Below are 545,503 nucleotides of genomic sequence, written 5' to 3' on the forward strand. Positions count from 1 at the left end.
TTCTGGACAAGAGAATGTGGCTGAATTGTCCAAACTTTTGCAAACTCTGATGCAACAGCAGGCTGAATGCGATGCTAAACTGGAGCAAGAGCACAAGCGCCAGGACGATAGATGGAGGCAAATCCGGCATCAGTTTGCCCAGCTTCAACAGCAGATGCAGCATGGCAATCTAGAGCATCAGTTACTTGAAGTACAAGCATCTACATCGGCTTCTTCGAGAGCACCTACTCCAGAACCATCTGCCAGCACACAAGAATCAAATAGGCTTGACTTGGAGCCGGCACAGCTTTCAACACTGGTGAGACATTCAGGCTGGAAGGGGCCAAAAATGCAACCTTACAATGAAGGTGAGGACATTGAACATTATTTAATCACCTTTGAAAGAATTGCTCATGCTTGCCAGTGGCTGCGAGATGAGTGGGCTCTTCACCTAGCACCACTGCTAGCTGGTAAAGCACGTTCCGCTTATGTAGCCATGGATATTGATGACACTATGGACTATGCAAAAGTAAAGTGTGCTGTCTTGCAGAAATATGAAATAAGTGTTGACACCTATCGAATGAGGTTTCGTTCTAGTACCTTTGGAGCAGAGGAAACACCAAGGGAGCTGCAGGTCCGCCTAAAGGAGTTGTACATCAAGTGGATGAATCCTGAAACAAAGACAAAGGATCAAATCGGAGACGCCATCATCATGGAACAGTTTCTCAAGGTTTTGAATCCTGATCTTCGGACGTGGGTTAAGGAATGTAACCCAAAGACTTCCAAGGAAGCAGCAGAACTGGCTGAAGCTTTCTTAGCAGCTCGTCGACCATCAAAAGACTTCACACCAGTTAAGTCAAATTCCAACGTGCCATTCAACAAGTTAGGTGGTGGCCCTGACTTGAAAGTTAAGCACACAAGACAGAACTGGTATAACTCAGATCCTGCCAGATCTGAGACAAAAAATAAAACCAATAAAGCATGTCATTTGTGTGGTCAGATAGGTCATCTTAAAGCTCAGTGTACAAAGATGTCTGTTAGTAAAAATTACATGTGTTCTGCTAGACAAACTGAAGTCAGTGAGAATCACAAAAATGAAATTGAATGTCAGCAACGTGAGCCATCAATTGGGGTATTTGTTGAAGACAAACCCTGTGTAGCTCTGTTAGATTCAGGAAGTAATCGCTCTCTGGTTAGACAAGACAGTCTTCCCAGGGATGTGATCTTTTCAGGAGCAACAGTGGATGTGTGCTGTATTCATGGTGATAAGGTATCATACCCAGTTGCTGAAGTTGCAATTGAAGTAGAAGGCCAGTGTTACACTCTTTCAGTGGGAGTGCTGCAAACGCTGCCTTATCAAGTGGTGTTGGGCCGTGATCTCCCAATACTCACAGAGCTAATAGCCAAGCATCCCTGTCAGACTGAAACCGTTGAAAGTTTGTTAGCGGTCACAAGGTCAAAAGCTAAGGAGCTACAGGTTAATGCTTTGGGTTGGGATGAATTACCTTTTGCAAATGAGGATGCCCCATTGGACGAGTCTAGCACTCGTTCTAAACCAAAAAAGAGCAAGAGACAGAGAAGACATGAAAAGGTGAAGGGAACAAGAGTAGCTGAACACATTTTAGATCCTTTAAAGACTGAGTCTCTCCCCAGTGCTAGTCAGGTTGCTAGGCTTCAGAAAGAGGATCTAACACTTAAACCATTGTTCTCTAAATGTGTTCCAGAGTCAACTAGAGTTGAGGGAAGGCAGGAAGTGTTTGTGGTTAAGGGAGATTTGTTGCATCGCCGTAGCAAGATTGGTGACCAGTTGGTGATCCCCCAGAGTTTGAGATCTACCATTTTGAAAATGAGTCATTCCATTCCCTGGGCAGGACATTTGGGACAATCTAAAACATTTTCTAGAATGATTCCCAGATTTTACTGGCCCCAACAGTTCAGTGATACGGTACAATACTGTAAAGCTTGCCCACAGTGCCAGTTAACAGCTCCAGGCAGGAAAGCAGATAGAGCTCCGCTTATCAGTATGCCCATCATTGATACACCCTTTTCACGCATTGCCATGGACATTGTTGGCCCACTAGAACAGAGTAAAGCAGGTCATAAGTACATACTTGTAGTTTGTGACTATGCCACAAAATATCCTGAAGCCTTCCCCCTGAAGAAAATAAAGGCTCGTCAGATTGTTAACTGCCTGATTCAGTTGTTTTCCAGAGTAGGTATCCCAAAAGAAATCATCACAGATCAGGGGACCAATTTCACTTCTAAGATGCTTAAAGAAGTATATAGTTTGTTAGGGATCCAGGGTGTCAAGACCAGTCCCTATCACCCACAGACTGATGGCCTTGTGGAGCGATTTAACAAGACGTTAAAATCAATGCTCAGGAAATTTGTGAATGAAACAGGGTCAGATTGGGACCAATGGCTCCCATTTTTGTTATTTGCCTACCGAGAGGTTCCACAAAGTTCTACTGGGTTTTCACCATTCCAGCTACTTTATGGGCATCCTGTCAGAGGTCCAATGGATGTTCTGAAAGAAGCTTGGGAGGGTTCGATGTCAGAGCAGAGGTTTAGTGAACTCTCACATGTCCTCAAAATGAGAGACAAGCTAGAACATTTCCAAGAACTTGCTAATAACAATCTGGCCCATGCGCAACAGCGGCAAAAACAAAGATATGATAAAGTGTCAAGAAGAAGAGTCTTCCGTGAGGGACAGAAAGTTCTTCTACTTTTGCCAACTTCTGAGAGCAGTCTTCTTGCAAAGTGGCAGGGGCCATATGAAATCACAAAGAAGACAGGCCCAGTCACATATGAGCTTCATTTACCAAACCGTCGAAAGAATCATCAAGTGTTCCACGTCAATCTTTTGAAAGAGTGGACTGACCAGCCACAGGACTCAACATCCATGTGGGCACGTACAGTTGTGGATGAGGAAGAGCCTCAGGAGCAGTACTTCCCTTCTTCAGCTGTCAAAACTGTGTTTCCAGATTTAAACCATTTGCCTTTGGAAAGACGTCAGGAGGTGCAATCACTTATGACCAAAGAACTCTTCAGTCTAAAGCCAGGTCATACACACCTCATTGAACACAAAATCACTTTGCATTCTCCAGACCAACGGCCAATTAGAGATACCACTTGCCGTATCCCAGCTAAGCTATTGCCTGAGTTGAAAAGTGAGCTGGAGGAGATGCTGGCTGCAGGAATCATTGAGCCATCGCACAGTGAGTGGTGTAGCCCTGTTGTGCTTGTACCAAAGAAAGATTATCCTAAGCTTAGATTTTGTGTAAACTTTTCCAAGTTAAATTCTGTGTCTGCTTTTGATCCTTATCCAATGCCGAGGGTTGATGAACTAATTGATCGTTTGGGAAATGCTAAATTTCTGACTACCCTTGACCTCTGTAAAGGTTATTGGCAGGTTCCCTTGACAGACTCATCTAAGGACTTAACAACATTCAGAGTGCCGAGTGGACTGTTTAGATTCACAGTGATGCCCTTTGGTTTGCATGGAGCACCGGCTACATTCCAAAGGTTGGTGGATCGAGTGTTGAAGGGTGCAGAACAATATGCAGCTGCCTACATTGATGACATTGTTGTTTATAGTGGTACATGGGAAGATCATCTGAAACATCTTGCTGATGTGTTTCGACGTATCGCAAATGCTGGACTTGTCATAAATGCCAAGAAATGTCACATCGCCAAGCCCGAGGTGCAGTACCTGGGTTATGTAATAGGGGGTGGAGGCATTCGCCCTCAGGTTGGAAAAGTGGATGCAGTTGCTGCAGCACTCTTGCCAAACACAAAGAAAAGGTTGAGATCATTTTTGGGATTAGTAGGTTGGTATCGTCGACTAATTCCAAATTTTTCATCAAGAGCAGCTTTATTGACTGACATGACAAGAAAATCTAGTCCTACAAGGATCAGGTGGACGAAAGATGCTGAGGATGCATTTAATGATTTGAAAGACTGTTTGTGTCAGAAACCTGTTTTGCAGTGTCCAGATTTTAACCTTCCATTCACAGTACAAACAGATGCCTCTGAGGTGGGTCTGGGAGCTGTTTTACTGCAAGGAGAGGAAGGGCAGCAGTTGCCTGTCCAGTACATCAGTCGAAAACTTTTTCCAAGGGAAATGAGGTATTCGACCATTGAAAAGGAGGCATTGGCGATTAAATGGGCTCTAGACACCTTGCGATATTATCTTGTTGGGAAAGAGTTTGTTCTTGAGACTGATCATCGTGCTTTGCAATGGATTCATAATATGAAAGACACTAATGCCAGGATAACAAGATGGTATTTATCTCTCCAGCCTTTTCGTTTCCAGGTCCAGTATAGACCTGGACATAAGAATTTCATTGCTGATTTCCTGTCCCGTGACTCAGAGGAGTAACGGTCTTAAGGGGGGGGGGGGGGGGGGGGGGGAGTGTGACAAAGTGGGTGAGAAGACCATTTGTCTACATTCTTAGTTAACATTCTTGTTTTGATTTAACCATATTTCACATGTAATCTGCAATAGGCAAACATCTACTATCCCGGGTTTGTTTATGTTCTGCACTTTTACAGATTATATAATATAACATCTTGGTTTAAATCAATTCATACAAGTTTGTTAAGTTAACATGTTATTTATTTCAACTGTTAATTTGTATTGTTTGAACTTACCTTTACCTACCTGTCTTCCAGAAGCAAAAGGAGGAAATGTAGTTCTACTTCCTGCTTTATACCTTCTGGGTTCATCTGAGGTCACAGGAAGAGACCAAGGGCAGGAGGGGAAGAATTCTTATAATTTAATAAAGTTGATTTTAAAGGGTTTATAAAGAAATAGATTTAATGTTGTGATATGTATTGATTACACCAGAGTTTATGTTGCCAGTCAAGAGGAGTAGTAGAGGATGAATATAATCATGTTCATCTCACCTACCTACTGAATGGAATAGTCCAGAGGAGAAAGTGTTTGATTAAGGGGACTATTTAAGCAGACGAACTCAGGTGTTTCAGAAGAAGGGTTCAGGTCAGTGTAGCTGTGTGCAGTTTGACCTTAATTTCCGTTGATTTAAGTTCAGTTATGTTTATTTGAATTGAGTTTATTATAGAGTTGAGTTTCTTATTTGTTTCTTTGTAAATATTCTTGGGCCACAGAATGGTGAATAAATCACTTGCTACACTGGACAGCATCAGTCTCCTGCACTTCTTTGACCGCTTAAGTCGAGTCCTACCACACACAATTACACATTTGTACCAGTAAGCCCACCTCTGTCCTTTAAGTCACTTCCTGTCTTATTTTGAAGGGGTGTTTCTCCTCCTTTGTGGTTCCGCACCCGGTCCTCGTTACTTTGAGGCCCTGGACACAGAGTTTCCCATGCCTTGGGATAAGGACCCTGGATGTTGCACAGCTGTAGGCGGACTGGGACAGGGAAGCGTCTCACTCTCTGTGAGGAACCTTCAGGAATGGTGACGCTGTTTGTCCAGATATCTGATTGGTCAGTAGGGGGTTCGTACCTGCGCTCCTTTTACCTGGAACATAAAGAGTTCTGCAGCAGGCATAAGAAGTGAGCCCAACAGCATCACTGAAACCAGAGTTAAACCTGACGTTAGCCGGGTAAGCTTTCGTGTTACTGATACACTGATACGACCCAACAGGAAGTGTGTGCTCTGCCACCAATCCTACACCAGCTCTGGTTCTGGGGAGTCTTTTACTGATTCGGGACCTGTGAGTGTGTCAGTGTGTGTTGGGTGTGACATCACTCGCTCAGGCACAATTACATCATTAGGCACCCTCCTCCTCCTAGCCCCCCCCCCCCCCCCGGGGCCGTCCCAGCTGCCAGAACAAGTGAGCAGACCAAAGTGCTGCGCTGACCTAAATTCTCCCAGAGAGACTCCTCTTAAAGCTGCAGGGACACAGACGCACTCTGAGACAGGAAGTCAGAGACCGAGACTTCCTCCGTCTCAGATGTGTTTAAGGATGAAATACTTCTGAGGACAGGAAACACCTGTCCGAAGAGCCCATAAATCAAAGAAGAGAAGCCTTTTCTCTGATAGCAGTGAAACATGAAATACACTAAAACCCACATTTGTGTGTCAGTCGGCCTTTTTGACTTCATCTGATGTGTGAAATTCTCACGAAATCTAATCCACTGATTCAGGTTCCCAAAGAAAAACAGCCGTGTCACTTTTATTTCCTCACACCTGTTCAGGTGTCCACACAGACACAATGTCCACTCTGAGTGGAAGCGATCATTTTGATCATCACATTACTTTTGTTTCAGTTCATTGCTGGGTTAAGTTTGCACATCAGATTTGTTTGGTTTTATGGCCCCGAACTACTTTCTAAGATTTTACTGCTGAAGGAGGTCGAGGAGAACTAAGCATGTGACACAATGAGCAGGAGAGCATGGGGGGGCAGGCGAGGAGGCCATGCTGCAAGTCGGCTACGAGCTAAGCTAAGCTAGCGAAACAGTAAAGACAGTGAGTGAAAACTTTAGCTTTAAATCAGGTAGTGAGTACACAGAGAGTGTGCTTCAGAAGCACGTGAAGATTATACTATGAAATAACAGGTTATCTATAAGCTTTTAATTAGATATCTATGCAGATAAGCTACACAAAACACCACTGTGTGTTGGAACAGGAACAGGAAGTGATACTCTAGCGCAGAGAGAGCGAACACCACCAATTTAATTTACACAGTGAGGTTTGGGCACCAAATGTTTGAGTCTGCTTGTTTACTCTAAAAATCTAATATTTCATAAACGTGGATTTTTGATCTGTGCCGGGTTGAAAGTCTCACTTTAACTCAGACACTAAGTCCCGTCTCCTCAACTGCAGCACGGACATTTTGGTTTCAACATATTTGCTTCCACATGACATGTGACATGTTTGTACAAACATCTTTGATATTAACGTTTGTGATTTTCTTCTGTTGCTTCTTCTTTTATATCATTGTAAAAGGAGATTAACACAAACTGTTTCCTCAACCTAACCAATGATGTTTAAATCAGACTAAATAAAACTCAGAAGATAATGGATCCATGTGAGAGTTAAACTCCAGTTTTCTGGTTGAAGTCTCGCAGATTTATCATCATCTCGACTTCGTCGGTTAAACTGTTAGTGGGCGACGGTAAACAGGGTCAACACTAAAAACAACCCACAGACGGATCTAGAGTCCACGCTAATACTACCTGATGCTGTCACACACACATCTGACAATCCTAGTTCCTGATTGGTCTAACCTCTCGGTGGTCAACGGTAATAACACCCCCCCAAATCCTGACGGACACAGTTCCCTCACCCGACTCTGCAGCTTACAGATTGCAGGAGTGCATAAAACGGAGCAGTTTGGGGTCATTATTTTTGTTACTGTTACCATCATGACTGGTGCACATAACTTGGTTTCTCAGTGCTTATAGTAACTTGAGATTCATTTATTGAGTTTATTTCATTGTCCTGACTGTAGTCTGGGCACCTGGCTGATTAACATACAGGTGGCCGCATGTCTGTTTTTGGTGTTTGTCTTGATTTTGTCATCTTTACTGAAAAACTAACATTTTGTAGTTTGTTTGTTTTTTAATCAGTTACAGACTTTAAAGGAACAGAGTATCTACGGGTCCTCAAAAAGCAACAGAAGGTCATAAACATCATCTTAAATTCAGTTTGCATGGCTCTGAAATGCTTTCAGTCACTTTATTTAAATCAAAAGATTTACAGCTCGATTGGCTGTGATTTAAAAGAGGTGATGGTAACAGTTGGCTAATAAGATCCGTTAGCTAACCATTGTTGCTCACATCAAATAAAAACATTAATATATAAAAATGCCCAGGTGACTTACACCCAGCAGGCCTCCGGGTTAACAATGCGACAGTGAAGATGATGAAGGAGGCCACGTTAGCTTTTACGTCTATAAAACGTTTCTACTCTAACTCAGGACTCACAGTGTGTTTTTTAATCACAGGCCTACCTACGTTCACTCTCACACTCCAGTGGAGGCATCAGGGGTCACTCGAGGTTCAGCGTTTTGCCCAAGGACACTTTGCACACAACCCACTCGACCCTCTGATCCCCCTCTGCCCCCAAAGCACAACAACCAATGACAGCAAGCATAACTCGGAATAAAGGTGGAAAAATGCTAACAAGGCAAACTTTGCTGTGTGTGGATGCTATTTCAAATTTACTGATTTAATTTAAACTCAGACCACTGAAAAAGTGTAATATTGATCTCATTCACTGAGTTTGTTCTTAAATTTCACTTTTAACAGTGTAAAAAAACAAGCGTTAAACTTATCCACAGGTATGAGATATGTGGATATAAAAGGAAAAATAACAATACTGTAAATCTACTGTGATCCGGAGATGGCTCAGGCTAAATGCTGGACTATCATAATATCACTATTACGATTATTGTGGCAAAAATAATTCATGATAAATGTATTTTTACAATATCACAATAATTAAAACATATAAACTGCTTTGTTGTGTTGTGTCTCGTTTTGTGTTGTTTGTAACAAAAAAGAAAAAATTACATGTTATTACTGTGTATTAATAATGTTTAATTTATAATAATAAAAGTTTAGTAAAGTGAGGATTAACTTTACAAAAGTGTACAAAAAGAAGAATGACTATTATTTTTTTAAAACATCACAATACAAAAAGAATTTACAAAAACATTATTGTGATTTTTTTTTAGTGCAAAAGTCAAATTCATCTTTAACTTCATTGTTTGTGTCTAATTTGGAACAAAAACCCTCCAAAAACAAATAAAAAGAATTCACAGCAACAACATTATTGTTTGTGTTATAAAAAATTATCTTCAAAATTAGATTTTTATCTTAAACCTGAAACGTCTTTACCAATAACAATAACACGACACTACAATTATTGCAAAATAACTTATTCTAATGATATTATTGTGACACAAAATATCACCGTAGTGTTAATCTTTACCTTTATTATGTGTTTTTTTTCTCCGTTTGTTTTGGAAAAGTGTAACACTACAAAAAGTCACAATAATTTTATAAGGTCGTCTCAGTAAAACCGACATTTAATCCCTTTAAACAAATGTTATTCTGTTAACCTGCTGAGCTTCATTCTTTTCTCCATTATAATAATTTTGATATTGTTCAGTGAATTTCAGGTTCTGAGAAAATAAAATGTTTCACAGCTGCAAAAATAAACACAAAGATTAGAATCTACATTTACACTCACGTCTGAATTCTGTTACATTTTTATTTTAAACATCCATAAAACACTAAATCTGCTTTAATCAACTCCCATTTACATTTGAATTTCCTCTCATTTTAGTCTTTTTTTTCTGAGTACAGCTGAATGAGCGGCTGAACACACACACACACACACACACACATCATGTGACTTTCGACTCAGCAAAGCCCAGGCTGTGTGTAAACTGACTGGATGCACTTTTTCAGACTGAACTCAAACAACAGAGAAGAAAACAAATCATAAAGCAGCTGAAATAAACCTGGAATCATCAAATCTTGAAAACTGGCCTGTTCAAAGTAAAAGTTATGGAGCTAAAGAGTCAGTTTGAAAACCCTCCTGTTGACATCAGTGTTAACACAGAGCTGTGAAGGAGCCTCCGCGCAGCCGAGAAAACAGAAGAAAGAAATGTATAAATATGTGAGTGTGAAGGCCAAACGTTCAAAATGAAAGAGGTAGAAAGACACAATAATATTATTAATGACCATATATCTATATATATATTTATCTATATATAAAATTATCTATATTACTGCAAGTAAACCTGTTTTTTTCAGACTTTATGCACAAAACGTTAAACATTTCTGGAAAAACCGTGGGGACAAAAAATCATAGAAACATAAATTAGGCCAATAAACAGGCCTCATAATAACCCTAAAGGAACCAAAACGGTCAAATAAGTCACAATACAACTAAAAACTGCAGTTAGCATGACTAAATCATTTATCAAATAATCAATTTAATACTAATATCAAATAAAAATATCTTCCAAAAGCTCCCATGTGATAAATGCACACCTGACTTATGATTTAGTAAATAAAAATATAAAAAATAAATAAAATATGCAATTCACTATGGAGCAAATCAAAGTCTCATAAAAGTTTAAAGAAATGAAAAACAATAAAAACAGCACGTCAACTGAAACAGAAATTCATTCACAGCCTCAGTGACGCGTCTGTGTGCGCACTTTGAATAAAAACTTATTGCTTTGTGATGTTTGCACACATCATCAGGCAGAAACTCTGCTTCAGGTTATTTCATCCTTTTTAATCAAGTTTAGTTTCTCTGGAAAAATAAAACACAGACAGCAAAGAAACAGACATTACAGACTTTGTACAACTGAGTGATGTCTAACTACAAAAGTGCAAAAAAAGAATAAAAACCAAACAAATCCCCAAAAATCAAAAACAATTTTTACAAACCCAGAATGAAAAAAGTGACAGAGAGAAAAACCGAGCCGACAGTTTCCCCCAAAGTTTCCCCACAGACAGACCTGCAGTGTGTGTGTGTGTGTGTGTGTGTGTGTGTGTGTGTGTGTGTGTGTGTGTGTGTGTGTGTGTGTGTGTGAAGGTCAGCGTCTTCTGAGCTGCATGAGGCTTTTATTTCACCGAGGTTACATAAGTTTATATGTTTGCACTGTAAAAAGTAACAATAAAAAACAAAGTTGGCGATGTGGGGGGGGGGGGGGGGGGTGGCTTCCTGTTTCCTGTGTGCGCACTCAGCTGTTTGAAGGATCCAACCTGCAGCTCATTTACACTCAAAATTCTAAATTCTGTTTATTTTACAATAAAAGCCCAGATGTGAAACATTATGATCCATATGTTTGCTTCCTGTTTTGAAACGTTCTCACTTGGATTTATTTCCTTTTTTTCTCTCTTTTCTGAAATTAACACCACGTTTATATTCGACTTTTAAAATGATCACAAGCATTTTGTTGCATTTTATTTTTGAAAAGCTGCTTTTACTTGGATCCACCTGAGATCTGAGGATCAATACCACAGTGATCGGGACTGATTGTCAAACGCTGCTCACGTTTAAAGTGAAGAATCGGCGGTTAGATTAAAAATAATTTCTCTTGATTAAAAATGTTTAAAAGTGTCAAACTCGCTCCTTTTTTCCTTTTGTTGGTTTACGTTGTTTTATTTTGTGAGCTAAAATATTTTAGAAACATATTTACTGAGGAAACTGAATCAAATCACATCTGTATATAATAATACGTCCACGTGGCTCCGGTGGAAAGACATTAGCTTTTTTTTTTTAAATATAAAAAAGTCATAAAGAATAAAATTTTGGACCATGTGTTCGACTAAAGTCACAAAAAATACTTTAAAATATTTTTCCAAATAACAAAAATGTGCAAAAACCTGGATTTTAATATATAAAGTTTTTTACATTTATTTTCCACATCAGCTTTTATTTTCACTAAAGCCTCCCTGTAGCGTGTGTGTGTGTGTGTGTGTGTGTGTGTGTGTGTGTGTGTGTCATCTTAAATGTTAAATATATGCCCCTCCCTTCCTGCTGAGGTCAGCTGACCAACATTTTCCACATGAGAAACTTTCTGATGACTTTATTTCTCCGCAGAATATTTTTTTAAAAATAAGTTGCATATATATGATTTCAGTTGGCCTGAAGCAGCTCCAGTTTCATTGATTGTCATGCACGTTTTTAACTCTTCCCACGCCTCCGACTCCTCTGACTATTAAATTATTCGTTTTTTTAATGGCTGTCTCCTAAAGGTAACATAAAGTGACTCCATGGCTGTGAGGACGCTCTGATTTTCGTTCATTTCATTATTTTAAACTCTTCTCTAATCAAAAAGAAAAAAAACATTAGAAAAGAAAAAAATCTGGTGAAAAAAGTTTTTCATATGACCAAAGCTACATGTAAATAGGCCTTTATGTGTGTGCGTGTGTGTGTGAGGGCCTGATGCTTGTTGGAGCCCCTTAAAAGGAAAGAAAATAGTCCCAGCAGCAGCACAGAGGCCTCAAGCCTCCGCGGGTCACTTAAAAATGTTCTCCAGGAACCAGAGCGGGTCAGCGGGCCAGAAAAAAAGCGAGAAGACGGCAGAGAAAGTTAAAAGAAGAAGAAGAGGGGCTGTGCGGCGGCTCTGAGCGCACATGCGCAGGAGCTTTTACGCTCATTCAGGCCTTTACGCACAAACACACACACACAGCAAAATAAACGGAGTGAACAGTCTGCGTGTTGATGCTGAACAAAAAAACGTGTTTGCATAATTTCAGCTGAAGAGTTTGTTCCAAAAACATTTACACACTTTTCTGGATTTAGTGATCACGAAGGTCGAAAAATACATCGAATTATTTTTGGAAGGAAACTCTTCACACAGAGCGGCTTTAACACCATTATTTAATCGCATTGTTCTAATTCAGAGGTCAAACCTGAGATATGATTTGTAGGCTTCTGCTTCCTCTCAAAAACCCTGATCGTTTCCAATTTTAAGGCTTTGTTCACGTGTTTTTCCTCCCAGTAAAACACAAAATAAAAGTTTTGATTGTCTCGTTTTTTTCCTCCTCGATTGTCTCAAAATTCATAAATAATTATTAACCCTGTCGTATTTCCAGCCCCACCCCTCGTTTTCCTTAATACTGAAGCGCAAACACTGACGAATAGAATTTAAATACAATAAATACAAAACATAAATAAACGACAAACAAAGTACTGAAAATCTTTGTACAAGATATAAATAGTTTGAAATATACTTATAGCGTTACCTTTGGCAAGTCTAGTTTACAGTTGGACGACCGGCGGTAACAAAAGTTTCTCCCTTTTAAAGTAAAGATGAAGCCGAGCTGTGCATCGCACTCCGTGTGGCCAGAAGTCTCGCTTCATTTATGGATTCATACACACATTTCTGATGTTTACCACTTTCTATTTGCCCTTAACGTGACGTCTGTGCGTCCTCGTCCCGGCGCAGTCCACGAAGCCAGGGTGTGTGGGTGTGTGTGCGTGGGGGGGTCAGTTTAGGAACGCGTTAGGGGTCACCCTCTTTTGGTGGGACAGCACCCCGGGGAACCCCGCGGACACACCGGGGGAGAAGGCCGGTAGCGAGCTGTTTCTGAGCGAGTCCGAGAGCAGCGCCTGTGGGGAGCCGCCGAAGCCCGGAGCGCCCTGCGGGAGGTGAGGAGGCGGCGGAGGAGCCGCGGGTGGCGGGCCGCCTCCCCCCCCCGGCGGGGCCGCCGAGTGCTGGCTCCCTGACACGAAGTATCCTGGCTGACCGGACAGCAGCCCGACCGGCGACGAGCTCATCCCGTAACTGTTCGTCAGGCCCAGCGGCAGCGAGCGGCCCAGCTCCCCGTTACTCAGCTGCTCCACGGCGGGCAGCAGCGAGCCGTAGCCGGCCGCCTGGTTCAGGAAGCCGGCGGACGAGCCGTTGTAGTGCGGGTGATGGTGGTGGTGGTGCAGGGACAGGAACGGGGACAGCTGCCAGTACAGCGGGTTGCTGCTCCGCTCGTTGATGCCCAGCCCGAGAGGAGCGAAGCGCAACCCGCGCTTCATCGCCAGCTTGCCCCGAGAGGTGGCGGAGCGCCGGCGGAGCTTCCCGGTGGTCCCGCCGATGAACACGTCGTCGCTGCTCGGGTCCAGCATCCAGTAGTTGCCCTTGCCCGGGTCGTCGTAGTGCCGAGGCACCTTGACGAAGCACTTATTGAGGCTGAGGTTGTGCCGGATGGAGTTCTGCCAGCCCTGCTTGTGCTCTCGGTAGTACGGGAAGTTCTTCATGATGAACTCGTAGATGCCGTTGAGCGTGAGCCGCTTCTCGGGGCTCTGCCGGATGGCCATCATGATCAGCGCGTTGTAGCTGAACGGAGGCTTGTCATACTTCCCGTTTTTGCCGCCGCCGGTGTTCTGCTCCGGTGTCGCCTTGCCGCCGTCCCCTCCTCCGCCTCCCCCTCCGTCCCCCTCCTCTTCCTCCGGCTCCTCCTTGCCAGGTTTCTCCGGCTCTAGAAGCGTGGAGGCCGCAGAGTCCACCTCCGGGGGGTCCAGAGACTTCTCGCAGTCGGAGCCCGGGGAGAGACACGGGGCTCCGTGGATCGCGACCGTCGCGGAGTCCGCACGCTCGCACTTGGAGGGCAGCAGGAGGCTCTTGATGCTGAAGGAGGAGGACCGGTGCACGGTCGGCGGGTCTTTTACATCCTCCATGCCCGGTGGCGGCTCTCCCGACAAAACCAGGAATAAATAATAAAAAAAAATGAACAACCACAACAACAACTCCGAGGTCCTCCACCTCCGTGATCCGAGAGAGAGACAGAGAGGAGAGAGAAAGGAGGCTCAGGATGAGAGACGCATGGATGGAGAGAGAGAGAGAGAGAGAGGGAGGGAGAGAGAGGGAGAGAGCGTGGCGTGGATGTGGAGAAATTAGTAATTAAGGAGGTTCCGACGACATCACGGAGAGGAGGAGCTTCTCCAACTTGGTGATTTTGTCAACAAATCCTCTTTTCTCCTCCTCTCGCTCTCCGCGCGCCTCCGTCTCCAAACCTCCGACCTTTCCTGTCTCGAGCCTCACAAACCTGTCACTTCATCTGCTCCCCTTTAATCTCTCTCTCCCCATCGTTCCATATTTACGCGCGCGCGCACAGTTCCCTCCACCTCTTGTGTGTGCGCCAAGCCCGTGCGTAAAAGCGCACGTCCGCTTATGGGTGTGCGCGTGCGTAAAAGCGCACGGGCAGTCGGGGCTTTGTTTTCTCGGCGACAATAATAGTTTGAATTCATGTCTGCAAACATGGCGCGTGCACGCACAGTGTGTGTTTGCGCGCGTGCGTCTGTGTGTTTGGGGATGGAGAGGAGGAGGGCACCGAGAGAAGCGCCATTGTCTCCTAATAAAAATCATCGTGTCGGCAGTAACACGCACACACAGCAGAGGCGGCGGGTCTCACGCTGGAGCCAGAGCGCCTCCTGTCGGCAGCAGGCGGGACTGATCCATGTGAACAGTTGCTTCCGGTGTCAGTTTGTGTGCAGCAGACAGAGCAGTTTGAGCGACCATCAGAGGGGAGATTTAAAAAGAACGCACTGAATTTACCTTCTCAGTTTACAGGTCATTACATGCAAAACACTTTATTCAAACAAGCTGTCAACATGTAAAAATAATTTACAATTTCAGACATTTTCACTCTTGTGAAGCATTTTTAACAACAAAGATCGGTTCTCCATTTAATTTTTTAAACTACGCCCCTGCAATATTTGGAATTTCCTAAAGCAGAAACTCTTTTCACACAGAAGGTTGTTCTTTTTTAGGGTTTTTAAAATAACATTTCTATAGTAGACAGTGGGGAAAAAAATGTAATTGTTTATTAAGTACTTATTTCTTTGGTAAAGTATGTGTGGCTGTGGAGGAGACATTTGTCAGCAGGAAAACTCATAGGAATACAGTTAAAAGTCCAAAAGCTTTCCTAAACATTTTCCAAAGCGCTCCGGTTGTGTCTTTGCCCGGCTCATTCTGGGCCCCGGGCCTTATATTTTGCACCCTAGTGTCCACTGGGTCAGACTGGAAACTTTGGCACGTTTGTTGAAGCCTGCCTGCATCGGTGGTGTCTAACATGTGGCTCTGGAGCCAGATTCCGGCCCAGCTGATCGTTTTTTAAGTGTTTTTGTTGTTTGAGTCCAGCTTTTGTTTTGGGGTGTTTTGTTTTGTTTTTTTGTCGTTGAGGTTTTTGCTCCCTGTGTTTTTATTGGCCGCCAGTTCCTGCTTCTTGTGTTTTTTGTTCTTTGCAGTCATCAGGATGTTTTAATGGTATGACTGCAGACTAGCAGAGCGTATGGTGACAGTAAAGCTTATCTTATCTCTTCTTCGTCCTCTTGCTTTATTTTGATCATGCTTTTGTCCGTGTGTCTCTCGTGCTTCTACTTCCTGTCTTTCGTTTCACCTTTTGTTTTTCTGGTCCACATTCCAGCCTCTCAGCAGACTTAATCCATCAGTCCAGCTTGAAAGAACTTGTAGTGAATTTGTTCCCCTCAGTTGAAGGAGCTGATCCCAATTTGACCCCCTCTGACTGCTGCAGTGACTGAACCTGATCTTTACTATGCTCATTATCTCATATGTACATTTGTGGACTTATTCTGTGTGTTTGTGTGTTATTAGTCTTTGTAACCGCTCCTGGTTGAACTGTTATAAGAGATTTTTAGTCTGTGTCGGCTCTCAGTCACCAGGATCGTGGGAAAAGGCAGCTGGAGGACTTCTTTTGTTCCCGAGGATGTTTGCCTCTCATCCAGAAGTTTTCTTCAGTTCTAAAGAGTCCCGAGTCTTTAACTCCTGTGTGAGGTGGTCCGAGGGTCTTTGAATTAACATTAATCATGTGAGTGGTCACATGAGCCAAAGTGTGAAACAAGGCTTTTAATCTGAGGGGTTGTATAATTGTGTTACCGTCTGTGCCAGCTTCACTACACAGGAGACATTTAAAGATCAAAAACAGTTATTTGAATCATAAAGATGTAAAATATTAATCAGTTACAGAAACTCGATATGTGAAGGTTTTTGTGCCTTTCTCTGTGATCTGTGAGGAACTAAAACGAGTTGGACAATCCTGCTTCAAACTCTAAACACAAAAACTAAACCTGCACAGCAGAAGGCCCCGTGGCTTGTGGAATCGGGATCGGGAATAAATCTGTTCAGAGCTCTGTGCTCAGAACAGATGGAATACATAAAAAGTGATGGCACAAGAATTTTGTGTTTTAAATAAATGTAAATATATATTTTTGCAGCAAACACAGAAACACACACAGATCACAACACCACACCTACAGCCAAAAAAAGCAATAAAAAAAAAAAGCAAAATTGTTAATTTAAGAAAAATAAGTAACATCAGGTTAAAAGACAAAAGTTGCACCACATTTAAAAAATACTTTTGCTTTAAGTGCTCAGTACTTATAAAAGATGTGTTAAAGTCACGTGCATCCACAGGACCAAACGTCTAATGATGCACATCAAAGTAAAGAAGCTCTGCTTATGTTTGAGTTAAATGGATTTTTCAAGTTCTATCGTAAAATTGACACGTTTTGTAGACGGACTCGGGCGCAGACCAGGAGACCTTTGCAAAAACTGACAGTGCGTTTATTTACAGTGATGTCACCAGGTCTACGCAAAGTGTTCGGGAGAGCGGTCCGAGGGGAAGGGTCCGAAAACACACCCCACTCTCTCAGCAACGATCCCACTCCTTTTCCTCCAACGCTCCTCTCGCTCACTCAAAGATACAGGGACGGGTCCAGGGAAGATCCACGCACACACACACACACACACACACACACACACACAGAAAAATCCAATTAGCACGAGGTCGCATGAAGACCAACAGACTCAGACTTGCTGATCACAGAATAACTGATGCTGGTGGCTCAATGTTCCAGTGACGAGTAGCGTAGGTCTGCCATCCTAAGAAGCCCTTCTGATTGTAGCAATCAGCGACAGGTGTGATGACGAGCACAGGTGCGTGGGCCGGGGGCGGGAGCCCACAGTGAGCACCGCTGCGGCAGGGGGAAGAGAGAGAGAACAAAAACGTGTTTCTAACACGGACTCAGCCGGTGAGGCACCGGGGCCGTGACAGAAATAGAGGAAAACAATTTATTTAACTGATGTAAACCTAATGTTTCAGATCTATCTAAATAAACAGGACAGCAGCTGCGTCTTAGGTTTCTGTGGCGTTTCAGGCTTCTTGCCTCTGTTGTGTTTTAATTGCAGTGACTTTCATAAAACTTGGGCCCGTGTGAGATAAGCCAACAACACGGAAACATAAACCTAAACTAAAAACATACCTGTCATGACTGAAACTGAAACATGACTGAAATGGGGGAAAAGAACTCAAAATAACATTTTAATTATGTATATTTATTAAATATATATGAAATATAATACCCTGCTGTTTGCTTTTAAAAGCTACAAACACCTGTTCACAGTATTTACGTTGTGTCCCACAGTCCCACGGTTTACAGGAACACTGGTTTTCTGCTCATTTGAATATCTGGAAAACAAATAACTGGGATTGACTGCTCACTGCATGGTTCATGTGGGCTTTAATTCACCCTGTAAAGCCGAGTGTATCATAGTTAAGTTTGTGAGACTTCAACATCATCAGTGTGATTTTTTTCCCCTAAATTAAGTGGACAATATGTTTTATGCAATAAGTTGCAAATTGAAAAAGTAAAAAAAACAAAAAATAAATAAACAATCTTAATGTTTAATAAACATTCAGTTTCCCCAAAATTCAGATTTTCTGGTAATTATTTTATGGTTCAGACTTTAAAAGGTTAAGGAGGATATGTTACATAAACTTCATAGTGTGCATCCATGCAGGTGCTTATCTGGGCCTGTTTCTCTGAAGCAGCAGACTAAGCAGGCCTCGGCCTCCCTCTCCCTCCTCACCTCCTCCTGGTGGGAGCCAGTCGAGAAATGTAATCTATGCGTTCTCTTTTTATCAGAAGTTCATTTTCAACACTTACATAGAAACGTAGCTCGAAAAGTAAATCAGCAGATTTTGTTTTCATGCTCAGCGCTCGCTTCATCACAACAGAGCTATGCAGCATCTTAATCGCTGCAAACACCGATCCCTCCACCAATCACCCCTGACCCGGAGTCATTCCCGTCGCTTCACGCTCAGCTGCTAACTGCCCGGTGCGAGCTGGAGGAGATCTTTCAAATAAGTCAGAAGAACCACATCATCAGCAAACAGAGACATGAGGCCATGGAAGTGGAGGCACTCCACCCTTCAACTGCGCCTGGAAATAAAGGTTCTGAACGGAGGTGAGTTTGACACCTGCAGGAAACCAGGCTTACTGCTGGAAGTGGACCCGAGCTCTCACTACAGCTGTACGGGGACGGGATAGCCTGACAATGGGCCCTGATACCCCCGTATTCCCAAAGCAAATCAGATCGATCTCTTTGGGAATGCGATCAGATCCGAGTACAGGAAACATGTTTGCAATGGTACAACTCTGACACTCAAATATTCTGCAGAGGACAAAGAGCTGCCGAAGTTTAATAGATGGACCAAAAAATAAAAACATAGGATACAAACTTGGTCTTGAAGTCATAAAATATCTTTTATAGTAAATACTTGCAGTAAATTTGCTAGATTTATTGTTCGATGTGTTTCTTGCAAACAAAACGAACGACGTCCTTTGTGGCACCGTTACACAACAATCCTGGGCACGAACGCTGGCGCGGACACATTAACCACCGCGGGAGTCTCAGTCATGGCGGCCTGTTGACAGCTAAACCTTTAAGCTGTTCTTGGCCACGCAAACACTGGGAACCATCGCACACATCCACAAGAACGTCAACATGTAAACACAACACACTGATTAATGATCACAACAGGAAATTACAGACTTCAGGTGTTTTCGTGGAGCACCTGAGGTTGTTAGAGTTCACTCGTCACATATTACAGACTCGAAACAACACAAAACAAACCACTGAAGCCACTGAAAGCTGGATTTCTTTCATATCTCTAAGAAAAGTAAAATATAAAAGATCATTAAAATCAAGGAGTCCTGGCAGATTCATGTGCGTGACGACTTCCTGCAAAGCCTGATGTGAGAAAAGAAACATTTAGCCCGATCCTAACGAGCAGACAGGAAACTGAACTTCTGTTGGGGCTGTTTGGTTGGGTTTTCCTGTTTTTTTAAGCTCAATCTTCCCAAATTTTCCCTAATCTATAAAACAAAACCTGTTGACACACAGTAAGCCTGCAGCTTTCTGAGCCTTTGGAGCGCTGCCGGGATGCTAATCCGCACTACAGCACTTTTAGGCAGTTATTATAAAAGGCTGCTGAGTCACCCAAACATGTTTTCCAAACCAAATCCAAAATTACAGCTAAAAAAACCCCAAATCTGAAAATAAACGTTGTTTTCTTCGTTTTCAGCATGAAAATCAGTCTTGTTTATACACGAAGAGCTCAAACCAGTTAAAATCCCAGTAAGATGACTGTGATGGTGATTTTCCAGTTTAATTTTCAGGGTCAGAGTCACAGAAACACCGTAAACTTCCCCATGTGAACCTTTTTAATTACAATAAATAACTGAACAAGTTACAAGCTGTGTTCAGTGACACGCACAAGCTCTACAGTCACCTTTGTTTACACTCACAGCCGATTGTGTTGGACAACAAAGCTGAAATCCAGATTACACACACACACACACACACACACACACACACACACACACACACACACACACACACACACAGGCCTCCCTCCTCCAATCTGCTTTATTAAATCTCTGCTGTGTTTTTGTGCCAGATGGTGTTTCAGTTTAACTGGATCTGAACCTCCAACAAAGGTGGTGCAAACGCAGCCGCCTCACCTTTCATTTTGCCAGCAGGTGAAACTCAAACGTCTGTAAATCAGAAACATGGAAAACAACACGTTAAAGATTTTTTAGAAGAACATTGTGATCAGCTGGGTTATCACAGGTCGTGCTCGCTGGCTCGGCCAAACCTGAAACCTCAGTCAGCCGTAACAGCTGTGGTGACGGAGGCTATCAGCTTTCTCTGTTAACCCTTTCTGAGCTCACATGAACGAGTGACATCTGTCAACAATAGGCTGCAAAATTATGGCTGCAGTATCTGCAGAAATATGTCCATGTGGCTGCAGATTCAGACTAAACGTTAAACTTTTATTTCCTGCTAAATCAGCTCGATCCGTGCAGAGTCCTGCGATTGTTCTGATGTTTGTGCTCAAAATGTTTTCTTTAAGTGAAGAGTCTTAAACCAGGGATGTCAAACATAAGGTCCGGGGGCCAGAATCAGCCTGCCAAGGTCTCCAATCTGGACAACTGGACAGCTTTGTAAAAAGTGAAGGTGAACATGTTTTTCAGACGTAACTGTATTTTTATACGGTTCCCGCTGATAGAGAATCTGTGATTTTTACAGTAGATTCTGTCAATGAACAAAAACTTTCTCTATATAAATTTCAGGATCATCTGTGCAACTTCCATAATGTCCCCCTCGAGCCCAGAGCAGCATTTCTTCACCATGTGGAAAAACTCAGACTGCACTTGTTTCTCTTACATGAAAATATCTTAAGAATTATAATTTGTATTTAAACTTGTTTACATAAAGACACAGGCTGTGAACGAGTTCGACTCTGGGTTTTCCTGACCTGGAGTGCGTGAAGGCGTGGCTCTCCCAGCATGCTCTGTGACGGGCTCAGCATCGTTACTGCACTGATCCAACAGCTACATGCAGGTAAACCCAACAACGCTCGATTGTCCGTGAATCTCACTGCTCAGTAGTTTGACGGCAGTTTGTCTCTTACAGAAAAACGACTGATTCTTTATGCAGTAAAAGTCTCATTTTCAAGTGTGACCTGAGCCCCGCACGACGAAGTCAAACTTTGTGATACACGTGATGCACTTTTGACATTGCCACGGCAACTGATGCTGCTGACCTGACTTAATCCCGGCTGGATCTGGTTTGAGATCAACAGGTGTAAAGATGGGAGGGTATGCGGTTTATTTAAAACAGAAATATCAAATTTTCCTGTTGACAGTTTAGTTTAGTAAGTCTGAGTTTGGCGCTTCGATCAAGAAACAGGAACCTAAACCTTCAGCTTTTGATTTGTAAATTGCAAATCACCTTTGGCCAGAAAACCTTTGTACACAACAACGGTTGCATTGTGTTCTCATGCAACGCGTGTCATGTGCTGTCCTTGATTGAATAAACTTAACTAACTACATCTGCTTTAAATTTACATGACAATCGTTTCTTTTATTTTTGTTTAAAGCACTTTGTAACACCTAGTTTTTTAACTTAAGTCTGATTATCTGTGAAGCACTTTGAAGTACATTAATCTGCATGAAAGGACCTGAGGTTACTACAGTGGATTGAGGAATTAGGTTTAATCATTATTCGTGTGCTGAAGCCTCTAAAATGTGATTGTTTGCTGCTTTGTTTTGTATTTTGGACCAAAAAGGTTCTTCATCTCTCATTAGGAATGATTTCTGACAGGTTGTAGTTAAAGTGACACTAAGTCCTCAAACAGAGTGTGGACAGACTTCACATCAGCCTCAACAAACCGAGCTCTTGTTTTCAAAGTCAGTTTCCTCGTGGGTAATAAATCAGATTTCTCTGACAGAAGAAGCTCGTCTGATCCCTGCTTCCCTCCTCTCGTCTCCGAGGCGGTCGGTCGGCGGTGTCAGTTTTTCCGCTGCTCGGGTTCGCCACCAGCTGCACAGATTACCGCCCTGTTGCCAAAACAGCACGGGTATTTATGAGCAGCTTTCAGGAGTTAGATTATCGTGTGTCTGGTCTCACAAAACATGAACTTGGCTGACTCCCCGTTCGCTCGGCAGCTACCATAAGCCCTCCATTCCCGAGGGGCGCAGACGCCTGATGTAACCTCCCAGCTGTCCTTTCTGCTTACCTCTGGTGTAAAACCAAGCGCTCCAAACTTTGGAACCAACTGGAAGATGTGAATCACGTTGAAGGTCTGATCTCTTGTTTGATTTCACCTGCAAAATCCGATTTAGTCATCAAGGAGAGGAGCCAAAGGAGGGAGGAGGTTTAAAGGAGATTCAGCCAACAGAAGTAACGAGGATAAGGCTTTCACTCTGAGGACAAAGGAGGTCGCATGCCATAATGTGGACGGTACACAGCATGCAAGCAGCAGCACTTTCATTTGAAGAGTGCATTGAAAAGCATGATATGCATTATTATTGTATTATAGTGATCTGGGCCCCATTCCAGAAAGTTTTTAAATGTAAACCCTGAGGGTGGTAACACAGACATGAGGGAAATTCAGACTCAGACACTAACCTGCTCAGATTTCTCTCTGGCTCCTCCCCTCAGTTCAAATCACAACAACAGTCGCCTCAAGGTGCTTTATATTGTAAGATAGACCCTACAGTAATACATACAGAGGAAAACACAACAATCACATGACCCCCTATGAGCAGCACTTTGGCGACAGTGGGAAGGAAAACCTCCCTTTAACAGGAAGAAACCTCCAGCAGAAGCAGGCTCAGGGAGGGATAGTAGTACTTTCCAAGGATAGTAGGCGGGTCCAGGTATGTACGTTCTGTTAGAGCAGAGCTACAGATTAAAAACACCCAAGGCGAAGCGGTCAAAAGTCTGGCTGTACTTCACAGCAAAAGATGCAAACTCAGCAGCCTGCAACAAGTGCTTTAAGGCAGCGGTCCCCAACCCCCGGGCCTCGGACCGGTACCGGTCCGTGAGTCGTTTGGTACCGGGCCACGAGAGTTGAGGCTCAGGTGTGAAATGTATAGTTTTCAGGGTTTTTGTCGGTTTTGAGCGTTATTTTGTCATCGTTTTTATCGTTGGGTCTTTTCACGTGTGTTATGAATAAATCTTCTTTTTTCGGTACCGGTACTAGTTTTATTTTGTTGTATTTATCCGCGAAACCTTAAAGGCGGTCCGTGAAAATATTGTCGGGCATAAACAAGTCCGTGGTGCAAAAAAGGTTGGAGACCGCTGCTTTAAGGTGATACTGTGCAAAGGAGGCAACACCTCGAATCTGATGAAACACCTGGCGACGCATAATGTTTTTTAAAAGCCGAAAAATGCGCCGTATTTGATAGCTTGCTGCGAGACCTCACACCGAGCACATCTACTGCGGGTGTGGTGCCTGTTATCGGCCCGGAGTTAGCAACATCACCCAAGAACCCGAAGTCCTGGCCCCTAGCCCTGCCAGTGTAGCCGAAATGATGAGGATGATGATGGCAGCAGCCGTTCTTCTCTGCGTGAGTAGCTTAATGTTGTTCGTGTGTAATTTACGTTGAGTAGGCTAACCACGTTATTACATTAATGCATGTAAGGTGAACTAGCAAACACCATCATAGCTACATGCGGCTGTCTTCTTGTGTGATGGCAGATACTCCCTTCACCCTGGACAAAAAGGCTAAAATGACCAAAGAAAAAGTGGAAAACAGTTAAACATGAGAGGTTTTTGGACAAAGTTTGTGTTTTTTCCATTGTTTAAGCTTCCAGCCAAGAGTGATACCATATATGCCCCATAGCTGCAGAAAAGGCTAACATTGTTATCTTTTTACAAAAACCAGCTGAACATGAGAGGTTTGTGGACCAATTTTGTGTTTTCCATTCTTTAAGCACCGGCACCGTTTCAAAAGTACCGGTTTGGCACCGGTATCGGATAAAACATAAACGATACCCATCCCTAGAGCTACACATAAACTGTTAAAGTCTCCAGTATATAAACGTGTGTCATCTGCGTATAGTTGCACTTCTCTTCTTGTTCCTACCATCCAGTCGCTTCCCTCTGCTGTTCTGTTTATTTCTGCTGTAAAGTTGACATTTTAACATCTCACTTCTGGAGCCAGGCTCACTTGGACATTTGAAGAATTGCAGTTTTCACACTTGGCCACTTGATTTTAAATGAGCTTAGTTGGTGATTATCATCTCTATCTTTTGCCTCATATTTCGTCTTCGTTCTAAATGCCTGGAAGATTTTTTTTGACTTTGTTTCATTGAACCAGAAAACGTATACCAAAGAGTTCATCGATAGTTTGTGCACGACTATGATGAGGTATGACAGTCTGTCTGTCACTGTAAAAGCTCGCCAACGCAATTTATCAAGCATGATCTGCCCATGTCGGTGCAGACACTGTGTCTTTGACCTCCGTGGCGGTCTTTGATTGACCTCTGTCATCGCAGCTTTGGATGTCGCGTGGTCGTAGCCGCAGCTGTCGTCACGGGCCAGATTTCCAGGATCACCGATAATCTGTCTGCGTGTTTGACAAAGACCTCTCAACCCGACTGTTTCCTTTTCAGGTATTTACACCGGTCACCCGCCCCTTGTCAAACAAACTGTGACAGATATGGTGGCGTCATCGGCGAACAATATCATATTTACTCTGCAAGCCTGACATGATCCAGATCAGACTGGTTTAAACTGTTTGAGGAAGAGGAGGAGGGAGTCCGGGCGAAGAAACAAGGACAGTAGACGGGGAGTTACTCGCTGTCAGACCCTGTTAGGAGTGAGGCGGCCGTACTGTACCGCGGTAACTCCCAGTGGAGAGTACAGTGCAGAGAGGCGCTGGGTCCCGGTTATCCAAGTTGGCGATATTATGACGGTCTGAGCCATTAAACCAACACGCGGCAAATGAAATCAAGCAAGCTATTAATAGCACCTGGCATTGGAGTGGAAACTCGCTCTGAACACACACATCATCCTGTGTTTACTTTCATACATGCAGTCCCCTGCAAGGCTTTTCACAAACACACAACAGTGCAGGGAAACTGCACACTCTTCATTGAGAGAATGGGAAGGAGGAGGAGGAGGAGGAAGGCCTGGCTGGTGCAGCGGCGGAGCGTCCACACGGCCACGAGGCAACAAAACGTCCATTACAAATCAAAACATTTGGTTCATTCATTTCAGGATGTTTTCTTCGCTCCCTCCTCCTCCTCCTCTGTGTACGGGGCTCACACACTGACCTACATTGGCCGTAATGAAATCACGGTGTGTGTGTGTGTGTGTGTGTGTGTGTGTGTGTGTGTGTGTGTGGTTGGCGATGCCACGTTGAGGACATGAGTGTTTGTTTATACTCCTGCCTTTAACATTTGCACGCCTGCATGCACACGTGTGCTATTTATGACATGTGAAGCACAAGAAGAGTTTCATATTTTTGGAGCTTTTTGTTACTGAGAAGATTTTTAGACCCAAACAAAACCGTAATAAGACAAACTGTTCCTAAACTCAATTCATACATACATTTATTTCCTGGAAAGGTACCAGGAAATAAAAAAAGGAAAAAATGAAAGTTAAATCACGTCTTTGCCTCCTTCAGCTTTAATATGCACAGTGAACCCATGTTTTCTTGTATTTGGATGTTTTTAAAACGTCTGGACTGAAGCATCGTTTCTAAAACGAGACCTTCCCACACCGTCACAGCCGGTGGGCCGATGTCTGTGTGCACAGTAAGAAGGTTGTGGGTTTGAATCCACTGTCAGCTGCCTCTTTCTATGTGGAGTCTGCATGTTGTCCTCATGCCTGTGTGGGTTATGTCAGGTTACCTGGTGATTCTAAAATGGTTAGGAGTCAGTGTGAGTGACAGTCCTTCTCTGTGTTGGCCCCGCCCCTCACGCCGTGACAATCTCCAGTCTCGCATAATTTTGTTGAGTAAATTTATTTCTGAACAAAAGACTTTATATAAAGGTGACAGAAAAAATGCCACGACACGAATGTAAGACTGAAACCTACACAGGAACAGTCTATGAGGTCTCAGTCACCAGGACTTTGGTGAAAAACTCAGAGAGACACCTGAAGTACGCTGAGGATGACCTGGAGAAAGGTCCTGCAGACTGGAAGCATCCTTCAGTCAGATGAGACTCAACCAGAAGTTTGCGGCCACAGAGATGCTGCTAATGTCTGGAGAAAGAACGGAGAGAACAGTGAAGCACGGTGGTGGGAGCATTATGCTGTGGAGATACTTCAGTGAGTTGTAACGGCGTTTTGCGAGGAAGGAGCAGCTAGCAGGTCCAGCAGGCATGTGGGGTGGAGGTTAGCTGGACAACTCTGAGGCCAGTCAGTTAGAACGGCAGAACAAGACCGTACAAGCCAGGTCTCCACGCCTCTGCGCTATCCGTACATACATGTGTGGGGGTCAGGTCCAGCCCGTTGCAATGGTACGGTCTCTCTAAACAGACGGACGGAGGAAGCTTGCTCGACTGTATGGGCTGCTGCTACACTCACACTAGACTCTCCAATGACTACAATAATAGGACGACACCCCCTAGCGGTGCCACAATAAGGGTTGTTACACTGTGTGGAGCTGGGAATCTCCCTGAGGGGGAAGGATCATGGAGGAAGGAGAAGATTCAGCAGCAAAACTGGGTCTGAGTCATCTTCCAACAGGACCGCGACCTAAATCATAAACTTCTGTAAACTTGACTGTTTCTATCGAAAACATGATGGATGTCTGCAGAAGGAAAACAATTAAAACATTTCTCGGACGCCATTTATTCTGGACTCGTGGTTGTTAGAGCGCCTCCTACAAAACCAGAACAGAGCTGGAGTTTTTCAGCATGTAGAAGTTGTTCAGCAGGACTTTTGTGTCCTGTTTGAAGTGATGAGCCGATCAGCTCTCGTGACTCTTCAGAGTAAATCTGCTGTTATCCTCCAAGTCTCCTCCTTTGCTTCCTCTTATGTAATCTGCTCTCCTTTGTGCTTTGTTACCCACCGTGCACGTGTTCGATGATTTGCAGACTTTTCTGTTGCCGCCGCTGACTCTGGACCAGTTCGAGGTGTCCCTCGCAGGCCACCGTATAGCCCACTTCACACCTAAAGTAGATTAATAGTTTGGCGAAGTTCATCCAGGGTTCAAGTAAAGGTTCAGCTAGAGTTCAGCCAAGTGGAGAGGGAGGAGGGAGAGTCTGTGCCGCTCTGTTGGAAACCGCTGCAGACTGAAGAGATGGAAATATGGAAATAGAATAACAGGACAAAGAGACGCAAACACAGAACATTAGGTTCATTATTTGTGCAGAAAATCATGATCGTACATGTATGAAGAGCAAAGTGTCTTTAAATCAGTGTTAAAGGTCAAAAGGGGACGAAACATGCAGGTGTCGGTCCTGATGACCTTCAGCTTTTATCAATGAAGACTCAAAACTCAGATAAACGTCGCAGTTTTTCTGTTGCAATGCAGACGTAACGTACAGCTTATGGTCGTGGTAAATTATGCATGACAGTGTGAGCATTTGTTCCTGCCTGAACCCAGGATCGGGAGGGGGCGGGTACAGTATTTGACTTATTCATGATGCTATAGCTGCAGCTCGGCGCCACTTTACTACCACGACCTCCCAGCTTAGGCTTAAGCTGCAGGTTTAAACTGCAGTTGTGAGGTCAGGGTCACGGGAGGTCACAGAGAGACGACCATGTGTGGACGCCACAGAGGATTTCACCTCTAGAAGAAACTGATCAGTGTTCATCTCTCTTCTCTTCTTCTTTTCTATTGTTCGTGTTTCTGCCAGGATGGAATAAAGTTTAGTTTACATCACTCAAGGCTGCAAATGAGTGCTGCTAACATGATACTGCTACATTTTTTTGTGATGTCAGTGATATACTGGCGATCGTGGCTCAAGAGTTGGGAGTTCGCGTTATAGTCTCTTGTAGTCTCGGTCGTTGTGTCCTTGGGCAAGGCACTTCACCCGTTGTCTACTGGTGGTGGTCAGAGGGCCCGGTGGCGCCAGTGTCCAGCAGCCTCGCCTCTGTCAGTGCCAGGACCTGCAATGTAGCTTACCATCACCAGTGTGTGAATGGCTGAATGTAGTGTAAAGCACTTTGGGGTCCTTAGGGACTAAATAAAGCGCTATACAAATCAGAATCAGAATCAGAATACTTTATTGATCCCTGGGGGAAATTATTTTTTGTTACAGTGCTCCATTTTAAACCAACATTAAGACAAGACAGACAATACGCTAACTAAGAATAGTACACTATATACATATATATACATACATACATACATACATAAGTCACTCATAAATAAATAGTTGGAAAAGAAACATGTGTAGTTGTAGCAGCAAACAGTGTGTTAAGTGGATGCGTTGTACAGGGAGATGGCCACAGGCAGGAATGATTTCCTGTGTCGTTCAGTGGTGCTTTTCGGTAATCTCAGTCTCTCACTGAACGAGCTCCTGTGACTGACCAACATGTCATGGAGTGGGTGGGAGGTGTTATCCAACATTGTCTTTATCCTGGACAAATGCAAATACAGGCACGACAAGACTAAGCCAGACATGTCTGAGAGCGAGAGCTGCTGTCAGCCAAGAAAATGCTGGCAGCGTGGCAGTCCACGAAGGTATAGATGTGACGATCCTATGTGATTTTCAGAAAAGCTGACCTCTGAAACAGCTTCATCGCCTCACGTCAAAGAAGGAGACGAGAAAAAAAAGACAACATACAACAGCTGAGAGAGCCACAGAAAACATGTGGACTCTGTGGAGTGTTTATATGGAGCTAAATCAGGGTCAAGTTTTTTATCCATTTTAAAAATGAAACTAAAATTACAAGTTTCGATATGTAAAATTTAAAAACAAAAACATTGTGAAAACATTGTTGGACAAAAAACAATAAAAGGTTGGGGACCGCTTGTTTATACTGTATAGCAGAGGCCAACATGCTACGTTAACGTATCAGTAACCAATGAGTTACTAGCAGTGGACTCTGTCTTTTATATACAGTCTATGGTGTAGAAATCAGCGATGCGTCTTTGAGAACACCTAATGAATGCCTCCTCCCACCATAACCAGCAGCATCACTGCTGTGATGGAATGTAACTTATTACATGTACTCAAGTACTGAAGCACAGTTTTAATATATTTGTGATTTGATTGTTGTTGTACTGCTCTCTGATGTGAATACTGTACCTTGTACTTCCTTATTTTAAACACAGCTGAAGTGACACATTTGTTCACCTCGGTGCCACCACAATGCTCTGCTATAAACTCCTTATTTGAGTATTTGTATGTAAAACTCCCATGTGACCCTGAAAGCACCATTAAAAACATTTAACACAGAGATAAAAGAGCAAGCTCAAGTTCACTGAATGCAGACATGAATCAGAGAAGCGCCGGAAAGCCTTTAGATGAGTTTGTGAGGGGTACACTGTGATTACTTTACTTACATCTTTGCTTTATCAGTCTGGAATATATTTTTAAAGCTGTATGTGTGGTCTGCAAATTATCAGCACACATTCCTTTAAAAGTTTATAAACAAATCCAGGCTCATCATTGTCAGTCATTGGTCAGGAAAGCTTGACCATTTATTGTTTTTGGTGAACTTGCAAAGAACCCAAAGGACGCTGCACACTTACAGGCTAGCAAACATGCTCGTTTAGCTCGTTTTACTCTAACGGGACCAGAGTTCACAGAATGGCCACCGAGTCGGATTCAGAGACTGAGATGATAAAATTATCAGGAAAGCTTGTTTACTGAGCTCATTGCGTGAGGACACAGGTGACTTTTCCCACAGACTGCTTTAAAATCTGACTCAAACAACAGAAGTCGCCCCCTGCTGGGCTACAGACAGAATGCAGATCCACAAACACCAGCTCACACACGATGACAAACCCTTCCATTAAATTGAGCATTAATGTCAACATTGGACTGAAAGGACGAGCATCCTTCATCTCACACACAGAAACACAAAGACACACACACACAGAGACACGCGCACAGACACACACAGAGACACACAAAGACACACCAGGCGTCCTGTGTGCTGTTTGGACTCAGAGGAGTCAGACACCAACTGACCAGACAAATGTTCTTTTGCTTTTTCTCTCAAAACACTGCCGCTGGCTGTGTGTGTGTCTATTTCTGTGTGTGTGTGTGTGTGTGTGTGTGTGTGTGTGTGTGTGTGTGTGTGTGTGTATGCTGATGCCCTCCCACCCTCCAGGTTTGTGTGTATTATAGCGGCCCACTGCTCCTGTGTCCTTTGATTAAGGTCAATTTCGTTAGTAGGGTTGGAAACACATCCCCCACCCAAACAAACACACACACACACATACACACACACACATTTCATCTGAGTCAAATCAACCATCCTGTAACGTTTCCTGTAATCAGCATGTGGCATCTTCGCAAAAAAGCCATAAAAGTGTTAAAGATTAATGCAAAATCAACAGGCTCATGTCCACATCAGGATTTCTGTCATTTAAAAAATGGATTCATGCATCTTTATCTGCTGACCGCGTTTTTCAAAAACTGTATTTCTGCTTTACACTAAAATGTTAAAACCTTCCCAAATACGAGGAAACAGCGGTCCTGTTCTTGTCCACAAACGCTCGTGTGTTGTGCTGAAGTTAAAAATAGGCTCAGGCTGTAGTGAGATGGTGCAGCCCGTCTACCAGGCGACTCACTGGGACACAGTTTTATTTAACATGGCGGCGTGGGAAACCGCAAACGCTCTTGAGGAAATGAGGGAAGAGCTGAAAAAAAGCAAAAATACAAACAGAAATAAAGCTTCCCTCAAAGATGCTCTGCGTAACACGATGTTCACCGCGTGGTGGTGAGTAGCAGGTCTGTGTGACTGGAAAAACTGTTCAGAAGTAACAGGAACTCTGTGCTCAGGTGTAAACAGTACAAACAATCGATGGTTGGCATGAAATTAGTATTTAAAAAGTGTTAGTATAGAAAAGGATATTGTACTCATATATCTGCGTATACACAGGTTACAGATCCAAAGAACACGATAAACTAGAAAAACTCACTGCAGTAGTACAACAATCCAGCGATGAGTAGCACAGAGCTGTCGTCTTAAGTAGAATAAAATAGAATACAATAGAATAATCCGTTAATTGTCCCACGAGGATAAATTTGGTTGTAACAGCAGCAGAATAAAATCACATATACAAACAGAACAGGACACAGAAAAAAAAATTTACATCATGGACAGTAGTTACAAAAACAGAGTACTGTACAGTTATTAAGATTAAAGTATAGGGTTGTTTTTTTTAATATAAACTGAGAAAAATAGTGTGCAAGTTAAGTAGTAGTAGTAGTTAAGTAGTGGCTAGAGACATAAACATAACAAGTGGATGGTGAGTTTATTGCAGGTGTAGAGATTTATTGTAGGTAGAGCGGAAACCTGTAATGAGTTCTGCCCAAACAGAGAGGGAGAGAAAAACAACCAGTATCCAAAACCAACAACAAACCCGAATGGGAAAACCTGAGAGACATGGAAGACCATGACAAATGTCCAAAGAAGGTGTCACATATGCCAGCTAGCAGCAACTAACAGGCGCTAACACCTGTTAACAGAGGCTAACAGCTGCTTACAGTGGCTAGCACATGCTAACAGCTGCTAAAAGCGGCTAACAGAGGCTAACAGCTGCTTACAGTGGCTAGCACATGCTAACAGCTGCTAAAAGCGGCTAACAGAGGCTAACAGCTGCTTACAGTGGCAAAAATAGTAGCTATGCTGATAGAAAAGTTCAGGATATCCTCAACAGCTCACCTCAGTATGGTTGTCATCAGATGAAAGTGAGTTTCACTCATCAACATGTATTCCCAACTCGGACTCCTCTCCCAAAATTTGCAGCCTCTTCCAGAGTAAATAGACGTGCACACATAAGTTCCTTTCCATTAGTATCTACTCGGATTGACTCGCCACAGTCCTTCGCAGGTTTCACGGTTTTCCATTAGGTTCATGGTACAAGGTACAAGGTACTAAAATAATACCTGCACAGCTGAGGCGCCAAGCAGTCCAAGCAGGTACTAAAATGTGACGGCATCAGACTGCATGCTATCGATTGGTTGGTCAGTGGCATCGCTCGATGAGTCATGCATCTCGTTCACAAAGATCTAAATTGCCATTTTGGAAACCTGGCAATGAAAGAAACGGCTACAAAAAACAACACAGTGTTCCCCGAGTCTGATGAAAAGCCACAGACCGAGCAGCAGGTATGTCTTCGGCTGTGTTGTAGCATTTGTGTCACATGCTAATTACGTGATGTAATGCTTCGCCGTGTTGCTATAACAACGACCTCACACATTATGTGGGACTCGATTGAAACAAAACAAACAGTCAAGCTGAGTCGAGTCATGGCGATCATGCCGAGTTGATCTGAGGAGGTATCAATGGAAAACGCGTTTTATTGACAGCTGAGGTAAACGGCGGAGTGACAGCCTACACATGCAGATGAGATGAACAGAGGTCCGAGCACAGCAGCCACAGTAGCTAGGATCATGCACTAGGATTGGGAGGAGTAAGAAAACAGACTTCAGTTGGCTGCAGCCTACTGACATAACCTAAGAGCTAGCTGGACTGGCTAAAAGCGTTGTGTCAAATACTCACTGAGTCTGGAGTAATTCAGGACTTCATGTGACTCTTTGTTCTGTCGCATATGTGTGGCTCTTTGTTTACACTGTTTAATGCAGTGTGGCCCAATGGAAAACCTGAGTTATTCATCCATTTCCTCTTCTGAAAGTGAGTGACTTTACTAATTTTATTGATTGATTTATTGGTTAGCTGTTGGAATTTAAAGTCTGAGTGTTCAGACTGCTGCTAATCACAGACATGATTTGTTCTACAGCACAAAATAGATGTCATTTGCTGGACTGTTGTGAAAACCAGTAACTCGGTTAAATTTCCCTTTTTCATTAGATTGATAAATCTGAGTGTAAACATGTCTATTAACTCGCTGCCCACTGTTGTTTTCATCTCTGTGTCTGATAAGAAAGAAGATAACGAATTTATTTAACCACTGACCACCAAATATACTTCCCAGATTACACAACAACTGCGTCATGTTGCCATGGCAACTTTATTAAACACATATGCAGTTATCATTAAATTAGTTGTGGTGTAATTTTAGGTAAAAGAAAGCGGACAAATCTCCACCATCTTTATGGTCGTCGGACCGTCTCCTAACTTAGAGGATGAGTTTCATTCAGTGTTTGTAAAGCTTTCTCTGAGTGTCTGAGCGATTTCCTCCTTTTAAATGCCCGGTCGCGGCAGATGGCCCCGCCCCTCCCTGAGCCTGGTTCTGCTGGAGGTTTCTTCCTGTTAAAAGGGAGTTTTTCCTTCCCACTGTCACCAAAGTGCTTGCTCATAGGGGGTCATATGATTGTTGTGTTTTTCTCTGTATGTATTACTGTAGGGTCTACTGTACAGTATAAAGCACCTTGAGGCGACTGTTGTTGCGATTTGGCGCTGTGTAAATAAAATTGAATTGAATTTTGTATTTGTCCAGTTCCCGCTCATAAACTTGGAAATTAGTGCCAGGGTGTTCACTCTGGTTAAGAGGGACAGCGTTCGATCTTTGCTCTGATAACTCACGACTTTGATGAGGATCTGATGCAAACATCTTGTTTATCTGGCACCACAGGACACCTTCAGCACCTGTGGACTCCTCGCCCTGATGGTTTTAGCAGCAGGCGTGGGACAAACCCACTACCAGGTGCCCAGTTTGAATGTCGTAGCTGATGGCTGTGTACAATAATTATGAATATAAGACAACATATGTTCTATTTTATTTATTGAATTTTTGTTAAGCATTTAAAATCAAACACGTGAGCTCGATGAATGTAACATACAGTATGAAATGTAGGTCCTGTAAGTTTAAAGCTCTGAGTCACAACGAATCAGAAAGACTTCACCAGCTTTCACGAGTGTGTGTGTGTGTGTGTGCGTGTGTGCGTGTGTGTGTGTGTGTGTGCGTGTGTGTGCGTGTGTGCGTGTGTGTGTGTGTGTACTGGATGACATTACTAAAAAGAGTCGACATGTTACACAGCAGTGGAGGTTTTAAACCCTCCAGCGTCACACACACAAACTCACACACACTCGCAGGCTCTCAGCTTGGCTCTGTGCCCATATGCATGACAAGACCTCTGGGACCCCCTAAGCACACACACACACACACACACACACACACACACACACACACACACCACCACCACCACCACCACCACCGCTCCCATCCCCATCTAACTCGGCAGCCCAGTGCCTAATAGCGCCCAACATCTTCTCCTGTGTGTGTGTGTGTGACTGTGTGTGTGCGTTCATGTGTGTGTGACTGTGTGTGTGTGCATGTGTGTGTGCATGTGTGTGTGCGTGCATGCGTGCATGTGTGCACACGGCTGTGGCAGAAAGAACACTGCGACCTAAAAACCCAGCTCACTGAGAGCGACTGCACGCCGAACAGAAGGCTCATCCAAGTGTAAACACACACAGAGTACAGACCAGCGTGAACACACACACACACACAAACACACACAAGGCAAGTGGACACATGCAGTTAGTCTCACACACACAGCAGATGCAGACAAATTAACACACAAACTGTCGCACTCAAAGAGAACAATGGTGCTGTACACACACACACTCCTCACACACTGTGTGTGTGAGGAGTGTGTGTGTCCAGTGTCCTCTTTCAGCCTGACAAATCTTTACTTTTCCAGAAACAAGAAATTCAGATCATGTGATGACCACTGAAGCGTCTCCATGACGACCGGGGGAAGCCATGCTTCCTCTCAGACTGAGTTACTCAGAGTTGCGTTGCTGACATCTTGTGTTGCACGAGTGTACGTGAATCCAGACACACATTTATAATCTGAACGACTCTCAGCTTCTAAAAATGAGGCGGGCGCCTGTGGGAGCATTTAAGGTGGTATTTCTGTTTATTCTGAGACCTTAAAAGTGATTTCAGAGAAAGTGATCAGAGACCAAATGAACACGGAGAGACCATGTGGAACAATGACCGCTCTTCTGTGATGACCTGTGATCAGAATCCCAGCAGTGATGGGAGTTAGGACCAGACCCCGAGTCTAGATGGTGGTGTTGAAGATGAAGACGGAGGCTTGGATGGAGTTCTGAGTGACCAGGGTGAGCTGAAGATGAGTAAAGAGAGACAGTCGATCAGACAATAATACTAACGACTTATTTAATCATGTATTTATTTCCCCTTTAAAGTGTATCATTATCCTGAGAGTGAAATATAAAAAGTCAGGTCAAGTATCACAAAGCTTTTGTCCAAAAGAGTGGCAGCAGCACCCGAGAGCCTCGCCGCTGCACGCAGACGGCATCCTTTAAAAACGGTGCCGGTTACGGTTTGAGACCAGACACGGCCTGGCTGCGCTACAGACGCCGCCGGGCTGCACGGAGCGCGCTCAGTGTGGTCGTGTACAGTAAATATTTTTACAGCACAGATCATGTTGGCTTCATGTCAGAGTCCTCAGCTGTCAGCACAACACCGGCCCCTGGCAGGGAGAGCGACGAAGAGCAGCGAGAGAGCCAGAAAACCCCGAGCACAGGAATGCATCTGTTATCACAGCGTTCAAACACTGCAGTCAGAATCACTGCTTTACACGTTTGAAATGAAAGATCATTCAAATATTACACAAAAGAATGAAATAAAAAATGTGTTTAACATCAAATGTAACACTTTTAAACACAGTTTTATCATCACTGTTTGTTTTATTTAGAAATGTATAGAAATCATAAAGAGGATTATAATGAAAGGTGATTATGAACCATAATATCTGCAGAAAGTCCTCAATTAAGTAAAGTGCTGCTAAATGTGCGCAGAGCTGGCACAGCAGAAACGAGAATCCATTTCCTCTTTACATATTTCTACGTTAATGTCACTGTTAAAGCTTTTTATGTCATTCCAGACGTTTTATTCTTCACTTTCTTTATTTTCAACATCAACTGAAAACCACAAATACTGAAATACAGCAAAATCCTGCTCCTCACATACAAGGTCTTAAATAATCAGGCCCCATCTTATCTTAATGACCTTGTAGTACCATATCACCCTATTAGAGCACTTCGCTCTCGCTCTGCAGGCCTACTTGTTGTTCCTAGAGTATTTAAAAGTAGAATGGGAGGCAGAGCCTTCAGTTTTCAGGCCCCTCTTCTGTGGAACCAGCTTCCAGTTTGGATTCAGGAGACAGACACTATCTCTGCCCCCTATGAGCAGCACTTTGGTGACAGTGGGAAGGAAAAACTCCCTTTTAACAGGAAGAAACCTCCGGCAGAACCAGGCTCAGGGAGGGGCGGGGCCATCTGCTGTGATTGGTTGGGGTGAGAGAAGGAAGACAGGATAACGACTGTTTGCCGCGAACACTCGTTAAATTAATGAGATGTAAATGTTAGTGTTAAACTGCTAGAGTTTCATCTTTGTCTGACATAAATCTGTATTTTAGGGGGTTAAAGGTCATGTGTAGGATGATGACCTCTGCGTTCCCCTGATGATGTCCGAGGTCGCGAGCTGACTGTGTGTGCGTACTGTTCCATCGGTCTTTGTAGGAACACTGATGTGAGGACTTTTTGGACAGTAAGGACACGTTTGCGTTGGTTGTGAGAGAATCAGAATGCATCATGTCAGCGAGTGTCAAGACAAGCGCACACATGTGTGTGTTGTGTGTTGTGCCGTGCTCTTTGCACTGGATGTGCTGGCACATTCGGACCCCCTAGCTCCAGTTGGGATCAGCGTCCTTCAGGAGCAGGACTGACGAGCTGCTGTTTTCTATGAATGTGAGTCTGAACTGACTCACATTCCTAAACTGGATTTTTGCTGCTTAAATGCTTAAATGTGATGTCAGATCTCTTTCTCTGTCCTCACTGGCAAAATGCAGAAGCCAGTTGACATGTTGACCCTTCCACTGGGGTTACTGGTGTAGTAACATCCACCAGCGCCCTGTTTTCATCTCTTGCCCACCGATGCCGTCTTGTTCCAGTAGCCCACTTCTCATCAGGGCGTCCTGGTTCCTCAACACCTGACACAGACCTCGGGCAACGTCTGAGCTGGTATGGCTTCATATTTATGTCTCTCGCTGATGTCCGAGGTGGGCTTGGTTAGCGTGGAGGGTCTAGCCTATTGGGAGTCAAACCTACGACTCCCGTTCCAAAGGTGTGTAGACCAAGAAAGGACTTGGTCTGAATAGAGTCTGTGTGTGAGTGTCCTGAGTGATGAGGGTTACTGAGACCGTGGCTCAGATTGGTGAGGTGCGTGGGCAGGGGTGAGATGTGGGGGGATAGTGGTTGTTAACAGTCCATTATGGCGATGGCCTCCAGGGGTGGGAGAGGCCAGTGACGTTCAGAGTGGAGTTAATGACCCTCTGTGCAGCCTTCATCTTCTCAGTCGTGTCCCCTAAGTACCAAACACCAGGCAGGTGTTGTCACTGCTGATTTCAAAGGATCTGATCAGTTTACAGGAGGACACCTGCCCATCATTACTGTTTGTAGTTTTTAATGGACTACATGTTCCATGAGCTCCTCAGCTGGTGGTGAGATTTTCCTTTAAAAAGCTCAGGAGGACGACATGACCATGTGGTGAGGAGGCGGACGGAGACGCTGCAGAGCTCTTCTGTTAAAGGGACATTTCTGAGCTCGAGTCTCTCAGGATGTCTGCTGATGACTCAGCCGGAAGCAATCTGGTGTCGGTGGACTTTGAAATCTTCGGTCACGTCCAGGGTCTGTATGTTTAACTCCCTTTTCTTCCTCTGCTTCTTAGACCTGTTGGCCTCTGAGAGCCTGTAAAACGATCCACTGCTGCTTAATTTAGGAACAAGCTGGGCTGGCCTCACTTTCACTTCTTAGAGCCTCATGAATGCCACCAACTTCACAAAAGCCCAAACAGACCACCTCTGTTAGGCTGTGTAAACAAGAAAATGCACAAAACACAAATGTGACTTTTGGAAACAAGCTATTAAAAAATAGCAGCTACTAATTCAGACTTTCTTTTCTCTCCTTCTTACTTTGACAGGCGTCTGCTTCCGAATGGTGAGTTTTCCTTGAGCTCTCTTTTTGCTGCGATCACCTCCTGCTGCTTCCAAAAACCAAATCCCATCCTCACCAAACCCACAGCTCAGTTCGAGGCTCAGTCTGCACAGAAACGTAGCTTTTTCTATGCATCTTGGCCTTTTGCACACATGTAAACGGTGTCTCGATCATCCAGGTAAGGAAATCCCAGCAAGCTGATTCTGTTCATCTGGACGTTTTCAGTGGGAGAAGCATTACGTCATCATACAGGTGACTTCTTCAGTCTCAGCTGACTGCAGGTGTCCAGCCTTACGTTTGCACAGTAACTGAAAGCAGCCCGCTGACTAACAAGCGGCTGTGAGGTCAGTTTTTTCACCATAAATATGCTGTCGTGACCATTGATCCATGACACTTCGCATATTAATTTACACAACTGGCGACACGATCAGGTGTGGATTTCACAAAACTCATCAGGCTACAGTGGGGGAAAAAATCCCAGTGAAAGCATTGAAATAAAACAACCTGCTTTAGCTCCTCCCCCTTTATGTCAACTCTAACCAGCTGTTTTTATTGGCTGCCCCTTCTTTATGACTAAAAGCATGCTGCATATCGTTCCTCTGTGGAGATAAACCAATAAACTAGAAGGATTATCCAACACACAAAACAGACATTAAGTATATACAATTTTTTTAATACATTATTTTATTGACTTAATGTTTTTATGTCCCACATCAATCTTTGTTTAACATCCAGGTTGAAGGATTTTATTAACTCCTTTCTTCCCGTCACCAGTACACAGAGAAGGAGGGTCTGCGGCTCGGGCTGGTCGGCTGGGTGAAGAACACCTACAAAGGGACGGTGGTGGGACAGGTGCAGGGTCCGGCTGACATGGTGGAGGAGATGTGAGTGCACACTGACACGCCACAGCAGGCTGGTGCAACTCTCACTGCAAAGTGCTGCGGTGATACTCTTTTTCAGCCACTAGATGGCGACCTTTGCCTTCACAACACAACGGTTACCTGCTTCAGGTCTGTTCTGTCGCGGCAGCAGATCTGCAGGCACCGACGCTTTGGTTCAGGAGATTTATGAGCAGTTTAAAGAGTTCTTGTTCTCATGCAGGTGAATTGTTAAATATTAAATACTTGCGACCACACTGCGGGTTCTTCAAGCAGAGCTACAGGATTTATATCTGCTCCCTTTGGTGATGTTTCTGCCTTTGTTTTTCCAGTTGAACACTAGAAACTCTGAGTTCCCAGCTGTCAGTGAATGCAGCGTAATGGTATCAGATCTGGAACTGAAGCCGGGCTCAGTTTGTTTTGAACGTCCCATCCTGTCCGGGGGGAGTGATGTCACTGGGTGGGGACGTCCGATTTAGATGACATCACCACCTCAAGGGATCTGCTGATGCTCCTTGACATCACACACACACACACACACACACACACACACACGCTCCTTGCAGGGCCAGGCGGGCGGGGTCCCCAGAGGAAGAAATGGCACAAAAACAGATTTCATTTCAAGCTTCAGCATAAATTTTAGGAGCTGGACGCTTCAGTCTGAACACAGAAGCAACTGCAGGCATTAAATGTGTTTACAGGCTGGTTACACACATGAGGAACTGTGATTGGCTGTATTACAACAAAAGCACATCTAACAGTCAATAAGACTGTAAAGGGTCAGGGTTAATACAGTTCACACACACACAGCTTCTCTCCGTTGTATATCGACTATTATTTCCATGTTAACACACTTGCTTTCACGTCCTTCCTGTCGACTCCACTTTCACCACGACCTCACTTCCTGCCAGGCCTGTGAAACGGGATCCAGCTGTTCCTCCAGGCGTGCAGGAGGAACAGGAGGGAAATAAGGAAAGATGAGGAAAGGAGAGCAATGCAAACGTTAGGCTGTGTGGAGTTTGGAGAGCGAAGGCTGGCGGTGGGAGGTGAAGCAGTGGGTGGTTTCTATTTATTCCTCTGGGAGCAGAAAAATTTCCAGAGCAGAGCTGATGAAAGTGAAGGAATGGAAACAAAGAGAGAGGCGGGAAAATCCTGACGTTAAACTACAAACGCTTTGCAGTTTGCTGAATTAAAACACTGGATATCAGCGTTAGTTGTGGGAAATATGGGATTTAATCCAAATGAATGGAAAATTTATGTGTAATCAAAATATGTTGCTGGGGCAAATGTGGCACTGATTTAAAGGAGCAAACCCGCGGCTCCCACCCACATGTTGGCTGTTACTGTAGAAAGTATGTCTTAGTTTAGCTTGTGGAGTGTGTGTCGGGGTGTGTGTCCTGGGAGCCAGGAGCTTGGTGGTGTTTGTGGACACTGGAAAGTCTGCTCCACGTTTTTCCACATAGAAATTCCTCAAACTGTTAGAAGTGACCAAGAGAGCCGGGAAGGTGTCGTATCTTAAGTTGGCAATAAAAAGTTTAATTACACGAGAGGAGCTGCCTAACGCGCAACCACAGACCCAACAGTGGGGAAAAGCAGCCTGAGCTTCAGCCTGAGGTTACAGCACGTTCACGGAGCTCATTATCAGAAACTTCCACTGTAACAGGAGATGTTTGACAGGAAATAAGGAAAAGCAGAATAGACCCACATTAGGGAGTCATTCGTTGTATTCAAGGCTACCTGTCGTTAGAAAAATACATTTAACTTATAGGCGCTGTAAAACCCTTCCAGGTCTCCTTACATTGGTTATAATCAGGTCGATGAACATGTTGTGGTTTTGTCACAAACCTGTAAAGAGAGTTATTTGGCTCGGATCAGCAACAGTGTGTGCTGCTGACTTCCTGTTAGCATTGTGTGGAATATACCGTACATGAGGACAAGGTCACTGTAGCCAACATAAACTAAAGACCAAACCTAGACGATGAAACAGATCTGGGGTCACTGAAGCAGAAGTGATAATATTTGTGTCATTTCAAAAACAATCAAATAAAAGAGCGCATGCAGGTGAGTGCGGTCGCAGCAACGATGCTCTGGCAGAGAAGAGTTGCAGCTTCCACACAGCTGATTAACAGGCCAGTGCAGGACAGCTCAAAGGGAGAAACTCCACCCAGGGGCGGAGCAGCAGAAAGGACTACACCTGCGACTCCACTTGAGGCTTCACCACAAGGAAAATGTTTAAAGAAAAACCTGATGTCAGCCAGACGCCGCACCACGTCGTGTGCCGCTTCTTCTCCAGTTTTCAGTCTTGAGTTCTAACTTCCTGTCTCTTCCTCCTGCACGTCTGCCTCTCCATGTTTCATTATTGCTTCTCACGTCTGATTTCAGGAATCATTTATCTCTCGTGTGTAGCCGTACCTGCCCTCCTGGCTCATGTTCTGTGATTATTATCACCTGTGCCTTGGTTTCCCAGCTGTGTCCATTTCCCCTGATTGCTCCTGTGTACATGCAGCGCTGTCATCCCCTCATCGCTGGTCATCGTGTTCTTGCATCACGGGATTAGTTTTCCTTTTACCTCCATCTTCTTGCAAGTTGGGTCCTAATTCAACACTTCATGGCATTAATGATTATAATAATGATTAGATTTTGGGGGGAGAAACACAACTTAATGGAACCATTTTTAGTCTCTCCGTGTGGTAAACTGCAGCACAGCTGGCTGCACAGCTGGTCTGATGAGGCTTTGTGTATTTGCATATCAAGATTGAGGACGTCTGATGAGTGTGAGTCAAACACCTTCACTATGTTACCTGTTAGAGAGATCACAGATCCCCGACAAACACCAAGACCTAAACTAACAGTGAAAGTGATAAAAAATAAACTTAGAGTAAAAGCTAAACTGTAATAACTCGCTGCATGAGACCTTTGGGTGGTCATGCACAGGGTCAGTGCTGACAGAAACGATGCACTTATGATGTAATAACTGGAAATATCTTGCTTAGGGCGGAGCTTTTGACATAGATGGAGTCCTCGCGAGTGTCGAAGTGCAGCTGTGCATGAGCGGATCAGAGAGAAATGGCAGCAGATTAGAAACCAGCAAACATCCAGCTGCTGGAGAATTAGTGTTAAGCTCTGTGTGTGTGTGTGTGTGTGTGTGTGTGTGTGTGTGTGTGTGTGTGTGTGTGTGTGTGGACAGTAGAGTAGTGGGTCATGGAGCAGATCGGTCCACTGTAGACAGAGTTTGGCAATAAAGCAAAACTAGGACAGCCACTCTCTCTCTCTCTCTCCCCATCCCCACTCTTGTTCTCATGCTCGCTCGCCCGCTCTCTTTGGCCCGCCTTCAGTCGGTGCAGCTACATGGACGTGACCCTGATCCCCTGCAATCTCCTCTAATCTACACACGCCTGCACTCGACCAAACGCTCAGAGAGCTGCTGCACAGCAAACTCCCAGCGTTATGTAAAACCAGAGGAATGTTTTTATTTACCCATCATGCCTTTGGTCGTCCAGATGCAGGCCTGACCCCCAGTCGGCTGGTGGGGCCTTCTTTTCTGGTTTTGAACGTTTATGTCCCTCGAGCAGTGAGGTCAGGAACATCGGTTTCAGGACTCTGCATTTTGAACTCACAACTTTATGGTTTTGGCCGTCAGCATGTTGGTGTTTGGAGCTGGACGTGACCGTATTTGGACGAGAGGTTGGCGTGCTAAGTTACCAGCTAAGAGTAGCTGCAGTAGTTACCAGGTGCCATCCATAGACTGTATATAGGAGCATCACACAGACACTGAAGTCAGCCAATCAGTGCTCAGTAAGAACCAAATAAAATCCTAAAACTTCACTCAGCAAAACCAGAGCTCAGCCTTCTCGGACGGTCGGTTAGTGCAGTGAACCTAACAGCAGCTCTGAAAGGCAGACAGTTTTACATCAGAGTCTGTGGTGATTAAAAGCAACTGGATCCACGACTAGTTCCAGTTTTTACTGGACTTGAATGAAGAGCTTTCTGTGGACCGACTGAACTCTGGCAGCAAGTCACCATCAGCTGCCGTCTCTGTGAAAGCCATTCCATATCTGCCTGTAGGACACGCTGTAGAAGCTGCTGTAAGCAGCTCACAGTTGCTCTGCAAGCCACTTTGCAGCCCAACTCCACCCCAGTTCTTCCTCTTCTTGTTTTTTTCTCACTGAATCGCCATGATGCCTTTTCCTTTCTGGACAGTGGTGTTGATGCTGCTATCAAAGCTCAATATAAGTGTCTGCAGACATAAATAATCTTTTATTGGTTGATGCAGGTCTCAACCAGACTGATCCTGAAGGAAATGTAAAAATGTCACGAACCTCAGGGAATCTTTGGCAAGTTTAAGTAAGAATGTTTGAAATCTTTAGGCAGCAACCACAGAAGAGTCGTCTGTGACCGATGACCCACCACTAAGCTGTGATCATCGGCCGTCACAGTAAAAACAAAAGTCTCTTTTCTGTCTGCAGTGCGTGTAGGACTTAGACCCGTGTACCATAAACCTGAACTGCACTCTCTTCTTTCTCATTGGGTCCTTTACAGGAAGGTGTGGCTGAGCAAAGAAGGAAGTCCCACCAGCCGGATCACCAGAGCCTCCTTCACCAACCAGAGGTCGATCGACAAGCTGGAGCTCTCCGGCTTCAAGACTCGCTTCTGACCAGTGAAGCAAAGATCCTGCAAACAGCTTCTCCACCGTCCCCTGGAAGAGGTCAGAGGTCAACGATGCTCCTACAGATTCAATGAATGAAGACTTTGGACGTCATGAAACCACTGCTGCTGGTTTATTCAGAGGGTGACTGAGAATTTATTTATAGTTTTTAATAAGTTGGATGTTGGCTTTGTGTCTCCATCTGTACAGCAAGCACCTAAAAACACTGGAACCATCAAAGCCTGATTTGTATGAATTAAATATCTTCCATCGTCTTTACTTCTCGATGACGTTCATTATCGACTGTGGCCTCTACATTAAGTTGCGTTGAGCGGTTTCCACACGGGCTAAGATAAAGTTTCAGGCTACGATCGAAGGCCTTTAAACTAAGACGCAAAAGGGTTTGTGAGACGTGTGTTATTAATGGATTTGCATCGTACACCACTGCGTGATGTAAACAAACACGCCCCTGCAGTGATGTCATTATATAACAGCACATCACCTGATACGATTACCTGCCATCTGATCCAATTAAATCACAGCGAGAGGCTCCCGGATCGGCAGCAACAATCCCCTGAGGCAGCGGGAGCCCCAGAGCAGCCGTCACCGCAGCAACGGCCAATCAGAGCCAGCGAGATGTGAAAATAAAAACAGCTGAATGGTCCTTTAAAGGCTGCGTTCATCAGGAAATATCTGCAGTTACAGACGCACACCACGCTGTGCGTGTGTGTGCTTAGAGAGCAAATCTCCATGGATACACTGTTGGACGTGGACGCTTGTTGTCATGCCAACCTGCCCTGAGACCTTACACACAAACACACACAATAAAGACAATTGGAGATTAGAGAGGAGGAGGTGTTCGTGTTTTATGAGGATCTTAATTCTCCTCAGAGCCTGTGCACATGTAAACACTTTGTTAAGCACACCTAGCTACAGTCATGCACATCTCATACACGTTAGAGCAGAGAGCAGAGATGTGGTGCTCAAAAACCCTGAATTCAAAGACGCTGCTGTCATTATGTTTGGTGACCACTGAAAATAAAGATAATTCAGATAAGCATCTGTACTTTTGAGCGTTTCCTGGCCCACATGTGACACGACGGGTTTAACAGGCGTGATGAAGGTACCGTGTCGCCCAGACACACCTGTCATCGACTAACCGTGACTCTGTCAAACACTCAGTGTGAGCTGGTCGAAGACCTTGGCTGTTCACGGCCAGTTTATGCCCCGATGAACGGCAGCACATGCTGAAGTGATGTCAAATCTGCTTTGCACCGTCAGCAGCTCAGAGGAGCTACAGATCCCGAGTTCCTAAAAACAAGTCCTGGACATCAGCAGTGGACTTGAGTCACCTCCCTGTCACGACTGAGACCACAGGCAGATGTCAGGTCCCCGTGGACCTGACATCTGCAGCAGCTGTCCTCCTCCACCCACCTCCAACCTTCTCTCATTCTTCCTGCTACAACAAATAATAACACAGCCGCCCCCACACTCAGTGACGTGCCATGAGAGCGAGAGAGAGAGGGCCAGCCCACCCACACTCTTCAGTCTCTGTGGAAATGCTGGAAAAAATCCACCAGCCTTGACCTGCTCTTCCTCCTCCTCTTCCTCTCCCAGCAACCAGCTTGGCATCCCATAGTGTTCACCATGGAAACGCCACTCTGTCTGCAAAGAGAAAGAAAGAAAAGTCGTCTCCTCGCCTTCTTTCTCTCGTGTATCCTCTCCTCTTCTCCTTTCCTCGGCTTTGTTTATCCATCTTCTCCCTTTAAATCTGCCCAGCACTCAAACTGCCCACACACTCGGTGCTATTCATCACACACACACACACACACACACACACACACACACACACACACACACACACACACACACACACACACACCTGAGTGGGTGCTGACAGCCAGCTGTTACTAAGCAACATGTTGAAGTTGAGTGCAACTTTGCAGTGAAAGAAATGCTGACATTTCGCACAAACAGCATCTTCTGTTCTCCTCAGGGAGGCAGGAAACAAACAGCCAATCAGCGACCTAGTTGTGACCATCAGACACGGTTTTACCGTCACGCTGTCGACCGACGACGAGGCACAAACATGTTTTTGCAGCCAGCTGACTCACAGCTTGAAATGAAGTAACTGACTCTGATCTGCAGTTCCTCTGGTGTCCACTGGAGGCATCAGCAGTGAGTCAGTCCCCATAGACTCCCATGTTAAACAGTTCATCTGGATGTAAACGTGAGATAAAAGCAAAGGACGCTTCTTTCTGGGACTGTGAAATTTCTCTAAGAAGTTACTTTTCTCAGTAGATTAAGCTGTGATGTAACTCGTTTCTTTTTCATGGAATTAATCTTGTGTCGCCTGTCCATGATATCACTGATGGAATAAATGAGAGTTTATCCACTCAGATGTAACGACAGGAAGTGAATGAGCAGCAGGCAGAAAACAGGGAGTGACTTCAGAGCTCTGCAGCAGCTGCTGCACGACGGGGAATTACCTCCACGACCTCTGACCTTCTCCTCAAATATGGCTGTGGTCTGTTAGACATTTCTACACGGTGTCTGGTATCTGAGTGATAATCCCACACACACACACACACACACACACACACACACACACACACACACACACACACACACACACACGCAGTGAGCAGCCTGTTGTGTTCATATCTTTGTTAGGGCCAGTTTGAGTTGTAGACCTTGAGACTGCAGGAGTTTAGTGTAGACATCTGTAAACGAGACCAAACACTGTGTGTGCTGCTGCTTGAGGAACCTGTGATGTGGCCTCTCACTCTATAAACCGATGTGTCAGATGACCACAAAGGCAAAAAACATCTATAAAGAGACACAAAAGATCCACAGATGGATTGAAAATGTGCACAGCGAGGACTGCAGCAGAGGGCTCCAAGGCTCATTTTCTCTGATGTCCACTCCAACGTGAATCCGTCCCAACAGACTCCCAGAAATAAACATGTTTACAGCGTTTCCCACTTCATAACCACTGCACAGGGGTGATTAACCCTGACAGGCAGCTGTAGCTCGTGACTACCTGTTAGACTTTAGCTCAGTTCCTTTAAGTCTCTGAACTGGACGTCTTGTTCTGCAGAAATGAGTAACAAGAAGTTATTTTACTCATTTCTCAAGAGAACTGGAAAAGCTCTGTGTGGATAAATGACAAGCTCCCTGGATAGAGTATCTAAACACTGAAACCCAGGTTTGATCTTTGCTGCTTGCAGCTGTTGGTGGGAGTTTTTCCTCTTGTAAGGCAAGTAGAAACAATGAGATAATTAAGAATCACAAAGAGAAATAGTGTGGTGTCCAAAATGAGTGACACCCACCAAAGAGCCCACTGTAACACACTGAGGATGAGGCATCTTTACTTATTGTCTCGTAATCAGCACAAAACAAACTGTTAGGGATCACGAGTCCCGTCCGGCTTCATGCTTTACTCTCCCAGAGCAGCTTTGCATGACTCAGTCCAAAATCATATGTGTGGAGCTTATTCTACGTTTTAGCTCCTCCCCTTTAAGCTTCCTTTCTTTTAATTGACTGCCCCTCTTAAAAAGAACGTTTGAAAAGCAGGTGGGCGGGGCTTTTATCCCCTCAGATCTAAGAGCAGAAAACACTGTGATGACCTGAGAGTTTCATCAGCCTGAGCTCACTGGGACTTCTGTTACCTGCAGTGGCGTCATCATTAGAAACTATGGTCATGTTTGACGTGAACATCAATCAGTGGAAGAGTTATATGACTTTCATGTTTCCCTTTTAAAGCTCCTCTTTCTGTGTCCTGAGCTCACAGTCACTGAATAAAAAGCTTGAAGTTATCTTTCTCCTGCAGGGTGATTTACAGAGTCAGTGGACAAATGGAGCTCTGATCTGATGATTCATCGAGTGGGAGGTTTATTATGACCAGTGCTGCCAGGACACAGAGCCTGAGGTCTGTTTCTGCTGGACACACAGGGAGGATGTGGGGGGTAGATGATGGAGATAAGATCAGGGTCACCCAGACTGAGCCCAACGGGAGGCTCAGCTGAGTATTTCTAACTGCATCTTTCATATTTTGCTGCTCAGTGATGTTACACCTCCAACTTTTTGCATTTTGGCATCACTCAGTCTCTGCAGACTCTCCCTCCTCTCCCTCCTCCCTGCCTGACTCTCCGCCCCTCACTCTTACTTTGGGAGATAGGGGCGCTTCTTATAAACTCAACCGCAGCACAGACGGGCGGAGACGTTCTGGTGCTGTAACCTGGAGCCTAAACATGCATTGTCACTTTGATGAGGAGGATACAGCCTCCGGAGAACTGCAGGAAAAAGTATCGATACGTTTTTTTGTCCACTGCAGAGGACGTCATGGTAAATGGCCTGTATTTGTATAGCGCTTTACTCAGTCCCTAAGGACCCCAAAGCACTTCACACTACATTCAGTCACACACACATTCACACACTGGTGATGGCAGCTACGTTGTAGCCACAGCTGCCCTGGGGCGCACTGACATCAGGCTGGTCTCCGAGGACAGTCCTGTTTTTGATTGTAAACACACACAAATTATTATTTTACATCAAAATCTTTTATTATTAATTTAATCTGTCTATGTGTATGCGTACAAAGTAACTATACAGTTAATGAAAAATGTAAATGTTTACCAGTGATGGAAGAAAAGACTGAATGTTTTGGTTTTATGATGCAGAAAATGTGTAAAATCAAGTTAAATCCAGTCAAAAAGGCATTAAATGAAAAAACAAATCACAAATTAACTGTTTTAGAAGTCTGAATATTTACACACCGACTGTACAAATTATAACTGATCTGTCGCATAAACATTTGTCATGCAACATGTACCTGAGTTTTGTTTACTGTTTAGTCATATTTTTAACCTATATAAGGCTGTATGGTAATTTGTAATGTATGAGTTACATAAAAGACAATTTGCATACACTGGTGGTAAACTTTTAATGTTTTCTACACCATCTAAAATGATAAATGATAAAAACAGTCTGACACAAATGTTAAAAAAGACAAAAAAAGAGACAAAAATAGTGAAGAAAACAAAAGTATTTTTGAATTCGAGAGGAAAGGATGGAAATTATGTTTCTATTTATGAAGAGTTTTAATGAAACTTTCATTTGTTCCACATTCAGTCACCTGACAACACGAGGTGTGTCGCTTCCATTAAAGACAACAGTTACATTAAAATGATAGCAGCATGGTGGCACAGCGGTTAGCACAAAGGTCCTGGGTTCAAATCCAGCTGTCTGTGAGTGTAACTGGCACATGGGGTGAAATATATATTTTTATTAGTTATCTCAGGGAAACTGAGGAGTCTGAACATTCAAGAAAAGCTTTTTGAACCATATATTTACCTGGCTTTTAAAAATTGTTTTCTATCTTACTTAATACTTAATATATATCTTAAATTAAAAACAAAGCTCAAATAAAATAGATGCAAAAGGAAGCAATATTAAAATTATCCAGTAAAGTCAATCTCAAATTCAACATGGCAGAATAAACAGACAGAAAATGTGTTATTAAATTTGTCTCGCCCCTCCCTGAGCCTGCTTCTGTCGGAGGTTTCTTCCTGTTAAAAGAGAGTTTTTTCTTCCCACTATCGCCAAGTGCCTGCTCACAGGGCCGAGTGTGGTTTTCGGGGGTTACCGTACAGTATAAAGCGCTGTGCGGTTTGATTTGATCGTACATGAACACAGTGAGTGTAGGCGGTGGGGATCTGTCAGTGTAATTACTTTAGTTTGCTTAGTAATATTTATGAGACTGCTGCGGATGACGTTATAATAATCGTCATAAAGCAGGGTCAGTGCCCCGGCGGGGTGTCCCGGTGTTTGAACCGAGCGCACCGTGCGCTGCAGTCCCGGCCGGGCTGAAGCGGAGGGCGGGGGGAGGAGGAAGAGGAGGAGGAGGAGGATTGGTGGATTTCAGGACTGTGCTTCTGCGCTCTTCGTGCTCCGAGCTCTCAGCAGCCCGTCCGTCCTTCGCTCCGAGCGGGACTCCACTGCGCTTCCGTCGGTCTCCAGGTGAGTGCAGCCCCGGTCTGCCTCTCTCGGGTTAACCTCCACAGCTGCGGGCTGTTGGTGCAAAGACGAGCCGGGCAGCGACGTCTTCTCCCCGTGTGTCTGTGCGCCCCCCTCCCCCCGCCATGTTCTCCATCGTGGCGTTGAACTTGTGCATGGTGCGCAGGAGCTGCTGCTGCTGCTGCTGGTGGAGGAGGAGGTGGTTGTTGTTTTGGTGAAAGTCTGCAGCTCTCACGGCTCAGTCGGAGCTGATGGAGGGTTTGTTTGTCCCCGCTCTCCTGATGGATGATGATGATGGTGGTGATGGTGGTGCAGGCGTGGTCGACCTCAGAGCAAACAAACAGCAGGACGTTCCCACAGCTTCTCTGGAGTGACCTTCTCTGTACTCCGTCCCTCTGTCCCGCCCAGCGCCGCTGCTCTCCCCTCACAGCTCATCGTTGCGTCTTAATAATTCAGATGTCTGCAGATATTTCTGCTGTTTCTGTGCAGGAGTGTGACGTGTTTCTAACGTTGCGGGCTTAAATGAAGTTCGGGGACGTGGAGGTGTTTCTGCGTGGACTGCTGCTGTTTGCGCAGACCCTGTTTGAAGCAATTATGTAATCAGATACAGGCCGAGTGCTGCTTTCTCTCCTCCTAATCTTTTCGTTCCCTGATCTGTCCTCACTGCTTCTCCTCACCCTGCTTTCTCCTCCTCCTCCCCTGCTTCTCCTCACCCTTATCTTCATCCTCCCCCACCTATCTCCTCATTTCTCTGATGCAGCAACTGGGAAACATTTGGCAACTTGTTGACCGGAGCCTTTATAATATCACAGTGAGGTGTGGAGCAGTTGTCAGGCTGCTGCTGCTTTAACAAAGAGCTGCAGTGAAACCAGAGATGGAGATTTGCACCTTTTCAGCCTAAATCTGCTGTTTCAGGGATAAAAATTATTGCTTTTCATACTTTGTTCCCACTGGGAGGCTCAAGGACGCCGCCGTGTTGGCAGTAAAAAGTTAATCTCCAACCCTAAAATCTTTTAAAAGATTCAAACATGAACTAAAAAAAATGTTGAATCACGCAGCCAGAGTTTTCCTTTCTGGCGTGTAAGTAAGATCGTAATCCTCACAGTTAACCGATGCTCGAGGAAAAGCATATTTCACACTGACGTGATTTCCTCCAGTCAGTTCTAGTGCCAACATTTCCCAGATCCCTTCCTCAGCTGGAAAACCTTCCTCTGGAACGCCCTGCTGGGCTTGTGACCCGGCTCTGGATAAGCAAAAGGAAACTGATAGATGTTTGGATGACTTCCACTGAGGATGACCAGTTTTATTTTACTCCCTTTAAAATACCACGGGGGGTGTGGGGATCCTGGAGGACCGCCTATGATCAAAATGTAACATTTAAACCACTTAAAAATCTGACAAGTTTATAGTAAATGTACTTTTTATAAAGACGATTCACCAGAGTATTCTCTCCATGTTTTATATTGTGTTAGACCAGCTTTGCATGAGTGTCAGTTCAGAATAATCCTACTTTATCTTACACTTAAAGCCATTTTAGCACTGATTTTTCACTTTACACAAACTCTCCTGATTGGCTGCCTCTTGATTTGAACAGCAGAGGAGGTGGGGCTTCTTTGTCTGGGAGAGCCATATTAGGCATATCCTGTCTCTGTGATGTCACACAGATCCAAGAATGGGGGGGAAAAAAACCCCAAAAAAACGGTGAAACTGAGAGCTTAAGCAGGCTCAGCTCATTATTAGGGACTTTGGTCATGTTTGATATGAACAGGACATGAAGACAAGCAGAGTTCAGCTGTGATGGGAACAGTTAAACAGACTTTTAATGTGAACTAAATTTTTGTAATTTTGCTTTTTTCGTTATGGAAATTTTGCCCATTGTGAAGTTTGAGAAATGTTTCTGCGTATATGATAAAAATCCGCCGGTCTAAGGTTGGTGTACCCTGCTGGGCCGGTCTAGTTTGGGCCGCCTGGCTGGTTTCCAACTAAAAGCCTCATAAGTGAGCGAATAAACAAGCCGATCCCTGATTTTTAACTTTTAAGTGACTGAATTTGTTTCTGGATATTAAGAATCTCTCATTTTTAGCCAGTTTTTGTGATGCTTCTGTTCTGCCTGTGTGCTCGACCCAGACACCACCCTCAGCTCAGACACAGCCCCACAGCTGATCGTGCGCTTTGTGTGAGCGAAAAAGGTAAAAGGTGATGGGAATAGGGCTGCCACGATTAGTCGACTATCAAAATCGTCGACTGATTTAATAGTCGACGCGTCGTTTGAAGCTTTGTAAGATCCCAAAAGACGCAGGAATAAGTAGCAGGATTTAAGAGTGTAATAACGGACTGAAACAGAAGATGGCAGCACTGCATGTACAAGGATGCCAGCTGCCGTTAAACCCCGAAGAAGAAGAAGCTGTGTCCCAGAATTCATAGCGCAGCCCAGCTCAGTTTCCAACAATGGCGGCAGCTAGTTAGTTTTAATGTTACTCTTATTATTCTTTCTGGGTCACAAAATAAACGTTTAACATATTTTCAGGTGAGAATGTAGCTGTGTAAAGCTCAAATATCTGCTCAGTTTATCAGGACACCACATATTTTCAAAAGCGCTCCGACGTTTTCGGAGACGTCTGTTACCCACTAGCTCGATAGCTAGCCGGGGGCTAGGCTAACTAGAGCCGTGAGAACACCGGACTCCCGGCAAATCGTTTTCAAACCCACCGCCGTCTTTCACTACTCAGGTTAAACATGATATATGAGTCACTTAGATAACTTAACAATGTTATTGTTTGGCTTTTTTTTAGTATTGTATTTGTTCCTGAGTAAATCAGTTTGTCTGAGATTAAAGTTATAGTTTTTACACAGCTGAATAAACGTCAAGCAGACAGCTGATTATCAGAAGTGTGAGATGCTGGAGAATTTACTCCAGTGTCCTGTTATATTTTAGATAGCAAGGAGTTTATTAAACTTCACCGAAACAAACTATCATCTTGTCTTTATTGTTAGTTAGCACAGACCTTAAACACTTAAAGCTGTAAGCTAATGATAGTTATATAAGAGCAGATGCTGCTGGTGCAATAAGCTGTACTTTTACGTCCAATGGATGATGATCTGATTAGTCGACTATCAAAATAGTCGTTTGTGGCAGCCCTACATGGGATAGAAAGAAAGTGGTGGTGAAAGCAGGTTCTGCCGCGTCCTCGTGGTCAGAGCTCAGGTGGCTCTGAGACCTTTAAATGAAGTGAAGCTGGTAACGAGGGGAAGTCCTCGCTTGGTTTGTTTCTTGGTTCGATCCGTTTGGATGTTTTAACGGTCTGCAGGGACACTTTCAGTGGATCGATGCTCCTGATGGAGATCCGACGATGCTTCTGGGTGCGTTTTGGCTCCTCCGCTGATGCCTCTGAGGCAGTGTGGGCGGCGGTGATGATGTGGGTTTCGGCGTCACGCGGCGGGGGGATCCGAGCTGTAAGTCATCAGCTCTGCTGCAGCGTCCGAGTCCCACGCTTCCAGCTCCATCAATATTAAACAGTTGTGTCTTCAGCTCGCTGCGTTGTAGGAGCACGACTGCATAACAGGCGAAGCGAAAACGCTACGAGGTGGCGTCAGCAGAACTTCCTTTAAATGTTTGGCTCAGTCGTATTCATGAATGGAGGCACCGGTGGTGAGTTCAGCAGGTTTGTGTTGACTTTGTCTTTGAATGCACAGCACTTCCTGTTTGTCTTTGCCGTTGTGTCAGAGCGCCGATGTGAGCCCGAGCGGTCTGTGCGTCCTCCTGTTGTCTCTGCTCACCAAACAAAAACCTCTTTTCATGTTTAAGCAAAGGAAACGAAACCGTTTCCAATCCTGGAGCTTTTAGTTTGAGGTCTGGTTTTTGTATTCAAACATTTTCCCGTTTCCTCGACTTGCTGACCTGTGATCGTCTCAGGGTTTTGAACCCGTGCATGATGATGCTGACGTAGACGTTCTGGTTAAATGTGGAAAACTTTGTGTTCATCATCATGAACCAGCAGCTGAGACTGGAGTACACGATGGCTTTAAACATGCCTTTAGATTTGGATCAGACTTTATAAAGTAAACGTCTGTTGGATTCACATTGAACCATAAACTCATAGGAAACTGTCCACAAAAGCATTTCTCACTTCTTAATGTGCACTTTTGATAACTTCACTTAAGCCGCTGTTATTCGTGCGGTCGAACGCGTCCGCCTCAGACCGCCTTTGGTCTGAATCGTCACGTTTTGTGGCCTCCGTCCCTCCTGCTGTCGTTTCTTCTCCGAGCTCCTTCCTGTAAACAGATCCGAGTGTTTCTGTCTTCGTTAGTGCAGAATGGAGTTGACAGAGTGCGTCTCAGACGTCGGGTTGTTTGCATAGCGAGGACAGAGGGACGCCGCTCTGACTTCATTGTCGCCAGATGAAGGAGGAGGAGCCTGCGGTCATGTGATCTGAATCTGAAGCATAAATGCAGGAGAACGAGGTGTTTGGTCAGGATTTTGGTCCTGAGTGGGTGAATGTTTACAGACGGGGATCATTAGGAATCGTGTTTATGGCAGATTATTTGCAGCATGTTTGATCGTCTCCTGCTGTTCAGACGATTTCAGTTTGTTGAATATTTTATGCCGTGTCACTCGTTTCCTCCCAGAGACATTCATAATATCAGAAAAGTCCGATTCATTGAATTCAGGATGTGTTTCTCTGTAAAAAGCTCAGAAATATCAACTCTTTGTATTCAGGAAATATGAAATCTGGCTGATGTTTGGTCTGAATTTTGCCAAAGTCGTTGGCCCTTTAAAAAGAAGTAACGACCTCCATCGCAGGATGTTTCATTCCAAAGATGGCGAGGAAGCGCGTGACGAGATGAAGGAGGTGCGTTTATGGGAAACGTGGAAACGGCACGCACGGCGTCTTTTTAAATGTCGACGTGTTTCTGGGATTGGTCATAAGGTTGATTTGCTGGTTTGGATGTAACGAGGAAACGCAGAGGCCTCCTTCCTGTTCTGCATTACAGCGCCAAACATCAGCAGTGACATGCTGTCCAAAGCTTAGAGTTCAAATCTGCTCTTTGGTTGGTGCAGATCCATGCATCATAAATCTGCCCACATCCTTTAATGCTCAGCTGATCTGCTGTAGTGCAGAGCAGCAGGAGTATCGATGAAACTAGGTTCCTTTAAGAGCAAAGAGGTGAGCTTTATTTTAGGAAACGAGGCCAGTCATCCTTCCTCTCTGTCTTCACCACACTTACCTGTATGCATCCTTTCCTTCTTATCCTTCCTTCTTACCTTGCATTTTTCTGCTTCTCCTTAAGAGCTTAAACTGCACCTTCTTCACTGAAGCAGTGCAGTGTCAGAGATTCACGACTCTGAGGCTTAAACTTGAAGCTGATAGAGTTTCAGATGGGTGTGGAGAAAACTCGATTTTGATGCTGTGAGGAAGGATGCGTGGGAGAGGAGGGAGCTGCATGAAAACCAGGAGGGAGGTGGTCCTGAGGGAGGAGAACGAGGGGGAGGAGAACAGGAGGTGGTGAGGCGAGCGGCGTCAAACGCGACACACCGTGTTTGTGTTCATAGTTAAAGCTAATGCTGCGTGACCTCAGCAGGAAACAAGGCGAGAACAAGTAATCAGATTACTAAAATAAAGTGGACCGAGTTAAAATGAAGTGACGTGATTGGCAGTGGGGATGGGAGTAGGTGATGATGATGAAGGAGGACAGGAATTAAACATACCAGCTGTAAAAACTGAAAGCAGAGGAGAACGAGGAGGGACGCAGGAATGTTCTGGAAAGTGTCCCGCAGATAGGAAGTGGAGCAGTTGGACAGAGGGAGGAGGAGGAGGAGGGTCTGTTTCCCAGCGGCGAAGCTTCAACTAAGTATAGAAAGTCTGTGAGAGCGGCGCTCACCTTCACCACGACGCTGCAGATTTTAAAGCTTGGGTCTAAAAGTCTGGTTTAATTTAGTCGGACGCTTCGGAGCGTTCGCTGTGCTGCACACGGGCGCAGTCTCACCTGCAGACACGGAGCAGGTGGAGGTGGAGCTGCAACACAGAAGTCAGGTGAAGCTGTTTGCATTAAAAAAAAATCAAAGCGTTTAGTTGATGTAAAGTGAGGACTGTGGGTTTATTAGAACGTCTCATTAATGCAAACTTAGAGAAAGATTTATTCAATGTGAAATACTTTAATGTATTTAAATGTGTTTATAAAAACAAAAAAACTGAATAATTCCAGTTTTGATTTAAGAGCATAAAGCGTTGAAAATAAAATGTTTGTGTGCAGCTTTAAAGTTTCAAATCTTTTAGTCAATGTAAAGTAGAGATTTTAAAGTTTTTCAAATGAACGTGTTGAGTAAAAGTTCTTAAAATTCAGGTTTTATAATGTTTAACATAAACTGAAAGCTCTTGAATTTTCTATTGAATGTAAAACATCTTTTTAAGATTATGTGCAGTTTAACACTAAGTAAAGCGGGTAATTAAAAGTCTACTAGAAAGTCTACAAAGTCTTTTAAATCCAATTTTAAAACGATGTCGTCTAAGGAAATCTCTTTAAACCGAGCTTGTAGAATTTTTGGAAAACTTTTACTAAAGTGCAACTTTTAAATGCACATTAAACTTTTAAGAATTTACAGAAACTTTATTTTATAATTAAAGCTTTTAGTTTTTAAAATAATGATTGTATTTTAAAAAAAAGTATTTTAAATTTCTTTTTAAGTAAAATCTTGTTCTTAAGTTTAAAGTCTTTATAAAATCTTTACGTGTTGTAAACATTTTAAAGTCTTTCATAGCTTTTAGTTTATTGTTTAAAGATTACTGATAGTAATCTACATGCAACGTCTACGGTTAATGTAACGCTTTGAAAGTGACGTCTTACTAAAGTGACGTCTGCGTAGAGAAATGTTTCGATTTAAAACCTCAGGTTTTAAACTGTTGCCATGTGAATCCTGAGAGCAGGAACAGGAAGTCCTCACAATAACCAGATTCTTTATCTTCACATGACAGATGCAAAAATCATTAACTGAAAACAGACGTTTATATAAGAGCATCTGTAAAGCAGACAGACCCGAGCTTTAGTTTCAGTGCGACGCTCGAGTGTGATCGAACCCGAGCATCAAAGCTGTGATTCCATATTCATATACGGATTTTACTTGTGGGGGTGGGGGGGCTTACATGGAGCAGTCTGACCCCAGCGGGGGTCAAACACACATGAAACTCGGTGTGATGAAAGATGTTTGGATTAAAGCGTCTCTGCCTTCTTCTAATCTCGGTTCGGTTGGTCCTTCACTTCCTCCCGAGGCTCCGGGATTTGTTGGGATCTGAAATGAAGTTTTTAAAAGGTGACAGAAGCCAAAGCTGCTCGGCTCATAAATGTCGAAGTAAATTTCCATCCAAGATTAAAAAGGAAAAACGCACAAGCTGAGATCTCATGAATAAAATATGTGGAGAGGAGCGTTTATGAAGAGCCTGCGCTGATGTGCAGCAGCAATATTTTCCATTTCTGTGCTTCCAAAAAGCTCGTCAGTTTATTCCTGATAGACGAGGAGACGGAAAAATAAAAGTGCGTAAACGTAAAACATCTGATTTTGAGTTTCTGCTCTGATCTGTCACGCTGCAGTTTCTCTGCCGGCTAATTGGTTTCACAGGCGTCTGATGAGACGGCGGAAAGGTGAGGAGGCGAGCAGCAGAGAGCAGGTTAAAGGACTGACGCCAGCTGCGCTGTCTGCAGAGACCAACGAAGAAGAAAAAGTGGCTACGAACGGGTTTTCAGCCCCGACAGTGTCAGAGTTGCAGAGCTCGTACAAAACCTCAGCACGGCTGAGCGAGCGACAGAGGGGAAATCTGCTCAGCTCGTCCAATCAGAGCACTGCTGAGCACTAGCTTAGTCCGTTAACCTGCAGCGTCGCTTTGAGACGTCGTTTTCATGGCTCACATGGGTGTGAATTAATGCAAGCGAGTGACTTGGCCCAGCACAGGAGAGGGAAAGATCTCACCACGTTAATTATTGGTCATAATAGTCAAACAATAAGTCAAAGCACTGACGCTTTCAAGTTTAAAGGATCGTTTTCATTCCTTAGTGAGAAAATTTAAGGCTAATTTAGTTTTAGTAACAGAGTCACAGATGAGCTGTTTTTGTCTTCGCTGCAGATAAAAGTTGAGCTTTTTATTCATTGTTGGTTTTCCTTTCATGTTAAATGGAGGCTTTTCCCATTTATTCCACTTAAATGCACCTCGGAGAGGAAGAGGAGGAGCAGCTCAGTGCCCTTCATCTTCCTCTCTGGAGCTAAAACATGAGGAAGAGCTGCTCAAAGTTGGTGTAATGAGGAAGACTCTGAAACCACCTCCTGCTTTTGTGTAGCTGCTGTGTTTGAGCTTTCAGGGCCACCGTAGACGTAGCAGAATACAACAGGTTAGTGTTTGAGAGGCTGTGATTAACGTCATGACCATTCATTGTGTGTGTGTGTGTGTGTGTGTGTGTGTGTTCCATGTAACAGTTTGAGAGGAAATACCCCACACACACACACACACTCATGCATTTTGCACTGACCTTCAGCAGGACTCCATTTAATTTGATTTCCATGTAGCCAAAGGCGTTCCTCTCTCTCTCACACACACACACACACACACACACACACACACACACACACACACACACACACACATTCCTATTAAATGAAATGTTCACTGTAAGGCCTCCAGATGTTTTCAGGCTGCACACTAACCTGACATCTGCAGAGTGTGTGTGTGTGTGTGTGTGTCTCTGAGGTTTGTTGAAGTTGCCGGTTCAAATCCCGGGATGTTCTTGGTGGTGGATGGAGTCTAAGTTGCTCGGCATCATGGGAAATGAGTTTGAGTGGTGTGTAAATGTCTTTTTTGTGGGTGTGTGTAAATATAAACGCTGTGAATGCATCGTGCGCACACCCTGAGGCAGCGCTACGAGGGCGGGGTCGGCCTGCAGACGCCGACAGGAAATGAGCGATTAGGCGAAAGTGGAACGCCACCTTCCTCCGGGCTGAAGCTCTGCAGACTCTCTGCTGTCATGTGATCTGCGTGAACTTGCACTTTATCCTTCGCTCCCCAGCCTGTGACCGAACGGCACATCAGATCTGCAGTTCCACACGCTGGGCGAGCGAGTAAACCACTGTGGAGCCGCCCCCAGCACTCCCAACACGAATCATCTGTTAAACTGCGGCTGGTTAATTTACTCGTGTTAGTTCCGTCTACACAGGAGTGAAAGAAAGCTGAGGCGTTGTTTCTGTGCTAGCTCTGAGGAGCTTTCTGTAACCTCAGCCACTGTGATGGGCTGAGATTCGCCACAGACTTCGAAGGCCGAGGAAACGTACCATCTAAAGCTTTTAAAACACTCAGCTGCAGCGAAGCTGCTTGATTAATGTCTCCTCTCACACTTTTCAAAGTAAAAGCTCATCTCACACATAATAAAATGTTTTTATGACTCAAATTCCACTTTTTTCATACTAATTGTTTTCCATGGAATCTCTTTGTACACCAACTAAAGCACAGACATGTTACTGAAATAAAATCTCACATGCACATTAACCACACACACACGTAATGTAATGCATGACATCATCAGGGCTTGTGTTACAGCTCCACCCGGGTGATGAGAAGGGTGTAGGTCACTGATGTAAGCCTTTTTATTGCCATAGCAACATCAGAGGGAGGAAAAAAAGGCAAGCGAGTAGATTTGATCTCAGTTTCCAGGAATTGTCCATCCTGATGGGGTGGGTGGGTGGGTGGGTGGGTGTGTGTGTGTGTGTGTGTGTGTGTGTGAGTGAGAGAGAGACTGACTTCTGGCCACGCCGAGGCCAGAAAATGTGACGACATTAATTCTGTTGAAAACACACAGATGTCTCAGCGTGTCACATTTTTAGAAACGTTGAAACTCAATAAAACAAACCTCAGAAAAACAATTTAAGCTGGACCAAAGTGGGCGGGGTAATAGCGGCGTAGCATAGACACAGCTGGAGAGGGTTGTGTCGATGCTACGTGGAGAGCAGAATGGAAGTTTGCATGTTTTACTGCAGTTTGTTGGTAACAGGTCAGTTATTAGTTACAAAGTAACTGTTTTGTGATATTTTAGCTATTTGTAGTTTTTGTAGTTTCAAATATTTTTACACAAAATAATGAAATAATAATTCTACAAACATGATGTTTAGATTTTAGTCTAACCATATTATGTCACCCCCTGACAAAGAGGCCACGCCCATAATATTCCGAGGGGCCCATTGCAGGGGGGCGGTATGAAAAGAGAAAAGAATTTAAAAAAGAGCGCTTGGACACTGCTAGCATCATGGACAGGTTTTTGACGGGGCGGCCACAGAAACGCAAAGCAGGAGACGAAGCATCGCTGAATATGTTTCCAAACCACCGTCATTCTAAGCCAAAGACTAGAAAATATGGTGAAGCAAATCTGCCCTTTAGTTTCACCTGCACAAGTGCCGAGGTGTATGGACGTGTGTGATGATTGATTCTCCTTGTACAACAAAAGGGGGCCTAGCAAAAAAAAAGCTTGGGCCCCACTAGTTTAAGGATGTATGCAGAGCAAGGGCGTAGATTTGGTTTTGTCGTTGGTGGGGACGGATGATCCAACCACGGAGCCCTGTTTCTTTCTTTTTTCCTTTTTGTCTTTGCTTCTTAAGATAAGATAACTCTTTATTGTCATTGCACAGTCATACATAGTACAGTAGTACAATGAAATTGGAGAACTATCCTACGTCGGCACTACATATAACACAACACGACACGATATGACACATCACAACGCAACAAACAACACAACACAGTATATTAACTTAGTATAAAAAAGAAGAATAAGTGTATGTGTATTGCACACTGTTATTATTGCACATTAATTATTATTGCACCTTGTTATAAATATAAATATTATTATTGTTTTAAACATTGTTACCTCCCCCCTTAAAAAAAAAAAAAAAGTCCAGGGAGGTATCCAGTCAGGTCAGCTGTTTACATTGATCAGGGCTATTGCCCTGTTGTAAAAGCTGTCCTTGAGTCTATTTGTTCGGGACCTCAGCAGCCTGAACCTCCTGCCAGACGGCAGCAGCTTAAACACCCGGTGTCCTGGGTGTGTGCAGTCCTGTAGGATGCTGCGTGCCCTCTTGAGACAGCGAGTGCTGTACAGGTCCTTCAGGGAGGGAAGAGGATGTCCAATGATTTTTTTTTTTTGGGCCATGTTGATGACCCTCTGGAGTGCCTTTCTGTGTGCTGTGGTGCAGCTGGAGAACCACACACCGATGCAATATGTCAGCACACTTTCAATGGAGCAGCAGTAGAAGACGGTCAGCAGCTCCTTCTTCAGGTCCATTTTTCTGAGGATTCTCAGAAAGTGGAGACGCTGTTGGGCCTTCTTTAAGACCGCAGAGGTGTTAGAGCTCCATTGGAGGTCTGTGTCTATGTGCACACCCAGGAACTTGAAACTGGAGACCCTTTCCATGCACTCCCCGTTAATGCTGACAGGCTGCAGCTCGGACTTCCTCCTTCTGAAGTCAACTACCAGTTCTTTTGTTTTGGTGGTATTGAGGTCCAGGTTGTTGTCTGCACACCAATCTGACAGCCTCTGAACTTCAGCTCTGTATGCAGTCTCATCTCCCCCTGAGATGAGCCCCACCACGGTGGTATCATCTGCAAACTTGATGACTGTGTTGTCTGGGTGGGAACTAACACAGTCATGTGTGTACAGAGTGTACAGTAGGGGACTCAGTACACAGCCTTGTGGAGAGCCAGTGTTGAGGCTGAGGGCTGAGGAAAGATGAGGCCCCACTCTAACTCTCTGTACACGGTCTGAGAGGAAGTCTCTGATCCAGCGGCAGGTGGTGGAAGGAAGTCCGATTTCTAGCAGTTTAACTATTAGTCTGTCCGGGAGTATCGTATTGAAAGCAGAGCTAAAGTCTTGATAAAAGGAGAAATATGCTATTCTACCTGCTTTTAAACCATTTAAAATTACAATTCATAGTTTTATATGTGAATTATAAAATGTTAAATTACTATTAAACAAATGACTGAGTATTTTAGGCTTTAGTTTACTTCAGCCATATTCCATATAAATCAGGTATCATACAAAAATAAAAACAGCTTCAAATACAGTCATGACAATAAAAGAATATGACTTTAAGGACTTAACATTACTTCAGTTATACTACACCAACATCTGTTATACTTTGGCACTAAGGGAACACTGAATGACCTGCTGGGTTTTGTCCATAAACTACTCGTCTAAGATCACCACAGAGTAAAAGATCTCTCAGCAACATTATGTAACATCTCAGGCACTATTGCCCCGATCAGATCAGTGAGCTGGGATCTTTTATTCTGAACATGAACTACTGTTACAGCAACAGACATGGACACAACAACTCAATGTCCACTATGTGAAGGAGCCGAACACATGCCTGCTCCTCTTGCTGACTGAGATAAACTGCTGCCATGTTTGTTTTCCATCTATACTGTCCAGTCTCTCCTGGACGTGGTACAGCTTCTGTAAACTAATGTCCTGGCTGCTCGAGGCTCCGTTTTCTCTGACAGTTTCAATCAAAATTAGAAACGGAAGGAAGGAAGCGGTGCATCATTCACCCAGGATGCACCGCTGGGTGAATGAGACGCTGACAGATCGTTTTTGTTTTTTTTTTTCTTTCTTTCTATCTGGTTTGATTTTCTTTACTCGAATAGATCAAATTATTGTTGGGGACACGTCCCTTCCGTCCATGCCAAATCTTCGCCCTTGATGCAGAGTGTTTTTAGTAGCGAGCTGTCTGCTTCAGCACACAGCTGCCAGTCGCGCGCGCTCACAGATATTAAGGAGCTTTACACCAGCGTATTCCTTACCCACAAATACCCACTGACACACTTGGCGTCACACAAAATGATTTGGATGACCTTGGACAGGGAGGGGGAGGGTTTATGCGTCCTTGACTGAATGCACATTCGTCAGGATGTTCACACAGACTGCGCAGCTCTGAATGTTTCCCTTAAATAATGACTGCATTCCTCTCTCTGCTTCCTCCATGTTGCTGCATGGAGCTTTCTCATAGTTGCAGTCAGGCAGACAGGTGAGTCATAGCGACAGGTGGGCGGTCAGTGCTGACCTGCAGTGTTGAGGAATGCGATCCCACGTTGAAGAGTCGGATCATCGGGACGCGCACGTTTTCATCACTTCAGAGGACTTTGCCCTTGCATTTATTTCCTGAAACTAACCTTCACCTGACCTTGAACCAGTTCTTCATCCTGGAATTCAATGACTTATGGAAAAAGGAAGTCAAGTTCCCACATTGTACCCTGGAAATGCAGGTCCCCACAACATGAGTAACACACACACACACACACACACACACACACACACACACACACACACACACACACACATCATCCTAAGAAGTGAGATTAGATCTGACATCCCACAATGCACTGCAACATGTGCCGGGCAGGACTGTGGGTTGGGGAGAGAGAGAGAGAGAGAGTCTGGCAGCCGGCCTGGGAGATATGATGGGATGTATCGCCATGACAACACAGCCGACCCTCCAGTCTGGACTGTGAAGAGCCGAGCGTTTGCGTGCGGCGATGGCGTCTTCCTGTGTGAAGGTTTCTGCGCTCTGTGATATTTTTGGACCGAAGCTGCTGAAGTGTTGTAGCAGAAATTATTTCTAGGTGTTCAGTTTTTCACCAGAAAGCAGCTTTTTCTTTTCCCAGACTCGCATCACGCCAGGACAGTAACCGCTGAAGCCGCTAACGCTGCGTGATAACGTCTGGTTGTTGTCAGCTGTGGGCTCACGGATGGAGCTGGAAGATCATTTAATATGAAAATATTAACTCAGTAACTCCGAGGCTTTGTTAATGAAAGTGTTTTTGATTTAATGAAACTTTTGTTGCAGCTGTCTTTTAAACAAACTCAACATCTGGCTGGGCACAAATAATCTGTGCTCAGGTAAAACACCTGGCTGGGTGTGGGTGGAGCTTCCAGTGAAAGTCCAAATGAGCCATTTTTTAAGATTAAACAATTAATACTGGCCCCGGTGCTTTAGTCACAGTAAGCTGATGAGCATTTCCTGGATAATCGTCCTGACGGGTTCAGTTTGAGCTGAAACGGCTGGAGGCCGTGTTCACACGGACCTCTGTGGGACTGGAAGTGTTTTTGTAACCACAAGCATCATTACAGCTGTTTAAATGTGCACGTTTGACAAGATTGCAGCAAAACGGGGCAGAAAATATTCTCCCGCCTCAGTTTTGTCTGCCTGCAGTTTGAGTTAACGGTCACCTGAAGGGTGTGAGTGTGAGTGTTTGGAGTGTATGAAACACATCTGGACGTGTGGGTCATGTGGTTTGCAGAGTGGGTGTGAGCTCTGGGCGTCACTGCAAAGGATGGGTGGAGAGAGGGGGAAGATGAAGGTCTTTTGGGCTTTCTTCCTAGCTTCACCCCTGTTTGGTTCATTCTCTCCTCCGTGGCGCTCACGCAGAGGCCCCGCCCCCTCCTCCTGTGATCCGCCCTGCTTGTATCAGAGAGTTTGGGAACAGCCAGTTCTCCATAGATCTCCAGAGACTGAACCCCCACCCTGCTGCAGTGGCTGAATGTGAACCTGATCGTATCAAAGCGCTTTAATGGACAAAATATGCTTTTAGTCCCGTTTTAGTGCGCTCTATTTTTGGGCACCCAAGGCTTTTTTTCTTTTACGTTCATTTTCCCCATTTGAGAAAACGTTAAAGTGACTGCACGAAGAATTTGTTTGGGCATGCTGTCAGGGTACATTAGCAGACTCATTTTAGGGTTGTTTACTTAATGTTTTCATGTGTTTGAGAGAACATCAGCCTCCACCATCAGGCCCTGCTGAACAGACACTGCTGTCACTGGACGAGGCGCGGGCCGCATGAGGGCAAGATGTGATTTCAAAGGTGGAATTTAAAGATACGACTGATTTGTCAGGAAACGTATTAAAAGCATTCACAGGCGACGCTGTGAGAGTGTCGGCACGAGTTTGACCTGACAGAACACAGCAGCTGATCGTCTCTTTAAGCCCAACGTCTTATTTTTGTTTTGAAATCCAGTAAACCAATCCCGTGACGTCTCCTCTCTGTGCAGGAGGAATCAGAGCAGTGAACGCTCCTCCTCCTGCTCCTCCTCAGAGATGGACAGATCAGAAGGACTTCTGAAGACTCCTCTTAACCTCGGCTGTGTATCTCGAGTGCTTCGTTCCTCCCGTCTGATCCCTCCTTTCTTTCCTTCCTCCTCGCATTCCTTCCCTCTCTCTTCTCTCCCTCTCTAACACGCTTCATATTCTCCCTCCTCCGAGGTTGCATCTCACTTTCTGACCTTTAAATCATGTCGTTCCGCTTCTGGTTTCTAATGTTGAGGCGCCCTGGACGATTCGTGGACATCAGAGGGGGGTAAACTGGTCCGAGGCGGTCTGAGGGTGACCTGCTCCGGCTCAGTCGGACTCTCGTGTCCTCATTTGCTCTGCTCATCGTCACTCTGCTGTGACGCTCAGATAGCGCTCCCCCCTAATGATAACCTCCTTTTTACTCTGCTTATCTGCTCCCAGTGGAGCTGCCATTAAGCCCACCCTCATCCTCTTCATCCCAGTCTTTCTCCTCACTGTAGATGTGGAGATGTGTTCAGAGCTGCCGCCCACAAACACCCACTCGCTGATCCGAACTATTCCGACTGGTTTCCTGTGGATATTAGTGAGCGTAAATCCCGCTGAGATGATAATTCCTCTCCCTTCATCTGTTACTCGGAGCGTGTTTTCTCGCGTCCCGACGTCCTCGCCAGCATTTCTGTGTGAATCCAGTTATTTTCATTCAGATTTGTGGGTAAAATTTGGCTATAATGACATTTATGCATCATCCAGCCTCTTTTACCCAAAAGTCCTTTATCATAGATTAGAAATCTGCTCCGGGTGATGTTCAGTGAAAGGTCTGAATGAAGGGTCTCAGTTATAGAAGTTACATAACCATGGCCCAACGTGTCTGCTGGGTTACAGCAGAAATATTGATCATTTTGGTATTTAGTATTTTCATCCCGATCATTTAACTGAGCTGGTGTCTGTGGCAGAAATATAAATTAAGATGAGGCCTGGGTCGAAGCTCTGCGTGATGGCCTCAAGGCGAGTGATGGAGAGCAGACATCCAGCTGTCGTTTACGAGCGAAAGCCGATCGTGGGACCCACGGGGTGGCGCGATTGCCCGACGCAGAGCTGTGCGTGTCGCCGTGTCTGCGACTGTGGAACGATGTGTGGAGCGAGCGGTCTGTGAGTGGCTCTGGTTGGACTTCCATCTTTGAAAAAGGCCGAACTGCCCACTGCAGCGTCTCGTTGCCTCGACGATCATTTATTTGTTTGGCTACTCCAATCTGCACGCCAAGACATCCTTGGTTAAGATGCCGAACCCTGAGTGGTTCCTGATATGTTAGAGTGCGAATGTGTTTAGACATAGAAAGGCTCGTATGGATGGGTGAATGAGACGCGATGTGTAAAAGGCTTCGAGTGCTCGAGTAGAAAGGCGCTGGATAACATCCAGACTACCGCACCAGCTGTAAAAAGCAGGCAGACTTTCCTCTTTCCTGGGAGGAGCAAAAGTCTGACAAAGGCCTGATTTGGGAGCGCTTGATTAATAACACGAGAAAAAGCAGCTCTGTCGCAAAATCTGCTACAAAAAAGGAAAATTTCCCCTGATTGTTTTCTTTTTTTGTCATAATTGTTGGAGGCCAAACTCATGACTGAGACGAACTCTTTGCTCTCCTGTAGCTTTAATGACGACTTTTGACGCCTCAGTAAACATTAATGTGCTTTAATGACGGGTTTCTAAGCGCAGCTGCACATGCAGACGTCACCCTCTCTGACTCCTGATGTAAACTCAGCCGTTTTGTCCTATAAGCACACCTGAAACCACTCAGTTCAGAGCAGACGCTTGAAGGGTCACTCCTGACTCTAACAGATGCTCATAACTGATGATAGGAGCATAGATTGAAAGTTTTGCCTGCAAGCTCAGAGCTTTCCTTACAGCAACACACCAATGCAGCATCCATGGTTCTACCCAGAGATCTTTAATGTCCTGTACTTGTGGCAGCAACTCATTTCCAATTCGAAGTGGGCAATCAAGCCTTTTCCAGCTGAGAACCATGGCCTCGGAGTAATATCTGGATCCAAAAACGGACAACTGAATATCCAAATATTTAAATATTCAGGTGTAGTTCTTCCTTTTGCCCCAACTTAGACGTGCACACATGGTAATGGGACATCTGTCCGAACAGTCGGAAAAGACTCGATTACTGCAAGTCAAAGTTCTTCCAAATTTTCCTCTTGTAGTTCATCGGTCTTTGATTACAGGAGTGGGTTAAACAGCTAGAATCCCAGACCTGTCCTTGTTTTTCCTAGTCCGTCTGGTTCATGGAAAGTTCATGTCATCTCGGTAATTTGTCCCTTTCTGTCTGAAGGTCATGGATTCACAGTGGAAAAATCACAATAATGAGAGGGAGAACAAGCCTCTTTCTTCCTTCCTTCCTCTGTCTGTTACTCGGCTCGGGCAAATTAGAGCTCAACTTCATTAAAATGACTCGACCCCGGCTCCCTCAATGTGTTGTTGTCACCGTCCCATGTTCCCAGGCGTCTGGTTCGACAATTGGGCCGTCTGTCTGCCCGCTCAGACACAGCGCTCATTCAGAAATGGATATGAGGGAATAATTGTGCTGTTTATCTGAGGATATCACATTTATCCTGGAGCCATTTGGCTGCTCGAGCTTCGGCCTTTACAGTATGTGTGGAAGGTTCTGTTTGACAAAGCTCACGTCCTCGCTTTGTCTGAAACTCGAATATGAAAATATGAAAACCTGTCAATTCAAGTCAGTTTTATTTGAATGGCACCAAATCGCAACAATAGTCACCTCAAAGCGGTCTAAAGTAAAGACTTTACAATAATACACAGAATCCCAACAATCAGGCGACCATCTATGGGTGAGCAGCTGGTGACGGCGGGAAGGAAAAACTCCCTTTTAACAGGAAGAAACCTCCAGCAGATCTAGGCTCAGGGAGGGGCGGCCGGTTGAGGGTGTCCGCCTCAAACTCTGATTTTAAAACTCTTGATGTGCACATTTTCAGACGTTTCTGCTCTGCAGGTTTTTTCTGTAACTTAGCCGTCAAGCTAGCAGGACTAGCCAAAACAATCGCATTTTAATTTCACTTCCATCAGTGAATAAAACGATGTATCTGAGCAGTTATTCGACCACACTTTGGCTTGCAGCTACACCCTTTTCTAAACGAACTCCCTGCCATCCTCAGTTTAGTTCATATATCTTTATTTTTCCAGTTTTGGAAAAACTGCACGGTCGTGTTAATTTTCATCAAAATAACTGACCGCAACAGAAAAGTTCTGAAAACGGAGACACCCCTGCCACAGGTATGAAAAAAACGTGCTTTATTCTAACGTCTCTCGAACATTAACGTTAGACTGTTAGTTCAACATGGAAGCTCGTTTTTTTTCATCCCAGATTTGGAATATGAATATCTTGATGCACTGAGGAGATGCAGAAGCACAATGAGTTTGTTCAAAGGTCTGACTGCTGAACCCGGCGGTGTACGAGCTGTGACCGGGGCGGGTTTACTCAGTGTTTGACATTAAAAATGTTCCAAGTAAAGTGATGCTGATTCTCAAACCCAAACCACCTTTGTCCTAACTGTGATTAACCCTTTGATTTCCGTTATCGAGGCGTCACGCTAGCTAGCGTCAAAGTTGCATGTAGTCTCTACATCTGTCAGCGTGCGGGGGTTCGCTCCCGAGGCTCGATCCCAGCTCCATTTGTACCACGACCATAATGCTGATTGGGATCGTAGCAGCCTGATTTCATCAGCACATGGCGCTGTGTTACATCGTGGTAATGATATTCAGAACTCTCTTTAGGTCTTAAGTTAGGGTTTCTATAAACTTCAAAAAAGTTAAAGCGAAGCAGCTGGCAGATTAATCGGATGAACTGTTCTGTAGGACGGCAGCAGGTTTGTGTCACGATGGTTTCAGATAAATCTTTTCCACTTCAGTCGTTAGTGTAACAACAATCAGAGAGCCACGCTCTGACAAATGACCACGTTTGAAGTTCCAGCTTAGTAAATAAATCGGACGAGGCTCACAGGAGGAGATCCATCCAACACCTCACGTCCTCACAACCGGAACACGCTGAACCCTGCATGACCTTAGCTGTCATCTCCACATTTCTTCTTAGATGTGTGTGTGTGTGTGTGTGTGTGTGTGTGTGTGTGTTTCCAGATTAAGATCTCCTGGATCTCCGTGTAAAACCTTGAAAGTTTGTTCATATGCATTTCCTGCACATATAACGCCCAGCGGGACGCCGACAGCGACGACGGGGTTTCAGTCTTGTTCATCTGCGTCCTCCACCCGTCTGCCGGAGCAGAGGGAGGAGGAGGACGGGCTGTTTGTTTGAACAGGAGGAGGAGTGCAGGCTGGGAGGCTGTTTTTGGCTGCAGGCTTCAGTTGCATAATGGCAGGAAGGCAGTGGGAGAGTTTGGACTGGGAAGGGGTGGAGAGGAGGAGGAGGAGGAGGGGCCATGTTTAAGTGAAAACTTTCTGTTGTGTACGGACGATTTTATTTTTTCCTGTCACGTCCTGGTTTGATCCAGGATTTGGGAGAATAAATCTCCGGTGATTCGGGAAATGAAAGACGACAGGATGAGGTTTGAGCCGGAGCTCAGCCCCGTGTGGATGAGCTGAAGCATCGTTAGCTGCTGCCTCTGTAATCAGCATCCTTATCGGTGTATTTAGAGTAAAAGCACATACTCGGGATTCTTCCTCACATGACGTGAAACAGCACCAAAGTTAATGTTCACACAAATTACCTCAAAACCCCCAACCTTCAAAGAGCTGTAAGGAACCCTCCCCCATGTTCGTTTGTTTGTTGTAGAAAAATGTAGATTTCTCAAATTTTATTTAGAAATATACAACATCACGTTGTTGCCACTGAAGGTGAAACAAGTAACAATAATAATCAGAGATTGAATTTTAAAATTCAAACTTAAAAAATTGTAAATATATGATCGTGAAAAGTGGGGAAAAAATTATGAAGTAAATGTATGAGGAAAAAAACACAAACTTTATTTTTTGTAGTGAGACAACAAAGTGGAAAACGGAGAAAACATACGTTGTTATTAATATTCAGAAAAACATAAAAAGACACGATTTTGTTAATTTAGGATCCAAAGCTGTGTTTGACCCTTTTAAGGCTCAGATTTGTGAAGCTCGAGGCGTTGTACTTACATCACGTGCATTCAGCTTGTCCCAGGTCGTGGTTTCCATCCACATTTGGCTTTGTGCGAAAATCACTAAAGAGCGAGTGCAACAACAAAAACGGATCATCACGTGTCCACCGTTAGCTGCCACAACCAGAAGTGACGTCATGGGAAACTTGGGAGGCTTAGAGCTTAAATTTCAATGTTAGAAATCGTTTATTTACATTTATTTATTTTATTTTTTTGGGGGGGGGGGATTTTGCACAATAATATTTTTTTTTAATTTTTCCTGAAGTTTATAAAAATTAAACCTATAAAGACACTCCAAATTTCCTGTGGTTGGAAACTATTTTGTGCAATGTTTTTGCATTTAGCTTTGAAATTTTTGAAGTTTTTCTGAAATTTCTGTAAGTAGAAATGTTTTTTACAAACAAACAAACCCCCACAAAACAATTTTGATTCTTTTTTTTTCTTCTTTTTTTTTTTTTTTGCAGTCTCTCTAGTTCCTAGGGACTTAATGCATACATAATATTATAATTTGGGATGTAACAGTTGCATTGATGCATAGTGACTTGAAATGCCCCCAACAGCTGGTAAAAGTATAAAGATAAGCTGTGCTTGGTTCTGTGGTGGGCTTTAAGGGTCTCCAAACGTGTCACATGACTGTGACTCATTCTTACGGTTCGCTGTCAGTTTCCCGATGAGCTCGTGACCTCCTGTGCTGAATGTTCGACCCTCGGCTGAGCAGCAGCCTGAACAAATCTGTAAAACGTCAGAAACATGAATAAAAACAGCGCCGTGTGTTTCACATCGACGTGCTCGCTCACTCCCTCGCCTCCTCGCGTCGTCTCCGGGTTCGCACTCTCTCAGTAACGGCGTCCTCTGTGTGGGCGCCGAGCTCAGGCCGACGTGTTTATGTAAAAGCCTTTCAGCGCTCTGGCCGTCAGCTGGAAACGCTCACGCTCTGACAGCCCGGAGGCCTGTGGCGGGACTTCATCGGCCGTACGCTGAACTCGGATCAGCCAGTTTGAGGCTCTTCAGATTGTTTCCGTGTTTAGTGGCGCTCGGACAGTGAAGCTAATACTTGAACAGAAATATTAAATCTCTGTATTTTATTGTGTTTTTTGTTTTGTTGTTTTGTTTTTGGAGCCTGACGACTTTTAAAAATGCTCAATCAGAGGCTGCTCTCGCTCTCAGATGTGCCTGGGCATGACATCACTACATCGTTAACATTTTACCTGATTAAGAAAAATCTAATCTTAAAGATGTGCGGTGACGTTACCGTGCACGGTGTGAGGAGAAAACGCCGTCGTCTGGTTGGCAGTTGTAACAGTTTTTCAGCAGCGTTTGCTCCATGTGGATCTCTCCTGAACTTGCTAAGATAAAAATGGTGGAAACAAAACAAACAAACACGTGAAAAGCTGCAGATTTGCAGCGCTGCTGTGCGCCTGCACGGCCTGTCGCTCACACATGCTTCCTGTGTGAAGGTAAAATCTGCACGGCCTCATTAAATGAAGGCTCGCAGGGAGCAATCACGTGAAAGCTGCTGGTGGAAAACTACATCTGTTACGCAACATTTGCTTCTGTCTCTCGTCCTTTTATCCTTTTTACCCCCCTCCCACTGAGCCGTCTGTCACTGGCTGAGGATTGTTTCTCTCTGAGCCTGAACTCCATCAAAAAGGCTGCAGTGTTGAGAGACACCAGTGGAAGTCATCACTGGATTCTTATCAGCTGCCATCAGCTTTGTGTGTGCGTGTTTGTGCGCGTGCTGGCAGTGAGGACTTCTGTGGCATCGCTTGGTTTGAAGCCTCAAAGTCAGTTTTATGTGCTCCTGTCCGAATGCATCATACAGAGGCCACGCCCCTAAAAATGCAAACTTTAAGCCTCAATATAGTTTAAACAGGTGAGTCCCCCCCCCTACAGGTGTCAGACCTCAGAACAGTTTGTGTATCAGCCTGTAAACATGTTTGTTTCTGCTGTCAAGTTTTAACATGCGAGTCTATGGGGACTGACTCACTGCTGCCTCCGCTGGTCGGTCGAGGAACTGGTGCATAGAAATGGGGGAATTAATTTAAAAACATGGCCGCCTGGCATCATGTCAGTGCGTGATCGAAATGCTACCATCTACACTTCCTGGGTGAGCAGAGGATGCAGCGTGTTATTGATGGGACACACACACACACACACACACACACACACACACACACACACACACAGCACTCAGGATGCTCATTGATAATTAATAGCTGCTCTGGCAGCTGCATAGTTAAGAGCACATGGCGTGTGTGTTCATGAATGCTAACTAAGTGCCTCCTGAGCTGCTGGATCAGATATTGATTGTGTGCATGTAGCAGTAAATGGTGGACTTAAATAATAGGAGTGTGTGTGTGTGCAGCACCCACACATGGACAGATGTTAATCCATTGTGAAGTTATCAAATATAGATTTGAAATGTACTGAAGGCAGCTCTGCTCTCACGTCATCAGCAATAAAGAACTCGATGCATTTTACAAACCTGCACACGTGCAGTGAGAACGCCGCCTCCTCTTCCTCCTCTTCCTCGATGAAGGAAGAACAGTACAGTTCTAATCATTTATGAATGTGTAGATGGACGTCCTCGTGCTAAGCTGTAAAGTGATATAATGACTGAATCCATTAACTGACTGATGTTCTCTACGCTGACTCATCAATTATGAGTGTAATGGAGTAAACACAGGCCAATTAACGGACCTTTAACCAGTTTAGTGGATGAGCTGAAGCCTGTCAGCTTGTTTCAGTCATGTAAGGAAACCAATGTGAGACCTTTGAAGGCTTTCTGATTCCAGCTGCTGTGAGAGACCGTCTTTAAGACGGCGAGCACCTTTTGTTGGTTTCAGTAAAACATCTGCAAAATAACCTGAGTATATAGAAATGACCCCTCATTTCCCTTTAAGTGTAAAAAGTGCACAAACACTATAAACATGTTTACCTGTGCAGCCGAGATTAAAAGCAGAAACCATGAATCCAAGTGAAGGATGTCCCTCAGACGTGCTTCTTATCTCTGTCTTCTGATCAGCGTGGGAAACCCTCACATGTACACTTTTGGTTAAACAGCAATAATATTCCACATCGTTACGATCCAAACAACTTATTTAGATCCTGTGAAATCTTTTAAACTTTCCAGATGTTCCTACGTCTGCCCCGGGATTCACGTCTCCTCTCCTGTCAGAGTATCCTGCTTAAAATCCACAACGCGCTCTCGTGTTTTTACTCTTCCATGGTGTTGGCGTTAAAGACAAAGATGTGAAAACAACCTTATCGTCTGGAAATCTTTGGCTTGAAGCTTCTTACACCTGCATTGTCTTTAATATCCAGCAGGGGGCGACTCCAAAAAACCAAAAAACCTTCAAACTCCTGAACATTTTTTTTCTGTCCTTGATGATGTCACTGGAAGTGGGCGTAGCTAACGAGGGCTTGACGTCAGCGTGGCTCCCTCCATCTTTTACCTACAGTCTGTGGTGGTAACTTTGACCCTGTGTGTTTGAAGAGGCTCGTTTTGACCCCTTTTTATAAATCACATAATTCTGTTAAATTAAACCTTCTGACTTTTCCTAAAATATATATTTTTTTAATCATTTGATTAATTTTTGGAGTGAGAATAAAAGGGGAAATACAAATAATGATCATTTATACCCAGATGTGATGTGGACGTCATTTGGACCCCACAATGGCAGCATGCTGAGTTGCCTAGCAACACTGTTTACACACATTTAAACATGAAGGCTGGTGTAACAGGATTTGTAAAATTAATAAAACTGAGTCTTAAATATCTGTTTAGTCAAATCTTAATTTTAATCAAAGGAAAAATTAACATCTGACCTCCAGGAAACTTCTTTGTTGCAGGACAGTGTCAGAATGGCTCCCCCTGGTGGTTCTACTGTTAAATGTTATTTTTGGAATTTTTACTAATGAACGTTAAAACATTTTTTTTTTATTTTTTTTTTTTAGATTAAGAGCTCACAGGTCTAAAGTGACGGCTCATTTTTGCCTTGGTCACAGTTCCAGTCTGATTCTGGAGCTCACTAATAAGTCCATTTTTTATCATTTTAATGAAGTTCTATCGGCGTGTCTCTACTCTGTCCTTTGACTTGTTTTCTGAAATTCCTGCTCTCTCTGTCTCACTTGAATCTCTGCTCTGAACAAAACAACTCGCTCGAGTGAGCAAATGTGACCGCATGACTTATTGATGGCGAGCGGCCGCGTTGTCTGGCTGGCTGGCGAGGGGAGCTCGGCTAGGTTGGCTGCGTGCGGTTTTTCACCTCTCCGGCTTTCTGATTGGACTGTTTTTTAGCTGTGTTTAGCCGAGGTCGGTGTGAAGCTGCAGACGATTGGTTCTCACGGAGAACAAACGGGCAGAGACGACTGAAGCGCGTCCAGAGAAAATCAAAGTGACAGAAACACAAAGAGGAACACAAACAGCCGGCGTCAGCTGGAAGGACGCCTGCGCGGTTCAAACACCAAAAACGCTCATTTAAGTTACTGGGACCAAAATATGGAGCGCTACGATAATAACATCTGCTGGTTCTCAAGTAATGAATTCACAACATATCACGGAGGACTGAAGACCAACGAAGATGACACAAAAGACACATTTCAAATGTCTCTCCCCGGGGCCGCTGCTGATTGGCCCTTACTTGTGACATGTGACCAGATGGAAAATGATGTCAGCCATCAAAAGAAGCTGAATATTGGTGCTGATCTCTGACAGAGTCACTGCTCTTATATCGAACCACCTGCTATTAACACATGATCAGTATGTGGACGTGCATTGTGGGTAATTTTGTTTACAGCTGCTTTAGATTTGCTTCAGTTTTATCGTCATCGCAGGAACGTGTCCATCAGCTCGCGTGACTTTTCCCGATAAGAGATCCAGATGCAGATCGGGGTCTTTAAACAGGTGGAAAAGGGGGTCTCAGTTTTTCCTTCCTACTCTCTCTGTCTCTCTCTCGCTGTCCCATTCACTCATGTGCTCACTCGCCCTCTCTCATTCTCCCACCCTCTCTCTCGTGATCTCATCTCCTCTGACTGCTGACACATTCCTGTGCTTTCAGCCCTTTATTCCCTTGTGTGTGTGTGTGTGTGTGTGTGTGTGTGTGTGCGCTCACATGACAGAGCAAAGGGGCCCCGGAAACTGACTGAATGGTTTTGGCTCATCCAGTTTCAGACCCGAGTGAAATCCCGCCGTAGCTCAAGGCTTCGTCAGCTGTGCAGATTCCGTGTTTGCTGCTTCAGGTTTTAGACGTTTTCTTTTTTAAATGTGTTTCTGTGGTTTTGCTGAAGTCAGTCAGGTTTTTAGTGTTCACCAGTTTTCTGTTTCATAGCTTATGCTGGAGATCAGCTTCAGTCCTGATGGATAGAGCTCCGTCCCCACCTTGGAGCTCCACCCCTGCCTCAAAACTCCAGGCTGATCAATTTGGGGGCTTCTGCTTGTCTGCCAGCTTTTCTAAGAGCATCACAGTCTAAAAACACACGAACCTCAGTTTAAAGGTCAATTTTTAAAGTTCACTAAATGCACAGTGTTCCCTTTTTTGCCACCTACCTTCAGTCCACCTGAAGGACGTCTATGGTGATGGTGTGACGATTCCTGGGAAAGCTCTGCAGGGCCCAGGAAGTCTGTAGTTCTGCGGTATTTGAGTCTTTAGGATGTTTATTGCCTTCATTAGGGTGATTCTTGTGATGGATTTAAAGAGCTGCTCAGTGAGTGTCACAAAACAGCAAACCCCTGCTAAAAGATCTGCATCTTTAACGTGAAAATATTACTTCCACTTCTTGTAGCTTTAAGTCACCGACGGCACCGTCGCAGGCGAAGTGAAACTGCTGCATTAACGTTTAGTTAGAAAAGCTTTTATTTTGAAAGAGGTGCTTTAATTTATGTAACCCTGGCGACGTGGTTCTGGGGCAGACCTTTATGCCTGAGTCATTATTGATCCCTGCTGGTGTGTGTGTGTGTGTGTGTGTGTGTGTGTGTGTGTGTGTGTGTGTGTGTGTCCAGGCTTGGCGTTGCTGTTTGTCCTCTGATGGAAGGACAAATAGCTGCTCAGAGGACTGCAGAGCGTCAGACACCTGAATCAAAAGGTGAAACGAAACGTTTTTTCTCACAGGTAAACGGAGGCGGAGACTCAGCTGTGCTCTGGTTGTCAAACACCTTAAAGGTGTTCCAGCTTCATGCTTCTGGACTGCACCAGAGTAGCTCTGCAGGACTCTCAGGTCAAAATAATCCTCCGTTATCATGTATTTGTCTTAAACTGGCAAGTTCACTGCTTAAACAAGCCGCAGATATTTGATGCCGCGACGTTGCTACAGTGCAGAAAATTTAAATCGTACACAAAAATAATCCTGGAATAGACTGAATGTAAAAGACTGTCCTGGCTGCAGAATTCAGGCTGGAGTTTAGTCGTCCTCTCTCTTTTTGACGTGCTGGGACTTGTTGTTGTTGTTGTTGTTGTCTGGATCTTCTGGTCGAGCCTCCCTTTTGACGCTCTGAATAACAAACGTTTCCAAAAAGGTGCGTGGGTCACGTGAGTCCATCATCAATATGTTTGGAGACATCAGGTCAGAGGGTCGCTGCTACACGACCGGAGTGCTTGTTGCAGCCTCACGTGCCGCCCCCTGGTGGCCGTTATTAATAATTCAGCTTCCACACCGCGTCACGCTGCACACCTGGAGCTGCAGCCGTCTTTTTTCCTGCTGATGTAGTTTGAAATAAAGTAGGATGCTGATGCTGTAGTTTACTTTGAGAAACGTGACCGATGAAGGTCCTGTAGCAGGTAAAACGTTAATAAATGACTAAAATTTGAATTGGACAGAAACAATAAATTGCAGTTGGATCTTGAAGTCCTTCCTGCTTTGCTGCATCCACACGCTCTGTCGTCCGCATGCGTTAGCCTGGATGGATCAGCTCGTTGTGGGAGGAGCCGGTCTGTACGCTCCTCGTGTTCGTGACGGTCCGCTCACCCTGACGCGTCCCGCGGTTGAAGCTCGTCTCACAAAGAGCTCGCTGTCATTCTGTCGTTGCACCAAAAGTCTGGACGTCAGACTGATTTTAGATCAAAGCTGCAGACAAAATGTTTCTGTTGAGCTTTGGAAACGGCTGATTCTGGACCTGTGATTGGAGGATTGGGGTGCGTGTGTGCACTCGAGTGTTAAATGTGTAAAGTCGTCCTTGTTTAATCCAAGGAGCCGAGGCGTAGACGGGCCGCTATGTTTGAGCTCGAGCTCATTTACAGAGCAGATCAAATCTGAATTTTCTTCCCTGCATTTGAAGCCGTCATTGTGAAAAGTGAGCAGGGCTGTCTGCGGCCCATTGATTAGTCATCGTAACCATGGCAACCTCTAACTCTATTAACGGCTCAGATAACCTAATTAGCGTAGTGGAGATGCTCAGTGTCCTGCCCTTTAACTGTCATATTTGTGCTGCGCGTCCTCCAATCGGCTCCCTCAGGCACGATCAGCTTAAACTCCGCTTTCTCTGAGGCGACGCTTCCACGGGAGGATTCTGATTGGACGTCACAATTAAACAGGAAGAGCCAGGACGCGGTGCTCGATGCCGTCTTTGTTTCTCCCACAGACGCTGTTCGTGTGTCCCTGTTTGTTTCTTATCTGAAAGCTGACGCTGGGACACAATCGCACGTTCGGCCGTGCTCGGGCTCTCGGCGCAGAGGACGCCCGCCACTCCAGCTCACGTCTGAAAACTGCGCCAATCAAAGGGCGAACGGTCCAAAAGCTCCTTGTTCCAGATAGAAACGTTCAGTCTTCTGCACATTAATGCAGAAGCATTTCTTGTCCTCAGAAGATGGAGCACACTGGCTTCCTCTAACTGGTTCTGCTGACCTTTAGTGCAGCATGATTTCTCGTGCAGGCCAATTATGTGTGACTTCAGGGTCTTTGTCTGCTCAGGATGAGATAACCGGATTACAGTGTACATCACAAGCATGACTGTCAGAGCTGTCCTGAGACCTTCACTAACTCCTTCCTGCAGGAGACATGAAAGCAGCTCAGGGACGCCTGGGCTCAAAAGCAGATGCTGGTTTAGTTAAACCCGACACTGATGTCTAAACTCACCTGCTGTCAGACTTCAGCGAGTCCTCGGATCATCTCTGACAGCGTGATGTATCCATCCGCCTGGATCTGTGTGTGCCGTCTCTTTGCGATGATTCAATCGTTACGAGGACATCTTATCTCAAATCTAACAAAAATCTAATTACTGGCTCCGGCTCAGAGTCACTAATTAGATTCAGGATGGTTTCCTCATTAATCAAAGCAGGCTCCACTGATCAGTCGGGCTCGAGTTAGCCTGAGGATTTATTTAGTGTTTTTGGTTTTACCTGACACGTGCATTCTTTGTACTGAGCAGCAGGGGGCGACGCCTCCGATGTAGACGGAGGTGAGATCGAGCAGAGGTTTACGAGAAAACAAACGTCTTCGATCTGTGAGCGCCGTTCAAAGAGTAAAACATGTTCAGATGCAACAACTAATTTTATATTAGCCAAAGCGGAGACCGTCCAATCAAAGAGAGGTTATGTCCCTGACGTGAACACCTGGAGTCAGCTGGACGAGCTGCTGTGATTATGGACGTCTGTAAGGTGAACATCTCACAGCTTCTCCAGCACTGCTGTGAGCTGTGGATGGAGTTCACACGGTGCTGTTGAGCTCCTCGTGTTTTCTTTGCACCTTTTTATAAAATCATAAGTGAAACAGAACCTGAACAGAGCTGAGCGCAATCATTCAAACCTGGAGCCAAAATGGCGCCGTCCCTGATTCCAAGTGCGAGCTTCCATCCAATCAGTGTCTCTGACTTCCTGCCGCTGCTCTGCTCAGACCTCGGTGGTGTCGGGTCGGATAGCTGCTGCCCCACATTGCTCAGTGTGGCCTACATGAGACTGCAGAGAGGAGAGTGATGGATCACCTCCTCATGCATGTCCCAGATAATCTCTCTCTCTCACACACACACACACACACACACACACACACACACACACACACACACACACCTGTTGCTGTGTGTTTTCTTTGTGACCTTGCTCAGCTCAGGTTTGGCTCTGGTGCCGACCCGCGGTCGTGGAGGAAGTCTGTGGTGATCCGACACGACTGGAAAACTCGAGTCTTTGCTGTCCGTGTGGTTCCAGTCTGGTCTCTGCCGTCGGTCGGTGTGCGTCTGTTCATGGTCGGGGCGAGCGCCGTGGCGGCAGCTTGTCCTGCGTAGGAGTCTGAATGCAGAGTGAGATTCTGCCGGTTTGCGTTGCCATGGTGAACTATTGATATTTGCATAGTGAAACTGTCAGAGCTAAAAATACAACGAAACGAGCGTCGTCTGTTTTTCCATCTGTTTTCAGCTTCATCAGGTAACAGCAGGTGTGCGCTGACGAGACGCCAACGAAGTGTTTGAATTTTATTTTCATGAAAGGATTCAGTAACAATCAATCAGCTGACTGAACCACATGACCTGTGGTCTCTTGTGTCCACAGCAGCTCTGACGAAGCTGCTGACTAAGAGAGCCGGTGACCTCCGCGGGCCTCCGGTCCACTTCCACTCCTAATCCTGAACTTTGATTCGTTTCCACAGACAGGGCGGGTTCTTTTATCCTGTCGCCGCCGTCTGTGATTTAGCTCCGCTGGCAGTGTGGTCGTTCCTCCTCCCGAAGCTTCAGCCGAGAGTCTTTGTGCCGCTGTCGCCACCGTGACGAGTGGGCTCCCACGCGCTGCATGCTGGGGCAGCGTAACCATGGCAACGTGTGTTTTTTGCCCGTCTTTCAGTGCAGAATAGAGTGTAGTAAATAACATTCAGTCGTCCACTCAGAGGAGCAGGTCGTGCCTTTATTTTGAAAGGAAACGATGCTGTGTGGTTTCTGGTTCTCTGCACGTATGAAAGAAAACGAAGCAGCTTTAATGTTGCCTCTGACCGGCCTCAGGAAAAGGTGAGACGCACCCGTGTACGAGACCGTGACGGGTTCTTACTGGGCTCAACATCGTTTGAGTCGGCGAGGGATTCTCAGCGTGGTTAAACGGCGTGAAAGCAAAGCGAAGGACTTGGACGTGTTAGAATGTGTTTTAGTTACTGGAGGTTTCTCAGCTTTCATTACATTTTGTTGTTGTTACTCCAGCAGCAGCTTCTCGGGTGGAGCAGGTGGAGAGGATGATGTTTGCTTGTTGCTGGTTCAGGAACAGAAACGTGTGAAGAGGAGGGAGAGGAGTTTATTTCTCCCACAGCAGCAGATTTAGGACTCGACTCCAAGTCGAGCCGCGCTCCTCCTTCGTTCTCATTCGGAGACGGAACGAGCCGTGCACGCTCTGACCTCAGATCAGTGCTCATCCACCTGTGTCACAGGACACCCCGGGGTGGTGTATGAGGTAGGCCTCGTTTATTGAAGCCAAACACAAACTCTGTGATTTCATGTCTGATTGTTGGACCTTTAAAAGCGTGACACACGGGTGGCGGTTTGTCGTCCACTCGGCTTTACAGTTTCAGCTGATTTTAATTCGATTCTTTGAGTTCTTAGTCTTTGCTCGTCCGTAAACCCTCAGATAATTTTTATATTTTTAATCTTCCTCGTTCACACATGTGGCCGACGTCTCCTGACCGTCCAGTTTTATTCTTTGCCCTTAAAAGCACAATCACATCCTGTGTAGGATTACCGATGTCTGCAGAGGTCTCAGGTTAAAACCAAAACCCCTACAGTCACAGTGTGACAGAGGTGTGGGCGGAGGGGGGGCTGCACTTGACAGCTTTCGTCAGAAAGAAAGCCGAGGCGAGCTTCAACAGGAGGTAATTGTAGTGAAGGATGCTGGGAGGGTGAGAGAGGTGGGAGGAGGACGTGGGCGAGAGATGGAGAGGAGAGAAAAGGGAAAAAGATGCTCAGAAATGAGGCACACGTGCTGGATTCATGTGAAGCTGCATGATGGGAAATGTAGGCTCCAGCAGGGCATTTGTCTCGACTGCTGACCTCACTTTTTAACATCCCTCATATCATATTTAATGAGGAAAAGCTACAACACAAAATTCTTAAAAGTGTAAAAAGTCTGAATTTTTCCGCCCCGTCATCTCTATTTCTGTACTTCCTGTTCCCAGCCAGGGTCGTCCTCTCTCCGGGCTATAAATATCCTCCTGAGAAGGTTCGGCTCTTCCCGTCGCCTCGTTCTTTCTGCTGCTGGCAGCTTTCACACGCTGACCTGCAGCAGACCTTCAGTTTCCCGCGCGCTGGCCCGATTCCCGGCATCCTTACTCACAGCTTTGCCTTCCTCAGCCCCTGAACTTTGACCTATCGCTGCAGCAGGAACGTAGTCACCATCATCTGCGTGCAGCCAAACCTCGCTCTCAGTCAGGTGTGTGGTCACCTGCCTGGCCGGAGACTTTTTAAACTCATCCAACTGCACAGCCTCAGCAAACAAACACATTTCACGTGCAGCGCGTCCATTGCTGCGGCCGCCAGGATGGACGTTTTCACTGCTTAAAGACACGAAAGCTTCCTGCCGCGTCCCCGAAGCTGAACCGCCAACGCGTGATGCATTCGAGTGTCTGCGGATTAATGATCATGGTGATGATGATTGTTACCAGATTATGAAACAGCAGCTTCAGTTTCATCCTGCAGCTCAGCGTCTCTCAGCTCCTCACTCAGTCTGCTGCCCTGCAGTGACACACTTACTAAACACTGTTGTCATGACTCCGTGTGTGTGTGTGTGTGTGTTATTGCTTCTGTCTGAGTGCACATTGTTAGCTTCACTCTGCGCGCGCACACACTCACTCATGCACACACACACGGGGTCCCAGTTGTGGCGTATTTTTAGCATAGCAACACAAGCAGCACACACACACACACACACACACACACACACACACACACACACACACACACACACACACTCTGCAGGGAAAACAGACTCAGAATAATTTCATTGGTTGAGTTGGTCTTCAGTAGGCGGAGCCAGAGGGAACCTGTGGTGTGATGCAGAGTAGAGACGTTTGAATTGACCGCAGTGTGAGGAGGATGGGACGGAGTGCAGCCAATCAGAGAGCAGAAGTGCTGACGTCTGTCAAATTTTTATTTAAGATGTTACTTATAAGTTTATTTCAATTTTAATCTATTTTTTGTCAAAGATTAATTAAAGTGAAAATAATAAACTTAAAGGGTAAAATCACAGTTTGCATCTCAAACTTTCCTGTTTTCCTCACATTAAAGCAGTGAGCCTCACGTCTGTTTGTTTCCACCAGATTTCTGTTCGTGTTATGAAACCTGAGCTGACCTCTGACCTCTGACATGCTCACGGTTCAGACGGTGGCTCAGCTGTAACTCATTCATTCATTTATTACGTGCTGAAGCTCTCGGTGTCCAGCAGCTGGTCACATGGCGCACCTCTGGAGACAGATGTGACTGACGGCTCAGGTCTGAGGTTTCCCTGCTTTGGGTGAACCGCTGAGGTCGTGGTTAGTTAAACGCCATCTCAGAGTCATGCTGATGACTGCAGGACCGCCTGCGCTGAGTCGCTCCTGTGTTTACCTGCACAGGTAGATCACATGTTGCATTGAAGCACAGACTTCCTATCTGTAGACTTTACTGACAGGAGCGATCTGCTCATAAATGAAATCGTTCACAACCTTTTAAACTACAGATTAGTGTTAGTGAGAATGTTGGAGCTGGTCACTGAACGCCTCACTGCTCTGATGCGTTCACAGTGTGTGTTTGCTTCTCAGATGTTGTAGTAACGTGTTGTGACCAGGAGGAGGCGCCCTTCTTCTAGCTTAGAAACTGTTCTGTTCAAAGGGAGGTTGGGTGGTCTTCAGCCAATCGTGGAGCAGAAGGCACAGTCATGTGACCACCTTCCTCAGCGGCTGAGAGAGCAGCAGAGTGTCTGTGCTGCTTTAATCACAGCTCAGTGTTTCTCACCAATGCACGAACACAAAACGCCGGCGTTGGTTTCCTCTGCAGACTCCACGCTCTGATCGATAAGTGCACGCCCCACAGACAGGTCACGTCCTGCCAGACTCTTCTGTAGCGTCTACGTTTTGTCCCGAGCGTGCACGCCCACAAACACTGAGTGCATTTTGACATGAGCGTACAACGGCGTGTGCTGCACACCCCGTCCTGTTTGTTTATCCGCCGCCTTCTGCAGTTTTGATCTTCTGTGGTCATCGGGGCGAGGGGAAGAGGCGTGGCCTCGTCTGACCTCGTTTGTGATAATCATAAATATTTGTCCAATCAGCCGTCAGCTGTTCTTTAATAAAGCTGATTATGAGTTCATCGTTTCTCACCTCGTTCTCTCCGTTTTCCCTCCCGCAGGTTTCCTAAAGTGATCTCGGCCTGCCAGCCAGAGCCGGTCTGAGCGTGTGCGAGCGTCCGGCGTGATCAGCAGCAGGCAGCAGGTGAACGGACTCGAAGCCAGCGGGGGAGGCGGAGGTGGAGCCACGGGGAGGTCAAGATGACGTCGGTAGCGGCGGAGTACGACCACATGGAGATCCAGCAGCAGTACAACGATGGCGTCAACAACCGCTGGGACGCCGACGACTGGGACAACGAGAACAGCTCGGCACGCCTCTTCGAGCGCTCGCGAATCAAAGCCCTGGCAGGTAGGACGCCGTTCACATCCCTGACAGCTGATGATGATGATGTCACACCTGCCACTTTTATAAAACCATTAGAGATCAAACCTGGGACGCTTCAGAGCGGCTGATCAGTCTGGATCTGAAGCTCAGAGTCGCCGCACTGTTTGTGGGTCCAGCACAGAAACACCTGAGTCCTCCTCAGCGAGCGCTCTCCCTCCTGTTAGTGAAGCGGCTGCAGTTCAGCTGGAGGTGCAGCAGAGGGCGCTGTAAGCCAGCCCCAATGAACAGCAGCTGAGTGGCTAAAATGCAGTTTTCATGTTGCAGTGAGGCAGACGTCTGCACAAACGTTTCCTGTATCTCACATGTGCAGGCTCAGGTCTCCACCATAAAGATGGAGGCTGGAAACCTCCAGATTGGGTTTTACTGCTGTTTCTATTTTTCTGGCTCGTGCCGTCTGATGTGGAGCAGTTTACAGTTTTAGGTTCCTGGTTTGTCGCTCGGTGAACGCCGGCCTGCCGCTTCACGAGGCGAGCAAAGCATCCGGACGGAGCTGGAGCCAAATGTCACGGACACACAATAACCAAATAATCTGCCCCCCCACGCCCCCACCGTGACTCCAGCTCGCAGGCTGATGACTTCATGTTGTTTTCAGTGTATGAAGACATAGTTCGGTGTAATTATTAGCATAAAATCGGAGAAGCTTCAGTAATGGTTTAAATTCAACCGTATTTCAGTTTTCTTTGGGCCACTTTTGTGCCTGTTGACTTGTGTCGACTCTGGTCGCCAGCGTTCAGCCACAGCTCCACCTTAAATTAGCCAAATGTGAGTTCATGACGTCTGAACCACAAAAGTTTCCAAACTGAGCCCGAAATGACCAAAAAGACATACTCTGTGATAGGGCTGGGTGATATGGCCTAAAATTCATATCGAGATATAATTTAAAGCATGTGCGGTAACGATATATATCGCGATATATTCTTTTCTTCTGTATAACATATTTCCCACACTATAAGGACTTAAAATCCTTTAATTTTCTCAAAAATCGACAGTGTGCCTTATGTATGGATTCTGGTTGTGCTTACTGACCTCGAACAGATTTTGGCTGCAGAAATCTGTTAAAAATGTTTTAGTACAGCTTTGGTAAGCCGCACTGCTTGATGGATTGTCAGAGCATTACGGCTGCCGTAGTGAGGAGCTTCAGAGTAATCTGGGTCCAAAACTCCGTCCGCTTCAGGTCCCAAAGTCAAACGAACACTGAGAGTTAAAAACGGTCTAAATTCTTTCATCTTTAATAAAATCATCAGCGTTGCTGCTTTACCAGGTGTAACAATTAAGTTTAACATCCAGGCATCCATGAAAACAGAAGTTATTAAATTTAATGGAGTTAGAAGTTAGCAGGAAGTTAGCTCGCTAGTTTCCACCTAAACATTTCATAGGATGTTCTGACTGAGAGATTTTTGAAACCAATTCAAACGTACAGCTCTGCTACCACTTCCAACATAAATGAAGACAGAAAACTAAACAGCAGTGGCGTTTGTAGGGTTACTGAAGTTGGACTACCTGGTATATAATGTTGTGCTACGTGATTGCTAGCGACACAGCTATGTTAGCATAACATTAGCACAGTGAAGCTGGAGGATGAAGCCAACTTTTTTCCACTCGATAAAAGTTAACGTGACGGATTCTGGTGGTTTGGGACAAATGCAATCGCATAGCAGGATGCTGTACACGGGCCAAACTTCAGTCAGGAGAACAACTGAGATTATTCATCCACAATACGAGGTTGGTCATTAATATACTGCAACAACATGGGAACAGAACAGCTGCGAGAGAATTCAACATTAATGAATCAATGTTACAGAAGTGGAGGAAGCGCAGTTTTTGGCTTTCCCCATATTTCAAAAGTGCTTCATCTCTTTGCTGTGACTGTCGCCCGCCATAATTTGCAGATGATAATGGTTGTAGCCGCTGCGATGCTTTTGACCAAAACAGGCGCAGTTTGATGACATCATCAACATGCGCTATCGCAATAGAGCGTTATAGTCAAAATCTCTATCTTTGGCCAAATTTATATCGTTTCTATCGTTTCACTCCTACTCTGTGAGGTATGAAGCTGTCGGGGTGGTCTTTGGGGGAAATCCCATCATCTGATTGTAGAAAGAGGCCTGACGCAGGGTTATTCTGATATTTGGTGATTTTTAAAATTCAACATTCGCCTAATTCAGCTGGAACAAAGTCAGAAGTTTGTGTCGCTCTGCCCGCCTCCGCTCGGCGGCTGGTCTGGACGGTAAATGTTTAGATGCTTCTAAATAAATAGGAAGCGAAATGAATGTTTTGTGCACAGACGAGGACTTTTTGAGTCCTCTGAGTTTAAATGTGTCTGTTTCATGGAGTGGACTGTGGTTAAACCGGCCGCGGCTCGGGGCTGATTGTAAACGTGTCACAGTAACTGAAGCTGTTTTACTCTGAAGGCCGACTGCTGCAGGAGCATCACACGGCACTAAATAATTCACACCAGTGTTAAATATGCAGGTGTGTGTGTGTGTGTGTGTGTGTGTGTGTGTGCGTGCTTAAATGGTCAATAAAAATTCCATCGTGCTTGTTATGCTCAGATAAAACAAAAGCAGATCATAAAGTTCTGAAATCAGAATACAAGTGCAGCCTGAAAGGGGGAGGAGCTAAAACAGCTGGCTTCACAGGACGACCTGAGCAGCTGCAGTCAGGGCTGGGGTCAGGTAAAGAAGGATTAGTTTGAGCTGTGAATCATGCAAAGCTGCCCTGTGAGAGTCCACGAATGAGCCATAGTACCACTGGAGAGAGGAAGACGATGGTCTGTGATTGTCTCATGTGTGCCTGAATAAAGAGAGGTGATGAAGATGAGGGAGGCAAGAAAGGGAGGAACCAAAGGTAGAAAGGAAGGAAAGAGGGAGAAGGAAAGGAAATAAGACTGTGTATGCCAAAAATGTATAAATCCTTCAGTTCTTTAGATTTAATCTTTGAACATTCAGTGAAGTTTTAGCAGCACACAGTCTTCAGTCTGCTCAGTGAGACCTCTGTGTGATGAAGATGATCCCATGTGATCTGTTGGCAGAGGAAGATGATGGTCTGTCACATGCACTCGGCTCCTCCTTCCTCTGCAGCCTCTTCCTCTTCGTGCTGAGCTCAGCAGGCGTGTGTGTGTGTGTGTGTGTGTGTGTGTGTGTGTGTGTGTGTGATGTTTACATATCTTTGTGGGGGCCGAAAATTGGAAGTTTACTTTACTCGTGGGGGCCAAAATGCCGCTCTTCATGGGTTTGAAGGCATTTTTTAGACTCATAATGTGGTTTTAGTGTCAGGGTTAGGCTATCGTTAGGATTAGGGGGACTAGGAAAGCATTATGTCAAGTAGATGTCCCCACAGAGATATGAAAACACGACTGTGTGTGTGTGTGTGTGGCAGCAGTCGTAGTTTTTGTGGTTTCAGTAACTGATCTGCATTCTCCACATGGAGGATTAATGAGGAGGGAAGGACAGAAGGAAATGGGAGAGCAAACAGAAAGGTTATGAAGGTAGGAAGCCAAATCAAAGGTAACGTCAAGGAGAGAAAGAGAGCGGGGTCGTGATGAAGAAAGGAAATGAAGTAAAGTGAAGTAGGAACAGAGGATAGAGTAGGAAGGAAGGAGGGACATGAAATCATACAGGAATAAAAGTGAAGTAGGGATCGAAGCAAGGAGTCAAGGGAAGGAAGACGAGTGAGAAAATATTTGGCACAGAAACTGAAGTTTGTGTTTGTGCAGCACAAACTCATGAAATGTGTCAAATAACAGGTGTGTGTGTGTGTGTGTGTGTGTGATGAATCAGACTGAAACTGCAGTCGGTGCTGTGAGATGATTGGTCGTCGCAGTTCTAATAAAACATGACTTCAGCCAATTAAACCTTCAACAGTTCACCTGAAAGCTGAAGCTGGAACCTCAGAGTGTGTGTGTGTGTGTGTGTGTGTGTGTGGCCAACTGTGTTTCGCCTCCATATGATATCCTGGGAAACACAAAACCGCCAGTCACCATGGAAACGCAGGCAGATCTGCTTACAATGAACAGAAGGAGAGTGTGTGTGTGTGTGTGTGTGGTCATTCTTCCGGCTCACATGGATCAGTATAATGTTCAGCATTGACGATCGTATGATTTCTGATATGCGGCTGTACTGTGATGTCACGCTGCTGCTGAGGCTCCTCCCTATTAACAGTCCCAACAAACAGCGTCTGCTCCCACAAACAGAGCTGTGACCTTTAGGTTGTTGGTGACCGAGGTGTGTTTCCTTCATGCAGCAGGAGACAAATGGTTGGTGCCGCTCTCAGACTTTCACTAGCACGTGCTTCAGTCCAGTTCAAACAGACGAGTTATTAAAACGTGCTGTGCCTGTACGCTGCTGCTGCTGCTGGCTGTTCCCTGCCAGGGTCTCCACAGGGGATCATTTCCCTCCATCTGACCTGTCAGAGCTGATTCTGGTTCTGTGAAGTTACCTGTTGCTCTCCTGATTTAAAGCCTGACTGAAGGTTAAACTGGTGATTATGAATGATCTGAGTTTACTGTTGGAGCTGTTTATGGAAAAGTTTCACACGAGGACTGAAGCTTTAAAGTGGCAGAGACTCACCCAGCCCCACAGTAATGAGAACCAGGAGCAGTCCAGGTTCCCCACAGAGACACAAACACACACACGCGCTCTCTTCCTGTTCGGGGGGCTGGATGCAGGAATGCTGGGAATGTTGGTGTGTCTGGTTTTTTTTTTTTTTTTTTTTTTTTTAAACGTGTGTGGTTTCAAAGTGAAACTAAACTTTCTGTGTTTCGTGTTTTCTGTCTGGATTTTCCCTTCGTTCATGTTTAAGATCGCCCCCCCCCCCCCCCCCCCCCCCCCCTTGTCTTTTTCCCTTTTTAGTACGACTTTGTTTCACGCTCTTAAATTAATCATGAAGGACTTCCTGTTTGCATCCCCTCTGCTGAAGGTCCACCTTTATTTAGGCCACACATCGGGCCTAGCTCGTAACAGAGCAGTAGGTGGCCCGGGTTGGGCCCAGATGGGTTTGAATAATAATAATAATAATAATGGAGTGGATTTATATAGCGCTTTTCAAGGCACCCAAAGCGCTTTACAATTCCACTATTCATTCACTCTCACATTCACACACTGGTGGAGGCAGCTACAGTTGTAGCCACAGCTGCCCTGGGGCAGACTGACAGAAGCGAGGCTGCCATATCGCGCCATCGGCCCCTCTGGCCAACACCAGTAGGCAAGCAGGGTAAAGTGTCTTGCCCAAGGACACAACGACCAGGACAGAGAGCCCAGGGATCGAACCGGCGACCTTCCAGTTAAAGATGCGATTCCCAACCCCCTGAGCCACGGTCGCCACGAATGTGTACACTGTTGTGTTTGGGTCTTTAACATTTAAACTGAGGGGAGAAGTCACTACTTCAGCAGCTTTCTTGTGTCTGCTCTCACCGTTCATCACATCAGTTTACTGTGACGCTGATTAAATACTGTAAAACTCTCACACTTTATGGGAATAACAGTTTAAAGAGGAACTGTTTGTTACCATAGCTAGTCTTCACCAGCTGTAACACGGAGCACAGCGAATCTTCCTGGGCTTAAAACCATAAATCAGCATCATCCAGAACAAGGTTCAGTTCAGTTTTATTTACACAGCACCAAATCACAACAACAGTCGCCTCAAGGTGCTTTATACTGTAAGGTAGATCCTACAAAAATACAGAGAAAAGCCCAACAATCATATGACCCCCTATGAGCAGCACTTTGGCGACAGTGGAAGGAAAAACTCCCTTTTAACAGGAAGAAACCTCCAGCAGAACCAGGCTCAGGGAGGGGCGGGGCCATCTGCTGTGATTGGTTGGGGTGAGAGAAGGAAGACAGGATAAAGACATGCTGTGGAAGAGAGACAGAGATTAATAACAGATATGATTCAGTGATTTTCGAGCTGCAGGCTGATCACATGAAGAATTTTGGCTGGTGAATCTTTTTTAACGTTACCTACCGTCCAACTCTGAATATAACACTTAACGAGCTTGTAGTTTGTGTTGTCGGAGCTCTAAATGGTTTCTAATGCCATGAAATACAGATTTCTTATATTTCTTATATTCCTGTTCGTCGGTGCACATGAACAGTTTGGATCGATTTCTTGGGCAGAAAATGTGAGTAAAATCATTTATGTGGATCCAAAGAGTTGAATCTGTCAGAGAAATCCATTTTATGATGGTGTAAAACGTTGCTGATGTTCTGACCTCACAGGAATGTGTCTGTGTGGTCGGGAGGGCGAGGCGGCGTGTCGGTGTGACATTCGCCACGGCAGCAACACAAGTTTAGACTGTGAGCCGGCTCTCAGTTTGTGGAAGAGCAGGGAGAGGCTTCAGCAGCGGCTCGTCCTCAGTGAAAAGTCCCGGTGTTTTCCCCGAGGCCTCCAGTGCGAGGAGCCTGCATGAATGGGGCGTTTGGTTCGACGGCGGAGTCGTCCCGAGGGCCCTGACCACGAGGAAGCCGGATGACTGAGCGAAACGCAGCGTGACGCTTGCGGGAAGGACAGAGCGTGCTGTTATCTACAGATTAACAACATAAAGAGCGGCTCGCTCTCCTGCCGTCAGCTGCAGGAACGTTTGGTCCATCTGTTGTCTGTTTGCTGCGACCTGACCTCTGACCTCTGCACTGATGGCTGCTTTGCGAGAGCCGAAACAGTTTCCAGTTTGTTTTTAGCAAATCGCTGTGTTTGATGGTGGATGGTGACGGATTTTAAAGACTGTGGCTCAGTCATCAGTTTGGTGTCTATCAGACGCGACAGTTCAGAGGTTTGAGCTCGTTTTGTAACTCTCAAACTAAAAACCATTAAAGATGGACGTAGCCACTGTGACACATTTTGAAGCCTCAGTGTACACTCAGAAATGAGTTCATAAACACAAAGCAATAATTTTCATTACAATTCAACAGTAATATAGAAAATGAAAGGTTTATCATGTAATCAAATTTTAGCCTGCTGCCTGATTCCCTTGTCTTGGAGGCAGCGGTGGAGTTGGAGGGTGGGGTGTGTTTCAGCTAATATTAGCTAGACTGTGAATTACTGAATAAAATCCCAGAATTTCCCCAAACCTGGAGCTCAGACTTCCTGGATGGTCTGTTAGCACAGTGACCCCACAGCACCCAGTTGGTCGGGTGATGTCATTAGAATAGTTCGAGTGCTCCACCAGCGCAGACACGCTCCAGTGGTCCAGTTCTGGGACTCCAACTAGCTGCAGTGAAGCTAGCAGACAGCTAGCAGCTGCAGCCGCCTGTGTCACCATCCGCCTATCAGTCAAAGTAGCCACGCCCCCAATAATGCAAACTTTAATACAAATTAAAGGCACCGTTATTCAGCTCGTCCCTGTTTTTGTTAATCTTATCTTTCATTCTGTAAGTTTCATACGGGTGTTATGAAGGCGGAAATTATCTAGAGAGACCAAACCGTTTGCGCATCAGGCTGTAAACATGTTTATTTGTGCTGTAAAGACTCACTGCTGCCTCTGCTGGACGTTAGAGGAACTGCAGGTTTTGGAACATGAGCACTAACTTCATTGTTAGTATAAATATGTATGAATACCATTTTACCACAGTGGAAACACAGAGCAGCAGGTTTATGAAGGAATTCAACATTCCAGGTTTTCCTTTCAGCCGCTGTCACGAAGCTGTGTCCTCTCAGGAACTTTTTTTTTTTTTTCCTTTCTTTTCTGTTGTGTCTTTAGGGCCTTCCTGTCCTCTAGTTCCAAGTGCCCTTTGATTGTGAAGGAAACTGTGCAGACACCTCAGGTTTCCTCGCAGTTTCTTTAACCCTCTGAGGTCTGGATCCTCGTCATTGTTGAGTAGACCTATGTTCTCCTGTGGCTTTGATCTCCTGGAAAAAATGTTCTTGAATGGGACAAAAGACCTCTTCCTGCCTTCACAACATGTAGACTTGGGGTTACTTTATATCATCATTTAGGACTGATAATATTCTCTCTGTTTGGTTATTAATTGGCCTTTTCTCACTATAATCATGGTTAAACTGTGTAGCCCATTATTTTCCCCTCAAACCCGCCCTTTAAGTCTGTAAAGGAACTTTTATTCCTGGGATGAAACTTTTGATCGCTACTGTGTGCTCGTTAAAATGTACATGAAGTAATCTCAGGCCAGTCCTTAATCTGTGATGGAATGTTTTTATAGAAAAAGTAGCAGAGTGCCGACGCCCCCTCCTTTGCACATGAGCGAAGCAGATCCGGCGAGCTCGGCCTTGCTTTCACATCCAGCCTCTGTAACGTGAGCCTGTCACGGTGTGTAAAGGTGACGGTTACCGTGCGGTTGCCAGAGAAGGATGCGGGTTTTTTTATCTGATGGTCTGTTATCTGGCCTGCCTCATTAGCGAAGCTCAGCCAGCAGGTTCTCTGACCATCACCGCTTTGCTGGCTCGGATGAATTCAGATGTTGATGGTTCGGCTTGTTTCAGAGGCTTTTTCGGTCACAGTCAGTGCAGCGAGCAGCAGAGCGTGGACGAAGCAGGTCTTTGGTATTCACTTTAAGTATCCGGTCTCCTCCCCTGTGATTGGTTGTGAAGTTAAAGCAGCATCAGTGTGTAACTATAACTGATCGCTTTGAGCTTCCAAACATCAGCTCCTCAGAAATAAGAATTAGAGTTTCACTGATGTTTTTAATCAGATTATAGATAAATAATAGTGCAGGATGAGGCTTGATAGTGCATTTAAAAAAAGGCTAAAGTCATTATTGTGATTGTTTTGGTCAATAATCTCAACTTATAATAACTCAGCTTGGACCTTTTTCTGCTTATTTTGACTCTGTGGACTCTCCTAGAGTAGCTTTCTATGATTAACAGTTCAAAATAATCCACCTGTGTCTCGCTGCGGCCCCTCGGGTGAAATAGCAGTTTTAAATTCTCCCTCTAAACATGGCTTTCTTCTGATTGGCTGCCCCTTAATTTGAACATCTGATGGGTGGAGCGTCGGTACCTGATATGACCATATTAGGGACGTCCTCCTCCCTATGACGTCACACAGATCCATGTAGGGGGAAAAAAAACAGGATTACTGAGTGTTCAGAGCAGCTTTAAGCTCCCAGGGATTACTCGCTATTAAGAACTATGAAGAGCCGCCACTGGAACAGGAAGTAAGGAAGAGCTTGTCTTGACGTTCATCAACACCACTTTTCTTTTTTTTTTTCTTTTTTTTTCTTTTTTTTTTTTTTTTTAAAGCCATAAAGACTTGATGGCACAGACGACGAGGCAGGACGCCACTAATGATCCTTGATCAGAAGCTTTTATTTCCTCATCATAGATCTTGCTCTTGATTAACAGCACGAGACCAAACGGGACCTTTGTAGTGACGAGCATTAAATCATCATCTCTCTTTTATGACTGGAAATAAACTATCAGACAAATTAAAATGAGATTAATTGCCTTACGTAACGTATCTGTGCGGCTCTGCGCTGAGATGTGAATGTGCTTATTTTGAAAATGTTTATGGGGGCTGTAAAATAGGATTGGCTAAGATGTCGGCCATCGCGCTGACCCTCCTCGCTGTTACTCGGGGGTTTTCTGACACGCTCATTTCACTTGTTGAACTCACTAACTGCACACGCTGCGTTTGGCTGAAAGTCATGGCCTTCAGTGACTGAAGCTGAGGGTGACAGCAGAGCTTCTGTTTGCTGAAGACGGCTGTGGGAACCGCTGGACAGCCTCAGGCAGCTGGCAGCCAGTGCACGACCCCAAATATCAAATAATGATCATGTAAAATCTTTAAAACAGGATGTACGTCAGTGAAAACTCTGATAAATAATAATCGGTGTGATTTAGAGTCGTCGCAGAGGGCGCCGTCTTAAAGGAAGTCTTCCTCGGTTGAACTCTGTGCCTCATTGTCTGCGTGACCTCTGCTCTCGTTTTATCTGACAAAGGTGTAACGGCGTACCTGCCTGTGGGTGGAGTTTTAATGAGGAGAACAAAGGCTGGCTCTGCAGTTCAATTTCACTTCGGGCTCGTTTTTGTCCTTCAGATCGTTGGAGGATGACAAATGTGCGCGTGCAAAGATGAGCCGCGCTCCCGTCTCCGTGGAGCTCGCAGTTATTTCAGGGTCACGTGAATATTTGTTCCATGTATTGTCTCAGTGCTGTGACCTTTGACCTTTCATCTCCTCGATGTTGCCTGTGTGTCCAGTTGGTAACGCAGGAAGTCAAGCTCTGCAGCCTCCGCCTTTTCCTAACCTGCAGAGTGTGTGTGTGTGTGTGTGTGTGTGTGTGTGTGTGTGTGTGTGTGTGTGTGTGTTTACATATCTTTGTGGGCACCAACAGCCCTAATGGGGACCAAAATCCTGGTTCCCACAAGTTTGAGGCATTTTTCAGACTCAAATTGCGGTTTTAGTTTCAGGGTTACAGTTAGGTTATCGTTAGGATTAGGGGCTAGAGAAAGCATTACGTCAAGTAGATGTCTCCAAAATGATATGACAACATGACTGTGTGTGTGTCCGTGCACGCACTGATGGACGGTGGGAGCAAACAGGAAGTACAGGCCGGACTCGGACAGGAAGAACATCTCCACAGTGTTCTCTAATATTAGCTCTGAGGGTTTCTCAGGATGTTTGAATGTCTGCATGTGAGTGATGAGCTCGGAGTAACACACACACTCCACCCTGTTTCCGTCTTCTTTGTATCCGTCTTTCCCCTCTAACACACACACACACACGAGCCCAGTGATGTGGTTTCCTTCAATAAGTTTAAGAAGAAGTTTTTATTGAATGTATTACTTTATTGAAGCAGCTGCAGGTGGATCGTATGAGCCTGGATTGGACACACGACCTGTAGAATATTTGTGCAGCTTTTCAAAGTCCACCTGAAGGACGTGCGTGGTTGTAAAACGCTGGTATTCGGGGCACCGCTGCACTTATCTTTTGATCTGTGTCCGATATGAGATAAGCTGCACCTTATTTATAGTTAGGAGATGAGCTCCAAAGAGGAAATTGCTGCAAAACAGCAATTTCCACTGCAAAACATCAGACGTGACCTGCAGCAAAATTAAAGCTCAATGAAGTTTTTATTTATCGACTTTGATTGAACCAGGAAGTCTCGCCGTCTGTGTGCAGGGCGCGTGGGCGGGGCAGCGGGCGCGCATACCCAAAACGTGTTTAAATACAACAGAACCAGGAGCTCTGCAACAGTGTGTGCAAATCAGTGCACACAGCTGAGTGTGCGCTTTATACTCAGTATGAAGATTATGACCTGATGAGTCTGCATCACAGTTTTTGGCCTTTATCATAAAAGAGCCACATTTAGCCAAAAACAAAAATCTGTGTGTGTCTCTAACAACGACGCAGTGTTTAAAGTGTGACTCTGTGGTCGATCAGTGTGTTCACACTCTAACGCTGGCGTGGCCAACTCCAGGCCTCGAGGGCCGGTGTCCTGCAGGTTTTAGATCTCACCCTGGGTCAACACACCTGAATCAGATGATGAGTTCATTACCAGCCTCTGGAGAAATACAAGACATGTTGAGGAGGTCGTTTCGCCATTTGAATCAGCTGTGTTGGATCAAGGACACGTCTAACACCTGCAGGATCCCGGCCCTCGAGGCCTGGAGTTGGACACTGCTCTAAAACGTTTATGAGTTTGGTTCGTGCACAATCACCTGCAACATAATCGATTCAACACCCAGCAGCCTGATTGTGACTCAAGTTTAATCCAGGTTTCCTCTGTGATGCTTATTGTTTTTTTTATTGTAATGTTATGATGTATTTATGCATCTCCGGCTTCTGAGGTCCAGCAAAACGAAGGCCGAGGCGACATTTTTACTGTTGGGACCTGCAAAGAGTCAATCACAGCAATAATAATAATTCAAAATAAAAAAACAACTTGTCAAATCTGCAGAGAGCTGCTGGAAATCAGACAAAGCTGAAACAGTCATTTTGTTCCTGTGGATATGAACCTGAGGCGTGTGCTCACTGTGACGTCCACTTTGTCTTTACTCGTCATCGCCAAAGAAGTTGGATCTCTGCTCCTTCAGAGAGGAAAACGTTATTATTTGTGCGTGAACCACAGACTGAAGCTGGTCAGCTGACAGGAAGCAGATGGTTTTACTGTGAACACGTATCCCTGTGTTTAAAACTGTCTGATAAGACCCGGCTGCTTCCTTCGGTTTGTTGAAAACGATTTCTGCTCAGGGTCTCGGTGCTGCAGGGGACGTGGACACTTTGGGGTTTGAAGGCTGAGGATGGTGAAAGTTTTGGGGCTGATTGAAAGCGTCTGCCCCTCCCAGGGGGGGAAACTGTGGCTCTTTAAACATTTACTCACAGAGCGAATTTTAATCTTATCAGTTTGACCTTTTTCACATGACGCAAAGAACAAAATAAACGGGATCATTTAAATATGAGTGTTGTGGAGGCGGCGCCCTGCAGCTATTTAAGCACAGATTTAAGAATCAAATGTTTTTGCTTCACATTTGCAGTAAAAAGCTGCAGATTAGACTAAAGTTCCTCTTTAATCTTCAGCTCGATCGGCCCTCTGCGCTCTCTCCCTCTCTCGCTCTCCTCCGTCTCCTCCCCTTATGCCAATGAGTGGGTGACATCATCGCTGAACTGTGATTGGCTGCCGTGGGAGTAGCCTCTCCCTCTGGCGGCCCCTCCCCCCTGCACTCTCGCCTCGTCTGCTGAAAGGTGTTTTCAGTGTCTGAGAGCTGCTGCTGCTGCACACCGCAGGACAAACCACTCTTTCTCTGCCTCCCTCCACCTCCTTTCTCCGTCTGCTCCACCTTTTCATCGAGCAGGGTCTGAGCGTGCGTTTGAACGGAGGATGGGTGGAACTGAGGGGAAGGCGTGATCCCCGGAGACTCTGACAGATGGATGAATGGAGGGAAAACAGAAGCATGATGCCGCCGCGCGTCTGCTGAGCCAGCGATTGTTGGCTCCACGCTAGTGAAACGGAGACTCTGCAGTTCTTCTGTCCTCCTCTCAGCTCGACTGAGGAGCAGGGAGCGTTCCCCTCGGTGTCGGAGCTAAAACTGGGATCACTTCTTTAAACTCACTTTACGTTCTTGTGCTAAGGACTCTTAAGGAGTCGGTGGTCACCTGGAAGCTGCTCCTGCTGCAGAGAAGTTGAGGCTCTGAAGTTTGTCGCCGTGGAGCTCGAGCTCATCCTGGGGGGAGATAACCTCTGCGGGCTTGTGTGACTCACTTATAAACTTTCTGCTCCATGTGGACGAGCTCCATCTAAGTCTTCTGTGGAGTTTAATCATGGAGCTTCAGAGCGCCACGGCCGGCCTCCCCGGCCCCCTCGCGCCTGGACCCCTCTCCCCAACTTCAGACTACGGCGGCCCCCTGTCCCCGGGGTCCGGATGCCCCGGCCCGTCTCACGTCGCCAGTCCCGGGCGAGGCCCCAGCCCCAGCCTCAGCCCCGTCAGGGGGTCCAGCCCCGGCCCCGGATTCTCGGGCCAGGCTGCCTTCAACTACAACCAGCTGGAGGGGAGGTTCAAACAGCTTCAAGGTAAGATGAAACAAGGAGCCCTCAGTGTGTGAGGAGCAGCGCATGCGGGGGAAAGCTGTGTGGGCCTGGGTTTAGGGTTTCCTTTAATGCTGTGGGCTGCAGTTTGTTTGCATTTGCACACTTGAAGGGTTGAAACAGTAGAAGGAGCCGTAGGAGGCTTTCAGAGCAGCAGCAGAGCTCCAGAGAAAGTAAAAGGAAGTAAAGAGGAGTGCGGTCGCGCTGGGATGGTGGCTGAGGCGTGCAGGTGTCGCCCTGACTTTATTAATCATTATCACCTTATAATGAAATCAGAGCTGGCTGTGGATGAGTCAGCAGCTTGACCTTACCTCTGCAAATAAACCGCGCCTCACGTTCACACACTGATCACAACTGACGGGCTGACGGTGACCCGCTCGCCGAGGAGCGGTGCGGGGGAGGCAGGGAGGCGCTCCCACACCCACATTTTTTCACGTAGCTGTGAAGTAATCAGGCTGGAGCTCCTCAGCAGGATGCTGGCCTCCCGACACACGTGCCGTTTGTCTCTCCTGACTTAAAGCTCAGGAATGTGCCCGTTATTAATCGATGCAGCGATGACATCGCTAAATGAAACCAACAGCTGAAGTTTTTCTTCTTTGTTCCGCTCTGCTTATTTCCAGCTCGACTGGAGCAGCTTTGCATGATCCGCAGCTGGAAATAAGCCTCCTGTATCTCAGGCTGACGTACGTCGGCTCCAGAAACCAAACCGTGTAGTTGTGTTTGCTTGCATGTGTGTGAGCTGTGTCGGTGTTTTTCAGCAGGCAGCAGGAAACTTTCTGCCACACGTTTACACTGAAGGCTTGGTTTGGTTTGTACGATGGAGCTGCTTACATGCTCTGAGCACAGGCTCTACCCGGGAATGTTGGTAGGAAGTGGGGTGGCTATGTCGGGCGGTTGGTGGTTCAATCCCAGACCGCTCCAGTCCGCACAGGAAAGTATCCTCGAGCGAGATGCTGAACCCCAAGTTTCTCTCTGATGCGTCAGACAGAAATCACTCAGGAGTGGAAAACGTTCCTGCGTGGAAGCGCGAGTGGCGTGTCTTCTGTTGCTGAAGGAGAGCAGCGGCGCTCAGGCGTGTAAACACATTTAACCTCCCGACTCATCGATGGACGCTCGTATCGATATGAGCCGTTAAAATCGAATCGTCCTTGCACGCACAAACACTTCAGTTAAAAATTAGCAGCAGGCTGAATTTAGCAGAAGGCTAATGGAGCCTCATCGACCCGCTGACGCCCACAAACCTCCAGAGTGTCTGAAAGTAGCTTCCTGGCTGTTTTTTCTTTGTTGGGGGGGGGGGTCACGCTGAGGTCACTGAGTCTTTGTGATGTTCTGTCGTAAGAATTTGACCGAATGTGAAAACGTCTGCACTCGAGCACAGACTGTACTCTGCTTTGAAAGCCTGGTTTCTTCAGTCCTGAGATTCCTGCTGTAACACGCGTTACTGATGCACACGCGTGTGCCGTGTGTCCGAGTTTAGTTCAGAGGCTGCTTCATGACTTCTTACCGAGTTGATATGTTGGGATCTGTCACACTCGATGTTTACGTGAGCGTGTTAATGCTGGTTTATGTCATTCATCTGGCTCCGCCTACCAGGGCTGACCTTTATCCTGTTTTTGACCTGCTCACAGAACCAAATCATTCAGACGTGAACTTATCAGATGTGTTTTATCTTAAGTGTTGCGCGGCATGTTCTGTTAGAGCAGAGGAAGAATCTAAATGTGGGCTGTGATGAAACATCAATCAGTCCATGAGGACGTCGACCCTCAGAGGGGTTTGTTAGCTCGTGCTTATGAAGGCATTCGAGGCTCTAAATTCATGTGCTGTCCCGTGTGGGGCTCAGGTGGTTCGGTTCCCAGCGGGTTATGAGCGTGGAGGCAGTCAGCCATGTTTGCTCCAGTTAAGAGAATAATCATGGGGGGAAGCGAGTCGGCCTGCTGCACAGACTCATGTTGGTAAATAAGAGCGATGCTGAGTGGATGGATGCTGGTCGCTGATGTTTCCGGTCCGGTTGAGTTTATTTCTGTTGGGAACTGAACAAGACGTGGTTTGTAATTGATGTTTGCATGTGTGGATGAATAAATGACCCAGAAGGAGTCGGGTCCTTTGTTGTGCTCCAGCGGCCGTGCGCGGCGCACGCTGTGGTTCACGCCGGGATTCTAACATGAATGTAGAACAAACGGAGGCTGAGGCAGAGCGGTTACTGTAGCGCTGTAAAAACCCGCCATCTCCTGAAACGCCAAATCCCTCGGACGCGCTCTGCTCACAAAAACAAAACCACCATCCCTCTGTGCTCTAATCATCCCCCTCCCCTCCTCCGTGGTCCTGAGTCAGCCAATCAGCACACATCTCGGTGGTTTGGGATTCCTTGAGCTCTGCGCGGTGGTGGAGGGGGGGTATTAGAGGGGGTGGGTGGTGTGGGGAGGGTGTCTAACATGATCCGAGCTCGCCGCGTCCCTCCCTCTCTGTGTCTCTAAAAAGAAAGAAAACACCTCGGCCGCCTCATCAATGTTTCATGAGCTTCTGCAGAGCGTCTGCGGGCGCCCCCGGCGCCCCCGCCCGGCCCGCCTCCTACCTCCACCCTCTTAGTGAAATTAAAGGAAGCTCCTTTCGTGAAATTCACACAAAGGCGGGGTGAGATGCAGCCTCGCTCCTCTCCCTCGGCCCGTGTCGAGTTGCGTTCGGGACGACTCGCTGAACCCGGCCCGTGATGCCGTTAGCACAGGATGCTAAGCTCCTCCGGGGCCATTTCATGTGTTTCATAAGCCAAAGTGTGTTTTCATGGTTCGGTGAATGACACCGACTGATTGGTTGGAAGTAGATTGTGTGACAGTCCTGGTGGTTTCCTGCTCGCCCCGCCCCCCGTCACAGTTCCAAAGGGATCGGCTGCTGGGTGTGTTGAGTATATATGCTTTTATTTGATCATCGCAGGCTTTGATTGCACTGAGATTTTTCCACTCGTACGTTTTTGCAAACAGAAAGATTTAGTGCTGCAAATCTTCGAGGCCGATCCTTGGAGCTCAGCGTCTGATGAGCTCATGCAGGAGTTTGTCTGGAAATCTTTTCAGCGCTGATTTAAGATTCAGGAACTTCTCTGTATGACTGATGATGTGCAAAGTCCTCTCTTTAACTCTATAAAGCCGGAAATTAGATTAAAAGTTGGACAAAACCCAGCTCCATAGCTGTGCAGGATCTACCCCCCCTCCTGCCCCCTGACAGCTGGGGCGGGCTCCCACCATCAGCTGTAACCTTCAGCATGACGTGGAGCCTCGCGACTTAAAGGCCTTCGCCATCAAAGCTCAATGATTAAACTGGAGTTTTTCTTCGATCTCTAGAAGAAAATATTTGGTTAGTTTGTCCTGTTTTTGATAGCCGTCATCATTTCTGGATCAAATCAAAGCTTGGTGGTGACGACGGACGCAGGAACCAGCGGCGTCGGAGGCGGGAGCAGAATGGAGTGATTGTTGAGAGCCTGAAGGTGGCACGAGGAAGCGTCTCAGGACGGAGCTGTGCGTTTCAAGTCTCAGTCCGTTTCCACTCGCAGATCTGCAGCTTGAAAGGACTCTTTCATAGGGACGCTCCACTGAGCACGCTCGCAGAGGGGGCGGGGCCAGTCTGAGCCCAGAGAGAGAGATGCATAAAAGCTAAAAATAAACAGAGGTAACGTGTTTGTTTGTGTCCACAGCTGCACACAGCTGTTTGAGAAGAGAGAAGTTCACCTCAGACCACAAACCAGCGAGGTCACGGCGCCTCGTCACGGCGCTTCAGATGCTGCTAATCAGTTTCTGAGGGTTTTCTGCGCTCAACCACCGGAAAGCCACATGACTCATCCAACAGAGCTGCTTTCAGTGAACATGCATTTAAAGCACGTTAAGGGAGTGAAGTAAGCACCAGCGCTTCTGTAATAAAACTGAGAGTTTGCAGATTTATTGACTCTTCTTTCTGATTTCCTGAGCTCGAGCCTGGAGCTGCTTCTCCAGGTGTTCTCAGGACTCAGGGGGCCGTAATCGGACCCGTCTCAGACCACCTCCGAGGTCTGGATGGTCACGACTGAGCAGCAGTGGAAATAACCCACAGAGTCCTTCATGAACGAGCAGCAGGGCTTTAAAATCCCTCCAGACTAACAGGAAACCGTCAGCTGATCTGGAAGCTGCTCGCGGTGATAATTTCACGTCAGGAGCTTTTAATAAATCACAATGTTCTCCATTCATCAGCTGCAGACGGAGCAGCACATCCACCCGCGACGCCTATTTTATTGTGAGCTGATTATTCATTAAACACATCTGGTTAATAATCAGTCATCACAGCAGCTTCAGAGCAGACGCTGGTTTCTGTGTCTGTGAACACCTTTACAGCCTGTACGCAGAATCTGCCCCCACGTGGGCCTTTAGAGCGCCACACCACAGGGACGCCAACCACGGCTTGCATACCCGGGTTCCACAAACCTTAAATTCTCCGTTGCTGACGTAAAATGACGACTTATGGCAGAACGCCATGACCTCATGACCTCCCAGCACGGAGCCAGCGCCTCGTCTGGGACAGTTGTAGCTTCGGAGTTGTTGAACCAGGCGTCGAATGTTTTCTGTTGTAGATTATTCTTGTGAAGGCATCTGAAGCGCAGACGTCATTACAGAAGGTTTTAGGACTCGTATCAGTCCGGTCATGTGACCACTAACCACACGTCGTGTGAACGAGGCCCGGCCGTGCATGAGTCTGCGAGCACCGGGCGCTAAAACAAGTGCCCCAAGTTCAAGGATTCATGACTGTCATCAGGGAACGAAACGCAGTTACTGAGGTCTGAGTTCAAATCATCAAACGTCAGAATAAAAGTCATCAAAACAAACAAAAATAATTTGTTAAATGTGAAAAACGACCCGTTAGCTAAACACGGATACACGGATCTCTCAGCAGCAGTCAAACTGACACAAACAGGAAACGGAGCTGCTTTCAAAGTAAAAGTCACACCTTTTGAAACATGTTAGCCGCAAGCTTTTACTTTGAAGGCGAACGTTCTCGGGTTTTACTGCTGCTCCGTGCCTCGTTGGCGAGCGTTTGCAGACAGGTTGGCGACCCGTCGGGGAACACGTGATCCCTCAGCGGCGATGTCACGTGACCTCGGAGAGGAGCAGCAGCAGCTCGTGACCCAGTCGTCTCAGACTTATTTATCATTGATAATCAGGGTGATTGATCCTGACGCGAGGCTGTGACGGTCGCTGTTGTGAGCCGGCTTCGTCAGCGTTACAGCGCCGACCAATACTTGGAGCCACGCATCCGGGCGCTGCGGTGAAGCTTCTGTAATGAAGGAAAAGTTGATTTATATCGATGGCGTGCATTTCCTGGCGTCCGACGGCGCGGACACACACTGACGGCTCTGCTCGTGAGCTCGGCTTTGTTTGTGGGTGACAGTGGCGCTGAAAAGCCTCGCCGGCTCCTGACGTGTAGAGAAAGAGAGGAAGGAGGAAGGCATGGAGTCTTTATTCAGCTGTCAGCGTGACAGGAACAGCATGCCACACACACACACACACACACACACACACACACACACACACACACACACACACACTCTTCTTTGTGTGTCTTTAGTGTTTTCAGGCGAGCAGGTGTGGGAATGAGACTTCAGTGATTTCGTAAGCGCGTGTTTTGTCAGAGCGAGTGATCTTATCTCATCTCTGGTGTTGTGTAATGACCTACTGCAGGAATGTGAGTGTTAGAAGGGTTTGGCTGCTCTATCAGAGCCGGCGTGTTGCCTCGAAGGTCAGACTGTGTGTAAGGAATCCGTGCCGCTGTTGGCTCGGCACGAGGATCCACAGAGACTTTAATCAGACGTTAAACGTTGGGTCATTAGAGGACTCTTTGACGTCCTCGTTTATTTGACTTCTCGCAGAGCAGGATGTTAATGCACGACCTGAAGAGGGGAAGGATGAGCTTCAGCTGCGAGTTTGGACTTTGTCAGTCAAATCTAAACACAGGCAGGATTTTTGGATTTAGTCCTGAGCTGAACTTCCAGAGGATCTCATCGTGAAGCAACAGGAAGTTAATGCAAGAGTTATTACGCTCCACTGATGGTTGTCTGTACATCATACAAAAACATACACACAGGCCAAAACAAAGCACGAGTGCTGATAACTGACCAGATTCATTCTTCTGCAGACGTGCACACACGCCTCAGGCCTCAGATGATCCTGAAGCACAAAGCATGAGGCTAAAACTGAAAACGCCTCATTTTATAAACACAGAAAACACGCAACGGCCTGCAGCAACAAAAAAATGGAAAAGATAAAGTTTTGGAAAAGGAGACGACGTCTGAGAGGAAGCAGCCGTTTCTAAATCTGTCAGAGCAGCAAACAGAAACTATTGTTTCACCGTGTTTGCGTCTGTAACATCCCGTCCGAGCTTTGGCTTCCTTTCCTCAAACTCCCAGATACGCTTTCCTTTAAAGGCCTTTATCAGGTGTGTTTTTGAAATGCATTATAATCTAATATAAGCAGTGTTTCCTTCTTGAATCCGAATAGTGAAGAAGATTAATGAAGTGCGTGCATAATGACCCTGAGATCAAACCGACTGCTCACAGACTCTCTCGGACTCTTTGAGTCCTGCGACTAAAGATAATAAAGTTCAGTGTTTTTAACTAGAGCTGGACCGAGATTACTGCTGGTAAATAAGGACTGAAGCACTTTGGATTTAGAAGATTTGAGTCACAGAAGGTTGAAAAGTTCGAGTTTGCTGTTTGTCGACAGTTTCTGCTAAAAATCAGACAAACTGTCGGCGTGAATGTCCCGGCGAGGGGTGGGGGCGGAGAAACGAGCTGCATCTTGTTGGCGTTCTGCTCGGTGACATGAAGTCATCTTCCCGGATGAAAACGAGGGTCGGCTCATCGACATGAACCATTAACATTCCTGCGAAAACACAACAGCAGCAATCAGAATAAGCTCGAACAACGGGAACTCCGGCTCTAAGGCGGGGCTAAGGTCTGCTGTTTGGAGATGGACTGAGCGTGCTCAGTGGCTCTGATGGGCAAAGCAGCGAAACGGCACAGCGTCCTCTCTGAGAAACACCGTTCACAGGAAAGGCGGGGCCATGGCGTTGGTTGTGATTGGACAGTTCGGACGGTTCCCGTTTCTAACAGCGGCGTCATTTCTGCGTTTTCCGTCCGAGGAGACGAGCTCGCAGTATAAAAAGGTCTCAGCATGTTGTGCTGCTCACGAGACGCTGCAGCTCAGCAGCAGGAAGCGTCTCCTCATCGGCCTTGTGACGTCAGGAACCCAACGGTCCAACGACCTCCTGACTGATTCGAGTTCTGTCCAATTAAATTGCAGGGGGACAGCGGTGACGATGAGTCTGCACCGGCGTGGACAGGGATAGCCGCGATCCGTCCTGCCCGGAGGCGTCGCTGAGTCGGCGCCACATATGGCCTCGGTCGGTTTAACGGTCGATAATCAGCCTGTGTCCTCGCCTCTCAATGCTCCTCTGTCCCCAAATCTGGCTCGCTTCCCCCTCCTCACGGGAACACACTGCCGCTCTGTGTCACATCAGCCATTCAGGCGGAAGGAGAGGGCGCTGTGATTGGATGACAGGCCCCAGTATTGTGCCCTGTGATTGGCTGCCAGGCTCCTGCTGTCTGAGTTTCTGTGAATGAAGGTTTTAGTTTTCTGCTGAACATCTGTGCTCATTATTAACACACACATGCACGCACAGATGTTGCACAAAATGAGATCAGATTCTGTGGACGTCAAAACAAACCTGACCTGCAGGTGAGATTTGCATAAAGTGAGTCTGTGCTGTCAGACACGGGTGACAGTTACCTGCCTCATCCAGACACACCTGAGCACAGACGAACTGGGAGTTCCTCCTTTTGTGTGGAGGTTAAACAGCAGTGATCGGGGCTTTGTGCTGCACTCAGGTGTCTGTCAGGTGACTGCATGCAGGCGTCACCTCCAGGTGCTTCATAAGGTCGCCGCCCTTGGTGTGAGAGAGGACCTGAGCGCTCAGGTGATGAACGAGAGGGAAGTTTGAAGCCAGAGTTGCATCATGGAGCGGATCTGCTGAATGGCCCGTGTGGATCCGTGTGAGTCGGGGAGCGGCTTTTAGGATCAGAGGTGAGCTGCAATCAGCCGCTGCAGGAAGGAATCGCAGACTAAACCGAGCTTCTGCCGGTTTGTTTCTGTTGCTCTCAGTAGTTCCGACCTCCACACTCGCTCACGGGGGGGATCCTCTGAGGCCTCCGCTTCCTGTGGGAGATCAGGAATGCTGGAATCCTGGAACTGTTGAACTGGAAGTGTGTGTTTTGACAGGGTTATACGATCGTGCGTGTTTGGGAATGTCATACGATCCGTCAGGACTGGCCTGGATATGGAAACGCAGGCCCGTGTGTCAGAGAGCCTCTCTGTCTCTCTCTGTTAGTGGAAACAGATGTTTGATGTGTTCGGCCTGTCTGACACTCCTCGCTCGCCGCCGCCTCCTCGAGACATTTTCACGTTAAAGGTTCCTTGTGGCCATTTTGGCGAAACCTTTGTAAAAGTGATGAAGCTCGTGTGTCGCGGATCAGCGTCTCTGTCTAAATATTTGGCAGTTTTATAAATTTATGTTACATTTCTGTAAAATTCTGAAATGTTTTTTGTAACATTCACACATTTGTGACTCGTATTAGTTAAACTTTCTTCACTGAAGCTAATCTGAGCCTTTTATCTCTGCATCACATCGTGTGTGTGTGTGCGTGTGTGTGTGGTCATAGTTGCATAGAAAGCTTCATTAGTCATTACTGGATGAGGGGAAAGCAGTAAAAACTAAAGTAAGCGCTCAGACATTTCCTAAAAAATCCCCTCCATCACGCCCACGTGACGATAAAGAAACGATTGATTCCCGCTGTAAACCCCCCACACACACACACACACACACACACACACACACACACACACACACACACACTCTCTCAGGGGAACGCAGCTGGCATGTTTGGTGAAATGTCATGTTCGCTGTGCTCGTTTCTCACAGCCTGAAAATAAAAAGCTGTCGGTGTTGAACGCGACCATGACGGCAGGTCGGGACGACGCCGATGATGATGATGGCGCTCGTTCTTCGTCTGCGTCGTGAAACATCGACTGGATGTTGTTTGAATCTTCAGGACAAACATTTTGTCCGTTCTGTCCTCTCAACCTTCACTTCCTCTTCCTCACCTCTGTCCTTTCCTTTCTTCTTCTCTGTCGTTTCCTGTAACTTTTCCTCTCTTTATCTTTTTTTTTTTTTTAACATTTCAAACTATTTAATATATATTAACATAATAACATTAAATACATTAAATAATCACTGACAATTATGATAATGATCATATCATATTATTAGCTCTTTATCTTTCTTGGCTTGTTTCCTTTCCTCTCTTTCACCCTTGCTCTTGCTTTCACTTCCTCTCCTCTTTTGACTCTTATCATTTGAATTCAGAATGCTTTGCTCTTTTATTTCCTTGTTTCCATCTTTCTTTCTTGTCCTTGTTTGTTTCTTCTTCCTCTGGTTTCCTCTTCTCTCTAATCCTTTCCTTCCTTGCAACCTTTGCTCTACATTTAATCCCCCCTAAGGTCCCCTCTGGTTACGTTTATTATTTTTCCTCTTTCTTTTTTTATGTATTTTATTTATTTATTTTTATCTACTTTTTGAGGATGAAACATTTTCAAATTTCGGACGAACGCCACAAACGCCGTCATGAGCTCGTGTCGACCTAGACTTCCCATGATGCATCGTGATCATGTTTATGAGAGCGCCGCATTCACACGATGATACGAGCAGTGATGCGCCTCACATGATGCTCATGCTCTACATTCCTCTGTGTGTGTGTGTGTGTGTGTGTGTGTGTGTTCCTTTTTTTTGTCTCAGTGGGGACGAATCACGCCATGCCCCTGTCTGGTTTGTGTGTACTTCCTCAGGCTCAGGTTAAGGTCATCCTCAAAGTGTGTGTGTGTGTGTGTGTGTGTGTGTGTGTGTGTGTGTGTGTGTGTGTGTGTGTTATTGACCCGCCCCATCAATACACCACTGTCTCCTGCAGGCCTAATGAAGCGCACACAGCTGCTTCTTGTGTGCTCAGCAGTATCTGTGAGGAAACTGAAGCCTGTGACATTGACTTCTGCTTAGCTGTGTGTGTCTGTCAGGGTGAGATTGTGTAGCTTTGCGTTAGCAGATGGTAACACTGCGTTTACCTCGGGGCCTCCCGTCACCTGAAATCACTTGGCGTGAAAAAAATTACAGACATTTGTGAAATTTGCAGGAAACTCTGCAAAAAACTGGAAAAATAATCGTTTTTCCTGAAGCTCGTCGTGAAAATGAACATTTAAAGAATCAGTTTGTTGAAATTTATGTTAAAATGGTCGAAAGTGTTTGGCCACATTCACACACTGTGAATACAGATGTTCTCAGTCCCACTGCAGGTGTAGAAGTCGGGCAGAGAGCCATGCAGGCTGCCCTCACTGGATTTGAGCGTGGTACCGGACGCGCGATCAGCTGATTTATCGTGGAATGCGGGAACGTTAGAGCGAGGTAGCCGAGTGCGTAAAAGCTGATGACTCCAACCCTGCTCACATTAACATCAGCATGCTGGGAGCTTCATGGCTGAGCAGCTCCTCTCCATAAAGTGCACTCTGAGTGGTCCAATCAGAAGAGAGAAGACTCCTTAAAGGGGCGGGGTCTAAATGTTTGAGGGTTGTTTCTGGGTGCTCGGGTGCATTTCCTGCTAAAACTAAAATAAAACCAAATAAAAGCAGACCTGCTGTTTCCCCCAGACAGGAGCTCAAAGATTAGACAGAAAAGCATTTGCAGGAATGCAGCCGGGCGGGAACGCTGCGACTGTTGGCAGCCCGCGAGAATATTCGAGTATTTCTCATAACTGGAGGTGAGCCGTGCTCAAGGCAAACGACACAAGCAGCGTCATACCGAAAGTGTGTGTGTGAGTGTGTATTCATATCTTTGTGGGGACCAAAAAGTGGAATTTTACTATACTTATGGGGACCAAAATCCAGGTCCCCATAGACTGAAAATGTGGTTTTAGTGTCAGGTTACAGTTGGGTTACGGTTAGGGCAAGTGGCTAGATGTCCCCACAAGATATGAATAGCCGACGTGTGCGTGTGTGTGTGTGTGTGTGTGTGTGTGTGTGTGTGTGTGTGTGTGAACACATTCTCCTGCTGGGACGAGCATCTGCTGCTTTCTGAGCACAGGAAGGGGAAGCCCCAACATGAACACACACACACACACACCCTGCAGTAGGAAGCATGAAGATGGAGATAAGACGCTCGGTTCTCTCGGCGAGTTTAACTCTCATGTGATGATGTCTCTCGTGCAGGAAACAAACGTGCCTTAAAGAACTTTAAGCGGCCTGCCCTGAGCCTGTGCAGGCAGCGCGGGCCGCCACGCTCCATCTGCAGACACTACACCCCTGCTACACCCAAACATTTAGGCTAATGATGCAGATTTTCTGAATGCACCAGCTGACCTCCGGCCTGATGAATCCACGGCTTGCAGCGCCGCTCGCTCGGTGAAAACTTTGATGATGATCTCAGCCTTACTCCATGTGGGAAGCCTGCAGGGTGATAGGCTGCTGACACTCTGGTGTCACTTCATTCTACAGTTCGCACAGGATTTTAGTTTTTCTACCACAGTGACGATACGGTGTGAGGGTTCGTTTGGCTGAAATGTTTCTTCAGTTTAGTTTTTGTTGACTTTCAGAGTGTTTGTAAGATCCAGATGTGGATCCGTTTGGATGTTTCTCATCCCGACCTCGCAAATGTGCATCAGAGTGAAACTGGAGAGGCCGGGAGGCGTCGTCACCGAGTACCCTCGGAGAGCGGAGGGTATTTCCAGCCTTTCCAGCAGTCAGAGCGCAGATGGCTGTTTGCTGTTCTCAGTGCCGATGTTCTCGCAGTGAGGGCGGCGTTGAAGTGTTATCAGCTGCATTGTTGTGGTTTTATCTCTGGAACAAATTTACATTTTGCTCACTGAACCTGCAGCTTCCATTTAAAAAGGCTCATTCGATCCGATCTGAGCGTTAAAGCCAGAAAACAGCAGGTTTCATAGATTTGTGCAGACTGTTTGTTCCAGTCGTCCTCGTTGCTTCTTCCTGTTGATATCTGGGCAGTTGTAGACCTCGTGGCGTCTTCCAGCAGCTCCAGTTTGATATCGGAGCGTCTCCGCTGAAGGCCATTCAACACTGAGGCCATTGTCTTGCTGCAAAATAACAACACAGCGCGAAGGTCGTGGATTTGTGTGAACGTTTGTTGGACTGGGCAAATCTTATCGGCCCAGTTTCCCTGCAGAGGTCAGGCTGAGTTCAGTCCGGTGTGGAGGAAGAGCTTCGTGTTGGAAGACGACTCGAAGAATCTGTCGGTGCCGTGTTTTTATCTGCGGGAGTGACTTTAACCACCGTGTATGACTGCAGACGTTGTACAGCGACGATGCGAGAAGTTTAAAATCTGCAATCATTCAAAACCAACCTGTTCGATAACGGGTCAGAGAGGCCACGCCCCCCACAGTACCCCGGGTGTTTTTTGTCCACATAAAGCCTTTGGTGTGGTCAGTTAGTAATCAGCACTTTAAAGCAGCTCCACTTAAAACGTGGCATGCTAGAGTGTCAGCCGGCCGTGACCTTTGACCTCTGTCTTCACTGCTTGAATCCTCACAGTGAGTTCAGAAGTCAGCGGCGTGTGAAAGCACGCACAGAGCAGCTGTGGGTGGAGGATGTGTGGGTGTGGTGCCAGTTGTGAAACTTCCTCCTGTGACCTCCTGAGTTCACGCGCCGCCGTGTTCGAGCTGCGGCGACAGACACGTGTGACGAAGAGCTCGTTTAAAACATTAAACAAAAGCTCAAACACTCTGCAGCTCTGTTTGTTCTGTTTCTATAAAGACAGCGTCAGACTGACGGCGCTGCACCGAGGCCCGGGAGTAGACCCTAGATTATTATGAAGTGGTCACTCATGCAAAGCCACGTTGTCCAGTAGAATAGATGGTAGGTGAGGGATCGTTTTAGACTTCTGGTTTTGTTTGGCACCAGTTTGTGAAAAGGACCTTTGAGTTTGAATCCATCGTCTGTTGTCTGAATTATGTAAGTGTGCGCTTCGATCGACTCGAGCGAAACAGTCTGGTCCCAGATGTCGTCGACCGCACCGAAGAGCCAAAAACTGGAGGCTGATCCTCGAGCTGTCCACTAGAAAATAAATGTGTGTGTGTGTGTGTGTGTGTGTGTGTGTGTGTGTGTGTGGGCGATAACAATAACCAGCAGGCTGGTGGGAAATAAACTCTGCTGCAGGTGTGAGCCATCAGGCGACACTTCATCTGCTGCGTGTTTGTGTGAGCACGAGCAGAGTTCAGGTTTAGTCTGCTTTATCCAGCACAGGAGAACACACACTCACGTGTGTATTTATATCCTTGTGGGGACATCATTCCCTAGCCGCGTACCCTAACCATCAAATATGAACGCCTGACCCTAAACCTAACCATAACCTAATTGTAACTCTGTCACTAAAACCACATTGTCTGAAAAATACCTTCAAACTCGTGAGGACCAGGATGTTGGTCCCCACAAAGATATGTAAACACACACACGTGTTCACATCCAAACCCTGCAGAGACGAGCAGGACGCTCGGAGACTCCTGGCTGTGATTATCGTGTCTCACTCTCTCTCTCTGTCTCTGTGTCTCTCTCAGATGAGCGTGAGGCGGTGCAGAAGAAGACCTTCACTAAGTGGGTGAACTCCCACCTGTCCAGAGTTTCCTGTCGGATCACCGACCTCTACATGGACCTGAGGGACGGACGCATGCTCATCAAGCTGCTGGAGGTCCTGTCGGGAGAGAGACTGGTGGGTTACGTCGCTGTCAGGGCTTTTATTTTGAAGGAGTAGCAGAAACTGGAGAAATGTTTACCATTCAGAGTCACGGGGGTGCGGTGGGTCACTGGGACGAAATATTCCATCAACAGCTTCATAAAAACAATCATACGTGACCTGAACTGATCATCAGGTGACTTTAATGTGACTAAATATTAGAAACACTCACCAAAGCGCCGAGAACGAGACGTTTTTAAGTTATCTCAAATATGTCTTTATGAGGGTTCGACGTCAGGACGGAGTCACGTCTGTTTCGTCCTTCCCCGCCTGCACTGATGGAATCGCATTGGACTTCTTTTTTTTTTTTTAACCCACTTTGGGTCATTCGGGTCTGAACAAATCGTGAAAATAAGCGAAAGACTTTCTGCTTTTCAGCCATTGTCCACCTTGTAAAATGTCTCTGATGTTTGTGAACGTGCAGATGGAGGTAAACTCCTCGGCTCTGGCTGATGAAACCAAGCCGTTCATGGACAAAAGCTCTGTGCTGTCCTCGCTGCACAGCAGCAGCTGCCGGGCGTCTCCGCTCTCCCCCTCATCTTATCTAAAACGTTTATTCCTTCTCTGTGGAGATGAAATGAGGCGTTTATGGCTCTGGCAATCATTAACCTTCCTCTGTCTGCTTCACTTCAAACCACATCGGCTTCCAGCGCTCTCGTTTCTGTCTTGGTCGAGCTTTTTTTAAACAGATGTGTGTCATCGGAGGCGCCGCGTACACGTCACACCAAATATATAAAAACAGCAGCGCGACTCTTTAAGACGTCAGCAGAGGATAGAGAGGAGGAGATGATGATGATCAGCAGCTTAGGATGATTCAAAGCTCATAATAATCCTTCTTTCTCTTATACTGAGCCTCAGTGCTGCCCCTCACTATATCATCTGTCTGAACCGCCAGTTTTAGCTCCTCCCCCTTTTAAGACAACCTGTTTCTTTTTCACAGATGTCTGCTCAGAGCACGCTGAACTGCATTTATGTCGAATCATCCCAGAAATCCATAAATCCGGGTGAACGTTAAACAGTCGAAGGTGTTTCTGATGCTCTCGAGTTTCCACATTTTGAATTCTGAGAGGAGAGCGAGTCGGTCTGTCGGCCTTCCTGCTGTATTCTCCTCACGCTCGCATGACGTTAAATCACTCAGACTTTCCCAGTTTGACCCCCGGACTCTGACTTCCGACGCTACAAGCCAAATCCCCCCCCTCTTCTTTTTCTTCTTCTGTCTGTCGAAGCTCTTCATCTCTGACCTCCTCTTTCGCTCTGCTGTCATCCGGCTTTCTCTCAACCTGTCAAACACACACGGAGAGGAAACGCAGCCAGGAATCCGACTTTCCTCCGTTTTCACCTTCTGTTCGGTGAGGAGGATGTTGGAAATGGAGAGATGGTGACGTGTGAAGCAGGCTGGGTGGAGGATGGGGGGGGGGTAACGGTGGTAGATGGGGTATTTGTGCAGGGGGGGGGGTTGAGTTGTGAAAGGAGTCATTGAGTAACTTCAGGGTTTACATGCAGCCAAACGCCTCCAGAAGCAGCAGAAGAATCTGCGAGCGAGCGGCTGCAGAGGCCGTGCAGCAGCAGGCTGAGCTGTGCACGGCTTCAGTCTCTGTGCTTACAGTTAAAGTGAAGTCCAGCTTCAGCGTGGCCCACAGCAAAGACACGCGTGCACAGTTTCCTGATGCTAGCCTGCTCAGCGACAGCGTGTGTGGTTTTCTAAGCATCTGTTAGCTTATCATGGCTAAAGTAGCAAAGCTCCGTGTTTCTGACATGTGCGATAACATGGAAGTTTGAGCCACACGTGCAGTTTCAGCTGCGTGTGTGTGTGTGCACAGTAAACCTGAAATAATTCTTGTTTGTCTGCAACCCCTCACGGCCAGCGACATCTGGCTTTGCATCGCGTGCTGGGACGTCCAATCGGGCACAGCCCCACCCACCTGCTGGTCCCGGCAGTCAGATTACGAGGCTCAGAAAAGGCAGCGTTAAAGGGGGAGGAGCTAAAACGGCTTGTTTCAGTTAGCTGATAAACTGCATGAACCCATGTCAGACACAGAAGGATTATTTTGAACTATAAATCGTGCTGAGCCGCTGTAGATGAGCACATGTGTAGACGAGCATGACGTGGGCTCAAGGGAAAGATGGATTTGGAGAAATCTGAAATCCTGTGGTCAGAGAAAAATGTCAGAAATGGTTTAAAATTGGTAGCATTTGTTTAAGAAATGACTCAGAGGGCTGAAACAGCAGCGCTTGAATGGAAGGAATTTGTTGGGACTATTTTCAGAGGCGGATTAATCCACACCGCGTGTTGTTTCCTGTAGCTGGATGATAATGAGGGAACATGTCAGAGTCCCACAGCAGGATCGCTGATGTTTTCTGGGCAGCATTTGGTAGTAAGATGCGTTTTTGTTGGACTTGTTCAGGCCTCCCGTTGCAGTATTGTGTTATAAAAAACATCCATCACTGTCCTCCTCACTCCAGGGTTACTCTGAGGGGGCCTTTCAGGCTTGGCTCAGGTCCTATTTGGGAAAAGGTTTCCGATCAGTCTCACCGCAGTCACTCACAACACAAACAGGACGCCCCCGTTTCATGACACGGCGCGATGCTCCAGCCTGAAAGCCGCTCCAACCTTCTCCGCGTGGAAATTCCCGCTCCGGAGTGGGACCCGCTCCTGAGGGAGGTGAAATGGTTTGTTTTCATGGCTGAAGGTGCTGATGAGCGTCAGCGTGAGGTGACCGCCGGCATCGTCCAAAAAATCCCTCTGGTCCGAGTCCAGGTCCTGAATCACGGAGCGACTTTGAGCCGTTTGTGTCCGTGTGGGAAAAAGAAACGTCTGCGGTGTTATTGTTGGCCTCTGTCCCGCTGTGTGTGTGTGTGTGTGTGTGTGTGTGCTGCAGGATGTAACGTGGCTGCTCTGACATTTATTTTATCGTCGACTTCTATTTGTCCTGTGTTTAGTTTATATTTCGGGATTTCATCCAAATTTAAACATCGCCTTCCTGAATTTGTCAGAGCCGTCCGAGAGGCTCGCTTTCAGCAACGTCCATGAAACACAGGCAGGTGTGCACAGCCTCACCTGTGTCAGCTGGAGACTCTCCGTGATGTCACAGCATCCTGACCCTGAGAGCAGCGAACTCCTGTTTCTGACTCGATGTCACATTCAGCTTGGGTGGAGTCGCGTCCGTTTGTTGTGCGACAGCTGAACTGTCAAACATCTGGCTGATGATTCGGGGCTGAAGCTCGACAGTAAACTGGGTTATCGCAGCGTTAAATCGTCCTGTAAATCCTTTGGTCATAATCACAGCCGAGTCCTCCTCATTCGGCGTCTTCTGCTCCGCCTGCTGGGAAACCGAGGCTCACGGGCGTTCCACGACTGCGGGCACGCTGGGCTCCGTTTCCTCTCCGGGACAGGAATCGCCTCACCTGCACAGTTTCATGGGTGAACTGCCCAGAAACAGAGAAAGGAAAGAGCCCAGGATGATCCATATCAATTCTTTAATTAGAGCATCAAATCCGTAAAACCTCAAATTTGGAGTCAGATATGATTTAAAAAGCACCAAATCATCACGATCATAAAGCTTCAAGCCTCAGATTTAGTTTGAAAATGAATCGAAATCATCAACAAAGATTCTCTGATCAGCAGCTCGAGCCCACAGTCTGAAGTCAAACGGCAAAAGTGACTAAAGTGCTCCAACGCCAGTTTCTCAGGTCCCACTTGCAGCGCCCCCTGGTGGGCGGACCCCGCCATCTCTTTTTAAAAGCTGCTCATCAACCAAAACTAAAGCAAATATAGAAACTTATATGGCAGAAATGCCCAAAGTGCTCCAGAGTACAGCGTGTGTAATGTCCTCAGATCTCCTGTCTGTCGCTTGGCGATCGTGGACGTTTCAAGCCATGATCTGTAAATCTGTGACGTTTCCAATTGGAGGGATATAAACTCAGGACACCAGCGCAGCTGCAGCGTGAAGCAATAAATAGATGATAAAACAGAAAATGTCCGTTTGAAAGCGTTCAGCTGTGTCTGCAGCTGTTCACACACGGCGGCCTGACGCGGTTCACGGTTTCTGGTTTCTGCGGGTTCTTTAAAAAAAACCTCACTCCTGTTTTTGTTGTCGTTTCAGCCGAAACCCACGAAGGGTCGTATGAGGATCCACTGCCTGGAAAACGTGGACAAGGCTCTGCAGTTCCTGAAGGAGCAGAGGGTTCACCTGGAGAACATGGGCTCCCACGACATCGTCGACGGAAACCATCGCCTCACTTTAGGCCTGATCTGGACCATCATCCTCCGCTTCCAGGTAACAGGCAGCTGAGCAAGTTTGCATCCCAACACCAGACTGGGTCATCACCTGCTAGTGTGGTGTGTCTCTTTTTTGGGCGCCATTTTGCATCCCAAAAGACGTCATTACAGTCATCCCTAACACTAAAGATATCCACTGTGACCGAAGTAGAGAAGCTGGTGTTTTCCATGGGGGACAAACGACACCGTTTACGTCCGTCTGTGATTTTGTGTCCTCAAAACTTCTCAGTTTTCAATTGTGAGACAGAAAAAGTCTTATGTGCCATTTTGCATCCCTAAAATAATGAAGCACTTCCTCTGTTGAACCTTTCACATCGATGCTGTTTTGCATCCTGTAGGATTTCATCCAAAGACTATTTTGCATCCCATAACACACCGAGTATATTCTCACTCGCACACACGTTGAACCAGTTATTGACACGAGATGCAAAATGGCAAATCTGACACCTTTAATATTACAGTTTATTTCACATAGAAGTGAAAGCACTGCTACACTGGAAACTAATCCCTTAATATGATTATGAAGTAGTGAGTTTAAAAATCGGCATATTTTGCTGCAAACTGACGAGTTGAAGTGAAGTTGGTGGTAAAATGTTCACTTCATCCGTCACAAACCAGGCGGCTGTTTGTTAGCTTCAGACTCGTTAAACACAATCAGGTGAAATCCGAAGCCCCGGCTCTTCCTGTGACGTGGTTTTACTGTATGCTGACGGTCGATGTCACTGGGGCAGTGAACAGTTGGGTGAAAAGGATTTAGCTTTTATAAGCTGTGAGGATTAAAAAATGACGGTTTAAAATCCTGCGGTGGAGGAGCGAGTGCAGACCGATAGCAGGACCACAGTTGGTTTCATATACGCATCAGCTGTGCTCGAATCATTCGAGCTGTCGGACTCAAACTGATGGACGTCCATCAATGAAGGTGAGATGGTTACGTCTGTAGGCTCGTGTGTCTTTGTAAGGACACACTGAGGTTTTCAGGAAATTGGGGGACGTTTTGGAAAATGAGGACGTTTCTGGTTTGCAGAGATGTTGTTCAGCACATTTTGCGTACTTTGTCTCATCTTTAAAAAGCTGTGAGAGTCCTCGGAGTCGGTTTAACCCTAAAGCTGACTGCTTCTTTAAACTGTGCGCCTCAGATCCAGGACATCAGCGTGGAGACGGAGGACAACAAGGAGAAGAAGTCGGCCAAAGACGCTCTGCTGCTCTGGTGTCAGATGAAGACGGCAGGGTGAGTCCTTCGGTTCCTCTCCTGAAAGTTTCTTATACGACTCTGCGCGGACTGTGATTGGCTGTGGGTCCAGGGAGGCGGGTCGAGGGGGGGCTGTCGCAGCTCACTTTCAGCACGTTGATGTCATTACTCTGACATGGTTAGATGGATTTATGATGATTTCTTCTTTGCAGATATCCTAATGTCAACATTCACAACTTCACCACCAGCTGGAGGGACGGGATGGCCTTCAACGCCCTCATCCACAAACACAGGTAGGGCTCAGCCTGCTGCAGGTGCTGCGCAGGGTCGAGAGAAACCCGGCACACGCTTCTCCGAGTGGAGAAATCTGACGTTTGATGGAAACACTGGCTTCTGCTTAATCGCATTTTTAAAAAAACAGTTTAAAATGATTTTTAGAGGAACTCTCTACGAAGACGAACACTCCAACACCACAGCAGGAGCTCGTGGGAGCTTTTACCGCGGCGTCCTTCAGAGCTCATTAAGATTTAAAACCTTCCTTTCTTTAGTTTATTAGGTGTGATGTACGCAGGCTTCTACAAAACTTTCACTTGTGGACAAACTTGTTTTTCTTTAAACCTCTAATCCTGATGGAGGGAAGGCGGAAACATAAAGACTAAAGTTCCGTTAGTCACAAAAAGAGATGAGACGAAAACATCCTGATGAAAAAGGAAGGCAGCGTCTCGTTAGCAGTACCGAGGTCCGGTCAGACGCAGCGTCCTGTTCTGACTGCTTCAGACAACCCATCACCCACTTCTGAGTGCCTCCCTATCCTCCAGGGTGATGTTGGATGCTGGGACCTTTGCATTGCTGAGACAGGCTGAAACTTTTCATCTGCACAGCATCTTACAATGTTGTGTTTGCAGCCATTCCCCACTTCTGTGAATGGTACTCATAAATCATGACGATTTGCATATCAATGATCATAAACTGACCTCACAGCCCATTCTGTCCTTAGTTCCTCAGGTTCACGCGTTGCTTCTCACCTGCAGTTTATCAACACCAAGATGGCGACAGCAAAAAATCTGAGCTTCCTAATTCATCCAGACAACTCGAGCTAATGCGCTGAACTCTGACAGGGATCATTTTAGCCTGCGTGCCATCAGCGTGTGACGATGTCTGCGAGTAGAGCTGGAATCACGTCACCTTTTGACCTTTCTCCTTCTGTTTCCGGTCTGCAGACCCGACCTGATCGACTTCGATAAGCTGAAGAAATCAAACGCTCACTACAATCTGCAGAATGCCTTCAACCTGGCCGAGCAGCACCTGGGCCTCACCAAGCTGCTGGACCCCGAGGGTAAGCCACGGCACGCACACGCACACACACACACACACACACACACACACACACACACACGACATGTTAAATCTGCGCTCTTCATGCTCGTGTGCAGACATCAGTGTGGACCACCCTGATGAGAAGTCCATCATCACCTACGTGGTCACCTACTACCACTACTTCTCCAAGATGAAGGCGCTGAAGGTGGAGGGCAAGAGAATTGGGAAGGTGACGACGACTTTAAAGAACAAAGAAACAAAACGTCTCGTTAAACACTTTCTTTCCTGAAATATACCAGACGTTAAGCTCACGTTGGTTTTTTCCCTTCAGGTTCTGGACAACGCCATCGAGACGGAGAAGATGATCGAGAAGTACGAGTCTCTGGCGTCTGACCTGCTGGAGTGGATCGAACAGACCATCATCATCCTCAACAACAGGAAGTTTGCCAACTCTCTGGTGGGAGTCCAGCAGCAGCTGCAGGCCTTCAACACCTACCGCACCGTGGAGAAGCCCCCAAAGTCAGTATCTGCTTTTAATGCGAGACATCGCCATGGAAACAGACGAGAAGCGTTTTTAATTAATTTAGACAGGAAGTGGTAACAACGACAAGCGGCGCGCTTAATGTGCCGGATGGTTGTGCTCTGATCACACAGCAGCGAACTCTTTGTAGAGGAATCTCCACCTGCACATCCAGGCAGGTGGAGATTAAGATGAATAGACACTCAAAGGTGGAGCGAGACAGAATTACAGAGATGAGGAGACTAAAGACAGGCCTGGAGATGATGGAGAGATTGGGCGGAGCCATTAGTGCAGCGCAGACAGTTAGACGTGCTTCAGGTGTGTGTGTGTGTGTGTGTGTGTGTGTGTGTGTGTGTGTGTGTGTGTGTGTGTGTAACCACGACACACAAACAGGAAGCAGTGCACAGCTGCTTTAAAGGAGATGAAACAATATGAAACAAACCTGACGTTTAATAGTTTTCCTGGAACGAGTCGCACATCTGAGAGCAAAGCAAAAAGACTCGCCGTTCCTCCCGTTACACTGAGCCGACAGCAGCGGCGGAGACTCCTCTGCAGGGTTCAGACGGCTGAGTTTGTGCTGCTGTGTTTCAGGTTCACAGAGAAGGGAAACCTGGAGGTCCTTCTGTTCACCATCCAGAGCAAGATGAGGGCGAACAACCAGAAGGTCTACACCCCCCGAGAGGGCAAACTCATCTCCGACATCAACAAGGTACCCGGCCGCCCCGCCTCCAGCTCTGTGTCAGAGCTCAAGAATGGAGCCTTTAAACGTTTATTTTACATTAATCTGCCCTGAGAGGCGAAGCGAGCTGATTGGACGGTTTAGACTCACGCCTGGATGTGTCGACCTGGCTTTGAGTCCAAACCTGTAAAGGTTCAGAACTGCTCGGATCCAGATGTTCAGACAGATGTAAAGACCTGCTCCTGTGTGCGTTTGTTTTAGGCGTGGGAGCGTCTGGAGAAGGCGGAGCACGAACGGGAGCTGGCTCTGAGGACGGAGCTGATTCGTCAGGAGAAACTGGAGCAACTCGCCCGACGCTTCGACCGCAAAGCTGCCATGAGGGAGACGTGGCTGAGCGAGAACCAGAGGCTGGTCTCACAGGTACGCTCGGCTCCGCCCGGGTCACCTTTGATCGAAACCTTTTATAGGAATCATTTTAATTGATCTTTATGTCCTCTCATCACCTCCATGTTTCCTTTCCTCTTTTCCTTCCCTTTCCGTGTATCCTTTCTTATCTTCATCTTCTTCTTGTTTCCTATATCCTTATTATTTTCTTTCCTCTCTCCTCTTTGTCCCCATTCCCTTCCTCATCTCCTTTTTTCTTTCCCACTCCCTTCCTCTCCTTTATCCTTATTCCCTCCCCTGTCCCCTCCTCATGTTGTTTCCTCTGTGTCTTCCTCGTTTCCTCTCTCCTCTCCTTGTTTCCTTTCCTTTGTCGTCCCTCAGGATAACTTTGGATTCGACCTTCAGGCCGTGGAAGCTGCTACTAAGAAACACGAAGCCATAGAAACGGACATCGCTGCGTACGAGGAGCGAGTTCAGGTGAGTCCGTCACCTGCTCGTCTCGTCTGACGTCCCGTATTGATTGGTTTAGGCGGAGGTCACAGGTGACTGAGTGAAAGCTTAGAAAGTCATTCTCCTCCTTATCATCTCCTCCTTATCACCGGTGTAGGCGGTGGTTGCCGTGGCAAAGGAGCTGGAGGCGGAGAGTTACCATGACATCAAACGCATCACAGCTAGGAAGGACAACGTGATCCGGCTGTGGGAGTATCTGCTGGAGCTGCTGAAGGCCCGCAGGCAGCGGCTGGAGATGAACCTGGGCCTGCAGAGAGTCTTCCAGGAGATGCTCTACATCATGGACTGGATGGACGAGATGAAGGTACGGAGGGACGGCCGCCATCTTTTATCAGTGGCTTTGTCTTCCTGATTGGTCGTTCTTATTTCTTTACTCGTCCTCTGAGGACACGTGTTTGTGCTCTGCTGCTGGTTTAACCTCCGCCCCTGTGCTCTCCACCTCCAGATGCTGCTGCTGTCTCAGGATTACGGGAAGCACCTGCTGGGCGTGGAGGACCTGCTGCAGAAGCACGCCCTGGTGGAGGCGGACATCAGCATCCAGGCCGACCGAGTCCGAAACGTCAACCGCAACGCTCAGAAGTTTGCCAGCGACACCGAGGGTGCGACACGCAGACTTTACCCGCTTAGCTCCAGCTGTTTGTTCTCCAGTAACACCTCCATCTCACCTCCTGCTCCTCCTCCTCAGATTACAAGCCGTGTGACCCTCAGATCATCAAGGACCGAGTCGCTCACCTCGAGTTCTGCTACCAGGAGCTGAACCAGCTGGCGGCTGAGCGGCGAGCGCGCCTTGAGGAGTCCCGCCGCCTGTGGAAGTTCTTCTGGGAAATGGCTGAAGAGGTGATCAGTTGTTGTTGTTATTTTATTTGTAGTAAATCGGTGGTTTGAGCTCCTGCTCTGAGGAGGTGTGACTGAAGCGTGGGTGTGTGTGGGGTCTGTAGGAGGGGTGGATCAGGGAGAAGGAGCAGATCCTCTCCTCCGAGGATTATGGGAAGGACCTCACGGGCTCGCTGCGACTGCTGAGCCAGCACAAAGCCTTTGAAGACGAGATGACCGGCCGCGCCGCCCACCTGCAGCAGACCATCAAACAGGGCGAGGAGCTGGTGGCCGACAACCACTTTGGAGCCGACAAGATAAAAGAGCGAATCAAGGACATCCAGGTACGACGCACCTGTGCCGCGGTCACACACGACACGATTGAATCCCCGCCTGTTCCTAACGCCTTCCCTCCAACCTCCCGCAGGAACAGTGGGCGGCTCTGGAGCATCTCTCCGCTGTCCGTAAGGCCCGCCTGCAGGAGGCCTGCAACCAGCACCAGTTCCAGGTGAAAACATTCTCCCAGTGTCAGAAACCAGCGACTGAACTCGCCTGGCACAGGAAGGTAAACGTGCTGTTTGTTTTTCCGTCTGCAGGCTGATGCGGACGACATCGACACGTGGATGCTGGACGTGCTGCGGATCGTCTCCAGCGTCGACGTCGGCCACGACGAGTTCTCCACTCAGGCTCTGGTGAAGAAGCACAAGGACGTGGCCGAGGAGATCGGCAGCTACCGGCCCGTCATCGACGCTCTGCACGAGCAGTCGCGGACGCTGCCGCCCGAGAAGGCCAACTCCGAGGAGGTGACGGACGCAGCAAAGCTTCGAACCAGGTAAAGCTTCAAAATCCCAGAACGCACCTCGCTGACGGTTTGTGTGCTCGCAGGTTCAGAGCCGGCTGGCGGGCATCGAGGAGCGCTACAAGGAGGTGGCCGAGCTGACGCGGCTCCGGAAACAGGCGCTGCAGGACGCTCTGGCGCTCTACAAGATGATGAGCGAAGCCGACGCCTGCGAGGTGTGGATTGACGAGAAGGAGCAGTGGCTCAACAGCATGGACATCCCCGAGAAACTGGAGGACCTGGAGGTCGTCCAGCACCGGTAAGAACCGGCCCGCCATTGGATCGTCGAAGAATAACGGAAAATATCAGATTTCCATGCAAACGCACGCCGTGCCCACCCTGTCCGGGTTACGCCCACAGTCAGCGCGCTCGTTTAACGGCTCAGTTACGGGGTGTTTTACTGCTCCATCAAATATTCTGCCCTCTCCTCCCAGCAGGGCCAGAGATAATGTTCCAGCAGTGGAAGCTGTGGGAACAGACCAGTAAACTGTTATTTACACCAGACACAGGTTCTTCAGAGTGTGTGTGTGTGTGTGTGTGTGTGTGTGTGTGTGTGTGTGTGTGTGTGTGTGTGTGTGTGCGGGGTTACATGGTTCGTTCACAGCAGCCTTCTTCTCGGGTTTTCAGCTGCTTGTCTCTGTTTTGTTCGACCACAAAACGTCACATGGATCCGATCCCAGATGCTGGTTAAGTGTGTGTGTGTGTTTAACTGCCCTTGTGAGGACCAGGCTCAGACTCCAGCAGGTTCCCTGCATCATTAAACTCACTGAGAGTTTTGGGGAGGTTCGATTGGTCTTCGGGGTCGGGCACGAGGTGGCACACACCCTGGACCGGTCACCATTAGTCAGCAGGTTGAATTACAGCGACAGACACACCTGTGTTATAAAAGCAGTCAAACCCATCGCACGCCCCCATGAAAAAAGACTTTTTGAATGAACCGGAGTCTGATTAAAACTGGAGTTTTACGAGCTCAGGTTTAATTTGATCTCTGCAGCAGGAATAAAAACACGGAGCTGTAAATGAGAACAGGTCCACCTCAGGATTAAACTCTTTTCTTTGGCATTAACTGTCGTTGTTTGACTGTTTCTAAGCTTTTCATGGCCAGATTCAGCCGCTCAAACCTTTGGTGTAAAATCCGACTTTGATACGTTGTTGGGAGAGTTAAAGCAGCCCGCCTGCTCACACCTGTGACCTCTCATCCTGGTTCTCCTGATCGGCCGTTAGGACAAAGAAAACTGTCCTGCAGCTGTTTGTTGTTTGCAATATGGATTCACAGGGTTTGCATCTTTTTGAAATATTCATGCTGATGATCCTCGTGACGTCCGACTAACCGTCTCTGTTCAGGTTCGAGAGTTTGGAGCCGGAGATGAACAGCCAGGCGTCCCGGGTTGCCGTGGTAAACCAGGTTGCCAGGCAGCTGATCCACAGTGGACATCCCAGCGAGAAGGAGATCAAAGCCCAGCAGGACAAACTCAACACCAGGTAATCAAACTGGGATTATCAGGAATCTGATGACAGCACGGCGATTAGGCTTGTGAAGGAAGCGAGATTAAAAACGACAAAGAAACCGATCTGAGACTGAAGAAGATGGCGGAGAGGAACGCGAGCACGTCGGTCAGCTGAGAAACTTTTAGTCACAGTGAAAACTTTATTTAGCAGCTGATCAGAGACGAGTCAGGAAGTGAAGCTGGACTGAGGTTAAAAAATGTATTTTTACCTGTTTTAAATGACAAATAATCAATCAGAGCTTTGATTGAACCAGAGCGGTCCGTGTATCCAGCAGGTCTGCATCTGGATACGTTTGTGATGTTTGGCTGAAAACATGAAAGCATTTCTCTAAACTTTTCTTATTTCACTTTGATATGAAATATTTATAAAGCAACACCAGCTTTGCTCCGTCTCAGTGGAAAAACTTCCAGACACTCCTGGATCCTGGTCGGCTTCAAACCTGTTTCTTCCTGATAAACTGAGCTAAGCTAACAGAAAAACTGAACACAACCCCGCGGTTATTAAAGTCTGTTCATGTCAATAAAGACACTTTAAAGATACAGTGGGGCAAAAAAGTATTTAGTCAGCCACCGATTGTGCAAGTTCCCCCACTTAAAATGATGACAGAGGTCAGTAATTTGCACCAGAGGTACACTTCAACTGTGAGAGACAGAATGTGAAAAAAAAATCCATGAATCCACATGGTAGGATTTGTAAAGAATTTATTGGTAAATCAGGGTGGAAAATAAGTATTTGGTCACCTCAAACAAGGAAAATCTCTGGCTCTCACAGACCTGTAACGTCTTCTGTAAGAAGCTTTTCTGTCCCCCACTCGTTACCTGTATGAATGGCACCTGTTTGAACTCATCATCTGTATAAAAGACACCTGTCCACAGTCTCAAACAGTCAGACTCCAAACTCCGCCATGGCCAAGACCAAAGAGCTTTCGAAGGACACCAGGAAAAGTATTGTAGACCTGCACCAGACTGGGAAGAGTGAATCTACAATAGGCAAGCAGCTTGGTGTGAAAAAATCAACTGTGGGAGCAATCATCAGAAAATGGAAGACATACAAGACCACTGATAATCTCCCTCGATCTGGGGCTCCACGCAAGATCTCATCCCGTGGGGTCAAAATGATCATGAGAACGGTGAGCAAAGATCCCAGAACCACACGGGGGGACCTGGTGAATGACCTGCAGAGAGCTGGGACCAAAGTAACAAAGGTCACCATCAGTAACACACTACAACGGCAGGGAATCAAATCCCACAGTGCCAGACGTGTTCCGCTGCTGAAGCCAGTGCATGTCCAGGCCCGTCTGAAGTTTGCCAGAGAGCACATGGATGATACTGCAGAGGATTGGGAGAATGTCATGTGGTCAGATGAAACCAAAGTAGAACTTTTTGGTATAAACTCAACTCGTCGTGTTTGGAGGAAGAAGAATACTGAGTTGCATCCCAAGAACACCATACCTACTGTGAAGCATGGGGGTGGAAACATCATGCTATGGGGCTGTTTGTCTGCCAAGGGGACAGGACGACTGATCCGTGTTAAGGACAGAATGAATGGGGCCATGTATCGTGAGATTTTGAGCCAAAACCTCCTTCCATCAGTGAGAACTTTGAAGATGAAACGAGGCTGGGTCTTCCAACATGACAATGATCCAAAACACACCGCCCGGGCAACAAAGGAGTGGCTCCGTAAGAAGCATTTGAAAGTCCTGGAGTGGCCTAGCCAGTCTCCAGACCTCAACCCCATAGAAAATCTGTGGCGGGAGTTGAAAGTCCGTGTTGCTCGGCGACAGCCCCAAAACATCACTGCTCTCGAGAAGATCTGCATGGAGGAATGGGCCAAAATACCAGCTACTGTGTGTGCAAACCTGGTAAAGACCTATAGTAAACGTTTGACCTCTGTTATTGCCAACAAAGGTTATGTTACAAAGTATTGAGTTGTATTTTTGTTATTGACCAAATACTTATTTTCCACCCTAATTTACAAATAAATTCTTTACAAATCCTACCATGTGGATTCATGGATTTTTTTTTCACATTCTGTCTCTCACAGTTGAAGTGTACCTCTGGTGCAAATTACTGACCTCTGTCATCATTTTAGGTGGGGGAACTTGCACAATCGGTGGCTGACTAAATACTTTTTTGCCCCACTGTATACTGGTAATTATTTTAGGTTATTTAATAGGAAAGAATGTTTTACTCATAAATATTCATTGATTAGGTGTAATTATGTCTCTCAGCATTAAAAATACATGTTGCTCCGCCATATTGAATACAGAGACGGAGATGTCTAATCAGTTTGTGTGTGGTTACAGACCGGCTACTTATGCAGTACCGCCGATATGGACACAATTAATCATGTGACCCTGCCCTCATAGAGGGCTGGCTAAACATCAGCTGGTTATAAGCTAGCATCTGTGAGCTAATGTTAGCCTCGAGTGTCCTAAAAATGACACTTTTCCTCTGATAAATAGTTTGGCTACATTCTCAAATCATATGAACACTTAATCAGTTAAAGTCTAGGAGTCCAACAATGTTAGCTTCACTTCAGAGAAAGGTTTACCAATGCTGGCTAACAGCGGCTAGCAGCAGCTAACAGAAGCTAACAGCAACAAAAACAGCAGCGCTAACTGACAAGAAGGTTCAGCAGCTCACCTCAGTATCCCTGTCATCAGTCTGAAATAAGCTTCCCTGACTTGTTTCAGACTCCTTTGAAGCTTTTACAGCGTCCTCCAGAGGGAACAGATTTGGATAGAGTCATACTTATATGTGAGATTAATGAAGTCTGAGTAACTGAAGCAGATTTTTAAAACTACACTAAAGATCAGTGCTGGTTGGATCTAAAGCTGGAAGCAACAGAATATCTCGTAATTTTTGGTTTACATTTGTAATCGTAGAATAAAGAAAGCTTTAATGTTGGTTTATATTCAACATTAAACGTAAAACAAATGTTGGGGCTAAACCAGAGTTAAGCTGTTATTAAAACTGAGAATGTAAATAAAATGAGTTTCAATTTTACTTTGATGTCATTTATAATAAGTGAGCTGCAGGGTTGATCTGATTAACCGGCATCAAACCGTTCCTGAGCAGGTAAATCGAATCAGAGTTGACGGTGTTTCTGTGTCCAGGTGGAGTCAGTTCAGAGATCTGGTGGATCAGAAGAAGGAAAGCCTGAACTCGGCTCTGGGAGTCCAGAACTACCACCTGGAGTGCAACGAGACCAAGTCCTGGATCAAAGAGAAGACCAAGGTACCAACAGAGCCAAATTACCAAAACCGGCGAACGACGAGAGGCGTGATTTTTACACGAACCACTCTGTGGTGCCTGATCGATCTTTTTGCCCCCCGTCTGTGTGCAGGTGATCGAGTCGACCCAGGAGCTGGGGAACGACCTGGCCGGCGTCATGGCTCTGCAGAGGAAGCTGACGGGGATGGAGCGCGACCTCGTGGCCATACAGGACAAGCTGAGCGACCTGGGAAAGGAGGCGGAGCGTTTGGGCTCCGAACACCCGGAACAGTCCGAGGCCATCAAAGGGCGTCTGGCTGAGATCACCGGCGTCTGGGACGAGATGAAAGTAGGCTTTTCTCCCCGTGTCTGTATATAACTACCAAACGGAGAATTTGGTGCCGCTAATCATCTCCTGGCTGTTTTCAGGACACCCTGAAGAACCGGGAGGAGTCTCTGGGCGAAGCCAGCAAGCTGCAGCAGTTCCTGCGCGACCTTGACGACTTCCAGTCGTGGCTGTCGCGGACGCAGACGGTCATCGCCTCTGAGGATATGCCCAACACGCTGGCCGAGGCCGAGAAGCTGCTGGCCCAGCACGAGGGCATCAAGAACGAGATACGCAACTATGAGGAGGACTACCAGAAGATGAGGGACATGGGTGAGATGGTGACGCAGGGCCAGACGGACGCGCAGTACATGTTCCTGCGACAGCGGCTGCAGGCGCTGGACACCGGCTGGAACGAGCTGCACAAGATGTGGGAGAACCGGCAGAACCTGCTGTCCCAGTCTCACGCTTACCAGCTGTTCCTCCGGGACACCAAGCAGGCCGAGGCCTTCCTCAACAACCAGGTGAGCTCGCCGTTCCATCTCACCTGTGCTCCACGGTGTAGAATCTGAAACCTCAGTTACCATGGATACCAGACTACAGGAAATGGTTCAGAGGGTCATGTGATGTGAGCACAGAGTGAACCGCCGTCGCATTAATGATGCTCACAGTCTCCGATCTGCGACAACCGTCACATGATTTTTGCCCAGATCTCTCCCTCTGTACCCCAAGTGCATGCTGGGACAGAATCCAGCTTCTTTCTTTCTTTGCATAACTTTTACCCAAATAAAAACCTTTAGCTGGAAACGGTGAGTCAGAGGTATCAAATAAAGACGCCTCAGTCTCTGAGCTTCACACAGTCAGAGAGCTCAAACGTCCCGCAGAGGATGTCAAAGGTCAAGTAGCTGCTCAGCTGAGAGACGAGAGTGACGGGACGTGAGGTAGTTCAGAAGTTCAGCCAGCCCTGTGATAGGTGAGCAGCGTGAGCATGGCGCTCGCTGTGCGATCAGAGGCCTCGGCCTGCGTCACAGTCCAGGATTCAAAGAATCATCAGCTGTGATTTCGAACACTTCAGATTAGAAATGTTTCTGGTCGTGCGGCTGTTTTCTCAGGTCACACGCTGCCACCTGCTGGTGAAAAGCCTCCATTACAGCCACGTGTTTACCCTCAGCGTGTGATCTACAGCAACTCATTTCTGTCCGCTTCAGCTCACTCACACGTTTTCAAGCGAATATGTTACGTTTCTTTTACCAGTTACACAGAACATTAATTAATAAAAACTCCAGAACAAATGGTAATGTCTCTGTGTTCGGTCTTCTCCTCCTCTGGCAAAATGGTGGAAATCCTGATGATGATGATGATGATGAAGGCTGTGCTTAGCCAGGCTGCTCATTAGTTAGCGGAGATGGGAGGATTACATCAGACGAATTAAAGTTTAAGCTGGAGCCTGGTGGCTGTGGCTCAGGCGGAGATCATCTCAGTGTAACAACCTCAGCCTGCTTCCTTCACTTTAACGTAGAAGTTCGATGGTTTTGAGATTGTTCTTACATTTCATTCTGAAACAACCCCTTTAAGCTTGAAAAAGCCCCACCCCTCTCTATGACATCATCCAGATGCTAGTTTTTAACGACTCCTCTGCGTTCCTCCACCAGGAGTACGTCCTGGCTCATACAGAGATGCCCACCACCCTGGAGGGCGCCGAGGCTGCTATCAAGAAGCAGGAGGACTTCATGACCACCATGGACGCCAACGAGGAGAAGATCGGCGCCGTGGTCGACACCGGCCGCCGCCTGGTCGCTGACGACAACATCAACGCCGAGCGCATCCAGGAGAAGGTGGACTCCATCGACCAGAGGTGACCAAGAGTCTGTCAGTGTGTGAGAAATCGATCCGGGAAGGGAGAGAGGATCATTTGATGATTTCCTGTTTACGATACATGTGACGATGTTAAAGGGAAACGTGAGCTTTACAAACTTTAACCTTCTTGCAGAAAAACGAAACAAAATAACTTTTGTTCTGCAGACACAAGAAGAACCGAGCGGCTGCCAGCGACCTGCTGACGAGGCTGAAGGACAACAGAGACCTGCAGAAGTTCCTGCAGGACTGCCAGGAGGTAAAGCGCCGCCATTCAAAACACACGAAACATCCAGAGTGCGGAGGGCTTAGCCTCTGCTTCAGCTGCTGCCGGTGTCTGAGCTCGTTTGCCGGCTGTGTGTCCTCAGCTGTCCCTGTGGATCAACGAGAAGATGCTGACGGCTCAGGACATGTCGTACGACGAGGCCAGGAACCTCCACAGCAAGTGGCTGAAGCACCAGGCCTTCATGGCTGAACTGCAGTCCAACAAGGAGTGGCTGGACAAGATCAACAAGGTGAGCAGGGAGGAGGCGGAGTCAGACCGAGGAGGGAATCGGAGGACTGAAGTACGCAGCACAGATGAGCCCAGCAGCTGTTAGAGTACGAGAGCAGCCTGTCGGTGCTGGGTGACATCACTGAGAGCAAAAGCATCATTTTCAGTTGGCAGCATAAACGTCACACATCCTCGTATATCAGCACAAATATGTAAAAGAGTCCCTGTGACATCGCCTGTTTTAAAGCTGCCGTGTTTCTAAGCTGTCATCCCTGAACTCAGGAGCGTTGTCCAGTCCAGACCAACCGCTTGTTTTCTGCTCTGACGATTGGTTGAAACCTCCTGTGCCGCAGGACGGGCAGACGCTGATGGCAGAGAAACCAGACACGGAGGCCATGGTGAAGGAGAAGCTGGCGTCCCTGCAGACGATGTGGGACGAGCTGGAGTCGACCACGCAGACCAAAGCCAAGTGTCTGTTCGACGCCAACAAGGCCGAGCTGTTCACGCAGAGCTGCGCCGACCTCGACAAGTGGCTGGGCGGGCTGGAGGCGCAGCTGCAGTCGGACGACTACGGCAAAGACCTCACCTCGGTCAACATCCTGCTCAAGAAGCAGCAGGTGAGGACGAGGTTTCCTTTCAGTGTGAACTATAAACTGTATATCTGCACGATGTTGGCTAAAAACACTTTGTTATTGACTCTATCAGCTGTCGGAGGGTTTCCCTGTAAACTGGTATTGGCAGTGATGCATGAAGGAGGAGAAACCTGGACCTTTGATTTCAACAGCAGGGCGGGTTGGGCCCCAGCCCCCCCCTTCTTTAGGCACGCCCCTGACTCGTGTTATTCTGCACAGAAACAGCTTTTTTCATAATCAGATAATTATTGATTGATTGAGCCGAAGCTCGTCGTTACTGCGAGTCCTCCATCGCCATGCTTTCTAAGCAGCTTTTACATAATTCAGCCTCACACTCGCTCCTCTTACGTAATCGTTCACTGGAGTGTCGAGCCCACGCTGAGAGCGCGGACAGCCGTGTTTGTGAGGACCTCGCCGTTTTTCCACTGATGATGGTTTTAAAGGTGGAGGTCCTCGATGGTGCCGACGATGGTTTTATTAATGTAAGAGTAACAGGGAGGTCCTCACAGAGATGGTAAAACAGGAGCGTGTGTGTGGTGTTGGAGGGAGATCATTAGTGTTTGATCTGTCAAACAGAGAGAGAGGAAAACAAACCTCCTCCTCCTCCTCGTCTTCCTCGCTGCTCTAATTTTAGTTCAGGCTGTCCTGTTTCTGCTGCAGACGTTCGTTGTGTTTGTCAGTCGCTTCTCGGACGTCAGGAGATTTTTTATTTTACATTTTTGACAATACTGAAGGAAAATAAGACGAGGCCTCAGAACCAGTTTTTAAAATTATATTCTTTAAATTTATAATTTTTTAACACTGTTTGGTTCTTCAGTGAGCAACACTGTTTTTAATTTAAAGTATTTATATTTAATATTGTCTTTTTATACATGAATTCTATTTTTAATGCAAACTTTATGATTTGATTTATTTCTCTATTTTTGACTGTTTTGCATTTTTACTCATTAACTGAGTTTTGAGCTTCTCTTATTTATTTTATTTATTTTTGTTTATGGTTTCTTTTTGCTGCTTATATAGTATTTTATTTTTAAAATGTTGATTTTATTTAGTTTTTAGGTCTTTGTTGCATTTTTTAATATTTTGATTTTTCGGTGGATATTTCTCGCTTTGCATTTGCTCCTCATCAGAATATTTTCTGAAGGTATTTTATTAAATTATTTCATTTTCCTCGTTAAAGCAAAAAGATGCAAATAAAGCAACATCGTGCCGACGATTGAACCGAATATCAGAAAAACTTTCAGCTCTGTTGAAACAAACTGTTTGTCTTAGACGTCATTCACATATTTTCTGGGGGGGGGTTGCGCTCGTGTCTGTGGCTGCAGCGGCGTCTTCTCCCCGTCTCACCTGTAAACTGTCCTCCTGCAGATCCTGGAGAGCCAGGTGGATGTACGTCAGAAGGAGGTGGAGGAGCTGCAGAAACAGTCACAGGCCCTCAGCCAGGAAGGGAAAGGCTCCGAGGAGGTGGATGGACAGAGAGTCACCGTGGAGAGGAAGTTCCAGACGCTCCAGGAACCACTGAAGAAGAGGAGAGACCACCTCATGGCCTCCCGGGAGATCCACCAGTTCAACCGAGACGTGGAGGACGAGATCGTAAGTTTTTAATGTAACGACCTCTGAAGGTGAAAATCATCTGGGCCCAACAAAAAGTTAGTAAAATACAAAATTAATGGATTAATTTGTATTATATTGTGTCAAACATTAAAAGTAAACGAATTTGGAGATGAATGAAAATGAATCAAAGAAAAACTTCAGCAAAAAAAGTCATAATGCATGAAATGGAAAATTAAAGAAAATATCCTTTAAATACTACAACAACACAAAAAAGTACATAAATAATTTATGTAATTTTTAATGTGATTTTGGTCCTTTAACGATGACACACATGTTTTAATAACATGAACACAAACGTCGTCTCCACGTTTCTCAGAAACGACTTTTGACAGAAGTCGTTTCTGAGAAGGAACCAGAAGTAAAAGCGTCAGAGAGGAAGTTGCAACAGCTGCTGCAGTCACACTGATAACACTGATGTGGGAATAACAGGTGACGTGTGTGTGTGTGTGTGTGTGTGTGTGTGTGTAGCTGTGGGTGGAGGAGAGGATGCCTCTGGCCACTTCAACCGACCATGGACACAACCTGCAGACGGTCCAGCTCCTGATCAAGAAGAACCAGGTACGCCTCACCTTTACCTGCAAACTGCACGTTTTTCACGCTGATGGTTTTTATTTCTAAGCACTTCCTGTTTGGGATTAGGGATGGGTATCGTTTAGGTTTTATCTGATACCGGTGCCAAATCGGTACTTTTGAAACGGTGCCGGTGCTCAAACGGTGCTCAAACCGGTGCTTAAAGAATGGAGAACACAAAATTGGTCCAAAAACCTCTCATGTTCAGCTGTTTTTTGTAAAAAGATAACAATGTTAGCCTTTTCTGCAGCTATAGGGCATATATGGTATCACTCTTGGCTGGAAGCAGTGCTTAATCAATGGAAAAAACACAAACTTTGTCCAAAAACCTCTCATGTTTAACTGTTTTCCACTTTTTCTTTGGTCATTTTAGCCTTTTTGTCCAGGGTGAAGGGAGTATCTGCCATCAAACAAGAAGACAGCCGCATGTAGCTATGATGATGTTTGCTAGTTCACCTTACATGCATTAATTCAATAACGTGGTTAGCCTACTCAACGTAAATTACACACGAACAACATGAAGCTACTCACGCAGAGAAGAACGGCTGCTGCTGCCATCAAATACGGCGCATTTCTCGGCTTTTAAAAAAAAACGCTATGCGTCGCCAGCTGTTTCATCAGATTTGAGGAGTTACCTCCTTTGACAGTATCACAGTATCAGCTTAAAGCACTTGTTGCTGCTGAGTTTGCATATTTTGCTGTGAAGTACAGCCAGACTTTTGACCGCTTTGCCTTGGGCATTTTTAATCTGTAGCTCTGCATAAAAGAACGTACGTACCTGCCCCCGCCTACTATCCTCGGAAACGTAAAACGATTGGCTAGAAGTGTATCACAGCTCAGGAAAAAAAAGCACCGAAATGTGCGCTGCTTTTCGGTCTGGTTACTACCGTTTATGATGGCACCGGACACCGGTACCCATCCCTATTTGGGATTTTTACAATATTTCAATATAAAAGCAGTAAAGCCTCATATAATCCTCTCTGTGACCTTTGACCTTCACAGACCTTGCAGAAGGAGATCCAGGGCCACCAGCCTCGCTATGACGACATCTTCGAGCGCAGCCAACACGTCCTGCGCGAGGACAGCCCGACGACCGAGCTGATCCGCCAGCGGCTCGCCGACCTGCAGTCGCTGTGGGAGCAAATCAAGAAGGAGACGGAGAAGCGCCACACCCGCCTCAGCGAGGCCCACGAGGCGCAGCAGTACTACTTTGACGCCGCCGAGGCCGAGGCCTGGATGAGCGAGCAGGAGCTGTACATGATGTCAGAGGAGAAGGCCAAGGTGAGGGGAGGAGCCGTGGGGGGGTGTGGAGAAGACGGACGCTTTCAAACTAGCAGAGCTCTGACACGTGAGATCCGGCTGTGTGATGGAAACCTGAGTTAGGTTTTAGTGCACTGGCACCTCAGTACATCCTCTTACCAAACAGAGTCAGGTGGATGTGTTCAGATTTTCAGAATAAAAGCATCTCTAAGGACAACATTTTCCCCGATTCTTTTCCTGCAGTTCTCTCTGACTGCCCTGCAGCAGCCCTGTGTTGCATTCAGGCACAGTGTGTTTGACCCGGTCCTCTTGGCTTTAGAGAGCAGCGTTGGATATCTCTGAGCAGGAAAAAAGACGTTAATGAAAATCTTACAGCCACTTAATCTCATTGGCTGTATGTTTGTTGAGGCTTTCCTTGTATGTCTCTGTGGGTGTCTGTTCTGTTTCAACTGTTAGATGTTTTGAAGGCCAGATTACTGAGTTAAGTTTGGTGATCAAACTGTGGGAGCATCTCACCTGCTGATCAGAATTCCACTGTGCATCAAAACTGGAGCTCCGACTTCTCAGACGCTCCGTTTTCTTCTGTTGGAGCACTTTTAGCATCTTTATCCGACCAATAATATGGCTGCTGTGGGGTTATTGTGCTAACACGGTCCAGACCAGGACTAGCAGACAGCTAGTGGCTACAGCCAACTGTCAGTCAAAGAGGCCACGCCCCTAATAATGCAAGTTTTAAGCCTAAATATAACTTAACCCGGTGAGTTATGAAGCAGTTGTTATATTTGTCTCTGACTCCTGAAATGAACCCCAGAGAAACTGTTAACGTGTCTCCTCCAGTACAGAAAACCTGTCCTCTGCATATAGAGACACTTATTCTACTTCCTGTCTTTTACTTCCTTTTAATCTTTAATCTGTGACAAAAGTTGAATCTAGTTTTTATGAAGGGGGGAAATGACCCACAGAGAACAGAGTGTGTGTCAGGCTGTGAACATGTTTGGGAGTCTACGGGGACAGACTCACTGCTGGAGCCTCTAGTGGACGTTGGAGGAACTGCAGCTTTTAACCTTTTAACTTTGCTGTAAAATATCTTTAAACAGCTTCATGCTTTTCTCAAACACTCCTCGACTCTTTGAACCATCTTGAGGAAACATCCTGCACGATTTAAATAAAGATGATGTTACAGAGAGTCGGTCGGTCCGTGTTTCTGTCCTCATGCCTAAAAACTTCCTCTTTCTTGGTTTTCGGGCACCTCCTGTTTCCTCTCTTTGCTTTTGTGTTGGTATCAGACTGTTTCTGCTGCTCAGCTCACTCTAAAAACTCTGGAGGCAGGTGATGTTTTCACTTTGGTTTTTCTGTGGCGTCAGTCTCAGGTGAACTCTGCAGGTGAGGGGAAACTGTCAGAGCTGTTTAACAGTCCCGACTCTTCTCAGCTGTCCTTCCACTGCCTTCACTTTTCTGTTCCTCAGCATCTCCTCTCCTTTCTCACTTCTTGTTTCTGATTCTTTAATTTAGTTTCTTTTTGAATCATGTTGGAAAGTCCAGAGAAATCTGAGCTTTTGCTTTTGCTAAAATCAGCCTGTGTGCGTCTATAGGACGAGCAGAGTTCGGTGGCCATGCTGAAGAAGCATCAGATCCTGGAGCAGGCGGTGGAGGACTACGCCGACACCGTCCACCAGCTGTCCAGCACCAGCCGGGGCCTGGTGGCTGCCGGGCACCCCGACAGGTGAGGTCGTTTTCCTGCTTTGTCACAGAGAGGAATGAACTTGGCGAATAATGAGGATTTAAAATCTGTCCTGCAGCGAGCGCATCGGCATGCGTCAGTCTCAGGTGGACAAGCTGTACGCCGGCCTGAAGGATCTGTCCGAGGAGCGCCGCGGGAAGCTGGACGAGCGTTTCCGCCTCTTCCAGCTCAACCGGGAGGTGGACGACCTCGAGCAGTGGATCGCCGAGAGGGAGGTGGTGGCCGGATCGCACGAGCTGGGACAGGACTACGAGCACGTCACCGTGAGTTACTCGATCAGCCGCCTCCTCGCGCCGTGCAGGCGCCTCTGAGGTTCTTATGGAAGCATAAAAACCCGACGTGTCCATATAAAAACGAGTGAAAACAGGACGTCACAAAGACTTTAAGGCAGCACGTCGTTTGTGAGCATGCCCATTTCTATTTCCTCTCCTCTTGCAGATGCTGCAGGAGCGTTTCAGAGAATTCGCCCGCGACACGGGCAACATCGGCCAGGAGCGCGTGGATGGCGTCAACAAGCTGGCGGACGAGCTGATCAACACCGGCCACGGCGACGCCGCCACCATCGCGGAGTGGAAGGACGGCCTGAACGAGGCCTGGGCCGACCTGCTGGAGCTCATCGACACACGGACGCAGATCCTCGCCGCCTCCTACGAGCTCCACAAATTCTACCACGACGCCAAGGAGATCCTCAACCGCATCCTGGACAAACACAAGAAGCTGCCGGAGGAGCTGGGCCGAGACCAGAACACGGTGGAGACCCTGCAGAGGATGCACACCACCTTCGAACACGACATTCAGGCGCTGGGAACGCAGGTGAATATTTCTCGTCTCCCGCCGAGCCTGTCCGAGCTCTCGTCCCGTTAAACGAGGTCGTCCTGATTATCTTCAGTCTGCCTCTCGCTGAACGATCAGAAACTCATAAACTGATATTGTCCAATGAGAAATGAAGGCAGTGACGTTATTTAGAGCATGCTGATGGAGACTGTCGTGACTCTGATTCTGTAGCTTCATGTTCAGTTTTTCCTCCCTCGTGTGTTTTTAAGCTGTTCCGTATGCTGAAACGTTTCCGTGCTGCTTCCCTCGCAGGTGCGGCAGCTTCAGGAGGACGCCGTTCGCCTGCAGTCGGCGTACGCCGGAGACAAAGCCGACGACATCCAGAAGCGAGAAGGAGAGGTGAGCCTCGGTGTCGGGCAGCAGAGGTGCAGAGAAACCACATCAGTTCACTCTCGCCCTGATCTTCCTCCTCCTCTTACTGACCAATAAGCGCTGATGTCGTGACGTCACGTTAAAAGGCTGTTTGCCTCGCGCATGCTGCACTGCTGCCGCACTAACACCGCACTCTTCCTGCGCAGCTCAGCCGCTTTGTCACATGAATAATTTTAGCTCTCTGAGACACTCGGACACGAGCTGGAGTCACAGATCGAGAGGTGAAGGGAACGTTGGAACTCCCAGAAACATTTTAGGATGTTACAGGGCATGGTCAAAATCCTGGGAACACACTTCCAGCTTTGTGTTATTCCCATAATGAGGAAAAATCGTTTAAAACCAGAGTTCAGGTTTAAGCGTCAGAGGTGAACGGGCGCGTGGTCGCTGCCGTGCGCGGCGTGCAGAATCGTGCACGGCTCACCGCTCTCCATTAAAATGCAAGTTTAATATCTGATTGCTCCGCCCACTTTTCCAAAACAGAGAAACTGGCGTTGCAGTTTGAGGTGAGGATCGTTTTTGGACTCATAAATTTCATGCTTTTAATGATTTAATCACTTTTTATGCGAGTGTGCAGCAGTGTAACAAACAGAGTCCAGATGTGCAGTCCTAACACGTTTCGCTCAGATCAGCGTCTTTGTGTGAAGGTTACTGTTCACGACGTGCGTGTTCCTACAGTCACGGCTGCGTGCGCCCGTCGAGCTCGACACGAAGCCTCATTTTCATATCAACTGTTTTTACTCTTTGCACTCGGAGCTCGCTGTAGAAACGTGTAAGCGTGACTCCATCTTTGCCCGTCAGCTGAGGTTACAGGCGAGGAACAGGCAGTCTCGTCACCTCCAGCTCTCGCGTGTCCTCAAACGGCTCAGCGTCACGTTTCTGTAAATCTGGACAGTTTAATTAAACGTTGGTGAAAAACCTTCAAATGAGGATTTGACTCCAGAGAGGAGGCGACGTGCTGGGCTGAAAGAGAAGCAGCTGAGCAGCTCGCACACCTCGTGGCTCCGCCTCTTTTTGTTTGGCGGTCCGGTGCTTTGCCAAACAGGGATTTGCAACGTTTCCGTGTGTTTTTCATGTGTAAGATCTTTATGTTGGTAAACAGGGTTTACAAAGAGGTTCAATGTAACATTTTAAAATTACACATAACTCTGTTATTGTAATCACATTCTAACAATCCAGCTTTTTGTGCACTTCAAATATGTTTGCAGAACTCTGGTGATTTCTGTTGCATTATGTGCATTATCCTCTTGGCCAGATCGCTCTGAAAGAAGACATTTTAAATGTCAACGAGACTTTTCACCTGGATAAATAAAGGATACGTAAACGTCACTGCCTTGTGACAGGTTGTTTGAGGCTTATGAGAGATACATTGTTTCATAGACCAACAAGTTATTTATAGCAGTTTAAATGCGAGGAATCATTTCTTGGCACTGGCATTAGTATTTTTACGGGGGTGTGGTGCCGATACGGCGTCACTATTTGTGCTTTGTAAACACGATGTCGCTCTGTAACCTTTAACATAGTAAAAGGATCCTAAACAGGCCGACCTGCTGTCGGCGTTCCTTCATTGTTAGGAGAATGAATGATGGCGCTGTAGTGCTGAAACTCTTACCCGTCCCTGCTTCCGATTGGTCAGATGCCGACTGGCTGTCATGTGACCTTTGAGCCCACTGGGATAAGTGAAGCCAGGTGAGCAGAATCCCGGACTTGTCGTCAGTTCGGCTCTCGGGTTTCGGATTCGCCGCGATGAAGAGCAACGTCACGCTCCAATAAAGTGGAGCCGTGCTTCGTGCGAGCTGCTGGGTTTGCTCCGTATTCGTGTCGGTCCCGCCCTGCTGGAGCTGGACTGTTGATGCTGAGCACTGAGTGTTTTTGATGGCGTTGTGTTTTGACCATTCCCTGTATGTCCGTTTCCTCCCTGACCGCCCAGAGGAGAAAGGGAGAGGTGAGACTCTGTTTACCACAAACGTCGGCTTTGCATCAGTCTTCATTTTGGCTGCAGTTTTAGGCTTCCTTTCCTCCAGTCTGACTAAAATGTTGATGAGCCGCAGTAACATTTTAGTCCTTCCCATGCAGCTTAGTGTTTCCCGCAAACGCTCCGAACATTTGTTCTTTGTCTCCGCTCGCCTGGGCCGCAGAGGGGGTTAAAACAAGCGCTGCTCGTAGTTTGAGTCTGCTGACTCGGCAGAGACAGAAGACAACAGGCTGACAGGTTTGGCCTCCAGCGAAGCTTCTTTCAAACTCTTTTTAAATAGTTTCCGTCTTCCTGCACCTTTAGCTACCAGAGCGTTCAGCTTGCAGTCCTCCGCAGCCACGACTCCGTCAGCTGACGAGTCGCAGAGTCAGAGGGGTTATTCTGAAACGATGCCGGTCAGCCGGGCTGTTCGGCTTTGTAAGCATTCACCGAACAACCCGCCTCCTCAAACACAGTAAAAACATCTGCAGCCTGGATTCATCGAAAAATGTTACAAATACAAGACAAAATCTAATAAAAACTCCCAAATAATTCGATCAGTTTGATGGACTTTAATGTGCAGATTCACATAAACGCACGTTTCTGCAGAAAGTCACCAGTTAGTAACAAACAATGTAATCTTTAACATTAGTAATATGTGAGGTACATTTAAAGACAGCTCAGCAGTTAGTGTGAAAGCAATGTTTTCGTTCTTACAGCAGCTTTGAATGATTCACAGTTCAAAATAATCCTTCTTTATCTGATCCCCCCCAGGTCATCCCATCTGAAACGGCTTTAGCTCCTCCCACTTTAAAACAGCATTGAACTGATTGGCTACATGTTGCGATCCCCTCTCTGTGACATCATACAGATCCCAGAGTACCGTATTATTAGAACCTGATCGTGTTTGATATGAACCTGAAGCATGAAGCAGGATCAGTCCACGCTTCCTTCTCAGATAGATGATATATCCTGTCTGCTTACGTCATCCGAACAGAGCCATGAATAAATAGATAACAGCTGATGTAATAACTGATGGAAGTGCTGCTGTTTGCTCTCCAGCTTTGGCCTCTGCAGTCTGCACGTATGACTTTTTATTTGCTGGGATTGGCTTTTATTTGCGCCCTCAGGCTGTGACGCTCCCCGACAGCACAGCTGGACACCTGAAACACTAGATCTACTGCCCCCCCCCCCCCCCCCCTCCCCCGTAATGATCTGAGTCTGGATGTCATCACTTCCTGTCCCCCTCCCTGATTCTCAGAGGCCCAGCCGGCTCCTTTTAGCCTGCATTAATTAAACCAGGTCTTCTGAGCCTCTCGTCACTCGGGGCTGACCGTCGCTCTTTGTTGTCTCCTCCCCCTCAGGTGCTGGAGGCCTGGAAGAACCTGCTGGAGGCGGCGGAGGGCAGGCGGGCGAAGCTGGTCGACACCGGAGACAAGTTCCGCTTCTTCAGCATGGTGCGCGACCTGATGCTGTGGATGGAAGACGTCATCCGCCTCATCGAGGCTCAGGAGAAGCCCAGGTAGGAGGCACGGAGGGGGCGGAGCTTCCTGTAATGACTGTATCCCTTTACAGGTTTATTATAAAACTCATCCTAAATGTTTCTGAATGTTTGGGATCAGAAACGTCGCTCATGTGACGCCGTGCTTGTTTTCAGGGACGTGTCGTCCGTGGAGCTGCTGATGAACAACCACCAGGGCATCAAGGCGGAGATCGACGCCCGCAACGACAGCTTCACCGCCTGCATCGAGCTGGGCAAAGCCCTGCTGGCCAGGAAGCACTACGCTTCAGAGGAGGTGGAGACTTCTCACATTTCTCACTCGGAGCGAGCACGCCAAAGCTGCCGCGAAATCCTTCATTACTCTGTTTGTGGTGATGTCATCGCTTTACTGAAGTCATGAACTTTTGAATCTTTCCTCCTCGCAGATTAAAGAAAAGTTGCTTCAGTTGACGGACAAGAGGAAAGACATGATTGACAAGTGGGAGGACAGATGGGAGTGGCTTAGACTGGGTAAGTGCCTCCGTGCTGTTCAGTTTATAGTCCGAGGTGAGCGGGTGGATTTGGGTCTAAGGTGTGGATTTGCTTCCAGTGCTGGAGGTGCACCAGTTCTCGCGGGACGCAGGTGTGGCTGAGGCGTGGCTGCTGGGACAGGAGCCCTACCTGTCCAGCAGGGAGATGGGGCAGAGCGTGGACGAGGTGGAGAAACTCATCAAACGCCACGAGGCCTTCGAGAAGTCGGCCGCCACCTGGGAGGAACGCTTCGCTGCGCTGGAGAGGCTGACCACGGTGAGCGCGCACCACGAGAAAGCGCCGTCACCGGATTAAATCTCAGCTCTGAAAAACGAGACGTTGACTTTGTTCTTCTGGTTCCAGATGGAGTTACTGGAAGTGAGAAGAAGGCAAGAGGAAGAAGAGAAGAAGAGACAACCGCCCGCTGAGGCCCAGCCCGCCGACGCTGCAGCTCAAAGGTAGTTTGAAGTTTCCTTTGTGTCGGAAACTTCTGGATGCTGTAAGCAGCGTTTTGACTGTGTTTAAGACTCGGCCGTATTTCCTCAGGAACAGCTTTGTGTCATCGTCAGAGTCCTTTCTCCTGTCACTTTTCACAGACACACATGTACAGTTGCCATTTGTGTTATTATGACAAATATTTTAGATTATTGTTGTTACAGCTGTTAATGAATGTTTGCACCTAAACCGTGCAGCCTGCTCGCCGCGCTCACATGAAGGTTTTCAGTTTAATCGTCTAACTTCGCCAGCTGAGCGAGTTCGTCCGGACGAAGCCACTGAGGTGCGTCTAACTCTCTGCGTCGCTGTGCTTTTTGCAGGGCGGGCGAGCCGGCGTCTCAGAACGGGCTGCCGTCTGACCAGGAGTCTCCCAGGGTTAGTTACCGCTCACTCACCTACCAGAAATACAGCGGCACCCTGCAGAGCCGCAGGGGCGCCGCTGCACCCTGAGCTGCACCCACATCACACACACACGTCCTCGCATCAATCTCCAGCATTCATCGTTTGCTGCTCCTTTCTGATTATTAATGTCTTATTTTAAAACGAGTTTAGCTTTCCAGGTGTAATCTTCTTCTCTGATATTTGTTTACTGACATGAGGAATCACAGCTGATGGGCTGTTTTTAAGAAAGCCTGCAGATGCAGCCTTTGCACTTCAGCATCACCTTTGAGTTTGAGACCTTTTACTTTGGTGGGAACTTTTAATATGAACCAAACTTCCCTGACGTTCCAGTTTGTTCAGGCTGGACAAAGACGGGAGGAAAGCAGTGTTTCTGCTCTTTCACTTTCACACACAAGAACAAACCAGAGTTTTATCCACTCCTCATTTGTCTTCCCCTCCATCTCCTCTTCCTCTCTCTCAGCTCGACACTCCTGTCATCCTCTCCCCTCAGTTCCTTATGTTCCTGCTGGTTTATGTCATCATTTATAAACTCACCCTGTGGAATATGAATGACTGAGGATACAAACAGAAAGACACTCAGAATTAGCCTTAAAGCCACAAACTGCCACTTAAAGCATTTGTTCCATTTTCATAGAAGAGATTTTTTTCTCAAACAAAACCAAAGACAACTTAAATCAGTTTATCAATCATTAAAACTGAGGCTGATTTATCCTGATGTTAAGAAGAAGCACGTCTTACTGTTCTTGTCTTACAATAAAACCTTTAAGTTTAGTTTGATCGATAACACTTTCAATTCAGTTCAGTTTTATTTGTACAGCACCAAATCAGAACAGTCGCATCAAACCCAGAGAAAAACAATCACATGACCCGCTATGAGCGAGCACTCTGGTGACAGCGGGGAGGACAAACCCCCTTTGAACAGGAAGAAACCTTTACGTTGTCAGTCTGTACTTCACGCTCGATTCCAAACAGATGAAATGAAATATGTAACAAATACCTTAAATAACTTAATAAAAATAGACACAGTTTGAAAAGATATCTTGATAAAGCAAAAAAGTCTTGAATTAAAAGTATAATAAAAATATTAATGATGTAAATTTATAACAAAGTAACTACAGTAATACAGGTTGTAGCCAGTATGAGGTGCCTTCAGCCTGTTGTTGCGATTTGCTCACTAAATATAGTAAATCATGACTCATGTTAGTTTTTGTTTGTAAGAACACGTGACGTTATATTTAAAGTCTATCATTGATGCCAAAGTTTTAAAAAATCCAAAAACAAAGAAGTGCACCTACCGCTCCACCTGTGCCTACGTCCACAGACCATTCATAAAACACGTGTCCATCCTTTTCATGTAACTCTGTTAAACACTCTATTATCTCTTTAATATTGTACTTATAAAACCATTAAAAGCATATTTGTGCATTAATGTAAGTTACACCGAATTAAAGAGCTGATCTATCAGCTGACAAAGTGGAAACTAAAGGGAAAGATGATAGTAACACATGTATAACTGCACTGTTTAACAGTGAACTCCATCAGTGGACACCAGAGGCAGCCCCGGACTTACATTTTCACCTCCAGCTTTCCTTCATGTTGTACTTACAGCCTTTACGACTCATTTGTCAGAAACCCATTCCTCATAAGGGACGTTAATACTGTGACATACACCCAGTGGCCACTTTAATAGGAACACTCTAAGTCCAATGCCATCGGACTTTTTGAACTTGCCTTAAAATCAATCTTGTGTTCCCGCTGAGGTCATAGTTGGCGTTGTGTAGCCGCTCCGCTGTATTCGGCCCCTGAGTGTACGTCCACTGCTGCTCGCTACATGCACTCATTGCACCTACAATCCATGTTAAAATCATTCCTCATGTAAAACTGATTCGCCACACGTCTCACCGTGTGAGTTTCTCCTCATTGTATTTATTGCTGTTGTATCACTGAGACGCTGTTTCCTGTCTTGTTTTCATTGTTTACTGTTGTCGTTTCCTTTTTTCTGTTCACGGTTTGTTTTTGCATGTAGATGCAGTTCGTTCAGTCGTTCCCCGACTAACACACATTCCCCAATAAACCCGTCAGAACCAACCAGTCCACGTGTTGTCCATGCATACTTTTCACTTTTCTCTCCATGTACAGTGTTGGTGTTTGTGTTGCATGCTGTCACCATCATTAGCATTTCAGTTGGATGTTCTGTTTCTGCATCTAATGTTTTTCACCAGTTTTCATCCGGGGGCTTTCCTTTAGTGAAATATTTTTAGTTATTTTACAAAGTCAAGAAAATACGGAGCCCCGCAGAGGACATGGGAGAAAAAAAAATTAAGATGGACTTTTGCGAGATCTCGCAAAACAAACTCGGGATCTCGCAAAACAAACTCGGGATCTCGCAAAACAAACTCGGGATCTCGCAAAACAAACTCGGGATCTCGCAAAACAAACTCGGGATCTCGCAAAACAAACTCGGGATCTCGCAAAACAAACTCGGGATCTCGCAAAACAAACTCGGGATCTCGGAAAAGTTTTAGCCGCATTCTTCGGACGCTGGCTCGAAGCCGACCGGGAGGTCGAGGCACGATGTGCCGGGAAAGCGGTGTTCCTCCCGGCTGTAGTAGGTCTCGACCTCCCATTAGCTTCGAGCTAACGGGAGGTCGAAGGCCGAAGAATGCGGGATCTCGCAAAACTTTTGCGAGATCCCGCAAGAGTCAGTCTTAATTCAGTCTTAATTTTTTTTTCTCCCATGTCCCCTGCGGGGCTCCGTAGCTTCGAGCCGGCGTCCGATCCCGAGTTTGTTTTGCGAGATCTTGCAAAACTTTTGCGAGATCCCAAGTTAGTTTTGCGAGATGTCGCAAAAGGTCAGTCTTAATTTTTTTTTTTCTCCCATGTCCCCTGCAGGGCTCCGTAAGAAAAAGATCAGATAAGCAAAGTGTTTGGTCCACTGACAAATCCAGTATATTTCAGTTCACTCCAATAAATCAGCGTTCCTGCTGTAAAGAAGAGAAACAGTTTGTTCTACAGCGAGTCTGGTTTTACCTGTTTGGATTTAATCTGTACAACGTCTGCACAGGCTTACAGATCTAATCCTTCAAGTTACTGAAAATTATCTTCTATGTACAAGTTTATAATTCGCTAAGAAGGTTAGTTTCTAACGACTACTATCACACCAAAGGTTCAGGCTCAAGTTTAAATTCAATGATAACAAAATCAGCGCAGTCTTTGGAGGATCGCATGGCTGTTGGCATCGGTTTAGCTCTTCAGTCATTAAGTAATTGTTCTAAGGAAAGACTGCTAAGCAGTAAAAAATGGTCTTTGCTGTCAGGTGCAAAAATGTTTAAAAATCAAACAAAAACCTGCTTCTGCGCCAGGCTTCAATCGTTCTTCTGGAATAGTTGGTTGGATTGAAGTGGCCCAGTATTTGGTGGAGAAAACACTGAAACAGGAACACTTGGATCTGGTCTAGTCTTTAACAGGCTCAAGTAAAATTCTTAGGAAAAACTGCTGCACTACATATATGTAATAGTAGTAAGTTGGGGCCCCTACATCTGATCCAGACTATCCTTTGGTGAGAGTTCCTAGGATTGATCCAAGTCCTAACAAATCCCTTCAATAGCTGGTCGAATGTTTGAGAAGCAGAACGCTGAAGCCGTGAGGAAACACTCAAGTAAAATCTCAGAGGATAACCCGAGCCCAGTAAAGTCTTCAAGCATCAGTTTCGCTCTCCGTGAGATCTAAATGAAAGCTCCCGGGATCGGTCCAGCTCTTCAGTTAAAGCTCCCGGGATCGGTCCAGGATCGGTCCGGCCTTCGAACCGCCCATTCGTCCATCCCTTGAAGAGCTCAGTAACGGGGTAATAAGCATCCGGTTGGAGTGGGTGTGGTGTGGAAAAAGTCAAATCTGTTTATGATACTAGGCCAATCGCCTTCTCCCCTCACCAACAATGACGCCCAGTAATGACTTCCAAGCAATTTTGTCCATAATTGTTTGAGTTTTTTTTGGTGTGTTTTTTGGTCTCACCTGTGCTGGCTTCTCCCTGTCCTCCTCTTTCTTCACGCTCGCTACCGTGTTGTGCGTTTCTGAGTGGTGTTGGGACTGTGCATGTGGTAAAGAGTGTAATCACAGCATGTTTGCAATCTTAATTAATACAAATGTTGTTCTAATCACTGCTGAAATTCAGCTCAGCTCACACCCAATAACACTGAGCTAAAAAACCGCTGCTGTACGAGGCTGACGTAGCTGATGTCAGAGGCTCGGTGGGCCAATCAGAAGCCTGCATAGTTGTGTTGGTTTGAGCAGTTCAGAGGTAGGAAAGTGGGTTTATTAACCTGATACAGGTGACCTGTTCATGTTCAGCTTTGTAGTTTTATACTTGGACCATACTAGGGTAGCTTTGCATGATCAATACTTCAAATTACTTTGGGCCACTCTCCCATTAACCCACCTTTTTTCTGGTCCAAAGATTTCTGACCTTTGGACCAGCCAGTGGGTGGGGCTTTCACTCTCTGACATCATCCAGATCCAATTGTAGAAAAAATTAGATGAGATGGTGCTCAGAGCAGTCTGCAGGGTTTTGGTTCATTACTGCTTCCTCATTAGTAGAGACGTTGGTCATGTTTAATATGAGCGCCCACCACTGGAACAGGAGATGTATGACAGGAAGTTCGAATGGATTCACTTGACCAGTTGGCTGGCCAAAGTGGTGACGACACTGGAACCTCTGAGCCTCAGGTGTTGCCGCCAGTTTTCTTGGATTAACTTGTTTTTAATTAAGTTCTTGCCAACAGACATACTGCAGACCGCAGGCATGTGGTGTTCCTGCATCGGGGCAATTAATAACAACAATCATGTGGCCTGACATGAACTGAATGTCAGTTTAAAGGCAACAGAGAGCGAGATGATTGGATCCGTCAACTCAGAGTAGATGGACCCGATGGATTCCCTCAGCTGGTTTGGTTTAGTCCACTTTAATCTGCTTGCATTTTCCCAGGATTGGTCTTCCTGGAATATTTGACATCAGTTGGGTTTTAGGAGTTTTATGTGAGGCGAGGGCAGATAAGTGTAGATTCAGGAGAGGCTGACAGTCGAATCCTTCTGGTCTCGTGTTTTAGTTTGTCCAAACTGCTCTGCATGCTGCAGCTCTCATAACTCTGATTCACAGCTCTCCTTCTTATTTCACTCATAAACGAGTTTCTCCTCTGACTCTCTCTTCTGTGTCCAGGAGAACGTGGACGGGGCCGAGGTGGTGAACGGGGTGTCGGAGCCCAGCCCCGCTGGGTCTCCGGGGGCGTCTCGCAAGGGCAAGGCCAGCCAAGCTGCGACCCTGCCGGCCAAAACCCAACCTGACGCCCCCAAACCCCTGCTGGAGACCTTCCTGCACCGCAAACACGAGTGGGAGGGGCACAACAAGAAGGCTTCGAACAGGTGGGGATCACCTGCAGACACACCTGGAAAGAAATAATAACCCAAATAATAATAAGTTGCGCTTGTGAGCTGCTGTTATTGTAAGAAAATAAAGCTCAGCGATGAGGTCGACGTCTGCTCGTGTCCCTGCAGGTCGTGGCACAATGTGTACTGTGTGATCAACCTCCAGGAGATGGGTTTCTACAAGGATCAGAAGAGCGCCAGTCAGGGCATTCCCTACCACAGCGAGATCCCCATCAGCCTGAAGGACGCCGTCTGCGAGGTGGCGCTGGACTACAAGAAGAAGAAGCACGTCTTCAAGCTGAAGTGAGTTTCAGACCTGATAAACAAGTCTTTATTTATACTGGAGCAGTCAGAAACACATCACAGACAGCTTTAAGCAAAACGCTGCAGTTCTTTCATTTAAAGAAAGAACCTGACGGATGCCAGCGTGCGCAGTTTGAAGTTCCTGCTAATGTGTGTGTTCACCTCCGCAGGCTCACTGACGGCAATGAGTATCTCTTCCAAGCCAAAGATGATGTAAGTATTAAAACACAGTATTTCAGCCTCAGTGTTTGGTGCGTCGTTCGGTTTTAGTCAACATCGCTGTTATTGTTAGTCTTATATCTGCTTTACATTAGAAATATGTCGATCATTTATTTGTTTGGATTGGAAATACAATCCAACTTTATTTATGGAGCACTTTAAAAACAACATGACCAAAGTGCTTTCCAGTAGAAAACAGATCAAAGTTAAAAACTGTACATTAACCAGACAAACAAAGTTAAATAACAATGAAATGCATCAATGAAAAAAAGATATCAGTAAATGTTAAAACTGGTGCTGTCAGCGTTAATCTCGTTAAAATAGTGTTAATGCGGATCGCCCGAGAGTGGGACTGCACGCCGTCAATGCGTTAGCACGGTTAGCTCGCTTAGCTTGTTAATGCGTTAGCGCCGGAGATTTGCCGCGTTAATTCTGGTTGTGCTTACTGACCTCGAACCGATTTTGGCTGCAGAAATCTGTTAAAAATGTTTTAGTACAACTTTGGTAAGCAGCACTGCTTGATGGATTGTCAGAGCATTACGGCTGCCGTAGTGAGGAGCTTCGCGGAGCAATCTGGGTCCAAAACTCCGTCCGCTTCAGGTCCCAAAGTCAAACGAACACTAAGAGTTAAAAACGGTCTAAATTCTTTCATCTTTAATAAAATCATCAGCGTTGCTGCTTTACCAGGTGTAACAATTAAGTTTAACATCCATGAAAACAGGATTTATTAAATTTAATGGAGTTAGAAGTTAACAGGAAGTTAGCTCGCTAGTTTACACCTAAACATTTCATACCGTGTTCTGACTGAGAGATTTTTGAAACTAATTCAAACGTACAGCTCTGCTACCACTTCCAACATAAATGAAGACAGAAAACTAAACAGCAGTGACGTTTGCAGGGTTATTGAAGTTGGACTACCTGGTATATAATGTTGTGCTACGTGATTGCTAGCGACACAGCTATGTTAGCATAACATTAGCACAGTGAAGCTGGAGGATGAACGCCAACTTTTTTCCACTCGATAAAAGTTAACGTGACGGATTCTGGTGGTCAGGGACAAATGCAATCGCATAGCAGGATGCTGTACACGGGCCAAACTTCAGTCAGGAGAACAACTGAGATTATTCATCCACAATACGAGGTTGGTCATTAATATACTGCAACAACATGGGAACAGAGCAGCTGCGAGAGAATTCAACATTAATGAATCAATGTTACAGAAGTGGAGGAAGCACAGTTTTTGGCTTTCCCCATATTTCAAAAGTGCTTCATCTCTTTGCTGTGACTGTCGGCATAATTTGCAGATGATAATGGTTGTAGCCGCTGCGATGCTTTTGACCAAAACAGGCGCAGCTTGATGACATCATCAACATGCGCTATCGCAATAGAGCGTTATAGTCAAAATCTCTATCTTTGGCCAAATTTATATAGTTTCTATCGTATATCGTTTATATCGCCCACCCCTAGCTGACAGCACTAATTAAAACCAAATGAAAGGGTTGCAAATGATCTAAACAAGTGTACCCCGAAATGCGTTACATACGAGCGCTCACCCGGGTCATGGTGGTCGGACGTGCTCGAGTCGAAGGCCCAGGTCATGTGACCGTAGAGGGCGAGTGGTGTTACAGTGATTATGATGTAATGTTTCTTCCTTCGTCTGCTTTTGTTTAGGCCCAAATATTTCTGATCTCATTATCCTCACTCTTTTAAAACCACCTGTATCCCTGCAGCAGGTGAGCAGGTGTAGCCGGAGGTGACTCAACGTTATTAGCGAGTTGTTGTTTTTCTATCAGAGACATCATCAGCACTTCCTGCTGCTCTAACCGCTTCCTTCCTCTTTGTCTCCTTCTGCTCGTGCTCCAGGAGGAGATGAACACGTGGATCTCGACCATCACCGCCGCCGTGTCGGGCGAGAAGCCCGAGGTCACGCCCAGCAGCCACAGCACGCCCGCTCCCGCCGCACGCGCTCAGACGCTGCCGGCCACGGTCGCAGCCACGGCGACCGCCGAGTCCAGCCCAGGCAAACGAGAGAAAGACAAGGAGAAACGCTTCAGTCTGTTCAGCAAGAAGAAATAGACGCTGTTCTTCAGCCTCCCCTCCTCCTCCTCCTTCCCGTGGTGCTGTTTGGGGTCGCTCCTCGTTATCGAACGAACTTTGGTCAAATATTGTTGAAGATGTCCGACTTTTCTGCTCATAGCAACTGTCATAACCCAGAGCGCTCCAAATCTAATTACACTCGTGTAACCCAAAGCGTCGCCTCACATCATGTACTTAGAGAATAAGAGTTTTAACATTTGCAGCAGTTGCTATGTCAGGTCGCATCCCAAACAGCCTCTCCTTCTCTTCTTTCTTCCTCCTCCTCCTCGTCCTCTCCAGCATGCAAGCTCCGAGCCAAAACTCTCCACTCTGTGCCTATCAACCGTCCGGTCCGGCTCAGAGCTCCAGTACAGCTACAAACACCCCCCACCTGCTTCTCTGCTCAGATCAGGAGCAGGAAATACCCGAAATCTGACTGAAGTGGTTTAAAGGCGGGGCGTGGGCGTGTGGGCGGGGTCTGCGACGCTTCAGGCAGCTGCTGTCGTTTAAACAACAAGGAGAACGCGACGTTAGAGGAGTTCCCACTTTCTTTACTCTTATCGCTGTTTTCTGTATCTCCCGTTCTCCCCGGCTTTCCCGTGTTTGCGGTTCGTCTCGGCGGGTTTTCCTTCTCGTTTTTCGTTTAGTTTTTTGGGGAATTACTTCCTGTTAGAGTCCATCCTCAGCTTCCTATTTTTTTGCGAGGCCTTGTCTTTGCAAGATGACGTGTATCCCTCTGTAGCGGGGAAAACCGAGGCCACGGCGGGGTGATTCTTTGAGCCGTCGAAGCGCAGAGACGAGTCGCTCGGAGCTTTTCTGACGGTTCGGTTTGCGCAATAAAACCGCGAAAAGCAAACGGTCGTCGCGTCTGATTCCCGCAGCGACTCAGAGCGTTACCCTGCAGTGCTTTTGACTGTATGTATAACTTGTGTATAACAAACTGTTAAAAATAAACCTGTGTTTAATTTCACCTATTATTATTATTAATGCTATTAAGACCTACCGACCGTAATAAGCTTTGTTTGAGGATAACTTTCTTAACGGCGCGAACACTTAACCAACCCGAATGAAGGAGCCATCGAGTCTCGATGGGAGAATAACTGCGAATGTTCGTTAACTCGATCTTTTAGGCGTTCAATGAGGTTTCTTTTCTACTTTTGCATTTCTGGAACGTCTCCTTCGGCCCTTTGTTGGCGTTTTTCCTCCTGTTTTTCTGTCTCGCAGTTAAGCTAAGTCTAAGGTTTATTTAGAGCGGCGAGTATGAAGGCGTAGATGTACAAATAAAACACAAAGGTTACTTTAAGCATCGCTGTTGTTAGTGGATGAGCTGGTTTTAAAAAGCATTTACTGGAAGTGAGTAATGTTGGTGGCTTGCTTGTTGGCTTCAGCACTCGGTTCTTTTTTTCTTTAAGATTTCAGACTTTTATTGCCAATGACGAGTCAAGCTACAGCTACGGAAGTCCTTTCATGACAAAAGTCACACTTTTTTCTTTCCATTTTTTATGGCTTCTAGTTAATGAGATCAGAGCTTCACATTTGTTGAAGCTGAACAGGCTTCGCTCGCTGTAAGGATGTAGTTGTAAGCTAATGACGTACGTGATTCTTGAGCCGTCTCACGAAAAACAGTTTGTTTAGATTTAATAAAAGTTTTATTGGAGATTTTACACTAATCTGACATAAGTGCAGAAGATCTCCACTCGATTTGACTCGATGACTCATTAAATAAACTTTGAGAAAATAAACACTAGGTTAAGTCTTGGGCTGCTACTGGTCCCTCCTTTGATTACTGATTAATCTCTCGGGCTTTAAAACTTCAATAAACAACATGACAGAGATCATTTTCTTATTTGAAATATTTGCTTTACTCTCAGGTGCCATTTTTGCTCGATAAACTTTTGGAAATTAGTTTTTGAGATGAAGTCTCTTCTGTCCAGTTGCTGCACCACAAACTTTTGCCCCGCTTGGATGGAAATCACGTACACGGTAAATGACCTGCAAGCCCAACTTTAACACCGACGTCGTTCCTAATCTGGAGTTATCGATTAAAATAGCTGCCAGAAAAGGCAAGTTCAGATTTAAAGGTGATTTTTCAGCTTACATATATATGTACATTTATTGTTACAAATGTTGTCATTAAGGGACTTCCGTAGGTGAACAAAAGTGAACAAAAACACCGAAACGAGCCCGAAACTATAAAAAACGTGGGTGTGTATGTTTTTCCACAGCTGGTGGTGGGGTTAGAAGGGGCGGGGCTTGAAACATCTTCACTCTGATTGGCCCTGAAATACTCTCTTTCTGTTCTTTTGTTTTTTTGTGCTTAATTTTCTGGCGATTTGATAAATATGTTGTGCATTCCTGTCACTGTAACCATAGTAAGATGAGATATTTCCTCATACTGCACAATCAATAATGCCACGATGGGAGGGTGGGCGGGGCCGGGGTTCGTAGGTGACGTAGTTGGAATGACGTGGACCGGGGGTCACTGCTAGTTGGATCTGCACCCGTAGACTTTTCCCCATCTCTGTTACATATGTGCAAAAAAGCCATTAAAATGCTTTTAAAAAGAAACCGTGAGACTGATTTTTATTTTTTCAGCGAATGTGTGTGTGCGTGTGTCACTTTTGCACAGTTCTGTAAATACAGACAAAGTACAGCTGTGAGTGATTAGTATCTATAAACTGATTTTATTTATGTGGCTCCTGTTCTCGACAGTACGGAGAAGCTTTAAGGCCACGTTAAGAGAGGAAGTCCACATGTGCAGGTTACTGTTGTTATTTTAAGATAAACGTCCACACTTGCTGTGGCCTCTGAGTTAGTGAGGTCGTACAGTTTTAGTAATAAAGGAGGACATGATTTCTGTTTAATGCATAAACACGGGCTGTTCATGTGAAACGTGTTATACTGCTCAGACAGAAAACGATGATGCATGTTTACATGTATGATGCATCCAGCTGATCAGTTTGTTTCATCAACTATCTAAACGTCTTGTCGAGGGCACAGCAGCGGTTTGTCTTGAAACAACTTTTTCTCAAAATGATCAACAATATTATTTTCCTTAATGTGGCCCTAGTAATCTGTCGTACAACAGTTATCTCGACCTAGAAATAAAACTAACTGTGGGCAGCACGTGGTGATGGTGGGAGGTCCTTTAGCAGTTTTTATCAGCTTTGACATTGATATGACACAAATCCAAATCACTGTTATTTTACGTTTATTTTGTCTTTAATAAACTTCCATAGAGGGTATAAAAACTGCACAAAGCACCTGGACAGGTGTGCAATCCCTCACCTGCAGCCAGCTTACACTCAGGAGTCAACTTCATGCTCGTGTTTGGATGGTGGGAGGAACCCGGGGAGAACCCACGCAGGTACAAGGAGAACGTGCAGATTCAAACCCAGGACCTTCCTAATGTGAGGCAGCACTGTGTGCTAACCACTGCACCACCGCGACACGTTAATGATGGTGAGCTGGAGGTTTTCTGTGTGAGGTGCTGTGTTTAGGATTTGTTTACAGTGACGAACTTTAGAAGTCGAGCTGAACAGCAGCGCCGCTGTACGGGCCAACATCAGCAGCACATCAACACGCTTTCAGCACATCGCTCGGTTCCTGCACAAGTGTTCAAAGGCAGTTTTTAAAATGAAATTAGGTTAGAATCAAAGAACGTGACAATGCTCGTAAGTTTAACTTCTACAGTTATTCCATTTATTATTGTATTATTTATTCCTACAGTTACAGACACAGATGGCATCAGGCTTCGGGTTAGAACGGAAAAGAGGAAAACTTGGAGTCAAAAAGAGTCTGAAGAATGGGAATGAAAAGGAGGGAAGATGTGGGGGCAAATAAAACGTGTGTAGAGACGGAGTTGTTCAAACTGCTTGAAAATGTGTCTGAGACGAACGGCAGGACTAAAATAATCAGACGTCATCAATATCACAGAAAAGAGACACAATAGCTGTTATTGGGGGTTATCGTCAATAATCATGTGAAAGTTGGTTTGTTTGTTTTTTAAGAAATCTCTATTTTAACCACAAGATGGCGCCAGTTGAACAGCAGGGCTGCAGTTTGTGGACCAAGTGAGAAAGCAGCTCCACATGAGCATAAAAAACACATGAAGGGCCAAAATACATTTAGCCTCACAGATTCGGAGCCGCTTCACAACAATCACAGGAGCACCTGTGAGGAGCACCTGGCATTAGTGGAGAGGAAGAACTCCCTTTTGACAGGAAGCACTTATTTTTCCAAATGGATCATCACAGCTTAGCCATGGTCCACCTGATTGATCTTTATTATTTATTTTATTTATTTTTAACTTTTAAGTCATTACAAACAGAACAGACATGACTGGGGGATAAGAAAGAGAAATACACAGACAAGAAAAGGAGAGGGAAGGAAAACTATCAGCTGGATCACCTGCTGGAGAGAGGCCACAGCAACAACCTAGATAAGTACAGGTAACAGTAAGTAATAAATATTGAGTGTTACTGAGCAGCACGCCAGACCGGCAACACACAACATGCTTCGAGGCAGCAGCTAAAGAAGATACAGTGTGTGTCTGTGAGCACCTGTGTGATCTAGAGGCTCCCCAGAGTGTGAGAGTCCATGGAGGACCACCGGAGGGACAGCCACGCCACCCACCCAGAAAGAGCTGAGGAGAGTCCAAACTGGCAGGGGGTTACCCAGCAGCCACCGTGCAGAAGCTACGGGGGCTACTGAGCTCTAGTTAGCAGTCTGTGGTTGCAGACTAGTTACCAGCCTTACCTGAGCACTGCAGCCTGTCATCCTAATATGGTCTCAAAAAGAAGTGTGATGTCCATCTTTTATATACAGTCTGTGGTTTAAATGTTTACTGTTTTAGCAGATTAACGATTTCTGCTCATGCTCATGTTTCTCCTGTTGTTTGGGACACATGTCACTTTTCTGTCCGACCTCAGCACCGCGGACAGCGCCTCCCTCCCTGCTGCTGTTGGGATTTGTAGTTTTCTAAATTCTTTTCCTGTGACGTGTGTATCCCAGAGAACACAAAGCCCCAGAGTGCTTTACGGCCGTGCGTCCTCTCCAGTGGAGCAGGGGTGTTTCTCTCCCGAGCTGCGCCAAGCGCACCACACATCACCACAGGAAGAGCCACACCTTCAAAATAAAACCCAAGATTTGAGATTTACCAATAAAACGTTGAGTGAGTCAGAAAGAACCAGAGGCTTCTGGTTATTAGACCAGTGTTTCCCATCATCAGCTGTGCCATAGACTGTCTGGTTCCACCTGATTAGTACTCTAAACGACAACAGGCAGAACAATTACATTCTCTTCCACTAGAGGGTGGTACCACTACCTGCTCTAATTAAATGAGTTGCCAACTGCCAGTAAAACAGAAAAGGACAAAGAAGAAATTGAATCATAGTCATGCTGTGAGACGATGCAGCTACAATAGATAAATATCTATTGTATGAGTAGTGGTCAGAAGAGAGCAAAAAGGTATACTGGGAACAAGCCAAGTCTGCTATAACTGGTGTACAGGGAAAAATGATCAATATGCTTTTTGTGACATTTTTGTTTGGTGGTGTGCTGTGTGATTTTTCTGAAATATGTGCTGTGGCTCCAAAAGGTTGGGAAACATTGTATTAGACCACTGATTAGTGTTACCATATTAGAATATTTATCATAAAAACGGTAACAAACACTGAAGGACAGGCTGGTTTTCTGAGCTTGCTTCAGACATGTGAGCAAAGAAAACCACATCATCTGCGCAGGAAAGAGATCCTGAGAGCAGCAAACCAGCGCCCTGACTGCACCCAGAAAGTCATAATTTGTGCCAAAGGGCAAGAGCGTCAATAAAAACTACCAGCCTTGGGTTAATAGAACATTACCTATTATTATGTTGGTACTGTTTTTGTAATTTTTGAGTATTTGAAGAAAGCTTATCATAATTATGTTTCATGTTTGTTCTACTGCACTTTATTTTTGTCCTAGAACACGACCCCTGTTATGTTGGGTTTTTTGTAACCTTATACAGATGTAATCTGTCATCCAGCTTTCTTCGAACAGAAGAGTTTAACATGCTTTTATTTTGAAAAACGTTTTAACATGTTTTAATGTTTTGTGTCTTGTTCCATTTAATCTGAACAAGCCCCTAAAAACAGTCAGTGCTCACTGTCGGCCTCTCTGTTTTTATTACCACTGTTCATTTTAAAGCTCAGTTTTTAAAACCGTATGATGTAACTACAGCCCAGCAGCAGTATATTAATGACTAACCTTATATTGTGGATGGATTATCTCAGGTGTGAGGTAATCCATCGATTCCCTAACCATCGGGAACCCTCATGTTAACTTATACGGAATGGAAAGAAAATTAGCATTTATCCTCCAGCTTCACTGTTTATGTTATGCTAACATAGCTGTGTGGCTAGCCACCACGTAGCACGTCATTATATAGCAGCTAGCCCAACTTCAGTAGCCCTACAAACGTCACTGCTGTTTAGTTTTCTGTCTCCATTTATGTTGGAAGTGATAGCAGGTCGTATATTTATATGGTATATTATGTTTAGGCGGAAACTAGCGAGCTAACTCCCTGCTAACGCCGTTCTCCGTTAAATTTCATAAATCCTGTTTTCATGGATGCCTGGATGTTAAACTTAATTGTTACACCTGGCAGAGCAGCCACACATGATGTCAGACTTAAAGACCGGATAAACTTAACTTAAAATTTAAAGAACTTTATTGTCATTGTAGTTATTCAACGAAATTTTTTGGTAGCTTACAGAGGCCAGCAGCAATAAAACAAGAAGCAGCATAGTAACATAATAACCAAGTAAAGGTAGTAAAAGTATAAAATATAAAGTAAGAAGAAGGCACTTAGCACAGTAAATAAAAATACAACAGTATTTACAGTGTGGTAGTTTAGTGCAAACATTAATGCCCAGTACATGACTTTGTACATTAGCAGCAGACATGACGTGGGGTAAAGGAGAGAGGGAGAGTTAGCTATGATGTGTTGGGGACGGGTGACACAGGCTGCAGCTTTGGGGAAAAAGCTGCTCTTTAGTCTGTTTGTGCGGGTTGTGATTGGCCTGTATCTCTTCCCTGATGGGAGGGGTACAAAAAGTCTGTGACCTGGATGGGTTGGATCCTTGATCATGCAGCTAGCTGGCTTCTGTAAACAGCTAGCATAGACCGTGTCGAGATTTGGGAGTTTGGTTCCAATGATCCCCTGGGCAGTTTGACGGTCCGGGTCAGAGCTTGATGGTTTTCTGCAGTGCAGCTGAAGCACCACACTGTGATGCAGTGACAGAGGATGCTCTCTGCTGTGCTTTCTTCACTAAGTGGGATGTGTTAATAGTCCATGTGAGATCTTTTGTTATGTGTAGGCCCAGGAATTTAATGTCATTCACCCTCAGCTTCCTCACCATTTATGTGGAGGGGTGGTCGTGTTGTTTTCTTGGCTCTTCTGTCTCTACATCGATCTCCTTTGTTTCGGCAGTGTTCAGAACCAGCTCGTTGTTTCCACACCATCTGATTAGATGTTGGACGTCCTCTCTGCAGTGAGACTTGCTGTCTGACATCCTTCCCACTATTGTAGTGTCATCAGCAAACTTCACGACGGTGTTAGAAGAGGAGTGGATGGGTTTGCAGTCGTGTGTGAATAGAGTGAAGAGAGCTGGAGTGAGAACGCAGCCCTGCGGTGCTCCTGTGTTCATGGTGATAGCAGATGATGTAAGGTTGCCCACCCTGACCTTCTGTGGCCTGTTTGTAAGGAAATCCAAAATCCACGAGCAGATCCATGATAAAGAGGCTGATAAAATATCAGAGAAAATAAAATCATTTCCAACAACATCAAAGTGTCATACACATAAATACGATAACATCATGTAAGTAACTGAGTACTTTTACTGTGCCTGCTTTTAACTTGAGGTATTTTGATGCTGAAAACTTTGGACAATACAGGTCCAAACTCCGCTTCAAGTCCCAAAGTCAAACGAACACCTGTCTAAATTCTTTCATCTTTAATAAAATGATTAGTGTGAAACCCTCTGACGTCATGCTGTTGAGTCTGAGTAAAAGTACTCCGTCACTTCCTGATTCCGCGGAACCGACAGCTGAGCTGCGGACCTTTTAATGGTGCTTTTATTTTAGAAGGCTCAGCATCGGAAGTTGGGCGCAGTGCTGTGTCGCGTGTCCGCTGATGCGCGTGCTCGTCACGTCGGGAAAAGGAGCGAGCAAACGTCACAGACTCCTGGCTCAGGAGGCTCCCCGCTGCACGCGACAGTACGCTCCTCGAAGCAGAAGCTCCGGCTGTGCCTCCGCCTGCTCCGCCCGTGAGTCTGCCTGCGGGTGGAGGATGCTCTGCTCCTCCTCCCGCTGTGGGGAGTCAGGACTTTCCTCTCCGTCATCCGGCCGGGATGCTGCGCTGTGAGCCCGGGGCTGCTCCCCGCCTCTGCCCGCTGGAGTTGGCTCATCTGCCGGGATTAAACACTCGCTGTCATCCTCTCCTCCGCTGCGCGGTCGCTTCTTCTTCGTTGATTTTGCGGCTCTGGGTCGTTTGACTTCCTGACTGCTGGTTTTACTCGCGCGCAGATTTGTGAATGAGCCGCGATCCTCCCGGGGAGAAGGTGCTGTGAGCGCGCGGGGGGCAGGATGGAGGCGGCCGGTCGGGATGGAGGATTAGAGCACGGAGGGATTAAATCCTCCACCAGCCGCTGACTTTGGTTTTGTGGGTTTGGAGAAGTTTCCAGACTGTTCGCGTCCTCCGTGTTTTTGAGGAGTGGGTGGAAGGAGTGAGAGAGTGATAAACGTGGAAAAGTTTCTCGCGTGGTGATTCCAGCTGCAGTGAAACGGCTCTGAGTGGGGAGGCTCGGCGGGAGCAGCTCCCGGGGAATCGCGGAGATGATGAAGGTCTCACGGTGCTGAAACCAGAGGACTCAGACTTTACGCGAGGATTACAGTCACGGCATCACATGAACGGAGGAATATGAACCATCACATTTACGGTAAATCTCGGAGCTGACGTCCAATCAGCTTCTGCGCGTGCATCGTGATGAAGAGTCGAAGGAAGTCCGAGTCCTGAAGCTGTGGGCGCGAACTTTTCTTCAGACGACAGCCGAACTCGGTGACCCCGGCTCAGGCAGGTGACCCCACTCACAGTTCCGTTACCGGGTCTCTGGATCCAGAGGGAGGAGCTGCGGGAGCGGGCGGGCGGTACCGGAGCCCCTCAGATGAGCGAATATGTCGGACCGGAGCGCCCCGGGCTGCCGGCTCAGACTGGACTGGGTCTACGGGTACCGGGGGCACCAGTGCCGGAATAACCTGTACTACACGGCGGGGAAGGAGGTGGTGTACTTCGTGGCCGGGGTTGGAGTGGTTTACAACACCAGAGAGCACAGCCAGCGGTTCTACCTGGGACACAATGACGACATCATCAGGTGAGCCCCCTGCACAGGTCACGTGATGGGTTATCGATCGAGACTTCCAGGTCTCAGAATCAATATCTCTGAGTCACAGCATGAGCCTCCCTAACAACCCGGATCGCTCTGCTATGTCACATTAAATGGTGCCGAATTAGCGGTTGGACGTTATTTTTCATTATAAATCCGAACATGTTCCAACGTCGCTCACTGACTCGCTGAGATCCTCACAAATCCTAAAAACCTTCAGATTCTCAGGCGAGTTCTGAAACGTCTTTTTTCTCTTTACTTTCTCTAAGCATGTTTCTGACACCCTGAGAGCCAGTGATTCACACTGAATTTATAAATATGTGTTTCGTGTGTGTGTTCACAGTTTGTGTGATTTAAGAGTCATTTTGCCATAAAAAACAAGTTAAACCAAAGTGTCGCTGTCCCTGCTGTGTGAGCTTTTCATAAAGGGAAAAGCAGTAGAAGATCTGATGGTCCTCCTGGCTTCCTGTTCCTTCAGTCTGTTGCACATTATCTCATTAGTGGCCTTTTAAACATGAGCATTGTGATTGTGAGAGTGATAATCCAAGATAAGATCTGCAAACATAAAACTTTCTGTTTTATCTGTGGAGTCTGATTCAGTAAGGCTAAACCCTGAAGCAAAGAGATACTACAAAATATCATAAATGACATTAAAGGTACTGTTCGTAAAACCCTGCGGTAAATTCAATGACAACATTCACCACAAGGGGGCAGCCTTTTAAAAAAATCGTCTTTTCTAATATTTTAAATAGAACGGCAATAATAAAGCAGAACGAAAACACAGAAATCCAAAAATAAAACGGTCTCTCGTTCCTGCAGCCAATAACAGTTGTCGTGGTTACGTTGTGGGAGGAGCATTGCAGGTCACGGGGTGTAATTCCACTGTAACTCTGGCAGGGACATGAATCCTGTGCAGATGTTGAGCTACCATAAGCTTCAGTAATGCTGACTTTAATCGCCTGTGAAAGTTCCAGTAAACACCTCAGACCATTTAAATGTGTCGGGCTGTAGCCTGACTGCTGGTGGTGCAACATGTGGCAGCACAAGATAAACTTTGTCTGCATGGTGGAAATGTGGTGAAGCTTATAATTCTTAAAAACGACAACGTTATTAAACAAAAAGAAGCAGAGAAAGGATATTCGTTACACTCAGTCCTGTGACTCATCTCGGTGCTTTTGTCTCTTTTGAGATGTTTTTTGGACCTTCGTGGGTTTTTTTTATCGCTCCCACACAGTTTGGTTTGTCCTTCAGTTTGACAGAAGTTCAAATCTAAACACGAGCAGGTTTACACCGAGACAGGAAGCAGCTTTTTCTGCTGCTGCTGGGTTTCCTAATGAACGAGGAGCTCAGTGATGAGGAGTAACTTAGATTTAGATTTTTATCAGGGCAGGACAGCTCGCGGGCAGGTGAGGGACTTGTTCCTGTTCTCAGGTCTGATGGGTTTATTTCTGAGCCACGCCCTGCAGTTCCACTAACGTCCAGCAGGGGCTGCAGCAGTGCGTCAGTCCCCATAGACTCCTACGGTAAACGTTTACAGCCACATAGACAAACTGATTGGTCTTTGTAGATAATTCTTATTAGGGGCGTGGCCTCTTTGATTGATAGATTCATGGCGCAGGCAGCTGTAGCTCCAAGCTGTCTGCTAGCCTTCGGCTAAGCTAACTGGAGTCCTGTTTGGGCTGTTGGAGGTTTTTTAATAACATCATCTGACAGGTGAAGTAATGTTAACATAATAATGTTTTATATTTTTGTTGCTGTTGCACAGTGGTGGTTGTGCACTCGTTTCACAGCTGCTTTAATGTTGTGTGAATTTGAGTTTTTCATCCTCAGTTTACAGCTTTAAATATCTGTTTTTATTTCCACACCTCCTTACCTCACTGCTTATTTATGATATTTATTTAACCCTTGGTGGCCGTTAGCACACCATCATGAAGCAACAGACAACTGTGGAAAACAAAAAAGCATCGTGTTCAGAGAAATCCTGCGAACCACTCTCAAGGCAGCTCGTGGATGTGCGTGGACTAATTAATTCAGAGTGAAACTAGCTCACAAACACCTAAAAGCTTTAATCTGGGATTATCTGACACTTATGTAACACGAGTCTGTTTCCCCATCAGGACTTTTTAGCTAGTTTGCATCGCTTTGAGGGCAATTTTGGCACTTTGTTGGGGATGTGAGGTTTTCACAGTGTGATGGCTGTGGAGGAACACATCACAGGGCACAGTCAGTGGGTCCACAGAGCCTTAAAGGGGCGAACACAGCGTGCTGACCTGTGAGGCATGAGACGGTGTGCATGCATTGGCTGTGCAGGTAGACGTGATCGCAGCACAGGCGTGGACGTTTTACACTAAGCACACACACGAAGGAAGAGCAGCACTCGATTGGCTCAGACTTCATTTTGACAAAGCACAGATTTGATTCCTGAGTTATTTTTTAAAGATACTAATAAACTCTTTGAGTCTCTCTTTCAAACTGGAAAAATTCCCAGCAGCATCGGGAATGTTAGTTCCCTCCTGTCAGACCAGTTTCTCCTGCAGGATTTGGTCTCAGTAAAACTTCCTGTGGGAAGCTGCTCCTGGATTTGGAGCCACTGAGATAAAACAGACTTTTATATGAAATCTTTTTTGGAGTCGGGGCTGCTCGTGGAATAATTTTGCCCTTCTGGTCGGTCGCGTTTTATCTCTGGGAACATTTTCGACATTTTGAATGAAAAGTTGAAAAAGCCCTGAGCTGAGGCGAGAAGCAGCAGAGGGATTTTCTCTGAGAGCAAATTGGAGCGAGTGGAGGAGGGAGATGATTCAGCGAGGTCGCTCATTCACAACACACACACACACACACACACACACACACCTGTGTATTCACCAACACTGAACAGCCTGTGAGTCACTGCAGCAGCAGCAGGCGTGTTTGGACAGTTTATATGGCAAGTCAGCTGCAGCCTGGAGCGTGTGTGTGTGTGTGTGTGTGTGTGAGACTAATTGAATAGCTGGATGCTGTCTCTCTGTCAGGGTTGTTAAATTTGTGTTTGTGCCAAATTTTCCCTCAGAGCTGACTGCAGGTTTCTGCTGACCAAAGTTATTAAGACCTGTCAGTCACAGTTTAAATTCAGATCGTTAATTAAAATAAATACATTTAGTAACATCTGAAAAAATACCAAAAGGAACATCAGTAAAATTCTCAGATTATTAAGAACAAAGTCAAATGAAGGAATAGTAAAGAAAGCTGAAAAATACTGAAATGTACGTCACAAATAAAATCCAGAAGATAAAATAGAAAAATTCCTTAAAAAGATTGTATAAGAGATTGTATAAGGAATTCTAATTTTTTTTTTTATATAAACTATCCAAAAGACGTGAATATATCTGGAAAACTAACAAAAACTTCCACTGAAAATAATCTGATAACCAAACAAACAAACTGTCCTAAAATCTGCACGAATGTAAAAACATGAAAGAAAAATCAATGTTTCGGAAAAAATTCCATAAAAAGTAAAATGTTAAAAATGACATAAGAAATACAAATAAAACAGGATTTTCTACAAACATTAGGCTAATAAAATGTCAGAAAATAAAATGAATATCATGTGTTTTTAAAAAGTTAAAAAAAATACCTTAAAAAAAGGGGAAATATGAAAAATACTAAAAAGGTAAAATTTCTTAAAAGTATAACAAACTCAAATTTTAGATCAATATTTTTAAATATCCTAAAAATATTTTAAAAGTATGTTTTAAATATCTAATACATGTTTTTACCCACAGTCGTTTCTCAAAAGTCTCAAAATCATGATTGACTTGAATAATGATAAAAAACACAGAAGAGACACAAAACTAGACAAGTTAAAAAAGAGATTGTTAAACAGACGCACGCACACACACACAGTTTTCTTCATGCTGCCTGAACATTCGTCACAGTCGAAAAAGAAAAACGTGTTTGTGTGGATTTAAAAAGAGGACGACGCGGTGAACAGCGTGTCCCCTTCAGGCCACCGTCCGGTGCTGCGTCTGCTTCTCGGTCTGGAGGAAATGTCTCTGGTCCCGGCTGATGTATGGGCCTCTTCATCAGCCAGAGGGGAAATGTGCCAGCTCGCCGTCACAGTCCGAACGGACGGAGACCAGCTCTGCTCTCAGAGCTTAAAAATATCCTTAATGGCTCCAACCAGAGCACGTCTGACCTCCATCCTGCAGCTGCTGTCTCCACCTGATTTTGCAGTCCTGGGTTTAACGGCACCTTTAAACCTGGACCTGTTTTTTTTGTTGTTGTTTTTTTTTTAGGTCTGAACTAGTCGCAGGAAACAAAATATTAGAGTTCAGGTGAACAGAGCAGGTAGCAGAGATACCAGTGTTTACTTTCAAAATAAAAGCTCTGGCTTACTGTTGAAGCCATTGTTTTTACTCGGACCGCAAACGGTCTGTTTCCAGTTTGTGTTGCACTCTTCTTAACACCACGGCGATCTGTTCCTGACCAAAGACCAATCAAAAGAGTTCACACAGTCTGTACAATAACACAGAGAAACCCAACAATCATATGACCCCCTATGAGCAGCACTTTGGCGACAGTGGGAAGGAAAAACTCTCTTTTAACAGGAAGAAACCTCTGGCAGAACCAGGCTCAGGGAGGGGCGGGGCCATCTGCTGTGATTGGTTGGAGGTGAGGGGAGAAAAAACAATCATGAGATTTTTGCTGCACTGATCTAGCAACAACTGGCAACCAGTTGGGACGTTTTCATTTCTTCCCTAGCAACCCGGTGGTTGCCAGGTTGAGTGACTGAGGCCTTCAGTAGCTTGTTTCAGACAGGAGGAGCCGATGAGCTCCACAGCGTAGCAGGATTAGACACAGAGGCATTATTTTTAACTGCATGTCATGCAAAGCTCTTCTTGCAGGGTGCACGAACAAACACAGAGCAGTTTGGGAAAAGCTTCAACCAGCAGGTCACATGTTTAGTCACATGTTTAGTTCAGGGCTGCAGACGGTCTCCAGGTTATTTTCTCAATGAGTCACTAAGGCTACGTTCACTCTGCAGGTCTTAATGCTCAATTCCGATTTTTTGATCAAATCCGATTTTTTGATCAAATCCGATTTTTTTTGTCTGCTGGTTCACACTACAAATAAAATGCGACAGCAAACGCGCTCTAGTGTGAACGCTCAAAGCGGCCGCATGCGCAAAACGAGACGTCACACACAACGCGCTCTGTTTAGACCCAGAGCAACAGTATTGTTTCACTGATGGCCCTTAATATAAAGACTTCGGACTTCACGTTTCCCAATTTTTGCTTTAAGTTATTAGGTTATTTACATAATAATGTAAATAACCTAATAATGATCCTTATTGCTGTTTTAGAGGAGCGGTGCGTCAAAGGACAGCTGCAGATTTCTGTCAGAATCTGCAGATTATACAGTACAAATAAAATGTTCACGTTTCTCCAACGTTGTCTTCCCAACAGTTTCACTGACATCTACAATGGATGGACAGGAAGCGTTCACGATGTCTTCTCAGGCGCTCATAATTGGCGTCCGTCTTGTGTCAGTGACGTAAAAGACAGATTTAATGCGACATGACCATCAAACAGCAGTCGCTTTCTAAAACATCAGATATGTATCGGATTCAGCACCACATACGAAAGTGACCCAGATCGGATTTGAAAATATCGGATTTGTGCCGTTCACACTGTCAGACCATGATCGGATATGGGTCGCAGAGGGTCAAAAAAATCGGATTTGATGCGCTTTCGCCTGCAGTGTGAACGTAGCCTTAGACTATAAACTATAAGTAAAAGTCTGAAAGCTGTTTCAAAGTGTGGGACGATATATTCATCAATCAGAAACTAAAAAAGCCTCAAATCTTAAGTTACATAAGTTTTTTTTCTTGCGTCTTAGTTCAGGTCACACATCAGAGTCTGTAAAGGATTTACTGTAGAGTCTGTCTTTGCTTTGACACTTTATTAAATCAGAGTTTATCATCATGTGAAATGAAGTCACAGTTTCATGTTTTTAAGGTCAAACTAAGTAAAGTTTTTCCTGTTTGTGCACTTCCTGTACATTTTTGTTGCGTCTGCTAAAGAGAAAAGTGAAAAGCGTGATGATGGCTCAGATGGAAATGAGCTGTGCTGACACTCTGATGCCAGGTTTGTGTCCTCTGATGGAGTTCGTGTGTGCTGAGTGGCGGCTGCTCTCCGCGAAACCATTTACGTTTGCTTTTCAGTCAGCCCAGTCAGCGACAGCCCCGCCACAATAAAAGCACCGGTCGCCCGCTCAGCAGTTTGGCGCAGCCTGAAGCGACGAGGTTCCAGGACACGTTCAAAATCACGTGGGACAAAAGTGCATCACAAGGCAACGGTTAGCTTTTTTTGACACATTTGGATTAGCAAACATTTTGTCGTCTTTGAAGTCGCCCCTGTGGAATAAATGTTGAATCTTCTGTGCAAAGTAACTTCACCCCGTCATCAGAAGGTGTTCTGGAACAGCTCGTAGAAAGTTTGGATCACTCTTCATGCAGAATTTCTTCTGCTGCCAGATGTTTGAGGATTTTCTTGCATGTGCTCATTTTAAATCTCCCACTGGGCTCCAGATCATCTTCTTTCCACTCTGTTCCTCAACAGGTTTGTTTGTGTCCACCTCTGGTTTGGCTCCAGCTTTCAGACATGATCTTCAGCACCCTTTGATTATGAAGAACCAATCAGGGCACGCTTTATTAAGTAAAATCTTTTACTTTTTATTTTTGTGCTTCAGTTGATTACCAACACAGCACAGATGATTGAAGCCACATCACTGCTGGTTTTGGTTCCTGTATGGAGTCTGTGTTATACTGGGAGCATCATCAGGTGACCAAAGCCAGTGCAGTGGTTTGGATTTGAGCAGGAAATCCATAATTTACTAGTCCCTAAGGACCCCAAAGCGCTTTACACATCCAGTCATCCACCCATTCACACACACATTCAAACACTGGTGATGGCAGCTACATTGTAGCCACAGCCACCCTGGGGCGCACTGACAGAGGCGAGGCTGCCGGACACTGGCGCCACCGGGCCCTCTGACCACCACCAGTAGGCAACGGGTAAAGTGTCTTGCCCAAGGACACAACGACTCAGGCTGTCGGAGCCGGGGCTCGAACCGGCAACCTTCCGATTACAAGGCGAACGCCCGACTCTTGAGCCACGATTGCACCCACGATCATGGCGATTGATCAGTGGTCATGAGAATTTGCACATTAATAATCATAAACTGAGCTCCCAGCCCATTGTTCCTTCAGTGGGCTGGTTTCAGTCATTATGCAAATATCCTGTTTATAAGGTTGGAAACCTGCAGTCAGCTGAGACTGAAGGAGTCACCAGGATGATGACCAAACGTTTCCCCCAATGAAAACATCCAGATGAACAGAATCAACCTTTCCTTACCTGGATGACTGAGGATGCATCAAGACATACTTTGCTCTCTCTGTAAATACCCACAGCACTTTTTCATAACAAACCTAGTGTTTGCGGTTATGTGGGCCTAAGAGTGCAGCTAGAACCCCACACCTGTTCCTCCACCCATAACAGCGTCGTTGCTGCAGGACTGGAGTTTTACTGCAGCCTTGTTTTTGTAACCAGTATACAACCATTTGAGCATCGCAGCTGACTGCAACATGTTGAAAATCTTCTGCGTTTGAAAACTAGACGCCAAATATTTGCCAACCTTCATCAGTCAGTCTGTCGGGTTGCAGTTGCTTGGAGACAGGTTGCCTGTTAGCAATCAGGCGCCTAATGTGAAAACGTTCAAACATCAGGGTACCGCTGATTTTCTTTTTGTTCTAGTAGATCGGAGCTTCCTGTTTTCACTGTAGTGCGACTGAGCCGTGTGAAGGTCTAATGTTTAAAGTAAAAGTGTTCGATGTGGCTTCGAGCAGGTGAAACTTTGACCTTTAGTCTTGGTGATCGTTGACTCGGTCACTGTTCCTCAAAATCACCGTGACGATGCAGAAATATGGAGACCTGAGAGTTGAGATGTTTACTCTGTATTTTCTATTTATGACCCAGAAAGTAACGATTACACATTAAACTCTTCATCTGTTTTGTACCAACCGCAGTAAACAGAGTGATGTCACACAGCCTCACAGTGACTTTTAGCGCTGACTCTTTCCTTCGTGCCGGTATTGTGCAGTGGCTTCTGCTGAAAGCTCTGAATCATGACTGCACTCGTCCCCCCTCCCCGCCTGCCTGATGGATCGCCGCAGTAATTGCAGGCTCCATGTAGACGCATTAAATCCACGTTGAGTTTTTCTGAAAGAGCGAGAGCGGGACTGTCTTTTTCTTTCATTGGCTCTTTCATGGCCGCGGCCTCCTGCAGGGCGATCAGCCTTTATGTTCCTCTGTAGAGAAGCACAGGCGGCTGCTGAATGGCAGCAATTATCAGCCGCTGGTTGCTGCTGCACACAGCTCACATTTCCAGCTCTCACATCTCAGTTCCCTTCAGCTTCGTGCTTTTCATCTTTTCCACGAGTCCGACTCAGACTGTAAAGATCTTCCTGCACGCTCTGACACTCTGACCAGTGTTCAAGTTTGAGGTCTTATTGTATAGCTTTGTTTTCTCACATGTCCACAGCATGTGCCTTTTTAAATTCAGCCCAAATACTAAACGCATCATTGATGTGTTTGAGGGATGTTGTTGTGAGATTTTTGCTCATTTTAGTTAAATTTCAGTCGAGTGCTCTCCAATGAAACGCCTCCTCCTCGAGTTTCAAATGATATTTTAATGCGCAGAAATAAAGGTGAATATTCAGCCCTGGTACTCTTGCATCTGTCTGCTGCCTGCTGATCGTAGGATACTGATTGAGAGACTTAGAACCTGGGTGGTCGTCTCTGGGTCAGCTCTTGACTGGTTTTCTTGTGGTGTGCCTCAGGGCTCGGTCCTGGGACCTACCTATATGTCCTTTGGCACTGCATTCATCTTATAATGAAACTGATTGCAGCAAATTATCTGAATTAAAAAAAAATTGAAGCTCTGATATGTGTACCTGACAACTTTGTTCCCATAGTAACGGAAACTCTTGGCTGTTACCTTTGATCAGGTGTTCAGGTGGGAGAACTTAAAGGAGGTCCAGCTGGCTTGGACTCAAGAGCTAGTCCTCAGTGTCCCCCAGTCAAATTTAAATTCAAATTTTATTTGTCTCATACACAGTCATACACAGTCATACACAGTACAATATGCAGTGAAATGCTTAGACAACTGCTCGTGACCTAAAGAAAAAAAGACTATGAATAGGAGAGGAAATAAATATGAAAATTAAAATGAAGGGTAAATTTAACTAGGAAGGAATAAAATATAAAAATTCAAGTTAAAAATAAAATAACTGTACAACAAAATACACAATATAGAAATATATAAAAATATATGAAGAAATATAGAATAACAGCAGCTGTACAGTATTAAGTGGAAATGAAGAAATATAATGTCCAGTGTTGTGCAATCCACATGTGTAAGTGTCTTGTGCAGTGCAAATATGCTTAAAGTGATTTATTTAAGTGACTTGTGACAAAGTGATTAGATTAGATGACCACGCAGTGTAGTTGTGCAGTGGCCACTAGTGTAAACAAATGTCCAGTGTGTGTAAGAACCATATGTGTGGGTCAGTACTGTGTGGTGGTGTGATTGAGAGACCGTATCGCCTGCGGGAAGAAGCTCCTCCTCAGTCTCTCTGTGTTGGTCTTCAGGGAGCGGAATCGCTTTCCTGACCTCAGCAGAGAGAACAGTCTGTTGTTGGGATGGCTGAGGTCCTTCACGATCTTCCTGGCCTTGGTCCAGCACCGCCTGCTGTAGATTGAGTGCAGGTCAGGGAGCTCGGAGCGGATGGTGCGCTCAGCTGACCGCACAACCTTCTGTAGAGCTCGTCTGTCCTGCATGGTGCTGTTCCCGAACCAGGTTAAGATGTTTCCCGCCAGGATGCTCTCTATGGTGCAGGAGTAAAAGTTCCTGAGCACCTTGGAGGGCAGTTGGAAGTCTCTCAAGCGTCTGAGGTGGTAGAGACGCTGACGGGCCTTTTTCACCACGGTGTTGATGTGACAGGACCATGACAGGTCCTGCGTGATGTGAACTCCGAGGTATTTGAAGCTGTCCACTCTCTCCACTGGGCACTCGTTGATGACGGGGGTCTGGTAGTTCCTCTCCTGCTTAGTGCTGAAGTCCACTATCAGCTCCTTTGTCTTACTGACGTTTAGAAGGAGGTTGTTCCTCTGGCACCAGTTCTCCAGTCCCCACGCTGAGGTGTTCCCAAGCTGTCAGGCAGAATCCCTGCACCCCAGCTCGGAGGCGTCCCAGTCAGATAGTCTGCCTCCTCTTATCTGCGATTCTTCTCGACACCCCTCTTGGATCGTGGCTGTAGGTGAGGCTACGAACAGAGGGTGTGATCTGGTTTCGGCTTAATGCACGGGACGCAGACACTCCCACTCAGTGGTCACTCCGCTCTCCCTCCTCGACTGTCACTGAAACATAAGAAGAGTCACAATCAGTCACTCGTCCCAAACACCTGTTCGGCCCCGCCTCCGTGCCGCCCCGGAAGCTCACCGTGCCACCCCTCCTCCACAGCGGGTCAGAGACCACACCCGCACCACACAGAGCGTCTAACGGCACCAGCTCTGCGTACAGGCAGCGTGTAGCCTACCGTGCACTCGCCTCCAGCTCTAAGGCTGACCTCACTACAGTGATGAAGTACTGCTGTCTGCTAAATGCAGACTTCACATCATCAAATCTGAATTTGTTGTGTTTTTGCATCATTTTGTTGACGAATGAAGGATCTGACTCTATTTCTCTCGTCCCCTGCTCTCGCCTTTCTGTCTTTCCCTTGTCCCACTTCCTGTTGGTTGCCTGCAGGTAGAACCTGACCGACCAACTGACACACACACACACACACACACACACACACACACACACACACAAAGGAAGCACTAAACCAAACCAAAGGACATCATTATGTTTGCTGTGCAGCTTTGATGGTATTTCTGCTTGACTGAGTAAAACAAACTGGTCATCCAGAGGCAGAGAGCGAGTCCTGTCTGTCTTAACCTTTTAAGACCTACCAGATAACGTCCTTCTCTTCCACCACGTCTACGTCCATTCTTGTCCACAGTCTTGTTAGCTTCCACACTGACTGTTTGAATTCTCTCTTGCATGGTCTCCCCCAAAAATCCCTCCATAAGCTTCAACTGTTTAAAACTCTGCTGCCAGACCCCCTCCCCCCTTCTTCAGGTTCACTGGTTCCCTGTGAAATTCCAGATAATATACAAACTTCTTCTGCTCACCTTCAATGCCCTTCATGTCCTCGCTCCATTTTACCTTTCTGATCTCTTAAACACTTCAATCTTCTTCTTCTATCCAGCTTTCTGTGCCTTCTTTGCGCCTCAGCACCATGGGAAGCAGAGCTAAAAGCTGGTGGTGAGGCCCCCAGATATTCTGAGACCCCCATCTGTTCAAATCTGCATATTCACTGTGAACTTATTGTTTATTTTATCTTGTGCTTTTTGTTTTCCATTGTTCTTCGTTGTCATTGTTCTATTGTTAAGTGTCCTTGGGTGACTTGAAAGGGGCTTTTAAATAAAATGTATTTTTTATTATTATATTATTGTCTGTGTGGATGCCCTGACAGACCCCCTACATTAGTTTATGTTAAATAACTAGCAACAGAACCCAGTGGAAAACTAAAAATCAATCCTGGGGAGTCACGTTTGTACCGTTCCAGGTTACAATGAGTTTGCTATTAAAACCAAGGTTGTACCGTCCACTTTACTCTCTGTCTCTTAACCCCTTAAGACCTGCCATAGAACCAAGTCCGGTTATCTTTATCTTTTTACTTGCTGTAGTGCCATTTTTGGGAGCATTTCAAGTTGCTATACAACCGTTATAGCCCAAATACAAAAAAGTTGAAGTTGAAAAAAATAGTTTCCAACAACAGGAAATTTATTTTAACTCATTCACTGCCAGCCATTGGCAGTGAATGAGTTAAACCCATTGACTCATTCACTGCCATTGACGGCTATAGACGTCAATGGCAGTGAATGAGTTAAGTGTCTTCATAGTTTTATTTTTGAGATACACCAATTTTTATATACTGCAGGAAAAACGAAAATAAATATTATAATGCAAATTTGTAAAAAAAACAACAAAAAAAACAGCATGTGCATCAAAATAAACTATTTCCAGCAGTGGAACTCGAGTTCTAAGCATCACAGAAACATACAGAAAGTCATTAAGTCAAACATAACTTTTAAAAACACCAGTATAGGCTTATAAGTCCCTGAAGGTAAAAAAAACGACATTTCCGTGAAAATGATGTCACTTCCGGTTTCGGGCAGGTAATGGCGGACATGCGATAGATATTATGTTTTTGTTCCTGCAAGCGCTTTTTATGCAATTTTTGCAAAGCTATATGTGGAAGGAAACTGTGACCGAGGACAAGCTGATGGCATAAGATGTAAGTACAACTCCTACGGTTTCACATGCAAAAAAAATTTATTGCGCTAACTTACGTGGTTCCGGTTCTACAGGGATTTAAAAATAGTTACGCAAAACGGAGCGTGCCCGCTCCGACCGGCTTTAGAGGGTTAAAAATGAACCATGATTCATATTTTTAATCAGCATGTTTGATATTTTTCAGTTTTGCAGCATTTCTGTGATATTTGTGTCTGATAAGATCACACCCACATCAGACTGAGGCCTCGTACAGACATAAATTCTCTTTTTGATATTAGAGGCTCTGAACAATCACAGCTTCTTCTCTTAAACTGTAAACATGAGTGAAAACAAACTGTTTCTCTGCCATTTCTTACAGAAACGCTGAACACTGATAAATCAAAGCCCCAAGAGAGAAGCTGTGGAAAAGTTGTTAGTGTCACATCCAGGACAACATTCAAATCCCTCCCGACACACACACACACACACACACACACACACACACACACACACACACACACACACACACACACACGCACGCTGTGGTTAAATTTGTCACTTGCATGCACACTTACTTTATTCTTGTTTTACATGTTTGTATTAGTATTTTGTACTATGTGTGATATTAACACACATTAATTTGCACATCATACTAGGTCATATTAAGCTGTCCATCTTTGATATACAGTCTATGACCTGCTCAGAGCAGACGGCTGTTCCTGTTGGTTTTACAGCAGCAAAGCTTCAGAGCATCTTCCAAACACGCTGCACTGGTTTACAGTAAATGTGCTCTGATGAAGCCTCCTTCACCCTCCTCCCTGAGCAGCAGTTTCTGTGCATCTGTAGGGTTTTTAGGACGTCTGGGTTCTGGTGTTAGTTGCTTGCCCGATGAGCCGCCTTTCAGTGGATAAGCTGCGCCCGGTGTTTGTCCTCTTACCTCACAGACAACAGTTTGCAGGAAGCGATTAGAGCAAAGAAACTACAGACAAGGGGACTTAAATGAAACTGTGTAGACGTCCCTGCTGGATGAAGGAGGGCTGGACTTCATGCATCTGCTAGCACAGAAAGCAGAGAGGCAGTCAGACCTGCAGGCTCATCATCATCATCAGCAGCATCATGAGCATCATCAGCAACCACTAAACCAACCAGTTGAGCAGCTAACGCTAACTAGCAGGGACACCGCAGGCAGTGTGTGTGTGTGTGTGTGTGTGTGTGTGAAGCAAAGAGTAGCTCATTTCCTTCTCAACAGGAAGTGGCAGAGCTGATCAGGCGGGATGAAGATGGGAGTTAGTGTTGTTGTTGTAGTTAGCGGCTGAGTGGTCAGTGATGTGTTCACGGTTGCAGAGATGCTGCTGGCTCTCGTGTGAAGTAAAGTTTGCAGCAGATGTTTTGTTTGCAGCGTCTTTGGAGTCGTGTTTTCTCCTTTTTGTGCCTTTTTTGGTTATTTTGCATTTCTGTGAGCTTATTTCTGGTTGTGTGATGTTAGCATTGGATTCTCTCGGGCTTCCTGTCACAGTCCAAAGGCACACGTGTGAGGTTAACTGGTGATTCTGAATCAGTGTGTGAATGTTTGTGTCTCTGCGACAGGCTGGAGACCTGCCCAGGGTGTACCCCGCCTCTCAGCCTGTGACAACTGGGAGAGGCTCCAGCACCCCCACGACCCTGAATGGGATAACTGGGACGAGATGGATGGGCGAGCTTGTTTTTGTCAGCCGTTTAAAACTGAAGAAATCTAAAAGTCACATTTGATGATGCACGTCCAAACTCAGAGCCTGTTATCACACAATAATCTCAATCTGCTGTGTGCATGCTGCAGGTGTGCAGCAACAACATGCACATGTCATTGGTCAGATAATTACAAACAGCACAAACACAGCCCACAGGTGCAGTTCAGGTGAAGCTAGCAGCTACAGCCACCTGTGTCACCATCCACCTGTCAGTCAAAGAGGCCACGCCCCTAATAATGGTGAAATCTAAAAGCCTCCTCCCTCCTGTACAGGTGTTATGAAGGAGGCAAGTAGAGGCGGTTTGTGTATCAGGCTGTAAACATGTTTATTTCTGCTTTAAAGTTTAAAAATGGGAGTCACTGCTGCCTCTGCTGGACGTTAGAGGAACTGCACATTTCAGCTTTATTTTCCAGCCCCGGAGGTTGAAGCTGGTTTCACTTCGGCTCTCAGGTGACGATGTGGGCTGAAACACTACAGCTGAGCATTCAGGTCACCGAGCTGATGAAGAGAGGCCGGCTGACTGCTGACACTCCGCTGCACACACGTTGCACTAAACACTGCAACACATTATGTAAAATACGCCCCCCGGGCTCATTCAGCAATCTGTCCGTGACTGGGATACAAGCTCCGATAATTTAAGATTATTCCAAGTTCTCGATAAATAACCGGCGGCGTGCGCCTTCCGATCGAGTGAGGAGAATCTGGGTTGAGCGCGGCTGTTTTCACTCTCCAGATCGCTGCTCAATGACTCGTGAAAAGCAGAGGGAATAATTCCTTGAAGGCTCTTTTGTTTCGTGCTTCTGTTCATTTGCCAGACTCTGTAAATGGCAGCGTGCGGCGCAGACCTGGTGGCTCCGTGGATTCACAGCTCGCTGGTCTTCATTAAGATGATGACTAAGAAATTATCTGTCCAGCATCCCACCATTAATCTGCCCCGCGGCCGCCAGTGTTCCCACGATCTGTTGGCACTCACGCACACTCAGATTTACTCAAACCTCTCGGGGTGTTATGTCACTCTGCAGTGCGGCTCTCAAAGGGCTGGGGGCTGAGTTTAAGCTACTTATTGTGAGGAGAGAAAGAGAAACTGAACCGTGTGGCCTTTAAAAGAAAAGATGGCTGAGCGTCAGGAAAAGGTTCTTTCTTTCCTCCCTCCGAGACTCTTATGAGACGTTTTTTATTTCACTCAACAGAAACTTTTCCTCTGCCTGCAAGCCTGTTGAGGATCCTCCAGCAGAGAGCATGTCGCTATCATTTCTCGTTGAAGGGATTAAAGCAGCACTTCCCCAAGTACACGACCCCAAAGCGATGATCTGATTCTGTGCGCTCAAACCAAACCGATCTCAGCGACGACATCATCTGCTTCCATTACACAGACAAACCTCCGAGCTGCGAACAAACGGAGGAAGACGGCGGTTTGAAGTCTGAAAAGACTGATGGTCAGTAACTTTCAGAAGGACTGGTTTGTTCGGCGCTGCCAGCGACTCCCAGGTTTACAGACTTGCTCTGGACTGCTGGGTGTGGATCTCAGTCATGTGATCACAGCTTTGAGAGAAAAATACTGCATAAAAGCTGCCGACCTGTCAGGTGCTTCAAAACTAGTAAAGCACACCGCTCTGCTCGTTCCAGCTCAGCGTTTTTATTGTCGGACTCTCCCGGAGTAGCTTTGCATGAATCAAGTTCAGAGTAAGCCTTCTGTGTCTGAAACGAGCTGTTTTAGCTCCTCTCCCTGAAATCTAGATTTCCTGTGACTGGCTCCACCCACCTGGTAAAAAGACGTTTTGAAGATGACCTGTAACATCTTCCTCCTCCTTCTTCTGGGAGCTCACGTTGGGGTTCTCTAAAGCGAATCATCATTTAAAGTCCTGAATCCCGCCTCCACACGCTCTGCGCTTTAGCCTGACGAGAAGATTTGAATCTGTTCCTGTGATTCTTCCATAGTAGATGGATCTTTAGCTGATAACGAGCTGTGCCTTACTCCTGAGTTGAACTGAAAGGACTTGAAGTCATGAAATGTTTTATTTTCTCGGTGCATGACGTGAGCTCCAGCGTGTCGGTTCATCCGTGACAGCCGCCCGTCGCTGTCTGTGTCCACTCAAGCAAAACTTACAGGAAACCGACTCACTGTGCAACCAACGTGTAATTAACAATGATGAGATATTAAAAAACCGACTCGACTGCGTTTGTGCCTCTGAGACCTGCTTTTATGTTGGATGCTTTGAGGTCAGGTGGGATCCTTTCAGATGTTATTGGCTGTCATTTCCACCTGATTCGGTCTCGGCTGGTTTCCAGCACAGAAACATTTGTCTGTAAAATCCTTTCAGTTTGTTGTAAATATGCTGAATTTTGTGAATGTAAGAGTCTGTTGGTAGCAGCAGGAGAAGAGTCCAGATGGTTTATGGAAATATTTTTCCAGCAGACTCCCCAGTGTTCTCAATTATCTCTGCAAGGTCGAGCGGGGAAAACAAGCTTTTATTGTTTGATGCAGGACCGCGAGCACGCTCAGGAGGAGGAGTTCCTCTGGGCTATTTATAGAAGCTGCCCTGATTTCACCACCTGCTATAAATAAACTCACCTACATGCTTTTCATTCAGAGCTGTGCGTCAGGCTGTTTACGAGAATGGAAAGGAGCCTGTAGTAGCGACGAGGTCAAAGGTGACGGCTCCTCTGAGGGATGAACCAGGAGATCGTTGCAGCTTTGGACAGATTTGCATGAATATCAGCTTTGATAAAGCACATGTCTCAGTCTAACAGGACTGTCTTTCCCAAAATGTACTCTGTGTTTTCTTCAGTCAGACCTGAAACAAGTGCCTGAGAACATCACTTCATCAGGACAGTGTTGATGAAGTGAGCAGACGGCAGGTTTACGAGTGGCTCATGCAGGCATCTGAGCCTCGCCGGACGACATCAATGGCAAAGACGGCGCTGTACCAAAAATCACCCAGTGACTGCTTTGGTTACGAGCCTATTTCCATGGTAACCTGTAGTTTTTCTGTTGGTCTGCAAATGCTCACTAACCACTCACACAGTGGTGGTAAAACTCGAAAAAGGTTCGCCTTCAAAGTAAAACATGTTTTACATGGCACAACATTTATTTTGAAGGTGAACCATTTCCATTTCCTGTTTGCATGGAGACGCTGGGGTTTGAATGCCCGAGACTCTCAGAGCTGAAGAAGCTTCTTCAATGAGACGTGAAACGTGGCGTGAAGCATGACTGAGAGCCTGCACAGACGTGAAGCAGATCAGCTGACTGCAGCACCTGCTGTACTCTTAATGCTCACACACACTCTGTGGTTATTATTGAAAAATGTGAAAATCCGCTGATCAAAGCTGTGAACCAGAGCGATCTTATGACTTCATGCTGTTTGGCATGTTCAGATGATACTTGTGTCGACTGCTGACAGACTCCATCATTCGCTGCTGAATGCAAACGAGGTTAAAATCGTTCGGTCGTCTCCAGCTCATTACAGTCTCATCATGCTGGGAGTAGGAAATAAATAAACTTCCTGTTTCTCTCAGACTCGCTCCTCTCTCTGCAGAGCTGCCCCCCCCCTCCAATCATAAATCTGTGAGCCCTCCTCATCATGCACAAATGTCCTTTGATGGATGAACATTTGTCCACACAGAAAGAAGCTGTAATGGTGCCAGTTAAACTGGAATGAGCACACATCCTCCAATGAATACTGTAAATGCCATATGAATAATAAATTATCTGGCTGTGTGTGTGTGTGTGTGTGTGTGTGTGTGTGTGTGTGTGTTCAGTTTAAATTAATTCCTATGTGAACGTTTCCCAGATTGCCTCTCTTCAGTCAGATCTCCCCGCTGGCAGCAGCGGCCGCTCGGCGCTTCGTTGCTCTCAGATGAGGCTTTGATCAGCAGGAAGCAGACGCTGATGCTTTTATACTCTTTACACTAAAATCATCGTCGTCACTTATCCCTGTAAACGAAGGCCCAGCCTTCCTCCAACACCTCAGGCTGCATATTTAGAAAAATAAGAGCATTTTAGGGAAATATGCAGCTCTGCTCTCAGGTGGAAAACATGTCGTGTGATTAATTATAAACCCCTCGAATAGCCATAACAGTGACGTCATCATTCGTCAGAGTGATGCGTTATTACAACATATTTACAGTCAACACACGTATGAAACATGTGCCTCAAATTTAGAGTAACGATTTTGGTTTCTTTGGTCGACGTTGTCTGAAGAGATCGTAATGAAAATGTAACAACTTTCACAATCAGACCAAGGACGCCCCGTATGCTCCGAGCCTGTCGGACAGTTTGTTACTGCGTTTATAGAATAATTATGAAGCTGAGCATATGACCACAGCGCTCACGTGAAAATTATAAGGACTCCCGCTCTCATCGTGTCCTCGTCACACACAGGTGAGCCAATCAAACATCACAATACACACTAATGTAAATCCTTTACAGCTGTTGTCCAGCGGTCCCATTTAACTTCAATATTTAATATAAAATGAACTCATAATATTCTCATTAAAAAGAATAAATGAATATTCCGGCACAGGTGAGCCTCCATATCAGAGAGTTGGCTTTCATGAGGGATTCGTTTGTTTTTCTGCAGAACATCGCCGCCTTTCACCCACATCTGTAAACCTCTGGACAGGAAAGAGGCGACCCTGTTTGTTAGTGTAACAGTGAATGAATGACAGTGCGGTCAGGGCCGATGTTTGAGTCGGGGTGTGTGTGTGCCTCTGTGAGAGCAACAAACCAACCAACCCTGCTGTAACGTTTCCTCAGACACACCTTCACGGCCAGGCTTCCTGCAGACAGCAGCCACCCGGCTTCAGTGGGATAGACACAGCACACATATTTTATCCAAGTCTGATTTTTGTAATATTCCATGAAATATATAAAAGGTTTTTAATTTTCCGTAATATGTATGGAAAAGCTCAAATTATTGTAAAAAAAGAGCTGTTGCTCACAGAGCCTTTAAAGCATGAATCTGCTCATTAACAGCATTAAATATTTGTGCAGAAAGAAACCATCCGATCGTTCACTCGCAGCTTTTTCTTGTGCCAAACATTTAGACACACGCTCTCTGCAGGTGAATCATTTATTAATCACATTATCGGGGCTGCACACTCAGGCTATGATTAGCAGCAAATCAGTGCAGCTGCTATAAATAACCACAAAGTGCTCGAGTGTGTGGGCTTGTGTTACTCATGTTGTGAGGCCATAAATCTGTTAATGAAGTCACACTGTGAGGACCGAGTCCTCTGAATGTAAGTCGTTAAGTCGATGGAGACGTGTGAGCGAGAGAGTGTGAAAAGAGATGAAGAACACAAGGATGAGATGATAGAAGGATGAGTTATTAGAGAAGAGGAGGAGCATCACTCTGCAGTAGGGCTGCCACGATTAGTCGACTATCAAAATCGTCAACGACTAATTTAATAGTCGACGCGTCGTTTGAAGCTTTGTAAGATCCCAAAAGACGCAGGAATAAGTAGCAGGATTTAAGAGTGTAATAACGGACTGAAACAGAAGATGGCAGCACTGCATGTACAACGATGCCAGCTGCCGTTAAACCCCCGAAGAAGAAGAAGAAGCAGTGTCCCAGAATTCATAGCGCAGCCCAGCTCAGTTTCCAACAATGGCGGCAGCTAGTTAGTTTTAATGTTACTCTTATTATTCTTTCTGGGTCACAAAATAAACGTTTGACATATTTTCAGGGAGAATGTAGCTGTGGAAACCTCAAATATCGGCTCAGTTTATCAGGACACCGCATATTTTCAAAAGCGCTCCGACGTTTTTGGAGACGTCTGTTACCCACTAGCTCGATAGCTAGCCGGGGGCTAGGTCACTAGCGCCGTGAGAACACCGGACTCCCGGCAGATCGTTTTCAAACCCACCGCCGCTACTCAGGTTAAACATGATATATGAGTCACTTAGATAACTTGAAAATGTTATTGTTTGGCTTTTTTTAGTATTGTATTTGTTCCTGAGTAAATCGGTTTGGCTGAGATTAAAGTTATAGTTTTTACACAGCTGAATAAACGTCAAGCAGACAGCTGATCATCAGAAGTGTGAGATGCTGGAGAATATACCCCGGTGTCCTGTTATATTTTAGATAGCAAGGAGTTTATTAAACTTCACCGAAACAATCTGCAAATTTCATTTAAATTTAATAAACTATCATCTTGTCTTTATTTTTAGTTAGCACAGACCTGAAACACTTAAAGCTGTAAGCTAGTGATAGTTATATAAGAGCAGATGCTGCTGGTGCAATCCGGTTGTTCAGTCTGACGTCACTAGCGTGTCTGGGTCTAAACTCCGCTGCAGGTCCATATATCAAACGATCACTATGGGATTACTGAGAGTTAAAAACTGTCTAAAGTCTTACATCTTTAATAAAATGATCAGCGTTCTGCTCTACCAGGTGTAACAATTGAGTTTAACATCCAGGCATCCATGAAAACGGAATTTATGACATTTAACGGAGTTAGAAGTTAGCAGGGAGTTAGCTCGCTAGCTTCTATCTAAATACAATATAGCATGTCCTGACTGCGGGGTTTTGGAAACAAATTCAAACGTACAGCTCTGTTATCACTTCCAACATAAATGAAGACAGAAAGCTAAACAGCAGTGACGTTTGTAGGGTTACTGAAGTTGGGCTAGCTGGTATATAATGATGTGCTACGTGACCGCTAGCGACACAGCTATGTTAGCATAATATAAACAAGCTAACTTTTTTTCCACTTGATAAAAGTTAACGTGAGTGTTCTCGGTGGTCAGGGACAAATGTAATCGCATGGCAGGATGCTGTAAAAGGACCAAACTTCAGCCAGGAGAACAACTGAGATAATCCATCCACAATACGAGGTTAGTCATTCATATACTGCTGCATGGGCTGGGCTGTAGTTACATCCTAAGGTTTTAAAAACTGAGCTTAAATAAATGATTAGCGGTAATAAAAGCCGAGGGAGGTCAACAGGGATCACTGACTGTTTTAGGAGCTTTTTGAGATCAAATAGAAGAAAATACAAAACATTAAACATGTTAACAACACAAAAGCCATATTAAACGCAGACTACTTTAGACCCGGAAGTAGGATTCGTCACGTCATCACTTAACGACCGGATAAGCTGTACATTTTACGTCCAATGGATGATGATCTGATTAGTCGACTATCAAAATAATTGTTTGTGGCAGCCCTACACTGCAGACACGGAAACACAGAAACAAGTCGTCACAAAGCCCAGTTTTAGTTTTAACGATGCTCATCTTTCATTAAGAGTCTGTAGACAAACCTGGAGACAGTCCTGTGAGCCTGTGTGTGTGGTTTTAGGTTCCAGGTCAGAGGTCAGCGTGTGTGTGCTGCTGTTTAACTCAGTCCCAGCGTGCTGCGTGCTAACCATGTTACTTTAACTAAAAACAAGCTGACTGTACCTTTAAGGAACATTAACCCTGGCTTCATTGTTTACATCTGAAGCTTGTGTCACTCTGTGGCTCTGATTGGAGGTTTCACATGACAGTGAAGGATATTCCCCCGTCTGTGAGTGCTGCACATTTATGTGGTGATTTTCTTATTTTTAGACCAGCCTGCTTTTCTCTAATACTTTGTAAATTAGTCATCCGGCCCATAACAGCCTTCTTTGACCTTCTGTTCAGACTCATGGGTGTGAAAGGATGTGAGAGAGAATTCATTTCTACTGAGTAGAAATGAATTCTACTCGCCTCTGTCAGTGCGCCCCAGGGCAGCTGTGGCTACAATGTAGCTTGCTATCGCCAGTGTGTGAATGTGTGTGTGAATGGGTGAATGACTGAATGTAGTGTAAAGCGCTTTGGGGTCCTTAAGGACTAGAAAAGCGCTATACAAATGCAGGCCATTTGACCATTTACCAGTATAAACTCTGTAGCTGTACACACACACACACACGCTCGGTTTTATCAAATGTCAGTGAGATAAAGAGTAGAGTATAAATACGACAAAAAACCAAAGAAGAAGACGTCTGGAAGTTGTCGGGTATCATCCAGTAGAGACGGGTGTTCAGGTGTGTGTGTGTGTGTGTGTGTGTGTGTGTGTGTGTGACCTTGGCTCCACAGTTGTCATGCTCAGACCTCAGCTTCCCTGCCCTTGGCAATACGGTTGTTATAGCAACCGCGGCAGCTTGCAGGCTCATTGGCTGGCAGGTTGAGAAGGAACGTCTGAGCGTGTGTGTGTGTGCGTGCGTGCGTGTGTGTGTGTGTGTGTGTGTGTGTGTGTGTGTGTGTGTGGAGAGAGATACCATCTCTGAGATCAATGGAGCTTCGTGGCCGACACACCTGTTCTTTTTCTGCTTCTATTATTTCATACACGGCTGCTCCGTGTGCCACACACCTCTGCATGCACTGACCTTTCCGAACTACACACACAGACTCACACACACACAGGTCTCAGGTTAAGCTACAGGTACCACAGTGCAGTGAGCGTGCTGGTTGAACATCAGCCCCTGTGAGTAAATCTGTTCGTACTATTATTATTATTGCTGTTCCTCCAGATGCTCATGTTTATCCTCTGAACCAGCACACGGAGACACAATAACATCCTGATTTCATAAAAATGTAAACGCACCAGAAATGGGAGCAGTTTATTTTGACCCATCGACCCCGGGAGCTGAGGCTGGGTAAAAAGGAGCGTCAACAATTAAATGTTCAACTTTTACAAATATTGTCCTCATGTTCAGCTCTATCTTACCATCACAGTTCAAAATAAGCCTTCTTTTTATCAGACTGAAACAAGCCTCCCCTCAGAAATCCAGTTTTCCTCTTACTGACAGCAGGATAAGGACGGTGTTCCCACATTTATCCAGCCATGTTTTCCAGCTCCTGTGGGATCGCGTGCCGTCTCCATCCCAGCAGGCTAAAACTGCCCAGCCCGCCTCACTGTGCTGATTGGCTGACAGCAGCAGCAAAATGGATCCATGAGTGTCACACACCGGATCTGAGAGGACGGACAGTTTTGTCCGTCCTCTCAAACAGGAGACAGAAAATAAACTGGTGTCTGTGAGGTCACAGTGAGGAGACTCGGCGAAGGTCACGAAACACGACCTTTACAACAATAACAGAGCATGAGACTGTGTGTGTGTGTGTGTGTGTGTGTGTGCTGATAATGATGCCATTAAAGCAGCAGGTGTATTTATAGCGCTGTCTGCAAAGGAGAACATTGACCCTCTGAACGGGAGACGAAGAACGATCCTCCCGCGCCGATCGGCGCATCGGGCGACAAGAGAACGCCATCGAACTCGGTCCATCGCGGCAGTTGCTGCTTCATCCCATGACAGCTTGGCCGAGCGTGAATCTTCAAGGAACGTACTCCTCCAAGTTATTTTGGGTCTTCCTCGCCGTCTCTTTCCATTCCTCGGGTTCCACAGAACCGCGACACGGGTGGGTCTCGGGTCCGGTAGCCGAAGGATGTGAGCGGCGAATCTGAAACGGCACTTGGTGACTTGGACGTGGAGCGGCTTCCTCGTTAGTAACGCGATCCCGATATGTGATCTTGAGCAGCCGTCGAAGGCAACGCTGTTGGAAGATGTCGAAATCATTGTTGGGTCTGCGCCTCGCAGGCCTCGCTGGTTCAAAGACTCATCACCCGTGAAGAAAGAAAGACAAACAGCTCAACTTGCTAGCAAGGGGAGCCTGGTCAGATCCTCAGAGCAGCAGTGTGTGTGTGTGCATGTGGGTGTTTTTGTGTGACTTCCTGCTGATCGCAAAGGGTCACCTCCCCCTCACCCTGCATATGACTCAACCCCTTTTTAACAGTCTCACCACACAGAAGCACAGGTGAGGCCATAAAGGGCAGGAAGTAAAACATCCTCCCTAAATAAGGACCAGAAGCTTACATGCAGTGTGCTGTTACCCTCGATGTGGGGAACAGAAAAATCTCTAAACATACAGGTTAAAACAAGGTTTACAGATTTAAGCACAACAACGACAGCATTTAACATTTCACTCTAACATTCATTAAAAAGTTTATTTCTACATGTTTATGATGATTCATCACTTCTACCACTGTGTGACACCAAATCCATCACGTAAAGCTGCGAGTGACGAATCGGTTCCAACATTAAATCTTTAAAATGATGTAAAAACGCTGCCACAGTCACTGCTGTGATGTTCGTGCGTGTGTTGTAGTTTTAAAGCAGCTCTTTGTTTGCCTGAGTAAAGTTTTGAGTGCTCCTTTACTCCTGCGTATACCTTATAGCCATATGTTCTCTGATTGGTCGTCTGTGTTATTACCTGTCTCCTCCCCTCCGTCCTTTGTCTTTCTAACGTCTCCGCCTCTTTCCTCCCTTCAGCCTGGCGCTGCACCCGGAGCGCTCCCTGGTGGCGACGGGTCAGGTGGGCAAGGATCCGTATGTGTGTGTGTGGGACACCTTCACCGCCCAGACCGTGTCACTGCTGCGTGACGGACACACACACGGCATCGCCTGCCTCGCATTCAGCGCTGATGGACAGGTGACGCGCACACACACACACACACACACACACACACACACACACACACACACACACACACACACACACAGTCTAAGACTATGATTTTTAAAGATAAGGCTGGAATCAAATGTAAATTTTCTGGAAACTCTTTAGTTTTCATGTGAATGAATGAGCTGCATTAATAATTAATAATCCACCTTAAATCTACAGCATGCAGTGTAATGTAATCTTCAACACTGAGACCCTGCAGCTGGTGGGATCATTTCTATGTGAAGGATTTTGACAAAGATTTGACATTTATGCTGAACACAAACACATCCAGCATAAAAAGCATGAACGATGAAAGTCCTGCATTATTCTTAATGAGCACCAGGGGGCGACAGCAACAAGATTTCTGCTCCTTTAGAAGTGCGACACTTTGCGTCACACTGAGTAAAACATTAGAAATAAGGACCATCCAGCCCGCGCTCGCTGCACTCTCAGGCTTCGTGACATCTTTGATACCGTCTGTGGTTTTGAGTAAATAAGCCCGTGTGGCCCAGTGGGAATCTGTGGTCCACATAAACGCCGTCATCGGTGCTGTCGACTGATATTATTGCTTAGTAACAGGACTTGAGGCCCGTTTTTTGGGTTTACTGGGACCCAGATTATGACTCTGCCCGTGGGGCCCTCATGATGCTTGATGTGACGATAAGCAGACCTCTGAGGCTGAATGTGTCCTGGCGGCTTTTGTCAGATGAGTTTTGAAATTTCCGCTTTAGAAACGTGACAAAGATTTAGTCGTCCATCAGGGCTGTGGGCAGTAAATTTTTCTGCAGAGATAATGAAGCATTATGAAGTTTATCGGGGTCAGTCAAAGCCCAATAATCAATCTGTGTGTGTGTGTGTGTGTGTGTCCTGCATCAACCCAAAGGTCATAGAAGAATGACTCGGTGAGAGGAAGGAGGGGCAGGAAAAGGGCAGAGTGAGCTGAGAGGATGATGATAAAAGTAATGACATCATCCATCACTTTGGTTCAGTAACTTACAGTCAAAGGTGGAAAATGAGTGCGGTGCAACCCACCTGTCCTAAACTCACACACAGCATCAACCTCACATCATTTTCTCTACAGCTGCATCGATTTACCGCAGGTCGTTCTGTCAGAGGCGAGCACGCCTGGTCTTCAGACTCTGGCACGATGCACTTTGATTCTTTGGAAGAAGAACGCAGACATCGCGCTAAAGTTCGTGTCAGACCCTTGTGTCCTCACAGGGCTCCTCTCTGTGTCAATCAGCACAGTTATTAATGCTTTGTGTGCGACCCCATCGTGCTGCTGAAACACCTCTGAGGACTCCACAAACATCTGCAGGTGCTCCGTAGTATCGCACACCGACGATGGTAGCAGCTGCGACGTGACGCCTCTGTGGACGGGACTTGTTTTTCCTGCACATCCCACGTGCCTGGTTGGATTTCTGGGAAGTCCAATTGGAAAGCTTCCTCGAACTCTTCATCGTGCTCCTCAAACCCTTTCTGAGAACAGAGCAGAGCTTATTATCAGATGGACATCCTCTGTAATGGCCAGCAGGGGGCGGCTGGCTTCAGTGAGCGCTCTCCTGATCAGTTTATGGTCTCAGTCGCTGCTTTCGAGTCTTTTCAAGTCAACATCATATTAATTTAGGAAATTATCCTCCGGTTTGAGTGAGGCAGGACCAGAGAGCGGGACAGGGTTAAAGGTCAGCCCCAAGTCACGGCTGGTTTCAACACACTGAGAAACAATCAACCTCGTTACCGATGACTTTGTCAGTATTTTAAAGGAGCTCCTGAAAATCAAAACCTGATTCAAATTTGACCGACGGCTGATTAAAGATCGTCTTCTCGGGCGCGTCGGGTCGGAGAAACGTCGAGCGCTCGTTCTGTGACGTGTTTCTGTCATAACCAGCAGTTAATGTTGCAGTAGATCAGAATATGAACAGCCGTCCATCCTGTGGCTGATTGTACGTTTGCAGTCTGAATATTGAGGCACGTGTAGCCTTTAGCAGACATTGTGATTAACACCTCGGTGCACAAGCTCGATTCATGACGTGCTTTGGTCAACAGGAAGAGCAACAGTAGCAGGAGATGGTCTGCTTTAAGGCGTGGCTGATCAGTGCCGTCCTCAGTGTGATGCTTTTATTAAAACAGCGTTATTATTCCTTATACTGTGGAAGATGAGCTCTCTAAACACCGGTGGGTTTTTCCTCTCGTCTCCGTGACATGTGCAGTTTTAATAAAGATGCCTTTCACTCATTGCAGTCGCATATCTCCTGCTCCAGTGCTGGATGTTCACAGCCAATCAGAAGAACATTGTCTTAGAGAGGGGAGGAGTTACAACTGCTGCACTGAGGCTCATGAGATAAAGAAGGATTACTTTGAACTGTGAATCATGCAAAGCTGCTGAAGGACATCAGCTGACTCTGAAACCTGAAAATGGGTCAAGATCAAGTCCAGGTTCAGATTTCTGGCTTTTGTAAATGTGAATATTAAAGCGCGTTGCTCCTGAAGCATTGGTTGCTTTCTGCGATCACATGTAGACTCGTACGTGTAGTGACGTTCGTGTCCTCGTGCTTCCCGGACTTTTTTTAGTCCGATCAGATTCCCAGGAGCTGTAATCCAGGAAGCAGACGCTCCATTTGTTCTGCCATTGACTGTCTCGTTCTGCTCCTGACCTAAATGTAGTACGGGATGTGCACGCACATCTCTCTGCATGTTTGATTTCACTCATCTGTGTGTGTGTGTGTGTGTGTGTGTGTGTGTGTGTGTGTGCAGCCTGAGCAAATAGTTCCCTCTCAGCCACCTGGAGTGCTGGAGTTGCTTTTATACGCCTCCTTTTCCCTCCCGCTGACTCCACCGTGACTCATTTAGCAAACAAACCTGGTGGAGTCGCTCTGAGTTTACCGGCAGCGCCGCGTCTGACGGCAGCGCCACAGACGCCAAACTCGGTGTCGTGTCAACACGTTAGAATAACTTCTAACGAATGCTTCCCCCAGTCCCTGCAGGTCCCTCCCGTCGTGTCAGCCTGCGGCTGGGAAAATGAAACGCGTCACAAACCAACATATGAAATAACCCTGGGTGTGAGTGGGCGGCGTGCGCGGTAAATAAACTGTTTCTCAGCAACTGATGCTGAAATAAGAAAATCAATAGAGCTGTAAAGAGCGAAATCATAAATAACAGCAGCTTAGAGTCAGACCCGCCTTCACTCACAGAGTACATGATGATGGTGCTGACGGGTTTATCAGCTCTGTTCACGTGCAGCTCAGCTTACAAAATACCCGAATACCTGAAGGTGGGCGTGGACCCGGAGCTGAGGACCATCTTCATCGACCATCTCAGACGTGCTCTCGCTGTCCTCTTTCTGCCGTTTGGTGGCGTTTCTGTGCGTTAGGGAGCGTCAACATGAAAACACCTTAACCATCATCCTCCAGCTCTCCTGTGCTCCACAGCTCCGTAGCCACCCGCCATCGTTATCTGTCGACGGCCCAACATCGCTTCACTAATGATGAGATTTCCATCCAAACGTCCTTCAGTCTGAAGACGGTTCGTCATCTTTGGAATTTAAACATATAGAAATGAAAGCAGTGTTGTCTGCAGGGCGGAGCCACACTGTGGGGGGGCCTAACTTTAACTTCCAGGTGTTTTACAGGAAGTGAGGCGTTCCTTTCAAAGCGATTGTGAAAGAAGAACTAATCATTTGATTTGGGTCGAGCATTAAAAGAGAGAGCGGTAAAGGTCGGCTGAATAATACAGCACCCATCGTGCACGTCAACATATTTATTATAAGATAAGGACTCGTGCACGCCACGATGTGGCTGACGAGTGTTTACGATGTACGATGAGACAATCTTCTTCTGCAAAATCACCTTTAAATTCAAACGACTTCTAATTCCTGACGGTGGGATTATTTCCTCCTGATTCTCGTGTATTTACAGGAAAACACTGTAAGTTAAATAAAATGAAATTCCATTAACCTCTTAAGCCCCAAACCTACCTGACCTTTTGCCCCCGTATCAGGGGCGTTGGGGCTTAAGCGGTTAATTAGGAATTCTGCTCTTAGTCCTGTTAATAAGTGTTAGCAGTGACCTGGCCTGGTCCTTGCTGTCAGCTCCTGACGGACTCAGTGAAGACACTAAAAACCTGTTTTTTACTTTGGTTTTGATTTGTGATTCTAACCGTGGAGCCTGGAAAAGCTGAAGTCTTTGTGAGCGTCACAGCAGGACGACTCTGGAAGGTCTGATGCTGAAAACACATCAAACGTTTGCTGGAAAACCAGATCTGAAGGTGTCGTTGAGGTCAGACGGTGATGAAACTGCCAATAAGCTGCACTGGTTCTGGTTTCTGTGGACGTGAGTGATATTAATGAAAACGCTGTCGCTGCTGCTGAGCTGTGAGGCGACTCTGTGAATGCTGAGCCAGCAGTTTCTGCCCCTGGCACTGACTTTGGATGACTGAACATCTCAGGCTAAATCAAAATAAACACACAATCAATAAAATAATCATAACTCCAGCTTAATAATAAATCAAGTGTGCAGGCTGTGGCTGATTTATTGAGGACTGCTGTGAAGCTGAATCCTTTATGATCTGCTGAGTCTTTGATCACTGAAGGAGCGCAGACGTCTGTTTGCGCAGCAGCTCGACGCTCCTTTCAGGTATTCTTCCCGTTAACCTTTCAATTCAATTCAATTCAATTTTATTCATATAGCGCCAAATCACAACAAAAGTCGCCTCAAGGCGCTTCATAGATACAGAGGAAACCCCAACAATCATATGACCCCCTGTGAGCAGCACTTTGGCGACAGTGGGAAGGAAAAACTCCCTTTTAACAGGAAGAAACCTCCGGCAGAACCAGGCTCAGGGAGGGGCGGGGCCATCTGCTGTGATTGGTTGGGGTGAGAGAAGGAAGACAGGATAAAGACATGCTGTGGAAGAGAGACAGAGGTTAATAACAGATATGATTCAATGCAGAGAGGTCTGTTAATACATAGTGAGTGAGGAAGGTGACTGGAAAGGAAAAACTCAATGCATCATGGGAATCCCCGGCAGCCTACGTCTATTGCAGCATAACTAAGGGAGGATTCAGGGTCACCTGGTCCAGCCCTAACTATATGCTTTAGCAAAAAGGAAAGTTTGAAGCCTAATCTTAAAAGTAGAGATAGTGTCTGTCTCCTGAATCCAAACTGGAAGCTGGTTCCACAGAAGAGGGGCCTGAAAACTGAAGGCTCTGCCTCCCATTCTACTTTTAAATACTCTAGGAACAACAAGTAGGCCTGCAGAGCGAGAGCGAAGTGCTCTAATAGGGTGATATGGTACTACAAGGTCATTAAGATAAGATGGGGCCTGATTATTTAAGACCTTGTATGTGAGGAGCAGGATTTTGAATTCTGGATTTAACAGGAAGCCAAAACAGGAGAAATCTGCTCTCTTTCTAGTCCCTGTCAGGACTCTTGCTGCAGCATTTTGGATCAGCTGAAGGCTTTTCAGGGAGTTTTTAGGACATCCTGATAATAATGAATTACAGTCGTCCAGCCTGGAAGTAATAAATGCATGAACTAGTTTTTCAGCGTCACTCTGAGACAGGATATTTCTAATTTTAGAGATGTTGCACAAATGGAAGAAAGCAGTCTGATATATTTGTTTAATATGTGCGTTGAAGGACATGTCCTGGTCAAACATGACTCCAAGGTTCCTCACAGCGTTACTGGAGGCCAAGGTAATGCCATCCAGAGTAAGAATCTGCTTAGATACCATATTTCTAAGATTTTCAGGGCCGAGTACAATAACCTCAGTTTTATCTGAATTAAGAAGCAGAAAGTTAGCGGCCATCCAGGTCTTTATGCCTTTAAGACATTCCTGCAGTTTGACCTCAGCCTTTCCAAGCAAACCTTTGAAAACGCTTTAAAGGTTTGGTCGTTAGAAATAAACTTGAGTTCATCTGAAATGTTGCAGAGTTGCTATATTTACACTTACAAACACGTCACATGAGCGTCAGGCTAATCGAGCAGGGAGCCCCGCCCTCTGTCAGCTTGGATTAAGCTTTTGCACGTATGAAGCAGATGAGCTGTCAGATTTCTGCACGTTCAGCCTCTTTTTTAAATTGTTTGTAGACATTTTGGATGCGTAACCGTCCTCGTCTCTCCTCCGCAGCGGCTGGCCTCGGTCGGCCTGGACGCCAAGAACACGGTGTGTATCTGGGAGTGGAAGAGAGGGAAGATCCTGGCCACGGCCACGGGACACTCGGACAGGGTGAGAGCGTGCACCAATCAGCTTCCTCTGCAGTTAAGCCTCGCTGCTTGCCGCCGTCTGGCAAAGCTTCTGGGCGGTGCCGTCTGAGCGGGACAGAAAATCAGCGTGAAGCACCACACACCAATCAGATCTCAATAAAAAACCTTTTACAGAGTTTGAAAGTGTTTCCTTCTCATCGTACTTCCACTGTGCATGCACGCGTTTTCACATAAACCCGATAACGGACGTTTCTTCTGTTCTCCAGATCTTTGACATCTGCTGGGATCCGTTTCAGCAAAGCCGCCTGGTGAGCTGCGGCGTGAAGCACATCAAGGTAACGCAGAAATCGTCGGTTTGTGCTCGTCTCCAGAAATGTGGAAGTAAAATTTAACGTATTCCTCCTACCCAGAAATATGACTGGTCAGCACATTGACCTTCTCCACCTTCATGTAGCCGCTTAGTTTCACTCGAGGTAATAAAATAGTTCCTCTGAACGCCCGTCATTAAATATCTCTAACGAGCCAAGAAGGAAGCAGATATAAAAGCTGGAGACAACTCCCAGCTCAGCTTCTCTCATCCAATCAGAGTCCAGTCCAGATATCAAAAAGCACCTTTACATGGTTCACTGCTGTGGATTTAAATACAAGACAAATCCAGGACAATTTAGATTGTTTTTTCTTTTTTATTTGCTGTTTTGAACACAAACACGACCAAAGCGTGCTCGGTGAGTTGGTGGAGATCACTCTTCCCCAGCCTGCTGGAGCCTCCTTCCCAGTGCTCTCAGTGTTCTCCTCAGTGGTATGCGCGGTAACCCTCTCGCAGGTGCGTCCTCGGCACTCTCTGTTTGGGTTCCTTGTTCCCTCCGCAGACCCCTTTCTCTCGCATCTCCGTCACTTTCTCTCGTGTCTCCGTCACTTTCTCTCGCGTCTCCGTCACTTTCTCTCGCATCTCCGTCACTTTCTCTCGCATCTCCGTCACTTTCTCTCGTGTCTCCGTCACTTTCTCTCGCGTCTCCGTCACTTTCTCTCGCGTCTCCGTCACTTTCTCTCGCGTCTCCGTCACTTTCTCTCGGGTCTCCGTCACTTTCTCTCGCATCTCCGTCACTTTCTGTCGTGTCTCCATCGCTCTCCAGAAACTCTTCCATGAAGCGGTCTAAAACCGGAAAGCCATCCTCCATGAAATGTTCAATGATGCTCATCACATCTTCACGTAGCTTTTCCAACGCCTCTGGCCTGTAGATTCCATGAATGGTGGCCACTTCATGACTGGCTTTAGCGTCCTTAGCCCCGTTTTTCTTTTTAGGCTTGTGTTTCAGGTCGTGGTCCATGTTTGCTTCTGTGTTTGTGAAGAAGTAAGCTCAGGTGTGTTTAGTTTTAAACTCTGCAGAGGGAACTGCGATGTAGCCGTTGTCAAGGTGATCATTGGTTCTTATGCAGACAGGGAGGGCGGCAGATTTTCATAGCATAACTTTAACCTTTCACATGCTCACTGTGGTGGTCTGAGCTGAATTTGTTGGGACATCTTGTGCTGACACAGTAAAACATGCTGTGCTTCATAAATTAGAGTCAGAAAGAAGGAAAAGGGAGGGCTTGTTTTAGGGCGGGGCTACTGTGTGATTGACACTTCTGGTGCCCGTTGGTCTTTCAGTTAGCCCCTCCCCTCACTCTTTACATGTGCTTTTGAAACTAAGTCCATCGTTAATCTGTAACGTATTCCTCCTACCCAGAAATATGACTGGTCAGCACATTGACCTTCTCCACCTTCATGTAGCCGCTTAGTTTCACTCGAGGTAATAAAATAGTTCCTCTGAACGCCCGTCATTAAATATCTCTAACGAGCCGAGAAGGAAGCAGATATAAAAGCTGGAGACAACTCCCAGCTCAGCTTCTCTCATCCAATCAGAGTCCAGTCCAGATATCAAAAAGCACCTTTACATGGTTCACTGCTGTGGATTTAAATACAAGACAAATCCAGGACAATTTAGATTGTTTTTTCTTTTTTATTTGCTGTTTTGAACACAAACACGACCAAAGCGTGCTCGGTGAGTTGGTGGAGATCACTCTTCCCCAGCCTGCTGGAGCCTCCTTCCCAGTGCTCTCAGTGTTCTCCTCAGTGGTATGCGCAGTAACCCTCTCGCAGGTGCGTCCTCGGCACTCTCTGTTTGGGTTCCTTGTTCCCTCCGCAGACCCCTTTCTCTCGCGTCTCCGTCACTTTCTCTCGCGTCTCCGTCACTTTCTCTCGCATCTCCGTCACTTTCTCTCGCGTCTCCGTCACTTTCTCTCGCATCTCCGTCACTTTCTCTCGCATCTCCGTCACTTTCTCTCGCATCTCCGTCACTTTCTCTCGCGTCTCCGTCACTTTCTCTCGCATCTCCGTCACTTTCTCTCGCGTCTCCGTCACTTTCTCTCGCATCTCCGTCACTTTCTCTCGGGTCTCCGTCACTTTCTCTCGCATCTCCGTCACTTTCTGTCGTGTCTCCATCGCTCTCCAGAAACTCTTCCATGAAGCGGTCTAAAACCGGAAAGCCATCCTCCATGAAATGTTCAATGATGCTCATCACATCTTCACGTAGCTTTTCCAACGCCTCTGGTCTGTAGATTCCATGAATGGTGGCCACTTCATGACTGGCTTTAGCGTCCTCAGCCCCGTTTTTCTTTTTAGGCTTGTGTTTCAGGTCGTGGTCCATGTTTGCTTCTGTGTTTGTGAAGAAGTAAGCTCAGGTGTGTTTAGTTTTAAACTCTGCAGAGGGAACTGCGATGTAGCCGTTGTCAAGGTGATCATTGGTTCTTATGCAGACAGGGAGGGCGGCAGATTTTCATAGCATAACTTTAACCTTTCACATGCTCACTGTGGTGGTCTGAGCTGAATTTGTTGGGACATCTTGTGCTGACACAGTAAAACATGCTGTGCTTCATAAATTAGAGTCAGAAAGAAGGAAAAGGGAGGGCTTGTTTTAGGGCGGGGCTACTGTGTGATTGACACTTCTGGTGCCCGTTGGTCTTTCAGTTAGCCCCTCCCCTCACTCTTTACATGTGCTTTTGAAACTAAGTCCATCGTTAATCTGCGTCTAGGACGCAGATCTGGCCTCGAACAGTAAGAAGGTGTCTCCCCGTCTCCTTCCTGACCGCCTCCGTTTGTGTTCGCAGTTCTGGTCCCTGTGCGGTAACGCTCTCACACCAAAGCGGGGGATTTTCGGGAAGACGGGCGACCTGCAGACCATCTTGTGTGTGGCCTCGGCTAAAGATGACATCACGTACTCCGGGGCGCTTAACGGAGACATTTACGTCTGGAAGGGACTCAACCTGATCCGAACGGTCCAGTCCGCCCACAGCGTGAGTCTCACCTCTGCTTCCCGTCGCAGCAGAAGGCCAGCGTGACACTCGTCTGCACGTCTGGCTGACGTGGGTCCATCGTTGCTTCATTGTGTGGATGCGTGTGTGTTCTCAGGCCGGTATCTTCAGCATGTATTCCTGCGAGGAGGGCTTCGCCACGGGCGGCAGAGACGGCTGCATCCGACTGTGGGACGTCGACTTCAAACCCATCACTAAGATCGACCTGCGAGAGGCCGAGCAGGGATACAAAGGTACGGTCACGGGGTCACCGCAGGTCATTACAGCAGCAAAGGTGACAGTGTTGCATCACACAGGTGCACACAGGGACGAGGTCTCAGCTTCTAACACGATTTAACAGAAAAGGTTCGTTTGAGGCTGCAAAGTTAAGGTACGGAGAGGGGCTCAGGTGGGAGGGAGGGGCGGGTTTATCTCTATTCTAAACAATGAGGAGGAACGGTCCTTACATCCCGACGGTTCTTTGTCAGCTGAAGGTTTTAAAATGACCTGATTTTCTTTGAGGAGGTTTCTCATCTTTATTTGACCTGATTCAGCTCAAATCCAGAGGTGGTGGCTGTTTGAACCCCTCGCCTCCCCCTCCTCTGAAATGTCGCTGCCCAGCAGGAGGTGCAGACGTACGCTCTTCCTTCCGGAGCAGCTCGAGGGCGAGCCATTAATCCCACCGCCTCCTTTTAAAATCTCCTCTCTGAAGATTTTGAGGAAGAAGTTAAAAAGGAAGAAAAGATGAAAGGAAGGAGGCAAAAGTTTTGTGAGTTTGAAACGAGTTCTCCTCTTTAACACATCTCTGCTGCAGACACGATGGAGCTTCTGATTAACCGTCAAAGTTCATCTCCTCAAAAACATCCTGAAACCAGTCGCTGTGACATCTGTGGACAGGAAATGTGGGAGCATCCTGCTCTAGGACAGCTTTGCATGATTCTCCTTGTTTCTTATAACGCTCAACGGTTTGAATCCGTCCGAGTTCTGACATTGACCGACGTGACCCAACAGATACAAACCTGCCATCTCATGGTGGATTAGTCTGAAAGGCTGCTAATATATCGGCGCCTAAAAATGTTGGAGTTCCACGCCCGATGAGACGACGAGCCCGTCCTCTTCGCCTCTCGCTGCTCTGTACGTGGACAGGAAGTCGGTTTGTTTCTGCTTCCTTCTCCTCTCCCGCGGTGCGCCGCGCTCTTCCTGCGTCTGAAGCTGAAGAAAAAATAATCGTTCCCAGTTATTTCCCACGTGCCTCACAAACTCTTCTGCTGTCGGCCTGTTTTGGCTGCTGAACCTCTGGAGTTTCTAACAACATTACAGGAAAACATCACATGCTGAGCGATGCCATCAGCCACAGCAGATGCTCTTAATTGGCGAGCGCTGAGCTGCTGAGCAGCTTTGCTAATTACATTTCCGATGGTGGAAAAAAGCAGTTTTAGCAGCAAAACTTTAAAAAAACACGAAGGTTGAAGCCGAGCTGAGTCAGCAGGTTGAACTACATTCACAAAGTCCAGATCTCCCTCTGATCAGACACCTCCTGCGCTCCTCCTGGGGGTGTTCTGAACTGAGATGAATGATGTGAGTGTCCACGTGTCTCTGCTGTAGTGCAGGTGTGCGTTTCAGTCAAACCGGATTCTTTTCCTAAAACTAACCGAATCATTTTTGGTGCTTTTAAAGTTAAAATAAAAAACGAAGCAGTCCAGAGGTTCATGGAGCTCCGTCCACCCTCACCTGGCTGCACCGCCACCTCTCCAGCCTCCAGCAGCCAGCGACAGCGGAGCTCGTCTTCATTTATTTAGTGGATTTAACCACCGAGTTCATCAAGACCGAGGACCTGCTTCCTCTGCAGCGCTGTCGTCTTCCATTTTTATCCTCCTGTTTGCTTCTTTTCCTCTCCACTGGTTTTATTTTTGTCTTTCTCCTGATGTTTTGACAGTTTTGTGTCACCTTACCTTCTCCTTTCCTCTCCTCCCTCCTTCAGGTCTGTCTATTCGCAGCGTCTGCTGGCGAGCCGACCGGATCCTGGCAGGGACGCAGGACAGCGAGATCTTTGAGGTGAGGAAGAAGACGAAACCTCACGCTGTTCCCTCCCTGCGGCGACGCGTTTCAAAGAGTTTTATTTTTGTGAAGACCTCCTGCTGACACGCAGGCAACAAAATGTTCTCATTAATCAAAACTGTGAAGAGTTTCTAATGTCAGGCAGTTTTAGCAGCTCAGATCGGCACTGAAACGTGCGTGATGTGGTGCTTTAAAATGTGAAAACCTGCTCTTGAGTTGTTGTACCTGTGCAGGTGATGGTGCGGGACCGGGACAAGCCGCTGCTCATCATGCAGGGACACAGCGAGGGCGAGCTGTGGGCGCTCGACGTTCACCCCAAAAAGCCTCTGGCTGTCACCGGCAGCGACGACCGCTCCGTCAGGTCGGTGCTCTCTTTGGACTGTGAATCATGCAAAGCTACTGTGGCTGAGTGTGAAAATGGAAGCACAGAGCTGAGGCGAGCAGAGTGATACAGATCCTTACACTGAGTGCTGCTTTGGCTCTTCCTCACAAAATCACTTTGTTTTCATCTGTTATGAACAAAAACTGACAAATCTGAACCTGAAACAACCTGAAATCAGCTCATGGAGACATCATGTTGCATTTGTACCTTTCTTAAAAATATCAAAGATTATAAATTTAACTTGTTGATTACACCTCTGTGTGTGTGTGTGTGTGTGTGTGTGTGTGTGTGTGTGTGTGTGTCAGGTTGTGGAGTCTGGTGGATCACGCCCTCATCGCTCGCTGTAACATGGAGGAGGCGGTGCGCAGTGTGGCGTTCAGCGTGGACGGATCCCAGCTGGCTCTGGGCATGAAGGACGGATCCTTCACTGTGCTGAGAGTCAGGTGACACACACACACACACACACACACAGCTCTTAATTGGTTTCCTATGTGAATGACAGATTATGTACGTCCAGTCTTGGTGCCTGTGTACAAATTAAAGCTGTTTCTGTAAAGTGTTGATGGTTTTCTTCCTCTCTCTGTCCTGTGGTGTCCCCCAAGGCTCTAGTTTTGGCCCATTACTGCTTTCTTTACATACGTTAAAATGTCTTAAAGACCTAAAGAATAAACATGAATTTAATTTTATGTTTGTGAAAGAATAAAACAGGTTGTTATGTTTGTGCTGCCTCCGTTGGCCACTCAGCGTCATGCATCCATCAGTCTGGGACACGAACATGTGATTACTCCAGTTTTGGAGTCACTGCATTGACTTCCTGTCAGTTTTAGGCTTGATTTGATTGTTTTAAAGATTTTAAATGTGCCGGCACGGCTGCACCGGTCTGATCCTAGTCGTGTTCACGCTCCTGTCAGAGCATCGCGGCCTGCTGATCAGGTGATCGTCCATATTAGGATTTAGACTTGAAGTTAGAGCGATGGAGCTTTTTCAGCTCTTACTCCGAATCTCTGGAATATCGAATACCGTCCCATTTCACCGCCCGACCCGTTTCTACTTTTAAGATTTCTGCTTATAATCAAACTCATTTCTACTCTCTGGCCTTTAACTTGAACAAGCCTTTACGTTAAATGTGCTGTACGAACACAGTCACGCTGTTTTTGTAACGTATGCGTGTGCTGGTCTCCGCTCCTCTCAGAGACATGACTGAGGTCGTTCACATCAAGGACAGGAAGGAGGTGATCCACGAGATGAAGTTCTCGCCGGACGGCGCCTACCTCGCTGTCGGCTCCAACGATGGACTGGTGGACATCTACGCTGTCGCCCAGAGATACAAGAAGGTCGTGTTGGAGAGACAGCGAAGAAGGTTGAGATGTTAGAAGCGAAGCTAACTCCGTCTCTGACTGTCTGCAGGTTGGAGAGTGCAGCCAGTCCTCCAGTTTCATCACTCACCTGGACTGGACGCTGGACAGCAAGATCCTGCAGACCAACGACGGAGCTGGAGACCGCTTCTTCTACCGGATGCCCCGTGAGTCTCTGGGGTCGTAGGTCAAACCTGAAGCTGGGCTGATTCTGCTCATTCTCACCATCTTTTTATTCTTGGCCTCCGCCTGAGTAGCTTTGCATGATTTAGAGCTCAGAATAATCCTTCTTCATCTTACACTGGGCCTACAAAACCTAAACCAACATTGAAAGCGTTAAAGTGACAAAGTGAAATAAAACCAGCAGAAATAAACTGAGTTTAAAGTGAACCCTGTGACGCCGACTCCATGCTCTCGTATCTTTGTGAATATGCTGTCGTGCTGTTTTTGCAGAATGCTGATGTTTAAAAAAAGTTGGAGCCATGTCAGCATCCGTTCTTTTTAATATCGCTGGTTTAGCTGACTCTGTGTTTTCATATTTAATCGGCCTCTGAGGACCGAGTGGGCGCTGGAGACGTCCGTCTGCTCTGCAGGTAGCGCTCGTCTGCAGAAGCTGGAGCTCTCCTGCTCATTCCCACCTCCTGAACACCACCAGGGCAGCTGTGGATGATTTACATCCATCTTCTTCCGCTTGTCTGGGGCCGGGTTGCGGGGGCAGCAGCCTAAGCAGAGAAGCCCAGACCTCGCTCTCCCCAGCCACCTCCTCATTTTAAAGAATCAATCGATCAAACTTGAGACGCTTCTCTGAATTACAGGATAACAATAATAATAATCTCAATTCTTAATCAGATATTAAAATATAAACACTAAAGTCACGTACGTGTATTTACAGTCTACATATTTTAAGAATAAAGACAATAATTGTTGTCAAAATCTATGTTTTTATAATATTTAAGAAATTAAATGATGTTGTTTAATATTGATGATCAGAGCGATGTGCTCTTCTAAGTGTGGGATCTAAACGCAGCTCATTGTCAGGATCCTGGACGCATCGTGATAAAAGAGACACGAGGACGAGCTTCAAGAAAGCTCTGAAAACAGTAATAAGAAGCTTTAACGTCTTTGTTCTCATGATGAAGATATTCGTCACTATTTTGGGTCCCACTAAAAAAACAAAGCCTGTTACATCCCTGTGAGGCCTCAGAGTTTAATGAGCTGCTGTATAAATAAACTCTGCTTATTTCAGCCTCTTTTATTTCACTTTAATGCGTCTCTGATGTTTTACTAACTTTGGACTCTCGAGCCTCATTATCGAGATCGGACCATCAAAAAATCTCTTTTTTCTCACAGTTTACTGGAGACTTCCTGTTAACGCAGTACTCTGAGGACAGTTTCACTACCTGCAGCGTGCTCATTACTGACAGCTCAGTGCAGGGCCGTGGCTCATGGGGGCCCGAGGGGGCTCCGCCTCCTGCAAGTCGTTTTATTTTGTTTGTTCCCGGTACGACACTCCGGGTATCCGCTGGGTGCAGAGGTCACGACCAACAGCATCACACGTGTGACCAGGTGACACAGCAGCCTGATGAAGGTCTTATCTTTAAGCGCAGGTCGACATGTTAGCGTTAGCGAGCATCAGTGCTTAGCGCCTAGCCTCACAGCCTTCAGTGGGAGCGTTTGGTTCTGCAAATACTTTCAATGATTTATTGAAATGTGCAAACACACGTGTAAATACATGTAAATACAGTGTATATGATAAAAACCTGCTGACGTCACCACTGACTGACGTGACCATGATGTTGATCCATCAGACCTGATGCTCTGGTCTTCTTGTCTCAGACCGCGGCCTTTCCTCCTGTTCACCGACACATTTGTGATGAGGCTTCAGTGAACAGCAGAGGATCAGCTGAAGGACCCGTGTTGGGTCTTTGCTGGACATGATGTTCATCTGCTGTAGACGGTTTTAGACCCTTGAAGGATTCGCTGCACACCTGCTGAGACACACCAAGTTTCCACCGTGTTGATGCAAAACTACAGTTTTATGTCAAGCTGTGTTATCTAACGAAGTGTGTGACAGGCTGCTGCTAACAAAGAGCCTAAAGACATTTAAAACGGGTTCTTTGCAGAGTCGAACAGATTCCTGACGTCTGTGCAGCTGTCAGTAAACTCTCAGACAGCAAAGCTGCACAGCCTGTATCGACACTGGCATCTCAGAATTGCACAAAATGCTTCAGTCAGACTAAAAACAAACATTTAATGATTCTGTCAGAAGTTAAAAGGCTTTTTTAGCTCGTTGCAGGTCTCCACAGAGGGAGGAGCACGCACCGGAGCGCAGGAGGCTGTCCTGGTTGAGTCCTGCTCCTTCAGCCTGTCTCCTGCACATATTCATGCCTGCGAAGGACAAGCTGCAACACTTAAATTCAAAACACGCAGAAACCCGCGGAGAGAAACGCCGCCGGCAGCGACGCAGATATGAATCTGCACCGTGAACACGTTTCTCTATCTGCTTCTGTCGGCGCGGCGGCGTCGATAAAATCTGTGGCGCTGCTGTGTATCACTTACGTCAGCACAGAGATCAGCCGCGGCGCCCTAAACTATGGAAATGAGTTTTATTCTTTGGTCGTCACTGCCGTCTTCTTCTTCTTGTCCTCCCGCAGTGGGGAAGCTGGTCAATAAGGAGGAGGTCAAAGGTCAGCGCTGGGCCTCCTGGAGTGGCGTGCTGGGCTCAGAGGTCAGCGGCATCTGGCCTAAATACTCAGCCCAGACCGAGATCAATGCCGTGGACGCCAACCCCTCCGCCGCCGTGCTCATCACCGGAGACGACCTCGGCCTCGTGAAGCTCTTCCGCTTCCCCTGCGTGAGGAAAGGTCTCCGTCTCCTCCGTCTCTCCGCTCCACGCCTTCTTTCCTCTGCTTCTTTCCTTTCATAACAAACCTGTGTTTCCTCCAAGGAGCCAAGTTTAAGAAGTACATCGGCCACTCGGCCCACGTCACCAACGTCCGCTGGTCACATGACCTGCAGTGGGTGCTGACCACAGGTGGGGCCGACCACGCCCTCTTCCAGTGGAGGTTTCTGCCGGAGTCGGTCATGAACGGAGGCCCGGACGTCAACATCCAAGGTACCCGTGAGTAACGGAGGAATCCAGCCCGCACACGCTCGCTGGAAACACCAGCCTGGGACAAACGTGAGCTTTTAGAGATTAGATCCAGCTCGGCCATCCAAGCTGCACTGGGGTCCCAGCAGGCCGTGGATAGGCTGTCGTAGTCCCACACAGACCTACAGGTAGTCAGTGGGTTCATATGTAAGAGCTTATTTATCTAAAGATTTAAATCACACGCACAGTCACCTCAAGGTGCTTTACACTGTAACACAGAGAAACACCAACAGTCACACGATCTGAAAAGATGCTTTTTAGCAGGAAGAGAAACATGCAGAAGAAGTGTGTGTTTTAAATATAATAATAATGATAATGATAAAGCATGTACAGATATCTATGCACTATGCAGGTAAAGCCAATACTTTTATATTTTATTTATGAGCATGTGAAAAACCAAAAAGTAAAATAAAAGAGATTAAAAAACATTAGAAGCAAAGTAGAAGCCTGTGATTGTGACTCTGGTGTCTTTGGTATTGTCTCCTCTTCAGACAGTCACGGAGACTCCAACAGCGAGGAGTCGGACAGCGACGTGTCTGACGTCCCGGAGCTCGACTCTGACATCGAGCAGGAGACGCAGATTCACTACGACAGACCGGTACGACCTGCGCGGCGGCGGCTGGTCGGGGGCCTCAGGTGCTCCACGCTGGCCCCGCCGAGCGGCTGTGAATGTTTCTGCTGCGGCGCCCGCTTCAGTGCGTCCGCCTCGCTCTCATTCCCATCAGCCTGCAGGGCTCAGTGTAGTTTCCATGGTGATCATGAAACACGCCTTATCTCCTCTGCCAGCCGCTGCCTGGCACACGTCCCTGTGACTGCTGTTTGCAGGGCGCCGCCAGCGTTGCAACAATATGCTGCTTGTAGATAGAGCTGAGTGTGTGTGTGTTTGTGTTTAGACTTGGTCTCTGGCTCAAAAGCTTAATTAGCTCGAGCCTGAAAAAGTGGATTATTAAAATTCCCACGCTCAGCCTGCCCGGCTTCCTTCCCTGTCCCCTTCCCTCACATAATCCCTGCTTCCTTCTCTCCTCCCTTTTCCTAAACACCTCCTCTTTCAGTTTTTCCTTCTCATCTCCACGTTTTTGCTCCTTCCCGCCCTCTGCTTCTGGTTTCAGCCCTCTTGGAGGCATGACTCTTCCATGTGTAGTTTCAGTCGATCTGGCACCGCCCACAGCTCGTAGCCATAGCTGAGGACGAGAGATCGACGCTTTGATTTCATGCTCGGCTCTCTCTCCGCCTCCATCCATCATTCACACCTGTCCATCTCCTGCTCCACCCGCCGCTCGCTGCTGAACACGGAGGGTCGAAGACCTTCTGCACAAACCGCACTTTCCCGACCAGGACCTCTTTGTTCCTCTTAGATGCTAATAGATATCTTGTTGCCAATAATAATCGTTTTTCTTGTTGATGGGCTGTTTACACTGGAAACATTCGTCTCTCACAGACTGTTGATAAATGGTCAGACTCTCAAACACCAGCGAACAGATGTGTCTGAGCCGAGGCTGCTGGCTCGCTCACCTGCTTTATTTCATACTGGCATGAACATAATAACTGAACATCAGCATTAAGTGCTGTTTATTAAGCAGTAAGTGCAGAGAGGTTTCAGTGCTCTCCTTTAGATTAAAATAAAAGTCAATAACTGAATTCAAGGAGCTGTTTGGCTTTGATTTATTGTCTCTGGAGGTGAAGTCGAAGCAACCGAATCGTCTCCGGTCACAGTTAAACGCTCAGCCGCCGTGACTCTGCAGCGTTTTGTAAATGAAAGCAAAGGGAAAGTGGAGCGCCGCCAGTCCCAAACCTCCAGGGAGCAAAGCCGGTCCCTGCGAAAGTCTCAAACACGCCGACTCGACCTCGGCACATAAAGAGCAGGTGCAGTCTGTGTGCTGAGGGTGGAGGCACTGCAGTCTGCAGCTCAGCAGGCCAGCGTGTGGACAGCAGATCTACCACTTCCTGTCCTCCAAAGCCTCCACACACAGCACTGACTGCAGCTTTGCAGCACTAACACATGCAGTCGTCACAAAGCTGAAAGCTTTTACCGCCGTCGCAGGTTGAACGCTCTGCTCAGCGATGTGCTTATTTACAGGGCTATTCTTGGTGCGCTCCCATCTCACTGACCCACATCTATCAGAGAAGTGTGGGCAGGTATCGGTCCTTATCTTTGGAGACTTGTTATTTCTTCTTCCTCTGAAGCTCGGACTGAGTTTGAGAAAAAAGGCGTTGGGGTTCGCAGCTCCATCCGCCTGCAATCAGCTGCAAAATCAATGAAATGTTTGGTAAATGTGCTGAAGGTGAGCTGGTTACTGCAGGCTGCACGTGTTGTTCCTGAGCATCGCAGCTCCTGCAGAAGCTTCTGATTCTTTGTCTCACCTGCACCTGCTGCCTCACTTTGTTTTGCTGCTGATTGAACAGATTTCATCCGGGATGTTTTTATCCGTCGCCGGTGTTCCTGGGTAAATAAAGATTAGGTTTCGGGATAATCAGCATGGCTGTATACGATTCTCTTCATAAGAAGTGAAAATCACCCTGAATCTGAAATCTGTTCATTGCATGTGTACGTTGAGGTGTTTTGAGCTTCTGATCCTCTGCAGCAGCAGCAGCAGTGTTGGGCGTTCATGCTCTCCAGAGGAAGAACCCTTTCAGTGTAAATGTCTGTTTCCTGTCTGGATTACCTCCACGTGAGCGTTGGAGCGTGTTTGCTGTCTGCGCAGGTGTATAAGGAGGACCTGCCTCAGCTGCGACAGCAGAGCAGAGAGAAGAAGCAGCAGGTTGGATCTCTGAAGAGGCAGAAAGGACCGGACCAAGGCCTGCGACTGCAGTTTGTTCACGGGTAACTCAGCCGGCCTGTGGTCGTTGTAACATGCAAGCTTTATGTCATTAAAGGTCACACGTGGGGCGTGTTTTTACTGCGGTTGAGTGATATTAGATATTATTATAACGGTGTTGTGTTAAAATCTCGTACACACCGCTGAGCATAATCATCGTTTATCCTCTACAAGACATTAAAATAAGAAACCACACAGACACGTTTCTGTGGGTGTAACAGAGAGACAACACTGCCACCATCAGGTCAAACTGCAAACAGCATCAGCCAAAGATGTGCATGATCACACGTGTGTGTCTGTGCAATACTAAAAAATGATTTCTCTGTGCAGTTACCGTGGCTACGACTGCAGGAACAACCTGTTTTACACGCAGGGCGGGGAGGTGTTGTACCACGTAGCAGCGGTGGGCGTGGTCTACAACCGTCAGCTGCATAGCCAGCGCTTCTACCTGGGCCACGACGATGACATCCTGAGCCTCAGCATCCACCCGCTGAAGGACTACGCCGCCACGGGACAGGTGAGGCAAACACGGGACCGACGGTCACGTGGTCGTCTGGACTGTGATGGATGATGCTGTGTTTAAGGCTACAATCGAATGTTGAACAGAAAGATACTTTAGCATTTAAAGCAGGGGTGTCGAACTCCAACCCTCGAGGGCCGGTGTCCTGCAGGTTTGAGATCTCATCCTGGGTCAACACACCTGAATCACATGATGAGTTCATTCCCAGGTCTCTGGAGAACTTCAGTGCATGTTGAGGAGGTCATTTAGCCATTTAAATCAGCTGTGTTGGATCAAGGACACATCTGAAACCTGCAGGACACCGGCCCTCGAGGCCTGGAGTTCAACACCTGTGGTGTAAACGGACCTGGAAGGTCTCTGGGCTGTGACTTAAAGACAGTTTAGTTTTATCCATAATCGGTATTTATTTGGATAAAGTTGAGTTTTGTTGATCATGCTCCACGTTTCCAAATCTGCACATTTGGAGTGCCGCAAGGATTGATTTTAGGGCCTCTGTTATTTAGCTTGTATATTACTGACCTCACACTGGGCTGTGAGGATGTTCAAATTCTCCTGTGTGCAGATGACAGTCGTCTGTGGCCACAAAGCTTTGTGTACACGGTCCCTGCGACCCTGACATGGATTGATATATGGATGGGTGGATGGATGGATGGATGGATGGATGGATGCATGAATGGATGGATGGATGGATGGATGGATGGATGGATGGATGGATGGAAGGATTCATGGATTGATAGATGGATGGATGAATGGATGGATGGATGAATGCATGAATGGATGCATGGATGAATGGATGGATGCATGGATGGATGGATGGATGCATGGATGGATGGATGGATGCATGGATGGAAGGATTCATGGATTGATAGATGGATGGATGAATGGATGGATGGATGCATGAATGGATGGATGAGTGGATGGATGCATGGATGGATGGATGGATGAGTGGATGGATGGATTGATGGATGGATGCATGGATGGATGCATGGATGGATGGATGGATGCATGGATGAATGGATGGATGCATGGATGGATGGATGGATGCATGGATGGAAGGATTCATGGATTGATAGATGGATGGATGAATGGATGGATGGATGCATGAATGGATGGATGAGTGGATGGATGCATGGATGGATGGATGGATGAGTGGATGGATGGATTGATGGATGGATGCATGGATGGATGCATGGATGGATGGATGAGTGGATGGATGCATGGATGAATGAATGGATGGATTGATAGATGGATGCATGGATGGATGGATGAGTGGATGGATGCATGGATGGATGGATGGATGAGTGGATGGATGCATGGATGGATGATGGATGGATGGATGGATTGATAGATGGATGCATGGATGGATGGAAGCATGGGTGGATGGATGCATGGATGGATGGATGGATGAGTGGATGGATATTTGGATGGATGAATGGATGGATGGATGGATTGATAGATGGATGCATGGATGGATGGATGATTGATAAATGGATGCATGGATGGATGCATGGATGGATGGATGGATGCATGGATGGATGGATGAGTGGATGGATGCATGGATGGATGATGAATGGATGGATGGATGGATTGATAGATGGATGTATGCATGGATGGATGGATGGATGCATGGGTGGATGCATGGGTGGATGCATGGATGGACGCATGGATGGATGGATGAGTGGATGGATGCATGGATGGATGGATGATTGATAGATGGATGCATGGATGGATGGATGCATGGATTGATAGATGGATGGATGGATGAGTGGATGAATGCACGGATGAATGAATGGATGGATTGATAGATGGATGGATGCATGGATGGATGAGTGGATGGATGGATGGATGAGTGGATGGACGCATGGATGGATGATGGATGGATGGATGTATTGATAGATGGATGTATGCATGGATGGATGGATGCATGGATGGACGCATGGATGCATGGATGAATGGATGATTGATGGATGGATGGATGGATGGATGGATGGATGAGTGGATGGATGGACGCGTGGATGGATGCATGGATGGATGGATGAGTGGATGGATGCATGGATGAATGAATGGATGGATTGATAGATGGATGCATGGATGGATGAGTGGATGGATGCATGGATGGATGGATGCATGGATTGATAGATGGATGGATGGATGAGTGGATGGATGGATGGATGAGTGGATGGATGCATGGATGGATGCATGGATGGATGGATGCATGGATTGATAGATGGATGGATGGATGAGTGGATGGATGGATGGATGGATGGATGAGTGGATGGATGCATGGATGGATGGATGCATGGATTGATAGATGGATGGATGGATGGATGAGTGGATGGGCTTGTCTGATTGTCTATTTTTTATCATTTTAAGGTGGATATTGGATAAGCAGTACTTCTCCAGTTTTATGGACTGCATACTGCACCGTGTAGGTTTTTTTGGACACTCCGAGTTGCCGTGACTATTATTAATCGGCTTTGATCAGCTTATCTGTTGTTTCATGTTTTGCTATTTAAAACTTGTTGTTCTGCAGGTGTTGCAGGAGCTTTAGTTTCTTCAGACCGTCTGCACCTTCGTCTGCTCTGCCACAAACCTCTCGCTGTTTCTTCTTAACGTCGCATTTAATGTTGGTGCTGTGCAGGTGGGGAGGGACCCGGCCGTCCACGTGTGGGACATCCAGACTCTGAAGTGCCTCTCTCTGCTCAAAGGCTTTCATCAGAGAGGAGTGTGTGCGCTGGACTTCTCAGGTGTGTGTGTGTATATGAGCACGTACACACTGTGTATAAGGATGGATGGCAGCACCGTGATTGATAAAATCCTGCTTTAAAGACTTAAAGAACTGAGCGTCTTCACCATGTTGGTAAAACCAGGGGTGATGGACGAGGGCGGAGCAGCTGTCTGGTCCTTTGTGACTATCATGGAGACATAATTTACAAAATAAACAGGACAAATTAGAGTGAACGTCTCGCACTTCAGTCCACCTTTTATAGGCACAGTGCATTAGAGATCCACAGGACACGACACATTCCCACCTCACTGGAAACATCAAAACTTGATTAAAAGCATTAAAATAAAGGTAAATGACAATGTGACATTAAGAAAACGAGCCTGAGAGTTCACAGATACTAAAACGGTCAACATCGTATGAAACAAAGTCGTCTCTGGAGGCGTTCACGACATTTTTGTGTCTGCAAAAGATTTCGACGTCACTGCAAACTGTGGTCGACACGACTGAAAAACTGTGGGTGTGTTTTACACGCCAGCTTATTTTAAAGCTTTGATTGGACTCACAGTAAACAGCTGATCTGTGTTTCCTCTCACAGCTGATGGGAAGAGTCTGGTTTCGGTGGGAATCGATGATGGACATTCGATCGTCGTCTGGGACTGGAAGAGAGGAGAGAAGCTCGCCACTGCCCGGTACTCGCCTGTCTGCTGCTGACCTTAACGTTTACCTGCACAGAGCTGCAGCTGACGGTTACTGACTGTCCGTCTTCTCTCAGGGGTCACAAGGACAAGATCTTCGTGGTGAAGTGTAATCCCATGGTCACGGACAAACTGGTCACTGTGGGAATCAAACACATCAAGTTCTGGCAGCTTGCAGGTAAAACTGCAGCGTCGATGTTTCACTTTGTCGTTTAGCTTTTATCCCACAGCCGCTCGCCATAACTGGCACCAGTTTAAGCAGGTGAGCCGGCCCCGTACAGGCGTTACAGGTGTGAGGTTTTACCCTGGCAGTCTGTGGGGACTGACTGGAGCCCCTGCTGGACACTAGAGGAGCTGCTGCAGGGTGCTGTAGGTCACAGTGTGACGGAGCACTTCCCCTCTGTCCTCCAGGTGGCGGTTTGACCTTCAAGCGCGGCGCTTTTAGGAGCATCGGCCGGCCGGAGACCATGATGTCAGTGTGCTACGGCCGCACTGAGGCGCTGGTGTTCTCCGGAACCGCCACCGGAGACGTTTACATCTGGAAGGAGCCGCTGCTGCTGAAAACGGTGAAGGCCCACGACGGGCCGGTGTTCGCCACGTTCTCCCTGGACAAGGTGAGGAGGGCAGACCTGAACCCCACCCACGGCCTCTGTGAGGTATTTAAACTCAGTGACATCTGCTTGTCTGCAGGGCTTTGTGACGGGTGGGAAGGACGGCGTGGTGGAGCTGTGGGACGACATGTTTGATCGCTGCCTGAAAACCTACGCCATCAAGAGAGCAGTGCTGTCCCCGGGGTCGAAAGGTGCTTAGATTCAGTCACGATTACAGCTCCACCTTATCGTTTAAGGTGGACTGACTGTGCCCTGATCCCACCAATCAGAGTCTGAGATTCTGTTTGGACACGCAGCTCAAAGCACGCGAGAGCGGCGTGACGGCTGATGATGTCATCAGTTTTTAAAGACTCTGATGGCTGAGCTGATGTTTACAAAGATAAACAATAAGCAAACGTTTGATGCTGAAACGTGATCGTGGTGTAAACTCAGCCAGATGTTAAACATCTGCATGCTGTGTCACTACGAGCCTCAGCCAGTGGGTTTGCTGCCTGTACCAGGCTCACCTGTGGCGTCTCCTGACAGGTGAGACTCAAACCCACTGACCACTTCATGTTTTCAGTTTTTCTCCTAACAACACAGAGATGCTCTGTAACTCGGTGGAGTTTCATATGTAACCTGTGGAGCAGAACCTCTTCTGTCCAACGCTGCCATCATGTGGACGTGCAGCTGAAACTGCAAAAATATCCAGGTTTGGAAAAGAGAGCAGTTACTGGAAAGAGCCGCCTTTAGTCCAGGCTGCTCAGCCGATCACAGAGACGATTACAGAGAGACAGTAATTAAGCCAACCCGATCGCCCAGGACACAGGGAGATCTTTTTGATTTTGCTTTAATCATTTCGGCAGCTTCATCTTTATAAAAAGGAAACGAGGCAGACTAGAGAAACTCAGACCGAAAAACAACTACAGAGAGACTTTACAGCAGAAACAGAGACCAGAAAAGACGATACAGAGATGTGTGTGTGTGCAGGACTGTTGCTGGAGGACAACCCGTCCATCAGGGCCATCACCCTGGGTCACGGTCACATCCTGGTGGGAACCAAAAACGGAGAAGTTCTGGAGATTGACAAGACCGGACCCATGACCCTACTGGTGCAGGTGGGAATACTGTGTGTGTGTGTGTGTGTGTGTGTGTGTGTGTGTGTGTGTGTGTGTGTGTGTGTGTGCACCTGTTTCCATGGTGAGGGGACGTCTAGTGCCTGTGGACCTGATTTCAATTCAATTCAGTTTTATTTATACAGCATGAAATCACAACAACAGTCGCCTCAAACTCTTTATATTGTAAGGCAGACCCTACAATAACACATACAGAGAAAAACCCAACAATCATATGACCCCCTATGAGCAGCACTTTGGCGACAGTGGGAAGGAAAAACTCCCTTTTAACAGGAAGAAACCTCCGGCAGAACCAGGCTCAGGGAGGGGCGGGGCCATCTGCTGTGATTGGTTGGGGTGAGAGAAGGAAGACAGGATAAAGACATGCTGTGGAAGAGAGACAGAGATTAATAACAGATATGATTCAATGCAGAGAGGTCTGTTAATACATAGTGAGTGAGAAAGGTGACTGGAAAGGAAAAACTCAATGCATCATGGGAATCCCCGGCAGCCTACGTCTATTGCAGCATAACTAAGGGAGGATTCAGGGTCACCTGGTCCAGCCCTAACTATATGCTTTAGCAAAAAGGAAAGTTTGAAGCCTAATCTTGAAAGTAGAGATAGTGTCTGTCTCCTGAATCCAAACTGGAAGCTGGTTCCACAGAAGAGGGGCCTGAAAACTGAAGGCTCTGCCTCCCATTCTACTTTTAAATACTCTAGGAACAACAAGTAGGCCTGCAGAGCGAGAGCGAAGTGCTCTAATAGGCTGATATGGTACTACAAGGTCATTAAGACAAGATGGGGCCTGATTATTTAAGACCTTGTATGTGAGGAGCAGGATTTTGAATTCTGGATTTAACAGGAAGCCAAAACAGGAGAAATCTGCTCTCTCTTTCTAGTCCCTGTCAGGACTCTTGCTGCAGCATTTTGGATCAGCTGAAGGCTTTCAGGGAGTTTTTAGGACTTCCTGATAATAATGAATTACAGTCGTCCAGCCTGGAAGTAATAAATGCATGAACTAGTTTTTCAGCGTCACTCTGAGACAGGATATTTCTAATTTTAGAGATGTTGCACAAATGGAAGAAAGCAGTCTTACATATTTGTTTAATATGTGCATTGAAGGACATGTCCTGGTCAAACATGACTCCAAGGTTCCTCACAGCGTTACTGGAGGCCGAGGTAATGCCATCTCCTGTCATGTGTCTCCTGTTCCTGCTGCACGTTCACATCATCATGGTAATATTGTGTGTGTGTGTGTGTGTGTGTGTGTGTGTGTGTGTAGGGTCACATGGAGGGCGAGGTTTGGGGTTTGGCCCCCCACCCCCTCCTCCCCGTCTGCGCCACCGTCAGCGATGACAAAACGCTGCGGCTGTGGGAGACGTCAGCCAATCACCGCATGGTGGCCGTCCGCAAGCTGAAGAGAGGTCAGAGTAACGGGACGGGCGTCCGCTTTTACTAATGTCCCTGAACGCGTCACAGCTCCAGATTGCCAGTAATCGGATACTTGGTGCGTGTTGCAGGCGGTCGCTGCTGCGCCTTTTCTCCTGACGGGAAAGCGTTGGCGGTCGGTCTGAGCGACGGCGGCGTGCTGGTGGTGAACGCAGACACGCTGGAGGACCTGCTGAGCTTCCACCATCGGCGTGACGCCATTTCTGATATCCGCTTTTCCCCAGGTACACACACACACACACACACACAGTCATTTACTGCAGATGTTTCATTCTGTGCACTTTGAAATCAGCTGTTAAGCTAACACGTGTCTGCCTGGACTGTGAGACACCCTGGAGAACGCACCAGGCCACGGTGCTAACCGCTGATGTGTTTCCTCCTCCTTCGCTGGTGGCAGCGATGAGCTGAAACATCTGCAGCCGTTGGCTCTTATATCACATGCCGCCTGCTTTTTTATCAACGGTTCCCTTTGACGAACACATCAGGAGAAGCTTTACAGAACCCCCCCAGATGAACACAGCTCTTTGTTGAGGTGTTGCCAGGTCAGGCAGGTAGATATGGAGGGTGAAAATAACCAGCCACAGTTTCCTGTCCTGACTTCTGTCTTACAAAAAGAGGAGGATCAGTCAGAACACCACCTTCCTGCACACACGCTGCGAGGTTTTATAAAGACGGCTGTCGTGTTTGTAAATGTGTGAGCTTCGCTGTGCACATGAACTGTTGTAACTTAAAGGCAGAGCCATGAACGTGCTGATTTGCTGTGATCTGATCTTTTGTGGGTCATGTGACAGACTGTGTGTGTTCCGGGTGTTCGTGCTCTCAGACTCAGGTAAATACCTGGCGGTGGCGTCACACGACAGCTTCGTGGACATCTACAACGTGCTGAGCAGCAAGAGAGTCGGCATCTGTAAAGGAGCGTCCAGTTACATCACGCACATCGACTGGGACGCCCGAGGTAGCACACGGCTCTCTCTCTCTCTCCCATCCGAGTCGCTCTCACACCTGCACACACCTGACAACAGCAGTGCTTGTTAAATCATAATTTCACACTTTAGATGCTGCCCTCCGCCCAGCAGGGGGCGCTGTTTAACAGAGTAAAGGCCTCAGAGTAAACGCTGGGCCTCTGGAGACGAGCATCCTCCGGTTTTTCCCGCTCGGTGAGCAGCCGGTGAGTGTTTGCGGACATGTTGGCGTCTTCTGTGCGAACTGTGCTGCTGTCTGCTACCAACCAAAACAACCACGCTCAGGTTATTGGTCCATATTTCCATAGCAACCAGAGGTTATCAGGGGTCACCGACCCGTCCCTAATGTGACTGAGGACTAAGTTAAAGGGTAAATGCTAATTTTGAATGATGCACAGAGAGTCTGCGAGCAGACGGCGAGATCTGCGAGCGCGTTCAGCCGCTGCGTTATTCTTAGTCCAGACGATGTTTCTCTGCTGTCTTTGTGCTGCAGGTAAACTGCTGCAGGTCAACACGGGAGCCAAAGAGCAGCTGTTCTTTGAAGCCCCGCGAGGAAAACGACAAACCATCAGAAACTGTGAGGTCAGTGTGCATGCTGAGCGAGAGGAGGAGGAGCTGGGGTTCATGATGTCACGCCTCCAACGTATTTCCAGCGGCGTGAACGAGTCCGTTTGTTTCGTACCGGAGACAGAAAAGCTTGACGTGTGGAAACGACCCGTGTGTGTCGTGTTGTGTGTGTGTTTGTGCAGCTGGAGCGGATCGAGTGGGCCGGCTGGACGTCGGTTCTGGGCTCCACCTGTGAGGGAATCTGGCCGACGCACAGCGACATCACCGACATCAACGCCACGTCGCTCACCAGAGACCACGCGCTGCTCGCCACCGGAGACGACTTTGGCTTCCTCAAACTGTTCAGCTATCCCGTCAGAGTACGACACACAACCTCAACGACACACACACACACACACACACACACACTGTACAGAGAAGACTGCATTCTTTCTAGTGGCCAGCAGGGGGCGACTCCTCTGGGTTCAACGCTGTCTGATTGTTCTGAAGTGCTCGCCTCGCGCTTTCTCAGCCACAGCCTCCCAGGTTTCAATGTGGCGATAGAAAAGTCAGTTTGGATAACTTGTGTGACTTCCTGTAAAGTTAGGACCAATCAGAGTGCCCCTCTGACCTCAGGTGTTTGAGTGTGTGTACCTTTCCTCTTAAGGACCTGCTTCCTTTCCTCCTGCAGGGTCAGTACGCTCGCTTTAAGCGTTACGTGGGCCACAGCGCACAGGTCACAAACGTCCGCTGGGCTCAGGATGACTCCACGCTCCTGACGGTGGGCGGGGCTGACACCGCCCTGATGATCTGGGTGAGGGAGCGAGGAGGCGTGGTCAGCGTGGAGGGGGACGGGCCTTTGTTTCGCGACAGCCGACCGCTCGTAGACAGCGAGGAGTCGGATGACGACATCGAGGAGGACGGAGGTTTGAAAATATTGTTTCGATAAACACGAATCCAAAGTTTACAGTTTCGTCTTTAATCGTAGCCTCGGCAACATCATGAACAGAGAGCAGCGCTGGTGCTAAACTCAGCAGACGTCTCTGCACCAGCTCACAGTTCAAAAAACGAGGTTCAGATCTGCACCAAACACGATGGCGTCGCCCTTTATCCGTACTCCACCTCTCAGCTATCGTAGCTGTGACATCATAAAGCAGACACAGACAAACCTTCATGCATCCAAACAAACACGAACAAAGTCTCTGCCTGAAAGCTTCAATGCAAAAATGTCTGGATCCAGGTGTCACATGACCTCTCAGTGAAGCACCAACATAAACCCAGAAGCCGTCCCTCAGATCTGTAACTGTGTGTGTTTAAAGGCTACGACAGCGACGTCGCCCGCGAGAAGACGGTGGATTACACCACGAAGATGTACGCCGTCAGCATCAGAGCGATGAGAGGAACCAAACCTCACCAACAGCTGAAGGAGCTCTCTGCTGAGGAGAGGTACGCACACACACACATGCACACGCACACACGTGCACACACACATGCACACGCACACACGTGCACACACACATGCACACACACACCTGCACACATACACGTGCACACACACCTGCACACGCACACACGTGCACACACGCACACACATGCACACACACACGTGCACACACACATGCACACGCACACACGTGCACACACACCTGCACACATACACGTGCACACACACACTTCTGTTTTTTACCATCATAATGAATCAGGATCTGTATTTTGGGACGGGTGCATTAAAAACATGTCGGAGTGTTGCTGGTAAAATATGACAAAGGCTCCCATATCTGAGCGCACACTAATGAAAAACATCACATTGCAAAAAACACTAGTGATACTTCCTAATACTGCAAACTAAATCATGTAGAATACTTTATGACATTTAAAAAAATCTGTAGCTTGTTTTGTCCAAATTTGTAACAATTATTTAATATATGAACAAAATAAATCTTTATGAAAATCAGAGACAGTTGAAGAGAAAATGCTCTAAAATAAAACAAGGAACAAAACTTCACCGAAACTCAAAAGCTGAGACCGAGCAAGATGACAGGTAATAGTCAAAGACACTAACACAGTAAGACGGGACAAAGAGGGAGAAACACAGGACGTGATAAACTCGTACAAATGAAATCTTCACATCTTAATCTTTTGCTGACAGCAGCGAAAACATCCAACCAGAAAAATACAACAAGAGCTTCAAAGAAGTTCAAAATGGCTAAAGAACAGAAAATCGTAATCAAGAACTCTCCAGCCAGTCAGAGGTCACTCTGTGAGATTACATCTCTGTCCTGGGAGTGAGCTGGCAGAAGAAATCATGCAGTCGAAGCCCGAACAGCAAACCCATAATAAACACTGGGACCACACATTTTAACACAGCCTCTCAGCTTCAAGCTCCACAGACTTCTCAGGTTTCTTAAACGTGCAGGATGTCTTCGTGCTCTCTGTGATTTCCTTTAACGAGTTCTTGAGCTTTGTTTGACTTTCCAACATGTTCTATCCTCGCTGTCTGTTTCAGTGAAGGTGACGTTCCCTGTGTGCGCGCCCGTGTGCTGATGTGCTCGTGCATGCTCAGGCTTCTGCATGCTGAGTGGATCCTTCTGGCTGCGTTTGTAATATCGGTGTTCACAGTTCACTCAACAACAAAGGGCACCTTCAAGGAACAAATGTGTCTGCAGGGTCAGAAAGCTGCAGACCAAAGATCGATCTAAGCACCAACCAGGTTCCTTCTTCTGAAGACAAATGAGGTTTATTTGTTAAAATGTTACCATATTATAAATTATTGTGAAGAAGCTGAGCCTGGTGTCAAATGTAGATAACTGAGGGGCCTTTCATATGCTTGAACTTGTTTTGAGCAGCGACCTATCCCACACAGGGAGCTCTGGGCTTTAGGTATTAAGTCATTGAGTGGGTGTAAAACTGATCTGGTTGCAGATTTTCACAGAGCTTAAATGTGTTTTTCAGCCCTGCAGATTTCTCCTGAACTCACAAAGTTATGACATCTCAAAAAAGCTGTAAAGATGGTTAAAAAGAGGACAAACCTGAGCCCACCCCCGTGGACCTGCAGGGTGCATGAAGGCTTTAAATATACTACAGTAATTGTAGAACATTAAATCAGCTGATTGCGAGGTGGTCATGTGGGAACTTTGACTGGGTTTATATGAAGTGAGGATTTTCCAGCCTGTAGAAATGGGGTTTTCCAGGCTGTGGAGTAGCAGCATCAGGTCTGTGCTCTGAGTTCATGCACAGAAGCTCCCGGTGTGCACGTCTTCTCTTCCAGCGCCTCAGTGACAGAATCTCTGACCAAATCTAGAACTTGCAGGTATTTGGAAGAAAATGGGCGGCTCCAAGTTTCAGAGTCCGGAGAATCTTTAATGATAAAGGGTGCCCGTGCTGACTGATAACTCTTGTTTTGTCCCTCTGTGGTACCCTTAGTTCCTGAGTGTTGCTGCTGCTCTCTGGCCTCGTAGAAACTCTTAATATCTCTGCTGTGTTTTAACTTGCAATTCCCCTGGAGGCAGGGCATTGTCAAGTAAGTATGAGCCAACACTTACTGTGTGGATGGTCACACTATTAAAACCTCAGCTGCAGCCACTTTGGATCATTTATTAAAGCCCAAAAGCAGAAATCTCTCATTTACAAATCCATTCAAACTCTTCCTCGATCAGACATAACACCACGACTCGTCGAGGCGTGGACTCAGCAGGTGAACAGGTCCTGTAGGTCCTGCTAGCTGTGGGGTGGAGCCTCCGGGGATCCGACTCGTTTGTCCGGCACATCTCACTGAGGCTCGACTGGACTGCGATCTTTTAAAAATTAGAGTTAACACCTCAAACTTGTCGCTGTGCTGCACAAACCGTTCCTGTTTGTGGAGGAAGGAGGCCGCGACCTTCCTCCATCGCTCTGTGGTCCAGTTCTCATTGTTGGTGCTTTCAATGGGGGACGGGGGTCAGCCTGACAGCTTTCTATCAGAACCAGCATGAAGCTTTAGCCCGCCTGTTGGATCGGACCACACAGACCAGGCTTCAGTCCTCACACGCATCGGCCTCCACGGCCCCGTCGCTGCTTCACCGCTGTTCCTTCTTTGGACCATAAAAACTGACCCCTGCAGACCCACACAGAGCTGCCGTTTCGGAGACGCTCTGACCCAAACTGGCTCGTAGCCTCACACTCGCCCATTTTTCTGCTTCTAACATCAACTTTGAGGACAAAATGTTCACCCGCTCTGTGTCATTGGTGTTACCTGTCAGTGCTCATAATGTTATGTTGGATCGAGTTTTGGCCTAAATATGTTCGGAGCCTGACTGCAGGTAACGTGAGCCGACTGGACACACCTGTGTTTGTAAGACCACAGAGATCACAGAGTGTCAGGACAAAACCAGCCGCCATGTTCAGGGAGCGGTCTCTAGGCTTTTGGGACAACAATATTTCACCTGATGGAAGGACAGGATGTCACTTCCTGTTCCTGTGGGACTTCATCAGCAGAGAAAGATGTTCTATGGGGAGCTCGGCTGAGAATAGTCGGGTTTTCTTCAGAGTAACATCTATCAGATGTTTGGTATCGATGATACTGCAGCAGCCACCTGTGTCTCCCTTTGATAAACAGTAATCCAGGCTCTCTAAGTTCTCAGGTACAGGGCTGCACCTGCTGCTGTGAGGCCACAGGTGTACCTGTGCACGTTAGCCTGCTGACACGGTTAGCTGCACTAGCATGTTAGGCTGGCAGCCTGAGCATTAAACAGCAGCAGCAGCAGCATGGTAGCGTTTTGTTAGCATGTACTTTTAGCCACAGTGTCTCTGAGGAGGAAAGCCTGTGTGTGCATGTGTGTGTGCATGTGTGTGTGCATGTGTGTGTTGAGTCTAAGTGTAGATAAGAGTGCGTGACTGTGTGTGTTTCTAAAGCTCTACCTTGGTTCTATCCCTCTGCTGTCCAGGGGATCCAGGTAACACCTGCCTGCCTGTACACGTCCTCTTCATCGTGTTCGCATCACACGCTGGCATTTCATGAAAACGTTTCAGTGCATTTTCGTCCTGTTTGGTCACTTTCATCTCTCCGTCATGCACCACTTCTCTTACGGCTTTGGCGCCTTGATGAACCGTTCGCAGCACTGAGCGATAACGTCTCGCTTCAGTTGCTAAAAACGAAAGTTTATTTGCCAACGAGGAGCCTGTGCAGACCCCGCGGACCCACGTCCAAACCAGTCGTGCTGGAGGACGATGCTGTGGTGGTGGACCTGCCCTCGTGGACTCTGACGGTTTGGTCCGAAACGTGCTCATGAGTAACCCGCTGGAGGTCACAGAGGAGCAGACACCTGTGCAGCTCAGCTCCTGTAACGTCTGCTGGTGTCTGCTCCTCCACATGTGCAGGGAGATACAGACGGTCCGTACCATCCTGGAGGAGCTGACGGGGGTGCACCACCACCTGCTAATCTATTTCCTTTTTGGGGTGGTCTCATTGTTGCCCCTCCAGTGCACCTGTTGTCACTTTGAGTTGCACCTGTGCAGGTGAAACAGGTTCATAAGTGGATACTGAAGTTTAACTGTTGTTACCGTGACGATCGACGATGCAGTGGACCTGGTTCACTCACCGCAAAATCCTGCAATTACTGCAACAGTTACTAGAGTTATTACTCTGAATAGCAGCAGAACCTTCCTCCTGTAGGTTTCAGGTGCTTCGGCAGGTCGACGCTCTCGGTTTAGTGAAAGGTTGCATTAAACTCCGCCTCTTCCCTCTAGTCGCCAACAGACAACAAAGAGCACAGTGACGCTGTAACGTTAGCAAATCTGAGTGATTTAACTCTGTCAGAAGCAGAACGGCTGCTCTAACCCAAATGGCTGCTGGTCTGAGTTCACAGAAAGAGGGCGGAGCACCAGCACACCGCCGGATCAGCTGTTTAACCCCCCGATGTGTAGTTCATGTTGTCTCCATGTCTGTGCTCCACCCGTGTGTCTCTGATCTCGTCCTTTAACATGTAAATGAATGTTTTTCTGTCTTTGACTCATCGACCGATTCATTGACACGCTGATCGATCCTCCAGGCCGCCAGTGAGCCGAGCGGCGCCGCAGCCCGAGAAACTCCAGAAAAACAACGTGTCCAAGAAGAAGCGGCCGGTCGAGGTGAGTCTGTCCGTCCGTCGGCCCGTCTGTCCGTCTGTCCCTGCGTTCACCGTCCGCTTCTCCCTCTCCAGGACCTGATCTTGGACCACGTCTTTGGTTTTCGGGGCTTCGATTGTCGTAACAACCTGCACTACCTCAACGACGGCACCGAGATCGTGTACCACACTGCCGCCACCGCCATCGTGCACAGCCTGAGCACCGGTAACACAAACAACACACCTGAGTGACGTGCCGTGGACGATGAGTCCTAACGTGAGGTTGTTTCAGCAGGACGGACGCACGAACAGTCGGCAGACGTTGGTGTCCGAAAGATGTTAAAGTCTCTGTAAATGCATCTCTGCATGTGCCCCTTCTACCTGCTGCACAGAAACATGATGTCAGTGATGTAACATTTAATATTCAAAAGCTTTTATGTTTGTGAAAACGGTTTTACCAGGTAAATTATTGTTGTTGTTGTTAAACAGTTTCTGCTGAGCAGACTCAGCTTCATGCACACCTGTGGAAATGTGTTCAGGTTGTATCTACCTGCTCGCACACAGGAAGCAAAGATGTTGCGCTCCACCGGATCTCATCAACAAAAACACGCCTCTTACCTCACAGAGCCGTTCGGCTGTGATTGGTCGGTTCGTGTTTTATGCTGCAGCCACACTGAGGTGGATGGAAGCTGCAGCACAGAGTGATCGTGGCCGAGTTCGGTGGACTTGTGATGTCTTTGCTTCGCAGATGGAGACCGGCGGTCTTCAAACTTTGGTGCATTAAGACGGTGATGAAACGGCGATAACGTGTCTGCTGTCAGCTTGAGGCTAAGTGGGCTCAAGTTGGCAATTTCATGCAGTCTGTTTGTGACAATCCGGCGATCAGCTGTGAGGAAACAGCCACAATTACACATTTGTTGCTGCACAGAGATCCACATTCAGAGTGCGGCCAAAACCTCACAGATCACGTGTCCATAAATCAGGACACGGATGCTGCAGGACGGCAGTTTAACTGCAGAATGACAGACGTGACAGACCAGGACCCGGCTCGGGTGAGCTGTGCAATCACCTTTGGATGGAAAGTGGTCGGCGTGCTGCACGCTTCAATGACCACTTACGCTCCTTTGATAACAGACAAAACTCAGCGCAGTCGTCACAGGTACACAAAGTCACAGATTTGTGCCTGGGTGTTGCCATCCTGTGTTTTTTGCTTTGGGTCCAAAAAAGCACCTTAAAATCAGCAAACTCTGATTGCTGTCAGTGTTGCCCGTCGCTGTCGTGTAGCAGCAGATTGCTGATCTCCGGCAGCGTGGGCGGAGCTTTGCACAAGAAAAGCACAGCTTCTGACGACATCACCAGAAAGAGCACCATCCATTAGAACGAAACCGTGTCGTTAGCTCACCTGCATGTGTGCGTTTGCAGCCCCACAAACACCACGAGTGTGTCCGTGACTCGTGCTGAATGAAGCGACGACTGAGCTTCAGCCAGAACTGGAGTTTATTTGGTGCCTTGCAGGTAAAACGTGTCTGTTTACGTGTCTTTGCAGGAACTCAGAGCTTCTACCTGGAGCACACGGACGACATCCTGTGTCTGACCGTCAACCAGCACCCCAAATTCAAGAACATCATCGCCACCGGGCAGATCGGTACGCTTCGGTGTTTGTGTGTGTGGCGTGTCGCTGTCGGAGCATGGCCGTGTTTTCCTCCGCTAACTGTACTAAAGAGAAGTCCCGCTTTCTCTCCCTGCTTCCTGTTTAACCCGCCTGCTTTGCTTTATTTCTACTGACACAGTGGAAACTGACCGACTCACCGACAGGGAGCAAACGCTTATTGCAGCTGTGAGGCGCCACGTCGCGACAGTTTCTCCTCGAGGTCTGCGTTTAAAATACAGGAAGTGGGGTTAATTCAGCCAATCAGGAAACACAAGCAGAGCTTCACGTCCCAGAGTTTGTTGTTTTGGTATCGAACCGTAGAGCAGCCGAAGCGATCCGCAGTCAGGAACGTCGAAGCTCCGCGCAGACGCAGGATGAATGAAACGTTTTTTCTGCCTGGCTGTGACTCACTGCAGGTTTTCATGTTGTTGTCTTTGTGTGTGTGTTTTTGGCCGGCCTCATTTGTCACCGTCGCTCTCACAACACCTCAGGTGACGGCGGTGAACTCCCAGGTAAACTACAAACGACCCGCACGCCTCCCATCACAGCAAACTGAAACCCAGAGCGCCCGACTCAACCAGACGTGTCGGTTTGGTTTTTACTGCTACGTCTCATAAAAACATGCAAAGAAACAATTTAAACAAAATATTTTTGCATTTTTAATCGTTTTTTTCAACAAAATTTTTACATTTATAAAAAAGTAATATTTTTCTGATAAATGTTCAGAAATTTCATTAAATATTTAAAATATATTCATGTTATACAAAAGTTCTGTTTTTTTAATCAAAAACTTTAAAAGCTCTTCAAAATTCTACTTTTCCAGCAGTGCGTCAGCATTAACACATTTTTCATATTGTCTCATATTCTTAATCATTGTTTTTTGCACACATTTAAATAAACATTTGTTCCTGGGTAACTTTGTATCAACAAACACAGGATAGTTTCACCACATTAAATGATTGAAGTGACTCATTTCTGACGGGCTGATGTTAGTTTGTTGGATTTTCCTCGATGATCGATCAATATGATGTTTCTGCTGCATGTTTGACGCTCGTCTCAAACTGAACTCATTCGATTTGTTTAACGAGTAGTTAAAGTACTCGAGTACCAAACGCAAACTCTTGTGCCGTCGTGCTTTCCTGACCCGAACGCTCGGATTAAATAAATGGGGCGCGAGCGCTTTAGCGTGGCGGTGAAACAGCGTCTGGTTTTCAGGGTGTCTGTCGGCTGCACCGACCCCTCTGTGTCGCTGTCGTAGTTTATCCCTCTGTGGTCGTGCTGACGCTGCCTGTGGCTGTAACGGCGATAAACACTCGCTCGTCTCCGCGCAGGAACGACCCCCTCGATCCACGTGTGGGACGCCATGGGCAAGCAGACGCTGTCCATCCTCCGCTGTCCGCACAGCAAAGGCGTCGGCTACGTGAACTTCAGCGCCACGGGAAAGCTGCTGCTGTCCGTCGGAGTGGACCCTGAACACACCATCACGGTGTGGCGCTGGCAGGAAGGTCAGAGACTTTCAGCGTGGTTTGATTCGCGTCCCTCTGTGGTGGCAGTAACCACGGTAACCAAGGCGTGTCTCCTCTGCAGGATCTCGAGCGTGCGGGAAAGCCGGACACCCGGACCGGATCTTCGTGGTGGAGTTTCGGCCCGACTCGGACGCTCAATTCGTGTCGGTGGGAATCAAACACGTGAAGTTCTGGACGCTGGCCGGCGGCGCGCTGATGTACAAGAAGGGCGTGGTGGGGACGCTGGAGGACGGCAGGATGCAGACGATGCTGTCTGTCGCCTTCGGTGCGGTGAGTTCGCCGCTTCGCCCCGGGGCCCCTCAGGAGCGTCGTTCAGTCGAAGCACGTAAGCTGACCGTGTCTGTGTTCACGTTTGCAGAATAACTTGACGTTCACAGGGGCCATTAACGGGGACGTGTACGTGTGGCGAGATCACTACCTGCTGCGGGTGGTGGCGAAGGCTCACACCGGGCCGGTCTTCACCATGTACACCACCCTGAGAGACGGACTCATCGTCACCGGTGGAAAGGAGAGGCCGTGAGTCACACGCCGACCGCTTCACCTGTATCGAGAACCATCTTCATAATACAGATTTTATTAAAAGGATGTTTATATATGATGTCATGAAAACGGGACCAACCATGAGTTTGGAAGTTTTCTACTTCCTGAAAGCCGCCAATTCTCTGTGGACGGACGTCGCCACAGAAACAGAGATCAGCTGATCTCTGTGTGATGGCCTCATTCGTGGTCCTCTGTTTAAGCTGTTTCAGTCTGCAAGCTCCTTTGCAACCCAACCTCCTCTTTCGTGCTGTTTCTAGTTTTTCAGTTTTTGTTTTCTCCTTCGTGGAAAAAATGGAAAATAAAAACTGTGTGTTTGTGCGTCAGGACGAAGGAGGGCGGAGCAGTGAAGCTCTGGGATCAGGAGATGAAACGATGCCGAGCCTTCCAGCTGGAGACCGGGCAGCAGGTGGAGTGCGTGCGGTCGGTCTGCAGAGGCAAGGTGAGATCTCGACATCCTTTCCCCGCTCCTCCTCCTCCGCCATCACCCGTCCGTCTTCCTCATCGCCTCGGCCTCTCGTCTTCCTCAGGGTAAGATCCTGGTGGGGACGAAAGACGGCGAAATCATCGAGGTCGGGGAGAAGAACGCGGCGTCCAACCTGCTGCTGGACAGTCACGCTCGGGGGGGAATCTGGGGTCTGGGCGCTCATCCAGCCAAAGATCTCTGCATCACGGCGAGCGACGACGCCACCATCCGCCTGTGGGACCTCGCCGACAAGGTGCATTCATACATATGTCAGTGATTGGAGTCCAGGCTCTTTAGGACGGTGGTGGTGGATGCTGGGGTGGAGGAGGGCTAGAAACAGCAGGCGCTGCTGCAGGTTTGCGTGATGTGGTGCAGCGAGGGCTGGTTAAAGAAATCTTCTCTCTCTGGTTAGAAACTGCTGAACAAAGTGTGCGTCGGCCACGCGGCTCGCTGCGTCAGCTACAGCGCAGACGGAGAGATGCTGGCGGTGGGGATGAAGAACGGGGAGTTCCTCCTCCTCCTCTCCAATTCGCTGAAGATGTGGGCGAAGAAGCGAGACCGCAGCGCCACCGTCCAGGACATCCGGTAAGAGAGCGAGAGCGGGAGCGAAGAATGAAAGCGCTGGATGTTTGTTTGACTGAACTCTGTGCGCAGCTTCAGTCCCGACCGGCGGCTGTTGGCGGTCGGCTCCGTGGAGAACACGGTGGACGTGTACGACGTGAGCGCAGGGCCGACGCTGAACCGGCTGGTTTACTGCAGCGACATCCCCGCCTTCGTCCTGCAGCTCGACTTCTCTGCTGACAGCTGCTACGTACAGGTACACCCACAGCTGGAGGTCTCTTCCTGTTAGACGGGGGCTCTTCCTTCCCACAGTCACCAGGTGCTGTGATACAACTGCTCTACATGTATATGTACACAAAAAACACACACACCCTACAAAACCCCCGGGCCATCCTCGGTCCAGCTACAGATCACACACACACACACACACACTCGTTCTGCTGACGCGTGCATCACAATCTCACCTGCAGGTGTCCACGGGAGCTTATAAGCGGCAGGTGTTCGAGGTTCCTTCTGGAAAGCTGGTGAGCGACCCGATCGCCATCGACAGAATCACCTGGGCAACGTGGACCAGGTAACGCACAAACACGGCTCATGGTCGCCCGCTCGACCCCCGAGCTAACCCGACAACGAGCCGCGGCGCTGACTCGCCCTTTCTGTCGTCTCTTCTTCAGCATCCTGGGAGACGAAGTTTTGGGGATTTGGCCTCGAAACGCCGACAAAGCTGACGTGAGCTGCGCGTGTGTGTCTCACGGCGGCCTGAACATCGTCACCGGCGACGACTTTGGATTGGTCAAACTGTTCGACTTCCCCTGCACAGAGAAGTTTGTGAGTTTGTGGCCACGTCTCATTTATTCAGTATTAGTTGTTCGGAGGTAGGAAAGGAAATAAATGAAGGAGTCGAGGAGTCGAGGGCTTCATGAGCACTAACGGAAAGAAACAAAGTCACAAGTTTGAAGTTAAACTTTTGACCTTTTGATCTCTGAGGATATCAAACTTGTGTAGCTGAGGGTGTTTGTAGGCTCAGGTTCAGTTTATTCTTTGTATCCAGGACTAAGTTGATTAAACGGACGCACGTTTGCTTCGTTTCCGTCTGCAGGCCAAACACAAGCGCTACCTCGGCCACTCGCCTCATGTGACCAACATCCGCTTCTCCCACGACGACAAATACGTGATCAGCACAGGAGGAGACGACTGCAGGTAACCCGATCACCGATCAGTAACACAACCATGCACTCAGGAGAGATTAAACTAATAAAACTGTTTTTATTCTCTCTGACTACAAAGACAAGATGCTGCGACGGGCGCATGAACCTTGGTTTTCACACGTGTGTCTTTATTGATGGTTTCGGAGTCAAACGCCTTCTAAACAGATTCTTACAGCAGTTACAGTCTCACCTGTTTTCCACCTGTTTTTGCTGTGAGCCTGTAAATGTAATTCAAAGTGCTCGCTGTTAAAATATCTTCTAAGATTAGGAAAGTTATGACTTGTATCCAACACTTCTGTTCGTGTTTAAGAGATTTCAGGTAAAGTTTAAATAGGGGCGGGCTTTACGTTTGCGTAATACCGATCTGCACCACAAGGTGGTGCAACAAGCCCATCGATGTTTTTTTAACCAGTTTAAACTTCGTGTTTAAAGCAGAAGAAACTGGGACTAAAAGGAAGATAAAGCGCAGCGGTCGCAGGGGCAACGCTGCCCCCTGGTGGACAAAGTCTTTGTTACAGTTTGCAGAAGTTGACAACACAAAATTCCTTGAATGCCTGTTTGTGTGTTTCAGTGTGTTTGTGTGGAAATGTCTGTAAACACTCGGATCCACAGCGCCTTAAACAGACCACAAGTGGATCCAGAGGGAGTCGAACCCACAACCGGCCCGAGCCTCCAACGCCACGTGGGCCAGACTGCGACTAACCCTCCACGACGGACGGATGCATGGACGTGAACACAAAGCCTCGGGAGAACCCGCGGACTCTATCAGCTGATGTTTACATGTTTGTCGTTTTCTTTTTTGGTCACATGGTGAAAAAAACATTAAAATTTGTGCAAACAGGTTCATAAAGTGAGGGAGCGCACAGCTGTAAACCAATCAAACGACAGACCCCTCCCTCACTTTGGTCAACCACACGCTCAGATTTGCACGTCAGTGCGCCCCCTGCAGGGCTCAGCGGGAACCTTCCTGATGGATCACATGACTCAGAGGATCCATCAGCTGGTATCTGACCAAAACCCACAGGATGACCTTGTTGGACGGTTTCTGCCACCTGCTGTTACCCATAAGGCCTTGCGTTGGGTCGTCGCAGTGGTTTGAACATTTAAGACATTCCAGTCGGCTCAAAGCTGCTGCTTCCACAAAACTGAGCAGAAATCAGAGTTTAAGGCAGCTCTAACTGAGCCGCGCTGAAGGTAATTAAAACGGCTTCAAACGAATGTACGGAGGCCCACAAGTGTCACACAAGAACTATTTCTCTAACATCTTCAGACGCAAACGGTAACCTGAAGATACTCGGTTACATTCAGGGGTTATTTTGGCAATAAGTCATTTACGATAAAATTCACACGCATCTGTCAAAGTTTCAAAGGAAACAGAAACTATAAAAAGAGACGTTAAAGTTAAATTAGGAGGAATAAACGCAAAGACACAAACGGCACAGCAAACGAAATTAAAATGTCATTAAATTAAAGAAAAAGAAAAGACTAAACTAAAAGATTTATTACATCGCTCTGTTTTCTTTTCTTTGAGGTGGATTCATTTTTATCTTCAAGTAAAACACAAAAGTCTTTGTTTATATAAAAACGAAACACCGACATGAAGCAAAATAAAAACTACGAGAAACAAAATGAAATCACTACAGGAGGGGTCAAAGGTCATGCTGGTACGTTGCTCTGGTTTCTGTTTGGTTTTGATGCAATCAGCATCTTATTACGTGTTGTTGAAATGAGCCGATTCGAGCGGGCGTTCTGGTCAAACTAAGATTTCTTTATGCAGAAAACAGAAACGTTAAACTGCTTTATAATAAAAAATAATCGAATGCAGTTTCATATTTACAGAAACTTTGTGAAGTTTGTCTGAAAAAACAAAAAGTCTCACGGTCACGTTTCATGTCAGCGCCTTCACTGCATCTGTGGTTGGACATCGTCACACTTAAGTGCCTTTCCGGATCTTTCTACCTGTGTTTGTTTCTTTTGGACGAGGTTCATATGCTCGATTTATTTGTTTTTAATCCATAATTGAACTCGTGTTTTCTTTTTTGTACTCTGTCTGGTGCTACACTGAGAATGTTCATCCAAAAATGGACGTTTAAAAAAAGAAGCTTTTTGCTTTGCTGCTGCTTTTTGTTTGAAAGACGTGAAACATCCAAAGCTTCGTGATCGTACCAACACGCAGGAAGAGATATTTGGAGACGTGTTCATGTTTCTCGGAGCGTGGACGAGTCTGTGTGTCGGATTATTAACGTGTAACTGTCGTGAAACGTGTCAAAGAGTCTGTGTGTGTAACCATGAACGAAAAAAAACCTGTGAGAAACCAACCGACTGCTGACTCGTTTATCCACACACACACACACACACACACACACACACACACACACACACACACACACACACACACACAGTATTGACCCTCAAAGCTGAATATAGATGGATATGTAGCTCCTTAGCAGCTTATAAAGTTTTGCATATAAAAATATATTACGTAGTTTTTGCTCTGTCAAATTGTATCTCGCCCCTGCAGCGGTCTATCCTTCAAGCTCTCGCACGTGTTGATGGCCCGGATCTTGTTCTTACTGTTCAGCTGACTCCTCAGGACTTGCCCCTCTGCAGGTACTTGGTGGTTGCAGCTTTCCTAGCGGCCTCTTCATGGATCCCATTCGCCTGTGGGATCCCCAGGTACTTGTAGCCAGTGTTGCCAACTTAGCGACTTTGTCGCTATATTTAGCGAGTTTTCAGACTATGGGCTCAAAATGTGGTCATAAATATTTTGTACTTGTAAATCGGTTTTGTACTTGCAGATTTGTGTGTGTAAAAAAGATTTGTGTGTGGACTTAGCCAAAAAACCCTGCAAGTTACAAGTACGAATTTTGACCCTATTTTCCTTCCTTTCATCTGATTGGTCAATGTCATGTCAATCACAAATGTAACAATCCAATCAGAGAACAGAGGTCTGGCTGTCGGAGGGGCGCTTTTTTTGAACTGCAGGTCCTTGAAGGGAATAAATGCCCTTTTACATGCCAACCCAGCGTTTTCCTTCATCACCACGAAGGAAAACAGTCTGTGGTCGTCCGAGTTTGGTGATTTTTGTGTCACAGGTCTACGTGTTTAATACAGGGACTTCCACAGCCTTTTCAACAGCGCTGCGGACCGCGGGGTGGGGGCGGGCAGTGTTTTGGAAATGACAGTCTTCATTACAGTCTTCGTTATGAATTAGCATACATGTTTTTATTGAACATTTGAAGAACCAGCAAAAAAAACAGAAACTCTTGTAGTTCACATAAAGTCAGAGATAAAAACAACAAGGAGCAGGTGCATCTAGTGCAGGTAGAGCTGCTGCAAAAACCCACAGAGCCCAGCAGCCAGCAACAAATTCTGGATCCTTTGCTTTTAGTTAGCAGTTAGCATTAGCAGCACATGCTGCGTCCGATGTGAAAGGACTTTTATGCTGCGCACTGTGACTCATAGCAATGGTCCCGGGTCAGCCCTGACTTTGTGTTAAACTAATCCTAAAGTAATGATGGTGTTTCTAACCACTGATATAGCACAACTTTATCCTTTCAACAGCTGCTGAAAGTTAGGGGACCTAGCTGCTATCGGATATTTATATAGAGATTACCCTTCAAGGACCTGCAGTTCAAAAAAGCGCCCCTCCGACAGCCAAACCCATCTGTCCTCTGATTGGATTGTTTAATTTGTGATTGACATGACATTGACCAATCAGCTTAAAGGAAGAAAAATAGGGTCAAAATTCGTACTTGTAACTTGCAGGGGTTTTTTTGGGCTAAGTCCACACACAAATCTTTTTTACACACACAAATCTTTTTTACAAGTACAAAACCGATTTACAAGTACAAAATATTTATGACCACATTTTGAGCCCATATCAGACCCCTTAGCGACTTTGTTTCTAAAAAAAGTCGCTAAAAAGGACGTGAAAGCACGTATCGCTTTTACTCTCAACAAGCAGCGGGTGCTGTAACGCAGTCAGTTCTTCTTTTACTCTTATGCTGTTTTGTGGATCACAAGGTTTAAAACTACTTATAAACACACACACACAAAGTAACTCCACCAGAGTGCCTTTTCGGGTCACTTTTGCCGGTCCAAGCCCGGGTAAAGGAGCAGGGTTGGAATTGTGACATTAAGAAAAAACAATAATTGCTAAAAGAAATTTAATTTGTAGTTCTAAATAAACTCTAAATGCATTTAGGACGTTTTTTACTCACTTTATGTCTCTTCCACGATGTTATTTCTCTCTCCAACAACATAGGTTACAATTAGATTAGCATGACCAATTATGCAAATTAGGCGATGACGTCATTTAGCGACTTCTAGCGACTTTTAGGACAACCAATAGCGATTTTCCTTACTGAGGAGTTGGCAACACTGCTTGTAGCTGTCCTGTATGTCTGCAATGTTGGCTTCTGGTAGTTTGAGCCCCTCGGCTCTGAACCGCGGTAAAGTGAGCCGTCATTTGTGAGCCGCGGTCAAGCCAGCCGTCTCCTATCCGCCGCATAAATTTCCTTGCGCTTTTACACCAGTCTTTACGGTAGCGCCTTTTCGCTTTATATCCTGATTGAAAGCCTAGACTCGAACAGTCACACGCACACGCGCGCACACAAATTACAATGGAACAGCCCAATACAGCCATCGTGACAGTCTGGTTGCATATTCAAAAATTCATTAAAAATCATTCTTAAAAGTCGATGCCAAGCTTTCAACACAATCCTCTTCTCGGACACCTACTTTACCTCTGGGCCAGGTTTTACCCAGATTTACTTTAAATAGATCATTTCGTGTCACCTACCATTACAATTCATTCCAATTGCCCTTGTTTGTTACAGTTTTTTCTGAATGCTTAAACCCTAACTGTGATTCCTGTAGCACAATCTCTAAAACTATTCAGACTTATAGCAAAACCACTCACTGAGTTTGCAAAACTAAAAGCACAAAAACTGCTTCGCACTCAGTTTGCAATTTTGTAACACACACTTTGCAAAACTGTAGGCACAATTCACTGCACAACACTCAATTACCAAATTTCCAACACACTCCTAGCAAAAGTATACACATGTATGGCTATCATTAACACTAATTTGCCAACTGTCTGGCACACTTTCACATGTGAAAACTTTTTTAGATAATTAGTTCACTTTGCAATCAGCCTAAGCACTATAATACAGGTAAGCTGTGTGTGCGGAGTACAATGGAGGGAGCAGAAAGAGTGAGAAGTAGAGGAGGCCGAGGAAGAGGACGTGGAGGTGAAGAAGTAGGATGAAGAGGACGACAAGGACAAGGAGGAGCAAGAGGAAGACAAGGAGGGGGCAGAGGAAGGGTAGGAAGAGTAAGAAATAGAATTGCTGATGACATCAGAGCTACAATAGTGGACCATGTAATCAACCGTGGAATGACCCTGAGGGAAGCTGGCCAACGGGTCCAGCCTAACTCGAGCCGCTACACTGTAGCAAGCACCATAAGGACATCTTGAAATGAGAATCGGTGAGTACAGTCACTTTGCACAAAGATTTGTAGCACTGCCATATGCCAATGAGAAACACACCAATACCATTGATGTAAAAATACTGAAGTTGTTACTTTACAGAATTGCTAGATGACCAGATGCTGGGGCAGAGGAAGCATGTTCACTGCAGACCAAGTAACCCATATAGTCATTATGACGATTGCAAATAATCCTATACTTGGAAATAAACACTTGTGTTTGTTTTGATGTGTTTGAATAAACACCAGTACTTGAAGTTTGGATCCCTCTATGCTTATGGATCTATGACAGAAGTATGAGCTCAAACTGACATAGCCTACCTTGTGCACAGAGAAAGCAAAAGCCAGATGTGTTTTGTATTCATACCATCAGTGTGCAGTTGGCGCATTGTGTGCTTAGTAGATGATGGCTTGTGTGTACTGTTTGATACGGAAACACCATTTTTACGAAGGTGTGGAGAGTTAATCTAGCTGTGTTTGCTTTTGCAAGAGAACTACAATGTTTTGATGATTGGGTGACAGGTTTTCTTATTTGTGTGAAGAGTTTTGTAAAATTAGCCAATAGTTACAAAAAATGTGCTTAAGCAATCAGAAAAAACTGTAATGTGAGGTATACATTCGTCATGTTTCCTGTTTTAAGAGTCTGTTTTCCTTTCTCATGTTCAAGTCTTGGGTGTACCCCTTAATATTTTATCTCATACTGCTGGTCGCCATCATGTTCAGGTCTGTAGTAGTGTTGACATAGTCACAGTAATATTAATAACAGTCGTATTTTAGTCTCGCCCATTTCAGGATTAATTACAGTTATTGTAACCTATTGCTTTTGCCTTGTTGTATGTTCAAGTTTCTTCCATCAGCCACAATAAAGGGCTCTCTTTTAGTTCATCACAGTTTTGTTGTCCTCTATGTCCTGCTCTTTAGTCTGCTTTTAAATTACATCATCTCACCCGCTGTATAGTAAGTAAAACATATTCCATTCTAAACCTTGCGGTAATCTTTAGGAACATATTTTTAAAAACTGAAACAAATTGAAAAATATTTTTTCAGAAGACTATTTGTAGTGGATTCATCTTATCAATGAAGTAGAGTTTCTGAGCAAATATAGATGTCTATGTTGTTGTTGGACCTCAACTACTCAGGATGATTTTTAATCAATTTTTGAAAATTGACATAACTGTAGTGTATTGGCTGTATTAGATTGAATATAAATTTCCTGTAATTTTTGAGGAATTTTACAGTGAATCTGGCTGAAACTTGGCACACAGGTACAGTAGGTGTCCCAGAGGAGGGATGTGTTGAAAGTTGGACCTCAACTATTCAGGATGATTTTTAATGAATTTCTGAAATTTCCATAATTGTATTGACTGTATTGGGCTGTTCCATTGTAATTTGTGTGCGCGCGTGCGCGTGGGATATAAAGCGAAAAAGCGCTACCGTAAAGACTGGTGTAAAAGCGCAAGGAAATTTATGCGGCGGATAGGAGGCGGCTGGCTTGACCGCGGCTCACAAATGACGGCTCAGACTACCTTCCTTCTCTTTGTTATCATCCGACTACACACTGCTGTAAATCCTGGCGATGTGGATCAGTGAATCGAGGTCTCGTTCACTATTGGCATACAGCTTGATGTCATCCATGTACAGGAGGTGGCTGACAACTATAAATATATAAATATATATATGTATATGTATGTATATATATATTCCAAGAACCGAACTGTGAATTGTGTGTGTTGTTGCACCCCTAATATATATAAATAAAAAGGGGAGCTGGACTATATATATAAAATATATTTATATATCCGATCAATAATAAGACTCTTTATTCTACAGTATATCCTATATTTATTCTCTATCGTACCGTCTTCTCTTCTTTCCTACCACATATTTAGCTTGTTAGCATTAGCTGTTAATGCTAACAGTTACTTTTCCTCTCGCAGCAGTTTTTGACCCTTTACCTCCTGCCAACACTTTATCTACTGTTTTTTAATCTCCTATCAATAATTTGTTCCCGAACCCTCCCTGCGTTGAGTCATTTCTTATCATCGTCCATTATCGTGAGCTCTTATGAATCAGGGATCCACTCCCCGTGTAAATGTCATGGACAGTCATGAAGGGTGGAGCCTATCGCAGCTGTCTGAGGGGGAGAGGTGGTGTACACTGGACAGGTCACCAGTTTATTTTAGGTAATTAATGGGGATGATATGCATAAAGGATTATAAGGAATAGAAGTGAAAGATTGATTAGGAAGTCATGATAATAAAAACATGGGGGGTAAAAGTGGTGAGGGGATGATGCAGGTTTACAGACTCTTCATCAGCAGGAGGGAGGAGGACGCGCTCTGACGTCAGAGAGACTCGAGCTGGAAAACAGACCTGATCTGATCCAGATTAAACCTGCGAAGAGTTCAAAGTTTCTTTCTCTCCTGTGAGCCGTCTGCTGACTGCAGTCACACCTGGTCTCAGGTGGTGATAACTCAGCCCGTTCAAGAGCACAAACTTTCTTCACTTTCACACAGACAGGTCTGACTAGTGTTTTCATTAGACTCAACCAGAGCTCATCCAAGGTCTGTCCCAGAGACAGACTTCAGAGAGCACAGGAGTCGTTCTTCCACAAACACGGGAATCATCCGGGACATGATTTTATGCAACCAACGATGCGTAAGAAAAACAAAGCCTGTAAATGTAAAACTTTAATCAGTAATCGATCATTTAGTCATCAAACCTGAAAGTGTTGGAGGAGCCAGTTCAGGAGCAGCTTCAGCCTCACCCACAGACAACCTGCTGTGGACGCTCATTTCTGCCACCTTCATCTTAATGTTGATGAGTCACAATCACAAGTTCATCAGTTTATTTTATTTGAATATTTAATTTGAATTCAAATATAACCCAGCAAATTACAACAAATTTTATTTTACTACATATTTAATGTTATAATTATAACATAATTTTCTTTGTGACTGAATGAATATTAAAGATTAAATTTGCAGAGTATTTATAAATATGGGCTGGGTTTAAATTGTCTTCATTTCTAATCATGATTTAAAACCCTTTTAAAGTGCAACTTGATCCAGCTCATCACCAAAGAATCTTGATTTCTCACGAGTATAAAAATATTGTACTTCTTATGCTCCTGTGTGCATTTAGTTCTACATTCAACACATCAAACTGCTGGGAATTTTACTTTTTTTTTTTAAAGTTACTTTCCTTTGTTCCTCTCGTTTGAGCATAAACGGGCTTCCGTATTTAACAAGCAACAGGAAGTGACGGACAGACGAGGAGGCGGGGCTTTCGTCTAGAAGCTTTATTGATAATTGTTTACATCTCACAATGCATTCCACAAACACGGCTCCCGGCTGGAAGCTTTTTATCGTCACAATTGAAGTATGAAGTTTATCATTCACAATTATACTTGCATAACAAACAAATGCGTGAAGGTTTCCCAAAAGTCACATCAAGTTGCAACTTTATTAAGATGACGGCTCCACAGACAGAATGCTTACTTTAATCCCATGGATGGTTCTTTTTAATCTTTTTAAATATTTTCTGATGTTGATGAATGTAAACGTTCCTTCCAGAGTTTGTCACTAGACGGCTGCGATGACGTGGAAATAACGACTTTTATGTAATGAATGTGTTTAAATCGTCCGGCAAAGATTTCTAGATGTTTCTAACTAGAGTTACTCAGAAGCGATGAAGATTTTAAAAGGTAGTACGACCCTCCTCCCTCCCCCCGCTGCCTCATCAGGAGTCAAAGACGTCGTTCGCGAATCCGTCGTTCGTCACATCGAGGCGAAACCGGCGTACCGAGGAACGAGCTCCAAGCTTCAGGGACACGACAGGAAATCACAAAAATACACCGAAAATCAGCGAGAATATTCAGACCAAAAGAAACAAAAACAGAGGCGCCGCCGGCCGCTCGCGCTCGTCGACCGCAGCCGACGCAAAAACGAACCCTTCAGCTGGAAAACCTAAAGTCAAAAACAGAAAACGGATCCCCCGAACCCGGCCGAGGAGCAGCCGACCTCCCACAGCGCGCCGGGTGGAGGGAGCGAGGGTTCGCTCAAGATCCAAATGCGTTTCTTCAAGCGCAGAAACAAACATTTCAAAACTCGACTTTAAAAAGAAAAATCAAACGGGGGAGGGGGACGTGAAAAATCATCGCGCCGACCTCGGAGTCGTCACACGGCTGCAACTTTCCCAGAAAACAAAAACATAAAAGGAATTCTGAACTGGAAAAAAATGTTTTATTATTTTGACAAATGCAGTTGGAAGGGCTGCGTCCACGCCAAACCCCTCCCCCTCCTCCAGCCTTCCTTCATATCCACCCCGTCTCCCCTCACCCACCCACACACCCCCATCCTTCAATCAAATCATCTGGCTCAGGACTTCCTGAATCCAACTCCCACTTCCTGTTTCCGTCACTCTGTCTTGCGTTTCATCCCGGGCACCTTCGCCTGGATCCTGTGAACGAATCAGAGAACAGACGAGCCGTCAGCACGAGAACGAGACAGAAACGCAAACATCAAAGTGGCCGTTAAAGATCAGGCGTCTGGGCGTGAAACAATCAGGTTAAAACGTTTTAATGTTTTGTGTATAATTATGTGGGAATCTCTTTAGCGCAGCACAGACTGATCCCATGGAGGAGTCACACAGCTGATTCAGACTGCAGCTGAGGGGAGTTCACTCTTTACTTCACAGCACGGAGGAAGTCAGCAAAGGGTTTGGAGGGAGCGAATCGATGTGTCCGAGTACTCCGATTACATTGTTCTCCCGTCAGTCTCAGAGACTGAGCTGGGAAACTAACGTGAGCCTCACTAAGAGCAGCCCTGCTGCCTGAAATATTCCTGGATGTATTTGTTGGATTTGATCTGACACAGTTAAGAAAAACGTTTAAGTCGCGCCTTCAGCAGAAACCATGTGACCATCAGTCTTATTAATACGACAACATCAGCAGAAATAAAACTGGAGATAGTGGACGAGTGCATCCACAACTCCAATAATCATGAACAGTGAGCTGACAGCAGCTCCGAGGGCTCACGTTTAATTGGTTAGATTTAAAACTGCACTTGTCTCAGTCTGCTCTGCAGCTTCTCCTAGATATGAAACTACCGACGTCTTCAAGAATACAACACGGCCGCCGCGAGGCCCCCGCCGCGAGGCCCCCGCCGCGAGGCCCCCGCCGCGAGCCCGACCACAGCAGACACTTAATTTAAAAACAGTGGCTTTGTTGGCTTTGACAACAGGAAGTTGCTGTTTTGCTGCTCACTTACTTTCCAACGACGTCTTTGATCTGGTTGTTGACGAGAGCCAGGTAATGGTCGATCTGAGCCTGAAACACACACACACATTAAAACTAGAACGAGCACCTCCATCATCGACGTTCTTTCTGTATTTAACAGTAAAATAACAAAAACAAGTAGAGAACATCTTTACTGGCTGTGGTTTATTTCCCAGCAGTCCATCAAGCACCCTCAAACCTGCAGACAGAATGGTGCATTGTGGGTAAAATGAGCCCTCACCTGGTGCTTTTCATAGATGATCGGGCAGCTGAAGACTGCGATCACACCTGCAGGAGGAGAAGAGGAGGCGGCTGAGTGTGCTTCGTGTTACTCGAGTATTTTTATGTAAATGAACCTCAAACTGCACTTTAAAGCAGTTCATCTTAACGCGACTTCCTGTTTAACAAACGTTACATTTATCTGTGATTTGACTCCAAAGGATTTCGTTTTGGTCATTTGATGAAGACAGACAAAATCGACCAGTGCAAGTTCCTAAAATCTCCACCAGATGGAGTCAAAGGGAGACAACACACAGACCTCCACCCTAAGACTGGTGACATCATCGCCCCCGCTGTGACTCACCCAGAATAAGAAGAGTGAGGCCGTTGAACAAGGCGCCGACGTAGGTCAGGATCCACATCAACACGGCAAACTAAGAGAAGAAGAAGAGACGAGTCAGCGGAGGCTCGAGAACTTCATGAGTAAAACTAAAGGTTCATCCAGCTCAACTGTGACTTTGTTTCTGATTTCATATTCACAGGAATCAGGGAACAGTGGTTTAACACACTGAAGGGTCAAAGGTTAGGAGGTGGAGTCTGTGTTTGTGAAGCTGTGATGTAAGCGGATGCAGTTAAAGCGTGCCATCTCAGGCTGCAGGCTCACTGAAACACGTGTGACATTTAGTGACCCGCTGCTGCGGTGGGAAAAACTCGGGACAACAACAGGAAGTTGGAGCAGAGGCAGAAGAATAGCGGGGGTATCCCAGAATGCACCCTGTCTGTGAGACATTCCTGAGGCTTGAAGCGGCTCCTGGGGGGATTAAAACTATCAGTTTTTTTACCCTCTAAGGGAATCTCGGCGGCGCGTCTGCCCGCTGAGCTGCAGATCTGTATTTGGACAGCAGGCCGGGGGGTGGGAGGGGCTCAGCGAGGCGACGACAGCCCCCGACAGCTGCAGCGCCGCCTGAACGCTGACCTGCACTCGCAGTAAGTCAGTGCAGGTGCCGCTCATTAACACAGCCTCAAAAAGCAGCGCCCACGTCATGCGGGGGGAGCTGTGGGCGGAGCTACGGGACACTTGCAGAGAAACACGAGCCTTCAAACTCACCTTGATGGAGTCGACCAGGTCCTCGACCAGGAACACGCGTCTCAGGTCACCGATGGTCTTGTTGAGCTTGGCCAGAACCATGTCGCTGTACTTGTGGACCATGTCTTCAGACAGCGCCACCTCCTGGTCCAGATACTGCCTGCAGGGCACAGCAGAGGTCAACACTGTAAAGATATGCTGCAGTTCCTCCAGCGTCCAGCAGAGGCAGCGGTGAGTCTGTGTTTTGGCACTATAGATCCTTTCCCCTTCATACCAGACATTTATGACTCACCCTTTTAAACTTAATGCTTCACGTATGCATTATTAGGGGCGTGGCTTGTCGACATTTGAACCACTTTAGTGCCACTTAAGACATTTACAATATATTTTCCCACATTTTTCTTTTATATCGATGATTAGTTTGAATTTTTATAGAAAAATATAACATCCAAGTTCAACTTCAAAACCAGTAAAACCAGTCTCTGTATCAAAAAAACGTCACGTTCTCTGGTCGTATGAATGGTGGACGCTCGAACTCGCTGCTCAAGAACAAACTGATGAAGTCAGTCAGGCTGTTTTCACGTCGTTACGATAAATAACTCGGCGTTCCCGTCCCTCACCGCTCTGCACCTGCCAAGTCATTCAACTCCAATCTATGAATGCCGAAGCTTCATCTCCTCCTCGCTCACAGCTGAAAGCTCCTCCCGTTTCTCCTCCTGCTGGTTAAATCCCCTCAGGAGGATTTTCCTGGCATTTTAAAACAAACCTTTATTTCCTGTTTTGTTTGATCAAAGATCTGCTTCGTTTTATCTCGTCGAGACAGATTTTATGGAAACTCAGTGCCGATGAAACTGCTCGAGCTTTTCCAGCAGCTCAGAACAGATTTGTTGTTTTTATTAATGACCTTTGACCCTAAAACCGAAGAGGCCAGAGCATCTACTGCAGCTCTGGGTCGACACTGTGTGTCCTTCACTACAGGGAGGTGCTGCAGGTCTCCAACCAGCTTAATTTGCCCTCAGCAGCTCCCGTGGACACACGACTCACCATCTGACACTTTGACATTTTTCAAGAAAACATGGAAAAATAATCAAACTCTGCTAATGTAGAGGCGACTTTATGGACTTCAACCTCTGACAACTCTGCAGACGGGCGGTACTCACTTGAATGGGTGTCCCTCATCTGACTTCTGGATGGCCTGCAGGATGCCTTTGTATATCCTGAAGCAGATTGTGACTGAGAGCAGGGCCAGGCAGATGTAGGAGCACACGCTCACGATGCTGCACACCGTCAGGGAGAGGAGCAGCAGCAGGGCGGCGCCGAACACCACGCCCGTGGTCTTCACATCACGCCAGTAGAGGAGATCCACCACTGCAGCGGGAAGAGCAGCAAAAACCGTCATAGGAGAAGAAACAGTTTGTGTGGTTAGATATTGTAACTAACGATCTGCACGGTGATGCTGTCCTGCTCTCCCCTCAGACCTCCTGCTCCAAAGGTGAATGTCCACACTCATCATGACCACAGATTTCATTATTATGACTCTACAAACATTAAAGTTTTACTGGTGATTCGATATCAAACTGATCAAACATGACCTGACACCAAACCCAACTGTTTCCTTCCTCCTGCAGCTCTAACAAGCTTCCAGCTTTTCTTCCCTGTTTGCATCATTTTCCTTGTTTTTGTCCAAGCGGCACAAACGGATCAGAGATCAGCGACCACGAGACCGTCAGCAGACGCGAGCGGGAGGAAACACACTGACTTTAAAGCGCCTGCAGGGCGAAGCCGAAACCAGATTTTCTGCCCTCTCACATGGACGCTGCATGACATCATCTTAGAGTGGAGCATCCAGGGGTCAGAGGTCACGCTCAGTCTGCCTCATACAGAGTTTAAACCCTGCAGCAGCTGACTCAGACTCTTGTCCGTCTCTCTGGGACTTTGATTCACTTTTACCTCCAGCAGCAATGACTGAAGACACACATCATCGTCATCATGCTCAGCGCTGAGGTTGGGGCCAGGCGTCCGGTGACAGTCAGCTCTGTTACAGCTGCCTGACACATGAAAATATACACGATGATCATTTTCACCCGTCTGTGGTAAAAATGATGCAGAACACAGCGAGAACCTCAGAGCGCTGCGCTCAGTCTGGGTACAACATCACCGTTTATACTGACAGCCTGACGCTGAGCTGCATTAAGGCAGGTCTCACCTGCGCTCCCCCTGGAGCTCCGCCCCCACGCTCCCCGTGCACCTAAATGGCGCTCTGAGTTTTCCTGCAGCGTGCAGGCAGAGCCACGCCGAGCTGGCAGAGCACCAACTTCATGTGTTTCGTGTGTTAAACGTCACTCAGCTGTGAATTTAAACACACTCGAGTCGTGGCAGAAGCATGAACGTGTGCACTGTGACGTAAAATTCCCGTTTTTCTGAATGGAGTCTGGTGGAGTGTAATGGCTACGCTTACTAAGCACATGGCTTGTGTCCGCTTGGGGGCGTGGCCTCCTGACACCTGCTGCAGGTATCGCACTGCAGAGTGAAAGAAAATGCTCTGTCCCTGCTGAGCTTCACGTTAGACTCTTACAGGCTTTATTATCACTGCTGAAAACAATCAGCAGCAGCATCAAACTAAAACACTAAAATAAAAAATCTGCAGGTTCCTGACTGACAGGAAGTCCTCCCTTCTCTGACGGGCGCTGAGAAGGCGAGCGGGGAGGTTAGCTCCTCCTGAGCGACAGCTGAGCTCATGACCTGCTCCGAGCACGCTTATATTTCATCAGGGAATTCCAGGCAGGTCAGCGGACAATATTAGAAGTGAAAGAGCGCCGGGTTTCCTGCAGGCTCGCAGACGTTTCACTGCAGCAGGTCAGGGAGAAGAGTTCAAGTGCACCACAAAGCACCGAAGAATAAACGGCGCCATTCAGAGTCACCAGATAACATGCTCTGTGATAAGGAAGCAGCTTTAAAATGCAAACGGATCCTTCACAGTGAGACGACGGGCCGAAATATTCCAGAAAATGAATCCGTATCATCAAATGTTCAAACATTATCCCTGAAATTTTATATTTCATCAGAGGAAAGCAAGCAAACCGGAAAAACTGAAAAGATCCCAGACGTCTGCCTGTTGCTCCGCTCAGGTGAGCCTCAGCTTTACCTGCTGCCAACAGACAAAACCCAATAACTCCTCCAGCAGAGTGAAATGTCCGTCTGCTTTCTGAAGCTTAAGGATAATCAGTTTGCTGTCAGACGTGTGAACAAGAAGCAGAAGCAGTTAAAAGTTTGAGAAGCTGAACCAGCAGATGATTAAATGCAACGCTCAGAAATAAAGATTTAAGGTTAAGAAAACGTCACGAGGATGAAAATCATCTAATCCGACTTTAATAGTTTCTCAAAAGACCAAAATATGCAACAGATACAGTGTAAATAATGACGATGAATATGTGACAACTTGATTTAGGAACAGTAAAAATGTTTAAACACATTTCAGCTACGAGCTCGAGTCCAGCCAATAATCAATAATTAACACTTTATGAAAGGACGGCACATGGCTGCTATCCCAGCTCCATCACCATGGTAACAGATGCTGAATCCTGGACCGGAGGTGGTCATGCTCAGAGCTCTCCCGTCCTCTACATCTGCTCTGAGCGAGCTTTAGATTCTCAGCTGAAGGAAAACGTTTTAAACGTGAACTCGGCTTAAAACAGTCGCGACTGCACTGAAGGAGCGCCGCACGCAGCGGGAGGCTCTGATCGCAACGATGAAACGACATCAATGTGTTTCCAAACTGTGTGACGCACAGCTGAGTACAGCCAACCACACACTGCAGATCCAGTCTGCGCAGAGCCAAACGATGCTTCAAACACTGAAGCAGAAAGGCTTAACAGCTGACGGCCGCTGTGGTCACGCCGCTCACCGCGGCCGTCAGGTTCTCTCCATCCAGCCGGGATGAACTTGTTTAGCTGCACCGCTCAGGTTCCCCGGGCCACACGTTCCAGGGCTGTTAGCCTAACAGCAGATTGTTTCAGTGCACGTTTCATTTCTTTTTGTGCGATGACATAAGTGTTTTACGGTCTCCATGCTCCTGACAGAAACACGAGTGAGTCCAACCTCTGCATTCACCCTGCAAACAGTCTGTCTGCTCCTGGGTTTTATTTACAGCTAATCCAGTCTTTAAATAAATTAAACCTGAACTTAAAGTCCAGTTAAAATAATTTGGGTGATTTTTCCTTTATGTAACATTAACACTGCCTGTCCAAGGACACCAGTATAGAAACTACTGTAAATACACCAGACTGTAGAAAGTGTGCTAATGCATGCAGGACAAACTCAGAGTAATCAGACTGTGTGTCGTTCAATTCATTTTAAACAGAAACGCAGAGCAGAAACGTTTCATCAAAAATAAAATGATTTCGTTTGCATTCGTGTTGTTGTGGACACCGCGCACAGTGAGCTTCACACCAGGACTCCCTGTTAGTGTTTTATACTGGCTCTGATGGTGCGTTCACTGACGCCCATCATAACGGCTCCCAAACCCCTTCAGAGACCCACCATTATTTACACAGAGCCACGAGAAAGACGGCTCATCCCGTTTACAGGCTACATGTGGGCTGACAGATGCTACGTTAGCCGACAGCTAGTTATCTCTCTGCTCAACGTGCTAACTCGGTGCTAACGCCGTTAGCAGCCGGTAGACCGCCTACCGTGCGGTCGTAAAGACTCGGACCGAGCACATAACATGAGAAGAGACAGACGGGAGGAGGTGGAGGAGGGTCTGGGATCCAAATGTGTCCGCCTGGCTACATATGGTAGCAGGCGTGCTAGGAGCGATGGAGGCTGGCTAAAAATAGACCCGCATCACAGCGAGCTAAACCCGGCCGCTGCTTTAATCCCCCCCCCCCCCCCTCTCTGACACGGATACCGTCCCCCCCTAAATGTTTTAGTTTTTCTCCCCGGGATGCTCTCCGTCTGTCCCCACCGGCTGCTCGCCTCCTCGCGGGGACGAGCCGTCAAACCGTCCGGCATGACCTCCCGCAGGCGGCCCGGTGCGCCTTCAGTCCTCCCCGACTCAACGACAGCCTTTCCCGCCTCGAAAGGAGCCCCGCTCTCGGTGCTCATGCAAAGGCAAACCGGTCATAAACGCGACGCTAGCGGCGGATGGAGACAGGAGAGACGGTAAACAAAAGATCAGAGCCACACTAACCACATTTGGCGTCCATCTTGAAGCTCCGCTGAGAGAGGTGAGGCAGAGGAGGGGGGCCGGGCATGCGCAGTTAGGCTCTGTCTCACTCACGGACCTCTGCTGGGACAGGTTGAGCCCGCACGGGTCCGCTTTAAACCCGGGACACTCCCCTGCCCGCTGAAGGCAGCGAGGGTCTGGACCAGGAGGTCAAGTTCCTCATGTTGAATATGAACGTTGCACATTTGTGAGGAAAAGACTCAAACTTTCACATTTAAAGACGAACAAAATAACGCAAACCAAAACGAGCCAAAAACGGGCAAATTTACCAGGAAATACGGTCACGGAGAGGGGAGGGGCCAGATTCATGACCAAAACGTCAAAAATATACAAAGAAAAAAGCAAATTTATGAGGAAAGAGAAACGAGGAAGGCCTGTCTCCGTCCAGCAGTGAGGAAGACTCCACACTTCATGCAGTCATTAAAACAACCCTGCCTGAAGCTGACTGCAGGTCAGTACAATGAAACCTCCACGACTCAAACTAAGGAAGCAGAGGTCGGTGTGAAAGGAGCAACAGGCTTCCTAACAAGGATGGTCGCCACAGGAGGAGGCAGCGTGTCACAAGGCTGTGGAAGGACCAACGCAGCTGCAGAGGACAGAAGAAGACTGAACGGTGAGGAATCCAACAGATGGTACATCAGCTCATGTTCAGTAGCAATCCCTGCACCGGTGCATGCTGGGAGAGCTGCAGTTCGTTTGTTCATACGTTACTGATGGACGGCGTGCTGAAGGAGAGCGGCTGCTTTAACGGCGTCTTTATCATTGAGAAACCGACAGAGCGAAGCTCCAGAGTCAGACGATCAAACATCCCGAAGGCTGAAAGCTCAAATCATGGTGAAGGCGACTGAGCGACACGGTGCGGATGGCGAACTGCTCTAGAAATCACGAAAGGAAGTTTGAGCATCTGAAACATGCTGATGCGTCTGACAGGGACAGCACGCTCGTCCTCAGGGTTGATCTGCTGCAGACGCTCACAAACCAGTGAGACTGGAAAAGCCACCAGCAGACCCGGCTCGCCGTCGAGCCTCAGGTAAGACGATCAGACCAACGACAGAGTTCACCTGCTGCAACCAGTCTGATGTTCACCTGCCAGCAAATCGCACTTCTGTCATCCATCACAACGCAGGCTTTGTTTTCTTCATCGCCGTAATCTGATCGATGTAAGGTCGTCACACCGCGGTGGATACCTGCGAGGGTTCAAACAGCCGCCAGCCCGGCATCAGAACAAAACAGAGGCTCTGCGTTTACGCCACTATAAACTCTGCGAATAAATTATTCTGTATAATTACAGGTTGAGCTGGCGGTTTATAAACTCACTATGTGTTAACAGACCTCTCTGCATTGAATCATATCTGTTATTAACCTCTGTCTCTCTTCCACAGCATGTCTTTATCCTGTCTTCCTTCTCTCACCCCAACCAATCACAGCAGATGGCCCCGCCCCTCCCTGAGCCTGGTTCTGCTGGAGGTTTCTTCCTGTTAAAAGGGAGTTTTTCCTTCCCACTGTCGCCAAAGTGCTGCTCATAGGGGGTCATATGATTGTTGGGTTTTCTCTATTATTGTAGGATCTACTGTGCGATATAAAGCACCTCGAGGCTGCTGCTGTGATTTGGTGCTGCATGAATAAACCTGATCGACTGACCCAGCAGCTGAACGTCGCTTTGAGTGTGAAAACACGTCAGTCCCTGCTTCAAAGCTGTGATGATGTACAAGAGGTCAATGTGTATACTGCAATTTTAAAACGGCCTAATGTGACAGCTTACAGGACTTCATGTGATCGTGTAAAAGAAATAAAAGCAGCCTGTCGTCAGGCTGTGAGCTGGACAGCTGCCTTCTCGTCAGCTTGGATGGCGCTCGCTCAGAAAGCCGAAGAATTAAACTGAAAAATGTTTTTCTGCAGGAAAAAATGACCAAAATACTCAAAAACACTTCCTGTTAGGAACCTTTTCATCAACAGTCGAGCTCAGCATCACTCGAGTGTAGCTCGGTCTGATTTATAAAAACGTGCGATCAGACTCAGAGCGTCTGAACCGAGGACGGAGGTGAGTCACTGAGCTGTGTCCTCAGGCTAGCTTGTAACACAAAACTGAGTCAATTCACTGCAGCCCCCCCACCCACACACACACACACACACACACACACACACACACACACACACACACAGCAAATACTGCTTAGTCACAGTGCGACAGCCTCACGGCTACACGTTCTGTCACTTCATGGCCATCGCTCATTAATCTCTCACACACACACACACACACACACACACACACACACACACACACACACACACACACACACACACACACACACACACACACACACACACACACACACACACACACGGGAAGTGAAAGCAGCGCTGTGACCTCAGATGATGCAACAGCAGAAGGACACATGATGGTCAGCAGCGAGCGGCGTGAAAGAACATTTGAGCTTTTGAAACATTAAAGTGAGACAAATATGATTTTAGTTCAACTGCGTCACTGACATCTTCACTACTCGAACATTTACTCTGAAAGGTCTACAAGAACTTCCTGAAAGAGCATCTCGTGCACGGCTGCATCATTTAAATCGAGTACGTCCTCCTTCATGATGCTACAGTGGAGTCATTCTACTTCCCGTTTTATTCCTACAGCTGCTTTGCATGATTCACAGTTCCAAACAACCCTTCTTTATATCTGATTCTGGACCTTGGTACCTGCCTTTTTAGCTCCTCCTCCTTATGTCAACATTGTTACAATTGGCTGCCACCACAAAAAACAGATGGGTGGGGCTTCTGTGCCTGAGATGACCATATTTGGGACATCCCTGCTCTGTGACATCATTCAGATCCAACAGTGTAAAAGAACTATGTTAAACTGAGTGTTTAGAGCAGGATTACTGTAAATACACAGCTTATTATTAAAAACTTCAACCTAGAAAGATGGACGACAGGAAATAAAGGACGCAGTCCACGCCCACTTCAAAGATGCTAACGTGCTAACTTTTCTAGACCAAGGTTCACGTAATGCAGCAGGAAAAACGACATCAAACCGTGCGGTGGTCATATACTTGAATATAATTATAAATTAATAAATGCGTGCCACAAACCAAACCTTAGTTTTCTCCCATCACTAATGAAGTTCGTACGTCACAGCAGTCAACATCAAAGCCTTTCTGTGGTTATCAAACAGAAACCTGAGGCCCAAATTCTTCATTAGTCTGTTAATTGATTAGCTAATCAACACTATTGACTGCAGCTGATTTTTTGTCTTACAGTAAACTGAAACCGTGGCGGTGAGCAGCTCCTGTGAGCGATTACACTGCAGAAAAACCCTCAGACTTTAGTCAGGCTGATGAAATCAACGACTGAACGGATCACCTCCAGCAAAGAGGCGTGTGATTGGTTCAGCTTCATCACTCTGAAATCTATGGACAGTGTTTCTGTATATTTTTACAGACGTGCAGCTTTTCTGTGACCAACTCTAAAAAACATCAAACTGAAAAAGTAAGAGTTGGAAAGTCCTCAGAGAGGCTGTTCAGCCTCTTGTTTTCTCCTTTATTTTGTTGAGATAAAGAAAATGAAGCTTTGGTTTGTCAGGATGAAGACCCGGAGAAAAGAAAGCAATGATGCTTTTTCTGGAGTATTTGTTCTGTAAAGTCTGAAAATCGTGAGAAATGAAAGAACAGCTGGTACAGGAGGTCTGAGCACGTCTCAGGTTCAAAGATACTGTTTGAAAAATGAGAAACGACCTTCAGAACGTAGCAGAGCTCAAAGCTTCAGACCGCCAGGAAAATCCACACCACGGAACCAGTTCACCGTTTTTGGGAAAAAGCTGAAAAGCAGCAAATCCTCAGATTAGAGAAGCTCAAAGCATGAGCTGGATTTTTTTAAACATTTAATCCACACAGAAAAAAAACCCAAAACAAGACGGCCAGAGGGTCAAAGCAGGGTCGAGGACTCTGACAAGCCCACCAATAACAAGCACAGGAACACGATGTTAAAAACTCAGACGGCGAGTGACCGACTGACATCCAACCATCAGTCACCTGCACGCGGGTCACATCAGACACACCTGTGCTTCAGTCCGGAGCCAGGGAAAGGTCAAACAGTCACCACGGTAAAAGCTGCAGCAGGAACAACAACAACAACAACAATAATGGTTTATCTGTTTGTTTATCTGTAGCTCGTGAAAGTGATTGCTCACAGCCCTCAGCTGATGTCTGCAGACCTCATTCGGCAGAAGTGTACACACGGATCTCATAAGACACGAGACTTCGCTCCCAGCTGAGCACACATGATATTAAACAGAGCCAGGATAACGACTAAAATCCCCCAAAACTGAATGTTTCCAATCACACGAGAAAGACAAGCAGCAGAAAACTGGAAAATTTAGTGGAAAATGATTAAAAATGTGAATAAATGTCCAAGATAAAGAAATGTGTTGTTTGTTAAACTGATAATTGTTGAGTTTCCTCACAGAAAGCTGGACATGCTCAGACGTGAGGACAAGGAAACCAGCAGATCGAGGTCCCGCAGCTCTAACACGACCCTCATGTAACGCATGCTGCTGCTGCTCCAGCTCATCTGCATGTGCCCACTGTATTAGCCAATCATTAACCTGCCAGCTAACGTCACCCCTCTCTCCGATCTCCCCTCCTCCTCCTTCCTGCTGTCCACCTTTGGTCACAGTGGCTGACTGGCCGACTGTCCAAAGGTCCCGGAGCTGCAGGGACGACACCCGAACACAAGCCAGAAAATTCTGCAGCTCCCACACGAGACAGGCCCCACAAACCTGCTCTGAGGTCAAGCTGTTCACCTCTTAGGAAGCTAAACGAGGCTAAAGCGAGTCAGAGACTCCTGAGCCGCACACATCTGCAGAGTTTCAGGTTAATTCAGCACAACGTGGGCGTCTAACGCAGGCGAAGGAAAGTCAGAGCGGTAAAACACGAGCGGTGTGTGCAGGTGGAGCTGCGGGAGGAGGACGAGGCAGAAAGGTGGAGGTTTACCCTGCTCCTTCCAGTGCTTGGCGGCAGCGTCACACTCCTTTCTGTCCACAGAGTTGTTATCCATGCCGTCCGATCAGCAAACAGTCATTCCACTCAGAGAGGGACCCGACAGGCAGCAGCACAGAGAGAGTGTGAGGAAAGGTGTGTGTGTCGGGCTGCAGGAGGAGGAGGAGGGAGGAGGAGGAGGGAGGGGAGAACCTGAGCAAGGCTTCCTCTGAGGGGGGGTGACTGCAGCGGGCGAATAAGTCCCTCCCGCTGGCTGTCAGCTGACTGTCTGCTGCCAGCGCTCTGACGCAGCAACTATAACCGGCTCAGCCTAACCCCCACCTTCCCTCCTCCCTCCAGCCTCCACCCTCCCTGTCTGCCTGCTCTGGCTTCCTCCTCCTCCTCCTCCTCCTCACACAAAGCCAAAATCATGTTCCTTTTTCTTTGGATGTCCCCCTAGTTTTCCTTTGTCATCCCGTCACAGCGAAATCTGCTGACGAAGCAGGCGATGACACCACGATGCAGGAACCTCGAGCCACAGACTGTATATAAAAGACGGCCACGCCACCTACTGGTTTGTCCGCATTCAGAAACAATTCAGCCATGCTGGGCTGTTTCATGTGACCATATTAATGCAGCGCATGGGCACATCACAAGGACACAGATACCAGCTAATGAGTGCAAAGTGACACAATCCTTGTTGGACGGGCTGTCAGTGCAGTTAATGCACAGCACGCCTTATTGTTCTTCAGCTGCAGATTTTGGTGCAATCAGTGTCTTCAATTGTTTCTAATGTCCAGCAGGGGGCGACTCCTTACGTCTGATTGACACTGAGCCAGCTGCTCACCTGGACTCTGAGCTCAGTAAACTATTTCCTGGTCTCAGTCACGGCTTTAAAGTCTTACTGAATAAAACATGAAGTTCGTTTTGTCAATTTTGGCTCCATTAGAGTCAAAACGGACCAGAGGAAAAGCATGACGCTCATTGGCTAACTGTGACTGGGAGGTCAGATCCTGGTTGTAATATCTGGTTTCAGAAAACTTGAGACTTCAAAACCAGGACTTTCCATCCATCTTTTATATACAGGACCACTTTGAAATTAGTCTAAAAAAATGTCACAAAACAGCCAAAGAGTCGTTACATGTTGTGTTTTTGTCTGACCCAAATCCACACAGTCAGTTTACCATGAGTTTAAAGTCAATAATAAGCTGTTATTGATCGGTTAATCACGGCTTCTGTTCCACTCAGTATCTAATCACTATCTAATGTCACTGCGAACTAACCGCGCCCCCTGTTATCAAACCGTTGCAAAGACATGTTTGTATTTCTTTCAGTTCTCCAACATGAAACTGATCATCAGATCTGCCTTCAAACCACTGTGACTGACACCAACAAGGTGATTATGGCTGAGAAAATGAATAAAGGCAGAAAAGCTTTAAAGAACAGAACGAAGCACCGAGGACCTGCAGGAGGCTTTGAGCTGCACTAGTGTCATCAGAGTGGTAATTATTAACTTGAGCCACTAGAGGGCACCAACGTCCTTTATCCCTCTTTTATTCTCTCTTTCAGCCACATCAGCAAACACATCTGACTGAAACAGTTTCAGGGCTCAGTTTTAACCAGGCCCAAAGTCTGGACGTTTAATCCAAAAAACCTCCTGGACATTACTGCTGCATGTGTGGCATACAGCCACATAAAGGCCTCATCACAGTTCCACACAAACCACAAACAAACTTCCTCAGCTCGGACCGAGCGTTGCTTTTCTGTTCCATCACGTTAAGATTAGCATCATTTCGCTAATGCATGACTGTGTGCAACAGCAACACCGGCTGGTTTAACTACATTTGTATTTGTATTTGACTTAACTGCAGCCTCCCACCACTGGGTGGAGGATGTGCAGCGTCACACACTTTCCTGCTGCATCAGTTTAAAACAGCGAACTCAGGGAGCGTTACCGAAACGTCATCACTTATCTGTGCTTTGACAATGTGCACGAGATGGTCTGATAGCAAACACACCATCACCTCTCCTCTATGGGACACATTTTACATATTTGTGCTCAGAGCTCGTGATTGCTTCTTCCTGCAGGCTCGAGCTACGAGAAAGTCGTCTAAATGTGAACTTCAGTCTCCAGCTGGATGCCCACAGTTTGAGCTGCAGTGATTTCACTGTGCAAACAGATGATTACATAAAGAGGAAGTGCACGTTTGCACACAGTGACCCTCCACCTTCATCTGACTCTGAATGACTTTGCCCTCTGCTGTTGTAATCCAGTGGGGACGTGACGCATTCCCCACAGTAGAAACCTGCAGAAGCTCTCCCTCAGCGGGGAGCTGGACACGCTCCAGCAGCTTTTTCCCCTCTGGCTTCCAAAATAAAAGCACTGAGCAGCTTTGATTTGATAATGTGGACACAGTGGCACAGTTATCCAGCATGTCATCGGGTCAGGCCAGGAGGACGTCCCGGGCTGGATCTGTGTTATGAATCAGGAGACTGTCACAGCTTTCTCCAGTCACATCATTCAAACTGTTCCACAACTCACTGTTTACATTAAACTCATCATCATAAACACAGTCACAGGGATGCCAGTTAGCTGAGGTGAAGACTGGCAAACAGCTGCCCGTCAGAGGCCACACCCCTAATAATGCAAGGCTTTATCCAGGTGGGTTATTGAAACGTTCTCTGCCAAAACAAAAGTTTGTGTCAGGCTGTAAAGTTTTTACATGGGAGTCTATGGTGACGGGCTCACTGCTGCCTCTGCTGGACACTACAGGAACTGCGGTTTCCAGCACTGACTGACATTATTTCTCATCTTGAAAGCTCGAGTTTTTATACGTAAGTTCAAAGATTTTCTGCTTTTGTTACAAATGACAGCAAACTGAGCCTCAGACAAAACGAGACATCTGATGCAATCAGTGTGCTCACACATGTAAGGAAATCAGTGAGCTGATGTTTTCATCGGTGAGGAAGAGGAGCTCAGACAGCAGCGCTGCACCTCGGGTTGCATAATGAAGAACATTTGCTGAGTGTTTTCTGGGTCGGAGAACCCTTTGTGGGGCTGCCAGTGTCGCAATGCAGGGAGGAGGAGGAGGCTTTAATTAACAGGAGATCCCAACACACACACGCGCGCACACACACGCGCGCGCACACACGCGCGCGCACACACGCGCACACACACACGCGCGCACACACCCGCACACACACACACGCGCACACACACACGCGCACACACACACGCACACACACCTAAAGCCTCGGCAGCTCATCCTAGAACCACAGTCCGCTTACACAGCCTGCTGTGAGCTGATCGATATCAGTGGCCATTTAAAGGAAGATGAGGCTCTGCCGCGCTCACAGAGACGCCTCCTACAAGCCCCGAAGGACACAACTCTGCGTCTGTCTGATAAACTCTGATCAACCCGCCGCTCAGCTCACAGAAACTTTGTCACGCTGCAGTTTTCCTCCAATCATCCCCTCAGGGCAAAATGAAAACGAACCAAAAACAGACGAAACAGGAACTGGAACTGTGCAGAAATCCGCTCTGCGTTTTACAGGAGGCAGCAGAAGCTGCTTCAAGGCCCCAAAATGCCTCTTTTGGGCAATTGGTAAAGAACATTTCAACAAAAGTGTAAGACAGAAGCAGGAATAATATGCAACATATTAATAACTGAGGCGGTTTCCTGCGATGCACCAGCCAGGGAGCGTTATCACACTGACCACCGAAGCCACGGAGGCTGAACAAATAATAAAATAAAGTAAATAGACCTGCAGATGAATCACTGAGCTGCAGTCCAAACAAATCTAACCATAACTATCCCAAAGGTGACAGACAGCAGGTGGGGGCCTCCCTCAGTGACATCATACAGATCCAAGGCGATGTTTAGAGCAGCTTTGGGCTCACAGGGATAAGTGAACGTACACTCGGCTCATTAAAAAGCTCTGGTCATGTTAATGTGAACATCCAGTCCTGAGCAGTTTATAGGCGGAAAGTACAACGTCCTCCTGACTCATTACAGTTCAGGTTATTCAGCACACAGGTTATCAGTAAATGACACTAAAGCATTCAGCCTCAGAGCATGAAATCTGACACAGTCCTGTGTGACAGTAAAACATGTAGTAAAACTCAGGAACAGGGTGTGGTCGGTTCTCTGTGTGCATGTGAGCGGATGCTGGGGTCTGAGGTAGTGCTGGGTTTCAGTCCAACATCTCAGGTTATGTCCAGAGGGAGGAAGATAAAACCAGGGAGTAAGATGATCGAATTCAAAACAAAAATGCTCAGCAGGCAACCAGAAACGCCTGGTGGACTAGTGTTTGTATATTCTACTCTATAAGCTTTGTTTAAAAAGTTTAGGTTTAAAAAGGACAAATCAAAATTTAACAAAAACTAATCAAAACCAGCTTTACTTACCGTGTTTTTAAACATAAAAAAATAAAGTGATCAAATGCACAGAAATGGTGTTACTCGAATGAGACAAATGCACAAAATCCAACAAAAGGTCGAACGATGAGGAACACAACTACAAAATGCAAATGTTAAGATTCAAAGAAATGCAAAAAGACGATGCAACCAAAGGAAACACTGACTGGTTGGTTGGATGGAAGAAAGTAATGGAGGGGAACTAAGAATGGAGATGGAAGTTATGTGGATGAACATGGAAGTGCCAGTAAAAGTGTAGTGGGGGATGGTATCCATGCTGGAACTGGGTTATTTTACCTGCTCTTATGTTCAGGTTTGGCATCTTAAACGGTTTGCCGCCCTCCGCGCTCTTCTTCGCCGCTGGCTCCTCTGGTTTGCAAACAGGGGAATGGGTGGTAGGAGCTTGGGGGGGTGGGGGCTGCTGGATGTCGAGCTTCTCCAGCTCAGCCTTGCTTTTCTGGGGGGAGGCCTGTGTGAGGAGGCGGTAGGAGCTCTGACTTGGAGCTTCTTCTTCAACCTCCGGGGGCGGGGCTACTTTTGCGATTGGATCCTTTTGTCCAAAGCTGAGATCATCATCCATGGGGATCTCCGGGGGCTTGGAGGCTGCAAACTTGGAAGTATCCAGAGCTTCGAGAAACTCGTCAATAACACCCCTAGGTGGTCTTTCGATGAATTCAAATTCCTCAGAGGAGACTTCATGCTCGGAGACCTCCTCGGCCATCTCCGGCTCCTCCAGCTCCATCTTCAGGTCCTTCTTGTCAGTTTCCACCTGGAAGCTGGCAGGGTTCTTTGCCATTGCTTCCAAGACCGGCGAAAGGGAGTCTGCTGTTGGAGACTCTGAATCCGAATCCTCAGCAGGGGTCTTCTTATTCTGGAAGTCGAGTGGCTCAAACTTTCCGGTCATTTTGGGAGAATCGTGGCTTGAAAACCAATCTTTCTGTTGAATCTTGACAGGTTCCTCTTCTTTTGCTTTAGTTGGGGTAGTTTCCTCGGCCTCTTTGACGAGATCAAATGCGCCAAAGGTTTTGTCATCTTCTGCTTTTTCTTTATCTGTAGCTCTCCCCTCCATCTCCTCAGTCATCTCTTTCAGCAGGGAAACTTTAGCCTCAAAAGCAAAGGGGTTATTAGCAGACAGATTGATCGGAGGATTGGGCGACTCCATCATCCTTCGTTCGAGGATGGGGCTCTGCTCCTCCGGACTTCCCTCAGAGGAGCCGGAGTCTAGTTTGTCGGGGTTGAGCGGGGAAGACTTCAGGATGTCTGGAAGCGAAGGCGGCAGAGCAGAATCCTCCTCTTCCTCTTCATCATCATCATCATCATCTCTGAGACCAGATGAGAACTGATTCATCGATTGCACGAGTGAGTCGGCAGTCATCTTGCCGGGCTCAAATGTTTTTCCCTCATCCAAGAAAGATGGTAGATTTTCCTGGGATTCTCCAATCTGCCCATACTGGACCAGATCGGGAGTTGGACTATCGGACATTTTAGATGCTCTGCTGTCTGACTTGGAGTCTCCAAAATGTGAGTAGCCGCTGTCCGCAAGTGGGGAAAAGCCATCAAATGGGTTATTGTTCTTCTTCACCTCGTACATCAAGTCATCTTCTTCGTCAGACTGGTTGCCGTGCAGGTCTGGCTCAAAACTTGGGGGGTTAATGGAGGCCGTGTCCTTGGGGAAGGAATCCATTGAGGGCTTGGTGTTGTCTTGAGAAGCTAGGTATGGTGAATCCCAGTGCTCTGTTGGGTTAGAGGAGGCAACGTGAGACTCAGGGACCATCATCTGGGGATTCACGGGGGAGGGGCCAGTGGAAGACCTGTCTGAGCTAATCAGCTTCTCGTCAGGCGAAAAGGAAATGCCACTGTCTTCGCATGGATTATGAGGCCCTGGGTCTTTCCCTAAACTCAGGTAAGGACCAGCTAATGGATCTAGAGGGTCTTCCTTATTCTTACTACTGCCTGGTCCAGAGTCACCCCCCCAAGGCATGTCCTTGGAAAGAGTAGCAGGGGGTTCAGTGGAGAAGGAGCCCAGGGGTGCAGCAGATCCTGAAGCAGGGGGCTGGTTGGGACTCTCGGTCAAAGAGAGCTCTTCCAGAGAGTCGGGGGAGTGGAGAGGGGAGATGGGAGAGATGGGAGCAGGGGAATCACCCTTCTGCCCAAGTGCTTGAGTAGAGAGGGAGGAGGGAGAATGCAATACAGCACATATCAAAGACATACTCCATTCCTTACAGTGCCCACCACACCTGGGTAGAACAGCTACCAACAACATTCAGAAAAGGTTCAGAGATTTAGACCAGACAACGGCTATGAAAGGTGGCGGTGGCTGGTAGACCAGTTCAGTATAACCCCAAAAACAATCAGCTAAAAGGATAATACTAAATACTAATACGTTGTGTGTGATTTTAAGTCTTTTATATTACAGTATTGGCTTGAAAGAATATATTTTTGGAGTTTATGTTTGAAAAGAAATGGGGCTTGTCTAATGTTTGGGGACCAGATCCAGTATAACATGGTCATGTTGAGACATTGTTGGGATTGTATATAAATGTAATGCCTACAACAGATAGATTAGAAAAGACAAACGTTGCTTTGGTGCTGGAACACCTGACTTTGGATCCAACCTAATCGTAAACCAACACATTTGTTGTTGTTTTTTAGATTTAATGATTATTTCAAACATTTTAACTTTCATGAGCAGAGATTTTCAGCCCAGCTGTCACTGCATCCCCTCTTGAAATAGTCTCAGGGTTGACTGGCTGATATGGTCTTATGCAAGCAATCAGCAGTGTTCTTTTCACTGGGAGATATTGCCTTTCAGAGGAGTGACGGGGAGGAACAGGTGACTAATGAAAAACACCATCACGTTTTCTCAAAGGTGGACTCCAGGCCTAAGGATGAGTGCTGGCTTCGATGATGCTTTCACTTGTTCGACTTCTACTCACCTTCAAACTAACTGACATCACATTAAACAAATATTTGATATGACTGTATGTGATGTGCATAAAGATGATGGGCAAAGTCAAGTGATAATAATAATTAACAAAATGCTTTGTCCTGAGCCAGTCAGCAGTCACTGTTGGGCTCAGGCAAGTCCACCGGTGTAAAAACATGGGGGGGATTTTTCACGGGTAACCTCTTCCTGCTTCTGCTAACAGTACTGGTTCACTCCTAAACACATACCGATTTCTTGTTATGAGAGTTACTGACCAACCATAATGTGATGGGATTTAAGTATACTGACAAAATCATCTCCCTGCACAAAAAGCCGACAATATCATAGATTGTAAGCTTATCTTTGAAGTACGCCTGCTAAAATGGGATTGACTGCATGACTGTTGTCTTATTTCCTAAGTGGCATAAAACACATTCTTTAAGTGCTGGAAATATGAATTTAAATTAGGGCTGCTCGATTATGGCAAAAATGATAATCACGATTATTTTCACTGAAATTGAGATCTCGATTATTTGACGATATTTATTTAACAATAACAATGTGTTGAATGATGACTTTAAAGATTGTCAAAAAATAATCTAAAATAGTGTACAAATACTGATAACAGTGCAAATGTTTGCAATATAAGAAATAAATGAAAAATGTAAACATCTATGTTTAGTGAACTTTGCAGTGTTGCTCTGTGGTGCAGCTACGACACCGTGGCAAAGTTTACACACTGTGTCTACTTGATCCACGTCTGACTGAACCCATAATGTTTCCACACCACTGAAGGTTTTTACCTCTCTTTTCAACCAACGGCCGTCACTTTCCTCTCCAAATAACTTCTGCTTAGCTTTCCGAGCTTCCCTCGGGTCCTCTTAATCAGCGGTCCCCAACCCCCGGGCCTGGTACCGGTACAGGTCCGTGAGTCGTTTGGTACCGGGCCGCGAGAGTTGAGGCTCAGGTGTGAAATGTTTAGTTTTCAGTAGAGCTGGGCGATAGAACGATAACGATATGTATCGCGATATAACTTTTACTCGATAGAGAAATTAAGCTATCGCGATAGACCTCGCCGCTCTTGTCCTCTTAAAAAAAAAAAAAAAAAAAGGTCAGCCAATCCAAATTAAGTAGCGCATGCCGAACCAATCACAGCCGCAGCGTCACGTCGCGTGACTTGTTACGTACAGCACAAGTGCCAAGCCGCACGTGTGTTTGTTTGGGAAGCAGCCAGCGGGTAATGGAGCCAGCGCATAATGGAGGAAATGAGTGTGCCGACTAGAAAAATCAACCGAGCGTGACCGAAGAGAAAACAGATGATGGTTCCAACGCCGGAGAGATTGTCGAACGGAAGAGCCATAGAAGTTCCGTAGTGTGAAGGTATTTCGGCTATTTCAAGTCTGACAAAAACAGAGTAGCGTGCACTGTAAATGTGCCGAAAGCAAGTCTGGAAATACAATAAACTGGTGCATGCGTCACACTGTGCGCCACGTTATTGTTTCGGTGAAATGAATTTCTACAATACTGTTACTGTTAATTCTACTCTCTGCAGTGTTTAAATGCTTACATATACACACAGTTACTGTCCCTCCACACATACGACTCGGTTCTGCTTCTATGCCCCAGCTTTGTTTACTTTTTCCCACCGAGGCTTCTAGACTTCTGATTGGCCAACATTTCTGCACGGTTAGGAATCTAGCGCCACCTGCTGCTTTGGCATGTTCATAGCAGCGTTTTCCTTCATTTCTGCCTTTACGTGTGGACGGGATTATTTTTTAAAACGAAAACGGAAAATCTCCGTTTTCAAAAATACCCGTGTACGTGTGGACGTAGCCTCAGTCTCTGACTGGAAGCGCTAATTCGTCATTCGGCTTTTGTCAGACTAAAGTAACTGTTACAACTGTTTGAAAAGCTAAGCTATACAACAAGGAGAGATTGAGAATTTCCTTTTAGTTCTCAGTTTATTTGATATTGACAAAAGTTAGTCAGTTTTGTCTGTTCTTCTGTAAAACAAACTAAGATTTATTTTTAGAATTAATATTTTGTTTCTAAGTGGAATTGACAATTTAGTCTGTTTCGTTTGTTCTATTTTGAAACTTAAACGCTTTAGCGGCTGCCTTTTGTGTAGTTTGCAATATTTGCCTTTATTTATCTGAAAAAGTCTCGTGTTCCTTAAGTACCCTGTTGAACTTATTATGGGAAATAAATATTTAAATAAAAACAAGCTGCTGATTATTTCACATTTTACTTGTGAGCAACGGCACATTTAAATCTTACAAATATAGTTATTTGGTTTATATCGTGATAGATATCGTTATCGCCTGAAATGAAAAAAACATATCGTGATATGAAAAAATCTCATATCGCCCAGCTCTAGTTTTCAGGGTTTTTATCGGTTTTCAGCGTTATTTTGTTATCGTTTTTATCGTTAACTCGGTTTTCCTGGGTCTTTTCACGTGTGTTATGAATAAATCTTCTTTTTTTCTGTACCGGTACTGGTTTTATTTTGTTGTATTTATCCGCGACACCTTAAAGGCCGGTCCATGAAAATATTGGAGACCGCTGCTCTTAATTGTTGTGACGCGTGTTCGAAATGCAGAGAGGTGCGCTCGATTTGCCACACGGAGCAGCGCGAGAGTAAAGCACGAGGGAGGGGCTAATAATCGGCTCAGTCATTTTTAATGATCGTTGAAAGCCCAGATCGTAATTGTGATTAAAATTCGATTCATTGAGCAGCCCTAATTTAAACCCACCTAAAGTAGGGAAAGAAACAACTTTTATAGCTGTAATGTTAGAGTTGGGTCTGTTTCTTTGGGAATAAACTGGACTTACACGACTACCATCCACAGTCAGGTTTGCCCACATTTGTCTGGTCTGTAAACCACCTTGGTTTGACGTTTGGTGGTGCAATAAATGTTTCCCCAGGTCTGGCGCCAATAAACCATGCCCAGAGTGTCAAACAAACTGCTAGGTGACCACAGATAATGATTCCTCTCAATTAAGTTTTCAAAATATAATTTAACAAATGCACAAACCTGAGGAGAATCATTATTCGTCTACAAACTACTCGTACAAGTTCAGGTCAGTCTACTCTACAACAGTCACATGTGAATCACAATGCAACACAAACACAGGCAAAGTCAGATTTAACAAACCCACGGCAAGCATCCCGTGTAAATGCTCACATGACGTAAAAAAACCTACAGCTTCTTCCATGCGATGAGTTATTTTAAAACAAAGAGTGAAGAATAAAGAACTGAAGAGGAAAATAAATGACCGAGACGGGGAAAGAGACGAGCAGAGAGGACTTGCCTGTAGGGAAGTGCATCAGAGGATGAGGCTGAGCTTTAGAAGAAGAAGAAGGTACATCTGTGGAAGAAACGAGAGAAAGCAGCAGAAAGTGAGTTTATGCAAGCTCAGAGGGAAAAGACCGAGAACAGAGAGAGATATCATCACCAATACAAACTGAAGAGGAGATTTCTAAAGCCAAAAGTGGGTCTCTACGCCTCAAGTGACGGGATAAAATCTTAATCACAGCTCCCGAGCGTTAAAGAGAGAAACGTGGACGCCCACAGGGGGCTTCTTCACCTAATGCTTTTATTCAAAAAGGAGCAGCTGTGCATAGAAGTTCACACAGCTTACAGCGTTTAACAGCCTCTGTGCAATCGGACATGCCATCAATACCACGCCTTCACCCCCTCATCAGACCTGCAGGCTGTGGTTCACACTCAGTCCCTGCTGCAGGAGGCCAGGAGCCGTTTTAGCTTACTGGGCACCACGTTAGCAGTTTACACCCTCTCCAGGTACAAGAAGCCTTCATCACAGCTTCACCATCAATGTTTCTGCTGCTCCCAAAAACCAAACAAACAGTTAAAATGATTCAAATTCTTTTAGCGCCAATAAAACGATCAGCTGTTCAGCTCTCAGGTGTTGATGATGTTAATTCAGAGCATTTATGAGGTGAAGGAGCGTTGATGGCTTCAGAATTAGACTTTGTTCTACAATAATTCGATCATCTCACTTTCTATAAATTGCAATCTTTGCTCGTGCTGTAATGATTTCACCAAACAGCAACGTGACAGCATAAAATTCACCGCACTGACAACATGAATCAAACATGTTTGTTACTGTTTGTGTGGACGTGAGCACCGTGTGCTACCTGAACAAGCTCTCCGAGTTACGTAAACACGCGTTAAAGGCCGGACGTGTCTTTAACTGATAGCAGATGACAAAGAAAAGGTCAGAGAAATGGTGACAGGCAGTAAAGCATCAGACGATTTGCTATGACGAGACGTGAGGAGGTTTTCCCAGCTTTCACAGGAGACGCAACACGAGGGCGACCCAGAGGTTTCAGCAACACGCCGACTAACCATCCAAAAATACTCTAAAAATGTCAAATATGACAGATGTTTTCCAAACTCGTCTGGTTACACAACATCAGCACACAGACAGGAAACTTGACTGTTGTGCAAGTCAGAAAGCTCGAGCCAACAGCAATCGGCCGATTAAACCAAATGAAGCCGAATGACATTAAGGACGTGCTGAAAACGTCTGCTTCTTCCTGCTAATGAGCTTAATGCTGTTTCCCCCAAACAGATGACTGCCTACATGTGATGGGACAAAAACAGGGAAAGTGCTCCAACAAAATCCTCCACAGCAGCACGAACACACAGACTGCTCCTGCAGTCGTGCAGCGGTTAATGCACCATATTTTATCCAAGTCCAGTTCTCACTGAGATTAAGAACAGCCGGCTGAAGAGAAGCAGACGTCGACGTTAATGCAACTGTTGCACACGATCAAGTAAATATACAGACATACAGCTCGAGCTGCTGCGCTAAGCCGACTGGTCTTTAAAACTTTAAAGGACAAACTGAGAAAGATGTTTTGGCTGATTTTGGCTTTTCTACATCTGTGTATAGAAATTAGAGGCGACGTGAGAAGCAGACTAATCTTTGACTGACAGTTACACTGCTGCACTCAGAAAAACAATCAACACAAGTGAAAGAAAACGAGAGAAATGCCTGGAATAAGTGAAGAAATCAGAGATTTTGAGCTAAAAAGGGCCAAAAACCATTAAAAGGCAAACTCTCAGAACGCAAGCACATAAAACTGAGTCGTCTACATAGAAGTGGACATAAGAAAAACAGGACTGTTAACACCCAAAATACAAACACAGACAACACCCCTGTGTCCAGATTGGGACGTATGTGCTAATATATTTACAGACTGGTTGGTGTCGCCCGATGAGCAGAGGGCAGCTCAAACACAGGCAGCAGATACTGCAGCTCTGGATAGCAACCGGCTGAGGACAGCAGGAGCTGCTAAATAATTAACATCCAAACCTACATGGATCTCTTACCTACCCTACAGAGACTGTTTACAAAGGACGGACGTCTGCAGGTGAGCCAATGATTAAGCATCTTTGAGCTGCATTCCTCTGAGCAGCACGCAGCTCCGACTCACTGAGGGTGGAACTTGTGCTCAGCTGATCTCGGAGCTCAGCAAACACTTTGTGGTCGCGTTGAATCAAACATGAAGTTCATTTTATAAATGATGGTCCCACCAGAGTGACCGTGGCTGTGTCCACCACGAGTTTGTGTTTTTAGGATGGAGCGAGAACGACTGACTGAACACGAGACAAGCTGAGAGCACTCAGAGGAAACACTCATCATCATCTTCCTCTCGTAACTGTAGGAAGCCACGATCATAATGAAATTAAAATTGGATTGATTAGCCGGCTCCACACAGGCCTCCATCTTTAACTCAACGTCTTCATTAGCCAACAAAGAAATGATTCATAAAGAGATTAAAAAGAATGTTTTCATTCAGACTTTCATAAAATTAGATTATTAAAAGACAGAAGTCTGAACTGTGTACAGGCTGGAATGACGTTGCTCTTCATCAGTGAAGTTTCATGAAGGTCCAGAAACCATCTTTATCTCTAACGTCCTCTGAGCTCAAGGCCAAAATCAAAAACACCGACAGGAAACTTTCGTCATTTTGTGATTATTACAGATGAAAATCAAGAATCAGGACTCTGTGAATAATCTGATTAAATCATAAGCTGATTATCAGATTTATTAATGAATTGATTTTGATTACAAAGTGAAGCTGAGCTGATTACAAAGCTCAGTTTTATTTGTTACCTCTGCTGTCGAGGTTTGCCTTCCAGCGATGGAGAAGACCTGCGATGGAACCGAACAGGACATTTAACATGAAGTCACAGTCGACTAAATCTGAACTCTAACCTGTGGATTTTAATATGAAGGTAACAAAGCACAACATGGAGTCACGTTAGGTTTCGATGGCTCTCAGCAGACTCCCAGACTCAGCTGACGCTCCTCCACTGCTCATATGTCTACTTATCTCTGCATTTACACATTTTACATCCACCTAACAGCCCCGAAGCCCTAAAGTGTAACAGCAACATTAATAATACGCAGGTGTGAGCATTACCAATCATAACCAGCAGCAGCGACGCCTCGGCCTGCTGCAGGAATCGAACCTTTAACCCCGACACTTTACGACTGAGGAATGTGCTCCAAGCATCTCTCCTCGCCGCTCGAGCTAAACACAAAACTCCGCCTTCTTAAACGTGCGCTCGTCCAACCGCAGCAGCGCGTTTAAAGAGGAGGAAACCCCGAGACACCACTGCAGTCCGTCCACACACTGAACCCACGCAACCTCTGTGACACAAACCAGGACCTGTGTGGACTCATGTGACACTGCTATGTTTAATCTGACCCAGTCCCCAGAGACGGGGCTCAGGCTGAGAGGGAAACTGGCCTCCAGCTAAACCAGATCAAACCCGCCCGTAACGTCCGCTGACCTTCCTCTGAGCCCCGGCGTCTGCCTGGCTGGGACGTCTAAGGCCAAATAAACCCAAATTTAAACAGGACGGATGGAAGCGTGCAGATTTTCATGGATCTGTTCTTCCACTTCCTCGATTCACTCGCCGTCATCCATCTGACATCAGAGTTAGAAACCAGTCCAGAGTAAGTCTCGTCTGATGGACCAGGTTAGATATTCTCCATTCTACCACTCATCTCGTTCTTCAGCAGTTTTGTCTCTGAAACGTGGGCTTCTTATTTCAGATTTATTTTCCACCCGTCTTGCAACTTCCTGTCACAAAGAGAGAGGTGCTGCTGGCTGGTGCCAGGTTAGCCAAGAATTCTAACTAGCACTTCTGGTACCTGCTGGGAAAGGAAAAAGGTCAGATTTATTCTTTTCCCAGAATCCCCTGAAAGATGATCCCCTTCCAAACAGTTGGAGGTCTTTTCTACAAAGTCTGTTCTGCCTTTTCAAGGAAGTCCACACGTTTCCCAACCTGCTGCTACCACTGCTGAAGTCAGCCACTGTCAGAAGACTGCATTATTCTGACATGTGCTCTGTTAGACGTCTGCCTATGACAGAGCTCCATCTCTGATGTGAGAGGTCTGCAGTCCAGCCAACTTTAAAACACTTTTGCGTCTGCAGCAGCCGAACACGTGAAAGCTGAAGTCCGGATCAGAGCTTCTTTAGCCTGAAAACAAACAGATGACACAGTTTTCTGCCTCGTCTGATGAATCCGTTCATCGCGGGCAGGTATCACCTTTCACCGCACAGCTCTACAAGCTCTGAGCTTATCGCAGCGATAAGAGGCGGGATTAAATCAGATTAACACGAGCTCGTCGCCACGAGAACTCAGAGCTGCTGCTGACCGAGTAAAATACAAACAGAGCGGGCGTGGCTGCTGTGCCGGGTGGAGTCGCACTTAACCACACGTATGCGTCACCATCACTCTGACCACACCAGCAGCTCCTCACAAACAGACACTGACGGATGTAGGTGACCCCAAAACAATGAGATGTAGGCCGACGGCGAGCCCCAAACGATTACACGGCCTGTCCGTCACCGCGCCGCAGAAGGACGAAAACTCGCCGCAAACACCTTTTTCAAGGTGACGACCTGAATCTGTGCGAGAGCGAGGAGGAGGGAGGCAGCAGCGCCTTCATCTCTTCTGACAAACAACATGACAAACATCGAGCTCCAACATTTCTGCCCGTTTTTATCTCAAAGCAAAAACAAACATATTTTTAAAAAGGTAACTCGTCATGACGCATGCTCCCGTGGTCAGCTCGCGCTGCACGTACATCTCTACGTGTGATCAGAAATGTGCTGTTTTAAAAGCTCTAGCAGCAGAACGTTGGTATTGTAGAAAATAAAGGATCGTTTGTTGGCTCTGAGGTACAAAAACACTAAAAATGAGCCGACTCGCCTCATCGACGCAGACGGGCAGCAAACATCAGAAGGAAGCAGCTGAACTTCCCAAAGAGACGGCGTGTTTTCTTCACTACATGAAAACACGCCCTGCTTTGTCCTCAGACATTTAAACTATGACCTGACTGCTGCACGGCCTTTAGTCCCTCCTTTCTTAGTTTGGGCGTTTCTTTTCTTTTTTTTAAAGTTTGTTATTTACCGAATATTCTCAGATAAGTTGGAAGAGCAGAGTTTAGGAGAGGCGACCGGCTCGGGCAGGAAGAGCGACGCTGTTGTATTTGACCACTTAGATTTGGACCCCTGGGTCTTTGTCCAGAGCACTGATTGGATCGGGCCCAGCTCTAAAGAGGTGGCGACCACCCGAGGGATACAAGGGAGGCGGGACGGGACTGTTCCACTCCTGCACACTGTCCTGTGTGGCAGATCTGTTAGAAACCCTCGAGTTCCTTAAAATCTGCTTTGAAGAAGCACTTCAGCTGATACTGATCTCACTGGATCTAAAGAGGGATTTTATCCAGCTGCCTTTTGTGTGTGTGTTCAGTAATAAACACACAGAAACCTCCAACAAAGGTGGATTATTCCAGCACGCGCTGAAGTCATAATACATCTGCCAGAATAAAGTGGAGGCAGCTTCCTGTGATCAGACACAGTTGTTTTTACTGAAGCGTTTCAAATATTAAAAAGTGGTTTTTAAAACAGTCGTGGCTGCTGGAGGCAGAGAAATCTGGAGGCCTTCATGGGCACATTAATAACACCTCATCATGTAATGCCTGCTCTGAGCGCAGTAATTAAAAGAGGCGAGGCTGTTCATTACTTTATAATCGTGCAATAAACACAGGAGCATCAAACAAGAGGGCACTGTGGACCAGAAACAAAGAGAAAGGCAAGAACGGGCTAAAATGCAACAAAGGACGCATTTAAAAGCTTAATTTAATCTCAAATTGCCCAAAATTAAAGAAGAATTCACATCTCCTCTCCCTCCTACTCTCAGGTCACCTCCTGAGCGTGGCCTGGTTTCTGTGTGCCGAGGAAATCGTGTTTAACGGTGACATATTTTCGCCTCAGGTCTCTCAGGAGGTTAATGTGTGTGTGATGGAGCTGGCAGTGATGGAATCGATTCAGACATGGATGAATTTCTTTCTCGCTCCGTCTCTTTTGTTCTGGCTGCTTGCTGTAACAGGCGGTTTTTCCACCTCCGTCTGTGGCCTCGCCAAGCAGCCCCACCCTGCCTGCTGCTGCTCCAGCTCAGGCCTGTTTACCTGCCGAAAGCCACATTTACTCCACCAGATAAACAAAAACAACAGCGGCAGCAGCTGAAATGGAGCACTTCCTGAAAGTCTACGCAGTCCAGACATGACACAAAACGCCACGGGAGCAGGACCGAGCCCCAGCAGCCAGCGGCAGAGCCGATCTGGAGGCCTCTGGAGCTGATTCTTTTTTTCTGGGATCTGGGGTGTTGGTTTTTGGGTGGAGATTGTGGGGGTGGGTGAGGGTGTGGGTAGCCGGGGTAGGAAAATAAATCATGAAAGGCTGATTGGGGTTATTCTGGGAGCGGTGTGGAAGCCGACAGGGAGTGGACGCACAGCGGATTCCTTTGTTGTGACTAATCTCCCTGCTAACCGCGCATGCTTCCATTATCGGACGCGACCATGTCTATCCTGCCGCCGCTTAAATCAGAGCAAACAGATCCAAAGAACCAATCTCATACGGGTTTGTGTTAGCTGTGATTCTGACTCCGATATTACAGGTTTATAAAATAAAGCATTACAAGGGGAGAGCGCTGGAGTCCACCTCACGCAACACAATAGAGAAAACACACAATTTAATTTGTCTGCCTCATTTTCTTAACTCATGTCTGAAGGAAAATTCATGCCAAACATATCTGACAGCATTTCTTTGACGCTTCAGCTTTAATTTGTTGGGGGGGAGAAGGAATAAAGGGTGTGTCCGATAATGGAACCAGGATGCAACTACCGTTAGCATGCGCGGACACGCAGCGAGCGGAGAACAGATGCCCGGTTTAATAACAATAACGGCTCCGATAACGGTGGAACAAACCGCGTTTATTCCGGGAAATGTTTCCAAAAACACCCCAGTGCCGTTAGTTACAGGAAGCAGGCTGCCTCTGGTGGATAACTGGAGGATAAATGGTGCAATCCTGCCACCTCATCGGCTCACAGCCTGCTTCCTGCCGCCTGTTTGTCCGAACAGGTGGGCCGCATCACCACAACACAGCAAAAAAACCGGGCTAGCCTGCTAGCATAAAAAAAACGCAAGCGTGCGCAAAAAAACACCGCAACTGTCTCGTTTTTAAAAGAAAACACGCTCCGTGACTCCAGGAGTCTACCTCCCATCCATTTAGCGCAAACAGCAGCCAGGCTCAGTGATGAAGCACCTTTCGCTCCCCTCTGGGGTAGCATCGCTAGGCGGCTAAGAGGCTAAGCACTTAGCGAACAACACCCTGGAGAAATCCACACAAATTTAGCACAATCTAACACAACATAACTGAGACCAGGCGTTAAACGTGTCCAAGGGAGAAAAGGCAGCACTCTACCCCGCCTATTTTTATCTGCAGGTCGTTTTCCCCATTCAGGTGCACAGAAAACCGGTAAAAATGAAAAAAATATCCAGGTGCATTTCACCGAGTTTTAGGTAAAAGGCTTTAAAAATAGACCTTAAAGGTGTCCCTCCACTCTCGAATAACCCTGTCCTGCCGTTTATCCATCAGTGATACTCACACGACGCGGGAGCCGCTGGTTGCGCTGTCACCGCAGATCGCTCTGCTGCCTCTGCGGGGGATGGCGCTGCTTCTCGGGGTTCGGCCACTGGGAGGGCGTCGCTCTCGGGGGCAGGTTCTGGCTCCGGTGCGATCTTTGTACTCGCCGGCTCGGCTTTGGGAGCGGCCACTTCAGGCTCCTCGTGGGCAGAAGCTGGGCTGGTGGAGTCTGGGACTGCCGGTTTGAGGGCTGGCTCCGGTAACGTTACCGTCTCCTTTAGATCAGGGAGGGAAGTTTGCGTGAAGTCGTCAGGAACACTATCTTCAGCTCGGTGCCGCTCCAAAGCGTCTTTAGCCCCGCCAACGAGGTCCACAATGTCGTCATCCAGGAGGTAGTGGTCCGGTTCGGCCTGGTAATGGTGCACCTCGTCGTTGAACATAGGAGTGGTGGAAGAAACTTGATGCTCCTCGCTGTCTGCCATTTTTCTTGATTTTTCCCTCCTCCAAACGGTCTCCTGAGGTTGGAAAAAAGTTTCAGCTCCGGTAAATGTCCGCTCAGTCAGTCACCTCCTGTTGCACACGTCCACCAGGAAGAGCCGTGAAACCGCACCGTGAAGTCTCCGCCTGTATTCTGCCTCTGACCCCGGACAAAGTTGGAGCAGCTCACCGCAGGACAGTCACCACAGAGTCGGACCCGAGTCCCCAGATGGCCGCTGAGTGGGGGAGAAGGGGAAACACCAACGACCAATTACCTACGGCTTAACCCCAGAGTGACACAAGCTGTGACCAATCAGAGAGCACCGAAGGTGGGCGGGGCGTGATGGGACGCCGCCACAAAAGTGCTAAAAAGCAGAAAGTTGATTGCTCCTGCCCTGACATGACTTTCACATGTTTATAACTATGATGGTGTGAACTCTGAGGGCGAGGAGCTCAAACTAGTCGCCTTACTGAACTATTCAAGTCACGTGATCCTGTTTGAAATGATCCTGTAGAGCATAGGTGTCAAACTCTGGCCCGTGGGCCACATTTGGCCCGCAGTGTAATTACATTTGGCCCGCGAAGCCATACCAAATTACTACTAGAGCTGGCCTACTGGTATTATACAGCTAATATCTATATATATATCGTTTAGTATTAAGCCTTGCTTGTTCCATATTCAGTTTTTCAGCAAAACTTGTTTGAGTCAATAAGAAAAGATTGATTCTTATATCTGGAGAAAGATTTTTTTTCAATAAATATTAATGTTAGCCCGCAACATTGTTCCAGTTTTGAATTTTGGCCCACTGTGTATTTGAGTTTGACACCCCTGCTGTAGAGGCTGACCACCGGATAAACACTGGTCTCCTAAATGAAGGTTAGGTTAGGAAATCATATCTAAAGTGGACTTATTTCCAGCTCCATTTCTCTACTAGAGTAGCTTTGCATGATTTACAGATCAAAATCATCCTTTATCTGATACTGTGCACCCAGTTCATCCTCTGTCTGAAACAGCAGATTTAGCCCCTCCCATTTTAAGAAAGCTTTTTTCTAATTGGGTGCCCACAATGACACATCCAGATTCAAGAGTAGAAAAAAGTGTGATAAACTGAGTGTCCAGAGGAGTCTGCAACCTCAGCGTTTGACTCACAGACATTACTGTGCATAAAGTGACCTCATGATTACAAACGTTGGTCTAATAATGCCTGTGCTCATAGACCAACCTACTAAAATACAGCATAAACAAGAGAAATCACTTAAATGCTACATTAGTGACCATAGTGATAAGTACAAGTTAAGGATAGAGGAATAACGAAGCTTCTATAGCCACTATAGCTAAATATGCCAAAATCATAGTATTTTGGGCCATGGCTGATCCTCAGTGGATGAGAGAGTGGAGTGGTAAGCTATCAGCTAACTAATCTTAGGTCATTTACATTAACAGCCCATTCACTTTTACAGCTTAACTTTTAAGTGCACTAAAAGTAAACATTATATAATATAAAGTTAAGAAAAAATATTTAAAGTCTGATCATGCTGATGTATGTTAATGTACAACTGTGCACCAGGTTTTATATGCTTTTATGGTAAATGATATTGTGGGTTTTATTATATATTGGAAAGTGGTGAGATGACATAGCAATGATGCAAACTGGACTGAGGGTGCTAAAAATACTAGCATGCAAAGTACAGAGTGAATAAATGTCTTACAGTGTGTAAAACAATGTATCCTTCTGAAATCCAGCAAAGCAGAAGTACAGAGTCAAATAAAGAGGAAATGCGTTGGTAAATTTCCAGTGCAGCACAGAGCACATGGTGCCTTATTTAAAATGGAGGCTACATATCAGAGATGACTAATCAGAGGATTTCACAATCCTGTCAGAGGCAAAAATGCTGCTTTCAGGTCAGCCAGGAAATGTCATTCAGATATCCACGTGTTTCTAACTGCAGATGACAGTTAAAGTGGACCTGTAGTGTTTTTTTATACTTATTTCCAGTCATATAGATCTCTTGTAATAACTGTGGATATTCGTAAAAAGCAAAGCAAGGCAACAGGAAATTCCTTCAGTCTGCTCTAAACACTCGTTTTACAGTTTTTTCTGCTCTTGGATCTTTATGATTTTAATCTGGACTGAAATCTGAACCCAGAGCTGACGTGTCTTAAATCTGACCAGCAGGGGGCGACTCCTCTGCTATAAAAACATGTCTGATTGTCTATGAGAAAATGGACCTCCGGGTCACCTGATCTCTGCTCTCAATAAACACTCTGGAGTATTTTTGGACCATTTTGCACCCATGAGTACACGCCCCCGACAAAAATTAATTAAATTAACCGCTGGAATTAACAAAGAGCAACACTTCAGAACTTCCCTGGACATCCGACCAAGATGTCACAGTTTCCTTCCATCTCTTCCTGGTGACTCTCAGGTGACATGTTTTTATGATACGATTCATTTTTAAATGAAGATCGTCTGCAGATATGCGTTTGTCCCTATTGCTATACTCCAGGATCAAGTCATGTTTCTGCACGTCTGATTATTCCAGCAGCAGACCTGCTTTATATGATTTAGAGTCCAAAAACAATCCCTATTCATGTTGTACTGACAGCCTGCAGATGTTCAGTTTATCAAAAACAAGTTTAGCTCCTGTCCCTTAAAACCCGCCTCTCTTTTACTATTCAGCCATTTTCTGGAAGCCTGCTGAGGGGCAGCACCCGTTGGTTTCAAAGTTTGAAAGGCTTCTGGTGCCTCGCTGGTTATCAAAAGCTCCAGCTGCTAACTCAGAAACAACTGTTGAAAACGACCTTAGAAGAAATGTTTATATTCATGAGCATTTTTACATTAAGTAAGTAAGTAAGTAAGTAAGTAAGTAAGTAAACTTTATTTATTAAGCGCTTTTCGCAGACAGGCAATCACAAAGCGCTGTACACAAATATTAAAATATTAAAATAAACAATAAAATCAATAGACATTGTAAAAGATCAAATGTAAATAATGTAAAAAATATAAAATATGTAGATCAACAAAAGGCTTGTTTGAACAGAAGAGTTTTTAACTGTTTTTTAAAAGAATCCACAGAGTCAAGCAAACGTAATTGTAGTGGTAAACTGTTCCACAGCCTTGGTGCAACAGACTGAAAGGCTCTGTCCCCTTTTGTCTTCAATCGTGTACGGGGAACAACTAAGAGACTCTGAGTCTGTGAGCGGAGATGACGAGCAGCAGTGTATTTTATAAGAAGCTTGGATAAGTAATCTGGAGCCAATCTGTATGTTAAAACAAGAATTTTAAAGCGAATTCTAAACTCTATTGGGAGCCAATGTAAAGAATATAAGATGGAAGTGATGTGAACACGCTTGGTAGAGCGAGTTAGTAGTCTGGCTGCTGCGTTTTGTATTGTCTGGAGGCGAGAGAGAGATGATTTATCCAAGCTAGTAAACAGGGAATTACAGTAATCTAAGCATGATGACACAAATGCATGAATGAGTTTTTCCAGTGCAGCTGAGGAAACCATATGTCGCAGTTTAGATATGTTTCTTAAACGATAGAAACAGGAACGAGACAAAGATTTTACATGAGAGTCAAGGCCCAGAGAAGAGTCAAATATTACTCCAAGATTTCGAATATTTGACTTGACAGATGGACAGAAAGAGGCAAGAACCTGACTGATTTTAGAATGTAGCTCAGGAGGAGCTATGATCATGGTCTCGGTCTTGTTAGTATTTAGAACAAGGTAGTTGCTTGAAAGCCAATCAGAAACCTGGGTTAAGCACTGGACTAGGGTGGACAGCCTATCCAGCTGATGAGGCTTAAAGGACATATGGAGCTGAATGTCATCAGCATAAAAATGATAAGACAGGTTGCTAAAAGATTGAATGATACCAGCTAAAGGAAGCATATAAAAAGAAAATAGTAATGGACCTAAAACTGAGCCCTGTGGGACACCACAGGTCAGGGCAGCAGTGTTAGAGGAGAACCTATCAGTCCTAACAGAGAAGGTCCTGTCTGATAAGTAGGAAGAAAACCAGTCTAGGGCAGAGCCAGATACACCAGCCAAAACCTTGAGCCTGTTAAGTAGGATTTTGTGGTCCATGGTGTCAAAGGCTGCACTAGGATCAAGCAAAATGATCACAGAACAGTTCCCTGCGTCAGATGCCATTAACAGATCATTATAGACTCTTAAGAGAGCGGTCTCTGTAGAGTGCTGCTTTTGAAAGCCAGACTGAAAAGGGTCAAGAATCTGTAATTGACATAATAGAGACCTGAACTGATTTTCAACAATTTTTTCAATTTTGAAATAGGTCGGTAATTACTAGCAGAGCTAGGATCGAGATTCTGTTTTTTTTAACAGAGGAGTTACCTCAGCATGTTTAAAATAAGATGGAACACAGCCTTGCCTCAGTGAACTGTTGATGATGGATAGTAATGTGGGACCAATGCTGGTAACAGACCCAGACAGGACAGAGTGAGGTAATATATCTACAGAGCATGACGAGGATTAATAGAAGAATGAACAACAGTGAGGAATTATTCATTCAACAGTATTTGTAAGAAACATTGCATATTATATTATATACGAGAGCCAATGCATTTTCATTTAAGAATCAAAGTATACGTTCATTTAAGAGAAAATAAATAGCAGATTTTTGTTTTGCTTTCAAGAATGCTAAGTTTGAACATCTAAACGTCTCTGTGATGACACGGAGCTCCTGTTTGGCTTTTGTTAGCTTTTTAGGATGGAGGTCATCATTTTGGGAGCTATTCTCTGTATTTCCACTGATCCCAGAGCACGTTGAGCACTCTCCCAGGTGCTGCACATGTCCGTTTCAGTGTTGTTGGGTTTTTTTGGTGTGATAATAAGTTTTTTCACTGTGCTTTCATGTTACAGCGCTGATGTTTCAAAGGATTCAAACAAAGGCTCAGTCTAGGTACACATTTCTGTCTCCAGTGTTGTCATGTTAAAGAATCACACAGAAATATAAAAGCTTATATTTGCTCACAGGAAACTAAAATGAGTATAAAATAAAGCCAACACCCCAGGCTCCCGTTACCAGGGTAACCCTGCCTTCTCACTGATCTCAGAGAAGTTACCAAATGTCATCCAAAGTTTGGAAGTCTTGTTGTCAGTGTGGACAAAGCTGTAAGCAGATGTTCTTGACAGAATCCTCTTCTCACTGTCCACAGTTGTTTTCACAGATCATTGAAGGCATTCAGCTCCGTCGCTTCTTTAGATGTGATAATGGACCCAAACTGTTGTTTTGGACACTTGTAATGTTTTCACTATCTCTGATGGATCTCTTGTGTTTGCAGCCTGACCTGTTTCAACTGCAGCGGGATCTCATTTTGTCATTTCAGAGATATCACTTCCAAACTTCCTTATCATACTGACCATCCTCTGGCCTTTTTATCTGATCTGTGCATCTGATGAAGAAATAACCCACACAAAGAAATACAATAGCTTGTGAGCAGATGACTACTTTTCAGCACCTGCGATTTAAGACTTTATTCAACAAATAAAGTAAAGCGCTATACAAATACAGGCCATTTACCAAATAGTTCACTGAGCTGTTGTGGTGCGTTTTATTATTATGGTCTAGGATCATGCTGCTTTTATGTTTGGCTCCTCCCACCATGGTCTGTGGGTTTGAGCTTTCCTTTTCTCTACTCTCTCCAAGCTCTGTGTGTGTGTGTGTGTGTGTGTGTGTGTGTGTGTGTGTGTGTGTGTGTGTGTGTGTTTTCATGCACACATCCTTCCAGTCATCCTTTGGCTTTTAAAAGAACAATAATAGTGTGAACAACAAGATCCGACCCACAGAAACAGATCACAGCAATTCAGCGCCATTGGGCATCAATTAAAATGTTGACAATTAGATAAAACAACTGGTGACCAAAGCAACGACAGCTTGTAAAGTCATCCAGTCAGCTGCTCACGCCCATCTCTACTTCCTAGCCTCACCTACTCACAACAACCCAGCTACAACTTTCTTAAGCAGTAAATGGCATCATTTCAGTTCTGCTGCTTTGGCTCATGATTGCTTTTAAAAAAAATTTCTTTCACACACAAATTATAGTGACTGCATCAACAGCTTAACAGCAAAGTAACCTCGAGAGCTTGAGTACTGACCCACATCTATAAGACTGCAGGCACAACTTGACCTCTTCATACACTCATTCTTTAGCCGGGATATTTCCACCACTGAGAGAGAAATACCAGTTAGAACACTGTGATGAATACTGGAATACGATAATGCCGCCCAGCAGGGCTTTGCTCCTCCAGAGAAACATTCGTACGATGCCTCCTGCAGAGCAGGATGTGGTTTGTACAGTGATGGCACACTTGGACATGTTACCCATGTCAGACATGATGGTCACAAAAAGCAGAGCTCCAAGAGTGGAAGGCCCACAGCTGGATTCCTAACCCGCTGACCTGTATTTTGACCCTGTCAGCTATCAGGGCTGTTCCATTATATGATTACTTTGAGCATTATCTCAGTCTTTCCTGTTCATAGCTGCTCAATTCCACAATAAATAGAAATGAAAATGTGTTTTTGACATTAGTTGAGGTCACCATACTTGTGCTATTTTTACTGCCATTTAAAATTCTGTGATCACTTCTAGGCTTTGTTATACATGGATGAGGAGAGGTGGTGCTCTGTCCTCCTGCACCTCTCATGTTTCATCATCAGGAACTGTGGCCACATTTAATCCGAGCATCAGACACAGAGGAAGGAGAGGACAGCGCTGTGTGTGATTATTTAGAGTCAAGCGCCGACAAAGGTCCCAAGTTGACTTTAATGAGGATGTTGTGGTTCAGGGTCGGAGCAAAATATTAACATGCAAATTATTTAGGAATTTAATCTCTAAAAGAATAAAGCAAAATGTAAATATTTCCTCCTGAATGCAGTGAAGCAGAAACATAAAGAGGAAATGATCTATGAGCTAACTCACACATGGGCATCAGTGCAAAGAAACGCTGCTTTAGGAGGAATGCAGAGATATCCAGGGTGGCCTGACAGGGTCACATATACAGTTACACAGCATGCTGATGACAGGCCAGACTCTATATATAACATGTGAATATATATGTCACAGCATTTATGGCTGCTTCACACGCACAGCAGGCCAGCATGTGATCACATGTGAGAGGAGCCGAGGAGGCTGCATATTTACAGAACTGTCCCTTCAGTAAGATCTGAATCATCTCCTTTATTTAAATGATTGATGACTAAACTTCAGTTTTAGTTCTGCTTAAGCCTTTGACTCAGAAACACGTCCTCAGTGTAAAGACAATAAACTGTTATTGTCTCTGGTTATAAAGAAGTGAAACAGCCGTGAAAAGAGAAAGTTGAGGTGAACGAACATGAAATCATAGTGATGTGAGTCATAAGGAGATAAATCTTCACGGGTTAACCAAAACCAACGTCTGTGAAACTCAGAGATCCACGAGTGGATTTTACCCACGCAGACGAACCGTCACAGTCTGAACACTGAAACTGAAACCTGACCCAAGCTCAGTGTCACAATCATTAAAGGAGGGGCGGCGTGCCGGGGATGGCACGGGTCATCCTGGCTCCACCCTCATGTAAATAATCACAAAGTTTAATTTTCAAATAAGAAAACAGCTTTAAGAGTTTAGTTTCACCTGACCTGGACAGGTGTAGCTCTACCTGGACCACAGTAAAGATCTCAGTGTCTCATGTTGTTAAGCGTCATACACTGACTGGACCTCATGCACGCCAGTAATGATGCTACGGTAAGATAAACAGGGTTTGTGCAGCAAGTTCTGCTCATTTTTACTGCTACAGCAGATTTGCATGATTTAAAGTCCAAAATAATCCTTCTTTATCTCACACTGAGCCTCAGTTCATCCCAGCTGAAACAAGCTGTCTTAGCCCCTCCCCCTTAATCAACTTTAAACCAGAGGTGGGTGGAGCTTCTGTCCCTGACCATCTTAGGGATATCCCTTCTTTATGACATCATTCAGATCCAAGAGTAGAAAAAGCTGTGATAAACTGAGTGTGTTTGGGCTCACAGTGATCACAGCTCACTCCGAGCTCATTACTGTGAACATGAAACAGGAAATGAGGAAAACAGAAAAGATCCACTTTAAACATTTTAGCTCTTCTGTGCAGCAGCCTGAGCTCTTACAGAGCCCTGTTAAAACAGCACACAACCAGGAGAAGGATCCTCAGACGCTACATCAGATACCACAGAAATACCACAGTAACTGCAGGAGGCGCAGAAGTGTAAGGACGGAGTATCAACAGAGTAAAAGAGCAAAACCTCCCCGAGCCAGTTGCAGCTAAAGTACCGTGTCTGCCATGATAACGCTTCGTCTCCTCTAGCCTCTATATGGTCCAAGTCATAGACTGTACATAAAAGATGGACACCGCCATCCTGCAATCACCCACTTGTTTCTTCGCTCTGTATTTAAAGCGGTTATTTTTTAACCTATTATAACCTGTTTTATACCTGCTGAAATACAATGACTCTCCACATCAGGTACTGAAACACAGCAGAAATGATTACCTGCTAATCAGGGGTGGATTATTTAAGGTTCAGTCATGTTCAGAAGCAAAGTTTCTTACGCAAAAGTCACACAACCTGCAGTGTGTGAGTCAGATCTGAAACTACTGAAATGTCAGGATTTGTTAATGTTCCGACGATTTTCTCGGTTAATACGTTTTGTTGTAATCATAACAATAAAAAGTCTTTGGTTTCCCAGAGCCCAACAACAAGACGACAGATGTTCCATCAAAATGAGCAGAGAAATGAATCCACCCCCAGCCTCAGCTCTGAGTGGGCGAGTGAAACCCCGTCACTGCCTCTGCGACCTCCACATCACAGCAGACGGTCTCCACTGTTTGCACTGGAAACAGCCGTCAGCTGACTGGGGGTTTACTGGGAGTCTGAGTCACCGCCAACAGGTGAATCACTGCGCATGTGACCAGTCTCTGCTGGAGCTCTGTTTAATGGTCACACCCTCCATCAAACACTAACACAAACTTGTGCGGCCTGTTAACACGGCTGCAGAGGTGTAGATGGAGAACAGTCCGATCAAAGTGCTGACACTGAGCCACAAAGGCCATCAGCAGTTATTTGGATTGATCCTATAAAGCTTTGAGCCTTGATCCAGTTTAAACAGGTGAGTTATAAAATCATCCTCCACCTGTGCAGGTGTCATGAAGGGGAAATTATCTTTAGAGACCAAAACAGGTTTTGTATCAGGCTTTTAACACGCAGATTTTAACATGGGAGTCTATGGCACTGACTCACTGCTGGAGCCCCTGCTGGACGTTAGAGGAACTGCAGCTGGGTTAAAAACAGTGAGGTGATGAAGCTTCGATACAGCGATGTGGTTTCCACTGTGAGCATGTTTGAGTCTTACACAGTTTTACACACAGAGTTAGCACAGCAGCATTCAGTGGACAACGTGATAGAAACCAGGATGTGTCTGTGACCAGACACTTGAAGCAACGTGTGATTAAATCACTATTTCATGCTTTATTTTGTTTCCAGGGTAAACCAGTGCTAACTGGTGGATTGGTGTGAGTGTTGACCCAGTTGCTGCATGCTGCTGACATACAGAGTTATCTTTAGTCGATGATGATGAGGAGGATGATGGCAGCTGCTCTGATTAGCAGCGGTTGCCTAAGAACGGCGTGGACTGTTTACAGAGTGTTTGAGGAACATTTGGCAAACGTCTCGCAGAGAGCAGAGGACACAGAGAAAACTGAGGGCTTACTGAAGAGCCTGAGAGACATCAGCGAGGTCCAGAACCAGGCAGAACTGTCACGTCCTCTCAGGGCCGCAGCGTCAGTCCAGGTACCTTTATAAAGACCTAGTGACTGCACTTACTGAGGTCACTTTGAATCCTTTTACCCCGACGAGCTGCTCACACTCTGTGTCAAAAACCTGACATGATTTCTGCTGAACCTCAGGTTTGAACCACTGATCAGCTGTACAGCACAGATCCTGGTCTGGGACAAAGCCACAACTGGTTTCTTTAGATTTTGCTCCCAAGGAGCCGGAATAAAGTTAAAGTGCTTTTGAGCCAAAGTTCTCCACCTTTCTAAAGAGTCTTTGGTCCAGTCCTTGTACCTGACCTATCAGAGGGGTGTTATTTGCTTATTAGGCCACTTAAATCTGACCTATGAATCATTAAAGCATAAAAAGACTCCTACCTCAAGTAACAAGTGTTGAGCCAATAAATGAGAGACGACTCAGCTCTCTGTTAGCAGCAGCCTCTCACACAAACATCCTCTGTTTCCATTTCTTTATTGGATTTGTGAAAAATGCCAAAGATGACACAGTTTGACATGTGATGATGATGATTCCCAAAGAGCTGTTAGTTGAAACTTGGCATATCTCAACATGCTGTGCAGCGTGTCCCTAAAATATTAAGGAAACTGGACAGAAGAAGAAGAAATGTGAGACCTAAAAACTCCCTGTAGATGAACAATATCTGAAAGTCACGTCTTTCATGAATGTGTCAGAGAAGGGAAACAGGAGGAAAGGCTGAGGTCTGAAAATGACACAAGAACTGAAGACGAGAGGAACAGGTGTGATGCAGAGATGGAGCCACATCATGGTCAGTTTGTACGAGGAGGTGAGGAGGAGGTCCAACAGTCTGCAGCCATCTGTGAAGCTGGGTGGAGGCTCTGTCATGGTTTCAGCTGCAGCTCAGTCAGAGCTGTTGGAGATCTTTGATAAACTGATGAATCACAGAGTCTGATCCACCACGCAGGAACATCTGGGAACATCTGACTGACAGCAGCTTCCTGTTCCAGCATGACAACGATGCAAACACACTGTCAGTGCAGTGAAAGCACACCTGGATCTGACACCACACAGCAGGACACCATCAGTCACGGACGGGCCTCCGCAGAGCCGCCCTCAGCTGAGGAGACGTCTTCCTGAGGATCCTCACAGAGCTGACAGCTGCTCACACTGAGGGAAGGATGAAGCTGCTGCTGGTTTCTTCCTGTGCGGCTTTAATAAAGTCAGTTACTGTGGATCGTCTCTCCAGCAGGAAGAAAAAACTCCAGAAACTGAAAACAAGCAGCAAATCCCAGTGAGAAATACGTCCATGTGACCGCTGTCGGCTGCTCCTGCTTGGCCTCTGCAGGGTGAAAGCACCGTTTCTCGACCCCTCCTGTGGAAATGCTGTGCAGCAGGCTGAACGTGGATTTGTGAGAGTCTTTTATTTGCTGTAAAGTGACTTAGTAAATAAAATAATGATGCAGAAGAGCAGGAGGAGAACAGACTGAATACGAGGACTGTAGATGAACACGAGGGAAATCAAATCAAACCCAGAATGCAAAAGTGCAAGAACAAAGACCGAGCTCAAAGGCCTCCTGAGAAAAGAAGAAGAACCAAAATGAAATCAGAGAATAATGAAGCTCAGTTCCAGGACCATGACATCTCCGGGTCAACACAGAGGGTTAACAGGGACTGTAGAACATCTGACTAGTATTGTTCATTAATGGGGATTTCCTATACCTGTTCAAAGTAGTACACTGTGCACGCACGCAGCGAGGGAATGTCTAGACCCGCCCCCCCGGGAGTCAAGCTGCTTGCATGTATTGTTTGCTCAGTGACATAGTAAACAAAGCTGCCAAGGAATCATGAATCCAGCGTCGTTACTACACATCAAACACGGATGAGTTTGTCATCATTGTTGATTTGCAGTCTGCGCTGCTGCCTGTGGTTGTGTAACTGTCAGACTGCAAATCAGCACCTGTGACGGGTCTGAAGGTCACAACACACAACGAGTACACAAAGTTAAAAATGCTGCGTAATCCCCCACGCTTTCTCTATTTATACACACACACACACACACACACACGCACGCACACACACACGCACACACACACGCACACACACACACACACACGCACGCACACATGCACACGCACACACACGCACGCACACACACACACACATGCACACGCACACACACGCACACACATGCACACGCACACACACGCACACGCACACACATGCACACGCACACGCACACACACACACACACATGCACACACACACACACATACACACACACACACACACACACACGCACACACATGCACACGCACACGCACACACACACACACACATGCACACACACACACACATACACACACACACACACATGCACACACACACACACACACACACACACTGCTGGTGTAATAAGCTCAGTCATGAGTCACTGGAGAGGAGACAAACTAAGTGTGTGTTTTTGTGTGTGTCTGTGTGTGTTTTGATGGATTGAAGGTGTTGTTGCTGGAAATATTTTGCAGAGCTGGTGGAAGATATTTGCGAGGTGGGCGGGGCTTGGCGTCAGCATCATGGAAATGTCTGTCTGAGCTCCTCTGGAGGACTTTGATTTATCCTCCGTCACATGTGCGAGGCGTCCACAGACTCACTGTCCAAACATCCACCACAGTCAGTAAGAATCTTATAACGAGGAAGAGGAGGGAGGAAAGGCAGCTCAGTGAGTTTTACCCAGCAGTCATCTTATCTGAACCCAGATCAGCCTGACGCATCCTTAAGTTTCACATTTCTGAGCAGAAGATTCAGAAATGTTACTGAAAATGAAACCAAACAGTCTGAGACTTCAGCAGCAGACACTCCTCGGAGCTGATTCTAATGACTCGTATGGTGATGATGCAGAAAATAAAGGAGTGTGTTACCTCAGCCAGGACAGGGAAATCTCAGCTCACGAGGTCAGGTGGGCTCAGCTTCTGGATCAGGTGGCAGTCAGAGGCCTCTGCAGTCTGACGCTGGGTTTGCAAAGCTCTCTGTAGGGACATGAAGTTTCTACTAAAAGTTTCTACTAAAAGTAAAAGAAATAAATTTTTTTAGTCAAAAAACTGATGATGTCAGGAGGAATGATCACATGACCTGTGAGTCGTGTGAACCTCCCTTTAACACCTGGGAGAACGGTGACGCTTGCAAGAAGGCGATAGAAAGTCAAAGAAGCTGTGTCATGCTGGACCAGCATTACACACACACACACTGCAGGAGATCGATGTGCTGCGACACGAGCCAGGCTGTCGTGACTCAGCACCGAGTCTTTGGATCTCTTCCTCGTCTCTCTGCTCCTCAGCCTCAGCTTCGTCTTCCCCTCGTTTCATTTCTGCTCTGCACATTCGAGGCCTCAGTGTCGCCTCTTTTCTTCCCGTTGACTCTCGCTGCTCTCCTTCTGCTCTCCTGAATGAATAAGAAAACAAACAGAGCTTAAAGCTCAGATTAATAACTGACCGTCCTCACAGACTCTCAGGGTACAATAAATGTTGGAGCCTTTTAACTGCAAATGTAAGAGAAATGATAGAAACGGCCGAGTGATGCAGTCCAGGATGGAGCTGTGAGTTCAGTCTCATAGTCAGCTGCTTAAAGTTCAGCTGGTTTAGTGAAGTTTCAGAGTAAACTGAGTGTTTTCATCCGCACGAATCACAGCTGACTTTAGGCTAATCTGGATTAAATCCCTGTGACCAGGTGTGCATGTGTGCAGTGCCGTGGCTGAGCTGGTTAAAGCGCCTGTCTAATGAGGGTTCGAATCCTAGCAGCGCCTCAGTGCTGAGGCTTGTTTCTTTGGTGCTTGGAGAGCGAACAGAGAGGATGCTGGGTAAACAGTGCTCGCTGTGTTTATAGAGTGGTGGGAGTGTGTTTGTTCTGTGTGAGGCTTCATTCACTGCGACTGGACACAAAGGCTCCTCTGTCTGACCCCTGAGTGTGTGTCTGTTTGCATAGAGGCACTTATGAGGACCCGTGACAGCGTCTCCACAGACGTCCTCAGCTCTGTTAACAGTGACGACTGCGATCGGCTCTTGCTGCTGCTTTCTTTTCTGCGTTAGCTTAAACTTGGAAAAAGCGCAGCACTAAGGCACTGCTGGGATTCGAACCCAGGATCTCCTGTTTACTAGACAGGCGCTTTAACCATCTAAGCCACAGCGCCTTGCATGTGTGTGGATCACATGACCGCCTGCAGGAAGGTGTGGCCTTAAAGCTGGTCAAACTGTTTTCTGACTTCTTCAGTTTCAGACGACTTTGCCTCCGGATGTGGAACGAAGAAAAGGTGAACGGCCCACGATCACCTCCCACCTCGCTGCCACGGTCACGGTTAAACCGCCGTCCATCCAACATCTCAGTTCAGCCTGTGTGTTTGGTAAAAAACATAATGATAACTGTAAAGGCTGCTGATGTTGGCCAGAAACATTAGAATTAATGCAAACTGATCAGTTAAATGCACCTTAGAACAACACGCAGCAACACTACACATGAGCGAGAGGAGGGAGGTTTGGGGTCTTCACACACCCCTGTTCTCTGCTGGCCATCGGGGCGGGGGGCTGGGAGGAGGTGTTGGCCGTCCAATTGGGATCTGGGATGCGGGGCCTCCCTGCTGCTGCGGTCTGCTTGCCTCCACCTGTAACATCTCCTGGGTGTAGGTGCCGTTTCCCCCTCCAGGGGCGAGGGTACCTGGACCCGGGGTATAGAGTTTGTTTGGGGAGTGTGATTGTGTGTACAGTGTCCATGTATGTCTATCCCTACGTTGGGTGAGTGCTGAGTATTTGTATATGTGTGCATGAGGGTGGGAATGCATGTTTGTGTCTGTGTCTATATGTCAGGTTGGGTCTTACACTCCACCTCTCTGGGAACTCCCAGGCCCTCCAAAGGCCTATGTCCCCTCACCACACTCCCTGCCGGTAACTGATGCCCTCAGGGGTCGGTGCGTTGGTGGTTCTTGGTGTCCGGGGCTGGGCGCTCAGGTATGTACCAGCTCACTCCCGGTGACTACTTGGCAGGGCCTGTCTCTTCTGCTAAGGAGCTAATAAAGGAAGCACTTTCCTTAGACGTGCAGATGCTTTATGGTGACTTGTGTCAGATGGGGTCCACCTAAACACACCAACACTCTGATCTCTGTGTTAGTGTGGGAGGTTGTGAGGCATCCACGATTTAAACTGGGGTAAAACCAGCAATCAAACCAGTAAAGGACACCTGTACAGTTTTAAGGGGATCACACTCTGACAGCGGAACTGCTGGGATTTGAACCCAGGACCTCCTGTTTATAAGACAGGTGCTTTCACCTGCTCAGCCACAGCGCTGCAGTCAGCTGACCTGACAGCTGGTCATCAGTCAGGAGTCATCTGTAAAGTTGGACACGTTGAAAATGTGCAGAAACATGACATCAAAGTGTTCGTTACGACAGCGGCTTTCCTTAGGAGGAAAAACCTTCTGACCAATAAGACGCCGATGTCACGACTGTGATTCTGGACGTATTAACAGTGACATCATCAGTGATTGTTTCACTGTGCAGGTCACAGAAAAACAGCCTCTACACAAACAGCACTTCCTGAGAGAAACTACCTGCTGAGCCACGTTTGCAGAGCCACAGTTAACGACAGCTTTCTTTTTTTTTTTTCACCTGTCCCATTTGGTTCTTTAGCCATCAGAATTGTTGTCTGAAGACCAACAAGGAGACCCAATGGATTTACTTTGCCAAATGGATCATCGTGGCATTGCCGTATTGGTCCATTTGATCGACCAGCACCAGCGCCAGAGGTAGGTTTGAGTACACAGACCGTCCACTGGACGCCGTTAACGTGCCCACCCTCAAGGCCCTATATACATGTGTGTGTCATGAGAGTGTAAGTAATGTGGATGTCTAAGTTGTGAGATAAAATTGAGGCACAGGTGGCCAGGGGGGGGGATGTCTCCCCTGCACCCTGGTGACACACCCGCACCCCAAGGCCCTACCTGTGTGGGTGAGTGTGGTGGAGCGGGAAGAGGGAGGTAGCCGGGGATGGGGAGGAAAAGGAGGGAGGGGAGGATGCCCCTCCCTAGGGCCAGCTCCCCCGCTGACCCCAGTAGGCACCCCCGTCCTCTGGTACCCACCAAGGCAAGGCAACGACAGCTTTCAGGCTTTATGCACAGCTGGAACTTGAACCCTGAAACTCTGCGTCTGCACAACAGCTGCAAGGCACTGCTGGGACCCACAGCGCCACAGTCTGTAAAGCTGTTACAGATGAGGAAGGGTCCAAAGGTTCATCTCTGCTGTAAGGCTGACACTTTAACCAGTGACATCACAGCTCCTCAGCTGTCACGGGTTAGATTCAGTCACTGCACCATCTTGTGGTAGAAATCAGTATTGCACCAAAGAACAGCCAGGCCCTGCTTCGACTTCAGTTCAGTCATCAGTACTCAGACTCCTCTCAGGCTGCCTCTGACCTCAGGAAATCACATGATAGGGTGGGGCCAGGTTTCACAATGAGCTCACCCAAAACTCTGGCTGATTGGGACCCACACCCGCTTTCACACCTTGGCTCATGTGATTAGAGGATCATCGGGGGTCCTTTTGTCCCTCTTTGGGGGTCACTCCCACTAGGTTTATATCTGGGACTCTCCACCATTTGACCTTAGAACTGAAGAAGCTTCTCGGATGAAGGTGAAACGTCTTCAAGCAACTGAAAGAAGTCCAGACGCTTTTCTTTGCAAGCTCCTTTGACCATTTACAGTTATATTTCTCACCTGTGTGCAGTGTTGGGAAGGTTACTTTTAAAATGTATCCCACTACAGATTACAGATTACATGCCCCAAAATGTATTTTGTAACATATTCTGAATTCTTTGGATTACTTAATATATTATCATGCTGTTTACAGCTACATGAATGTCCTATTGCTGTGTGATTTATTACTATTACTGAAGGCTACTCTCCACACCAACACCAGCTAGATGTTTAAATCTTAACATAAATGAGTAACAGTAGGTGCACATTAGGTAAAGCTGCACTTTTTGCAGCGATCTCGTATAGAAACTATTCGGCACGTATATAAAACAGGTCCGCGGCTCCGAGCCGTAGTAAAGGGACCTCTGGCTAATACGTCGGGTTCGTGTCGGGCTCGCAGCTGAAAACTAGCTTTACTTTGTTGTCTGGGTCAACTTTGCTAGCGGGAGACAGAGAGAGGCGTTGAAAGGCTGCTGCAACCAAACTTATTGTTTCAGAGGAAACACGAACACAGTGTACAGTCGAGTCTTAACAGCTTACTTACAGCTGGACTACACCGCCCATCAGGCTCAATTCTTTAGCGCTATGCCTGTAACACTGCCTGTTGCCTTCATATTAAATCATTTTTTGAGCACTGATTTTTAAAAATATTTCTTTACATCATTATGCTGCTGCAAGTAGGGGTGACATGAGCAGTGAGACTGAGACACAGACATTAGAGCCTCTTAATGCGTGTTTTGTTTGGGTTTCCACCAGTGTGGAATTACCAAAAACAGAGAGGGCATAGCCGAACATATGAAACAGGAAAGTAATCCCTTTATTTCAACAAAGTAACTGTATTCTGAATACCACCTTTTTAAACGGTAACTGTAACAGAATGCAGTTACTCATATTTAGTATTTTAAATACGTAACGGCGGCACATGTACTCTGTTACTGTCTGTGTGGCACACGAATGAACAGAAATGTTGAAAGGTTTTTTAAATCCAACCAGTGTTAATCCAACTGATTAACATGTTCAAACAGGACATCTGTGCCACGTAGCAGAGAGATGGTAGGTGTGATACCGCTACAGTTTCTCTGCTCCTTTCTGTCAGTGTAACTTCTGGTGGGAGTTTTGTGGTTTTACTGCAGTATAAATGAGAACACCAGCTGATGTTTTTTCCTGTGAAGTTGGTACACGAGGCTGGCGTTTTTAATAAACATGTTCCTTCATGTTCTGCATTTTAATGCCATTAACTCAGAGCTCTCCCATCATGACTCCTCATTGGAAACTTTTGGTTTTACATCTACAGGTCAGCAAAGGATGAGTGTCTTAGACTAGAGTGGATGTTTACACACCTGCTGTTAATATTTCCATCTACAGACAGGTTCATTTAGACAGTGACACTTTCATACAGGCCTCCATTATCACAGTAATTGAACAGTTTACTGAAAAACAGTTTCATGGCTGCGTGAGTATAGAGGAGAGAAACAGCTGGTGGTCTGAAGCATACCACATCACACGTCAAACATGGTGGAGGTAATGTTATGGCTCGGGCCTGTACGGCTGCGGTGGAAGTGGGTCACGGTTTATTGATGTTGTGACTGCTAATCGAAGCAGCAGGATGAACTGTGACGTGTGACCTTTGCTCTCCGCTCAGAGTCACGCAAAAGCTGCAAAACTGATCGGACAGAGCAGGTGGAGTATGAGCCAAAGCAAACTGTAAAAGCAAATAAAGTAAATAAATGGGATGTTCTTAATGAAATTATGAAGTTTGACAGTTGAAGATTATACACACGTGTGTTTTCTTCCATATACGGCATTAAATCAAAATCATTCTACCTGCCGGTGTTCCAGATCTACTGGCGTTTAGATCAACTGGCGTTGGTCGGACAGATGTGTGGCAGTCTTGCGTTTCAGGAGCTGCTACCGACAAACCAGCAAAAAAACGCCAAATGTGTCACCTGTGACACTTGTGAGGTTGTCTCAAACACACTCCGTCAGTCTTGATGCTGTTGAACAACAAAATGTTTAAAATGTGGCGAGTTTACCTGGTGATATCCTCACGCGCGACGCGATCGCGAAAACAGCAAACAATTAACACCACGCCGATGTTGTTCACAGGACAGCAAGAGTAAACGATCGGGAGACTCTTGTCGTCGTCATCGTTCCCCTCGCACGGTTTATTTCTCCGAATTCAGCGTTTTTGCTTCACAACTACAGCGAGCAGTTTACTTTGTGCACTAACATGGAGTCGAGTCAACCAGCGCCACCTCTGGCCAAGTGCCACAGCCTACAGCCAGATCAGCCTGTGACACACATCTGCACCACGTTTGAATTCGTGTCATGCACATTTGCTCATATGTCGTACACCGTAGCCTTGAAGATGTAAAAAGTGCCTCAGAGCAGCACACGGGCGTGTTATCGTACTGTTGTTAAAAGTTCGTTAGTTTTGGAGCAATGGAATTATGAAACAAGTTAGTCCATTGAGGAGCCCTGTACAACACGTCTTCACATGGCTACCAGACACGCCCCCCGTCATTTTGTTATTATTCAATTCAGAACTGCCCAGACCAGACACAGTGACGTTTCACCAGAATCCCTTTGATCTCTGGTCTTCTTTATGACATCAGCACCCGAAAACCTATAAATAGGGGAGAGGTTCTCACTCTTGGCAGTCTTTCAAAGAGAGTGGAAGAATTCACTAGGCAGGAAACTACTGGAAACTTGCGTTTCTGACACAGTTGACGGTATTTTTAAAAAATCTTTTAGTTGGTACAGAGATTTAGCATCAACTTCAATTTGAAATATGAGTCTGTCAAATCCTGTTGTATGCAACATGAGAGCCGAGAACGAAAAACTTAAACAGCAAATCAAAGAGCTGAAAAATGAGAATAAAACTCTCAAACAACAAAACTCTACCATACGTGACCTTAAAGTCGAGAACGCCGACCTTAAGGAGCAAAAAAGAGAGCTCATAAATGAGAACAAGATTCTCCAAAAAAACATTGAAGTTCTCTTCAAACGAAGTGGGTTCTCTAAAAACAAGAGGAAAAGAGACCTGCAACTAGAGAATGAAACAATTCACTTCAAAATTCAAGAGCTGGAATATTTGAATACAGTTCTACAGGATTCACAAAGCTTCAATAGCAAAGAGATCCAGCAACACAAAGAGGTGATGCAGGAAATGCAGGATGAAATCAGAGAGCTGCAAAGCAAAAAGGCAGGCTATGTTATAAAAGTGAAAGGCATGGAAAAGGACAACCAGTCTTTAAGAGAGGAAAATGATGTGATGATAAAACGCATGTGTGAGCTGAAAAGGGACTTTGAAAAGGAAAAAGATGACATGCAACAGGAAATACAGGCTGTTAAAACTGAGCTCCATCAGGCAAACACAGCCTTTAAAGAGTTACAAGAGAGTGAAGAAAGAAAAAGGATCATGAATGAGGAAAACAAAACAACGGACAGTGAACAGCTCAGACAGACCCTGGAACTCCAATGCTTTGCACATGAAATTGACATATTGAGGCGGCATAACGAACTTCTTGAACAGGACCTCCAGGAGCTTTCCAAAAGGAGTGGTGATTCTCAAAAAGAACTGAAACCACACGATGAGGGTGCGAAAGGAGAATCACGGATCTCCAAAGCCACTGAGAAAGACTCCCAACATGATGTTAACGTGACCAACAGAGAAAAGGAGTTGTTGTGCCATGAATTTGAGGAAAAGAAAAGAGAGCTTGAAGAGGTCAAGAAAAATCTGTATGATTCACAGGAAGCCTTGACAACAGAAGACATGGCGTTGCAAACCCAAGCTCAGACTCCCAAAGTTTCACAGGAAGCACATAACGATCTGATAAACAACTACGATGTCCAAGTTGACATACTCAAACAACAAAATAAGGCCTTAGAAAATAAGGTTAGTGACCTTACCAAAAAGATGTGGAATGGACGGGAAGCGATGAGACAAATGGAAAAGAACTTTCAAGAACAAAGGAAGCTACTCGAAAATCTCCGAGGAGAATTCGAGGAAATTTAGCACAACTACGACTTTGGCCCTCCCTATTAAACCTGGTTAACGCAGGTTCAATAGGGCTATAACTTAGACAATGGAAGTTCATTTGATTTAATTGGCCCAAAATGAGTGACTGCACCCAGACACTCAGTAGCAAAAAAATTACAGAGATTCAAGAGAGAAAACTGTTTCTGCATAGACTCCTATAGTACTGCAAGTCGTGTCATCGCTTGGTGTCCTGCATAGAGTGCAGGTTTAAGGTATCTACGTATCTTTCAGAATTAGAAGCTATGCTGCGTCAGGGGTTATAACAGCTGTGCCCCCCCCCAACCGGTCGAGGCAGATGGCCGCCCCTCACTGAGCCTGGTTCTGCCGAAAGTTTCTTCCTGTTAAAAGGGAGTTTTTCTTTCCCACCGTCACCAATGGCCTCGATGACTGATAACCTTCACAGACACTGTCATCAAGGGTTTGCTCACAGGGGATCATCTGATTGTTGGGGGGTTTTCTCTCTTATATTGTATGGTCTTTACCTTACAATATAAACAGCCGAGAAGCGGCTATTTTTGTGATCCGGTGCTTTAGAAATACATCTTAGCTGAACTGAACTCCATAACATCTGGACCGAAATGCCTACACACAACGGTAGGCATTTCAATCAAGAGCTCTGTCCAAAACGTTCAATGACAAGCATCAGCACCAGGATTGTTTTTTAGCTCACCAACAGTTTTTTATTGTAACTGCAACTTTGTAAGACTGGGTTGGGAGATGTTCTTGTGGTGAGCTTTTATTCACATAATTGGTTTCTTTAATAGTGAAATAAAATTAATTTGTATAACTGGAAACAGCGTTCTCATGTGTGATTATCACATTGTATTCTTTAAACCATGTAACAGAATATATAATATATATAATTTACTCATAGTCATATTAATGTCTAATGTGATTGAGTTTCCTCATCTCTACTTATGTGCTGATGTGTTCACTGAGGCCATTGTATGGTCCATTTTGGCTGCATTTCCATGTTTTAAACATGAAATTTGCTTATTTAAAGGGTGTCTCATGTATCTCTTATGCAGAAATATGTGTTGCCTAGCTGGACAAATGTAGCACAGGTCTACTATTATTGGCCTAATGTATTTTAACAATCATTTCAGCATCCAGATAATCTCTTTCATACTCCCTTAGATGAATTTAGCCTGGTTGTCATGAAATAGGCATTTGAAACAATAACTACCAGTATCTTCGAATGTGTGTGATTGCACTAATCCTACACATTCTTTGCAAGACAACTGGGTGCTTTTATGTAAAGAATGATCTGAGAACACTGAGGCTAATGAAGTAACAAGAGAAACATAGTAAGTAGTCTTTCAGTTTGCATGATCAATTTGGATTATTGTTCATTTTCATTTACCATGTCAACATGTTTTAGAGCAACGTTTTCTGATTTTGAGCTCTTTTAGGTGTAAGTCATCGTCAGTGATCACCCTAAGCCCAAAGCAACACCAAACATGGGCAACCAAAATGCATCATTTTGTTAGCATGTAATTGTTCTCCCAATTCTTAGAAATCAGGAAACAACAAAAATAACAATTTTAACTTACAGACATGAAACACTCCCCCACCCTGGAAAAAAGTCCATTTTGCCTTTTACAAAAATATAAGGTTAGTGTAATGTTAGATTTTGCATTACTACCTATGACTGAGACCTCAAAGGTAATTCCTCGACTGCTTCAGTAACAGCCTGGTTGATTTTAACAAGTTAAGTAAATTTGCGGTCAATTTAGACTCAATTCAAAATCTCCTACTTGGGACGAACACTAAATGTAAATAGCTGACTTTCTAAATAAACCTATCCATCTTTGCAAGGTCAATTTTTGCTTTCACTAAATTCCAAATGTTTAGCCATAATTAGCTTAGCTGTCCTACTCTTGTTACTGCTCTTTCCTACTGCTGTTACAATCAAATGAACATCTCTGCAAAGATAAATTAGCTGAGACCTTAGGTTGATGGTAGTTACTAGCAAACACAGAAACGTACATACACTATATAGTACAGTTCTATGATACATCACCAAATAGAACAATTTGTGGCAATGCAGACAAGCAGAGAAACAGTTTAATTAGTTGAATTTGTTCACTTGATCGGAGGTGTGTTTCCTGCAGATATACAACATCGGATCTCAATGATTTTAAATGAGTAAAAACCCTTGTGCGTTTAACCGGATTATTTCTACCTTTAACATTCCAGCTTATAAAACGAAGAGCAGATGACTTTGCGAGCTTGCCATTCAGGTACCAAAATGCAGGTGCAGAAAAAATATGTCCCAACCTCTGGAATAATAAATATTTCGTGCTTGAATCGATACGGTCCAATATCGTCTTTTCAGAGCTAGCAATAGCTCTCATAATCTCACTCATGTCATGGGGTGGTGCCTCCGGTCTGTCCTCAGCATGGTCCTGTCAGGATCTGACGGCGCCCTGACCGGTCGACCTGCCAGTGTGTGTGTATATCTGTGTGCGTGTGTATGTGTCTCTCCTATCGCCCTGTCTTCCCCTCCGGCTCCGCTGTGATGTGTTAGGAGGTAACCTAGCAACAGGCTACCTCCGACCCGGAAGTGCTGTCGCCCGGAGCTGCCGCACCTGCAGTCAATCCACCAGCTGCTGCCAATCAACTAGTAGCAGGGCTACTTAATGGTGTGGCTGAGCGACAGACAGCGCTGGAGTATTGCACTAAGCCTGGTAGTGTTTTTGAGTCGCTAACGTTATTGAAGTGCTGTCTGATAGTGATGGGCAGATGAAGCCCCATGAAGCACTGAAGCTTTTCATCCAATTGGTTCACCCCAACGCGAAGCTTCATGAAGCTTCATTTGCTCTAGCAGGACACCTACTGGACGTAAAAATAATAGTTGGCATGAATTTGAAGAGTGTGGCATTTTGCACACAGCCTGTAAATGTCAACAACAAAAGGAGTGTGTAAAACATCTATATTGTAGTGATGGCAGTATACTGTGTATATTTATAGTGGCAGTATGGAAAATGATTATTTGGAAATGCTTGAAATGGAAATGATCATTTACTGTGAGGTGAGGTGTGGTTGGGGTGTGGACAGTAGTTGTGCTTTTGTAACGTTGAGGTATGGACAGCTACACACTGAGGCTTTGAGCCTCAGTCCTGCCTGTTCACATTTTATTCTGTAAAAACTAAATTTTCACTGCTTTTATGACCTTTTTAGTGGGGAGAACATAGCTGGGATTTAATGATTTAACAAATCTTTTGAATCCTTTGTCCTCCACAATGCTAAATGGCTGGGAGTCCTCAATCACCATGCTGACCAGGTCTTCATCTATTTGAGATTGTTCTCCTGAGGAAAGACAATAAAGACAAAGCACAAATATAAATATCACACACGTAACTTATAACAGTTGTATAATATTGTTATATCATTTAGTAACATTACTGCATGCTATATTATCATTGCATTTGATGGCTCACCTGGTCTTGCTCCACAATCGGTGTTCCTCTTATTCTCATGCAAAGCTCTGTAGTGCCTAAGCATGGATGAGGTGTTGTTGTTATATCCCAGCTCCCTGGCACATAGCAAACACTTCACCTTGTACAAAAGTCAAGACAGCTCAACATAAATTGTATTGCACCATCAGTATCAGGAAAATACATCTTCTGTAGAAATTTACATACCTTGTTGGGAGGAATAAGATCAAAATGTTCCCACACAGGGGAGGACATCCTCCTCTTCTTAGCTGGCTCCATTCTCTCCTGACTTTCTCTCCTCACTCTCATAAACCTCCAAACTGTCTCCAAACTCTCACTAACCGCAACTCTCCATCAAACACCCACATTTTGAATGAAGTCTGAGGGGTTTATATCGCTGTCATATCTCGCGGCAAAGTTCGAACCACTTCATGAACCAGTCACGTGGTACAGCCGGGCAGCGAGGCTTCGGACGTCATCATTTTCAGCTCCTCCCATAAATGAAGCAAGCCTCGATACGCGCTTCGCGGAAGGAGGGACGCACTATCACCATTGTTGCACATTTGAACTGTTGTCACCTTGCTGCACTGTAAATAAATGCACTGTCATTATTTCTGAGCTCCGCGCCTGAGTCCACTCTTTAACAACCGTGACAGGTCCGAGGCTTTTGCGGCCTGCTCTTTCCCCGATCTAGTTTTGCTCATATTTCGTACACCGTAGCCTTGAAGATGTAAAAAGTGCCTCAGAGCAGCACACGGGCGTGTTATCGTACTGTTGTTAAAAGTTCGTTAGTTTTGGAGCAATGGAATTATGAAAAAAGTTAGTCCATTGAGGAGCCCTGTACAACACGTCTTCACATGGCTACCAGACACGCCCCCCGTCATTTTGTTATTATTCAATTCAGAACTGCCCAGACCAGACACAGTGACGTTTCACCAGAATCCCTTTGATCTCTGGTCTTCTTTATGACATCAGCACCCGAAAACCTATAAATAGGGGAGAGGTTCTCACTCTTGGCAGTCTTTCAAAGAGAGTGGAAGAATTCACTAGGCAGGAAACTACTGGAAACTTGCGTTTCTGACACAGTTGACGGTATTTTTAAAAAATCTTTTAGTTGGTACAGAGATTTAGCATCAACTTCAATTTGAAATATGAGTCTGTCAAATCCTGTTGTATGCAACATGAGAGCCGAGAACGAAAAACTTAAACAGCAAATCAAAGAGCTGAAAAATGAGAATAAAACTCTCAAACAACAAAACTCTACCATACGTGACCTTAAAGTCGAGAACGCCGACCTTAAGGAGCAAAAAAGAGAGCTCATAAATGAGAACAAGATTCTCCAAAAAAACATTGAAGTTCTCTTCAAACGAAGTGGGTTCTCTAAAAACAAGAGGAAAAGAGACCTGCAACTAGAGAATGAAACAATTCACTTCAAAATTCAAGAGCTGGAATATTTGAATACAGTTCTACAGGATTCACAAAGCTTCAATAGCAAAGAAATTCAGCAACACAAAGAGGTGATGCAGGAAATGCAGGATGAAATCAGAGAGCTGCAAAGCAAAAAGGCAGGCTATGTTATAAAAGTGAAAGGCATGGAAAAGGACAACCAGTCTTTAAGAGAGGAAAATGATGTGATGATAAAACGCATGTGTGAGCTGAAAAGGGACTTTGAAAAGGAAAAAGATGACATGCAACAGGAAATACAGGCTGTTAAAACTGAGCTCCATCAGGCAAACACAGCCTTTAAAGAGTTACAAGAGAGTGAAGAAAGAAAAAGGATCATGAATGAGGAAAACAAAACAACGGACAGTGAACAGCTCAGACAGACCCTGGAACTCCAATGCTTTGCACATGAAATTGACATATTGAGGCGGCATAACGAACTTCTTGAACAGGACCTCCAGGAGCTTTCCAAAAGGAGTGGTGATTCTCAAAAAGAACTGAAACCACACGATGAGGGTGCGAAAGGAGAATCACGGATCTTCAAAGCCACTGAGAAAGACTCCCAACATGATGTTAACGTGACCAACAGAGAAAAGGAGTTGTTGTGCCATGAATTTGAGGAAAAGAAAAGAGAGCTTGAAGAGGTCAAGAAAAATCTGTATGATTCACAGGAAGCCTTGACAACAGAAGACATGGCGTTGCAAACCCAAGCTCAGACTCCCAAAGTTTCACAGGAAGAACATAACGATCTGATAAACAACTACGATGTCCAAGTTGACATACTCAAACAACAAAATAAGGCCTTAGAAAATAAGGTTAGTGACCTTACCAAAAAGATGTGGAATGGACGGGAAGCGATGAGACAAATGGAAAAGAACTTTCAAGAACAAAGGAAGCTACTCGAAAATCTCCGAGGAGAATTCGAGGAAATTTAGCACAACTAGGACTTTGGCCCTCCCTATTAAAGCTGGTTAACGCAGGTTCAATAGGGCTATAACTCAGACAATGGAAGTTCATTTGATTTAATTGGCCCAAAATGAGTGACTGCACCCAGACACTCAGTAGCAAAAAAATTACAGAGATTCAAGAGAGAAAACTGTTTCTGCATAGACTCCTATAGTACTGCAAGTCGTGTCATCGCTTGGTGTCCTGCATAGAGTGCAGGTTTAAGGTATCTACGTATCTTTCAGAATTAGAAGCTATGCTGCGTCAGGGGTTATAACAGCTGTGCCCCCCCCCAACCGGTCGAGGCAGATGGCCGCCCCTCACTGAGCCTGGTTCTGCCGAAAGTTTCTTCCTGTTAAAAGGGAGTTTTTCTTTCCCACCGTCACCAATGGCCTTGATGACTGATAACCTTCACAGACACTGTCATCAAGGGTTTGCTCACAGGGGATCATCTGATTGTTGGGGGGTTTTCTCTCTTATATTGTATGGTCTTTACCTTACAATATAAACAGCCGAGAAGCGGCTATTTTTGTGATCCGGTGCTTTAGAAATACATCTTAGCTGAACTGAACTCCATAACATCTGGACCGAAATGCCTACACACAACGGTAGGCATTTCAATCAAGAGCTCTGTCCAAAACGTTCAATGACAAGCATCAGCACCAGGATTGTTTTTTAGCTCACCAACAGTTTTTTATTGTAACTGCAACTTTGTAAGACTGGGTTGGGAGATGTTCTTGTGGTGAGCTTTTATTCACATAATTGGTTTCTTTAATAGTGAAATAAAATTAATTTGTATAACTGGAAACAGCGTTCTCATGTGTGATTATCACATTGTATTCTTTAAACCATGTAACAGAATATATAATATATATAATTTACTCATAGTCATATTAATGTCTAATGTGATTGAGTTTCCTCATCTCTACTTATGTGCCGATGTGTTCACTGAGGCCATTGTATGGTCCATTTTGGCTGCATTTCCATGTTTTAAACATGAAATTTGCTTATTTAAAGGGTGTCTCATGTATCTCTTATGCAGAAATATGTGTTGCCTAGCTGGACAAATGTAGCACAGGTCTACTATTATTGGCCTAATGTATTTTAACAATCATTTCAGCATCCAGATAATCTCTTTCATACTCCCTTAGATGAATTTAGCCTGGTTGTCATGAAATAGGCATTTGAAACAATAACTACCAGTATCTTCGAATGTGTGTGATTGCACTAATCCTACACATTCTTTGCAAGACAACTGGGTGCTTTTATGTAAAGAATGATCTGAGAACACTGAGGCTAATGAAGTAACAAGAGAAACATAGTAAGTAGTCTTTCAGTTTGCATGATCAATTTGGATTATTGTTCATTTTCATTTACCATGTCAACATGTTTTAGAGCAACGTTTTCTGATTTTGAGCTCTTTTAGGTGGAAGTCATCGTCAGTGATTACCCTAAGCCCAAAGCAACACCAAACATGGGCAACCAAAATGCATCATTTTGTTAGCATGTAATTGTTCTCCCAATTCTTAGAAATCAGGAAACAACAAAAATAACAATTTTAACTTACAGACATGAAACACTCCCCCACCCTGGAAAAAAGTCCATTTTGCCTTTTACAAAAATATAAGGTTAGTGTAATGTTAGATTTTGCATTACTACCTATGACTGAGACCTCAAAGGTAATTCCTCGACTGCTTCAGTAACAGCCTGGTTGATTTTAACAAGTTAAGTAAATTTGCGGTCAATTTAGACTCAATTCAAAATCTCCTACTTGGGACGAACACTAAATGTAAATAGCTGACTTTCTAAATAAACCTATCCATCTTTGCAAGGTCAATTTTTGCTTTCACTAAATTCCAAATGTTTAGCCATAATTAGCTTAGCTGTCCTACTCTTGTTACTGCTCTTTCCTACTGCTGTTACAATCAAATGAACATCTCTGCAAAGATAAATTAGCTGAGACCTTAGGTTGATGGTAGTTACTAGCAAACACAGAAACGTACATACACTATATAGTACAGTTCTATGATACATCACCAAATAGAACAATTTGTGGCAATGCAGACAAGCAGAGAAACAGTTTAATTAGTTGAATTTGTTCACTTGATCGGAGGTGTGTTTCCTGCAGATATACAACATCGGATCTCAATGATTTTAAATGAGTAAAAACCCTTGTGCGTTTAACCGGATTATTTCTACCTTTAACATTCCAGCTTATAAAACGAAGAGCAGATGACTTTGCGAGCTTGCCATTCAGGTACCAAAATGCAGGTGCAGAAAAAATATGTCCCAACCTCTGGAATAATAAATATTTCGTGCTTGAATCGATACGGTCCAATATCGTCTTTTCAGAGCTAGCAATAGCTCTCATAATCTCACTCATGTCATGGGGTGGTGCCTCCGGTCTGTCCTCAGCATGGTCCTGTCAGGATCTGACGGCGCCCTGACCGGTCGACCTGCCAGTGTGTGTGTATATCTGTGTGCGTGTGTATGTGTCTCTCCTATCGCCCTGTCTTCCCCTCCGGCTCCGCTGTGATGTGTTAGGAGGTAACCTAGCAACAGGCTACCTCCGACCCGGAAGTGCTGTCGCCCGGAGCTGCCGCACCTGCAGTCAATCCACCAGCTGCTGCCAATCAACTAGTAGCAGGGCTACTTAATGGTGTGGCTGAGCGACAGACAGCGCTGGAGTATTGCACTAAGCCTGGTAGTGTTTTTGAGTCGCTAACGTTATTGAAGTGCTGTCTGATAGTGATGGGCAGATGAAGCCCCATGAAGCACTGAAGCTTTTCATCCAATTGGTTCACCCCAACGCGAAGCTTCATGAAGCTTCATTTGCTCTAGCAGGACACCTACTGGACGTAAAAATAATAGTTGGCATGAATTTGAAGAGTGTGGCATTTTGCACACAGCCTGTAAATGTCAACAACAAAAGGAGTGTGTAAAACATCTATATTGTAGTGATGGCAGTATACTGTGTATATTTATAGTGGCAGTATGGAAAATGATTATTTGGAAATGCTTGAAATGGAAATGATCATTTACTGTGAGGTGAGGTGTGGTTGGGGTGTGGACAGTAGTTGTGCTTTTGTAACGTTGAGGTATGGACAGCTACACACTGAGGCTTTGAGCCTCAGTCCTGCCTGTTCACATTTTATTCTGTAAAAACTAAATTTTCACTGCTTTTATGACCTTTTTAGTGGGGAGAACATAGCTGGGATTTAATGATTTAACAAATCTTTTGAATCCTTTGTCCTCCACAATGCTAAATGGCTGGGAGTCCTCAATCACCATGCTGACCAGGTCTTCATCTATTTGAGATTGTTCTCCTGAGGAAAGACAATAAAGACAAAGCACAAATATAAATATCACACACGTAACTTATAACAGTTGTATAATATTGTTATATCATTTAGTAACATTACTGCATGCTATATTATCATTGCATTTGATGGCTCACCTGGTCTTGCTCCACAATCGGTGTTCCTCTTATTCTCATGCAAAGCTCTGTAGTGCCTAAGCATGGATGAGGTGTTGTTGTTATATCCCAGCTCCCTGGCACATAGCAAACACTTCACCTTGTACAAAAGTCAAGACAGCTCAACATAAATTGTATTGCACCATCAGTATCAGGAAAATACATCTTCTGTAGAAATTTACATACCTTGTTGGGAGGAATAAGATCAAAATGTTCCCACACAGGGGAGGACATCCTCCTCTTCTTAGCTGGCTCCATTCTCTCCTGACTTTCTCTCCTCACTCTCATAAACCTCCAAACTGTCTCCAAACTCTCACTAACCGCAACTCTCCATCAAACACCCACATTTTGAATGAAGTCTGAGGGGTTTATATCGCTGTCATATCTCGCGGCAAAGTTCGAACCACTTCATGAACCAGTCACGTGGTACAGCCGGGCAGCGAGGCTTCGGACGTCATCATTTTCAGCTCCTCCCATAAATGAAGCAAGCCTCGATACGCGCTTCGCGGAAGGAGGGACGCACTATCACCATTGTTGCACATTTGAACTGTTGTCACCTTGCTGCACTGTAAATAAATGCACTGTCATTATTTCTGAGCTCCGCGCCTGAGTCCACTCTTTAACAACCGTGACAGGTCCGAGGCTTTTGCGGCCTGCTCTTTCCCCGATCTAGTTTTGCTCATATTTCGTACACCGTAGCCTTGAAGATGTAAAAAGTGCCTCAGAGCAGCACACGGGCGTGTTATCGTACTGTTGTTAAAAGTTCGTTAGTTTTGGAGCAATGGAATTATGAAAAAAGTTAGTCCATTGAGGAGCCCTGTACAACACGTCTTCACATGGCTACCAGACACGCCCCCCGTCATTTTGTTATTATTCAATTCAGAACTGCCCAGACCAGACACAGTGACGTTTCACCAGAATCCCTTTGATCTCTGGTCTTCTTTATGACATCAGCACCCGAAAACCTATAAATAGGGGAGAGGTTCTCACTCTTGGCAGTCTTTCAAAGAGAGTGGAAGAATTCACTAGGCAGGAAACTACTGGAAACTTGCGTTTCTGACACAGTTGACGGTATTTTTAAAAAATCTTTTAGTTGGTACAGAGATTTAGCATCAACTTCAATTTGAAATATGAGTCTGTCAAATCCTGTTGTATGCAACATGAGAGCCGAGAACGAAAAACTTAAACAGCAAATCAAAGAGCTGAAAAATGAGAATAAAACTCTCAAACAACAAAACTCTACCATACGTGACCTTAAAGTCGAGAACGCCGACCTTAAGGAGCAAAAAAGAGAGCTCATAAATGAGAACAAGATTCTCCAAAAAAACATTGAAGTTCTCTTCAAACGAAGTGGGTTCTCTAAAAACAAGAGGAAAAGAGACCTGCAACTAGAGAATGAAACAATTCACTTCAAAATTCAAGAGCTGGAATATTTGAATACAGTTCTACAGGATTCACAAAGCTTCAATAGCAAAGAAATTCAGCAACACAAAGAGGTGATGCAGGAAATGCAGGATGAAATCAGAGAGCTGCAAAGCAAAAAGGCAGGCTATGTTATAAAAGTGAAAGGCATGGAAAAGGACAACCAGTCTTTAAGAGAGGAAAATGATGTGATGATAAAACGCATGTGTGAGCTGAAAAGGGACTTTGAAAAGGAAAAAGATGACATGCAACAGGAAATACAGGCTGTTAAAACTGAGCTCCATCAGGCAAACACAGCCTTTAAAGAGTTACAAGAGAGTGAAGAAAGAAAAAGGATCATGAATGAGGAAAACAAAACAACGGACAGTGAACAGCTCAGACAGACCCTGGAACTCCAATGCTTTGCACATGAAATTGACATATTGAGGCGGCATAACGAACTTCTTGAACAGGACCTCCAGGAGCTTTCCAAAAGGAGTGGTGATTCTCAAAAAGAACTGAAACCACACGATGAGGGTGCGAAAGGAGAATCACGGATCTTCAAAGCCACTGAGAAAGACTCCCAACATGATGTTAACGTGACCAACAGAGAAAAGGAGTTGTTGTGCCATGAATTTGAGGAAAAGAAAAGAGAGCTTGAAGAGGTCAAGAAAAATCTGTATGATTCACAGGAAGCCTTGACAACAGAAGACATGGCGTTGCAAACCCAAGCTCAGACTCCCAAAGTTTCACAGGAAGAACATAACGATCTGATAAACAACTACGATGTCCAAGTTGACATACTCAAACAACAAAATAAGGCCTTAGAAAATAAGGTTAGTGACCTTACCAAAAAGATGTGGAATGGACGGGAAGCGATGAGACAAATGGAAAAGAACTTTCAAGAACAAAGGAAGCTACTCGAAAATCTCCGAGGAGAATTCGAGGAAATTTAGCACAACTAGGACTTTGGCCCTCCCTATTAAAGCTGGTTAACGCAGGTTCAATAGGGCTATAACTCAGACAATGGAAGTTCATTTGATTTAATTGGCCCAAAATGAGTGACTGCACCCAGACACTCAGTAGCAAAAAAATTACAGAGATTCAAGAGAGAAAACTGTTTCTGCATAGACTCCTATAGTACTGCAAGTCGTGTCATCGCTTGGTGTCCTGCATAGAGTGCAGGTTTAAGGTATCTACGTATCTTTCAGAATTAGAAGCTATGCTGCGTCAGGGGTTATAACAGCTGTGCCCCCCCCCAACCGGTCGAGGCAGATGGCCGCCCCTCACTGAGCCTGGTTCTGCCGAAAGTTTCTTCCTGTTAAAAGGGAGTTTTTCTTTCCCACCGTCACCAATGGCCTTGATGACTGATAACCTTCACAGACACTGTCATCAAGGGTTTGCTCACAGGGGATCATCTGATTGTTGGGGGGTTTTCTCTCTTATATTGTATGGTCTTTACCTTACAATATAAACAGCCGAGAAGCGGCTATTTTTGTGATCCGGTGCTTTAGAAATACATCTTAGCTGAACTGAACTCCATAACATCTGGACCGAAATGCCTACACACAACGGTAGGCATTTCAATCAAGAGCTCTGTCCAAAACGTTCAATGACAAGCATCAGCACCAGGATTGTTTTTTAGCTCACCAACAGTTTTTTATTGTAACTGCAACTTTGTAAGACTGGGTTGGGAGATGTTCTTGTGGTGAGCTTTTATTCACATAATTGGTTTCTTTAATAGTGAAATAAAATTAATTTGTATAACTGGAAACAGCGTTCTCATGTGTGATTATCACATTGTATTCTTTAAACCATGTAACAGAATATATAATATATATAATTTACTCATAGTCATATTAATGTCTAATGTGATTGAGTTTCCTCATCTCTACTTATGTGCCGATGTGTTCACTGAGGCCATTGTATGGTCCATTTTGGCTGCATTTCCATGTTTTAAACATGAAATTTGCTTATTTAAAGGGTGTCTCATGTATCTCTTATGCAGAAATATGTGTTGCCTAGCTGGACAAATGTAGCACAGGTCTACTATTATTGGCCTAATGTATTTTAACAATCATTTCAGCATCCAGATAATCTCTTTCATACTCCCTTAGATGAATTTAGCCTGGTTGTCATGAAATAGGCATTTGAAACAATAACTACCAGTATCTTCGAATGTGTGTGATTGCACTAATCCTACACATTCTTTGCAAGACAACTGGGTGCTTTTATGTAAAGAATGATCTGAGAACACTGAGGCTAATGAAGTAACAAGAGAAACATAGTAAGTAGTCTTTCAGTTTGCATGATCAATTTGGATTATTGTTCATTTTCATTTACCATGTCAACATGTTTTAGAGCAACGTTTTCTGATTTTGAGCTCTTTTAGGTGGAAGTCATCGTCAGTGATTACCCTAAGCCCAAAGCAACACCAAACATGGGCAACCAAAATGCATCATTTTGTTAGCATGTAATTGTTCTCCCAATTCTTAGAAATCAGGAAACAACAAAAATAACAATTTTAACTTACAGACATGAAACACTCCCCCACCCTGGAAAAAAGTCCATTTTGCCTTTTACAAAAATATAAGGTTAGTGTAATGTTAGATTTTGCATTACTACCTATGACTGAGACCTCAAAGGTAATTCCTCGACTGCTTCAGTAACAGCCTGGTTGATTTTAACAAGTTAAGTAAATTTGCGGTCAATTTAGACTCAATTCAAAATCTCCTACTTGGGACGAACACTAAATGTAAATAGCTGACTTTCTAAATAAACCTATCCATCTTTGCAAGGTCAATTTTTGCTTTCACTAAATTCCAAATGTTTAGCCATAATTAGCTTAGCTGTCCTACTCTTGTTACTGCTCTTTCCTACTGCTGTTACAATCAAATGAACATCTCTGCAAAGATAAATTAGCTGAGACCTTAGGTTGATGGTAGTTACTAGCAAACACAGAAACGTACATACACTATATAGTACAGTTCTATGATACATCACCAAATAGAACAATTTGTGGCAATGCAGACAAGCAGAGAAACAGTTTAATTCGTTGAATTTGTTCACTTGATCGGAGGTGTGTTTCCTGCAGATATACAACATCGGATCTCAATGATTTTAAATGAGTAAAAACCCTTGTGCGTTTAACCGGATTATTTATACCTTTAACATTCCAGCTTATAAAATGAAGAGCAGATGCCTTTGCCACTCCATACTATTCATTCACTCTCACATTCACACACTGGTGGAGGGAGCTACAGTTGTAGCCACAGCTGCTCTGGGGCAGACTGACAGAAGCCAGGCTGCCATATCGCGCCATCGGCCCCTCTGGCCAACACCAGTAGGGAAGTAGGGTAAAGTGTCTTCCCCAAGGACACAACGACCAGGACAGAGAGCCCAGGGATTGAACCGGCGACCTTCCGGTTATGGATGCAATTCCCAACCCCCTGAGCCACGGTCGCCCGTAATAAATAAATAATAAATAAAGGGAGAGTGGAGGATTATGGAGAAGCAGAGAGAGGACTGTGTTGTGAGACGGGCATTTGTGCTGTAAAGCTGGGCGTGTTGCCTGCTTGTCTATTTAACAGTGATGAAAATGATATTAAATAAATCTCTTAGTGTGTTAATACAGGAGGCTACGGACCTGGACCAACCGCCCACCACAGCGACCAGAGCAAAATGATAGTGATGGGAACCACACCCAGCAAGAATCAGCACCAGGAGAGAAGTAGAGGAGAAACTAAGAGAAGCTGTAACTCATAAAATCGGGTTGAAATTTGGGGCCAACGGACTTGTGGAGGTTGGGAAAGCATCCGGAGCATCGCAACAAAAGGTGAAACAAAAACACACAAGCAGAGAAACGTGAGAGAAAAGCTCCTTTTAAGGAAACACCGGCAAGGTTAAAGCAGGGAAACTTAACCTACACCTGTTGTTAAATGATGAAGTTTATCCACTACTAACAAATAAACCCTCTGGGTTGCAGGACAACAACTTAACTTCAAAGAAAAAGAAAAGAAAGAGACTGGTATGACCAACCAGTGATGAGACAACAAATTCAGTGGTTAAGAGTCAAATTGTGAGATGTTTCCTGCTGATTGAACAACACAAGTGAGTTACTGACGGAAGGAAAATTCTCTTTTGTGCTTTTAAACATGATCTTAAGAATTTAAACATGTACCTGCGTTGTCCTGTCAGCTTGGTGGGCTATGAGTTGATTATATCGTGAGAAAAAAAACAAATAAAGGGGAGAGAAGGCTGACACGGCCTGGTCCGGTGTCTCTCCCCTCTCTTTGTGACACAGCCAACACAACATCATTTTCCTGTTCGTCTGTTTTTGTTTTGTTTTTTCTCTGTATGTTTAATTACAGGCTGCTTTGCCGGCCCTGGAAGCCGAGGCTGACCTGGACTTCTGCTCTCCCCTCTACCATCTTTGACGTGACCCTGACCAAACGCTGCAGCAGCTGGACCCACAACAACAACCTGAAAATGTCAACAGTGCAGCAGGAAAAGGATCTCATGCAGCGGAGACGGAGAGCGCCAAACCTAAGGCCCGCTGTTACGTTCTTAGGCTACGTCCACACGTACACGGGTATTTTTGAAAACGGAGATTTTCCGTTTTCGTTTTAAAAAATAATCCCGTCCACACATAAAGGCAGGAATGAAGGAAAACGCTGCTATGAACATGCCAAAGCAGCAGGTGGCGCTAGATTCCTAACCGTGCAGAAATGTTGGCCAATCAGAAGTCTAGAAGCCTCGGTGGGAAATAGTAAACAAAGCTGGGGCATAGAAGCAGAACCGAGTCGTATGTGTGGAGGGACAGTAACTGTGTGTATATGTAAGCATTTAAACACTGCAGAGAGTAGAACTAACAGTAACAGTCTTGTAGAAATTCATTTCACCGAAACAATAACGTGGCGCACAGTGTGACGTCAAAAACTGCGCACACCTTTGACGCTGCGTTTTCTCCGTTTTTCTTGTCCACACGTAAATGCAAAAACGGAGTTTTCAAAAATCTTCGTTTTCAGTGACCAAAAACGCCGTTTACGTGTGGACAAAAGGTGCAAACACATAGAAAAATCTTCGTTTTCAAAAATACCCGGGTACGTGTGGACGTAGCCTTAGTCTAAGCGTGTATTGAACGCAACAAGAAATTGGCCCCACTCAGCACCACCCAAGAAAGAACACAAACAGTCGAATCTTTTAAAGTGCTAAGCAGCCATTTATTTGCTTCAGTGCCAAAAATAACAAACATAACACCCTGATGGCCCCTACGCTTTCCTACACAAATGAAAACCAACCAAACTACAATTCACTTACCTAACTTTCTAACAAAAAACAGGAGAAAACGTAATTCTTCTCACGCCTACTAGGCTGCTGCAGTGAACAATATATACAAGGTGAACAAAATACACAATTGCTATTTTACAAATCTATTTACAAAACTAAGATACTAACACCAGTCACACACACGGCTATACTTGCAAATCAATAGGCAAACGCTGCCGATCTCCGACCTGTATTCCCATGTGATGTTATTGTTGTGTGTGTGGGGGGTTCTATTCCACTGCAGGGCAACCTGCATGTGGCCAATAAAGCCTTCATTCATTCATTCATTCATTCATTCATTCATTCAAAGACACTATGAAACAACGACTCAAAAACACATGCTATTTGTTGGATGATGGCGGCGAGTAGAGAGAGGGGGCCAAGCAGCTGTCATCTGGTAGTTAAATACTGGAGGTGATTAGCCAATTATCCAATCCAAGGACAGGAAGAGACTCCACCCAGCTACTCAGCAGGCACGCCCAGGTGTCCGACTCCTAAAAGAGAAAGGGGGAAAAACCCACAGCCATCCTCTGGTGGGAGGAGTCACACATAAAACAAACACTGACAACATTGGATCATCTTGATCATCTTCGTTCGGCGAGATATATTGTAGACATTGACTTTGAGTGCAGAGGATGCAAACACGCTTACACACACATGGATTATGAGTAGAATAAGTCTCTGGGTCAGAGAGTCCTGAACATGATATTCTAAACCAAATTTGCATCACTAGAAGAACAATGGATAACAACATTAGATTATCAAGGCTAGGCAGAGAGGTGTTTTGGTTTTCTGTCTCTTACAGAGGAAGGAACAGACACCAGACGAGGTCACGGAGATACGAGGATCCTTCGCAGCAGACACAGACACAGAGATGGCCGAGACAGCAACTGGGGTCAAGTGTCATGGCGTTTGGGCTCCGGCTAGTCACCTCGAGAGGATGGATCCCATAAACACAGCAATAAACACGAAGGGGTTGGTGAAAAACCAGGAACAGCAGACCAACGAGGCTCGAGAGGCTCTTGGTAAAAAGGGGGACACGGCTGTGACCCCTGAATACACAGATCACTGTTTGAAATCAGGGCAGAAAAATCCCCTGATCTGTGCAACGACCGAAGGGTGGTCTAACCCCGGAGGTCGAAGAAAGAAGAGCAGAGAATCACCCCACTGGAAGACACTGGTAGCTGCAGCAATAAAGTGAAGGTTAAAAGCTCCTTGGACAGAGGTTCTAGACTGAGTACGTTTGAAAGGTACAAGGTGGCACCAAGATGGGGGTGGGAAACTGGAGTGCAAAATAAAGCTGTGGGAGAACTGGGGAGTGATGGGAGTGTCATCTGTACCTACTGTTGCTGTTGTAATCATAGTTTTTCTTACATCTGAACTGCGCAAACACAGAGGTCATCACACATATGCTCCACCCGTTAAAGGGGGACAGAGGGCCTCAGGGCAACACTGGATTATGAGGTGTAAGTGATCTCTTTAAAAAGAGATCAAAGGGGGAATTGTGAGATTATTATATTATCTTATGCCACGTTAGACCCCTAATTAAAGATTGTGAAATTGTTATGTAGTTTAGTTTGCATTATTCTCCTGAAGAGGTGATAACTATTACACTTATTAAACTGATTTTTATTACATCAGACTGCTGATTCATTGTGAATGAATGATGTTGTTTATGATGCACGATACAGCTGAGCTATAAGAAATCAGAGAGTCAGGACCTTATTTGTCTGATTAGAAGAGAACAGAGACCGGAGAGGTTTTCTGCCCCATGACTAGGCAGAGGGGGGCTGAAGCTAGAAGTATGTGAGAAACGCTCAGACACTTCGAGATCAGGCGGACACCCTCCCGCGCTCATCTCCCCTCCGGATGGTTTATGCTCAGAAGTGTTGGAATAAAATGATTGTTGACTGAGCATTTACACCGAGTGTTGTCCTTCCTTCAGCCCAAAGATCAAAAGAATTGGGAGGATTTAACACAATGCATTCTGGGCAGTTTGTTCAAAGTCTGACCATTCTGCACTCCAGATGGGTCGATTGCGTTAAAAAATTTTAATCGCGTTAATTGTGATTACGGCGCTAACATGTTAACATTTACAGCTCTACAACAAACACAAAAACAGAGCACATCATGATAGAGACTTATAATTTGCACCGATGTATTTTCTATTTCTTGCTGTGTTGATTTGTCTGCTATTCTCAATGTATGAGAAATTATAATGGCTGATTGTTCGCCATTTGCATAGGGGAGGGGCCACAGAGGGGCCAAAGAACATGAAAAATACTAAATCAGAGAATATAAATGAGCAGGTCCAGTGATGATGGTAAATCTGCTCTCCTGCAAAGATGTCCAGTTTGTTCAGCTTCCATCTGTTACATTCACATAATCATTTTCCTCATCAGTGCTTTCAAATTCATCCTCTATGTTGACATAATTGTGATCGTCAGATTCCTCGTCTGACACGCCTGCTTGCTCTGCACATTTCCTTTTTATCTTCACCGGCTCAACATTCACGTAATCCCTCTCTTCCTCCTCCTCCTCCTCCTCCTCGTCATCATCCTCCTCATATCTGTTTGTGGCAGCGACTGAAACACAAGCAGCAGAACTGAGTCAGTAAATATGAACAGAAAAACACAGAAAATGGTTTTCGTCATGTTGAATTCATAATGAGCAGTATGTGTCCGGTTTCATTATGAAAGACAAACAGCTGCAAATTCATGTGCATTTTACTGATTAACGGTTACCAAGCCAGCATTAACTACACCCGAAGCCCCAGCCTGACTTCAGCCTCACCACTGTGGGAAGCACAAAAGCCTGTGTGAGGATGTCGGGGACAGACTGCTGACCTCTGCTGTAGCTGGAGTGGGCTGCAGGAACATCAGCGAGCAGCTTGAAGACAAGATGAGACCTGTGTGTGAGATTATTCTCAAACGGATGGAACAGTGAGGGGTAACTCCAGAACTACACTGGAAGATCTCTTGAAGGATCTCCAAGCAGCTGGGACATTACCCTGCAGCACACACAGGTACTCCTGCTGAAGAGCTCACGTCCATGTGAAGTTTGTCAATGAACACATGAACGATTCTGATGAGACCAATCTGAGCTGTTTGAATGGAAAAGAACGAATTACTGCATCGCACTGAGGGAAAGACAGGAAATCTTAGGCAGGGAAAAGCCTCATGGACGAGTTTTGACCCAAAACATACGACTGAGGCTATCAAGAAGTGAGTCATGAAGAAACACATTACAGCCATGGAGCAGCCTGGTCAGTCTCTGACTTTAATCCAATAGAAAACCTCCAGAGAGCTCAAGTTTTTCTAGAAACCTTAAGGATCCTCTGCACGGATGAGAAGTTTAAAATCAGCTGAGACGTCCACAAATCTGGTGACCAGCTACAGGAAACATCTCACAGCTGAGCTTGTCAACAACAGTTAGTCCAAGAGGATCAAACACTTCGTTCCTTACGGGGCGATCGTGGCTCAAAAGTTGGGTGTTCGTCTTGTAATCGGAAGGTTGCCGGTTTGAGCCCCACCTCTGACAGTCTCGGTCGTTGTGTCCTTGGGCAAGACACTTCACCCGTTGCCTACTGGTGGTGGTCAGTGTCCGGCAGCCTCGCCTCTGTCAGTGTGACCCAGGGTGGCTGTGGCTACAATGTAGCTGCCATCACCAGTGTGTGAATGTGTGTGTGAATGTGTGTGTGAATGGGTGGATGACTGGATGTGTAAAGCACTTTGGGGTCCTTAGGGACTAGTAAAGCGCTATACAAATGACCATTTCCCACTAAAATGCACATTTATTTGTAACTGGGACAGAATGTCTTCCACTGTTAAAATAAACCTGCTATAAAATGATCAATTATGAAATTATACACTGATCATTTATTTCTAAAAGGTTAAAATGGTGAATTCAACAGAGTGTCAGATACTTATTTCCACTGTATACTGTTTGTTCTCATGAGCACAGACTTTGGATCGGGATGTGGGATCAAACCGCCTGGCTCGTCGTCTTCTCCAGAGGACCAGACAGACCACCAGCAGGAGCACCAGGAACTGCTGACGCCACCAGCAGCCACCAAGGAACTACGAGAGAAAACGATTACAACATGTTTCTGGGAAATCTGCAACATGAAAAGTGATGCTGTATGAGCAGTTATGTCTGTGTAGGTTGTCATTCATCCAGGTAATGGTGGTCAATCATGTGACTCATCACATGAGCCAAGGTGAGAAAAAAGGCGTCTGGGGAGCATCTGAAAACTGGATTATAGGTGCCAGGTGTCCAAGCCCCGCCCTCTGTTCAAGGATCACAGTGGACTCCTCTTTCAAACCGCCTGTCTTCTCTGTCCAAAATATCCTCAAAGAGTGACCTTTGACCTTTAGATGCAGACGTACAGCTGAGTCTTGTCCTGTCGAGGTGGCTCTTCTATGTTGTGTGTTTATGAAGTGTTTGGTGTCTCCAGCGTAGAGGTCTGAGCGCTCCTCACTGCAGCTACATTGTTGAGTTTGTGTTTGTGATGAAGCAGTTTGTGTCTGAGTGTGTGGCTGAGTCTAAACTGGGACGTCGTGCTTGGAGGAGACTCTCCTGAGTTCCTCTGATAAACCTGCCACATAACGGAGGATGACGTCCTGTTTCTCTAAGGACTTAGAAGTGAAGACGCCTCATGGATGAGAGGTGAAAAGTCTTTCACTTTCTTTCCAAGCTCTTTAGAAAATTTGAAGGTGCTTCGTGTCAGGTTGTTGAAAACTTCATATGTTCACATGTTGAATGGTTTAAAACGTCTTTCCATCAATTTTCAGATCTAAACAGGGTCGTAGAAGAGGAGCAGTCCTCACAGTGGACAGCAGAGTAACCCTGTAGTCACAAGTATCTATACATACATCTTTGTATTTATATGTAGAGCTGTTGAAACAACATGTATGTTCAATCTGGATTTGAGTCCTGTGCTCTACTCACATGTGATGATGAGATGAATTGGTGCCGACTCAGGAGAAGTGAATGTCCTTGATGGCAGCAGTAACTCATACACACAGCTGTAGTTGCCCTGGTGTTCATACTCAGCTGCAGGGAAACTAAAGCTGGCTGAGTGGTTGACTGCAGGCTCTGTGAGGTTCATGCCAGAGAAGAAGAGCCTGAAACGTCATCTACATCTGTAGCTACATCTGTAACAACATCTGTAACTACATCTGTAGCTACATCTGTAACTACATCTGTAACTACATCTGTAACAACATCTGTAACAACATCTGTAACTACATCTGTAACTACATCTGTAACTACATCTGTAACTACATCTGTAACAACATCTGTAACTACATCTGTAGCTACATCTGTAACTACATCTGTAACAACATCTGTAGCTACATCTGTAACTACATCTGTAACTACATCTGTAACTACATCTGTAACTACATCTGTAACAACATCTGTAACTACATCTGTAACTACATCTATAACAACACCTGTAACTACATCTGTAGCTACATCTGTAACTACATCTGTAACTACATCTGTAACTACATCTGTAGCTACATCTGTAACTACATCTGTAACTACATCTGTAACTACATCTGTAACAACATCTGTAACTACATCTGTAACTACATCTATAACAACACCTGTAACTACATCTGTAGCTACATCTGTAACTACATCTGTAACTACATCTGTAACTACATCTGTAGCTACATCTGTAGCTACATCTGTAACTACATCTGTAACTACATCTGTAACAACATCTGTAACAACATCTGTAACTACATCTGTAGCTACATCTGTAACTACATCTGTAACTACATCTGTAACTACATCTGTAACTACATCTGTAGCTACATCTGTAGCTACATCTGTAACTACATCTGTAACTACATCTGTAGCTACATCTGTAACTACATCTGTAACTACATCTGTAACTACATCTGTAACTACATCTGTAACTACATCTGTAGCTACATCTGTAGCTACATCTGTAACTACATCTGTAACTACATCTGTAACTACATCTGTAACTACATCTGTAACTACATCTGTAACTACATCTGTAACAACATCTGTAACAACATCTGTAACAACACCTGTAACTACATCTGTAGCTACATCTGTAACTACATCTGTAACTACATCTGTAACTACATCTGTAGCTACATCTGTAGCTACATCTGTAACTACATCTGTAACTACATCTGTAACAACATCTGTAACAACATCTGTAACTACATCTGTAGCTACATCTGTAACTACATCTGTAACTACATCTGTAGCTACATCTGTAACTACATCTGTAACTACATCTGTAACTACATCTGTAGCTACATCTGTAACTACATCTGTAACTACATCTGTAGCTACATCTGTAACTACATCTGTAACTACATCTGTAACAACATTTATGCTACATTTAATTTCATCATTAAAGTAAAGAACACTTCTATAACTACAAGTACAAACACTCATTGTAAAGTTTAACCTCATGGATTCATGTTGTGACTGATGTTTCTATTCACATGTGATGATGAGATGAATTGGTGCTGACTCAGGAGAAGTGAATGTCCTTGATGACACATTTATCTCATACACACAGCTGTAGTTGCCCCGGTGTTCATACTCAGCTGCAGGGAAACTAAAGCTGGCTGAGTTTGTGACAGCAGGCTGTGTGCGCTTTTGGTTTGATCCAGAGAAGAAGAGCCTGAAACTCCCTGCAGTATAGTTGGAGTTAATGGAGCAGGTAAACTCAAAGCTGGAGCCTCCTGTGATCTCTGCACTTCCGTGTCCCTGCACGTGTCCTCCATCATATCTCAGGTGGATTCTGGGCCGCTGCAGTGACTCTGTAGTAAAACAGAACAAAATGAAGACCTGAAACCGTCTGCACCAGTTTGCCAGTGTGGACGTTAAACATTTCACGTTTATTCACGTCTTCCTCTGACTTTCTCACTGCATTACAGAATTTTAAACCATCACCTTCACCATCATCATCAAAAACTAACCCCTCCCTCTCAGCACAGCTTATGATCAGCTGATATGTTCCAGGTTTTACATGCATTATATACATTTCAGTTATTCATCCATCTTCAGACGCTGATCCAGATCACAGAGACTCAGCAGGAGGGTCTCCTCTCAGGTAGAGTTTCCTGAAACAGCTCACAGGAAGCTTCCTCGTTTGATGCCTAAATATTAAAATGTCTCAGTTTAAATGTTTCATTCACTTTCTGTGTTCTAATGTTAATAAAAGATGGATTATTTTAGACAGCATCTCAACTTAGGGCTCCAGGAGTGAGTGTGCGAGCACATTCATGGCCATAACTGTACAATGTGAGTCTGTGTGAAGAGACAAACCAGCATATTTATGGTGTTTGTAGAAACTGGTGTTGTAGTGCAGCTCATTATAGACAACCAGAGCATCATCTCAGACTGTTCTCCATCATTCACAGTATCTGACACACCATCACAACCAAACATCTCTCACCTGAACAGAGGACCCCAGCGTCCTCATGATGTCTACAGTAGGGCTGATATCTGTTGAGATCACACTCACTTAGAGACCTTTCATGTCCTGAACAGTTCACACGGCTCAGCCAGATCGGCCCGGTTCCTTCACCAAAGTGAGCTTTTGTAGTGGCTCTCAGTGCTGTTCCACAGTCTAACTGTCTGCAGACCACCTCAGCATCAGTTAAGTCCCAGTAGTAATCACCAGTGTTGGTCAAGTTACTTGAAAAAAGTCATCAGTAACTATTTACTGATTACTTCACCAAAAAAGTAATCCCGTTACTTTACTGATTACTTATTTTCAAAAGTAATTAATTACTTAGTTACTTAGTTACTTTTTAAAAACACGATTTACAACCTGAAGAGGTGATAGAGTGATAGATCTCTCAGCCCAATTCTACTTTTTCTGCATAATCCATCATACAAAATGTAATCAAATGGAAAATTCTTTTTTTTTAACTTGTTTTATCAGTTTTAATCTTTTAACTTTATGCATCAAGCAAAAATTTAATTATATGCAACATTCTCTGAGTTGAATAAATTAGTTTAACATTTAAACCTATTTTCTGCACATTCCAGCTCATAAAATAAAATATTTCTGTGTTTACACTCAGTCTTTCAAATAGATGCAAGTAAAACACAGCAGAAAATAAATAAAGTCAAAACCTCAGCGGTCCTGTTGCTCTATTTTCACCTGTAAAGCAGGAGTGGGGTAGGCGGAGGTTTACCCTGGTGCAGGTGTGCCGCGGTCAGTGGAAGAATCCGCGAGTTTCTCTGTGAGTTTCCCATTACGTCGTAGCTACTCGCTGCTTGTTTGGAAGTTTAGGGGTTTTTTCTCTGTAAAAAGAAGTTTTCTTCCCACGCACAGCGGACACTAATGTTTTTGTCACTTTTTATGGAATCAAACTCAAAGTAAGGTCAGTACTTCCACGCTTTAAACGCTGCACGCTCATACTCTCTCTGCACTCGATATGTGATCCATTGTTGATCTGCACACAGCTGTTGTCACAAACGTCGCACTCGCTTACGTCACTGTCGTGAGACATTCTCGCAAAAAATCACGGTTTTAGTAACGCAGTAACGCAGCGTTCCTACGGGAAAGTAACGGTAATCTAATTACCATTTTTGTAATAGTAATCCCTTACTTTACTCATTACTTGAAAAAAGTAATCAGATTACAGTAACGCGTTACTGCCCATCTCTGGTAATCACAGATTGTTCCCCAGGAGCCATTGTGATAGATTTAAACTCTTCCAGAGCAGCGAGTCGACCCAGACCCAGCTAATCTGATCTGAGGCTCTAACAGAAGAGAGAAGAGCGTGCACAGCATTTATGTCATGTTATTTACACCAAACTTTATCATTTAGACTCATTTTGTCAAACACGACTGACCTGCAGCAGCTGACACACAAGAGACTGTAGAAAAGAGAAATAAGGCTGATTATTCTCTGGACTGTAAAGTGAAACATGCTGAGATAAGAAAACTACTCAGTGATGTCAAATGCATCTCACCTGTGGCCAAAAAGAAGAAGTTTGTCTGCTGTGTCCACATGGCTGAGACACACAAGAGTGAAATGAGCCGTCAGTGGCAGAAAGCTGCAGATAAGCCTGAGCACTGTGGCTTTAAGACACTTCCTGCTTTCTTATATGTTACCAATGAAAAACATACATCATGGTGTTCATGAACCTGTCATATTTAATGTCATATATGGAATAAAAAGAAGTCTGACTGGTAGGGCTGGGAGACACACCCTCAAAATTATATCATGAGATGTCAAAGAAGTGAACATACTAAACTAACTTCACCTTTAAACTCCTCAGAAGCTTCACAGCATCGTCTCGTAATCAAACTGAAAAATATTTTCTTCCTGTAACTGTTGTTGGCGTTTTGAAAACGTTTCTTAAAGCTCTGCTGTTCCCCCCGTTTGAGTTGACGTCATACACTTGGCTCAACGATGTATAACTGCATCAGTAACTTTCATCCAGCGTTTGCTTTCCCCGTCATACGATGTATCTAACAGTGAAATGATGCTTCACACGTGGTTGCTTTGCCCCCACTTCTCCCATTCTTTAATATTTAATATGTATAATGTTACATTTTGAGGTGTTGTGATGTTTCTGTTCAATCAAAGATTATTACTGGGAGTTCACAGGAAAACAAACTGCTTGTCTCAGTAAAACCACCAAACTGACGGAAAGAAGCAGAGAAACAAAGAGGAACCTGCAGATATTTCAGACCCAAACCTCAGAGTGTTACCGCGGACAGTCTGTCCAACATACTGCAGGGGTAATATCTTTAATTCATGTATTTATCAGCTCATTTATCAAGTTATGTTTAGGTACAAAAACATTTTATTCATGTGTCAGATACAGGTCACCTGTAACACATGAAACAATGAGACAAAGACAGATGCTGATCATTTATGGTTTGTAGAAACAGGAAGTCGGTGTCTCTAAATGCAGCTACAGCTGTGGCCACATGTTCAAATCCTCCCGTGAATGTCATGGTGATGTTGTGCTTTTAGAACGGCTCTTCTTCCAGGGTCGACTGTACAGCACACATCTCTAATAACTAAAAACAAGAGCCACACGTTTGATTTCAGGTTTTCTCTGCTCAGATACACATGCACTAATATTTGGTTAAATGTGCTTTAGCGAGCTGCACCTTGGTCGGACACTTGTGTATCACTCCCTCTGCCCCGATCCATCGTTGTCAACTTTCTTCAGTCAAGATGAAAGAGACAGTCCTGAAGGAAGCATGGTGTCGAAGCTCTCAGCACAGAATAAGCTCCTGTCCTGTGACCATGACTACACAGAAGCGGTGGTGCAACAAAGATGTGAGGAGCGCATTGAAAACCAAAGGCATCGGTTCCGTCTCCCTATACAAAGCTGTGGGTCCACTCAGACTTACAACACCCCAGGTGAGGCCGTCCGTGAGCTGCAGCACCGGGTTCGAGGTGGACGAGCCTCGGGATCGTGCTGGATTCAACACCGCAACACTCAACCAGCTGGATGACACATCACCATGGCAACGCGTCACTCAGCAAAACAAAGAGGAAGCTGTCAAACGTGTGCGCGAGCGGCTTCAGGATCTGAGGTCTGATCACACTGAGTTTTCTTCGCCTCTTCATTTGAGCTCGTATTTAATGTTTGTGCATCAGAGACATGAAAACAATGATCTGAGCTGTGCTACAAACTACAGTGTCATGGCTGTGCTGTGGCAGGCAGGATGATTACCCAAACGCGGGAATTTTAACTGAAAAGAGCAGCTTCATTGCTGCAAATAATTCTTCACAAATACAGGAAACAGAACCAAAAGCGAGGAACTAGAAATATGAAATCAAACCAAAACCCGGAAACAGAGAGCTAGAAAACTACGAGCAGCCCGGAGGAAAAACACACAGCAAAGAGGATTAACAACACGACAACAAGCAGGCAAAGACTGAGGACCAAAATACACAAGCAGGTAACAAGAGGATGGGGAACACATGGAAACTATCCATCCATCTTCATCCGCTTTATCCGGGGCCGGGTCGCGGGGGCAGCAGCCTAAGCAGAGAGGCCCAGACCTCCCTCTCCCCAGCCACCTCCTCCAGCTTATCCGGGGGAACTCCAAGGCGTTCCCAGGCCAGCCGAGAGATATAATCTCTCCAGCATGCCCTGGGTCTGCCCCGGAGCCTCCTCCCGGTGGGACATGCCCGGAACATCTCACCCAGGAGGCGCCCAGGAGGCATCCTTGTCAGATGCCTGTGGAAACTAATCAGACATAATGAGACACACTGCAGGACAGGGACTATCAAAGTAAAACAGGAAGCACGACATTCATAAAGATGCAGACGAGACACTGAGACGTGGAAACATGAAGCACAGAGACAAAAGTAACCAGACACAGGGAAGACGTAGTGACAGAGAACCAAGACAAGCATACAACACACGGAGACGAAAGGAAAACAAGATCACAGAACAAAAGCTTCCCTAGAGACACGACACCTGGAACACAGGGGAGGCTCAGAAACAGGAAACCAGAAACTCTCAAAACAACACAACAATCAAAGAATAAACCTTAAACCAAAAACACAGCAGACTGTGGCATATAGTCCAATATCTATTTGAACATTGATTAGAAGTTTTACATCTCAATTACTGCAAAAGGACCAGAAACATTTGTAACAGTTTTAACTGATGAAGATCAGTGCAGGTTTATTCAGGACAGACAAACTCCAGGAGACACAGGGAGAATCACACACAGCATGAGGGAGATCACAACGCTGACACAGAAACACTGGGCTTAAATACACTGGGAAATAACGAAGGGAATGAGACACAGCTGGGAGAAATCAGACATAACGAGACCCAAGGGAAGCAAAACTCAATACATTCACGTAGGACACAGACCTTCAAAGTAAAACAGGAAATGTAACATAGACGCAGACGTGACTAGGGGAGACAGAGCAACTAAGAAACACAGAGAACAACAACAGGGAGACACGGAGGGCGGCTACGAAATACTCAGAGAACTAAAGAGAATACAAGAGACCCAAACTAAGACACCAGACTAAAGAATAAACTGGGGCAACAAAGAGAACTAAGATCATAATACAAAAACTCAGAGACACAAACTCAAAGCACTGGGTCACCGACTCAGGACCGTGACACACAAACTTAAAACTGCACTTCCGAGCTGCACCACTTACGCCCCTGTGCAGCTGGTGTGATAATGCTTATGTACGGTGGAAAGATGTAGAGACCTGCGGCTCTGGCTATAAAATTCAAGCAATATTGGGGAAGGGGAATTTGAACTCCTCACTTAAGAGTAAACTAGACCCTGTCACTGGGGTTAGGGTTAACCCTCTTTAGAAACATGGCTCTTTCTTGCTAAACAACTTAAACTGGAAAACTCTTAAAAGTTACTAAGGTGGATTGGCCTGGGCGATGGGCTCCGACCAGGGACACGTGACTCTGTATTTCAGGCCTGGATGAGAAAGGGTTCGACAGCCTTTTGTGTGAATAGAAACAATATGATGGGGAGTTTTCAGGACCTGAAAGACACATTTGGCCTTAAAATCATGACCTGTTTAGAAATCTCCAGTTAAGACATAAAGATGTAGACGGTGCAGAACTGAAACCAATAGTTGAAACAATATGTGGAGCTTGTCACCAAAGGAACACTAAGATGATCTCTAAACTATACCGCAGTCTGAGGGCTGCATCACTTTATGTAAAAGCAAAATGTGAACAAGAACTTGATGTCACTGTCACAGAAGAAGAACGGTATCAAGCCTGCGGTTCACTACAGACCTGCTCAAACTCTCTGCGGTGGACAGAACGTGACATTAGGTCCTTTATCACTCCACATGTGAAGAGCAAAGAGCCCACGATGGGGGATGCTACCTGACCACGGCTGTATCTGCATTTAGACACACTGACTTCCTGTTTCTACAAACCATAAATAACCAGTAACTAATTACTATTTTCAAGTAACTTGACTGACACTTTACGGCTGATGGTAAACTCAGTTGCCTTAGTAACACCTTGATATCTTTACCAGGCTATTATAAGTCGATGAAAGTTATCTTTGCTCTCATTGGTCGCTCCTTTAAACTTCAGTTTCACTCACATGCATCTTATCAGCAGCGCCTTGTACAAAAAGTCCTTCACACCTGGTCCTGACTCTGCGGTCAGAGTGAGAAGGCTTCAGCCTAAAACCAGTATACTTCATTTAAAAAAATAAAACAACACTTTATTATATTGTTGGATAACTGTTTCTGTACTTATCTATGGCACAACCAACATATGGCAAAGGCATCATTGTAGAAAACAATGCTGGCCGTCCGTGAACACACACAGAAGTAGATTCGTCCTCATCCTGAGAAGTCATCTCACACATCCTCATTCATAAATCATGTTCTGGAAATAACGGACACCAAACAAAATGCAAACACAATCATTAAATCGTACACACATCCTACTGTTCTTAGTCTTGGTAAATACAACATATTTTAAGACAATCATGCCACAGAAAATTCTTCTTTCACTCTTTGCCTCAGTCTGCTTTGGTCTGGTTAAATCCTTACAGCACAGGTGAGAGGATGCAGGGGTGTCTATAATTTGCATTATTTCTAATGACTGTCCAGCAGGGGGCGACTCCTCTGAATGCAGAAAGATGTTTGTGATCTCTGAGCTTAGTAAACACAGTCGCTAGTTTCAAAGCCTTAATAAATAATCCTGATGTTCCAGTTCTGTCTAAGGAGCAACAATATCACACACAGACTCAGCAAAATGCTTATTTTTTATTTTGTTATCATTACTATTGATGTGCTGAACATGCTGAGCACGAGGCTCATGATCTGCTTGTGCTCCTCGTCTCCTCCCACTTTGAGTCAAATGTGAACTTTTCCTTTGGCTTTTTTCACCTTCAGTCGCACTTCTTCTTGGAGAAGGTTCGTTGTACATTGTGCTGGTCCCTTCCAGCTGGTGCTCATTTTGTTGGACATTTAAATCTGCACCAGAGTTCTCATGGATGCAACAACTTTAAATAACACACAACGTTGTTACTGAGCAGGTGCACATAAACATATAAATACACACCTACGCCAGAATGCTGTTTATAGACTTCAGTTCAGCATTCAATACAATCCACCCCTCACAACTCATCAGGAAACTGACAGACCTGGGCATCAGTTCCCTCATCTGCAAATGGTTACTGGACTTCCTGACCAATCAGCCCCAACATGTCCGGCTGGATAACCACTGCTCATCTACAATCACAGTGAACATCGGTGTACTACAAGGCTGTGTGATGAGCCCTTTCCTCTACTCCCTCTTCACCCACGACTGCAGACCTGCCGATGGTTCCAACACCATCTTTAAGTTTGCAGATGACACCACGGTGATTGGCCTCATCAGTGACAACGATGAGGCCGCCTACAGGGAGGAGGTGGATCGTCTGGCTGAGTGGTGCGACACAAACAACCTGCTGCTCAACACCGAGAAGACCAAGGAGCTCATCGTGGACTACAGGAGGAATGCTGACCCACATCCACCCATCCACATTAAGGGGACGGCTGTGGAGCGTGTGAGCAGCTTCAAGTTCCTGGGAGTCCACATCTCCGAGGATCTCATCTGGACGACCAACTGCTCCAAGCTGGTCAAGAAGGCTCACCAGCGCCTCTTCTTCCTGAGGACTCTGAGGAAGAACCACCTGTCCTCAGACATCCTGGTGAACTTCTATCGCTGCACCATCGAGAGCATCCTGACCAACTGTACAACAGTCTGGTACGGTGTGGCGTGAATGAGATATGGTGGGTCCAGGGATCCAAGATAAAAACCAAGATGGCGCAGCGTATGGATGCCCTGGTGCTTCAGTGCGTTACTTTTGTCTTGTTTTTGTGCATTTCTTCTGTGTCTGGGCACTCCTCTGGATATTCTTACACCAGAGAAGAGCTCCTTAACTGCAGGACTACAACGCCTGTGGATTTATTTCCAATATTTGTCGCATCTGCGGCAGATTTACTGCTGACTCTGATCAGGAAAGTGAGACGTCGAAAGAGAGGTAAGCGAGCCGGCGTACTCGTGCGTTTGAGGAAACATGGACTGAGAATGGCCCTTCCTGGGATCTTCCTTTCTAATGTACGCTCACTCTGGAATAAGATAGACGAACTGGCCCTGATGAGAAGCATGAACAGAGACTTTGCCTCCTCCTGTGTCTTATGTTTTACGGAGTCGTGGCTCAGTGAGGACATCCCGGACTGCGCGCTCAAGCTGGAGGGCTTTCATCTGCTGCGCGCGGACCGGCAGGCCGCTCTCTCCGGTAAAACCAAAGGTGGAGGTGTCTGCTTCTACATCAATAGTGGCTGGTGCACAGATGTAACAGTGATTGCCCAGCACTGCTCTCCCTCTCTGGAATATCTTTTTATTCACTGCAAACCGTTTTATTCTCCGCGGGAGTTTGCTTCATTCATCCTGGCCGCTGTTTACATCCCGCCAGACGCGGATGCGCAAGCAGCTCAGTGCGCACTCGCAGAGCAGATTCTCCACACGGAGCGGACATACCCGGACTCTCTCATCATTGCTCTTGGGGACTTTAACAAAGCCAATCTGAGCCATGAGCTTCCGAAATACAAACAGTATATTAAATGCCCGACCAGAGAGGAGAGGACATTGGACCACTGCTACAGCACGATCAGCGGGGCCTATCGCGCGGTGCCCCGCGCTTCACTCGGACTTTCTGACCACGTCATGATCCACCTAATCCCCGCGTACAGACCGAGGCTGAAGCTCTCCAAACCTGTCGTGAGGACTAAAAAACTGTGGAGCAACGAGGCTGTGGAGGAGCTTCGCACGTGTTTGGAGACCACAGACTGGGACACTTTGAAGGCTGCTTCTAACAGCTTGGACGAGTTTACGGACACTGTCACCTCCTATATCCACTTCTGTGAGGACAGCATTGTGCCATCACGCACCAGGGTGAGTTATAACAATGACAAACCCTGGTTTACTCCTAAACTCAAAAAGCTGTGGCTGGAAAAGAGAAAGGCGTTCAGAAGCGGAGACAGGGACTGCTACAGAGAGGCCAAGTACAGGTTCACTAAAGAAGTGGACGTTGCTAAACATCAGCACTCTGAGAAGATGCAGCAGCAGATCTCAGAGAATGACTCGGCCTCTGTGTGGAAAGGTTTTAGGAATATTACAAACTACAAGCCTAAAACCCCCCACTCCACTGATGACTTGCTCTTAGCCAACACCCTCAACGACTTCTACTGTCGTTTTGACGAGCCATCAGGCAGCCTTCACACCTCCAACGACCCCAACAATAGAGACACTTTGGACACTAATTCCCCCACCTCTCCCCCCTCCATAGAACCATCACCACCTTCAAACTGTTTACCTGCAACACCCGCCCCCTCACCCCACACAAAAGAGGATTTCACACCACCTCCTCCGACCACAACTCTTCATATTCATGAAGCAGATGTGAGGAAGCAGTTTAAGAGTCTGAATGCTCGGAAAGCTCCCGGCCCAGACGGTGTGTCTCCTGCCACCCTCAGACACTGTGCAAACGAGCTGGCCCCAGTGTTTTCTGGCATCTTCAACTCCTCACTGCAGGCATGTCATGTGCCTGCCTGCTTCAAGTCCTCTACCATAATCCCTGTCCCCAAGAAACCTAGGATCACTGGACTAAATGACTACAGACCCGTGGCTCTGACATCTGTGGTCATGAAGTCATTTGAGCGCCTAGTTCTCTCCCATCTCAAGACCCTCACGGCCCCCCTCCTGGACCCCCTGCAGTTTGCATATAGAGCCAACAGGTCTGTAGACGACGCCATCAACATGGCCCTACACTTCATCCTGCAGCATCTGGACTCCCCAGGAACCTACGCCAGGATCCTGTTTGTGGACTTCAGCTCTGCCTTCAACACCATCCTTCCAGACCATCTCCGAGGCAAGCTTTCCCAGATGAATGTGCCTGATCCCATCTGCCGGTGGATCACTGACTTCCTGACGGACAGGAAGCAGCACGTGAGGCTGGGAAAGAATGTCTCGGACTCCCGGACCATCAGCACCGGCTCCCCTCAGGGCTGTGTTCTTTCTCCTCTGCTCTTCTCCCTGTACACCAACTGCTGCACCTCCACCCACCAGTCTGTCAAGCTAATCAAGTTCGCAGATGACACCACCGTCATTGGGCTCATCTCTGACGGGGACGAGTCTGCCTACAGGAGGGAGGTTGAACGTCTGGTGTCTTGGTGCAGCCACAACAACCTGGTGCTGAATGCCCAGAAGACAGTGGAGATTATTGTGGACTTCAGGAAGGACACAGCCCCACTCCCCCCCATCATCCTGACTGACACCCCCATCACCTCTGTGGACTCATTCCGCTTCCTGGGTACCACCATCACCCAGGACCTGAAGTGGGAGCCCACCATCACCTCCGTCATCAAGAAAGCCCAGCAGAGGATGTACTTCCTGAGGCAGCTGAAGAAATTCAACCTGCCAACACGGACGATGATGCAATTCTACACTGCAATCATCGAGTCCATCCTCACCTCCTCCATCACCGTGTGGTACACTGGAGCCACTATCAGGGACAAACAGAGACTGCAGCGTGTTGTGCGCTCTGCTGAGAAGGTGATTGGCTGCAGACTCCCATCTCTGCAGGACCTGTACACCTCCAGGACACTGGGGCGTGCAGCCCGGATCTCAGCTGACCCTTCTCACCCTGGACACAGTCTGTTTGACCTGCTCCCCTCAGGCAGGAGGCTCCGGTCCATTCGCACCAGAACCTCTCGCCACAAGAACAGTTTCTTCCCCTCTGCTGTTGGACTCATGAACAATAACCACATGACTGTCCCCGCCACTAACACATGACCCTACGCTGTGTCACTGCATCATTCATGTCTGGCACTGATCACCACCTGCACTCATGTATATATCTTTCTACGTAGCACTCATAATTCTTACTCTCATGTATATATGTCTGGCACTGATCACCACCTGCACTCGTGTATATATCTTTCTACGTAGCACTCATAATTCTTATTCTCATGTATATCTCATGCACATATCTTTCTTTCTACATAGCACTTTAATTCTTATTGTCTGCACTGAAGCACCGCAGCAATTTCCTAATGTTGTAAACCTCAACATCTGGCAATAAACCCATTCTGATTCTGATTCTGATCAGTGTTTTGAGCCATTTTATTTAGATCACAACACAACACACCCCAACCCCTGAGTCCCCCCGTGTTTTTAACTTGGCGGGTGTGATTAAGGATGCCATGCAGGTGTGTCCGCCCTCCCTGCACGGCACCGCAGACCACGCCCCACCACATATGGGAACTGCTCCGCCTCGGACCGGAAGGCCTCCTCTGACCTCAAGCTATTCCAGCAGCAGCACAGCTCTCACTGCCTCTCCACGCACCCGCCGTTGTATGTCCTCGCCACGTACTGGTCGACCAACCCGCACCAACGGTGGGCTCCTGCGTCTCCGAGCCCTCTCTTCAAATCACCACCTGCTGTCACCTCTCAGGTGTATCAAATTAGTAAACAGGGAAGGGCAGAGTCTCTTCAGGACAAATTAACAGATATAACCAAAACACGCACTACAAAAAATAAATAAAAACACTCCACATTTAAAACACAGCAAACATGCAAAGCAAAACAACTTCAAAACAAAATCTGTCCTTCCCTGGATGACATCCTCACTCCCTAACATATAGCCAAAGTATTCATTCCCTGTGTCTTTATGGTTTCGCTAGCTTAGCTTAGCTCGTAGCCGACTTGTTAGCACCATGGCTACTTCACCTGTCCCTCCTGCACTTTCTTGCTCATTGTGTCAGATGTTTAGTTACTCCTCGGCCTCCTTTAGCAGTAATGATATCTGTAACAAATGTAGCATATTTGCAGCTCTGGAGGCCAGGATTACTGAATTGGAGACTCGGCTTCGCACCCTTCATTCACCCGTAGCTAGCCAGGCCCCTGTAGCTGGTGCAGCCGAAGATAGCGTAGGCCCCGCTAGCTGTTCCCCGGCAGACCCCAAGCAGCTGGGGAAAGAGGGCGGCTGGGTGACGGTGAGGAGGAAGCATAGTCCTAAACAGAAGCCCCAGGTACACCAGCAACCCGTTCATGTGTCTAACCGTTCTTCCCCACTCGGCGACACACCCGCCGGGGTCAAACTCTGGTAATTGGTGATTCTGTTCTCAGACATGTGAAGCTAGAGACACCGGCAACCATAGTCAATTGTCTTCAAGGGGCCAGAGCAGGCGACATTGAAGGAAATTTAAAACTGCTGGCTAAGGGTAAACGTAAATTCAGTAAGATCATAATTCACGTCGGCAGTAATGACACCCGGTTACGCCAATCGGAGGTCACTAAAATCAATATTGAATCGTGTGTAACTTTGCCAAAACAATGTGGGACTCTGTAGTTTTCTCTGGTCCCCTCCCCAATCAGACCAGGAGTGACATGTTTAGCTGCATGTTCTCCTAAATTGCTGGCTGTCTGAGTGGTGTCCCAGAAACGATGTGGGCTTCATAGATAATTGGCAAACCTTCTGGAGGAAACCTGGTCTTGTTAGGAGAGACGGCATCCATCCCACTTTGGATGGAGCAGCTCTCATTTCTAGAAATATGGACAAATTTATTAAACCCCCCAAAATATGAGTATCCAGAGTTGGGACCAGGAAGCAGAGTTGCAGTCTTACACGCCTCTCTGCAGCTTCTCTCCTCCTGCTACCCCCCCCAAAAACCATCCCCATAGAGACTGTGTCAGCTTCCAAAAAGACAAAAAACAAACTAAAAACCAGCAACAAACAACTTAAACATAAACAATTACAAAGAAAGAACAATACAATATCCACATCAGAACCAAAGAGTAAAACAGTGAAATGTGGATTATTAAATATTAGGTCTCTCTCCTCCAAGTCTCTGTTAGTACATGACTTAATAATTGATCAACAAATCGATTTACTCTGCCTTACAGAAACCTGGTTGCAGCAGGATGATTATGTTAGTTTAAATGAATCAACACCCCCGAGTCATTCTAACTACCAGAAACCTCGAAGCACAGGCCGAGGGGGAGGTGTGGCAGCAATTTTTCACACCAGCCTGTTAATCAACCAAAGACCCAGACAGACTTAATTCATTTGAAAGCCTGATGCTTAGCCTTGTCCTCCCCAGTTGTAAAACTCAGAAACCAGTCTTACTTGTTATCATCTATCGTCCACCTGGGCCTTACACAGAGTTTCTGTCTGATTTCTCAGACTTTATATCTAATTTAGTTCTGAGCTCAGATAAAATAATTATTGTGGGTGATTTTAACATCCATGTAGATGCTAAAAATGACAGCCTCAACATGACATTTAGTCTGTTATTAGACTCAATTGGTTTCTCTCAAAATGTAAAAGAACCCACCCACCACTTTAATCACACTCTAGATCTTGTTTTAACATATGGCATAGAAACTGAACATTTAACAGTGTTTCCTGAAAACCCTCTCCTGTCTGATCATTTCCTGATAACATTTACATTTACAATAATTGATTACACAGCAGTGGAGAGTAGACTTTATCACAGTAGATGTCTTTCTGAAAGCGCTGTAACTAAGTTTAAGAATATAATCCACCTACTGTTATCATCTTCAATGCCCTGTACCAACATAGAGCAGAGCAGCTATCTGAACGCTACCCCAACAGAGGTCGATCATCTTGTTAATAATTTCACCTCCTCACTACGTACGACTCTGGATACTGTAGCTCCTGTGAAAACTAAGGTCTCTAATCAGAAGTACCTGACTCCGTGGTATAATTCTCAAACACGTAGCCTAAAGCTGATGACTCGTAAGCTGGAGAGGAAATGGCGTGTCACAAATTTAGAAGATCATCATTTAGCCTGGAGAAATAGTTTGCTGCTTTATAAGAAAGCCCTCCGCAAAGCCAGAACATCTTACTATTCATCACTGATTGAAGAAAATAACTTCAATAATTACTTCCTCCAAACCATCAACGTGTCTTTTAGACCCCATTCCTACAAAACTGCTCAAAGAAGTCCTGCCATTAATTAATGCTTCAATCTTAAATATGATCAACTTATCTCTAATAATCAGCTATGTACCACAGGCCTTCAAGCTGACTGTAGCTAAACCTTTACTTAAAAGTAGAATGGGAGGCAGAGCCTTCAGTTTTCAGGCCCCTCTTCTGTGGAACCAGCTTCCAGTTTGGATTCAGGAGACAGACACTATCTCTACTTTTAAGATCAGGCTTCAAACTTTCCTTTTTGCTAAAGCATATAGTTAGGGCTGGACCAGGTGACCCTGAATCCTCCCTTAGTTATGCTGCAATAGACGTAGGCTGCTGGGGATTCCCATGATGCATTGCATTTTTCCTTTCCAGTCACCTTTCTCGCTCACTATGTATTAACAGACCTCTCTGCATTGAATCATATCTGTTATTAATCTCTGTCTCTCTTCCACAGCATGTCTTTATCCTGTCTTCCTTCTCTCACCCCAACCAATCACAGCAGATGGCCCCGCCCCTCCCTGAGCCTGGTTCTGCCGGAGGTTTCTTCCTGTTAAAAGGGAGTTTTTCCTTCTCACTGTCGCCAAAGTGCTTGCTCATAGGGGGTCATATGATTGCTGGGGTTTCCTCTGTATTATTGTAGGGTCTACTGTACGATATAAAGCGACTTGAGGTGACTGTTGTTGTGATTTGGCGCTATATAAATAAAATTCAATTGAATACAATAATTATAGTTTTTACAACTGTTTAATAATACTCACAATTGTACATCTACAATCTGTATAGTTTTCATATTTTTAACCATATGTATAACCTTTCATAGCCTGTACATACTTATAGTTATAGTATATTCATAACATACCTTCATACCGTTCACATTATAACATACCTATATTACAGAATATGCATCTATTCTATCTATATTATGGCTAAAACACTTCTGGATGGATGGAAACTGCATTTCGTTGCCTTGTACTTGTGACATGTGCAATGATAATAAAGTTGAATTCTCTTTTTTTCTATTCTATTCCAATCTATCCATCACTTTGTGCATGATTTTAAATATATATTGTTCTAATATCACAAAACAAATCAGAAGCAAAGAATGAAGACACGTGGAGACTTCCATGAGCAGCATAAAGCACAGCCGGCGCCTTCAGAGAGGCGAGGTCGTCCCAAAGCTCGCTGCTGCACTCTTTGATACCTTTCAGCAGGTGCAGGTGTGACTGCGGTTGTTTCTTATAGTTTCAGAATCTCCTGTTACTGTTTTATGCTTCACACCTGAGTGTTTTCAGCTGAAGCTCAGAGACTGCAGAGAGGAGCTCAGGTGTGATCCTAAGGGTGAATAAATACGTGAATAACAAGATTCAGACCAAAAACAACCAAAAAAAAGTCAGACGACTCTTTGCAGACTTCAGACGTTTTGTTTTGTTTATTGTGCAGTTATATCTTTGTGCCAGATTAGACATTTTAGTGAAAGCCATCCTGATTGGACACAAGGTGCTAACATGGAGTTAAAGTCTAAACTACCAGAACCTGTCTGTTGTTTCATGAGAAGGAGAAAATCTACCTTCAAGTCCAGTCTTCACAGGTAAACGTGCTCCATGAGCCGGGCTCCCTCCGGGTCCGGGGTCACAATTCTGGTCCCGCTCTGACTCAGCAGGACGGACAGGATGGCCCGGCTCAGGTCGTCCCGCTCCAGCTCGGAGCACAGAGACACCACGTGGGTCCACACGTCCACCGAAGAGCCGACATCCCCCACGATCACTTCCTCTAAAGCCCCTGAGAAGACCAGCAGCACATGTATGTGTCCCAGAATCTTCTGTCCAAGCATCACGTCACAGGTGCTTTTATCCAAACAGACTGCTAACAAGTCTTATTTCATTGGCTGTTTTTAACAGCAACTATTTATCTGTCAGGGGACTCAGTAAAACCATTCCTCATCTTTCTTTCTCAACTTTAAAATAAAATGCAAAAACCCAAACAGTTCTCAGTTTGGGGCAGTCACTGTGTTACCTGTAGTAGGTGGCATGAGGCCACGCCCCCCCCCCAGAAACAAAAACCACATATGATGAGTTTACACATCTGAAATAATGACCATCCGAGCCACAACAGTGGGCAGCTTTGGGTGATGTGTGGGGCTGTGTGGGCACAGCATCTCACCCAGTGACATGTGGACGAATCGCCTGAAAGCACAGATCAGCTCTGGTCTGTCTCTGGATTCCTGACTTTTCTTTTTATAAATAAACAGAACAGCTCATCGTTCCTCTACCAGGAGATTATAGACACTGCGTTAGCCTGCACAGCTGCAGAGGGAACAGTATCTGTGTATGTCACTGTGGATTATCCTCTGCAGTGATCATACAGCCTGCGTACATTTTGAATAAACATATAATACAGGAGGTAACGTGCAATAACACTTTAATGTTTCACAGGCTGCTGTCTTTACTTGTTAGAACTGTTCTGTAGTAGAGACGAGTCCAGAGTCCAGATGTCCCAGTTTTAGCACGTGTGTGTCACCGCTCACGTGTGAATCTAACACTCGTGGATGACTTCGTTGCAACACTTCTATAAGGAAGTGACCCGACGCCGTCTGCTCCACCCACCTCGCCCTCGGCTCACGAAGCTGTCCAGGAGCTGCAGCGCTACGGGCCGCCGCTGAGGGTCCGCCAGCAGAGCGGCACAAGCCCCGCCCACAGACAAGATGGCAGCACTGTCCTGCAGAGGCTCCGTCAGCAGCTGGAGGAGAGAGAGGCTGGGCGAGCGACACAGGACCCACATGCTGTCCTCTGAGAGAGAGAGAGAGAGAGAGAGAGAGAGAGAGTTATAACTCTCAGGGCGCCGTGAACACAGCCGGTGGGGCTCGGTGTGGATGAGAGCTGAAGCTGCCTTACATGTAGGACTAATGCAGAAACCCTCGAACTGCACGTGCTCAGTGAGACTGAAGCTCTCTGATGCTCTCTGATGCTTTACAGTTTATTATGATCAAACCATAATTATTTTGTGACGTTGCTCCTTCCACCTTTTCACACTTTCTGTGTGTGTTCGGACAGAGGTGGGAAGTCACCGAGTACAAATACTTAGTTACTGTTACTGTACTTAACGTCACATTTACCTAACTGATTTGAGTACATTTGTTAGACTCAAAATAGACTGAAATAAAGTTCGTTTTTTTCCATCTTCTAATATTATTTTATTACACTAATATAACACAAGGCTCAGTTAGCTTTGTGTACAAACAGCTTCCTGCAGAGCTGGTACTTTGTTACTTAAGTAAGGAAGGGAGGCTGATGCCAACTCCCACCTCCTCGACCTTTAGGACATGGATGAGGAGGAGGATGACTCCACCTTCCCTGCCCAGCAGTGTAGGCCGCCGAGTGCCTGTACGAGGTCTGCAAACGGGCTGCTACAAAGCTGGGTACCTCATGGCCAGCTGCCCAGGATGCAGAACGTGACCTGTTTGATGGCAGGAGGCTCCCACCAGCCTGCTCACCAAAGCAGCTTCTGCATGACAGTAATGACCTGCTGTTGGTCAAGCCCTTTACAAGCAAGCATCCAACCAAGCGCTGCTCTAAGCTCGAGGTGCAAGGGATGGGTGAGCTGGGGCTGCCCGAACCCCCGGCTGTGGAGCCTTCAGTGTTTCATCACCTTCACCCTAACCGAAGGGCGATCAGCTTCCTCCTGCATTTCTTTGCCCAGTGAGATAGATCGCCTCACTGCATCTATTTTAAGGGTGTACAAATATGCTGCACAGTCAGTGTGCTCTCTGGATGCAGACACACTGCTGTCGGTATATCAGGCACTCGTCAGCTGGACTCGGGGTCCCCAAAGCCAGCCATGAAATCCCCCTCCAGGGGAGCTGTCCTAGGGTGTGGGCGTGTAATGGGTCTATGACGGAGGTCATAGATGCAGCCTATGACCCGCGACCAAGGGTCTCTTTGGCCCAGCCCTGGAGACAATGACAGAGACGAGCTCTCGCACTCTGTGTCACCCTCTCCTCCCCCACAGATCTTTCATCTTATTAATAAAAATGACCCAAGACGAGACGCTAACGTTAGCCTGGAGCAGAAATGTCCTCACTACACTGGTTTAACACCAAAACTGGTCCTCACAGAGACACTTCCACACACACAGACCTGCTGTGAGGTCCTCGCAGTGCTTCAGGAACTCGGCAGCACTGTGGATCAGCCCTCTCCTGCACATGCTCAGTGCGGCCTTCCTGTGCAGCCTGCAGGCCTCATAGATAATAGTGGCCAACGTCAGACACAGGTCAGCCACGCCGGGGTTCTCCTGAGCATGCTCAGTCAGGATGTCGCCCAGCTCCTCAGTGAAGGTCAGCCTGAGAGCAGAGAGAGTGTAAAGAAGGAGAAGCAGGGAAAGTGATGAAACTGACATGAAACTGACTTCTTATGGGTGACGGCGTAGCTGACGAGCTGCAGGGCGCCGCTCTGGAGGGCACAGGAGACGCCCTGGAGGGAGAGCGGAGCCGACAGCTCGCCATCGGCTCCAGCAGTGAACAGCAGCGCCCAGAAGAAGAGAAACGATGGGGAGAGCGAGCCCGGGAGGACCTCCACACCTGAAATAAGACAGAGGTCGTCACACACAGCAGTACCTTCATGAAGCACCACCAGCTGCAGTTCCTCTAACGTCCACCAGAAGCTCCAGCAGTGGGTGGGTGTCCGTAGACCAACCTATTTACCTGACAGGTTTATAAGACGATGACTTCCCACCTCAGCTGCACTCACAGGGTCTCTGGGATTGTTTCAGTGCTTTGGGTCAGACTAATTTCATCTTTGCTTGAAATCAACATAATCAGAGCCCTGATAACTGTGCAGGTGCTGTTCCCACCTTTGAACATCTCCATGGTGTCGATGTTCCTCAGGACTCCTCGAGGAGCTCTGGCGGCGATTAGAGCGGCGTCCTCGTACTGAGCCAACTCAAACAGCTCGAGAAACCTGAGGACAAAGGAGAAGCAGGAGACGGGCACTCGTCACACACACACACACAAAAACTCATCAGAAGGTTTTTGTGGAAGCAGCACCTGTCCAGGTAATCTGACACAAGTTCAGATGCATCAGCTCCGGCCGGCTCCTGGTCCTCAAACAGCTGCTTGATGCTGCAGATGTCCTCGTCCGTCCCTGCAGGACAGAAACGCCATCTTTACAGTCACAGTCTGTCCACACTCATGTGTCAGGACAGGTAAAAGTCACCTGGTCCTCTCAACCTCTTAAAAGAATTTAAACGCAGCCTCAGATGAACAATAGCATGTGACAGCGTGTCATTATCTGCTTCCACAGGGGAGCGGCTCAGGTGCTGCCTGACCGTCAGCGAGTGACACGCCTCTGTAAAAGTAGATGTTTTGGCAGTTTGCAGGTCTGCATCGCTCAGGCGTGCGAACACATCAGCAGGACAAAGATCTGAGCACAGCTGCAAGTCTGCAACAGCACGTCTGCATGGAGCTGAAGCGACGCTGTAGAGAAGAGCGAAAACTGCTTCACAGTGATGAGACTGATGATGTCACATAGAAACCATCACTGGATTGCTTCTGGAGGAGGAGCTACAAGCTGCTGGATCAGGGGGCGGAGTCGGTTTGCTTTAGTTTCTGTCAAATACATACTGACGTGATGTCATATGTCACATGATTTTGTTCTTCTGAGGCTGCATTCATCAAATTTTAAGACCTGATGATTTTGATCTTTACACGTTGTTGGAATTGATATTTCTTATATTGTCATTTGTGCTAAAATATATAGATCATTGCCTTTATGTGTCCATATATGGCTACCGTTATGAAGAAAAAGCCAGACAGTCAGAGGATTTATCTTCTAACATTTCCTTTATCTGTGTCTGTGCTGACAAAATGTGCTTTCTTTATTCAGAGTGCAGCTTAGTCCAGAGATGTGTTACACATTTGGAAAGCAACATGTTCTGTTTCTTTTAAAGTCCAAGACTTCACACCTTTAAATGTTCGTCCGAGATATGACTTATTACAAGTTCCTGTTTTTATAGTTTAGCAAAACGCTTATTTCTGCTTTTCTGCTTTACTTGCATGCCTCATACACACAGTTTAAGTTCACTGAAAGGTCGAATGTCTATGTATAGTATAGCTGGACAGACACACACACACACACACACACACACACTTGTAATTGCATATTCATGAATGATTGCTAGCTGACAATAAAAAGGGCTGTAGCGAGGGAATCAGTTGGAGTTGCTTGGACAGGCGAGTGACAACACTGCTCTCCAACGCTCCCCTTGCACGTGAAAAGTCCACTAGTGTCTGTGTGGTTGCTTTCAGTAACAGGTTCTGTTTACCAGCAGGGTTGACTTAAACCCAACACATGTCCTGATATGTAAACCCTTAGAGGTGACAGAGGAACGTTGTCTTTACCAGGAAAATAAACCCTAATTAGAAAATATAAAACTATGTTCCTCAGCAAAAAATTCAACATTTTTAGGATCTACTTAAAATAAACTGGAAAAAACAATTATACAAGTAAGAAAAGATGTAAAATATGTTTTAATAAAAATCTATATCCTTTTTTTAATATTGAGCTAAATATCTCACCATTGTGGAAGTGTGTGGTGACGTGAAGCAGCACAGAGAAATCATTAATTGATGTTTTACCGCATTCGTTCTGGAGGTACGCAGTGATCACTGACACTGAACCCAAAACTCTGCTGACTGCAGCAGCGTCTCACCGTCTGCCTCCCTGATGTTCTCCAGAGTGGAACCCACGAGTTCCCCCAGAGGCGCCGGCTGACCCTCCTCCTCCCAGCTGCTCAGACAGTCCCACACGCTCCTCAGACGTTTGTATCTAGAGACAGAGAGGTGATCGTGGTCTTCAGCGGCTGAGCCTCAAATCCAAACCACACTTGGTAAACTCAAACCTGCAGTGACTGCTTTGGTCCACTTGGGGGCAGCAGACACATCACCTTTAACTTTGTGGTGCTCTGTATCAGCTGTTAGGAGCATCATCAGGGGTCAGACGCAGGTTTTGCATGTGGAAACAGTGGAGTACTGAAATACTGTGCAGATACAGTTCATGAGAATGAGATTCATCCTCGTGTCATTTATAATCTGCAGGTTCACATCAGGTCGCTCGTTTTGTCAGTTTTGGTTGGTTCACCTTAAATATTAAGATGCTCTGATCATCTCTCTTTTACTTCCCTGCAACTTTTGTTACCTAATATTTCCGCTCCTCGTCTGACTGCTTATAATTCGGATGCGTTTGTTTCTGTGAGCGTCAGTGTGATGAGATCCAGTCTGAATAAACTGCGACACGTGGCGCTCGTACCTGATGTTGGATCTGATTCTCAGAATTCACTGGAGCAAAGTTACAAAAGTGCATTCTGGGTAAACTTTAAAGGCTGATATCAGCCTGTGGGAAGGATGTTAGAACATATGCAAGGGTTCATTGGTTATCAGGCTGACCTCTGACCCCGACTCCCTCTGGTCTGATTCTGAGGTCGTTCTTTCTCCAGGTTGTGTTCAGTTTGTAAGGACTCGTTCTGACTCTGGATACTTTGCTTCTGTCAAACTGTTCTTTGGTGCAGACGATGTTCAGGATGTTGTTCTGTGAGATCAGCATTAAAACAGAGCCGGAGCCCAAAGTCAGGTTTGTTTTTATTAAATCTGATTGCATGCTGACTTTCTGTCTAAAAGCTTTGTTTCCTGCTTTCATTATTTTCAATAATCTGTTTCCTGTTGGTGTCAAACATATTTCCTCATCTGCTCCTGCAGGAGTCTGCAGAGGTGCTCAGGAGGAAGAGATTCCCCAACCTTTCAAAATAAAAGGCACCTTTTTATCAAACTGAGATGATGTTTTTTTTCCTTTTAGGCATCTGGTGAAGGAGGAGCTTTACTGCATGACTACATCGTTGTGTTACTGACTTCAGGTGAAGGGTCCTTAATCCTTTAAGTAAAAATTCTAAAATATTCTGCACTCGTCCAGCATGAAGTCTTACTGATGACCTGCATATGTACAGAACTGTATGACTTCCTGTGAGTTTCTGCTCTTACAGGACTGTCAGGTGGTTGTTCTCGGCACTCAGCTCGTCTCTGCGGCATTTGGCGGCCTGTAGTTCGGCGTCCAACTTAGTTTTGACCTCCAGAGGAACACAGTGACTCTTTCTGTCCAGCAGAGCGTCTCTCTGCACCTCCATGTCCTTCAGGTACCCGTCCAGAGCCTTGGGATCCTCAGACTCAGCCACTGTCAAACCTGCGAGATGACACCAGTGTGGAGATCAACCCTGGAGGACCTGACAGAATATTTAGCAGCTATGAATGACAGATCTGTGAGATCTACAAACACTACCACAGAGGGGTGTGTTGTGTTTTTGGAGGTGCTGAGACCCTCGGGCAGCACTGCTTTAAAAGCAGATCTGATCCTGAGGTGGAAACCACTGCACGGGCTGAGGCACACATCTGAAAACCCCTGGCATCGAACACAGATCATCTCTGCATCCACACATGGATCCAGAAACACTGCCGCTGGGCCTGAGCTCATTCAGCATGTACGATTAAGGCCCAGCTAATATGTTGTGTACGCTGCACTTTGAGCTTACTGAGACAGGACAAACCACTGTGAACGATCACATTATAAACACTGTGAACCGCTCCTGAAACAGGGAACTGCTCTTCATCCCAGCTCCAAGCAGGAGTTGCCGATTTGCAACAGTTAAAAACTAACAACCTGATTACCCCACATGCATATTTTATGAGGTTTTTTTACTCAGAAGCACCACTGCAGGACTTGGTTGTGCATTAGCAACAAAACGTTTAATTTGAGCCTGAGAGGGTTACATGTGGTATCCCCCAAGGATCCATTATAGGTCCTTTCCCGTTTTCATTAAACAGGTCAGCAGCTCCGTCTTTCAGGAACAGTGTCAGTGTTATAGTAGTGGGTTCTAGCCACCTGCCACGCATATCAGGAACTCTTTGACTGTGTGGATGAAATCCTGAATGAGAAAACTTTACCTGAACCACCGAGCTCTACAAATACCCGAACTACATGTTCAACCCACATCTTTGAAATGTAGCTGAGCATTTGAGTTTTTGTGTAAAGTTCTTTGACTTTTACTTTAATCAGATCAGTGAAGAAAAGCTTTCACCAACTGAAACGTTGTAAGGTAAAAGTCTGTTTGGTCTCTAAAGGTCTACGTCTTCATCAGCTCTCAGCTGGACCTCACTGGAAGTATCCTGGCAGCCTCGTTCTGTTACAACACAGGTGGAGAGCCTGACAGCAGAGTTTGCAGAAACTTCAATTATCCAATAACCTCAGTTAAAGGTGACAGCATGTCCATGTCCACACCCCTCATATGTAAACAATGACCAAAAAGCCGAGACAACAGCAAAACGTCTGTACTGCTAATCCATAATATTCCTTCACTCTGTAACATAATACACATCAATTAACTTCATATTTTACTTCCAGGACACTAAAGCTCAGCTATTATTATATTTATTCATTTGAATCTTTTTTTATTTGAAGGTTTTTATCATTTTGTTCTAGTATTTTATATTCTTTTAACATTTTGTTGCAGTTGTGTATTTTTGCTTCACTTTAATCATGTCCTTCGTATTTGTGTCTGTGGAGATGTGACATGCTAACATGTCTGCCTTGTATTTTCCCCTCACAGGCTTTGAGGACCCTGCATTAACTCATCTATCTGAGGGTGTACCGGGCATCCATGTGCTCTGCTCTTTAGAAGTTTTCTCTCTCTCGAGCTCCTCCTGAAGTTCTGCTGTTTCCCTCTGAAGGGTGGAGATCCTGCAAAGAGACAAAAAGCATCAAAACAAAGGAAATGGAAAAATATCGACTAATAATTGTTGTTTTTTTCAGACAGTGTTTTTCTCACCTTCATCTCTGACAATGGTGACTTTTATTTACACATAAATCCCTGGAGGAAAGTTAATGTAGTCTACATACAGTGAGTCTTATTTACACAGACAGCCGTCACTCACCGCTCCCTCAGGTGGGCGGCTTGGCGCTCACAGGTAAGCAGTGATTTCCGGCGTGACTCGGAGGCTGCCATGGTTAGCCGTGCCGCCCTGGCTTCCTCCTCCCTCCTCTGCAGCTCCCTGATGGTGCTGTCATACTCCGACTTTACGGCCAACAGAAGCCTTTTATAGGCTGTTGCTCGTCCAATCACCTGACAGAACCAAGAAGGACACAGGAAAAGTTCATTTTCTTTTTTGGTTTAATTTTTCTCATTAATTTGTTTTTTTCTCTTTTGTAAATTGTCGAGTTTTTTCTAATAACTTTACATTTTTTGCAAATTCAGTTTGCATGTTTTATTATCAGGTAAATCTGTCACCCCGGGTTTTCCCTTAAAAACGGCAGTGGGGGTTTATACGAGTACCAGGGTCTTCTCCTTTTACAGAGTTTTTCAGATTTTCTGCTTTCCTCGTAAAGTTGCATTTTTGAAGAAGTAAACCTGTCCAGTTTTCCTTTTAAGTTTTACCGGGGTTTTTTTTTTTAACTGTAACACCTTGCTGAATACGGAGCGGTGGACGGTGTATCGGAGCTCGTCGGGACCCTCCCCGGGACATTGCAGGCACTTCTTCTCGTGCTCCATGAACTCGTTTAAAGACCGGATGAAGCTCCGGTCGCTGTCAGTCGTCAGGATGTCGGCTGTGAAACGTGAACTGCGGGACATTTGTGCATCGGACGTTGTTCTTTACGATGATATTTTTAGGCTAACTTTCCGTTTAGTTTCCCTTCTTCCCACAATTTCAAGGGAATCCTCGCGTCGCCGTGGTTACCGCGAAAGTGCACCTGGGAAATTTTGTTTTTAGTAGATGAGTCGACTTTTTCTTTAAATAATCATCCAAATGATCATTAAAGTGTAAAGAAAATCGACATTAGCACTAAAAAATATACGTGGGAGAAAAAAAGACGCCAGAAAATGACTAAATATAGTGTTTGCGTTGTATTTTTGATCAGGCACCGGAACGGCGACCCTAACCCCTGCGAACGCGTGCAGAAAACCCCGTGTCTGGAGAGGAAAGCCCTCTTCTCATGATCCGCCATTAGGAGCAGACCGGTGGTAAGCTCGCGCTCTGTTTTTTGACGGGTTTTTGTTAAAAATCGGCACTTTTAAACTGACGTTTGGGCTCCAGCAGAGACTAAAGTGTCCTGTGTGTCTTCCCGTGCAGGTGGATTGAACGCCAGGATGCAGATTTTCGTGAAAACCCTTACGGGGAAGACTATAACCCTCGAGGTGGGTGACGGGCTGTGATGGAGGGCAGCGGCGTTCACGGGCTGCCGTTAACCCGAGTTTTACTTATTGTGGAACTAGATTAGAGCGGCCGTTTGTACACGTAACTGATAGGTGCTGTGTGTTAACTGCAGCCGTGTGTTTGGAGGCGGTATCAGGCCGTAAAGTGACGCTGTACCGAAGGCTAACGGCTAAGCTATCCAGGGCAGTGTAAACACGTGGAGCGGGCGCAGCAGCTTAGTGCCGTGCTCGTAAACCCCTGATTAGTTGTAGTTAGTTAATAAAAGTGAATGTGTCATTCGTGTTTAAAGAGTTGTAATCTGCATGTGAGTAGAGCTTTGACCGGAAGCGCGTGCTGTCCCGGCTCACCTGTCCTCTCTGCTTCCACAGGTTGAGCCTTCAGACACCATCGAGAATGTCAAGGCCAAGATCCAGGACAAGGAGGGTGAGTGAGCCTGGCTGATTACTTTTACTCTATTACTTTGTGCATCATCAGGCCAGGAGGCGTTTTTATCCTAAAACAGGTGAATGTGGGAGGCAGAGCTGCAACGAAGCTTCCTGTGTTTACCTGAAAACACGTGATGAGCTTCGTGTTTGTAGAGAAACACAGACTGCTCGAAATAAGAACTCTTCAGAAATCACGTGTGAGCTGTCAGGGGTCGTAGTTCAGACTGTTTATAGATCACAGACCGCAGCAGGAGTCCGTGAGGGAGATGGTCGGTCTTACAGATGCATACTGAGGGCTTGGAAAGCATCATTACGGGGGTGTACGGGGCACACTTACAGGAGCATAAGTGTCAAATAACCAGGACAAACTGATGTTTAAATGTGAGTGAAACTTCCTGTGGGACGAACAGAAGTGCAGCTGTGTAGAGACAGCAGGGTGGTTGGTGATTAAAATAATCGTGTCAGTGTTTGAAGCGTTCGGGCCGCCGTATTTAAATAGGTGAAATGTGTTCGCCATCATCAGCCATCAGCACCATGAAGCTGACACACGAGCGTCACTGTCAAAATCATTTACAGTCACAGATATGTTCAACAAGCGGGACAGTGATTTAAAACGTGCTGTCACAGGGAGGCGGAGCTTCAACCATACTGCGTTTCTGAGGTGTGTGTAGGTGTGTGTGTGTGTGTGTTTGTGTTTTGTTTCTGGAGTCCAGAAACCAAATGTATGCAGCAAAGCACAGGAAGTTCAAGTGCTGATTGATTACTGGGGTTCAGTGATGATCCTGATCAGCTGGTGTTTGCTCTCTGCAGGAATCCCTCCCGATCAGCAGAGGCTGATCTTCGCCGGGAAGCAGCTGGAAGATGGCCGCACGCTCTCCGACTACAACATCCAGAAGGTGAGCCGGGAACGCCGCCCCAGAGAAATGAAGGCTTTTCTGTAAATGTGGACTCAGAGTTCAGTTTGAGATTTAGAGCCAGCGTCATTCAAAGGTCATCTGATGAGCTGTTGCTGTGTTTTTTAATTTTACCTCTATTTTGGGTTTAATCGAGTTCCCAGAGCAGGGTTTAGATCAATTCTAGCTTCTAGCTGCATTTGGACAGATGTTGGAATAAAAACATCTGGATCAGAACCTCTTTGGAGCAGTTGGTTCATAAATTCAGACCAAAGCTCTGTGGTTCTGAGTCTGAGCTGTAATAACTGGCTCTGCAGTGGGACGTGTCGTTACTGAGGCCTCAGATTCAAACAGTTGGAACTAGAAACAGATTCGTGACGTGAGGCAGCGTTGGCTCACAGCAGGAGGTCCAGATGACAGGAATCCGGTTTTCATTTGACTTTTGGGGGGAAATCCAGGTCTGGAATTGGTAACTGGGTCAGCTTTGGAGTCTGTCGCCCCCCGGTGGCTTAAATGAGTCCTGCAGGCTTAAACCTCCAGTCTGAATCCTCAGTGGATCCCACACAGGCTGTGCTGCCTTCAGCGGTTTCCACCTTCAGGACTGTGCTCGGGTGCAGCCAAGGAATTTTGCCTTGGCTGCACCCGATTTATGGAATAACCTCCATCGCTATACGCGAGTCTGATTCCATCCATTCCTTCAACCCACTTATTTATTCTCGCCTTTTCTACCAGTTAACGCTTGTTGTTAGCTTAATGCTTCTTATCTTCGGCTTATTCTTAATCATTTGACTGTTTTATCCTTTACACTTAGTTTTCTTCTGCTTTTGTTTTAATGCCATTCAGCCTGCCAGCATGTTTTGGTACCTTGCCATAGCAGTCATCCTTCCCGGTTACTTCATCCTATTCTCTTGCATGTTAAGCACTTTGGTACACCACTGGCTTTTAAATGTGCTGTATAAATAAAGTTTGTTTTGTGACTTTTGTTTGAAGGCATGAATTAGATGCAGCAACATCAGCTGTGTCTGCCAGGTTCTCCCTGGTTTCCTGTCACCCTGACCCATCTAAGGGGCGGCGTTAAATTCAAGTCTCAAACTCGAGCGTGTTTTTACGCGTTTGTGTCGTCTGGCGTCCCTCTCACGCCTGTTTCTTGGTGTTTTCAGGAGTCAACTCTGCACTTGGTGCTGAGGCTGCGCGGTGGTGCCAAAAAGAGGAAGAAGAAGTCCTACACCACCCCCAAGAAGAACAAGCACAAGAGGAAGAAGGTCAAGCTCGCCGTGCTCAAATACTACAAGGTAAAAACGCCACCGGAGATGCGCTGGAGTTTGAGTTTTGTGCATTTTCGGTTTCATTAAAACCAACACTTTTCCTCCTTCAGGTGGACGAGAACGGTAAAATCCACCGGCTGAGGCGCGAGTGCCCCGCTGACGAGTGCGGCGCCGGCGTGTTCATGGCGAGCCACTTTGACCGTCACTACTGCGGGAAGTGCTGCCTCACCTACTGCTTCAACAAACCCGAGGACAAGTAGACAGGATGATAAATAAAGAAATGTTTGACTAAAAATGGTGACTGTGTTTCTGTTAAAGTAGTTTAAACGGGTCGTCGCTAATTTCAGATTTGAGCTTTAAGTCGTATTTTCTGTGACGTGAGAGGCCTCGGACACGTGCAGCTCATGTGAACAGCCAGATTTACTGATGTCAGCCGTTCTCCAGAGTTTCAGGTGTTTATTACTCGCAGGTCATCAAAACTAAAGTAGTGGAAAGGCCGTGCTGCACTGCAGTTTGACTTGTTAAAACCTCGTCATGCAAAGAGTCAGGAGTGCTTGAGTCACGTGGATATGGTGGCACTTTGATACCAACGTCACTGTGACACTGTTTTAACTGCTCACAGCTGGAAACGCACCACAGCTGTTCACCACCTGTAGTTGTCACATGACCAGGCTACTCAGCGAGTGATCACCTGGAGATTCCTGCAGAATCAACAAACAGAACATTTGGAAGCTCAGGACAAAGTTTAGATGAAACCAAAACTGACTGTAAAATCAGGGTTAATCTGTATTAGTACGATTTAAGGTTGAAACTACAAAAAACTTGGGTAATTCTTTAGTCAAAATTATAAACTTAAGTTAAATATTAATTCTAATGCAACAAGTTTCAGAATCAAAGTTCAAAACTTAAATGGAAATTTAAGTTTCAGTCCCAGGATCATTTTGTCACTGACATGGGATCAAAAACATTTTTAAAGTTAAAACTTTTAAAATGTTGAAGTATCCATGTCAATGCCAAAATGTAAAACTTGGATCACATGAATCCTGTAGTAAAGTTGATCTCTTTATTGGAAATGAACATTTAAAATCTTGACTAGATTTTTATAGGATTTTAAGGTATGTTTTTAAATAAATCTGAATTACCTGAAAATTGTATTAGTGATATTTATTAGTTAACCTTTGGTTTCCATTAGAAATAAAATATTTTCTCCAATAGTTTTTATAAATTAAAATGAATAACTTCAAATGGGAAGTTACAAAGTTTGAGTTGGTAAAAGTTGAAATGTAATAAGTTACTATTTTAATTTTGACTAAATCTCTCTGAATATTAGCACACTGACAACATGAGAAGTAAAATGAGAAAAGTCAATCCCAAATTTCTTTTGCTGGTAGAAACAAAAAAGGGATTAAATGCAGGATTTTCAAAGTAAAAGCTCGGGTGTGAAAGAAGCAGAGCGACGCTGTGGCTTTGTGTACTAAAATAAGAGTATTTATTTAAAAATCGGTACATTGGACAGACTGTATATAGAGTTTTCATTTCGTTGGTAAACTCATAAGGCACCATACCAGATGCTGTACAAAACACCAACAGCAGGAAACAAAAAGACTTTTACATATTCAAGATTATTTCTATACTGAGCTTTAATTACAGACACACTAAGGTTACTGCTTAAATAGCTGCTGTACGAACGTTAGCCTCATTCACGAGCAGCCAACATGCGAACCCACTGCCGCCGACACGAAACCGCTAACAGCGACCGTAGCCTAGCTTAGCACAAACTGTTAGCTTAGTGGCACCGCTGCTAAAACAGCAATTCTTACAGTTTAATTTCTACGTGTCCGAGAAACCCTATAAACACATCCAGAGTTGATGAGGCGAGGTTTTAGTCTTTGTGCTAAGCTAGGCTAAAAACATCCGGAACCAGTTTCCCAAATATTCCTAATGATTAAAGAAAACTCACCAGCAATAAGCCAATCAGCTCGAAGGGGACCTGTTCTGCTTTCTTACTTTCTGACTCACATAACGACCAACTTGACTGTATGCAGTTTCATATGATGACATAAACTTATGTAAAAATAATCCATGTCTTGTTGAGTCCAAACCTCAACAACGCCCCCCTCTGTGGACTTCCTCATCCACAGGGGCCGCGCTAGGGTTGGTCCAGAGTCAATGAAATCAAAGTCTTAAATATAATTCAACCCCGATGGCTCACAATTGCCCTGCAGACGAGCTGCAGTCAAATTTATTACACTGCTTTAAAAAGGAGTGATAAAGCGACCCCTCGGCAGTCTTCCAGAACCTGGCTAATCAGAATAAAGTCAGGCTTTGGGAGGTGGGCCTTAAAAAGGGCAAATATCCCATAAAACCGGATTACTTTAAAAATAAAATAAGCCAGATTTACAGTTCATCTACGCCAGCAAGAGGTGGAGGAACTCTCGAACATAAGGTACTGCCCCTCTGCTGGCTTCCAGAAGGTGGCCAATCAGAAGACAGTGAGCTGTGTGAGACAAAAGAGTACTATTTCAAAGGGTTAATCATACTAAGCCACTCTGAGCAGAATAAGTCCCCTTTCAAAGCGGTTACGTCGCTGAGATTTTCGTGAAGGTCTTCTTCGGGTTTGGCGCCACTTTGTTTTGTTTTTTTAAATTTCATCAGACAGACAGACGAACAGGACGGCAGACGTCTCCGTGCTGACCCCGCGACCTCCCGCCGGCGTCTCCGAGGAGTCGGCCGGACGTCAACACCACTGCAGCATAGTGTTCTGGTTTGAACTCCTCTCACGAGCAGGCACGGCATCTAAAGATAACGTTTATTTACACATTTAAATTCACATGTTATTATAGTACCTTATTCTGCTTATATTCAACTAAGCGTGGAGATGATATCTTAATATGGCAGGAGAACTCAGTCCTGAAGAGAAACAAAGAAAACATTTTCAAACAGGCGGAGGTGGAGGAAGCTCGGCGAGGTGGGTCCTCAAATTAAAAAAAAAAAAAAAAAAATCTCAGTTCATTCATGAGGAATGAAAGCTCCGCCCCCCCTCAGGAAGTCGTCTGTATCTTTTGTTTGGCTTTCACAGAAAGCGTCACTCGGCGCAGAGAGAGGAGGAGGAAGAGGAGGAGACACAGTTCAGCCCTGAGATGGGTCCTTTGCTCTTTTAGCTCCTCCCCTTCATCCCCCTGATGAAGAGGCGGTCTGGGGCGGAGGTTGAGGTGAGTCTGGAGGAGGGTGGGGTCAGATCTTGATGTCCTGGGACTCCACCATCTTGGCGAGCGTCTTCTTCACTCTGAGGATGGTGAGGCGGGAGGCGGGGTTATGAGCCCAGCACTCTGACATCAGCTTCAGCATGGCCCGGAGGCACTGCGGACACAAACACGCCGTTAAAGGACGAACAGGAAGTCACGAGAACACAGCCGCTCTGACACCATCATTGTGACACCCAACTCTCTGCCGCCGGCACGGGAACACTTCCTGTCTGACCGCATCGCCAACGTATTTATCCGCACACACAGTTCAGACATGAGGATGGCAGAAAGAGACCGGCGACAGGTCAGCGGAGGAATACGTTTGGTGGTTAGGTCAGATAGGAAGTAGTCCTGGTATTGGCTGCTGTTTTGAATCAAAAGCTCGAACTTTCCCATCAGGCTGGAATAAAACAAACATCCTCGACAGTCGGGAGAGAGACAAAGCAGACAGGAAGTAGTCCGAGCCTCACCTCGTCGCTGTTCCAGCGGTTAGACACCGTCGGCCGCAGGCCCTTAACACACACCACCTCCAGCATGTCCTCATACGAGGGGTCAGAGGGCACCGTGTCGTAGTACGGCAGCTGGTAGTCCTCCACGATACCTGCACAGGAAACAACACCTGTATTAACGTCAGAGCGGCTGACGCGCCCAACAGCGGCTGACGTTCTTCTTCTGGTGTGTGTGAGTGTGCGTTTGTTTGTGCGTACCCCCGGTGACGCAGCGTCGGGTCATCTCCCAGACGATGAGTCCGAAGCTGTACATGTCGGCCATGATGTAGGCCTGGAAGTGGTTCTTGTTGAGGCTCTCGTCGAGGACCTCGGGGGCCATGTAGCGTCTCGTCCCCACCCGGGTGCTCAGGGGGATGTCCACTTCGTTCGTGTCACTATGGCAACACAACGAGAGGTTAGGTCAGCTGAGGCCAGAACAGCCTGAGAATGCACCACGGAGCAAACGCGAACCTGTTGAACTTGACGGCGAGGCCGAGGTCGGCGATGCAGCAGGTGCCGTTCTTCTTGATCAGGATGTTCTTGCTCTTCAGGTCGCGGTGGGCGATGGCCGGCTTGCCCTGCGTGCCGTAGATCTCCGTGTGCAGGTGGCAGAGGCCGCAGGCGGCCGAGTAGGCGAGCCGCAGCAGCGCCTGCGTGTCCAGCGTGGTCAGCTTCAGGAAGTCGTACAGCGAGCCATTCTCGTGGTAGTCTGTGATGAGGAAGAGCTGCGTGAAGGCGCCCGTGCCCTTAATGTCCGCCGCGATGAAGCCTGCAGAGGAGGAAGGTAAAAACATCCACCTGACATTATTTACTTTATATTCGCCTCAGGCACCCGGAGACCATTTCTTATTGGCCCGTGGTTAACGCGGTCTCTCTCCTCCGACACTCTGAACTTTCATGAAGCTGAAATAATCGTTCAGCTGTTTCTGCTGGGCAGCGGCGCCGTGCATAATCAAAATTGGCGTGTTGAGCGCTCTGAGTCCTCGGGCTCGGACGGCATCATAAAGCTGCTCAGAACCCACGACTCGCTTACCGCGGGTCACATGACCTGCACCGTAACTTCGTGAGAACGCGGGCGTGTTTGGCGCACGAGCCTACCGAGGATGTTCTCGTGCCTCATCAGGACCGTCTGGTAGATCTCCGTCTCCCTGAACCAGCTGGCTTCCTCTCGGGTGAAGAAGACTTTTACGGCGACCTTCTCTCCCCTCCAGCGGCCCAGCCACACCTCGCCGTACCGCCCCTTTCCTATCTGACGTACCATCTGGATCTGCTTGGCGATGGTCCGCTGCACCTGAGGACGCAGAAAGGAAGTTTCAGAAGGGCGCTCCGAGTTTCCTGGTCGTTAACGTGGTCTGTGACCTTTGACCCGTTTTAAAAACAAAGCTCTGTATTAGTGTGTGAGCCTCTTCTTTGACCCTCGAGCGTCCTCCGCCGCGTCGCCGTTTTTATCAATGACAGCGATGACATCACAGGTGAAACAACCTTCACTTGTAATCAAACTGAAACTACCAGATAAAATAAAACTCAAAGAAACAAAAATAAATTCTAATAGAGAACAAAGTAAAGTCACTGCTGGTGCTGACTGTTCTTTAAATCAGAGCAGGTGTGTTTGTAGCTCCTACCAGCAGGGGGAGCCCTGAGCCGCTGCCTGAGCTCTGAGACTGATGAATGAGGTCTCTGAGCGACTCGCCCTCCCGGATGAAGACATCGTGCTCCTGGTCCTTATGGTTCTTATGATACCGCTGCCGGTCGCTCTTAAACTTATACCTGCACACAGACAGACAGACAGACACACACACACACGCATCTCAGTTTGATTCATCAACAGTTTTACAAAAGGGTCCAAAGTGAGCATAATAAAAATGTCTGTGTGTGTTTACTACAGGTAAAAGTGAAGAAAATGTAAACAGGAAGCTGTCAGTTTTACTCTGAGAATGACTCCAAAATAAAAGCCTGAGCTAAGGAGCACTTTCTCTTTAACTTGACGTCTTTTTTTTAGGCTCAAATTTGACATGAAATATTTGCAGTTTTGCTTTCTGCTCACTTTCAGTCACATTATTTTGATTTTACTCGTATTCATTTCACATGTGATTTCCTGATGTTGCTGTTAGTTACTTCATTATTGCCTTGGATGTGTTAGTGTGTGTTGTGTGCTGGTTGAACCATTTAGTGACTGATCATTACGAGCAGTAAGAATTCACTACACCAGCCCACGTCAGGTGATTTATGCACGGCTATCGTCCTATCAGACATCAACAGGAAGTGAAAGCCAATGAGCTACAGACATGTCTGCGTTCCAACTAAACTGAAGTCTGCATCGCCGCCTCTCCCCGCCGACAGCAGCAGGTCCAACAGTCTCTGCTGACTCGAAGGTGTGCCGGTCGCTGCCAGGTGAGCTCTTACCTGTAGTAGTAAACCACGGTGATGCAGATCAGCGTGCAGCAGCAGACCGTCATGGAGATCAGGAAGGCCAGCCAGTGGGGGCTTCGTTCTGCGCGCGCGCACACACACACGCACGCACACACACACACACACACACACACATTAGTCGCCTGTGCGGCTTCACGAGCTCACCTGCTTCACACCTGCATCTGTGTTCCACGTTACCGGTGGGGGCCAGCGGGGGCAGCGTGGGCTGCAGGTCTCTGTTGCACAGGTCTGTGTTGCAGCACTCGATGGTCCTCCTGGTCTGAGCGTTGGGGGAGTCCTGCCGAGCAAACGGAGCCAATCACAACAGCAGGTCAGGAGGGAGGAGACACAGAGGCGAGAAAAGTGACAGACACGCCCACACAGACCGGCTCACCTTGCACTGGAAGTGAGAGCCTTCATACTTCATGCAGCCGGAGGTGAGCTGCACATCTCCGTGCTCGTCCTGCTCGATGATAGCGAAACACTGACCGTTCGTCCTGAAGACAGACATCATCATCATCATGATGGAGCAACGAGGACTCTACTCAGCAGTGACAGACTCTACTGCGCTGCTTCTACTCACTGGCAGGTGTAGTTGATGGCGTCGTCCGGGCAGTGACCCGAGCAGTAGCAGCTGAGGGATCGAGGGAGGTCCTCAGGTGCGATGGTGGGGCTGTCGCCAGGGCGCCGGGCCTCGGGTTTCACCCCCGTCCCCTGCAGGACGTGGTCCGGGTTCTGACCTGCGGCTGGACACGAAACAAACAGAAGTTAAAACATTTTTTAGTCTTTGGTGACGGCTGAGAGCAGCTCGGAGTGACTCCTGCAGGAGGTGAAACATTCTCCTCCATCAGCTGACGACAGCAGGAGCAGGACGGCTCCGTATAAGGACCACAGCAAACAAGACGGCGGGTCGGAGATCGCCGAGCAGAAATAAAGTTTGACGGTTTTTATGGGCGCGAGTGAATAGAATAGAAGAATAGAATAGAATAGAATAGCCTTTATTGTCATTGTACAGAGTACAACGAAATTGGAGTGCCACTCCCTTGGTGCAAGTTTCAATAATAAATATAAATGTAAAATATAAAAAGTACAAAAAAACAATCGTAAGTACTCAAACAATAGTATGTACGATATATACAGGATACAGCATTAATATAATGACAGTGACGGTATGAGTGGCGGCTCGCCTTCAGAGAGAGGATCAAAGGCAGAGACGGGGACGATGGTTCTTATCAGCTGTCTGCTCTTTATCTCAGTCCTCCTCTAATCCCCGCGCCTCCTTCTGCGCTGACGCCACCGCTCTCCTTCACGTTACTCCTCCTGTATTTGTCTTTCAGATCACTTTCAAACACCTCGTCACCTTCCTTCCTTCCTCAGAGTAAAGACGGCATGTGGACGTGCACGCCGTCATGCCTGGACATGAACTACCTGCTGGTAGCTCACCTCCAGTCCCGCCCTCCCCCTGCCCCTCCCCGAGAGTCGCTGTTACCGAATCACAGCTTTCATGTGCTGATCGTTTCCGTTTCCCTCCGAGAGCAACACAAAAGTTCATCCTGAGCAAAATCACCTCAAAGAAACTGATCATGCGATCATGTGATGGGGTAAAACAAACACCTGGATGCAGAACAGCTGGATCGTCTCTCTCAGCTCTTCAGTTATCGTCTGTTTCCTGTTTTTATTATCTGAAGTTGTGAAAGCGTGCGTCTGCGACGCCTCGCAGCACGTCATCACTTGCTTCCTGTTCGTTTTCTTTGGGGAACGCCTCTCGCTCTCACATGTTTGGACGTTCCTCCTCCTGCAAGGCTCGCCGTCGAGGCGGCCTAATGTCGCTGTTTCTGTTCGGACCACACCGGCTGCTCCAACCGTGCTCCGCCCTCAAGCCGCGCTGCCACTTTAAGAGCACGCAGGGGGAGTCAGATTACCCAGCGTCCTCTCTGCCAGACCTCAGTCTCCACTCCGGCGGCCGGCACAATTATTAAGCACACATGTGGACAGAGGCAGAGCAGAGGCTCCACCCGTCACTGCCTTTCACCCAATCAGAGGCCCGAGGGGGCGGTTCATGAGGGCCTTCAGGTCTAGACAATGATGACATCACTGCTCGCTGATTTTTTTTCAGCAGAAAAAAAAAAAAAAAAAAAAAGACTTTAAATGATGGAGACGGTTGTTTGAAAGCTGAGATGAGCTGCAGTCGCATCAGTCTGCTCACTGATTTCTCCTGTCAGATGATTTCCAGCTTTTAGATTTTTAACTTAAATTACTTTTAACCTTCTGGGTGAAAAAGCTCAGCTTTATAATTCACACACTGAACCGTCTGCAGTCTGTAATCAAACACACGAGTCTTTAATTACTGCCTGTGCTGAGTCACAGTTACCTGCCCACCACACACCTGAGCTCCCACATTATGTCCTAATCCCGCTCTGCTCGCCGTCACGCCAACATCAGCTCTTAACTTATTTACAATAAACAGCTTTAAGGTTTGATTGATTTTAATCTCACACTTGTTTTAAACATCAGCTGTGACCGTTTGAATATTGAGCAGAAACACACGACTCCTCATTTATGCTCTAACTCCACGTGTTATTTTATTTATAATCTCTTCGTCCTTATTCCCACTGTGGACTCGTCATGAAACATGGTTTCCTGTGTCCCGGCTGCCTCCTGTGGGCATCACTGTGACCTGAGTGCTGTCTGAAGGTGGAGGCCTCCATCTTTCCTTCATTCTCAGTGGTGACAGTTTGTCTCCTGTAAGGAAAATATTCCCGTGAAACCATAGAAACGGGAATATAACCCTTTGATCTAAACCATGTGGATCCTCTCACTCGGCTCCTCCTTTGTTTGTCTCCACTTTTACAACGCGAGCCCGTCGAGCACCGCCTCCCTCCCTTCCTCCTCCTCACCAACTTCCTGCCGGGGATGTTTATGCATTCGTGTTGCCAAGGTGACAGAGAGCAGCTGAAAAGCTTCCCAGCGAGCGAATTAACAACCTCGTTATAACCCTACAACGAGCAGCGCCGTGGAGAGGACGCGAGGAGTCTGAGGAGGAGTTAACACGGAAACACGGACGCAGCAGGAAGAGCGCGAGGAGCTGCTCCCAACAGCCGCGGCGTCGTGCTGCAGGAGGTTTGTGGATTCACTGTGATGTCACCACAGCTCTGTACCAAGTCAACCACTGCTGAGAGGGCGGGGCCTCGCCTGACTGACAGCGCTGACGGAGGAGAGGAAGTCAAAACTAGAAGCAAACAAAGTCTCTCCGCAGCAGCAGCTCCGCCCATCAGTGTGAAACCGACCATCACGCCTTCCAGCGGCACAGCAGCTCGCAGTGCACACGGCACGTCTCCGAGGACAACGGCGAGTGTGATGGCCCGTCAGCCCCGGGGGAGCAGCTGGTTTGGACCCTGCAGCTCGCCGTCTCATCAGGAAATCTGCTGGCCAATGAAAGACAACCATGGACTTGACCCGCCCATCCACAGGCTCATCTTTGGTTTCTTCAACATCCTCGGGATAAAGATGGCCAACAGACGGCAGTGACCTTTATCATAACTCAAAGATCAGATGAACGAATGACTGAGCCACAGCCTGACAGCAGGTGGGAGAATGTGCTGTGATTACCTGTGTTTATGCTGCTTTAGAGAGAAGCCCCGCCCCCAACATTCAACTGACTCTGCCCTCCAAAATAAAATACGAAGTGTGCCGCCGCCGCCACGGCAGGGTCCGCAGAGAGGAAACAAACACCGCTTCCAAGGGTGAATAAGTATCCGGAGGGATTGACGGATATTTCCGGAGAACAATGGCTGTTTGGAGAGTGCAGCGCTGCCAACAGCTCGTACAGGAAACGGTTAATGTGCAGAGAGGAAGTGAGAGCGGCAACAATCAGTTCAACAGCTTCCTGCAGGGAGGGGAGGGGCTCAGAGCGCCGCTCCAGCCCTCGCTGTGAAGAAAATAGATCCGCTTTCTCCTCAGAACAACGGCTCAAATATTACTATGAACTTATTTTCACATCCAGTGTCTTTAAAGTCACAGGTGTGTGTGAGCAGCTAACTCAGGTATGATGATGTCACAGCGAATCGTCACGGACACGGGGACACGAGCTCGGGACAGCAGAGCATCTCTGACACATTTCACTGCCCAGCGTGTCTCAGCTCACCTGTCGCAGGTGTACAAGGTACTTATTGAAAGATCCTGACTGATCAGTAAAAACTCGTCATTGAACAAACGCACACACAGTATTAAAGGTGGACGCAGTCTCCGTTTGAACACGACGAGCTTTTCACCTGGCCACCAGGGGGCGCTAGCTGTGGCGCCTAGGAAGTCGTCCCTGTGTCCGACCTCGACTCTTTCCTGATGGTTTATGGGCTCAGACTGAAGACGGCGTTTTTGGTAAATTTACAGACACTCAGAGAGCTGCTCATTGGCTGACCAGCCTCCGTCTGAGTCAGAGCAGTGACGTTAACACGTCAGCTCCACCTCGCCGTCACTTTGTAAACGTCACAGACACAAGTGGCTTCCTGACGGAGTGAAGGCGGAGTCAGCAGGCGAGAAGGTGGATGGAAAAACAGTTTGATAAGACGGCGGAGAGTCGCTCCCTTCCTGAGATTACAGCCGGCTCTTATCAGCGGACTCTGGGTGTTTGGAGGTCAGAGAGTGGCGAGGGAGGGGACGACCTCTCTCACATCCTCTAACTCAGATCCACGCCAAGCTGGAACGCCTCCTCCGCCCTGAGACAAAGTTACAGAACAAAGGACTCAAACATAAGGCCCACGGGCCACAACCGGCCTTACAAAGGGTCCAATGTGGGCCACAGGAAGGAAAATGTGGAAATGCCAAAGAACCCGGCCATAAAGTCGGAACTTTTACGGCATTTTCATCGGTTTTACAGCCTTTTTATTAACGCCTGTCTGTTTCTTTTCCCCCACAGTTTACAGTAAAGTTACTTCCACACAGCGATCGATATTTTCTGTACGTTTTCTTACTTCCTCAGCCCAAAGCAGCGTGCAGACGGCACATCTCAGGGACTACATGTGTCTTCATCAGCTGTCAGGTTAAAGCGGTTTAAATGCATGTTTATGATTATAATACATTTAAAAGGATCCAAACAGCAGCTTCAGTGAAGCTCGTCTCCACCTGCAAACATCGAGCAGACGTCGGCTGCCATCGATCTGGAAAAGTCTCCCCTGTGAATAACCCACAGATGCCGAATTCAATGTGCGGGAAGAAGCTGCTGGGAATATTTTATCGGAAGCAGGAGGAGCGGCGTGACATTTCTGTTTCTGTCCTTATCGGTCGGCAGACACTTAAAAACAGCTTAAACAAAAGGCTGCTGTGTGCACAGGGAGGGGGGCGCCGCTTACAGACGAGCCCCACGGCGACTCTGTATGCTAACGTCGCCTGAAGTAGCGCTTATCTGCCGAGGACAAACTGAAGGGTTAATGAGTAACCGAGCAGCTCGTGGGTCAGAGAGGACACGTCTGAGCCCAGCGACACTAACTGGGACCATCGCAATCACACAAAAGACACGAGAAACGATTAATAAAAAAAAAAAAAGATGGAGCTCAGGTGGAGTCCATGTGACCGGGAGACAGGAAGCTGTCACCAAACCGCAGCCTGATGAGGTCACTGGCAACAAAACGTGAAGCAGGAAGAGCCCAAGCTCAGTGATTAACAGCAGCTAAACTTTCAGAATAAAAGCACAGGTTTGTCCACTAATAACTGGATCATGTAGCTGACATATGAAGCCTTAAACATGTGGCCTTTCACTTCCTGTTTCTAAGTCTGACCCTGTGAGAAACACGCTGCCTGGTGCTGGTTCTGATGACGGTCACCATCATCTCTGTCCGTTGTGTTTCTGTGACACTGAAAAACAAACACTGGCACAGCTGCTCACTCCAACCAGCTTTTAAACATCTTACCGTCAGTTCTGAGGGACAGCAGCAGAGCGACGGCCGTCACCGCCACGCAGACCGGTAGACCTGGCATCCTGCAGCAGGCCCGGACCGACCCGACTGGGTCCCACACCGTCAACAAGACCTTCTGATGTGCCGGTCTGGGCGTGGAGAAGATAGTGTTATTGTTCTACGGCAGGAGTCTGAGGAGCAGGGAGGAGCTCCAGATAGAGGCAAGGGGAGGGTGGAGGTAATGGGGTGAAGGGCAATATCACAAAAACAGGTCCTCCTGGGTCTCACAGGCTCTGTGGGTCCAAAACCCTGAAGAAGAGAGAGAGAGAGAGAGATAGGGGATTCAGTAAGACTTCAACATCAGCTGATCAGGAAAGCCTCAGATCACAGGGCTGTCACAGGGCGAGAGAGCACTACAGACAACCCTCTTTTATTATAATTAGTTTCATTATTCATCTCTCTGGTGTTCGAACACTGTAGCTGCTCACGATTCTCAGAGGAAACATTTCTGCGCTCTTCCAGCTCCAGAGCTTTCCTCCCTGCTCTCCTACGGCAGCTTTGCATGATTCTCCGGTGAAAATAATCCTCCTTTATCTGATCCTGGGCCTCGACGCAGCCCCTCAGTTGATCCTGTACGAAACGAGCGGCTTCAGCAGCTTTCTGTTTCTGCAGCGTTGTAGTTATTAACTTTAATAACACTTCTTTCAAAAAAAAGGTGCGTTTCCAAAACACTTCCACACACACACACACACCCCAACAGTTTGGGCCAAAACATTAGAATCACCTGCTCACATGAGAGCGATGATGATGATGATGATGAGAGCATGCTCCTCAGCGTGCCGTGACCTAGTGACCCTGGCCGCCCGGCGCTGGCCTCCAGGGCCCGACTAACTACCCGACCATTTGTCCGGGGATGTTCTGCAATTACCGACGCTCGGGTCCTGCGCAGCTCTAATAACGTAACGTCGCAATTAGTGGGCGCCGAGAGAGGGCCAGAGGGGTGTGCGAGGGAATTAGCGGCGATGCGTGGCCGGTGTCTGTCACTTTTTATTTGCCCTCGGGCCTCAAACGGGTCCGACCTGTGACCCACTTTTCACACATCTCCAGAGAGACGGAGAACAAAGACGCACACACGGGACGGCGCCCAGGGCGGGTCGAGCGTACACGACAAACACGGCTTCAAATCAGAGGACAGGCATCGCTGAACGGTTTATTAATATTTACTAAACATTAATGCAAGAAAGCACATTTAGACACATTCTGCTGTTTGTCTACACAAACAGCAGAATGTGTCATCATGTATGGAAGGCTGAAGCTGCCAATGTGACTCATGACCCATTTAATTAAATAATGCTTAACATTATTTATCATCACTGAATTATTGATTTGGGGGGTTTTGGCTCCTCACACTCCCACAGCCACCCACCCAAGTCAACCCCACGACACAGTCTGAAGTACACCCATTTTCATAACTGCAATAAAGTCATAAACAAATCTTTAAAACTGAAAACAAGCTGAATCCATCCAATAAACCTCTGTGTTGGTGGGACACAGGAGCTGTGCTGTGATTGGTCAATCTGTTATTAGGTTTTATGCTGCGAGGCAACGGAGGTAAACTATGTGCTAATTCCACTTTAACAGAATTACAACGTTTAGCAGGAAGTTAGCAAGTTAGTTCCACCTAAAGCTGATCCACGATGTTCTGGACACGAACGAAAACAAAACTGGACGGCGTGTTAGAGAGACGACATCTTTTTACCCTCCAGTCCCGCCCTGCCCGAACATTCACACTCAGGATTTACTAAAGGTGTGTGTGTGTGTGGGCGTCTCTGAGTCGATATCACAGAGTGAAAAATTCTTCACCTCTTCGTCACAACAAAACCTCCAGTTTGTTTGCGGCTCTTCGCTCCATTTAAAGCCGACGGCGTGCGGCGATAACGCCGTCAGACGGGGCGGGCAAGTCGAGGCAGGCTCGGGACAGACCATCTGCTGCGACCCCCTCGGCACAGGAAGCACGCCTCCCCCAGCCGGTAATCGCCTGACACGTCCACTTCCCTTTGAAAACACCCACGGCTGTTATCACAACTGAAACGCACAAAAACACACAAAGTCGCCGTGGAGACCAAGACGCCAGAGAGACAAACGACTGAATCTGTCACCTCGCAGGAAGATCCTCAGACGCAGTTCACAAACGCTGCGGGTGAACTTTCACTCCTCCTCCTCTTCCTCATCGTGTTCAGACTCGTCTCCAACTTCTCGCTCTGCTGCAGTCAACAACAAACGCCTTTCTTCAGCATGGCGCTCATACCAGCAGATATCAAACTTCCAACCCACTGCAGGCCGAGATAATCGGCTCAGACTCGGGCTGCGGCGGCCTCCTCATCCTCCTCATCCTCCGCAGCTGTTTACAGTAAACAGGCTGAACTTACAGCACAAAACCCTCCAGCAGCCGCTGGCTACAAACAGTCTGTCCACTCAGGTTCGTCTGCACAGCGACGCCTTTGAGCAGCACATGGTTCAGAAGAACCAACCACTCAGGTAACCAATCCACACACAGGAACTCTGGGCTACTGCCACATTAGGACGTCCTCACAGCACTCCCACGACTCTGAGCATGAATATTCATCGATGCTAACACGAGAAGAAACAGTAACAACCATCTGTGAAAAGAGCAGCTGAGCTCCAAGCACCAATCAGCACAGAGGTCTTAATCACATGACAGGAAGTGTGCGCAGGTAAAACCAGTGTTTAAAATGGTAAATGGCCTGCATTTGTATAGCGCTTTTACTCAGTCCCTAAGGACTCCAAAGCGCTTTACACTACATTCAGCCATTCACACACGGTTTAAGAAGAACCGCTTCACGTAGAGCAGAGAAAGAAAAAACTCAACAGCTCACCTGAAATTCTGCATTTGAGCCTTCAGGGCTTCAAATCCCTGCGTCACCTGCGTAGCTGCACAGGTGCTCTCCGACGTCCACAGATGCTTTTTGCCCATTATTAAAATTCAAACGTAAACTCATCAGTGAGTGCTGTTACATAATCTGCACACCGAGCTGCACACATGTAAACTGAGCAGGTACTACTCCTGTGTACTTCTATTCTCTGTGACCTGCGACCCTGGAGGGGCCCTCCAACCCTACTTTGGGAACCAGCTGCCAGATTAAATCTCTTTCTTTACACAAGTAACGAAACACTGTGGATGTGTTCAAAGGAAGAGAAGCATTCAAATCTGAAGCAGGAGAATAACCGAATGAAAGCACGGGGTGAGATAAGAGCAGAGACCTTCGCGTGGGCACGTCATTTTATGACTCATCAGCTTTGAAAGGCCAGAAAACAAAGTTAAAGGTGATGTTTGCAGATTTATTCACTCTGGATTTCCCCAGACCCGTAAAACAGAACGTCTAAATTCAAAAACAGGTCTTCCATAAATGAAGGTGCTGCCTGCAGTGGGATTCAAACCCACACCCTAACCCCTCCCTCTCTCGTCTCCTCAGCTAACAGAGGTTAATGTAGCGTAGCTGCTCTGGCGAGCTGGACGTCACGCCGGCGTCCTGGAGGAGGAACATTCACCGTGATGGTGGGAATGAAAGGAGGTATTGTTGGCGGTCCCACCTGTACAGAATAAACCGCCCTTATAGGGAACCACTGAGCCATAGCTGCCCCCCCCAGGGGAAGGAATTTGAGGTCACGCTGCTCCGGGGATGCTGGGAAATTTGGTGGGATGAAACCCAAGCAGCGGGTTAAGACTTGTGGAGAAACAGTCCTTTAAAAGGCTTTTATGGAACAGGGCGGCTTCGGGTATAACAACTTTTCATTCGGCCATAAAACTATGAAGTAAAATGATATCTGTGCTGGAGGCTCAGGATACACAGTTTTACTCTGATTACTTTTATTATTGCTGGCGTAGCTTCCTGTCTGACAGCTTGTTCTGGATGCTCTCGTGAACGTCAGCGTTTCAGAGCTCAAGCTGCTTTTGTACTTGTTTCAGCTCCACGATGATGATGTCAGAATGACCATAAATGGGGCTGATTAATGATTTGTTTTTGGCGTTCTGTGGTCAGGGTTTCATTTACCCAAATATAAAAGGCGTTTCTTCAAACAACAAAGATTCGTTAACAGCTGTGCCTACATGTGCAGTCACAGCCACGCTGCCCAGTTAAATGCAGGAAACCCGATCCTGTGGTTGTAGCTCCTGGTATCGATGCAGATCGCTGGACGTTTGTGGAGAGATCTTCACAAATACACATCAAGCTGGAATCACAAAACCTGTGAGTCGTCTTAGTGTTCTAAAAAAGCACTCACAGGCATCCTTGTGGATCCACAGAAGGATTTTCAGCTCGGATCTGTACGTTTGAGTTTGGCCTGTCCCAGTGCAACCAGAAGCAGACCGGCCTGTGAGTCAGCAGGTAAATCTTTTTTTATTTTTTAAGTATTTGATGGCAGCTTTCAGCACTTCCCCCACTTCCCGTTACAGGAAAAACAAAAGCCGAACATGTGTTGTTCAGTCACGTGGCCTAAATGTTTCAGTCAGTTTTAATGCTACCAGCTCGCTGAGGAGAGAAACTCCCGGGCAGCTCCACTCTGATTTACAGACCTTCCAGCTCCTCCGAGAGCTGTAAAAACGCTGTAAAACGACACTGGATGCTGGCAGGGAGGGAGAGGTGGGGTGAAGGCATTAATAATCCAGCCCCAATACTGCCCCCCTCTCGATGGACTGCAGGGTGAGGGGCCAGACATCAATAATCAAGCTTTAATGCGCCTCCACTTCCTGTGCTGGAGGAGCGGCGGCGACAGACTAAATAAACACTACTGAGAGCTGATTGGAGGAGCCAGCAGCTCCTGCGCTCAATAAATAAATGCAGTAATGAGAGAGATGGGCATCAGGGGCGGTGGTGCAGGAGAATATTAGTGGGACTGGGGTGGAGGGATGGACGAGGTGCTTTTTCCTTCTGCTGAGTTCCATCAAAATCAAATCAGAACCTGGACAGGCTGAAAGAATATTTCTGCGAAATCAAACGGACATTTTTCTAACCTCTCAGTCTGAGCTCCACTCCATCAAACTTTCCACTCGGCCTGAACGAGCTGATAAAATCTGAGCCGTCGTGAAAATCAGGATGAAAAACAAAGTGGATTTAATTTCACACATGCAAACTCAACGTTTCAAGAATCTGCTGAAGGAAAAAGATGCTAAAACATTCAAGTTACTCATTTCATGTTAAAAAAATGAAAATAAAACCATCTGAATAAGGACAGTGGACTCTAATGTGTTAAATACTTACAATTATCATTTATTTCTTACCCGACACCAGCTCGGGCTGTTTGTCAAAAGCTCTGAGGTAAAAACATGAGCCCCGTCGTTCTGTCCTTTTAGCCCGAGTTTGTATCGAAGCACGTCTGTGACAGCGAGAGCATCAAGGCTGCCTGTTCTCAGTTACGAGGCTTCCTGAGCCGATTTCAGGAGGTCCGTCCGTTAGCTGCAGCAGTACAGCTGTGTCCTCCTCGAGTGAGCGACACCAAGAAACCACCCACATGTGTGTCCCACAGACCCAACTCAATTCAAACCTCTCCTCTCCTGTATCAGGCCCTAAACGTATTTAACATGGGAGTCTGTGTTCACTGCATCATTCCATGTTTGGCACTCATCACCACCTGCACTCATGTATATATCTATCTACTTAGCACTTTTAATTCTTATTTTTTATGTCTATTTAAGCGTTATATGACAGTATGTTTGCACTAAGCACCGCAGCAATTTCCTAATGTTGTAAACCTGCTCAACATTTGGCAATAAAACCCTTTGATTCTGAGTCGATGGGGACTGACTGCTGGAGCCTCCGGTGGACACTAGAGGAACTGCAGTTTGAGCTGCTCTGGCGTTTGGTTTGGGGCTAAGGCCGTCCTTATGCTCGCTGCGTTGCGAGAGTCTCGGGTGTCACGTGACCATCCTCACATCGTGAGGCCATCTTTGCAGTGCATCGTGTGAGCACAGTCATGCCTGTTTTTGGCACGTTTAATGACAATGCTGCACAGAAGCTCAGAGACACACGGATGTTGGAACTGTTTGAAAACTTTTTTGTCAAAAGAATTTTGTAAAAACAGTTTCTGGTCTTCTGGTTTTGACTTCTCTTCATCAGCACGTGTGACATGCTACTGTCTGAGTGGTGATGTCTATCGTTTAGGAGAACACTGCAGCGGCAGCGAAGGCTCTACTGGCACCATAAAGCCTCGTCTGAGCACGGGAGCCTGAATGGGCCAAACTGACCAGCTACCCTAACCCTTTATCCCATCACTCCCTCTCGTTCTTTCCTCCTTGCTCTCCTTTGCTCCTCATCTTACTCCCTCTTCTCCTAGCATGCTCCATTTGCTGCCTTCCCTTCTCCCCCTCCTCTCTCCCATCCTTCCAGCTTTCCATCAGGTTTCTCTTTCTCGCCTCATCTCTCTCTGCCTCCATCTTGGCCCCGTTCCCCGGCCCCTCCAGGGGCCCCCTCCTTGCAGGCGGGCCTCTGGGTGCTGCAGCAGCCTCCTGTTGGTGTCGGCGCCCTGCCTGACATGCCTTTCAGGGCCTGGGAGACTGCAGGCCAGACTTTCTGGCTCCACTGCCATTGTTTGCCTGGCTGCTCTGTGCCTCTTCCCTGGCGATGGATTAGCATAAGAATACCCAGAATACCCCGAGCCCCGGTGAGCAGTGCTGCGGGCCTCTTCCCCCCTGCATCTTCCTTCTCCTAATCCTATTCTTCTCCATCCTTATTAGAGCTGGGCGATATATCGAGTTTTTAAAACATATCGATATATTTTTATACGAGATATAAGATGTGACAATATCCTTTATATCGATATAGTCTATGTTACGTTATAATTATAGTTGTGGAGCCGCAAGTTTGCCTCTCTTTCGTCCACTTTTGTCTCTACGCAACGTTACTCCGCCTCGCCTTCACTGAAGACAACTCCCCCTCCTACCCCATCGCTTCACGTGCAGGCAGCGACAAGACGGACACGGCAAATCTCCGTTAACGAGTTACTGCGCATCGCCCCATGCGTGGGGCTGGACGGCGTCAACGTGCTAACGAGCTAACCGCGCTAACGAGCTAACAGCGCTAACCCTAAAATCCTTTCATTCTCTCAAAAGTTGATAGCGCGCCTTATGTATGAATTCTGGTTGTGCTTGATGGCCGCGAACCGATTTTATGTGGTACACGGCGCTCAGCAATCTGTCACAAATGTTTGAGTACGACTTTGGTAAGCTACGGAGCTGCACCGCTTGATAGATTGTCGGCGCATTACGGCTACCGAGGAGCTTCGCGGAGTGATACGTACTGTGCATCAACGTAATATTACCGTATTGTGTGTGTATAAGGACCATAAATGGCACCTGTAAGAGACGTGGTTATGAAGCGGATTTCAAACTCCAGGCTGTCAGTCACGCAGTAGAAGTTAGGAACAGAGCAGCTGTAAAATCTGTCTTTGTTATTACGCTCAGCGTCTTTTAGTTTACATTTTGACTGCACAATTGTGAGCTCTTTGTTTAGCACAAAAACAACCTTGTTTTCTTTTATTTATGGAGCATTATTATTTAATGAATGCTCATAATTTAATTTTGAGTAATTTTTCATGTACATCTGTGCTGTATGTTAATAAAAGTGCCTGTGTGACATCTGGGACACAGCTTTGACTAAGAACTCTCTTTTTGTTCTTACTTTATGGCTTAAAAAAAAAATCGAGATATATATCTTATATCGCCATCCAGCTAAAAAATATCGAGATATGAATTTTGGGTCATATCGCCCAGCCCTAATCCTTATCCTCCATCTAATCCCAGAAATTAACTCAAACGCACCTTTTCTGCTTCTTCCGTTGGGTTTATTAGCACTTTATTAACAGGATGAACTTTAAGCTGCCATCAGGTGACCCTACATGCAGATGTAACATGACGTCAAGGCCAAGAGCAACTCAGATGTCTTCCAGACTCTTATTAAGTAAGATTTATCATGAGAGGGCTGCCAGCACAGACACAGACTGCCAGAGCTTTTATTCTGAAAGCATCTTTCAATTTGTCGATGACATCACAAAGAGCTGATTTTAGTGTCCGAGTCTGACCCGTTGGTGCGCTCGCAGAAGAAAACGATGCTTTTGGTTTAAACTGAATGATTTGGGGGAATTGAAGCACAGAGTGCCTGAGCCTCACTTCAGTGGCACACGCCCTCACCGTGTGTGTGTGTGTGTGTGTGTGTGTGTGTGTGTGTGTGTGTGTGTGTGTGTGTGCGTGCGCACGCGCGAGGCAGAGCGGGCAACAGCGAGGCTTAATTTCATTAGAGGCCGACAGAGGATCTGCAGAGCGGCTGCAGCACCAAACCGGAGGAGGAACATTTACTTCAACTCTTCATCATCGTGTTACTGCAGCACAGATTACCCACAATCCACAGGGGCAGCGCAGGTTTACGGGATCTTTTTTTTATTTTTATTTTTTTTATCAGTACGATCCGTTTATTGATTACGATCAAAGCTGGAGACAGAGGCTAACACGGGTCCCAGTTATATGATAATACAGCAGATCCGCTTAGTTCAGGATCCCTAAGCGTTTTTAATCATGCTAATCGCCATAGAAACAAGTCCATCCATCACTCCCAGTGCTGTGTGCCACGGCTGAGTCATAAAACAAACACACTCGGATCATAAAAACAACATTATGATCCTGAATCGCACGCCTGAGGGGAGAGGACGCTCAGGCAGCCCTCCCAGTTAAACCAGTTACCTCCACCAAAGTGGCTTCATGGGAGGTACTAAACATGCCGACCCCAGCCATCACGAGGTACCCCCCAACATCCAGATTTACCCCCCCATCCTCCCCCAAGGTCATAAATCCAATCAGAGGCACAGCAAACAAACACACAACAGCACTAAAAGTAAAACTTCTCAGAGACAACGGCTCATCGCGCACACACACACACACACACACACACACACACACACACACACCTCAAATCAGATGCATAATGAAATCATATATTTAATATTTCAGTCTGAAGGTAAATAAAGCAAACTGCATTATCCAAACCCAGTTTATTTCTATAGCACGTTTAAAAACAACGTTTGCCCAAAGTGCTGAACAGAAGCACAAGATACAACCACGGACACTCACATAAAACCATATCAACTCAAGCCAGTCTGAACACTATCGAAAAAAGCTGCTTTCCAAAAGCATTTTAAAAACAGGAAACGAAGATGCCCGTCTAATATTTAAAGGCAGCGTATTCCAAAGTTTTGGGCTCGTTCTCTACGTTTAAGCCTCGATTTTGGGACAACAGCAGGAGTTGATCTGAGGGTCCGTGAAGGAATATAAGGCTGAAGTAACTCGGAAAGGTATGAAGGAGCAAGACCATTAAGGCATTTATAAACCAGTGTTAGGGCTTAAATTAATTCTGTGATGAACAGGAAGCCAATGAAGAGAAGACAGGACAGGTGTTACATGTTCATAGCTGAAGACGAGCAAGAGATCGTTGGCCGACTCCAGAAAACAGCATTACAGCAGCCAAGCCGTGTTGAGGCAGGCATGATTACCTGCAGCTCTCCTCTCAGTAATTTTCAACTTTCTGAGCCCCGCCCCATCTGTCCACAAAAGCCCCGCCCATAAACCCCATCCAAAGCTCAATTCACATGGGCTTCATATATAGCACCAAATCAGTCAGCGTGAGGTAAAGACCTACAACCACACAGAGGAAACCCGACACTCTTGGCAACAGTGGGAAGGAAAAACTCCCTTTTAACTGTCTTGTGTGATGCACCCTGCAGGGGCACGTGGAGCAAAGTCTGTCTGCCCAATCACAGCCTTGCTTTATCACTTTTATAGCCAGCAAATTAAATAATCTGTTTCTGAGCGAGAGTAGGATTTCTGTTTGTAGCCACAGTCAGCTGATCTCTGCTGCATTTCGATTAACAGCCTCCTCCTTCACCTCCCCCTCAGACTCGCTTTTCACTCCGCCCTCCCCCCATTCCTCCTCCAAATGTTGCTGGAATGTGGGGAGCAGGTAATGGAAAACACCGACCCCCACCCTGCAGCTCTCCGGGCCAGGAAACCAGCGTCCTGCTGGCATTTCACCACGCAGCAGAGGAGAGGTCCAGAATTTTAGCACATATTTGAAACACAGAAAAACCTGTGAAAAATATAAAGAATCACAAAGGAGAACACGACAAACGTTAGGAAGTCAACCAGTTCAGCTCGTACTGAAACACTTCTATCATTGCTGAATGTAAACGGGGTTAAATGGGACTGTGCTTTACGTTACTCTCCCCTCATGCTGGATCAAACAACCTCAGCTTCCACACTTTCCTTCTTTAAACAGAGCGTTTATCACATCCTGCCACAGTTATCACAGATCTTTGGCCCATCCATCCGCCCTGGGCTCCTCTCTACAGTTATAGTGAAGCCATGCTACAAACAGAAACACTCTCACTCTCTGGACGTCCTCTTCCAGTAGGGGGGGTCACGCTCAAGCTCATCCAGAGAAAACGAGGCTCTATGGAGCTTCTGGAGATGTTCACCATGTTAGACAGAAGCAGGTGGGCTCTGTTCACTGACGACCGTCTGTTTCTGTTTGGTGGGATTAACAGAAGTTCAGACTGGCTGCACAGCTCTGCACCAAAGTGCACTGAAGGATGTGCAGCTTGTTTCTGGTGGAGCTAAAACCGTCTCATCCCAGTATGAAGGAGGGGAAACTACAGAGACCTGAGCGCCAACAAGTTTTCCCACACACAATACAACTAAAATATGACGGTAACTTTGTGTGTGTGTGTGTCCATGTGTGTGTGGGTGTGTGTGTCCATGTGTATGTGGGTGTGTGTGTGGGTGGTCTGGTCAGACTGGACTGTGCAGAGAGGCTGGATGGTTTCATTCACCATGTCACGCTGAAAATGCAGCCAGGCCACAAACGACACGATACAGGTGGTCCTGTGTGTGTGTGTGTGTGTGTGTGTGTGTGTGTGTGTGTGTGTGTGTGTGTGTGTGTGTGTAAACTGCAAATATGGATATAAAAATAAACGGAGCCAAAAAAGTGTGTTTTTTGCCAGTGTTTGTTAAAGAGCCATGTGACACTGTTAATGATGCCCTGCACTCATCAGTGTATCACTCAATGACAGATCAGTGTTCACACTAACCAGCACTGGCCTGGTTCAAGCACACTGGTCCATCATCATATAGTAGGGTGTATTTACTGGTCCAATCACGATCGAGCAATTAGGCCTGAGGTACAAAACGTCACTGAGATGTAGTTTAGAAATCACTGATCGTGAGTTTCAGCTAAAGCTCATAAATCTTCTTTGCATGGACGCCTGGACGTTAGACTAACAGCTGGGACATCTCACTCATGGCTTCACTGCAGTTAATGATGGTTAATCAGCCAACCAGGTCAGTGCTCATCGTCAGCACGTCCACTGAGGTGGCTGTACAGTAATGACATCAGTCATTAGTTTAATTAACATTTTCACAGCTTCCTTCTGTCGACTCCTGAGAGCAGGAACGATGTGAGGCCTTAAATTATTTCAAAACAGGTGAAATATACACTTTTAATCTGTTGTTACTGCTGCTGCTTTCATCTCTCCACGTTTGTTTATCTCAGATCCATCCACGAGCTGTGATGAACTCAGTTTTCCCCGAGCATTCGTCGCCACTCGTGACTTTCCTCGAAGTATGTGACTGCGTGCTGAAACCAGGCCGACTGCTGCCTTTGTTTCAGCACGCGGTGACTCAGGCGTCTGAGTTTGAGCTCGCTGACAGACCTTCAAACAGAGCCGGCCAGTCTGCAGCACCAAATCGCTCCCATATGTCCCCGAGGAGCTCTGCCCCCCCACCTCCACGCTTCATTCACATGCGGCGGCGCGCAGGGCAAACCTGACAGGGTTCAACTGCAGTCAGGATTCCAGCTTTAACCGAGTGACAAAGAACATGTCAACAATCTCCAAAAATAGCAAACGAATGTCAGACGCAGCCGATTACGTGAGCGTCTGATAAAGTGTTCTCTCAGGCTGACTGCTAATGGCCGTCCTGTCACAGATAGCTACGCTGATAATAAAACACTAACAACGAGCTGGCTTTGCTGTTTTTCAGAAACATCAGTGAATAACCGACTGAAGGAAGCCAAAGAATCAGACCGTCTGCAGCTGTAACACTGCGTCGCATCAAAGTTAACCCTGAAGGCAACACGAGCCAAACACAGAGATTACAAACAAACAGGAGCTTCAAGTTTTTTCACTTTTAACAAAAGAGGAAAAGAAATGAAAACGTCTTCATGCTGAACACCGTCCGGCAGTCCTCGCAGCACGTTACCTGCATCACTGTCGACCCGATTATGATTACAGAGCCCAAAGAGCAGCGAGGCCACCTTCATCATCATCATCATCTTCACAGTAACTCATTCCCCTGCTGAGACCTGAGCAGTATTTCGATATTAGTTAGAGCCCTAATTTGGTGTGACATTACATAATGCCTCTCCAACTCCTGTAGCCCCGCCCCCATCACAGAAAACTGTTTTTTCCATTTTAACGTGTTCGTCTAATCCTTTCAAACACCCAGTGACACCAGCACTAACTGACCGAGGCCAGCCGGACGCAACGGCAGCAAAGCGGTGCGAGCATGCGTCCCCGCCCACTCTGATTAGGCTGTACTAAGGTGTGTGTGTCACGATTCAGCCCAAAAATATCAGACAGAAGCGCCGAGCTGACAGGATCCTCCTTTCCAACCTGACTGTCAACATTTTTGACCTTTAAAAGATCAACAGCACAGAGACAATCAAACCGGAGAACACAAAAAAAAAACTGTCATTGAGGGAGATTTAACCTTTTACACACATTCCAGAGCTTTTCTTAAACACTTCCCCTACAACACACACACACACACACACACACACACACACACACACACACACTCTGATGGAGATGCAGCCATCGGCTTGCTGTAATCAGTGCTCTTCCTGCTCTGCTGTTAATCAAACCACATGACAGCTCCAATGACCCAATCAGAGCCTGCAATTAAAAGCCAGGAAGCCTCCTGATTGGCCAGCCTTTTCTTAAACAACCCTAGGGTCAAAGGTTAATCTCCTTGAAGCGCAAGACAGGCCCAGGCAATCAGAGTAATCACCGCAGCCATCCACAAAATATAAAGTTTGTTTGTATTTTCTGCAGATGTGACACATCAGTGTAGTGTAGTGTAGTGTAGTGTGTGTGTGTGTGTGTGTGTGTGTGTGTGTGTACACCTGACTGTTGAGTCCATGGTGGAATAATGTGCCTCTCGGTACACGGCTCCATGGGAAACGTAGTGTAGAAGTCAGATCAAGCCAACATCACGGCGGCAGCTGAGAGAGAGGAAAACAACGACATGGTTATAACTCAGTGATGATCATACCTGCAGCACGTGTACCTGATTAACATCATCAATCATCATTAAGGCGGCAGCGTTTTCTGCCTGTCTGAAAACCCAAACAGAGGTCAGGAAAGCACGGGTTCAAATCAGTCCGGATCATCGTCCTCACTGACTGATGAAAGTGTTCCCAGGAGCCTCGAGGACCAAACGCCACCTTCCAAGACTGTGCACCCTCTGAAGGACCACCTTTTAAAAAAAAAAAAAAAATCCTCCTTAAGCTCTCCGGGCATGAACGCAGCTCATCATTAGCTCAGTGTTGATGTCAGATAAGTGGAACAGCGTGGCTGACAGACGGGGAGCCTCCTCCTCGCCTCCTCGGGCACAGAAGCCTTTTTATCTGAGCGCAGAGGCCTCCTCAAAGGAGGCTTTATGCAGCCGAGGAGGCCCATGTCCTCAGAGCAAATTAATATTCACACCCAGAGAGCCGAGAGGAGGAGAGTCCAACACCGAGGACTGACAGGAAGCTGCTCACACCACAGCCAGTCTGACAAAATAAGAGTCAGGTCCAAGTCCAGAAACCAGAAATAATAATTGTTGTAGAAGTAACAACAACAACAACAACAATAATAAAAAACAATAACAACAACAGCCACCTGTTGCCTTTTTTTCTTCGGCTCGAGTTGAGTTAAACAGCGAGTGAGTCTGAGCTTTAATGGAGCTTAAAATCCAGTAAAATCACTCACACACACACGTATATAAAATATATATGTAAAAAAATAAAAATCACATTCAAACTGTGAAAGTAGTCCAAAATGCTACAGAGCAAATTACTAATCACACAAATCTGAACAAACTGCTGTAAAGGTCAAAGGTCAGGGCCCTAAGTGAGCAGTCCCTCCTCCTCACACTACACCTACGTGCAGCTGCCAAAACTAATACTCAGCTAGAGGTTCGGGCTCTTACTATGGTAGGAAAAGCATTATGTCAGTGGGATGTCCCCACGAAGATAGCAAACCAGACGCATGCGTGTGTGTGTGTGGCAGAAAACCCCATCAGCGGTGAGTTATTATAGAAGAGAAGGGGAGAAAATAGATGTCCGAGGACGAGAGCGGTCACAAGCTTGGCCGACAGGAACACACACACACACACACACACACACACACACACGTACGTATTTATATCCTTGTGGGGACATCTCATTGACATAATGCTTTCCCTAACCATCAAAAATGAATGCCTAACCCTGACCCTTACTCTAAATACCTAACCATAACCTAATTGTAACCCTGACACTAAAACCACATTTTGAGCCTCAAAAATGCCTTCAAACCTAAGGGGACCAAAATCCTGGTCCCCACGAGGGCTGTATGTCCCCACAAGTATAGTAAAACTACCAATTTTTGGTCCCCATGAAGATGTTAATACCCGTCCCGACTGACTGGCTGACTATGGAATTGCATAGTGACAACAGTATATCCTTACCAGCTGCACTTTGTTCTCCACTCTCATCCTCGTCGTTCAACTCCATCCCCAACCCCGTACTGGTACACTCATTAAAAATATGGGGCCAGTTTAGGACATACTTTAAACTCTTCTCAGCCCCATCTAACCATCTCTTTAAACCTTCGACCCAGGACGGTGGGTTTGTGGAGCGGCACAGAAGTGGAATTACTTGCTTTAAGGACCTATTCATAGCCAACAAACCAGCATCATTTGAACAACTTGCTAACAAATATATTCTTCCACCGTCACACTTTTTCAGATACTTGCAAGCCAGGCACTTTATTTGTTCCCAGACTCCAGGCTCAAGCCTCCACTATTAGAAACTATCCTACGACTCAATCCAACCAACAGAGGGCTGATTTCCCTGCTTTAGAATAAAATGTTAAATTTGAGACATACCTGTCAAAGGAGCTTGCAAAGAAAAGCGTCTGGACTTCTTTAAGTTGCTTGAAGACGTTTCACCTCTCATCCGAGAAGAGGATGAGAGGTGAAACGTTTTCAAGCAACTTAAAGAAGTCCAGACGCTTTTCTTTGCAAGCTCCTTTGACTACAATGACCTGGATGACTGAGAACCTTCACAGACATATTGAGACATACCTCTTTATCCAAGCTCAAGACACTGTAGGAAGAAGACCTAGACGTAACCTTCTCTGACGAAACATGGGCCTCCATACTCAAACATGTCAACACAACATCATTATGCGCCCGCCACTGTTTAATCCAGTTCACACGGTGCATAGAGCCCATTTCTCAACATCCAGACTGTCCCGTATCCATCCTGAAATCACTCCACATTGTGACAGATGCAAAACTGCTGAAGCCTCACTGGTCCACATGTACTGGTCTTGTCCCAGTCTCGTTCAGTTCTGGACAGATGTTTTTCATACCTGTCCAGGATTCTCAGTGTGACGCTGGCCCCCTTCTTGCTCTGTTTGGCATCAGTGGGAATGAGGTGCTTCTACGCCTCTAAAAAAACAGACGACATCTTTCTGTTCCCTGTTAGCCAGGAGGGCAATCCTACTGAGGTGGCAGGACGCTCCCCCCCACTCACAAACTGTGGTTATATGACCTCATGGCGTCAAATAAGACACTCACTCCAGAACTCTACTGGGAAATTTCAAAATTTATAAGAATTTTTCAGCAAACTCTCTTATGTCAGGTGTGGAAATCAGTGTTCAGGTGTCGGGCAGTGACCTGGGTGGGAATGAATGGGATTATTTTGCAGGGATTGTGTTACTTTGGGAAATATCATACATCTGTTTATATTTCCCTTTTTCTTTCTTTTTTTCTCCTTTTATTTGACAGCTGAAGATACATTTCTGAACCCACTTTACAGCCTAAATGTACTAGTTAACCCGAATGTACAGATCTGTAATCCTTTTTTCTTCCTGTTTAGATGTATAATATATATGTTTATATGTATAAAAGGAAAACCTCTTAATAAAAAGACCTAGTTTAAAAAAAAAAAAGTGCACATTGGAAAAGCCGTGAGGGAAACAACACGCTTGCTTGAACGCTTTACCATGACTGCGTGAAACTTACAAACCGCTTCCACTCTGATAACCGGACTCGAGCTGAAATCAATCGTTTCGACCAGATGAGCTGAACTGAAGGTCTCAACGACTCAGAGCCAGAAAGTCCTCGTGGCGATGTTTGTGTTACTCTAAGTGAGATCATCTGTTCTGATCCTCTTCAGTCAGAAGGGCGGTTAAATAAACGCCTCACACAGCCAGTTTGATCCTGGCGTGGACATCAGTCACATGTCAAAGCATTCCTCAGCTGCATTTCTGCTCGGCCTTTCAAAATAAAACTCCAAACTTTATTTAAAAACAAACAGAGATCCTATGGCAGTAAGACAAATGTGGCAGTGTTTACAGGTCTGTGGAGACGCAACAGCGTGGATGTTTATGGTCATAAGGTGGAGGCTGTTTCCTTTAAGAAGTGAATGAGAAGCAGCCCGCCATCCATCCAGTCAGGTGACAGTGAGCTCTGGGTGAGTGCTCATGATGCCCGTGATGATTTACCGTCACGGCGAGCTGTTTACACCAACCAGCTATTTAAAGGAAGCCCGACAGCCAGAGAGAGGGAGGGAGAAACAGCAAGCTGCTCAGTTCATGCTGACTGCATGTTATTAACACACACACACACACACACCTCTCCGAATTATTCTTAGAATATAAACATGGATTCAGATGGGAGCTGAAATTCATTCTTGAAGAGGTTATTTTGGACATTTAACTAAATTCAAACAGGTAAGTTACTCAAAACAGAAGAACCTGCCTGCACAGCCTGTCAGTGAACATCAGCAGCCACGCTATTGGTCAGATAAGGACAATAAACAGATCTGGACGTCCGGTCCACCTGCCTTTAGCTGGAGCTGTAGTTCTGATAGTGTACCTCATGCACACCTCTCACAGCTTTGGCCTTGACGTCGTTCCTCCTGTCCAAAACAAACTGAACGAGACAGTTCACAGTATTGTGATCACCTGACGTGTAGATGTACTAGCAGTTTAAAAACCTGCCTTATGGCCCACCTGAAGACTCATTTTTAATAATCAGCCGCCACCGTCAGCTCTGCTTTAAACTGGGCTTAGAGTGCTCCGGGGCAGCTGATGTTTACACGCAAATTCCAGCGTTTGAGTGACGTGTGAGATGCTGTGAAACCACAGTCTAACAGGAAAGCAGTGAAACCAGTCGTCCTTGTGTGAAAGCAGACGGGCAAAGCGCCCGAGCTGTGCCGGCACATAAACAAACACATGGCAGGACCAGAGAGGAGACGAGCTCAGGAGGAGGTCTGTCTGCAGCGGGGAGAGAAAACAAAGTCCAGCATTTAAACGCCGCTGAAGCCTCGCTATAGCGCTTGTGCGTCTGCTTCGCCTCAGGCCACACTGCGTCAACCTGATTCCCAAAGAAACCGCCAGTGCCGCTGGCCACCAAACTCGCCGTTTTACATCACCACCCCCGAACACAACAAACATCAGAGGATCGACCCTGAACGAGGCGCTGCAGCCCGACAATCAGCCGTGCGTGTGGAATACTACAAATGCAAACACTGCCTTTGGTCACGGTGCTTACGAGGGGCGGTCAATCAGAAGACAGCTTCCTTAAAGGGGGAGGAGCTAAGAGCATCAATGACGTTTTAACCTGACCCAACCCTCCTGACCTCAATTCTGCACTTTGATGATGTGACTCGTCTTCCTGTCGGATGCTCTTAGTGATGCTCGGGCAGATTACAATTAACATGTGGAAACTGCTCCAACTGTCTCACCTGCAGCGGTGACAGGTGTACTGAGCTGTTCACCTACATTTTCCACAGCGTCGGAGTCTTCAGCGTGCACCGCAGGGCTGGACGGCGCTGCAAGGAAGTGGAAGCAAAGCGTTCAGATGTCCCACGTCTCAGATCCCAGCTTTCACAAAACCAACAGAGGAAGACGAGCGCAGGGATGAGACACTAATGGCATCAAAGCGAACAGCAGCCGGCAGCCAGAGCTAATTGAAATTAACGAGCAGAAACCAGGAGGGAGCGGCGCTGTGTTCACAGACCCCGGGCGGAGTGGGAAAACTGAGGGGTGCCGGTCGTACAAGACAAACCGACTGAGACAGAAAAGGACCGTAAACACTCGGCTGTAACGGCTCGGTCCTCAAACAGTTTGCATAGTTCAGCTTCAGATTTATTTTCAAACTTCTAAAGCACTTAAAAACCAGACTCTGCTTATTTTCACCACTTAAGAACTGGCAAAAGAAAGAGTGGGAACAGGGCAGTAAATGAAGAGGGAGCGCCAATGTGACACTCACGCATAAGATTTTCTGCTTTGACATTAAAAAGACGACAAAGAAATCCAACCTTTACTAATACGTACGACAATGTGCTTGATACTTGTGTCTAAACTAACCCGACGACGTTTGTAGCTCAGTCCAGCAGACGCCTCCACCTGCACTCAGAGCAGATTACAACAATTTCAATGAAGCTGATTAACGATGAACTGTCGTTCTCACATAGAGAAAGTGCCGTAGAAGCTTTCGGTCTTCTGAAACTCAAAAAACTTGAGCCCAAACTCAAACACACCCTTCACAAAAAACAAATAAAAAAAGTTGAATTTATGAGGAAAAAAGATCTGAGTTTAAATGAACGTGTGATTGCTGGATGCTCGTGATGCTGTAACAATTATTTCCCCCGAAACACAAAAACAGATTGTACGGTTACCTGCTGACTGTCTGTGTGTTGGTAGCCTGGGCTGCTCAGGCATTTATTCGCTGTGTAGGTCTATAAGATTCAGCCGTTTCTGAGAACAACCCAGTGCACACATTAAACTTCGTGCAAAACTGATTACTGCAAACAGCATGAAGGCTGGAGGACCGAGGCAGAGATCCACCGTCACCTGAATCCTGAGTCCACGATCGAGGTGGGGAGGAGACGGCTCCGTTAACGAGCTGGACACGGAGGGGAGGGGTCAGGATGGAGGTCAGGGGCCATCACCACTGCCCCCACCAGCTAGGAGGATTAGGAAAAACAAATCTGCCTGAAGAATGAAGGAGGAACTGAAACAGACGTCTGACAGTTCTTCCTATGAATCAGTCAGACAACCTCAGACTTCCTTTAAACAACAACAGATTTCCTAAAGGAGACTAACTTCAACTAGTTAACTTCTGCTAAAAACAAACTGACAGAATGAAGTCATACTTATGTAGAGAGCTGTGGTCAAACAGAACTAAAGAAATCATTTCTGTCTATAAATGTCCAGGAAATGTGTGTTTGGTCTGCAGATGCTCCAATACATCATCTTTACTTCATGCTTGAAATTTCACTTCAATTTTCTTTACACAGCACCAAATCACTTAAAGTAAAGACCCCACAATAATACCAGAGTGAGACAAACTTGACTGGAGCCAGTTGGTGACACCAACTCTGCTTCAAACACTGTCAAGTCTTGTTTTGTAACGAGGTTTTGTGATGAGGGGACAGAAAGCTCCGATTCCTCTGCTGTGGTTTGGTGAGACTTCAGATATCTGAAGTCGAGGAAATCAGCCCTGTTCGTTGCAGTCACATGACCGCACGAGTAATCACATTTAAAAGAGCCGGTTTGACGTGAAGCAGAGAGGGTATTCATCTGTCTTCATGGGGGGGGGGGGGGGGGGGGGTCTGCTGAATTATTTACTGGGATGGGTGGTGTGTATTTAAAGCTGAGATCGATACCACTGAAGGTCTGCTGGAGCCGCTGGAGGAAGGACGAGGTCGAAGCATAGAGGAGGTTTCGACCTTCAGCTGATGTCGATAAATTCAGCTATTTGCATTCATCAGTTTGGGAATTCATAGGGAGCATTTTACACTACGTTCCAACATCCAACAAGCTGCAGGCTTACATGCTTACAGAAGCAGCGGGTGGGCAGCTCAGTCGTTCACACAGACTGCTGCAGGCCAGTTCAAACTATGTTCTGACAACACAAACCTTTAACACAACTCTCAGCATCACAAGCTGAAGCTGAGGCGTCTCCTTCAGGGTGATTTACATCATACATCGTTATTTTCCAGATTAAGACACAAAACAAGTTCTGGATCAAAAACAGGCCAGAAGAGGAAGAACATTAAACATTACTTGTAAAAAAAATGTTTCATTAGTTCAGCTTTGTGTTAAAATATAAATATTTCAAAGACATTTTTCACTAAATTACAAAACCTGAGTGAGAAAGAAAAATCATCTGAATCACCATCAAAGATTTCACCTAGAAAAATCTCCAACCAAACTTTTATTATATATATTCCTTAAACAGTATTCATTATAAATCAGCCCGAGCCCTCCTCGGTATCCAAGCAGCCCATCAGGGGTCCTCGGCCCACACTTTGGGTCACCATGTTAGAAAAAGTAACGCATGGACACAAACTGATTCATCTACACCCGAGTGACCTCTGCCACAAATCCAGGAGAAGGAAAAACGCTCAGGAGGAGGACATGAAATCTCTCTGCAGGGACGGAGGTGAAGAATCGTCCCTCTGTGCGCTCAGCTCCCATTTACTGCCTTTATTTATCTGCACAGAGGCTGGCCGCATGGAGGGGGAGGGGGGGAGGAGGAGGAGGGTGGATTGCATGTTTTCCTCCCTGGCTCAGCCACTCTGTCTCCAGGCTGCTGGGGGGAGAGGAGGAGGAGGGAGGCGAGGCAGACAGAAGGGAGCGCTGGAGATGTGAAACCCGATCTCCTTTCCTCCTTCCTACCTTCATCCCTCCTCCTCTTCCTCCTCCAGCAATGCCACCTCGCCAGAGAGCCTCCGAGACTCCGAGTAATCTGATCCCCAGCCTGCCAGACTGGAAACCCACTCCGAGAAAAGGATGGAGGGAGGGAAGGAGGAGGAAAAGGAGAGGTGGAAATAGAGCAGAGGAAAAGGGAGAGATCCCCGAGCTCAACCTCCGAGGGTGGAAAGTCTCCCAGGAGAGGGAAAACTGAGACGGAGCGCTGGGAAGGAGGAGAAACAGATGGGGGGGGGGGGGGGGGGGGGGAAGCTCAGTGAGTTTGTAAAGCAGCTTTTAATAACAGCTGGGCCCGAAAAGGAGCCTGAACAACCAGAAGACTGCTTTCAGCTCTCCTGTGTGCTCGCTGCTCACCATCAGCCTGCCTCAGTGTTTAAGGTTATCGTGGAGAAATAACGCCAGCACCAGACAAACACCCCGAGCATCAAAACGACACAAACTGAGCATGAAAACCCTAAATCAGACGCCGCGAGCGTGTCGCACAGCAGCACGCCAACTTTAACAGAACATCTGATTCCAGCAGCGAGCTGGGCCGTGAGTTTTAAGGCCCCACCCACCGCCGACCGCGTCACCTGACGTTGTAAAACCAGCAGCTAGCTGCCGTGTCACGATGATTCACAAATAATGAATCATTAACAAATCGCCTACAGTTTCTGCAGCCGCCTGTGCCTGATATTAATAATTTTGTGTTCTCGTTTATACTTTCTTCTCTTGGGCGACTGCACGGATGTGAAACAGCGACACACACGTCGCCAGCGTTTCCTCTGACCACCTCGTGGCTCACACCGCTCAGAGTCCCGGATCTTCTGTTATTCCAGTTTTATCCACAAAAACAATCAGACAGGCCAGAGCTGCCTGTTAGTCCACACACTGCTGCTAAAAATAATGGTTTGACTTTTGAACATTGAAGCTGGCAAACATGTGATGAGACTGTTGTCTACTGGTGGTGGTCAGAGGGCCCGGCCTCTGTCAGTGCGCCCCAGGGTGGCTGTGGCTACACTGTAGCTGCCATCACCAGTGTGTGAATGTGTGTGTGAATATGTAAAGCGCTTTGGGGTCTTTAGGGAGTAGTAAAGCTATACAAATACAGGCCATTTACCAAGAGCTGTTTACGACATCTTAAAAAGCCTCACAGACGTGTTTCAGATGAAGAGAAAAGTTTCTGCTGTTCATTTTTTTTTTCATCCATTATCTAATCCTATTTAACCCTTGTATGGTGTTCGGGTCTGTGAGACCCGTTTTCAGTTTTTCTCAAAAGAAAAATTAAACAATTAATTATTTTTTCAACCTGAAATTCATTGGCTTTGGCTTATTTTCTCTGAAGAACATAAATCTGAACTAATTTTCAATGACCTCATACTGTACCTCCCCCCACGCATTTACATTACATACAAGGTGTTCGGGTCCACTGGACCCAGGTCTAATAAAAGTGTTGAAAGTGCAGGTCCTGTGTTCCCACACTCTGTCCTCCTCCTTTCTGGTGCTGCTGATAGTGTTTTCTTCCCCTCCTGCTCCGCACAAAGTTGCAGCATTGTTGAAAATTCAACTATAAACACCGTCTGCTCTGACATTCCCGCACATTTTACCCTCTTTCTTGAGGGATCCAAATTTTATTTTCTCATACCCTGTCCCACCTGCAAATTAGGGGCATAATACTATAAATAAGACTTTGCCAGTGTGGTTCTTTATCACAACTGATCAAGATGGCAAAAGATTATCTGCTGCGAGGGCCATCCAATTGATTTTGGAAGAGAGAGGAGCTTCAGATGATGATGTTGACAAAGAGGTTTCAGAATATTTCACATTTCTGAAAATTCAGAGTCTGACAGTGACTTTGAAGAAGAGGATGAGGTTGAGCACCATTTAGTAACAAAACGAAGACGAGTACCCCATCTGCTGCCAGCTCCAGGACCAGAACAAGCCCACCAGACAGCAAGTGAAGAAATATGGATGTCAATAACTGGTGAAATTGAATTTGTCTTCTTGCCCAAGAAATGAGCCACCCTGCAGAGCTGTTACTGTGATAAGCCAGGGCCAACACGGCTGGCAGTTACTCATGTGCAGGACATCAAGTCATCATTTGAGCTTTTCATCCCAGATTCCATCCAGAAAATTATTCTGGATTGCAGTAATCTAGAAGGAAGGTGTGTTTTTGGAGAGAGGTGGAAGGAGACCAAATTAATCTAAGAACCCCAAAGGCCTACTTTGGGGTTTTTATCCTTGCAGGAGTTTTAAGGTCCAAAGGGGAATCCAAAGAATCCCTGTGGGATGCAGAAACCGGCAAGAACCTTTCCGTGCATCAATGTCTCTGGAAAACTTCCACAAAATTTCCAGGATTATCCGTTTTGATAACCGAGACGACAGACCAGCTCGACGGCAGAGAGACAAGCTAGCTGCCATCAGGACAGTGTGGGATAAGTGTGTGCACCACCTCCCCCTGTTTTACAACCCTGGGCCTAATGTCACCATTGATGAGCAGCTGATGCCATTTAGTTGTGAAACATATTGCTTCACGTGTAAATGTGTTGTGTCTTTACACTCACTCCACTTGATTATAATGGATTTATTTTTTTATAACATTTTATAAAAAAAAACCAAAAAACGAGAAGCACATTAATTCATAAATGTGATCTAACAAAGGTAAAGGGAAAAAATTAACCATCTTTGCTGTTCATATGTCTTGTAATTGGGATGAAGTAAACATCTGTTGAGTAATTTAACATAAAATTGTTTGATAGTGTTAATTTGGAAAGCCAAAACTCTAGCGGGTCCACCAGACCCATGAACACTGGCTGAGTAACAAAAATATGAACACCACACAAGGGTTAATAACAGACAAACCAGCAAAGTAACGCGTTCTTCCACCCGAGCCACACGGCGAGTCTGAGTTTTAAAATTCAAATACAAGGACAGGGCTTATCTGTGGGACAACAAACTTCAAAAGTCAGATTTATCTCCATCATCTTCTTTTCTTTATAGTTTGAACACAAAATTCCCACAAACACAGTCTGACGTGTGTGCAGGGATGGCATTTTCCTGTATCACAGACTCAAACTGGGATTTTTTAGCCATACCACATCAACCACCATCACAGCTACGGCCCGTCTCCAGGGTGATTCACCTCCTCTGGTTTTCTTTCTGAGCGCCTGAGAAGACATAACCGAGGGCGCGGTGACTCACGTTGCGGTCACGACGATATACCTGCTGCTCGGTCCGTGGCTTTTTGTCAGACCCGGGGACCACGAGTAGCCGTTTCCCACGTTGAGCAGTTTCAAAAATGGTGGTTTTGATTTTCGTGATTTAGACGCGCTCGTGACTCATCGAGTGACGCCACTGACCAGCCAATCGATGGCATGCAGCCTGACAACGTCACATTTTAATATCTGTACGAATCGCTTTGGGACCCCTGGCGAGCAGGTACTATGACCTAATGGAAAACCCTGAAAACCGCGGGGAGTCGATCCGAGCAGGTACGAATGGGAACGGGGCTCAAGTGTAGTGGTGCAGGCCGGGAACAGAGACGGGAGCAAGCTCGTGGGGGAAAGAGAGGAAATGATTGAAAACGTCAAACGAGCACGTGGCTGCATTTCAGTGATACTCAGACTGCAGAGCTCAGCAATGACAACATCAGCAGCTGGATAAAGGTTTCCAACTGGTCCTTCAACTCACGTGTTCTCCATAGTAGCAGAAATGCATAAAAATGAGGCTTTTATGAAAACACTGAATAAAAATGACTTCTTGAAAGACAATAAATGTACAGTTCAGTATACGAAGTGTGTTTGAATGGCAGAGATGAGCCATGGCTGAACGGGACTCACAGGCCTGAGTGTGCACTTCAGAATTATTCAATGTTTTAAGTTCAGCTAAAGTCAGTTTTATTTGCAAAGGACCAACTTACAAGAAACAGTCACATTTAAGGTGTTTTATACTGTAAATACTGACAGCCCAACAATCAGACGACCTCCTGTGAGCAAACACTTGGTAACAGTGGGAAGGAAGACCTCCCTCAGGCTGCGTCCACACTGGCCCAGATAGATTTGAAAATGGCGTTTTCGTCTGAAAACGCTCCGCGTCCACACTAGCGTGTTCAGTTGTTTTCACAGAGTTGTGCGTCCACACTGAAATGGCCGAAAACGCTTACGTTCCAGTGCTGCACATGTGTGAAGCGCAAGAAGATTTGCCCTGCCTCATTTCTGTCTGCCGCTTATTTACTTCCGTCTCTTTGAAACGTGGCAGCAGAATGTTGAGGAAAAGCACCGAGTTTGTTAAATGGACTCACAATGAGGTGGAGTCGTTGCTGCGAGTAACACAAAAGTACAAAGTTGCAAAAGCGAGTGAGAATTAGAAAAAGGAAGAAAAGCTCTGGAGCAGACTGATATGAAGTCTCCGTTTTCTCTGTCCACACTGCGACACATAAGCACCTTCAAATGTATTCGTTTTCGAGAGCGTTTTCAAAACGCTGTTTTTTCCTTCGGGGAAAACGCCGTCTCAGTGTGGACGGGCGGCCAAAACGGAGAGAAAACAGTGTGTTTTCAAACAAAGACGCATTAGTGTGGACGTAGCCTCAGGCTCAGGAAGGGGAGGCCATCTCAGACTGCTTGGAGGTTGGGAAGGTTGTGTGACCTGGACCCCATTCACAAAAGAGCTCACTAATGCCCCCTCCCCTTTTGTTTGATAAAAAGTCAAACTTTCAAAATAAAAGCGTGAGGCTTGTCCGTGATTAAACGGACGACTGTTTGAAGATGACAAACACACCTTTGCACACTTGGCTAAGAAAATGTAATCTGTGGCTGCACAAGGACAGGGTTCAGCTACCCTGCAAGACTCCATTAGCATTAACTGGTGTTTTTCTGTACACTGGTCTGGTCCCAGTGCAGAGGACTGGTGTCATTTTATAAGTATAGATCATTTAATTATGGGATAACAGAAGAAATCACAAATCCCTGGGAACGTCTTTAGGTTTCAAGAAGACAAAAAGAATTAAAAAACAAAACAAAAACAACTTTCACTTGAAACTTTAAAGAGTTTTTTATGTTTCTTTTTGTTTTAAACTATAAACATGACTCAAAAAATAAAGATTCAGTGGTTTTATGACACAAAGAGGAGGTGGTGGAGGAGGCGGCGACTGCCAGTCTTATCTTTTTCAGACCCCCCCCCCCCCCCCCCTTCTCTCTCTCTGTTTCTCTTGTTGTGGCCTCGCTCACTCGCCTGCTGTCAGTGTTATTTCGGTTACAGCGATCTGGGCTTGGCTGAGGAATGTACAGCTGCCTGACATACGGATAATACTAGATTTTAATTTCTAACACCCCCTCTCTGCCCTGCCGTGTGCCTCTGCTCCCTATCAGGGAGGAGGAAGAGGAGGCGGCCTGCAAAGGTAGAGGCTGTGAGAGCAACAACGACATCGATGCTTTCTGTAGACCTTTTTAAAATACAGGAAACTTAAATGATGCTTTATATTTATTATAACAGAGTACGTGAGGCTGCAGGCAGGAAAAAGGAACCTGAAGACATCATTTGGTGGTTTCAGCCGTTTACACTGTGGAGGTTTGGATGCGTGCACAGACTGTCTGGTTTCTGTTTGTTAGCATCTCAAAGCTAACTACTCAACAGACCACAGACGGACATCCAGCTTAGACACCCTTAGACTTTAAACACAACACTCTTTAAAGACTTTGGATGCACTAAACAGAACTCAGACACAGTTAAAGCTTCTAAACATGTTAAAAACCCCTACAAGGCTATATACACCTTTACAGATTCTACAGGCTTTTAAAAATACTCAAACAGGCATTAAACAATATTAAAAGATTCTGTACCATTAACAGAGTTAAAGACGCAGCAAAAGACAAAACAAAGAAGACGACCCAGAGGGTTGGCATCTACTTTCGGCAACATTTCTAAAGCTTCTTCTTCCTGATTGTCACTGAAGACCTTTTAATGACCCATATGCAGGAGGCAGATAAATGCCAGCAGCCAGGTCTCACAGGGGCAGCCAAACAGGTTTTCCTCCTCTCCTCAGCAGCCATTAAAAGACGCCACCTAAAGCGATGCGGGTCAAAAATGTTTATCTGAGGCCCATTCGAGGCATCAGCAGTCGGCTTACAGTGAAAATAATATGTGTGTTATTATCCCTGCATCCATATTCAGTAAGCAAACATGCAAACAACCAGGAAATCAGCACCAAACACCCAAATACTCGTGTATTTTGTATATCTAAAGGTTGTGGTCTAATAATCAAACAGACGGTCGTTAGCATGTACGAGGATCGCTTCATGCAGGATTTTACTGCAACCATCCCAACACGCTGCAGTTCTCATGCCACAAACTCTTCAGGCGATGTTCGACCATGTGCCTCTATAATCATATCATCGGCACCAACGCTGGTATAAAACTTGGACTGATATTATAGCGTCATGTTGTCATGTTTAAGTTCCCTAATGTGTGCAACAGCAAGACAAGGCCAGACATGTCTGAGAGCGAGAGCAGCCTGTGATGATGATGATTTAGTACCTAAAGCAGGAGCTACTTCAACACCCAGCACACACCATCGAGCAGATGCTGCAAATCACATGTAAACACATGTAAACTCCAGTGCTAACGCCTCGTCACTGTCTGTAAAGTCACTGCTTTTACATTTACAGACGCTGCTGCAGAGATGCAAGCATCACTGGTAGGATGATCCCAAATGTTCTAGAAATATTGTGACATAACTCATATCGCCCACTCCTGCTGTAAATTAAACTAATGTTTGGCAATTTCATGTCATTCACCCACACAAGGCGGGCAGTTCGGGCTTCAGTGTTTTCCCTGCACATCTGGACTCGCTCTGCCTCCAGAGCCAAAAACGCTTCAACAGTTATTTTTACATTTCACACTAACGTCTGACACAACGACTCTGAAAACCTCACATCACATTTCATCTTAAGAGAATTCTAAGGACTCTAAAGACCACTTGGATTAAATTATTATTGTTGTGACGTTAAATCTCCTCTTTATTATTTCTGCATTGGTCATCAATGATCAAACACGACAGGGGTGAGTAAACGCACATATGAGCTGAACATGACAGAGCATCGTTAAAGAGCTCACACACCGTTTTTACTGAATAAAACAAACTGGTCCAGGTAACTGTGCTCGCTTTTACCCACATACTTCTCCTACAGTGTCGGCCTCGTGTTTGAGATTTTCATATGAGCAAACACCCTGAGAGTCTGTGCTGCAACGAAACCTGGAGGACGTCTACTGAATCAAGGCCACAGATGAATGTGCCTCATGATTGGGCTGTTCCAGTAATGGTTTTATATACAGGTGATTAAACTGTTCCCAGTATGAGCTGCCAGATGTGGTTGAATGTTAGATCCTGCAGTTTAACAGAAACCGTGAGTTAAAAATCAAGCCCCCCCCCAAATGTAAAATGAGTTTGACACACCTGGATTAGAGGACGGCTTCACTGTTTCACACAGTGCTGGGCAGGTGGATGTGCAGGTGTTTAGTTTTTTATTAGAGAAAGGTGTGAATGACATCACATTAAAGGTGCTCAGGAATCAGCTGCCTCTCCGGGAACTCTTTCATCCTGCTGTTGCACTACAGCAGCACTTTTTTAAGCTGATTTAAAATCTGTGATGTCTGATAAACAGATTATTGGAAAGATTACTCCCATGTCCGCGCATTTTAAAAATAGGAAATGGCCTTAGTTTAAATTTAAAGTATTTTAAACAAGTACTTTAAGATTTTTTTAAGGAGGTACAAGAAAATAAAAGTGACTCTTTCATGCTGCCTTATAAAACCTCTCAGATTGCAAAGACATAAAAGCCGCGATAGTTAATCGATTAGTCGATCAGTGAACTGTATTGATTATGAGCTGCAGACACGTGAACGATTAAAAGCGAGAAACATGGCGGAATAAACAAGAGACAGAACTAAGATCAAAACCACCTTAAAACACGCCGAAGCAGCCTGGAAACCTGGAGCTCACAGGTGGCTTTACCTGACTGCTCAGGTGGGTCAAAAATCAGAGTTTAAAGCAGGTAAACATACAGAAACACGGCTGCCCAGCCCACGATGCTAACCAGGTTAACAACACTGAAGGTCAGCAACGAAAAGCGCCGTAAAAAAACTTTGACAACAAACTTTAACCAGTTTTTCTTCTTCGTTTCAGCACCTTAAACCCGCTCAGAGCTAACTCGGAGCTAGCAGCGCTAACAGGAATGCGGCTAACCGAGCTGGAAACAAATTCTCCCGAAACAAACTTCACCAAACGCCCCCGAAAACACCCCTACACCCCAAAATAGTCCGAATCTAGGGTTTAAATAAAGCCCCTGTGAGTTTAAAGCGATAATCTGTCACTTTTTAAATCAAAAACGAGCCAAATTTCTGCTGCAGCAAAACTACAGCCAACTTTTTTTTTCCACGACAGCAGTTAGAGAAGGAGGGGATGCGTCTATCTGCTGGCACAGAAATAAAATCTGTACACGAATAAAATTTAATTCTCATTTTTTAACTTACATCCACAGTTAAACACACTAAAATTATTTTACACCCACACACACACGGGTCTACTTAAAGCTGCTTCACTGAAAAATAAAAATCCTAAGGGAGTGCGTGTGCTCCAGTAAATAGACGACGCTCAGATCCGCCGTCTGGACTGAAGTTTGGGATCGTTTGACTCACCTTTCTTCCTGTGTCTTTACTGTCTCCTGGATGTTCGAACCTTTTTCCCCCGCGTTACTTCATCCTGTAAGTCCGGTTCGAGCTCGCGCCAGCCTCCGTTATCCCGCACAGAAATCTATATTTCCAGACGTTTTTCGTTGGCGTCCCCCGCTCCGTGCGCTCCGCTCGCCTCTGCGGGTTTGCGCTGCTGTTGGACAGAAAAGCGAATACCAGGCAGAGATCGTCTCCTGAACTCGCGATGACTCACTGTGCAGCACAAAACACCCAGCCGAACTTCCGGTCGGAACGAGGGGTGTGTGGAAAATTTGCACGCGCTCACTGTTTCACCTCTCAGGTAACTTCAGAGGACCTGAGGTTTTGAGTGGCCCAGGTGTGAGGCTCTCGCGTTCTCCTATTTTCACTCCTTAAAAAAACCCAAACAATTATTTTTCTATTTTCTTCCTTTTTCTCTTTGTCCAGCATTATTTGCATCCTGTGTACCTGAATGACCTGCAAGTTAGAACATGTGTGTAGTATGAAGGATTCATTAATAAGTGCAATGTTATGCGTGCAATTGAACTGAATTTGCTGGAGGAACCCACCCGATGGATTAATAAAGTTTTATCCAATCCAATCTAATCCAGTACTAGGAAGTGTATTACCACCCTCACTATGATTGCTACATTCCTTCCTTTATTTCTATTTTCCTTTTTTTATTTGCTTTGTCTATATCTTGTAAAAAGTGTAACTTGACCTGGAGGGCTCTGCACAATAATTCCAGTGTGCATGGACTGTTGGTCCTGTGCGCAAATTGCAAATAAAAACCTTCAATCTAGAAATAGAATTACCTGGTCCTGATCATCAGAATCAGAAGACTTTATTTATCCCCAAGGGGCCAATTAACCAACAACAGAGCAGCACAACGCTGAAGACAAGGACAATAAGAAGAGGCAAAAGGAGTGAGATAATAAATAAATAAAAGTATATGGACAAATAAATGAGTGCCTCAGTGGTTGTGATTTGGCTTATGTTAATGAACTATGACATAAATCATCACGTTCGTTATGACTATAAAGAACTGTCTTCTTTTGGTATTTTCGGGGGCAAAGGAAACACATGTTGTAAAATCTCATTCTAATTATTTCAGTCTCAATGATTCAGCAAAATAAAAAATAAAGAAAGTATAAATGCTGAGCTTCACCATTGCAAATAATAATAATAATACTATTATATGAGGTATATGTAATACTGATTCAAATGCTAATTTAAAACAATAAATAAAATGTTATTAATTCAAAACATGGTATTTGATGATACAAATGTATGTTTGGGCTTCCTGTCGGTTCTAAAAGCTGAGCGACATATTTTCTTTTTCTATCTTTACAAAAACACATAAATACACAATCCTCCGAGTCAGCATCGTATCTGAGGTTTTGTTATACATCTGGAAAGTTGATTTAAAAATAATTTATAAACTTACTTTATATTTTTAGCCACTGGCAATCTGGGGCTTTAACAAAAATAACTGCCTAGAAAGTCAGTGATGTAGTCTAAGAGCTGTTTTTGGTGGCAGAGTGAGATCTCTTCCCTTCTTCACTCCTCTCTGAGTCCAATCTCTGCTGCTCAAAAACCCGCAGGCTTTTATTTTGAAATGCAATCAGGAGAGGGTACTAGCTCCATCTGGTGGCTCCAAAACGAACAGCATTATCATCGCTCAACAAGAACGACGATCGTTATCATGATGACGATGGTCAGACGATGAGGATGATGATGAGTATGATGTGTGGGTGTGACAGTCATGTGTTTCGTTTGGAGTTACAGAAAACTGATGACAGATAAAAATGAAAGAGATTTGTTTCTCTGAATATTTGCTGCCTCCAAACCATCAACGTGTCTTTTAGACCCCATTCCTACAAAACTGCTCAAAGAAGTCCTGCCATTAATTAATGCTTCGATCTTAAATATGATCAGCCTATCTCTAATGATCAGCTATGTACCACAGGCCTTCAAGCTGGCTGTAGTTAAACCTTTACTCAAAAAGCATCTCTAGACCCAGCAGTCTTAGCTAATTATAGGCCAATCTCCAACCTTCCTTTATATCAAACATCCTTGAAAGAGTAGTTGTCAAACAGCTAACAGATCATCTGCAGAGGAATGGTTTATTTGAAGAGTTTCAGTCAGGTTTCAGAGCTCAGCACAGCACAGAAACAGCTTTAGTGAAGGTTACAAATGATCTTCTTATGGCCTCTGACAGTGGACTCATCTCTGTGCTTGTCCTGCTAGACCTCAGTGCAGCGTTCGATACTGTCGACCATAATATCCTATTAGAGTGATTAGAACATGCTGTAGGTATTACAGGTACTGCACTGCAGTGGTTTGTATCATATCTATCTAATAGACTCCAGTTTGTGCATGTAAATGGAGAGTCCTCTTCACCCACTGAGGTTAATTATGGAGTTCCACAGGGTTCAGTGCTAGGACCAATTCTGTTTACATTATACATGCTTCCCTTAGGCAGCATCATTAGAAGACATAGCATACATTTACACTGCTATGCAGATGACACCCAGCTCTATCTGTCCATGAAGCCAGATAACACACACCAATGAGTTAAACTGCAGGAATGTCTTAAAGACATAAAGACCTGGATGGCCGCTAACTTTCTGCTTCTTCATTCAGATCAAACTGAGGTTATTGTACTCGGCCCTGAAAAGCTTAGAAATATGGTATCTAACCAGATTCTTACTCTGGATGGCATTACCTCGGCCTCCAGTAACGCTGTGAGGAACCTTGGAGTCATTTTTGACCAGGACATGTCCTTCAACGCACATATTAAACAAATATATCAGACTGCTTTCTTCCATTTGCGCAACATCTCTAAAGTTAGAAATATCCTGTCTCAGAGTGACGCTGAAAAACTAGTTCATGCATTTATTACTTCCAGGCTGGACGACTGTAATTCATTATTATCAGGAAGTCCTAAAAACTCCCTGAAAAGCCTTCAGCTGATCCAAAATGCTGCAGCAAGAGTCCTGACAGGGACTAGAAAGAGAGAGCAGATTTCTCCTGTTTTGGCTTCCTGTTAAATCCAGAATTGAATTCAAAATCCTGCTCCTCACATACAAGGTCTTAAATAATCAGGCCCCATCTTATCTTAATGACCTTGTAGTACCATATCAGCCTATTAGAGCACTTCGCTCTCGCTCTGCAGGCCTACTGGTTGTTCCTAGAGTATTTAAAAGTAGAATGGGAGGGAGAGCCTTCAGTTTTCAGGCCCCTCTTCTGTGGAACCAGCTTCCAGTTTGGATTCAGGAGACAGACACTATCTCTACTTTCAAGATTAGGCTTCAAACTTTCCTTTTTGCTAAAGCATATAGTTAGGGCTGGACCAGGTGACCCTGAATCCTCCCTTAGTTATGCTGTAATAGACGTAGGCTGCCGGGGATTCCCATGATGCATTGAGTTTTTCCTTTCCAGTCACCTTCCTCACTCACTATGTATTAACAGACCTCTCTGCATTGAATCATATCTGTTATTAATCTCTGTCTCTCTTCCACAGCATGTCTTTATCCTGTCTTCCTTCTCTCTCCCCAACCAATCACAGCAGATGGCCCCGCCCCTCCCTGAGCCTGGTTCTGCCGGAGGTTTCTTCCTGTTAAAAGGGAGTTTTTCCTTCCCACTGTCGCCAAAGTGCTGCTCATACGGGGTCATATGATTGTTGGGTTTTTCTCTGTATGTGTTATTGTAGGGTCTGCCTTACAATATAAAGAGTTTGAGGCGACTGTTGTTGTGATTTCATGCTGTATAAATAAAACTGAATTGAATTGAAATCAGGTCCACAGGCACCAGACGTCCCCTCACCATGGAAACAGGTGCACACACACACACACACACACACACACACACACACACACACACACACACACACACACACACACACACACACACACACAGAGGTGTAATCAACAAGTTAAATTTATAATCTTTGATATTTTTAAGAAAGGTACAAATGCAACATGATGTCTCCATGAGCTGATTTCAGGTTGTTTCAGGTTCAGATTTGTCAGTTTTTGTTCATAACAGATGAAAACAAAGTGATTTTGTGAGGAAGAGCCAAAGCAGCACTCAGTGTAAGGATCTGTATCACTCTGCTCGCCTCAGCTCTGTGCTTCCATTTTCACACTCAGCCACAGTAGCTTTGCATGATTCACAGTCCAAAGAGAGCACCGACCTGACGGAGCGGTCGTCGCTGCCGGTGACAGCCAGAGGCTTTTTGGGGTGAACGTCGAGCGCCCACAGCTCGCCCTCGCTGTGTCCCTGCATGATGAGCAGCGGCTTGTCCCGGTCCCGCACCATCACCTGCACAGGTACAACAACTCAAGAGCAGGTTTTCACATTTTAAAGCACCACATCACGCACGTTTCAGTGCCGATCTGAGCTGCTAAAACTGCCTGACATTAGAAACTCTTCACAGTTTTGATTAATGAGAACATTTTGTTGCCTGCGTGTCAGCAGGAGGTCTTCACAAAAATAAAACTCTTTGAAACGCGTCGCCGCAGGGAGGGAACAGCGTGAGGTTTCGTCTTCTTCCTCACCTCAAAGATCTCGCTGTCCTGCGTCCCTGCCAGGATCCGGTCGGCTCGCCAGCAGACGCTGCGAATAGACAGACCTGAAGGAGGGAGGAGAGGAAAGGAGAAGGTAAGGTGACACAAAACTGTCAAAACATCAGGAGAAAGACAAAAATAAAACCAGTGGAGAGGAAAAGAAGCAAACAGGAGGATAAAAATGGAAGACGACAGCGCTGCAGAGGAAGCAGGTCCTCGGTCTTGATGAACTCGGTGGTTAAATCCACTAAATAAATGAAGACGAGCTCCGCTGTCGCTGGCTGCTGGAGGCTGGAGAGGTGGCGGTGCAGCCAGGTGAGGGTGGACGGAGCTCCATGAACCTCTGGACTGCTTCGTTTTTTATTTTCACTTTAAAAGCACCAAAAATGATTCGGTTAGTTTTAGGAAAAGAATCCGGTTTGACTGAAACGCACACCTGCACTACAGCAGAGACACGTGGACACTCACATCATTCATCTCAGTTCAGAACACCCCCAGGAGGAGCGCAGGAGGTGTCTGATCAGAGGGAGATCTGGACTTTGTGAATGTAGTTCAACCTGCTGACTCAGCTCGGCTTCAACCTTCGTGTTTTTTTAAAGTTTTGCTGCTAAAACTGCTTTTTTCCACCATCGGAAATGTAATTAGCAGGGCTGCTCAGCAGCTCAGCGCTCGCCAATTAAGAGCATCTGCTGTGGCTGATGGCATCGCTCAGCATGTGATGTTTTCCTGTAATGTTGTTAGAAACTCCGGAGGTTCAGCAGCCAAAACAGGCCGACAGCAGAGGAGTTTGTGAGGCACGTGGGAAATAACTGGGAACGATTATTTTTTCTTCAGCTTCAGACGCAGGAAGAGCGCGGCGCACCGCGGGAGAGGAGAAGGAAGCAGAAACAAACCGACTTCCTGTCCACGTACAGAGCAGCGAGAGGCGAAGAGGACGGGCTCGTCGTCTCATCGGGCGTGGAACTCCAACATTTTTAGGCGCCGATATATTAGCAGCCTTTCAGACTAATCCACCATGAGATGGCAGGTTTGTATCTGTTGGGTCACGTCGGTCAATGTCAGAACTCGGACGGATTCAAACCGTTGAGCGTTATAAGAAACAAGGAGAATCATGCAAAGCTGTCCTAGAGCAGGATGCTCCCACATTTCCTGTCCACAGATGTCACAGCGACTGGTTTCAGGATGTTTTTGAGGAGATGAACTTTGACGGTTAATCAGAAGCTCCATCGTGTCTGCAGCAGAGATGTGTTAAAGAGGAGAACTCGTTTCAAACTGACAAAACTTTTGCCTCCTTCCTTTCATCTTTTCTTCCTTTTTAACTTCTTCCTCAAAATCTTCAGAGAGGAGATTTTAAAAGGAGGCGGTGGGATTAATGGCTCGCCCTCGAGCTGCTCCTGAAGGAAGAGCGTACGTCTGCACCTCCTGCTGGGCAGCGACATTTCAGAGGAGGGGGAGGCGAGGGGTTCAAACAGCCACCACCTCTGGATTTGAGCTGAATCAGGTCAAATAAAGATGAGAAACCTCCTCAAAGAAAATCAGGTCATTTTAAAACCTTCAGCTGACAAAGAACCGTCGGGATGTAAGGACCGTTCCTCCTCATTGTTTAGAATAGAGATAAACCCGCCCCTCCCTCCCACCTGAGCCCCTCCCTCCTACCTGAGCCCCTCTCCGTACCTTAACTTTGCAGCCTCAAACAAACCTTTTCTGTTAAATCGTGTTAGAAGCTGAGACCTCGTCCCTGTGTGCACCTGTGTGATGCAACACTGTCACCTTTGCTGCTGTAATGACCTGCGGTGACCCCGTGACCGTACCTTTGTATCCCTGCTCGGCCTCTCGCAGGTCGATCTTAGTGATGGGTTTGAAGTCGACGTCCCACAGTCGGATGCAGCCGTCTCTGCCGCCCGTGGCGAAGCCCTCCTCGCAGGAATACATGCTGAAGATACCGGCCTGAGAACACACACGCATCCACACAATGAAGCAACGATGGACCCACGTCAGCCAGACGTGCAGACGAGTGTCACGCTGGCCTTCTGCTGCGACGGGAAGCAGAGGTGAGACTCACGCTGTGGGCGGACTGGACCGTTCGGATCAGGTTGAGTCCCTTCCAGACGTAAATGTCTCCGTTAAGCGCCCCGGAGTACGTGATGTCATCTTTAGCCGAGGCCACACACAAGATGGTCTGCAGGTCGCCCGTCTTCCCGAAAATCCCCCGCTTTGGTGTGAGAGCGTTACCGCACAGGGACCAGAACTGCGAACACAAACGGAGGCGGTCAGGAAGGAGACGGGGAGACACCTTCTTACTGTTCGAGGCCAGATCTGCGTCCTAGACGCAGATTAACGATGGACTTAGTTTCAAAAGCACATGTAAAGAGTGAGGGGAGGGGCTAACTGAAAGACCAACGGGCACCAGAAGTGTCAATCACACAGTAGCCCCGCCCTAAAACAAGCCCTCCCTTTTCCTTCTTTCTGACTCTAATTTATGAAGCACAGCATGTTTTACTGTGTCAGCACAAGATGTCCCAACAAATTCAGCTCAGACCACCACAGTGAGCATGTGAAAGGTTAAAGTTATGCTATGAAAATCTGCCGCCCTCCCTGTCTGCATAAGAACCAATGATCACCTTGACAACGGCTACATCGCAGTTCCCTCTGCAGAGTTTAAAACTAAACACACCTGAGCTTACTTCTTCACAAACACAGAAGCAAACATGGACCACGACCTGAAACACAAGCCTAAAAAGAAAAACGGGGCTAAGGACGCTAAAGCCAGTCATGAAGTGGCCACCATTCATGGAATCTACAGGCCAGAGGCGTTGGAAAAGCTACGTGAAGATGTGATGAGCATCATTGAACATTTCATGGAGGATGGCTTTCCGGTTTTAGACCGCTTCATGGAAGAGTTTCTGGAGAGCGATGGAGACAAGACAGAAAGTGACGGAGACGCGAGAGAAAGTGACGGAGACCCGAGAGAAAGTGACGGAGACGCGAGAGAAAGTGACGGAGATGCGAGAGAAAGTGACGGAGATGCGAGAGAAAGGGGTCTGCGGAGGGAACAAGGAACCCAAACAGAGAGTGCCGAGGACGCACCTGCGAGAGGGTTACCGCGCATACCACTGAGGAGAACACTGAGAGCACTGGGAAGGAGGCTCCAGCAGGCTGGGGAAGAGTGATCTCCACCAACTCACCGAGCACGCTTTGGTCGTGTTTGTGTTCAAAACAGCAAATAAAAAAGAAAAAACAATCTAAATTGTCCTGGATTTGTCTTGTATTTAAATCCACAGCAGTGAACCATGTAAAGGTGCTTTTTGATATCTGGACTGGACTCTGATTGGATGAGAGAAGCTGAGCTGGGAGTTGTCTCCAGCTTTTATATCTGCTTCCTTCTCGGCTCGTTAGAGATATTTAATGACGGGCGTTCAGAGGAACTATTTTATTACCTCGAGTGAAACTAAGCGGCTACATGAAGGTGGAGAAGGTCAATGTGCTGACCAGTCATATTTCTGGGTAGGAGGAATACGTTACATTTTACTTCCACATTTCTGGAGACGAGCACAAAACGACGATTTCTGCGTTACCTTGATGTGCTTCACGCCGCAGCTCACCAGGCGGCTTTGCTGAAACGGATCCCAGCAGATGTCAAAGATCTGGAGAACAGAAGAAACGTCCGTTATCGGGTTTATGTGAAAACGCGTGCATGCACAGTGGAAGTACGATGAGAAGGAAACACTTTCAAACTCTGTAAAAGATTTTTTATTGAGATCTGATTGGTGTGTGGTGCTTCACGCTGATTTTCTGTCCCGCTCAGACGGCACCGCCCAGAGGCTTTGCCAGACGGCGGCAAGCGGCGAGGCTTAACTGCAGAGGAAGCTGATTGGTGCACGCTCTCACCCTGTCCGAGTGTCCCGTGGCCGTGGCCAGGATCTTCCCTCTCTTCCACTCCCAGATACACACCGTGTTCTTGGCGTCCAGGCCGACCGAGGCCAGTCGCTGCGGAGGAGAGACGAGGACGGTTACGCATCCAAAATGTCTACAAACAATTTAAAAAAGAGGCTGAACGTGCAGAAATCTGACAGCTCATCTGCTTCATACGTGCAAAAGCTTAATCCAAGCTGACAGAGGGCGGGGCTCCCTGCTCGATTAGCCTGACGCTCATGTGACGTGTTTGTAAGTGTAAATATAGCAACTCTGCAACATTTCAGATGAACTCAAGTTTATTTCTAACGACCAAACCTTTAAAGCGTTTTCAAAGGTTTGCTTGGAAAGGCTGAGGTCAAACTGCAGGAATGTCTTAAAGGCATAAAGACCTGGATGGCCGCTAACTTTCTGCTTCTTAATTCAGATAAAACTGAGGTTATTGTACTCGGCCCTGAAAATCTTAGAAATATGGTATCTAAGCAGATTCTTACTCTGGATGGCATTACCTTGGCCTCCAGTAACGCTGTGAGGAACCTTGGAGTCATGTTTGACCAGGACATGTCCTTCAACGCACATATTAAACAAATATGTAAGACTGCTTTCTTCCATTTGTGCAACATCTCTAAAGTTAGAAATATCCTGTCTCAGAGTGACGCTGAAAAACTAGTTCATGCATTTATTACTTCCAGGCTGGACGACTGTAATTCATTATTATCAGGAAGTCCTAAAAACTCCCTGAAAAGCCTTCAGCTAATCCAAAATGCTGCAGCAAGAGTCCTGACAGGGACTAGAAAGAGAGAGCAGATTTCTCCTGTTTTGGCTTCCTGTTAAATCCAGAATTCAAAATCCTGCTCCTCACATACAAGGTCTTAAATAATCAGGCCCCATCTTGTCTTAATGACCAGTGTTGGTGAAGTTACTTGAAAAAAGTAATCAGTAACTAATTACTGATTACTTCCCCAAAAAAGTAATCCCGTTACTTTACTGATTACTTATTTTCAAAAGTAATTAATTACTTAGTTACTTAGTTACTCTTTAAAAACACGATTTACAGCCTGAAGAGGTGATAGAGCGATAGATCTTTCAGCCCAATTCTACTTTTTCTACATAATCATCATACAAAATGTAATCAAATGGAAAAGTCTCTTTTTTTTAAACTTGTTTTATTAGTTTTAATCTTTTAACTTTATGTATCAAGCAAAAATGTAATTATCTGCAACATTCTCTGACTGGAAGAGTTTAACATTTAAACCTATTTTCTGCACATTCCAGCACATAAAATAAAATATTTTTTGTGTTTACACTCAGTCTTTCAAATAGATGCAAGTAAAACACAGCAGAAAATAAATAAAGTCAAAGACTCAGCGGTCCTGTTGCTCTATTTTCACCTGTAAAGCAGGAGTGGGGCAGGCGGAGGTTTACCCTGGTGCAGGTGTGCCGCGGTCAGTGGAAGAATCCGCGAGTTTCTCTGTGAGTTTCCCATTACGTCGTAGCTACTCGGTGCTTGTTGGAAGTTTAGGGGTTTTTTTCGCTGTAAAGAGAAGTTTTCTTCCCACGCACAGCGGACACTAATGTTTTTGTCACTTTTTATGGAATCAAACTCAAAGTAAGGTCAGTACTTCCACGCTTTAAACGCTGCACGCTCATACTCTCTCTGCACTCGATATGTGATCCATTGTTGATCTGCACACAGCTGTTGTCACGAACGGCGCACTCGCTTACGTCACTGTCATGAGATACTCTTGCAGAAAAATAACGGTTTTAGTAACGCAGTAACGCAGCGTTCCTACGGGAAAGTAACGGTAATCTAATTACTGTTTTTGCAATAGTAATCCCTTACTTTACTCGTTACTTGAAAAAAGTAATCAGATTACAGTAACGCGTGCCCATCACTGTTAATGACCTTGTAGTACCATATCACCCTATTAGAGCACTTCGCTCTCGCTCTGCAGGCCTACTTGTTGTTCCTAGAGTATTTAAAAGTAGAATGGGAGGCAGAGCCTTCAGTTTTCAGGCCCCTCTTCTGTGGAACCAGCTTCCAGTTTGGATTCAGGAGACAGACACTATCTCTACTTTCAAGATTAGGCTTCAAACTTTCCTTTTTGCTAAAGCATATAGTTAGGGCTGGACCAGGTGACCCTGAACCCTCCCTTAGTTATGCTGCAATAGACGTAGACTGCCAGGGATTCCCATGATGCACTGAGTTTTTCTTCTTCACTCACTATGTGTTAACAGACCTCTCTGCATTGAATCATATCTGTTATTAATCTCTGTCTCTCTTCCACAGCATGTCTTTATCCTGTCTTCCTTCTCTCTCCCCAACCAATCACAGCAGATGGCCCCGCCCCTCCCTGAGCCTGGTTCTGCTGGAGGTTTCTTCCTGTTAAAAGGGAGTTTTTCCTTCCCACTGTCGCCAAAGTGCTTGCTCATAGGGGGTCACATGATTGTTGGGTTTTTCTCTGTATGTATTATTGTGCGATCTACTTTACAATATAAAGACCTTGAGGCGACTGTTGTTGTGATTTGGCGCTGTATAAATAAAACTGAATTGAATTTAATGTAGAAACATTTTGTAACACCTGCCAGATTTCATATGTTTTAGTTTATTATTTCAGTTTTAGCTTAAAATTGTTGATTTGTGATTGCACATTCAGGAGCTGAATATATTTTTATTTTCTTGCTTCTTAAACAAATCTTCATATCAGAAAAATGAATCAATTAGATGTTTCCAGAAGATGCTTCCAGGTGTTTGAAGTGCTCAGTTTATTCAACCTGCAACACAAAAACTCTTCAAATGTTCAAAACCTGTTAAACAAAAAGTAAAGCAGAGTTCTTCACTCACAGTATGACATCATTACTTACAAACACTCAAAAATAACAGTGAACAGACGCGTTAGCTTGTCTTTTTTTCACAAACTGATCCTGACATGCCGCATGCACACATTCATCCTCAGAAAAACACACAAACTGTATAAAAGTACAATTCAGAGTAAAAACTGTACACCGGCACACAAACTGGTCAGTGTGCCAGTCAGACCGAGCAGAGGTGGATTTCAGCAAAGGCACGGTTCTCTGCAGGGAGACAAACGCTTTCATTTAAATCACAGAATAAAACTAAAGTTTAAATCAAAGAATCAGAGGCTCCGTTCACACTACTCAACAACCAAAGTTTATAAGCTGTGCTCAACCCAAAAGCTTACTTATTTGCAGTTCCTCTACTGGTCACTAGGTGTAACTAAAACACCTCGCCTGTACTAGCAAATTAAAGATGAAAAAATCAAATTTTTCTCCAGAAAACAGTGTAGTACTTTAAAAAAATAAAATAAAAATTAGTTCCAAGCTCCTCTTGTTCTTTTACCAAACGTTTCACAATTCCGAAAGTTTCTGTTTGCTTAGTTGCAGTTCCTCTAGTGGCCACCTGAGGCTGCTATAACATACGAAGTGTGTTCAGATGCTTTTCATTCTTTTATGTGAGTTTTATTTTATTTTTCAAAAAAGAATCATATTATATTGTTATGGGGGTTAGTTGGGGTTCCTCTCATGGCCTCTAGATGTTCCCAAAACGATTTGTAGTGAAATGCAAAAATAAAATTACATTTGAAAAAATTACAACAAAACCCCCCATTATAGTCATTTTTTAAATTCATCTCTTAGAAACTTATCACAAAGTCTTTTCTGTTTATAGAATGATTTAATATAATGAAAGTTCCATTTGCGCAATTGCACTTCCTCTAATCACCACCAGAGGCCACTAAAACACCACAGCAGTGTTAAATCAGTTTGGGAAGTAAACAAAGTCAGATGATTTTAATTATTTTATATACTCTATTATTCAGTTTGTAACAGTCACAGTGGTGTGGTGTCTCTTTAATGTAACATAAGTCAAGGGGTTATGAGGTCATTAGTGTGCACCACTGCCCTCTCTGATTTATGGGAACAAAGTGCTTGCTCTCCAGAAACCTTTGCAACGTTACGGGCTGTATGAACACTGTGTGTCATGTTTGATAAGTAGCAGCCGTTCAACCGGGCCTTGTATGGTTGATGAAGAGGAGGTGCATTAACGGATATGCTGTGGAATTCCCAGTACCAGTGTGATCGTGTATTCTTCCTGCTATCCTGCTAAGGTTTCGACCGCCTCCTCTCAACCACTGAACACAACCCAACATTACAACGGAGTTTAACTCAACAAAGGACTGGAATTGAATTACATTGTGGTTTGCTCTGTTGTTGGCCACTAGGTGGTGCTAAAACATGCTGCCTTTAATGACAAAAGCGGAACAAAGTAAAAAAACAAAAACGTAGATTTTTTTAAAGGAAAATCCAGCTTTCAGAAACACAATGCTTCTTCTGTTTACAGAATTTTTTAATACACCAAGAGTTTCTGTTTGCTTAGCTGCACTTCTTCTAGTGGCCACAGGAGGACGCTAAAATAGGGTGACTGGTTATTAGAACATGAACCATGGCGTAGTTTTTAAAATGTAAAAAAGTCTTTATGTGCTTAATGATTAAGTCTTAGCAGAGAACAAGTCAAATGAAAGATCTGAATTAAGTTGTGGTTTGCTGATGTTCCTTTAATGGCCAAGAGAGGCTCCTAAAAACTGTCTTTGTATTAAAAACGTATGAAAATTAACAGAGAAACGCTTTTAAAAACCTTCACTGAAGTCCGTTTCCCCAACTGTAATGATCTAAGTACATATAAGATTATTCTGTGTTTTACAACCATGAGAGCAGCCACATGTTTGATGCCACAAAAAAAATAAAGAAAATACAAAGTCTAATCTTTTTCAGATTTGGGAGGATTCACGGTCTGCAGTGTGGGCGGAGCCATTGTGTTGTTAACAGTCAGACTAAGGTTATCACATTTACAGTGTAGTTAAAACACACACACACATAAATCATCATGAAATCAGTACTTAAACTTAACCACGTGATGCCAAACGCTCTGAAACAAACATGAATCAAATAACTAATCATTTGCACGCAGCAGTGACGATATACTAGCGTCTCAATAAAGATCACACTGTCGAATAAATATGAAATTCAAGGTTATTTCTCCCCCCGAAGCACGTGAAGTCGAAGAGCTGTCTCACCTGAGCAGGTTCACCTGAACAAACAAGTCCAAATGCACCTTAGTGCGGCGTGAGAGCAGAAGCACACCTGCACTTGGAGCCCAACAGCTTCTGTGGTCAGTTTAACGTTTCCAGTTTATCTAGACTCCGTCACTCACACAGTATCTCTGTGCGTTTAGATGCGGTTTTCACATTTAAAACATCTGGAGGTTCACCTGCTCAGGCGGGGCCACAGAAACGTGTCACCTGTCGTGTGTTCATGCCCCCAGAGTCGGAGTAGTGACGACAGGTTGCAACGTCAGAAACACTTTTCAGTCTTTTTTATCTCCAATTTGCAGTCTGTTGTTTCACTTCGTATTGCCTCATAAAAACTTTCATATAATTTTATTTTAGTCTAAAAGGGAAATAAAAATATTAAAGTCGCATTCAAACAGTCAACAGAGGCACATTACCAAAAATAGTCCAAAAATGGTGAGAACAATATCCGCTATACGGAGTCCAGAGAGTGCCACTCTACAAAGTTTAATTATAATAAATTTGTAATTTCATTCATATGAAATAATTCACAAGTTAACTTGAAATTTTAAACACTACAAACCAAGCCAAAAAAAAGTACTAATAAAACTTTATAATTTTTATTTCTGACATTTTTTTTCATGAAAATAATAACTTTATCAAAATAATTAAAAAAAACTCTCTTAACCCTCTTAACCCTAAATATCCCACTACTTTAACCCCGTGTTTAAGAGAAAAATAAACATACTTCATACACTCTGTTATTGATATTTATTAGAAAGAATTTCTTCCTCATATTATAATATTATTATTTAGACTTACTTAAATATCTATTTAATCCTTATTGCATAGCTTAGCCAGTTTAATATTTTTGTTGTTATAAGTTTGATTATTATTATTAAACACTAAAAAATATAATATTTAATTTGGCACCTTGCAGACTCCCTACAGTCACCTGTATTTCTGCAGCTCAGCAGTCTCTCACACACACACACACTTTTTCGGGTAGAAAAATAAACCACAGTCCGTGATGCGACGGGTCGGATGGATCTGAAGCAGAATCATCAGGCAGCAGAAATTTGAAATTTGCACAAAAAAAAGAAAAAAACCCAGCGTTTCCACACATGTTGGTGGCGTGATGAGGCGTGATCCGGCGGGTTTACACGTTGATGGCGTGAGCGTGCTTCTTGCACAGAGGTTTATCTTTCTTTGAGTAGAAGGGCTGACCCTCGAGGTTCACGTGGCAGACCTGCAGACGAGAAAACCGGGGTGAAAAACTTCAAACTGACCTCTGCTCCCCTGCATCGAAGATTTAAACAACCGGACCCCCTCAGACCCAGCTGCTCGTGGTCCTTACCGCACAAACAAAGCAGGTATCGTGCCAGGTGTGACCCAGAGCCTCGATGAACTTATCGCCAGCTTCCACTGGGAAGTCGCACCCATGACACTTAGTGCTGAACAGCGCGATGTAATCTGAGCGACACAGAGATAGGAAGTGTTGAAGATGGCAGCCGTGAGTCCAAAAACAGTGAATCATGAAGTACGTAATCCCTGTTAATCTGTTTCACACACTTTGTTCTACTCTTGGATCTTTTTGATGTCACACAGGGCACACAGAAGCTCCACACACTTGTTGTTTGTGGGGGCAGGGCCAATCAAAAGAAAGAGGAGTTAAAATTGAGGGGCTGCACTGAGACTCTGATTAGCAGTTCCTTCTCTGAGCGTGATGCATGTGACAGTTTTTTGTGTCTGCCTGATGTCTGTGCAGCTTTTCTCGCAGCTGTGATGAAGGCGTGGTGTCGGCATACCTTTCTCGCAGTACGGCTCTCCGTCCTCCATGTGGAAGAGGCTGTTTCCAAAGGCTTTCCCACAGGCAGCGCACACAAAGCAGGTGGTGTGCCATGTCTGCCGTAGGGCGTGCATCACTTCCTGCGACATACAGCGTGACAAGATTTAATAAGGTCTAATCAGCCTCTAGTGTCACATATGGGTGGCATTTCAGTGCAAAACTTATGGTTTTATAACATTAAAAAAAAGAAAATAAAATCAGAAATGGTGTCTGAAAATTTCTCACCCCCATGATCTTGGTGTTGCAGCGAGCGCAGGTCGGGGCGAAAAACTCTTCGTAGCAGTTCTCACAGTACACGTTGTTCTGTTCCTCCACGAAGCTGACGTCAGCCAGAGACATGTGGCAGTAGTGACAGTTAAACTCCTCGGGGTGCCAGGACCGGCCGAGGGCCACCAGGAATGGACCCCTGCAACAACAGCAGCAGCATTTTAAGTAATTTGATTTTAATTTGCCCTTAAAGTGACATCGTTTCATTAACGTCACTCGTTTTAACCCAAAGGAGGAACCTCAGGAGCAAAATAATAAAGCACCAACAGCTGCAGTTCCTCTGATCTCCACTTGAGGCTCCAGAAGTGTGTCAGTGCGTTACCTGATGACGCTGTTGCAGGCCCCGCATAGAGGCGTGCGACTGCTGGCTGCAAACCTCTCCGCTCTTTGGGCCACGCCTCTGGCCACAGGTGGAAAGGGGGCGGGGCTAGAGGTCATGGGTCCAGGGCTGGGGGTGATGGGGGCGGGGCTGGGAGCTGCATGCCCAGCAGGGGAGGGGTTAGGGATGTACGCTGGTGGGGGAGGGGCGGCCTGGGGCAGTGGCTGCACCTTGATGGTGCTGGAGGTGGTCTTGCCGGGGTCGAACTTATCAGCGAAGTTTGAGTCGGTCACCCACGGGGGTCTGTTGGAGGATGCTGGAGCAGCCAGAAGCGGGGCCGGGGCGGCGGCTGGAGGGCGGTGCTGCGGTGGCACTGCAGCTGGAGCCATAGGTGGTGCTGTGGGTGGAAGAAGTATAAATATGTGTATATAAATATTATATGTGCAAGTTAATATAAACAAAACAGAAACTCACCTGGCTGTGAAGGGTAGATGCAGGCAGTACTGACTACCTTAGGGGGGGCGGAGCCAACAGGGATCTGAATTGAGCTCTGTTGAGTGGGTGGAGCCTGCTGTGTGGGTGGTTGTTGGTACTGCTGTGGCATTGGTTGATACTGCTGTGGGGGCCGAGCTTGTGGAGCTTGCTGCATAGGTGCATGTTGGTATTGCTGTGGTATTGGCTGGTACTGCTGTGGGTGTGGAACTTGTGGCGCCGGCTGCATGGTAGGATGTGCACCGTACTGGCTGGAGAGGGAAAGAAATGTCATTATTACCTATTTAGAATGATTTCCAAATGGTTCTGTCATCAGGTTCAGTTTTGTACTTGGGGGCTCGTCCGGGATTTTTAGTCATAGTGAGCCTCAAGTAGTTAGCCTCAGTGGTAGTTATGGTATTAACTACTTCAGGTTGTACTCAAAAAAAACTTTAACTAAGCTAAGCATGTTTCGAACCACAAGCTAAGTTAGTCATCAACACTGACTCAAATTGTAATCTCATCAATGGGTGTAAAGATCCTGAAAGATGCGTTTTTCATTGTTGTGTCTGACTTTTAGGCTGTAACACTGTGTTATTAAGAATTTAATGCTTTCTTCTAGCAGTTTCCATCTAATATATGTGGAATTCACTAGATTTACTTTGATAAATATTCCAACATTGAATGAAGTTTTAGCTGATATTATTGATGTCTTTGACATGCTTACATGTTCGTGCATTTCATTAGCTATATCAGATATTTAAGATAAAGATAAAGTTTTGCTGTTGTTACACACACAGTAGAGCTGGGTACATAGGAAATCTTCTGCAGAGCTTAGAGTCAAACAAATACTATATACATGTAGTATTTATATTATGTAGTCATTTATCCATGTGATTAGAGTGGATCAGAAACGCTTTTAAAAACTTTTTAAAAATTAATAGCTCCATCAGTGGAGCTATTAATTTGAACTACATTTCAACAATCAATTTAATTTCTAGCTAGCTTTTCTAGAGCACATTTAACTATTTTCACTTTTTCTATATATTTATGAATTTTCAGCTAAAAAATGACCCATAACGTTGAACTCTTTCAGCAGTTTTGCTGATTTTAGTGTTAACCATGTGCTTTTCGGGTTTAGGTAACTGTTTCTGCTGGTTTTAAATTTCTCTCTAAACTGTTTAACTAACCTTTCTTCTAATTTTTGTGAATATGGCGGTTAGGGTTAGTCTAGGCTTCCAAGCATCCCCTGAGGTGCAGATACTCACTGTTTTTAAACAGAAACCTCTACAGACCACATTCAGGTTTGGTTTGCATCCTGGACTGAGTCAAAAATGCTCTTAAACTGGTTCTAACTGTGAATCGTCATCTGAATATAGATAAGTTGCAGTAAACAGTGATTACAGCCAGGCTGCTGCACTGTTTTATGAATCAAAAATGTAATTTGTGAGCCAAAAGTTGGGCTTTGGAGTGATTCGAATGTTTATGATGTTTTTACACTCTCTGGATGTGTCAATATAATATTGTCACAGACAACAAGCATATAGAAACTAGCATCAACAGCTTGTTTGAAAGAAAGAATAAAATGTTGAGCAGGACAGAAGCACAAAGGGTCCTCTTTCAAGAAGTGTTGACAGGTTTTGGGGTGTAAACCTGCAGTTTTTCTTTCTGGGGGTATCAGTCTCAGGTCTGGGTGTTTAGCAGCAGCTTAGCTGTATCAGACTTACCTGATGTAAACAAGGTTAGTGTTAGGGTAGAGGGCTTCAAACCAAAACTGAATTCAGCTTCATTAACAAACAGCAACAAAAGCTTTAAGGTCCTTCCTTCAGAGGGCGTTAGCAGAGACTCAGCCTGTTATTCAGCTGATGAAATGATGGTGAGGTTACTGACTGTTACTCAGGTGTTACATGATCCTGACAGAACTGCCAGAGTTATGGGTTCAAACACCACCCGTGCACAAAACCCTAACAATCCACTTGTGTGCCGCCAGGAGTTTTAGCTGAAGAAGCCTCCGTTTAAAAGCAGCTGCTGTGTTACTGAGTGCTGTGAAGCCCACGGCCGCGAGCGCACCTGCCCGCAGGGGTTTGTACCTGGAGACTGCAGCTCTGTACTGGAGGCCGAAACCAGCGGCAGGCTGTCTCTTCAGGCTGCGGGCATAGAGACAACAGCAGCAGAGGTCATCCAAACTGAGACGCTACGTCCCCATCCTGACCCCCGCTCTCTCCCCCATGATGTTACTCAGGTGCGACTCGGATTGACCATCAACCTTTTTCTTTCTGTCTAACAAATAATCAATAATCAAATCAGGACCCAAAGACCCAAAAATAAGAAACTTCATCGCCTTCACCAGACCAACAACGCCACAGACAGAAGATCCTTCAGGAAACTGCCAGACAGCTTAAAGACAGCCGACAGGATGACGTCACCTCGCTGCTTTGGTCTCAGAAACATTGGATCAAATGTCAAAAAGGTTTTTTTCTATTCTGCAAAAACATTTGTACAAAGCACAGAGATCAAACCAGAGGAAACTCTGACACGATCACTCAGATGTGGTTCCTGAAAGACAGTAATGGCTCTGAAGCGTGACAACTATGTGGATTTAGTTCAGTGTAACTCCAGCAAATGAAGAAACAACAAAAAGCCGAAAAACAAGCAGATGAAACCCACATGTCAGACTCTCCCTTCAGCACGTGAATGCAACACTGAAAGTCTGGGAGCATATAAAAAATCACATCAACACACCAAAGCTTTGGAGAGCCAAGAGGTGATTATTATTTCCTGCTGAGCAAATAGACCATTTGTCCAGGTTTTTATTTTATTTTACTGAACTCTGTTTTATTCCCCGTGTCCCGTCGTGTGCTGATGTCATGGCTGATCTCAGCTCTTAACCCCTTGATTTTCTTCTTCCTTGCACTCTTTGCAACCTTGTCACTGTGTCTCTTATAATCATCGATGAAGCTGTTTAAGCTGCACAGACCTGCATGAAAAGAAGTCAGCGTAAGCCCAGGTGGGCTTAAACACTCTGATTATCTCAGTTTTTTCCTCTTGGATCTGGATGGTGTCATAGAGGGTGGATATTCCTAATATAGTCATCGCAGACGCCAAAGCCACACCCACCAAACTTGGCCTAAATGCAGGAGGAGGAGCTAAAACAGCTTGTTTCAGACGCAGGATGAACTGTGACTCATGCAAAGCTGCAGAGCTTCTATTTAACAGATTAGCTCTGCTTTAAAGGAACAGAGAGACATCGTAGGACATAAACTTTTATTCTGAGAGTGTTTTCCTGCACACGATAGATTATTTTGATTTGTGAAACATGCAAAGCTACTTCAGAAAGGCTTTTAAAAACCTAATTTATTTGCTTCTACTCAGTTTTTCTTTCCATGGACAGAGGAATAAGACAAAGGATTTTATATTTAGCCAACCAACATGTGTTTGTTAGTCAGAGATAAGCCAGTCAGCACTAGTCATTCTACATTAGAGGTGTACGGACACCAGCTCCTTGTTTCAGGCTGAGGACTTTGCTGCACAAAGCCATTCAGATAAATAAGAAATAATTAAAACTTGTGCCAGAATAAGAACACAGATCCTGAGATAAGCAGAATAAACCACCTTTAACTGATAGATTTTTCCATTTCCCAGCATGATCGGGATCATGAAGCTGGATTTTGCAGTGAAAATTTTCTTTCTGTGTCTTTGCTTCTCTGCTTTGAGGCTTCCAGCTCAGCCCTGTGAGTCTAATCCAGCTGCTTCCTCCTTGATGACTTACAGCTAAAGAGAAAAAAAGCACACAGTCTCTTTATTGGCGGATAAAAGCTTGACCTCTGCTCCTATTGATTCACGGTGAGTCATTGGACGGCGTATGGACTCTGACGAAGGACAGAGGGGAGCCGGAGCTTTGAGGGGGAGGAGGTTGTATTTCAGTCCAAATTAGGGGGGGGGGCAGAGATCGATGGTGCATAATGGAGGGTTGATTAAATAAGTGCACGGAGAATAGAAAGCTCCATCCATCAGAGCTGGGACGGGCTGTACGGGTGGGGCGGGGTCGTCCTCTCGGAGACTCGGCTGTGATGAGATTTCAGACGAGCCGCTGGGGAAACAGGAAGTCATGGAAAACAGACTGAGGGCAGTGACACCTTCAGAGGTCGTCAGCGGACGTTCGGCCCAGCCCTCACCTGCAGCTCACCACACCTGGCTTGTCTGACAGCGCGGACTCTTAGACTGTCCTCGGCCACATAAAGCCCTGTTTAGGACTTCTGAGCCACGCAAGGTTTAAGGTGGTGTAACTGAGATATAAGTAGCCATGTGTCTGCCGTCTGAGGCACCTGATCCCTGAAACCAGCATTAGACCCAAAACTCTTAAACACAGACACTTATTTGCACATGCTAACTCACAGCAGCCTGTTTAAACTGGGCATGCTCCAAACCTGACAGTCTCAGCTGTTCATGTTTCTGCAGGTGAAATGTGGAGATTTTAACTGCGAGCTGTGAGCTTCACCGCCTGTTGATAACCTGATGTCTGCAGAGTCCTGCAGAGTGTCGAGTACCTGCAGGCTGCATACTTTAGTTTGACTGTATGACGTCACACAGGCTGAGAGTAAAAAGTCTGCTTTGTCACGTTTGCGGTTTTTGCTTGACTTTCAATTTTTCCTGCCTCGGCTAAACGTGACAATAAAGAGCTGGAGGATGACTCTCCTCTGCACACTGGTTTTCTCTCTTTAACCAATCAACACCAGTTACCAGTAATCAATAAAGAAAGGACCAAAGAGGCGGGGAGTCCCTCGTGGTGCCCCACCAATTTTTTAAATGATGTTTCCTCTGAGCAAATACACACACACACATTCTCGTTTTGATATCTCAGTGAGGACATCTATTTGACAGAATCCCTAGCTACTCACCTCAACCAAAAATGAACCCCAGCCATAACCTAACTGTAACCCTGAGACTAAACCCACACTATGAGCCTCAAAAATGCCTTCAAACCCGTGAGGACGAACACTGTCCCCACAAGGACGTCGAAACAGGTACACACACACACACACAGTCCGGTGTCCCCTCCTGCTGGTCACATGAGCTCATTACACGTGAGCAGATTCAAAAGGCTTCAGACACCAACCAATCACATCGCGTTTACGTATATATCAGAGCCTCAAACAGAGACCACCTGTGCAGGTGTTCTCATGTCCGGGGCAGATGAGGTCGAGACTACAGGTGAGGGGGTCAGCAGCTGACTACTGGAGCTCTGCTGCCTACCTGCTCCTCTTCACAGCCGCCGCCTCCTCTTCAGTGAGCGCTGTAACAGAAACAGAGGAGAGGGGGCGACACTGAGCACCTGATGATCAGATTTAACTTTAAAATCATTCCCACAGGTAATCGTTTACTCTAATTACACACCTTTGTTTGTATGGAAACATACATGAGTCTGTTCTTGCTTTTATTTGCTCTTTTAAATAATTGAGGACAATACGGGGAAGAGGAAGAGGAGGAAGAGGAGGAAGAGGACACTTACAGGACTCGGTGCCGGTCATGTGGGCCAGGACCTGGAAGGACTTGGACTGCACGTTGGTGCTGCGGCGGCTCCATTCGCTCAGCTCCGGGTCCTTCTCTGTGCTCTGGACGGCCTGATAGACCAGCGAGGCGCTGTCCACGAGGCGGTCCATGACTGGGACAGAACTGGGACCACAGACAGGGGGCGCCACGTCGCCCACGACCAAAGCGAGTGAAAAATAAAGAGACAGTGAAGCACGAGCTGTGGGCCCAGCAGTGAATGGAAACAAGTTTTCCCTGCCCAAAGTTTTGACGTCCTTCTAACCCTGGAATTAAATATCTGATATTTCAAAGGTCACACGAACAAAACGTTACTGAAGGTGATGGAGCAAAGAGGAAGCCGGACTCGCATGTCTGAGGACGGTTTGTTAGAAAAAGGAACAAACGGAGATAAAACACAGAAAGAGGCTCAGAACATTCAGCTTTGAGTCTCTTTGTGTATCTCACGTGTTTAATTTGTGCATCTTTGTGACTTTATTCCATCTGTTTTTCTGTCTCTTTTTTTTGTCCAGCCCAGGCAGACCTGAACCTTTCTGCTCATTTCTACTTCCTTATTTATGTTCTTTGTCTTGTCCTGCACCTCGCAGCAGCTCACCCTGTTTGAAACCAGCTGTTCTGCCTGCTTGCTTCTGATTGGCTCTCTCTTATAAACGGAAACCTCGGCAGGGTTTTTGCAGCTTTGGTCATTTTTCTGAACATCCACCAGTTTGTGCTGTGAAGTCAGTTTCTTCTCTTTCAGGCTGTTTTCAGTCTTTTAATCTTTGTGTGGATGTTCGGGTCTCTTTGTGGTTACAGATGCTAACATTAAAAACTATTAATGACACCATTGTGTTGTTTTCCATCTTTCTGAGGTTTTTTTTAGTAGTTTGAAATCTTTTGTTGTTCTTTAAGGCCCCTCTACCTGCAGTGCACCTGTATTTGGCTCCGCCCTGCAGGACTGCAGCCTGTCGGCTGATTCTGGTGACACGTGTCATGTTTCTGTCTTGTGTTTGATGTTTGATCTTTCAAAGCTTTAACACAACTCAGGGGAACCAAAGCTTTTACTGGCTCTCAGTGAAGGACGCACGGTGAGGGAGGAGGAGGATATCATACTGGACTGTAATTGGTTTTCCAGAGATGCCCCCTCCTGTACAGATGAGTAGTTTTATTCAGGCTTATATTTCAATAAGAGCGGCTTTATCGGGGTCTAAAATTAGAGAGGCTGAAATAAAGAATGGGCATGGAGACCTTTGGAGGGGGACAGTACACAGCGACAGCGCTACATCTCAGAGGAAGAGCAGGCGAGGAAGACACCACCAAAAACACAGCAGTAACATGACTTTATCAGCAGTTTCTGACAAATCAGTGCGACTGGAAATGCATTCGGCAACAAGATGATAGGTAACAGGGTCAAACGTGATCACGAGCGAAGAAATTGGGATGACCTGCTCAGACAGAGGGAACGTCTCTCTGGGGGACATTTGACTCGGACTGGTCCACCTCATACGGACCGACTCCCACAGCACACCCGAGGCTTCAGCCACACAACACACGACGCACAAAAAAACAGGATCCCAGAGCAGCCCGAACCAAAAATTCTGCTTTCTGATATCACGGAAACCTTAGCAGTTCCTCGAAGCCACCACAGAAGAAGTCCCCCTCTCCCCACATGTGCACAAACAGGCAGCACAATATTGCAGCACCAAAATCATCACCACCAGTGTCAGCGATGAGCCGGACGTGAAGCGGGCTGAGACCAAAGAGGACGGACAGAAAGGAGAGGACAGGTGGAGGACACTTAAATAGAGTAAAGAGAAGAAAAGGGAGGAAGAGGCAACGAAGGGAAAAAGACAAAAACAACAAATGAAAAGTAATTTCTCATCAAGAAATATCTGTGGGTTGAGTACTCGAAGCATCAGCCTGTAAACTGAACGCTGCTGCCTGTAACACATCCACGTGTTAGAAAACTACAAATATGGATGATCAGCCCTCAGCAGGACTGATAGTAACTGTGTTAGTCATTACCCAGGTGGTGTTGTGGCTTTTGATGTTTTTGATACTGAGTGTAAAAAACTGGTGGCAGGGTTGAGGGGTGCACGTGGGTACAGAAGAGGAAGATGAGGATGTCAGGAGGAAGAATTAGAGATAAGTCAACGTAGAAAGAGGGAAGGAGGACGTGGAGAGGGAGGAGGAGGTGGTGTTCATACCCAGCGTCGTGGCCCTTGGTCTGTGTTTGTCCCGCGATGGCGTCCATGATGGAGTCCTGTGAATACATACTGATGGGCGTGTTGTACTGGGCGTGGATGATGGTGGCCTTACCGCCGGGGCCTTTTACTTCAATGGGCTTGCTGGTGGAGAGGGCGGAGTCCATCAGCACGCTGGGATTGAAGCCGGCACTGTCGGGTGGGGAAGAGGAGGGGAAAAGGTGGAGATAAAGGAGGCGATGGAGGGACGGAGGTGAGGCGTGTGGGTGAAGGTGATGGGTTTGTCATGCTCACAGCAGACGGACTAGTGAGGCTAAAGTTTTCAGGCTAAAGCTGAATGTTTCCAACAGAATCTCCATTTAAGGTGGAAACCCCACCCACAGCATCACGACAGACTACAGAAAACTCTGAGTGGCGTCCCACAGCGATCCGTTCTCCGCCCACTCAGACTCAAAAATTATGCTGACTTTGATTCATTTGATTACATGTAAAAAATGTATGTTGTAAAACAGATTCCATTAAATATAAATTAGATTTGTGTGATTGAGGTTCACAGGATTAACTGTTAATACCAAGCAGGTCTTCCTTAATTAATTTGAACAAAAGAACCTTTGATTTAATAGATTTCATCTGCTTCAGTCTGCTTCACATTCATGAGGGTGAAGAATCTTTTGTTTTTAGTGCATTATGCTCTAGATAATAACAACAAATATCAGGAATATATCTGTTTTTTATGTATATGTTTTTTAAGGCTAATAATAATAATAATAATAATAATAATCATAATCATAATAATGATAATAATAATAATGATAATAATAATAATAATAATGATAATAATAATAATAATAATAATAATGATAATCTGCATGTTCAGACATGCAGATTATCATTATTATTATGATGATGATGATTATTAATAATCATCATAATAATAATAATGATAATAATAATAATAGTACTGAGTAAATGACTAATTTTGTATCTTAAGCAGAAAACTATAATTTTTTTCTGTTTTTTGAGTACATTTAAAATCCACAGATAACAAACATAATTATATAGTTAATCTAACTGATAACAGAGCTCGTGCATACAGGTGGATTAAGCAGCTGTCACATGAACTCTGGTGACCGTCTAATAAATTCGTGCCACACTGCAGATGCTGAACCATTAGATGAATCTACCTCAAAGCTTGTTGCTGCAAAACGCTGATAAAAATACTAAATTTAACCCTTTTTTCTGCAAATATTGGACTTCCAAAGGACTCACTGGACACAAGCTGAAACCACTCCTATAAAATTAGGTCATTTTTTTGTGGGTAATAAATACAACATGAGCGATGGTCTTTACAGCTGCAGAGAAAAAGGAAAAGTCTTATTTCCACTTCAACAAAACCCAAACTGGTTTCTGCACATTGGTTAGAAACGACTGACGATGCTTTAAATTTCATGCTTGAAACATTCGCATGCGTCCACCGCAAAACGTCACAGCAGCTCATTTAAGCAGTGCGTCAAACCATGACCTTTAATCCCAGAACACAAACGTATCAGAGCAGGAACACAGCTGACATTTAGTCCACTTCACTGCTGCACAAAAACAACCTGAAGGCTGAAGCTTCTCACGCTCTAGCAGGCTTTTATTCTGAAAACTTTCCTGTAGAGTTGCCTCAGAAAAACACCAAATAATGAAAAAACCACAGAAAGCAAAATGCATCATGCAGCCAGCTGTTCCACAATTTCAGTTTGCATGGATAATTTTGAAATAGAGTCTGTAAAGCTGCAGGACCGCACTCGCCATCACCCCACGCCATGCCTTAAACAAACACACATCCAAGATGCATTCAGCTGCAGAGGATACTAACGGTGGAGCGGCGGGGGGGAAAACCTTGCTTGACCAACAGCAGGGACAGAAGAGAGGACGAACACGTGGAAGGACAAAGGAGGGAAGACAGAGGAGAATATGATGTTAGAAAACATATTCAGCATCATTCACTGTCCATCAGAGGTCAGAGGTCACATCCTCTGTTGGCTGCTGTGACGTCCGCTCTGCGAGTGAAGAGGAAGATTTAATCACAGCCTGTTCACAGATCCCACAGATCCCACAGATCCCAGCTTCAGGGGATGGAGCCTGAGGCAGACTTTGCTGGGGTCACGTGTCTTCTGGACATTTTTTAAAGTTTCTTTGTTTTGGTCTTCTCTTATTCTGTCTTGTCATCACAGATACATAATTATGCATAATGTTATTTATCTGTTTACCTTTTCTTAATTTACGATTCTAATTCTTTGGATTAGGATGTATTTTTCTTCTTATTGCTCCTCTTCTCATTAACAGCAGTGGTGATATTATTATTATTGTTATCAGTAATATTAGTAGAAATAATAACCAGGGGTGTGCATACTTAAGTGTAAACCTATTTATGGAAGTGCAGGAACGTATCAACGTTAACTTTGAGACGAGCTACTGTACATGATTAATATAACATGTGCGGAAAAAACACATAAATGGTGATAATCTTTGTGAGTTTCATCTAAGAAGAGTCAGCGACATATGTGCATATGGTATGATAATTACAGCAGGATCATTATTATTATGTGTGTGTGTGTGTGTGTGTGTGTGTGTGTGTGTGTGTGTGTGTGTGTGTGTCCAGAGGGTCCCCTGACCTTTAAAAGCAGCCAAACAAACTAACAGGTGTTTGGGCTCTTCGGTGACGGAGTAACTGAATCACATTATTAATGGCGCGCGTGTGTGTGTGTGTGTGTGTGTGTGTGTGTCACTGTATACGTGTTCGTGACTGTAAACACACACCTCCACTGCAGCTGCAGCTGATGCAGAAGTGTTTGGATCGGTCGGCTCATTGCACCTTTTTCTGTAAAGTAACGTGTGACGTGACGCTCTTCTGCTCCCAGCTTGGAAACAGTCACTGACATCGCAGCACAACACAAACTCCACATAAGGTCAAAGGCTAACGCTGAGGTGGCCTAACTCATGATTTACATAGAGACAACATTACACAGCAATCTAAGGTTAGCCAGCTAGCTGTAACTTAGCTGCACAGCACGTATCTGAGCTCCATCGCGTCCAGGTCAGCTGTTCATATTTGCAAATGCACATTGTTGCAGTGGCCTGCAGTTTGCATGGGAGACGCCAGCTTGTCTGCAAACACTTGCCAAGTACAATCTGAGAGGTGGAGCTCCTTCAGGGTATGAAAACATCAAGTCCGCATTGAGAACATTAGTAAGTTTTAGAGTAAGTGTGGTGTGTGTATGGGTGGAGCTGCAGTTTAACGTGTTTTTTTTAGGACACGTGACAGCATCACTGATTTGGTTTCACTTTTATGACACTGAAGGTTCAGATGCACTCATGTTTCTCCTCTTTGGAGTCAAAGGTCAAAGGTTACTGAGATTACTGCAAGGTTAACATGAACCTATAGTATAAAAAGTCCTCTTGAAGGGGGCGGAGCTAAAACAGCTTGACCTATAGGCTGAGCAGAAGCCCAGTATCAGATAAAGAAGGATTATTTCAAACTGTGAATCATGCAGAGCTGCTGAACGAGAATCCAGGACTATAAATGTAGAAATGAGCAGAATGGGTCCACGTGAATTATTTTGTATGAACCGAGACACCGGAGACAGCAGTTACTGGTACCGCACCAAACAGGAAACGTATTTTTCTTCCTCTTTGAACCATCTTTGAATCTGTTTCTGCTTCTTGACCTCTCATCAAACATGTCGCCGGGCTTCTAACGCCTCCACCTACCCCGCAGGCCGACCCGCCTGCATCGCGGCCATCTCCCTAAGAGTTTCCTCTGAGTACAGGCCGATGGGGGAGTTATACTGCCTCCTCTGAGCGGGGCTGACCGCCGCCGCACGCCCCCCGGGAGAGTCTGCCTCTGCAGGCCCGGAGGAGGTACTGCGGCCGTTTACCTGCACCGATGGAGGCGTCAGGAAGGGGAGGAGACAGGAAGGAGAGGGAGCAGAGCACACGCTTAAAAGACGATATATTTTTTTTAATCAAGGTGCTGTTATTCTAACCATGGGATCCTTTCAGTATAAAAGCCTGAAAGCATAAAGTGACTGAGAAAATCATCAAAAAGAAAAAATAAATAATTATTGTGAAAATAAATAAACTGACCAAATACATTCCTTTCATTTTAAGTTAATCTGTTGGATCAATTATCATCACTGCTGGAAATCTCTTAACTTAAACAGGAAATGAAATTCATCATGACTGCTCCTGTTTCTGTTTTCCTGCATTTTTGTTTTTGCACAAAACATTTTTGAGGTGCTAAGTTTGGCCTTTCTTGCATTTTTTTCCTGCAGCCACCAGGGGGCAGCAGCCATATACATTTCTCCAAAATACCTTTAACTGGTGTGTGTGTGTGTGTGTGTGTGTGTGTGTGGGGGGGGGGGGGGTTGTTTCACTGTAGACAAAAATAACCAGTGCTGCACAAATACAGGACAATGATTAAAAACATAAATGTGACTACAGAATAAAATGATCCAATGCATATGAATAAGTTACTTCACTATGAGGAAACCTGTATGCGTGCATTACAGTGTTGTTACTTCTCTGTAATCATTGTACGCTGCCAGATATGCCAACAAAACAAAGGTGAAGTAAATTCATCCTGTTGAAGAATAAAATAATGATTTTGATGCATTATGGGTTCATTTACCTGCTGGTGAGGGACGACGGGAATCGTGGCGTCCATTCTCGGTGCCGCCATCGGAATCGGACGCTTCGACCTGCACGGAGAAAAGAAAGAGAGGCATTGACGCTCGCATCGTGAAATGAAAGGAGGGCAGCTTATCTAAGAGAGAGAAGATGAAAATGAAACGTGAAGGTTTTAATTCTCGTGCGCTCCTCTGAATATTTGTGCCTCGTAGAAACGACCATAAAGTCTGGTTTTCATCAATCATCTGCATTCTGACAGATTAACAGTGTAGTCTGTCAGAGCGGCATCCAGCAGGTTTAATAATCAAAAACAAACTGAAACCACCGTGTGATGAAACGTCTAAGCAGGACTTTTACAAATCACTTTACTTGTGGCTATTATAGAAAAAACATCAGCAGCAGGAAAAGCTTCAATTTCTCCAGAGAAAATAATAAAAGGAGGTCAGATGTTAAAGCAGACTGACGACAGAAAACAGCAAAATTTAAGTCGGATAAAATTGCAGCAAATGGAAGAAAAGGTGAAAGTAAGGGCACAAAACCAAAAAAAGTCGGCTCCAAATGCTCGCCTCAAGAAATGAAAGACAAGGTCTGAGAGCTGCGATGAGAATGAACACAAAGAGAACGTCTGCTCTGAAGAGTAATGAAGCTTCCTGCTGCAGGCCACAGGGCCAACCACAGCCTCACTGTTTCCAGCCTGACCCGACGTCAGGGGAAATTTCTTTTACTCCACTCAGCACTGTCGCCTGTTCAGCAGCTCTCAGTTCATATTCAAGATTCAGAGACTTCACCTGACAGTGGATCACTATAGGAACACCAGGAGGTGAAAAAAAGTCATCAGGGGTGGGGAACTCCAGGCCTCGAAGGCTGGTGTGAGACCCCCTCAACCTGTCTTGAAGTTCTCCAGAGGCCTGGTAATGAACTAGTCATGTGATTCAGGTGTGCTGACCCAGGGTGAGATCTAAAACCTGCAGGACACCGGCCCTCGAGGCCTGGAGTTCCCCACCCCTGTCCTACATGTTGGCAGCTTTAGCTGCTAGCTGCCTGCTAGGCTTTGCCTTAGCTAACAGGAGTCCTTGAACTGGACCTCTGCACCATGTCTGTGCTGTTGGAGTTACCCAGCTAGTAACGCATCTGTCTTCTAAACAGAAGATACCATAACCAGGCTCAGGGAGGGGCAGGGCCATCTGAAAGCAGCAGGGGGCGACTCCTGTGGTCGAGAAAAGAAGCAAAATGATGTTTTCGGTCCCATTAGAATAAAAGAGAATCAAACAGGATGTTATGATGACGATAAGGTTGTGGTTATCTTCAGTGTACGGTCTTCTGAGGTTTTTATCTCACCCTCTGTCTCTTCACAGGTTTGTTACGGTCGTTTTGTTCTGGTGGGAAAAGGAAAATGACCCCGATATGAAAACTTGAGTGAAGTCAGTTTATTGTGAGCGGTCCGCCTCATTGGTCAATACAGCTCGAGGGTGAGCGGGGGTTAACAATGACTTCCTGGCCTGTTTCCACCGCTTCATCACAAGCTTGAATTCACACCAGCAAAACATTTAAAACAACAATAGGAAAGAAAAACGGCGTCTCTTCATCCTGAGCTGAGCGTCTTATCTTCATCACCCGAGGCTCCGTGGTTATGAGAGACCGCAGGAAGCGCTTTGTGGACCAACATTCATTTCCCCTCTCAGCTGTCAGACGTCTTCATGGCACAAAGAGACGTAAACGTAATGGCTGAAAGGAGGAAATGATCCGAGCGCAAAGGATGCAGCAGACTGAGGGAAATCCCAAAATCCACAACCTTCATTCCAGGCAGTGGCCGTGCGCTTCAATCCAACATCGCACACAGGACAACAGGATCAAAACATCTAACCCGGAAAACCGAAGAACTAAAAGAAAGAAAAGAAACTTCACAAACTACATTTCAGACAGAGGATGAGCTGAGGCGGTGCACGGAGGCTTAATATCACACAAAGAAGGATTATTTTGAACTGTGAATCATGCAAAGCTGTTGCAGGAGATTGTGAGGATAAAATATTGAGGTGCAGATGAGCAGAACCTGTCCACTTTAAACCCAACAGGACTTTTTAGTTATGATATCTGACCAGTTTTTCTGCAGAGCGAATAACAAATGCAAAAAACACAGAATCATAAAAACCGTCAGACACCTTCAGATCTTCTGACGCCCCAGACGAGTTATTACCAATCAATGTGACCTCAGAGACTGGCAGGTGTAACTGTCACCTGTGTGGGGCCTAAAAGGTTTACGTTTTCACATCAACATCTGAGCTCCAGACAGCAGGAGGACAAACAGGAAGCTGTTACAGACAGGAAGTGTGAGCAGGGAGGAGTCGGTTCTTACTTGGACATGGTGAGTGCCAGGTTGTAGTTTGCCATCTTGATTTTGTTCTGGGCCTCCAGGTGAGTCATCCCCTCGGTGCTGACGCCATCGATGGCGACGATGACATCACCCTGCATCAGGTTGCCCTGCGCCGCCTTGCTGCCTGGAGAGATCTGTCCAAACACAGAGACGACCACGTGTGAGTCACCTTTCACAGGTCAGCGCGCACTCGTTCATCCTGAAATGGTTTTCCACGAAACAATCCATGAAATGGGAAAAGATTTAATCAGCTTTAAAACGTCTGCACAACCTAATCTGGACACGTTACAGAAACAGCGCGTCAGCACGGTGAGGCCTCAACTTTCATGCTTCAGTTTCTCAGAGGAAAACACGAGAGGAGCTTTTCACAGAGCTGGAAGACGTTTCGATGTTAGACAGAAAAACAGACGTTCCTGCTCTCATGAGTTAGCTGTGAGGTTTTAAAGACAGAAGCAAATCACTCCTCATCACCAGGATTTGGCATTTTGAACCATCCACATGAAGCCCCGCAGTGACGTCATCAGTTCTTTATGTAAGAGCACTTTGGCATCTGCTTGGAACCACACTGTGGGACAGCCACCATTGAGGACACCAAGTCGCATTTTTGTATTTTTGTGTTGAAATTTCATCCCAGAGAAGTTTCAGGTTGCTCTACACACCAACAGAAAGTGCCCTCCTGTTGTTAACACTGCATCAGCATGGCTTTATTTGGTGGGGGCGGTTTAGGCTTGACTTTAAATTCAGTCTGGGAACAGAAGAAGACGCTAACAGTGACACTGTTCCTGGACACTTTGGGGTTCTGGATCTTTAATACATTTCAATTCAATTTTATTTTTATCTCCAAATCACAGCAGCAGTTACCTCGAGGTGCTTTAGATTGTAAGTTAGCAATAATACAGAGAAACCCCAAACCTCAGTCCCAAGGCGCTGTGGCTTAGCTGGTCAAAGCGCCTGTTTCGTAAACAGGAGATCCTGGGTTCAAATCCCAGCAGTGCCTTTTAGTACACCTTTATTACTTCCCCCTTTAATCAGGCCTAAGATCCATTGGACTTCATGTGACCCTAACAATTGACATCATGCGGGAGGCTGTATGTGGTCCTCCTGGTGACTGCAGGGATGCACGCATTCAGAGGAAGGTTCCTACAAAACAACAGCCTTTTACCATTTTTTGATAGATGTGTACGATAAGCTAGCATTCTGAGCGTGTTTATAAAATGCTGACCTGCAAGTCGAGACCAAGTGTAAAATCATAATTTATTTGAAAGTGAGACTTTGGATTCCTGCTGAAAGGAAACGCTACAAAAACACAGCTGCTGTGTGAGACGCCAAACAGGCACTGCTGGGATTTGAACCCAGGATCTCCTGCTTACTAGACAGGTGCTTTAACCAGCTGAGCCACAGCGCCTCCTGCATGTGATCATTTCCTGTATCTCACACTGTGATATGTGGAAGCTGTTGTTACGAGTTCAAAATTGGGGACGGAAACAAGAAAAAAAACCACAATAACAACACTGGTCCGGCCGGGTTGAGTCAAACGATGATTTTAATGATCACACGCGTGGGAGATGGACACTGATGCAGACAGCCTCTGATCTCAAAATGGTGGAGCATTGCTCAAACTTTTATAGCGTCTGGTGCCTCCACCTTATCATAAAAAGCCTAAACATTTACATGCTTTCTCTCACACGGCGTCTAAGCTACGACCTTGGCTCCCTGCTTATCTGCTCCTGCTGAGATGGGGCAGAAAACTCCAGTATATTCTGTTCTCTTCTAATCAGACAAATAAGACAATAACTCTCTGTGAACAGTATTTCTTATAACTCAGCAGTATAATGCATCATAAAGCAATGTCATTCATTCACAACAAGTCAGCAGTTTAATGTCATGCAAATCAGTTTAACTAATGCAATAGTTATCAGCTTCTTCTAATTCAGGAGAATAATGCAAACTAAACTACATAATAATTCACAATCTTTAATTAGGGATATAACATGGCATAAAATAACACTACAATCCAACACTGTCCAATCGGGCCTCTTGTCTGTGCTCCATGCCTGGTTGAAGAGGAGCTCACGATGGTGCCCTGATCATGTGATGTCTCACATCATCAACAGTGGCTCAACGATCTTCAGGAGCGCCTCCAAGGGGGACGGCCCCCTCTGGGGACGGCCCCCTCTGGGGGGTTTTCACCTGTTTTAGAAGTGAAGAGTTTCTAAATGTGAACATCTCACGGACAGAAGAAGTCCAGCTGCTGTCGGTTCAGGCTCTCCAGACCAGCATGGATGACCTCTGGCTGCTGTTGCTGTCCATGGTGCTGAAATGATGCTACTGATATTATTAATTATTTCTATATGATATTATTTGAGTAAGAGAGAGAATATGAGATGGTCCCAAAATGGTCCGTCACCCAGGGCGTCTCACCGAGACGCTACGCCTGTTTGTCAAACATCAGGGTGGAGCGGATCAGGGGCATTTTGCAACCTTGCAGCTATACCCACATGGCAGGATTTATGTTCCAGCTCCCCTTTAAACCTCTTACTGGTGATGAGGTGAGAGCCTCCAGTAGTTACTGAGCACAGGGACTGAGCTCGCTGTGGTATCACCGGAGTTTATTAATCAAATACAGAGCAGGAGGATGGAAAAATCAATGGAGGAATATGAAGTGTGAGAGTTGGCTGGAGGATCCTCCATCAGCTTGTTGGATGTGACCCAGCACCCTGCTTCATCCTGCAGCTCTGATCCAATCTTTGTCCAAAAGGATGGCGTGGTTGGTGCACAAATACATGGTTACCATCATTATCTTCTCTCCATGCAGTGTACCATTACTGGGAGCACATCTACCCTCAGACGAGCTTCGCTGCTTTGTCTCTGAGCAGTGCAGGGCTGGGACGGCAGAGTCCTGGGAAGATGACAAGCTCGACATCGTTACGGCTCGCTCTGTCCTCCCGAACCTCAGAAGCCTGCAGAAGCTCAGACTAGTCTAATCTCAGTGTTTTCACACACACACCATCTTAACTGATTCAAGGGAGGAACCTTGTTTAAAAAGACCAGCGGCCCAATCAGGGGATAATCAGGGGTCTGGCTGAGGTGCTGTAGCTTAGCCGGTCAAAGCATCTGCCTTGTAAATAGGAGATCCTGGGTTCAAATCCCAGCAGTGTTTTCATATAAATTAAATTAAAGTTTAACTTATCTGACTTCACTGAACCTGCTGATTTAATCGGTTCAGACAATCAAGGTGGGACAGAGAAATGGAAGATGGGTCAATAAACACAAGCAGCAGGACGACTGTCAGCTGTTTAGTCCTCGGTGATTCAGGAATACGATGCCAAACTTGGCTGGTTTGCTGCTCTGAGTCAAAGGAAAACCACAGATGGAGTTAAATGGCATGAACCACATGGATGCACGGCTGTGATTTGAATCCAGGATCTCCTGTTTACAAGGCAAGCACATTAACCTGTTAAGCTACAGCACCTGCTATGAGAAGCTAAAGCTAACATATTTGCTGCTTCTTTAACCAGGTTAAACAATGTTATTATAACTAGGTGATCATATGGTTCAACATCCATCACAGGTCATCAATGGCTGTTCAGTTTTCTCACCAAAGCTGGAATCATTCATTTATACTTAGATGCTCTTCATTATCAGACTTTAATAAAAGAGGCTGATGGAAGGGCTGCTCTCAACATGAGGTGAGATTTAATCTGGGGGAGAGAACCAGTGTTTCTTACATGTGGGGGTGGAAAGTTCCACAGCCTGGGAGCAGAGCTTTCGGGTGGTCTGTGCTGGTAGGAGGGGTTCTGGTAATAATGGGGCCAGCAGAGTTTTGAACCAGTTGAAGCTGATGGAGGGATTTTTGGGGGAGACCATGCAAGAGAGAATTACAACAGTCAAGGCGGGAGGTAACGAGACCGTGGACAAGAATGGACGCAGACTGGGTGGAAAGACAAGGATGTGTTAATGTTGCGTAGATGGAAACAGGCAGAACAGCTGAGATTACTGATGGGAGAGTGAACTGTGATGACATCAAGGCTCTGAGGTGAGGGGAAAACTGTGGAGTTAGTGAGAAATGGTTTGCCTTCACTAGGTTGGATTTAGTGCCAATAAAAAGGATTTCAGTTTTATCCTCATTGAGCTTAAGAAAATTAGAGATGAACATCCATGAACCTGGAGGAGGTTAATGGATGTAGTGATGGAGGAGGATGCTGGGTTAGGAGATGATGTGCTCTACAGAGACCTGAGGGAAGCAGCTGTAAGAAGGAACGGAAGGAAATCTTCAGCAAAAGCAGGAAGGAGGAGGTGCTGTAGGTCCGCAGGTCAGAGCACCTGCATGTAAACAGGTGCTCTGACCTGCTGGGTTCAAGTCCCAGCAGTGCCTGAAGGAGCTTTTTCTACATATTTCACTGCGACATCACCCTGATGATCTGGCTGTAGGAGCTGTCGGCCTCTCTCATCCAAACGTTTGTTTGCTGCTTTCAGCTTTTCTCGTCACGGCCGAGCTGCAACAATGTGAGGCCTGTCCAGGCGGCAGAGTGGCCTAGTTTCACTGGGAGCTGACCTACATACACACACACACGCACGGACACACACACAGATACACGTTAGGGGTGTCCGAAGTGAGATGACATCAGAGGAGGCGGGTCTCCTTCTCTTTATGGTCGCTCGTCTCCTCTCTGGACAAGAAAGAGTTAGAACTGAGGCTCTGGACTTTCTCTGACAGCAGCGACAGTAACAGTAGATGAGCTGAGAAAGCAGAGATAAGACGTGTGTGTGTGTGTCGGCGTGTGTGTGTGTCCGTGCGTGGGTGTGTGTCCTTCAGAGGCTAAAAACAGCCCGCTGCCTGTCAGCAGCTGCTCGCCGCCTCGCTGCAGAGATAAACTGCAGCTGATTATTTCTCACATCGATTCATAAAGTTAACTTTTATCTGTTTGCATCAGATTTTTTTTGCATGCCTGTGTAACATTTTGTCCCACAGCTGTGGGCTGAGTGGATCTGTGACGGCCACTCCTTCCCGTCGTCCTCACAGTGGTTTTGCTTCATCCTTCAGTCTGAATGTTTGTTGCTTCTTTCTGTCTCTTTTTGATCATCTTCCATCCTCAAATAACCATTTGTGTCACCTTTGTGTGTCCTTGCATGTGTGTGTTTGTGTGTAGGGATTCAATTCTATGCCTTCTAGTTTTTAAATTCTTACTGTTTTTTACTTGTATTGCTTTTATTTATTTATCTTTTTAGATTCAAATAGCTGTACGCTTTATAAATGAAGTTATTATTATTGTTATTTATTATTTGTATCCTTTATTTTGCACTTTCTCTGATTCTTTTGGCCTCCTCACAGTTGATTTCATTTTCTTTGTTTTTCTGTTTTACATCCTCTTTGTGTCTTTTTGTGCGTATGGTTGTTTTCCATTTCTGTGTTGGTGCTTTTTGTTGCTTGCTGCACTCTGTTTGCATCCCTTTTCAGACATTTTGCATCCCCTGGGCTTCAATTTGCACGAGTGATTATTGTACATCTCTTTTAGCATTTCATATTTTGCATCCTTAAATTATCATTTCATCTTTTGAGTTCATTTTGTGTGTCCTCTTCTGTGAGTGCACATCCTTTTGTAGCAGCTTTTCATCTGTATGAAGTTTGTTTTTGGTCCTTTTCCCTCCATTTTTATGCATTTTGCAGGCATATTTTGATCTTTTTCAGCGGTTGTATATCTGGTATGTGCACGTTGTCTCTTTTTGCTAACTCTGCGCCTCCTCACAGTTGTTTTGAATCTGTTGTGGGTCCAGCATGACTGAAGAAGGCCACAGTTGTTTTGACCCTCCTGCTTAGTCTAAAGAAACGCACCTCTGTGCAGTCTGACTAAAGCTGCTTGGTCTATTTGTGTCGATCTCACAGCTGAAACTTGTATTCAACTCCCCGCTGACCTACTAAACCGAGTCCAGTCTTAGTTCACACGTCTTATTTGGGGTTTCCTGAAGCCATTTGGGATCCCCTGACCATCAGCAGCATGTGCAGCTGTGGCAGGAAGCAGCGGGGTCAGCGGGGAGCTCGCCGAGTGCTGAGTCAGCTCCGTGTGTTTGTTACAGCGGGCATCGAATTACCGCCGGCTCGGCTTTCGCCCCGACTGTAAAACTCGAGCGAGCTTTGAGCTGTGAGAGGAGCAGCAGGAACGCTCAGAGCCCCGTGAAGCTTTGTAAGAAAATCACTAATTAAACACAGACATGAAGTAAAAGCACAGGAATCTCTGCTGCGTGGGAACAAAGGTCATTTATGTCTGAAAAAACAGCCACAGAGAAAGACTGATGTGTCCTTCAGCAACTGCAGACTTTCTGGTATTTACTTTTTCATCTTTGATTTCTTTAGCTGAGAACAGAAATGCCTCAAAACAAGAAGAAAGTCTTTGCTTTCACACAAACACACCTCTAGCTGCTCAGAGAGACATTTAAAGATGTGTTTCTAACTCATCTTCCCAACATTTGGGGACAATCCCACAAACGGACTCGGAGTCGATGACGTAAACAGGAGATCTCTAGTTCTGCCTTTCAAACAAACTCACATGTGTGAAAAATATATCACAACAAAAAAGTTTTTTTAATAGATTTTGTAGCTATAGCTACAAAATTCTTTTGTGTTTGCATGAAAGCAAAGAGACAAATGTTCTTGTTTATGAACCTTTCCTCAGTTTGGTCTGAGTAACCAAATCCACAGATCAGACTCTTTAACTTTCTTATTGACGAGTGTGGTTCTGCTACGTATACCAAAACATCATCTGTGTACACTGAGATTTCGTATTCTTCATATTTGATCTGATCTCCTTTGATGTGGTTGTGCTGATGATTCTGTGCTAATAGTAAACAGTACAAAGAGCTGCTGTGCAAAGGTTTGGACAGAAAGACCCTCGAGGTGGTGACACTGTTTTCAAGTCAAAGAAGCAAAGCAGAAATCTTGACGGCATTTTAAAATCAACTCTAAATCAACCTCACAGCCAGGAGGACTCAGCTGTAAGAAGCTGCAGCGCCCTCAGGAGGCGTGCAGCTTAGCTGGTTGAAGCGTCTGTCTCGTAAACAGGAGAGCCTGGGTTCAGATCCCAGTAGAGCATGCTTTACAACAGACCTGGTAAACAGACTGAATGAGCTTTTATCTCTGGGCTGCACAAATGAAACCCATCATGTTCTAGATTCTGGATGATGTAGACAGCGTTGGCCTGACACTGAAAAAAGCTCCTGCAGTGTGTCCGTGCATATCCTGCTGTTACTAGACTGTCATCTGGACAGGATGACATTAGAAATATTGGCTAAAATCTGCAGAACATTTGGGCTTCTTAAACGCCATCTGTCACCTATTGCATACATAAATCCTTCACTCCAAATAACCTAAATCAGAGATGCTGTTTGTAAAATACTAAAAAACCGTTCAAAGGATAAAAACAGTGGAAATGACCTGGAGATGTTGGCTGTAAAACAAAACTGGAAACTTTTAGAGGGTGTGCAAACTGCGCAGAGACGTTTCCATGGATTAAAGCGGCACGAATCCTGCTCCGTGTGAACACTTCCTCACTGCTGCTGGTCCTTTAGAGGCCACCAGCTGTCACTTTTTCAGCCTCGAATCGTCCCAAACTCCCAGACACGACTTCAGAACAATCGCCGCTGCCGGCCCGAAGGAAGGACTGAAGTCATTTGGCTCTAAATATATTCAAACAAGGCGCTGACAGAGCGCAGAGGAACACTGAGATGGAGAGGATTCATTACAAATCCTTTTAACTTAAAGCAGCAAAGCTTAAAGTGAAGCTCCTGCAGCTTCTCAACCAATCAGGGATGAAACATGCAGACTGTCCGGCACTGTGACATCACTCAGTGGTACACACTGTGGTACACACTGTATGGCAGTTATCTGCTACATGAGCTGGTCTGTGATCCAGTTAAAAAGTAAGAAGTCGTTACTATTTAAATAATCCAAGTGAGAGTCACACTGGACCTGTTTGACCCACACTTCACTCATGTTCAGGGGAAAGGGTTCATCTGTTGGGGACTATTTTGAGCAGCAGATTAATCCACATCTGTGCCGGTGCAGCGACATGCATTTCATTCCTTCTGGAGCTCTGCAGCTCAAAACATTGACGGAGAGATGTCGGGCTTTGAAGGAAAGCTTGGATGGGGAGAATCCTGTGACCCTGCTGATATTCTCTTTGAGCGCTGAGCAGCAGATTGGATCTAACTCAGCCTCATCTGCCTGTAAATCCCACCTCTTCACCGCCGCTCCCTGAACCTCATGCTCTGAACAATGAACCAGCGAGCAGAGAGGGATGATGGGAATATGAACACTGCTGAATTTCCTTCCTCACTGGTATTAGTTTAAGTCTGTTGAGCATTTGACAGGATGCAAGTGTGTCTGGCCTACAGCAGCAGTGAGAAGGGAAAGCAGACATGTCTAAATCATGGCAGCGTTGGCCGACGGAGCTGCTTTACATGATCCGCCAGCAAAAGTAAAGATGCATTTCATTTTAACCACAGAATCGGTTATCAATTGGCGTCACACGTTCATGTGCAGGAGTCACTGTGAAGGGCTTTTATTGTGAAAGGAAGGAACAGGAAGAAGCTCCATCTGACTTCCTGTCCTGATGGAGCAGCAGCAGGCTGCAGCAGGGTCGTTACAAACCGACTCAGGACGGAAAACGTTGACAGGGACGTGAACTTGGATCCGAGCCGACAATCAGGCAGAAACTGGAGGGTCGGATGGAAAAGGAAGGTCCTCGTTCTCAGTTCTTCACGTAGAGCATCATCGGCACTAGAGGTGAAACGAGGTCCATGTAGCAGAAGTCTGTTAATACTCGTGAATCCACAGTTCATTCAGAACTTTTTGTGTGGTTGTATGGTTGGTGTAACATGACTGTCACATCCCAGAGCGAGGAGCAGAGGTCCTGCCAGCCTCTCCGGGGTTAAACCAGTCGCTGACTCTCACACAGACAGAGGTTCTGCTCGAGTCTTATTTTTGGCTCGTCTCCGGCAACGTGGAAACACCTCCCACCAACTCCGTCAGCGAGGTGCAACCTGAGAGGCAAAACCCGGGGCCAAAAACAGCTCCTCGAACCAGGAACACAAGATTTACTGTTCCTGTACGAGTGCTGCCCTGACACAGACATAAGGTCTCACTTCAATCATCAAGTGAAACAATTTAAGAATAAAAAACTAAAAAGGTTCTGAATCGTGAGGCTTTGTTTCAGCCCTGTGACTGTTCTGGACGACTAAACATGATTTAGTATCTCAAAGAGGACCTCCATCTTTCTCAGCCTGACGGAGGAGCTGCGTAAAGCGCGTGGAGCTGTTAACAAACAGCGCGCTCACAGAGGCTGATGAGTGTAACAGCTGAGCAGGGGGAGCGCTGAAGGTCGGCCGTCCCCGAATGAATGAGTCCTCACAGCGTGTGTGTGTGTCTGTGTGTGTCTGTGTGTGTGCGTTTTTATCACTGCTGCTGTTGTAGGGTCCTAAATCTGTTCACAGTCATGTTGTGGGGACCTGCGTCTGTCTCTCCTGTGGGAGGACTCGGTTTAAGGTGAATGCAATGATGGAAATTGTGGAGCCGCCAGCAGAGACTTGGATTACAGATGCAGTGAATAACAATGGAAGAGCAGCAGCACCCAAACACAACACAAAACATCTGTAGGCTAAATGTGTGGAACAGAGGCTCACATGAACATCTGGAACATCCTGCCAAGTTAAACAGTTTGAATAAAAGTACAGCAACATATATGAACCCCAGTAAACACAGCTCAGGGTCCAAAACCACCAAAGTCGGCTGGACAATAACTGCAAATCAGAAAGAAACATAAAATGAACCCGAGCCCATCACAAAGAGACGCACAAGAAAACTAACAGAAACACAACAACCCGAAAGGGTCAGAGGCTTGAACTACAAGAAAGACACAAAACTGCCAAACTGAGCTGCAAAAAGACGACTTACAACCTGACAAAAGACACAGAATTACCTGAACGAACCAGGACAGACGCAAAAAACAACTGAACAATTAAAAAAACGTTAAAAAGACCCAAAACACAAACAAACCCCCGAATTTAACAACCACAAAAAGTCTCAAAATCACTAAAAAGAAAAGAAACCCAAAGAATTTAACTACACAACAACTGCACCAAAAGGCAGAAATACCAGAGAGAGAGACATTTAATGACCGTAAAAGGAAAAGAAACTAAAATTAGATGCAAAACTACAGAAATAAGTTGTTCAGTACCTCCAAAACCATGCAGACTAGCTGCACTGCAAACCCAAACAACCCACAGAGACACCAAATAACAGCAAGAGGACAAAAACAATCAGCACTGATGCAACGTGACCTGAAAAATGCAAAACTGCCAACAAGAGGCTACACAAAGCTGCAGCCACAGCTTTTGTCCCAACACATCAGGCATCACATCCAAAATCACCAAACAGAACCCGACACAGAGGTCAAAGGTCATCAACATCCCACCAGCAGATTACAGTGGAGCTGCAGGAACTTCGTCTCTCCATCTGTCCAGAGAGACGAGGCTCCGAAAGCAACACCAGCTCCAGTTTCAGGCCTCCACCTCTGCTTCGGCCTCCCTACCTGACCGGGGGGGGGGGGGGGGGGGGTCGACGGGCTTCACTGATTCAAAAAGAAATCAGCCACACATCAGAGATTATGTCCCAAAGCAGCCACGTCTCCTCAGCTGGACTCGAAATGGAATTAGTCTACAGCAGGTTGAGTTTAATGACTCATGAGCACGTCGAACAGACCCGAGGCTCACACCAGCTCGGATTTTAAATATTAATCATTAAAGTTTCAGTAACAATGCTGAGGGGAATTTTGAGCTTTATTTTGAAAGAATACAGATGACAGGAAATAAGGCAGGACATGCAACAATGGTTTGCATCTTAAACCGTCCCAGCTTCGTCTTTCTACATTCATTCCCTTTTGTAACACCACTAAGGACTCAGACTGGGACACAGATATCAGAGACTCACATCTGTCAGCCAAACACAGAAATTGGGCGAAGCTGCAGGTGAAAAAGTGCGTTTCCTGTCCGATTTCCTACCCTGGAGATGGTCAGCGGCATGTTGAAGTCCTTGCCCCCCTGCAGCCTGAAGCCCCAGGGCCCGGGGCCGGGCAGCGACACGGTGTAGGTGCTCATTCTTCTTCCACACAACTACAAAGATCCTTCAAAGTCAGAGCAGAGTTTCTGGAACAAAACCCACCGGCAGCTGCAGGAGACACGGGACGGCTCTGAAAGCAGAGAGGCGATAGAGAGAGAGGGCGTGAAGCAGGTGAAGCAATCACGGAGGAAAGAAAAATGAGTGAAATGCACCAACCGAAGAGGAAGAGAACGAGTCGCAGCAGCTGAGAGGAGAAAGAGGAGGACCTGCCTGCTTGGACGGGCTGAAGTGACAGCCTAAGAATAGCCTCAGACAGTGGTGTGGCATTGTGGGGGGGCGGTGGGGTGAGGCGGGGTGAGGCAGGGCAGGGGGGTCTGCAGGGAAAGGAGGGGGGGTGGACTTATATGGCGTGAAAGGGGACACCCGGTATGCCAGGCTCGCCGTGATTCACAGCGGCTAATATAGACCAGCAGATTCTTCTAGACCCTCCTCACTGCCCCCCTCAATCATGCAGCGCCCAGGGTCTCCCACGCATCCAATCAGGGGCAGCGTCAGGAAACGTCTCATTATCTCGGTGGCGATAAAGCCCAAACAGAAAGGCCACGAGTGGAGTGGCACTGATAGCTTAAAGGTCAGCAGGTTCAAATCCCTCCACGGGTCGCTGCCGAAGGCGTCAGCGAGGCCCGAGCCCGACTTCACCCGTCAGGGGAACGCTCTGAGCCTCGTGGACTCAGAAGAAAAGTGTCCACCTGTCAGGACTGTCCTCAGGTTTACCCAGCCTAAAGGACTCCAACACCTACAGAAAACTACAAACATGACCGCCACAGAGAGCCAGTGCAGCCAAACACAGAGCCGATAACCTCAAAGAACGGCAAAGTAATCACACAGAGATTAAACCTCTCAACACCAGATGAAATTTATCTTTACGAAGATTCAAAAGTAAACGATTAATGTCCGACAAAGAGAAGCACGATGACCACAACAGGACTCAGCTGCCACAAATAGACCTCGAGAGGACGACAGCTTAGAGAGACGCAAGACACAAAATGATAACGAAGAGACAAAAAAGCCTCAAATTAGGTGGAAAATGACAAAACGGGACAAAAACCGCTACAAAGACACACAAACAGACCCTCAAAAGACAACAATCCACAAATATTAGCACAAAAACTAGAGAGAGGCAAGAAAGAGCCAAAAACTGCAGAAACAATCACAGAGACAAGCAAACACACACGAGGGAACCTGACAGGACAAAATGAGAAGCCCAACAAAGTGAGTCTGAATCAGCACATTCAGTGTTTTTAAAGGCGACACACGAAGCCCACGAGAGCATACGGGTCAGATGTTATCGGGGTAACACCACCTTCTGCCTGATGGTGGGCAGGGTGGTGTCAGTGCGCACACTGGGAACCAGAAATGCTGTTTGTAGGTGTAATTTGGGGGGCAGAGTCACACCTATAAATCTCACGTTTTTAATTCAGGTGGTGCTCCATGTGTTGTATGTGGTCTTCATTAAATATGATAAAGTCTGTGAACTTTCCAAACACCTGAGGAGGCTGCAGGACTTTAAACAGCCCAGGTACCCCGAGCACACCTGTGGACGCCCCGAGCACACCTGTGGACGCCCCTCTAACAGGTGCGTGTCAGATGGAGTGAGGCACTGTGGTTAAAGCGCTAGCCAGCTAAACAGGAGATTGTGGGTTTGAATTCCAGCACCGCCTGCTTATTAACAGGAAGATGAAAAAGCAGCTCTTCTCTCCAAGCAACAGTGAGTCAAAAACCACCAGAGGTGCAGAGCCCTCACTGCTCACACAGGCTGGGGGCGATCGGCCCTCTGCACCGACTGACAGGCTGATCCCAGAGCAGCGCTGAGCCTGTTATATCACCGGCTAAGTTTAGACTCTGAGAGGCAGAGTGGACTGGGACGGAGCTGTTTAAGGTTTTAGAAACTTTTATTTAAACCATCCATCTATAACAGTCCTTACCAATGTTCCCTCTAAGCTGCGCACGTGCAGCTAATCCACATGGTTGACAGGCTGTGACAGCGTCCTTATGTGCCGACACCGGTGTTTTAGCAAAGTGGCTGATGCGGAGTGAAGCCACGTTAATGACAACGTGTACAACCATTGGAGATGTGAGCAGGACAGACGGAACAACTGACGGAAACAGTGTGGACTTTATACCAGTTTTTAAATTGTGTTGATCGGCCACGTAAAACCAGAGTTATGATAAAATATCTGCAGTGTTTGGTTTTCTTCCTGAATACTGTCGTTGTTTATATTTACTGCAGGAAGAAACGGTAAAAACGACGTTTTATAAGGAAAACGCTCGAAATCCTGTGAGAAAAAACAGCCCCCCTCCAGCCTTTCCTATTGGTGGAAAAATGTACCATGTGGACCAATCAAAACATGATATGGCAACATGACATTTAGTTGTTTAGGGAGGGGGAAGTTTTAGGAGTGACGGTGTGTTTGAGATGTGAGAGATTTGCGACATTCAGCACAAATCTTGTGTAGTTAGTGTGTAGTGAGTGTGTAGTTAGTGTGTAGTTAGTGTGTAGTTAGTGTGTAGTGTAGTCAATAGTTTTGTTGTGTGTCAGAACAATGAGGCGACTGCTGAGTGTTACAGGTGTTACAGCAGTGACACATCTGCTGCTGTCAGGCCTGCAGGTATCAGGCTGTTGTTCTCCTTCATCTCATAGTGGACAGAAATTATTTTTGGAGCGGCACAAATAATTTGTGTGGCATCAGATTTGATGCAGAACAGCTGATTGTTCTGTAAATACTTTGAAATGTTTGTTTAAAAAACGCTTTGGCTGCATTTTTAGGTAAACAGCTGCAAAACACTTTGTTACTTTTTTGAAGAAGTAACTATATAATTAATTTCCCAGCATTGGTCATTATTTACTGTATTTTGCAGACAGAGAGTTACAGACTCTCTCCCAGACTCAGACTCATCATACAAGTCAGAGCTTTATAAAAAAAATAATAAGAAAGTTGTGTTTTCAAAATTGGAGTTGAAGTTTTTTTTTCCTTCCAATAGTGTTAACATGCTGCAGGTCACAAACAAGATTTGTTTACATTTTCATTGTAAGTGGGCTAAAGCAGTTAATTAAGAGTCGTCTAACATAAATGCTGTAATTTGATAATTTTAATAAACATGTAACTTGGATGGATTAGATGCCGACGTGACCACAGTGCACACGTCTGCTGTCGCTCACAGTGGACCTAGGGACGCTGAGGGAGTTTGTGTGTTCGCTCAGACACATGGAAAATTAGAGGGAACATTGGTCCTGACTCATAACAATCATCACTAAAATCTCACTGACAAACTGCAATGAGTGTTATCCACGTAAACGCGTCAGAAAAGATCGCTTATTTATCCATAAAAGGAACGCATGCTCAATGGTTTTTCAGGGTCTAAGTTAGGAGTGTAAATGTTTAACCAACACTGAGAAACACCAAAAGCTGCAGTTCCTGTGGCGTCCAGCAGAGGCAGCAGTGAGTCAGTCTCCATAGACTCCCATGTTAAAACTTTCCAGCACAAACAAACATTTTTTACAGCCTGATACACAAACTGTTTGGTCTCTGTGGATCATTTTGTGGCTGCTTCAAAGTTAGAGTTCAGAAACGAATTACTGTGACCATCTTTTATATACAGTCTGTGGTTAAGCCAGAAATAAGGAGCTGTGGGTTTAATGTGCAGGCCTGGCTTCTGTTACTCAGAACTAAAATGAAGCTTTGTGGATCAGCACTGCAGGGACGTGTAAAGCGAACCCTGCTGACCCTCAGCGAGGAGTTTAAAACACAAACTGAGTCAACCTGAAGGCATGAGAGCGGAGGGGAAACCATCCACAGCCACAGCAGTGATACTGATCCCCCCCAGCATAGAGCCACAGCTGACCTCTGAGCATGTGTGAATAGTTTGTCATTTTAAACAGCTTCTTAATGGAGCTGCCTCTTTGCATGAAAGGTCAGCTGGTGAGTTACAGCCTGCTGTGTCTGTAAACATCAGCTACATCCTGTTTGTGAAGACAAACTCACAAACAAACGTAACAAGATAATGAAGCTCTAAAATCTGAGTCCAATAAAAGCCTCAGACGTCACAAAGTCGTTATTACTCTTCCTAAACTCGACGCTTCCGGTTTCTGCTCTCAGGTGGTCTGCAGACTGACACCGCCCACCTGCTCTCTGCTCCGCCCAGCTCGGCGCACAGAACCTAACGCACACCCTCAGAATAAGTAAAACCCACCAGGTGAGGCTTCAGGCTCCTCTTCTGTCATACCTGAGAGCTGACCCCACCCACCGACCCGGTGAGCCGGGAGAAGCTGTCGGTGTGACCGGCCGCAGCAGCTGCGAGCCGGCGGGCGGTGCGACTTGTTGCCGGTTGTGGTGGTGATGCAGGAGGTGGAGAAGGAGGATTAAACAGTAGAAAGCAGAGGGTGGAGACGGGAGGAAAGGGTCTGAGAGGCGGGTACCTGCCGTCGCTGTGCAGCTCCGACACACCGAGCGGAGTGGCCTGCCGCGATCACGGGATCCTGCTCCGCTCCTCGGGCACAGAGCAGCAGGGAGGCCGGGGGCAGGAGGAGGGCAGCAGGGGTGTTAACAGCGGATTTTCATTAGCAGGATTTTATTTAAAGAGGCAGGAGGCACCTGAAACCGCGCAGAGCTCCAGGTAAACACAGAAAACAGGAGCATCCGGAGCCAAACGCGTCACTCTGCGTTCATGTTCATCTATTTAATTATATCCGTAAAGAAACGAGCAAATACACTGAACGGGATTATGAAAGGATTAAAGAAATGAAAGAAATGACCTGTTTTGTATTATTAAACCTTCATTATAATCAGTCTAGTTTTTATAGGCCTGTGAAGTGTATTCATCACATTTCTGTGGTAAATACATGTTTAATGTGTGCAGCGTTAAACACAGGCTGTATAACAGAGATGACTCTGTGACGGGCATGTTTTATATCACTCATGAGCAGTGTTGGTCACGTTACCTGAAAAAAACAATCAGTAACTAATTACTGATTACTTATTTTCAAAAGTAATTAGTTACTTAGTTACTTTTTAAGGTAACAGCCTGAAGAGGTGATAAAGCGATAGATCTTTCAGCCCAATTCTACTTTTTCTGCATAATCCATCATACAAAATGTAATCAAATGGAAAAGTCTCTTTTTAAAACTTGTTTTATCAGTTTTAATCTTTTAACTTTATGCATCAAGCAAAAATTTAATTATCTGCAACATTCTCTGAGTTGAATAAATTAGTTTAACATTTAAACCTATTTTCTGCACATTCCAGCACATAAAATAAAATATTTTTTTGTGTTTACACTCAGTCTTTCAAATAGATGCAAGTAAAACACAGCAGAAAATAAATAAAGTCAAAGACTCAGCGGTCCTGTTGCTCTATTTTCACCTGTAAAGCAGGAGTGGGGCAGGCGGAGGTTTACCCTGGTGCAGGTGTGCCGCGGTCAGTGGAAGAATCCGCGAGTTTCTCTGTGAGTTTCCCATTACGTCGTAGCTACTCGGTGCTTGTTGGAAGTTTAGGGGTTTTTTCGCTGTAAAAAGAAGTTTTCTTCCCACGCACAGCGGACACTAATGTTTTTGTCACTTTTTATGGAATCAAACTCAAAGTAAGGTCAGTACTTCCACGCTTTAAACGCTGCACGCTCATACTCTCTCTGCACTCGATATGTGATCCATTGTTGATCTGCACACAGCTGTTGTCACGAACGTCGCACTCGCTTACGTCACTGTCATGAGACACTCAAAGTCCTCTCACGGTTTTAGTAACGCAGTAACGTCGCGTGCTTACGGGAAAGTAACGGTAATCTAATTACCTTTTTGCAATAGTAATCCCTTACTTTACTCGTTACTTGAAAACAGTAATCGGATTACAGTAACGTGTAACGCGTTACTGCCCATCTCTGCTCATGAGTGATATGTTTGTGGCATTATGGAAACACGTCATTTATAATAGCTTACATTTATTATCAAATACCAGAAATCACTTTTTTTACACGATAATAACAAGTTGAAAAATTCATTTAAATTAAATTAAGTTAAATTTTAAAAGCTGTATTAAAGTATGAAGGTATTTTAGGACCTGAGAATATAAGGGACTGCATGTGATGGTGATAACGATCATTTACTCTTAGATTAAAGTTGTAAATTTAAAGAAAAACTGTTTAATTAAACTGATTAAATTAAATGGCTGATATGAAAACTGACAGCTCTGGCCTGGCTGTGTGACGTGTCTCTATGGTGATGGGGGTACAAAGGAGGCGGAGCATCACGGTGAATGACAGATTTTATTTAGAAAAATAAAGCAACACTGAAATAAATGATCCACAGTAACTGCTCTGCCCGCTCTCCAACATCGCTTCATCCGAACAGGAAGTTTAACACAACAAATCAAACATCTGTGTGTGTGTGTGTGTGTGTGGGGGGGGGGGGGGGGCAGCAAAGACCCCCAGCAGCTAGAAAACAGTGTTGCTGACTAAATCTGTACCAGCTGAAGCATCAGTTAGAGAAGTGAAAGCTCTTCCACACACTTTGACAGAAAATAGCCTCCTATTCTGTTTCTGTAGTCATGTGACTGCTCACCACATGACCCTCTGCCATTTTGGGCACTGACACTGCGGGGTCACGTCACAGGCCTACAGAGGCGTGTGTGACCCCTGGAAACTAGACGCTCAGAAAAATGTGCGACCCCGACGAGCTGGTGAAAAACCCCGACTGCTTTGATCACTGACAGATGCCAATGTCCTCAAGCAGTCGCCTCTCTAAGTGAAACTATCCCGTCTTTAAGTCTGACGTCATTCGCCGTTTCCAGATCCAAACTCCGCTTCAGGTCAAAGTCAAACGAACGCTGCGGCATCACTGAGAGTCACAAACTGTTGAAATTCTTTCATCTTTTATAAAATGATCAGTGTTGCTGCTTTACCAGGTGTAACAATGACGTTTAACATCCATGAAAACAGGATTTATTACATTTAACGGAGTTAGAAGTTATTCACAATACGAGGTTAGTCATTAATATACTGCTGCTGGGCTGCAGTTACATCGTAAACTGAGCTTTAAAATGAAGAGTGGTAATAAAACCCGAGAGAGGCCGACAGTGAGCACTGACTGTTTTTGTTCAGATTGAATGGAACAAAATACAAAACATGTTAAAAATACAACAGCCTTAATAAACACAGAGTAGTTTGGAAGCAGGGTCCATCCTTCATCACTTAGAGACGGGATAGAGTACCACTTCCTCATTTCCTGTTTGTGTAGTTGTAGACAAGTCAGCGTCCTCCACACAAGCTACAGGTGACAGTGGCAACCTGCTAATGTTCAAAGCAATCACGGGAGGTGTTTGGTGTGGCATCGTCTTTATGACTGATTTCACCTCCACCAACCAGCAACCAGACTCCAACCAGTCACAGGGAATCCACAGTTTCCCGTGTGACTGCTGTTTTTGCATCATGTCCACTATGATGGTGGTATTTACTTTTTCCAATATTCAGAGTTATAACCGTGCTCCATGTTTTTGTACATCTCTTTCAGTTTATTGGCTTTTTTGTGACATTTGGATGCAGAAATGTTTTTTAGGATTTTCATATATCAGGACATGAGAAATCATCTGGTCCTGATCAGGTCTTAAAATAATTAGATTCAGCCTCCGGTGAACAAAAGCATGTGGCACGTTACATCATGTTAGTATCTATTAAAGATAAACTAAACTAACTGCAGTGTGAAAGTCTAACTCCGCCCCCTGATTCAGCGGCGTGTAGCGCCTCCTTCTGAGTTGCGGTGATGTTTCTGTGTGACTCCATGCGTCTGTCACGTCACTGTGGAGCAGTTTTGTCCCACTCGTCTTTACAGCGTCGCTTCATCTCATTCATGCTCAGCTCTCTGAACTCTCTAACCCTTCCAAGCGAGCCGCACCCGTTCAGTGTGTAGCTAACTGAGCTGTCATGAACTTTAACCTTTCACCTGCTATCGAGGCCTGTATCTTGTGATTTTTGCAGTTTCTCTGCAGCCCATATCTGCAAACTGCCAAACCGTCTGCTTTTATAGACGTGCTCACACTTGCTGATGTAACAAACGGCTTTAACCTGCAACTTTTATGAAACTGATTCAGATTAATGTTGGAGTTTAGTCACCTCTGAAGCTGTAGATGCTAACAGTTAGCATGTACAGAAGATTAGTAGTACAGCACAAGCTAACAGCTCATGTGTGTTAGCAGCATTTAACTGCTATACTTGCTAAAACACACTGCTTCAGCTTTATCAGTCCGATCTTGTTTTGTTAAACCCGTTTTAACCAGTGAGTTTGATGGTTTGCTTCAAGCTTCCGTCCCAACAGGAAAAGCACCATGAGCTTTATCTTTTTAAAGAAACATTCAGGTAAAGTTTAGGGAACAGCTGAGGAGCTCAAACAGACATGTCAGATGACCAAGAGCTGCGCTATTATCGACATGATTTTCTCTTTTAAACACTATAAAAATATCACAGTCACATTCCACGACACTGCGCTTCAGCAAAGTACGCCTTTAGTTAAATAAAGGAAAGGAAGCCGCAGAAACAGTACGAAATGATCTGAACAACACTTTAAAACACAAAACACTGAAAATATCTTCAGAACAAAAGCGTTTTTGCAGGCCTCTCAGGACTCGCGGAGATTACACCGAAAGAATCTGACTGGAAATAAACTCTATGTACAGGCCACAATGAGCTCAACACAGAGACTGCAAAGGACGTCCCAGCATGTTTTCCCCAAGTCGGGCATCGGGCTTCCCGGAAAATCTGATTTTCAGCTTTTTAAAGGAAGAGTTTAACTAAAACTAGAATTTACAGCTAAAACACAGCAGTTGACTTTTTGGTTTGTTATTCCTGGTTTAGATATGGTTGTTGAACGTGAACTAACCCTGAAGGGTGTACTACGAAGGAAAGCTACATATCCAGGCTTTCTTTGTCTTAGCTGGATCAGCAAAGCCCCAGAGATAACAGAGATGACAGGTTATCAACTGAAGAAAGACGATTCGTGCATCATGTGACTCTTTTTTTTCTTCACAAAATGATCCCCGTGAGCGCCACCCGCTCCATTTAGAGATGTTATAAAGTGAGGATGATAAAATAGTAAGTAAAATATTATTAAAAAGAAATTAAATGTTTACAAAGAACATAAAATATAACAGCTAAATAATCTGAAGATTATTGGAGAAACTGATTAATCTGGTGATTTGTGTCACAGAGATTTGAATTGCAGTGAAAGATTTTGTGTCTGAGCGCGCTCAATGCTGCTGTTTACTTCTAAGCACAACATTACAGCAACATTACTTTTTGCTTCATTCAGCGCTCTTTGTAAGTAGATATAGAATCTATATCACACTGAAAACATGCCAGAAATAAAAGAATCGTTGACAACTTGGCGCTTCCAGACAATTTTAAACTGAAAATTCAAACATAACCTGCTCCTGGCCAGGTGATGTGTTCAGCATCAGTTGCCATGGTGATTTAGCTTGTAAAATAAGGGCCACATTGGTGACATGGAAAATTATGACTTTAAGCTCTACACAGTTCACTAACCCAATAATCTTCTTCGTAGTTACACCCCTCAGTTTAGAACATATCAGTGTTGGTTACACAACAAATAAATGAGCATCGTTTCAGCTCTCCTACTGCTGTGGTTCAAGAAGTCACAACTATGCAGGCCAAAAACGTTGTGGGCAAGAAAAGCAGCTTTATGTTTTTTATTCTTAAAGAAGGTTTGGATGGCTGTTCTTTTTACTGCCCCTTATTAGGTTTCTGGAAGCTGACCAATCAGGAAACAGTGGGTTTATGGGGGTGGGGGTGTTCTTAAAGAGACAGGAGCTAAAATGGCTCATTTCAGATAGAAGATGAACAGAGGGGCAGCTTTAAAGGCCGATACAAAGGTTTTGTTTTTCTAAACTGTTCATAATGACAAAAAAGATTTAAAAAATACTTTAAAGTTGGAAATGAGCAGAAAAACTGCTTGGTGCAGAGCCACATCCACAGCGATCGGTAATCACTGTGGGTATAAGATCGATGTCCTGAGATGTTCTTATTGGCACTGAGTCAGTGATTTCTTGAATTTATAGTTAGTTTTGGTTAGATGGGATGCACATAACCATCTTCATGATTTAACCTTTATGATTTGCTCCGGTGGCATCACATTGAGGTCTGAGCTGGAAATCCACATGCAAAGCAGAAACATAAGAAGACCAAGGGCAGGAAAGCACACGGTTTACTGAGGAATCACAGAATGAAGAATCTCCTCCCTCAGCTCAAAGTCCTCTCAGACACCAGAAAACCTCTAAAGGGACCCTCACCTGTCACAGGAGACCTTGGCTAAAGAGGCATTTTCATCAGTCTGACTGAACATTTCCACCCTCAGAGTCCGTGTGGCTGCAGTGTAATCAAAGATCAGACCTGCTCTCAGCTTTCAGGAGCTCTTTAAAGAGCAACTCAATGCAAAATATGAATTCTGTAACATTTCAACTCACAGCAGCTGCTTTCCCTTCACTCAAAACAACCAAACAGAGTGAGAGGATACACCTTGTTTCAGGTAAGCTGCTCTTTAAGTAAACTGTTTTGTTCGTTGGTAAAACAGCTCCAGGTTGGGTTTGGAATTTGTCTCCATCCATATCGGTACAAATCGGGTAAAATCTATAAACGACCTGCAGATTTACAATCTGATGAGTTCTGATGGCTTTTTCTGAACTGCACAGTCCCAAATATCTGCCTGGACCTTAGGTGGTCACATGGCTGCAGGTGTTTAAACAGGAGAGGGGGGTGGAGCTCTACGCCGAACCCGCCCCTGCACCTCCACCGCCGCTGCTGTTGGTCGCCTTCGATCGAGATGTGCGGGAACCACTTCGTCCCGTGGAAAGGAAAGGGCTGGACTCGGAGTTGATGACGATACTCGGGATTCGACAGAGTGCGCCTCTTGCACCATCTGTAAAATCACCGTTCTGTGAAAGAGACAAAGACGGTTATTTAAAACAAATGTGACTGATGCCTAAATCTGAGAGGGCAGGCATGCCATCGTAAACCAATCACGGATCAATGATAGCGCTAAATGACCACCGCTGGGTTTTTAGCGCCATCGTCGGCACAAAGCAAATTTGTAGGTAATCATTTAACAGCTGTTTAACAGGGATCCAGAGGTCACTGGATCCCTGATTCATGAGAGTCAATCCTCCGAACCAACAACTGAAGCCAAAGCGGGAGTGCTAAAAACAAAACCTGCAGTTCCTCTAGTGTCCAGTGGAGGCAGCAGTGAGTCCGTCCCCATAGACTCCCATGTTACAACAGAAACAAACATGTTTCCAGCCTGATACACAAACTGTTTGTCTCTGTGGATGATTTTTTGTTTCATAGAAACAAAATGAAACCACCAAACGATGAATCCTGTGCAGGACGTGCGTGGTGCTCTCGTACAGATTTGCACAGATGGTTTGTTAATTCATCAATATTCAGATCATTTAATAACATATAAAATATTTGTATTACAACACTGGTGTCACATTTTCAGATCTGTATAAATCTTTGGATCAGAATAAAATCGTTTCATCTAAATACAGATAATCGCTTACAAAACAACATAAATAAAAAAAGCATAAATTAAATGAAAGGGTCCTGCTTTCACCTTCACATCATTTACTGCACCTCCACCAACAGATGTGACTGTAAAAGCTGTTTGTGAAACTCACATTTGAACTGCTGCTGCGTTCACCTGCTCCTGCCGTGGGAAGCTTAGTGTCACAGGACGTCTAGAAGAGAAACACATGGACTCATACTGTGACTCATGCTGCTCAACACCAACAGTTCAACATCATGAACCATGAACGACAATGAAGACACAAGGAAAATGGTACAAATCACCTATTTAATCCTAAAATCTTAAAATATATGTGCAAAGTTTTCTATCTCTGAGAAAAGTTAAAAAATTGTAGATCAGCCGTTGTTACGTATATGTTATTATTGTTAGGATGCCTGGGTCGTTGACCCAGGGTTTTTGAGTTTATTATTATTATTATTTATAATTTCTAGTCTTTGGTTCCTTTGTTAGAGTTCTGTCTTTTGGTTTATGTCTCTGTCTTCTCTAGTTGCTCTGTCTCCCCTGTCAGCTGTATCCCCTTGTCTAGTTCGCGTCTCTGTGTATCCTTAGTTCCTATATCCCCGTGTCCAGTCAGTGTCTGTGTCTGTCCTGGTCCCACGTCTCTGTTCCCTCTGTAGTGCCTGCATGTGAGTCTGTGTCTTTGTTCAGTCTGTGTTTTGTGTTTCCTGTTTTACTTTGAAGGTCTCTGTCTTATCTCAGTGTGTTCAGGTGACGCTTCCTTGTCTCGTCAGTTCTGATTTGCCCCAGCTGTGTTTCCCTCCCGTTACCCATTCCCTGATTGCTCCCTCTGTGTATTTAAGCCCTGTGTTTCTCTGTGTCTGTGTTGCGATCTACCGTTTATTTAGCTGTGTGTTCTGTCAGTCCTCTGGTTTGAGTTTATTTTGGTTTTTTCCAGTTATGTTATGTTTGAGTTCAGCATTAAAGCTATTTCAGTTTACGTTTGTCTCTGGAGTCTGCATCTTGGGTCCTATTCCTGTCTGCACACAGCCGTCACTTAACAATTATGGCTGTTACTATGAGAGAAGATCTATTAATCCTGAGTCTTGGCAAATTAACACAGAGGCCAAAACATTAAACATAAATTAAATAAAGTCTGTAGTCTCTGTAGATTAAAAAAGCTCAATACATTTAAAAAAGTATTTAACTTCCGGTGCCGCTCTGAGCTGGCAGCCAGTATCAGCAGCTCTGTTCTATTCTATTCTAAAAAGCAAAAATAAAAAAATACAATGGTAATAAAAAGTTAAAACATAATAAACACAAGATAATAAACAATTAAATAAAATAAAGTTTAAAATAAAGACTAAAAATCGATTGCTAAAGATAGTAAAACACGTGTAGTATTATGTGGTTAATATTTTACAGATGAATCATACTAACACTGGTATGTCCTCAGTAATGATATTTATTCTGTCGTGTTATCGCAGCTGTGATTGTGAAACACGTTCTCACATCGTCATCATTATATTAGGCCTCCGGGTTGGATTGTATTGTCTGTCTGTGTGAATTCACTTCCTGTTCCATAGGGGGCGCTCTTGAGTTGTCCTGGTTTTATTTGTGGATTTCAGACTTGTTGTTTTGAGCCTGCGGCTCTTTGTGTTTGCAGCATTTACAGCGCTCAGTTTTGAATAAACGAATGGATTTTCTTTTTGTTTCGTCCTGATGGCGTCAGCGGTTCGATCCTCTCTGTGACACTTTCACAGTTTATCCACTATTTTACATCTTCCGTTCTCTGAGTTTACCTTTTCAAAGATGCCCGAGTCGTGGCTCTTCAGCTTGGACTTGAAGCTGGATGAGGGTTTGAAGTCGGGCAGCTCGGCGGTGTCTCTGCTGATGTCACAGGAGACCTGACGGCTGGCCGGTCTGGATCCCAGACTGGACAGGTCAGCCTCGGTGTCTGTCAGACCCTGCAGAGGTTAAACGGACGCTCCTGAACATTGACCGTTTTTTAAACTTCCTGATTAAACCGTTTCAAGCTTACCGATTCGCTGTCAGAGGCAGAGGAGAGGCGGGACTTGAAAGTGCTCTTCCGCCTGAACTGGCTGCTGATGTCAGAGGTCTGGCTGGTCACAGTAGAGCGGCGTGTCGACACGAAGCTGCTGCTGGTCGAGCGGATGTCACGAGGACGGACGCAGAGCAGCACGCCAAGACATGGGATGTACTTGGCCAACGCTATCCTGCAAAGAGAGGTCAAAGGTCAGTGTGGAGTCTATACCGATCAGTACTTCAGTGGCTCATGCAGCTAATGCAGTGTCCAGTCATTTGTGATATTTAGTCTCCTTTTCAGCTCACTTCCTGTTTTATTTTGAACTGCTCACAGCCCGTGCACTGATTTTTAAAGCACCCGAAGGTCACAGTTATCAGCCTCGTCTGATTCTCTGAGTATGCTGATGATGAGATGTTCACAGTGAAACTGAGTCACAGCTTGTAGGTTTACTTCTGAGAAACTCTCTCCTTCCTGTTTTAGAAACTGATCATGTGATGGACCTGCTGCCAAATAACCTGATCAGCTGCTACATGTTTTATCAGGTGTCACTAAATCGAAGGTCACATTTTTCTGAAAATTGAACATTTTCTTAGTTTAAACATCTGATATGTTTTCTATGTTTTATTATGAATAAATGTAGATTACACTCTGTACATTTATTTAGAACTGGGGCTGCAGTCAGTCTTTTACCTGTGAAATGGGGTTTACCTGTATTTTGGGTGTGTGATGGCGTAGATGATGGGGTTGTGGATGGCCGAGGCCTTGGCGATGATGGCGGGGACAGAGTTCATGTAGGGTGTCAACATGTCTGCGTACCTGTGAACCAGAACACACCGGTTAATGTGGGGCTCGCCGGGTTAAACGAGCATCGGTTCAGACAGTCGAGCCCTGCTGCTCCTTTCACACTCGGTTTGTATCCTGGGACTAAGCAGCTCTGCGTGACTCACGGGTCGAATTTGAACCTCAGCCATCTCTTAATGGCTCCACCCCCCCACCCCCTACCCCCCAGTCTGAAACAACTCGCTTCAGCTCCTTTTCTCTTTGAGGCCTCTTAAACTTTGATTGTCCAGCTCCTGGTATTTAAGATCATTCTCCAAATTGTTTTTACCATTTCAGTTACAGTAAAGTCACTTTTTGTATCCTAATTTTTAAAAATATGAAGCAAAACAAGAGGACCTGACAAAATAGGAGCTTTTTAAATATTATTATTACTTTTTAAAAATGTTTTGTCATTTAGGACTTCAGCTTTTTGTTTTCTGAATTCGTTTACAGCGTCAGCCACTCTTTCTTTCTCACCAGCCTCGGCGATGAGCTTGGATGAGAAAACACTTTTTAACAAAGATCTTTCAAACTTTAAAGCCGCAGTGGACAAAAATGTAAATGAGCTGAAATAAACGAGCCACATTTCTCTAAGAGACGGAGAGCGGCACCTAGTGGCCATCAGAGGAAGTCCAGCGACACAAAGCTCAGAGTTTTGTTGTAGTTCGACTCAGATGACACACACGTTTTCATAGGTGTGGAGGTTTGAGTGTTTTACCCGGCGAAGGCGGTGAGGGCCACGGTGGAGTACGGCGACCAGGAGATGACGTAGAGCAGGATGACGATGAGCGCGATCTTCGCCATCTTCCACTCGTTCTGCAGCCGATGGAAACTCTTCATGGAATCACGAGTGCTGCCGTGACTGTGAACACTGCCGTTAATCTTCCCCACTGCCCTGAAACGCACACGAGCTTCAGTCAGTCACTGAAGTCAGGCACAGCTGAACGAAAGACATCTGAGATTCAAACTGACTGGTTGGTGGTGCGGATGGCGCGGAAGATGAAGATGTAGCAGTAGATGATGATGAAGAGAGGCAGGAAGAAAACGAAGATGAAGAGCAGCATGGTGTAGGCTCTCACAGACGGCGTGAAGGTCATGTAGTCCCACGTACAGGAGGTCATCAGGCCCTCAGGGACGTAGGCGCCTGAAACGTTAACACAGAGAGAGGTGGTTCTTTGGACCGCCGTTTTTATCTGGATCTTTGTCGGAAGTCTACCTGACATTAAAGTGTTATTCAGTCTGATAAACGCTGTTACTGTCACGTGCTGTCGTATACAGTATTCTAAATGTGCTGTGTCGCGTGTCCTCACTCCAGCCGAAGAACGGCGGCAGGCTCCAGCCCAGCGAGTAGGCCCAGGCCGCCACGAGGATGAGGAGGGCCCGCTTCCGAGACAGCACTCCAATGGATGTGAGAGGCCTCGTGATGACGAAGTAACGGTCGATAGCGATCACCGTCATCGTGATCATGGAGCAGATCCCAAACAGAGCGCCACAGAAAGCATACAGCTCGCAGCCTGCAGGCAACAGAGAGGGATTAGAGTTGCTTTAAACTTCTCTTCTTTCCTGTGACAAATAAACCTCCTTCGCTCAGCGTCTCTCTGAGCGACTCAAACACAGCGCTCTTCTCTCTGAGCTGAAAGTTACTGGTTCACATCGTGGTGGAGAAGAATGGAAAAGAAGCTGCAGATAGAAAATAAAACAATCAGTCATTTTAAGCCCTGAAGCTCAAATTCAGTCACACGTCGGACACGGTGAAGGAAAACACCTGTGAAGAGGCAAGAACATCTTTAGGAAGGCAGAGATTGGTCAAGAGGTTTCTACGCAACAATAAGGCCATAAGACAAACATGTGTGTTACCAGCCTCTGTCGTTTCACTTACATCCAGCAGAAGGCAGTGTACGCGTTTATAGACAGACCCTGAGTGAAGTGGGCCCCCCCCACCTTCGCTACGTTTGTGATGCTAACATTTTCACTGGTGCCGCTAAAGGTTTTTAGGGGTCATCCAAGGTCAACCAGCCCCTTTCCTTACAGTGAAAACATCACAACATTACAAACACTTTTATCATGATCACACTCTTAAAAGCAAAAAAATGTAACAGTTACAATCAACTTTGTATTCTGTCCGAGAAAGAAATACAAAAAAAGAAAAAAGGGGGCGTGGCCTGACTGACAGGTGGCTGTAGCTGCTAGCTGTCTGTTAGCTTCACCTGAACTGGTCCGTGTTTGTGCTGTTGGAGCATTTGTAATGAGATCATCTGTAATATCAGCCATGCAGTTGGTACCTTTCTCTCCAAAGATCCACCTCTTGTGCATGCTGGTGGTGAAGAAGATGGGTGACTGGGTGATGCACATCAGGAGGTCAGTGATGGCCAAATTAATGATGAACATGTTGGGCGGCGTGCGCAGGCTGCGACTCCTGCAAAGACATTTTAAACAGAATTAATTTGTTAATTACAGAAAAACTGCTGAAAAATACTCGAACCTCCCACAAACTGCTAACTTTAACTAAGTGATATTGTTACATTAGTGAAATTCTGTCTTTTACAGAAAATAAAACTGAATTTTGAGCAGATGATCCAAATCTGAACAGTTTGATGTTTTTCAGTAATGACTGAGTCTGTCTGAAGGAGAGCACTCAGGGCTCCTTCAGCTTGAACATGAACGTTTAATCAATGACGCATTCGCCTTAAACCACAGCTGATTGTAGCAGAAGAAGGATCGATGCCCATCCAAGGAACAGGCAGATCGATGCGCACATCGAATTTTTCTTAGGTGGAAAAGCTTCTTAAAGGAACTCCTGAAATCATTGTGCTCATTGTTTCTCTGCAGACATGGAAGAAGAAAAGAGCTGCTCGATAAATGAGCGGCAGCTCGTTCCAGACAGAGGTCCTGATTTCCTACTTATCCCAGCATGAGGAACCTCTGATTAAAGCCTTACGGGCCGTCCTTTCTCTCCGGTGCTTCTGCAGCTGCTCATGCGCTTCATCCTCAAACACTATACCAGCGTTCTTTTTAAAGACCGTTCATTTCCAGCTCCATCCTTTTCCTCTTGGACTCTCTGCTCCTTATCCATCTTATACTTTCCCTCAGACCATCCATTAAGCCTACTTTCTTCTTACTGGGCGACTTCTGTAAGCCTGTGAGCCTGTCTGTAGCCAATGAGCAGATAAAGAAATCCTGGATGAGATGAGTTTGAGTTGAGCCTCTGTTAACAAGTAAAGCTAAATCTGTTTAGTCGTTTCAGGTTCCAAATATTTATTCTGGACTCTCCTGAGGCAGCTTTCCATTACTCAGAGTTCAGAATAATCCTTCTTTATCTGATCCTGGACGGCAGGTCCAAGAGTAGAAGTGAGAGTTTTTAGAAGTGTCGGTCGTGTCTAATATGATTTCATTTGAACAGGAGACGTTTGAGGGCAGAGATGAGAAATTTCAGACTGTGAAACATATAAAAACTGTTTCAGCTTTCATGCTGTGTTGTGCAACTATTATTCTACGGCTAATTAACCCAAATCTGAAGATTACCTGAGATTTAACATGTGACACCCTGTGTTATCATTTGATCAGTGTAGAAGCTTCTTATATATACATTACAATGCACACATGAAGTTACTACAGTTATCACAAAGCAATAAGACTTCACACTGTGCAGCACCGCGGTTACAAATAAATACATGAGTGAGAGTTTTAGTCAAGTTTAGATTAAAATAAAATGAACAGTAACTGTTTTTGGGGCCTAAGGCTGCATTTTCACCTGAAAGCAGCACGGTGATGAGCGTACCTGCTGAAGGCGTAGATGACCAGGAAGTTCCCAATCATGCCCGTGATGCCGATGGTGAGAATCACGGAGCCAATGGTGTAGTGGGCGTGGTCGGGCACATCCACGGTGGGGAATGGGCGTGGCGCCTCGGGCACCATCGCCACCTGCAGGACCGAACGCAGAATGACAAGAGAACGTGACACCTCTGCAAAAGCAATTGCGAAACTTTCAGCTGCTTCCTTCAGGGGGTCACTATCTGAAAAGAAAGAAAAAGACCCTACAATAATACAGAGAAAACCTCAACAACTAGACCACCCCCCTATGAGCAAGCACTTTGGCGACAGTAGGAAGGAAAAACTCCATTTTAACAGGAAGAAACCTCCGGCAGAACCAGGCTCGGGGTCTGCTGGAGCAGCTGGGATTGAGGGGAGGAAGACTGTGACGCGTTGTTAACGTGTGAACAGCAGCTTCTGGAAGCTTTTAAGGTGGAATGCTTCCCTGCATGTCAGTTATTGTAAGAGCTTTGTTTAATGAAATGAAAATGCAGTAAAAAGTACATACGACAGAACCATGACACAGAGATGCAGGGCTGAGATATGATGGTCGTATTTAGAGACAGGCCGTCGTTGTTTAATGTCCCAGTTTTTCTTGTTGGGAGGTCTAAAGCACCTGTGTGAAACAAAAGAGCCTCACAAACACACCCCAAAAACGACGAAGCATTTCCTGTTTCCTGTTCAACTAAAAGTCCTCTTCAGATTGATCTTAAAACACAAATACAGATTTAAACCTGCAGCTGGAGGACTGATCGTTTCTAAAGACTAGAAGAGAACGCGAGGCCAGAAACTCCTTCCTGTCGATGATGTTGTTATTCCACTCGGAGGAAAGCCTTCACGCTCACAGACTTCACTAATCACTAACCGGCGACCTAAATCCTTCCTGACAGGCGGCGTCTTCACAGGTCTGTCCATCGCTGTTTCTAATGAACCTCCTCCGAGCCTCCTCCCTGTCAGGCCTCAGATCAGTGCCAGCAGAAACATCAGGAACAGCTAATCAGAGTTGGAGGTTGGCCCGAGGAGCGACTCGAATTATTGGACTTTTAATAAAGCGGTTTAAAACCCTGATGGACTCTGGCAGGGAGACGGATGCTCCTCGATCATTTCTGCAGGAGAAAACTTAAAGCAGAGCCGAGAATGAACTGAAATCATCTTGGTGTACAAACTGAGCCTTTTCCGCGGAGGGACAGTCTAATGAAACGAATCAAACCTAATCAATCGAATGAAACACCAGAGATCCTGAATCGATGATCTTTGTGTGTCACAGCCTCAGTTTGTGTTTGTGGATGGCAGCGAATCAGAAACCCACACAGAGGCGTTATGAGGACAGTGTGGGGAGGGCTGCAGATGTTGAGTTTTGTGTTTGGACTCTGTTGAGTTATCTTCAGGTTGTTTCAGGACCTGTACGAGCACGTGGTGAAGAACAACCCAAACGTCAGATGTGAGCGTGTCCTGTAACGAATAGAAACACTGAAGATGTCGTGATGTAATATGCGTGCACGTGCAGATGAGCTGTGTGAGGCTCCGTGTCTCTGTTATCGTGTTTCCTGAGAGGTCGGGTTTTTTGGATGTTTGTTTCTTTATCAGAACAGTTTGTTTCCAAAATAAAAGTTCAGCATTAAAGCTGTGTTTGAGACCACTTCCTGCCGCCAGACTGCCATTTAACATGCCGATGAGTACAAAGGTGGAACCTGTGACATCAGCATCTGTGGGTGGGGCTACCACAAGACCGTCATCCGTGATTGACAGATGCAGCAAACAGATTCTGTCTCCGACTGAAACGAGCCACACGTCTGTCAGAAACGTGGAAGAAGAGTCGTTTAGCGGTCGCGTCCACACGCGTCTGATTCTGGAGGACGGGTGGATCCGTGCTGACGTGGCAAAAACCGGCAACATGGTAAACTGCAGCTGATGCGTCACAGCCGGCATCGCTGCGTTCTCCACAGAAATGGGATGAAACGCGACACAAGTCTGCGCTGCAGTGATGAAACATCCACTGTGGGGATAAATGCTGAGTGTGCTGCACACAAAACACTGCAGAGTAAACTCAGCATGATGCATTCAGGTCCTGTGTTTAGCAGAATCACAGGCTTGGATGGGGGACACACACAGCAGTGGTGTGAGCTGTCCACAAACTTCTGGCCCCGAGTATCCAGTGGAATAACTTGGATTATGGATTGTGCAGAACAGAACAACGTATAAATGATTCTTGGCTTGTTTTCAGCCGTGAAGCAGTTTGGACACGGACACACACAGGTCAGCGTTGGCGTGTGTGACGCCGATGGTTCCTGTCTCCTGCCGTGACCCATGAATGCAGTCGCATCCACCATCAGCTGTTCTCAGAGCCCCGCCTTCGATGATGATGGCGTCTGACAGGTTGGGACAGGAAGGGAAACGTTCAGCTCAGGACGGACGGCCTGCCTCACACAGAGACTCGGAAAAATGACAAAACATGACACAAAGCAACGCCTCCATCACTCACCAGCCACTTCATTAGGTACACCTGTTCTGCTGCTCCTTAGCACGCCAGCAGCTCGTTGGACATAATTGAAGAAGAGCTGCTGAAGTTCAAACGGAGCCTCAGGATGATGAAGAAAAGTGAATAAAGGGAGAAATGAGCCGCGGTTGGTCAGAGCAGAAAGGCCAGGCTGCTTCGAGCTGATGGTGAGGCAACGGGAACTCAAATAAGCACTCATTAAAACCAGCATCTGCAGAAAAGCGTCTGTGAACCTTGACGCAGATGGACAGAAGAGCACAGTCCTGTAGCAGGAACAGCAACCTGGACAGCAGAAGATGGAGAAACGTTTCCTGGTCTGTGAGTCAGTTTAAAGCGTGGCTCCATCCTGCCTGTATCAGTGCTCAGCCTGCTGCTGTGGTGAGGGCCACGGCCTGTCTGAGTGTTGCTGCTGACCACGCCCATCCCTTTCTGACCTCACTCAACCATCCTCTGATGTCATAGTTCACTCAGACGGCTCCACCGTCACAGATCTCAGTTTAACAGAGCAGCTTTGAGATGTGGAGGAACAGGAGGGTCTGACCAATGATGTCATGATGATGTCATGTCAACATCATTCAAAACCTCTGAGGGGTGTTTCCTGCAGCTTGCTAAACCTGATCCATGAGGAGCTAAAGCAGCTCTGAAGCACACCGTGTAGCAGCAAGGATCAACCGGTGAGGTGGAACGCAAGAGCAAACGAGCCGGGAAAAGCAGGAAACCTCGACAACGAGGAGAATAAAGGTCAACGAAGAAGACTGACGAGGTCAGGCGTGGAAACCGTCACAGCCTGACTGTTATTTATTTTTACGTCTTCAGAGATTGAATAGAATAGAATAGAATGACCCTTTATTGTCATTGTACATACTGATGATCTGGACAGTTCCGAGCACATGGACGTGAGGGACTAACATTAAAGTTTGTGTCCCGGCTGGTTTTCACCATCAGTACTAGTTAGTTAAACTAGTGCTGGGACATGGTGTAAAATCAGCCGTTGTATGTTGGTACTCTCTAGAGACTCTGTTGTTTCGGTGCTTTGAGTCTCCTTCTGGGAGGTCTGAACACCCGGAGCGCTGCGATTCCTTCGGCGCTCGTGTGGAAGCTCCTCCTCCGGCGACTTCCACTGGGACGTGACATCGTCGTCTTTACCGATCAAAAAATCCGAAGCTGAATCCGTTCCCGCAGAGACAAAAGTAGTGCAGTAAACTGTGGAGGATTACTGAAATGAGAGATAAGGTTAAAATGCAAAGTCACACGGGGACGTTTGAATCTACATGCTGCTGCAGTCTCAGAGTCGTTATTATGAAAATGTTTTCCGTCTCGTCGGCCGTTTCCGTTTCGCCGCGAGGCCACAGATCCTCCCTGCTGATGAACTCCGTGGAGCGGAGCGCGCCCATCACAGAGGATTCAGAGTTTCACCACGACACCCGAGCGAGGATCGCTGCAACAGCAGAAATCCTCCCCTGCACTCACTGAGACGCTGATGCGTGCATCTACTGCTCATCTGCCCACATGTGCAGTCACAGAAGTCTGTTATCAGTGATCATCATTGAAGATGCTGCTTCACCTGTAATCACGTCTAAATTCAGCAGCTCAGCGTGGTTTTCATTAGTACTACTGATCACTGCTGAGAGCAAACATGCTAGCATCTTCATGTTTGGGTCATTTTTCAATAACACTTATATTTACAAAAGCTTATTTCCTGTTACCTCCTCATTCCACTGTATTTGCAGCTAAAGTCAATTATTTAAGTAAAATACACTTGAATTTGAATTACAGAGAAATCATAAATATCACCAAAATATTCAGTCTGATTGTTTCAGTAATAATGAATCACATGCTGTGCTGGAATAAACTCCTGAATATAAAAAACTATCATGACACATGATGCAGTATTTCAGTAATAAGCATTTGTAATAATAACTTTTGTTATTATTCCCACAGGAAACACTAAAGTCAAATAAATGATACGATAATCACTACATTAGGAAACAAAATATTATCAAATATAAGTCATATTTAGATCATATTTGTAGATGTAGATCTAATTGTAGAGACTCCAGTATAATACACATATAAATATATATAGCTGACATGAAGGTGCCCCTAAAACACGTGTGCAGAGTTTTCAGCACACGTGGTCTGAAATGACAGCAGCGATGATGGAGCGCATGAATGAAGGTTAGCCTCCTCTAAGTGCAGGACGATACGAATGAGCGGATCAGTGCGGGCGTACAGCGGCTTAATAATGAAACACAATCAGTGTTTTTAGTCTCGCTGTAATTACAGTCGTGCTCGGATCGCTCTGCGTGGAATTAATGCTTCGCAGCTTCATGCGTGCTCATTATCGTCCCTCGTCTGCTCTGCAGGGACATTTTTCCCGTCCTCAGAGATCTCACGCTGTCTGTTAGAAGTCATCTGAAAGTCGAGGCTCGCGGGCTGAAGTTTGGACAGGAGGAGACTTATCGGTGGGTCAGCTGATCACAGAGCGTCTTTGTTTCTGCTGCTGTAGACTCAAAGAAAGAAAGGAGCTGTTCTTCCTGGATGACAGAGGCTGTAAAAGCTGAGATCAGCTGACCTGAAAGGTTAAAGTTCCTGTCCTTTCTGTTCCCTCTACGTCTTGGGTCAAACATCTCCAGCTGGTTTGGTTTTCTGCACCTCGTGAGTCTGCTGGACGCTTCACAGCAGGCTGAAGGTCCTGCTGCTTCTCTCTGCAGGAGCGCTGTGCTGCTCGTATGACAGAAAACTGCAGGCACTAGATAGAGCGACATCATCTACTGGTGTCTGTTCTCCAGTTTCACGTGTGGGTTTCTTTTAAAGCCAGACGTTATCCCCACTGCAGCCACAGACTGTATGACACACCACAGATACCCGCTAATTAGTGCTCAATAACGTCCTTCCCTGAAACCTGCAGTTCCTCGGGCATCCAGCAGAGGCAGCAGTGAGTCAGCCCCATAGACTCCCGTGTTAAACCTGTATCGCAAAAATAAACACATTTACCACCTGATACACAAACTATTCTAGTGTTTATAGATAATTTAAAGCTTGCATCATTGGGGGCGTGGCCTCTTTGACCGACAGGTTAATGATGGTGGCACAGGCGGCTGTAGCTGCTAGCTTCACCTGAACTGGACCTCCGGACCGTGTTTGTTCTGTTGGAGCATTTTTAATGACATCATCTGTATTAATTAGAATAATTTATCTGGTCTCTGTGTCTGTGTGACGCTTCCACACAGCAAGCAAGCTAACGTTAGCTGATAACTTCACGCTCTCGTCCAAAGGGTGAAAACACCAAAACCAACGAGTGATGTCGCTGTGGTTCATTTTTTATATACAGTCTATGTAGATTAGCTAATGGAAGCCTGCCTCTAGTGTGGTGGTAACTAGAGGAACTGCAGGTTTCAAAGTGAACAGCAGGTGTTTAAATGAATCTGCAAAACTCGCTTCATTCACAGCGTGAACAAACGATAACGACCAAAACAATCTGTGTGGACATAAAGAAGGAAAAATGCAGTGGAGCAAGTGCACAATATAAGAGAGCGTTGCACGTGCTCACTGGCAGCCTTCCACTGCTGCATAATCCCAACACAAAACACACATAAACAAACACACAAATGATGGCGAAATGTTCCATCTGAGCACGCCGTCCACGTCTTATAACAGGATCAGACGAAGTCAGACTGTGAGGAAGAGCAGTGCAGAAAATCCACATCGCAGGCTTCATGTGGCTCGAATCTTCCAGAGAGGAGACGATGATGAGACCACAGCTTTCCTCATTCCGACACATGATTTACCCTGCGGCTAATACACTAATGCGAAAACACCAGTAATACAGTGGACATTTATTCTTCATGCTGCAGATTATCTGAAAGTGGAATCTGATGGTTTGCTTTGGTAAGATGATTAGAGGAAGCTTCCACAGTCCTGTCTGTCATCAAGATCAATAATTACGTTACAGCTGATTTTTTAATGCAACAAAAAAAAATCTTAGTTTGTTCTAAAAACATAAAACACAAATAAATCTATCAAACAGAACCTGAGTCTGCAGAGAAACATCAATAAAATAGCCTAAACGTCTCCCTGGAAGCACATCTGTCTTCACACTGACCGAACTGGAACAGGTTTCAGTGTTTGAACAATGAGACAGAAAAATTCCAAAGAAATATAAAAGTGGAAACTTGAAAATGAGCTGAAAATCAACAACAATCAGAACCGACTTTGTATTTCTGCAGCTGTGTTTCACCACCAGACATGACCCATCTCTCAGATTTTAATCGACAAATATTGGAACAACTGATCAATATGTTTCTGGAAAAAATAATCATTAGCTGCATCGGTGACTTTCACGTAACGAGGTTAAACAGAGCGAGGAAAAAGGCACATGCTTTTAATTTGAAAAAAAGAGATCAGATGGTTCACAGCGCTAGGGCCTCACGCTGGATATTTCTGAGCGCACAAACACACACACACACACACACACACACACGCACACACACACACACACACACGCACGCACGCACGCACCAGAGGTGGGACCAAGTCATTGTTTTGCAAGTCTCAAGTAAGTCTCAAGTCTTTATCCTCAAGTCTCAAGTAATGTCAGGCAAGTCAGAGTCGAGTCTCAAGTCACTGGTGTAAAAGTCCGAGTCAAGTCACAAGTCTGAAATTTTGAATTTCAAGTCCTTTCGAGTCTTTAAAAAAAACGAAAAAAAGCATGTTGCAGTTATGCTAAATGTAAATATTAGACCATGTGATTTTAAAATCTGTGTTTTTCTCAACACATGACAAAATAGTGAACTTAGAAAATATACACAAATTGTGAAATTGCACCTCTTTAAAATGCAGCTCAATTAAACCTAGCTCCAAGAATAATTTTCACCGACAGTTCTGAGATAAGCTGCATGTTATTCTTGGATGCGCTTGTAGGACCGGCTTTAAAATCGCATGACAAAAATATCATACACATTAAAAAAAAACTGCATCACCAACGTAGCCTGGAAAACATTTGCTAGTTAGATGAAGTCAGCTATCTCATCGTAGCATATTTATATGCATATTTATAAGCATACGGTTCTTGGAGTGAGTGCATACACTCATGAAGTTTAGTAACTTCCGGTCACTGCAACAAGCCCAGGTACAGTTTACCGACAGATGGGTGCAGGACCTTGAAATGCACCGTGTCGAACGAAAGACCATCGTACGTATCATAAGTTTACCAGTCTCACAAATCGTCTTCATAAATACACATTCGTTAACCGTTTATTAATAGGACCTTTGAGCTCAACGGTAATTAATTAGTAGTGGAAATAATTTCTGGTAGCATCACAGAAATGTAGCAGTGACAATAATATTGTATGCTGTAATCGTACTGGGCAATTAGTGATACAAAACAACTGTTTTATCCTGTGAATAAAAGTATATGTTTTTGTCAATGTACCATAATAACAGAAGCGAAACGCAATATTGTGTCAGGACAATTCACTATTTATGCACAATAAACAAAGGAGCATAGCGCGACCATTTCTGTTCAGTGCCAGACTTGCTTGTAACCTATATCACCAATTATGTTATGAAAATGACGTATTAACTACTAAAAAACACTGACCTTCGTGTAAATGCTTGGAGCAGACTAACCTGTGAGCTGGAGTGTTCTGGGACGTTATATTTGGTCTTTGAATGGCTGCAATCCAGACCATCCGTCGCCTCTTTGTTACTTCGGAAACATGGCTCGAACAATTTCTCTTCAACGACGTAATCCGATAACAACCGATCTCTTTACCCGTCGGCTTCCCGTGGCTGTCATGCGACCGGCTATTGCAGTTAATAATACAACGGCTTCTTGACATTTTTGTGTTTCTTTTTATCGCTGTATAACTGATTTTAATTGAAAGCCTGCGTGCGCTAGTACCGCTTGCCACGAGTTCCCAGAATCCTTTGCGGTTCTACCCGTGAATGACATCACATTTTCAATCTCTATATAATATGCATGTTAAATTTTATATTTGGGGTGAAATATCAAGTCTTTTCAAGTAAACCGGTTCAAGTCCAATTCAAGTCCCAGGTCATTGGTGTAAAAGTCCAAGTCAAGTCACAAGTCTTAGAACATTTTTTCAAGTCAAGTCTAAAGTCATAAAATTAATGACTCGAGTCTGACTCGAGTCCAAGTCATGTGACTCGAGTCCACACCTCTGGCACGCACGCACGCACACACACACACGCGCGCGCACGCGCACGCACGCACGCACACACACAAATGATGAATAAAAAAACATGAAGTGTGACAGTAATCATTACATTCATCATTAGAACCACAAAGATGCTTGAAAGAGACCCAAAACCACAAGAACACCCAGAACTAAAACAAGCATCTTCATCGTGTCTAAAATCACGACAACAAAAACAACAACAACAAAAACAGCACAGAGAAATGAAATGACTTTAAATAACACAGCTGTGCCCTTTAGTATCTGAGTCTATGGCAGCCTGCACATCAGTCCAGAACGGGTTTACGTCCGTGAGAGTCCTCATTAAGATGCTAAACAAACCTGAGTGTGTGTGTGTGTGTGTGTGTGTGTGTGTGTGTGTGTGTGTGTGTGTGTGTGTGTGTGTGTTCAGGGTCTCTTACACAACAGTCGTTACAGAAGAGATTCCAGTCATGCTGACACAGGAATAATGTTATGAAGCTCTGAGGGGCTCAAACAGGAGGCGAACGTGTCTGTGCTGATTTTAAATAAATTATTATCATAATCATAGACGTACTTCAGATACCTGACCTACTCTCCTCTCCTAGAGCAGCTTTGCATGACTCACAGTTCAGAATAATCCTTCTTTGTCTGATCCTGGGCCTCGGTGCAGAACCTCATTTCACCCTGTCTGAAACAAGCTGTTGTAGCTCCTCCCCCTTTGAGATAACTTCTGATTGGCTGACCCTCATTAACAAAATATTCAAACAGCCGTTCGTGCTGGAAAACCCTCCAATGTGTCTGAATCCAAACAGTCCTGTGAACAAGGGCGGAGCTAAACTTCCTCCACAGCGATATGACTGAAGTTTGAAGACTCACTGACGTTATCTCTGCTGCTGAGGGTGGAGCAACCAGTCACGAGGGTTAGGGGGCAGTTACTGTTTCACACAGGTAGGTTTGGATGGTGAATTAGGCGTTTATCCAGGTTATGTGTTTATCTGAAACATTTGCTAAACAATAAGAATTCAGGAAGAGAACAAATACTGAAAATCAGACAAACTTCAACCATCAGAATATTTATTAAAAGAAAGCCAGAGGTGTGTTTTGGTATGAGAAGCATCGAACATTTCAATTAGTAGAGATGTTGCTTTTTTTTTTCTCACAGCAAATAGACTCTGAAGATAACGGTTCATCGGACGTCTCCTGTTTCCTTGGAGATGGTAGAAGAATTAAACTGTGCACTAGAGATGTCTCAAGACCGGTCTCGGTCTCGACGGACTTTGGTCTTGTCTCGGTCTCGGTCTCCCACTGTGTGAGAGCTGCTCGGCTCTCACACAGTGGCTCAGCTATGCTCCAATCCCTCCATATTGTGGCCAATGACATGCGAGGATATAGGATAATATCATTATGTGAAAAACAGAGAGCATGAGAGCGTGCTGTCCTCTCAGTAAGTGAGTGAGACAGTAGACAGCGGTGAGGAGGGCTGTGCGAGTGCATCGCAAATACACATAAATATGCTCGACACCCGTAAACCTGCAGTTTAAAGACTTTCTTGTCTCGGTCTTGTCTCGACTTTGTCTTGGTCTTGATTCGGCCTGTCTTGGTGCTGTCTTGGTCTTGGTTTAGGCGGTCTTGACTATAAGTCTACTGTGCACACAAAGGATGAAAATATATGACGACAGTGCAGACAGACGTCACACAGAGGCACAGATCCGATGGCAGGCTTCAGCTCCACATGACTTCAGCTTCTGATGGAGCTTTGCAAAACGAACCCTCTGGGCCACAAAAACTCTTCATTTGCTTTGTCTACCTGCCAAACAACATCTAACGTCTGCAGCCACGTTAGTGCTGCTACACCAGCCACAAAGCACACAAGCATCCAGCTTCAGATCCTCTCCGTCCAGCCGCGGAGCTCTCAGAAATCTAAGAAATGAGCTGAGACCTTTTCCTTCAGCTTCAGAGCAGAGCCCAGAAGGAGGATGGTAGTGTTTAATGCCTGGAGAATCGCTTCAAAGGTCCAAGATCAACTCTCTGATCTCGGCTCTGCTGCTGCTTATGCTAATCCGGTTCATTTGGTCCTTCAAAGCTACAAAATCAGACAGAAGAGCCGAAGTCAGGAGGATAAAGAGGCTCGGTGGTCGGTGACGCAGTGTATACTGGTATCTTTATAGGTGCCTTTCAGTTATGGAGCAGCGGCTCCACTCTGAGACCCTCCGCTTTTGCAGAAGCATGGTAACTGCAGCCAGAAAGTGAAACCAACTAGGCTGTTTGATCGAAACTTAAAGTGTGGTGTGACGTCGAGAAGTACATAAATAACCTGGCTTCCTTTTATTTGCTTGAGACCTTGTGTGTTCATGTGTTCAGGTCTCCATATTCCGGGACATGTAAAATTAAAGATGATTTTTTAAGTAAAAGACCACTTTGAGCCGTGTCTTTTTTGGCCGTAAAGAATATAAAAGAACGGGATTTAATACTCCACAGGTAAGGAACCACTTCCTCACCTGGATTTTGATTATGACACCAAGATCCTCTGGCATGTGAGACGTAAGACTTTCAGCCAGAAGAGAAGAGCTTTAAAACTGAGCTTTGAGCATATCTCATGACCTCTGTGGTTTCAAAGGAAACCGTCTCAACTAGCCGCATCCTTAAATGTACTCGTGATTTTATACAAATGTCTGATTTTCACTTTAATCGTTTGCTTCTCAGAGCTCAGAAATGTGATGCTCTGTGGGAGACGACGTTCAAACCATGGACATTAAAGAGTCTGATTTCATTGATAATTAATGAGTCAGTGACACCAGCAAATATTTACATGAAGTTTAAAACAAAGTGAAAGTCGGGGCTGCGTGGAAGGAGAATGATCCTCGAAAACATTTCCAGACTCCTCTCCTAAAATCGATGACTCACTCGGTGGAACTTGGGCTGGTTTGTGGGTAATCGAGGAAAATAGGACACTGACGTGTTTTGAGGGTCAGTACCTCGCGCCTCAGGAGGTTAATCCCCGGGAGGATCAGCAGATAACCCTGTGATGGTGAACGGCAGATTAGACGCACACTATGTTGCATTTTCAGCTCTTTGTGGATTGATTTCCACGGAAAGGATTTTCCTCGAAGAACTAAAAAAATTGACGTTAACCTTGTTTACTCATCAATCACCATCAGCTTAGAAATGCACCAATCACCGAGCTCAGCAGACTCGGACCAAGCCGGCACAGATTCAGCTCTGCTTATTTCTGATCAGCTGCACCGGCAGCAGCAGCAGTAGCACCGACCTTTGACCTTTGCTTGGTTGCTCTAAGCCGTGCTCTGACTCACACGTGGCCCGAAGCGCCCCCTTAAATATCACCAAAGGTTATCAGCCAGCAATGTGTCTGCACGCTGGTCCCAAATGAAAACACAAGACAGAGGAGCAGCTTGAGGCGCTGGCGTGCGCCTCCCGCCGTAACGCCTGCAGGGCTCCGCCCCCAATCAGAGCCTTCAGGTGAAGTCTGGGGTCCAGCATCTGTCTGCAGCTGTGACTGAAAACAAGGCTGACTCTCGTCCAGATGTTTTTACCTCATAATAAAACGACATCGTGGCAACAAAACGCTGAACTTACAGCACTGTGTGGCCATTTTCTATCTACAGTCTGTGTTTATAACAACATTGTTTCTGGGAGATGCTGCTGTGTGATAAAACCGTTAAAGATCACATGTAAATGTCATCAAAATGCCAAATTGCAAACAAGAGCAGTGTGAACGTGTCACATTAACCTACATTTGTGTGCCTGCTGGTCACGGGAAGTGCTTCCAGCCTCCTGCGCGCGTCAGCTGACCTCCTGCAGCGCCGTTGTTTATAAATGCGGGGCTCTCACAGAACCGTTTACTGGACTGAGGTTTCCTGCAGTGATACAGACTTCCTCGAACATCACGCCCAGACTCAACCAATGACAGCCAGAGCAGGAAGGACAAAATGTTCTGACTTTAAAAACAAGTGTCGTCTAAATGCCGCCATCCCAAGTCACTGAACACAGACTGTTAGCAGGCGAGGCACAGATTCGATCTACACGAGCGTGCCCCAGCACGCCCCCCAGCGCTCCCCCGACGGCTCATACTGGCCCAAAGCAACCATGTAAACTTTATGGAGGGCCAAAAAGGGTAAACTAACTAAAGGCTTCACAGCTGCAGGAGTGTTAACTCTCCTCTGAAGGCTTCGGGTTGGAATCTGCCCCTGACGGTCGGCGTCCTGCCACCAGAGGTTGGAGACTGTAAACCACAGCAGCACAACTCCAAGCACCTCTTGCAAAGGACACAATACCAAAGTACCCCTGCACGGTACAGTGAGGTGCTGTACTGAGTGTGTAGTGTAGTGTGGACCGTGACACAGTCCACTATGATCACACTTTCACTTTTAGTGGTTCATGGGTACAGTGAAGGAGAGGTGACAGAGGAGCATGCTGGGATAGGAGGAGGTGGAGGCAGGTGATCTGCTGTGGAGAGCTCTCAGGTTCAGGTGATTCATGTCCAGCCAGGAAGAAAACCTGGAGCAGAGGGGGGAAGGAAAAGGACGAGAGAAGGCCAGAGTCAGCTGCTGGAAACCCACCACTATGATTAGGTCCCATGACACTGACTATGCACTGAAGCAGAGAAAAACCGCCTCCACCTCCCGTCACCCAGCTGGTCTGAAGCAACTGAACCGCTGCGAGGGAAGACAGCATGTGAACCACAACCTGCAGTAAACACCAACCTGCCAGCAGAACATCAGAAAGAAGAACGCCGACTCCGCCACTGACAACAGCAGCTCTGAGAGCGCCACACCTCACATCAGCCTGAAATCAGTGTGTGGACACACAGCAGCCTCACACGCTGTTCTCAGCACGCCACCAATCACCTGAGCCACCCGCAGCGTGTTCCGCAGCCTCAGTGTGTGTGTGTGTGTCAGCATGTGTTTAACTTCAGTTTAACTAGAAAGCATGCTGGGCTCACAGCTGTACAGATGTGCTTTGCTAAGCGCTGTTGGGTTCATACAGACACACAGAGCCTGCAGTAAACCTGGATGCACTCAGACCGCCGCTCTCTGATTTCTGCTGCTGTCACTCTGAATTAACGTCACTTTTCCCGATCAATAATTTAATTAATACTTTAATGAGCTCATGATATGAGGCTGATCAGTTAGTTGTCAGATTAATGATCAGCTGCACTTTAAAGCCCCGAGGACACCGACGAAGCGAACCTCAAACTATGAATGTGAGATTTGAGTTTTCAGCACTAGATTTAAACCGCAGGTACCGGTACCGACTCTGTCTGACTCACTGCTCGGTTTGTCACACTTCACAGAATTTTCTTTGTGTTTAAACAAAGCTCTCCGCTCTCCCGCGCCGCAAGCGCCGTGCGTAAAACCACCGAAGAACCGCCGAGTGGATCAAAACGCGCTCTGGCAGGTGGAAGCTGCTCAGGTGTGTTTGGATCCTGCGATCAGAGGAATCAAAGAAATCAGAGGATTTAGAGGGAGACTTACGGTCGTAGCGGCCGCAGCCGGCAGTTGGAGCTCCTTGAGCTGGAGCGCGTCAACGGCCGAGTCGTTGGAGCTCCACGCGGAGGATCCTGACAGCTCCAGGGTGTCCGGGTGGCGCGCGGCCGTACAGTTCGCCTCACGGTCGCTGCAGGAGATGATGCTCTGCCGCGCCGAGCGCATGCTCTGAACTGCTCTCTGCTCCGCTCGCGGACTGCAAGCACAAGGGGAGAGAGGGGAGGGGGGGGGGGGGGGGGTTAGTTCATGGAGGTCTGACTGCAGGTGTGACAGGTGGGAGAGAGAGGAGCCACAAACAGCAACACGTGATCAGCATTATACGGTTTCGTTTTATTCTCTCTGTGAGAAAAAAGCCGCAGTTCCTCTAACATCCGCCAGAGGCAGCAGTGAGTCTGGGCTCAGAGATCACGCCTACTTCCTAACACCTGGATTCCATCACTCACCTGTTTACACTAGCTGTGCCGCCAAAACGTCGGCTGCATCCTTCGGAGGACGCATTTGTAGGCCAATTACGTCACAGCCAGGCGACGAAGGCTGTCCCAATTTGTCGACTCCTTCAAATGCATCCTTCATTTCCCCGGATTTGAAGGATGGGTCGGTGTGTCCTTCGTGGCCCACCATGTCCCAGAATTCATAGCGCGGCCGAGCCGGTTTCAGCTTCCAACAATGGTGGCCGCTGCTTAGTTTTAATATTACTCTTATTATTCTTTCTAGGTCACAAAATAAACTTTTAACATATTTCCAGGCGAGAATGTAGCTGTGTAAACTTCAAATATCTGCTTGGTTTATCAAGACATCACATATTTGCAAAAGGGCTTTGACGTTTTCGGTGACGTCTGTTACCCACCAGCTCGATAGCTGACCCGGGGGTTCAATGGTCACTAGAGCCCGTGAGAGCAGCGGACTCCCGGCTTCATCGTTTTCAGACCCCCGCTGTCTGTCGCTACTCGGCTTAAACATGATATATAAGTCACTCGGATAACTTAAAAATGTTGTTGTTTGGCTTTTTTCAGTGTTTTATTTGTTCTGGAGTAAATCGGTTTGGCTGAGATCAAAATTATTAGATTATTAGATTAAATAAAACTTTATTAATCCATCGGGTGGGTTCCTCCGGGATTTTCACACAGCTGAATAAATGTCAAACAGAAAACTGATTAAACAGAAGTGTGAGACGGTCAAGAGTTTACTCCAGTGTCCTGTTATATTTTAGATAGCAAGGAGCAGACGGCCGAGTTTATTAAACTCCACCGAGACAGCGCTGACGCAGATCTGAAGGCCAGACCGTCACATTTCATAACCTCACACTTCCAGCCTTCTCGGTCTTCGAAGAAACCCGGCCCACGTAGACCGCAAAGGCCGGGTCCTCCAAAGGGACACAGCTACTGTGTTCATGTTTTAAATATTAGGGGCGTGGCCTCTCTCTGCTAGCTCGAGCTGTTTAAGGAGAGTTTGCACTCAATGTCATTTACTCATTATATTATATACTATATTATATACTCATTATATACTCATTATATTGTATATTGTATAGCTTTCTTGTTATATGTAAAATTGTATTGTATTTATTTATTTAAATTTTTACTTTTTAATTATTTTACTTGCATTTTTAATCACTCTTATATTTAAATGTTCATTTGCTATTTTATCTAGGGATTGAGAGTAACGTAGTTTCTATTCTCTGTATGTCCTGTACATGTGGCAGAATTGACAATAAAGCTGACTTTGACTTTGAGAGCATGGCTGCTCTGTTTTTAGGGTTCAGTGTGCAGACCTGAGGAGCCGGGATCAAACCACGGACCTGCTGCTGTCGCTGCTCAGCCACAAGTTTCCAAGTCTGATCTTCAGTTTTCATCAGAATGAGGTTTGTGATGATGTCGGTGGACTTTTGATCCGTTCGTCAGTTATATCAGAATAAAATGACGCGTTAACAACTGACAGAAAACAGACAGTCTGGTTCTGCGCCCGCGGACAGGACGCCATGCAGGACGATGCTGCTGCACACCAACAAAGACATCTGGACCTTCGTTACTTATATTCGGTCACTGTGGGAAACACAGAGGTCCAAAGATAATGTGCAGTCTGTAGGTCTGTAAAACCCCAGCCTTCGCTCCTGTGTTACTGGTGTCACTGGTGTCACTGGTGTCAGTATATCCAGTGTATGTGAAACACGGCGTCACACTCTGGGCTGTCAGCTTTAATGTCCACGTTGTTCAACACTGACACCAACACATCACAGTGAGCATGTCTGACGATGGGAAGCTTGGCAGTCGTATAGCAACAGTAACCAAGGTGATAAGGACGCGTGGAGAAAAACATTTGAAATGAAATGTAATGCATATTCAAAGAAACGGTCTGAGAGGTGAAAGGCTTTCTTCCTCTGGAGCAGCACATTAGTGTTAATCAGAGGCTGGACTCTAACCTCAGACCGTGAAGAGAAGAATGAAAAGAAACTGTGTGGGAGGCGAAAGTCAACCTGAGAGCGTCTGACCTCACACAGACCGCCAAAGCAGCTCCAACACAGCTTACTGGAAACATTTAAAGGTTTTATCTTCCTCCAAACTCATCACACCTTTAAAGGCTCTGCAGACTTTCACATTACTCGTTTTTCGTGCACAGACACTTCGAAGCTAAATGTCAGCAAAACCTGAACAATTCATTATATTTGAATTATTTTTACAAAGCACCTAAAACTCAGTTTCCAGCTGTTTTCAACTGTTCATTCAAATGTTGCATTTGAGTGAGTTAAACCTATAAAAACATCCTTCCTGTAATTATTCAGTGTTTTATGGACGTTTGTCAAATGCATCTCTCATCAAGTCATCCTGAGCCACAAACATCCTGTCACAACGTAGAAGCTACGGTCAGTTTCTGGTTAAGTGGCTTTTACAATCCTTTATTCTAAAAGTGTCACTGACATTAACAACGTCTGCTTTGAGACTGAGCTGGCCAATAATGTATCAGAACAGTATATATGGCAACAAATGTAAGATAATGGTTCTATAGATGGTTTTATAATGTAGGTGCGATAACACAAGATACTCACAGGAAGGTAATGTCTTTGATTTCTCTATAACCTGTTTGTAAATCACTACAGTCTTTCAATACAAACAAAGATAAAACAGCTAAAACAATTAGAAACATCAGAAATGACCTTTTGCAACATGGAAACAAATCTGTCCTCGTTCCCGTGTTCAGTGTTAACCTCACAGCAGGATCAGGTGGACGAGAACGTCAGCTGGACGAACTTAACAGTGATCATTGAATCACTTCAGTTTTCTCTGCTTTTGTTTCTGACAGTGTCAAACAAAGATGCACAAAGCCAGCACACAAGTGCCAAACAAGCAGAAAAATGTCCATGTGCGCTGTGAACATGCAGAACACCTGAGACTGACCTCTCTGTACCTGGAAGCACGAAGAAGCTGGACGAGCTGAGCTCTAAGCTTCGAACGCCCAGAGCCGAGAGGAGATCTTCTGCTTCAGCGTCCACGCACTTCCACGTTTCTCCAGGCAGCTGCCAACACAGAAAGCTCCACAGACGTTCAGATCGTGTCAGGGAGACGCTCAGAACCAGCTGACGATCTGCAGACGAGGCTGATCGCAGGTACTCGTACTTATAACGAGGGAGGAATGCCTCCCCCGCGGGGGGAAATGTGGGCCTTCAGGTCAGCGCTCTGATGAAAAGTCATTACGCTGATTATCTGCTGGCCTGCTGCAGCTTAGCGAGGACTGGAGACACAATGAGAGGACAGCAGAGGTCAGGCTGGTTTCATCAGAGTGGAGAGATTTCCTGTCACCGTCAGATTTTACTCTTATTTTCTTCTGTCTTTCTGTTTACTCATTTGTGTTTTATCCACTTCCTGTCAAACTTCCTTTTCCATTTGTCTGGTCATGGTTTTACTTCCTGCTTCTGAGCGTCTCCTTTTCTGTGGATGTCCTCGTCAGGTTCACCTGTGTCTGAGCCCAGGCTGCAGCTTGTTCTTCCTTCTTGTTGTATTTTTGTCTGAATATTACTCTGTCTCCGTTCTCTGGAAGCAGACGGCGCTTAAATCCATCCAAAGGAACGGTTCAGGTGTCTTTTTTCAATCTAAAGATGAAAGTGGAGTGTCTGTGGATAACAGCTGGTTTGGTCCATTTTCACATAGTAATGGAAGCATAAAGACTCAGGCTCGGTCGTGCAGGAACGATCAGTTGCTGCTTCCTGCTCAGTATTGGAGGTGAAGCTTCCCCCTGTCCTGTTTCCGGTGTCCTCCGCCTGCAGGGTTAAATAAGACGGCGTGTCTTATTTAACCCTGCAGGACACGAACCTTCTCCAGCTCTCCTCACATTATTGTTTTTTCCTGTATGTAGATGAAACTGAACGTAATTACAGCTCTCAGTTGTGTTATAAAGTGTTAGCAAGTTTTCACAAGACATCCAACGCGTGGCAGAATAAACGGTTGTTCTCAGTCAGCTGTTTCTAAAATTTGAAGCACGTGCAAACAGAGTCAGGAGGAGTGTTAGTGAGAAATCAGCTGATCACTTCCTGTGTCACTTCCTGCTCCGTGCGCTCTGTGAAACAACTAAAACACTGTCATGGTCCCCGTCCTCTCCGGCTGGCTCGTGATGGCTAAAGGTTTTCTTTATGTTTCTCTCTCCTCCTTTCTCCTCTCTCCCTGGGCGGAGCTGGTTATCGTCTCTGGAACGCTGACCCTCCCGTGTTCGTGCTCTCAGCTGTCTTCGCCTGTTAGACTAACCTGTGTTCTGTGCATAGAGTTTCCCGGACCTGTTGACGGACCCTTCCCTGTGATTCCTGTGTGTGGCTGCGTGAATGGAGATCAGGACGAGAGTGGCTAAAGAGGAGAGTGTGTGGATTACCTCTTCCCCCCGGACCCCTTCTCTCTGTACACATATACTGCACTGTGGTTCACCCTTTTGTAAATAAACTGTAACCTTTGACCCTGATGGCTGGCTTTAAATCCCAGTGTTTCCTGTTTTTTCTATTTGTGTCTAACATTTAAAGTTTTGTTCTGAGTGGTGGTCTCAGCTGTTGCTGATATTGTTTCCCTTTATGTTTCCTGCCTCACTGCTGAACATGAACCTGGTCCCTGGTTTCCTACGACAGTTTTCTCTGCAGTCTGTTTATATTTCAGGTATCTTCGGGCTTTTGCATTATTGAGTTTTCTTGTGTGATCCCTGCCTGTGCCTGTCCCACCTCTGTCTGTTACCTGTCTCGTCTCCACGTTTATTCACTTGTTCGTCCGCCTCGGTTTGGTTCGTTCACCTCACACAGGTATTGAACTTTTCCTTTGGTCGTTGTCGTGTTGTTGCCGTATCCTCCTCACGCCGTGTTCTCTGTGTCTTTTGCGTCCTGCTTCAAACTTCTGGCTGTGCCTTTGTTTTGCATCGCCTTCTGAGTTTGTGTTGTCCAACAATAATCCGTCTCCAGAGTCCTGCACTTCCAACTTCCTGCTTCCACGCAGCCACAGATTTTGTAAATGGTTGCATCAAAACCTGTTAAAAGGGAGTTTTGTCCAATATTAAATTTAGTTTAATGATCTGAACATGTAAGTGTGACAAATATGCAAAACACTAGAAAACCAGGAAGAGGGCAGAGGTTCACAGCTGGAACCGCTGGCAGCAGCCGCGAGGTTTGGCTGTGAATGAGCGCTGACTGCTTCCTCAGTGAGGTCAGCGAAGACGTGAGCGACTGTTGGAGGTTCTTGAAAGGACGGCACGTGCTGCAGGATGAACTGCGGAAAGGAGCAGATGTTTCTCAGCCGGAGCTTCGATACGTCGCCTGAAGACAAGTTTCACACCTCAAACTAACAAACATGAGTGCAGGATGTTGGTGTTTAAGACCAAGCGGCACATTAGAGCACATTTCTGGCCCAAAGAACACAAAAGTGCAAGACAGATGACAGCACATGAGTTCAGGGTCATGACCTCGTCCTTACTTTCACTTTGACTGGCACTGAGTTACAATCAAGAACCGAAAGAGAAGGCGTCAAATCACAGCACGATTATTAAAAAACACAAAGACACAAAGTGGGGCTAAATGATGACAAATCTCACAAACCACAGGGACACTAAATGGCTAAAAGAAAAGCACAGTGTGTGGTGGGAGTGAAGATGACTGCAAAGCAATGAGAAATGACTCAAGCAGAAAGCTTTTTAAAAAGGTGCAAAATATCCACCAAGTGATGCTTAATGCCTACAGAGGGGCTCAAAATGACTAAAAAGGTTTCTTTATGAGTACAAAGGGATGGACAACAACATCAAAGAGGTGCAGAAGGATTAGAAAAGGGCTGCAAAGAGACTTAAAATGACAAAAAGGATGCAGCATGACTCTATAGGAGTGTGAAATTCCTGCACAAGGATGCAAAACCACCCTGAAGTGCAGATAGATGAGCACAAAGATATAATGAACTATTACAAAGGAACAGAACGACTTCAAAGGGATGCAATGTGCGACATACGGCTGTGAAACGTCTATAAAAGGACAGAAAATGACCTCAGACAGCATCAGCTCACAGTAACGTACATTACTGTGAAATGTACAGTTCCACTACTGTCCAGCAGAGGCAGCGGTGAGTCAGTCCCATGTGTACAGACACCGTTTGGTCTCCGTAGATAATTTCCTCCTTCATAAGAACTGTGAGTATGAGCTGATGTAAAGGTTTACATCAGCTCATACTCAGCACATTTACAGTCATAAAGACATTTACCTTCTGATTTTCAGCGCTGTAGTTAATTAATTTCTGACTGAAACTGAAACAAGTGTAAAAACTGCACTTTAACCCTGTGGAGTTTCTCCTGAAGCAGGCCCTGCTGAGATTCAAACACAGCCTCTGCTGTTTAACCAGCCGCAGCACTGCAGCTGAAGCAGCTCCACCCGTCCAGGGTGATGGAGCAGCTGGTGGTGTTTGCACCTTTGAAGAGCAGCTTTGCATTGAATAAGAAGACTTCTAATGATGGGCTGCTGGCTCAGCTCACCAGGTCAGGTAGCCTGTGCTGTATGCTGTGAGGCTGCTGTAGAGGTCAGATGATGTCGACGGGTGTTTGATCTGCTGGCCTTTCTTCCCAGTTCCCACCGTTTCCCCCTCTTGCCTCCCCCTGTCTCGTCTTCCTTTGCAGCTCCGAGCGCACTCTGTTGGCGTTGCACTTTTTAGTTTCTTCCCCAGAAACAGCAGCAGCACATGCAGCGCTGTCAGGCCAGCAACGTGGACTCTTCAGTGTTTACGTGTCGTGAGTTAGACTTGGTCATTAATCATGTTATTGTGCAACAGGCTTTCAGTGTGTGTGTGTGTGTGTGTGTGTGTGTGTGTGTGTGTGTGTGTGTGTGTGTGTGTGTGTGTGTGTGTGTTTGTGTCACTAAAAGCTGCTTTGTAGAAAAAATCAGAGCGAGATGTTTTAGTTTTTATGTTTTCGTGGTTTGACACACTGAGCAGCATCGACCCATGGAAGAATGATTTCAATCAACTGTGTGTGTGTGTGTGTGTGTGTGTGTGTGTGTGTGTGTGTGCATCCATTTAATCAACAGTTAAACTGATGGAAGCTGAGATGAATGTAGGACACTGAGTGCGCACTCTCAGTAGGGTGGATGTTAGAGTCCAGGAGCAAACATGTGGACTAACACTGAGCAGGAAAAGGAAGACGAGACAGAGGGAGGGAGAGGGGGAAACAGTGAGGGGATCAAACACCTGTCGACATCATCAGGAAAAGCCTCATCAATACGTAATAATAAGAGTCAAGCTCACACCTGAGCAGTGATTCTAGGAAGTGAGCCTCCGAGTGTGCGTCCCCTTATGACGCCTCACACAAAACACACAAACTGCCTTTCATTCTTAATGAACAGAGCTCATGAAGCTGTGCAGCAGCTGTGCAGCAGCCGTGCAGCAGCTGTGCAGCAGCTGTGCAGCAGCTGTGCAGCAGCATGCTCACATCCAGGTGGGACAGTTTAAACACCTGGACGGCCTCACAGGAGGTTCATGAATGTGTGAAGGAGGACATGCAGAGGCTGGAGTTGGAAGAACACGACCACGTCAGAGGGGACGCTGCTGGGACGCTTTATCCAGCTAAGCCACGGCGCCTCCTACAGGCCTTCAGTCAAGTTAAACATAAACCGTGGATCTGCAGCTCAGGTGAAAGGCAAGGATTTCAGGTGGGGCCGCTCCATGGTCCTCCTTCTCCTCATGTGTGGTCACATTTATGTTTGATTTGAACTGTGAGTTGATGAATGAACCTTGGAAACACGTCACCGTAAGCTGAATGATGAAGCGTGCGCCTCCTGTCGTGCGCCTCCTGTGAACATAAACACACTTTGCACTGATGGGTGGATGAGCAGCGTGAGTGTGTGTGTCACATATTTCATCGGTGTGTAAAGAAACATCTGGTGGAAGTGATGTGGAGATCAGGACTTCTGCTCCAGCAGCTGCTGACGCAGGAAACAGCAGGAGGAGCTGACGGAGAAGCTAACGGAGGAGACACAGGTGAAGCGTTCAGGGTTCAAAGTCAGGAACACTAAAGCTGGACCCCTCAGAGCTGCTGGAAGTTCAGATGTGTGGTCACCTCTGACCATCAGGGTCTCGTGTTCATTGTCCTGCCCTCTGAAACGTCATGTGCTCCTGCTCCCTGCATGTTTTTTATTTTAAACTCCTCATAATCCCACATGTGGGAAATTTCGTAAATAAAGGTCAACGCCCAACGTGGAGTCAAACCCACGCCCTTGAGATTAAGAATCTCATGCTCCACCGATTGAGCTCGCCGAGCTTACGTCCTTGGCCTCTGATACCTCTGTATCGTTCACATCCATCCCTGATGTGGATGTTTCTTGTGCAAAAAGCTGAAGTAACGAGTCTGACTTAAACTGAAAGGATGATAAAGTCGAGACGCGGAACTTAAAATGTGAGGAGTAAAAAACAAAGTACGGCTACTGAAAAGTCCGCTTAAGTACTCATGTAACAAAGTATTTGTACTTCATCACCTCTGAAACTGTGTGCATCTGTGTGTGAGTCTGTGTGCGTATGTGTGCATGTAGGATTTTAATCTCAGCACTCAGATTTTCGGGTTAAATGGAATTGTGTTGACGCTCGGAGGCGCTGTGATTGTCTCTCTGACCCGTCGGTGCTACTTTGACCCAAATCGAACAGTTTTATAATTTTCATTTTCTAAAAGAGTTCGAGCTGCACGCAGATCCTTCCCCATTACAACCTGCACTATGAGCGGGCACCCCGTGCTCAGTTTGAGTAGCTGGCTCTGTTCCTCAGTCACACGGTGGCACTGTGACAGGAAGCGAGCGGCCAGCTGCAGGAAATTAGCTGCAGAAGAAGAAGAGCTGCTCCTCAGCGGCTACCTGCCGGGTCCACCTGTGTCCGTTTGAGCTGCTGTCTCACGTGAAGATGTCGGAGGACCTGCGCGCACAGCTGGAGAAACATCTGCAGACTTTACACATCCAGACGAGATGCGTGGAGCACCCGCCGGTAAACCGGACAGCCCGACTACACCGAATCCCATTAGCGCTTCTGGCATTTTCAACATCCCCGTCTGACTCTAGATCATATAAATACGTGAAAATATGCTCGGAGACATTTCCACAATCGGAGAGACTCGCACTTTTATTCGGCGCCACGCGTGACCATGATAGGCTCCTGATGCGCGCTCACGGTTGTGGAAGTGCGCGTTTCCTCCTCAGTTTCTCGCTCTTTCAGTTTCACTGACACGTGGGGGAGTAACAAAGTTGTCAGCTGAAGTAAAGAAGAGCCGCTTTGCTTGCCGTGTGTGTGCTGAATTCACGAGCACACGAATTCACGTTAAAATTACGTGATGAAGTTTAGGCGCAGTCAGCTGTGTTTGCGCAGAATCTGTTTATCCTGAAATGCGCAGTGTTTTTGAACGGGATCCGTTGGGACGGGCGCTTTAGAGCTCCGCTCAGAATCGAGCGCGCCGTGAAAAAGCAGATATGACTTTGAATGCCTGACTTATGTGCATATATTTATGTACTTCCTGTCTGCTGCAGCTTTCATAAACTGCTCTGACACGTTTGTGCTGCAGGACCTGCTGTGACCTGCAGAGGGCGCCAGACCACAGAGTTTGGTTTAGTCCTGCAGGCATGGATGGCATTACAGTCAGACAGCTTTATTAATGTAGGAAACCAGGAAGAGTTGCAAGAGGCTTTGATGTTAGTAATACAGCTTCCACAAAGCTTCCACAAAGAGCCCGCTCTCACCCACTCTCCTCCTCCTGCAGGTGTTCACGGTGGAAGAGATGATGCCTCACCTGCAGGGCGTGAATGGCGCCGTCACCAAGAACCTGTTCTTGAAAGACAAGAAGAAGAAGGGGCTTTGGCTGGTGTCGGCCCGCCATGACCGCCAGGTCAGCTCCTCCACATGACCTCTGACTTAAAAACTAAAGACTAACACCTCACTTCCTCTCGTTCCATCTGCAGGTGAACCTTAATGACCTCGCCAAGAAGCTTGGTGTCGGGAGTGGAAATCTGCGCTTCGCAGATGAGGCAGCCATGTTGGAAAAGCTGAAGGTAGGAAGGATCAAAACTGGGAGGGCCAATTATTGAGCTGGATTCACAGGTCACAGCTTTAGACTCCTCCTCTCCTCTCCTTCAGGTGGGTCAGGGATGTGCGACGGCTCTTGCTCTGCTCTTCGATCAGGATCGCAGCGTGAAGTTCGTCTTGGACCGGGACCTGGTGGAAGGAGGCCACGAGATGGTCTACTTCCACCCGATGACCAACGCTGCCACCATGGGGCTCAGACCGGACGACCTGCTGCGCTTCCTCAAGGAAACGGGACACGAGCCAATCCTGGAGTGCTTCGAGTAAAACGGACACCTGGTTTAAAAGCGACGCGAGAGCGGTCCTGGTCGGGCTGAGAGCAGGATACGGCCGTCTGCCGCCGAGGATCTTGAGAAGCTTCATGCTAGGCTCTAAGTGTAAAAAGGAACATTTTAAAAACGTATTTGTGTGCAGCGATGAGAATCTGCAACCTGAACAAACTGTCATGTTTAGCAAAGTCCCCAAAATTAAGATTTATTCACTGAAATTTGACCCTGGATGTTATTTATTATCCTGCAAATGTAAAGCGAGAGAATAAAAAGCTTTGTCATCTCTGTTTGGCTTTAAATTAAGAGTTTATCAGAAAGATGAAACAGCCTGTAAGAAGGTAAAACACGAGGGTCACAGTTACTTATTTTAATAATTACACAAATAAGAATCAAGTTACATGGTTCTGACAGTATTTAAAGGGTTTGGTGAGAAACCAGAAGGTAAGCTAAGAATCCGCATTAATTTTCAAGCAATATTTTCTGAATGCCAACATTCATAGTGCCCAAAAATTTAACTCGTCTCCTTCTGCAGTACCAGGTAATACCAGGTATTACCGGATTGCCTGACAGCAGGAGGCGCTGTGGCTTAGCTGGTCAAAGTGCCTGTCTAGTAAACAGGAGATCCTGGGTTCAAATCCCAGCAGTGCCTTCCTGTTACCATTTGAAACCATCTTCTTCACAGTGTTAATTGCATTCTTAATCTTGGAGTTGGGAAATCTTTCAAAGTCTTTGTATGTCCTCAGTTATCCACCTCACGGTACTCTTGAGAGCTTTAAAAACTTCTTTGCACCCGATCCGAGAAGCTTCTTCAGTTCTAGAACAAATGCTGGAGGGTCCCAGGCATTAAACCGCTAGTGGAGCTTCTGAGGGTTGTTCACCCAATATTGATGTCTTGGGCATGTCTAAATCTTCATTGTGTCCTCTTCTTGGAAACGAAGGAGAGAAAGCATAACGCCCAATGCTTCCCGCCATCAGCACTCATTAATGAAATGTAATGGCATTGGTAGGGAGGTAAGGCACTGCTGGGATTTGAACCCAGGATCTCCTGTTTACGAGACAGGCGCTTTGGCCAGCTAAGCCACAGCGCCTTGAGCTGTGTGCCTCTGGCTACTGTCCAACAGCTGGTGGGGAAAAATGTGACAAACCGATTCAAAACTGTGTCTGCAGAGGTTACTTGGTTTTTCCCTTCCCTGAAGGAGGCACTGTAGCTTAGCCGGTCAAAGCACCTGTCTTGTAAACAGGAGATCCTGGGTTCAAATCCCAGCAGTGCCTGTTGAGCTATTTCAAAATAAGAAATTCTGTGTAGGCAACTTTTCCTCAATGTCAAAATAAAAGGAAGTAATCTGTTGAATCTGAAGTTTGGAGGCACTAAAGATTTAGCAAAGGACACCCCAGCAGCTGTGCACCACATGCAGATGAAAAACATCAAAACTGAAAGTCTACTAAAACATGAAACTGCGCAACTGTGACAACAGACATAAATGGACCAGTATAGAAACTGGGTGAGGCAGGGTTATATTGAGCTTTCGTCCCAAAAGTACTGTCAAGATTCTGCAAATCATTCGAGTTACTGATAAGAGAAGGTAAGACTGTTAGGTGTTGTGTTAAAATAAATGCCGAAGAGTTCTCTATTAAAAACAGCATAAGGAGGTGTTCTACTTTCCTCTTATGTTATGGAAAAGTGTATAGGCAGCAGGAATTTGAGTCAGGTCTCGGTATTTCTTGATGATGTCACTCCTTTCTCAGCTACACTTGAGAACCATGAGGAATGATCGCTGAAGGTCCTCCATAGGATGAAAGAATTTACTTTAAAGCTGTCGCCAGAGAAATGTCAGTTCTTCAGGACATCTGTCCAATATCTCAGCCATGTTGTATCATCAGAAGGGCTCAAAACAGATCCAGCTGCCCTCACTACCTGGCCAAGACCAGATAACATCAAGTAGCTTAAGTCTTTCCTTGGGTTCACTGGATATTACAGGAGGTTTATAAAAGACTATTCCAAGCTTGCAATACCCCTTAATCACTTAAGTGCTGGTTGCCTCCCACTGAAGAGAAAATCCAGTCTGTCTGGCAGAAACCACAAGGTTTCTACCAGTGCGGATCTCAAAAAGCCTTTTTCACGAAAAATGGACCCCAACCGCTGAAGATACTTTTAAGACATTGATTCTCAAGCTCACAACAGCTCCTGTTCTTGGGTTTGCAGATCCAAAGAACATTATATTGTGCACACCGATGCAAGCGCCCATGTTCTCGGTGCAGCCCTATATCAAGAACAGGAGAGCAAGTTAAGAGTCATTGCCTGTGCCAGTAGGGGTCTCTCCAAGTCCGAGCAAAGGTACCCTGCACACAAGCTTGACTTCCTGTCTGTGAAGTGGGCTGTCACCCAGAACGTTTTCCGCTGTATCTATGGAGTAAAATGTACAGTGATGACAGACAATAATCCACTCACATACGTTTTAACATCTGCAAAGTTGGACGCAGTAGGGCATTGCTGGTTGGCCGTACTTTCCAGTTTTGATTTTGACATTGAGTATAGTGCTGGGAAGGACAACCAAGATGCAGATGGGCTGTTGAGACGTCCGTATCTGCATGCCTGTGATATATCTGATCAGAGTTCTAATGATGAGGAAAATGCCATTGAAGGCTTTACTGCACAGCTCTTGCGCCGCAACAAAGAGCCAGATTTTCCAACCGAGGCAGTAAAGGCAGTATGCAAGAGACATGAGTATTCCTCAACTCTTGAGGAGGAGGCAGCAGTACCATCGTCTGCACGAGTACAATGTTTGGCTATTGGAGCCTCTGCAATACCAGCAGATTTCTGTCAAACTGATGTAGCTGGGCCATGCCCCCTGCTGCAGATGTCTCTTTCCGATTGGCTACGTGAACAGAAATTAGATCTGGAGAGCTGAGAGAGTCTTGCAGAAAGCTACCAGTTAGCCATTGAGCACATTCAAAAGAGTGCTTTACGAAACAAACAAAGCTTTGACAGTAAAGTGCGGGAATCCACCCTTGCCAAGGGAAATAGAGTTGTTTTGAGGACTTGTTCAGACTCACCCTGTTGAATCAGTCTCAAAAGCTTCTCCTTCACCTTATGATGTTTCCACCGAGGTCATTGAAGAAGTGAGGAACAGGAAGTTACTTGTTGGACTATTTGACCATATCCTACATTGATAGTGCACAAAAGTTAAAAAAGTGAACTCGTCTCCTTCTGCAGTACCAGGTAATACCAGGTATTACCGGATTGCCTGACAGCAGGAGGCGCTGTGGCTTAGCTGGTCAAAGTGCCTGTCTAGTAAACAGGAGATCCTGGGTTCAAATCCCAGCAGTGCCTTCCTGTTACTATTTGAAACCATCTTCTTCACAGTGTTCAGACTCACCCTGTTGAATCAGTCTCAAAAGCTTCTCCTTCACCTTATGATGTTTCCACTGAGGTCATTGACGAAGTGAGGAACAGGAAGTTACTTGTTGGACTATTTGACCATATCTTACATTTATAGTGCACAAAAGTAAAAAAAAAGTTGAACTCGTCTCCTTCTGCAGTACCAGGTAATACCAGGTATTACCGGTTTGCCTGTCAGCAGGAGGCGCTGTGGCTCAGCTGGTCAAAGCGCCTGTCTAGTAAACAGGAGATCCTGGGTTCAAATCCCAGCAGTGCCTTCCTGTTACCATTTGAAACCATCTTCTTCACAGTGTTAATTGCATTCTTAATCTTGGAGTTGGGAAATCTTTCAAAGTCTTTGTATGTCCTCAGTTATCCACCTCACGGTACTCTTGAGAGCTTTAAAAACTTCTTTGCACCCGATCCGAGAAGCTTCTTCAGTTCTAGAACAAATGCTGGAGGGTCCCAGGCATTAAACCGCTAGTGGAGCTTCTGAGGGTTGTTCACCCAATATTGATGTCTTGGGCATGTCTAAATCTTCATTGTGTCCTCTTCTTGGAAACGAAGGAGAGAAAGCATAACGCCCAATGCTTCCCGCCATCAGCACTCATTAATGAAATGTAATGGCATTGGTAGGGAGGTAAGGCACTGCTGGGATTTGAACCCAGGATCTCCTGTTTACGAGACAGGCGCTTTGGCCAGCTAAGCCACAGCGCCTTGAGCTGTGGTCCTCTGGCTACTGTCCAACAGCTGGTGGGGAAAAATGTGACAAACCGATTCAAAACTGTGTCTGCAGAGGTTACTTGGTTTTTCCCTTCCCTGAAGGAGGCACTGTAGCTTAGCCGGTCAAAGCACCTGTCTTGTAAACAGGAGATCCTGGGTTCAAATCCCAGCAGTGCCTGTTGAGCTATTTCAAAATAAGAAATTCTGTGTAGGCAACTTTTCCTCAATGTCAAAATAAAAGGAAGTAATCTGTTGAATCTGAAGTTTGGAGGCACTAAAGATTTAGCAAAGGACACCCCAGCAGCTGTGCACCACATGCAGATGAAAAACATCAAAACTGAAAGTCTACTAAAACATGAAACTGCGCAACTGTGACAACAGACATAAATGGACCAGTATAGAAACTGGGTGAGGCAGGGTTATATTGAGCTTTCGTCCCAAAAGTACTGTCAAGATTCTGCAAATCATTCGAGTTACTGATAAGAGAAGGTAAGACTGTTAGGTGTTGTGTTAAAATAAATGCCGAAGAGTTCTCTATTAAAAACAGCATAAGGAGGTGTTCTACTTTCCTCTTATGTTATGGAAAAGTGTATAGGCAGCAGGAATTTGAGTCAGGTCTCGGTTTTTCTTGATGATGTCACTCCTTTCTCAGCTACACTTGAGAACCATGAGGAATGATCGCTGAAGGTCCTCCATAGGATGAAAGAATTTACTTTAAAGCTGTCGCCAGAGAAATGTCAGTTCTTCAGGACATCTGTCCAATATCTCAGCCATGTTGTATCATCAGAAGGGCTCAAAACAGATCCAGCTGCCCTCACTACCTGGCCAAGACCAGATAACATCAAGTAGCTTAAGTCTTTCCTTGGGTTCACTGGATATTACAGGAGGTTTATAAAAGACTATTCCAAGCTTGCAATACCCCTTAATCACTTAAGTGCTGGTTGCCTCCCACTGAAGAGAAAATCCAGTCTGTCTGGCAGAAACCACAAGGTTTCTACCAGTGCGGATCTCAAAAAGCCTTTTTCACGAAAAATGGACCCCAACCGCTGAAGATACTTTTAAGACATTGATTCTCAAGCTCACAACAGCTCCTGTTCTTGGGTTTGCAGATCCAAAGAACATTATATTGTGCACACCGATGCAAGCGCCCATGTTCTCGGTGCAGCCCTATATCAAGAACAGGAGAGCAAGTTAAGAGTCATTGCCTGTGCCAGTAGGGGTCTCTCCAAGTCCGAGCAAAGGTACCCTGCACACAAGCTTGACTTCCTGTCTGTGAAGTGGGCTGTCACCAGGAACGTTTTCCGCTGTATCTATGGAGTAAAATGTACAGTGATGACAGACAATAATCCACTCACATACGTTTTAACATCTGCAAAGTTGGACGCAGTAGGGCATTGCTGGTTGGCCGTACTTTCCAGTTTTGATTTTGACATTGAGTATAGTGCTGGGAAGGACAACCAAGATGCAGATGGGCTGTTGAGACGTCCGTATCTGCATGCCTGTGATATATCTGATCAGAGTTCTAATGATGAGGAAAATGCCATTGAAGGCTTTACTGCACAGCTCTTGCGCCGCAACAAAGAGCCAGATTTTCCAACCGAGGCAGTAAAGGCAGTATGCAAGAGACATGAGTATTCCTCAACTCTTGAGGAGGAGGCAGCAGTACCATCGTCTGCACGAGTACAATGTTTGGCTATTGGAGCCTCTGCAATACCAGCAGATTTCTGTCAAACTGATGTAGCTGGGCCATGCCCCCTGCTGCAGATGTCTCTTTCCGATTGGCTACGTGAACAGAAATTAGATCTGGAGAGCTGAGAGAGTCTTGCAGAAAGCTACCAGTTAGCCATTGAGCACATTCAAAAGAGTGCTTTACGAAACAAACAAAGCTTTGACAGTAAAGTGCGGGAATCCACCCTTGCCAAGGGAAATAGAGTTGTTTTGAGGACTTGTTCAGACTCACCCTGTTGAATCAGTCTCAAAAGCTTCTCCTTCACCTTATGATGTTTCCACCGAGGTCATTGATGAAGTGAGGAATAGGAAGTTACTTGTTGGACTATTTGACCATATCCTACATTGATAGTGCACAAAAGTAAAAAAAAAGTTGAACTCGTCTCCTTCTGCAGTACCAGGTAATACCAGGTATTACCGGTTTGCCTGTCAGCAGGAGGCGCTGTGGCTCAGCTGGTCAAAGCGCCTGTCTAGTAAACAGGAGATCCTGGGTTCAAATCCCAGCAGTGCCTTCCTGTTACCATTTGAAACCATCTTCTTCACAGTGTTAATTGCATTCTTAATCTTGGAGTTGGGAAATCTTTCAAAGTCTTTGTATGTCCTCAGTTATCCACCTCACGGTACTCTTGAGAGCTTTAAAAACTTCTTTGCACCCGATCCGAGAAGCTTCTTCAGTTCTAGAACAAATGCTGGAGGGTCCCAGGCATTAAACCGCTAGTGGAGCTTCTGAGGGTTGTTCACCCAATATTGATGTCTTGGGCATGTCTAAATCTTCATTGTGTCCTCTTCTTGGAAACGAAGGAGAGAAAGCATAACGCCCAATGCTTCCCGCCATCAGCACTCATTAATGAAATGTAATGGCATTGGTAGGGAGGTAAGGCACTGCTGGGATTTGAACCCAGGATCTCCTGTTTACGAGACAGGCGCTTTGGCCAGCTAAGCCACAACGCCTTGAGCTGTGTGCCTCTGGCTACTGTCCAACAGCTGGTGGGGAAAAATGTGACAAACCGATTCAAAACTGTGTCTGCAGAGGTTACTTGGTTTTTCCCTTCCCTGAAGGAGGCACTGTAGCTTAGCCGGTCAAAGCACCTGTCTTGTAAACAGGAGATCCTGGGTTCAAATCCCAGCAGTGCCTGTTGAGCTATTTCAAAATAAGAAATTCTGTGTAGGCAACTTTTCCTCAATGTCAAAATAAAAGGAAGTAATCTGTTGAATCTGAAGTTTGGAGGCACTAAAGATTTAGCAAAGGACACCCCAGCAGCTGTGCACCACATGCAGATGAAAAACATCAAAACTGAAAGTCTACTAAAACATGAAACTGCGCAACTGTGACAACAGACATAAATGGACCAGTATAGAAACTGGGTGAGGCAGGGTTATATTGAGCTTTCGTCCCAAAAGTACTGTCAAGATTCTGCAAATCATTCGAGTTACTGATAAGAGAAGGTAAGACTGTTAGGTGTTGTGTTAAAATAAATGCCGAAGAGTTCTCTATTAAAAACAGCATAAGGAGGTGTTCTACTTTCCTCTTATGTTATGGAAAAGTGTATAGGCAGCAGGAATTTGAGTCAGGTCTCGGTATTTCTTGATGATGTCACTCCTTTCTCAGCTACACTTGAGAACCATGAGGAATGATCGCTGAAGGTCCTCCATAGGATGAAAGAATTTACTTTAAAGCTGTCGCCAGAGAAATGTCAGTTCTTCAGGACATCTGTCCAATATCTCAGCCATGTTGTATCATCAGAAGGGCTCAAAACAGATCCAGCTGCCCTCACTACCTGGCCAAGACCAGATAACATCAAGTAGCTTAAGTCTTTCCTTGGGTTCACTGGATATTACAGGAGGTTTATAAAAGACTATTCCAAGCTTGCAATACCCCTTAATCACTTAAGTGCTGGTTGCCTCCCACTGAAGAGAAAATCCAGTCTGTCTGGCAGAAACCACAAGGTTTCTACCAGTGCGGATCTCAAAAAGCCTTTTTCACGAAAAATGGACCCCAACCGCTGAAGATACTTTTAAGACATTGATTCTCAAGCTCACAACAGCTCCTGTTCTTGGGTTTGCAGATCCAAAGAACATTATATTGTGCACACCGATGCAAGCGCCCATGTTCTCGGTGCAGCCCTATATCAAGAACAGGAGAGCAAGTTAAGAGTCATTGCCTGTGCCAGTAGGGGTCTCTCCAAGTCTGAGCAAAGGTACCCTGCACACAAGCTTGACTTCCTGTCTGTGAAGTGGGCTGTCACCCAGAACGTTTTCCGCTGTATCTATGGAGTAAAATGTACAGTGATGACAGACAATAATCCACTCACATACGTTTTAACATCTGCAAAGTTGGACGCAGTAGGGCATTGCTGGTTGGCCGTACTTTCCAGTTTTGATTTTGACATTGAGTATAGTGCTGGGAAGGACAACCAAGATGCAGATGGGCTGTTGAGACGTCCGTATCTGCATGCCTGTGATATATCTGATCAGAGTTCTAATGATGAGGAAAATGCCATTGAAGGCTTTACTGCACAGCTCTTGCGCCGCAACAAAGAGCCAGATTTTCCAACCGAGGCAGTAAAGGCAGTATGCAAGAGACATGAGTATTCCTCAACTCTTGAGGAGGAGGCAGCAGTACCATCGTCTGCACGAGTACAATGTTTGGCTATTGGAGCCTCTGCAATACCAGCAGATTTCTGTCAAACTGATGTAGCTGGGCCATGCCCCCTGCTGCAGATGTCTCTTTCCGATTGGCTACGTGAACAGAAATTAGATCTGGAGAGCTGAGAGAGTCTTGCAGAAAGCTACCAGTTAGCCATTGAGCACATTCAAAAGAGTGCTTTACGAAACAAACAAAGCTTTGACAGTAAAGTGCGGGAATCCACCCTTGCCAAGGGAAATAGAGTTGTTTTGAGGACTTGTTCAGACTCACCCTGTTGAATCAGTCTCAAAAGCTTCTCCTTCACCTTATGATGTTTCCACCGAGGTCATTGAAGAAGTGAGGAACAGGAAGTTACTTGTTGGACTATTTGACCATATCCTACATTGATAGTGCACAAAAGTTAAAAAAGTGAACTCGTCTCCTTCTGCAGTACCAGGTAATACCAGGTATTACCGGATTGCCTGACAGCAGGAGGCGCTGTGGCTCAGCTGGTCAAAGTGCCTGTCTAGTAAACAGGAGATCCTGGGTTCAAATCCCAGCAGTGCCTTCATGTTACTATTTGAAACCATCTTCTTCACAGTGTTCAGACTCACCCTGTTGAATCAGTCTCAAAAGCTTCTCCTTCACCTTATGATGTTTCCACCGAGGTCATTGACGAAGTGAGGAACAGGAAGTTACTTGTTGGACTATTTGACCATATCTTACATTTATAGTGCACAAAAGTAAAAAAAAAGTTGAACTCGTCTCCTTCTGCAGTACCAGGTAATACCAGGTATTACCGGTTTGCCTGTCAGCAGGAGGCGCTGTGGCTCAGCTGGTCAAAGCGCCTGTCTAGTAAACAGGAGATCCTGGGTTCAAATCCCAGCAGTGCCTTCCTGTTACCATTTGAAACCATCTTCTTCACAGTGTTAATTGCATTCTTAATCTTGGAGTTGGGAAATCTTTCAAAGTCTTTGTATGTCCTCAGTTATCCACCTCACGGTACTCTTGAGAGCTTTAAAAACTTCTTTGCACCCGATCCGAGAAGCTTCTTCAGTTCTAGAACAAATGCTGGAGGGTCCCAGGCATTAAACCGCTAGTGGAGCTTCTGAGGGTTGTTCACCCAATATTGATGTCTTGGGCATGTCTAAATCTTCATTGTGTCCTCTTCTTGGAAACGAAGGAGAGAAAGCATAACGCCCAATGCTTCCCGCCATCAGCACTCATTAATGAAATGTAATGGCATTGGTAGGGAGGTAAGGCACTGCTGGGATTTGAACCCAGGATCTCCTGTTTACGAGCTGTGTGCCTCTGGCTACTGTCCAACAGCTGGTGGGGAAAAATGTGACAAACCGATTCAAAACTGTGTCTGCAGAGGTTACTTGGTTTTTCCCTTCCCTGAAGGAGGCACTGTAGCTTAGCCGGTCAAAGCACCTGTCTTGTAAACAGGAGATCCTGGGTTCAAATCCCAGCAGTGCCTGTTGAGCTATTTCAAAATAAGAAAATCTGTGTAGGCAACTTTTCCTCAATGTCAAAATAAAAGGAAGTAATCTGTTGAATCTGAAGTTTGGAGGCACTAAAGATTTAGCAAAGGACACCCCAGCAGCTGTGCACCACATGCAGATGAAAAACATCAAAACTGAAAGTCTACTAAAACATGAAACTGCGCAACTGTGACAACAGACATAAATGGACCAGTATAGAAACTGGGTGAGGCAGGGTTATATTGAGCTTTCGTCCCAAAAGTACTGTCAAGATTCTGCAAATCATTCGAGTTACTGATAAGAGAAGGTAAGACTGTTAGGTGTTGTGTTAAAATAAATGCCGAAGAGTTCTCTATTAAAAACAGCATAAGGAGGTGTTCTACTTTCCTCTTATGTTATGGAAAAGTGTATAGGCAGCAGGAATTTGAGTCAGGTCTCGGTATTTCTTGATGATGTCACTCCTTTCTCAGCTACACTTGAGAACCATGAGGAATGATCGCTGAAGGTCCTCCATAGGATGAAAGAATTTACTTTAAAGCTGTCGCCAGAGAAATGTCAGTTCTTCAGGACATCTGTCCAATATCTCAGCCATGTTGTATCATCAGAAGGGCTCAAAACAGATCCAGCTGCCCTCACTACCTGGCCAAGACCAGATAACATCAAGTAGCTTAAGTCTTTCCTTGGGTTCACTGGATATTACAGGAGGTTTATAAAAGACTATTCCAAGCTTGCAATACCCCTTAATCACTTAAGTGCTGGTTGCCTCCCACTGAAGAGAAAATCCAGTCTGTCTGGCAGAAACCACAAGGTTTCTACCAGTGCGGATCTCAAAAAGCCTTTTTCACGAAAAATGGACCCCAACCGCTGAAGATACTTTTAAGACATTGATTCTCAAGCTCACAACAGCTCCTGTTCTTGGGTTTGCAGATCCAAAGAACATTATATTGTGCACACCGATGCAAGCGCCCATGTTCTCGGTGCAGCCCTATATCAAGAACAGGAGAGCAAGTTAAGAGTCATTGCCTGTGCCAGTAGGGGTCTCTCCAAGTCCGAGCAAAGGTACCCTGCACACAAGCTTGACTTCCTGTCTGTGAAGTGGGCTGTCACCCAGAACGTTTTCCGCTGTATCTATGGAGTAAAATGTACAGTGATGACAGACAATAATCCACTCACATACGTTTTAACATCTGCAAAGTTGGACGCAGTAGGGCATTGCTGGTTGGCCGTACTTTCCAGTTTTGATTTTGACATTGAGTATAGTGCTGGGAAGGACAACCAAGATGCAGATGGGCTGTTGAGACGTCCGTATCTGCATGCCTGTGATATATCTGATCAGAGTTCTAATGATGAGGAAAATGCCATTGAAGGCTTTACTGCACAGCTCTTGCGCCGCAACAAAGAGCCAGATTTTCCAACCGAGGCAGTAAAGGCAGTATGCAAGAGACATGAGTATTCCTCAACTCTTGAGGAGGAGGCAGCAGTACCATCGTCTGCACGAGTACAATGTTTGGCTATTGGAGCCTCTGCAATACCAGCAGATTTCTGTCAAACTGATGTAGCTGGGCCATGCCCCCTGCTGCAGATGTCTCTTTCCGATTGGCTACGTGAACAGAAATTAGATCTGGAGAGCTGAGAGAGTCTTGCAGAAAGCTACCAGTTAGCCATTGAGCACATTCAAAAGAGTGCTTTACGAAACAAACAAAGCTTTGACAGTAAAGTGCGGGAATCCACCCTTGCCAAGGGAAATAGAGTTGTTTTGAGGACTTTGTGGTAGGACTCGACTTAAGCGGTCAAAGAAGTGCAGGAGACTGATGCTGTCCAGTGTAGCAAGTGATTTATTCACCATTCTGTGGCCCAAGAATATTTACAAAGAAACAAATAAGAAACTCAACTCTATAATAAACTCAATTCAAATAAACATAACTGAACTTAAATCAACGGAAATTGAGGTCAAACTGCACACAGCTACACTGACCTGAACCCTTCTTCTGAAACACCTGAGTTCGTCTGCTTAAATAGTCCCCTTCATCAAACACTTTCTCCTCTGGACTATTCCATTCAGTAGGTAGGTGAGATGAACATGATTATATTCATCCTCTACTACTCCTCTTGACTGGCAACATAAACTCTGGTGTAATCAATACATATCACAACATTAAATCTATTTCTTTATAAACCCTTTAAAATCAACTTTATTAAATTATAAGAATTCTTCCCCTCCTGCCCTTGGTCTCTGTGACCTCAGATGAACCCAGAAGGTATAAAGCAGGAAGTAGAACTACATTTCCTCCTTTTGCTTCTGGAAGACAGGTAGGTAAAGGTAAGTTCAAACAATACAAATTAACAGTTGAAATAAATAACATGTTAACTTAACAAACTTGCATGAATTGATTTAAACCAAGATGTTATATTATATAATCTGTAAAAGTGCAGAACATAAACAAACCCGGGATAGTAGATGTTTGCCTATTGCAGATTACATGTGAAATATGGTTAAATCAAAACAAGAATGTTAACTAAGAATGTAGACAAATGGTCTTCTCACCCACTTTGTCACACTCCCCCCCCCCTTAAGACCGTTACTCCTCTGAGTCACGGGACAGGAAATCAGCAATGACATTCTTATGTCCAGGTCTATACTGGACCTGGAAACGAAAAGGCTGGAGAGATAAATACCATCTTGTTATCCTGGCATTAGTGTCTTTCATATTATGAATCCATTGCAAAGCACGATGATCAGTCTCAAGAACAAACTCTTTCCCAACAAGATAATATCGCAAGGTGTCTAGAGCCCATTTAATCGCCAGTGCCTCCTTTTCAATGGTCGAATACCTCATTTCCCTTGGAAAAAGTTTTCGACTGATGTACTGGACAGGCAACTGCTGCCCTTCCTCTCCTTGCAGTAAAACAGCTCCCAGACCCACCTCAGAGGCATCTGTTTGTACTGTGAATGGAAGGTTAAAATCTGGACACTGCAAAACAGGTTTCTGACACAAACAGTCTTTCAAATCATTAAATGCATCCTCAGCATCTTTCGTCCACCTGATCCTTGTAGGACTAGATTTTCTTGTCATGTCAGTCAATAAAGCTGCTCTTGAGGAAAAATTTGGAATTAGTCGACGATACCAACCTACTAATCCCAAAAATGATCTCAACCTTTTCTTTGTGTTTGGCAAGAGTGCTGCAGCAACTGCATCCACTTTTCCAACCTGAGGGCGAATGCCTCCACCCCCTATTACATAACCCAGGTACTGCACCTCGGGCTTGGCGATGTGACATTTCTTGGCATTTATGACAAGTCCAGCATTTGCGATACGTCGAAACACATCAGCAAGATGTTTCAGATGATCTTCCCATGTACCACTATAAACAACAATGTCATCAATGTAGGCAGCTGCATATTGTTCTGCACCCTTCAACACTCGATCCACCAACCTTTGGAATGTAGCTGGTGCTCCATGCAAACCAAAGGGCATCACTGTGAATCTAAACAGTCCACTCGGCACTCTGAATGTTGTTAAGTCCTTAGATGAATCTGTCAAGGGAACCTGCCAATAACCTTTACAGAGGTCAAGGGTAGTCAGAAATGTAGCATTTCCCAAACGATCAATTAGTTCATCAACCCTCGGCATTGGATAAGGATCAAAAGCAGACACAGAATTTAACTTAGAAAAGTTTACACAAAATCTAAGCTTAGGATCATCTTTCTTTGGTACAAGCACAACAGGGCTACACCACTCACTGTGCGATGGCTCAATGATTCCTGCAGCCAGCATCTCCTCCAGTTCACTTTTCAACTCAGGCAATAGCTTAGCTGGGATACGGCAAGTGGTATCTCTAATTGGCCGTTGGTCTGGAGAATGCAAAGTGATTTTGTGTTCAATGAGGTGTGTACGACCTGGCTTTAGACTGAAGAGTTCTTTGGTCATAAGTGATTGCACCTCCTGACGTCTTTCCAAAGGCAAATGGTTTAAATCTGGAAACACAGTTTTGACAGCTGAAGAAGGGAAGTACTGCTCCTGAGGCTCTTCCTCATCCACAACTGTACATGCCCACATGGATGTTGAGTCCTGTGGCTGGTTAGTCCACTCTTTCAAAAGATTGACGTGGAACACTTGATGATTCTTTCGACGGTTTGGTAAATGAAGCTCATATGTGACTGGGCCTGTCTTCTTTGTGATTTCATATGGCCCCTGCCACTTTGCAAGAAGACTGCTCTCAGAAGTTGGCAAAAGTAGAAGAACTTTCTGTCCCTCACGGAAGACTCTTCTTCTTGACACTTTATCATATCTTTGTTTTTGCCGCTGTTGCGCATGGGCCAGAGTGTTATTAGCAAGTTCTTGGAAATGTTCTAGCTTGTCTCTCATTTTGAGGACATGTGAGAGTTCACTAAACCTCCGCTCTGACATCGAACCCTCCCAAGCTTCTTTCAGAACATCCATTGGACCTCTGACAGGATGCCCATAAAGTAGCTGGAATGGTGAAAACCCAGTAGAACTTTGTGGAACCTCTCGGTAGGCAAATAACAAAAATGGGAGCCATTGGTCCCAATCTGACCCTGTTTCATTCACAAATTTCCTGAGCATTGATTTTAAGGTCTTGTTAAATCGCTCCACAAGGCCATCAGTCTGTGGGTGATAGGGACTGGTCTTGACACCCTGGATCCCTAACAAACTATATACTTCTTTAAGCATCTTAGAAGTGAAATTGGTCCCCTGATCTGTGATGATTTCTTTTGGGATACCTACTCTGGAAAACAACTGAATCAGGCAGTTAACAATCTGACGAGCCTTTATTTTCTTCAGGGGGAAGGCTTCAGGATATTTTGTGGCATAGTCACAAACTACAAGTATGTACTTATGACCTGCTTTACTCTGTTCTAGTGGGCCAACAATGTCCATGGCAATGCGTGAAAAGGGTGTATCAATGATGGGCATACTGATAAGCGGAGCTCTATCTGCTTTCCTGCCTGGAGCTGTTAACTGGCACTGTGGGCAAGCTTTACAGTATTGTACCGTATCACTGAACTGTTGGGGCCAGTAAAATCTGGGAATCATTCTAGAAAATGTTTTAGATTGTCCCAAATGTCCTGCCCAGGGAATGGAATGACTCATTTTCAAAATGGTAGATCTCAAACTCTGGGGGATCACCAACTGGTCACCAATCTTGCTACGGCAATGCAACAAATCTCCTTTAACCACAAACACTTCCTGCCTTCCCTCAACTGTAGTTGACTCTGGAACACATTTAGAGAACAATGGTTTAAGTGTTAGATCCTCTTTCTGAAGCCTAGCAACCTGACTAGCACTGGGGAGAGACTCAGTCTTTAAAGGATCTAAAATGTGTTCAGCTACTCTTGTTCCCTTCACCTTTTCATGTCTTCTCTGTCTCTTGCTCTTTTTTGGTTTAGAACGAGTGCTAGACTCGTCCAATGGGGCATCCTCATTTGCAAAAGGTAATTCATCCCAACCTAAAGCATTAACCTGTAGCTCCTTAGCTTTTGACCTTGTGACCGCTAACAAACTTTCAACGGTTTCAGTCTGACAGGGATGCTTGGCTATTAGCTCTGTGAGTATTGGGAGATCACGGCCCAACACCACTTGATAAGGCAGCGTTTGCAGCACTCCCACTGAAAGAGTGTAACACTGGCCTTCTACTTCAATTGCAACTTCAGCAACTGGGTATGATACCTTATCACCATGAATACAGCACACATCCACTGTTGCTCCTGAAAAGATCACATCCCTGGGAAGACTGTCTTGTCTAACCAGAGAGCGATTACTTCCTGAATCTAACAGAGCTACACAGGGTTTGTCTTCAACAAATACCCCAATTGATGGCTCACGTTGCTGACATTCAATTTCATTTTTGTGATTCTCACTGACTTCAGTTTGTCTAGCAGAACACATGTAATTTTTACTAACAGACATCTTTGTACACTGAGCTTTAAGATGACCTATCTGACCACACAAATGACATGCTTTATTGGTTTTATTTTTTGTCTCAGATCTGGCAGGATCTGAGTTATACCAGTTCTGTCTTGTGTGCTTAACTTTCAAGTCAGGGCCACCACCTAACTTGTTGAATGGCACGTTGGAATTTGACTTAACTGGTGTGAAGTCTTTTGATGGTCGACGAGCTGCTAAGAAAGCTTCAGCCAGTTCTGCTGCTTCCTTAGAAGTCTTTGGGTTACGTTCCTTAACCCACGTCCGAAGATCAGGATTCAAAACCTTGAGAAACTGTTCCATGATGATGGCGTCTCCGATTTGATCCCTTGTCTTTGTTTCAGGATTCATCCACTTGATGTACAACTCCTTTAGGCGGACCTGCAGCTCCCTTGGTGTTTCCTCTGCTCCAAAGGTACTAGAACGAAACCTCATTCGATAGGTGTCAACACTTATTTCATATTTCTGCAAGACAGCACACTTTACTTTTGCATAGTCCATAGTGTCATCAATATCCATGGCTACATAAGCGGAACGTGCTTTACCAGCTAGCAGTGGTGCTAGGTGAAGAGCCCACTCATCTCGCGGCCACTGGCAAGCATGAGCAATTCTTTCAAAGGTGATTAAATAATGTTCAATGTCCTCACCTTCATTGTAAGGTTGCATTTTTGGCCCCTTCCAGCCTGAATGTCTCACCAGTGTTGAAAGCTGTGCCTCACTGCGTTGATGTGCCGGCTCCAAGTCAAGCCTATTTGATTCTTGTGTGCTGGCAGATGGTTCTGGAGTAGGTGCTCTCGAAGAAGCCGATGTAGATGCTTGTACTTCAAGTAACTGATGCTCTAGATTGCCATGCTGCATCTGCTGTTGAAGCTGGGCAAACTGATGCCGGATTTGCCTCCATCTATCATCCTGGCGCTTGTGCTCTTGCTCCAGTTTAGCATCGCGTTCAGCCTGCTGTTGCATCAGAGTTTGCAAAAGTTTGGACAATTCAGCCACATTCTCTTGTCCAGAAATATGGCCACTTATTGCCCCTTGTTGGTCGCTGCCATCTTGTAAATCATCTGCTTCACATTCTGGAACATGCCCTCTCTTTGCTCGGGTAGACATCTTCTCCACTCCTTAATTGGCCTGGAATCCCACTGCTGCTGCCACCAAATGTGGTAAGACTCGACTTAAGCGGTCAAAGAAGTGCAGGAGACTGATGCTGTCCAGTGTAGCAAGTGATTTATTCACCATTCTGTGGCCCAAGAATATTTACAAAGAAACAAATAAGAAACTCAACTCTATAATAAACTCAATTCAAATAAACATAACTGAACTTAAATCAACGGAAATTAAGGTCAAACTGCACACAGCTACACTGACCTGAACCCTTCTTCTGAAACACCTGAGTTCGTCTGCTTAAATAGTCCCCTTCATCAAACACTTTCTCCTCTGGACTATTCCATTCAGTAGGTAGGTGAGATGAACATGATTATATTCATCCTCTACTACTCCTCTTGACTGGCAACATAAACTCTGGTGTAATCAATACATATCACAACATTAAATCTATTTCTTTATAAACCCTTTAAAATCAACTTTATTAAATTATAAGAATTCTTCCCCTCCTGCCCTTGGTCTCTGTGACCTCAGATGAACCCAGAAGGTATAAAGCAGGAAGTAGAACTACATTTCCTCCTTTTGCTTCTGGAAGACAGGTAGGTAAAGGTAAGTTCAAACAATACAAATTAACAGTTGAAATAAATAACATGTTAACTTAACAAACTTGCATGAATTGATTTAAACCAAGATGTTATATTATATAATCTGTAAAAGTGCAGAACATAAACAAACCCGGGATAGTAGATGTTTGCCTATTGCAGATTACATGTGAAATATGGTTAAATCAAAACAAGAATGTTAACTAAGAATGTAGACAAATGGTCTTCTCACCCACTTTGTCACAGACTTGTTCAGACTCACCCTGTTGAATCAGTCTCAAAAGCTTCTCCTTCACCTTATGATGTTTCCACCGAGGTCATTGAAGAAGTGAGGAACAGGAAGTTACTTGTTGGACTATTTGACCATATCCTACATTGATAGTGCACAAAAGTTAAAAAAGTGAACTCGTCTCCTTCTGCAGTACCAGGTAATACCAGGTATTACCGGATTGCCTGACAGCAGGAGGCGCTGTGGCTTAGCTGGTCAAAGTGCCTGTCTAGTAAACAGGAGATCCTGGGTTCAAATCCCAGCAGTGCCTTCCTGTTACCATTTGAAACCATCTTCTTCACAGTGTTAATTGCATTCTTAATCTTGGAGTTGGGAAATCTTTCAAAGTCTTTGTATGTCCTCAGTTATCCACCTCACGGTACTCTTGAGAGCTTTAAAAACTTCTTTGCACCCGATCCGAGAAGCTTCTTCAGTTCTAGAACAAATGCTGGAGGGTCCCAGGCATTAAACCGCTAGTGGAGCTTCTGAGGGTTGTTCACCCAATATTGATGTCTTGGGCATGTCTAAATCTTCATTGTGTCCTCTTCTTGGAAACGAAGGAGAGAAAGCATAACGCCCAATGCTTCCCGCCATCAGCACTCATTAATGAAATGTAATGGCATTGGTAGGGAGGTAAGGCACTGCTGGGATTTGAACCCAGGATCTCCTGTTTACGAGACAGGCGCTTTGGCCAGCTAAGCCACAGCGCCTTGAGCTGTGTACCTCTGGCTACTGTCCAACAGCTGGTGGGGAAAAATGTGACAAACCGATTCAAAACTGTGTCTGCAGAGGTTACTTGGTTTTTCCCTTCCCTGAAGGAGGCACTGTAGCTTAGCCGGTCAAAGCACCTGTCTTGTAAACAGGAGATCCTGGGTTCAAATCCCAGCAGTGCCTGTTGAGCTATTTCAAAATAAGAAATTCTGTGTAGGCAACTTTTCCTCAATGTCAAAATAAAAGGAAGTAATCTGTTGAATCTGAAGTTTGGAGGCACTAAAGATTTAGCAAAGGACACCCCAGCAGCTGTGCACCACATGCAGATGAAAAACATCAAAACTGAAAGTCTACTAAAACATGAAACTGTGCAACTGTGACAACAGACATAAATGGACCAGTATAGAAACTGGGTGAGGCAGGGTTATATTGAGCTTTCGTCCCAAAAGTACTGTCAAGATTCTGCAAATCATTCGAGTTACTGATAAGAGAAGGTAAGACTGTTAGGTGTTGTGTTAAAATAAATGCCGAAGAGTTCTCTATTAAAAACAGCATAAGGAGGTGTTCTACTTTCCTCTTATGTTATGGAAAAGTGTATAGGCAGCAGGAATTTGAGTCAGGTCTCGGTATTTCTTGATGATGTCACTCCTTTCTCAGCTACACTTGAGAACCATGAGGAATGATCGCTGAAGGTCCTCCATAGGATGAAAGAATTTACTTTAAAGCTGTCGCCAGAGAAATGTCAGTTCTTCAGGACATCTGTCCAATATCTCAGCCATGTTGTATCATCAGAAGGGCTCAAAACAGATCCAGCTGCCCTCACTACCTGGCCAAGACCAGATAACATCAAGTAGCTTAAGTCTTTCCTTGGGTTCACTGGATATTACAGGAGGTTTATAAAAGACTATTCCAAGCTTGCAATACCCCTTAATCACTTAAGTGCTGGTTGCCTCCCACTGAAGAGAAAATCCAGTCTGTCTGGCAGAAACCACAAGGTTTCTACCAGTGCGGATCTCAAAAAGCCTTTTTCACGAAAAATGGACCCCAACCGCTGAAGATACTTTTAAGACATTGATTCTCAAGCTCACAACAGCTCCTGTTCTTGGGTTTGCAGATCCAAAGAACATTATATTGTGCACACCGATGCAAGCGCCCATGTTCTCGGTGCAGCCCTATATCAAGAACAGGAGAGCAAGTTAAGAGTCATTGCCTGTGCCAGTAGGGGTCTCTCCAAGTCCGAGCAAAGGTACCCTGCACACAAGCTTGACTTCCTGTCTGTGAAGTGGGCTGTCACCCAGAACGTTTTCCGCTGTATCTATGGAGTAAAATGTACAGTGATGACAGACAATAATCCACTCACATACGTTTTAACATCTGCAAAGTTGGACGCAGTAGGGCATTGCTGGTTGGCCGTACTTTCCAGTTTTGATTTTGACATTGAGTATAGTGCTGGGAAGGACAACCAAGATGCAGATGGGCTGTTGAGACGTCCGTATCTGCATGCCTGTGATATATCTGATCAGAGTTCTAATGATGAGGAAAATGCCATTGAAGGCTTTACTGCACAGCTCTTGCGCCGCAACAAAGAGCCAGATTTTCCAACCGAGGCAGTAAAGGCAGTATGCAAGAGACATGAGTATTCCTCAACTCTTGAGGAGGAGGCAGCAGTACCATCGTCTGCACGAGTACAATGTTTGGCTATTGGAGCCTCTGCAATACCAGCAGATTTCTGTCAAACTGATGTAGCTGGGCCATGCCCCCTGCTGCAGATGTCTCTTTCCGATTGGCTACGTGAACAGAAATTAGATCTGGAGAGCTGAGAGAGTCTTGCAGAAAGCTACCAGTTAGCCATTGAGCACATTCAAAAGAGTGCTTTACGAAACAAACAAAGCTTTGACAGTAAAGTGCGGGAATCCACCCTTGCCAAGGGAAATAGAGTTGTTTTGAGGACTTGTTCAGACTCACCCTGTTGAATCAGTCTCAAAAGCTTCTCCTTCACCTTATGATGTTTCCACCGAGGTCATTGAAGAAGTGAGGAACAGGAAGTTACTTGTTGGACTATTTGACCATATCCTACATTGATAGTGCACAAAAGTTAAAAAAGTGAACTCGTCTCCTTCTGCAGTACCAGGTAATACCAGGTATTACCGGATTGCCTGACAGCAGGAGGCGCTGTGGCTTAGCTGGTCAAAGTGCCTGTCTAGTAAACAGGAGATCCTGGGTTCAAATCCCAGCAGTGCCTTCCTGTTACCATTTGAAACCATCTTCTTCACAGTGTTAATTGCATTCTTAATCTTGGAGTTGGGAAATCTTTCAAAGTCTTTGTATGTCCTCAGTTATCCACCTCACGGTACTCTTGAGAGCTTTAAAAACTTCTTTGCACCCGATCCGAGAAGCTTCTTCAGTTCTAGAACAAATGCTGGAGGGTCCCAGGCATTAAACCGCTAGTGGAGCTTCTGAGGGTTGTTCACCCAATATTGATGTCTTGGGCATGTCTAAATCTTCATTGTGTCCTCTTCTTGGAAACGAAGGAGAGAAAGCATAACGCCCAATGCTTCCCGCCATCAGCACTCATTAATGAAATGTAATGGCATTGGTAGGGAGGTAAGGCACTGCTGGGATTTGAACCCAGGATCTCCTGTTTACGAGACAGGCGCTTTGGCCAGCTAAGCCACAGCGCCTTGAGCTGTGTACCTCTGGCTACTGTCCAACAGCTGGTGGGGAAAAATGTGACAAACCGATTCAAAACTGTGTCTGCAGAGGTTACTTGGTTTTTCCCTTCCCTGAAGGAGGCACTGTAGCTTAGCCGGTCAAAGCGCCTGTCTTGTAAACAGGAGATCCTGGGTTCAAATCCCAGCAGTGCCTGTTGAGCTATTTCAAAATAAGAAATTCTGTGTAGGCAACTTTTCCTCAATGTCAAAATAAAAGGAAGTAATCTGTTGAATCTGAAGTTTGGAGGCACTAAAGATTTAGCAAAGGACACCCCAGCAGCTGTGCACCACATGCAGATGAAAAACATCAAAACTGAAAGTCTACTAAAACATGAAACTGCGCAACTGTGACAACAGACATAAATGGACCAGTATAGAAACTGGGTGAGGCAGGGTTATATTGAGCTTTCGTCCCAAAAGTACTGTCAAGATTCTGCAAATCATTCGAGTTACTGATAAGAGAAGGTAAGACTGTTAGGTGTTGTGTTAAAATAAATGCCGAAGAGTTCTCTATTAAAAACAGCATAAGGAGGTGTTCTACTTTCCTCTTATGTTATGGAAAAGTGTATAGGCAGCAGGAATTTGAGTCAGGTCTCGGTATTTCTTGATGATGTCACTCCTTTCTCAGCTACACTTGAGAACCATGAGGAATGATCGCTGAAGGTCCTCCATAGGATGAAAGAATTTACTTTAAAGCTGTCGCCAGAGAAATGTCAGTTCTTCAGGACATCTGTCCAATATCTCAGCCATGTTGTATCATCAGAAGGGCTCAAAACAGATCCAGCTGCCCTCACTACCTGGCCAAGACCAGATAACATCAAGTAGCTTAAGTCTTTCCTTGGGTTCACTGGATATTACAGGAGGTTTATAAAAGACTATTCCAAGCTTGCAATACCCCTTAATCACTTAAGTGCTGGTTGCCTCCCACTGAAGAGAAAATCCAGTCTGTCTGGCAGAAACCACAAGGTTTCTACCAGTGCGGATCTCAAAAAGCCTTTTTCACGAAAAATGGACCCCAACCGCTGAAGATACTTTTAAGACATTGATTCTCAAGCTCACAACAGCTCCTGTTCTTGGGTTTGCAGATCCAAAGAACATTATATTGTGCACACCGATGCAAGCGCCCATGTTCTCGGTGCAGCCCTATATCAAGAACAGGAGAGCAAGTTAAGAGTCATTGCCTGTGCCAGTAGGGGTCTCTCCAAGTCCGAGCAAAGGTACCCTGCACACAAGCTTGACTTCCTGTCTGTGAAGTGGGCTGTCACCCAGAACGTTTTCCGCTGTATCTATGGAGTAAAATGTACAGTGATGACAGACAATAATCCACTCACATACGTTTTAACATCTGCAAAGTTGGACGCAGTAGGGCATTGCTGGTTGGCCGTACTTTCCAGTTTTGATTTTGACATTGAGTATAGTGCTGGGAAGGACAACCAAGATGCAGATGGGCTGTTGAGACGTCCGTATCTGCATGCCTGTGATATATCTGATCAGAGTTCTAATGATGAGGAAAATGCCATTGAAGGCTTTACTGCACAGCTCTTGCGCCGCAACAAAGAGCCAGATTTTCCAACCGAGGCAGTAAAGGCAGTATGCAAGAGACATGAGTATTTCTCAACTCTTGAGGAGGAGGCAGCAGTACCATCGTCTGCACGAGTACAATGTTTGGCTATTGGAGCCTCTGCAATACCAGCAGATTTCTGTCAAACTGATGTAGCTGGGCCATGCCCCCTGCTGCAGATGTCTCTTTCCGATTGGCTACGTGAACAGAAATTAGATCTGGAGAGCTGAGAGAGTCTTGCAGAAAGCTACCAGTTAGCCATTGAGCACATTCAAAAGAGTGCTTTACGAAACAAACAAAGCTTTGACAGTAAAGTGCGGGAATCCACCCTTGCCAAGGGAAATAGAGTTGTTTTGAGGACTTGTTCAGACTCACCCTGTTGAATCAGTCTCAAAAGCTTCTCCTTCACCTTATGATGTTTCCACCGAGGTCATTGAAGAAGTGAGGAACAGGAAGTTACTTGTTGGACTATTTGACCATATCCTACATTGATAGTGCACAAAAGTTAAAAAAGTGAACTCGTCTCCTTCTGCAGTACCAGGTAATACCAGGTATTACCGGATTGCCTGACAGCAGGAGGCGCTGTGGCTTAGCTGGTCAAAGCTCCTGTCTAGTAAACAGGAGATCCTGGGTTCAAATCCCAGCAGTACCTTCCTGTTACCATTTGAAACCATCTTCTTCACAGTGTTAATTGCATTCTTAATCTTGGAGTTGGGAAATCTTTCAAAGTCTTTGTATGTCCTCAGTTATCCACCTCACGGTACTCTTGAGAGCTTTAAAAACTTCTTTGCACCCGATCCGAGAAGCTTCTTCAGTTCTAGAACAAATGCTGGAGGGTCCCAGGCATTAAACCGCTAGTGGAGCTTCTGAGGGTTGTTCACCCAATATTGATGTCTTGGGCATGTCTAAATCTTCATTGTGTCCTCTTCTTGGAAACGAAGGAGAGAAAGCGTAACGCCCAATGCTTCCCGCCATCAGCACTCATTAATGAAATGTAATGGCATTGGTAGGGAGGTAAGGCACTGCTGGGATTTGAACCCAGGATCTTCTGTTTACGAGACAGGCGCTTTGGCCAGCTAAGCCACAGCGCCTTGAGCTGTGTACCTCTGGCTACTGTCCAACAGCTGGTGGGGAAAAATGTGACAACCCGATTCAAAACTGTGTCTGCAGAGGTTACTTGGTTTTTCCCTTCCCTGAAGGAGGCACTGTAGCTTAGCCGGTCAAAGCACCTGTCTTGTAAACAGGAGATCCTGGGTTCAAATCCCAGCAGTGCCTGTTGAGCTATTTCAAAATAAGAAATTCTGTGTAGGCAACTTTTCCTCAATGTCAAAATAAAAGGAAGTAATCTGTTGAATCTGAAGTTTGGAGGCACTAAAGATTTAGCAAAGGACACCCCAGCAGCTGTGCACCACATGCAGATGAAAAACATCAAAACTGAAAGTCTACTAAAACATGAAACTGCGCAACTGTGACAACAGACATAAATGGACCAGTATAGAAACTGGGTGAGGCAGGGTTATATTGAGCTTTCGTCCCAAAAGTACTGTCAAGATTTTGCAAATCATTCGAGTTACTGATAAGAGAAGGTAAGACTGTTAGGTGTTGTGTTAAAATAAATGCCGAAGAGTTCTCTATTAAAAACAGCATAAGGAGGTGTTCTACTTTCCTCTTATGTTATGGAAAAGTGTATAGGCAGCAGGAATTTGAGTCAGGTCTCGGTTTTTCTTGATGATGTCACTCCTTTCTCAGCTACACTTGAGAACCATGAGGAATGATCGCTGAAGGTCCTCCATAGGATGAAAGAATTTACTTTAAAGCTGTCGCCAGAGAAATGTCAGTTCTTCAGGACATCGGTCCAATATCTCAGCCATGTTGTATCATCAGAAGGGCTCAAAACAGATCCAGCTGCCCTCACTACCTGGCCAAGACCAGCTAACATCAAGTAGCTTAAGTCTTTCCTTGGGTTCACTGGATATTACAGGAGGTTTATAAAAGACTATTCCAAGCTTGCAATACCCCTTAATCACTTAAGTGCTGGTTGCCTCCCACTGAAGAGAAAATCCAGTCTGTCTGGCAGAAACCACAAGGTTTCTACCAGTGCGGATCTCAAAAAGCCTTTTTCACGAAAAATGGACCCCAACCGCTGAAGATACTTTTAAGACATTGATTCTCAAGCTCACAACAGCTCCTGTTCTTGGGTTTGCAGATCCAAAGAACATTATATTGTGCACACCGATGCAAGCGTCCATGTTCTCGGTGCAGCCCTATATCAAGAACAGGAGAGCAAGTCATTGCCTGTGCCAGTAGGGGTCTCTCCAAGTCCGAGCAAAGGTACCCTGCACACAAGCTTGACTTCCTGTCTGTGAAGTGGGCTGTCACCCAGAACGTTTTCCGCTGTATCTATGGAGTAAAATGTACAGTGATGACAGACAATAATCCACTCACATACGTTTTAACATCTGCAAAGTTGGACGCAGTAGGGCATTGCTGGTTGGCCGTACTTTCCAGTTTTGATTTTGACATTGAGTATAGTGCTGGGAAGGACAACCAAGATGCAGATGGGCTGTTGAGACGTCCGTATCTGCATGCCTGTGATATATCTGATCAGAGTTCTAATGATGAGGAAAATGCCATTGAAGGCTTTACTGCACAGCTCTTGCGCCGCAACAAAGAGCCAGATTTTCCAACCGAGGCAGTAAAGGCAGTATGCAAGAGACATGAGTATTCCTCAACTCTTGAGGAGGAGGCAGCAGTACCATCGTCTGCACGAGTACAATGTTTGGCTATTGGAGCCTCTGCAATACCAGCAGATTTCTGTCAAACTGATGTAGCTGGGCCATGCCCCCTGCTGCAGATGTCTCTTTCCGATTGGCTACGTGAACAGAAATTAGATCTGGAGAGCTGAGAGAGTCTTGCAGAAAGCTACCAGTTAGCCATTGAGCACATTCAAAAGAGTGCTTTACGAAACAAACAAAGCTTTGACAGTAAAGTGCGGGAATCCACCCTTGCCAAGGGAAATAGAGTTGTTTTGAGGACTTGTTCAGACTCACCCTGTTGAATCAGTCTCAAAAGCTTCTCCTTCACCTTATGATGTTTCCACCGAGGTCATTGAAGAAGTGAGGAACAGGAAGTTACTTGTTGGACTATTTGACCATATCTTACATTTATAGTGCACAAAGTAAAAAAAAAGTTGAACTCGTCGCCTTCTGCAGTACCAGGTAATACCAGGTATTACCGGTTTGCCTGTCAGCAGGAGGCGCTGTGGCTCAGCTGGTCAAAGTGCCTGTCTAGTAAACAGGAGATCCTGGGTTCAAATCCCAGCAGTGCCTTCCTGTTACCATTTGAAACCATCTTCTTCACAGTGTTAATTGCATTCTTAATCTTGGAGTTGGGAAATCTTTCAAAGTCTTTGTATGTCCTCAGTTATCCACCTCACGGTACTCTTGAGAGCTTTAAAAACTTCTTTGCACCCGATCCGAGAAGCTTCTTCAGTTCTAGAACAAATGCTGGAGGGTCCCAGGCATTAAACCGCTAGTGGAGCTTCTGAGGGTTGTTCACCCAATATTGATGTCTTGGGCATGTCTAAATCTTCATTGTGTCCTCTTCTTGGAAACAAAGGAGAGAAAGCATAACGCCCAATGCTTCCCGCCATCAGCACTCATTAATGAAATGTAATGGCATTGGTAGGGAGGTAAGGCACTGCTGGGATTTGAACCCAGGATCTCCTGTTTACGAGACAGGCGCTTTGGCCAGCTAAGCCACAGCGCCTTGAGCTGTGTGCCTCTGGCTACTGTCCAACAGCTGGTGGGGAAAAATGTGACAAACCGATTCAAAACTGTGTCTGCAGAGGTTACTTGGTTTTTCCCTTCCCTGAAGGAGGCACTGTAGCTTAGCCGGTCAAAGCACCTGTCTTGTAAACAGGAGATCCTGGGTTCAAATCCCAGCAGTGCCTGTTGAGCTATTTCAAAATAAGAAATTCTGTGTAGGCAACTTTTCCTCAATGTCAAAATAAAAGGAAGTAATCTGTTGAATCTGAAGTTTGGAGGCACTAAAGATTTAGCAAAGGACACCCCAGCAGCTGTGCACCACATGCAGATGAAAAACATCAAAACTGAAAGTCTACTAAAACATGAAACTGCGCAACTGTGACAACAGACATAAATGGACCAGTATAGAAACTGGGTGAGGCAGGGTTATATTGAGCTTTCGTCCCAAAAGTACTGTCAAGATTTTGCAAATCATTCGAGTTACTGATAAGAGAAGGTAAGACTGTTAGGTGTTGTGTTAAAATAAATGCCGAAGAGTTCTCTATTAAAAACAGCATAAGGAGGTGTTCTACTTTCCTCTTATGTTATGGAAAAGTGTATAGGCAGCAGGAATTTGAGTCAGGTCTCGGTTTTTCTTGATGATGTCACTCCTTTCTCAGCTACACTTGAGAACCATGAGGAATGATCGCTGAAGGTCCTCCATAGGATGAAAGAATTTACTTTAAAGCTGTCGCCAGAGAAATGTCAGTTCTTCAGGACATCGGTCCAATATCTCAGCCATGTTGTATCATCAGAAGGGCTCAAAACAGATCCAGCTGCCCTCACTACCTGGCCAAGACCAGCTAACATCAAGTAGCTTAAGTCTTTCCTTGGGTTCACTGGATATTACAGGAGGTTTATAAAAGACTATTCCAAGCTTGCAATACCCCTTAATCACTTAAGTGCTGGTTGCCTCCCACTGAAGAGAAAATCCAGTCTGTCTGGCAGAAACCACAAGGTTTCTACCAGTGCGGATCTCAAAAAGCCTTTTTCACGAAAAATGGACCCCAACCGCTGAAGATACTTTTAAGACATTGATTCTCAAGCTCACAACAGCTCCTGTTCTTGGGTTTGCAGATCCAAAGAACATTATATTGTGCACACCGATGCAAGCGTCCATGTTCTCGGTGCAGCCCTATATCAAGAACAGGAGAGCAAGTCATTGCCTGTGCCAGTAGGGGTCTCTCCAAGTCCGAGCAAAGGTACCCTGCACACAAGCTTGACTTCCTGTCTGTGAAGTGGGCTGTCACCCAGAACGTTTTCCGCTGTATCTATGGAGTAAAATGTACAGTGATGACAGACAATAATCCACTCACATACGTTTTAACATCTGCAAAGTTGGACGCAGTAGGGCATTGCTGGTTGGCCGTACTTTCCAGTTTTGATTTTGACATTGAGTATAGTGCTGGGAAGGACAACCAAGATGCAGATGGGCTGTTGAGACGTCCGTATCTGCATGCCTGTGATATATCTGATCAGAGTTCTAATGATGAGGAAAATGCCATTGAAGGCTTTACTGCACAGCTCTTGCGCCGCAACAAAGAGCCAGATTTTCCAACCGAGGCAGTAAAGGCAGTATGCAAGAGACATGAGTATTCCTCAACTCTTGAGGAGGAGGCAGCAGTACCATCGTCTGCACGAGTACAATGTTTGGCTATTGGAGCCTCTGCAATACCAGCAGATTTCTGTCAAACTGATGTAGCTGGGCCATGCCCCCTGCTGCAGATGTCTCTTTCCGATTGGCTACGTGAACAGAAATTAGATCTGGAGAGCTGAGAGAGTCTTGCAGAAAGCTACCAGTTAGCCATTGAGCACATTCAAAAGAGTGCTTTACGAAACAAACAAAGCTTTGACAGTAAAGTGCGGGAATCCACCCTTGCCAAGGGAAATAGAGTTGTTTTGAGGACTTGTTCAGACTCACCCTGTTGAATCAGTCTCAAAAGCTTCTCCTTCACCTTATGATGTTTCCACCGAGGTCATTGAAGAAGTGAGGAACAGGAAGTTACTTGTTGGACTATTTGACCATATCTTACATTTATAGTGCACAAAGTAAAAAAAAAGTTGAACTCGTCGCCTTCTGCAGTACCAGGTAATACCAGGTATTACCGGTTTGCCTGTCAGCAGGAGGCGCTGTGGCTCAGCTGGTCAAAGTGCCTGTCTAGTAAACAGGAGATCCTGGGTTCAAATCCCAGCAGTGCCTTCCTGTTACCATTTGAAACCATCTTCTTCACAGTGTTAATTGCATTCTTAATCTTGGAGTTGGGAAATCTTTCAAAGTCTTTGTATGTCCTCAGTTATCCACCTCACGGTACTCTTGAGAGCTTTAAAAACTTCTTTGCACCCGATCCGAGAAGCTTCTTCAGTTCTAGAACAAATGCTGGAGGGTCCCAGGCATTAAACCGCTAGTGGAGCTTCTGAGGGTTGTTCACCCAATATTGATGTCTTGGGCATGTCTAAATCTTCATTGTGTCCTCTTCTTGGAAACGAAGGAGAGAAAGCATAACGCCCAATGCTTCCCGCCATCAGCACTCATTAATGAAATGTAATGGCATTGGTAGGGAGGTAAGGCACTGCTGGGATTTGAACCCAGGATCTCCTGTTTACGAGACAGGCGCTTTGGCCAGCTAAGCCACAGCGCCTTGAGCTGTGTGCCTCTGGCTACTGTCCAACAGCTGGTGGGGAAAAATGTGACAAACCGATTCAAAACTGTGTCTGCAGAGGTTACTTGGTTTTTCCCTTCCCTGAAGGAGGCACTGTAGCTTAGCCGGTCAAAGCACCTGTCTTGTAAACAGGAGATCCTGGGTTCAAATCCCAGCAGTGCCTGTTGAGCTATTTCAAAATAAGAAATTCTGTGTAGGCAACTTTTCCTCAATGTCAAAATAAAAGGAAGTAATCTGTTGAATCTGAAGTTTGGAGGCACTAAAGATTTAGCAAAGGACACCCCAGCAGCTGTGCACCACATGCAGATGAAAAACATCAAAACTGAAAGTCTACTAAAACATGCAACTGTGACAACAGACATAAATGGACCAGTATAGAAACTGGGTGAGGCAGGGTTATATTGAGCTTTCGTCCCAAAAGTACTGTCAAGATTTTGCAAATCATTCGAGTTACTGATAAGAGAAGGTAAGACTGTTAGGTGTTGTGTTAAAATAAATGCCGAAGAGTTCTCTATTAAAAACAGCATAAGGAGGTGTTCTACTTTCCTCTTATGTTATGGAAAAGTGTATAGGCAGCAGGAATTTGAGTCAGGTCTCGGTTTTTCTTGATGATGTCACTCCTTTCTCAGCTACACTTGAGAACCATGAGGAATGATCGCTGAAGGTCCTCCATAGGATGAAAGAATTTACTTTAAAGCTGTCGCCAGAGAAATGTCAGTTCTTCAGGACATCGGTCCAATATCTCAGCCATGTTGTATCATCAGAAGGGCTCAAAACAGATCCAGCTGCCCTCACTACCTGGCCAAGACCAGCTAACATCAAGTAGCTTAAGTCTTTCCTTGGGTTCACTGGATATTACAGGAGGTTTATAAAAGACTATTCCAAGCTTGCAATACCCCTTAATCACTTAAGTGCTGGTTGCCTCCCACTGAAGAGAAAATCCAGTCTGTCTGGCAGAAACCACAAGGTTTCTACCAGTGCGGATCTCAAAAAGCCTTTTTCACGAAAAATGGACCCCAACCGCTGAAGATACTTTTAAGACATTGATTCTCAAGCTCACAACAGCTCCTGTTCTTGGGTTTGCAGATCCAAAGAACATTATATTGTGCACACCGATGCAAGCGTCCATGTTCTCGGTGCAGCCCTATATCAAGAACAGGAGAGCAAGTCATTGCCTGTGCCAGTAGGGGTCTCTCCAAGTCCGAGCAAAGGTACCCTGCACACAAGCTTGACTTCCTGTCTGTGAAGTGGGCTGTCACCCAGAACGTTTTCCGCTGTATCTATGGAGTAAAATGTACAGTGATGACAGACAATAATCCACTCACATACGTTTTAACATCTGCAAAGTTGGACGCAGTAGGGCATTGCTGGTTGGCCGTACTTTCCAGTTTTGATTTTGACATTGAGTATAGTGCTGGGAAGGACAACCAAGATGCAGATGGGCTGTTGAGACGTCCGTATCTGCATGCCTGTGATATATCTGATCAGAGTTCTAATGATGAGGAAAATGCCATTGAAGGCTTTACTGCACAGCTCTTGCGCCGCAACAAAGAGCCAGATTTTCCAACCGAGGCAGTAAAGGCAGTATGCAAGAGACATGAGTATTCCTCAACTCTTGAGGAGGAGGCAGCAGTACCATCGTCTGCACGAGTACAATGTTTGGCTATTGGAGCCTCTGCAATACCAGCAGATTTCTGTCAAACTGATGTAGCTGGGCCATGCCCCCTGCTGCAGATGTCTCTTTCCGATTGGCTACGTGAACAGAAATTAGATCTGGAGAGCTGAGAGAGTCTTGCAGAAAGCTACCAGTTAGCCATTGAGCACATTCAAAAGAGTGCTTTACGAAACAAACAAAGCTTTGACAGTAAAGTGCGGGAATCCACCCTTGCCAAGGGAAATAGAGTTGTTTTGAGGACTTGTTCAGACTCACCCTGTTGAATCAGTCTCAAAAGCTTCTCCTTCACCTTATGATGTTTCCACCGAGGTCATTGAAGAAGTGAGGAACAGGAAGTTACTTGTTGGACTATTTGACCATATCTTACATTTATAGTGCACAAAGTAAAAAAAAAGTTGAACTCGTCGCCTTCTGCAGTACCAGGTAATACCAGGTATTACCGGTTTGCCTGTCAGCAGGAGGCGCTGTGGCTCAGCTGGTCAAAGTGCCTGTCTAGTAAACAGGAGATCCTGGGTTCAAATCCCAGCAGTGCCTTCCTGTTACCATTTGAAACCATCTTCTTCACAGTGTTAATTGCATTCTTAATCTTGGAGTTGGGAAATCTTTCAAAGTCTTTGTATGTCCTCAGTTATCCACCTCACGGTACTCTTGAGAGCTTTAAAAACTTCTTTGCACCCGATCCGAGAAGCTTCTTCAGTTCTAGAACAAATGCTGGAGGGTCCCAGGCATTAAACCGCTAGTGGAGCTTCTGAGGGTTGTTCACCCAATATTGATGTCTTGGGCATGTCTAAATCTTCATTGTGTCCTCTTCTTGGAAACGAAGGAGAGAAAGCATAACGCCCAATGCTTCCCGCCATCAGCACTCATTAATGAAATGTAATGGCATTGGTAGGGAGGTAAGGCACTGCTGGGATTTGAACCCAGGATCTCCTGTTTACGAGACAGGCGCTTTGGCCAGCTAAGCCACAGCGCCTTGAGCTGTGTGCCTCTGGCTACTGTCCAACAGCTGGTGGGGAAAAATGTGACAAACCGATTCAAAACTGTGTCTGCAGAGGTTACTTGGTTTTTCCCTTCCCTGAAGGAGGCACTGTAGCTTAGCCGGTCAAAGCACCTGTCTTGTAAACAGGAGATCCTGGGTTCAAATCCCAGCAGTGCCTGTTGAGCTATTTCAAAATAAGAAATTCTGTGTAGGCAACTTTTCCTCAATGTCAAAATAAAAGGAAGTAATCTGTTGAATCTGAAGTTTGGAGGCACTAAAGATTTAGCAAAGGACACCCCAGCAGCTGTGCACCACATGCAGATGAAAAACATCAAAACTGAAAGTCTACTAAAACATGAAACTGCGCAACTGTGACAACAGACATAAATGGACCAGTATAGAAACTGGGTGAGGCAGGGTTATATTGAGCTTTCGTCCCAAAAGTACTGTCAAGATTTTGCAAATCATTCGAGTTACTGATAAGAGAAGGTAAGACTGTTAGGTGTTGTGTTAAAATAAATGCCGAAGAGTTCTCTATTAAAAACAGCATAAGGAGGTGTTCTACTTTCCTCTTATGTTATGGAAAAGTGTATAGGCAGCAGGAATTTGAGTCAGGTCTCGGTTTTTCTTGATGATGTCACTCCTTTCTCAGCTACACTTGAGAACCATGAGGAATGATCGCTGAAGGTCCTCCATAGGATGAAAGAATTTACTTTAAAGCTGTCGCCAGAGAAATGTCAGTTCTTCAGGACATCGGTCCAATATCTCAGCCATGTTGTATCATCAGAAGGGCTCAAAACAGATCCAGCTGCCCTCACTACCTGGCCAAGACCAGCTAACATCAAGTAGCTTAAGTCTTTCCTTGGGTTCACTGGATATTACAGGAGGTTTATAAAAGACTATTCCAAGCTTGCAATACCCCTTAATCACTTAAGTGCTGGTTGCCTCCCACTGAAGAGAAAATCCAGTCTGTCTGGCAGAAACCACAAGGTTTCTACCAGTGCGGATCTCAAAAAGCCTTTTTCACGAAAAATGGACCCCAACCGCTGAAGATACTTTTAAGACATTGATTCTCAAGCTCACAACAGCTCCTGTTCTTGGGTTTGCAGATCCAAAGAACATTATATTGTGCACACCGATGCAAGCGTCCATGTTCTCGGTGCAGCCCTATATCAAGAACAGGAGAGCAAGTCATTGCCTGTGCCAGTAGGGGTCTCTCCAAGTCCGAGCAAAGGTACCCTGCACACAAGCTTGACTTCCTGTCTGTGAAGTGGGCTGTCACCCAGAACGTTTTCCGCTGTATCTATGGAGTAAAATGTACAGTGATGACAGACAATAATCCACTCACATACGTTTTAACATCTGCAAAGTTGGACGCAGTAGGGCATTGCTGGTTGGCCGTACTTTCCAGTTTTGATTTTGACATTGAGTATAGTGCTGGGAAGGACAACCAAGATGCAGATGGGCTGTTGAGACGTCCGTATCTGCATGCCTGTGATATATCTGATCAGAGTTCTAATGATGAGGAAAATGCCATTGAAGGCTTTACTGCACAGCTCTTGCGCCGCAACAAAGAGCCAGATTTTCCAACCGAGGCAGTAAAGGCAGTATGCAAGAGACATGAGTATTCCTCAACTCTTGAGGAGGAGGCAGCAGTACCATCGTCTGCACGAGTACAATGTTTGGCTATTGGAGCCTCTGCAATACCAGCAGATTTCTGTCAAACTGATGTAGCTGGGCCATGCCCCCTGCTGCAGATGTCTCTTTCCGATTGGCTACGTGAACAGAAATTAGATCTGGAGAGCTGAGAGAGTCTTGCAGAAAGCTACCAGTTAGCCATTGAGCACATTCAAAAGAGTGCTTTACGAAACAAACAAAGCTTTGACAGTAAAGTGCGGGAATCCACCCTTGCCAAGGGAAATAGAGTTGTTTTGAGGACTTGTTCAGACTCACCCTGTTGAATCAGTCTCAAAAGCTTCTCCTTCACCTTATGATGTTTCCACCGAGGTCATTGAAGAAGTGAGGAACAGGAAGTTACTTGTTGGACTATTTGACCATATCTTACATTTATAGTGCACAAAAGTAAAAAAAAAGTTGAACTCGTCTCCTTCTGCAGTACCAGGTAATACCAGGTATTACCGGTTTGCCTGTCAGCAGGAGGCTCTGTGGCTCAGCTGGTCAAAGCGCCTGTCTAGTAAACAGGAGATCCTGGGTTCAAATCCCAGCAGTACCTTCCTGTTACCATTTGAAACCATCTTCTTCACAGTGTTAATTGCATTCTTAATCTTGGAGTTGGGAAATCTTTCAAAGTCTTTGTATGTCCTCAGTTATCCACCTCACGGTACTCTTGAGAGCTTTAAAAACTTCTTTGCACCCGATCCGAGAAGCTTCTTCAGTTCTAGAACAAATGCTGGAGGGTCCCAGGCATTAAACCGCTAGTGGAGCTTCTGAGGGTTGTTCACCCAATATTGATGTCTTGGGCATGTCTAAATCTTCATTGTGTCCTCTTCTTGGAAACGAAGGAGAGAAAGCATAACGCCCAATGCTTCCCGCCATCAGCACTCATTAATGAAATGTAATGGCATTGGTAGGGAGGTAAGGCACTGCTGGGATTTGAACCCAGGATCTCCTGTTTACGAGACAGGCGCTTTGGCCAGCTAAGCCACAGCGCCTTGAGCTGTGTGCCTCTGGCTACTGTCCAACAGCTGGTGGGGAAAAATGTGACAAACCGATTCAAAACTGTGTCTGCAGAGGTTACTTGGTTTTTCCCTTCCCTGAAGGAGGCACTGTAGCTTAGCCGGTCAAAGCACCTGTCTTGTAAACAGGAGATCCTGGGTTCAAATCCCAGCAGTGCCTGTTGAGCTATTTCAAAATAAGAAATTCTGTGTAGGCAACTTTTCCTCAATGTCAAAATAAAAGGAAGTAATCTGTTGAATCTGAAGTTTGGAGGCACTAAAGATTTAGCAAAGGACACCCCAGCAGCTGTGCACCACATGCAGATGAAAAACATCAAAACTGAAAGTCTACTAAAACATGAAACTGCGCAACTGTGACAACAGACATAAATGGACCAGTATAGAAACTGGGTGAGGCAGGGTTATATTGAGCTTTCGTCCCAAAAGTACTGTCAAGATTTTGCAAATCATTCGAGTTACTGATAAGAGAAGGTAAGACTGTTAGGTGTTGTGTTAAAATAAATGCCGAAGAGTTCTCTATTAAAAACAGCATAAGGAGGTGTTCTACTTTCCTCTTATGTTATGGAAAAGTGTATAGGCAGCAGGAATTTGAGTCAGGTCTCGGTATTTCTTGATGATGTCACTCCTTTCTCAGCTACACTTGAGAACCATGAGGAATGATCGCTGAAGGTCCTCCATAGGATGAAAGAATTTACTTTAAAGCTGTCGCCAGAGAAATGTCAGTTCTTCAGGACATCTGTCCAATATCTCAGCCATGTTGTATCATCAGAAGGGCTCAAAACAGATCCAGCTGCCCTCACTACCTGGCCAAGACCAGATAACATCAAGTAGCTTAAGTCTTTCCTTGGGTTCACTGGATATTACAGGAGGTTTATAAAAGACTATTCCAAGCTTGCAATACCCCTTAATCACTTAAGTGCTGGTTGCCTCCCACTGAAGAGAAAATCCAGTCTGTCTGGCAGAAACCACAAGGTTTCTACCAGTGCGGATCTCAAAAAGCCTTTTTCACGAAAAATGGACCCCAACCGCTGAAGATACTTTTAAGACATTGATTCTCAAGCTCACAACAGCTCCTGTTCTTGGGTTTGCAGATCCAAAGAACATTATATTGTGCACACCGATGCAAGCGTCCATGTTCTCGGTGCAGCCCTATATCAAGAACAGGAGAGCAAGTCATTGCCTGTGCCAGTAGGGGTCTCTCCAAGTCCGAGCAAAGGTACCCTGCACACAAGCTTGACTTCCTGTCTGTGAAGTGGGCTGTCACCCAGAACGTTTTCCGCTGTATCTATGGAGTAAAATGTACAGTGATGACAGACAATAATCCACTCACATACGTTTTAACATCTGCAAAGTTGGACGCAGTAGGGCATTGCTGGTTGGCCGTACTTTCCAGTTTTGATTTTGACATTGAGTATAGTGCTGGGAAGGACAACCAAGATGCAGATGGGCTGTTGAGACGTCCGTATCTGCATGCCTGTGATATATCTGATCAGAGTTCTAATGATGAGGAAAATGCCATTGAAGGCTTTACTGCACAGCTCTTGCGCCGCAACAAAGAGCCAGATTTTCCAACCGAGGCAGTAAAGGCAGTATGCAAGAGACATGAGTATTCCTCAACTCTTGAGGAGGAGGCAGCAGTACCATCGTCTGCACGAGTACAATGTTTGGCTATTGGAGCCTCTGCAATACCAGCAGATTTCTGTCAAACTGATGTAGCTGGGCCATGCCCCCTGCTGCAGATGTCTCTTTCCGATTGGCTACGTGAACAGAAATTAGATCTGGAGAGCTGAGAGAGTCTTGCAGAAAGCTACCAGTTAGCCATTGAGCACATTCAAAAGAGTGCTTTACGAAACAAACAAAGCTTTGACAGTAAAGTGCGGGAATCCACCCTTGCCAAGGGAAATAGAGTTGTTTTGAGGACTTGTTCAGACTCACCCTGTTGAATCAGTCTCAAAAGCTTCTCCTTCACCTTATGATGTTTCCACCGAGGTCATTGAAGAAGTGAGGAACAGGAAGTTACTTGTTGGACTATTTGACCATATCCTACATTGATAGTGCACAAAAGTTAAAAAAGTGAACTCGTCTCCTTCTGCAGTACCAGGTAATACCAGGTATTACCGGATTGCCTGACAGCAGGAGGCGCTGTGGCTTAGCTGGTCAAAGTGCCTGTCTAGTAAACAGGAGATCCTGGGTTCAAATCCCAGCAGTGCCTTCCTGTTACTATTTGAAACCATCTTCTTCACAGTGTTCAGACTCACCCTGTTGAATTAGTCTCAAAAGCTTCTCCTTCACCTTATGATGTTTCCACTGAGGTCATTGACGAAGTGAGGAACAGGAAGTTACTTGTTGGACTATTTGACCATATCTTACATTAGATTAACCAAGATGGCGCCGCGTATGGATGCCCTGGTGCTTCAGTGCGTTACTTTTGTCTTGTTTTTGTGCATTCCTTCTGTGTCTGGGAACTCCTCTGGATATTCTTACACCAGAGAAGAGCTCCTTAACTGCAGGACTACAACGCCTGTGGATTTATTTCCAATATTTGTCGCATCTGCGGCAGATTTACTGCTGACTCTGATCAGGAAAGTGAGACGTCGAAAGAGAGGTAAGCGAGCCGGCGTACTCGTGCGTTTGAGGAAACGCGGACTGAGAACGGCCCTTCCTGGGATCTTCCTTTCTAATGTACGCTCACTCTGGAATAAGATAGACGAACTGGCCCTGATGAGAAGCATGAACAGAGACTTTGCCTCCTCCTGTGTCTTATGTTTTACGGAGTCGTGGCTCAGTGAGGACATCCCGGACTGCGCGCTCAAGCTGGAGGGCTTTCATCTGCTGCGCGCGGACCGGCAGGCCGCTCTCTCCGGTAAAACCAAAGGTGGAGGCGTCTGCTTCTACATCAATAGTGGCTGGTGCACAGATGTAACAGTGATTGCTCAGCACTGCTCTCCCTCTCTGGAATATCTTTTCATTCACTGCAAACCGTTTTATTCTCCGCGGGAGTTTGCTTCATTCATCCTGGCCGCTGTTTACATCCCGCCAGACGCGGATGCGCGAGCAGCTCAGTGCGCACTCGCAGAGCAGATTCTCCACACGGAGCGGACATACCCGGACTCTCTCATCATTGCTCTTGGGGACTTTAACAAAGCCAATCTGAGCCATGAGCTTCCGAAATACAAACAGTATATTAAATGCCCGACCAGAGAGGAGAGGACATTGGATCACTGCTACAGCACGATCAGCGGGGCCTATCGCGCGGTGCCGCGCGCTTCACTCGGACTTTCTGATCACGTCATGATCCACCTAATCCCCGCGTACAGACAGAGGCTGAAGCTCTCCAAACCTGTCGTGAGGACCAAAAAACTGTGGAGCAACGAGGCTGTGGAGGAGCTTCGCACGTGTTTGGAGACCACAGACTGGGACACTTTGAAGGCTGCTTCTAACAGCTTGGACGAGTTTACGGACACTGTCACCTCCTATATCCACTTCTGTGAGGACAGCATTGTGCCATCACGCACCAGGGTGAGTTATAACAATGACAAACCCTGGTTTACCCCTAAACTCAAAAAGCTGTGGCTGGAAAAGAGTAAGGCGTTCAGAAGCGGAGACAGGGACTGCTACAGAGAGGCCAAGTACAAGTTCACTAAGGAAGTGGACATTGCCAAACATCAGCACTCTGAGAAGATGCAGCAGCAGATATCAGAGAATGATTCGGCCTCTGTGTGGAAAGGTTTTAGGAATATTACAAACTACAAGCCTAAAACCCCCCACTCCACTGACGACTTGCTCTTGGCCAACACCCTTAACGACTTTTACTGTCGTTTTGACGAGCCATCAGGCAGCCTTCACACCTCCAACGACCCCAACAATAGAGGCACTTTGGACACTCATTCCCCCACCTCTCCCCCCTCCATAGAGCCATCACCACCTTCAAACTGTTCACCTACAACACCCGCCCCCTCACCCCACACAAAAGAGGATTTCACACCACCTCCTCCGACCACAACTCTTCATATTCATGAAGCAGATGTGAGGAAGCAGTTTAAGAGTCTGAATGCTCGGAAAGCTCCCGGCCCAGACGGTGTGTCTCCTGCCACCCTCAGACACTGTGCAAACGAGCTGGCCCCAGTGTTTTCTGGCATCTTCAACTCCTCACTGCAGGCATGTCATGTGCCTGCCTGCTTCAAGTCCTCTACCATAATCCCTGTCCCCAAGAAACCTAGGATCACTGGACTAAATGACTACAGACCCGTGGCTCTGACATCTGTGGTCATGAAGTCATTTGAGCGCCTAGTTCTCTCCCATCTCAAGACCCTCACGGCCCCCCTCCTGGACCCCCTGCAGTTTGCATATAGAGCCAACAGGTCTGTAGACGACGCCATCAACATGGCCCTACACTTCATCCTGCAGCATCTGGACTCCCCAGGAACCTACGCCAGGATCCTGTTTGTGGACTTCAGCTCTGCCTTCAACACCATCCTTCCAGACCATCTCCGAGACAAGCTTTCCCAGATGAATGTGCCTGATCCCATCTGCCGGTGGATCACTGACTTCCTGACGGACAGGAAGCAGCACGTGAGGCTGGGGAAGAATGTCTCGGACTCCCGGACCATCAGCACCGGCTCCCCTCAGGGCTGTGTTCTTTCTCCTCTGCTCTTCTCCCTGTACACCAACTGCTGCACCTCCACCCACCAGTCTGTCAAGCTAATCAAGTTTGCAGATGACACCACCGTTATTGGACTCATCTCGGACGGGGACAAGTCTGCCTACAGGAGAGAGGTTGAACGTCTGGTGTCCTGGTGCAGCCACAACAACCTGGTGCTGAATGCCCAGAAGACAGTGGAGATTATTGTGGACTTCAGGAAGCACACAGCCCCACTCCCCCCCATCATCCTGACTGACACCCCCATCACCTCTGTGGACTCATTCCGCTTCCTGGGTACCACCATCACCCAGGACCTGAAGTGGGAGCCCACCATCACCTCCGTCATCAAGAAAGCCCAGCAGAGGATGTACTTCCTGAGGCAGCTGAAGAAATTCAACCTGCCAACACGGACGATGATGCAATTCTACACCGCAATCATCGAGTCCATCCTCACCTCCTCCATCACCGTGTGGTACGCTGGAGCCACTATCAGGGACAAACAGAGACTGCAGCGTGTTGTGCGCTCTGCTGAGAAGGTGATTGGCTGCAGACTCCCATCTCTGCAGGACCTGTACACCTCCAGGACACTGCGGCGTGCAGCCCGGATCTCAGCTGACCCTTCCCACCCTGGACACAGTCTGTTTGACCTGCTCCCCTCAGGCAGGAGGCTCCGGTCCATTCGCACCAGAACCTCTTGCCACAAGAACAGTTTCTTCCCCTCTGCTGTTGGACACATGAACAATAACCACATGACTGTCCCCGCCACTCACACATGACCCTACGCTGTGTCACTGCATCATTTCATGTCTGGCACTGATCACCACCTGCACTCATGTATATATCCTTCTACGTAGCACTCTTAATTCTTATTCTCATGTATATATCTAATGTATATCTCATGCACATATCTTTCTTTCTACATAGCACTTTAATTCTTATTGTTTGCACTGAAGCACCGCAGCAAATTCCTAATGTTGTAAACCTCAACATCTGGCAATAAACCCATTCTGATTCTGATTCTGATTCTGATTCTGATTGATAGTTCACAAAAGTTAAAAAAGTCAACTCGTCTCCTTCTGCAGTACCAGGTAATACCAGGTATTACCGGATTGCCTGACAGCAGGAGGCGCTGTGGCTTAGCTGGTCAAAGTGCCTGTCTAGTAAACAGGAGATCCTGGGTTCAAATCCCAGCAGTGCCTTCCTGTTACCATTTGAAACCATCTTCTTCACAGTGTTAATTGCATTCTTAATCTTGGAGTTGGGAAATCTTTCAAAGTCTTTGTATGTCCTCAGTTATCCACCTCACGGTACTCTTGAGAGCTTTAAAAACTTCTTTGCACCCGATCCGAGAAGCTTCTTCAGTTCTAGAACAAATGCTGGAGGGTCCCAGGCATTAAACCGCTAGTGGAGCTTCTGAGGGTTGTTCACCCAATATTGATGTCTTGGGCATGTCTAAATCTTCATTGTGTCCTCTTCTTGGAAACGAAGGAGAGAAAGCATAGCGCCCAATGCTTCCCGCCATCAGCACTCATTAATGAAATGTAATGGCATTGGTAGGGAGGTAAGGCACTGCTGGGATTTGAACCCAGGATCTCCTGTTTACGAGACAGGCGCTTTGGCCAGCTAAGCCACAGCGCCTTGAGCTGTGTGCCTCTGGCTACTGTCCAACAGCTGGTGGGGAAAAATGTGACAAACCGATTCAAAACTGTGTCTGCAGAGGTTACTTGGTTTTTCCCTTCCCTGAAGGAGGCACTGTAGCTTAGCCGGTCAAAGCGCCTGTCTTGTAAACAGGAGGTCCTGGGTTCAAATCCCAGCAGTGCCTGTTGAGCTATTTCAAAATAAGAAATTCTGTGTAGGCAACTTTTCCTCAATGTCAAAATAAAAGGAAGTAATCTGTTGAATCTGAAGTTTGGAGGCACTAAAGATTTAGCAAAGGACACCCCAGCAGCTGTGCACCACATGCAGATGAAAAACATCAAAACTGAAAGTCTACTAAAACATGAAACTGCGCAACTGTGACAACAGACATAAATGGACCAGTATAGAAACTGGGTGAGGCAGGGTTATATTGAGCTTTCGCCCCAAAAGTACTGTCAAGATTCTGCAAATCATTCGAGTTACTGATAATAGAAGGTAAGACTGTTAGGTGTTGTGTTAAAATAAATGCCGAAGAGTTCTCTATTAAAAACAGCATAAGGAGGTGTTCTACTTTCCTCTTATGTTATGGAAAAGTGTATAGGCAGCAGGAATTTGAGTCAGGTCTCGGTATTTCTTGATGATGTCACTCCTTTCTCAGCTACACTTGAGAACCATGAGGAATGATCGCTGAAGGTCCTCCATAGGATGAAAGAATTTACTTTAAAGCTGTCGCCAGAGAAATGTCAGTTCTTCAGGACATCTGTCCAATATCTCAGCCATGTTGTATCATCAGAAGGGCTCAAAACAGATCCAGCTGCCCTCACTACCTGGCCAAGACCAGATAACATCAAGTAGCTTAAGTCTTTCCTTGGGTTCACTGGATATTACAGGAGGTTTATAAAAGACTATTCCAAGCTTGCAATACCCCTTAATCACTTAAGTGCTGGTTGCCTCCCACTGAAGAGAAAATCCAGTCTGTCTGGCAGAAACCACAAGGTTTCTACCAGTGCGGATCTCAAAAAGCCTTTTTCACGAAAAATGGACCCCAACCGCTGAAGATACTTTTAAGACATTGATTCTCAAGCTCACAACAGCTCCTGTTCTTGGGTTTGCAGATCCAAAGAACATTATATTGTGCACACCGATGCAAGCGCCCATGTTCTCGGTGCAGCCCTATATCAAGAACAGGAGAGCAAGTTAAGAGTCATTGCCTGTGCCAGTAGGGGTCTCTCCAAGTCCGAGCAAAGGTACCCTGCACACAAGCTTGACTTCCTGTCTGTGAAGTGGGCTGTCACCCAGAAGGTTTTCCGCTGTATCTATGGAGTAAAATGTACAGTGATGACAGACAATAATCCACTCACATACGTTTTAACATCTGCAAAGTTGGACGCAGTAGGGCATTGCTGGTTGGCCGTACTTTCCAGTTTTGATTTTGACATTGAGTATAGTGCTGGGAAGGACAACCAAGATGCAGATGGGCTGTTGAGACGTCCGTATCTGCATGCCTGTGATATATCTGATCAGAGTTCTAATGATGAGGAAAATGCCATTGAAGGCTTTACTGCACAGCTCTTGCGCCGCAACAAAGAGCCAGATTTTCCAACCGAGGCAGTAAAGGCAGTATGCAAGAGACATGAGTATTCCTCAACTCTTGAGGAGGAGGCAGCAGTACCATCGTCTGCACGAGTACAATGTTTGGCTATTGGAGCCTCTGCAATACCAGCAGATTTCTGTCAAACTGATGTAGCTGGGCCATGCCCCCTGCTGCAGATGTCTCTTTCCGATTGGCTACGTGAACAGAAATTAGATCTGGAGAGCTGAGAGAGTCTTGCAGAAAGCTACCAGTTAGCCATTGAGCACATTCAAAAGAGTGCTTTACGAAACAAACAAAGCTTTGACAGTAAAGTGCGGGAATCCACCCTTGCCAAGGGAAATAGAGTTGTTTTGAGGACTTGTTCAGACTCACCCTGTTGAATCAGTCTCAAAAGCTTCTCCTTCACCTTATGATGTTTCCACCGAGGTCATTGAAGAAGTGAGGAACAGGAAGTTACTTGTTGGACTATTTGACCATATCCTACATTGATAGTGCACAAAAGTTAAAAAAGTGAACTCGTCTCCTTCTGCAGTACCAGGTAATACCAGGTATTACCGGATTGCCTGACAGCAGGAGGCGCTGTGGCTTAGCTGGTCAAAGTGCCTGTCTAGTAAACAGGAGATCCTGGGTTCAAATCCCAGCAGTGCCTTCCTGTTACTATTTGAAACCATCTTCTTCACAGTGTTCAGACTCACCCTGTTGAATCAGTCTCAAAAGCTTCTCCTTCACCTTATGATGTTTCCACTGAGGTCATTGACGAAGTGAGGAACAGGAAGTTACTTGTTGGACTATTTGACCATATCTTACATTTATAGTGCACAAAAGTAAAAAAAAAAGTTGAACTCGTCTCCTTCTGCAGTACCAGGTAATACCAGGTGTTACCGGTTTGCCTGTCAGCAGGAGGCGCTGTGGCTCAGCTGGTCAAAGCGCCTGTCTAGTAAACAGGAGATCCTGGGTTCAAATCCCAGCAGTGCCTTCCTGTTACCATTTGAAACCATCTTCTTCACAGTGTTAATTGCATTCTTAATCTTGGAGTTGGGAAATCTTTCAAAGTCTTTGTATGTCCTCAGTTATCCACCTCACGGTACTCTTGAGAGCTTTAAAAACTTCTTTGCACCCGATCCGAGAAGCTTCTTCAGTTCTAGAACAAATGCTGGAGGGTCCCAGGCATTAAACCGCTAGTGGAGCTTCTGAGGGTTGTTCACCCAATATTGATGTCTTGGGCATGTCTAAATCTTCATTGTGTCCTCTTCTTGGAAACGAAGGAGAGAAAGCATAACGCCCAATGCTTCCCGCCATCAGCACTCATTAATGAAATGTAATGGCATTGGTAGGGAGGTAAGGCACTGCTGGGATTTGAACCCAGGATCTCCTGTTTACGAGACAGGCGCTTTGGCCAGCTAAGCCACAGCGCCTTGAGCTGTGTGCCTCTGGCTACTGTCCAACAGCTGGTGGGGAAAAATGTGACAAACCGATTCAAAACTGTGTCTGCAGAGGTTACTTGGTTTTTCCCTTCCCTGAAGGAGGCACTGTAGCTTAGCCGGTCAAAGCACCTGTCTTGTAAACAGGAGATCCTGGGTTCAAATCCCAGCAGTGCCTGTTGAGCTATTTCAAAATAAGAAATTCTGTGTAGGCAACTTTTCCTCAATGTCAAAATAAAAGGAAGTAATCTGTTGAATCTGAAGTTTGGAGGCACTAAAGATTTAGCAAAGGACACCCCAGCAGCTGTGCACCACATGCAGATGAAAAACATCAAAACTGAAAGTCTACTAAAACATGAAACTGCGCAACTGTGACAACAGACATAAATGGACCAGTATAGAAACTGGGTGAGGCAGGGTTATATTGAGCTTTCGTCCCAAAAGTACTGTCAAGATTCTGCAAATCATTCGAGTTACTGATAAGAGAAGGTAAGACTGTTAGGTGTTGTGTTAAAATAAATGCCGAAGAGTTCTCTATTAAAAACAGCATAAGGAGGTGTTCTACTTTCCTCTTATGTTATGGAAAAGTGTATAGGCAGCAGGAATTTGAGTCAGGTCTCGGTATTTCTTGATGATGTCACTCCTTTCTCAGCTACACTTGAGAACCATGAGGAATGATCGCTGAAGGTCCTCCATAGGATGAAAGAATTTACTTTAAAGCTGTCGCCAGAGAAATGTCAGTTCTTCAGGACATCTGTCCAATATCTCAGCCATGTTGTATCATCAGAAGGGCTCAAAACAGATCCAGCTGCCCTCACTACCTGGCCAAGACCAGCTAACATCAAGTAGCTTAAGTCTTTCCTTGGGTTCACTGGATATTACAGGAGGTTTATAAAAGACTATTCCAAGCTTGCAATACCCCTTAATCACTTAAGTGCTGGTTGCCTCCCACTGAAGAGAAAATCCAGTCTGTCTGGCAGAAACCACAAGGTTTCTACCAGTGCGGATCTCAAAAAGCCTTTTTCACGAAAAATGGACCCCAACCGCTGAAGATACTTTTAAGACATTGATTCTCAAGCTCACAACAGCTCCTGTTCTTGGGTTTGCAGATCCAAAGAACATTATATTGTGCACACCGATGCAAGCGTCCATGTTCTCGGTGCAGCCCTATATCAAGAACAGGAGAGCAAGTCATTGCCTGTGCCAGTAGGGGTCTCTCCAAGTCCGAGCAAAGGTACCCTGCACACAAGCTTGACTTCCTGTCTGTGAAGTGGGCTGTCACCCAGAACGTTTTCCGCTGTATCTATGGAGTAAAATGTACAGTGATGACAGACAATAATCCACTCACATACGTTTTAACATCTGCAAAGTTGGACGCAGTAGGGCATTGCTGGTTGGCCGTACTTTCCAGTTTTGATTTTGACATTGAGTATAGTGCTGGGAAGGACAACCAAGATGCAGATGGGCTGTTGAGACGTCCGTATCTGCATGCCTGTGATATATCTGATCAGAGTTCTAATGATGAGGAAAATGCCATTGAAGGCTTTACTGCACAGCTCTTGCGCCGCAACAAAGAGCCAGATTTTCCAACCGAGGCAGTAAAGGCAGTATGCAAGAGACATGAGTATTCCTCAACTCTTGAGGAGGAGGCAGCAGTACCATCGTCTGCACGAGTACAATGTTTGGCTATTGGAGCCTCTGCAATACCAGCAGATTTCTGTCAAACTGATGTAGCTGGGCCATGCCCCCTGCTGCAGATGTCTCTTTCCGATTGGCTACGTGAACAGAAATTAGATCTGGAGAGCTGAGAGAGTCTTGCAGAAAGCTACCAGTTAGCCATTGAGCACATTCAAAAGAGTGCTTTACGAAACAAACAAAGCTTTGACAGTAAAGTGCGGGAATCCACCCTTGCCAAGGGAAATAGAGTTGTTTTGAGGACTTGTTCAGACTCACCCTGTTGAATCAGTCTCAAAAGCTTCTCCTTCACCTTATGATGTTTCCACCGAGGTCATTGAAGAAGTGAGGGACAGGAAGTTACTTGTTGGACTATTTGACCATATCCTACATTGATAGTGCACAAAAGTTAAAAAAGTGAACTCGTCTCCTTCTGCAGTACCAGGTAATACCAGGTATTACCGGATTGCCTGACAGCAGGAGGCGCTGTGGCTTAGCTGGTCAAAGTGCCTGTCTAGTAAACAGGAGATCCTGGGTTCAAATCCCAGCAGTGCCTTCCTGTTACCATTTGAAACCATCTCCTTCACAGTGTTAATTGCATTCTTAATCTTGGAGTTGGGAAATCATTCAAAGTCTTTGTATGTCCTCAGTTATCCACCTCACGGTACTCTTGAGAGCTTTAAAAACTTCTTTGCACCCGATCCGAGAAGCTTCTTCAGTTCTAGAACAAATGCTGGAGGGTCCCAGGCATTAAACCGCTAGTGGAGCTTCTGAGGGTTGTTCACCCAATATTGATGTCTTGGTCATGTCTAAATCTTCATTATATCCAAATCTGGGATTTGATTCAAGGATCTCCTGTTTGTAAATTAAGTCAAAGTGCCTCCTGCTGGATGGGTGTGTCTACACAGCAAAGGACACCCTAGTAGCTCTACTCAATACATATAAAAAATATCATGAAAAAAATAATGGCAAAAACAAGAATATTAAATCAGAATGTCAAAGATGAGCTGTGGTACATGTGTCAAAGTAAAGCTCAACCCAGTAACAGATGGGAATAATGAAGTGAACTGAGGGACTGGAACCATTTCACTACATCTAAAGACTCGGGCTGAGCATTTAGGATCTGACTTAGTCTGAGCGACCCTGTGTTCACACAGTGGAGACTCACCAATCACAAAAGGTTTCCTCTTCCTGCATGCTCTGCTTCTTCATGTTTCCTGGTTCCTACTTCTCTGTGACTAAGAAGACCATCATCTCCTATATCATAGGTGTCAAACTCTGGCCCGCGGGCCAAAATTGGCCCGCAGCCTAATTACATTTGGCCCGCGAAGTCATACAAAATTACTATTAGAGCTGGCCTGCCAGTATTATACAGTGAATGTACTGCTAATACTACAATTCCCAGAATGCTCTATTGGTGTTTTGGCACGTCAGTCATGACAGGACCCATTAGCACCCTCTCCTCTGTTGACCATAGTCATAGCAACCATGCAAATACTGCCATGCTACCTATCCCAAAATGGCAAAAAGAAAGGCAGAAAACAGGAGCTTTCTGGACAGGTGGGAGAATATGATGAAAATTTGATAAATGATAAAATGATAAAATTTAATTCAGAAGGCTGCAAATATATTTTTTTATTTAAGAAATGAATTCCACTGATGTGTTATTTAATTGGAATTTTGATTTTGCATGTGTGCAATATTAAGTTATATATACGTTTATATAAATTATATATATTGTTTAGTATTAAGCTTTGCTTGTTCCATATTCAGTTTTTCAGCAAAACTTGTTTGAGTCCATAAGAAAAGATTCCTTGTTATATTTGGAGGAAGATTTTTTTTCAATGAATATTAATGCTAGCCCGCAACTTTGATCCAGTTTTGTCAGTCTTCTCTGCTCAGAGTTCATTTTCAGCAGGTTAAAGTGTGTGAACGTGACGACACCAGAAGTCTGAGCAGCTGCTGAGCAGAAACAGCTCTGAGAGTGTGAACCTCTCTGCATCACTAATGGGTGTGTGAGTATTGTTGCATTGTTGTGTAAAATTAGCAACTGAATAAAGGTTACGTACAGACGCTCCGTTCCCAGGAATGTTTTCACACGCTCTGTGTGTGTGTGTGTGTGTGTGTGTGTGTGTGTGTGTGTGTGTGTGTGTGTGTGTGTGTGTGTCTCACTGTGGGAAATAGCTCTAAACTGTTGGCTCAGATTTGGTTTTCTTATATATCTGGATACATTTAGGACATAAACAGAGTTCTTAATTATCATAATGTATCAATAATATAACAGGTGTTTGAGTTGATCTTTTATCGACTACAGCAAAATAAAACAAAATATTCCCAATCGAGTCAAGAATTTAAAAAAGGGAAAAATATGTTAAATCAGATGTTGATGGAGATCCTCATGAACATCTGTCCTTCTCAGGTGTGAGCAGCTGTGACCCTGCAGGTAATGTCACTCTGTCAGCTACAATAACTATATATAGCTTTCCTCCACATCCCAGTATCTCCCCGCAGCTGCGGAGTGCGATGGCAAGTAAGTAAGTAAAATTTTATTTATATAGCACCTTTCAAGATAAAAATCACAAAGTGCTTCACAGAAGCAGAAACGGACATACAACCTCTAAAAAACAAAATCAACCAAAAGCAAGTTTAAACAGATGGCCTGTAAATGGTAAATGGCCTGCATTTGTATAGCACTTTACTAGATACGTTTTTAACTGCTTTTTAAAAGACATGACTGAGTCCACAGATCTCAAACTCAAAGGGAGTGAGTTCCAGAGTCTGGGAGCCGCTGACGCTCTGTCACCTTTTGTTTTTAACCTGGTATGCTGGACAACCAGCAAGCCCTGGTCACAAGACCTCAGGGACCTGCTGGGGCGATAAGGAAGAAGATCACTGATTTAAGTTGGAGCTACACCGTGCAGGGTAAGTAAAATTTATTTATATAGCACTTTTTAAGACAAAAACGCTGTTACAAAGTGCTTCACATAAAGACATGTCAAACGAACAATATTAGAGGAAATATAAAAGCATATCAAACAAGCAATAGTACAATATAAATATAAAATAAGACAACATATTACCCAAATGCCTGTCTAAACAGATGAGTTTTAAGCTGTTTTTTAAAAGAGGCCACCGTGTCGATGGTGCGTAGTGAGGAGGGTAAACCGTTCCACAGTATTGGAGCCAGGGTTTGAAAAGCGTGATCCCTCTTTGTTTTCAGACGAGTCCGTGGAATAGATAGACGACCACTATCAGTGGATCTAAGAGTTCGCTTTGGAGAATAGGGTTTGAGAAGCTCCGAGATATAGATGGGAGCCTCACCTTGTAGAGACGTAAACGTAAAGGTGAGGATTTTAAACTTATATCTATACCCAATCGGAAGCCAATGCAAGGATTTTAGTATAGGAGTGATATGGGAAAATTTATTGCTGTGGGTTAAAAGCCTTGCTGCAGCATTTTGAACCGCTTGGAGCCGATTTAGTGAGGGCCCTATAAGTCATGATTATAATCTTAAAATGGACCCTGAACTTGACAGGGAGCCAATGCAGCTGAATCAGCAGGGGCGTGACATGGGAGTATTTGTGATGCTTTGTCAGAAGCCTAGCAGCAGCATTCTGAACACCCTGCAGTCGTTCCAGGGAGGCATTACTTAAGCAAGTAAACAAGGAATTACAGGGAGTGCAGAATTATTAGGCAAGTTGTATTTTTGAGGAATAATGTTATTATTGAACAACAACCATGTTCTCAATGAACCCAAAAAACTCATTAATATCAAAGCTGAATGTTTTTGGAAGTAGTTTTTGTTTGTTTTTAGTTTTAGCTATTTTAGGGGGATATCTGTGTGTGCAGGTGACTATTACTGTGCATAATTATTAGGCAACTTAACAAAAAACAAATATATACCCATTTCAATGATTTATTTTTACCAGTGAAACCAATATAACATCTCCACATTCACAAATATACATTTCTGACATTCAAAAACAAAACAAAAACAAATCAGCGACCAATATAGCCACCTTTCTTTGCAAGGACACTCAAAAGCCTGCCATCCATGGATTCTGTCAGTGTTTTGATCTGTTCACCATCAACATTGCGTGCAGCAGCAACCACAGCCTCCCAGACACTGTTCAGAGAGGTGTACTGTTTTCCCTCCTTGTAAATCTCACATTTGATGATGGACCACAGGTTCTCAATGGGGTCCAGATCAGGTGAACAAGGAGGCCATGTCATTAGTTTTTCTTCTTTTATACCCTTTCTTGCCAGCCACGCTGTGGAGTACTTGGACGCGTGTGATGGAGCATTGTCCTGCATGAAAATCATGTTTTTCTTGAAGGATGCAGACTTCTTCCTGTACCACTGCTTGAAGAAGGTGTCTTCCAGAAACTGGCAGTAGGACTGGGAGTTGAGCTTGACTCCATCCTCAACCCGAAAAGGCCCCACAAGCTCATCTTTGATGATACCAGCCCAAACCAGTACTCCACCTCCACCTTGCTGGCGTCTGAGTCGGACTGGAGCTCTCTGCCCTTTACCAATCCAGCCACGGGCCCATCCATCTGGCCCATCAAGACTCACTCTCAATGCCCTACATGGACCCCTGGCAAAACTTTGCTAGACCCGCCCCTGCACAGTTACCAGCTGTCAGCTGCTTAGAAAAGGATCCTGGTGTTATTAGTCTCTCAGAAACAGTTCATAACTTCAACTCATCCATGTCACCTAAAAGGTAAACCTGTTTCTCCATCACCTGTTCAGCTCTGATGATTCAGTAAGGACATCTCCTGGTTTCATCTTCATGTTTCCCTCTCACCACATATCCAAACCGACATCATGACCAGCAGCTTTGCAGCTGTGGCTCCAGCAAACATCAGCTGATACTAGAAATTAATATTAAATAAATTCTAACAACAGCTGATCAAGCTTAAACGTGCTGCTGTTGTTTAGCGCGACATCTGCAGGTTTCCTCTTTCGGCGCAAAGTGATAAACAAACAAGAGAGACGATCAGCTGATCATTGATCAGTTTCATGATTGAAGTAGAAACAGGAGAGGGAGGGGGGAGAATGAGAGAAGAAGAGGCAGCTGTGCAGCGTAAACACAGAGTAACTCCAGCTTTGTGCCTTTTTCATTGTAGCTGAAGTCCGGGACAAACTGTTCCTTTTCACCTCAACACGAAACGCGTAATATTTTCTCTGAATACGAGACGATTCCGTTTTTTACGGGACGGTTGGCAACTCTAATAATTAACCTTATGAACAAAATAAAGTTCAACATCAGTAAATTAGCACCACCCAGCTGTATAGAAACTCCGTCATGCTAGCTAGCACGCAGTACGAAAAAGTCAGCATAACGAAAATAAACTCCACCTAAACTTGGTTCATATCTGACCCAGATGGACTGCAGGTCATAACTTCTTACCTGAAGTTCAGTTCACCTGACACTCGGACTGGCGGCTGCTTCGGGTCTCTCCTCTTGCCTCCCTTTTCCTTCATCCACCTGCTGCCTCCACCACTTGCTAATGTTACTGAATCTGTGGAAGCTCCGTGATAGCCACCACACGAAGTAACGAATAACGAGCCTATCTAAATCCCAGTAACGAGTAACGCGTTCCCGGTTTTGGCATAATAACTAGTTACCGTGCTCGTTACCACAATAATAACGTAGTTACTGTAACGCGTTACTTAATAATGCGTTAGTCCCAACACTGCTGGCAATTAAGTGAATAGGTACAGTAGTCGGGGAAGCACATTCATTTTTATTACCTCTATTCTTGAGCTGAGGTCCATGACAAGTGGAGCCCATTTACTCAAATGTTTTTGAATTGCATTGCTACTCTTTACATAATTTGCCTCGTATAATGTGCTTAATTCACTGGTTAGATAGACACCTAAATATTTGATCTTATTTGAGTTCCATTTTAGTTTATATTCATGTTGGATTGATGTCTTTTGTCAGCCTTTCGTTATCTTGTTTCATTTCTGATTTCAATGATTCGATAGCTTTTAGTAGCTCACCAGCCGAGTCACTAGCTATGATATCGGAGCTCATGTTAGCTTGTCCTGTTGCGTTGTTAGCATTTGTTTTTGGGGAGGAAGTGGCTTTGTCCTGTCCCCTTGGCATTTTGAGTTCCCTTTGCCTTATTCCTCACCAACTGCATTCGCCTTGCTCAGCTGAATTGTCTGTTAGCGAGTTTCGGTGTTTTTCTATCCAGATTGTGGGGAGCAGCCACCAAACGCGTCAACTCACTGTGCCATGACACGGAAAGTCGTCCAACAAGAACCTTTTATTTGTCATAGATCAGGCATTGAGAAGCACCATGCTCAACCTGGAATAAGTCAAACAAATACTGACACTGACCCGTTTTAGGGGACGTAGAATCTGCGAGTTCGATCCGTGACGATCATAGTATATAACCGGAAAGCCTGGATGACCACTCCTAAGGTAACACGATCTCGTAAGTCCAGGCCTTGCAAAATCCAGCAGGGACAGGGAAGACAAATTCTCCTCCGAACAAGCAGTCTGAGCACAGGTGACCAGAAATCCTCGACGTCGCTTACCCGCTAATCCTCGTCTGAAGAGCAGTCTAAATTTCAGCTGGACACCTGCTCTTTCACCTCTCTCCTCTGTGATTTGCGTGGATCCAAAAGGGTGCTGTCAAAAATCCAGACACTGGCAACAGAGGGGGGGATGAAGCCATTGTGGGAAGAAGAGATATCCAGGTCCACCATAGAGGAGCAAATAGAGAGTAGTGTCAGACGATCACAGACTAAGGCAGGCAATACATCAGAGATGAAAAAGGAGAGCAGGGCAGTCAGAAACAGCAGTGTAGCAGAGCGAGGGAAACTGCAGCCAGCAGCGGCAAGGCCGAACACAGGCGCCATCATACCAGAATGAGTGGCTCTATAGCCAGGTTGAAGAGTAGAAGACAGTGTGGAATTAGTAAAAACTGAGGCGCTATGACACATGTATAACATATATGTTATCCATGAAATCAATTTCTATCCAAAATTGAATTTTTCTAGGCTTTCTGTTCTACCTGTTTGGACATGGCGGGCTTGGGGTTTCTTCACCTTTTTTCTTTTACTCTCTCTTCATTTTTTTTCTTTCCTCTTTGATGGAGACGTGTCCAGACTACCTTTGCTTCCTCCAAAGGGGGCGGAGCTGTCCTTTTTTGCAACTCACCACCTTCATCTGTGCTGTGTATTTAAGGTTACAGTGTGTAAAATTTCACCACTAGATGTCAGTACATTGGAGATTGCAGTCAAGTTTTCTTACCCCTTCCAGATCAGGAGCACAATCCTCAGGTGCTATAGGACAAGTACGTTTTAGTCAGCCAAGACAGATCTGGATTCCCACCTCACCCCCAGAGTTTTACTCTAAATGTGGAAATATGTCAGGCCTCTGTTTACCTCAGCTGTAAAACTCTGTGAAAGGAGTCTGATACAAGTCAGTGAGTCAGCTCACTTATGATCGATGACAGGCATACTGATTCAATTCAATTCAAATTCTTTATTAGTTTAGCAACAGGATAAAAGTAAACAAAACAATAATATAAAATGACAATAATAGTAATCGAAAATCCCAGAGCGGTTATATGCCATTTAGGAGACAGGATGCAGTACAGATAAAAGAAATTGTTGAGCTGAGGTGAGCCGTTGAGGATATGCTGTCTTTAGTGCTGCTGATTTTGTATCGTGGTCCCCGTGTCTGCCCAGCCGACACGCTCCTCTTGGCCCACACTCCCACTCATGATTAGCTGTCATTACCTGTCCCCTATTTGCTATTTGAGGCTGGGATGCAGATCCTCTCGTCGCTGGATGGATGATTGTGCGAGACACGTTAGTGATCCTCTCAGCTCCTGTGAATCTTTGCTTAAGTGTTTTGTGACTTGTCTGTGAAGGTTCTCAGTCATCCAAGTCACTGTAGGCTAAGGAGCTCCTTAGACTGTTTTGTGACTTGTGAGTAATTTCCCTCTCCTGTGTGATAGTTTTCCTTCGGGACCTTCCTGCTGTGCGAACGTGTGTGAGTTTGGGCGTGAAGACGAGAACGAGTGTGAGAGAGCTTCCTCTTGGACCTTTGGAACCCTGGATTTTCCCCTCACTGTATATATTCTGCGCTGGTGTTGTAAATAAACTGTGTTTGAGGCCCTGCTATCGACCGTGACATTTTTTCTCTGTTAGTCTCTGTTAGCTTCTCTTATCAGCTGTTAGCTGCTGTCAACCTCTGTTACCGTTAGTGGTGGTGGAGTGTGTGTGTGTGTGTGTGTGTGTGAGTGTGTGTGAGTGTGTGTGTGTGTGTGTGTGTGTGTGTGTGTGTGTGAGTGTGTGTGTGTGTGTGTGTGTGTGCGTGCGTGCGTGCGTGCGTGCGTGTGTGTGTGTGTGTGTGTGTGTGTTGTTATAGCATTATTAGCTACAAAGCTGCTCTAGACTAAGTGTCACGTTATCGGTCAGTTTTAGCTGATGTCAGCTCGTTGACGTTTCAGAAACAGCATCACATCTGTTACCTGTGTTTTTAGAAATATAATTTCAAAATGGGCTCATTCTGTAACCTCTGTGTGACCTCTGACCTCCTGAAGGTGATGGTGTTTCTGTCGGTAGCCTCTCTGTATATGTAGTCTCCACAATCTCTTGTTTCCATCAGCTGTGGTCCTGAGCTACAGCTCTATCACCGTGGCGACAGAAAGCAGTCTGGTCGCTATGGGAGACGGGGCAGAAATAAGCTGTTGTTAGATGAGTGTGTGTGTGTGTGTGTGTGTGTGTGTGTGTGTGTGTGTGTGTGTGTGTGTGTGTGTGTGTGTAGCACTATGATGTAATTGTTTTTCTGCTGGTTTTAGTTCCTGCTGTAGACTCTCATCACAGAGAAGCCTGCTGGGAGGAGGAGGAGGAGGAGGAGGAGGAGTGGCACACACTCAGCTTCCTCGTCTCTTTGGGGTTGTTTTTGTTATTGTGCATCTTTCTGGTTTATATCCCAGATTTCTCACTTTTGACTCACAGTGATGCGATCTGGTTAAAGGGGGTGTGTTAGATGGGTCATGTGATCAGGTTTCACGTCTGTGTTTCTTGCTTCTTGCCAGTGTTTGATCACAAATATAAAATTAGCGAGAAAATCATAATTACCTGCTTCCTACATTTGCATATTTCAGTAATTGGTTTCTTCTTCCCATGTGAGAGACAGAGAGAAAGAACAGCAGATCTTTGGTATTTTCCGTGGTCACCGGGATGTAAAACCTACACGAGTAGAATCAGCAGACCAATATGATAAAAAAAGGTTCAGAAATGATCGGGGTTTGGAAAGACTCAGACAAAAATGGCCAGATTTGATAGATTAATTATGGAAAGTCAAAAAAAGCTGTGGGGAATCCAGGATATTTGGCTGCTTTGGATGCATTGGTCCAACTCGAACAGCCAACACTGCGATGATGGGCTGCCACACCAACTGTCAGGGACACTCTCCAATTAACAAGAGATGAAAGACAAACTGGGGTACAGGACCACAGGTAACAAAGAAGACCTGATTACCACCCTATTGGCGAGGACGATCTGAAATCCATCCTGCCTTAAAATGCCAGGAACTTGTTTACTCCATTCAGAGATAGAAGACTCCGCCCACGGCAGAGCCAGCCCAACAATTCCACCTGAGACTGAAAGCCAGAGGACGCTTTCTCACCTGTTTAGTCTGGTGGAATCACACTCAGGTGATACCGGTCTCAGTCCTCATGAACCCCACAGAGCTGAGCAGGCTGGCAGGTGCCAGGTTTGAGCTAAACACCTCCACAAAGCCAGGTATGTGTTGCATTCTGGGATGCAGCAGGTTACCTAGCTGGGTAGCTAGCAGCTAGCTGTAAGATGAACGTAAACTCTCTGTGTTATCCACTGGGCCAGAGTGCAGCACCTTCTGTAAATGACCTTTAAATTTGGTAAATATTTTTTACGATTGTTTGAAAGGCACTTCGGTTTTATTTTGAAATCCATGCTTTTATTTTGAAACAGGAAACTGGCACAAAACCGTTAAAGGGCTGTTAGTAACGTTTCTTTTAGGATATGATAAATAGTGTGCCTTAAAGTGAAAAATATGTACGTTTACTTTGCCAATTAGTACCTGGCTGACAGTGGCACAAGGTTTGTTAATGTTTCCTTTAACGGAATAAGTTACATGCAATCAAAATGTCGTTTAATAGAGTTTATATTGTTAACCTTGAACTTGACCTTTATGTGTAGTGGTAAGTTAGTGAGGTGATACAATGAATTGAGTGATGTAAATTTGATGTATATGCTATATGTGAGCAGGAGAAATTTGTTTCCTTTGATCTTATGGTATTAATATTGCTGGTTTTGTTTTGCTCCTAGCTCTTACGGTGTCTTCACTGAATGTTTCAATAAAAACATTTCCAATAAAACCTCTGTGAAGCATCAGTATAAGAGACCATCATTCAGCCAGGGATGCTACAGTAAGAGCTTCAGCCTCACGAGTTTCACCTGACTGCCAAAGTCTATGATGAAAGAAGAGGGATTCATTGTGATGGTCTAAATGTGACACTCGCTCAAAATGGAAGCATCTCAGATATTAACTGCAGAAGCAGAAGGCTCAGATCAAATAAAAGACATCTGTCAAGCAAGCAAGGATGAGGAACTTCGCAGATCTGATCGCCCAAGAAATCCCACGGAGAAGATGCTTACATTTCAGAGAGAGGAGGCATACAAAAGGGAGAAGCGGCTCATGCACCTTTATGATCAATGGAAGATCCAGGCACGTAAGGCAAGAAATCAGCTAAAGCTAGACATTCCAGAAAGTGAAATCGCAGCTCTCATTGATATCTTAGAGAAATGCATGAATGATATTACGGACATTTATGTACAAATCAGAGATCACCTCACACCATCCAGTGAAACGAGACGTCGTGTTGATGCATGTGAGGCCGTAACAAAGGACATTATTAAAATTGCATATGAAAGAATATCAGGCATAGACGAAGACTATGATAGTGAAGCAGTCAAAGAACGCCTTCGTGAGCTCCTTAACAGAGACTATGCTCATTCCATATATGGATCCACAGTTTCACCTCCAAGTCAACACACTATAGACTCCATTGTCGCAGTAAAAAGAGCAGATGCTGCAGCAGAATTAGCAGCAAAGGAAGCAGAATATGAGTTGTTATTGGCGGAAGGAAAACAAAAGGAAAGGATCCAGCTCTTAGTAGAGCAACAGAAAAGGGATCTTGAAGCTCAAAAACATGAACTAGAAAGACTAAGGGCTGAAAAGGATATAAGAGCAGCACGAGCAAGATTGTCAATTTACAACCAAGATGTAATGCAGGAGGGCAGCTTGTGCTCTGCTAACAGCAAACTAAGGAACCAGGAACATATGCACCCACATCAAGCTGTGTCTCTGGCTCCAGTTCAGCATCTCATAAGATTTCCAGCTTCACCTCCACAGACAGATGTGTCCCACTTAGCTCAAGCAGTACAAGACAGCATAGCCATGAACAGACTTCCAATGCCAGAGCCACCTGTATTCACCGGCGACCCAATCCAGTTCATTGAATGGAAATCTTCATTCATATCCCTCATAGATAAAAGGAACATATGTTCAGCTGACAAACTGCATTACTTGAGAAGATATGTGGGAGGTCCTGCACGAAAGACACTTGATGGTATCTTTTACAGGGAGGATGATGAAGCGTATAAGGATGCATGGGATCGCCTTAATAGCAGGTACGGTCAACCATTCGTCTTGCAGAGAGCTTTCAGAGAAAAACTAGCTAGCTGGCCAAAGATCCACTCAAAGGATGCAGAACAACTCAGAGCATTCGCCGACTTCCTACATGCATGTCAGCAAGCCATGCCTCATATTAAAGGGCTGGACATTCTGAATGACTGTGAAGAGAACCAAAAGCTGGTCCAAAAGTTACCTGAGTGGGCAGCTTCAAGGTGGAACCGCAAGGTGACCCAGTTTATGAAGGACAGACAGGAATTTCCAGCCTTTCAGGACTTTGTCAACTTCATGTCATTAGAAGCAGAGATTGCCTGTAACCCAGTAACTTCCCTCCATGCATTACGTTTATCAGACTTACCTGCAGAGAAACATCATCTGAAAGAAAGGAAAAATAAATCTACTGTTCTCCATACACAGACACTTACAGAGAATGAGAAGAATGTACCATCCAAGACAAGCTTAAAGCCCCCTTGTACATTCTGTCATGATAACAAACACCGCCTACATAGTTGTCCAGAGTTTAAAGGAACGCCTCTGGAAGAGAAAAGAAAGTATGTAAGGGAAAACAAACTCTGCTATGGTTGTCTGAAACCAGGCCATAATGTTAAAGACTGCCGCCACAGACACTTATGTGATATCTGTAAGGGACGACACCCAACTTGCCTTCATGACGACAGATATTCCAACATGAATGCTGTGTTAGCCTCTAATCAGAATACAGACAAAGCAGTTACGACATTGTCTCTCAATACAGAGACTGAGCACACATCTACAACTACATCCATGATTTTGCCAGTCTGGGTTTCCTCTTCCAACAACCCAGGAATAGAAAGGCTTGTCTATGCTCTGCTTGACACCCAGAGTGACACTGTGTTTATTGATGAAGATGTTAGTCGTAGCTTGACAACCAAGACCTATCCTGTAAGGCTAAAGCTAACCACCATGATCGGAAAGGACACAGTAACACACAGTGAAAGAGTCTCAGGTCTCAGAGTGCGTGGCTATACCTCCACAAATCACATTGATCTCCCTCCTGCCTATACCAAAGACTGCATACCAGTGAATCGAAGGCACATTCCTACCAGTGAAACGGCGAGGCATTGGAATCATCTCAAAGCAATAGCAGATGATATTCCACCACATTTAGACTGTGAAGTTGGTCTTCTAATAGGTTATAACTGCTCACAGGCACTAGCACCAAGACAGGTCATCCTAGGAAGAGATAATGAACCTTATGCAGTCCGCACAGACCTAGGATGGAGCATCATAGGCTGCTCACCACCTCACCTTGAATCTCCTCCTGTCGCCAACATATGCCATAGAGTAACTGTCAAAGAGCTTCCTCCAGTGACGCCATCCGATGCCATTAAAGTACTTGAGTCTGACTTTAAGGACATCAGCAAGGACAGCAGAACAGTGTCTCAAGATGACATCCTCTTCCTCAATATGCTAAAGGAAAGCATTTACATGAACGCCCATGGTCACTATGAGATGCCTCTCCCTTTTAAAGAGAGACCCTACCTTCCCAACAACAAGCAGTTAGCTATCATCCGGCTCAACCATCTCAAACGAAAGCTGCTGAACAACAAGAACTACAAGACTCACTACGTAACGTTTTTGAATGAGGTAATTAAAAACAATGATGCTGAAGAAGTTCTCTGTGAAGAGAAGGAAGGTGAAACATGGTATATTCCACACCACGGAGTTTATCATTCCAAAAAACCAGAGAAGCTCAGAGTGGTTTTTGATTGCTCGGCTAAGTACAAGGGAACTTGCCTAAATGATCATCTCCTGTCGGGCCCAGATTTGACAAATACTCTAACTGGTGTTCTTATCAGATTTCGACAGAACCATGTTGCTCTGATGTGCGACATCGAAAGGATGTTTCATCAGTTTCATGTGCGCGAAGCGGATAGAGACTACCTACGTTTCCTGTGGTGGAAGGATGGGAACTTCAGTGTGGAGCCACAGGAATTCCGTATGAAAGTTCACCTTTTCGGTGCTGCATCTTCACCGGGATGTGCCAACTATGGGTTGAAACATCTCGCTAAGGAGAACGAGAGCCTGTTTCCTCTGGGCTCCCAATTCATTATGAGGGACTTCTATGTGGATGATGGTGTCACAAGCATAGCAGATGTAGATGAGGCTATTCAGCTTGCAAAAGAAGCCCAAAGGCTCTGTGCTATGGGTGGTCTGCGACTACACAAATTTGTGTGTAACAATGCGAAGGTGCTTGAGAGTATAGCACCATCTGAACGTGCCACTGAAGTAAAGGCTCTTGATCTTGCCTTTAGTGATTCATCGCTGGAAAGAGCCTTAGGAATCCACTGGCACATTGAGTCAGACAGTTTCAGGTTTCATGCCCGTTTGAAGGACCAACCAGAAACCAGGCGTGGTATACTATCCACTGTTGCCTCTCTTTATGACCCACTTGGGCTTATTGCTCCTTTCCTGCTAACTGGGAAAAGGGTTCTTCAAGAAATGTGTAGGCATGGTACAGGTTGGGATGACCCACTCATCAGTAAACTGCAACCAGTCTGGAGATCCTGGAAGAGTGATCTGGCAAATTTGGATAAAATCACCATACCCCGATGCTATGTACCAGCTGACTTTGGAAAGGTCACAAAGAGAGAGCTACATCACTTCTCTGATGCAAGCACGTATGGTTATGGCCAGTGCTCATATTTGAGACATGTGAATGGAAATGGAACTGTTCATTGTGCTCTGATTATGGCAAAGTCCAGAGTTGCTCCAATCAAAGCTGTGACCATCCCCAGGTTAGAACTGACTGCTGCTGTTGTATCAGTTGCAGCAAGCAATACTCTAAAGGAAGAACTGGGAATTTCAGAGATTGATGAATACTTCTGGACAGACTCCAAGGTTGTACTGGGGTACATTAACAACGAGGCACGTCGCTTCCACACATTTGTATCAAATAGGATTCAGAAAATACATCTCAGTACAACTCCTCAGCAGTGGCGATATGTTTCTACTGACAAGAATCCTGCAGACCTTGCTTCGAGAGGTTCTAGTGCAAGCAAGCTTCTGACATCAAACTGGTTTACTGGACCCAAGTTCTTATGGGAGAAAGAGGTATCACCAGAGGTAGAGGTAATCCCAGAAATCCCAGTTGGGGACCCTGAAGTTAAAAGGGTTCAAGCACTAAATTTGGAGTCTGCAGAACAAGTGACTCTTCCAGACCGCTTGTCAAAGTTTTCTTCATGGTGTAAGGTCAAACAAGCTGTTGCGCGACTTCTTCGCCGAACCAAGAGTGACAAGTCAACAAGTCACAGCACAGTTCAGGAGCGAGAGGATGCACAGCGCATCATTATAAGAGATTTACAGAAACGAGTGTATCGAGATGAGATCCAGCTACTTAGTAATGGCTTACAACTTTCACGGCAGAGTAAACTGTTTCGATTGGATGCCTTTCTTGACAAAGATGGAATCCTCAAGGTGGGAGGAAGACTGAAAAATGCATCTCTCCCTGCCTCTCAGAAACATCCAATGATCATTCCAAAGGACCACCACATAACGAGGATGATAATAGCTCATCATCATGAACAGGTTAAACACCAAGGAAGGGGTATAACCATCAACGAGATCAGATCAAATGGATACTGGATCCCAGGAATGAACAGAGCTGTTGCATCTTATGTGCATCAGTGTGTCAAATGCAGGAAACTCAGGGGATCAGTGGAAGAGCAACGAATGGCAGACCTGCCATCTGAGCGGGTGGATCCATCTCCACCTTTCACTTATTGCGGAATGGACTGTTTTGGGCCATTTTTTACAAAGCAAGGGCGTAAGGTGAATAAGCGTTATGGTCTGCTTTTCACATGCCTTTGTTGTAGAGCAATTCACATTGAAATGGTGAATGATATGTCAGCAGATGCCTTCATTAATGGCCTCCGATGTTTTGTTTCCATAAGAGGAGCAGTACGACAAATAAGATGTGACCAAGGAAGCAATTTTGTTGGAGCTAAGAATGAAATGTATAATGCGCTGAAACAGATGGATGTCAATCGTCTGACTGCATTCTTGGCTGAGAGGCAGTGCGACTTCATTATGAATGCTCCCCATTCAAGCCATGTTGGAGGTGTCTGGGAGAGACAGATCAGAACAGTAAGAAATGTACTTCGGTCCACTCTTTCACTCTCACCTGGAAGATTAGATGATGCCTGTTTGAGGACATTGTTTTACGAAGCAATGTCTATTGTGAACAGCCGTCCACTCACTGTGGATAACCTGAATGATCCAAATGGTCCAGAACCGCTGACTCCTAATCACCTACTCACTATGAAACCCACTGGAGCCTTACCACCTCCCGGGACGTTCATCAGAGAAGACATGTATGCTCGTAAGAGATGGCGTCATATCCAGTATCTAGCAGAGCAATTCTGGAACCGCTGGAGAAGAGAGTATCTCTCTAATATTGCCACTAGACAACGTTGGCATATTTCTAGAAGGAATCTGAAAGTTGGTGACATAGTCATCGAAAGGATGGATGATCTGCCACGGAACGAGTGGAGATTAGCCAGAGTTGAAGAAACAGTCGCTGATAAAGATGGGCTTGTGAGGAAAGTTAAGATTCGTCTTGGGGACCAGAAAATGAAAAGGGAGGGTCAATGTTCTGGCAAGCCATCCATTGTTGAACGGCCCATTCAGAAACTGATCTTGCTTTTAGAGGCTGTCTAAGACAACGACCATACCCTTTATTGTATGAAGACTTGTGGACATTACCTGCAGGCTCATGCATGGATAATTCTTTGTTTTCGTTATGTAAAAGGCCTTGTGGTTAAGGTCATTCGTTTTTAAAAATCATTCGTGTTATGGTTCTCCCTTTTGTTAAAACACTCATGATTTGGTGGGAGTGTAAATGACCTTTAAATTTGGTAAATATTTTTTACGATTGTTTGAAAGGCACTTCGGTTTTATTTTGAAATCCATGCTTTTATTTTGAAACAGGAAACTGGCACAAAACCGTTAAAGGGCTGTTAGTAACGTTTCTTTTAGGATATGATAAATAGTGTGCCTTAAAGTGAAAAATATGTACGTTTACTTTGCCAATTAGTACCTGGCTGACAGTGGCACAAGGTTTGTTAATGTTTTCTTTAACGGAATAAGTTACATGCAATCAAAATGTCGTTTAATAGAGTTTATGTTGTTAACCTTGACCTTGACCTTTATGTGTAGTTGTAAGTTAGTGAGGTGATATAATGAATTGAGTGATGTAAATTTGATGTATATGCTATATGTGAGCAGGAGAAATTTGTTTCCTTTGATGTTATGGTATTAATATTGCTGGTTTTGTTTTGCTCCTAGCTCTTACGGTGTCTTCACTGAATGTTTCAATAAAAACATTTCCAATAAAACCTCTGTGAAGCATCAGTATAAGAGACCATCATTCAGCCAGGGATGCTACACCTTCTTCCTGTAATTACTTTTGTTACCCCCACCCTTACACATATCTGACCAATGAGCAGACTGAATGCTGTCACATGGTTTATGGCGACACATTTTGGTTCAGTTGCAGTTTTTTCTATGTGAAAGACACGAAACAACGAAAGGTTTCTCTCTGATATTTAACCTCTGTATGTCCGTCTATCTGATCCGTCCTGGTCCTGGTTCTTGTGATGTTGGTGTTTTTGTAGTTTGGCTGCTGGGTCAGGGTTGGCACACTTTGGGTGCTTCCTTTAGGGGTCTCCAGCGAATCATCTGCCTCCATCTCCTCCTAACATTAACTCTAAAACTGTACACATGTCCAGGTGTCATTGCTCTGATGGTGTAAAACTGAAACAGGTTTGCTTTGCTTTGTTGTTGCTCCTTGGTTTCCTCTCACTGCAGGTCTTAATGCCGATTTTTTTTGTCTGGTTGTTCACACTACAAATAAAATCTGACCTCAGTTTCTGTCCATTGACTCGCTCCGTCTCCAGTTTCCGCCGCCATGCTTTCTCATTTGTATTCTCTGGCGCTGATAATTGCCGTCCGTCTTGTGTCAGTGACGTAAAAGACGGATTTAATGCGACATGACCATCAAACAGCAGTCGCTTTCTAAAACATCGGATATGTATCGGATTCAGGACCACATACGAAAGTGACCCAGATCGGATTTGTGCTGTTGAAACTGTCATATCATGATCGGATATGGGTCACAGAGGGTCAAAGAAGTCAGATTTGATGCGCTTTGGCCTGCAGTGTGAACGTAGCCTTACTCTCAGTGTGGTTTAGAGGAGCTGCCGTCTGCGCAGCCACACTTCAGCGAGAGCATCCTGACGGCTGTCCTGATGCTCCAGGATTAGCTGTGACATCTGCAACGCTCAGCAGAAACACCTCACCACAGCAGGCTGAGCCACTTCATCTTTTCATCACATCCATTTTTATTCTTCTTCTCAAATGTTGACGTCACCACCCGTGGGCGCAGCAAGAGGAAGACGAGGATAAGCCAACAGCATCTGCACGTCAGAGACGAGACAAACAGCAGTGAAACACACACACACACACTGGTAAATGAAGAACGTTGACTGGTTTCTAAATTTACTCCCTGTAGTTGTTGATTCGACAGAAACTGGAAACTTTGCCCTCCGACTCTCAGACCAGTTCAGGACCAGTACCAGAGTTCCTCCCTCACTGGAGATCACCAAGACCTGTTCAAAGCTCATCTCCACTATTGCTGCACAAGGCACAGCGGCGTGTTACAGATATGGCCACGATGGCCACTTTTCTCTAACAGTGCTGTGGAGGAAGTTTAGCTCCGCCCTTGTTCACAGGACTGTTTGGATTCAGACACATTGGAGGGTTTTCCAGCACGAACGGCTGTTTGAGGTCACGCTGAAGCACCTCAGCGATTTAAGAACAGACTTTGACTCGACGCTCCAAAACCTTAGTTTACTCTTCCTGAGCCAATCAGAGGTGGACTTGCTGCTGTGTTTGCATCATTGTCCTGCTGCCTGAGTGCTCTTGAGCTTCAGAACTCCAAGGGATAGGCGGACATCCTCCTTCAGGGTTTTCTGGTAGAGAGCAGAACTCGTGGCTCCCTCAGTCACAGCAGAGCAGCCCAGACCATCACACCTCCACCACCGCGTCTGCCTGCTGCTGGGATCTTGAAACGCTGTTAGTCTGACGCAGATGTGACTCAAACCTTCCAGAAAGTTCAGCTTCTGTCTCATCAGTCCTCAGAATATTTCCCAGAACTCTCGGGGATCATCCAGATGTTTGTGAGACGAGCCTTTGTGGTTTAGTTGGTCAGCAGTGGTTTTTTTCCTCGGACTTTCCCACAGAGGCCATTTTTGCCCCGCCTCTTGCTTATTGTTGACTCATGACCTCTGACCTGAACTGAGCCGAGTGAGGCCTGCGGGGCTTTAGATACTGTTCCTGGTTCTTCTGTGACCTCCTGGATGAGTCACACTGTTCCAGGATTTCTCCTTGTGTGGCTAATGACTCTCACCATCATCTGACAGATTTTCCAGCTGTTGTTACAGAGTGGAAATGAGCTACCAATCTTAAAATGATGTTTTTAAAGTCATGTTTTAATCCAGAGTTGTTTGAAATCTGATTCAAGTCCCCAGACTTCTGCACCAGCAGGTGGCACACCTTGTCTAATCATGATTTAAAAGTAGCTTGAGTTTCTTCTTCTGCGGTCGTCCTCTGACATCAGCGCTGCATCAGAGCAAACACAGAGGAGAGGAGGCCTTCAGCAGACACAGAATATCAATATCACAGATCAATATGTGTGACTGATGACTCCAGCGCAGCCGGATGTTACTGCAGCAGGGAGGCTCACCTGTTGCTCCAGAGGGATGCTGTCCCTTTAAGAGATCCAGGAAGTGCATGGGTGCAGGGGGAGGAGGTGTGTGGAGGCAGAGGGAGGTGGTGCTTTTGAGGAAACAGGTGTGTGTGCTGACAGGGATGATGTCATTCTCTGGCTGAGTCACCTGGGAGACGGCTGCTGAGTGGAGGGAGACAAAGGAGGAGGTGAAGAGCTGCGACCATCGCTCCTGTTTGTCTCCCTGAGGAGGTGCGAGGAAGGAGACCCAGCCGAAAAGCAGGAGGAGAGCATCTGAATGCTGCTGTGTTAAGGTGAGAGACTGAATGAGACACCCTGATCACACCAAACTCCATTCAAATTTCACCTGATTTTACTTTAAAGCTTCACTGTGGAACTCCAGCTTAGTCCTGAGCTCCTTTGGTGTTTTGCATGCTTTGGCTCACTATCTGCTAACACATCTGTCCCCCCCACGCCCCCTAACCACCGCAAAAACTCTGAACAGGGTTTACAGCCAAACTACAGTCAGGTTTATGTAGCTGTAGTTCTTCGGTTTACAGGGTGACAGACCATCAGGTGTAATCAGAGTGTCATGGTGAGAAGAGTACGCCTGGGATCATTTAGAAATGGTGTAATTACACAGTTTGTCCAACATTGTGGCTCGTTACTGATAATCCTCTCAGCACTGAGAGGAGCAGCAAAGTTCCTCCAAATGGTGTTCGACTAGTTTGTGTTGCTGAAAATGTAATAATCAGCTGCACGTTTTTTAAACTGAATGGAGCCTTTACGGTAATCCGTCTGTCACAAAGGATCATCTCACTGCATTGTTAGAGTCTCAAAGACATTTCAGCTCTTCAAAAGAATCAGTCTTAACAGCTCACATGACAGGGTTGAGCAGTGACTCTCGGGACCATCCCCAAGCTGAGAACCCCACCACAGGTTAAATACCCGTTTCTTTTATGAATTTGCAGGAGTGTCGTCCATCACTTTAGTATTATTTTGCATCACTGTTTTAACCACTTTGAGGAACAATATATTTATAGAAGAATCCATTTGAAACGTGAGACGACTTTATGGATATCCAAATCACTTCGGTCTTTCCTTCCCTGAGGACTAGCCTGATGATGATTGGTTCGTAAGAACAAATTCTCTAGCAGCAAATTCTGAATATATGTTGGGTCCAAGTGCATCATTTCTAAGAATCGCACTGCTTTAATCATGCAGTTCATATTAATGGCATGCTTCTGGCCTTCAAATTTCTGCAACTTTTCGTCGGTTCAATCATCACTTTGGCTTCAGCTTCCTGCTGCAGGTCGGCTCACCGCTGTCTAACTGTGAGAGATCGCTGCTACAGGTGTCAGTGTGTGGCAGAAACACCTGAGAGCAAACAGGCGACTAACAGTCTGTCAACACAAAGTACTCGATGACACACAGTTGCCCCTGGCTGTGTGTGCGTGTCACCATCGTATGATTGTGAGAGTAAACAGTAGCGATGCAGAGCAGTGGAGGCTGAGGTCATGCAGGAAGTAGTCATAGTGAAATGAAAACAAGGTGATAGCAGCGTGGTGTCACATGACAGGCAGGTTAATGTTTAGCAGGTTTGACTGGTGCTGTTTTTATGTGAAACTTTATTGACTCACCTGTGTGTATCGTGCAATAATGAATCAAACTGCAGTTTACTGATCATGGATTATTGTTCTTCTACAGCTTCAGCGAGTATAGTTTTAACTCTTCACCACTTTCTAATAAAGTGAGAAAGTCATTTAAAAATAATCAAATTGAAATAAAAGGACAATAAAAGGTGCAGTGAAGGTGGCAGAAAATACATGGGTGTAGTTTTCCAGGTGAGGTTGTGAGAACTTCCAAAGTTGGAAACTTATCCCGTGTGTTTTACGATACGACGGTGGCGACACCTGAGGGAGCTGTAGCCATCACTCCGAACTCCTCGTGGGATGATGTCTGCTTACAGAGTGTAGGCGAGTTTTTCTTAGCAAAGTTCCTGAGTGAGTGACTTGATCCTGAAGCATCTGCAGCTGTTTGAACTCCCCAAATTCTAAGGAAAGGCGCTTCAGTGCTTCCTTTATTACCTTCTTTAGCAGAGGAAGTGTGACCGACATCATCTAAAAGTTTGTCAGCAGTGTGTTTGCTGCTCCATAACATAATCTGGAAGAACATCTGCTTTTAATCCAGATGTTGCCTTATGAGCTTGGTTAACGGGACCAGCTCGTGTTCAGTTTCAGTCATGCCTGTTGTTGTATTGCAGCATTTATGAATGTTATGAAAGCATTTTCAGATCAGCTAAGAGAAGGAAACGAATCCCGACTCTCGCCTCTCCTTCTCTCTCACTGCCTTCCCCCTCTCCTCTTCTTTATATTTAGAGAGTTTTGCTTAGCTGGTTAAAACACCTGCTAGGGTTCAAATCCCAGCAGTGCCTTTGCACTGATGTCTAACCTCTCCTCTTCTTACAAATGAAACAGGAAAAACTTGAACCACAGCACCTTCAGCAAACTTTAATGTAATGGTACCAAGAATTGCAAGGCACTGCTGGGACTTGAACCCAGGATCTCCTGTTTACTAGACAGGTGCTTTGACCAGCTAAGCCACAGCGCCTCCTGCTGTGGTTGGCTTTCAGACATGTTCCATCATCGTGCAGCACCTGGGTGAAGCTGGAGGTTTCCATAAAGTCTGTGAAAAGTTCTAGCAGTGGTTCAGACTGTGATTCAATGCTGACCCTGATAGCCACCGACAGAACCACAGCACCTCCACCCACCTTCAGAAGGAGCCCTGAAGCCTCAAGGAGGCGCTGTGGCTGAGCTGGTCAACAGGAGCTCTGGGTTCAAGTCCAAGCAGTGCCTTTGGGCTCTCCATTTGAAACCATCTGCATCAACTGCATGATGGATGCATCTGCAACAAGGTGATAGCAGCGTGGTGTCACATCTGCATCCATCATGCAGTTAGGAAAGTCTTTGTATGTCCTCAGTTATCCACCTCACGGTACTCTTGAGAGCTTTAAAAACTTCTTTGCACCCGATCCGAGAAGCTTCTTCAGTTCTAGAACAAATGCTGGAGGGTCCCAGGCATTAAACCGCTAGTGGAGCTTCTGAGGGTTGTTCACCCAATATTGATGTCTTGGGCATGTCTAAATCTTCATTGTGTCCTCTTCTTGGAAACGAAGGAGAGAAAGCATAACGCCCAATGCTTCCCGCCATCAGCACTCATTAATGAAATGTAATAGCATTGGTAGGGAGGTAAGGCACTGCTGGGATTTGAACCCAGGAGACACTTAAAAGAAGCATCCCATGCTTCCTTTAAGTGTGTCTGTGATGAACCAGTGGCTTCCACTGGTGCTGTGAGGGAGGAAAGGATGCAGTAATGTGTGTTTTCATATCATAACTTATATACTGTTCACTGTTAGCTGTTCTGTCACTTTTCTGCCTCCCAAAAACACTTCCTTTGTTTCTGTTTTGTTTCCTGACTTTTTAAAACTTCTGTGGGCTTCTTTTCTATTTGCATTGTGTTGTGTTGTTAGGCTGTAGTGTATTTGACCTCTCAGGGCCACCGTACCAACCCCAGCTACGCTGCAGAAGTTTGCTAGCAAAGAGCAGTCCTGACTTCTCCTGCAGAGACAAGTGTTGGAGTGACTGTGATTGTTGAAGCTGTTCTGTGGCCCAGTAAACACAAGCAGCTGCTGTGTGTGTGTGTGTGCGTGTGTGTGCGCATGTGTGTGTGTGTGTGTGTGTGTGTCTGTGTGCGTGCGCAGACTCTTTATGCTGGAATCTTTCTCACTTCAGCGAGCGCTTTGTTCATCATCTCAGATTCGGGGAGGGATGGTTGTTGTCAGATTGCAGTGTGTGAGGCGATGGAAGTGACTCACAGTGTTTGAAAACACGTTGGATGGCGCCCGCGGTCCAACAGTAGCACGCCGGCATGAGGAAACCACAGGAAATAAACAAACTGGCTTGTTTGTGAACTGCAGAACGTCACATTAGACGTCTCATTCTGCAGGCAGTGGAGATTTTTGCAGCAGTGATGCATGAAAAAATGAGCTTATTTTCTGGTGAATATAAAGTGGTGTTTGCATGAATATTAAACTCTGAAATGAGTGAACAGGTGGCTGAACTCACAACTGCGTTTTCCCAAAAAGCTGAGACACTGTAAAACGTCAAAAGCAGAATGGCTCCTTCCTGTGTCCTCCCGTGAAGCAAGAAATTATCTGTAGAGGCCGAAACAGTTTGTGTAGCTGGCTTCTCGTCAGGGTCATTCGAGGAAAAGCCAAGTGAAGGTCAAAACACCCAAACTGCATAGGAACAAACCTCTGATAGGTCTGTGTGTGTGTTTTTAAAGGCTGCGTCCTCCTGAGGCCACATTTGTAGGCCGATTACATCACAGCAACGCGGCGAAGGCTGTTCAAATTCATAGACGCCTCCACATGCAGCCGACAAATGTGTCCTCCTTTTCCCCAGACTTGAAGGATGGGTCGGTTGTATTCCTCGTGGCCCACCATATCCCAGAATTCATAGCGCAACTCAATTCCTGTTTCCAACAATGGCGGCAGCTACTTAGTTTTAATATTACTCTTATTATTCTTTCTGGGTCACAAAATAAAGTTTTAAGACATTTTCAGGCGAGAATGTAGCTGTGTAAACCTCAAATATCTGCTCGGTTTGTCAAGACATCACATATTTGCAAAAGCGCTCCGACGTTTTCAGAGACGTCTGTTACCCACCAGCTCAATAGCTGACCGGGGCGAGAACAGCGAACTCCCGGCACATCGTTGTCAGACACCATGATATATAAGTCACTTGGATAACTTTTCAGTGTTTGATTTGTTCCTGAGTAAATCGGTTTGGCTGAGATTAAAGTTCTAGTTTTCACACAGCTGAATAAACGTCAAACAGACAGCTGATTGATCATCAGAAGTGTGAGACGGTCGAGAGTTTACTCCAGTGTCCTGTTATATTTTAGATAGCACGGAGCAGACGGCCGAGTTTATTAAACTCCACAGAGACAGCGCTGACGCAGATCTGAAGGCTAGACTGTCCCATTTCACAGCCTCACGCTTCCGGCCTTCTCAGTCTTCAAAGGACCCGGCCCACGTAGAACGCGAAGGCCGGGTCCTGAGGAGGACGCAGCCTCTGAATTTGGATACAGCTTGTGTCACCATCTACCTGTCAGTCATAGTGGCCACGCCCCATAACATTGCAAACTTTAAGCCTTAATCCAATTTAAAAACTTGAGTAAAATAAAATACAGGTGAAAGTATCTACAGGGATCAAACAGTTTGTGTATCAGGCTGTAAACATGTTTATTTCTGCTGGAAAGTTTTAACATGGGAGTCTATGACCACTGGCTCACTGCTGCCTCTGCTGGATGTTAGAGGAACTGCAGCTTTTCCAGCCCTGTAGGCACACACTTCAGGCTGTTAAACCAATAAAACTTTACAGCCCTGTCCCATGTTGGACCCCATCGTGTGTGCTCTGTTTTCAGATTTCCATCCTTTGTTCTCATCTTTTCTTTGACGTTGTTGCTGAAGCTCTCAGGCTCAAACAGAAACAGTATAAATCTGTGCCAGCGCTCTCTGATGAACACGCTGTGTGTAAATGAGCTGAAACCTGGTCACTGACACTTGTTACCGCCTGTAGCAGGACAGTGAAACACAGGAACGAGAAGATAACTTTAGACTGATGTGGCAGCCCTCGGAGGACACTGTGCCTTTTTTTGGCGTGGATAAACACAGCTGGTGGCGATAAGCGTCACTCAGCAGTGGAACATCTCAGCAGGAGCTTCAGAAACAGGCTGGACAGTTTCCACCAGTGGAAATATCCCGTCAGTGCAGTTAGACTCAGATCTGAGATCAGCCTGGCTGTTCCCCCACGCTGTGATTTAAACTGTGAGTCCTGAGCTCACAGTCGTCATGCTTTGCACCTCTGAAGTAAAACATCGGCTGACACAGCCTGTGTCTGATCTGATTTAGTCGGTTTATGTTGAGGTTGTTTGTCAGAAAGGCTGGTTCAGAAAAGTGCCAGTGATTAAGTACCAGGATGCATTCTGAGCACTCTTGTTGCTGAATGCAGCGATCTGATTGGTGAGAGCTGTTAATTACTCCTGTGAACAGCTGCGTTAGAAGATTCACAGATTTTACATGTTCGCGGTTTAAAGGCCCAGCTCTCACATTTGACAGTAAAAACATGGCGTCTGTCCACTTTAACCACACACTCCCTCTAACCACTGTTGTCTGTGTGCTGTGACCTTTGACCTCTGTACCGCTCACTCTGCCTCCCTCTGGGTGGAAAACCACCCTCCTCCTAACTTGATTCAGTCAGACGTGAATCGAGATTAAAGAGTTGAGCGAGCTCAGAGATCGCCCCCTGCTGGCCATCAAAAAGACTGCAGCTTTAAGGTGCTTCCACTTTCCCGAGAGTCTCTTTAATACTTTAAAGAATAGAAACTGCAGAAGAAAGAAAGAGAGGCAGCGGAGAGTCTTTTGGCACGTTCACACTGACATCGTCTGCTTTTAATTAAAAAGTCAGAAGCAAACAAACGAGCGAGTGAGCGTGAAGCGTCTGCTGCTGCGCTCCGGTTCAGCCCAGTTTAACGAGAGCCAGGCGGATTCCTCCCAGCAGAGGAATGTTTGAGGCTGCACTGCGGTTCAGACGTGTTCTCCACCCAAACATGAGCCGAGCTGCTCCTGTTATTTCATTAAACAGCGTGGACTTACTGCTCGGCCCTCCTCCTGTTTTTACCCTGGCTGCAGCAGATCCTCTGCAAGGAGAAACAAGTCTTTACGTTCTGATATTAAACGATTCTTTAATGACTGTGTTCTATGAGCATCGTTTCTCTGGGCCGGTGTTCCCTGGGGTTCATCGAGTGCTGCTGCTGTTGTTTCTGGACTGCAGCTGTTTCCACTCATAAAGTCACTCAGCTTCAATTTTCTCTGTGACATAAAAACCATAAATTAATTTTGTTTTGCTGCGGTTTCATTTGTTTCCATGTGAGCAGCTGTATGAGGTCTGGGAGTGACCCTTTCAGTATAAAAGTCAGGCTGAAAATATAACAAACTGTGGAAAATCCAGTTTTAATCTATTTGCTGTGTTATCATATTTAGCAAATAAAAAAATCTAAATCTGTTGAGATGTGGGCCACGGTGAGCAACGCACAGTCGAAAATCAAAAACAGGATTTTTCTCTCATTTATTTGACTGATTTTTCTGCTCCTTCATTACTTTGGTCATGAAGTGTGAACAGCCACGGTGGAGCTCTCAGTTACAAGCCCAAAATCTGTGCCATGCTTCATATTTTCCAAAACTGCCCAGTGGGCCACATAGGGGTCTGTGCAGGACCAGTTCTGGGCCCCGGGCCTTATGTTTGACATCACTGAATATCTATGATGCTGGATTGTTATAGACAAAGCTACAGCAGTAAATGTGTCATTAAAATCATCTCCAGCTGCAGTTTGGTAAGAACCCTCTGCTTTTTCACCACCAGGGGGCAGCATTTTAATGTGTTTTCTGGGTCTTTCTTTTATCCGTTTCTCCAAATTCATTAGGAACCGAAGATTTTTAACTTCACTAAAAATGGACAAAAATAAGAACAAGTTGTTTTATGCCCTTTCCAGTGAAGGTCTTAACTCTGTATTCTCACAGATAGGTGGGGTGTGTGTATGTGTGGGGGGGTTGCTATGGCTGTGCCCGGGCCCCACGTTTTCTTCATCTGTCCATGTCAGTGTGTGTGCCGACTCAAGGAACAGAAAGGACTTTTACTTATTAAAACCATGAATGATGGTTTAAACGTGCGCATCATGAGCCCTGTGCAGCTCCTGCAGTCAGAGCTGAGCCCAAAGTGTCCTCCTGTGCTCCGAATGTGATCAATAACCTCGTCGATAGAGCCTCACACACACACACACACACACACACACACACACTGATGACTTCAGCACTGCTGCGTGCTGCACAGTCAGCTTGCAGGTCTTTATTTTCACCATCACACTCCCAGATTAGTCACTTGTTTTCAGATACAACTGTGCTGATAAGCTCATGACTTTATTTAAATGTGATCATACTGAATTCACCTAATCTCACAGTAAATCCATGTGTTTACTTTAAATATACCCTAAAGGGTCCAGTGTTAGGACACATTTAGCACAAAAACATTCATCATTTTTTAAAAACACAACAAATGTCCCTTAGCCGCTCTTACATGTTGGATCAAAGAAACGGGTGGTACCAGAGATTTACTGTAAAAGCATACTTCAGAACAAACGTCATTATACAAGCTGCTTGCATGTTACTTAGTGAGAGTGAGGGAGAAAAAATGTTAGATATACACACTCGAGGACGTTTGGGGGGCGAAACGATAACTTTAAAGCATCAGTGCTCTAGTCCCAAAAGCTGCAGTTCCTCTAGTGTCCAGCAGAGGCTCCAGCATGAGTCAGCCCCCATAGACTCATGTTAAAACTTCACATGAGAAATGTTTACAGCCTGATACACAAATGATCATTTCCACCTTAATTACAGCTATATTAAAGTTTTGTTACGCGATAAGAGGAAGTCGAAGAGGAACGTAGAGAAGGAGAGTACCTCTATATGCAGATGACACAGTTTTACATAGTGGAGAACGGAGACTAACAGTTTATCAGGGGTTCGTTTCAGGAGGCAGAGACAAATGACTATTAGAGGCGTGGCCTCTGTGACTGACAAGTGGATGGTGACACAGACAGCTGTAGCTGCTAGCTTTGTGTTTGTGCTGATGGAGCCTTTTTAATGACATAATGGCTGTATCCCAATTCAGGGTCTGCAGCCTCAACGATCCTCAAGGGCCGCGTACTTAAAGACCGCTAAGGCCGGAAGTGCGAGGCTTGTGAAATGGGACGGTCTAGCCTCCGTTGCACTGCCCAGGTTGCCTAGCAACCATGATACTAACAGCTGGAAACGTGTCATACAGCTGTGTTTGACAGAAATGAAGGAGAAAATCTTTTGTTCATGTGTTTGTTTCTACATGAGCTTTGATCATTCTCTGTAGGATTAAGCTCAGCTATTGAACGGCGTATATTTTAAAGTAAAGGCTTTAAAACCAAGTTAGTACAAACGTCACTAATGTCACATGACTTTGCCGACATGTGGCCAACAGTAATGTTTTAATGTTCTTCGTTATTAAACATTTGCACATCAATAAGTGACATAATATTCAGTACTTAAAGTGTACTCTTCAGGCGCCCCTCATCCGCCGTTTTTTTTCGGCAAAATTATCCACACCCACCGCCGCGCTATGCATTCTGGGATATGTTGGGCCACGAAGTCTACACCACCACGTCCTTAAAATTCAGGGAGATGAAGGACGCATTTGAGGGCCGCATTTCGAGCAGCCTTTGGATTGGGACAGCCTTTGTTGCGTCGCGGTGACGTAATCGGCCTTAAAATGCGGCCTTTAAGGCTGCAGACCCTGAATTGGGATACAGCCTGTGTGACCAATAACATGGCTGCTGTGAGGTCACCGTACCACAGACCTATCAGTGTCTGTAACTCCACCCTCTCGTCCTAACAGGGCTCTTCTGTCTTGGCAGCAAAAATGTCCATCTTTTATATACAGGTAATGCTGGCTCAGCGGCTGAGCGTGCACACTTTGTGACGTGTTTTACTGCAGGTGTAACACACATGAGCGTGACCAACGGAGCTTAGTTCCGGTGTTTTTCCCGGTTCAGTAAAGGACCTTTGCTTGACTTTTACTTGAATCACCCTGAGGAGCAGCAGCAGTCCTCGGAAGCCTCCGTCTCATACGCACGCACGCGCTCACGTGCTCACACACCATCGCACCGGCGCACGCGCTGGTGCTCGCGCCCCATGCTGCAGGTAGTAACCCCTCCCCCTCCGTCCTGCCGCTTCAAACACAATAACCTCCGCCGCCGCTCCTTCCCCGGACACGCCGGCCGCCTTCCCCCGGGCTCTGCCTCGCTGCTCCGGCCACAGGTGAGCTCCTTTCATGCCTCCGTGTTTCCGCTTTCTCGCCTGCGTGTTCAGCTCGAGCCTCGAAACGCAGCAGTGTCACCAGGCTGTCGGTACCGGGCACAACCGGGACCCGCTGGCGCTGCCGGGCTCCCCGTCCGGCCGGAGTCCGTGCTGGCAGCTGGAGGCTGTGCCCGGGTCAGCCCGGCCCGCCGAAGCTGCTTCGCCCTCATTGTTCTCCCGTGAAGTTTGCTAGAAGTGATGTAATGTAGCCCCGGCGGCGCGCCGGACTCCGGTTAAAAACTGCGGGTTTTCCGCCGCACTGCTACGCTGCTTCTGCGCACGTTTCGGGTTTGATCCCGACTCCGTGTGTCGGGGTCACTCACACACCGCGTACACACCGGTCCTCATCTTTATGTCATCGATCCCAACTCCATCCGTGGATCCTTGCTGCTCTTCATCACCGGGAACAACAGGCTGGGACTTTTAAAGAGATCTGTTTGGTTATGAAATGTAAGTGTGGGCTGGAACTGAACCAGCCGAATTAAAGCGCTGTTCCCGATTTCTAAAACGGCATTTCTTTAATATTATTTACCTTGTGTGCTGTGCTTAGCAAGCAAAGAAACATTAAAGTGCCATATTTTTAAAAGGAGTTTGGCGCGGTGCGACAAAATGCGATGGAACGAGTGGTTTCTTAGATTTTCGTGTAACAAATGAGATTTCAGAGCCAAAAACTACAAAACTAGCTGCTCTCATGTTCCACACATGGGTGGTCACCGATTGTGGTTTAATGAATCATCGTGAACAGAAGCAGGTTTAATCGGAGTAAAACAACCTGTAGGTCTGGTTTCACTGCAGCTCCATCAGGCTGAAGCATCTCCACCTCTCAGGGAAGTTTAGGAGGTGCAGCAGCTCTCACTGTCCTGCAGGAAATGTGAGTTATGTAGTGTGCCGGGGCGGCCACTGAGGTTTAAATTAAAGAACATTATTCAGCAGTATTCATGGGAAAATAATGTGCTGAAAGAACAGGAGGAGGAGGAGGAGGAAGACCTCCTCCCAGTCTGGATGATTTACTGTTGATTCACTGAACTGATGGAGCTGCTGCTGCTGTGAGGAATGTGGAGAGTGAAAATTAGAACAATACTTTGAGAGAAGAGGGTGTGATGGGAAAAAGTTTGTGAGTTAGAAGCTTTAAAGTCCTGTTTCTGAAGTGAAACCAGAGCAGCAGCATCATCATCATCATCACTGATCGTTACATCTGAGGCTGACATCCCAACACCGGACTGCAGATAAGACACGTGAGTGAGAGCTGAGAGAATAATTAACCGTGGAGCTGTTATTGTCGTATCTGTGTAACAGCTTCTAAAGTTGGAAAGTGTTGTTGGAAAATATTCAGACTTGAAATCTGTAGATTTTTGATCAGGGAATGAAGAACACGTCAGATGTGCAGTAAAACGATTTTCCAGCTCAGACACAAACAGATAATAACAGTGATAATAAAGTTTGTTTGTACCGCACGTTTCAATACCAGCGTTACGACGCGCTTCCTGGAAATGATGAACAAACTGAAAGAAAATGATAAATCTGTGATTTTAATCATTAAAATGAACTCAAAGCCTGAGACGAGCTGTAAATATTCTCCAGCAGGAAGCGTGGGTCTGCGAGAACCCCACTCGTGACCTCTGAAGCTCTCACAGGTCTCAGCAAAGTTTGGCAGGTTGCTAATGACAGGCTAAATGAGAACGCTGGCGTCGTTAGGGCTGCTTATTTTAAATATGTGTCTTTAAAAATAGTTAAAAACCTTCCAAAGTGAGCAGAAAGGAAAATGTCTGCATTGTGCCGCAGTGATGTCAGCCGAAGTGTGGACAAAGGGCCGTGCTGTACTTTGGTGTGATACCACTTTGCACCACAAGATGGTGCAGTGAGCAGTCACGTGTCCACAGCGTAGTTCAGTTACAGGTTAATGCTGGCGTTTCACTTCCTGTGATTGGCTGAAACATCTGTGAGACACCGGATCGGTGCCGCTCTGGTTCCCTCGACTGAAACAGGATTCTTTTCATCACAGACAATAATCTGTGTTTTCATCAAGTTGCATCGACGCATTACTCTTAATCAACTTTAAAATCAGGAAACACCGCTAACGTTAGCCACACGCCTGCACTGACTCACTAATGCAGCTGATGTACATCATCGTCTGCATCACTCTGCTGCCAAACCTGCAGACATTACAACATGTAAACATCATTTTTTGGACCGATTGTGAATAAAACATGACTTGAATTCATGGGAGTGACAGCAGGCGTCTTTTCTTCTGCTGCTGGTGTTTAAAAAGCAGCCACTCTGAGAGCTGCTGAGGCCGTCGTCCTCGGCTCGTCTGAGAGCCTCACGGGGGAGACGACAAAAAGCTAATTCCTCCTTTCACTGAGTGGAATTAAGTGATTGAAGTGCTCCACATTCCCAAATTCTCCGAGTTATTTTGGGGCCGTGGCGGCGCTGAAGGACAGCTGTATATTCATGAGCTCTCCTTTTTAGTCATTAGTCCCCAAATCTTCCTCCAGACGAGCTGCCAAGCAGGTCAGCGACGCCGGGTCTGCCCGGGGAGCGTCTTAGCGGGGATCTGCACAGATCTAAGCTCGGCTGCCGTTAAACGCCTTTAAAGAAACCGCGTCCTCCTCCTCTTCTCACCGCCGTCCGTCACCTCCTCATTATTGAGTGTTTTCTGCATCTGGCACGTTTCATTTTTACAAGTATTGACTTTAATTTGATGAATAAATGTTGAGCGGAGGCTCCAGGGAGTCCCGCAGGACCCGAGAATCTGCACTTTACATGAATCGAGCTTCAATCGATTTGTTCCAGCTGCCGGAAAACATCACAGAGCGTTTATTAGATTCATCCTGTGGGCAAAGATCCAGGCACAGCAAAGGGAACAGCCTGTGTCTGAGGCCGTCTACAGAGCACTGAAGCGGACAAAATAAATCGCATTTAAAAAATCAAATAAGCTCAAGAACAAACTTTTAGTGCTTATTTATTATCATTATTATTATTTAATTCCAACTATGATAAATAGGGCTGCCACGATTAGTCGACTATCAAAATCGTCGACGACTGATTTAATAGTTGACGCGTCGTTTGAAGCTTTGTAAGATCCTGAAAGACGCAGGAATAAGTAGCAGGATTTAAGAGTGTAATAACGGACTGAAACAGAAGATGGCAGCACTGCATGTACAAGGATGCCAGCTGCCGTTAAACCCGAAGAAGAAGAAGAAGAAGAAGCAGCTGTGTCCCAGAATTCATAGCGCAGCCCAGCTCAGTTTCCAACAATGGCGGCAGCTAGTTAGTTTTAATATTACTCTTATTATTCTTTCTGGGTCACAAAATAAACGTTTAACATATTTTCAGGCGAGAATGTAGCTGTGTAAACCTCAAATATCGGCTCAGTTTATCAGGACACCGCATATTTTCAAAAGCGCTCCGACGTTTTCGGAGACGTCTGTTACCCACTAGCTCGATAGCTAGCCGGGGGCTAGGCTCACTAGAGCCGTGAGAACACCGGACTCCCCGCAAATCGTTTTCAAACCCACCGCCGTCTTTCGCTGCTCAGGTTAAACATGATATATGAGTCACTTAGATAACTTAACAATGTTATTGTTTGGCTTTTTTTAGTATTTTATTTGTTCCTGAGTAAATCGGTTTGGCTGAGATTAAAGTTATAGTTTTTACACAGCTGAATAAACGTCAAGCAGACAGCTGATTATCAGAAGTGTGAGATGCTCCAGAATTTACTCCGGTGTCCTGTTATAGTTTAGATAGCAAGGAGTTTATTAAACTTCACCGAAACAATCTGCAAATGTCATTAAAATTTAATAAACTATCATCTTGTCTTTATTTTTAGTTAGCACAGACCTTAAACACTTAAAGCTGTAAGCTAATGATAGTTATATAAGAGCAGATGCTGCTGGTGCAATAAGCTGTTCATTATACGTCCAATGGATGATGATCTGATTAGTCGACTATCAAAATAATCGTTTGTGGCAGCCTTAATGATAAATCGACTAGTTACTGCATGTCAATTATTTTTATGGTACTTTATATTAAAAATGAGCATTAAAATCATTAAAATATCAAATGACAAGAACATAGCTGTATTGTATGTATTATTGTATGTAATGTTTGGCATAATAAGTATAAGCAGATTTAAAATGACTTTAGGTTAATAAGTTGAAATGAGCCTCAAACAGCCAAATATTGATCACGTCTTATTGTTTTTATATTTACGTCATCGTTCGTTTCTTAACTTCATTGTGGTCTTTGTTTATTTGGTGAATCGTTTTTAAAGAGTCTCAGAGACCAAAAAACCTGGGTTTGGTTGTTTTTGCTCGCTGATGAGGAGCTGCGAGTCTGAAAACAAGGCGTGAGCTCACGGACCGAATCAAATCGATGCCCCCCCCCACCCCAACCCCCCGGCTTTATCCCAGCACCCCCACTCTGCCCAGTGCTCCCAGTGCAGCCGCGGTCAGCCTGCACACAGGCAGCACCGAGCCAGCCTGCTGAATTAGAGGTGATTATATCGCTGTGTGTGTGGCTGTAAAGCCTCTGCGACAGACTGCCGTTTTGTTACATAACCAGTTTTACACTAAATCAGCCTCGGCACTCACCGGGAGAGGAAATGACCTCCAACCTGTGCTACCACTAATCGCTAACAGGAAGTTAGTCTACAGGTAAAAACCCAAACACCCTAAAAGTGTTAGAGCGGGCGATACGATTGGTTTTCTTTGTTTCACCTGTTTGCTGGTCAGCTTTGGAGTTTTCATTAATCACTCTGTCATCACCTGTAGGCCCGGAGCTCCGCCCACTTCATTATTTTTAAGCCTGAGAAAAGAATTGTGTCTGACAAAGACCTCACTAGTCGGCCTCAGCTCAGGATTTATCAGATAACTCAAACTTGTGTCCCTCACTGACTCACAGGCTGGAGCCTCCGATGGACGTTAGAGGAACTGCAGCCTGGATGTCCACAGCGCAGCGACCCTCAGTGCCTCGGTGTGTCTCAGTGCACTGGAGCCGCTTTCATTGAGAAAAATGTCTTGGATTGAATAATAGCTGTAGTGCCACCTGCTGGTTTACCTGCTGTATGTATTTGCCATGCAGCAGGTTTGGGAGAACCGGATTAGAGATCGTGCAGCATGAACGTGTCGTTTGGTCCTCGTCACATTTTAGTTTTCTGCGCAGGAAGTGAGGCGAGTCGTTCGGAGTTTCACTCGAGTTTCACTTGAGCTCCATGAGCTCCTCGCTGCCTCTCAGCCTGCCTTTTGCTCTTATTCTTTTCCTTTAAATGACATTTCACTGCCGCAGAGGCAGTCGAATGATCCAGGCTGTTAGTTTGCACTCACCACGCTAAAATCATTTGAACCCTCTTAGATCATAAACAAAGCTGTACGTGTTGTAAGGCAGAAATCACAGCAGTGGTTTGTTGATGATGCAGCCCACGCTGTTTGCTTCACTCTAACCCTCGGGCTTACAGCCAGACAGAGAACACCTCTGACCTCAGCGAGGTGAATTCAAACGCCCGCCCGAGTCTGTGCTCAGTTGGACTTTATGAAACCGGTCTCAGTTCTGAACCTGTCATGGCTCCTTTGGAAAAGTGTCCACACGGAGACTCGGTCCTGCACAGAAACACCCGCAGACAGACGGCGTAATCCTGACCAGACAGACGCATCTGATCAGGCTAATCCCTCCTCACCTCCCTCTGCTCTGACCTGCAGATTACCACATGCACGCACACACAGGCACACACACACACACACGGACACACACCACTTCAGAAGGCACTGCGTTGTGTAACCCTTTCCTAACCCAAACCCTGCTCCAAACCTTTGCATTGATCCTTCGAACCAGGAGGTTGGTGCAGGTGGTGCTGGTCGTGTGAGGCGTGCTGGCGAGCGCGTGCTGGCGAGCGCGTGCTGAGCTCAGTGAGCTGTTGAACATGCACACCATGTGACTCATAACCTGTGTGAGTGTTTGGCTTTAGTGGGCAGTTTGCATGGAAACAGCCGAGGCTAAAGAGGGAAACGCTTCAGGAGCATCGCTCCGCCCACCGGAACGCCCATCGAGTCTGACAGTTAATGATCAAATGTGCGAACCCGCCTGGCTGTGGCACATCTGTTTCACAAGAGCGCTGCGTAGGAGAGGAAACGGCCTCCTAGACGCCGACTCACAGATCTACGCCTTTGAGGTCTGAGCAAACTGAACCCCGCCTGAGGCAGCACAGCAGCTCATTTTCAGGCTCAAAGGTCAAAGGTGAAGCCTGGGTCTGGTTTAACCAATGAGGACATGATCAGAATCAAAGCTCCAGTCTGGACAGGGTGGTGTTAAAGGTCATTAGGCCCAAATCTGAGCCCGTTTCCCTTATCGACCTGGCTCCACCTCTTTCTGTGTCTCATGTCTGGTTTTCTAACATCTGTATATCTTCACATCTGCGTCTGTCTTAATCTTGCGTGGGGGAACAATACCGAGAGTGAGCGAGGGAGGTGTGGGCAGGAGTGGAGAGGGGGTGACTGCAGTGAGGAGGAGGATTCCTCATTACAGCATCTGCACTGCACAGGCCTAACATTATCTCAGTCTGGGGTCTTAGAGGAGCTTCACAGGCCAGTTATTACAGAGTAATGGCAGCCTTGCAGCCTGTCATTACCCAGCACACCTTCATGTCTCTGCTCCTGCAGTTTGCACACAGCTCGGGCCCTGCTGCGCTTCTGCTGATGTCATCAGTAACCGTGCACGTGTTTTAAATCCGGAGGGTGTTACACGTCCGCTGAGGCCCTGCTGGGCTTTAAACAGCAGGAAGTGTTTTACTGTCATTTAGATTTAAGTGTTAACGTCTAATGGAATCAAACGCACGCTCACAAGCTCATCAAATGGAGCTGCAGAATAAAGCAGGGTTTGGTATCAGGGGTCGAGGCGATGGATGCACACAAAGTTTTACAGGTTTCTGTTGTGGTGAAATACTTCCTGTGAGCTTTGGGGACGTCGCAGCACCTCGAACTGCTTTACAGCACCCTTTGTGTTGATGTGTTGGAGCTGGGCGCTGCTCTCGGGACATTTCAGTTTCTTCATCCTTCCAGGCTCAATCGGTCCACACAGAATATCAGAGACGTTTGTCTCTGCGTTTGATGAGCAAGAGGTTGGGTGTGTGTGAGGATGGGGGAGTCAGGCAGAGCATGAACGAGCGCGACGGTAAATAAAGTCCTCCTCTAAAGCCTCCCTGTCCTCTTTCTCTCCAGCAGGTATGTTCCGATTGGCTGCCTGCACTCGACCTCTGACCTCTGACCTGAGTATGTGTCCGACCTCAGCCCCGTGGCCACGGCGATGAGGATGACCTGCTCTTGCTGATGTTTGAAGGGTGGATAGAAGGGCAGGAATCCTGCGATTACACAGCAGAGGGTTTTGGGAATACTGGGAATTGTGCGTGTGGAATATTCAGCCTGTAAACAGATGCTCATTAAGAATGTGAAGCCTTTTATTCCCTGAAATACCGAAGTGAGAAATTTTAGATAACTGATACATGTCAAACGTTCAGACGATTTATTGTTTTTTTACATTTTATTGGATGCTAACGTTCCTGTTTGACTTCACGTTCTTCGTTTCTGGATATTTTTATCTCTGCCTCCCTCTTGGCTGGAGGAAATGGATCAATCTGCACTGAAGCGAGAATACGCGACAGGAAGTTGATCCCTACAGGGAGCGAAGACGAGAACAAACTGGGAATATGTCGTGGAAGAGGAACTACTTTGCATCAGACAGCAGTGGAAGTGGTGTCAGCGGAGGAGGAGGAGGTGGGGCTGGGACGCAGGGAATCCTGACACCTCGCACCATGACGTCCATCGCTCCCAGCAAAGGGCTGAGCAACGAGCCGGGACAGAACAGCTGC

General features: G+C 45.7%; 12 protein-coding genes and 3 long non-coding RNA genes across 41 annotated transcripts in view; 7 read left to right on the forward strand and 8 right to left on the reverse strand.

Annotated features, from left to right (window-relative positions):
• Positions 1-10,203: 10,203 nt before the first annotated feature.
• Positions 10,204-14,576, reverse strand: foxg1b (forkhead box G1b). The gene has a single exon (XM_082556346.1). The coding sequence runs from the start codon at positions 14,110-14,112 to the stop codon at positions 12,931-12,933; it is 1,182 nt and encodes a 393-aa protein (XP_082412472.1). The 5' UTR covers positions 14,113-14,576; the 3' UTR covers positions 10,204-12,930.
• Positions 14,577-32,347: 17,771 nt separating this feature from the next.
• On the forward strand, positions 32,348-43,958 carry LOC309720356 (acylphosphatase-2-like). 2 transcript variants are annotated; one of them, XM_082557204.1, is made up of 4 exons: positions 32,348-32,861; positions 38,143-38,159; positions 38,931-39,040; positions 43,574-43,958. In XM_082557204.1, exons 1-4 carry the CDS (start codon positions 32,807-32,809, stop codon positions 43,686-43,688), a joined length of 297 nt encoding a protein of 98 aa, XP_082413330.1. In that variant the 5' UTR covers positions 32,348-32,806; the 3' UTR covers positions 43,689-43,958. The 2 variants fall into 2 exon arrangements, with proteins under 2 accessions (XP_082413330.1, XP_082413329.1); XM_082557203.1 differs by lacking the exon at positions 32,348-32,861 and adding an exon at positions 37,674-37,850.
• Positions 43,959-49,566: 5,608 nt separating this feature from the next.
• LOC309720238 (spectrin beta chain, non-erythrocytic 1) lies at positions 49,567-151,264 on the forward strand. 2 transcript variants are annotated; one of them, XM_082556939.1, is made up of 44 exons: positions 49,567-49,700; positions 83,228-83,514; positions 110,698-110,849; positions 114,977-115,150; positions 116,289-116,380; positions 116,554-116,634; positions 117,562-117,677; positions 117,775-117,887; positions 117,990-118,177; positions 118,770-118,887; positions 119,119-119,277; positions 119,623-119,718; positions 119,849-120,055; positions 120,197-120,350; positions 120,437-120,588; positions 120,690-120,908; positions 120,992-121,072; positions 121,161-121,367; positions 121,450-121,661; positions 122,747-122,884; positions 126,030-126,150; positions 126,260-126,475; positions 126,556-126,975; positions 128,104-128,306; positions 128,474-128,564; positions 128,674-128,820; positions 129,152-129,415; positions 130,799-131,023; positions 131,513-131,602; positions 132,617-132,895; positions 134,467-134,597; positions 134,674-134,878; positions 135,054-135,428; positions 135,702-135,788; positions 139,137-139,294; positions 139,430-139,568; positions 139,699-139,783; positions 139,863-140,059; positions 140,147-140,241; positions 140,599-140,653; positions 145,893-146,095; positions 146,228-146,401; positions 146,572-146,614; positions 148,484-151,264. In XM_082556939.1, the coding sequence occupies exons 2-44, from the start codon at positions 83,367-83,369 to the stop codon at positions 148,694-148,696; spliced, it is 7,023 nt and encodes a 2,340-aa protein (XP_082413065.1). In that variant the 5' UTR covers positions 49,567-49,700; positions 83,228-83,366; the 3' UTR covers positions 148,697-151,264. The 2 variants fall into 2 exon arrangements, with proteins under 2 accessions (XP_082413065.1, XP_082413064.1); XM_082556938.1 differs by lacking the exons at positions 49,567-49,700; positions 83,228-83,514 and adding an exon at positions 96,191-97,007.
• Positions 151,265-156,747: 5,483 nt separating this feature from the next.
• On the forward strand, positions 156,748-225,112 carry LOC309720574 (echinoderm microtubule-associated protein-like 6). Of its 10 annotated transcripts, XM_082557608.1 has the most exons (44): positions 156,752-158,106; positions 182,556-182,715; positions 188,854-188,952; positions 189,197-189,265; positions 192,078-192,263; positions 192,379-192,514; positions 194,242-194,315; positions 194,552-194,679; positions 195,006-195,143; positions 195,893-196,034; positions 196,108-196,222; positions 198,710-198,919; positions 199,003-199,170; positions 199,698-199,804; positions 201,909-202,027; positions 202,353-202,539; positions 205,184-205,289; positions 205,866-205,959; positions 206,043-206,143; positions 206,377-206,579; positions 206,656-206,767; positions 207,546-207,673; positions 208,953-209,094; positions 209,191-209,343; positions 209,943-210,074; positions 210,575-210,663; positions 210,831-211,007; positions 211,319-211,553; positions 211,947-212,073; positions 216,654-216,732; positions 216,804-216,933; positions 218,254-218,352; positions 218,850-218,870; positions 219,690-219,863; positions 219,946-220,154; positions 220,243-220,400; positions 220,749-220,863; positions 220,952-221,140; positions 221,300-221,472; positions 221,542-221,704; positions 221,919-222,022; positions 222,123-222,276; positions 222,548-222,648; positions 223,228-225,112. In XM_082557608.1, exons 1-44 carry the CDS (start codon positions 157,910-157,912, stop codon positions 223,250-223,252), a joined length of 5,928 nt encoding a protein of 1,975 aa, XP_082413734.1. In that variant the 5' UTR covers positions 156,752-157,909; the 3' UTR covers positions 223,253-225,112. The 10 variants fall into 10 exon arrangements, with proteins under 10 accessions (XP_082413737.1, XP_082413741.1, XP_082413740.1 ...); XM_082557610.1 differs by lacking the exon at positions 218,850-218,870 and having other exon boundaries at positions 156,753-158,106; XM_082557611.1 differs by lacking the exons at positions 219,946-220,154; positions 220,243-220,400; positions 220,749-220,863; ... (5 more) ...; positions 222,548-222,648; positions 223,228-225,112 and having other exon boundaries at positions 156,748-158,106; positions 218,498-219,715.
• A 6,325-nt stretch (positions 225,113-231,437) lies between these two features.
• LOC309720521 (uncharacterized protein) lies at positions 231,438-264,028 on the reverse strand. 5 transcript variants are annotated; one of them, XM_082557525.1, is made up of 10 exons: positions 263,280-264,028; positions 258,429-258,467; positions 255,594-255,650; positions 249,653-251,512; positions 235,896-236,103; positions 234,757-234,895; positions 234,013-234,082; positions 233,671-233,717; positions 233,422-233,480; positions 231,438-232,612 (listed from the first exon to the last, which is right to left on the reverse strand). In XM_082557525.1, the coding sequence occupies exons 1-10, from the start codon at positions 263,737-263,739 to the stop codon at positions 232,570-232,572; spliced, it is 2,982 nt and encodes a 993-aa protein (XP_082413651.1). In that variant the 5' UTR covers positions 263,740-264,028; the 3' UTR covers positions 231,438-232,569. The 5 variants fall into 5 exon arrangements, with proteins under 5 accessions (XP_082413651.1, XP_082413654.1, XP_082413653.1 ...); XM_082557528.1 differs by having other exon boundaries at positions 249,653-251,089; positions 263,280-264,019; XM_082557527.1 differs by lacking the exon at positions 263,280-264,028 and adding an exon at positions 262,889-262,976.
• A 5,179-nt stretch (positions 264,029-269,207) lies between these two features.
• On the reverse strand, positions 269,208-282,872 carry LOC309720586. 3 transcript variants are annotated; one of them, XR_014280531.1, is made up of 3 exons: positions 277,988-282,872; positions 276,429-277,892; positions 269,208-276,298 (listed from the first exon to the last, which is right to left on the reverse strand). It is a non-coding gene; the product is annotated as an uncharacterized lncRNA (long non-coding RNA). The 3 variants fall into 3 exon arrangements; XR_014280532.1 differs by lacking the exon at positions 269,208-276,298 and having other exon boundaries at positions 276,352-277,892; positions 277,988-281,944; positions 282,067-282,872; XR_014280533.1 differs by lacking the exon at positions 269,208-276,298 and having other exon boundaries at positions 276,352-276,536; positions 276,640-277,892.
• A 22,349-nt stretch (positions 282,873-305,221) lies between these two features.
• On the reverse strand, positions 305,222-307,866 carry LOC309720588. Its single transcript, XR_014280535.1, has 3 exons — positions 307,773-307,866; positions 306,814-307,134; positions 305,222-305,413 (listed from the first exon to the last, which is right to left on the reverse strand). It is a non-coding gene; the product is annotated as an uncharacterized lncRNA (long non-coding RNA).
• Positions 307,867-322,477: 14,611 nt separating this feature from the next.
• On the reverse strand, positions 322,478-332,156 carry LOC309720581 (clathrin heavy chain linker domain-containing protein 1-like). Of its 3 annotated transcripts, XM_082557630.1 has the most exons (11): positions 331,800-332,156; positions 331,273-331,460; positions 330,990-331,078; positions 329,329-329,527; positions 328,008-328,123; positions 326,344-326,440; positions 326,151-326,257; positions 325,707-325,878; positions 325,439-325,641; positions 323,909-324,091; positions 322,478-323,084 (listed from the first exon to the last, which is right to left on the reverse strand). In XM_082557630.1, exons 1-11 carry the CDS (start codon positions 331,965-331,967, stop codon positions 322,888-322,890), a joined length of 1,719 nt encoding a protein of 572 aa, XP_082413756.1. In that variant the 5' UTR covers positions 331,968-332,156; the 3' UTR covers positions 322,478-322,887. The 3 variants fall into 3 exon arrangements, with proteins under 3 accessions (XP_082413756.1, XP_082413757.1, XP_082413758.1); XM_082557631.1 differs by lacking the exon at positions 323,909-324,091; XM_082557632.1 differs by lacking the exons at positions 328,008-328,123; positions 329,329-329,527.
• Positions 332,157-332,289: 133 nt separating this feature from the next.
• rps27a (ribosomal protein S27a) lies at positions 332,290-335,428 on the forward strand. Its single transcript, XM_082557639.1, has 6 exons — positions 332,290-332,357; positions 332,467-332,531; positions 332,919-332,973; positions 333,786-333,871; positions 335,029-335,160; positions 335,244-335,428. The coding sequence occupies exons 2-6, from the start codon at positions 332,484-332,486 to the stop codon at positions 335,391-335,393; spliced, it is 471 nt and encodes a 156-aa protein (XP_082413765.1). The 5' UTR covers positions 332,290-332,357; positions 332,467-332,483; the 3' UTR covers positions 335,394-335,428.
• A 1,171-nt stretch (positions 335,429-336,599) lies between these two features.
• On the reverse strand, positions 336,600-377,159 carry bmpr1aa (bone morphogenetic protein receptor, type IAa). Its single transcript, XM_082557638.1, has 13 exons — positions 376,930-377,159; positions 360,408-360,506; positions 347,182-347,475; positions 341,859-342,021; positions 341,670-341,772; positions 341,474-341,573; positions 341,270-341,357; positions 340,489-340,633; positions 339,965-340,157; positions 339,338-339,635; positions 339,086-339,261; positions 338,849-338,979; positions 336,600-338,493 (listed from the first exon to the last, which is right to left on the reverse strand). Exons 3-13 carry the CDS (start codon positions 347,246-347,248, stop codon positions 338,368-338,370), a joined length of 1,590 nt encoding a protein of 529 aa, XP_082413764.1. The 5' UTR covers positions 347,249-347,475; positions 360,408-360,506; positions 376,930-377,159; the 3' UTR covers positions 336,600-338,367.
• Positions 377,160-390,833: 13,674 nt separating this feature from the next.
• On the reverse strand, positions 390,834-424,770 carry LOC309720579 (LIM domain-binding protein 3-like). Of its 4 annotated transcripts, none has more exons than XM_082557626.1 (13): positions 424,723-424,770; positions 419,245-419,432; positions 408,175-408,326; positions 405,823-405,892; positions 404,904-405,070; positions 398,927-399,090; positions 398,671-398,710; positions 393,421-393,689; positions 392,950-393,343; positions 392,586-392,766; positions 392,320-392,440; positions 391,869-391,984; positions 390,834-391,760 (listed from the first exon to the last, which is right to left on the reverse strand). In XM_082557626.1, exons 2-13 carry the CDS (start codon positions 419,338-419,340, stop codon positions 391,671-391,673), a joined length of 1,860 nt encoding a protein of 619 aa, XP_082413752.1. In that variant the 5' UTR covers positions 419,341-419,432; positions 424,723-424,770; the 3' UTR covers positions 390,834-391,670. The 4 variants fall into 4 exon arrangements, with proteins under 4 accessions (XP_082413752.1, XP_082413750.1, XP_082413751.1 ...); XM_082557624.1 differs by lacking the exon at positions 424,723-424,770 and adding an exon at positions 423,780-424,273; XM_082557625.1 differs by lacking the exon at positions 424,723-424,770 and adding an exon at positions 419,519-421,765.
• A 94-nt stretch (positions 424,771-424,864) lies between these two features.
• LOC309720587 lies at positions 424,865-455,135 on the forward strand. Its single transcript, XR_014280534.1, has 3 exons — positions 424,865-424,944; positions 453,492-453,597; positions 455,034-455,135. It is a non-coding gene; the product is annotated as an uncharacterized lncRNA (long non-coding RNA).
• Positions 425,750-455,223, reverse strand: opn4a (opsin 4a (melanopsin)). 5 transcript variants are annotated; one of them, XM_082557634.1, is made up of 12 exons: positions 455,139-455,223; positions 451,725-451,932; positions 437,522-437,664; positions 436,026-436,159; positions 435,054-435,257; positions 434,716-434,887; positions 434,462-434,638; positions 433,633-433,740; positions 432,919-433,114; positions 432,680-432,844; positions 431,032-431,091; positions 425,750-430,290 (listed from the first exon to the last, which is right to left on the reverse strand). In XM_082557634.1, the coding sequence occupies exons 2-12, from the start codon at positions 451,899-451,901 to the stop codon at positions 430,120-430,122; spliced, it is 1,707 nt and encodes a 568-aa protein (XP_082413760.1). In that variant the 5' UTR covers positions 451,902-451,932; positions 455,139-455,223; the 3' UTR covers positions 425,750-430,119. The 5 variants fall into 5 exon arrangements, with proteins under 5 accessions (XP_082413760.1, XP_082413759.1, XP_082413763.1 ...); XM_082557633.1 differs by having other exon boundaries at positions 455,129-455,214; XM_082557637.1 differs by lacking the exons at positions 451,725-451,932; positions 455,139-455,223 and adding an exon at positions 446,821-446,993 and having other exon boundaries at positions 425,752-430,290.
• A 5,783-nt stretch (positions 455,224-461,006) lies between these two features.
• On the forward strand, positions 461,007-462,834 carry prorsd1 (prolyl-tRNA synthetase domain containing 1). Its single transcript, XM_082558443.1, has 4 exons — positions 461,007-461,194; positions 461,961-462,086; positions 462,160-462,249; positions 462,335-462,834. Exons 1-4 carry the CDS (start codon positions 461,114-461,116, stop codon positions 462,545-462,547), a joined length of 510 nt encoding a protein of 169 aa, XP_082414569.1. The 5' UTR covers positions 461,007-461,113; the 3' UTR covers positions 462,548-462,834.
• Positions 462,835-537,115: 74,281 nt separating this feature from the next.
• usp54a (ubiquitin specific peptidase 54a) overlaps positions 537,116-545,503 on the forward strand; it is a 34,354-nt gene continuing 25,966 nt past the window's right edge. Inside the window, exons 1-2 of the mRNA XM_082557620.1 lie at positions 537,116-537,606; positions 544,857-545,503. The exon at positions 544,857-545,503 is cut by the window's right edge and continues 21 nt beyond it. Of these exons, the coding sequence (XP_082413746.1) occupies positions 545,342-545,503 (162 nt within the window). The 5' untranslated portion in view covers positions 537,116-537,606; positions 544,857-545,341. The remainder of the gene's footprint in view (positions 537,607-544,856) is intronic.

Source organism: Aulonocara stuartgranti (assembly GCF_965226115.1).
Source record: "Aulonocara stuartgranti genome assembly, chromosome: 13".
In the NCBI taxonomy this organism is placed as follows: Eukaryota; Metazoa; Chordata; class Actinopteri; order Cichliformes; family Cichlidae; genus Aulonocara; species Aulonocara stuartgranti.

What these genes read in the sequence shown, in the direction of transcription:
- foxg1b (XM_082556346.1), bottom strand. Translation starts at nt 14,112, where the DNA reads ATGGAGGATGTAAAAGACCCGCCGACCGTGCACCGGTCCTCCTCCTTC.
- LOC309720356 (XM_082557203.1), top strand. Translation starts at nt 37,781, where the DNA reads ATGTCTGCTGATGACTCAGCCGGAAGCAATCTGGTGTCGGTGGACTTT. An exon ending in GCTGACATGGTGGAGGAGAT is followed by an intron (nt 39,041 to 43,573) that starts GTGAGTGCACAC and finishes GGTCCTTTACAG; the next exon opens with GAAGGTGTGGCTGAGCAAAG.
- LOC309720238 (XM_082556938.1), top strand. Translation starts at nt 96,758, where the DNA reads ATGGAGCTTCAGAGCGCCACGGCCGGCCTCCCCGGCCCCCTCGCGCCT. An exon ending in GAGGCTCAGGAGAAGCCCAG is followed by an intron (nt 139,295 to 139,429) that starts GTAGGAGGCACG and finishes GCTTGTTTTCAG; the next exon opens with GGACGTGTCGTCCGTGGAGC. An exon ending in AAGCACGTCTTCAAGCTGAA is followed by an intron (nt 146,402 to 146,571) that starts GTGAGTTTCAGA and finishes TCACCTCCGCAG; the next exon opens with GCTCACTGACGGCAATGAGT.
- LOC309720574 (XM_082557608.1), top strand. Translation starts at nt 157,910, where the DNA reads ATGTCGGACCGGAGCGCCCCGGGCTGCCGGCTCAGACTGGACTGGGTC. An exon ending in GCGGCGTGAAGCACATCAAG is followed by an intron (nt 189,266 to 192,077) that starts GTAACGCAGAAA and finishes TTGTGTTCGCAG; the next exon opens with TTCTGGTCCCTGTGCGGTAA. An exon ending in GTGTGCGCTGGACTTCTCAG is followed by an intron (nt 205,290 to 205,865) that starts GTGTGTGTGTGT and finishes TTCCTCTCACAG; the next exon opens with CTGATGGGAAGAGTCTGGTT.
- LOC309720521 (XM_082557525.1), bottom strand. Translation starts at nt 263,739, where the DNA reads ATGGCAGACAGCGAGGAGCATCAAGTTTCTTCCACCACTCCTATGTTC. An exon ending in ACCTGGTCGACTCCATCAAG is followed by an intron (nt 234,083 to 234,756) that starts GTGAGTTTGAAG and finishes TTCTTCTCTTAG; the next exon opens with TTTGCCGTGTTGATGTGGAT. An exon ending in ATCAAAGACGTCGTTGGAAA is followed by an intron (nt 232,613 to 233,421) that starts GTAAGTGAGCAG and finishes ATTCGTTCACAG; the next exon opens with GATCCAGGCGAAGGTGCCCG.
- LOC309720581 (XM_082557630.1), bottom strand. Translation starts at nt 331,967, where the DNA reads ATGTCCCGCAGTTCACGTTTCACAGCCGACATCCTGACGACTGACAGC. An exon ending in GTGTCAGATTACCTGGACAG is followed by an intron (nt 326,258 to 326,343) that starts GTGCTGCTTCCA and finishes CTTTGTCCTCAG; the next exon opens with GTTTCTCGAGCTGTTTGAGT. An exon ending in CACCATGGAGATGTTCAAAG is followed by an intron (nt 325,879 to 326,150) that starts GTGGGAACAGCA and finishes GTCTTATTTCAG; the next exon opens with GTGTGGAGGTCCTCCCGGGC.
- rps27a (XM_082557639.1), top strand. Translation starts at nt 332,484, where the DNA reads ATGCAGATTTTCGTGAAAACCCTTACGGGGAAGACTATAACCCTCGAG. An exon ending in CAAGATCCAGGACAAGGAGG is followed by an intron (nt 332,974 to 333,785) that starts GTGAGTGAGCCT and finishes TGCTCTCTGCAG; the next exon opens with GAATCCCTCCCGATCAGCAG. An exon ending in CCGACTACAACATCCAGAAG is followed by an intron (nt 333,872 to 335,028) that starts GTGAGCCGGGAA and finishes TGGTGTTTTCAG; the next exon opens with GAGTCAACTCTGCACTTGGT.
- bmpr1aa (XM_082557638.1), bottom strand. Translation starts at nt 347,248, where the DNA reads ATGCCAGGTCTACCGGTCTGCGTGGCGGTGACGGCCGTCGCTCTGCTG. An exon ending in GCTCAGGGCTCCCCCTGCTG is followed by an intron (nt 340,158 to 340,488) that starts GTAGGAGCTACA and finishes CTGCGTCCTCAG; the next exon opens with GTGCAGCGGACCATCGCCAA. An exon ending in CTCGCCGTCAAGTTCAACAG is followed by an intron (nt 339,262 to 339,337) that starts GTTCGCGTTTGC and finishes GTGTTGCCATAG; the next exon opens with TGACACGAACGAAGTGGACA.
- LOC309720579 (XM_082557626.1), bottom strand. Translation starts at nt 419,340, where the DNA reads ATGAGCACCTACACCGTGTCGCTGCCCGGCCCCGGGCCCTGGGGCTTC. An exon ending in CCGTCGTCCCTCACCAGCAG is followed by an intron (nt 405,071 to 405,822) that starts GTAAATGAACCC and finishes CCATCGGTGCAG; the next exon opens with GTAAACGGCCGCAGTACCTC. An exon ending in AGAGCCGTACTGCGAGAAAG is followed by an intron (nt 391,985 to 392,319) that starts GTATGCCGACAC and finishes TGTGTCGCTCAG; the next exon opens with ATTACATCGCGCTGTTCAGC.
- opn4a (XM_082557634.1), bottom strand. Translation starts at nt 451,901, where the DNA reads ATGCGCTCGGCGCGGCAGAGCATCATCTCCTGCAGCGACCGTGAGGCG. An exon ending in CGGCTGCGGCCGCTACGACC is followed by an intron (nt 437,665 to 451,724) that starts GTAAGTCTCCCT and finishes TCGGTCCTGCAG; the next exon opens with GTGGCGATGGTGCCCGAGGC. An exon ending in GCCCTCACCGCCTTCGCCGG is followed by an intron (nt 433,741 to 434,461) that starts GTAAAACACTCA and finishes TCTGGTTCACAG; the next exon opens with GTACGCAGACATGTTGACAC.
- prorsd1 (XM_082558443.1), top strand. Translation starts at nt 461,114, where the DNA reads ATGTCGGAGGACCTGCGCGCACAGCTGGAGAAACATCTGCAGACTTTA. An exon ending in GATGCGTGGAGCACCCGCCG is followed by an intron (nt 461,195 to 461,960) that starts GTAAACCGGACA and finishes CTCCTCCTGCAG; the next exon opens with GTGTTCACGGTGGAAGAGAT. An exon ending in CGGCCCGCCATGACCGCCAG is followed by an intron (nt 462,087 to 462,159) that starts GTCAGCTCCTCC and finishes TTCCATCTGCAG; the next exon opens with GTGAACCTTAATGACCTCGC.